At 34.6% G+C, this 576716-nt stretch overlaps 2 long non-coding RNA genes, 1 other non-coding gene and 1 pseudogene across 30 annotated transcripts; 2 read left to right on the top strand and 2 right to left on the bottom strand.

Moving 5' to 3' along the window:
- The first annotated feature begins 17535 nt into the window (after positions 1–17535).
- On the top strand, positions 17536–449619 carry LOC102144663 (uncharacterized). Of its 28 annotated transcripts, none has more exons than XR_010579964.2 (12): positions 17536–17707; positions 21098–21184; positions 67401–67493; positions 246307–246395; positions 250176–250243; positions 279979–280059; positions 307980–308077; positions 308207–308297; positions 311276–311313; positions 332842–333371; positions 342619–342719; positions 349411–350786. It is a non-coding gene; the product is annotated as an uncharacterized lncRNA (long non-coding RNA). The 28 variants fall into 28 exon arrangements; XR_010579968.2 differs by lacking the exon at positions 21098–21184 and adding an exon at positions 63910–64047; XR_010579981.2 differs by lacking the exon at positions 17536–17707 and adding an exon at positions 317460–317532 and having other exon boundaries at positions 18271–21184.
- LOC102143398 (large ribosomal subunit protein eL18 pseudogene) lies at positions 128176–128858 on the top strand (annotated as a pseudogene).
- Positions 339266–343452, bottom strand: LOC135966569 (uncharacterized). Its single transcript, XR_010579982.1, has 3 exons — positions 343364–343452; positions 341701–341793; positions 339266–340878 (listed from the first exon to the last, which is right to left on the bottom strand). It is a non-coding gene; the product is annotated as an uncharacterized lncRNA (long non-coding RNA).
- Positions 449620–518358: 68739 nt separating the features above from the next.
- On the bottom strand, positions 518359–518465 carry LOC123568223 (U6 spliceosomal RNA). Its single transcript, XR_006691426.2, has one exon. It is a non-coding gene; the product is annotated as a U6 spliceosomal RNA (small nuclear RNA).
- Positions 518466–576716: the final 58251 nt, after the last annotated feature.

The raw sequence follows: 576716 nt of genomic DNA on the forward strand, positions 1-576716 counted from the left end.
TCAACCATATTCCCTTGCACAGGGAATTACATTTGAAAGAGGTAAAGAATAATGGTGAATGCTAGAGAAAGCTATGAAAAATTGGTATATGTTTTCAGTTTCATCGCATTCTTCACCCTTGAACTTAAAAGTGATTTATCCATGTGTGAAAACAATATCTCGGATTTACATTTACTGATGTCAAGTTGAATTTTATGGGCTGAATTTTTACATTCCCAAAACCAAAATCAGGTGAGAATATCAGACTTTATAAAAGCCAAATAAATACTCAAGAAGAAAAGTGATTTTATATATGAAAATACATTCTCTTGTTAATCTTAGTATCTGTAGATTATAAAAAATTTAATATTTCATTTTGAAATCAAGGATTCATACTATTTTCACCTGGGACACTTTACAAATGATGTACTGTGTTCCTTGTAGTTGTGGTAGGGACCCATGATTTGTATGCTCATGATATGTTCCTCTCAGTTTACTTCTGCTGTACTTATGCAACAAGTAGTCAGAGGGGAGGGTTCACTTTACCTCACAATTTGCATTAACAAGACAGATGTGTTGAGTGACATTGCTTGACATTGGTGTTTAAGTTGTTGTTTATCAGTGGAAGACACAAGATGTAGCCAGGTATGGTAAACATTGATGGCTCCCAGGAGAGAAAATAACTGTCAGTGAAGTTGAAAGCAGCAGTGGGAACTCAGAAAGGACAAAGATTCTATAGTGATAATGCAGAATAAAATAGATACTAATAAAAGCAAACCAAAGTGAGCAGCTGTTACATATATATGTATACATACACATTTATCATTATAATACCCCATTAGAAGGGTTTCATTTGCATCTATGAAATCCAGCTACACAATGACTCTCTGATTAGAAAGCCCTTTCATAAGAGAATGCAAAAGTCTAAAAATGATTCTTATCAGTTGCATTCTTTTTGAACAACATTCCAAATATCAAATACTACTGTAATGCGTCAATGATGGCATACAATTATATTTAAGCCTCAAGGCACAATGAAAGTGCTAAAAGGTTTAATCAAGTAGACAGTATTAGAGCATGTTTCTCAACAATGTCTCCCTTTACAATCTTTTATGCTTGTGCAGATCCCTATAGTAGTGTTTATCTGACTCTTCTCCATCTCTGAAACGCCCAGTGATTTTCCCAGAATGATCTTATTTAGGTTGACACTCTTCAGGGGCCGATTCTGCTCTCAGTCGGATCCTGTTAGGAGTGTTTACACAAGAGAGCCTTTTGTGATCTTCTCTGGGACATTTATTTTTCATTAACTTTACTTGCTTGATTAAAATAAAAATTGATTTACGTTTTTGATTTCTCAGGCTATATTAATTAGCAGACCTAGTTCTAGAAGATGGTAGCTATACAGTTTTATCTTGAAGTCTCTTGGATGCTTAGGGACTTGGAAACAAAGGAAGTTATGGCTATTATATAAGTGACATATTTGCAATATTGTTCTTATTAATAGAGAATTATTTTTGAAGTTTTGAACACTTTTAGAATCACCAGCAATTCGGGATATTTGGGGGATGTTTCTAATATATTTAACAATTTAGCAAAAACATACATTAGAACCCAAATAGTTGGATAGTCATATATTTGCTGAATGATCATTCTAATTTGAGTGTTTTTAAGCATTTGAGTGAAATTGCCAATGGATATAATAAAATTAGAATACAGTACTTTCTGTGAACTGAACATTCTAAGGTGTTTACAAGTTTTTACAATGTATACATCATCATAGTAAAATTAATAAAAAGCACAAAATCAAAAGGAATTTTTAAGGAAGAAAAACATTTAGACATTGTATGGTTGTTCTGACATTGTACCCCATGTGATTGTATGGAAGTCAGCATGCAGTCTGTAATTACATACCCTTCAAATCAAGTATAATAAGAAACAATTGCCATGCAAGGTCATTTCTTGTCATGAAGGTTGAGCAAGAAATAAGAACATATTACTGCTGATGTTCACAGGGGGTAACCAAAATCCCATATCCAAATATCTATAGAGAGAACAATAAATTCATTAGCAGTTGTCAAAAAGCAGTCTGAGTCTTACATTCATTTTTTTTCTTTGTTTCATAATGAAGTATTATCAAGTAACTAATCAGGAATCAAACTGCTTTTAGTAATTGCCACCTTGATAATTTCTGTGTCATGCTGGTGGGTCAGCTAATTTCAGGTCATAGTAATCTTAGAGGTGGATAATTGGGTACTATTATTATTGCATTTACTCAAGACTACAAATGGTTGATTTAGTGTAATAAAAAGACTATATGCACTGAGAAAGAATCAGGTATTTGGTCATACTGTTGTTATTTGGAAGATTTCCTGGTAACCAGCATACTAAAGCTATTTCCTTCCTGATCTTCAAAAAATCTTACTTTTGCAGAAGTGACATTAGCAGACTAAAACAACCTATAGAACTCAATCTCAGACTCTGCTTGGTCAGAATTGCACTTTATTTTATAAACAGAGAAAAGATGTATTTCAGGAAGGTTTGAAAATATAAATCAGGCCTGGTGCGGTGGCTCACACCTGTAATCCCAGCACTTTGGGAGCCCGAAGTGGGTGGATCACCTGAGGTCGGGAGTTGGAGACCAGCCTGACCAACATGGAGAAACCCCGTCTCTACTAAAAATACAAAAAAATTAGCTGGGCATGGTGGTGCACGTCTGTAAGCCCACCTGCTCAGGAGGCTGAGATAGGAGAATCACTTAAACCCAGGAGGTGGAGGTTGCGGTGAGCCAAGATCGCACCATTGCACTCCAGCCTGGGCAACAAGAGCAAAACTCCAAGAAAAAGAAAAAGAAAAAGAAAATACAAATGAACTAATAGAATAGTGATTCAAATGTCTGCCTCACTTTGGCTAGGGAGATAAATGCTGTGCTTGCTTAGTTACAGTTTCCAAGCTTCCCTCCTAACTTGTATCTGTTGCTTAAATATTATAAAAATAAAGAATATTTTACGAGTTGAATTAATTATCAAAGCTTTCACTCCCCTAACATGCTAACTCTGTACTAATTCCTCTGTGAGCCTTAACATTTTCAAATGCTCTATTATGGCATCATTCTATTGATTTTCAGTTCCATTTTCAGACCTCACAATCTGAAAAAATAGGATTTTCTGACTTTTATAAATAACTAAATTGAGGTAGCTATTGCCTTCCCTATATCACCTCTATCTAGCCATTTCCTTCTGTCTCAGCAGCCACAAGTTTTATCCTAACCCTTGCTATCTGTTACCACAAATATACCAGTGACCTTGCAGATCTTTGCTGTTGGTCATCCTATTATCTCTATTATATATCGTTGACCAGGATTTCTGTAACAACTTTCTCTGGAACTTTATTTCCTCTCTTCAGAACAATAAACTGATTCCCGAAATGGTTCTACCTAATAAAAACTCTGATTCCTTTCAGGTTTGCCTTTAACCTTGGAGTTTGTACATGTACTTTCTTACCCATTAAACAATTAATTTTGTTAGGATTAGATTGTGTATGATACCTGGCTAGACCTAAGTGACCTTTCAAGTTATTAGGAATAAAGCTATTTGAAAAATAGACCTCTTTCCTGATGGAGAATATTATTTATCAACTTGACCCATTCTACCATCTGTAGCTCATTGTTCATTACTTTCCTAAATACAAATCAATTTCAGGTTTCCTATCTTTAGTCTACAACCCCATCTTTTCTCTCTTCTTGACCTTTACTGATAGTCCTTCATTCTTTAGATGGTTTCTAAACCCTTGCTCTCTTTGAAGACAATGGAACAGAGCCATTCTTTCTAAATGATAATAAGTTATTTTCCAACTCTAATTACTTTAACACTACTTAAGTTATATTTTCTAGTATTCACTCACATGTCTACAAATTCATGTCCCTAGAATTCAAAAGAGAGAAGTGAGCCAGTGCAAAGGAACTGAAATATTTATGTTTATGTCATAACTCTCCAGGTCTTGCAGGTAATTATCTATTGTTACTCTTATTGCGTAACAGTAAGCCAGTAGTTTTTAAACTGTTATTATACATAAAAATTTACTCCTCTAAATAAGGAAGCATTATGTAAAATGCAGAATTTCTGACCCACCTCTTGAGATTGCTGTCTGAGAATCTGTATATTAAATGGCACAGCCAATACTACTCTTAGAAAGCCACACCTAAAAACACTTGGTATCTGTTGGAGGAAGATGAGACACAAAGGAACAACTTCACATTTAATGTATATAGAGTGCTTGAATGAGTATAGCATACATCTTGGTATACACACATTTTACTTGCTTGTTCTGGTACATGCTGAGTCAGTTTACTGCCTCATTTTCCATTATAAATTTTATTTTCCATACAAAGAGGGGATAGTACTTAATCTCAGAAAAAAAAAAAAAAACCTGATGTCACTGGGTACTACATACACAGTGGGATTTTAATACCTTGATTTTACTACTTTTGTGTTTTGTTGAACAACTTCTTTGTACCAAACCTATTTAATGTAGTTTACAAATATTTTCTCGAATTGACATAAGAACCTTGTAAGGTAAGTCTAAGTGCATTCCATATTACAGACAAAGAAACTGAAACCCATAGAGGCTCATGAAAATATCTGTGAACAAACATCTAATAAGTGGCTGAGCTAAAATCCAAATTTGACTCCTGATTCCACGCTTTTCTCCATAATGTCAGATAGCTGATTTTGTTTGATTGATTGCTTTGTTTGATGAATTATAAATTTGCATTAGGGCCTTTTTGGATAAAGTATTTTAAGTCACCATATCAATTTATCTTTGGTTTTAGAAAAAATATAGATAAAAATATTTAGCATGGCAAATCATAGCCAAGAGAATTTCAAATTCTGTCGTATGATTTTGTCTTTTTTTTGCGGTTATCACACTTGAAAGTGACCCCATGAACTCTCTCTCCTAGAATTCATGCCTTTGTGTATCATCTCCCCTGTGATTCTAATCAATGGTATGTATTGATCATGTTTAGGTGATTACATAAGATTGTATTTCCTATATTGCTGGAGTTTCTTTCTGTTGCTTGCTTTGAAGAAGCAAGTTTTTTTTTTTTAATGAATCCTACAGTTTCAAGGAAAGGAATTCTGTCAATAATCTTAGGAGGTTTTGAAACAGATTCTTCCTCAGTCAAGCTCTGATGAGATCTCAGCCCTGGTGAGCACTGTAATTGCAGCCTGTGACCCTTTAGCAGGTGACCCAGTTAAGCCACGCCTGGTCTCCTGACTCACAGAAACTGAGATAATAAATGTATATTGTTTTCAGCCATTAAGTCCGTAGTAATTTGTTATGCAACAATAGAAGACTAATATGGTTTTATTTTTATCCTTGGAGTCTAATTATTGATTACCTAACCAGATACTGAGTTTTTCTCTTTTAAGCATATGTAAATTGAGATATCATTTTTCCCATGTCTTAAAACCATTATATGAATGAAAATGCCTATGTTTTATTGGATATGGGAAATTTTTCTCTTTTTTAATCCTTTTAACCCCTATAAAACCATCATTAATTGAATAGACTTAGAAGTGAGAACATGTGGTACTTGTTTTTTTGTTTCAAATTTAGTTAGCTTAGAATAAATGCCTCCAGGCACATCCCTATTGCTGCAACGGTCATTATTTTATTCTTTTTTATGGCTGTGTGGTATTCCACAGTGTATGTTTATTACATTTTCTTTGTCCAAACGTTTGTTGATAAGTACCTGAGTTGATTCCATGTTTTTGCTACTGTGAAGAGTGCTGTAATAAATATAGGTGCATGCACCTTTTTGGTAGAATGATTTTATATTCCTTTGGGTGTATACCCAGTAGTGAGATTGCTGGGTCAAATGGTGGTTCTAAATTATTTGAGAAATTGCAAAATTGTTTTCTACAGTGGCTGAACAAATTTATATTTCTACCAAAAGTGGATAAATGTTTCCTTTTTTCCACAGCCTTGCCAACATCTATTTTTTTTTTTTTTTTTTTTTTTGAGGCGGAGTCTTGCTCTGTCGCCCAGGCTGGAGTGCAGTGGCCGGATCTCAGCTCACTGCAAGCTCCGCCTCCCAGGTTTATGCCATTCTCCTGCCTCAGCCTCCTGAGTAGGTGGGACTACAGGCGCCCGCCACCTCGCCCGGCTAGATTTTTGTATTTTTTAGTAGAGACGGGGTTTCACCGTGTTAGCCAGGATGGTCTTGATCTCCTGACCTCGTGATCTGCCCGTCTTGGCCTCCCAAAGTGCTGGGATTACAGGCTTGAGCCACCGCGCCCGGCCACATCTATTGTTTTTTGACATTTTAGTAATAGCCATTCTGACTGGCATGACATGGTATCTCATTGTGGTTTTGATTTGAATTTCTCTGATGATTAGTGATGTTGAGCATGTTTTTCAAGTTTGTTGGCCATTTGTATATCTTCTTTTGAGCAGTGTCTTTTCATGTCTTTTGCTCACTTTTTAATGATGTATTTTTTTTTTTTTTTTTGATTATCGATTTGTTTAAGCTCCTTACAGGTTCTAGGCAATAGACCTTTGTCAGATACTGTTTGCAAATATTTTCTCCCGTTATGTAGGTTGTTTGCTTATTCGTTTTTTTTTTTTTTTTTCCTTTTTGCCGTGCTCTTTAGTTTAATCAGGTCCCATCCAACAATTCTTATTTTTGCTCAATTGCTCTGAGGACTTAGCCATAGATTCTTTGCCAATGCTGACATTGAGAAGGATATTTCTTGGTTTTCTTATATAAGTTTTATAGTTTGAGGCATTACATTTATGTCTTTAATCCATCTTGAGTTAATTTTGGTACATAGTGATGGGTAGAGGTCTAGTTTCATTCTTCTGTATCTGCATAGCCCATTACCCAGAACCATTTATTTAATAGGGAGTCTTCTCCCCATTGCTTATTTTTATCAACTTTGCTGAAGATCAGATGGTTGCAGGTATGCTGCTTTATTTCTGGGTTCTCTATACTATTTCATTGTTCTCTGTGTCTGCTTTTGAACTAGTCCATGACATTTTAGTTACTGTAGCCTGGTAGTATAGTTTGAAGATGAGTACTGTGATGCCTCCAGCTTTTTTTTCTTCTTCTTCTCAAAGACTTTTTTATTTTTTTTAATTCTTTTTTCTTTATTTTTCTCTGAGTGTGTTAGTTCAAAAGACCAATCTTCAAGCTCTGAGTGTCTTTCTTCTGCTTCGTCCATTCTATTGATAAAGCTTTTAATTTTTTGTTTGTTTGTTTGTTTTTGAGATGGCATTTTACTCTGTTGCCCAGGATGAAGTACAGGGACAGGATCTTGGCTCCCTGCAACCTCCGCCTCCCAGGTTCAAGAGATTCCTGTCCCTGTTTAAGAAACTACCATTTGTTGAGTTTGGGTATATTATCAGAAAATAATGATAATAAATTATTATCAGTAAAATAATCTGAAATCTACTTTCTTTTCTAACTATATAACTGCATGAGGAGAGATTCTTATTATATGCTTCAACCAAAATGATATATTGCAACTTACTGGATGCAGAAGAAGATATGAGACTCCATTTGTCCTCCTTTAAGCCAGAAATTAAAGAAATTTGAAAAAAATATAAAACATTATCACTTCTTCTTAGTTTCTTTCTGTTTTAGGAGATATCTTTTTTAAATAAAAATAATGTGACTATTTAACGGTGCTATTATTGATATTTTAAAAGCATTTATAAGCATTTTTAAATTTGTCAGTTTTAATTTCTAAGGCAGTAAATATTAACAGATATAACCCACATAAAGAAAAGCTCATTGGAATACCCACTGACTTTCAAAATTATAAAAGAATGTGGAGACCAAAAGTTTTAAAAACCATCATTGTTGAATTGTGAAATGAAGAGAGAGAATCTGAGAGGTGTGCCATGTGGCCTGAGACTGTAGAAGTCAATAGAGAAAACTCACAGTTCTGAGATTGGCAGAGTACCAGAGTGCTGATGGGCCTTTAGATCTGGTTTGTTATTTGAATGACATTACAGATTTCAATGACTCCTTACTGTTCACTGCTGAGATGCTTTTCTATGTTTCACCAGTGGTAATACATGAAAAAGTAATGATTATTTACTTAAAGCAACCAACAGCTACCAGAGACACTGAATCATGTTACTTTTCTGCCTGAATACCTTCAGTGGCTCCCTGGTTACTGTTTTATGTTGGAACTCATTGGCATGACACAAGGAGTCCATGATCTGGTCTCTTATTATCTGCTCAGTTTTATCTTCTTCCAGTGCCTCTTCACATATTACTTCCCATTCATCTATTTCTGTTACTAAAATATTTTTTCACTTTATCACATGCCTTTTCATAGGAAGAAAACTTTGTTTCTGCTTGGAATTTTTTCACTGTTGTCAGGCCTCTGAGCCCAAGCCAAGCCATCACATCCCCTGTGACTTGCACGTATACACCCAGATGGCCTGAAGTAACTGAAGAATCACAAAAGTAGTGAAAATGCCCTGCCCCGCCTTAACTGATGACATTCCACCACAAAAGAAGTGAAAATGGCCGGACCTTGCCTTAACTGATGACATTACCTTGTGAAATTCCTTTTCCTGGCTCAGCCTGGCTAAAAAGCTCCCGCACTGAGTACCTTGTGGCCCCCCCACCCTGCCCTCCAGAGAATAACCCCCTTTGACTGTAATTTTCCTTTGCCTACCCAAATCCTATAAAACACCCCCCCCCCCCATCTCCCTTCGCTGACTCTCTTTTTGGACTCAGCCCGCCTGTACCCAGGTGATTAAAAAGCTTTATTGCTCACATAAAGTCTGTTTGGTGGTCTCTTCACACAGACGCGCATGACATTTTGGTGCTGTGACTCAGATCAGGGGACCTCCCTTGGGAGGTCAATCCCCTGTCCTCCTGCTCTTTGCTCCATGAGAAAGATCCAACTACAATCTCGGGTCCTCAGACCCACCAGCCCAAAGAACATGTCACCAATTTTAAATCGGGTAAGCGACCTCTTTTTATTCTCTTCTCCAACCTCTCTCACTATCCCTCAACCTCTTTCTCCTTCCATCTTGACACCACACTTCAATCCTTCCCTTCTCTTAATTTCAGTTCCTTTCCTTTTCTGGTAGAGACAAAGGAGACGCGTTTTATCTGTGGACCCAAACGCCGGCGCCGGTCAAGGAGTCGGGAAAACAGTCTTCCTTTGGTGTTTAATCACGTGGAGACACCTGCCTGATTATTCACCCACATTTCAGAGATGTCTGACCATGCAGGGACGCCTGCCTTGGTCCTTCACCCTTAGCAGCAAGTACTGCTTTTCTGGAGGAGGTGGGGGTGGGGGGGGAGAACCCCTTCTCCGCTTTTCTGGGGGGCAAGAACCCCCCAACTTCTTCTCTCTGTGTCTCTACTCTCTCTTTTCTCTGGGCTTGCCTCCTTCACTGTGGGCAATCTTCCACCCTCCATTCATCCTTCTTCTCCCTTAGACTGTGTTCTCAAGAACTTAAAACCTCTTCAACTCACATCTGACCTAAAACCTAAATGCTTATTTTCTTCTACAATGCCGCCTGACCCCAATACAAAGTCGACAATGGTTCCAAATAGCCAGAAAATGGCACTTTTGATTTTTCCATCCTACAAGATCTAAATAATTCTTGTCGTAAAATGGGCAAATGGTCTGAGATGCCTGATGTCCAGGCATTCTTTTACACATCGGTCCCTCCCTAGTCTCTGTTCCCAATGCAACTTGTCCCAAATCTTCCTTCTTTCCCTCCCACCTGTCCCCTCAGTCCCAACCCCAAGTGTCCCTACGTCTTTCTAATCTGACCTCTCCCCTCCTCTCCAGGCTGAGCTAAGTCCCAATTTTCCTCAGCCTCTGCTTCCCCACCCTATAATCCTTTTATCACCTCCCCTCCTCACACCCAGTCTGGCTTACAGTTTCGTTCCGTGTTGTGGCAAGTCTGGGACCCCGAACAGAGACACCGGCTAAAGCCATGGCAGAACATAAATTGTGAAGATTTCATGGACATTTATTAGTTCCCCAAATTAATACTTTTGTAATTTCTTATGCCTGTATTTACTGCAATCTCTGAACATAAATTGTGAAGATTTCATGGACATTTATCACTTCCCCAATCAATACCCTTGTGATTTCCTATGCCTCTCTTTATTTTAATCTCTTAATCCCATCATCTTCTTTGTAAATTGAGGAAGATGAATATTGCCTCAGGACCCTGTGATGATTGTGCCAACTGCACAAATTGTTTGTAGAGCATGTGTGTTTGAACAATATGAAATCTGGGCATCCTGAAAAAAGAACAGGATAACAGTGATGTTCAGGGAAGAAGGGAGGTAACTTTGAACTGGCCTCTGGTGAGCCAGATGGAACAGAGCCATATTTCTCCTCTTTCAAAAGCAAATAGGAGAAATATTGCTGAATTCTTTTTCTCAGCAAGGAACATCCCTGAGAAACAGAATGGGCCCTGAAGGTAGGCTTATAGACGGCCCCTTTAAGGCATGCTGCCTTTTACAGTCAAAGCCAAAGGGAAGAAATAAGCCCCGGGCTCCTGTAGCGCTCCCAGGCCTATTAGGTGGAGGAAAATTCCCGCCTAATAAATTTTGGTCAGACAGGTAGTCTGCTCTCAAACCCTGTTTCCTGATAAGATGTTATCAATGACAATGAGTGCCCGAAACTTCGTTAGCAATTTTAATTTCACCCCATCTGGTGGTCCTGTGATCTCAGTCCTGTGATCTCGCCCTGCCTCCATTTGCTTTGTGATATTTTATTACCTTGTGAAGTATGTGATCTCTGTGACCCACACCTTATTTGTGCACTCCCTCCCCTTTTGAAAATCGCTAATAAAAACTTGCTGGTTTTTCGGCTTAGGGAACATCACAGACCCTGCCAACATGTGATGTCTGCCCTGGACACCCAGCTTTAAATTTCTCTCTCTTGTGCTGTTTCCATTTATTTCTCAAACCAGTCAAGACACTTAGGAAATAGAAAAGAACCCACGTTAAACATGGGGAGCAGGTTCTCCCGGCAGTTCCGTGACTAGCCCTCCCCCACCTGCCCAGCAATTTCCTCTTACAAAGGTGGCTAGAGCTAAAGGCATAGTCAAGGTTAATGCTCCTTTTTCTTTATCCGACCTCTCCCAAATTGGTTAGTGTTTAGGCTCTTTTTCATCAAATATGAAAAATCCAGCCCAGTTCATGGCTCCTTTGGAAGCAACCCTGAGATGCTTTACAACCCTAGACCCTAAAAGGTCAAAAGGCCATCTTTTTCTCAATATACATTTTATTATCCAAACCATACCTGACATTAAATAAAACCCCAAAAATTAAATTCCGGCCCTCAAACCCCACAACAGGACTTAATTAACCCTGCCTTCAAGGTGTATAGTAATAAAGTAGAGGCAGCCAAGTAGCAATGTATTTCTGAGTTACAATTCCTTGCCTCCACTGTGAGAGAAACCCCAGTCACATCTCCAGCGCACAAGAACTTCCAAATGCCTAAACCGCAGCAGCCAGGGATTTCTCCAGGACTGCCTCCCCCAGGAGCTTGCTACAAGTGCCAGAAATCTGGCCACTAGGCCAAGCAATATCCATAGCCCAGGATTCCTCCTAAGCCGTGTCCCATCTGTGCGGGACCCTACTGAAAATCAGACTGTTAACTCACCTGGCAGCCACTTCCAGAGCCCCTGGAACTCTGGCCCAAGGTTCTCTGACTGACTCCTTCCCAGATCGTCTCGGCTTAGCAGCTGAAGACTGACACTGCCCGATCGCCTAGGAAGCCTACAGGACCATCACAGAGGCTCTAGGTAACTCTTACAGTGGAGGGTATGTCTGTCCCCTTCTTAATCAATATGGAGGCTGCCCCACTCCACATTACCTTCTTTTCAAGGGCCTGTTTCCCTTGCCTCCATAACTGTTGTAGGTATTGACGGCTAGGCTTCTAAACCTCTTAAAACTCCCCAACTGTGCTGCCAACTTAAGACAAACTCTTTTAAGCACTCCTTTTTAGTTATCCCTACCTGCCCAGTTCCCTTATTAAGCCGAGACATTTTAACTAAATTAACTGCTTCCCTGACTATTCCTAGGTTACAGCCACACCTCATTGCTGCCCCCAGTTCAAAGCCTCCTTCGCATCCTCCCCTTGTATCTCCCCACCTTAACCCACAAGTATAGGATACCTCTGCTCCCTCCTTGGAGACCTGTCATGCACCCCTTACCATCTCATTAAAACTCAATCACCCTTACCCCACTCAGTGCCAATATCCCATCCCACAGCATGCTTTAAAAGGATTAAAGCCTGTTATCACTCACCTGTTAGAGCATGGCCTTGTAAAGCCTATATACTCTCCTTACAATTCCCCCATTTTACCTGTCCTAGACCCAGACAGGCCTTACAGGTTAGTTCAGGATCTGTGCCTTATCAACCAAATTGTTTTGCCTAGCCACCCCATGGTGCCAAACCCATATCCTCAATACCTCCCTCCACAACCCATTATTCTGTTCTGGATCTTAAACATGCTTTCTTTACTATTCCTTTGCACCCTTCATCCCAGTCTCTTTTTGCTTTCACTTGGACTGACCCTGACACCCATCAGGCTCAGCAAATTACCTGGGCTGTACTGCCGAAGCCTTCACAGATGGCCCCCATTACTTCGGTCAAGCCCAAATTTCTTCCTCATCTGTTACCTATCTCGGCATATTCTCATAAAAACACAGGTGCTCTCCCTGCTGATCATGTCCGGCTAATCTCCCAAACCCCAATCCCTTCTACAAAACAACAACTCCTTTCCTTCCTAGGCATGGTTAGTGCGGTCAGAATTCTTACACGAGAGCTGGGACCATGTCCTGTAGCCTTTCTTCTGTCCAAACAACTTGACCTTACTGTTTCAGCCTAGCCCTCATGTCTGCATGCAGTGGCTGCCACTGCTTTAATACTGTTAGAGGCCCTAAAAATCACAAACTATGCTCAACTCACTCTCTACAGTTCTCATAACTTCCAAAATCTATTTTCTTCCCCTCACCATCTCTCAAGACAACGCTTATGCTGATAAGGTAGCTAAAAAAGCAGCTAGCATTCCAACTTCTATCCCTCAAGGTAGTTTTCCTTCTTCACATTGTTCACTCCCACCTGCTCCCCCACTGAAACTTCCACCTATCAATCTCTTCCCACACAAGGCAAATGGTTCTTAGTCAAAGGAAAATACCTCCTTCCAGCCTCACAGGCCCATTCTATTCTGTTGTCATTTCATAACCTCTTCCATCTAGGTTACAAGCCGCTAGCCTGTCTCTTAGAACCTCTCATTTCCTTTCCATCTAGAAATCTACCCTCAAAGAAATCACTTCTCAAGTGTTCCATCTGCTATTCTACTACTCCTCAGGAATTTCTCAGGTCCCCTCCCTTCCATACACATCAAGCTTGGGGATTTGCCCCCGCCCAGGACTAGCAAATTGACTTTACTCACGTGCCCCGAGTCAGAAAACTAAAATACTTCTTGGTCTGGGTAGATACTTTCACTGGATAGGTAGAGGCCTTTCCTCAGGGTCTGAGAAGTCCACCGCGGTCATTTCTTCCCTTCTATCAGACATAATTCCTTGGTTTGGCCTTCGCACCTCTATACAGTCCAATAGCAGATCAGCCTTTCTTAGTCAAATCACCCAAGCAATGATTTTTCAGGCTCTTGGTATTCAGTGAAACCTTTATATCCTTTACTGTCCTCAATCTTCAGGAAAAGTAGAAGGACTAATGATCTTTTAAAAACACACCTCACCAAGCTCAGTCACCAACTTGAAAAGGACAAAACAACACTTTTACCACTTTCCCTTCTCAGAATTCAGGCCTGTCCTTGGAATGCTACAGGTTCCAGCCCATTTGAGCTCCTGTGTGGACACTCCTTTTTATTAGGTCCCAGTCTCATTCCAGACACCAGACCAACTTGGACTGCACCCCAAAAACTTGTCATCCCCACTATCTTCTGTCTAGTCATACTCCTATTCTCCGTTCTCAACTACTTATAAATGCCCTACTCTTGTTTACACTGCCAGTTTATACTGTTTCTTCAAGCCATCACAGCTGATATCTCTTGGTGCTCTCCCCAAACCGCCACTCTTAACTTCCTCTTAGAGTGGATAGATGATCTTTGCTGGTAGGGCACCCTCCAATACTTCCGCCCTGATGAAGTTCTATTCTTTACTTTTATACTCACTCTTATTCTCATTCCCATCCTTATGCCACCCTTTACCTCTCCCCAGCTATCTCCACCACACTATCAACCTTACCCATTCTCTCCTAGCTGTTTCTAATCCTTCCTTAGTGAACAACTGCTGGCTTTGCATTTCCCTTTCTTCAAGCACCTACACAGCTGTGCCCACCTTACATGCAGATGAGGCAACATCTCCTTTCTCCTTACACCTATGAACTTCCTTAACAGTCCTCACCTTTACCCTCCTGAAGAACTCATTTACTTTCTAGACAGGTCCAGCAGGACCTCCCCAGACATTTCACATCAGCAAGTTGCCGCCCTCCTCCGCACTTACTTAAAAAACCTTTCTCCTTATACCAACTCTACTCCCCCCATATTTAGACCTCTCACAACACAAACTACTATTCCTATGGCCACTCCTTTATGTATCTCTTGGCAAAGACCCACTGGAATTCCCCTAGGTAATCTTTCACCTTCTCAATGTTCTTTTACTCTTCATCTCCAAAGCTCAACTACACACATCACTGAAACAATTGGAGCTTTCCAGTTCCATATAACAGACAAACCCTCTATCAATACAGGCAAACTTAAAAACGTTAGCAGTAATTATTGCTTAAGAAGACACTTACCCTGTATTTCACTCCATCCTTGGCTACCTTCCCCTTGCTCGTCAGACTCTCCTCCCAGGCCCTCTTCTTGTTTACTTATACCCAGCCCCGAAAATAACAGTGAAAGGTTGCTCGTAGATACTCAACATTTTCTCATACACCATGAAAATCGAACCTCCCCCTCTATGCAGTTACCGCATCAGTCCCCATTACAACCTCTGACGGCTGCTGCCCTAGCTGGATCCCTAGGAGTCGGGGTACAAGACACGCCTTTCAGCACTCCCTCTCACCTTTTTACTTTGCATCTCCAGTTTTGCCTTGTGCAAGGTCTTCCTCTGTAGATCCTCTACCTACATGTGTCTACCTGCTAATTGGACAGGCACATGCACACTAGTTTTCCTTACTCCCAAAATTCAATGTGCAAATGGGACTGAAGAGCTCCCTGTTCCCCTCATGACACTGACATGACAAAAAAAGAGTTATTACACTAATTCCCTTGCTGGTTGGTTTAGGACTTTCTGCCTCCACTATTGCTCTCGGTACTGGAATAGCAGGCATTTCAACCTCTGTCACGACCTTCCGACCTTCTATAGCCTCTCTAATGACTTATATGCTAGCATCACAGACATATCACAAACTTTATCAGTCCTCCTGGCCCAAGTTGACTCTTTAGCTGCAGTTGTCTTCCAAAACCAAGGCCTTGACTTACTCACTGCTAAAAAAGGAGGCCTCTGTATATTCTTAAATGAAGAGTGTTGTTTTTACCTAAATCAATCTGGCCTGGTGTATGACAACATAACAAAACTTAGAGCCTAAAAATTCACCAACCAAGCAAGTAATTACGCTGAACCCCTTAGGCTCTCTCTAATTAGGTGTCCTAGATCCTCCCAATTCTTAATCCTTTAATACCTGTTTTTTCTCCTTCTTTTATTCAGACCTTGTGTCTTCCGTTTAGTTTTTCAATTCATACAAAACCGCATCCAGGCCATCACCAATCATTCTATAGACAAATGCTCCTTCTAACGACCCCACAATATCGCCTCTCACCACAAAATCTTCCTTCAGCTTAATCTCTCCTACTCTAGGTTCCCACACTGCCCCTAATCCTGCTTGAAGCAGCCCTGAGAAACATCGCCCATTATCTCTCCATACCACCCCCCAAAAATTTCTGCCACCCCAACACTTCAACACTATTTTGTTTTATTTTTCTTATTAATATAAGGCAGGAATGTCAGGCCTCTGAGCCCAAGCCAAGCCATCGCACCCCCTGTGACTTTCATGGATAGGTCCGGATGGCCTGAAGTAACTGAAGAATCACAAAAGAAGTGAAAATGCCCTGCCCCTGCCTTAACTGATGACATTCCACCACAAAATAAATGAAAATGGTCGGTCCTTGCCTTAACTGATGACATTACTTTGTGAAATTCCTTTTCCTGGCTCAAAAGCTCCCCCACTGAGCACCTTGTGACCCCCCCCCCCGCCCCGCCCGCCAGAGAACAACCCCCTTTGACTGTAATTTTCCTTTACCTACCCAAATCCTATAAAACGGCTCCACCTCTATCTCCCTTCGCTGACTCTCTTTTCAGACTCAGCCCGCCTGCACCCAGGTGATTAAAAAGCTTCATTGCTCACACAAAGTCTGTTTGGTGGTCTCTTCACATGGACGCGCATGACAACTGTCACCCCCCCTTTTTAAAAATAAATAAATAAATTTCCTGTTCTTTATCCAGATTCATCTAAAGCATCTCTTCTTTATGAAGCTTGGCATTTGACTATTCTTTCTGTGTTATCTTTGCACATACTTTCCTCCAAAATAGCGTTTACCTCAATAAATCCATTCATCTTTATCCCTGGACTATAAAATCTTGCGCACACACAAGTAGTAATTTTTATGCTGGTATCCCTAGCATCTAGTATCTTTCCTGGCACACATAAGGAATAAACATACATGAATGAACCAATTGTGGTAGATAAAAGAAGGAACCTAGTAAGATTAGGCTTTGGGATTCATTACTGCCCAGAAGAGTCTACAAAGGAAAGCATTAGGAGGAATTGCAATAGGAATTATAAATTGAATTTAATCACTTTTCCACACTTACTCAACAACATCTAGTAGAATCAAGAACAATTAAAAAATTAATAGAGAGTTCCTGCTGTCAAATTAACATTACAGCGCAAATGAAAGAGGCAAAATTGGCATGCTTTGAACAAAACTGTTTCTTCTAAATTACACAGTCAGACAAATCTATAAAAAGCAATAAATAGGTTATCAAAGTCTTCTCTTTAGAATGTAAGTTTATTTGGAATCCTTTTTTCTTTTCTGGAGAATTTCGGCTGTAAGTATTCATATCCCTTTCTTTAATCTTTTTTCCTATTTTTGGCCTTTTTAAAGCCTCTTTTCTTTTATTCTTGTTTGAGCCTCTATTCTTCTTTGCCACCTCCTCTGCTCTTTTCTGTTTAACACCCTTGGAAATCTCAAGACCCTACTGTTTGAGATGTGATTGATGTGGAATGAGTCATTACCGTCTCTCACCCAGACCATTACAATAACCTCCTAAATAATCTCCGCTCCTTTCTCTCCCTTTGGAGAGGAAAGATTATTATTATTTTGTATTATTATTCAAAATGTTTGTATGTCTTTGTTAGGATTTCCCTCCTCCCTGTGGGAGAATTGTGCTCTTGTCTTTTGATGTCGCACTTGACCCCATGATTTCCTCTGGTCAATGAAATGTGATTAGAAGTAACTCAGGGCACTTTTGAGCAGAAGGTTTAAGAGCCAGCACCTGGTTCACTCTGTCTTTTTTCCCTTTGCTATGAGACTGGCAAGGTTCCAGATAGCAACTGTTCCAGCAGCCAGGGTCCTGGAGGGAAGTCAACAAGAAGCAGAGCCACAGATAAGCCACAGATAAGCTTATGTAATGGAGGTAAGGAAACAATTTTTTATACTTTGCTTTTTAAATCTCTGAAATGTGTGTTGTGTGCTATCACAGTATAATTTAGTCTACACTGATACGTTATCCCTCCCCACCCCCCACTATTTTCTCAACACCGTAGCCAGAGTAAGCCTTTTAACATTGTAAACTAGATTATGCAATTTATCTTATTTGGACTTTGAATGCTCCCCTATTCCGCAAGAGTTAAACAGTCTTTCAATGGCTGAGGAAACCCTGCCTATGTGCCATCTCACTCCCTCCTTAGCCCTCTCAACTCAATTACTGAGTATCAAGCACTTAGGCCTTCTTGTTCTTTCTTAAATTAACTCCTCTCCTAGGTTTCACCTGAGTGCTTGTGAAGAGACCACCAAACAGGCTTTATGTAAGCAACAAGGCTGTTTATTTCACCTGGGTGCAGGCGGGCTGAGTCCGAAAAGAGAGTCAGTGAAGGGAGATAGGGGTGGGGCCGTTTTATAAGATTTGGGTAGTGGAAAATGACAGTCAAAGGGAGTTGTTCTCTGGCTGGCAGGGGTGGGGGTCACAAGGTGCTCTGTGGGGGAGCTTTTGAGCCAGGATGAGCCAGGAGAAGGAATTTCACAAGGTAATGTCATCAGTTAAGGCAGGGACCGGCCATTTTCACTTGTTTTGTGGTGGAATGTCCTCAGTTAAGGCAGAAACCCGCCATTTTCACTTCTTTTGTGATTCTTCACTTGCTTCGGGCCATCTGGACATCTGGATGTATACGTGCAGGTAACAGGGGATATGATGGCTTACCTTGGGTTCAGAGGCCTCACATTAGGAACTTCACATTTACTGTTTCCTCTTCCCTCTGGCTAACACCCTCACTTGCTTCAAGTCTTCACCCAGGTGTTACTTTCTCAGTGACTCCTACCTTGACCACCCTATTTAAAATTGCAACCTATTAACCAACTGCTCCCCCACTGCCTGCATATTTCATATCTCCTTTGGCCTAATTCACACTTTTCTTCGTTCCTTCTCTCAACTTTGAACATACTATGCAATCTATGTAACTATTTACATTTAGTTTTTATTGTCTGTGAACACTCAACAGACAGCTTTGTGAAGTCAAGGATCTTTCTGTTCACACAATAGTGAACTAGTGTAGTGGCTGATATATAGTAAGCATTATTTGGTGATAAGCATTGGACCAAAAAAAATTTCTATCCGGTTCCTATCCAAGAGACTACCAGTATAGATAGAGAGTAGAAAAGAGAGTTTTACTGGAAATATCAGCTTACAAACTGGGGAGATAGTCTCTGGCTTTAACTGAAACTGTTCTCTCTGAAGAAGATAGAGAAGGTTACAGGTTTTATGAAAAGGAGAAATGTTATATATTGCTCTTTGAGAAATTTCATTGGCACTAGTAAGGTTTTGAGAAGTTGGCAAGCTTTGATTGGTAAATGACAGCCACAACCCTGGGCAAAACTAGTCTGAGAGTTGCAGCAGATTGTTTCAGTGGTCATTAGATAAAACCGGTCTTAGGCAGTTTCAGCTTCCAAGCTTGCAGAAAATTATATTTGTGGAGGAATGTTAAGTGCCCTGAGTGCTCCTCCACCCGCCCCCTGCTGGCTTCTTGACTGTTGGTTGCATGTGACAAGAATGACCCAATTCATATGATCAACTTTCAAATATTAATTACTTTTTTCCTAATTACCTCAGCTTACCTGTGAAGTCCTAGTCTATAAATCTTCATGAAAATAAATGTGCTACACTAGAGACTGGACCTAAAGCCAGAAAACATGGTGCATATTTGGTATTCAGTGGTCTGAGGGCCACTGACTCCACAAGAGCCCTAAAACAATAGGTAGAAGTAAAGTTTGCATTTGGTTTTTCAGCTCCTTTTCTGGGTGTTTTGTTTGTTTGTTTGAATAAAAGAGGGTAGAATTATAATTACTCAGGTGAACAAACATAGAGATCATATTTGATTTCTCTTATTCTACACAAGACAAAATAAAGGAAATAAAAACATTAAGTAACTTTCCTGTTGTCCTTCTTCCCTTCACTCTAACCCAAGTGTAAACAAAATGAGTCAAGGAGAAGGGATAGAAGACCCACGTGGGGAAACTGACAAACCCAATCATGGCCTCTCTTGTACTAAAGATTATGGATCTTAAGGCATAGAGTGCAAGAAAGCTTAGAAGTAGATGAAAAACTAAAGCCTTGGTATTCGGTTGTATTGGACTTCTTACTACAAGAAAAAAATAGTTTGATGGAGCTAGTTTAAAGGATGGTGATAAAAAAGAATTAAGCTGTGCTTAAATCCTATTTAATCCAACTCAATCTTAATATGGTTATGCTATTATTGTTTAAAAGTATTTTTATATGTGCCTAATTCTGTTTAATGATGACTTCCTAACTGGTCTTTGGAAGTTCAAAGATCAATGCACCTTGATTTTATAGATGTTATTTTAATATTAAATACATCGCTCTTTAATGAATATCTTGTGTAGTTATAGGGCTATATTTTTCTTAATTTTGTCTGGTATTTAATAATCTTATGTGAGACATTAGAAAGTATCTTTTAAATTATTTGATCATAAATTTTGTTTTATTTATTACCTTTGTAGAGTTAACTCCAAATCAGGTTATTTAAAATCCTAGGGCAGGTCGAATGTTAGACTTTCCCCCTATTAAAAGAAAAACTTTAGATAAATTAAATTTAACAGTGTTTAAATAAGCAAAGAATGATTAGCAAGTTAGGCAGTCCCTAGAACCGGAATAGATAGGGTCAGAGCAATTCTGAGGCAGCCATATGACTGGATAACATTTGTGCAGAGAAAAAGGAATGTGACATACAAAAAAAAAACAAAAAAAGGAAATGAAGTACAGAAACAGTTGGATTGGCTTACAGTTTGGTGTTTGCCTTATTTGAATATGGTTTGAACAGTTGTATGCTTGTGATTGTTCCAAACTTGGCCACTGTAATTACACATCCAGTTAGGTTATAGTTCACTATGTATGGAGAAACCTTTAGACTCAAATTAAAGTATGTAAGGAGGCAACTGTAGGCTAAACTTAACACTTTAAGCAGATTAATTTTACAGTGTCAATTGCCACAACAGTGCCTTGGGCTTTAAAGGGACTATTTTTGAAAATTAAGAAAATGTCTCTGAAAAAACAAACTTACTTTTAGAGATACAAGTGTTCAATTATAAAAGCTTCTGGTTGAATGTATGATATGGTTTGGCTGTGTCCCCACCTACAATCTCATCTCGAATTGTAATATTACCCATGTATCAGGGACTGGACCAGGTGGAGATAATTGAATCCGGGGGCGGTTTCCTTCATACTGTTCTCATGATAGTGAGTGAGCTCTCACAAGATCTGATGGATTTACAAAGGGCTTTCCCTTCCACCCAGCTCTCATTTTCTCTCCTGCCACCCTGTGAAGAGGTGCCTTCTGTCATGATTGTAAGTTTCTTGAGGCCTCCCCAGACATGCTGAACTGTGAGTCAATTAAACCTTTTTCCTTTATAAATTACCCAGTCTCTAGTATATCTTTATTAGCAATGTGAGAACAGACAAATACCATATGGATGAAATATGTTATCCAGTCAGTTCCACCCCGGTATTTCTGCAATGGCACTTCTAGGCCCCAGGGAAACCAGTCATAGATGATATAAAAATTCAGAAAATTAATATTTTTGTTCAAGAGAAACTCATAACTTAGCTTTGCAAGCCATTCTTTAACATAGAATCAGGGACACTTCATATTTAAACTGTTTTTGTTTGTTAAGAAAACTGGAAATGTTCTTACTATGGTTAATGATAACCTCTTATATTTGTCAAGTATTTGGTAAAGCAAAGAACAATTTTACATCCATTACTGGGATTTGTTTCATAACAACCAGATAGAGAATGGTTGTTTTGTAATTTACCTGAGGACTAACAGGAACACAGGGCTTCTGCTTTTTGGTACACTTTACTATTTTGATGGAAAGTTAAGTGGTTATCCCAAGTCCTGCATTTGGGAAAACACCACAAAATTCTATTCTCTCAACCGTGAAATGTGAGTACATCTAAAAATATTAAAGTATACTTTATTTTGCTTTAGAAATTCTGCCATCTAATATCAGGCTGAAGGATAAAACTCAATTCGAATATTTCAATTACCTCAGGCCTTTGGCTGACATAAGAGTTGAACTGTATTTGCTTTCCAAAATACCTTCAATACAAAGTCATCTGTTTGGATCTTTCCTTCCATAAAGTTATAATTTAGATGAAGTTTTCTTTGATTTACTTAATCTTGCTCTATGTAATTTTTACTCTAGTTAGTTAATGCTTTTTGAATATCATTATTTAATTCATTGGCTATTTCTACATAAAACTTACTCTCAAGCAAAATTTTACAAAAGTATTAAAAAATATGTAAAATATAATGAGACTTAGTATGTTAGCTCTCTCAGTGATATTTGCAATTACTCTTAAGATAAATAAATTTCAGATATCCACTAAAAGCCTTACCTCTAAGACCTGGAACAAGACAAAGATGTCTCCTTTTGCCAGTTTTATTCAACATAACACCAGAAGTCCTGGCCAGAGCAATTAGGCAAGAGAAAGAAAGGGCATCCAAATTGGAAAGGAAGAAGTCCAATTAACCTTGTTCACAGACAACATGATCCTATATTTAGAAAAACCTAAAGACTCCACCAAAAAACTGTTAGAAATAGTAAACTAATTCAGTAAAGTTTCAGGATACAAAATCAACATATAAAAATTAGTAGCATTTCTATATTCTAACACTGAACCATTTGAAAAAGAAATTGAGAAACTAATCCTATTTACAATAACTATTAAAAACTATTAATAACTGTTAAAAACATCTAGGAATAAATTTAATCAAAGAAGTGAAAGATCTCTATAATAAAAACTATAAAACCCTGATTAAAAAAATTGAAGAGGACACACACACACACACAAAATGAAAATATATGCCATGCTCATGGACTGAAAAAAATAAGATGGTTAAAATGTCCATACTATTCAAAGTTATCTGCAGATTCAATGCAATTCATTTCAAAATACTAATGACATTATTCACACAAATAGAAAAGCAATTCTAAAGTGTGTATGGAACAGCAAAAAACCTAAGTAGCCAAAGCAATCCTGAGCCAAAAGAAAACTGGTGACATCACACTATCAGACTTCAAACTATACTACAAGGCTATACTAACCAAAGAAGCGTGGTACTGACATAAAAATAGACACGTAACCAAGGAAACAGAATAGATAACCCAGATAAATATATACAGAAGAATGAAACATATATAGAAAAATGAAACTAGACCTTTATTTTTCACCATATACAGACATCAAATTAAAATGGACTAAAGACTTATGTAGCTATTTTTGATTAAAAATGAGTTAGATTTCAACATGTATTTACTTGAAGAGATGTCCGTCATATGTTAACATATATATATAGAAAAAAAAAACACATCTTAGATAAAAAAAGATCATTTTATAGAAAAAAGTAGAAAATCATGATATGTTAGTATAAACATAAATATTTCAAAAATTGTACAATTAACATTTGACACTGATTACTTCAGAGATGTTGGAGAAAAGGAATTATTAGTTGATTAACTTTTTGAAATAACTGCATTAATTTTTTACAATAAAACAGCATTTCTTTTTACAATTAAAAATTCAATAAAATACAGGCACACACAAAAGAGAATGACTTGTAATTTTTTTTATTAAGATGACGTTTGTTGACTGACATGAACGGTATGAGGGGAGTGTAAATGCCCCCATTCTGGCCATGACTAATTACTTCTCCCCATGCAGTTTGTAGGGAAAGCCTGTGGACAAGTGTGGCTGTTTTCTCTGCCTACCAGGGAAAGAGAATTCTGGTTTGCCCTAATCTCTCCTTTCAAGTCTTTCAGGGAAATCCTTGTTTGCCAGAAATGTTCTTTGCTGCTTTGTCAATTGAATTAGAAAGGAAACAGAGTGTAGCACAAGGATTGAAAGATTTAGATTAGGGTGAGGTGTGTGGGTTTGAAGGAAAGAACATTTGGTATGAGAAGTCTGAGGCCAGCTGTATAATATGAGAAAAGAAGACAGAAGAGAGGGCATGTTAAAAATAACTCAATGACTAATATATCAACTTCAAACTGTTGGAGAGAAGCAAGTAATGACATTGAGGTAATTTGATTCTACTTTGGTTATTAGTCTTAAAACAAATGCAATACCCCAAGAGTGCTCTGAAAAGAGAGCATGTGAGTTATGTCTCTAATATCTTAAGATAATGTTTTTCTTAGTTTTGTCTTTGGCCCAAATTGGCCAAGTTGTTGCATTGCAGACAACTTATATAAGATGTAGTTTTAGTCAGTTTTGCATGGTAAGTCTGCTTAACAAACAACCCAACAATGCCAGTGATTTAAAACAAGAGCCATTGTCTCACTCACAGGTCTGGCAGTTGGCTTGGGTGGCTTTCTTTAGTCTGCAACTCAGATTCATATCTGCTCCACATGTCTCTCATTCTAGGACCCAGGCAAAATCTTCTGATGATAGATGGCAGAAGCCCAAAAGCACAAGGCAAACCCTTTGAGCTAATTTAAAGCCTCTGATTTGATGCACCACAGATTATATTCACTCACATATGTTTGGCCAAAACAAATCATATAGCTAAACCCATATTTGGAGAGACACAGGAGTTCACTTCAACAGAAAAGCATTACAAAGCCACTTGGAAAAGGGCATGAATGAATAATTCTATTATAAGGAGAGCGTGAACAGCTGATAATAGTGATCCATGTTGGGGCTGGATCACAGGGAGCACTTTCTTAAACTAGGTAGGCCTAAAAAGTTCCAGTCCTAACTCTAAATAAAGACTGCTCTCTATCTTGTTTTCAAATTCCCCTTCTATAACATCAAATCTTTACTTGGGTTTTACCACAATGATGGTAACAGAGAAATGGAATAGAAAGAAATGGAGCGAAAACATGATAAGCCAAGTATTCTACTTTGAAAACAGATCTACTACTTAGCATTTCTGTCCCACGGACAGAGGGAGTTAGGCTGATGACTGTGTCCATGTGAAATCTGGTGCCGCACTGTGACTCTACCTATTATTTGTGTGTGCTCCAGTCAGTGTAGTAGAAAATAATCCGTAGCAACTTCTTATGGGGGCAAAACAGGGAGATAAGGAAGGGAAAGAAGCTCCAAACTTTCTTCCCTGCCTAACAAATACACTGCAGAAGACATCTATCATTTTTGGCCTGCTCAACTTTCATGTTTACTTCTGGCAAAAGCATTCTTGCTTTTTCCATTTACATGATATGTGTTTTGAATGAGATGGAGTTGAACCCTGCTCTGTGAGTGGCCTTTTGACCAGGCTTAAGCAAACAAATTCCAAGGATTAATTTAGGGGGTGAGTAGATGATCCAATCAGAGTTTTGAGGGTTAGATTCTAGGATTTTTCTTGGAACTGCTGAAGACAATATCCTTCTACCTGACCCACTGGAATTGCTCTTAGGATGATTTATAAGCTGTATGGTGTAGGCAGCTATCTTTCTACCTTGTAGAGGGAGCTAAGAATTTAACCAAGCCATAGCAATGTAGAAAACGTAATGGCACAAACAAGAAAGTTTTTTTGACATTGTTTTATTTTCTGTAGCTGGCCAGTCCTAAAATTACTCCTCAACTTTCAAGTTATATGAGTCAAAAAATGTACAGTTTAAATCAATTAATTTTGCTTGTTTTTTTTCTGTCATTTGCTACCAAATTACTTCCTGAATAGTTAATGTTAATATCTACATTTTATCTAGTTGATGTTGGTATCTAGACAAGTTTTGTATAGAAGATGATTAAAATAAATATGAAGGTAAGCACAACTGAGAATAAAATTTCCTACAAATTCATGATGTTATTTTTAGTGTTTTTTTTCTACAATTCATTCCTACCCTTCTCTGTGCCCTGTGAAATTTGTTTGTTGAATGTTCTTATGTGAATAGAAAGTTCATTATTGCCACTAATTAGACATGGCAAAATGATTCAAATACAAACCACTGTCCCAAAAAGTTGTATTTAGAATAATTTTTTAAAAGAACATAAGAGGTCCATACAAAAGTAATTGCTGTTTTGGCATTTTAATTGCAAAAGACACAATTATTTTTGAACCAACCTAATATAGAGGTAATTATATAACAAATATTCCCTGTGATCAAAAGATATTATGGAAGGTGACAAAAGCATTTTTTCTCAAAGAGGTATTGATACTTATGTGCAGATTTGGGCCATCAGAGGGCCTGAGTTTTAACCTGCTTCATAACGTTGGGGAAAATCACTCAGCTTTCTGGCCAACAGTATCATCTAAAAATCAGGGGCCTGAATTAAACCACTTCTAAAACTGCCTGTCTCTTTAAAATGCTATATGCTCTGCCATATTGCTCACATTAGTTTCGCTTTATTATTTTTTATTGTTTTTAGAGACAGGAACTCACTCTGTTGCCCAGGCTGGAGTGCAGTGTCATGATCATAGCTCACTGTAACCTTGAACTTCTGGGCTCAAGCGATCCACCTGTGTCAACATCCCGAGTAGCTAGGATTACAGGCATATGTCACCATGCCTGGCTAATTTTTATGTTTTTTATTTTGGTAGATATAGGGTCTTGCTCTATTGCCCAGGCTGGCCTCAAACTCCCGACCTCAAGCGATTTTCCTGCCTCTGTCCCCCAGCTCACTGGGATTCTAGGCATGAGCCACTGTACCCACCCTAGTTTCACTTTAAATGGCATCTTTTCCTAAATAAATGGAATATTACCTTTATATATTTATGTATGTCTATAGCGTCTATAGAGTAAAATGTGTCCTTGATTTTACTTTTGCAGAAATAATTCCATTCTTAAGCATACGGAACCAAGTAAGGAAATCAAAGAATGACACAGTGGCTTAATTTGTGTAATCTCAATTTTGTCTCCTAAGTAGAAGAGAGTGGAGATAATACTGACCAATTCACTATGCATAATGCATCTTGTAAATCGGTGGCTCATGCTGACACACTTATAGTATTTATCTGAGGGAAGAAGAAAAACATTATTATGCAATGGGTTGATGCCCCGATAATCATATTCTCAAGTATTTCAAGTGCTTAATTATAAGCTAAACACTGAAACCATACTACCTACATAGAGGTGACTTCCTCTGGGACCAATACAAATTTATATTGTTATTGAACAAACTGGAGAACTTTGAAAAGTGGATTACCAAGAGATTTCTTAAGAACTAATTTTCTATACTGGATTAGTGAAGTTTCTTGTGGTTTATTAATTTGTATCCCCTTTAGAAATCTTTTTATTTATCTTATTACTTACCTTTGCTTGAAAAATCCTCACGAATCTTTGAGCTAAAAGAAAAATAAGAGGATTTTCAAGGTTTTTTTGTTGCCTAATTCAATAAAAATTGAAGATAAGAAAATGCTATTAACATAGTTTCAAGGGTGATTTTATTCTTGTACAAACTCAATGAGTATTAAAATATACACAAATTGTTAAAATATTTAGATAAATATAGGAGCAAATTATCCTTCATAAACAGGAAGCCTGATGAAATAAACATTACTAATTTATATTTATTTGTTTCAAAAAGGACTTGAAGCAGCTTACAATATGTGTAAGGAAAATGGCTAAAGCAAATAGCTGAGAAATTAAGTAAAGAAAAAATAAGAATAGGAAGATAACAAAAGCAGGGATTCATAGAACACAGGCAGAAATGCACATCAGAGGCCCTACTGGTTACTAGAAATATGCCACTTTCAGCTCTAATTCACTTAAGTCAGATAAAAGTGAGGATCATGATCCAGTAGAAGATTCATCATGTTAGTAAGATAAATATAAACCTACTGTTACTCAGAAGATAGGAGTTTCTGGAACTGAGACTTGAATAAGAGTTCTCCTATGAAATCTTATGGGCAATACATGATATTAAAGGACACTTTGATATTAGAGACAACATCCTTCATTTGAAGCATCATAATTAAGCAATAATACATTTGATAAAACTTCTAAAAATATTATTTCTTTGAGTTGATTAATGGTATGAACTGGAGTGCAGTAAAAATAATCCTGCGAAGCCAATATAGTGTAGCTCATTTGTATTGATATATCATCAAGCTATTAAACACCATACATTAACTATTATTATGGTGATATTTTTGGAGAATGATATATATTTCATGTTATAGACAATAAGCTAAATGACTGTCTATTTTCTTAGTTATAGTGTATAAACTTCCATTTGTACCAGAGTGAGCTGGCTGCTATCTGGTATACAGTTAATTTCATAAAACACAAAGCATGCCAATTATCTGTTAGGCGATTGTAACAATGAAAACTCCTGGATGCTTGTCTCATGAGGTCAAGTTCTATTATTGTGCAGAAAGCACTCACGGGCAGAAGGACTTGATTACTGATATAGGCTAATGGGCCATTTTGTGTCCCCTACCCATCAGTAGCCCTCTTTAGAAGTAGATAAACAGATAGTCCATAAAACAATCTAGAAGATACTTTACTCCATAGGGCTCTGCTCATAAGAGCTGCATTAGCTTTATTAACTGTGACTTAAATCATACACACACACACACACACACACACACACATACACATGCAGTCTAATTACCATCAATCTCTTTGAAAGATTTAAATAAAAATGGAGACATGAAATTTTTTCTAAAAATGTAAATTAATCCAAGTATACAGTGAGGGTATATACATACAGTATATGTATGTATACAGTACAATACAGTATTGCTTATAAGCTTCACATAGGTAAAAAGCAGAAAATACCAGAAGTGATGAAATATGATGGCTAGTCTATGAGTTCATCTCAATGGAATTGAAAGCTTAGAAGGGGTTTAAAAAATGAGCTGACAATATTTGCAGTGACAATCTTGATTTGAGTCTGGGAATTTAGAATATTTTTGGGTGATTGTTTGTCTATAGTTGTATTTCTTTCTATATGATCTCTATTTTTAAAAGTTTTTTTTTGCCAGGCGTGGTGCCTCACGTTTGCAATCCCAGCACTTTGGGAGGCTGAGGCGGACGGATCATGAGGTCAGGAGATCAAGACCATCCTGGCTAACACGGTGAAACCCCGTCTCTACTAAAAATATAACATATTAGACAGATGTTGGGGTGGGCACCTGTAGTCCCAGCTACTGGGGAGGCTGAGGCAGGAGAATGGCGTGAACCCCAGAGGCGAAAGTTGCAGTGAGCCGAGATGGTGCCACTGCACTCCAACCTGGGCGACACAGTGAGACTCCGTCTCAAAAAAAAAAAAGTTTTTGTTATAATTAACATATATTAATTTCACAATTAGGAACACTAATAATGACTGTGACTTCAAATTGCCCAACCTGAAAAATTTTAATAACATGATCAGATTTAGTGATGTCATTAATAAACTTATGGTTGTTTCTAGAAATTTTAGCCAAAATGATATAGAATTAGAGTATCTTTACCTCAGGGAAAGTCTGTGATTTTTATAGTAAAGAAGTAAAATATAGCATTTCCATTTCTCATATGAGATAAATGCAGTACACGTCTTAATACTGTTCATTAATCTCTTTTTGAATCTTTTATACTATGTCAGAGCAGAAGGAATTCATGATTGGTTGGTGAGCAGTGCTAAACTTATGAGAAGTAGAACTATTATTAGGCCCTGGAAAATGGGTAGAATTGAAAATGTTTCTTTCCCATGACCCCCTTCACCTTTGGAAACCCCATCTTTCAAACTCTATTTCCATTTTGGCACATTCTAGCTTCCTTGTGGTGGTTCGTTTGGGGATGTCAACTTGACTGGATAAAGGGATAGCTGGTAAAGCACTATTCATGCTCAATGCTTCAGTAGGCACTGAGCTTGCCCCTCTGCTGAAAGGGAAACCCAGGTGGCTTTGATTTTGATTGAAGATTGGGCTGCCCTAGATGTCTGTGAGAATACTTCCAGAGACTGGCATGTGAGTGGGTGGATTAAGGGAGAAGATATGCCCTCAAGTCGGGGGACAACAGCCCAGACAAAACAAAAAGGCAGAGGAGGGAGAATTTTTTTTTTTTCCTCTCCCAGAGATGAGAAGTCCTTCCTCTGCCCTTGGACATCAGAACTCCAGACATTCTGGCCTTTGGACTTGGAACTTACCATCAGCAATCCCTGGGGGTCTTGGGACTTTGGCTTCAGACTGAGAATTATACCATCAGCTTCCTTGGTTCTGAGGATTTGGGACTTGGCCTGAGCCAACTACCAGCTTTCCTCATTCTCCAGCTTGCAAGCAGCCTGTCATGGGACTTCTCAGCCTCCATGATCACATTAGCCCATTCCCCTACTAAACTTCTTTTTATCTGTATATCCTGTAGATTCTGTTTCTCTGGAGAACTCTTGCTAAAACCTTGAAATAACCTAAGTAGAGATAATAATTTTACTCCATTAGTCTGAGGATGGTGTTGCAAGATGGTGCCCACCCCAACTATCTGTTTCTATTTTGACATCACAAGGGGGATGAAACATGATGAATCAACAAATATTCTTAACCAAGTCATGGCAGTTCTATAAAAGAATTTAACACAATTATACTGACCAATAAATATGAAGTTTGCATTTTTATTTTGTGTGATTAAAATCTAGCTAAGTTGTTAAAACAGTTTATGTGAGGTGAAAGGTTTTTTTGTGTTTATTTTTCTTAGTTTGCCTAATCACAATCTTTGAAATTTGTTTCTTTTTCTTTTTTTTTTTTGTTGTTTTTTAAGCATGAAATGAAGCAGCAGGTGTATTTTTCTCAGAAAGCTCATCATTTATTGGTCAATCTGTCTGTTTATAATCGGTACTTACTATTTTTGAGGGAGAGGTAGATGTAACAAAAATGTAACATAAAATCCTTCAGTGATTTTAGTTACACATTTGGATTGTCTGCAAGTCTTTAGGAGGAAATCTTTGGATACTTGAATGTGGGATGGGAATTGAGAGGCTTCTTACCATACTGGATTCCTCTTGGCCCAAGGCTGTTTACTCACTTAACAAAATTTGTTAGACATCCTAGGCTTCTAACTTACAAGGAATATGAGAATGCTTTAGGTAAAAGAAAATGAATTTTAAAAAATTAAGAAACTCTTCATGTTTTTATTTAAAATTTCCATTCTATAAATAAGCAATATTCTATAATTACATAGCCATAGTTTACAACTTATTGTTGACCAAGTTGGATATAATCTATTAATTCATAGCTCTCAGATTTGATGCTGGAGACAGAAAAAAAATGTTTTGGCAAATATTTATTCTATGTAGTATCATATAGCTAAAGGGAATATCTTGACACTATTAGAAGTATTTTTCAAAGGCTCACATCAATTTACATTACCAATGGCTTTTATTTCTGGCTGTGTTTAATTCATTGGTAATATAAGCTTGGGGAATTTACCTATACTTTGGGCAGGACATTGAACAGCCACAGGTATGAGGTGGGGATTCAAAGGAATCTCATCTAGATCTTATAGAGCAAACTAACCTCATCAGAAATCTGGGTTACATAAAAACAGTTGATTTGGGAAACAGCAAATCTCTAATGCCCACCAGAGTTCACATCAAGACCATTTTTGACTTGTATTAAATCATTCTGTCTTTTCTTATCCCCATGCTTAGTGGTTTATGAAATGGCTTTACTTTTAAGTAATTGCCTTTAATACCTAAGAATTATTTCTGTGAAATTGTCTTATACTGAATTCCTTGTAGTTAATTCTGAACCACCCTACTATCACCTCTCTTGTATTTACATTTTTACCTCTTTTGAAAGCATTTTATTTTCTGCAGGATCACAGATATTCAATAAGTTGACATGCATTGAATTCTTAGTGTTCAAGCTACTGCTGTATAGGGAATTGTAATAAAACTAGGATACTCGGTTCTTTAAAAATCTCATTATATGGTAGGGATGATGGGACCAAAACAACTGGGAAACATAAACCATAGGTAAGGATAATAGACAGAAACATATGACACTCAGGATGTTGCATTCTCAGCCATCCTATTAACTAGAGATGTAACATGAAACAAGTCAATACACTTTTTTTCTGAGTTTCCTCATCTGAAAGGATAAAAAATATTACTTCCATGATTCCTTTTGTCTCTGCAAATTGTACACTTTTGTTGTAATTATTATTTCTTCATATTTTCTGATATGAACAATAAATGTAAATACCTGTGATTTCAGAATAACATTCTTAAAAGTATAGAAAGAGACACTTCAGCTTTAAATGTTCTAATTTATTTTTCTAAATCATATTAACCTCAAAATATAAATAATACATGTTCATGTAGAAAACTTTGATAATATATTAACATATAAAGACAAAATTCAGATTCTCCCATAAGGCATCCACACCTACAGAAGCACTGAAAAACTATTGTATACCTATGTAATAAATATTATTTTTAGACCTTGGTATGCTGTATTTTATGACTTTAGTTTGTATTTCAGATATTTTAGCCAAAATATTGTCGTTATATTTGAATCAAGGCCTTGAGAAAGTTCCATGAATTTAATATTTCAGTGACTACAACCTAGAAAGTAATACAAATGATGTTAGGTGTTGTAAAAAATAAACCAGAGTAAGCAGATACGTCAAACAGGCCCAATAATTACATCAGGGGAGAACAATATAGAATGTTATTAGCCATTACATTCATTTATAAACAAAACAGAATGAAAGTGATGGAGAGGAGAGGTAAGGTAGTGTCCTGAAACAATAGTGTTCTTGGAATTAAGTGGACTTCTTGATGCCCTGGGATCCTGGACCTATTTTCCTGCATACTGTTAAAGAAGGTGTGCGTTTATAACCTAGATTATGTTACATACTCAACAAAATAAGTTCTTGAAAAAAACTCAGACTGAAAGAATAATAGGCTCCAGGATAATTTTAAGGTTGCTAATAGCAAAGTTAGCAGAATTTCTTGATCAGTTTTCAGATGTATTAGTTTTAGACCACATGTACGAAAAATATTCATCTTGCTTAGACCAAAGAATACTTTTAAGTAGCTATTATTATTAATCATGAGCAAACAGTGTGGAAATAAGAAAATCCAAGTGACAACGCAACTTTTGCTTGTATGTTAGGCATCTAAGTTCCTTGCCATCAGTTTCAGACTCTGTTGCATGGGAAGTATGCTGAAAGTGTAGTGTTGGTTTTATTGCAGTTTGAAGAAAAATTTTAAAGGAGACCCTTGCTATGTCGGTCAAGGACAAGGTTCCACGGAGATAATTATCAGTAAATCTGGATGCTCTCAGAATTGCACATCAGTCCCTGGATGTGGGAAGGGAATGGAAGAGCAATCGTTTTTCTCTCTTTTACCCAGTAGTCTTTACTACTTGAAAGAGGAGCCCACATGTAGGAAGTAACTAAATGCCTCTTGTCTCAAGTGAGTAAAGGCACCTATAGGAAAGAAGAAGGAGGTTGAGAGAGTCCTGAATAGAAATTATTTAAAAGATTTCTAAAATTAGAAGTAATACACTCTGAATCTTCCCAGATATTATTTTTGACCACACCTAATTTACATATCTTTAACAATATTTGTAATTGTATTTTCTCTCATTTTTCCTCTCTGATAGTACCTATCAAAGATTTAGCTCTTATATAGGTATGCTGCACCCTCTCCAAAAAAGGGTAGCATATGGTTTTATTAATTTATATTTTCTTGTATTTTATTTATTTATGTTTATTACTATTTTTTCTTTCACTTTGAGGCAGTTTTTCATTTTTTTAAATTTTTATTTAACAGCATAATTTTATAAAAATTTCTCTAATAAGTATATTGAAGACTATAAAATGTATTCTGAATGCTTTAGATAGATTTTCATACATAGTTAATTCAGTACTAAATTAATTGCCGTTATATTTCTATTTCTTCATTATCATCAAATTTATTTGAATAGCTGATTTCTAACTACAAAATTCTAGAGTCAAGGGGGCTTCCTTTTGTTTTTCTATTCTAATTTTACTGCATTGCATTCAGGTAATGTGGCTAATATGATAGGACCTACTTAGAATTTGTTGAGATTTATTCTGTTTTGTAATGCTTGATCAATATTGTTATGCTATATATAAGAGAAAATGTTAGAAAGAAAACAAAGGACATCATTTCATATGTTAAAGATCAAGCTTATTAATTATGATAATCGAGACCTATCACATTTTTGTACTACTATTTTGGGTTTTAATTTATGCATTTCATCAATTTGCCACCAAATATTTATCAAGCATCTACTGTGTTCTGGGTACTGTTCTGTCTTGCTTTCCTCCTTCCTTATTTGCTTATTTACTTTCCTGTCTTTCTGTTTCCTTTTTTCACAGTGGGTTTGGTAGTCTCACATAGTAAATCCATTTTAACATGCCCACCTTCCTGGGTCTTCTGATGCCTTTGTCATTGCTCTGCCAAAACAGACGGTGGCATTGCCACCTAATTTGATGAGGGACGTATTTGTGTCTGAGTTTGAAACAGCCATCCTGAAAGTATACTAGGACTGAGTGCATATAACTTCATCAAGCTAATGTTTCCTGAGTTACAGGGATAAGCCCCCATATCAACAAACTGGTTCCTATTGAGTATTTAATCTGTGCCTCTGTTCTAACCCTGAAGACCTACACGTATGTGTGTTACTCTAGGCCCCATTGAAATACATTGGTAAGATACTGTAGATCTTTGTTTTGGTAAATAATCTATTTTTTTTTCTTCATATCAGGGCTTTGCTATGCCGAGCTATGTTAACTGAGTGAGCTATGCTGAAATGTCTCTGATTATGGATCTAGACCATAAGAGAAGGAAGGGGAGTATATTAAGGAGGATAAGCATCATTTTATGTTGCATTTGCCTGAAATGTGGCATTTTGTGACATCTTTGCAACAGTAGATACAGTACTATAGAAAGGTGGCTGCTTCTGCTGGCCTGGGGTTTTCAAAGGAATCTGAAGATTTAAGCTTCTCAGGCATGCACACCCAAATATCATCATTTTAGATTTTGGATTACAACTCTTTCCCAAGGAGGGCCCCTGATTTTAGCATAGGAGAGTTCCTGGGGTATGTACTCAATCTCTTTTGTAGCTTTACCACTCTAGGAATCAAATCCTATACCTGCTTAGTAAAACTGCCTTATTATTACAGGAGATAAGGGTTCTTTAAATATTGGCATTGAGTTTTTCTGGTTTTCAGCAATAAGCTCTAGGTTTGTAGTTGGCTAACTTGAGCCTGTTATTCTCTTATTCAGGGATTCTAAGGTAGCTACCTAAAACAGGTAACTCCACAATCCCTTTAACGACTTTTGCTTCCATGTTTTTAAGCCACCTGTACTTCACTCCAATCCACAACCACTGAAAGTCTTAGTAATTATGATGTCACAGCACACCAGGGGTTATTAGTATACCAATTCTTACAACTGTCTTGGTTTTGGTTCCCCTAAAAGCAGACCCTAAGAAAAGGACTTAGGTGCTGGTACTTTATCTGGGGTGCCATCCCAGGAACCACACAGCATGTGCGGAAAGTCAACAGGGCAAGAGAAGAAACCAGTTAAAGGATGTGTTAACAAGCAGGTTACCACTGTGTGCAACTGGGGCTCAATCTTACCAGGAACCCTGTGAGGTACCTCACAAGCATCCCACCAAAGAAATGGGAAGTGGGGGATATTTATCCATCAAATTCAGTTCCTCATTGTTTAAGGGTTGCACCTGGGAACATGGAATTCTCAGATCTTTGGGGCTTTCCTGGATACAAACTGAGCACACTCCAGTGGTGCTGGAGAAAACCTTTAGGAACAGAAGGGCTCAGGCACTTGATATGGTAAGAAATCGTGTTGGGATCTGTCCACTTCAGCTTCAGGCAAACTTAAACATGGATTAAAATGGCAGGAAATGGGAGCATCGAGTGTCTGCTCCAGTATATCACTGAGTTTTTAATATACTTCTAGTATATAGCAAATAGATGATTTTTTTATTTTTTGCTTTTTAAGTATACCCATATGTATTCTGATTGCTTCAGATTGATTTTTGTACTCATTTCTTCCCAGAGTTGAAAGTTATGCAATTTCTCTTTTTCTCTAGATGTTTTCAAGTTATATTTCGCATCTAGTTTTTTAGTGCTTGAACTTAAATGGTTAACTTAATTAGCCTTCATTCCTCAACAATATTTTGAATAATCTAGTATTTATATTCACTCTCTTCTGCAAATATGTATTCTGTGTTCATGTGAAATTTTATTTACAAATTGATGTTAAGAATTAGCAATCAAAATATGTGACAATATTTTACTAATTTATTTGGTCACCTGTGCATTTGACACTTTCTCTTGCGTTCATTTTTTTCACTTGATGGGCTATGTACGAATTGTAAATGTTTACATACCTAAAATATCTTAATTCGCTATATCCCTTGAATGTCTTTTGGCTAAGTATTATGTACTATTCATAATTGTATATGCTATACTTTTATAAAATGGGCAGTGCAGTAAGTTTGTTTATACCAGCATCACCACAAACATGTGAGTAATGTATTATGTTATGAGGTTGCAATGGCTGTGACTTCACTAGGTGACAGGAATTTTTCAGCTCCATTATAATCTTATGGAACCACCATGTATAAGCTGTCTGTCATGGATGGAACCATCCTCATGTGATGCATGACTACATAACTATCAATTTTTTTGTTCCGTCTCTATATTAATTTTTTTTTCCTCCACAGGTACTAGTTCTGCTTGTTGAATCTGCTTGTTTCTCCTTAGTGGCCCTAAATTTCTGCATATACTTGCTGATTTTTTATTTAGAGCACATACTTTGATATGGTTTGGTACTATGTCCCCACCCGAATTACATCTCAAATTGTAATCCCCATGTGTCAAGGAAGGGATCTGGTGGGTGATTGGATCATGGGGGCAGTTTTCCTCACACTGTTTTCATGATAGTGAGGGACTTCCCATAAGAACTGACGGTTTTCAAAGGGGCAGTTTTCCCTGTACGCCATGTCTCTGTCTCCTGCTGCCATGTAAGACATGCTTTGCTTCACCTTCACCTTCACCTTCTGGCATAATTATAAGTTTCCTGAGGCCTCCCAGCCTTGCAGAACTGTAAGGCAATTAAATCTCTTTGGTTTGTGAATTACCAGTCTCAGGTATAATCTCTATAGGAATGTGAGAATGAATTAATACAGAGAATTGGTACTGATAGAGTGGGGCACTGCTATAAAGATAACCTGAAAATGTAGAAGTGACTTTAGAACTGGGTTAACAGGCAGAGTTTGGAACAGTTTGGAGGGCTCAGAAGAAGAAAGGAAGATGAGGGAAAGTTTGGAACTTCCTAGAGACTGTTGAATGGTTTTGACCAAAATGCTGATTGTAATATGGACAATGAAGTCCAGACTGAGGTGGTCTCAAATGGAGATGAAGAACTTATTGAGAGCTGGAACAAAGGCCACTCTTGCTATGCTTTAGCAGAAAGATTGGCAGCATTGTGGCCCTGCCTGAGAGATCTTTGGAACTTTAAACTTGAGATGATTTAGAGTGTCTAAAAGAAATTCCTAAGCGGCAAAGCACTCAAGATGTGACCTGGCTTTTCCTGAAAGAATACACTTACATGTGTTCACAGAAAGATGATTTGAAATTGGAACTTACATTTAAAAGAGAAGCAGATCATAAAAGTTTAAAAAATTTGCAGCCTGACCATTTGGTAGAAAAGAAAACTTCATTTTCTCAGGAAAAATTCAAGCCCGCTGCAGGAATTTTCATAAGTAATGCGGAGCTGAATGTTAATAGCCAAGACAATGGGGAAAATGTATCCATCGCCATGTCAGAGATCTTCGAGGTAGCCCCTTCCATCACAGACCCGGAAGCCTAGAAGGGAAAAATGGTTTTGTGTGCTGAGACAAGGGGCCCACTCTTCTGTGCAGCCTCAGAACTTGATGCCCTGCATCCCAGCCACTCCAGCTCCAGCCATGGCTAAAAGGTGCCAAGGTGCAGCTCAGGCTGTGACTTCAAATAGTGCAAGTCTCAAGTCTTGGCAGCTTCCACATACTGTTGTGCCCACAGGTGTGGATGTTGAGCTTTGGGAACCTCTGACTAGATTTCAGAGGATGTATGGAAATGCCTGGATGTTCAGGCAGAGTGTGCTACAGAGTCAGAGCCCTCACGGAGAATCTCTGCTAGGTCAGTGTGGAAGGGAAATGTGGAGTTGGAGTTGGGAGTCCCCACACAGAACCCCCACTGGGGCACACTGCCTAGTGGAGCTGTGAGAAGAGGGCCACTGTCCTCCAGATCCCAGAATGGTAGATCCACCGACAGCTTGCACCACGTGCCTGGAAAAGTGACAGGCACTCAAAGACAGCCCATGAAAGCAGGCAAAGGGGCTGTACCCTGCAGAGCCACAGTGGTGAAGCTGCCCAAGGTCTTGAGAGCCAACCCCTTGCATCAACATGCCCTGGATGTGAGACGTGGAGTTGAAGGAGATTTTGGAGCTTTAAGATATAATGACTGCCTGACTGGGTTTTGGACTTGAATAGGGCCTGTGGCTCCTTTGTTTTAGCCAATTTATCCCATTTGGAATAGGAACATTTGCCCAATGCCTGTAACTCCATTGTATCTTGGAAGTAACTAACTTGTTTGTGATTTTACAGGCTTATAGATGGAAGGGACTTGCCTTGTCTCAGATAGGACTTTGGACTTGGACTTTTGGGTTAATGCTGGAATGAGTTAAGACTTTAGGGGACTGTTTGGGAAGGCATGCTTGGTTTTGAAATTTGAAAAGGACATGATATTTGGGAAGGGCCAGGGAAGAATGATATGATTTGGCTCTTTGTCACCACCCAATTCTCATCTTAAATTGTAATCCCCATGTGTTGAGGGAGGGATCTAGTGGGAAATGATTGGATAATGGGGGATCATGACAGTGAGGGAGTTCTCACACGATCTGATGGTTTTCAAACTGGCAGTTTTCCCTGTGCTTGTTCTGTCTCCTGCTGCCATGTAAGACATGCCTTGCTTCCCCTTCACCTTCTGCCATGATTGTAAGTTTCCTGAGGCCTCCCCAGCCATGCAGAACTGTAAGTTAAACCTCTTTTGTTTGTGTATTATCCAGTCTCAGGTAGTATAGCAGTGTGAGAATGGACCAATACACACTTATATTTAAGATCTCTTGTTTGAGTTTACCTTGTATCTTTGCCACTGTTGTTTGAGAGTTTAAATGCAGTAGACTTCAGTGGCTTTTAATGCTCCATTTCTTAAATGAGAGTGAAAGGTCCATAGACAATTTGTGTAGCTTTGCTTCTGTTACCCAAGCTCCTGTCTCCACTGCTGTTGCTTTAAGGCAGACAATCAATTACTTGGCAAATTGGCCCAAAGAAAGAGGGGATATGATGAAATACAACCACCTGTTTATTCATCTCTTTACCTCAATAGTCACGTCGGGGATACTCCTGGACTACATTCCTGTGCTTGGTATATGCCATCTCTAGGGTAAAACATTTTAGTTGAATACCACCTTTAGTATTAGTCCTTTCTCCCTGCCCTCTAGGAATTTTTGTAAATAGTTCCTTTCGTAATTTTTCCAATCTTACTTTCTCTTTTCTTTGAAGAATAACTGATTTTTATTGCCAGATTTAGTAAATAAAATAGTCTAAACATTAAGAACTTACTAAATATGCTAAATACACTAAATATTAAATGCCAAAAATAATGTTTTGGTTATAAGTATATCCTAAATATTGCATAGAGCCTACTTATACCAAAAAGACATTTGTTTTTTATCTGAAATTCAAATTTAACTGGGCATGCTGTACTTTATCTGGCAACCCTACTCATATTTTTTTGTTTAGCTGTGCAGCTGTCTTCTTATTCCTGGCATATTCATGCATCTATTTAGCTTTACTTTTTTTCTGTCATTGCTAGGCATCTGGAGTGTGTGGCAAAAAGGGTGTGTGTGTTTCATGTGATTAAAGTTTTTAATTACATATTGATTTGAAGTATTCAGTTATATACTCTGTATAGAATTCATTTTCTATATGTGATATGAGATATGAATCTCATTTTAGTATTTTTTCAAAATGGATAGTCTATCATCTTCATACAATTAATTGAATAAGCTGTCATGTCCTCTTTGATTTGCAACCATTAAGGAAAAATATTGACATTATCCTTAAGATACCTCTTTTCTTCACCCCTTCATCCAGTAGATCACAGAGTCTTGTAGAATTTAACTACTAATTTGGAAAGGTAAAGAAGGCCTCTTCCTCTTATCCTTCTCATGCCACCTCCCCCACCCCACACAGAGCTTTCTTACAGCTCCCTGTATGAGTTATGGCCAAGGGTAGCTAACGACAGATTGAGCTTGATTATTTCAGATATAGAACTTTCCAAGGGATAAACTTCAATGTGCTTTGGGCCTGGACTCATTTCTGTTGTCCATTTAAGTTGACTCTGTGTCTTCTTTTCTGGGCCAAGCTGCACTTTACTTTCTCACATGTCATGGAATAGGCATTAGGGTGAATGCTCGCGCGCGCTCTCTCTCTCTCTCTCTCTTCCTCATCATTCTGTCCTTTGTCACTCTTCATATGGCCCTCAAGTTGAACAGTCATATAGTTTCATGTTCAGGGTTGAAATTAGATGAAAGAAGCCACTTAAAGGTAGTGTTTTGTGTATACTCTTGTTGTAGGCACTGTAATACTGCCCATATCCTTCCCTAGGAATCAAGAATTTATTACTTCATCTCTGAGGAGTGTTGCTGGCCTTCAGCTATTGGTTCCCTTGGATAACTGCCTCAGCTCAAGATATTCAGTATCATGCCTACTTCTTGGGATGGCCCATAGCCAGTGAATAATCAGTGGGAGGTTATAATGACCTGATTCTCGTCTAAACTCAGGGCATCCCTGAGAGGTCACTAAATTTTAAAATTCTCCATATAGTTGGATGTCTTACCCTGAGAATACATCACAGCGTGACTTCTTTTTCTGCTCATTCCTACTTGCTTCCTACCCCTTTCCTTTCATTTTCCTAACTTTCCTTTCCTTCCCCTGGTTTTAATTCTCAGAGCACTCTTGAATAAATCTCTGAAATGTGATCTCTGTGTCTTGTTACTAGAAATTCAAGCCTGCAACTCTGTACTAGAGTTCTGCTTCAGAGCCATTAAGGCAGAGCCACTAGTCAATATAAAGTGACATAGTGCTGGCCGGGCACGGTGGCTCATGCCTGTAATCTCAACACTTTGGGAGGCTGAGGTGGGCGGATCACGAGGTCAGGAGATCGAGACCATCCTGGCTAACACGGTGAAACCCCATCTCTACTAAAAATAAAAAATAAATTAGCCAGGTGTGGTAGCGGGTGCCTGTAGTCCCAGCTACGCCAGAGGCTGAGGCAGGAGAATGGCATGAATCTGGGAGGTGGAGCTTGCAGTGAGCCGAGATCACGCCACTGCACTCCAGCCTGGGTGAAAAAGCGAGACTCTGATTCAAAAAAAAAAAAAAAAAAAAAAGTAAGTGACATAGTGCTATACTGATTATTTACCTGGGCACATCTCTCTCTTTGGTACTCTGTGGAACAACTGATATAAAGTTGAATTAACATAATAATTGGCTTTGATCTCACATGTTGTCTTTTGAAATTATAATTTTGCCTTTGATTATGTTTATTTTTAATTTTGAAGGTTACAAAGCAATTTAGATATGCTCTGGACAGTTAGAAAATAAAAAAAAGTACTAAAGTAAAATAAAAATACCAGATTTCCACAATCTATAGATTACTATTGTTAACACCAAAAATTATATTCTTCCAGATAGTTATCTATGTATCTACATAAATGTATATGTATTTTTGTAACAAAGATCATAATGTATCTACTCTTTTGTAATCTATCCTCTTTTAGATAATGATTCTATTATATTTCAATACATTTTCTTAGAATACCAAGTCTATATTCACATTTCCCCAGTTATCAAAATGTCCTGTATTGTTGATTTCATTATATCAGGGACAGAACTTGTATCTGACTGTTTTTTCTCCAAGTATTTTTAAATTAAATTTGATAAAACTCCTTACACCCCACCGTGCAATTATAGTACTATTTTAGCCATCTTAGTAGTGTGGTTAAAACCCTGGATTTAGACCACGTAATGTCTAATTCTAGTCCATTTACTTGTTAGTTATGCTCCTTCTGTAATGTTTCTATAATCTTTCTATGAATCAGTTTCCCTATATGTAAAATAGAAAAAATATTACCTATCCCATTCAGCTATATTAAACATTAAATAAAATAATACAGGTAAAAGGCATAGAACAGTGTGTGACACATTATCATTGTTCTACTCTTATTAACTATTAGTACTTTTATTGCGATTTTTTTGCTAACTCAATCAACCCTCAGTAAAACCTCCTAAATAGCTCCATAATCCATTCATTGTTCTCATTGTCAATGTTTGCCTCTAATCAAGTATCACCATAGCTTCAAAAGCAGATTACCTATATCCATTATTTTTCCTTTCCAAATAATTCATCACGTTGCAACCAGGATAATTTTCTTAGCACAATTCTGATAATGACAATTAGCCTGGTTTAAATATCTTCACGAATTATATTGTGATTCTTATTATAAAATCTAAATTCATTGCCATATTTTGTAAAACAATTTCTGATCTAATCCTGCCATGTTCCTTTACTCTCTTCTCTCCCCTCTCAAAACTTTCCTTTTCAAGTTCCTCAGGTATTCTATGCTGTCTTACACCTTTGGAACCTGAAAGATGGTATCACCATTGCCTGAAATGGTTCCTCTTTTTTCTTGCTGGATCTTGTCTGGTTTACTTCCCTAGTCTCAGCTAGGATGTTTGTTCTGCTGTTTAACCTTCTCTGATGCCCTAGACTCAATTGGATGACCTTATTATGCTCTGCATTGAGTCTTCTTCTTCATCGTTAAGTCTCAATTGATTATAATTGCATGTTTAAACTCTTGTCTTTAACCACTTTTGTAGAAATAGAGGAAATATATCTGTTTTACAAATTAGTGTTTCCCCAATACCAAGAACACGGTATAGACTCGCTAAATACCTGTTACATGAGTCGTTGAATAAATGAACAAAAAAGGAGGCTCAGGAGATAATGATTGTTTGTCTTTAATAATTCAAATTTGTGACTAAAAGAGTACTTTTAAAATAAATATTTGTAATGGATGTTACAGATTGATTAATGTGAAGCTTAAAAAGTTTAGTAAGCAAGTTTCTGGCATGATGTAAGGAACTAGAAATGTAGAGGACAAATGGCTGAACATGTGAAAACGGTTCCCTCTAAGGCTGAAAGGGGAAATGAAAATAAATGGTTTTTCACCTAATTAACAACAACAACAAAATTGTGGCTCTATTGAGGTCATTCATTTTCAAGAGGAATGGGATAATTAGATATGATAAAAATAAGAGACTTGGAACAAAATCAGTCTTTTTGTTTATCTTAGAACAATGTTAAATGGCAGTTTCAGGCATCTACTGGTTCTGAACAAGTATATAATTTCAGAGCTTAAACAAGTAATTGGGCTGGTGGGGAGAAGAGAAAGTTGAGTCTACAGGTTTACCCTACATTTTGGGTTAAGTGGCAAGAATTGAGTAGGCTTTTTCAATTTCTTATTTTATAGTAGTAACATATATCTCCTCTCCTTGAAGCTGGGCAGGCTTTTGAGTACTTTAGCCAGTAGAATAAGTAAGCATGGTTACATACAGTTTCTGGCCTCAAACCTTGAGAGATTGGTACTTAATGCTTTTAATGTTTGTGATACCATGAAAGAAGTCTGACTACTCTCAGACTATAGCACTAGAAAGGTCACATGTAGCCACTCTGGTTGACTGGAGGAGTGAGCTCAGTCATTCAACCGTTCTTGAAAAAATGCCAGATATGTAAGGGATACCTTCTTGGATTCCCCAAATTTGCCTATCTACAGTTGAACTCTAATGAGAGACCAATTCAATACCACAAAGAATAAATTAATTTCTCTGTCTAAATTTCTGAACCATAAAATCATGGGATGAACCATAAAAATCATGAGATGATAAGATACTTGGTTTAAAACATTAATGTTAAGGAACTGTGTATGTAGCAATAAAAGGCCAAAATAAAATTTAGCATCTAGAAGTAGGGTGCTGCCTAAAACTTCTGGCTTTATTTTTGTGATGGAGTGGCAGATAGGAGCTGGAAGGGCATCATAGAAATGGTTAGTAAGGACATTAAAAAGAGGGAGGAAATGCTGCTGGAGGCTAGAGAAAGGGTGCCAGATGTCTCCAGCAGTAAAATGGGAAATAAAAAGGTCACTTAATGATCTGGCCAAGGCAGGGATTTGACTTCCGGTTGCCTATGATAAAAGAGAAGAATGCAATAAATGGAAGGAGGAGCTGTTTGATTTTTAAGTAGAATTTAGAGAAAATATATGGGTGCCAGTTTTGAAAATAAAACTGTTCTTCATCCTCGATCTCTCCCACCAAGGGAATCTCAAGTTTGAATGCTGTCAGGGCGAAAATGAAATGTAGAACAGCTACCAATAAGCATGGCCTACAGTTAAAAATCACATGTTGTACTGTGGGAACTTTTGTTGATATATCAGAAAAATTTAAGGGCCAGCACAGTAGGACTTCTAAAATTCTTAGTACCTCCTCTTAGACATCATCTCTGATAGGATGAGAAAGGGTCTACAAATCTTAGACAAGGCTACTAGAATGTCTCGATATGCCAATGACTTAGAAGAATCTTTAGAACATTTTCCTGTAGGATTCTGACTCTTAGCTGAAGGTAGAGAAGGGCCTGTCTCAGAATTTGTTTAGTAGAGTGAATTGTAATTTGATACACAAGGAACCCTCACGGTTCTAAAAGAATTAAATCAGCTTAGATTGAATGTGACAGAGACAGTGCAAAATGAAAAGGGGTCTTGGGACCTCCAAATTTCTGTAAAGACAAGGCAGACTGAGCAGCTACACAGTTATGAATATAGCATTTCAAATGCATGTGATAAATAAAGCAGAGGGCAGAAACAAGAGCTCAGAGGGTACTGTCAATAATCATCCTAGAGATTAGTACTGGGCCTTAATCAAAGAGTAGGAGTCATGTGCCTGATTAGATTTCAGAAATGTCATGGACTTGTTACTGCTGTGTACCTTCCATTTCCAAATTTCTTTTATTGGTTTTTTTAATATTGGTTTTTCTGTCTGAGTCGCACCATTGAATATTATGTGTGTGGGGGACAAATTATTTGCTTCACATAAATTCAGAATGAGAGATGCTTTACCTGAGGAAGCAAACCTGAGACGGCTCATCTCCTTCTGGAAGTGATTTAGGTGACAAGATCAAGAAATTTGAAAAAATACTATAATGGGAGGAGGCATTGGGGGTCACAGGAGGAGATGATTGTATTTGACATGGAGGAAAAAAGGTCAATAATTTGCAGTAAGAGAGAAGTCTATGGCTAATTAAAGATAGTCACAATATTTTACAACATTCCTTCCACAGAGGTGTATTTACATGTGTACAGGGCAAGGGGTGTCTACAATTCCTCTCCTTCAACCTGGGCAGGTTTGGTGGCTGCATTGACCCAGAACTGTTGGGACAGATGTTAATACTGTGTCTTATGAGAGTGGCAGCTTCCACATTCTGTGTCTTACTTAGAACACCTTTTCTGGAAACTAAGCAGCTTTATGACAAGTCAAACTACTTTCGAGACTTCCAGGCTAGAAAGGATTTGTCTAGTTGCCCAGTTCAGCAGTCACAGGTGAAACTAGCTTTCCTGGTTATCCCTACCAAGGTGCCAGTATTTGAGTTGAACCCCTCTAAATACTTCAGACCAGCCTGTCTTCCAACTAAATACCACCAAGTGACCTAAGTTAACACTACGTGGAGCAAAAGAGTTGCCCAGTTTAGGACTGCCCTATTTCTTGACCCACAACATTATTAAATATAATAAAATGGAGATTTTTTAGAGTTGCCATTTTGGGATTATTTTTTATTCAACAGTAGATAATTAAAAGAATTAAAATATTTTTCAAACATGATATTATAATATACATATGACTTATAACTTCTTTTTAGATCCATGATATATTATAAATATCTTTCCATGTCAATAGATAGTCATCTAAAATATACCTTATAATAGCTGAATATTTTCCCAACCTACTTATTGGAAGTTTGGGTGTTTTAATTTATTTCACTGCCACTTTTTTGGGGTCAGGAAACCATCATCTCTCAGATGTGTTAAAAAAAATTTTGGGGAGGCCAAGGCGGGCGGATCACCTGAGGTCAAGAGTTCAAGACCAGCCTGGCCAAGATGGCGAAACCCCATTTCTACCAAAAATACAAAAATTAACTGGGCATAGTGGTAGGTGCCTGTAATCCCAGCTATTCAGGAACCTGAGGCTGGAGAACTGAGAGCATGCCACTGCAGTCCAGCCTGGGTGACACAGTGAGACTCTGTCTCATAAAAAAAAAAAATTGTTGAGGAGGCTATTAAGCTGAGATGGCTCCAGTGCGTTATATAAGCAAATCAAAACTCAATTCAATGTAAACAATAAACAAAAGTTAAACTCTCTACTAATAAGCAACAGCCAACAAATCTCTAACTCGGGACTTTTTACCAGATCATATTCATATGCAAATAAGGTTAATGCCTAGATGTAGCCAATTAAATAATTTCTTACTTTGATTCCTTGGTTAGCCTATAAAAGCCCACTGTTCATGCTGCTAAGGTGAAGCTCTTTGCACCTCTTCTAGCTTTGAGTGCCGCCTGATTCATGAATCATTCTTTGCTCAAATAAACTCTGTTAAGTTTAATTTCTCTAAAGTTTTTCTTTTAACAGTTGGGATATTATAAAGGTGTTTAAAATTTCTCTTTACATTAATTCTCACTTTTATTCAGTCTGCTCTCTATCCTGAAACTAGAATGATTTTTGAAAACAATCATCTGACCATTGCACTATAAATTTCCTAAAAGTGGAGACCATGAATCTTTAGTTTACAGGGCCCTACATACAGTAGATGCTGAATAAAACATTGTTGCACGAACAAATTAGTTTGCCATGCTTCTACTCAAAGGATTTCTGTTACTCTCCATTGTATTTAAATATGAACAATTCAACTTGGTTTACCCAATCTTTATATGATCTTATCTTAGCTTAAAATCACATCATACTTTTTTCAATGTATTATGCTTTTTGCCTGCTGCAATTCCCTTGCAAATGCAATTTTTATTGACTGGCTTATTCTTTTTCCTTGCTAACCTTTCTTCATTTACCAGTTTACCATTCATCATCCAGAATTCAGCTTCTATGCCACCTTCTCAAGAAATTCTTCTCTTGTTCACTTTGTCTAGGTCAGAAATTTAGGTCTTAAGATCTCATTGCACCTGTGTGATCTCTGTAATTATGAATTTACTCCCAGCTAAGCTAAGCTATAAGATCCATAATTGTGATAGTCTCAGAATAATAACATTTATGCTTAGTGATTGGAATATATTACTTTTTTAAAAAATAAATGTTAATTTGTATTTTGATGGACACCTTTATACATTCTCATTGCCCAATTATTTACACAATATTTTCCTAGTAAAGCAATTACAGAATAAAAGAATAAACATGATTGTTATTATTTGAATTATATTAACAAAGTTTCTTCCAGTTCACTGAATAAATATTTTGGTATTTTCTGTGACTTTTTCTAAATATCTTTAGTAATTTCATTAAAAACAATTGCTATATTGTAGATATTTTAATTTTATTTCTTTGATTATTAGTAATGGTGAACATTTATTTGTTGGCTATTTGTTTATATATGTTTATTTCTTTTGCCATTTTGTCTTTGTCTTATTGACTTATCAGATTCTTTATATATTAACATTGTCATGTTTATTTAACATTTTGCTCTTTATCTCCACATTTTATATCATTTTGATGTGTAAACATTTTAATTTTAAAATAGATTTTCCTTTTAAAATTGGTTGTAAAAATTTGTATCGTAAAGATTTCTGGCACATCTTTTGGTGTGTTATAAGAACATTGATGTAATATTTCTCTCAACTCTATCCATGTTGACCCAGTATCACTTGTTTGTTCATTCTTTCCTTTTTCAGTATTTATGAAACAAAAACAGTTTCAAAAAATTTGTAAGACTTTAGATTTTTATCAATCTTAGCACTGTGGAGAGGTACTAATCAAGCTATAACATGAGCTTGAATACTCATGGTAATCAATTAAACCTATATCCAAATGACAAAAAATATGAGATATTTTAACTCTCTTAAGATCATTTAATGTAAAATATTATAAAAATTATTTGTCAAAATCATGGAGTAGAATTTTCAGCTTTCTATGTGATTTTCTTTATAGTTTATTGAGAAAAATCAGAAAACTATCTTGCCAGAGAGATAAAAAGTGGGGAAATAAAGCAGGAAGAATATGCAATTGTAAATTCAAATATGAGTCCTAAAGAAATGGGCTACATTGCCTTATTAACATTGAGTCAGATACCTGGTGAGATTCTAAGTCATCAACAATATAAAACAATAATTTTACTTAGTACGTTTTTAAAGAGATGGCAATATACTTGGTGTTCTGGAGGTATATCAGTATCTCCTGTATCTTCATCTTTCTGTAGGAAAGTGTACCGGTTTCTCCATCTTTCTGTAAGATAACTACCACTGTCAGATGAACCGATCAGCTTTGTTCCAGTTAGTTACTTCCAGGAAGAAAGAAACCTGAAGATATGTGCATTTGTGCCTTTACTGTGGAATGTATGTGTTAATAAGGAAAAAACTCTGAACCATTGAAAAAAATACATTTGGCCGATTATTTTGAGTACTGCTCAAAGATGTCTTGTTATTTTGAGGTCTACTTTTCATATTTTTTTCCTGAAAAATCATAATGCAATTAGTTTAATCACTGTCATCACCAGCTTTCTTAAGGAAATTCATTTCAAATTTGTGCATTTTATTGGCTGGTATTTGATTTTTACATTATGTGCTGTTTTATTAATAAGAATGTCTATATTTTTTCTGAAATATTAGTTTTGAATGACTAATTTAAAGAGATGAAGGAGTTAAGATAGACATTAGTCTAGAAAGAGAAAAAAGTGATTATTTAAAAACTATAATCTTAAGATTATATTGTTGGAAGGAAGCTTAAAAACTAGCCACCCATCTGGCAGCTGATTTCTAAAAATCTCATTTTTATCAATTAGTGGATATTCCGTTCTCTTCCATGACAGGAGACTCTCCACTTGTTGTGTAATCAGCCATCTAATTTATGGATACTTCTGAGTCTAGTAAGCTTTTCCATCTTTAGTTGAAACCCTTCTGTATATGGCTTTTTTTTTTTGGGGGGGAGGGGGGCCAAAACTGACCCAAGAACTATGCTTATACTCTGCCCTGATCCTCTAAGTAATTATGACATAATGGAAGAGGCTGATGAATATATAGCAATAATTTCTATCTTATGAGAAAAATGGGGAGACCTCTTCCTCACTTATTTCACACACTGATGGATGCCATCGTACATCTCCCTACATGTAGGACAAATGTTTTTCAGTAGGACAACAGCTGTAAATAGCATCCATCTTCTCTGTTGAATTCAGAATCATATGAGAGTCAGTCAGATGGCCATCAACATGTCAGCTTCATTGCTAGTAAAGCTGACTTCCAGGGTTGGGGGAATATATGGTTTTATGTACATAACAAACATACTCTTCTTGCCAGTTTAAATCTTGTGACTGGCCATCTAAAATGAAAGTTTTGGCCTAGGATTACATTAATGCAGCAGATGGAAAAGTAAGCAAAGACAAAAATAATCTATAAATACGTAAAGACTGAAAACAAATACAGTTAGTACACCATTGAGAAATATGGACAAATCAGTCTGTTAGAACAAGCAAGAAAGGGTTCGGACAAAACAACAGACTTACTGCTCTGTGGAAATACAAATAGTGGGATTTCTATTTATCACCTAGTGTCCAGGTGGTACTGTATTGGACATCTTATTTTAAGAATAATAACAAATGTTGTTATTCTTGTGGATTTGTGCCAAAAGTTATTTCATTTAAAATTTGGAAAATTAGTTCAAGACTAGTCTGCCCAACATGGTGAAGCCCCGTCTCTATTAAAAATACAAAAAATTAGCTGGACTTGGTGGTGGGTGCCTGTAATCCCAGCTACTTGGGAAGCTGAGCAGGAGAATCGCTTGAACCCGGGAGGCAGAGGTTTCAGTGAGCCGAGATTGAGCCACGGCACTCCATCCTGGGCGACAAGAGCGAAACCCCATCTCAAAAAATCAAAACAAAAAAAACTTGGAAAATTAGTTTTGATTCCTTAAAAAAAAAAAAAGGGGAACTTATTCTACACTCATTCTGTAGAAAGGGTGTATGGTAAATACAAGATAAATGTGTCAAGTTTCAAGATTCAGCCACTGTCTGTTGATTGTCATCTGAGTGCCAGACGCCATGTATATTGCTTACACATTTAATTTAGCTAGCATATCTTGGATATGTAGAGATGGTTTAAAAAATATTTCAGATAAGAGCTAAATATTTTTGTGAAAGTCACTTAAATATTAAAATCAAGATTTGAACAGATTATATTGGGCATGTTTTCTCATATTCACTCCTCTCTTTTCCCTTCCTGTTTATAAAAGGTCTAACAGCTAATATCCTGTTCTCTCTAAGGACTGAAGTGATTGTTCTGCTTGGTGTTTTTATGCACATTGTAACTACTGGTGACCATAAAGGCATAGTTTAACTCTTAAAATTATAAAATGCTGCAAAGACATTTTTTTTTGCACTTTCAATGTCTGTCATTTAATGCTTGAAACTTTATGAAATAAAGTCACCTATTTATTGATTTAGAGAACACTTTCAAGGTAAATGACAATTCTGTATTTTTAAATAGTGGGTATAGATCCATAGGCTTCCAAAAATTCCTTGCAACAGTGCTTTAGAATGCATTCTAAAGTGTTTTATACCTATATATCGGGTCCTCTTCTTGAATGTATTCAAAATAAAGTTCTCAAGTAAAGATTCTTAACTCAAATGAAAAGATGCTGTAGATATTTTACAAATTCAATATGATTTCCTAAAACATTCAGCTGCCTTTAAAGAAAATCAGTCTTTCTGTCAGGCCTTGGCAGTGAAGCTATAGTCTGCTGAGACGGCAGTATTCAACACCCTGCATCCTGCTCTGCAGCAGACATTAAGCTTTGGCTGTGACCATGCAATCCCATTTTAAACTCTTGTCTCTATATGTGTCAGTTATAACTTGGCAGCTGGCTGCAACAATCATTCAAATCTTTAGATCTGAGGATTTAATTAAAATACTCCATAATAAAATGAAACCATGAATTCCATGGTTTGTAAATACATAGTTAAATAATTCCAAACATCTAAAATGTACGTTGGTATGTTTCCTTTGCTGTTCTAAATTTAAAATTCGAGTGTACTTTAATATTGTAAAAACCCAACAGAAGTTACATGGGATATAATATTCCAAGCCTGAGCTCTTAAGTGGCCTACGTCTTTCTTCAGTAAGGTCATTTGGCAGAGAACAAAAATGCAGAGCTCAGGAGAATGAATTCGCAGCTTTTTCTCCCATCTGGACAGAGTTACAGCTCAGTCCTTTGCCGATGGCTGGCTCAGCTTTGACCTTTTACGCTGTTCTAATCTCTTAGAAATAATTCCAGTGAGAATTGAGTAAAAATTCACTCTTTAGCAGTTTAAGGAACCAGGTAGTTCCTGACCGCATGCCTTTTATACTTGATTTCCTAAAGGTGCTACAGACTTGGTAGGCCCTTTTGGGGATATTCTAGAAAAATTCATTGGAAAAGTTTCTGTGGTGTCAGATTTTGGGCATAGTGGCTGCTTTATAGAACTTGGAACTGTAGCATGTCAGGTAGTGACAGACAAAAGAGATTGTTTCCATTTGAGGAAGCAGGAACAAAGAAAAGAACCAACCTGCCACATAGTGACAAAATTGCTTTAGCAACCCAGGCCCTTTAATCCTAGTCCAGTTCCTCACCAACTCGTAGCACACTGCATTCAAAAAGAATCACTGTGAATTTTAAGAGAATTTTTTCCCCCTCTGGTTGAGAACAACTTACTATTTCTGTGTCCATGTGGCTCTTCATGATTTGTTTATTAAAAAATTGTATATTAATGATGGTCATTTTTCCATGTTCACATTTCGACACATAAATAAAACATGCTACAAAGGAAAATAGTGGGATTTACTGGTAGAATTACCGAGATAATAGCAAAGTGGGTAAGAATATGGACTGTAGAGAGCTAGACTCCTAACGCTTGAACACTTAATTTGCCATTCTTTTCAGTGTGGGATCTGAGACACATGACTTACCCTTATATGTATGTTTGTTTCCTTTGTGTGAAATGGGGGTAAATATTAGTAGCTATCCCATTGAATTGTTTAAGGATTTAATTAATCTATATTAAGTGCTTTTAGCAGTACCTGGCATGTGGTTAAGTTTATATAAGGGTTAGCTATTACCATTATTATTTGGGCAAACCTAGATATCTTAATCTCTCTGAGACTCAATTATTTGATCTGTAAACCATGGGTGTTACTTATCTTGTAAAGTTTTTATTAACATTTAAATAACACAAAACATAAATGAAATATGTATAATTATATAACACATGCACACAGCCTAGTAAAATAATTGACAAAAAACAGGTAATCATTACCTGTTGGTTCACTTTCACTAAAGAGGATACATTGATATTTCCTTTAAAAATATGTATTAATTTGTTTATATTTTTGAATGGACAACACATTTTTACATGGGTTAGAAATTAAAACTTTTCAAATCTCTGCAGTAGGAAGTTCAGCATCCAACTTTTTCCCATTTATTCAGTTTCCATTACCCACTATCATGGCTAATAATTTTTACTACTTGTATATATGTCCTTTTAGAGTTGTTTCATGCAAATATAAATGCGTAGTTTTATTTTTCCTCTTTCTTTCACATGTGAAGCACATTACACAAACTGTTAGGCATCTTTCTTTTTTCACTTAATATATTTTGGAGAGTTTGGCATAGTGGTAGTATAGACAGCCATTTCCTTTTATAAATTTACAGCTGTGTAATAGCCCATTGCAGGGATGTACTATGATTTTATTAATCAGTACCCCGATGATAGTCTTTTGGGTTGGTTCCAACCTTTTGCAATTAGAAGCACTGCTGCAGTGAGTAACTTTGTACATAGATTACTTTGCACTTATGGAAGGCCATCTGTGAGAAAAATTCCCAGAAGTGCAATTGCTGGGTGAAACTTATATACATTTAATTGTCAAATTGTCCTCTAGGAGAATTGTACAGATTTATCTAAACATTAAGTATTGTATAACTTTTGAATTTTGCCTGTCTGAATACATGAAAAATACACCTTGGTTAATTTTTTATTCATATTTTTCCTGTTACCATAGTGAATAAGCATTTTCCCATTGTTTAAGGTAATTTGTATTTATTTTCTGTGAACCTTCTTTACAGGTTTGTCTTGATTTCTTAGGAATTATGAACATTTAGGGATATGAACTCTTCATCTGTAATAAGATTAGCAATTGCTTTTCCTAACTCAACAATTATTTTTATACTAATTTTTCCCCACACAGGCATCATAAAACATCTTTATATATTTGAATTTATTTTCTCTTATGTGAATTTTGGATCTGTGTTAGAAAGGCTTTTCCTGTTCTGAGGAGATGTAATAATTCTCTTATTTTTCCTTTAAATACCTTAATGATTTCCTTTTTTTCACTTAATTTTTTGATCAAAAGTAATCTTTATCTGTACTCTGTATTCTGTCTATTGGCATTTGTATTATCTCACTATTATTCAAATGGTAATTCTAGCACCTACTGGCATGTAGAAGATACTAAATGTATGTTTATTGAATTGAATTGCATACATTATTCGACTTTACAAGGTATTCTTCATTCTTTAACACTAAGGTCAAATAAGAGCCCCACATTAAATGCCATGCTTGGGTCCTGGGTGCTGCACTCTACATCATTCCAGGGACACCATTGCCATTGTGATGGGGTAGAACTTAATACTCACGGCCATGAGTGGCAACCTGCCTTGATTAGTCCTACCTCCATCAGAGAGGCATCAGTCATCACTTCAAATTGTTGATAGGTTCTTGGAATCTGTGACTTTAAATGAAATGACATACAGTAGGCCCTCAAATAATGTGGTTTAATTGTAATGATGAGAAAAAAATCTGTTTCATTATAGTCAATTTGCTTATGGTAGCAGTTTTCAAGAACTTATTAATGATGTGAAGTAAGGATGTATTGTACATCTTACAACCTACTTGCCTTCCCGTGATGTCATGATCTGCTTGAAGGCAGATACTTTGAAAATTCAACCTTTGATATCTAGAACATAACAGTATGCTTGCATACCTTATATATGTTATGAATCACTGTGAAATGAATGATCACATACCTAATACATTTTTGAAAGTGGAGACAGGTTGTATTTGGTTCATCTACAGTGTCATTTTTTATTTAAGTAACCTATTAAATACAGCTCATCATTTAAGCTAAATGTTCATTCAATATTTCTTTGCAAGAATAAAAAATAGGTTTTACTTATACATTATTCCTAGAGGCAAGGGTTTCTCATGGAATTGCATAATTTTTAGTATTTTTAAAATGACTGCCATATTCAGAAAGATACTGTATGGTTTCTAGAGGAAAACTTTTATTTATGCTTGTTTTAAAAATATAACTACACACAGATATCATTATTGAGCACATCCTACAGTTATAGGCACTATGCTAAAATTTTGGCACACATGCTCTCTCATTTAATTCCTTACAACAATATGATCATTATCTCTATTTCATATATAGGAGAATTACAATGTTTAATGTCTTAAATTGAAGATATTAAGACTCTTGCCCAAAGCCACAGACATGGTATTAATAGAGCCAGACTCTAAACCCAGGTAATTTGAATCTAGGGCCTAAGGGTAACAGCTATGATATTCTGCCTTTCTCCTGACCTTGTTGAGGCTCATTATCCTAAGATTACTGATATGGATGTGTAAAATTAGGGGCAAAAAAGAGAGTGAGGTCACTAGCTAATATGGTTTGGCTGTGTTCCCACCCAATTCTCACCTTGAATTACAACTCCCACAATTCCACGAGGAACCTGGTGGGAAGTAATTGAATCATGGGGGTGAGTCTTTTCCCTGCTTTTCTCATGATAGTGAATAAGACTCATGAGATCTGATGGATTTGAAAGTGGGAGTTTCCCTGCACAAACTCTCTTTGCCTGCTGCCATCCATGTAAGATGTGCCTTTCACCTTCTGCCATGATTGTGAGGCTTCCCCAGCCACATGGAACTGTAAGTCTATTAAACCCTTTTTTCTGTATAATACCCAGTCTCAGATATGTCTTTATCAGCAACGTGAAAATGGACTAATATACTAGCATTGCTTGATTCCTTAAACATTACATTTAAGGTGAAGCTCCTGATTTTCATTTCTTTCATGCCAAAATCCCTCAGAAGACAGTGGATCTCTGAATACCTATCATCACCTGGAAACCACTGAAGAATGTCCTGGTGGTATCATAATAGCCAAACAATACACAGCCAATGCATTTCTAGATTTTAGGCCTCTCTCTAGTGGTCAGGAATATATGCTTCCTTTATTACAGAGTTACAGGGACCCAAGGTTATATGTTCTCGTGCTCAGATTGTCTGTGAGGAATAAATATTTTAATTACATTCTCTCCAACCACTAAAGTTAGATTTGCCACTGCCCTTCTGCCTATACCACAACTTAAATACCCCAGCCCCGACCTAACAGGTAATTGTATTTGTGCACATGTATAATTTTGCTGAAGTTCCTCTAGTAATTGCAGAAAAAATACATTTTTAAAAATAGTTTATCTCTCAATATTCTTAAAAATTCTTTCTGGTCTACATATTATTATTAACTGCATGATGAATAAACATTCGACTGAGGTACTTCATTATTTTGGGCTTTCAGGATTAGCCTAACTCCAATGAACTGTTAGTCATTTTCCTCACACATAAAAATGAATGCCACAAATGGGTAAACCCTCCACATTCTATCATATTAGATCAATGATACATGATATAGTACAAGGAGGAGAGAGACCAAAAACAGTGACATTATTAAGTATGGGTTAATTGAAAAATTGTTGGATAAATAATCACTAATTTAAAAAAAAATGCCTGTGGTAAAATCAGAATTCTGTTCTGAAATATTAACTTCTTTAGCTTTGTATTTTGACTTCTCGTGAAATTCAGTATCCTGTTAATTGATTATTCTTAATTTATACATTGCTACATTTAAACATGTGAGAAAGTAAAAATTAACTTGGACTAAGAAAGTAAAGGTCTACCCAGCCATCCATCAGGCTGAAATAACAGACATAGATGAAGTTAACAGTCAATTTATCAGGAAAAAATAATTTTCCCAAGGACACACAGCAGGTGGAAAGTGTCATAATGACCTCCTTCACTCAATTGAAGACTGCGTTTTTACACACTGAGAAACTGCATTCTCTCAAATCATAGGCTATCTGAAAATTTGCTCTTTGAAATTACATCAGTAAGAATTAAACATTGCATTTTTGACTGGAGTACCAAAGTCACTTTGACACAGAGAGGCAACTCGGTTTCCAGCCTAGTCCTAGAGCTTCAAATATGGGGTTTCTAAACACAACCTTCTACCTTTATCTTGACTTTTTGGTTTCTAAGAAAACAGGATCCAGAATCCACTTTGCAGGCCAGATTCTTTTTTACCCAGTTCTGCTTTGCACCTATTGAAACCCTGCTTCATTTAAATTTCTCTTACGCTCTGCCCTCCTCAATCTTATAAAACTCTATTTTTCTTTTGTTTAATGAGATGCCCCAGATTTCTGCTAGAATGTAGTTTCCTTCATTGCAATTGGTCAGTAAACTAGGTTTGTCCCTGGTATTAATAGTCTGATTGGGCTGAGACATATGGTTAAATATGCATGAAAAAAGATACATCTGATACATCAGGGAGAAATAGTAATACAATTTATAGGGATAAAGGGTTCAAGTTGAGTAAAAAATGTGACAGATTAACTCATAAAATATGTGGCATGCTATCCTTTGCTTTTCTAGGGATAGACAGCAAATTTACCTCTAGGCATGCAAGTAGCAACGAGAAAGATATAATCAGTTTCAAAGCTTGCAGTATTTAAGAAAAATCAAATCAATTGCCTAGAAAAAGTTAAACTCTTTATGCCACTGGGATTTGTGAGGTATGTGTCCTCAGAAACACTGTGATGAAGTGAACTGTAGTCTCAACTCTCTCTAAATTGAATAGAGAATAGTAACATGTTCCACAAAGCAATTAATGTTATTGAAATTCCTCAGGACTAGAGAGCTGCTCTTGTCTGTGTCTACATTGATCACATCACCTCTCATGACCTATCTGAACTGCGAGTCTCTCTTGCCATTATCTCATCCTCTGGAAGTGATGGAGAGCCTTGGTCGAAGGGCATGTCCTCTTACATGTACCTGCCAAGCTACTAGAAACATGGAAATTACGAGAAAGTGCACAGGCAGCTGCAGTCAGCCCACGCATTCCATTTCCCATGATTCCTTCCACAGTTTTGGCAATGTAAAAATTAGAGAAATAAAAATATAACCCTAACTGGTCTGCTCAAAAATCCCCTATTATATGCATAAAATCATCCATATAATCATAAAGTACTTACTTATTTTCTATCAAGGCTGTAGAGAAATAAAAAGAAGCAAGCTATATGCTGAGGATATTTTGGCTCTCCAACACCTTTAAGAAGATATACAAGGACAAATAAACTCTCGAAAAGGAATGTGCTTATAGTTAATTTGGGTCCATGCTTGAGATTTCTAAAAGACAGTTTTAAATTTAAGTCCTAGTTGTTATGAAAGAGAAAAACAAAATTATATAATTTAAGAGATAAAATGCAAAATACGTACAAACTGTAACTTCAGAATATTGTAGGGAACAATATTTAGTCTTTAAAAATATTCTAATGATTAAAATAAGATAAATATAATTTATTTAAATATTTACAATTAAAATTTATTATAATTTATCTAAAGCCAAAAAGGAAAATACTGTCACATCCTTAAAAATACTTTCTGTTTCTTTATCTCAATCTTGACAATTGTTCAAAATAAAAAAAAATTCTGTTGTATATTAGTGAAGTTATCTTGCATCAATATTTTAAAGCATTTGAAAGTTGTGAAAATTTTTTCATACATACTTATTTTCATTCTGGTAGTGTTATTTTTTGTGTGAAACTTTTTGAAAACATTATCCATCAATCAAACCAGTATGTTTCAATGTTAGGTATTGTAAAAGTTAAGAAAATAAAAAAAAAGACATATAAATTGCAAGGTTTGAGTCCTTGTCACAAAGGGATTTGTGACTCAGTTCGAGAGACATTTCTTTATTACTTATTATTGTTAAATGTAAGCAAATGTGGATCTAATGAATGCCAAGTAGAGGCAGGCAATGTCTTAGGTGCTTAGTGACCCAATGGTGAGTGTGTCAGTTAGGGTCTTGGCAAGGATCAGATGGAACACTCAAACTGGGTAATTTAAGAAGCTGTTTACCAAACGAGGGGTAGATTTTAGGGAGGTCATCAAGGTATTGTGCTGCAAAGGCTGCCATTAGAGGGGAGTTGTTTCTACCTCCACTCTGCTGGTGGAAGTAACTCAGTGGATGTGAGACTAACATCTGACTGAAAAGAAAAAGTGAGAGACAGCATGATGTGTCAGGAGAAGTAAATGCAATTCTAATATTTGTATTGTAGTTTTTAGGTGTATGTATGCATTGATATGTTCATATTTGTGGGGTTTTTCTTATAGAGATGAATAAACGTGGGAAATTTGTAGAGATGAATAAACATGGGAAATTGATAGGACTAGAATAGTTCAAACTTCTGATGCTATGTAAGTGGTGTAGAAGGAGAAAATGGATTATCCAGAAGGTATATAAGAACATTAAGCAGGAATCACAGATGGAACATAATAGGAGCTGCATAAGAAGGAGTTAGAGATGAATCTTACTTAGTTTTTTGTTCTGTAGAATTTGAGATTTGTAATTTTATTTACTGGAAAAATTAATAGGGAAATGTGCTTGGTTTTGTAATATAGATTATTTTCCTGATTTCTAGTCCCAAATTATTTCATTGAATCCTCTCATCCAAAATCATTGATCTTTTCAACATTGGAACTTGAAATTTTGTATTTCTTGCTCTGATAAATAACTAGGCTCAATCCCTAATATTTGGGGAGCTTACAACTTAATACAAATGAAGATGATGAAAATAAGTTATTGCTTGGGCCACATAATTTTAACTTTAAAGAATAGCAAATAATAAAACCAAATGTCCATGATTGTGGTCCTACAGTCAAAACCATAAAGCCAAATGAAAACTCAGTGTTATAAATTATTTCAAATACATAGATTCAGTATAACGTTCCATATTTCATATTTAGTTTGATCTGTTTTTAAAAGCCAGACATTATCTTTTAGAACTCATGAAGAACAGAGATCCTTTGTTTCTGTTTTAGGGGCTTAAATCAATAATTTAATTATTTTAGTTGCTATTGTTCTTTTATCCTTACTAGGCCCTAGATTTTATATTGCTTTAATACAATTAGTTTATCTGTGTGTCACATTTATATATTTATGGTTTGAGTAATACTAATTTTAAAAATAGTTAATTGTGATTGTAGAGTATATCTAAGTTAATTTAGGATTATAATGTGCAGTGTTCCCATACCATTAACTTATTTGGGAGCAAGGGATATTTAGGGGCCGTGATATTTTCCTAATATAAATAAGTGTTATTCCCAGATACTAGAAGTACCCAACTTCTCCTGATTTGTATCTGGACTGTAGAGTTTATAATTTGGAGGGAAACAGTATGGTGGCCTCTCAAAAAAGTAAAAATAGGACTACCATATGATCCATCAATCTCACTTTTGCGTATAGACAAACGAAATAAAATCACTATTTTGAAGAAATATCTGCACTCTGATGTTCCTTGCAGCATGATTCACAATGGTCAAGGATAGAAACAACCTAAGTGTTAATCAACAGATGTACTGATAAAGAAAATGTAAAAAAAAAAAAAAAAAATGCATTGTATATAACAGAATATTATTTAATCTTAAAGAGAAGGAAATCCTGCTATTTGTGACAGCATGGATGAATTGGAGGCCATTATATTACATGAAATAAGCCAGGCACAGACAGACAAATACCACGTAACCTCACTTATATGTGAAATTTAAAATAGACAAACTTACAGAAAGAGAAAATAGGATGGTGGTTAACAGGGGTTACAAAGGGCGGTAATGCAGAGATGTGGGTTAAAGGGTACAAACTGTCCTAAACTGAACAAGTTCTGGCGATCTGATGTATAGCATGGTGACTGTAGTTAATCATAATTAGCTATGTACTGTATACATGAAATTTTCTAAGACATTAGATCTGACGTATTCTCACCACATTAAAAAAGAGTAACTATGTGAGGTGATAGATATGTTAATGAGCTTGATTGTGGCAATCATTTCACAATGTATATGTATACAAGTCATCACATTGTGCATCTTAAATATGTACAATTTTATTTGTCAATCATATCTCAAAAAAGTTGAAGAAAGCTGCTGGAAAAAGCAGAAAGTGTTACTACTAAAGCTGTTAAATTTTAAATACTGTATACTCAACTTCAACTGCTGAAGATCTTCTGCCTGAGTTTCAGAGGGAAGAGTTTATTGGGCTATAATTTTCACACAGATTAAAAATGGTTAGGAGCTTCAGGAAAATGTCCTTTCTGAATTGTCTTTTCCTTACATTGTGATAAGTGCTTATATTACTTGGTATTGATTAAATGTTTGTTTAAATAGCTGAGGAAAAAAGGGAGAGAGATTGATTTTGTGTGGGGCGTTAAATCCTCCAAATTATTTACCATGAGAAAAAACACAGTAATTTTTAGGTAAACAGTCACTAGAGTTTATCTCTGAAACACACACACACACACACACACACACAGACACACAGATGCACACACATACTTGCACACACACTGAGGATGTTTATTTACCTCTTATTTATATTAGCTTTGAGGAATCTATGGAGACTCATTATATTTATAATGATATAAAAATGCTTTTTCCTAATGTACTTGCACTGTTAAAGCAATACTGATAGTAAAACAGTGTGAGAACATTCCAGGGATATTTTAAAGAGATTAAACCTTGACATGAAGCTATTTATTATAATAAAATACATTTTTAGGCTGGGCGCGGTGACTCATGCCTGTAATCTCATCACTTTGGGAGGCTGAGGTGGGCGGATCATCTGAGGTCAGGAGTTCAAGACTAGCCTGTCCAATATGGTGAAATCCCATCTCTACTAAAAACACAAAAATTAGCTAGGCATGGTGGCATTTGCCTGTAATCCCAGCAACTCAGGAGGCTAAGGCAGGAGAATTGCTTGAACCTGGGAGGTGTAGGTTGCATGAGCCAAGATCACGTCACTGAACTACAGCCTGGGCGACAGAGTGAGACTCTGTTTCAAAAAAATAATAAAATAAAATACATTTTTACAACTCTTTTCTATTTTTTCATAGTATCTTTAAAAATTTATTGTAATAAAGTTTTCAAGAAAACGTCTACAGCATCTTGTACATTGATACTCATAACATATACAGTCATGTGCCACATCATGACATTTTGGTCAATGAGAGACTGCTTATACTATGGTGAACATATAGGATTATAATAGAAATATAGCATTTTTAGTCTTTTATGCCCTATTTTTACTATACCTTTTCTATATTTAGGCATACAAATACTTACCATTGTGTTACAATTGCCTACAGTACTCTGTACAGTAGCATGCTGTGTAGTTTGCAGCCCAGGAGCAATAGGCTACATCATATGTATGTAGTAGGCTATAACATCTAGGTTATTGTAAGCACACCCTATGATGTTCAGATAATGATGAAATCGCCTAACAATGCATTCTTCAGAGCATGTCCCTGTCGTTAAGTCACACATGACTGTATTTACATAATTACACCATTTTAACATTTTAGCTCAAGTTTTACATTCATAATAATTAAAAAATCTGTTTTAAACTGGAGTTTTTGATTAATATATGCATGCCTCTACACTCAATATGCTATCTTAAGATTTAATGAAGTAGTGCTTTGATCTCAGCCCATGAAAAAGAAACGAAGAGCAAATTTAAAAATTGGGTTATATTTAAGTGACAAAACTCTGCCACAGTGAAATAGGGTTCTCTGAAAAAAATCAATAGACGTTTGCAGCTTAGAAAAGCAAATCTTATTGTAAATAGTTATGTCTTGTAAATGGCTCTTTCAATTCATTTTAAGTGTCAAAATACACTATGGTTGGACTTATATTTAACTATTACTTTTTACTACAATCACAGTAAAGTGTCTCCTAACCAATTCTACCTAATGGTTTTCCTGGATAATGTGAATAGTTCTTTATTTTCTTTATGGGGAAAATTAACCATGGATTTAGTTAAAGATTAACTATTGATGATTCCTACTGTAGTGAATACTGTGATATTCTACTCAGATCCCCTTCCCAGAAATGAATGACTGTCTCCTAACTGCTCTGTGTGCTGCCAGTACATACCCACTTCAGGAAGTCTGGTATAGTTTGGCTCTGTGTCCCCACCCAAATCTCACCTTGAATTGTAATAATTCCTGTGTCAAGAGGAGGACAAGGGAGAGATAATTAATTCATGGGGGAAGTTTCCCCCTTACTGTTCTCCTGATAGTGAGTGTGTTCTCATGAGATCTCATTATTTTATAGGAGGCTTCCCCCTTTGCTCAGCTCTCACTCTCGCTCCTGCAGCCCTGTGAAGAGGTGTCTTCTGCCATGATTGTAAGGTTTCTGAGGCCTTCCCAGCCATGTTGAACTCTGAGTCAATTAAACCTTCTTTCTTTGTAAATTACCCAGTCTTGGGTATTCCCTCATAGCAGCATGCGAACAGACTAATACAAAGTCCTTTAACTGAAGAACGCCATGTTCCTGGCTCAGATTGCATCCAATGATGGGTTAATATAGATGATAAAGGTTAAATCTCTTCTCTCCCAACTCAGTGCAATTCTGAAGGGTTATTCCAGCTCCAGAGTTCCCTGAGGGGTTGGCTGAGGCTTTTCTTGAGAATGAATCACACTGCAGACTCTCCACCTGCCCAATCCCATTTTCTTCCTTACCTTTTCTTTTCACAGTTACTGATCTCAAGAACAGTCCCTAATAATCCATCTTTATGCTAACCTCCATTTCAGAGTTTGCATTTAAGAATGCAACCTGCAAAACACACCGAAATCCCATGGCTTTCAGGCTACTCTCAACAGTATGCCCATTCTATTGATTACTGCAAGTTTACCTTGTGTTATTACAAAGAGTTAGGTGTATTTTCCCTAATTTATCTATTGTAGTTATTTTTATAATTTCATGATTTAACTGAAGACTACATAAACAAGGTAAAACTGTGAATTTTTTCCTTCTGATTATTGTTTTTCATTAAAAAAGATTTGCAATGGAATCAGGTGTGGGCAAAACAACTGCAATTTAAGGATTTTTTTTTTTTGAGATAGAGTCTCACCCTGTCACCCCGGCTGGAGTGCAGTGGCGCAATCTTGGCTCCCTGCCACCTCCACCTCCCAAGTTCAAGAGATTCTTCTGCCTCAGCCTCCCAAGTAGCTGGGATTACAGGCATCCGCCACCACACCTGGCTAATTTGTGTATTTTTAGTAGAGACAGGGTTTCACCATGTTGGTTAGGCTGGTCTCAAAATCCTGACCTCAGGTGATCTGCAATTTAAGGTATTTTAAATTGCAAAAATCTATAAAATTTTACAAACAGATTGACTAAGTAGAATAAACTTTTTCTCTTTTTACTTATAAGAAATAAGAGCAAAAGTTATAGAAGATGCATAACGGATGTGTTTTAAATGAGAAAAACAGTGAAAAACTCTTCTCAACAGACCTATATTCAAAGAAACGATCTTTAATTAAAATATTCTTTAAAAACATGTGTGTATATAATTTTATTTATTTTTATTTTATTTTATATTATAATTTGAGACAGAGTCTCACTCTATTACCGAGGCTGGAATGTAGTGGCATCATCTTGGTTCACTACCACCACCATCTCCTGGGCACTAGCGAGATCTTCCCACCTCAGCCTCCTATAGCTGGGACTACAGGCGTGCACCACCATTCCCAGGTAATTTTTGTAGAGATGGAGTTTTGCCATGTTTCCCAGGCTTGTCTCCAACTCTTGAGCTCAAGCATATCACCTAACGTGGTCGCCCGAAGAGCTGGAATTATAGGCATAAGCCACCATGCCCAACCTAGTTTTATATTATAATAAAATATTTCAGCTGTAAATACAGATTAAACATTTTTCACTTAGCTAATAAACTTACTGCCAAACGCATCAGATAACAAAACACACTATACTGCATAATAAAAACAAGTAAAAGATTATGACACCTTTAGTTTTCATCTGTATTTTAAAACAAAGTTGAATATATGGGTAGAGATTATCTGAAGGGGTTTTAAAACTCTTCAAAGCCAGATGACCCAAGAAAGGAAGAACAGACAGAAATTTCTAGTCTGCTTTGTGCCTCCCATCCTGCACTATGGCAACAAAGAGCCTGATGAATTTGTTAAGATGCAGATTTGGATTCAGTATGCCTGTGGAGGGGCTGGAAGTTCTGCATCTCTAACAAGCTCCCAGTCCAGGTAGATTCTATTGCTATGAGAACCAGCAAGATCTAGAAAACTAGCTCAGCCATTTCAGTATAATTCATTTTTCCTTTGTTCCACTCTTAATTTGTACTTTACTTCTAACAAGAGGTTACCTGTTAGTGAATTGCTTGTTATTCACCATTGTATTAGTTCATCTTCATGCTCCTGATAAAGACTGGACAATATACAAAAGAAAGAGGTTTAACTGGATTTACAGTTCCACATGGCTGAGGAGGCCTCAAGATCGTGGTGGAAGGCAAGGAGGAGCAAGTCACATCTTATGTGGATGGCGGCAGGCCAAAACATGATAAAGCTTGTGCAGGGGAATTCCTCTTTATAAAAACATCAGATTTTGTGAAACTTGTCTACTATAATGAGAACAGCACAAGAAAGATATCCCCCATGATTCAGTTATCTCCCACTGGGTCCCTCCCATGACATGTGGGAATTCAGGATGAGATTTGGGTGGGGACACAGCCAAACCATATCAACCATTTTTAAACTTTAATTCTATTCTAGTTTTCCTGCTTTTTTCTCCACGTCAAACTCTATTAATTAATGTATGGTAGTCCCATTAGGTTAACTATTAAGTCAACACCTAGTATGGTTAGAGCACAATTATGAGGTGATTTTTTATAATATCTGATGGAATAATTCTTCTTCCTTTCCTACAGTTTCTGAGTCACTGGCTATAAGGTCCTATTGCAGAAATGAGTAGCTAATCATGCTGAGAAGTAGAATAGAGATATCTGATGGAACTGAATGAGTAGAAGTGTTGAACAGCAAGACCTGGCTGTGGTAGTAAAATACATATTTTTGCCTAGTGCTGATAATCACAGATAAAGTGCTCTTTTTCTGAGAAGATGAGATTGGGTGTATGTGTCTAACAGAAAAGGATTATAGAGCTAATACTGCATCTTGGTAAAAAATGAGGCTAGTCTTCTTTGTAACTTTTTCACATTATGAAACTCGTCATAACAGTCATATAGAAAAAAAGCTGTCCTATTTTTGAGACATTCAGTGTTTTTCTGTTTGTGGACATATATATTGTTTCATAGCATATTGCATTATAAAAAGTTTGCATGTACTCATTCAACAAATTTTTCCTTGCATCCAAAAGAATGGTTTTGGAATCTTGTTTCAAAAATTAGTTTTTGAAGTTGGCTGAAACAGTTATTAAAAAGCATTTCCTCTATTAATAATATTTGATAACAATAGGGTTATTTTTGCTTGTAAAGAACAAATTCCAGCTGCTTTTGTATCTTTCTCAACCTTGTTCCACATATTTAACTTTTTCATAAGCTCAGGAAAAAAGTACACCTCTAATTATACAGCATTAAAATAATTGGGGAAAATACTGTATTTATAAATATATTTTAAAATAAAAGATAAGCATAAAAATACGTCAAATCCATTAGTGGTTTTTCCACACAAAGAATTACTCTTTGGTTGTCTGTTTGCCATACATTACTAATATTTCCTAGAAGGAACTCAGCAAATTCTTGTTGATTATATGACAGCTTTCCAAATATTACAGGAACATCTTGTCTTCATTGAAGATTTAATATTAGGGATGATTTTGACTTAATATATCTAACTTGATAGTATCAGACAGTAATTTCTCAGACCAACAAATAATCTATAACAAAAAGAAAACAGCCTTCACCATGTCTGAATCTACATGACTTAATTATAATGTTGATTCAGAAGATAGTTCAGAGAATTTAGCGTTGCAGAAAAGACAAAAAGCCAAATTCTGTTAAGATTAACTGCATCTACTTTAAAGATATCTTCATGGCAAAAAATTCTAAAGTAAAAACAGAAAACAAAAAATACAGGTATTATTTGATCTGGTAATTCCTACTCTGACTCTGTAAGATTTATCTGGTTTACAAACCCAAGTCCTTAATTGTCCTTTATTGTAAGCTTTAGTAGTGTTATTGTTTTTTCAGGAAATGAAGTATGACTGTCATACCACAGTGTACCATAACATTTGTGGCCAGTACTGTCTATAAACCTCTACCCTGATTATTAGCTTTGGTGGGAAAATCAGGAGAGGTAGCCTGCATGAGTAAGTTGTACCTCTCTCTTATAAATCCAAGATCCTGTGGTTGGGTCAAAATAGACAGATTTAAATATTCTAATCTCAGAAGTGACATCCTATCATTCCCAAACAGACTCCTGAGATTTGTTACTATCCTGTAACACTTCCTTCTCAGGTAACCACTATGGCTTATTACTAAATGTATGCATTTGATTTAAGACAGTAAAGCTGAATCTTGTCTTGACACCATTACAACTAAGCACATGAGGTTCCATCATAGGGAACAACAACAACAAAGAATTTCACATCCTGAGATAAACTAAACACACATGTAACATCTTGCCTAGTGCTATCCTCCAAATATATAGCAGACTTGAGCCCTTTCTTGTAAGTTGCTAACTTTCTAACCTAAACAATTTTATCTCTGACTTTTGCAATACTGGCATCTACAGATATGTGGATATTCTTAGAGATATGATAATACTGTGAAAAAAATTGTTGCATCCTCTCATTGTGAAGTGAATGGCATTGTGAGTCTTGGGAGTGTATGATTTTGTGAGGTCTTTAACTATATAAAACTTTAACTAAAACAGAATTATAAAATTCATGGGCTCATGAATTTTATAATCATAATATACTGTATGTATATTAGACATACATTATGTCTGATATTTAAAATATAAAACTTCTTATGAAGTCTGTACTCTCTTTCAAACCATTTGCAGGTAAAAATATACTTTTTATTTTCTTAATGCTTTTACCTGTGGCTTTTCTTTCCAAAGATGGAGGTCCCATCGAATTGCTCAGATTTAACTACGGGGGCCGAGTAGATGGATTTGTCCAAGAGATGTAACTCATGAGTTCCTCATACTCAGGTCAGTCTTTTCCAGCTCCAAGGATAAATCTCATAATTCCCAGATAAAAGTTTTTCTCTTGCTGACTCTTGTTACTGTCACAGATTCTAGTTCTTGGTGAAGTCTAGTTCTCTTTTGTACAAGTTTGCCAATACATGGCTTCTATTAGTGGTAGAATATTAGGAGCCTAGCTTTGATTATAATATCTGATTAACTGGTCTTTGGCAGGTAACAGATAACAGAAAGTGTGAGCTTTTCTTTATACCTGACCTCTTTGTCTTGATGATTCTATCATCTCTTTCTTGGGTCACCCATGTCCTTGCCACCAGGTTATAAGATACCATAGTTTTAGTAGGACCATGAGCCAATATCCGTCATCAGGTTGAAAAGTTGCTTGTGTCCCTTTTTGTCTTCAATACAGAAAGCTATTTTGTCTCTGACTTTCAGTAGCATATTTTGTTGTTGTTGTTGTTGGACTTGTTTGTGTACCATTAAGACCTCAAATCATTAAAACAAAAACCACAAAACAAAAACAAAACTGTGTGCCCCATGGAGTAGAGAGCAGCCTCTGGGTCAAAAAACCATAACAAGTTTGTCTCAGATATCTTTAGCACTTCCTTGACTTTTTGATTCCAGAGCTAAAGCAATCAACAGGTGAGTTTTTGTTGAAAATAAATTGTGTGCTTGTCTTTTATCCTACGGCTAAATTTGTAAAACTGAGTGTGACAGTTTTCTGTGTATTTGTGTAAAAGCAAAAAACAAAACAAAAAAACCAAAAAAACAATATTTTAATATCTTTTTATAATTGGAGGGTTTTTTTTTTTTTTTTTTTTTTTGGTCTGTGGTTGGCATATATTCAGTTGTTTTTGGACTCTGTATAGGTCATTGTTGTGTTTTAAAACACATGTCCACACATGCTGTGATGTTTTTTCCCCTTCAAGAAGTGGAGATTTGTGTTCCCTTGAGTATAAAGTAGAATTAATGACTGACTTCTAAAGAACAGACTATGACAAAAATGATGGGATGTCATTTCTGAGATTAGAATATTCAAAAATTGTGGCTTTGTCTTGAGTCTGCGCTTTTCTAGGGGGCAGCCAGATGACATATTACGTGAGCAACCCTATGTAGGGTACCATATGGCAACAACTTGACTGTTTTATTCCTGAGATAACCTGACCCAGACCATTCAGCTACACCACTCCTATATTTCTGACCCTCAGAAATCATAAGAAATAATATTTTTTTTGTTTTAAGCTGTTATGTTTGGAGTAATTTTGCTATATAGCAATAGGTAACAGTCATGTTATAGACAAACTTTTTTTTTTTTACTTTAAGAAATATAAAAATGATGTGTGAAGTTTACTCATGTAGCAGAATCCTCTCTAGAGATTGTGAGTCTTGGGAGTGTATGATTTTGTGGGGTCTTTAACTATATAAAACTTTAACTAAAATGGAATTATAAAATTCATGGGCTCGTGTGTGGTATAGTATATTGCAGTTTATCAACAAAACTTAGAGTAATAGTTAGAAAAAATGCTCTTAAATGTTGCTAGATTATTTGATCAGTGAACGAGAAGATTCTTCATATTGTTCAGGCAACATGTCTTTCTCTTCAGGTCCAGGAACCATCTTTTCATGTTCATTATCGTTAATTGTACATGCATAGCTAACTTCCTGTCTCTTACTACATGGAAAATGTAGCAGTATTGATGCAATGCAATGGCTTTTGGGAAAGTATTTGTATTAAAATAATATAGATCTTCCCTCTGCAGTTCTCCAATATCATGTATTTAAACCTGGTTACATCATTACTTAAGAGGCTGCATCATCTATCATCTGTCCCTCCCATGAATACTGGCTTCCAACAACTCCTTTGACAGTTGTTATTGTGCTTCAGTGATAATGACCACAGTTGCAACACTTGCCCAGAGCATGCAGCAAAATGTGAATAATATTGTGTTTTCTGGTCATGTTCAATTTGGCTTTGGGAATGTGTGAGTGTGGAATAGCACATCTTCCAATTGCAACTTCTCTGGAACTGTAAGATTACAATCATTTCATTACCAGAAAGTGGTCTCTTTCAGTGATGAATGCAACTACTTCCTTCTGCATATTACCATTCAAGGAGCCATGGGTGGAACAAGAAGAGTAGTACCATCCGTGCAAGGAATGATCATCACTCCTGAAGTCTGGCTTAAGAGCAACCTGGAAAAGCACAGTATCACTCTTTCAATAAAAGGCAAGAACAGACACCAATGGGAAGAGCCCATGGCCTTGAAGAACAATAATCTGAGAAATCATTGAGTCATTTCAGGAAATGGTTGCAGCCACTACTGGGGGACTACCTGATATGTAGTGAGGCTCCTGTGAAAGAGAATGACCGATTTCAGTGTCAGTGAAATGGGTAGGTGCACAGTTAAATGTGGTGGGTACACAGGATAAAAGATGTCCACTGTCATTCACCTCTGCTGCCCTCAGGAACTATAGACCAGAGATGGCAACATAGTGGGAACACTGACAAGTAAGTCCATACATGTGGCTTGAACACAAGGCTTGACGATGTCTGCAAGAGCTCTGAAATTATATCATGTCCCATGTAAGTGAGAATTATCCTAAACATTGTTGTCACCAAGGTCGGCACCATCCTGGTGGTCTAATCTAGCTTATTCCTGTGAAAGAAATATTGCATTTGCCTGAAGAGGAGAACTCTTGCCAGGGCCAAGCCATAGGGCTATAGAAACCTATAGCCTATAGAATCATATTCAAGGGATCTGGAACCTATGTATGGTGTAGAGACTAGGAGAGCATACTGAAGTGTTTTGAAAAACTGATATGGGTTCCCATGTTGGATCTGGAGCTAATATAGGAGCAGTTATGACCTTGGATTTCTTTGCCTGAACAGCACTGTTAATCTCTGCTGATCCCAGGCAGAGGAAGGGAAGCACTTCTAAATCAGGGGACACTATGAGTGTACTGAGGCCTCGAGCCCAGGGCAGAGGTCTAAGGGTGATAGCATAACTAGGGCTGAGCATATGCTAGGTTCAGTAGTAGCAAAATAATGAACATGGTTTTGTCTGCATATTAAGGAAAACATTAGAAATTTATTAATGTGATAAATTCTCTATTGTCTTGTAAAGGTGAATATATTTTAAACACTTGAAGTTGTTTAGTTATATGTATGCATCTAGGTATACATATATATATAGAATATTAAAATTATAAAGAAAACATAAATAGTGAAGAGAAAAATAAGAAAAAATGGTATTTAAGTATACAATCTGTTCTTAATAAAACTATAGCATTATTGTACAAAGCATGCAAGTCTATGTGTCAGACTCTACTTTTTAGGGAGAAGCTAGGCTAAGGCAAATATACAAAATGCCTCTGCTGAGTCACTTTACTTTTCATGGAAATGTAGTGATTTAAGTATATTTCATAAGAATTTGTCTTCTTTCCCAAAAATATATAACTGGACAAATCGAATTAGTAATCATGGCTGTGATACAAATGTCACATTTACATATATGTATCATTCCACAGACATAATAAGCCTGCTACAGAGAAACAAGGATTTCCACAAGCACTCCCAGGAAAACAGCCTCACACCTGATCTGTGGCTTATGCCATCCACACCTCGTAGGCTTCATGTGGGAAAATTGCCCTCATAGAGTTTGGCCTTGTGGAAGACAACATAAAATTCTAAAAAAATACATAAAACTGATATCATTTTAATATGTTTTGGATTGTATCCTTTCACAACTTTCTAGTGTGGTATCTTTCAGATACTTTTATAAGTACCTAACAATTGATATACACAGGAGAGTACACACACACTAATCTGTGTACGCCTAAATACACACATACACACACACACATACACACACACACACACACACACCCCCAAACAGGGCTTTAGGTGTCTTAAAAGTGATATAAACAAAGATTTGCAGCACAGAAGAATCATGGTTTTACCTTTCAAAGGATTTGTTTTTATTTTCTCTAGAAATTATACATGATAATTTATATTCTTGTTCCTACATGTATAGTATTGGGTACATGCTTGCCTATGTGAATCTTTTGAATTGTTTTAAACTACAAAAGTCCACTCTATTTCTAGGCATGTTTTGCTCAGTTACTTAAAGTGGTCGAGGTGGTAGAATTAAGACCATAAGGTTAATTAGGACACATTTTGTTGCATAGCCACTAAGCATATTCCTAACAGCAGTCAGTGAAATCACACTGAATATGTAGTATATGCACTCAAATTGAACTTCAAAGGCAAATGGTTCTAATACGGTAATGGTCACATTTGTTCTATTTTTGAGTGGAATGCTACAAATTGACCCAATATTTATGAAGGAACCTAAATTTGTGCTTTAGATATTAATCACAAATATGGCTCTTCATTTGTCTGATATCACAAAAGGTGATAAGTTTTAAGTGTTCTGGGCCTCTTTTAAGGCCTGGGAAGACTCTTCTTTTACCATTTTTTCCTGCTTGTATAAGCAATCAAAATATAATATAAACCAAAGTAGAATTCGCTGATCTTAGTAACTTAAAATCTAAAAGAGTCATAAAAATTGGTCACATTAAATAAATTTTTACTAAATAAATATAAGGTAATACTATAACATTGCTTAAAAATATGAATATAGCCATGTTGAGGAAAACCAATATTTTCAGTATGAATGAGAAATTAGCAGTAAGAATGACTATCTGTAGGTAGAAAACATTTATTATAATTTTTGTTCTTTTCTCCATTTTTCTCCTCTGAAAAATGCATTTATTTTCTTTATAAAACAAGTACAAGATAGGCTGGGCACAGTGGCTCATGCCTGTAATCCCAGCAGTTTGGGAGGCCTAGGTGGATGAATCAGTTAAGGTCAGGAGTTCGAGACCAGCCTGGCCAACATGCTAAAACCGTGTCTCTACTAAAATACAAATATTAGCTGGGCGTGGTGGCATACATCTATAATCCCAGCTACTCGGGAGGCTGAGGCAGGAGAATTACTTGAACCCGGGAGGCAGAGGTTGCAGTGAGCCAAGATCCCACCACTGCACTCCAGCCTGGGCAACGGAGTTAAACTCCATCTTAAAAAAAAAAAAGAAAAAAAGAAAAAAAAGTACAAGATATTAATATTTTAAAATTGCAAACAAACCAAAACCAGGTACTTCTCATTTTAACAATTAAATGTGCTGAAATATTACAGTTAAATACAAATTGTTTTAAAATTGCAATTAAGACCAGCTATATGCAGTTGTAAAACTTTCTACAAAGCAAATGATGTTGCTATAAAATAGTCATTTCCTAATTAATGTACAGATTTTTATACATTAGAGATAAAGGAGAATACTATATGTAGTGGTCTATAAGAAACCTTGGTTCTGACAAAATATAAATGATATATTTTGTCAATATACTGTGTTACAAAATACATATATTTCTAGATTAATATCAAAGATGTAAACAAAAGTTCTCTGAAAAGGAATTTGGAGAAAAGAGACTTTATTCTAGTGAACAGTTTGCAAACTGGTGAGAGACAGCCTCTGGTGTAAAATGAAGGTGCACTATAGAGAACAAAGAAAAGGTTTTGATTTTATAGTAAAAGTGTCTGTCCAGATTCCTAATCAAGTCTATTTATGAAAGTAAAGGATTGAAATCCACACAGTTCTAATTGGTCTGTATAGCTGAATTCTGATTCGTTGGTTTTAGAGCCCCAAACCAGAAGTCTCTGTCAGATGTTTATTTCAAACAGTCAATGGGAGTAGTAGTTTCTGGCCAAAGTTTATCTTGGCACTGATGGCAGGAAATGGTTTGGCTTGACTATAGAAAGAGGTCCTGTGACATCTTTACAATGTCTTTCTGAGAACACAGACATCCTTCACCCAGCTATAACTTCCTGGCTCAGTTGTAACTTTGAATACCTCAATTAACCGTGTGGAGTCTATTTTGGTTGTTGGCCAGGGCTTACTTTAACAAAGCTGTAAGCAAGGTGAATTAAGTGGGTCCATAAAGGTTTTGAATATATAAAGACTATTTTATGTTTATAAATAGAAAGCAAAATAAAACCCCTTATCAAAATTTAAATTTGTGTTTTTATTTGAAGCAGCCTCTGGATCCTTAAGCGTAATCTGTGGCTACATCATGAATGTTTCAGAGGGAAAACTGCTGGGCATGGAAGTATGACTCAGGACAGCTAAACAAATTAAAAGCAAACAAGTAATCAAAATAAAAAATCAAATTGAAACTGGTCATTGACCATTCAGATCTAGATTTTGCAAATGTACGTATGTCTGAAAGTTTAAATATTATAACAGTCGAAAAGTGCAAATAGAAAAGTAGGTTTCTATTTTTATTGCACCACCTACTGGAATTGTTATATAATTGTAATACCAAAAATACAGTAAAATAAACTAAATCAAGTGCCTTTTTTTATTTCTCTTTCTGGGCTCTGTCCTGTCTATAACATTTATTTTTCTGCATAGTTAAACCTCTCACATAAAAAATGATGTATTATTGTTTAGCTACTGGCATTTTTGTACAAGATGAATGCTTTATTATTATTATGTTTTACTAGTCCCCACTCTTTTTTTTTTTTTTTTTTTTTTAATACTTTAAATTCTGGGATACATGTGCAGAACGTGCAGGTTTGTTACATAGGTACACACGTGCCATGCTGGTTTGCTGCACCCATCAACCCGTCATCTATATTAGGTATTTCTCCTAATGTTATCCCTCCCCTAGCCCGCCACCCCCTGGCAGACTCCACTGTGTGATGTTCCCTTCGCTGTGTCCGTGTGTTCTCATTGTTTGACTCCCACTTATGAGTGAGAACATGTAGTGTTTGGTTTTCTGTTCTTGTGTTAGTTTGTTGAGAATGATGGTTTCCAGCTTCATCCATGTCGCTGCAAAGGACATGAACTCATCCTTTTTTTATGGCTGCATAGTATTCCATGGTGTATATGTGCCACATTTTTTTGTCCAGTCTGTCATTAATGGGCATTTGGGTTGGTTCTAAGTCTTTGCTATTGTGAACAGTGCTGCTCTGTTCTAAAATCAATGAGAATAAACACCAGCCTTCTAGGATCAATCTCTAGTGTGTCTAAGAAGCAGAGATAAAGCATTAGTATTAATTTCTGTTATTAAACCAAAGCTGATATTTTCTTTTCTTTTCTTTTCTTTTTTTTTTTTTTTTTTGAGACGGAGCCTCACTCTGTCACCTAGGCTGCAGTGCAGTGGCACAATCTTGGCTTACTGCAAGCTCCGCCTCCCGAGTTCACGCCATTCTCCTGCCTCAGCCTCCCCAGTAGCTGGGACTATAGGCACCCGCCACCATACCCAGCTAATTTTTTTGTATTTTTAGTAGAGATGGGGTTTCACCATGTTAGCCAGGATGGTCTTGATCTTCTGACCTCGTGATCTGCCTGCCTCAGCCTCCCAAAGTGCTAGGATTATAAACATGAGCCACCGCGCCCAGCCCAAAGCTGATATTTTCATTCAGAAATTCAAAATTTGCAGTAAAAATGCTGGTTTGCTATACATTGGCATTTGTATGTGATTTGTTCCCTCTTTACTATTTATAAATATATGAATATGCTTATTATATTGTGTTTTCTCCATGCAATCACTTATTTTCTTTTCGTTTCCTTTTTTTGTTTGTTTGTTTTTTTTTTTTTGAGACAGAGTCTTACTCTGTCCCCCAGGCTGGAGTGCAGTGGTGCGATCTTGGCTCACTGCAACCCCTGTTTCCTGGGTTCAGGCGATTCTCCTGCCTCAGCCTCCGGAGTAGCTGGGACTACAGGCATGCACCACTATGCCAGGCTAATTTTTGAATTTTTACAAAAATTAGAGACGGGGTTTTAACATGTTGGCCAGGCTGGTCTCGAACTCCTGACCTCAGATGTTTTGCACTCCTCGGTCTCCCAAAGTTCGGGGATTACAGGCATGAGCCACCACACCAGGCCAGTTCTTCTTTTCCAAATGTAAAATGTTAGATATCTCAGTAAAATAAAAATATGCCCATGATTATTACAGTATGCTGTAATTTCAATGGCTATTAAAATACTTTCAGGCCAGGTGTGGTGACTCACGCTTGTTATCCCAGAACTTTGGGAGGCTGGGCAGGCAGATCACTTGAGGTCAGGAGTTTGAGACCAGCTCAGCCAAAGTGGTGAAACCCTGCCTCTACTAAAAATACAAAAATTAGCTGGGCGTGGTGGCTCGTGACTGTGGTCCCAGCTATGTGAGAGGCTGAGGCAGGAGAACTGTTTGAACCTGGGAGGTGGAGGTTGCAGTGAGCCAAATCGCACCACTGCACTCCACCCTGGGTGATAGAGTGAGACTCCGTTTCACCAAAAGAAAAAAAAGAAAGAAAAATTACTTTCTATTTTGTACGTAGTAAAAGGAAGAATTGGAGAACATTTAAGAAGGTAAAAATATATCCTTACGAAGTGTAGCCTAAAGTTTTATTTTATATCTAGATCAGATAGTTCATTTAATCAATATTACATAGTGGTTAAAAATCATAGCTCCTGAAAGCAACATGTCTGATTCCAACTCTGGCTCTGCCACTTACTGTTTGGCCTTAAGTTTCTTAACCTGTTTGTGCCTTATTTTTCTCATCTGCAATTTGTGTATTATAATGGCACCTGTTTCATAGAATTAATATAAAAATTATGTGAGTTATTATATTTGAACACTTAGAAAATATTTATAACTGGCAGTTATTACACACTATAAAACTGTCAGCTTTATAATAATTATCATAACTTAATACTATTTTTTCTAACTCACTATTTTTTCCTATACATTTTATTTTATTTAGTTATCTATTACTAATATTAATATTACTACTACTATTATTATTTCCTTGTTTAATCCATTTATTTTACAAATGGAGCCAAGAATATGACTTGCTAATGGTCAACCATCTAGATTAGGGAACTAGATTTCAGTTAAGAAAAAGAGGAGGAGGAGAAACTAGCCTCCTGAAGGACAATATTCAAGCGTATTATTATTATTTGATGCTACAGAACAAAACATTCTTCAGTTTCTCTATTGGTCCTTGTCCCATTTTTTTGCTTTTAAAAGGAAAAACAAATATACAGATTCTTGCGTAGAGTTCTGAACAAAGCTTGTTCTTTAGGTTTTCCAAGAAATCTAAATCCCTGGAAGAAGTAATATATTGTATTACAATCTGAAAATAAAAGTCAGAAAATAGTTTCTACCAAGAAAGAATGATGACTCCAAGCATGAGGTCTGTGGGCACCCTGAGATCCAAGCTAAATTGGTGATGTCTGTTTCATTAGATTGTAGTTAATCCTTTTGCTTAAATGGCATCAAATGTAGTAAAACACAGTAGTTAAAAACATAAAGTTTTGTGGATTCATATCTTAACCTTATCATTTATTATCTGAGGGATATCAGGCAAGTTACTTGACCTTTCTGAGCTTCTGTTTCCTCATTTATAATGACAGAGTACCATTCTCATAGATGTGTTGTGAGAATTGAGTAAAGGATGTAGTACAATTGCTAGCATAGGATAATTTCTCAGTATTTAACATTATCATAAACAGGTATAAAATGATTAGTATTTTAGATGTTATTACTTATAGGAAAACATTTTTTTAAAAAAGGTAATCTGGGCTGGGCATGGTGGCTCACGTCTGTAATCCCAGGACTTTGGGAGGCCTAGGTGGGCAGATCACAAGGTCAAGAGATCAAGACCACCTAGCCAACATGATGAAACCCCTTCTCTACTAAGAATACAAAAATTAGCTAGGCATGGTGGCAGGCACCTGTAGTCCCAGCTACTCAGGAGGCTGAGGCAGGAGAATTGCTTGAACCCAGGAGGTGGAGGCTGTAGCAAGCAGAGATCACCCCACTGCGTTCCAGCCTGGCAAGAGAGCGAGACTCCATCTAAAAAAAAAAAAAAATAGATAATCTGCCATTAATTTGAATACTTCTGTTACAAAAATTTAAAGGCAATTTTGGCACATGCAACTATATAGTATCTGTTACTATAGTCTCACAAAAATTTCCCTGGGTAATTAGTTTCAAGGAATATTGCTGAGTTTGCAGATCATCGTCCTTTACAGCACTTTTGAGAATAATTAAGTACAGCTCAGAGACAGTTTCTCTTATCACAGATTTCTATTAACACATTAATTAACACAAAATATTTAGTGCTCGCCAAATAACACTGAGAACCCTCAGTTTTACTTGCTATCAAGTTTCTCATCTCCTGGGGTCTCTCTATTTCTTATCAATGATTAAATATAGAGCAAGTCTTTCCTACACTCCTGGAATCAATCTTTGACTTCAAAGTAGCCTTAGCTTGCTCTTCTGAAGTCCAAGATTCAGGTGAATAAAATTTTTTCGTTTTCTCTGGAAAAGGAACTTTTTTTTCCAAAGATTGGCCACGTTTTCCTGTTTATTCCTGGGCTCTATCCCTTTACTGTCATCATCTCACCTGAAGAGCTTAGCTCTATCCACGTGTTAGGATCCTTTTCCTGTGGCACCTCTGACAGAACTTGCTTGTGAGTTTTCAGTTTTCTCTAGTGTGTATAATTTTCTTGGTACTAACGTGTTAACTAGAGTTGTTTGAGATTTAATGATTGAAATTGTACTTTCCTGGCCAATGGATACTCCATCACAACTAGAGATGAAAGTTGTGGTTAAAAGTATCAGGAGGCTGTGTGTGGTAACTGGGATTAACTGTGAGCCTGGAATCAAGAGATTGGGGTTTAATTCTGTATCTGTCCCTTAATTCCCTCTGTCTGTCTCCTTCAGTAAATCATTTAATCTCACTGAGGTTCAGGTTCCTCACAGATTAAATATAATAATAACATCTACTCAAAAGGTTATTCTAGGGCAAAGATCCTTAGAGCATAGTCTGGGAATCTCTTGCAGATCTCAGAGATGCTTTGACAGGGTCTATGAGGTCAAAACTCTTTTCATATTAATATTAAGACATTATTTGCCCCTTTCACTCCTATTATTTCACAAATGTGCTGTAAATTTTTCCAGTGGCTATCTGACACATAATATCACAACAGATTGAATATAGAAGCAGCTCTCAGAGCCCATCTGTATTCTATTTAGCCAGAAATTAAAGATATTTGAAAAAAGGTAAAGCAATGTCATTGTTCTACTTCTAAAAAATATAGTTATTTTTATTAAACTGTATGATGTTAAACTGCAATAAAATTGGTATTGTTATTTTGAATGAATTAATAGATACTTTAGACATTTCTCTATTTTAATTTCTAATATGGCAAATACTGATGGATATAATTGTCATAAACAAAAGTTCTTTATGGTTCCCAATAATTATTAAGAGTGCAAAGATCCTGAGACGCTGTTTGAGGGGTTTTGAGAACTGCTGTTTGTTCTAAGGATTAAATGAGATATCTCCTACAATAGTGCCACACAAAATAAGTATTCAGTAGACATGTTAAGAATTACATTGGCTCTGGTAAGATGAGATGCAACTGTATTTTTAGCTTCTTTTCTTTTTATTATCTATTTATTTTATAATTTTATCTTTTAATTTAGAATCAGTGGGTACAAGTCCAGGTTTGTTGCCTGAGTATATTGAGTGATACTGAGATTTGGGATAAGAAGAATCCCATCACCCAGGTAGTAAGCATAGTGCTGAGTATAGACACTGGGGACTATCGTTGCCATGTTTATGTCCATTACTACCCAATGTTTAGCTCCTACTTATAAGTGAGAACATGTGGTATTTGGTTTTCTTTTCCTGCTTGTTTGCTTAGGATAATGGCCTCCAGTTGCATCCATGTTACTGCAAAGGACATTATTTCATTCTTTTTTATGGATGCATAATATGCCGTGATATGTATATTTTCTTTTTGCAGTCCACCATTGATGGGCACCTGGATTAATTCCATGCCTTTGCTATTGTGAATAGTGCTATGATGAACATACACGTGCATGTATCTTTTTGGTAGAATGATTTATTTTCTCTAGAATATATGTCCATAAGGGGATTGCTGGATTGAACAAAATAATGTTATTATTGCTATATTTCCTGTCCTTATAGTTTTTTAATTTTACTTTTAAGTTCTGAGATACATGTGCTGAATGTGCAGGTCTGTTACACAGGTATGCATGTGCCATAGTGGTTTGCTGCATCTATCAACCATTCATCTAGGTTTTAAACCCTGCATAAATTAGGTATTTGTCCTAATGCTGTCCCTCCCCTTGCCTCCCATCCCCTGACAGGCCCCAGTGTGTGATGTTCCCCTCCCTGTGTCCATGTGTTCTCATTGTTCAGCTCCCACTTACTAGTGTGAACATGCAGTGCTTGGTTTTCTGTTCCTGTGTGTGTTTGCTGAGAATGATGGTTTCCAGCTTCATCTATATCCCTGCGCAGGACATGAACTCATCCTTTTTGATGGCAGCATAGTATTCCATGCTGTATATATGGCACATTTTCTTTATCCAGTCTGTCATTGATGAGCATTTGGGTTGGTTCCAAGTCTTTGCTATTGTAAACAGTGCTGCAATAAACATACCTGTGCATGTGTCTTTATAGCAGAATGATTTATAATCCTTTGGGTATATACCCAGTAATGGGATTGCTTGGTCAAGTGGCATTTCTGGTTCTAGATCCTTGAGGAATCACCACATTGTCTTCCACAATGCTTGAACTAATTTACAACCCCACCAACAGTGTAAAAGCAATCATATTCCTCCACATTCTCATCAGCATCTGTTGTTTCCTGACTTTTTAATGATCGCCATTCTAACCGGCACGAGATGGTATCTCATTGTGGTTTTGATTTTCATTTCTCTAATGACCAGTGATGATGAGCTTTTTTCACATGTTTCTTGGCTGCATAAATGTCTTATTTTGAGAAGTGTCTGTTCATATCTTTCGCCCACTTTTTGATCGGATTGTTTCTTTCTTGTAAATTTAAGTTCCTTGTAGATTCTGGATATTAGATGTTTGTCAGATGGATCAATTGCAAAAATTTTCTTCCATTCTGTAGTTTGCCTTTTCTCTCTGATGATAGTTTATTTTGTTCTGCAGAAACCCGTTAGTTTAATTAGATCCCATTTGTCAATTTTGGCTTTTGTTGCCATTGCTTTGTGTGTTTTAGTCATGAAGTCTTTGCCCATGCCTATGTCCTGAATGGTATTGCCTAGGGTTTCTTCTAGGGTTTTAATCGTTTTTGGTTTTACATTTCAGTCTTTACTCCATCTTGAGTTCATTTTTGTATAAGGTGTCAGGAAGGGGCCCAGCTTCTGTTTTCTGCATATGGCTAGCCAGTTTTCCCAGCAGCATTAATTAAATAGAGAATCCTTCCTCCATTGCTTGTTTTTTATCAGCTTTGCTGATCAGATTGTTGTAGATGTGTGGTGTTATTTGTGAGGCCTCTGTTCTGTTCTATTGGCTTATATATCTGTTTGGGTACCAGTACTATGCTGTTTAGGTTACTGTAGTCTTGTAGTATAGTTTGAAGTCAGGTAGCGTGATACCTCCAGCTTTGTTCTTTTTGGTTAGGACTGTCTTGGCTATATGGGCTTTTGTTTGGTTACAAATGAAATTTAAAGTAGTTTTTTTCTAATTCTGTGAAGAAAGTCAGTGGTACCTTGATAGGAATAGCATTGAATTTATAAATTTCTTTGGGCAGTATGGTCATTTTTATGATATTGATTCTTCCTACCCATGAGCATGAATTTTTTTTTTTCATTTGTTTGTGTCCTCTCTTCTTTCCTTGAGCAGTGGTTTGTAGTTCTCCTTGAAGAGGTCCTTCACATCCTTTGTAAGTTGTATTCCTAGGTATTTTATTCTCTTTGTAACAATTGTGAATGGGAGTTCACTCATGATTTGGCTCTCTGCTTGTCTATTATTGGTGTATAGAAATGTTTGTGATTTTTGCACATCGATTTTGTATACTGAGACTTTGCTGAAGTTGCTTATCAGCTTAAGAAGGTTTTGGGCTGAGGCAAGGGGGTTTTCTAAATATACAATCATGTCACCTGCAAACTGGGACAATTTGACTGTGTTTCTTCCTGTCTGAATACTCTTTATTTCTCTCTTGCCTGATTTCCCTGGCCAGAATTTACAATACTATGTTGAATAGGAGTGGTGAGAGAGCATCCTTGTCTTGTGCCAGTTTTCAAAGGGAATGCTTCCAATTTTTGCCCATTCAGTATGATATTGGCTGTGGGTTTTTCATAGATAGCTCTTACTATTTTGAGGTATGTTCCATCAGCACCTAGTTTATTGAGAGTTTTTAGCATGAAAGGCTGTTGAATTTTCTCAAAGGCCTTTTTGGCGTCTATTGAGACAATCACGTGTTTTTGGTCATTGGTTCCATTTATTTGATGGATTACATTTATTGGTTTGCATATGTTGAACCAGCCTTGCATCCCAGGGATAAAGCCAACTTGTCCGTGGTGGATAAGCTTTTTGATGTGCTGCTGGACTCAGTTTGTCAGTATTTTATTGAGGATTTTTACAACAATGTTCACCAGGGATATTGGCCTGAAATTTTCTTTTTTTGTTGTGTCTCTGCCAGGTTTTGGAATCAGGATGATGCTGGCCTCATGAAATGAGTTAGGAAGGAGTTCCTCTTTTTCTATTGTGTGTAATAGTTTCAGAAGGAATGGTACCAGCTCCTCTTTGTACCTCTAGTAGAATTCGGCTGTGAATCCTTCTTGTCCTGGACTGTTTTTGTTTGACAGGCTATTAATAACTGCCTCAATCTTAGAACTTGTTATTGGTCTATTCAGGGATTTGACTCCTTCGTGGTTTAGTCTTGGGATGGTATATGTGTTTAGGAATTTATCAATTTCTTCTAGATTATTTTATTTGCATAGAGTTGTTTATAGTATTCTCTGATGGTAGCTTGTATTTCTGTGGGATCAGTGGTGATATCCCCTTTATCATTTTTTATTGTGTCTATTTGATAATTCTTTCTTTTCTTATTTATTAGTCTGGCTAGATGTCTAATTATTTTGTTAATCTTTTCAAAATACCCATTCCTGCATTCATTGATTGTTTGAAGCGTTTTTTTGTGTGTCTCTATCTCCTTTGGTTCTGCTCTAATATTAGTTATTTGTTGTCTTCTGCTAGCTTTTGGATTTGTTTGCTCTTGCTTCTGTAGTTTAATTGTGATGTTAGGGTGTTAATTTTAGATCTTTCCCACTTGCTGCTGTGGGCATTTAGTGCCATAAAATTTCCTCTAAACACTGCTTTAGCTGTGTGCCAGAAATTCTGGTACGTTGTATCTTTGTTCTCATTGGTTTCAAAGTACTTCTTTATTTCGCCTAATTTTGTTATTTACCCAGTAGTCATTCAGGAGCAGGTTGTTCAGTTTCCATGTAGTTGTGCAGTTTTGAGTGAGTTTCTTAATCCTGTGTTCTAATTTGATCACACTGTGGTCTGACACGGTGTTTGTAATGATTTTCATTGTTTTGCATTTGCTGAGGAGTGTTTTACTTCCAATTATGAGATCGATTTTAGAATAAGTACTATGTGGCACTGAGAAGAATGTATATTCTGTTGTTTTGGGGTAGAGAGTTATATAGATGTCTACTAGGTCCACTTGGTCCAGAGCTAGGTTCAAGTCTGGGGTATCCTTGTTAAATTTCTCTCTCCTTGATCTGTCTAATATTGACAGTGGGGTGTTAAAGTCTCCCACTATTATTGTGTGAGAGTGTAAGTCTCTATGTTGGTCTCTAAGAACTTGTTTTATGAATCTGTGTGCTCCTGTATTGGGTGCATATATATGTAGGATAGTTAGCTCTTCTTGTTGCATTGATTCCTTTACCTTTATGCAATGCCCTTCTTTGTCTTTTTTGATCTTTGTTGGTTTAAAGTCTGTTTTATCAGAGGCTAGAATTGAAACCCCTGCTTTTTTCTTTGCTTTCCATTTGCTTGGTAAATTTTCCTCCATCCCTTTATTTTGAACCTATTTGTGTCTTTGCCCATGAGATGAGTCTCCTGAATACAGCACACTGATGGGTCTTGACTCTGTATCCAGTTTGTCACTCTTTGTCTTTTAATTGGGGCATTTGGCCCATTTAAATTTAAGGTTAATATTGTTATGTGTGAATCTGATCCTATCATCATGATGCTAGCTGGTTATTTTGCAAATTAGTTGATGCAGTTTATTCATAGTGTCGTTGGTCTTTATATTTTGGTGTGTTTTTGCAGTGACTGCTACTGCTTTTTCCTTTCCATATTTAGTGCTTCCTTCAGGAGCTCTTGTAAGGCAGCCCTGGTGGTGACAAATCCCTTAGTATTTGCTTGTCTGGAAAGGATTTTATTTCTCCTTTGCTTATGAAGCTTAGTTTGGCTGGATATGAAATTCTCGGTTGAAAATTCTTTTTTTTAAGAATGTTGAATATTAACCCCCACTCTCTTCTGGCTTGTAGCGTTTCTTCAGAGAGATTCACTATAGTCTGATGGGTTTCCCTTTGTAGGTAACCTGGCCTTTCTCTCTGAGTGCTCTTAACATTTTTTCCTTCATTTCAACCTTAGAGAATCTGATGATTGTGTCTTGGGGTTGCTTTCCTTGGGAAGTATATTAGTGGTGTTCTCTGTATTTCCTGAATTTGAATGTTGGCCTTCTCATTAGGTTGGGTAAGTTCTGCTGGATAATATCCTGATGTGTGTTTACCAACTTGATTCCATTCTCCCTGTCACATTCAGGGTCCCCAATCCATTTTAGGTTTGATCTTTTTACATAGTCCCATATTTCTTGGAGGCTTTTTTCATACTTTTTCATTTATTTTTTCTCTATCTTATCTTCATGCCTTATTTCAGTAAGTTGATCTTCAGTCTCTGGTTTCCTTTCTTCCACTTGATCGATTCAGCTATCGATATTTGTGTATACTTCACAAAGTTCTCATGCTGTGTTTTTCAGCTCCATCAAGTCATTTATGTTCTTCTGTAAGCTGATTATTCTAGTTAGCAGTTCCTGTAACCTTTTGTCAAAGTTCTTAGGTTCCTTGTATTGCATTAGAACATGCCCCTTTAGCTCAGAGGAGTTTGTTAGTACCCACCTTTTGAAACCTACTTCTGTCAATTCATCAAACTCATTCTCCGTCCAGTTTTGTGCCCTTGCGGGGGAGGAGTTATAATCATTCAGAGGAGGGGAGGTATTCTGGTTTTTTGAATTTTCAGCATTTTTGCATTGTTTTTTTCTCATCCTCATGGATTTGTCTACCTTTGATCTTTGAGACTGGTGACCTTTGGATGGGGATTTTGTGTGGGTGTTGTTGATGTTGATGTTATTACTTTTTGTTTGTTAGTGTTTCTTCCAACAGCCAGGCCCCTTTTCTGCAGGTCTGCTGTGGTTTGCTGGAAGTTCACTTTGGACTCTGTTTGCCTGGGTAATACCAGCCGAGGCTGCAGGACATCAAAGATTGCTGCCTGCTTCTTCCTCTGGAAGCTTCGTCCCAGAGGGGCACCCATCTGAATGTCAGTTGGAGCTCTCCTGTATGAGGTGTCTGTTGACCCTTGCTGGGAGGTGTCTCCCAGGCAGGAGGCACAGGAGTCAGGGACCCATTTGAGGAGGCAGTCTGTCCTGTACCAGAGCTCGAGCACTCTGCTGGGAGAATCTTCCTTGTCAGGATTCACTGCCCTCTTCAGAGTCAGCAGGCAGGAACGTTTAAGTCTGCTGAAGCTACACCCACACCCGCCCTTACCCCCAGGGGCTCTGTCCCAGGAAGATGGGAGTTTTATCTATAAGTCCCTGACTAGAGACGCTGCCTTTCTTTAAGAGGTGCCCTGCCCAGTGAAGACGAATCTAGAGAGGCACTCTGGCCACAGCCACTTTGCCACACTGTGATGAGTTCCGCCCAGTCCAAACTTTGGTCTCCTTAGCACTGTCAGGGGAAAACCACCTACTCAAGCCTTAGTAATAGTGGACACCCCTCCTTGCACCAAGCTTGATCATCCCAGGTTGACTTCAGATTGCTGTGCAGGCAGCAAGAATTTCAAGCCAGTGGTTTTTGGGTTGCTGAGCTCCGTGGAAGTGGGACCCGCTGAGTGACACCACTTGGCTCCCTTCCTTCATCCCCCTTTCCAGGGGAGCAAACAATTCTGTCTTGCTGGGGTTCTAGGCACCACTGGGGTATGAAAAAAATACTCTTGCAGCTACCTTGATGTTTGCTCAAGCAGCCACCCAATCTGTGCTTGAAACCCAGGGGCCCTGGTGGTGTAGGCACACGAGGGAATCTCCTTGTTTTTGCAGATTGCAAAAACCATGGGAAAAACATAGTATCTGGGCCAGATAGCACAGTTCCTCACGACTTCCCTTGGCTTCCCATACTTCTGGAGGTCCGCTCCTTGCATTTCCTAAGTGAGGCGATGCCCTACCCTGCTTCTGCTTGCCCTCTGTAGTCTGCACCCACTGGCTAACCAGTCCCAATGAGATGAACTGGGTGCCTCAGTTGGAAATGCAGAAATCACCTGCCTTCTGCATTGGTCTGGCTGGGAGCTGCAGAACAGAGCTGTTCCTATTCGGCTATCTCCTGTTCTTTTAATTTTTAAGTGATACAGTGTAAACATAAAAAGGAGAAAACTGTGTTGAGTATAGATTGTTCTGTATAAATGTTTTGATAACATTTTATTTTTTTTTAAAGAAAGAAAAAGTTTAGACATTGTAGGTTTGTTATTTCTTGAGAATACTGGGATATACATATATATATACACACACATACACACTGGGCATTATATATATATTTCTTGTTGTATATATATGTGTATATACACAATTTTTTATGATGTAGTCAGTTTTATACAGTATTATTTAACTCACATCATTTAACAAATGAGAAACTTTAAAAAGTATTATAGGTATTCACTTCCATTATTTTCAATTTGTACATGAGCTAGTATTTCATTAATTCATGTGGTCATCCATATATTTTTCCTTCAATCAGCATATATGTATTGATGATCCACTATTCTAGCTACTGTGAGTGTTTCTGGGATGCAATGATATTCAAAACTTAATTCTTGCTCTCATCAACATTATAGTTAAGCTGAAAACAACCACAAACAAAGCAAATGAGTATGACCAAGTGCAAGCTGTAGATTCTCTAACTTGCTATCAAACTTGAAAATAGGAAACAGATTTTTTTTTTTCAATTACACTGCTGGAAACCATGAATATCCTGAAGAAACTATTATAGAGTATGGAGAATGATATTAGATGAGGAAGAGCAGATGATGGCCGGCCAGAAAATGATGCGCTTCTGAAAAGCATGAACATGTGAAATAAAATTATGACTGCAAAGATGCTGTGTGTTTGCAATAATTAGCCAGGTGTGGCCCTGCTGATAGTGCTTGGCAGAATTATCTATAGAACAGAAATGGAAAGTTTGCAGAGGATTCTAATTTAAATAGAACAGCTACTCTGTGTAGGGAAAAGTGTAAATGGAGAAAAGTGTAAATAACAGCTGGCAGTAGTTATGTGTCTCAAAAATCCAATAGTGTTCTGTTTTTGAATATAGGTTAAAGTAGATCTGATATGCCAGTGCTTTTTTTAGGATCTGGAGTCCTAGAAGTCTGTAGAAACAGAGACTGGTGTGATTTTGTCCTCTGCAGGATGTAGGCGCTCTTGGTTTACTTATTTGATAAACCTGCTGTGAACTACTGGGAAAACTTTATTATTTCAGAAACACTTTATCCATCCAGTGTACACTTATTCCTACATCAATTTTTAAGTCTATCTGTTTTTAAAAGCCTATCCATACACCTGGTGATAAGAAAAGAATGTCTAACAACCATGTCTATACCACTGTTAGTGATATTATCACACTACTCTTTCAATAGAGACTGATGGTTTACGTGACAAGCACTTGAAAATTTCATGAATATTCTTCTACTTACAGTGAACAGCATTCCTGGATTAACATGCTTTAGGCTATAAAACAATATGAATTAGTGTGTTCCCAATTTTTCAGAAGGAATATGCAACTTTAGATTCTCTATCTTGCATTTTCAGGGATATTTTTGTTTTATAGTATCTGTTATTCCTATAAAATGTGATTCTTAGTGATAGGTATATATCTGGCTATTGTTTAGTAAGCAAGTTTTAAAAAACCTCAAATTATGTAGGAAACATCTTTAATTTTGGTAGTTCTATAATTTAAGAGAACACAATTGGCATCATGAAACTGGAAACAACAAAAAATAAAATGAGTATAACCAAGTGTAATCTGCAGATACTCTAGCTGCTGAACTTAAAAATAGTAGACTTTTTTTTTTTCAATTATGCATGTTTACTTGTGAAGTTTGTAAAACGTGCTTTTTTTTTTTTTTTTTTTTCAGATTACAGCATTCCTATTAATTCAGAAAACCAAATCAACAATCATGCTAGAGTAATAGATTCTCACCATCAGAAGAACAAACACAAGAAATTCAAGTAGCTTAAAAATCCTTATTTTGCTTGATACTATCTATTATTGAGTACTTTTGTTGACAGCAAACTCATTAATCTTTAAGACCTCCAATTCCGTTTTTACATGTCTCTACTTGTTGGACTTTTACACTCTCAGCTATTGGCATTTTCTCTCTAACTACAGTGAAGAGTTTTGCCTTTTCTTTCCCTTTTAGTGGTGTGATTTCATCATCTCCCAAAAGGTAGCCCTAAGATCCTTGCTCTTTTGATAATCACATAATAAAAATCAATTTTTCTTTCTGGTATTTTTGTTGTTTTGTTGACAAAGTTTTAATGCTTAGATTTCTTAATACTTACAATTATTGTAAATCTATGCTACTCTTTTTTTAGTGGTCGCTGTTTACATGCATGTATTTTTAAAATTTGTCTTTTTTTTTTTTTTAATCAGTGTCTCCTAGAAATCTCTGGGCAGTGCTATCTACTATATATATTTCTACAGTTTCCACTTCTTTTTATTTCTTCTTAGTGTAAATGGTCATTTTGTATTTAGAATTAGTTATTTTTGTTTTTCTTTTAGTCTCTTACAATGGAAGCAAACTTAGGAACTTTTTAAAGGAAGGTGTCTTCTAACAGTTGAAGTGTGTAACATTTATCTGCTTACATGGCTGCTCCTGTTGCCCTCTCATATAAAGGGATTTGCTTCTGTATTCCTATAGAATTTACTAGCCTAAACAACAATTTCCTATGAAAACGTTGTGTCTACTTGTAGGAAAATAAAAATATTGTAACATGTATTTTATAATTATGACCCAATTTAGCTTTGATTCTCCAACACACTGTACTTAATTTATTTTCCTGCCTTTAAAAGAGCCACCAAATTGTATCTCATGACTGGTTACTCAGGAATGCTACATTGCAAGATGCCAAATAACTTTTGCTAATAAGCTTTGAATACAATTATTTTCTACCCAAAAATCATAGTAAAAATACCAAGTAAAGGCCGGGTGTGGTGGCTCATGCGTGTAATCCCAGCACTTTGGGAGGCTGAACTGGGCAGATCATGAGGTCAGGAGATCGAGACCATCCTGGCTAACATGGTGAAACTCCATCTCTACTAAAAAAATACAAAACAAAACAAAACAAAACAAAAAACAAAAAAACAAATATAGCCGGGCCTGGTGACGGGCACCTGTAGTCCCAGCTACTTGGGGGAGGCTGAGGTAGAAGAATGGCGTGAACCCAGGAGGCAGAGCTTGCATTGAGCCTAGATCGAGCCGCCACTGCACTCCAGCCTGGGCAACAGAGCGAGACTCTGTCTTAAAAAATAAAATAAAATAAAAATTTTAAAAAATAAATAAATAAGCCGAGCGCGGTGGCTCAAGCCTGTAATCCCAGCACTTTGGGAGGCCGAGACGGGCGGATCATGAGGTCAGGAGATCGAGACCATCCTGGCTAATACAGTGAAACCCCGTCTCTACTAAAAAATACAAAAAAAAAAAAAAACAAAAACTAGCCGGGCGAGGTGGCGGGCGCCTGTAGTCCCAGCTACTCGGGAGGCTGAGGCAGGAGAATGGCATAAACCCGGGAGGCGGAGCTTGCAGTGAGCTGAGATCCAGCCACTGCACTCCAGCCTGGGTGACAGAGCAAGACTCCATCTCAAAAAAAAAAAAAATAAAATAAAATAAAAAATAAATAAATAAAGAGTTTTTAAAGTTATATATGCAGTATGTTATTTCCATGGTGGAGCAGAGTTTTCTAAGTTTTGTTTCTTTTTTTTTTTTTTAATCAAATACATTGTTTCTGGGGTCTAATAATATGTAGGAGACATCTTATTAGAATGATAACTGACTTTTTATTTTCATAACCTAATTCTTGTTGTTTTCCTCATCACTTTTTCTTGACATGTAATATAACCAATGAAAAGCCCAGAGATATCATTTTAGAATGTGGTTACTTCTAAGATAATATTTAACATATCACTTATTTATGTATTAGCTTCTCATCTATAGATATGATCTTTAAATGCTTTAATATTTAAAGTACTTGATTTGCCTTGCCTCAAACTAAGAAAATTAATGCAAAATTATTGTTTCTTTGCATAATGCACAATGGATATAAACTAAGATTTTAGTAAGTTCATGAGTCTTTCAGTGAGTTTTGTTTTGTTTGTTACTTTATGATTTAGTGAGTTCTAATCATCCACTTTAAAAACTATGTTGACAAGTTCACAGCAATATGTTAACCTCTATCTGTTTTTTCTTTTATATGACAGGTTGATAGTTTACTTTTTCTTGTAACTCCAATTTTGTTGAATTGTTAGAAGAGTAGCAGTTGAAAATCACTTTGCCCTCCATTTTCTGAGAGCCAGATGAAATAGTTGCTTTTGTTACATTTACCAGAGAGAATGTAAAATGTACTTAAATCAGCCTTTATTCCTCTCAAGTTCCAAGAAAGGAACACTCTTAGTTTTCTATTGCTAACCATTGTTCACTCTTGTGCCTCCTCATCTCAACATTTTTCGACCAACTGTGGGATAGTGGTAGGGAGTTCATTCATTTCTTTTCATTCTTTTTTACAAGGGGTTGGGCAGAAGCATATAAGAGTCTACTGAAGAATTGCCATGGGTGAAAGGGAAGGGAGAGAGAAAAATGGTTTAATGGTTTTACTTTTGTCCACAGGACATGATCATTTCTGTAGGTAATGCTCTGGGCTGCAATAGCCATTTTCCAATTCTGAGATAAACTAAGCCAAAATGTTGAGGTAACAGAGAGAAATAACTAGCATCCTTGATGATGCAATTACACATCCCTTGAACTGTTCTACCTTAGTGCTTAATGTTTTATTAAATAATAATCACATTATTGCTTTAAATGTTTTGATTCGGGTCTTCTTATACTTGTAGTGAAACATACAACCCTTTTTATCTTATGATTAAAGCCCTTTAGTTTCTCTAACCTCTTTTATTCACTTGTGATTGGAGCTTCCATTTTATTTAAATTTATCTCCTTTACACCATTTTTATTTCCTTTTCTTCGTACTACAGGTAGAGAAGATGAGAGACATTAAAAATAACAGGATGATAAATTAAAAGAAAGGAGTTGGGTTGACTGTAATATTCTACTCCAATTATATTTAATAGTATTGACTCTGTGAATAACGTTATAGAAATCAAGAACTAGAAAACAACAAATGTTGGTTATTTTTCATATCACTGATCAATATGCTAAATGTGTATCACACTAAATACATATTTTTAATGGTTATATAACTTCCCAGAACTTTGTTAAATAAAAATATAACATTTAAAATATTTTAATAATTTTATATCTCAAAAACTTAGTAATGCAAAAAAATATTTCTCTTTTAAGTTTTTCTGAAAGCCAAGCTTAATGTTTATATTGAGCTCCCATTTTGCTTGACAGAAGGGAACTTTTAAATTCCCAGAAATTTTATTTCCAAAGTCATTCACTGAGAATATAGCATATTTTAAAGTTAAGTTTTGTCGAATTCAGATTTTTCCTTCTCATCTTTTTTATTTCTGTTGTAGGACCTGTATTCCTGTGGCTTTTATGGCATTGTGATATTTCATGAAAAAATATGTCCACACTCATTTTGTGGTGGCATCCCTGAGAAATAGTCAGCCCACATAGACTTTAATTATTGGCACCAACCTACAGTGGCTCTTGTCAATATCTCCATTGTCCTCTTGCACTTTTAGTGATGCTCAACTGCTTTTCCCTAACCTGGTTTTCAGATCCATTTAAGCCACTGGCTTGCCATCAATACTGCCTATACCCTTTTAGTAGTCCCAGGGACAGTTTACTGTATTTCCTTCATGTGGGGTATTTGAGGATATCAACAAAACCTCTCGGTTCCTAACATTTCATACAGTGGTCTTATTTCAGGATATAACTTAAAACTGACAGGTGAGGCTGCACCAGTCCTTTTTGTGATATTTAATATGCTACCAAATATTTATAAAATTTGAAAGCAGAGTAAGTATGGCATAAGAAGTAACTTGAATATCCTTATTGATCATTGACATATTAGAATACAACCAAGTGGAAACTTTCAGAATATTAGCTTTGCCACTACTAGAAGCATTCTTTGAAATGGAATTCTGTTTCCTAAGAATTAGAACTGCCAACAATAGTTTAGGTGGGGAATTGTCCTCCCTCTCTCCCTACCACCAAATCCCAGTCTTAATCAACTCCTTCCTCAATCGCCCATGTAAATAAATACCTCTTTATGATACCTTTTATTACAACTAGATCTCCATGACTAAGGCCTGCTTATATAGAAAGCAGAATACGACTCTATCATAAGTACTCTCACTTTGTTATGTAGGATATATTCAAATTTGCAGTTTTTTATAGTAAAGAGATCAAATAAGTACACACTTTTTTATTTAGTATTCCTTAGTAAGTAAAGCATGATGCTTATGAACTTGATTTAAGCTATTTTTATGTTTATTTTAAACTTTATTTCATTTAAAATTGACATAATAATTGTACATATTGTGCAATGTGATGGTTCAATTCATGGATACATTGTATAATGATTAATCAAGGTAATTGGCATATCTATCACCTTAAAAGTTTCATTTCTTTGTGGAGATAATATTCAAAATTCTCTCGCTATCTTAAAATATCCTATACATAATTAATAGCTGTGGTCACCTACTGTGTAATGGAACATTGGAACTTATTCTTCCTGACTAACTGTAAATTTTAGAACCTTGATATAAGTCTCATCTCTTACTTGAATGAGAATTTATTTTTCCAATATTTCTAAGAAGATTAGTCATAGTTCTAGGAACTCTCTGATCAAATTATCTTTTGTAGTCCTGTGGTCTCTTAGAAATTATAATTTTTAAAATCTTAGTGAAAACTAAAAAAAAAAAGTATGACTGTTAATTCCTTTTATCCAGTAAATAACATCATCTGTGTGTACTTTTCTCAAAAATACGTATTTCCTATTATTGCAGCAAATAGAACTTTGCAAGAGTTGCACATTACTGGAAAATATATTTATTCAAAAATTGTACTAGGTAGATCTTTATTGTTACTCTTAATTAGCTTTGGACCCATCTTAAATAATGGAGCTGGAATCGGACATCATCACCGCCAATCATTTTTTGCTGCAGGGAGAAAAGTTTGAAGAACAAAACAGCTCTCCTCTCTTTGAAGCAGATATCTGATTTGAGGCAAAACCTTCTGATCTCCTTCTGAATTTATAGCTGATACTGTTGTGGCAATATTTGAGCATTGCATAATAGCATGTGGAGCATAGCTGATGACTTTCCTTTAGCCTCTTTGTACTCTGAAATTTCTACCCCATTGCTTATCTTAAAAGAAACAAAATCAAGCCTAGCTTACTGAATCTACTCCTGACTTTCAGCCAGAACCTAGTATACTGAATTTCTGACTATATTTTATTGTTAGAGTTCTCAAAATACTGAGTACTTTTTTTTTTTCGTTACTTAACTTCTATCTCTTTATGATACACACCTTCACATATTTGCTCCTACTCTTCTCTCTGGAGCAACAGAAGAAATGAATACAATCTTTTCACATAAGTCTGTCTGGGGGAAACTATGTATGTCCTGACTATCTCCAAGTCCTTTCCTTTGCTATATTTCTATTCTCTGGTTCTTTAACCAGTCCTTACCATTTTTTTTTTTTTTTCAGTACTATGTTGTTGAAACACCAGGAAATACCCTAAATGTAAATTAATATAGAGACATCAAGTTAAATCTATCCTTTAAATGCAAACAAAACATTCAAAACGTGGGAGGGTTTTTATCTTTTTTATTAGAAAAGCTTTCACTTTTTTTTATCTATATCAAAGGGAAAAATTCAGCTGAATGTCTCTGCACCTGTATGAGTGATCGATTGCCACAGTAATGCTGAGTGACAAGCCGCTACAAAACCTTATCATAATAGAACAATAAGCATTGATTGCTTACACATCTGGACTCATCTGGGGACTGGTAAGGTGCTTCAGTTGATGAAGCTTACATTTAATCAAAATTTTAGAGGTTGGCTGGCTATTGGCTAATCTAAGTTGCCTTTGGCTAGAGTGACTGGATGGTGAGCTTTATTCCCTAATTTAGTTTTCTTTGAAATAAGCCAGGACTTGCTTTGGCTATTTATGCATGTGCACAAAAGAGTGGCAAACACCCAAGAGCATAAAAGGTAGAGTGCAAATGTGTAAGCATTTGCAAGCCTCTGCTTGTATATTTAGCATCCCTTTGCCTAAAGAAGTTCATATAGATAAGCCCAGAATCAATATGGCAGAGTACTACAAAGTTACCTAGCAAAATGAGAGGATGAAAGGAGGGATGAAAATTTGGGGCCAGTTTTGCAGTCTATCTAGAAATGCTTAATTCAGCAAGCATTTAAAAAGAGTCTGTGAATTCAACTCTGTGCCAGGAGGTCTGAAGATTTTAAAAGAATAAACATGGTTTCTAATTCTACGACAAATGAACGTACATTTATTGTTTATAGTGATGATAAAATTTTAAAAATGATTATCGACTTTGCATAAGCTGACATACTACATACCTGTTAATTGTTGAGTTAAATCACAGTTTGTTAAAATTGTGCAATAAATCATTATGAGGAAAAAAGGAGAATCCAAAACTCCCAGTTGATCAGTTATTTAGAAATAAAAAACTGAACTTATACCTGAAAAGATTTACCCCAGATTTAATGAACCTGAAATTATCTTCCATATCTTTAGAGTGGTTCTGAATCTGTTCCTGGTTTTTTAGGTTAAATGTGTAAGGATCTTCCTGAGATTTGAATAAATGTAGAATCATGATAAACTGTCCTCCTTTCTTCCCTCTTCCACTCCACCGTTCCCCTCCCTCCTTCTCTTCTCTTCCTTTCTCTCTTTCTCTCTCTCTCTTTTTCCTCCCTCTTACTTTCTTTTTTTTTTTTTTTACCAAATAAAGTCTGATTTTAAAAGTTATTAAGTGATGCAAATGTCTGAGTATGGTTTATCCCAAGCAATAAATAATCTAAAGCTCTTTAAAACAAGTACATATAAGTATTTTCTTTAGGTGATAAAAGTGACATTTGATTGTCATGATCCATTTCACTTCATTTCCAACATGCAACAGAATCATCATAATGCTTCAGGTGACAATTGAACCGTTTAACATTTATGTGACAGACATGAAAATACTAGAAAATATAAAGTATATTAATCCTTTTGCCATATAGTTTGTATAATAACATATTTCTACCTGATTAGATTTCGTTATGAGATTATACAATTCCAGTCTCACTTTTGACTACCCTTTTTTTAAAAAAATATATTTTACTTCAACTCTGGTATATTTCTTTCCATTCCTCAAATACACTTTCTCTGAATACAGATTGTCTTTTTCTTATAAACTTGTTTTTTTTGAACTCTTAAATCAAGAAAGACCTTAACCTCCATGAGATCATGGTTAATGTCTGAGTCACTCATTATTGTGTCTCTGGGTGTCTAGTGGAAGATTCAATGTAGAATAGGCTGTAATAAATATTAAGAGAATAAATGATGTTTATTTTATATATGAATAAATTCTGTTTCTCTTCCTCATTGTTTCCATTTGCTGCCTTGAATGCACTCCTTTTTTATTCTCATTTTGTCCCTAGGTGATCATTCTAAACAGAATTAGCTCTGCTGATTAAAACCCATAAAACCCGTAGGAATTCCTGCCCCACCCCCATGCTCAGTTCAGACGCTCTAGGATTCTTCAGCACTTAGAGTTCCTGCTTGTCTAGAGTACGCCTTACTGCTAAGAATGTAGATGAGCATATGAGTTCTACAATATTTAAGTAAGGATAATGTTTGTTATTAATCAAGAAATTTTTATTTTTAAATCAAAAAGTTTGACAAATTATGAATTATATGAGTATATTATTTATTGAAAAATTTCTTACATATTTTAGTATGTTATTATTTGTGAACCTTTAAGAAAGATTTACTGTTTGATCATCTCAAACTTACTTTGCTATTGAACCTTGTGTGTTTATGAATCATCCACAGTATTATCTGTGCTATACTTTGAAAGCACTACAGGCAGATTAAGAATATATATAATCATAAGATTAATTCAAATTTTTGCAATGTGACATTTGAGACCATTATATTAATTGAAATAAGCCAGGCACAGAAAGATAAACATCACATGTTCTTACTTATTTGTGTAATCTAAAAATCAAAACAATTGCGCTCATGAACATAGAGAGTAAAAGAATACTTATCAGAGGCTGGAAAGGGTAGTGAGGACCTGGGGGAGAGGTGGGGATGGTTAATTGGTAAAAAAAAAAAAAAAAAAAAAAAAAAAAAAGAAAGAATGAGTAAGACCGATTATTTGATAGCACAACAGGGTAACTATAGTCAATAATAATTGTACATTTTAAAATGTACAATTGGATTATTTGTAACTCAAAGAATAAATGCTTGAAGGGATGGATAACCCATTCTCCATGATGTGCTTATTTCACATGCCATGCTGGTATCAAAATACCTCATGTACCCCAGAAATATGTATACCTACTGTGTACTCACAAAATTAAAACAGTAATTTTAATGAAAAAAAGCTAAAATTGAAACAAAATAGCTAGGTGTCACTAAATGCAAATGGAAGACATTATTGGTATTTTCATCAGATGCCAAGGAGTGTAACTTTTATATAGAAATAAACACTGTCGCATTAGAATATTGCATCTCTGAAATCTATAAATTCTTTATCATGACTTATATGACCTTTATTAATTAATATCAGGGGATACCTTAGTCAAATGATCTGACAGCATTTGGATAACTCACACTCTAAGAACAATGTTCTCATTCATTAACTCATTTTTTAATTAAAAATCGATTAAATGGTAGATACTGAGTTGGGCACTAGCGCAACAAGGATGAGGAAAATATATGCAGACATTTTAAACTCCATAAGAGCAGAATCACTCCTGTAACTTAAATGTAGTCACCCTTAGAAAGCAGAATTTTAGTTTTGCCGGTAAGTACATCAGTAGATTTAAATTCTTGATTACAAGCATGAGAACCTCAGAGTACAAAAAGTTAAAGGGTAGGAAGTTGGGACACAACAGAGCAGAAAAAAACAGTGGGTGAAAAATGAAGAAAATGAATATTAATTTACTCCCTTCTATATGTGTTAAGTTCTCTACTAAAAGGAATGTAACACAAACTTTCTACCTATTTTCAGACATAAATGTTATGTCCTAAAATTTGCAATGATTTTGATGAGTACACTTAATTAGTACAAAATAATTTTGAATAAGTAAAGAATGGGTATTATTCTGTAAGCAACCATATGACTAGTTCACAGATCGTGGTAGGTAATAAATTAATACTTGTTGCACTGAGTTGAATTAAAGCTTTTGGTTTCAATAAATAGCAGTGTTTTATATATTGAAAACTTTTAAAATTATAGCCTTTTTTAAAAGCAGAGGAAATAGAAGAGTTTCTTTGTTCGCTATATTAAAAATCTTGTATTTACTACAGAGGCAGATTTTAACTCCCCAAAAACGTAATATAATTACCCATTCTATTTCGACAGCAGTACCATCTGATGATTTATGGCATCAGAGTTATAGGCACATTGAACTTGTAGAATAAACATGACTGAGTTTTCTTTGTGGACCAGGGAGGAAGAATCAGTAACCATTCAGCAAAGGCAATGGAAAAATTGGTCTGTAAGTCAAAATACACATTGTACTCCAGGGTTCTAAGAACTTTGGTGATAACTGTTTTCAGTGGAGAATCCAAAGGCTGAGGTACTCATATAATGTTCATTATTAGTCTCAAATTAAAAGTAAACTGTATTTCATTTTTGTTTTCACATTAGTGCCAACCAATACATAATGCTTCAATGTTTAATTTGAAAGGGAATTATATCTATGTAAAGCTAGAACCAATTGTAGTTGTCTCCCCAGAGGACTATATTTTCCTAAAGAATGTGAGAGACATACACATTCTTAAACTCATTTGACCATAACCTCAAAATATGGAAAATATAAAAATGTGCTTTGAAAACAGTAGTTTAAAGAAGGTAGATCTACGAAAAATGTCAATAGTTGTCAAATAGTCAAATTTAGTTGTAAATTAAAGTCCTTTGAAATAATGTCTTTGGATGATTTTTAAAAATATACCATTTTTTTTTTTGGTTTGAACTTTAATCTTGTCTTATCTCTTATAGTTGACTTGAAAATGCCCTGCTCTTGATATATTATGTATATATATAATATATGTAATATATAGATATATAATGTATGTAATGTATGATGGATAAGAGTTCAAAAAAAACTATTTCCAGTTTTTAAAAATGCTATATTTGTTGATTAATATGCTGACCACTTCAGCCCAATTTGCCTTAACTTTTATGTAACAAAGTTGTGGGCTGGTTTTCCTTGGCATGGATCCTAAGGTAATACCTGGATGAATTAAGTGTGCAACTACATGGGCAACCTAAGGGCTTGGACTGAATTAAGAAGTAGATATCGCATGGCAGGATCCAGGACCGTGGCATAGCCCCATGAAAGGATCCAGTCAGATCATGCCTCCTGGCATCACCTTATTGTAAGATACAATCACATCACACTTCATTACCCTATGCTTACAAAACCCAATTCAAATGCCAGCTCAAGGAGACAGATTTGAGTGTTTCCTCCTGTCTCCCTGTCAATAAACTCACCATAAAGCCTTTCTTTTCTCAAAAGATCATGCCATGGCATTGGCCTCCATGCATACTGGACAGCCAGCTCACTGATTACTTGGTAACAATTTGTTTTAAATAATAAAATTAATTAAAAACCAAATAATTAATAAATATTATCAACAATAGTGGTCACTAGAGCAGATCCAAATTTATAGTCAAAACTTTTTACCTAAATACTTTTATATTTATATATAATTTGGATATAAGAATGTGCTCAAAGTTTAAGTGTATAGATTGAGAAACTTTGACAAATATAGGCATTCGTAAAACTATCACCCAAATCAGGCTATGAGATATTGACATCACCCCAGAAAGTTTATTCATGCCCACTTACTATTCCCTACCCTAAGAAACAACTGATTTCTATTACAAAAGCTTAGAAATTTGATATATGTATGTATTCTTTTGTGTTTTGCTTCTTTCAATCAATATAATGTTTTTGAGATTTAGTTTTTTTCTTATATCAATAGTTATTTGTATTATGGATTAATATTCCAATGTGTAAATATATCAGAATTTGTTAACATTCATATTATAACACGGGTTTTTCCAGTTATAGATAAAACTGCTATTAACATTCTTGTAGTAGTCTTAGTGTACATAGGTTTTCACTTCTCTTGGCTAAATAAAAAGGAGAGAAAGGAAATTGAATGTCTGAATTATAAGAAATTGTCAAATAATTTTCTAATTTGATTATATACTTTCACACCTCTAACAGGAAAATGTGTGTGTTCTAATGTTTTAGTCAATTTGGACTGCTATAAAAAAAATACCATTGACTGCACGGCTTATAAACAACAAATTTATTTATCCTCATTCTGGAGGCTGGAAGGTTTAAAGTAAGGTGCCAGTGTGCTCCAGTTCAGGGGAGAGCCCTCTTCTAGCTTGCAGACTTCTGACTTCTCATTGGAACCCCTCACATGGAGAAAAGAAGATGAGCTAGCTGTCTGGCTTTTTGTAATAAGGACACTAATTCCATACATGAGGGCTCTACCATCATGATCTAATACCTCCAAAAGGCCCCGTCTCCAAATATCTTCACACTGAGGATTAGATATCAACAAATGAATTTCGGGAAAAAAATACATTCAGTTCACAATATCCAATTATTATACATCTTCTCCAAACCTTGGCATGGTCAATTAAAAAAAAAAACAAACTAGTGGATATAAAGTGGCATATCATTATGATTTTAATTTGAATTTTTGTGATAATTAATTAAAGAGACATTTGTATATTTTTGGTGCAGCTACTTTTCCAGATATAGGCATTGTGAATTTTTTTTTTTTTTTTTTTTTTTTTTTTTTTTTTTTTTTGAGAAGGAGTCTCGCTCTGTCGCCCAGGCTGGAGTGTAGAGGCCGGATCTCAGCTCACTGCAAGCTCCGCCTCCCGGGTTCACGCCATTTTCCTGCCTCAGTCTCCCGAGTAGCTGGGACTACAGTCGCCCGCCACCTCGCCCGGCTAGTTTTTTGTATTTTTTTAGTGGAGACGGAGTTTCACCGTGTTAGCCAGTGTGGTCTCGATCGCCCGACCTCGTGATCCGCCCGTCTCAGCCTCCCAAAGTGCTGGGATTACAAGCTTGAGCCACCGCGCCCAGCCATGAATATTTTACCCTAAACTATTTTGCCTTTTTATTTTCTTAACAATGGCTTTTGAAAAGTAGACATTTTTCATTTTGAAGAAGATAAATATGTCAATATTTTTTATTTAATGGTTAATTCTTTTTGAGTCTTAAAGACTCAAAGAGTCTTTTTACTTACCATTACTTTTCAAATATTACTTTTCTGGGTTTTTTTGCCTAGAAATTTTATTATTTTTATCTTCTATGTTTTGGTCTATCTCTTTGAGATAGTTTTTGCTTTTTTATGTTTGGTGAGAAGTAAATGTTAAAGTTCAATTTTTTAACATTTTTTACATGGATATCTAGTAGTTCTAGCACTTTTATTGAAAACACATTTTTTTTTTTCCTGGTTAACTTACCTTGGTTCTTTGTCAAAAATTAATTGGCCATATACTTGTGAGTCTATATTTGGATAATCTATTGTGTTCTACTATTTATTTGTCTTTATGGAAATAATAGTCTTGACTCATGTAGTTTTAAAGTAAATCTTTAAAAAATGCAATATAAACCTTTCAAATGTGTTCTTTACTGAAAGTTTTGCCTATTTTAGTTCCTTTGCATTTTTATATAAATTTAAAAATCAGTTTATCAACATTTCCATAATAAATGATTAGAACTTACACTTCCAGAGTACAGGGAATAGGCGGCCACAGTTTCATTCTCCTAAATGAGATGACCAAAGAATGAACAAAGGGTATGAAATGATAATTAGGCAAACTCTGGCTATAAGAGAATGAATAATATTGATCCTGAAGAGATGAGAAACAGATAAGGATGCACCAGGTTGTGGCCTTGAAAAATTTTCTAGGCCATGATACAGGGAGGTGAACACGGGTAGAAACTAGCGAGGTCCCTGAATTGAGGATATAGAGCTAAGATTTTGTGAAGAATACAATGACTAGAGTTCACAGGACAGAATGTCAGAGAAGAGAGATCTATGTTGAGAGAAAATTCTGGAAATCTGCAGATAGCTAGTCCTCCTTGAGTACTAAGCTTAGTACTGATTAGGGAGTGCATTTGTATGAGAAAACTACCTGCCCCTGGGGAAAGTACTATTCAAAAGGATTAGTGATTACAGTACTCAGCATTCACTCAGGACAGAGAATGGTGCTTCTTCCCACCAGCCAGACTGGAAAACAAGTCTCATGAGGATTTGGGGAGAGTATACAAAAGTCTAACCTCAATAGTGGAGAATAATTAGCTCTACACTGAGTGCTATTTCACTACCACCTACAAAAGGTAAAGGAAATATATACAATAAACTAACAGTTTCTAACTAAATTAATTCTATGTGAGAACAACACTCAAGAATATATATATATATATATATATATATATATATATATTTTGAAACCAAAATTTCCAGTACTCTGTATGGTAAAATTGATGATGTCTGACATCTGATCAAAATTGACTAAGCACATAAATGGAAAAATGTGCTCCATATTGGGAGCATATGTAGAACTGATACCTGTTTTAGAGTAATAAATCATTTTTTATGAATAGATTCCATTAAAAAATGATGCTATAAATAAGATATAAAGAAGGACCAAATCAAACTTCCAGAAATAAAATCTTCAAGTGTGTGATGAAAACTACACTGGATGATATTAAGACAGATTAGACATTAAGGAAAAATATTACTGAATTTGAAGTCATAGAAACAAATTATCTACAATGATAAAGTTTAAAAAATATTTTTAAAAGGTAACACACAGTGAATGACATATCAGTGAACAAGGGGAGAACTTCAGGCAGCCTAATATATGTGCAAATGAAGTATCTTAAAGAAAAAAAAGAGAGGAAGAAACAGAAAGAAACATATATAAAAATATGGCAAAAATTTGCCAAATTTGATGAAGCATGAAAAAATTACACCCAGGCATATCCTAATTAAAATGCTTAATACCAGTGATAAAAAGGGAGTTATAAAATTAGCCAGAAGAAAAGACAAGTATAACAGTTGATAAAAAACAAACAAATAAACAAACTGCAAATGGGAAGTCGATGGGATTTAACATATTTAAAGTACTAAAACATGGTGTCAACCTAGAATTTTATACAAAGCACAGATGTCCTTTCAAGAAGACAGCAAAATACTCATGTGGACAAACAGAAGTTAAAAATATCACAACATATCCACATTTTAAGAATATTTTTAAAAATATCTTTAAAGCATAATTGGCAATTTCAACAAAAATAATAATAAATTTGGGATTTATAATGTGCAAAAATACAATGAATGAAAATAAGACACAAATTAGGAATGGAAAATATGAACTATACTGTTTTAATGTTCTTGTACATGAAGTTGCATAATATCACTTGAAGGTAGACTTTGATACATTAGAGATATAAAATATTGGCTCTAAAGCAATGAATAAAATAACATACACAGAAACACCTCATAAACCTAAGTTAATTATGGAACTAAATAAAAACAAAAACATCAAAATTAATGTAAAAGAAACCAGGAAGAAAAAGAAAAATGGGACAAAAACAGGTGAGACAAATAAATATATAGCAAATTGTTAGATATAGACCTAGCCATATCAATAATTAAATTAAATGGAAATGGTCTAAATATAAAAAAGCAGAGATTGGCAGATTGAATATACAATATAGGCTGCCTAATAGAATTTCAAATTAAAATATACAAATGAGTTAATAGTAAAAGGATAGAAAATAACTATCCTTTTAATAAGCATATTAAAACATTTGAAAATATATTTATATTAGTATCAGAGAAGGTAGATTACAGAGAAAAGTGTATTAACAGGAATAATTTCATTTCATAAGGATGTAGGAGTCAAGTCATCAAGTGGACATAAGAATCCTAAACATTTACTCACCTAATAAGAGAGATTCAAAATACATGACACACAAATGGATAGAATTGAAGGAAACTATAGAAAAATCCGTGAATATGTGTTCAAATTTCAGTACTACTCTTTCAATGGTTGACGGAACAGGTAAGTAGAAAATTAGTTAAATATAAAAATAATTGGAACGTTAGCAGCCAAATTAACACAATTGGCAAATTAACCAAATAGCCAAGTTAACTTAATAGTACTTGCCACCGAATAATAGCAAAATATACATTTAAAAATGTAACTATGAAACACTTATCAATGAGACAATGCTTGAGTCCATAAAACAAATGTTAACTTATAAAGATACAAGTCATGCAAAGTATTTTTCTGATCACACTAGATTAAAATAGAAATCAATAACAGTAAGTAAATCTCTGGAAAACCTTCAAATATTAGGAAATTAAACAACACTCTTCTATGTAAGCAAGAAGTCAAAGGTAAAATGAAAAAAAAATCATTATTTTGAAATGAAAGAAAATAAAACCACAATATATCAATATTTGTTTGATAGCATTAAAACAGTATTTAGGGATAGATTTATACCAATGAATATTTATATTGGGAAATACGAAAGGGTTAAAATCAATTACCTCAGTTTCTACCTTAAGAAATTAAAAAGAACACAAAGTAAATCCAACATAATCAGAAAAAATAAATAATAAATGAACATGTAAATAAATTTCTGAGCAGAGGTCAATTTAAAAAAAGAGAAAAATAATTGAGAAAGTTAATTAAATCTAAAGCTTTACAAAACAATACCATGTTGGCCAGGCTGGGCTTCTTTGCCCATTTTTTAATGGGGTTTTTTTTGATTTTTATTTAATTGAGCTCCTTATAGATGCTGGATATAAGACCTTTGTCAGAATCATAGTTTGCAAATAAGCCAGAAGTTGTGACACACGCCTGTAATCCCAGTCCTTTGGGAGGCCAAGACATTTGGATCACTTGAGGTCAGGAGTTCGAGACCAGCCTGGCCAACATGGTGAAACTGTGTCTCTACTAAATATACAAAAATTAACCAGGCATGGTGATGTACGTGTGTAATCCCAGCTCCTCAGGAGGCTGAGGCAAGAGAATCGCTTGAACTCGGGAGGCGGCGGTTATAGTAAGTTGAAATCGTGCCACTGCTCTCTAGCCTGAGTGGCAGAGTAAGTGAGACTCCGTTTTTTTTTTTTTTTTTAAAAAGGCAAAAGACGAACAGGCACTTCTCAAAAGAAGCCATACATGCATACACGCAGCTATGCAGCTAAACAAATAAGCATATAAAAAATGCTCAATATATATTTTCCTAATAAATAGGGAAATGCAAATCAAAACTGCAATGAGATACCTTCCCACAGCAGTCAGAATGGCTATTACTAAAAAGCCAAACAATCAAACAAACAAACAAAAACAACAAAAAAAAGCAGATCCTGGTGGGGTTGTGGAAAGAAAAGGGAACGCTTATAAACTGCTGGGAGGAATTTAAATTAGTTCAGCAACTGTGGAAGGTAATCTGGAGATTTCTCAAAGAACTTAAAATACAACTACCATTCCACCCAGCAATTCCATTACTGAGTGTCTACTCAAAGGAATATAAGTTATTTTACTATAAAGACATGTGTATTCATATATTCATTGCAGTACTATTCACAGTAGCAAAGACATGGAATCATCCTAAAGGCCCCTCATTGAATTAAAAAAATGTGGTACATACATGCCATGGAACATTATGCAGCCATGAAAAAAGAATAACATCTTGTCCTTTGCCACAAGGTAGGTGGAGCTGGAGGCCATCAAACTAAGTGTACTAAAACAGAAACAGAAAACTAAATACCACATATTCTTGCTTAGAAGTGGGAGCTAAACACTGAGTACATGTGGAGACAAAGAAGAAAACAAGAGATACTGGGGCCTACTTGAAGGTGGACGATGGGAGGAGGGTGAGGATGGAAAAACTACCACTAGGCCCGATGCTGATTACCCGGATGATGAAATAATCCACACACCAAATCCTCATGACATAAAATCTATCTACAAAACAAACCTGCACATGTACCCCTCAACCTAAAACAAATTTTAAAAAAATAATTGAAATTGATGGGCATCTAAAAATGCTGATTAGAGAAAAATATAATGAAATTATAAATTACCAATATTGATCCTGAGCAAAATGACAGCAGTAAAAATTCTACAGATATTCAAAGGTTAATAAATAAATATTAGACATTGTGTGGCAATAAATTCAACAACTAAGATAAAATGGACAAATTCCTTGAAGTAAATAAACTGTTAAAGCTGGCTAAAGAACAAATAGATTACTTGACTAACACTATATGTATTGATATAAACACATATCCACAAAGTAAGAGTAGAAGAGAATTTCCTCAAACCGATTGATAAAGGGCATCTATGTAAAACCTAGTATAAATCAAATACACAGGAGAAAATATTTGTGACCTTGGGTTAGGCAAAGATTTCTTAGACACAATACCAAAAATAAAATGGATAAATCGGACACTATCCAAATTTAACATTTCTATTTTGCAAAAAGTATTATAAGGAGAATGAAAAGACAAATCAAAGGCTGGGAGAAAATATTTGCAAATCCTGTATCTTGTAAAGCACTGTTATTTCTAGTTTTCTGAGGTTTTTTTTTTTTGCTTTTAATTATGAATGTACATTAAATTTTTTAAAAAATATTTTTTCTGCATCTATTGAGATGAATACTTTGTTCTGTTAATATCATGAATTAATTAGATTCATTCTTGAGTGTTGAACTAACCTTGCATTATTTTTATTACTGTCACCTCATCATTACATAATATCCTTTTGTTACTGGCTGGATTCAATTTGCTAACATTTTCTTAAGAAATTTTGGATCTTAGTTCATGAGGGACTTTGGTCTTTTCTGGTAATTTCTATGTCAGGTTTTGCTCTTTCTTCTTTGACCCATGAGTTACTTGGAAATTTTTTTTTCTAGATAATTGGGATTTTTCTATGTATTTTAATGTTATTGATTTCTACCCTGTTGTAAAGACAAGGGACTTTGTATGACTTTTTTCCTTTGGAATTTGTCAAAAACTTGTTTTATGATCCCAGTGTAAAGTCTATCTTAGGGTTGGCAAAGTATGCTCTGTAGACTGGCAATTTGGTGTGTGTGTGTGTGTGTGTGTGTGTGTGTGTGTGGTGTGTTACTGAATGTACTATGCATACTTCAAGAGATGTATACAGTTAGCCTTCCATATCTTCAGGTTATACATTCATGATTTCAACCACTGTGGATTGAAAAAATGTATTAAATACAAGAGTGAAAGTAAGCAAATAAAAATACAGTATAACAACTATTTATATAACATTTACACTGTATTTGGTATTATATGTAATCTAGAGATGATTTAACATAAATGGTAGGATGTACATAGGTTATACGGAAATACCACACCATTTTATATACAGGACTAGAACATCCATAGATTTGGTATTTGCAGGGGTTCCTGGAAACAATCTCCTGAAGATACGTAATTTTCTTTCATTGGTGTTTTATTTATAGCTATCAATTACCATGAATTGGTTTAAAGTGTTGTTTAATCTTCTATATCTTTATTGACATGGCCTTTTTAAAAATTAATTATTGAAAGAGGAGTGTTGAAATATACAACTAGGATTGTGGGTTTTCTGTTTTTCCTTCAATTCTGCGAATTTTAGAATATTTTAAAAGAGTTAATTCACTTACGATTTTGAAATAATGTTTTTGTATTTTTGTATCACTCTTAAAATATAGCATATCAACATCTTTGTAATTTGTTTTTCATGATATATCTTTTCCTATGTCTTACTTTTAATTTGTGTATCTTTAATATGTTAAATATATCTCTTGAAACTAGACAGCATGTCGTTGGTGATTTCTGCTTCACTCAGTCGGACAATCTTTGACTTTTAATTGGAGTTTATTAACAACAAATATATTAATAATTATAATCTACTTATTAAAATGGCAGACTCTATCTGCACTAACATACTATTAGTTTTTTCTTTGTTTCCTCTGTTCTTTGTTCCTTATGTCTATCCTTTTGTGACTTCCATGGGGAAAATTGTGTAATTTTGACATTTTTTCAGCTATAATTATTTGCCTTTAATTAGCAGTACCTATTTGATTTGTAGTTGTTTTACATATGACATATACAGTTTATTCACATTATACCTTGGTTTTATATTATACTATTTCCCATATAAAGTAACACCTTAAAACAATATAATTTCACTTATATTTCTTCTGCCCCTTGTGTCATCACTCTCATGCATTTTACTATGACGTCTGTTACAAACATTGCAATCCCTTGTTATATTTTGCTTTAAATAGCTAATAGACATATACTTTTAAAGAAAAGAAGGAAAGTTTTATATGTACTCCATATTTTCCATTTGTAATGTTCATTTTCCCCTGTGGACCCAAATTTCCATCTTATACTGTTTCTTGTTGGACATAAAGAAGTTTTCCTTGCAGTTTTTGTAGAGCATGTTAGTTTTTGTTTGCCAGTAAATATCATTTCTCTAATTTTAAAGGATATTTTCACTTTGCATAGAATTCTAGGTTGACAGTTTTCTTATTTTAGCATTATAAAAATGTTTTATTGTCTTCTGGCCTCTATTGTTTCTGAGAAGTCAGCTTTCATTCTTATTCCTTGTATGTAGTATCTCCCTTTCCCGCACACCCCCATAAACTCCCATTTTCTACTTTCAAATTCCAAGCAAAAGCTATCTTTCTTTGGCAGGCTTGCTCCTTGGACATTTTGTCCCCTAATCGCAGCAACTGGCACAGATATGAGAGTATCTTCTGTTTCTTGCTCACTTAAGGAATACTTGTCTTATAGGAGTTTGTTAGATTATTTTATGCTCACAGTTCTTTGATGGATTTAAGGCAAAGAATAATATTTTTGTGTATCATTAACTTCTTGTTTCAGTGGTTGTGACTGAATTGTATGTTTTTCTACATGCTAACTAAAAGTAGATCATTATACATATAAATGTTAAAGGCAATAAAATGATAGAGATTGATGTTTTTGTCCTTTAAAAAATTACGCATATTTACTTATTTAATACATGGGTGGGTGTATATATGTGTGCTCTCTCTATATATACATTTATTTGTAAATAAATAAATGTGCAATGTGCATTTTATATATATATATATAATATACATTTATTTATTTACCTTTTCCAAGGAATAAACAACTTTGAGAGAGATTTGATGACAAGATTTGGTCATAATTTAGAGTTTTGTATTGACATGCATAAACTATTTATTAATTTGATATGTACTTACTAAATGTCTACTAGGTCTTAAAATTATACTAAGTGTTGTGGAGACATTGTATTTGGAGATATAGTTATGTTAGCTCAGAATAAACCACGTCTTAATACATATCATTTGATTGTTAAAGAACAAAATGATTACCAAAGCCATTTTTATTTAGAAATTTACAGAAAGAATACCAATTAATCTTGGCTGGAATGAACAGAGAAGAATTTCTATTCAAACTAATGGGACTGATAGGAGAAAATGTGGAGAGTATCAGATAAACAGCCATTTTGAAGAGAGCATAAGCAAATACTGGTGAATATGTGACTTATTTAAAGGAAAGAACAAGAATCATAACAACCTATTAAAAATGAGAGCAGTTTTAATCACTTGTTCATATTTATTTGAATATTAATAAAATGAAGGGCATATAATTTTACATGTGAGGGTCAATTAGCTTATACAAACACACTCATCCATGCCACCACCACACAAATTAAGATATAAAAGACTAGTAGAATCCTAGAAGCCTTCCTCATGTCCCCTCCCAGCTATTCTCTCTCCTGAGGGTAACAATTATTGTGACTTTCAATTTCAAAGAATAAAGCTTCCTGTTTTTGAATTTTTCACAAATAGAGTCATATCATATATGACATTCTGCTGTGACTGGCTCCTTTCAGTCAATGGCAAAATAACTGTTCTCTATTACAAGGAATTCCTGAGAAGAATAGAAATAAAAGAAGGAAAAAAATATAATAATTATAGCCAGTAAGCTGAGCCTGATACAAAGGTCAGTATGACATGGACAATATTCCTCAAATCTGAGATGTAAGGTGCATTTTGAGTTCTTTGTATGAAGTCAGGTAATTTAATAATGTTCAATAAATTACTTGATTATTGATCTCAATGGTTTTTGATGTAAGAGATACAAATTCATAAGACAGAAGTAACGTAATTATTTCATGTGCTTCTAATGATACAAAGTCTTTGAGGGGTGACAAGTTTGCAGAAGCTGATAGGGCAAAGTGTGCATTAAATGAGAAAAAGTAGTAAATAAAGGGTTAGAGGGAACTGAAATAATATTACAGAAAAGCTATTTTTTACTTTTAAGGACATTGTTACATTACTATATAATACTTAATTTTATATAAAATTTAGCAATGAAAAATAGTCAATTTGAAATTTAAACAAGTATCTTTGAAGAAAACAGAGTTTCATATCTGTCTTCTTTAGATCTTTCAAAGAAAAAAGAAAAGTTGAAAGTGTACATGTTTTATTCTCTTTGCTCATTAATTTTTAAAGTCCCATCTTTGAAATGTCTGCTGTACAATGATGTTTCACCTGATTGGTTATGGCATACACATTATGGCATACACATGTGTGACATGTCATGTCACACAACATGCTGCTTCAGAGAGTTGATTAATTTTGAATACTTGGTTAGAGTTGAGAAAACATTGGTAGGTTGATTTTGGAATAAAGAATCTATATGGAATTAATAATGCAATCTACAAGTTCAAGCAAAAATTGCCTATGTGCAGCATTTATGTTAATCATAGAATCACTGAGGTGATTTGCCCAAAAGGCATATTGATAAGGTAGCTAAATTTTTTCAGACATCAGGGACATAATAATTAATGTTTCATTTATTTTCATCACGCTGAAAAATGCACTTGTAATCCAATATTTGGACAATATAGAAAACTTATTACTTTAGATATAGGCATTTCATAATTTTAGTTTAAACAATCTCTTTTTCAACAAGGATGATAAAAAAATGTAATAATGATTTATAACTTTCAGTATCTTTACAAGTACACAGGTTACCTGCATAATAATGGTATCACCTCATGACCTTTACTCCATTTGTGTCTTAAAATAGGGCTTTCTTTTGGATGCCTGTTAAATATATGTTACGATAGACCACCAAATTAATTAGCAGAAACTAGAAAGTTGCTTTAGATCACAATATTAAAACACCATATTGTTTGAAAAAGAAAAGTGAGAGAGGAAAAGGGAATGGAGGTAAGAGTAAACAGAAGCATTAAATTTAAAGTGAACAGGAGATGAAGGGGAAAAAAGTATGGTTTGTTGTGTTAGTCTTTTCTACTCCAAAGGTTTCTTTCCTTTCTTTCTTTTTCCTCCATTTATGACTACTTTTTTTATTACTTTTCATTTTACAGACTTCAGAGGCTAAGATTCTGAGGGGCATCTCTCCAGTCAGTGTACTAGATGTAGAAATCCTTTAACTCCAGCTTAAAAGTTTAAACATACTTCTATTGGGTCAAATTCCCCTAAACTTCCGACAGAAAAGATGAGCTCTCTGGGACATTTGGGACATTTGCCTTTATTGACAATGTACAAATAGAAAATTCATTTTTTTTTTCAATTTTGCAATTTAACAAAAGTTAATAGGTCTTTACTGAGAATAAGATAATAAGTTCACCTATGAAGTCTTAACCCAATAAGGGCTATTACCAAACATCAGTGAGATAGGCTTCATGAAATAGTGCAAATATATGCCAAAACCTGTGTTACATGTTCTTAAAAACAACGATTTGATAGAAGATAGCTAGCTTGGACAGTATGTCCAATCCAAAAGCTCTACCAAGCTGAAACATGGTTTCCATATGCCCACAATGTCATCTTCTATTTGTTGTCAATGCTTTCCAGCCAAAGACTATAAGAAATACACCTGTAGGTGAGCAAGTTGGGTTTATTAATCATTGCAGTGAGAAAAAATGCACATGGGGGGCACCCATGAGGCGTGTCAGTAAGAGGGTGTTAGAAAGGACTTAGAGAACTTAGACTTTGGTTGGGTGATTTGGGGCACAGTCCAATGAAACAGGGGTTCACTTTAAATTGAAAGCTTTCAGAGAGCAGAAACAATTTTATGGTGGTACATCTCACTAAATCTTATCCATAGACTGGGGACACTATAACAAAACTAAAATTGTAATTGATAAGTGGTCAGCAGTCACTCAATTTGCCTGAGATGAGGATGTTAGACATTTTTTGAGATTTGGACGTGTTGTTTGTGTTCAGACATGGTTATGGAGTTGTTTTGTTTTTGTCTTGATACACCGTGGTCACAGAATGGCCTTGTCTGTGGATAATCTTTGAAACTGTTCATCTTCAGCAGAACACCAATACCTTATGGTAATGCTGTTAGAGCCTGGATACCAGCTCTGGTTTTTGTTACACAGTGGTCCAGGACATAAGGTACAATTACTTCTCCCTAACGATGACAAAGACATGTTTTATTTCTTATCTCTTCTTTATCATAACATAAAATTCAGCTGCATGATAGCCACTAAATGACTAATAGGTGAATGAGACTGAATAAATGAATAAGTATTGAAATAGACACATAAACCAGAGGTTAGGCTAAAAAATGAGCTGAACAGGCAAAATGATCAGTCACTCAACCAAATATCCATTGGCACTGACTTGAACAAATTTTATTGAAACCAGGATGATTACAACAATAATAATAATTAATATTTGTTAATAATCTATGATAGTCTAGTCTGCTGCATAATCTATTCAATTCTCAAATGAGTTTTTAAAGTAAGATTCATTTTAACTTTAAAACTAGTCTGGAGAGGATCAGTTATTATCTCAAGGTCATTCAAATGATAAGGGTGAAGTTGGTACTCAAACCTCAAATCTCAGGTGTCCCACTCTCAAACTTCCATTCCTCTTTATCCTTGAACCTATTCTATTTTTATCCTGTTCCCTGTCATCAAAGCTGAATATACTGCAAATAGCCACCCAATTGCCGTATTCAATAGCCTCTTTTCAAAGATAGTATTACTTAGTTCTTCTATAGGTTTCAAACAGTACTGGATTCTTTTTTATATATTAATATATGGTTTATTGATCGTTATTTTTGAGGCAATATTTTGTTTGGCAAAAATTATTGTCATTTCCCACGTTGTGTTATTTATAGTTCCAAAGATTGAATTTTTAGATCAGATTTTAAAAGATCAGTTTCAAGAAGCTTGAGGTAGTTTGGGGCATTTTACATTTTTAAAAATCTCTAAAGGTTTAAAGGAAGTACAGTTTTGTACCACATAACGACATTTTAGCCAATGACAGACCACATACACAACGATGGTCCCATAAGATTATAATGGAGCTGAAAAATTGCTATTGCCTAGTGATGTTGCGGTTGTCCTAATGTCATAGAGCAACACAATCTTCACATGTTTGTTGTGATGCTGGCTTGAACAAACCTACTGTGCTGTCTGTCATATAAAGGTACAGCACATACAATTATGTACATAAAACTTGATAATGGTAATAAATGGCTGTTACTGGTTTATGTATTTTCTATACTATATTTTAATAGTTATTTTATTTTTTTAAATTTCAATAGGTTTTGGGGGAACAGATGGTATTTGTTTACATGAATAGCTATTTTAGGGGTGATTTCAGAGTTTTGGTGCACCCATCACCCAACTAGTGTACACCAGTGTACACTATAACCTGTGTGTAGTCTTATTTTTATTTTTATTTTTTTTTAGATGGGATCTTGCTCTGTCACCCAGGCTGGAGTGCAGTGGCACGATCTTGGCTCACTACAACCTCTGCCTCCCGGGTTCAAGTGATTCTCCGTCCTTAGCATCCTGAGGAGCTGGGATTACAGGCACATGCCACTATGCCTGGCTAATTTTTGTATTTTTAGTAGAGATGGGCTTTCACCATGTTGATCAGGCTGGTCTCAAACTCCTGAATTCAAGTGATCCGCCCACCTCGGCGTCCCAAAGTGCTGGGGTTACAGAAATTAGCCACTGTGCCTGGCCCACTGTGTGTAGTCTTTTATCCCTCAATCCTCTACACCCTTTCCCCAGAGTTCCTGAAGTCCATTGTATAATTCTTATGCCTTTGCAGCCTCATAACTTGGCTCCCATTTACGAGTGAGAAAATATGATGTTTGGTTTTCATTCCTGAGCTACTTCACTTAGAATAATGGTCTCTAATTCTATCTAGGTTGCTCAAAATGCAATTATTTTGTTACTTTTTATTACTGAGTAGTATGCCATAGTACACATACATATATATATACACTCATATATATATATAGTGATATATATATATATACATAATATATATATATCACATTTCTTTATCCACTCATTAACTGATGGCCATTGGGCTGGTTCCATATTTTTGCAATGGCAAACTGTCCTGCTAGAAACATGCGTGTGCAAGTATCTTTTTGTTATAGTGACTTCTTTTCCTCTGGAAACTTGGATTGCTGGATCAAATAGTAGATCTACTTTTAGTTCTTTAAGGAATCTCCACACTGTTTTCCATAGTGTTTGTACTAATTTACATTCCCACCTACAGTGTAAAAGTATTCCCTTTTTGCCACATCCATGCCAACATCCATTATTTTTTGATTTTTTGATTATGGCCATTCTTGCAGGAGTAGAGGTGGTATCACATTAAGATTTTCCTTTGCATTTCCTGATTATTAATGATATTGAGCATCTTTTCATATGTTTGTTGGCCATTTGTATATCTTCTTTACAAAATAGTCTATTCATGTCTTTAGCCCACTTTTTGATGAGATCGTTTGTTTTTTTCTTGCTGATGGTTTGATTTCCTTATACATTCCAGATATTAGCCCTTTATCAATTGTATGGATTGTGAAGATTTTCTCCTGCTCTGTGGGTTGTCTGTTTGCTCTGCTTATTATTTCTTTTGCTGTGCATATGCATTTTAGCTTAATTAAGTCCCATCTATTAAATTTTGTTTTTGTTGCATTTGCTTTTGGATTCTTGGTCATGAAGTCTTTGCTTAACCCATTGTCTACAGAGGTTTTTCCAATGTTGTGTTCTAGAATGTTTATTGTTTTAGGTCTGAGATTTAAGTCTTTGATCCATCTTGAGTTGATTTTTGTATCAGGTGAGAGGTGAGGATCCAGTTTCTTTCTTCTATATGTGGCTTGCCAATTATCCCAGCACCCTTTGTTGAATAGGGTGTTCCTTTCCCCACTTTATGATTTTGTTTGCTTTGTCAAAGATCAGTTGACTGTGAGGATTTGACTTTATTTCTGGGTTCTCTATTCTGTCCATTGGTCTATATGCCTATTTTTATACCAATACCGTGCTGTTTTGATGACTATGGCCTTATAGCATATTTAATAGTTTGTAGCAGGTAATGTAATGCCAGATCTGTCCTTTTTTCTTAGTCTTGCTTTGATTATGCGGGCTTATTTTTGGTTCCATATGAATTTTAGGATTTTTTTTTTCTAGTTTTGTGAAGAATGATGGTGGTATTTTGAATGAAATTGCATTTAATTTGTAGATTTCTTTTGGCAGTATAGTCATTTTCACAATATTGATTTTACCCATCCATAAGCATGGGATGTGTTTCCATTTGTTTATATCCTCTATGATTTCTTTCAGCAGTGTTTTGTAGTTTTCCTTGTAGAGGTCTTTCATCTCCTTGGTTAAGTATATTCCTAAGTATTTTATTTAATTTTTGCAGCTATTGTAAAAAGGATTGAGTTCTTGATTTGATTCTCAGCTTGGTCACTGCTGATGTATAGCAGAACTACTAGTTTGTGTATGTTAATTTTTTATACTGATATTTTGCTGAATTTATTTACCAAGTCTAAGAGCTTTTTGGATGAGTCCTTAGGGTTTTCTAGGTATAAGATCATGTCATGAATAAACAGCAACAGTTTGACTTCCTCTTTACTGATTTGGATACCCTTTATTTCTTTCTCTTGTGTGATTGCTGTGGCTAGGAATTCTAGTACAATGTTGAATAGAAGTGGTGAGAGTGGGCATCCTTTCTTGTTTCAGTTATCAGGCAGAATGCTTTCATCTTTCTCCCGTTCAGTCTAAAGTTGGCTGTGGATTTGCCATAGATGGCTTTTATTGCCTTAAACTATGTCCCTTCTATGCAAATTTTACTGAGAGTTTTAATCACAAAGGGATGCTAGATTTTGTCAAATGCTTTCTTTGCTTCTATTGATATGATCATGTGATTTTTGTTTTTAATTCTGTTTATGTGGTGCATCATATGTACTGACATGTGGATGTTAAACCATCCCTGCACCTCAGGTATGAAACCCACTTGAACATGGCGGATTATCTTTTTGATATGCTTTCGGTTTGCTAGTATTTTGTTGAGAATTTTTGCATCTGTGTTCATCAGGGATATTGGCCTGTAGTTTTTTATTTTTTTGTTATGTCATTTCTTGGTTCTGGTATTATTGATACTGGCTTCATAGAATGACTTAGGGAGGATTCTCTCTTTCTCTATCTTTTGGTATAGTGTCTATAGGATTGTTATCAATTCATCTTTGAATGTCTGATAGAATTCAGCTGTGAATCCATCCAGTCCTGGACTTTTTTTTTTGTTGGTAACTTTTTAATTACCATTTCAATCTTGCTGCTTGGTATTGGTCAGTTCAGAGTTTCTATTTCTTCCTGGTTTAATCTAGGAGGGTTGTATATTTCCAGGAATTTATCCATCTCCTCTAGGTTTTCTAGTTTATGCACATGAAGCTGTGCATAGTAGCCCTGAATGATCTTTTGTATTCCTGTGGTATTGGTTGTAATATCTCCTGTTTTATTTCTAATTGAGCTCATTTGTATCTTCTCTCTTTTTTTCTTGGTTAATCTTGCTAATGCGCTATCAATTTTATTTATCTTTTCAAAGAGCCAGCTTTTTGTTTTATCTTTTGCGTTTTTTGTTTCAATTTTATTTAGTCGTGCTCTGATCTTGCTTATTTCTTTTTTTCTGCTGGGTTGGGGTTTGGTTTGTTCTTTTTTCTCTAGCTCCTTGAGGTATGACCTTAGATTGTTTGTCTGTGCTCTTTCAGACTTTTTGATGTAGTCATTTAATGCTATGAACTTTCATCTTAGCAGTGTCTTTGCTCTATCCCAGAGGTTTGGATAGGTTGTGTGACTATTATCATTCAGTTCAAATAATTTTGTAATTTGCATCTTGAATTCATTGTTGGCCCAGTGATCATTCAGGGACAAGTTACTTAATTTCCATGTAATTGCATCATTTTATGGGTTCCTTTTTAAGTTGATCTCCAATTTTATTCCACTGTGGCCTGAGAGAGGACTTGCTATAATTTGGTTTTCTTAAATTTATTGAGACTTATTTTGTGGCCTATGATATCGTTTGTCTTGGAGAATATTCCATGGCTGATGAATACAATGTATATTCTGCAATTGTTGGGTAGAATGTTCTGTAAATATCTGTTAAGTCCATTTATTCTAGGTTATGGTTTAAGCCCATTATTTCTTTGTTGATTTTCTTTCTTGATGACCTGTCTAGTGCTGTCAGTGGAATATCAAAGTCCTTGCTATTATTGTGTTGCTATCTATCTCATGTCTCAGGTCTAGTAGTAACTGTTTTATAAATATGGGAGCTCCACTCTTAGATGCATATATATTTAGAATTGTGATATTTTCCTATTTGACTAGTCCTTTTATCATTATATAATGTCCTTCTGTCTGTTTTAACACTGCTGTTGCTTTAAAGTTTGTTTTTTCTTATATAAGAAGGGCTAATCCTGCTCATGTTTGGTGTCCATTTGCAATGAATATCTTTTTCCACCCCTTTACCTTAAGTTTATGTGAGTCCTTAGGTATCAGGTGAGTCTCTTGAAGATGGTAGATAATTTGTTGGTGAATTCTTATCCAGTCTGCCATTCCATATCTTTTAAGTGGAGTATTTGGGCCATTTACATTCACTGTTAGTACTGAGATATGAGGTACTATTCTATTCGTCTTGCTATTTGTTGTCTGAATTCCTTTTTTTTTCATTATTTTGTTGTTTAATAGGTCCTGTGAGACTTACGCTTTAAGGAGATTCTATTTTTGTATATTTTTGATAGAGACAGGAGACAGCCAAATGCCACCCAGGCCATTGTGAAAAGGGAGTTTGCCTAAACATGGCCACAGTGAAAAATTCCATCCTTTAACACACGCACAGTAAGGAAAATAAATTAATGTGGAGTGACTCAGACTAAGGGCCTGCCTGGGCATGGGGAGAATGGGGTGGAGCCACCGGGAATTTGTGTTTTATGCACGGAGGGGATCCTGGCCTCTTCAGCTCCTGTGTGGTGGCCTGGTATTCAATATGTGAGGTAGGAGCCTGTTGGCAGGAGCCCCTCCACCACCCCCCCTTTTTTTTTCTCTGAGAGCTTTCTTTTAATTAATTCCACTCTCCTCACCTTTCAATGTGTCAATATATCTAATTTTTCCTGGTCTTGAGACTAGAACATGGATTTTAACTGAACTAAGGAGCAAAATATCCTTCAATATTTTGAGGATTTGTTTCAAGATTTAGAGCTACTTTTCGCAGCTCTTGTAGTACTGGCTTGATAATGGGAAATTTTCTCAGCATTTGTTTGTCTGAAAAAGACGATCTTTCCTTCATTTATGAAGCTTAATTTCACTGGATACAAAATTTTTGGCTGATAATTTTTTTGTTTAAGGAGGCTAAAGATAGGATGCCAATCCCTTCTAGCTTGAAAGGCTTCTTCTGACAAATCTGCGTTAATCTGATAGGCTTTCCTTTATAGGTTACCTGGTACTTCTATCTCATAGCTCTTAAGATTCTTTCCTTCATCTTGACTTTACTTAACCTGATGACTATGTGCCTAGGTGATTATCTTATCTTTTTGCAATGAATTTCCAAGGTGTTCTTGGAGCTTCTTGTATTTGGATGTCTAGATCTCTAGCAAGGCTGGGGAAATTTTCCTTGATTATTCCCTCAAATATGCTCTCCAGACTTTTAGATTTCTCTTCTTCCTTGGGAACACCAATTATTCTTAGGTTTGGTCATTTAATGTAATTCCAAACTTTTTGGAGGCTTTGTTTATTTTTTTAAATTATTTTTTCTGTGTCTTTGTTGGATTTGGTTAATTGAAAAGGCTTGTCTTTGAGCTCTGAAGTTCTTTCTTCTACTTGTTTGGTTCTATCACTGAGACTTTTCAGCGAATTTTGCAATTCTCTATTCATTTCCAGAAGCTGTGATTATTTTTTATTTATGCTATTTATTTCACTGGAGGTTTTTCCATTTGTATCCTGTATGTTTTTTGTTAATTTCTTTAAGTGGGACTTTACCTTTCTCTGATGTCACCTTGAACTACTTAATAGTCAATTTTCAGAATTCTTTTTCTGGAAATTAAGAGATTTCTTCTTGGTTTGGATCCATTGCTGGTGAACTAGTGTGATCTTTTGGGGGTGTTAAAGAAACCTGTTTTGTCGTATTACCAAAATTGCTTTTCCGGTTCCTTCTCATTTGGGTAGACTATGTCAGAGGGAAGCTCTGGGACTCAAGGGCTGCTGATCAGATTCTTTTGACCCACAGGGTGCTCCCTTGTTGTGGTTCTCACTTCTATCCCCAGGAGTGGGGCTTCCAGAGAGACAAACTGCAGTGGTTATTATTTCTCTTCTGGATCTAGGCACCCAGTGGAGATGCCAGGCTCTGGGTTGGCACTGGAGAGTGTCTGCAAGGAGTCCTGTTTAAAGCTGATTGCTTTAAGTGTGGCATGCCCCTCCTTGTCACATGACACACTGACTCCCCTTGCCTTCTGCCATTAAGTTGAGCAGATACCAGTGCAGTAGTATACTTCTTGTTTTTTGTTTGTTTGTTTGTTTGTTTGTTTTGGAGACGGAATCAGGATCTGTCATCCAGGCTGGAGTGCAGTGTCCTGATCTTGGCTCACTGCAACCTCTGCCTCCCGGGTTCAAGCAATTCTCCTGCCTCAGCCTCCCGAGTAGGTTGGACTACAGGTGCACACCACCACCCCCAGCTAATTTTTCCATTTTTAGTAGAGACAGGGTTTCACCATGTTGGCCAGGCTGGTCTTGAACTCCTGGCCTCAGGTGATGCACCCACCTCGGTCTCCCAAAATGCTGGGATTACAGGCATGAGCCACCGCACCCAGCCACATGCTTCTTGTAAGGCCTGCAGAACTATGAGCCAAATAAATTTCTTTTCTTTATAAGTTATCTAGTCTCAATTATTCCTTTATAGCAACACAAAATGGACTAACACAGATAGATAGATAAGATAGATAGATGATAGATAGATAGATACAAAGCTCTCTCTCTGTGTATATATATGTGTGTATATATATATATAAATATGCAGTTATATATACATATGTTAGATACATTTGTGTGTCTATATTTATAAATAACACCTTTCACTAAATGTTTTTGTTTTATCTTTCTCCAGCTCACTTAAATGAGTTCACAGAGTTGCCTGAACACAAACTTTAGAGGCGAGAGCAATACTGATTCTTATTTCTCATACTCAGTTGGTGATAAAAACCTATCATTTCAACCTCTCACATACCTGCCATCATTCAGGGTACTTACAAGTGCCTCCATACAGATATTCATCTCTTCAGTAAAATTTAACTCTTCTTACTGTATTTAAAGCACAGATCTGATTCAGGTTTTTTCCCCACTAAATTCTTACCCTTTTCTAGGCTTATAAGATAGTTAACCATTTAATCCTAACCTGACATCGCAAATTTATTGTCATTGCTTTTCCTCCAATTGTGATCTCTACCAAAGTATATGCTTAACCTAACTAAGCCCTATCATTTTCTCTTTACCATTTCTTCCATGTGGATTCCCCTGTCTTTACTTGGCCTCTTGGAAAATTCCTACTCATGTTAAAACACAAGATTTATGAAATGCTCCTAATTTCCTAACATTCTATTAAGCCCTTTATATAAAATTTCTTATTTAATCTTCAAAGCTACTTTATGGCAAAAACACTTTTGCATTTCCATTATACAGAGGAGGGAACTACAGACTAATGTGGATAAAAACCTTGCTCATGGGCATACCATTATCATGTAGTAAAGTTTGTATTTGAACTCATACTTTTTACTATAAGCTATATTAGTCACTTCCAGTGCCAACTCATACAGTTTTTCCTCTGTAAATTCATTTGTATTTGCCCTCTTCGCTTGCCATAATAATTATTATATCCCCTTGACCACAGAACATACTTCTAAGCTTCTACTGTAGAATTTGTATATTTACATGTAATTGCTGTGTCTAGTAATTAAAATTGAGTATCTTGATAGCAGCCATTGTATCTTATTTGTATTTAAATCCAACAATAGTGCATGGTAGATAGTAAGTTTTGTTGAATGAAAACTAAAGAGATGACCCAAAATAAAAGAAAGTATAATATTTTGGTGACTAACATAAAACAGTTATCAAGTGTTTATTTTCTAGTTTGAAAACAATGGTAAAACACAAAAGAAAAATATTATTTATTTTCATTTAAAAGATTTTATATGAACTGTATGAATCCTTTATCCCTTTTTTCTAACATTCTAAACCCCATCTCTGAAACCTACCTAAAAATAAAATTCATGTAAAATGAAGAATAGGAAATAGTGCCTTAAAAATTTCTAGCATTGATTTATATTAGTCTTTTGAATTACTTTTAAAGTGTTCAGTTAAACCACTGTTTTGGAATTTTTTTAGCATATGAATTTTCTTGACAAACCATGTTGTGACATTTATAAAAAATATTATACCAGAAATTCAGAGTTGCAATGTCAAAAGTTGTTTTAAAACATCCATGAGTAGATAGACAACCAATTACATTCTTGTAGTTTTCATCTACTGACCATTGTACATTATTATTTGGGGAAAGGATTATCCATGACATAGAAATATCACTCTTTTCAGTAACTCTTCTCAAAGCCTGAGACATTTTCAGACTCTAATCACCTGGAAAGTGAAACACCAATTTTTCTCTAAGTTGACAGGAAAATAACTTCTGTAACAGGTGCAAGGATCAATACAGAAGTTATATAGTACACAAAGTTTACCTCTTTTTACCTCAAAAACTTCACTGTGGCCTCTGTGCTACTGGATAGTAAAAACTAAACTAAATAAACTAAAAAGCAAAGAAACCAGTGTTGTAGGTGGGCTGGTTCAGGTTCTTGACTTTGCCACTCAACGTTATGCACATGTACCCTAGAACTTAAAGTATAATTATAATAATAAAAAAAGAATTTGTGAGTCCAAAGTAAAAGTAAGCAAAGAATTTTATTGCAAAGTAAAAGTAACACTCTGAGAGGCAGAGCATCTTATATGTCTGTAAAGATTCTAAAACACAACTTCTAATATCTGGCTTCCATCAAATTATCGAAAAATACATATTCTGTGTCTTCTTCCTGAACCTAATGGTTCAGAATTATTAAAAAAGGTACCCAGATATTGTATGTAGTTTTATTCCAACTCAGTATTTCAAACACTTATGCATGAATGCTCTTATGCTTTACTGTAACCTATTTAGGATGGAAAACAAATGAGAAATCAAAAGAACTGTTACACTACCAGCCAAGTACATTGTACTTCCTACTATGAAGATTACCTTGATATATTGAAAGAAATAAGAATTAAGCCTATTTAATGATTTTAAATTATCAGTCACAAAAATGACGTTTATCCTTTTCTCCATCTATGACTGGGACTGTCACTATTTGTGCTAAACCTGTTTCATTAACTCCTATCTGAACTAATTAAAGGGACGGGCTAAGTGGACATTTGTCTGGAGTAGTCAAACATCACTCAATTGTAAAGAAATGGAGAAAATTGATGAGACCTCCTCTCAGAAGAGTTCTGGGTATGTTTGGTAGTAATCATTTGATAAACTGCTTGCTGGTTATATGGGGCAGCAGTGAAGTGGACTGATGACACAGAACACCTAAGGGTAAAGGACAGATTTTTGTATGCTTACTTGATAACCATCCCTCTGACACATCTCAAACAGGCATAGTCTATTATTGATCTGGAATAATAGTTTGATATGCAATTTTTAATTAATCATAGCTCTTCCTATATTGGAATTTAGAATAATTAAGAAAAAGTCTATGGAATACTACTTTATACTATTGAGAGGGTAAATATTTCAAATAGCTAAAGTTTTTTTAAATGGTAATCATTCATGAATCGTGTATGCTTATTTTCTTTAACCAAATTTATATTGTATATATAAAATAATTTGTGTCATTTTGTTGGGGGTATTAAAATTGTTCGAGAAGACAACTTTTCCAAAAATCTGTAAGCATAATGAACCCTTAAAATTAACAGTACAAGCTACTTACAAATAATTTCTATCCATTCATTAGGGTAAGCTATTTCAAACTTATGTTGGGAAGCATTTCTACAGCCCATATTTGAGCTAATCTTCATATCTGAAGGTTAAAAAGCTTGAGATGTAAAGAATCTTGCAAATATGTGCTGAATACCTTGCTATTTTTAATGTCTGAATATCAATTTTTTATCTTAATATTTTCCAAAATTTTTAAATTTTTAATGTAAGTACTAATTTGATATGTTTAGGTTGTATTTTGTGATTTATTTTACATATGTATATTTTAAATTTCACTATTTTGCTGAAGTTAAGAAAACTCATGGTACCAAGATGAATAATATACCCAGCCTCATCTTGGTATTGTTTCAGAAAGAAATCAGATGGTTTGTGATTATTTCTTGCTATGATGTTTGCTTGCAATATTTCATTACTCACTACTATGATATTGGAGGATACCATCTTGATGTCAATAAACTTGTCTATGTTTCTGCAAATCAGACTAGCTCTCTCTTACCCTAGGACCCCAAGGATCCTATAACTAGTAAGCAGATATTTTTAAATATATATTAATGTTGAATTGTTCAAAATGTTATTGATTATTCTACTTCTTTGTGGTTGCTGCTTGGGTAAAATTATAGCCAAATTAACTGAAATAAATATTGAACATTCTCCCTAAATATTTTTAAACATTGTTTTATTAATATACAAATTTATTAGATCAGTAAAAGATACTTACTACTCTTTGTCCTTAAATATCCCTTTTTTATATAATATGTGAATTACTGCCTCAGGAATATAATATTCTAGCCTGCACTATTCTGTACCTTTCAGGATATTGAACACAATGACACTTTGACTTTTATGCTCATTTAAAGTATTGACTATTTTATTAAAGAAAATGACACAGCATTTCTTTACAGACACTTAGTTTTTGTTTGCTGATTTCACTCTTATCCTATTTGATCAGAGAATCATGATCTTTCCTGACATCACATTTTATATTCATAGAGAATTATTATTATTATTATTATTATTATTATTATTATTATTATTTTTGAGACGGAGTCTTGCTCTGTTGCCCAGGCTGGACTGCAGTGGCCGGATCTCAGCTCACTGCAAGCTCCGCCTCCCGGGTTTACGCCATTCTCCTGCCTCAGCCTCCCGAGCAGCTGGGACTACAGGCGCCCGCCACCTCGCCCGGCTAGATTTTTGTAGTTTTTAGTAGAGACGGGGTTTCACCGTGTTAGCCAGGATGGTCTCGATCTCCTGACCTCGTGATCCGCCCGTCTCGGCCTCCCAAAGTGCTGGGATTACAGGCTTGAGCCACCGCGCCCGGCCGAGAATTATTTTTTACAGTGTCATCAGTGAAATTTTTAAAATGGACTTTACAGTTAGGTGTAAACACAATCTAGTTCCCCATAGTCACTGTGAAGTTTTTATTTAACCATTTAACTGAATACACTTTTTGTAAAATTTTATTCACCTTCTCTTGAATTTGGATTGTGTAAGTTTTATGTTTCAGATATCTTCTATGAAAATAAAAGTAATTTTACATAATATGACAACAAATGACTTCAACAAAGGGCTGTGGTTCATAATATATTTTTACTAAAGGTTAGAAAACAGCAGAGGGTAGTTGGGAAAATGAAAAAGGAGCAGCTTTCTACTGAATACCAGATAACTTTCAAAAAATTTATTGGTCTTTATTCTTTATAGAGAAACTTGTACAAACTATGAAGCCCCAAGTTCCATAACTGTGATTATCTTCCTTAGCCTTGCTTTGTCCTTCAAGGCCTTTCTTTTATATTTCCCCTTATTTAAGTTCTTCTCTTGGCTCTACAGTTAATAGGATAAAAATGGAAACCTCTCTCCTCTTATTATCGATCCCAATACTAACCTCCTTCTTCTACACTATGCAAATGGGACCATTTGTTTCATCACCCCAAATACATGTTTTTATGACTTGCAAACTAAGAAGACATCTACCATGAATAGCAATACATTTACAACTACAAAGACTTGATAATTGATTGGATATAGAATTAGAGGAAGCATTAAGAATAATTTTTAGATTTCTGGAACTGAGCACTTTGGAGTTCTTTATTGAAATAGGCAGTATAACCAAAAGCAATTTTGGGGAGATGATGAAATCAGTTTGAATGCATCAATTTTTGAAGTATTGAATGGATTACTGTAGGGCTGGAATTTTACCTGGCTGGGGCTGCAGATGATAATGGGGCAAATAATTTGAGAGTATTGGCAAAAGAATAGTTGGTTAGAGCAAAGGATTTGAGAGTATCGGCAAAAGGATAGTTGGTTGAAGCAATGTGACACAAGGTCTGAGCTATTTAGGGAAGCAGGTGAAAACTAAATGGAATTAATAGGAAAATGTAAATAGGTAAAGGAACTAAAGATTTCAGTATGCTTAAAGAACAAATAGATAATGTGAGAGTTGGAAGAATGAATGCTAGTTTCAGGATTTCATAAATACTTCTGGGAGATGACTAAATACTTTCAGTCATGGAGATGACTGAAAATATAACCGACGTTGTTAGTGTTACAAAAGTAAGCAGAGTAAATAGCTGAAAATCTGGAAATGTTATTTTGCATTATCAAAGGACACCAGAATGATGACAAGATTTAAGTTAGAAAAGAAGTATTTGAATAATGAGAAGCCATGCAATTGACTGATGAAAATGATAATAAGAGAAATATCTCATTTATTAGATTGAGCTTAATTTCAAAGTAGGTTTTATCTAGTGTTGTTGGAGCATCAGTGATCTGGAAGTTGCACTGAGTATTCACGGGCATGCTAAGACCACTTCAAGCCCCAAATTAATGGAGTATAGAAGAATGAGTGGAGTCCAATTTAGAGAGTGGATAGGAAAGCAATCCCTCAGGAAAAAAGCTAGAATTCTTTTTTGAGAAGAAGGAACAGTATATGCATAAACTAGTGGTCTACACAATGTATTTTTGAAGATAGTAGTATCAGAGGACAAAGAAGAAAAGTGGGGAAGGAGGCAGACAGTGGAAATCTGGCTTAGATACAAGAAATCACAGGCCATATATAGATGAATGCATGGGGAGATGGACATATCAGCAGGCGGGGGAATTACTTTAGGAAAATGGCCAAAGATGGTGTTGACATGTTGTTTGCTGTAGTGATCTGGCTTTACAAGTAAGTACTTCATCATTCTCTAAAGAGATGGGATAAATTTTACCTTTGTTGAGAAAATGTCCCTCACCCTGGTAGCAGCAATAATGGGGCTAATTATTTTACAGGATCCTCACCATAATTAGCATATAGCACATACCTAGGAAATTTTGATTATATTCATTAAATCATTATGAATATTTATTAAATACTTCTATTACAGACACCATTGTAGAGATTACAGTTACAACAATTAGCAAGGCAAACAAGGTCCTGGCTCCCAAGGAGCTAAGCCTATGGAGCACATACTGATGTGAAAGTGCCCCTCTCTCTGGCAGGAAGTTGGAAATGAACTGTTGGCCAAAGTCCTTGAGTAACAAGAGACTTGAGTTTCTTGAGAAAAACTCCCTAGGCCCACTGAGGAGGAGGGATTAGCTAAACATTTTCTCATATGTTAAAAAGAAACTGGGCCAGGCGCGGTGGCTCACACCTGTAATCCCAGCACTTTGGGAGGCCAAGATGGGCAGATCACGAGGTCAAGGGATCGAGACCATCCTGGCCAACGTGGTGAAACCCCGTCTCTACTAAAAATACAAAAATTAGCGTGGTGTGGTGGCACACGCCTATAGTCCCAGCTACTTGGGAGGCTGAGGCAGGAGAATCACTTGAGCTGGGGACATGGAGGTTGCAATGAGCTGAGATCATGCCATTGCACTCCAGCCTAGGTGACAGGGCAAAATTCCATCTCAAAAAAAAAAAAAAAAGAAATTGACTACTTTCAGAGAATGATAATTCTGCTTCTTAATTTTTAAAAAAGTGTATACAATGCATTCATGCCATGGATATAAGGCTAATTGTTTATGGTTCCTATAGTGTTATGCCCAGACCGTTTATTCCCCGAAGAAGACCACCAGAGTCCAGAGTCAAAGCTAAGCAGCAAGGATCTTTATTACAGGTTCGAACCTGGAACTCTCCCTCGCTCGTGAAACGAGACGGGCAGGAGAGCTCCCCCACTCAGCTCCGAACAATGTTATATAGTCTAAGAAAAGTGGGCATAGAGTTATTATACAAATCAGATATATGATTGGCTAGTGTTTGAACAAGGCGATTTGGCTAACTATGATTGGTTCCCGCCATTTCTGATATTTTGGTTCAAACTTTGAGGCGGGAGAGCAGGTTTATGGCAGCAAGAGTTTATCTTACTTAAACACGTCTTGTGACCTTGCCTCAGAACTTACAAAATCTCTGGTATGTGCAAAACAAAATCTCTGGTACGTGCAGAAAACCAGGTACTCACAGAACTTACGAAATCTCTGGTATGTGCAAAGATTAGAGAGCAGAACAAGGGTGTAGCGGGTGGGGGGCGGGTACACATCTATCTTTGTGTCCTTTCAATAGCAGTCTGAATTTTAATAAGGGGCGGGAACAGAATTCTGTTTTCTTTGTTTTGGAAGCTGCAAGAAGTTGATTCTATAATGTAGAGACATTGTTAATAGTAGGTGGTGGAAAAGTTAAAGGTCTACATCTCTTTACACTGTTACTTGGGCAAGCATACTGAGTCTTGTGCGAGATATTCCAGTGAATCTTAAATACGAGATAGAACATATGCTAATGTTTTCATTTGTAGGTATTTAGACACTTGTATGGCTTAATTAATATTTTTCTTCCATATTTGTTTTCTTACATTGATGCTCATAAAATTTTTGAATAGAATGATAAGTAACATTTTTTTCCATGTCATTTTCATGCCATTCATTTAATATTTTTTTCATAACTGATTGGAAGTTTTCTGGGTAAAAATTACTTATTTATTTAATAGGTAACAAAATATTTTATTAAAGAAAGTACTGGTTGGTTATTTTAATACTTTGTTTTGAAGATAATCAAGTCAGCTTTATCTTTCCATTCTACCGCCACTTTTTCTTATACTCTTTTCTCTCTTTTTCTTAATCTATACCTGTGTATATGAGGAGTGAGCAGAGAAGGGATGGAAAATATATTGCCACCCTCCCATCTTATGGCATATTGTCAGACTTTTTTGTGAAATTTCTCCTGCATTGGGAAGTATTCGATCTCTACTTGAAAATCAAGGTGCAATTTGAAATAGTCATAATGTGAATAATGACTTATATTACTACACAGAGTTTTTATTCTTTCTAAAGTGGTGAATCTCATATTCCTGTTGTCTTCTGCTATAGATGATACATTAGAGGGATATGAAAAATTTCCAAGGGAAAAAGTATTTTTTTCTAAGAAACCCAGAATACATTCAATTTCACTTTCATTATATTACATTGTTGCATATTTTATTAATTGAATAATAAAATTATTAAATATCTGTATGCATGGATATCTATATACAAGAAGATGGAGAGATTATGTGAACATTCCTAAATTATCTGATACACCTGTGTTCCTGATTTCTTATTAAAACGCAGTTTCATAAAATGGTCATTTATTTTCACCTAAGTACTCACATTAAAGAAATAGCTCCATGCTCTTTAAAAGACTACGTGCTGCTTTCCGGACCTGGCAGAGCAGGAGGCGCCATCATGGGAGTTGACATCTGCCACAACAAGGACCGAAAGGTTCGCGGCAAGGAGCCCAAGAGCCAGGATATCTACCTGAAGCTGTTGGTCAAGTTGTACAGGTTTCTGGCCAGAAGAAGCAATTCCACATTCAACCAGGTTGTGCTGAAGAGGTTGTTTGTGAGTCGCACCAACCGGCCGCCTCTGTCCCTTTCTGGGATGATCCGGAAGATGAAGCTTCCTGGCTGGGAAAACAAAACGGCCGTGGTTGTGGGGACCATAACGGATGACGTGCGGGTTCAGGAGGTGCCCAAACTTAAAGTATGTGCACTGCACGTGACCAGCCGGGCCCGCAGCAGCATCCTCAGGGCAGGGGGCAAGATCTTCACTTTCGACCAGCTGGCCCTGGACTCCCCCAAGGGCTGTGGCACTGTCCTGCTCTCTGGTCCTCGCAAGGGCCTAGAGGTGTACCGGCGTTTCGGCAAGGCCTCAGGAACCCCGCACAGCCACACCAAACCCTACGTCCGCTCCAAGGGCCGGAAGTTCGAGCGTGCCAGAGGCCGACGGGCCAGCCGAGGCTACAAAAACTAACCCTGGATCCTACACTCTTATTAAAAAGATTTTGAATGCCGACAAAAAAAAAAAAAAAAAAAAAAAAAAAAGAAAAAGAAAAGAAGGCCGGGCGCGGTGGCTCAAGCCTGTAATCCCAGCACTTTGGGAGGCCGAGATGGGCGGATCACGAGGTCAGGAGATCGAGACCATCCTGGCTAACACGGTGAAACCCCATCTCTACTAAAAAATACAAAAAACTAGACGGGCGAGGCGGCGGGCGCCTGTAGTCCCAGCTACTCGGGAGGCTGAGGCAGGAGAATGGCGTGAACCCGGGAGGCAGAGCTTGCAGTGAGCTGAGATCTGGCCACTGCACTCCAGCCTGGATGACAGAGCCAGACTCCGTCTCAAAAAAAAAGAAAAAGAAAAGAAAAGACTATGTGCTTATCATCAGTATAGTGGCACTGGCTTTATTATTTTCTAATATTTTTTAGAAATTAATAAAGCTAAATTAATTTCAAAAATTTTAAATTTTAATCCTGACAAAACAAAAATTCAAAAACTTTAGCAACCACTTAGAAAAGCCAGGATAATAGACTTAAATATTATATTTTTAAGTGTTATTACTTAGGGTATTTGGGTGGAAATACTTCTTCTAACCTTAAAAATGCTAAATTCCCTTTGTTTCCAAACTGAACAAATGTTATTAATGTGAAATGCCACTTTAATAAACAGGTCTATGTTTATTATCTCCGTTACTGAGACTCTGTAGACTAAAGATTTTTTTTTTTTTTTTTGAGACGGAATCTCGCTCTGTCTCCCAGGCTGGAGTGCAGTGGCGTGATCTCCGCTCACTGCAAGCTCCGTCGCCTCCCGGGTTCACGCCATTCTCCTGCCTCAGCCTCCAGAGTATCTGGGACTACAGGCGCCTGCCAGCTCTCCCGGCTAATTTTTTTTTGTATTTTTAGTAGAGATGGGGTTTCACCATGTTCGCCAGGATGGTCTCGATCTCCTGACCTCGTGATCCGCCCGCCTCGGCCTCCCAAAGTGCTGGGATTATAGGCGTGAGCCACCGCGCCCGGCCAGACTAAAGATTTTTTGAAAAAATAAATCTGTTCTTGAATTTAACTCTTAAGGACAGGGTTCATGGTATTGAAATGGCATAACTATCATATGATAAGTATAATGATACATATTGATAATATGTTAAAATTTTCAAATAATTATATAAAATTATTCCCAGGTTCACACAATCCTTTGTGGGCAATAAATATGTCACAAATATGAACGAGATGGCCAGGTAAAAATGATGTGCACCAGGGCAGGTGCTGTGGCTCCTGCCTGTAATTCCAGCACTTTTGGAGGCAGAGGCAGGTAGATCACCTGAGGTTAGAAGTTTGAGAGCAGCCTGACCAACATGCTGAAACTCCGTCTCTACTAAAAGTACAAAAATTAGCCGAGCATGGTGGTGGGCGCCTGTTATCCCAGCTAGTCGGGAGGCTGAGCAGGAGAATCATTTCAATCCGGGAGGCAGAGGTTGCATTGAGCCGAGATTGTGCCACTGCACTCCAGCCTGGGTGACAGAGCAAGACTCTGTTAAAAAAAAAAAAAAAAAAAAAAAAGATGTGCAGCTGTAGTCCCAGCTGCTCGGGAGGCTGAGATGGAAGAATAATTTGAGCCCAGGAGTTCCAAGCCCTCCTGGGCAACATACTGAGACTGTCTAAAAAAAATTATTTTTAATGATAGTGATAGTACTTATGCCCAAGTGAAGGACACGTGTCTCCTCCTAAGTGCATTGGAATTAGAATTTTAAAAGATAAATATTCTGCTAGTCATTTACACACTGTTCCCATCACTTTGCTAATTCTACATCATTCTTTACTACCATTTTAAAAGTTTCTCTGTGAAGTGGCAAATTTTGGGACTAAACACATGTTTCTATTTGAAAAAAAATTATTTTTTCACTCAAAATACAAAGGCATACACTTGTATGTGATTCTTGTGAATATACAATCTTCTCTCTCTACTTGATGTGACTTTTCTAGAAGGACTTTGAGGCATGAATATGAATCAGGCCATTTTTGCTTCCCAGTATTCTTCCTTACATCTGGGTCAGAATACATCATCATCACGATGTTTGAGCCGACTCTTCAAATAGAACATATTGTTATAATAATTACCAAGCCCTAGCCTCTTATATTTGAGCTGCTCTCCTAAGTAAGAATTTGATTCATAACATATTGTAGGAATCTATGCATTTTAATTGTCCTTCTCTATAACCTGACTATGAAGCACTCCAATGTCAAGGATGTTGAATAATTCATCTCTGTCTTCTAGCACTTACTGCAGTTCCTTGCATATGATAATTCTACTTACAATTTATTGAAAATCTTCTCTATGCTAGGCACTTTGGTAATTACTCAATGTAACCTTAGCTAATTAATAAATTAATGAATGAAAGTTGAGTTAGTACTTCATGTTTGATGGCTAGAAGAAAAAGAAAAAGATTCATTTGTTCCATTCTGAGGGTGAAAGGACTGGTGTAATTGGAAATGGGTGCAGATAGTAGCAGACTCACAGTGTCGGGCCGGACTTAGTATCTGCTAGTCTGATGCCCATAAAGGAGAAAACCACTGCAAGAGAAGAAACCATTGGAAAAATACCACTTGTGGAAAATGCATTACTGCAGTTTTAAATAAGTTTATGGAATTTAACAGATAAATATTACTATAGAACAACATATTTCAAAATCGAAATAAAATATAATAGCATTAGACTGTTGGGCAATAATTATTCATAGATATCTATTATTTCTATGCATCTTAAGAATGAGGCACTTTTGAAAAGGCAGTCTCATGCATACAATCTTTGACCAGCATGAGGCCACAAACATTTGCTTTATATAAAACATTTATTTTATATAAAACTCCCATTATAAAACTTTTGTGTTCTCTAAGTTCAAGGTCCCTAGGAACTTCTGCAAAGCAACTCACTATTTATATAATTTAATCCTCTTCATGGTACCCTTTACAAATTGCGGAAAGGTGACTAGTACAAAAGAATAATGATATACTAGCTACTGATATTGATCTGTGTAATAAAGTATTTTCTGCCTCTGACTGAGGAGTCTTGTGTCTCTACCATAATCTGTGAAACTGTGGCCATCTCACATGACAACCTGCGAGTAGAGTAAAATCTCAGTCCCTTCAGAGCTCTTGACATAGACCTGCCTGGAATTAGGTGTTCATTAACATTAGCCATGTTTGACAATACCCTACCATCTTTTCTTAGTATCTTTTTCCAGCTCTGAGAATTTTAAAATAAATGGGTAAATGTAACAAATACTAATTAATACTTCTCAATGATGGCATAATTGCCAGAAAAATCATCCACTTTGGTATCACTGTATAACTCTTAGAGAGGAAAATATGACATGAAAGTAGGCTGGAGTAGAAAATTCACCATGGATTTAGATATTGATCTACATTCATATTTTAAGGACATAAGTAAGGCAAGTAATAACTGTAGTAATCTACATAAGTAATGGAAAGACTGTTTTGATACTTGCATAAAGGTATTTGAAATATAATTATTAAAATATACAGAAGTTTTAAAATCAATACATATATGTGATACACTTTAAAAATCTGTGGGTTGTGGGCTCAGGATAATTTTATTTAATTTTCCTTACTGAAATAAAAAAGATCTACTAAGAATGAGTATTCCTGTGTAATGAGAAAAAAAGTTTTTAAAGAGTTTCTATGCTGAATATTTTAAATATCCACACATTACTGAAATCTGTAGACCACAGAGCATGGCAGATTCTCATGTTGGAATTGTGAAGTTAAATATTGTTGAGTTACTGCAACGGAGCATATGTTTGTGACTTAGTCTCTCACCTCTAATAATAGTCTTGTTATAATTGCACTGCAAAAAGTGTTGGTTTTAAAACATCAGATTATTAGGGAAAAATGCAATAAAATATTCTAAAATATTTTAATACTTACAAACACTTAAAAACCATAAAGAAGGCTTTAAAGCAACTGTCTTTTAATTCCTTTTTAAATGTTCTATTTAAAAATTTTTCTCTGCCTTTTCAATGCAATACTTAATATATTTAAGCAGCAATTTCAAAGAAATACTTTTCTGGTTATTCTATTTGAAGGGTCTTTAACAATATAATATAGTGTATACACTACAATTCTTTAAAGGAGCTTGGAAGATATAGTGTATGTATAGAGCCAGTCCAAGTCCCAAAACTGAAGAACTTGGAGTAGTCTGGTGTTCGAGGGCAGGAAGCATCCAGCACAGAGGAAAGATATAGGCTGGGAGGCTATCCCAGTCTGGTCTTTTCACATTTTTCTGCCTGTTTTATATTCCAGCTGCACTGGCAGCTGATTAGATGGTGCCCACCCAGATTAAGGGTAGGTCCCCTTTCCCAACCCACTGACTCAATCTCCTTTGGCAACACTCTCACAGACACACCCAAGATCAATACTTTGTATCTTTCAGTCCAATCAAGTTGACCCTCAGTATTAACCATCACACTATGTGATCAATCATATCATGGTAAATAAGATCTCTGTTGGGGCTCCCTTACTTGCATTCAGGTATCATTTTTTATTAGAATATAATTGCACGTGGGCGGGGTCTAATGTTTATGGAATGCAGTGTTCCAAACAATGTCTATTCATTTTCATACATAACTTTACCTTGTAGCATGTTGTGTGAGGGATCCCCAAAGCCACCCTCAGGCTTGATCATTTACTAGGACATTTAGGACTCATAAGCTGCTGTATTCATGTTTATGATTATCACCATGAAATAATACAGATCAAAATCAGCAAAAAGAAAAAGTGCATGGGGTGAAGTCCAGGAGAAACCAAGAGTAAGCTTCCAGGTGTTTCCTCCCAGTGAAGTCAAACATGGATGTACTTACTCTCCCAGAAATAAAAGGTGACAACATGTGTAAGGTGTTGCCAACCTGGGAAGCTCACATGAGCCTTTCTTCAGGGTTACTACTGGAAGTTAGTCACCTAAGCATGACTGACCTCAGCTATCAGATTCCAGCACCATGACCTCCTTCTCTCCCACTATGTCCTCAGCAAAATCAGGCATTCACCTTAAATTATAGTGTAAAAACACTGACGCTGCCCGTAGATCTAGATATATTGCCAGAGGAACTCAGTGAAGATAAACTTATTGAAATAAATGAGGAAAATAGTTGTGATGAAAAGGATCAAGAAGTCCCAGAAGGAATGATGCTGGCAAAAAAAAAAAAAAAAAAAAAAAATTACACTAAACAAACTCTAGGAGATATTTCCCAATATTGAAAGTGAAAAGGATAACATATTGTTAGATGATTCAAACCTAAAGAGCTGTATGACAAATTGTCATGGCATAGAAAAGATTATTGTTCCATACTGCAAGTTATGGTGAGCAGGAATTAAGTACTGTTTAAACTACTCTTGTTCATTTTTAATTTTTTTTTTTACAAAAATACAACTTTAATGTTTAATGGTTTAAGTTGGTGCACTAAGTAAATATTAGTTTTATTAGTTTTTCATTTCCTGATACATTTATAACTGAAAGAGAGTTTTTAATGTTTTGACAAAAAAATTTTTAAAGGTCATGGGACAATTGTACTTTTTCCTATTAGTTGTTTTTAAAGTGTTTTTTGTTTCTAATTGTGGTAAGAAATGTATAACATAAATTGTACCACGTTAATTATTTTTAAGTGCATAGTTCAACAGTGTTAATTATATTTACATTGTTGAGCAACAGATTTTCAGAACATTTCCATCTTGCAAAACTAAAACTGAGTACCCATTAATCAACAACTCCACATTTTCTCTTTCCCCTGGCCCCTGTTAACCACCATTCTACTTCCTGTTTTTATGAATTTGACTACTTTAAATATCTCATATAAGTGAAATCAATACTATTTGTCTTTTTGTGATTGACTTATTTGACTTAGCATGATGTTCTTAGGATTTGTCCATGCTGTAAAATGTGACAGAATTTCCTCTTTTTTAAGGCTAAATAATGCATCATACACATATGCCGTCTTTGTTTATACATTCATCTGTAGATGGACAGTTAGTCCCTGTGTCCAGAGAAATATACTTGGAAAATAAATTGTATTAAGTGTTCATATAGCCTTAAAGAAAAATGTTCACATTCAGACACATTCATACTTATGCTCAGATGATAATACACTAATGTATATCTATAGATGTTCCTTTCACTGATTTATTAATACTTTAATTTCAAAGACTCTTACAATCATTATCAGCATGTAGATTTATTTATAGTCCTTCATGTTTCTAGGATTAATATTTTCATCTGCTATTTTGAACATGCATTCATCCAACAGGTGTTTATTTGACTTCTGCTACATTCCAGAAGCTGTGCTGGGTGCTTGGAATACATAAATTTATAAGCTCTTTGTCATATTAGAAAGTATATTTTCACATAGGGAGAAAGTAAACAAGTATGTATCATAAACAAGAAAATTGAGTAGTATGTTAGTAGGTATTCTGGAAAAAAAAATATAGAGAGCAAGATGAAGCAGGTTGGATGTAAAGAGGAGATAGTAGGTAAGTTGCAGTGCTTAATAAGATGGTCAGGGAAATCTTTAGTGAACAAACTTATATGTGGTGAAGGCTTTGTCCTTGTGGATATAGGGTGAAGAAGATAATCTAAGTGGCACAAACAGCCAGTGAAAAGCTCCTCAGGCAGGAGCAAACCTCATATGTTCAAAGAAAGGAGAATCCAGTGTAGCTTGAGCAGAGGCAACAAGGGTAAGAAAGGTAGTGGATGAGATCAGACAGGGGGCTCTGACCATTGAGAGGACTCTGGCTTTCACTGTGGGGAAATGGGAACAAAGCCATAGCAGGGTTTTGAGTAGAGTACTAAGTGAATGGACTCTCTTTGTTAAATGGCTCACTCCAGCTACAGTGTTCAGAAAAGTCCATGGGGCTAGGGGACAAAAATGGAAATGAAGAGATCACAGCAGAGATACTGTAGTTATCCAGACAAAACATTATGTTGGTGTCTGTGAAAATAGTGAGGACTCACTGGGTTTTAGATATATTTGAAAAGTAGAGAATTGGGTTTCCTAAAGTGATGGATTTGGAGTGTAAATGATGACAAGCTTTGGCCTGATTATTTGAATGTATAGAACTATTAATCATCTGAGATGAGGAAAGTTATTGGAGAAGCAAATCTCTGGGAAAAAAATCAATTAAGTTTGACAACTTGATTTTGAGAATTTGATATTATTAAAAGGGGAATGCTATAAAGTCAGTATGTTAAAGAAGTTTTGAGTTATGGAGATAGATATGAGCGGTAGATTTGTATTTGGAAGTTGAGAAATCAACAGTTTTGAAATCAGGGTCAACTACATAATAGGTGTGATCCAGGGCAATAAAATGTGAAATACCCTGTTCAAAAGACAGAACAGCCATTTTTTTTTTAATTCAGCACTCTCTCTTTCAACGAGTGAGTTCACATCCTCTTAAACACTCAGGTCCCCACCTGTGCAAAGGGCACAGGCCCCCAATTTTAGCCCCCCTTACACCTGCATCCAGGCCCCTTGCAGGCTCAGAAGGTGGCAGTGATTGCTGTGTGTGGGCAATAAAGCAGGAGGCAGAGAACCTATCTTGGAGACGTGGAGGGGTGGTGGAAGGAGAGAACATATGCACCTACTGTGAAATATAAGCCCTATAGCTTTAAATGACTTGGAATTTCTCTGTGGAATTTTGTAAGACAGATTATATTACTCAATGATTTAAGCACAGGGGTGTATTTTCTTTTTGTTTCTTGTTTTTGTTTTTTCTGTTGTTGTTGTTGTTGCTGTTTGTTTTGAGACGGAATCTTGCTCTGTCGCCCAGGCTGGAATACAATGGCATGATCTCAGCTCACTGCGACCTCCGCCACCCGGGTTCATGCGATTCTCCTGCCTCAGCGCCCCCCGAGTAGCTGGGATTACAGGCGCCACCACCACACCCGGCTACTTTTTGTATTTTTAGCAGAGACGGGGTTTCACCATGTTGACCAGGCTGGTCTCAGACTCCTGACCTCAGGTGATCCGCCTGCCTCAGCCCCCCAAAGTGCTGGGATTACAGACGTGAGCCACCGCGCCCCGCCGCACATGGGTGTATTTGCTTAACATCTGGGCAGCCTGTGATTTTAAAGAAATCCTTTGGACAAAACCAAGATGGTCAAATCATTAATCTACTAATTTTTTTCCACAAACACTTTCTTGATCATTTAATATAATCTTTAAATCCCTAGGATAAATTTTTCAAAAGATTAAGTAAAATTATATTATTAACATTTATTTTAAAATTGTGTCTCTTATTTGAATACTCTTAAGACATTTATGTAAATAGCAATCCTTTTTATAGATAAATACACGTTACAAAATATCAGTTGACTATTTTAAATAACATAATTTTTGATGTTTATTTTAAAAGCATCTTATTACAATATTAGCATTTCTAATTTTGTTTTACCACCCACATAACAGTTTTTTAATGTGTAAAACCTGAGATAGAATAAACTTAGCACATAGCACATTTATGCAATGATAATTATAACAAGATTGTACTAAAAGCTTTCATTTCTAATCTTGATTCATCACTATTGACTTTAAAATGGAAGATGTACCTTTCTTTAAAAATTACAGAGATGCAAGATTAAAAACACAAAATAGCAAAAATGCATGTTAGAATAAATATAAAATAAAAATAAATAGTGGAGTTTTGGAAAGAATAGTTATAAGGATAAAAGCTTTTTCAGGAAGTAGACTATATACCAAAGCAATTCCAAAATTAAGTGTAATTATTTTTAACAGTGGTGGTTAATTCTTCTGAGACATACACATAGTTCTGTATTTTAAATATTTTCCATGCTGTTTTATGTTGGAAGTGACTTGTCATGGACATTAAATTTATGCAAAGTAAATTGTAGTATACATTTATTATATTTAATGTAAATAATGATTCATATTTTAAAGATGATTGTTTATATGCAGAATAATGCTTTGATAGAAATAGTGATATTATAGTCATAGTGAAAATATATCAGCAATATTCCTACAAATTAGTGTATGATAAAATCTAGTTCTGGTTTTTACAGAAGCTAACTTATTAAACTTATTTAACCCATTTTAAAACCCATTTAAAACGTCCTTCACTTTTGCCTATTTTATTCCTTGTCCTGACAGAAAAATATAAGAGTTTCTTGGCTGCTCTGTGATGCAGCCAGCTACATGTTTTCCTGTGCAGGTTGAACCTAATAACGATGTTCAGGTTCTTGCCCAAAATACGACAGAAACTTGCCCTGGCCCTGAGCCAAGTTCCTTAAAGTTTCCTATAAACTCCATGCACCTTAGCCCCTCTTTGTGAATATATTGAGATAGAACATCCCTTGTATCACTTTCCTTTGGAGGACACACTGCAGCCCCACCGCTCCCAGTACAAGTAAGTTCCTCTGATAAATGCTTTCAATTGATCACCCTGACATTTAGTGCTTCTTTCTTTGGAACCAGAACCGACCTCTCTTAAGATGGTTTGGGACACTTCCTCTTGGGAATACCTCTGCCATCACTTTGGGGGAACTACAGGCTCAGGTTCCGCAGGACAGAATCTGTGCTTAATTAAAAACAGCCATTTTAATTAAAAATGAGAAAATAACCAGGCTGGTTGCCATTTTGTTCACCTTCTTTCATTGTTTCCTTTTTCCCTTTTCTCCGTTATTATTTTGGAATATCGAATTCGTCTGTGAGATTTACTTGCAGATTGATCTTTTTAGGCGCTTGCACTTCTTTTGGTGGCATATAAAATGTAGCATTAAATGTTCAATTTTGTATTCTTTCCAATTTTTGAGGTTTTTACTTTTCTTCAATTGTAATTTGAGATCGTCTATAAGAGGCAAAATTTCTCATTTTAATTTTGTCTTAACCTCCAAAAATTATTGCCTACAGTGTCAGAATGGTTATCAAGGATTGTTTTTGTGTAATGGAGGGAAGATAACTATCAGAACATCGATCATTTGACATTCTTACTCCTCACATTAAATAAATGATAAATATTCTGTATTTATGTAATTAATAATGTAATCAAATCATTCATTTTGAAAAATTTAGGTGAAATTTATAAGATAATTTATATAATGGCAAGTTGCTTAGTGTCTCTAGGTAAGCCTATAATTGCATTATGAATGCCCCTGTAATCAGCACTGATAGCAGTCTCAGATGTGTTCTACTTGTTCCCATGAAGAAAGGTGCTCAAGCATTCTGTTTTGAATGAAAACTCATTTTAACATGCGTGGATCTATTATGTTATATATCCTCATATAAATTTCCCATCTTTTAAACTTTAGGAAATATGTATATGAATATGAATAATCAATCAATGAATAGGTTTTAATTATCTTTAACTTCTCCATGTTGTTGGAATTTAGAATTTCTCTAACAGAGCAAGCTTGACACTTCTATATGTAACTAAATATTCAAGATTCATGAGACTTATAATTTAGGCTCATTTTCTTCATTTTTTAATTGAAAGCATTCAACTCTGTATATAAAATTCCTTTCCTTCCTAAGAAATAAAACCAAAATCATGCCTGTCTAAAAGCAGAAAATTAAGTTAGATTGTGAGTGTGGCCCATTTAAAGCAGCTCTATTTTATGCCTTACAGTTTTAAGTGGACCAACTTATTTAAGTAACTGAACATAGGCTTAGAAGGGAAAATCTAACAACTGGAACAGTGTGATGATGATATCTTGTAAATTTCTCTCCTCTGTGATCCATTGGCTTGTTTAAGCTTTATTTTTATGTTTCCTTTTTTCTCTTCTGTAGGTTATTTCCTGTAGAGACAGTAGAAAAAAGTGAGGGTTATTTTTCTGTTCTTGCTATTGAAAAAAAAAATCTCTGTTTCACATTCAGTGTTTTGTTCTGCTCTAAATATCTTAGGTAATATGCATATCTACTTTATAGGTATTGCCTAAGGCATAAAATAATGTAACACAAAATTAATGAAATGGGTTCTCTTATTTCTTTTTTGAAGAGTGTGTCAATGTTTATGAAAATAATAAGTTGACTTCAGTAGCTAGGTAAGTTCAAGTTGTTCTTTTTATTAATAGAATTGTTGCTGGATAAACATTTTGATCAGAGACATGCTCACTGGAGGTCTTTCTAAGGACAGTTTGCTAGTGATGTCAAATTAAGAAGTGCAGGCTAATGTTCTGGGACCTCCTGTATACTAAAGCCAACATAACAGGCTTAGATAAAGTGCCCTGTTCCTGTCAATGTTAGATGGGTTGTATAAGCTTTGTCTGGCCAGCTTGTGAAATTATCTTTCCAAGAGAGACAAGAAGGGTGGAGATGTTATTTAAATAAGTATCAAAAGTACCCTCTGCTTAGTTATTCAGGGCCAAAAAATTAGCATAAAAATCCTAGTTCTGTGAAAATGTACATTTTCTCAAACAACATTAGGCAACCTATAAGCTTTAGACAAACAACTGGCACATTGCTTCTGACATGAAAAATGAACCCAACCACATGGAAAGCACATTCCAGCTATAATACTTGGCTTCTCATCATGGATCATAGCTTTGGCCTGGAGTCTTCCATTCCTCTTTGCTGAAGTAACAGCACTGAGAGAAGCCAGTATCTTGAGGCTTTCCGTTGTGTTCAGGTCTGAATCATGGCCCTACACAGGCAAAATGTGTTAAAGTGGTTGGCAATATAATGATCGAGAAGTGTTAGCCCTTTTGGCAAAATGCAGGCTAGCATAAGGTTGCTCCATATGTGCTTCCAATGAAGTGCTGATTTGCCAGATCTCTCAAACAGCCTAGCCATGAGCACTGTGAGTATTGGAAATTTACAATAATGGTAAATGAAACAGCAAAATAGCCTTTCATTAACTTCACATCTGACGTAAGGACAGAATTCTAGGTCATGAGAATGTCTTATTTTTGAAATGCACTCAAAATCATTTATGATGTACAATGATTGAGTTTTGGGACAAGAGGAAGCAATGACATAAATTTATTTCAAGTTTCTCATATTTGGATGAGAAAACAGAAATCTAGAGAAATTAAATATAATGTCCATAAAATAAAAAAATTGAAAATGTAATCTAGGTTTTCAAACCCTGGGTTATGAACTCTTGTAACTGTACAAAAGTGACTTTATCCTGCGGAGAGTTAAACTAGTAATTTGTTCATTTATTTGGCAAATATGTTTTGAGACTAGTGGTACGTCAAGTACTGACCCTAGGAACTGAAGATAAAGAGGTAAGTCAGACAAGGGGGTGTTGCGGGAAGTCAGGGACCCCGAACGGAGGGACCGGCTGAAGCTGTGGCAGAAGAACATAAATTGTGAAGATTCATGGACATTTATTAGTTCCCCAAATTAATACTTTTATAATTTCTTATGTCTGTATTTACTGCAATCTCTGAACATAAATTGTGAAGATTTCCTGGACACTTATCACTTCCTCAGTCAATAATTTCCTATGCCTGTCTTTACTTTAATCTCTTAATCCCATCATCTTCTTTGTAAACTGAGGAGGATGAATGTTGCCTCAGGACCCTGTGATTGTGTCAACTGCACAAATTGTTTGTAGAGCATGTGTGTTTGAACAATATGAAATCTGGGCATCTTAAAAAAGAACAGGATAACAGTGATGTTCAGGGAACAAGAGAGGTGACTTTGAACTGGCCACCGGTGAGCCGGACGGAACAGAGCTATATTTCTCCTCTTTCATACGCAAATAGGAGAAATATCACTGAATTCTTTTTCTCAGCAAGGAACATCCCTGAGAAAGAGAATGCGCCCTGAAGGTAGGCCTATAAACAGCCCCTTTAGAAGTGTGTGCCGTCTTTTATGGTCGAAACCGAAGGGATGAAATAAGCCCGAAGGGATGAAATAAGCCCCGGTTTCCTGTAGCGCTCCCAGGCTTATTAGGAGGAGGAAAATTCCCACCTAATAAATTTTGGTCAGACAGGTTGTCTGCTCTCAAACCCTGTTTCCTGATAAGATGTTATCAACAACAATGCGTGCTGGAAACCTCACTAGCAATTTTAATTTTGCCTCATCCAGTGGTCCTGTGATCTCGCCCTGCCTCCATTTGCTTTGTGATATTTTATTACCTTGTGAAGTATGTGATCTCTGACCCACACCCCATTCGTGCACTCCCTCACCTTTTGAAAATCGCTAATAAACCTTGCTGGTTTTACAACTTGGGGAACATCACGGATCCTGCCGACATGTGATGTCTGCCCCGGACACCCAGCTTTAAATTTCTCTCTCTTGTGCTCTTTCCCTTTATTTTTCAACCCAGCCCAGACACTTAGGAAATAGAAAAGAACCCACGTTAAACATCAGGAGCGGGTTCTCCCGATAAGGGGATTTACAGAGCTTAAATTCTAGGGTGGGAAGACAAAGAATAATTAAGTAAAAAAAAAATTTAAAAAAATTTCAGATGAAGAAAAATATTGCTAAATTATTCAGTCAATCAAATAGCCAATCAATCAAATAGCCAGTATGAAGAGAGAATGGGGAAGGTTACTTTAGATTTAATGGTGAAAGGAGGCATTCCTGAGAAAATGATATTTGAGCTGATATGTTAATAGTAAAAATAAATCATCCTATTACATGGTCTTGGGGAGAACATTTCAGGCAGAAGGAACACAAAGTGTTAAGGCCTTAAAACGAAAATGATCCTCATGTGTAAAGGAATAAAAGGAAAGCCATGGTGGCAATGGTAGATTTGACAAGGAGGAGAGTCTTGTAGAATGAGGTAGAAGAGGCAGCCACTCTCCAGATTATGAAAAGTTTAGTAAACCAGAGTAATAATTGCTGTTTTGTTCTGTATGTAATGGAATAGTTTTCTAGGGTATTAAAGAGGGTAGTGACATCATCCTATTTGTATTTTGGAAAGATAACCCTGGCAGGAAAGGTAAGGAGGAGTAAGAATGCATTTATGGAGACTGCTTTGGAGTCCAGGCAAGATAAATGGTGGCTTGGACAAGAATTTTAATATTGGAAATAGAACATAATATGGAGGACGTATTTTGGAGACAAAAGTTGAAGAATTTGTTTATGGATAAATTTTAGGGATGAGGGAAAAGGGAGTGTCAAAAATAACTTCTGAGATTTGGCTTGAGTAATTTGTTAAATAGAAATGGACTTTATCTAGATAGAGAAGGAACCAAAAAGCAGTAGGAATTTTTGTTGGGTGGGGGAAGATAATCCAGAGTTCCATTTTGGCCATAGAAGAAGTTTGAGACAGTCATCTAAAATTCCTGGGAAAGTATCAGGACATAGTAGTGTATAAAACAATGCAAGTTAGAGGAACAATCAGAGCTATACAGGTATCTTTCTCAGTTGGCGTTGGGTCAGCATGTCTTGAAGTGTACCTCTAGGTATATGGAACATCTAGGGGGAGAGTTGTTTTGCTGCTTTCAGAGTCCTCTTTCTCCATCATTCTCAAACATCTCCAAGTTAGAGAACATATTATTAGACTATACTACTGCTCCTCAATGTACCCCTCTACAGGTTCTCAGGTTGTTCTTATTCCCCGAAAATTTTAGGATATAATCTTCATGCTTTCTCTCCAATACTACTCTTTTCATAGCCTTAATTCTGAATATCCATATGGGCAATCATTCCCCTATCCTAGCTTCAGAGTTTAATGATCTGTAATAATCTTCTACCCCAACATACCTACTTACTCAGCCACTTAACATCTAGATCTTGCCTCTGCCTCCACAGACTTAAATTTGAGCATCCTATTTCCTAACTGCCATCTTCTGCCTTTCTTGTGGTCCCTCTTGAACTTAGATTCCAGCTATTCTCCCACCGATATTTGACTGATTTTTCTCCTCTTTTTTCCTCCAAGATTCTCATGATCCATCATTGTAATCACTTCCTTCCATCTGTTCTTTACACGTTTGCCCTCTTAACCCTCTATTTTTCCTGCCAGTCAAACTCTAAACACAAGTTAAATCCAAACTTTTTCCCATTCTATGCCTAACTCTGGGCAGTTAAATGTGGCTAGGAATAAGCAATCATGCCTATATATTTCCACTTAAATTTGATAGTCACTAAGTTCAGATGGCCCTTAAGTAACTTGTTGAATTTCCATTGCCAGTTCACTTTTTCACAGTTCCTGACAATTCTTTAACACTGTCTATGTCTTCCAACTTTTAACACCTTTGTTTTTCCTTCAGTCTTGGGCTGATAACTTTGTTTCATATTTCATTGGAGGGCAAATATATAAAGTTAGAAGAAAATAATCTGGAAATCTCCACTCTCAAATCTACCAACCTCTATCCATATACCCTACCATCTCTCCTATTATTATGGAATATTCTCCGTGCTCACGACAAAGCCATCTCATCCATTTGTGCAATGAATCCCGTCCCCCAGCAATTCAATGACATTGCCCCAGGATTTGTCCCCTCTGTCTTCCCCATCAATATTTTCCCCCCATCCTAAATAATCCTCATTAGCCTGTTGACCTGTGGTTACACCTGATATTAACCAAATTCTTCCTCTTTGAGCCTACATTCTCCTTCAGGTATCACCTCATATTTCTGGCAATGTATTCAGCAAAATAATTTACAACAACTCTCTGGAGCCTACTAGCCATTCCTGCCTCCTCCATCTATTTATTTTACACTCTTGTAGCACTTTATTGCTTCTACCTTCAGAATATATATCAAGTTCATTGACTACTCTTCATCTCTACTAACAGCACCTTGGATCAAGCCATTATTTTCTTTTGCTCAGCCTGTAATTGACACTATTTGGTTTCCCTGTATGAATGTCCTGCTTTCCTAGAGGAGTTACTGATACTCTTAAAATATAAGTCTGATTATGTTACTTTTCTTGCTAAACCCCCTTCACAATAGCTTCCCATTGCATTGTAAAAAGTAAATGTAATCGTTTTACATTTCTCATCTTTCCATCTTCACCGTAAGGCTTTCTCTCTGTTGCTGCAGTCCCACTACTCTCTTTCCTCTCATACCCAGCCTTTTTCCACTATAGGGCGTTTGCACGCACTATTCCTCTTGGCATCACTGGTTCCTTTCATTTCTCAAGGCTTAGAAAGGACTTTCCTAACTCCTCCTAAATACAACTTGTTATTATAACATCATACTTACTTCCTTCATAGCATTTTTCAATTTATAAATACATATTTACTTTTTATCTGTTTTATCTTTTTTTTAGACTATCAATTTCATGAAAGTAGAAACTACGTTTCGTTGCTTACTGTCCCAATACTTGGTAGTATGCTGCTTGCCACATAGTAAATGTTCAACAAATAGTTGTTAAAAAGAAAAACAGCAACAACAAACACAGTTCTCTGTACTCCCTGGCTTCACTTATACTCTTCCATTTCTCTCTTGAATCAACTCCAATCAGATTTCTTTTTCCATCTAGCTAGAGAAACAATTCTTATTAGAGTCACCTGAGACCTCAATGTGATCAAACTCAGCCAATGATTTATTATTTTCTTTCTTAGCTTCTGGGATTATCACCTTATTGATAATTTCCTAAATCACTGGTGCTTCTTTTCTGTTTCCTCTGCTAGTTCTACTTAATTTACACTTCCAAATTTGGAGTATATTGGGACTCAGTCTTTATCTTAGACAGCTTCTCTTATTTATCCACACTAATTTCTCATACCCTCAGTACACTGTAAACCATAAATTTCTACTTCAAGTCTCGGCATCTTTCTAGAGCTCTAAATATATGAACACATAACTACATACTCAACATCTTTATTTTGATAACTAATAAAAATCCTAATATGTTAAAAATCAAATCTCTGATTTGATTGTAAATTACACCAACTGTATTCTGCACTTCAGAAAATATCAACATTATTCCTTTAATGCTTTTGGTTAAGGACTTTAGAGTTACTTTAATTGTTCTCTCTCTCTTTTTTTTTTTTCATATCCCAAATCCAAATTATCTGCAAATCTCTCTTCCATTTATGCTGAGAATATTACCAATTCTCACTCTACTACCACTTTTGTCCAAGCTATTATGTCTTTTGTCTGTGGTATCTTTTCAGAAGTCTTTTCTGGTGGTTAATTTCACGTGTCAACTTGATTTGATTAAGGAATATCTAGAGAACCGGGAAAACATTATTTTGGGGTGTATCTGTGAGGGTATTTCCAAGGGAGATTTCATGTGAGCCTGTGTGGACTAAGTGGGGAAGGTCTTCCTTCAATGTGGGTGAGCACAATCTAATTGGCTGGGGTCCCATATAGAACCAAAACTGAAGAAAAGTGAATTAGTCTAGCTGTCTTGCGAAGCTCGGATATACTCTGCTTCTCCTGCCCTTGGACCTCAGAATTTCAGGAATTCTGGCGTTTGGACTCCAAGACATACAGCATTGGCCACTCAGGTTCTCAGGTTTTTTGACTCGAAATGAGTCTTGCTACTGGCATCCCAGGGTCTTTGGTTTGCAGACCACCTGTTGTGGAACTTGGCCTCCATAATCATGTGGGCCAATTCCCTTAATAAGTCTCCTCTCATCTATTTATCTATCATCTATCTATCATCTATCTATCTATCTATCTATCTATCTATCTATCTATCTATCTATCTATCTATCTATCTATCTATCTATCTCCTATTGGTTTTATCGGTCTGGAGAACTCTAACACCTCTTCTAAATGTTCTCTCTTATTTCTACTCTTGCCCTTCTATTGTTCATTCTTCTTCTTCTTCTTTTTTTCAGTTAATAAAATTCTGTTAGAGAATTCTGTTCAGTAGATTTTTTTTTTCCTTTTTAAAATTATACTTTAAGTTCTGGGGTACATGTGCAGAATGTGTAGGTACACATGTGCCATGGTGGTTTGCTGCACCCATCAACTCATCATCTACATTAGGTATTTCTCCTAATGCTATCCCTCCCCTATACCCCCACTGCCAACAGGCCCCTGTGTGTGATATTCTCCTCCCTGTGTCCATGTGTTCTCATTGTTCAACTCTCACTTATGAGTGAGAACATGCGGTGTTTGATTTTCTCTTCTTTTGTTAGTTTGCTGAGAATCATGGTTTCCAACTTCATCCATGTCCCTGCAAAGGACATGAGCTCATCCCTTTTTATGGCTGCATAGTGTTTATTCCATGGTGTATATGTGCCACATTTTCTTTATCCAGTCTATCATTGAGGGACATTTAGGTTGGTTCCAAGTCTTTGCTATTGTGAATAGTGCTGCAAGTAGTAGACAGGCTATCTGTCTTTTAAAAGTTAACTCAGATAATATCGCTTTTCTTTACATAATCCTATGGTAAAACAGAAACCCTTAGAATGACGCAGCAATGTCTCTGTGATCTCTTTGCTCCCTCTTCAGGGTCACTGTTGTATCATCGTGCCTCTTGCTCACTTTGTTCCAATCATCTGGTTCTCCTTGATGTTCCTTGGACATGCAAAGCATACTCCCACCCCACAGCATTTGCACACTCTCTGGTTCCTATTCTTCAAATTTCTGTGTGGTTCAGTTTTTCACTTCCATATTGTCTTCTCTTTTAGTCTGTTTATGTTGCTATGCAAGAATACCTGAGGCTGGGCAATTTAAAAAGAAAAGAGGTTTATTTGGCTCATGGTTCTGCAGGCTATACAAGAAGCACGGTGCCAGCATTTGCCTCCGGTGAGGGCTTCAGGCTGCTTCCACTCATGGTGGAAGGCAAAGCAGAGCCAACATGTACAGAAATCACATGAAAAGAGAAGGAAGCAAGAAAGAGAAAGGGAAGGCGCCAAGCTCTTTTTAAAACTAGCTCTTGGAGGTATCTTTCAAAAGACCTAATAGAGTCAAAATTCACTCATTCCTGCAAGAATGGCACCAAGCTTTTCTTTCCTGAAAGATCTGCCACCATGACCCAAACACCTCCCATTAGGCCTAACCTACAACATTGGGGAATCACATTTCAACATGAAGTTTGGAATGTCAAATATCCAAATTGTAGCATCTTGTTACCAGGAAATTCTTCCTTAGGCACCTTAAGCACCTTTTCTACAATGACTAACTTCATTCAACCCCATCCCACATTATTCTATTCTCCTTATAATACTTACTGGTACTTACAGCTTTTGTTTTATCTGAAATATTATATTTTTATTTTTTTTTACCATTTCATCTATAAATTATATTATTAATTGCATGAAGGAAGTTTTGTGTGTTTTATTCACTGCCATATTCTAGTGCCTAGAAGGCTGGATGGAACTTACTGAGCATTTCATAAATCTTTGTTGAAACAATGAATATAGGTGCATTTTAAATCCAGGAAATTGTTAAGGTGGTGTTTCTCAACCTTGATATATCTTAAATATTATGTGATGCTACTTATTAGAAATTCTAATTAAGTAATTTTTAAATGCAGCTAGAATTCTGTATTTATAATGAAATAATTAGAAGTTCTCATACATGAATAATTGAACAGAGAAAAAGAATTTAACTAGGGAAATTGCAATTGTTCTATTTTGTGACATTATCAAATAGTGAATAGTATTTGTTATATTCTCTGTTACTTTTAAAATTTACACAACTTGGATTTGTAAAAAATTTTTAACAAGCTGGATTCTCCAACATGAGATTTAGTTTCTAATATAATGACCATAGTGTTTTTTCATATTTAATATAATTGTAATTTTGTTTTTGTTACTGCATTAAGGAATTAAGACAAGTGAATAATACCTACAAATGTATACAAATTAATATTTTAGTAATATACTCAATACATTGCAGTTTTAACTAATAACCTCATTCAAATGAAACATTAAAATGTTTATCTAAATTCGAATAGCACAGAGCTATTTACCTTTCACATATTTTAAAATACCTTTATTGTTATATGTAGAGGACTACGAGCTTGCAAACGAAGCAGGGCGTTCCCAATAAGTCCTGCTCTTGCAAACGAAGCAGGCGTTGGGGGCTTGTTTATGTGTAAACATCTTGAAAATCCAGAAAGTCAGGGAAAGGTCAGAAAAACAACAATGTGTCTTGTGACTTGGCAACATTCCACAAACGACTGTATAAAATAAAGCAGAGTGTGCCATTCGAGGTGGCCGCCATGTTTGTCTTGTCTTGTGTTGTCTTGTGTGTTCATTCCTTTGTTTAGGAAACACCTGGACCCCAACAGTTATATGTTGTTAGTTGGTTTTCTTTAGAAAGTATTGTCTCGACACAAAAAAATATGCAGCACTCCAAATGTCTATGCAGTTTAATGCACCATTTACCTTACTAGAAAGTAGGACATCATACCTAAAGAAAGGAAGAGTAACTTACCCAGTGTCACAAAATGGCCTTTTATGAATTACTCCTCCATTGTCCACCCATCTGATACTCACTGTCTGGATTTCTTGGTTATTGTAAATCTAGATCGATCTCTCTCTCTCTCTCTCTCTCTCTCTCTCTCTCTATCAACTTTTTTTACTTATTCCTAATTGTTCAATTTATATATTACAAGAAAATGGTTATTATTTCCTGAGAGCTGAATTACTATAGTACTATGCTAGGGCAAAAGGATTGCAGCAGCAAGGACAACATTGCACTTCTAGATATTCCACAATGTTTCCCCTTACCCATAAATTACAATTTAAGTAGTTCTCTCTTTGTTACCACAGCCCAACTGCTGATTACATGTCAACTCAGAAAATATATTTTAGGCAGTTCGAAAGTAGTTCACTCACAGCTGCTAATCTTTTGTGATACGCAGGTGATTCAAAAATCTTGATTTTGCAGAGGACTTTAAAGTATCTTCCAGAGGAATGATGATGGCTTTCTTGTTTTTATTACTTCTAAAATCTTACTATCAGTATTTTTATTTACATTTGTTTTTCTTTAAATTTCTTTTAAAATACTAAGCTCACATACCTGCATGCACCAAGAATAATTTGTGGCAGCTCAATTTGGTTAAATGTTTCTTGTACAGAATGTGATTACATTATTAATTTGGACCAATTTATATATTAAGCTAGGGGGCCTACAAATTATTTCCTAGCCAGATAGATATCACTAATGATCATTGATTTGGCAAGATCTTTATGTATTAAATTCAACTTTAAAAGCATAGCTGAATTTTTATTTCAATTTACTATTTATGGGTTATATGCTTCATATGACTTTATATAATGCATTAATATTGATTTAATTGTAGAATGGCATTTGTAAAATGAACTTTCATTTCCTCATATTCATTATGTAATATTTTTTCCATTTATGTCACATGTTGCTATGTAGTACTCCAAGGTATTCCTAAGTGCACTTTTAGTCACTTACTTATATTAAGTAAATTAATTTATATTAATGCAATCATTTTTATTATTCTTTTCAATTTTATTCATTACAAGATACATCTCTTTTGTAAGCTCATACTTACAGATATCCACACACAAAAGCTTTGGGTTCCCCCTTCTAGATATGAACTTACATAAAAAAAGTTGAATTTATTGAAAATGACAGTATTGCAATATAACCAATTCATTTAAATGAACAAAACAATTTTGAAACTTTTTGTAAGAAAAATATGGTATATACACAAGGGTATATATTTATTAAAAAGACAACTATACATATGTGTGTGTAAGTGTGTGTGTGTGTGTGTATGTGTGTGTATATATATATATATATATATATATACACAGAGAGACATAGAGTATAGCAGGCACTATTGCAACCACTCATGTACTCTCAGATCCATTTCCCATTTTCATGTACTTGCCATGATGCATTAGCTCTCTCAGAAGCAACAACTGCTTCTCTTTGTCAGAGGGCTGTCCCCTGGCTGCCACAGTCTGTTTTGCCTACATGCACAAAGAGTTGCCCACAGATAAATGGAAGCATCCTGATATTTACAGGTTCATGTTGGCTGCTAACCAATGACTGGTGCAGAACTGAATGGCACTCAGAGTTGCCATGCAAGTATGAGGCAAAGTTATCTACCCTTCAAAAGATTTAGCTTTAAATTGCACCTAGTCATAATATTCTGCTAGGGTAGCTTTGAAAATCCTGAAATAAAAAGAAGTCGTTTTTAATGGGCCATGATTGACATAAGCCCAGTTTTTAATGATGCACGTTGTTGCAAGAATTTTATTGTAAGAATGTTGAGGAAGCATATCAAAAGGCTGAGAGAAGTATACATGTGAGAAGAGACCTATTATATACAAACTGTGAAGCTCTTGTTGGCCAACCAGTGAAAGTGTGAGTGGTATGCTGTTGGCTCTGTTCTGCCATGAGTCCTGTTGCCCCCTGAATCTACTGGCCATCAACTCCACCCTCCCCTGAAGTAGCCCAAAGTCACCCTGGACTAAGCACTGTTCCATGTCCACCTTCAGGGGAAGTTGCTGCTTTGTAGGACTCTCCACCCAGGAGTTTGCCCAGTCCATCGAGGACGTGTTCAATTGATTGAAATGAGGACAAGGCAGACATGCAGTTCATTATCAGCTTGCAGTGCTTCTTCAAAACACACATGAATGAGGCCTATGGCTATACCAAATTCTTAGTGGCGGTGCTGATGAAAACTCCACTACTGATTCCTGTTCAGTACTTTCAAGGATGCACTACGGTTGCTCTGGTGACATTCTCTAAGGCTAGGGCCCCCACGGCCAAACTGTCCGGGTTCTGTTCTCTGTTCTGTCCATATCCCTCTGTCCCTAACAGCACTATCCCCCAACCCCTAACGATATAATTTTTATATCTGTGGATTTAATAAAACTTTAACCAGTTAAACAAACAAACAAACAAAGATCGCCCCTGAGGAGATTTCCTTCACCAAGATGAGTAATGTATCTGTACAGTTTGCACCATCATACTAAGGAGCTCATTACTTGCTGTCCTGTTGGGTCATGATTAACAGTCCAGAGATTTTTGTGGAATTTGCTTTCTTAGTCTCAATAAAGATGATCGAATCCAGAATGCCCAGGGCCAGGAGCACAGTACTTAATACAGTAAAGTGGAGAGAATTATGATAATGAACAGCAAAGATGGAACAATGAAAAGGGGGCTCTGATCTGCAGGGGATTATAATAGATCATGGTTTTCTAAGGATGGCCAACAAGGATGTTGCCTCATATATAATAATGTAACTGTAGATACATAGTGTGTATTATATGTTACACACACATACATAAAGACTAATAGTGCATGAGCAGAAGACTTACGTCAACCACCCAAAGGCTATTTCCTTATTAATTTCCAGATGGAGGCCTATTCTCTGACTCAGAACCACTTACTAGCAGGAGTGGAGGCTGGGTCACTTGAGAGAGGTCCCTGCAATGCCACAGAAAGTATATACAGTAGTGATTCCTCCAATCATTTCCCAAAGGGAATCGATGGTCATTCATATGAATAACTTTACACTGGGGCAAAGGGGATTACTCAGATATCCAAAGAGATTAGGTACAATATATGAGAAGATTTTATCTGAATCTGAAATGCTGTCATGACATCCCTGTTCAGGTGGGAGTGCAAATAAAGTACAAAGGGTACACAGTTCCATCTGCAGTTCATTTCTCACTCTCTCTGAGTATACGATTGAGATGGATACACTTAGCAGTTGGAGGACTTTTAGGTTGACTACTTGCCCTGTATGAACCATCATAAAAGCCATGATAATTGTGAAGACCACAGAGAAGACCCTGAAACTACATGCAGATAAATTCAAAAACTATCCTCAAAACTGTTATCAGAGAATTAAAGCATATATTCATATTTTTCAGAATAAACCCATTAATTTACTTGTCCGGCCCCTGAACAAGGCAGATGTACTGTTCAACTGACAGTGGCAGTAAGATGCAGTGGTGATGGAGTGTCACAGTCCTTTGCCAGGTGTCTGTACTTGAGCAAGTTTCCGAACTGAACTTTGTGGCCTGAGGAAGAGACTTCTTCATTGCAAACTAAAGAGCAATATCAAGTTCTTATCTGGAAAAGCCCATAGTATTTAGTCAAGTAATTTGCCTACAGCAGATGCTCAATTCTGATACATAAATAAATGAATGTTTTATGCTAAAATAACTTGGCCTTTGTTTATTATAAGTCTTTCATAATATGTGGAGTTTGCTAAATAATACTTATTATAACATTTTATATGTAATATATGTGTTATAATACAAATTTTCTATTAAAAATTTAAGTATTAAATAATTTTTTGAATTATGTAAGAGTATACACATCTTTATATTTTCATATAATGTATCTAATATTTTTATTTATTTATTTTTAACTTTTATTTTAGGTTCAGAGGTATTTGTGTAGGTTTCTTAGATAGGTAAACTCATGTCACTGGGGTTTGATGTACAGATTATTTCATCATCCAGGTATTAAGCCTAGTACTCATTAGTTATTTTTCCTGATCCTCTTCTATCTGCCAACCTCCATCTTCTGGTAGACTATGGTGTCTGTTGCTCCAATTTATGTGCCCATGTGTTCTCACCATTTAGCTCCCACTTATAAGTGAGAACATGTAGTATTTGTTTTCCTGCTCCTGCGTTAATTTTCTGAGGATAATGACCTCCATGCTCCTACAAAGGACATGATCTCATTCTTTTTTTATGGCAGCCTAGTATTCCACAGTGTATATGTACCACATTTTTTAAATCATGTCTACCATTGATGAGTATTTAGGTTGATTCCATGTATTTGCTATTGTGAATAGTGCTGCAGTGAACATACGTGTGCACGTGTCTTTATGATAGAACGATTATATTCATTTGGGTATGTACTCATTACTGGGATTGCTGGGAATTTAGTTCTTTGAGGAATCACTACTTTCCACAGTGGTTGAACTAATTTACACTCCCAATAGTGTATAATTGTTTCTTTTTCTCGAGAATCTCTCCCACATCTGTTTATTTTTTTCTTTTTGACTTTTTAATAATAACCATTATAACTGGTGTGAGACGGTATCTCACTGTGGTCTTGATTTGCATTTCTCCAATAATCGGTGATGTTGAGTTTTTCTTCATATGCTTCTTGGCGGCATGTACGTCATCTTTTGAACAGTGTCTATTTATGTCCTTGGGTGAATTTTGTGTGTAAATTTAAGTTCTTTATAGATACTAGATGTTAGACCTTTGTCAGATGAATAGTTTGCAAAATTATCCCATTCTGTACATTGTCTGTTAACACTGTCATTGATAGTTTCTTTTGTTTTGCAGAAGCTCTTTAGTTTAATTAGATCCTATTTGTCAACTTTTGCTTTCATTGCAATTGCTTTTGGTGTTTTTGTCGTGAAATCTTTGCCAGTTTCTATGTCTAGAATGGTATTGCTTAGATGTCTTCCAGGGTTTTTATAGTTTTGGGGTTTACATTTAAGTCTTTAATCCATCTTGAGTTGATTTTTGTATATGGTATAAGGAAGGGGTCCAGTATCAAACTTTTGCATATTTCTAGCCAGTTATTCCAGCATTATTTATTGAATAGGGAGTTTAGATGGTTTGGGTCTGTGTCCCCACCCAAATCTCATCTTGAATTGTAATCCCCATAATCCCCATGTGTGGAAGGAGGGAACTGGTGAAAGGTGATTGGATCCTGGGGGCAGTTTCCCCCATGCTGTTCCTGTGATAGTGAGAGTTCTCACAAGATCTGATGGTTTTATAAGAGGCTTTTCCTGCCAGGTGTGGTGGTTTATGCCTGTAATCCCAGAACTTTGGGAGGCAGAGGCTGGCAGATCACCTGAGGTCAGGAGTTTGAGACCAGCCTGTCCAACACGGGGAAACCCTGTCTTTACTAAAAATACACACAAAAAAGTGAGCTGGGCATGGTGGAGTGCATCTGTAATCCCAGCTACATGGGAGACTGAGTCAGGGGAATTGCTTGAACCTCGGAGGCGGAGGTTGCAGTGAGCCAGGATCATGCCACTGCACTCCAGCCTGGGTGACAGAGCAAGACTCTGTCTCAAAAAATAAAAATAAAAAAAAAGTTTAAAAAAGTATTAGGGGCTTTCCCTCCTTGGCTCTCTCTCTTTCCTGCTACCTTGTGAAGAAGGTACTTGCTTCTCCTTTGCCTTCCACCATGATTATAAGTTTCAGGAGGCCTCCCCAGCCATGTGGAACTGTGAGTCAATTAAAACTCTTTACTTTATAAATTACCCAGTCTCAGGCAGTTCTTTATAGCAGTGTGAAAACGAACTAATACAGGAGTGCTTTCCCCATTGCTTGTTTTTGTCAGCTTTGTCAAACATCAGATGGTCAGAAGTGTGTGGCCTTATTTCTAGACTCTCTATTCTGTTCCTTTGGTCTATATGACTATTTTTGTACTAGTACCATGCTGTTTTTGTTACTGTAGCCCTATAGTATAGTTTGAAGACTGGTAATGTGATGCCTCCAGGTTTGTTTTTTCTGCTTAGCATTGCCGTGGCTATTTGGGCTTCTTAAAAATTTTTTATATGAATTTTAAAATAGGTTTTTTTTTTTTTTTTTTTTTTTTTTTTTTTTTTTTAGTTATGTGAAGAATGTCATCAGTAGTTTGACAAGAACAGCATTGAATCTATAAATTGCTTTGGGCAGTATAGCCATTTTTACCATATTGGTGCTTCCTATCTATGGGTATGGAATGTTTTTCCATTTTTTTGTGTCATTTATGGTTTCTTTGAGTATTGTTTTGTAGTTTTTATTGTACAGCTCTTTCATCTCCCTGGTTTGTTGTATTCCTAGGCATTTTATTATTTTTGTTGCAACTGTGGATAGAATTGTGTTTCTAATTTGGTTCTTGGCATGACTTTTGTTGGTATATAGGAATGCTCATAATTTTTGTTCATCGATTTTGTAACCTGGGACTTTGGTGAAGTTATTTATCGGCTTCAGGAGCTTTTGGGGCAAGACTATATGTTCTGTTAGCTGTAGAGTCATGTCATCTGCAAACAGGGATATTTTGACTTTCTCTCTTCCTATTTAGATTCCCTTTATTTCTTTCTCTTTGATTTCTTCAGCCAGGACTTCCAATACTATGTTGAATTGGAGTGGTGAGAGAGAGAATCTTTGTCTTGTTCCAGTTTTCAAGCAGAATGCTTCCAGCTTTTTCCCATTGTGTATGATGTTGGCTGTGGGATTTTTATAGATGGGTCTTATTATTTTGAGTTATGTTCCTTCAATACCTAGTTTGTTGAGGTTTTTTAACAGAAAGTGGTGATGAGTTTTATCAAAAGACTTTTTCTGCATCTACTGAGATACTAATGTGTTTTTTGTCTTTAGTTCTGTTTACATGATGAATCCTATTTATTGATTTGCATATCTTTAACCCACCTCGCATCCCACGGATAAAGCCTACTTGATTGTGGTGGATAAACTTTTTGATATGCTGTTGGATTCAGTTTGCGAGTATTTTCTTGTGGATTTTTGCATCAATGTTCATCAAGGCTACTGGCCTGAAGTTTTCTTTCTTTGTTGTATCTCTGACAGATTTTGGTATCAGGATGATGCTGGCCTCATAGAATACTCATAGAATAATTCATAGAATACTCATAGAATAACTCATTCTGAGTTAGGGAGGAGGCCTTCTCCTCAATTTTTTGTAATAGTTTTGGTAGGAATGGTACCAATTATTCTTTGTACATATAGTAGAATTCAGCTGTGAATCTGTCTGGTCCTGGGATTTTTCTTTTATTGTTAGACTATTACTGTTTTAATTTCAGAGTTCATTATTGGTATGTTCAGCAATTCAATTGCCTCCTGGTTCATTCTAGGGAGTGTGTATGTTCAGGAATTCATCCATTTTCCAGTTTGTGTGAATAGAGGTATTTACAATATTCTGTGATCATTATTTGTATTTCTGAGGACTCAATGGTAATATCCCTTTGTTATTTCTAATTGTGTTAATTTGTATCTTCTCTCCTTTCTTTTATATCAGTCTAGCTAGTTTATTAAATTTTCCAAACAAAAAACAACTTCTGGGTTTGTTGATCTTTCAAATGGCTTTGTGTCTCAATCTCTTTCAGTTCAGTCCTTATTTTGCTTATTTCTTGTCTTCTGCTAGCATTCAGGATGATTTACTCTTGGTTCTCTTGTTCTTTTAGTTTGAGATGTTAGGTTGTTACGTTGAGATCTTTCTAAATTTTTGATGTGGGCATTTAGTGCTGTAAATTTCTGTGCTAACACTGCTTTAGCTGTGTCTCAGAGATTCTGGTATGTTGTGTATTTTTTTCCCATTAGTTTCAAAGGGCTTCTTGGTTTCTGCCTTAATTTCATTATTTTCCCAACAGTCATTAAGGAGCAGGTTGTTTAATTTTCATGTAATTGTATGGTTTTCAGTGATTTTCTTAGCCTTGATTTGTAATTTTATTTTGCTGTGGTTCAATATCACTTTTTTGTGCATTTTCTGAGGATTGTTTTCTGTACGATTGTGTTATGGATTTTAGAGCATATGTCATGTGGCAATGAGAAAAACATATATTCGTTGTTTTTGGGTGGAGATTTCTGTAGATATGTATTATGTTTATTTGATCCAGCACTGAGTTCAGGTTCTGAATGTCTTTGTTAATTTTCTGCCTTGATGATCTGTCTAATACTGAGAGTGGGATGTTGAAGTCTCCCATTACCATTGTGTGGGAGTCTAAGTCTCAATGAACTTGCTTTATTAATCTGAGTGCTCTTGTATTGCATGTGTATATATTTAGGAAAGTTAGGATTTTGTTGAATTTACCATTACGTAGATTATGTACCATTATGTAAATTTTATTGAATTTACCATTATGTAATGTCCTTCTTTGTCTTTTTTCATCCTTGTTGGTTTAAAGTCTGTTTTGTCTGAAATTAGGATTGCAACCCCTGCTTTCTTCTGTTTCCCATTTTATTGGTAGATTTTGTGTTATTATGCCGACTTGTTTGTGTTGTTGCTTTATAGTGTCTCCAGTATATGTGTTTAAGTGTGTTTTTGTAGTGGCTGGTAACAGTCTTTCCTTTCCAGATTTAGTGCTTCCTTTAGGAGCTCTTGTAAGGCACATTTGGTCATAACAAATTCTCTCAGTATTTGCTTATCTGAAAGGATTTTATTTCTCCTTTGCTTATGAATCTTAGTTTGGCTGGATATAAAATTTTAATTTGGATTTTCTTTTCTTTAAGGATGTTGAATATTTTCTCTCAATCTCTTCTGGCTTGCAGGGCTTCAGGTCCACTGTTAGTCTGATGGGCTTCCCTTTGTTGGTGACCTGACCTTTCTGTCTGGCTGCCTGTAACATTTTTTCTTTCATTTCCACCTTGGAGAATCTGATGATTATACATATTGGGGATAATCTTCTTGTGAAGTATCTTATGAAGGTTATCTGCATTTCCTTAATTTGAATGTTGGCCTCTCTAACTAGGTTGAGGAAGTTCTCATGAGTGATATCCTGAAATATATTTTCCAAGTTGCTTTCATTCTTCTCATCTCTTTTAGGAACATCAATGAGTTGTAGATTTGGCCTCTTTACATAATCCAATATTTCTCAGTATTTTTTTTTTCGTTCTTTTTCATTCTTTTTTCTCTATTCTTCTCTGTCTTATTTCAGGAAGCTAGTTATCAGTGCTGAGATTCTTTCTCTAGCTTGGTCTATTCAGCTGTTAATGCTTGTGATTGCATTATGAAATTCTTGTAGTTTGTGTTTTAGCTCTATCAGGTCAGTTTTATTCTTTTCTATACTGGCTATTTTGCCTGTCAGCTCCTGTATCATTTTATTGTGATTCTTAGCTTTCTTGGATTGGATTTCACCGTTCTTCGGCATCTCGATGATCTTCATTGCTATCCATATCCTGAATTCTGTTTCTGTAATTTCAGCCATTTCAGCCTGGTTTAGAACCCTAGATGGAGAGCTAGTGTACTCATTTAGAGGAAAGAAGGTGTTCTGACTTTTTGAGTTGTCAGAGTTCTTGTACTGGTTTCTTTCTCATCTTTGTGTGCTGATGTTCCTTCAATCTTTGAAGTAGCTGTCCTTTAGATGGATTTTTTTTTTAAATCCTGTTTGATAGGATAAATCAAACCCTTGAGGGTTTGAATGTGGTATATAAGGTTGGTTCAGTCAACTGGTGTTATTTCTGGAAGATTTTAGGGGGCCAAGACTAAGCTCACAACTTATAGACTGCATATTCTAACTCTGGGGGACTGGTATCAGGCCCTGACTTTGTTCTCTGGCTTCTCAAAGTTAGAAAGTCCCTAACCTGGGGGGGGGGGGTGGCCCTGAGATATTTTCTAACCACTGGTCCCAGCACTCTGAAGGGTGGCGGGATCCATCATCATTTGCATGTGTCAGCAGCAACTGCAGTGCAGCAGGGTCTGCTATTGTCTGTACCTAGTTTCACTCTGGCAGCTGTGTTGGTACAGGGGTGGGGCACTGGTGGAAGTGGGGCTTGTGGGCTCTGTATCCACCAAGGCTCTGACTACAGTGGCAGTATGTTGGGGGTGCTGGGGGTCAGAGAGCTTGGAGTGCCCTCCTGCCAGCAGTGGCAAGGCAGGGTGCACGCATGCATGTGCACTGGTGAGGCAGGGAAACTAAGATCTGCCTGCCCACATACACACTGTCAAAGTGATGTGGGGAGTGGCCATGAGCCCCAGGGAAGTTGAAGGTGGGGGAGGGAGCTGGTGGGCTGGCACATGGCCGTGGAGCCTGCCTCACTGAAACTCTTTGTCAGTGAGGTGTTGTCCACCAGTGTAGTAGCTATGATACCGGTCCACATGTCACCTGAGGCTGTATTGCAAGCAGGTGTGGCCAGGCTAGGGTCCCTGGAGAGGTCAAGTTGAACCAGCTCCATCTAAAGGGCAAGATCACCCTGCAGAGTTCAGGTCCAACAGTTCCCCTAGAGCTAAAGTTTCCTACGGGAGCAAGTCGAGACTAGAGGGTTGGGTGTCCCTGGCCGTGCTCCACAACAGATGCTACTGCATCAAGTCCTCTGGGCTCCACACCAGCTGGTGTGCAGCCCCTACCACTTCTCTAAGCAGCTCTCCCTGCCAACTCCAGTCTCTATGGTGGTCAAGGGGTCTTCTCCTGTCAGGATTCCAGAGGCCCATGGCGAGAGCAGGTTGTTCCTTGCCAGTTCAACTCATCTATTCCCCTGGAGTCACTGGGGGCCAGGAAGGAGTACCACTGTGCTGTAGCCCATGCAAGGTTCCGATCTTCCTCCTCCTTCAGCCCAGCTTCTGTGTCTTCCCTCTGGGTACTCTCAGTGCTTTCCCTCTGAAGATCTTTTAGGAGTGCACTAGTTGTCTTGGTCCCTTGGTGGCAGCTGTTCCACCTTGCTGCATCTAGTTGGCCTTCTTGCCGAGCTCCATTCTAATATATTTAATTTGCCATTTTTATAGGTAAACACGACCTCTCCCAAACCCCATTTCTCTTTACAAGTTTTACTTTTTCTCCCAAAATAGAATGAGTTTTTTAAGAGACTGTCTAAATTTGTACACTCCTATTTTGAGGTTGTGATTTTGAGAATGGCCTTTCAGGTGAGCTCCTTTAGATAGTAACACTACTTTTTAATCAATAAAAGGTGGATAATCACAGGGATTTTAGGGTTGCACTTTTCTCTCAGCCAGATGTTCATTGTAAAATCATCCACTAACACTGAATCAACTTACTGCTTTTTTTTTTGTTTTTTTTGTTTTTCCACTTCTGTGTTTATACGTATCTATGAGATAGAGATTTTTGATTTGGCTATCCGAACCATTGAACAAAAAATATATTCATGGAACTGAAGACATGAGGTTTTTAAATTCAATTATCTGGTTTATTATAAAGACTTTAATCTGTTTTCATGTGAAAAAAAAAAGAAAAGAATCTCATGAGTATCTCAAAGTATCTCATGAGTATCTCAAAGTATGAAAGTTGATATCATGTAAATGAACAGGCATTATTTCTCCTAATCTATAGTTCATCTGTAAATTTTTCCTGTGTATCTTTGAATTACTTTTCTCCTATTACATTTCTTACTATTATTATTAAGAGAGAGTAACACCTTCTGCATTGACAGAAAATTTGTTATTTATACTTTCCACTTATATTTGATGCTTTTTATCATTGAAAAATTTTAGGTTGCCTAAAAATATGACCCATATGCTGTTTCATCTTAGTGGCATTATAAAACTATGCATTTGAAGTGGCTGAAAGTATGTGCCTAAAATTAGGTTCAGATATTTATTGTATCTTTTGTAAGACATTTACAAATAAAGTAATCCTTTATAATTCCAGGTAAAATTTCCATTTTTTTTTTTTTTATGATCATGGCTTTATGTTGATGAAATCCTCCTTTGGAAACTGAAGTCTGTAGTGGAGATTAATAAAGTTCTCTGTGCTTTTAGTGTCAAAATTGCAGATCTGAAATGTTGAACCAAAATGGAACATCTTTCAAAAGCCGAGAAATGAAATCCTTTAAAATTATATGCGCGTCTTTAAAGCTCCATAAATCATTCTTTTAAAATAAATAATTCAGTCCTAATTTTATTCACTTACAAAAGAGAATAAACCCAAAGCATTATTAGAGTAATTACTTTTTTTAACGAACTGAGTTCAGAATATCTTTAAAGAATTTCTTTTCTTTCTAGTGAAATTTAAAGGTATGTATAATTAATATTAACTGAATAGATACTTTAGATATTAGTAGTTGAACTGTACTCTTGAAAAAGGAAATTTATGCAACCAGCATAGCAGGTAGTGGAAATGGTTATTGTCAAACTTTAAATTAGCAATTTATTGATAAAAAAGCAAATAAAAGACATTAAATATTCAAGTCTAAAATAGGAAAATTGAGAAAAACTTATAATTGTAACAAAGGTGCTTTTCCCCAGTTCAATATTGGCACCCCAATACTCTTTTTCTCCTATTAAAAGTAACCAATTCATTCATCAAAACTCTGTAGTACTTAATAGTTTACCTTATTCTTTGTTCTCTCTGATTTCACATCTATCAATCAAAACTACTGCAGTAAATGCTAGCCTAGTGCCCAGTTTCATTAATCAAGAGGAAGTCACAGTGAATCATGATGAAATTTGAGTTTAACAGGAGTAACTGGAATGAGAAAAAATATTAGGATTCCGTAGGAATAGTAAGTGGTCGATTACAAGAACAAATTATAACCCATATTCTCTATCTAAAAAGGTGTCTGAAACCAATCAATATATAAAGAATTTCTATAGGGGACTGGAGTTTAGAACAGGTTAAATGTAATACCATGGTCCTAGGCTAGGAAGTGGATTCACAGTAACACTTTGGGAAGAGGATGAGAATCTATATATAAATAGATTGGAAACACACTCCCAGTGAAATGGTCTAAAAGGAACAAATGCGAGTGGAATTGTTCCAGGTCACTGAATTGGTGTTCAATGTAGTATGCAAGCTCTGGAGAAATTAAAATGCTAGAAATGGGAAAATTAGGCCAATTGACAGTTAAAATGAACAAACTCGACATATGAAATATGGGAAAGCTTGGTTAGAACACAGGTGGCAAGTAATTGCCTCTGGCAAACAATGTAATAGATTTACAAATCAATACAAATACAAATCTTAATATACTTTCTAGGGAGGTCTAAGTATTAGATCTGTTCTGTCCAATAAGATAGCTACTAGTCACATATAGTTATTTGCATTAAATTTAAATTAATTAAAATTAAAATGTAATTCTGAATCTGCAGTAGACATTCTGAAGTTCTCAGTGGTCTCTTGTGGCTTTTGGCTACCATATTGTTCATCATGAATATAAACATTTCCATTACTGAAGGAAGTTTAATTGCTACTGTTTTAGGTGGACACAGTGACTCACTTTTGGTTGGTCTAGGGCTATGAGGTGCAATTTTTATGATTAAAAAAACTCACGCCAATAGAGAATATAACCTATTTAGGGCCTTAAAATAAATATAGATGAGGTAATGAACGTTATGAATAACTACAAACAGAGTTGTTCACATTTCCAGGAAAAGCTATAAAATATAAGCAATTGTTCTCTCAAAATCCAGTAAACAGAACAAAATAAAATAACAAGACACTTTCATCTATGCTGGAACCATACATTTAAAAAAAATATTAAAATTAAAACAAAACAAGAAAGAATGCTGAGAGTCAAGATATCCAAACCAGAAATTAAATAATCTACAGTGCTGTTTAGAATGTCATAACTGAAAGTTTCACTTTGTTTAGGATGTAGAAATTTACAACACACAGCTGTTCCTTTGCTAATAACTGGAGAATAGCCAAGAAACTTAAAAAAAGCAGCAACAACCAAAACAACAACAAACTACATATGTATTTCACAAGCACAAAGTCAATCTATAAAAAGATATGTGAAGCAAATAAATTCAAGTTAAGAATGAGCCCTTCCTTTCAAAAAAAAAAAAAAAAAAAGAATGAGCCCTTCCTAAATAAGTACTGATTAAATCACCAGAAACATCTGTTGGATCATGGAACTGAAGGATTAGATCTGCCATAGAAAAGTAGACTGCGGTGAGTGAGCAGAATCAGTAGAGGTTTTAAAGCTATGTGGGCTGGCCAGGTGAATTGGTTTCTTATGTTCAAAGAAGGCTATTTTACCTACTTGCCAAGACTTCTCATGGGACTTTTGCTGAATACAGTGATGGTAGTAATGTGAGAGGCTGGGATCTGTTCTACAAATGGGAGGGAAGGAGGGACGGGGGGAAGAGCGGGAGAGAGAGAAAGAGAGAGAGAGAGAGAGAGAAACTCCATGTTATTACAATTCTTATATACAAGAATTACGCTAGAGGAAGAGTTCTATAATATACGTAGTGCATAACTTGACCCCAATAATTTTAAAGCAGAGTTAAACTTAATTTAATTGCAACATAGTTCAATCTAGAAGAGTTCCCAATTAAATTAAAATGATTAGCATCTTTTACTGTCTGATGAACAAAGAAAGAGATTTTTTCCCTCTGAAGAAAATACTATTTATCTGAATCTCTTTGATTCTTTTAATCAAAAATAGTCACCATGAAATATAAACCAGATATATGAAGAATAGTTAAAATTAGGCCATAATCAAGAGAAAAATAGTCATAAGAAGTAGATACAGATGTTGGAAATCACATCTGGCCTTTAAAATAACAGTTATAAATATATTAAAGAAACTAGAAGAAAAAAACGGACAAAATAAATGAAAAGTACAAAGATTTTAACAAATAAATAGAATTTCTAATAAAGACACAAAATAGCATTCTAGAACTGAAAAATATAGTATCAGAAACTGATTTAATACAGGACAGAGCAAAAAAAGAAACAGTGAACATAAGACAGGTAATATAAATTACCAAAGTGAAAAATAGGGGAAACATCCAATAACAGAAGACTGGTGAAGAAACTACGGACCATATCAAAATCCTAACAAAAATATAAACTGGAGTTATAAAAGTTGAGAAAGATTTAATGAGGTAAAATAATGAGTTGATAAAGAGAAGAGGGAGAATTTCCTGTAATTTAAGAAATTAAGAAAACTTAAAATAAAAAATATAAAGACAATCAAATACCAATATATTGTGACATAATGCTAAACACTAGAGAGAAAAGAAAAAAATAGAAAAACAAAGACACATTACATTCAGAAGAAAAATAACAATGATTTATGCCAGACATCATAAATTTGGAAAAATATAAAATAATGCCTTAAAAAACGGAAACAATATAAAGCAGTTTACCTAGAATTTTATGCACAACAAAACTCTTTTAAAAATAAAGAAATCTGTTTTTAATTTCTAAAAATGAAAGGCTGAAAATTCTTCACTAGTGGGAGCACTTTGCAAAACATAGTAAGAAATTTCAAAGAAATATTTCAAAATAAATTAAAAGGATTCCAGATCAAAATATGGATCTGCAGGATAGAATGAAAGAGAAAAGAAATGATGAATATATAAGCATCTGCAAAAAGCTGTATTTTTACATTTAAGAAACCATTTGAAAAGACTGTTAATATACCAGAAGTCCACAAAAGCAGTTGCAAGAAAAACAAGAATTGACCTAATTTGGCTAAAGAGCTTCTACAGAGCAAACATAGCTATCAACAGAGTAAAGAGACAGCCTACAGAATGGGAAAAAATATTTGCAATCTATGCATTCAACAAACGTCTAATATCCAGAATCTGTAAGCCTCTTAAATAATTCAACAAGTGAAAAATAACCCTATTATAAAGTAGACAGAGGACATGAACAGATACTTCTCAAAAGAAAATATACAAGCAATCAACAAACAGGAAAAAAAAAAAAAAAAAGTTCAGTGTTCCTAATCACCAGAGAAATGCAAATCAAGACAACAATAAGAAACCATACCACATAAGTTAGAGTAGCTATTAATAAAAAGTCAAAAATTAACAGATGCTGGCTAGGTTGTGGAGAAAAGGAAGCCCTTATACACTCTTGTTGTGAATGAAAATTATTTCAGCCAATGTGAAAAACAGTTTGGAGATTGCTCTAAGAATTTAAAACGGAACTACCATTTGATCCAGCAATCCAATTACTGGGTAAATACCCAAAGGAAAATAAATTGTTCTATCAAAAGGACATACACACTTGTATGTTCATCGCAGCACTATACACCATAGCAAAGACACAGGCTCAACCTAGGCTTCCATCAACAGTGGATTGCATAAAGAAAATGTGGTACACATACACCATGGAATATTTTACAACCATAAAAAAGAATGAAATTTCATCCTTTACAGAACGTGGATGCAACAGAAGGCCATTATCTAAAGCAAATTAGTGCAGGAATAGAAAACCAAATACTACATTTTCTCACTTATAAGTGGGAGCTAAACGTTGGGTACACATGAACAGAAAGATGTAACAACAGACACTGCGGACTACTGTTGGTGAGAGAGAGAAGTGGGCAAGGGCTGAAAAACTACCTATTGGGTACTATGGAATTATCTGTACCGCAAACCTCAGTATCACGCAGTATATCCATGTAGCAAACCTGCATATGCCTCCTAAACCTAACTAAAAGTTAAAATTTAAGAAAACATAGTAACATTACTGTATCATGGGGTATATTATATATATAAAATGTACATGAAGACTCTGCCTCCAAGCCAAAACTTCTATGTGTGATTTGTTTTTAGGTCAACCCTGGGCAATTACAATGCTTTGCTCAGCAAGCCTCATGTGGGAAGCTGCCTCCCTGTATAAGATACGGCACATAGTCAGTGCACTGTAACTTTCTGAGGGACATACAGTCAAGGACTTATCCCCCAGCTCACTCCCAAAACCATGTACATATGCGTGTCTGCATTCCTAGCCCTTGTACCTCTATTTGTAGGTCTCCTGATTAGGAGCCTCAGCTAAGGCAATTTCCAGGCACCTCCTTTGAGATCTCTTTACCAGTCAGGCGCTAACTGATAGAGTTTTCCCCACTTTGACTCTGTATTTTTCCACTCCAGGCCCTTCTCCACCTCTTTCCTTGTGGGGGCTTAGGTCCACAAAATGGCAGCAGGTTTTTTTTTTCTGGGAGCTCCTCCACTTTGGCATGATTCCCCCAATCTGTGCTCCTTGTCATCTGACCTTCACCTAGTGCTGTTCCATGGGGAAATATGGAATGCCGAAGTGTGGTACTTTCCCCTCTGCTTCTTGCCTGCCCTGTTGTCATAAGAAAATAACAGCTTTTTCAGTTTGGCTTGTCTTAATTGATTACTTCAACACCTTCCAGCTTAACTATGTGTGTGTGTGTTTGTGCGTGTGTGTGTATGTGTGCTATGTGTCTATGCATGTGTATATGCATGGTTGTAAGGATTTATTTTCAATAAAGTAGTAAAACTATATCAAAATAAATTACACATGAATAGGAAGAAAATCAACAGTAAATGACAGAATTAATACCAAACAATTCAGCAACTACATTAAATGTAAATAGACGATTCAGTCTAAGCAATACCAGAGATTGTTATTTGGAGCGAAACAAAACAAAAAAGATCCAACTCTAAGATGTCCAGGAGAGTGGCACTTCAAATAAACACACATGGATTAAAAGTAAAGGCATTGAAATAGAAAGCACAACCACCAAATACTAACCACAGTTTTATGGTGTGAACATATCTATATCAAACAAATTGTTCTAAATATTGTTATGAGAGATACCAAGCAATATTACATAAAGGTAAATCTTGTTCTCTAGAGGGACCTGAATTCTAAAGTTCGTGCCCCTAATGATGTACCTTCAAAATGGATGAAGCTAAATAGACATGACCAAGGAGACAGAGATAAATGTACAGTTATTATTGAAGATTTTAACTCCCCTACATTGAAGCAATTTTACTGGGTTTTGTGATACAGAAAAAAGTAAAAATAATAAGTGCATTGCCCAAATAATTTTCACACTCTAAGTACATCTGTACCCAACTCAAGAATGTCACCTAAACTTTAGAAAGTATCTTTATACGCTTCTCAGTCATCTCAGCAAAAGGCAAACAATATTTTGACTTCTATTAACATATATTTGTTTACTTTACTTATTTTTCCTGTATTTTAACTTTACTTAAATGGCTTCTTTAGCTCACAACTAGGTCAGATTCATTTATATTGGTTCATGGAGCAGAAAATTCTTCATTGTTTAGCATTCAACTGTATGACTATACCATAATTTACTTATTCATTCTACTCTTGATGGATATTTTTGATATTTATGATTCAGGATTTTTTTTCTCTTGGAGATGGGGTCTCATTCTGTCACCCACGCTGGACCGCAGTGGCACGATCTCAGTTCACTGCAACCTTTGCCTTCCAGGTTCAAGCAAACCTCCCACCTCATCCTCCCAATTAGCTGGGACCACAGGCGCCTGCCACCACATCTGGCTAATTTTTTGTATTTTTGATAAAGATGGGGTTTCACCACATTTCCCAGGCTGGTCTTGAACTCCTGGGCTCAAGTGATCTGCCTGCCTTCGCTTCCCAAATGCTGAGATTACAGGCATGAGCCACCAGACCCAGCCTGGAGTTCTAATAAATAAAGTTACTATGAACATGCATGTATCTTATAAATACAAGTACATATATCGGTTGAATGTATACATAGGAACCAAATTGCTGGACAAAATGGTATGTGTATTTTAAATGTTGGTATTATAAAACAAGTTTCCAAAGAGGTTATATAAATTCTTATTTCCACCAGTAGAGAATGGGGTTCTGGCCAGGCACAGTGGCTCATGCCTGTAATTCCAGAACCTTGGGAGGCCAAGGTGGGCAGATCACCTGAGGTTGGGGGTTTGAAACCAGCCTGACCAATATGGAGAAACCCCATCTCTACTAAAAATACAAAAAATTAGTTGGGCATGATGGTGCATGCCTGTAATCCCAGCTACTCAGGAGGCTGAGGCAGGAGAATCACTGGAACCCGGGAGGCAGAGGTTGTCATGAGCCAAGATTGCACCATTGCACTCCAGCCTCAGCAACAAGAGCAAAGCTCTGTCTCAAAAAAAATAAAATATAAAGAGAATGAGTTTCTATTTTGTTAATATCTGTTTCATTTTTCTTATTGATGTTGTAATTCTTATTTTTATTATGTATTTTAATTCTCTCTAAAGGTATATTTTTACATATCATTGTAGCTTACATTTGCATTTATTTGATGAGTAGTGCCAATGAGAAGCATTGTAAATATAAGCTACTATGTGCACACTTTACATGTACAATATGCACAGTTTACATGGGTACACAATTTACAAGTGCATACAATATGTGCACTTTACATGTGTTTATAGGCATTTCTGTGTCTCCCTATAAGATTCCCTTTAAAATTATTTCCATATTTTCTTTTACTGAATTGTATGTATTCCAGACACACAAACCCATATTCAATATTTGTATTAAAAGTAACTTCATCTATTATGCAGATTACATTTAAAATTTTAGTAGTGTTTTGATGAATAGTAATTCTTAATTTTAAGTCAGTTCACTTCATTAATAGTGTCCTTCATTGTGAGCATTTATGAGTTATATTAAAATAATACATAGATTTTTTTAATGTAATGCTTTTATTATTAAAAAAAATTAGTAGTGCTTCTGGGTGATAAGATTCCAGATTTTAAAAACTTATTTCCTTTTTTGTATTTTAAAATTTTGTTATAATGTTTATATTCTTACCTGTTGATGATAGAATTAATCATACTGCTTAGTTCATTTTACTTTATGAGGACTGGTCTGAAAAGGACTGTATTCTCTTAAGTTAATTAAATAATTCATTCTCTTTTTCCTCCTATCCTACTGTCATCCTTCTCCCCGTGGACCACCATGGCCCATCCTTCTATTTTATGTGTTTTTATGAATAGGATATTATATCAAATATATCTATTTAATTGCTTAAGATATTACTTAGCTTTCACAATTTTTTATTAAGCACTATGTTTTTAAGAACATTTTATGTTGATATGTGTACATCAAACCTGTTGGCTCTAGTTGATATATAATATCCCATAGCTTGCATTTACCACATTTTACCTACCTAAGTGACAGATACACATTGCCTCTGTTGTACCAGATTGCTCGTCAGAAGTGTCTGTACCTATATTAATCCATTCTCTCACTGCTACAAAGAACTATGTGACACTGGGTAATTAATGAAGAAAAGAGATTTAATTGACTCAAGTTGACTCACACTTCCTCAGCCTCTACACGAAGTATGGCTGGAAGACCTCAGGAAACTTCCAATCATGGGAGAAGGCAAAGGGGAAGCAAGCATTTCCTACCAAGGTGGAACAGAATAGACAGCCAAAGGGGAAGGGTGACACACTTTTAAACAACCAGAAATCATGAGAAATCACTCACTCTCTGGAGAACAGCAAGGGGGAAATCAACCCCCATAATCTAATCACCACCCATCAGGTCCCTCCCAACAGTGGGGATTAAAATTCAACATTAGATTTGAGCAGGGATGTAGAGCCAAACCATATCATTTTGCCCCTGACAGCTCCCAAATCTCATGTTCTTCTCATATTTCAAAACCAATCATGTCTTGCCAGCATTCCACCAAAGACTTAACTCTTCCAGCATTAACTCAAAAAGTCCAACTCCAAAGCCTCATCTAAAACAAGGCAAGTTCCTTCTACCAATGAGCCTGTAAAATCATAAACAATTAGTCACTTCCAAGATACAGTGGGAGTACAAGCATTGGGTAAATATTCCTATTTTAAAAGGAGAAATTGGTCAAAAACCAAGGGGCTTCAGGCCCCATGAAAGTCCAAAACACAGCAAAGCAAACGTTATTCCTAAAGCTCCAATATAATCTTTGACTCCATATCTCACATTCAGACCACACTGAAGAGGTGGGTTCCCAAGGCCTTGTGCAGACCTGCCCCTGTGGCTTGGCAGATTTTAGCCCCATGGCTGCCTTCACAGGTTGACATTGAGTTCCTGTGGCTTTTCAATGCGCAGGGTGCAAGCCATCAGTGGATCTAGCACTCTGGGGTCTGGGGATGGTGGCCCTCTTCTCACAGGTCCACTAGGCAGTGCCCCAATGGGGACTCTGTGTCAGGCCTCCAACCCCACATTTCCCTTCTGTACTGCTCTAGCAGAGGTTCCCCATCAGGGTTCCACTCCTGCAGCAGACTTCTCCCTGGATATCCATGCATTTCCATACATCCTGTGAAATCTAATTGGAGGCTCCCAAACCTCAACTCTTGTCTTCCGTACATCTGCAGCCCCAACACCACATGGAAGCCACCAAGCCTTGGGGCTTGCACCCTCTGCAGCAATGCCAGAGCTATACCTTGACCCTTTTCACCACTGCTAGAGATAGAGCGGCTAGGATTCAGGGCACCTTGTTTTGAGGCTGCACAGAGCAGTGGGGTCCTGGGCCTGGCCCATGAAATCATTTTTTTTTTCCTCCTAGGTTTTGAGGCCTGTAATAGGAGGGCTGTCATGAAGGTCTCTGAAATGCCCTGGAGGTATTTTCCCCATTGTCTTTGTTATTCACAGCAGCTCTTCTACTGCATGGTCAGGCTGCAAATTTTCCAAACTTTAATACTCTGCTTAGAAACATAAGTTCTAGATTCAGGTCATTTCTTTGTTTATGCAAATGAATTAGGCTTTTAGAAGCAGCCAGGCCACATCTTGAACATTTTGCTGCTTGGAAATGTATTCCACATTTCCAAGATACCCTAAATCGTCTCAAGTTCAAAGTTTCACAGATATCTGGAGCAGGGGCACATCGCTGCCAATCTCTTTGCTAAAGCATAGCAAGTGTACCCTTTACTCCAGTTCCCAATAAGTTCCTTATCTCCATCTGGCATCACCACAGCCAGGACTTCATTGTTCATGTCACTATCAGAATTTTTTGGTGGTATCCATTCAACAAGCATCTAGAAAGTTCCAAACTTTCCCTTATCTTCATGTTTTCTTCTGATCCCTCAAAACTGTCCCAACCTCTGCTCAGTACCGAGTTCCAAAGTTGCTTCCACATTTTCAGATATCTTTATAGCAATGCCCCACCCCTGGTAACAATTCTCTGTATTAGTTCATTCTCACACTACTATAAAGAACTACCTGAGGCTGGGCGCCGTGGCTCAAGCCTGTAATCCCAGCACTTTGGGAGGCCAAGACGGGTGAATCACGAGGTCAGGAGATCGAGACCATCCTGGCTAACATGGTGAAACCCCGTCTCTACTAAAAAAAAATACAAAAAACTAGCCGGGTAAGTTGGTGGGCACCTGTAGTCCCAGCTACTCGGGAGGCTAAGGCAGGAGAATGGCGTAAACCTGGGAGGCACAGCTTGCAGTGAGCTGAGATCTGGCCACTGTGCACTCCAGCCCGGGCGACAGAGCAGGACTCCGTCTCAAAAAAAAAAAAAAAAAAAAAAAAGAACTACCTGAGACTGGGTGATTTATATAAAAAAAAAAAAAAAAAAGAGCTTTACTTGACTCACAGTTCCACAGGCTATACAGGAAGCATGGCTCAGAGGCCTCGGGAAACTTCCCATCATGGTGGAAGGTGAAGAGGGAGTAAGTGTGTCTTACCATGGCAGAGCAAGTGAGAGAGTAAAGGGGGAAGTTTTAAACACTTTCAAGCAACCAGATCTTGTGAGGACTCACTCAGTATTATGAGAACAGCAAGTTGGAAATCTGCCCCCATGATCCAATCACCTCCTACCAGGTCCCTCCCCACACTGGGGATTACAATTCAACATGAGATTTGGATAGGGACACAGAGCCAAACCATATAGTGCCCACCTATATTATATCAGAGCATGAGGCTCTATTAAGGTAATATCATTCAATAAATTGTTTTTAGCATTTTAAAATAGGTGTATTTATGTTTCATGCTCATTTTTTGTATCACTCCTAATGATTGTATGAGTGTTTTCCTTTAAGCCTACAATATGATGTATATTACCTGATTTCCCGAAACATATTAGCTTATTCATGGAAATATTTTACTCATGGTTGTTTTATATTGTACTATATATATTAAGATAAATTTCATTTAGTATTTGTATTACTATTCTATTGCTGCCATAACAAATTGCCACAAAAACAGTAGTTGAAACAACACAAATTTATCAGCTTATTGTTCTGAGGTTTAGAATTCTGGCATAGGTTTCAATGGGCTAAAATTAAGTTTTTGGCAGGACTGAGTTTATTTCTGAAGCTTCTAGGGAAGAATCTGTTTCATTCTCTTTTCCATCCTCTAGATATCTTTGCCTTTCTTGTCTTGTGGCCCCCTTCCTCTATTGTCAAAGCTATAGCCACATAGCATATTTTGGACTCTTCTTCTGCTATCATGTCTCATTCTCTGAGCACAGCTAGGAAAGATTTACTTTTAAGGATTAATGCAGATTAATTGGCCTCACTGGGATAGGATAATTCAAGAATACCACCATTTTCAAGGTCTGTATCCTTAATCACAACTGCAAGTCTCTTTGCCATTGTAAGGTAACACAATCTCAGGTTCTAGATTAGGGTGAGGAAATCTTTGAGGATCTATTATTTTGCCTTCCATAGTATTATTCATTTAATAACATGGAAGTAAGACTCATTTGAGGTAAGTTGTTCACCTGTGTTGTTAGACCTGAGTATTAGCATGACAGTGCTTTATAATATGATTTGCAGATCACCTTTTCCTTTTACTTGAGAAGTAAAAGATTTGAGTTTTAATATTGAAATAGCTTATGGTATATCACTTCTTTGAATTTGAGAAATATATTTCTTATGAAACCATATGTGTTCATCTCTTTAATAGGGTCTGGTTCCTAAAATCTATATTCAACTTTTTTTCTAAGTATTAGATGATGTATGCTTTTGTCTTATCACAAACAGTAATTATTTCTTACTTTCAATTCCTCTTGTTGTGATTATACTCCCGTCCACTGTTCTAAAATTATTTTTGTATTTTTTATATTATTGCATTCCTTGATGTTAGCTATGAGTTCTAAATTTATTTTCAAAGAATCAATATGTCAGTATGTTCAATTTTTTACCTCCTACTTTTAAACTTAATTTCTTCATAAAGCAACTTTTTTTGATTACCTGCTCCCACCCTGACTCATTCTGATTACCTGCTCTGTCATAACCATTCTTCCCGCCAAACCACTCACTCTGTCACTCTCTTTAAATTAACCAATCAAAATTAGTTTAGCCTGTGTGGTCTAATTCTAGCCAATTGGAGAATGACACACCAGCAGGGGCCACATGTGTCAGGGATAAGAACCCCTTCCCCTCCCTTGTCCAAGTGTGTGCTCCCATTGCTCCATCTGTAAGGACGCACCCTTCTATAGAAGTACCTTGCCTTGCTGAGAATTAAAAAGAAAATTTTATATTTGAGTGTTATTTCTTTTGCGGCACTGCTGAAACTTTATTTATAACAATTGATCTTATTATCATGTCATAATTTCTGATTTTGTTCTGTTTTAGAAAACATCATTTTATCATTTTAATTCTTTTGTTCCTGAGTTTGTTTTGATATTCTTTCTACTTTTTTAAACCACTTTACTGAGGTATAATTGACATGAAAAAAAACCTAGTTAATGTATAAAATTTAATGGATTTGAATATATGCATATATCTGCGAAGTCATCACCATCCTTCTTGAATTGCATGGCATGTTTCTCTCTTTGTCTTAATTCCTTTTTGTTGTTGTTGTTGTTGAGATGGAGTTTCACTTTCGTTGCCCAGCCTGGAGTGCAATGGCATGATCTCAGCTCATTGCAACCTCCACCTCCCAGGTTCAAGTAATTCACCTGCCTCAGCCTCCTAAGCAGCTGGGATTACAGGTATGTGCCACCAGGCCCAGCTAATTATTTTTTGCATTTTTGGTAGAGGCAGGGTTTTGTCCCGTTGGCTAGGCTGGTTTCAAATTCCTGACCTCAGGTGATCTACCTGCCTTGGCCTCCTAAAGTGCTTGGATTACAGGCATGAGCCACTGGACCTGGCCAATTCCTTATTTTGTTTTAATGAAAGTTTAATATTTATACATACTTCACTATATACTGTTTTAGCTACCCAAAGTATTTTTCCTCTTAGTGATATCATAATTATTAGTTGTTTCTTTTTTTTGATGCCATAGCTACTTAGAAAAGTATTTTTTTAATGGTGTTTGGATAGCTTTTGTTTGTTTGCACATTTCCGCATTTCCCATCTAGGCCCATATATCCAACTGCTTGCTTATTTATGTTCCAATTTTACCATGTCTAAAATTGAACTCTTGATGTTTAGACTTCCAAATCAGGGTGTGGAAATTATACACTATCTTTATCCAGAATGATGTGCTTATAATAACTTTATCCATCTGAAACTGAGTTTGAAATTAACATTTTCAAAAACTCACCCAAAACTTGGAGTTCTCCTGTCATGAAATAAAATGGGAATCATGGTATAACTATATTAAACTAGACATTTAAGTATAAGGTAAATAATCTACTCGTTAATTCCACAAATCAATATTGCCTCCCTATTCTGTATCCGGCATGAGGCTTTTTTTTTTTTTTTTTTAAATGACAAGATTTGATTTCAGTCTCCAGCCATTAAAAGAATCACTGTTTAGTGAGACACACACCAACACTGATGGTAGAAAATCCAGTATGGCAAAATCAATGAGAGAGACTGTAAAGAACGCTATCAAAGCAAAAAAAGGGGAATCTAACTAGGGTCAGAGATGGCAAAATCCGGGAACACAAGTCTTGTTTTAACTCAATAAATTCATATTGTGCTGTCCTTTAGTCATAAAATTTACTTAACATGCATTCTGTGTTTTAACAATGAACTGCAGCACAGTGGTGAAAAACACAGTATAGAGGCCAACTGCTTTGATTTAAACATAAACTTCACTGGTTAACTGGTTTTGTGAGCATGGACAAGTTAATTAACTTTTTATTGCTTCAACTCCTTTATCAGTAACATGGCAATAATAGAATCTCATGGGGTTGTTAGGGACATGTAATAAGTTATGATAGTGCCTGGAAAATAATTTCAATGTAAGTGATCACTATTATTCTCAAATAAGTAACTCAAATATTTGGATCAAGGAAAGGTATAAAAAATGGAAAGAGCAAAGCTTGAATTTAAAATTATGTTAATAAATTTTGAATTCCTCTAACATTCTTCTCTTAGTATACTTCCAGTCTTCCCATAGCTAGTCTTTTTTGCTTAGAACAGTCTCTATAGAGATGTATATGAGTATATTTACACAAAAAGAATTAAGGAGGGACATGCATTGTTACACCACTTTTTCAAAATTGTAGAGGAATTTAGTAGAAGTATATACTATATTATACATTGTATACCTGTATACATTATACAATCATACATTGTTTTCTCTTAGTTAACTGCTGGTATTTTAGGAGTTCTCTTTATTTTCCTACTAGTTAATAACATAAATGGATTTTAATCACATAGAGTGATTTATAATATACTTTTGTTCACGTGGCTCACTTCAAATTGCTATAGTGTGGTTTAGATGATTTCATTTTAAGTTTTATTTTTTCCAAAAGTTTAAGCAGCAGATTAACACTTCTCTGACATAATTGTTTTAAGCTGACATGTTCCCTTTTGTCCAGTTGCCTCATTAGACAGCATATGAGTCTGTAGCTGGTAAGCTCTGTTAATTAGTGCATTGTATTGAGTCAAGGCTGACTTCCCACTTCAGGGCTCATGGCTGTGCTCTGATTCACATCCACAGGGTACAGTCTGCACTACTAGAAGTCTGACAAATAGTATCCTACTGGTCACAAGAAGGGCCAGGCAAGGTAGTATGAGTACATTGGTATAAAACTGTCACTATTGCTGAAGGGGAAAAAATTACAATATCTGTCTTGTTGCCAGTATATTAATAGTATCATCTTTATTTATGAAAGACAGCACATTGTGGCCCACATCCAACAATTAAGGTTCTTTGTGACCTCTAGTTCTTGCTCTGAAATCAGAAATGGTTGGCTTCATTTGAAATAGCTGGCTCAAGAGCATAATAAACTTTATGTCTTCACTATTATAAAAAAGAGTGAGAAAATGTTACTCCAAACAGTTTTCCATTCAATACTCCACATAGAAGAAGTGGGCAAGTTTTAGACCTACGATGGAGAAAGGCATTTCTCTTAGTACTTTGATCTTTTAGTGACTGCCAGATCATGTGAAGTGTATTAAACCAACTATATACAGACTTCTAACTGCTCTTGGCCTCTGAAATACTCCTCCTGAGGAAGAAATGTGTAGCTATTTCATGTTGGGATATTTGCAAATCTCCCACACATTCTTCCCAGATTTTTAAAATGTACACACACATGACATAGAATAAATGTAATTGCTATGGGAAATAGATATGGTAGAAATTGCTTTCAGTTAGCTGTAGGGGGACTATGGAGATTAGGAAAAACTCTGTATTTGTAAAACTTTTTTTTTTTTTTTTTTTTGAGACAATCTCGCTCTGTTGCCCAGGCTGGAGTACAGTGGCCGGATCTCAGCTCACTGCAAGCTCCACCTCCCAGGTTTATGCCATTCTCCTGCCTCAGCCTCCCAAGTAGCTGGGACTACAGACGCCTGCCACCACGCCCAGCTAGTTTTTTGTATTTTTTAGTAGAGATGAGGTTTCACCGTGTTAGCCAGGATGGTCTCGATCTCCTGACCTCGTGATCCGCCCGTCTCAGCCTCCCAAAGTGCTGGGATTACAGGCTTGATCTACTGCGCCCAGCCCAAAACTTTTTAGTTAAATCTGAAAATCAGAGTCATATTAAGCAAAGGATTCACAGAAATAATCTAGAGTAACTTAAACTTTCCTAATACACAATTTAAAAAAGACAAGTTACATTATAAAAATGTATTGAAATTGCATTATTATTTTTTTTCACACACAGTTAGTGATGGTGTGTTTTAATATAATGATTTTTAGTATTAGTGTCCCATCTGAAGAACAGCAACTTCATTAAACATTTATTGTGTAGCAGACATGGGCTTGGGAATGTATCTCTAACATAAATTATTTGAAAGTAGTAATTACATCATTATTTAGAACTATCATTTTATTTTAGCATTCTATTAAAAATGGTAACATTTAGAAACACTTACTTGAAGGTAAATTCTTCCAGGGACTTATTACAAACATCTTCAGCACACACATAAAATAAGACCCTTCACGTATGGTGTATTCATGTTGATTGTTTTCTTGATCCTTGATGCCCCTAGATTAAATATGATGCTAAAACAAATCTCTGCTTTACATTGTGGTCAGGGCTATGAACCAAATGATCAGTTAAGTAAGATCATCACCAAAAACACAATGGATCTTGTATTGAATAATTTTTAACAACCATAATCAGTGAGTGCTGCAATGTTGCATTTAAATCCGCTGCTCAACTCTTTAACTAGCTTGGTTGTGGTTGGGAATTCATTCAATCTAAGAGTTAGTTTCTAAGTGTATGTGTGTGTTCTCTTTTCACAACGCACTGAATAAAATGATTTTCAGTGTGAACTTTGGAGACAGATATCTGAGGTCAAAATCCAGATTTTCTGTAATTTATCTGTTGTAGATCTTAGGTAATTGATGATAATCTTTCTGTGCCTCAGTTTGTTCGTCAGCAAAGTGGAGGTAATAGAAGCAATCACAGTACATGTTATTATGTAAGATTGTTATCAGTATATACACATTCATATATCCACACACTCACAGACACACAGTACTTAGATCTGTATCTGGCATACATTAAAGTCTCTTACAATATTAATTATTATTCTGTAATAATATTTAATAGTAATTAACTATAATAATTTGGAGACTTCTGAATTAGAAATTAATATGCTTCAAAATAAAGATCAAACCCTTGAGAACTAAACTCCTGTATTGCTAACTTTTCTTTTCACCAAATGTGACACAATGCCTGCACGTAGTCATTACATAATAATATTTGAGAATCAATTAAATATTATACTCTTACTTTTGCTGTGGCTATGAATAATGTAACTGGAATTCACTCATTCATTATGGCTTATGCTAATATTAATAATGATAAATAATAGTCAACATTAATTGACAGCCAGCTCTGAGCCAGGTACTGATTTATATTCACAATCTTTCTGCTTTATAGCCATCATTTCCGACACACCCTATCATTCTACAAGATAGGAGAAATTAACTTTATTTTTCAGATTAAGAAACTAAGATTTAAATGTAAATTAGTTACCAGGTTTATTTGTGGGTATATATATGTTTATATAACATATTATACATACATAATTATTCTTTATCTGTCCTTGAATAGAGACTTGAAAGAAAATGGTACATTTTATGTATGAATAAGTATGTTTTAGACATAAATCTATATTGAGAAATAGCTTCAATCACAGATTAACAAACAATCAAATACTCTCTTAGTTGATTAGATAAATAATTGATTCACAGTGATCTGAGTGTTTTCACATTAACCCTCTCCAGAGCAAAACAGGAGGCCTGCTGAGGCCTTTTTACAACCGATAACCCATGAGAAATTGAGTTCTCTTCTCTGGTTCACTTTGTTTCCTCATAACTAGTGTTGGAAATCCAAATGTAAGAACCAGAAGAGCTCTGCAAATATCTATAGAAACTCAGAGAAAGTTGTCATTGACCTTACATGTCTGATCTTTCTGGCCTCTCCGTGACCAGAAGAAGCTAAGGAAGCTAGAAACGAAATGAGTGAGTGGGGTGATCCACCTCTCCCTTGAATTTGAGATAGAACCAGGACTCTAACAGTAGAGCCTGCTTTATCACCAGTTCTCAGTAGGACTCTCAGGTAATATAGAGACCAACTAAGAAAACAAATATTCGTGAATCTAAGAAAGCCCAACAACTGGAAACAGGAAAATTTGTCAGAGCAACGATAACATATATACAACAAAACAGAAATAGTGAAAAAAATAGAAGACACATTAATTTTTTAATTTTTTAAAAAAATTTATAGGCTATATTTGTAGGGTACAGGAGATATTTTGATACAGGCATGCAATGTGATATAATCACATAATGGAGAATGAGATATCCATCCCCTGAAGCATTTATCCTTTGTGTTACGAACAATCCAATTACACTCTTAGTTATTTTGAAATGTACAATTAAACTATTATCAACTGTAGTCACCCTGTTGTGCAATCAAATAATATGTCTTATTCGTTCTTTCTTTTTCTTGTACCCATTAACAATCCCTACCTCCCCTCCAGCCCCCCACTATAGTTTGCAGCCTCTGGTAACTATCCTACTTTCTATGTCCATGAGTTAAATGATTTTGATTTTCAGATCCCAAAAATAAGTGAGAATATTCAGTGTTTGTCTTTCTGTGCCTGGCTTTTTTCACCTAACACAATGACCTTCTGTTCCATCCATGTTGTTGCAAATGACAGAATCTCATGCTTTTTTATAGCTAAACAGTAATCCATTATGTATATGTACCACATTTGCTTTATTTGTTCATTCATTATAGAGATATTTTTCACTTCTTTGGTTGATTCCTAGGTATTTAATTTTATGTGTGGCTATTACAAATGGGAGTGCATTTTGTATTTCTTTTTCTGATTGCTCACTTTTGGGAAACAAAAATGCTTCTGATTTTTGTAAGTTGATTTTGTGTCCTGCAACTTTTGATAGACCCTGAGGTTGCTTCCAAATATTAGCTATTGTGAAGAGTACCACAACAAACATGGCAGTGCAGATACCTCTTTGATTTGCTCATTTTTTTTCTTTGGGGTATATATACAGCAGTGGGATTGCTGGATCCTATAGTAGTTCAATTTTTAGTTTTTTGAGGAAGTTTCAAACTGTTCTGCATAGTGGTTGTACTAACTAACATTCCCACCAACAGTGTATGAGGGTTCCCATTTGTCAACATCCTCACTAGCATTTATAATTGTCTGTCTTTTAAATGTAAGCCATTTTAACTGAGGTGAGATGATATCTCATTGTAATTTTTATTTGTATGTTTCTGATAATGATGTTGAGCGCCTTTTCATCAGTCTGTTGGCCAGCTGTATATCTTCTTTTGATAAATGTCTATCCAAATCTTTTGTTATTTTTAATCAGATTATTAGATTTTTTTTTTCTATAGGGTTGTTTGAGCTCCTTATATATTCTGTTTGTTTTGTTTTGTTTTGTTTTGTTGTTGTTTTTTTTTAAGCCCCTGATCAATGGGTAGATTGCAAATATTTTATCCCAGTCTGTGGCCTGACTCCTCATTTAGTTGATTGTTTCCTTTCATGTGCAGAGGCTTTTTAACTTGATGTGATCCCATTTGTCTATTTTTGCTTTGGTTTCCTGTGTTTGTAGAGTATTGCTCAAGCAATTTCTGCCCAGATCAATGTCTTGGAGATTTTCTGTAATGTATTCTTGGAGGAGTTTCATAGTTTGAGGTCTTAGATTTAAGTCTTTAATCCATTTTGATTTGATTTTTTAATATGGTGAGAGACAGGTGTCTAATTTCATTATTTTGCATATGGATATCCAGTTTTCCCATCACCATTTATTGAAGAGACTAGCTTTTCCCCAGTGTATGTCCTTGGCATATTTGTCAAAAATAAGTTCAATGTTAAGTGTGTGGATTTATAGGTCGTCTTTTCTGTCCCATTGGTCTGTGTGTGTGTGTGTGTGTGTGTGTGTGTGTGTGTGTGTGTGTGTGTGTTATGCCAATAGAGTGCTATTTTGATTACTATAGTCCTATAGTATAATTTAAAGTTATTATACTATATTATATAATATAATATATTATATTATTATAATATATATTATAAAATAAATGTGATTCTTTCAGTTTTATTATTTTTGCTTAGGATGGTTTTGGCCATTCTGGATCTTTTGTGGTTCCATATAACTTTCAGGATTGTTTCGTCTATTTCTGTGCAGGATGTCATTGGTATTTTGATAGGGATTGCTTTAAATCTGTAGATTGATTTGGGTGTTATGGGCATTTTAACAATATTGTGTCCTCTGATGTATGAACACAAAATATTTTTCAATTTTTTGGTGTTCTCTTCAATTTCTTTTCTCAGTGTTTTATAGTTTTCATTATAGAGGTCTTTCATATCTTTGGTTAATTTCTAAGTATTTAATTTTATGTTTGGCTACTGTAAATGGGATTACATTTTTAATTTCTTTTTCAGATTTCTCACTTTTGGGATATAGAAATGCTACTGATTTTTGTATGTTGATTTTGTATCCTGCAACTTTACTGAATTTGTTTAACAGTTATAATTGTTTTTTCATGGAGTCTTTATGTTTTCCCAAATATAAGATTATCTAATCTGCAAACAAGGATAATTTGACTTCTTCCATTTCAATTTGGATGACATTTATTTCTTTCTCTTGTTTGATTGCTCTAGCAAGGACTTCCAGTACTATGTGGAATAACAGTGGTAAAAGTGGGTGTCCTGTCATGTTCTAAATCTTACGGGGAAGGCTTTCAGTTTTTCCCCATTCAGTATGATACTAGCTGCGAATTTGTCTGTCACATATGGCTTTTATTATGTTGACGTATGTTACTTCTATACCCAGTTTTTTGATGGTTTTTATCTTAGAGGGATATTAAATTTTATCAAATGCTTTTTCAGCATCAATTGAAATTATCATATGGTTTTTAGTCTTCAATCTGTTGATATAATATACCACATTGTTTGACTTGCCTATGTTGAACCATTCTTGCCTCCCAGGGATAGACCCCATTTGGTCATGATGAATGATCTTTCTAATGTCTTGCTGAATTTGATTTGCTAGTATTTTGTTGAGGATTTTTGCATAATATTCGTCAGAGATATTGCCCTGTAGTTTAATTTTATTATGTGTCTTTGTCTGGTTTTGGTATTAGGGTAATACTGGCCTCATAGAATGAGTTTGGAAGTACTCTCTTCTTCTCTATTTTTCAAAATAGTGTGAACAGGATTGGTATTAGGTCTTCTTTAAATATTTAGTGAATATTTTCTCAGTAATGATGCATTCTCCCAGCAAAAAATTATCCCAGTAAAGATAACTTCACTGGTGAATTAGATTCTGTTCAGGTTTTAGATTTCTTCCTGGTTCAATGTTTGTAGATTTTATGTGTTCTAGGAATTTGTCCATTTCGTCTAGATTTTCCAATTTATTGGCATATAATTGCTTGTAGTAGTCAGTAATGATCCCTTGAATTTCTGCAGTATCAGTTGCAATGTCTCCTTTTACATTTCTGATGTTATTTATTTGGATCTTCTCTCCTTATTTGTTAGTCTGGCTAAAGGTTGGCTAAAGGTTTGTTGATTTTGTTCAACTTTTCAAAAAACCTATTTATTTATTTATTTTTTTTTGAGACCGAGTCTTGCTCTGTGCCCCAGGCTGGAGTGCAGTGGCATGATCTCAGCTCACTGCAAGCTCCGCCCTCCAGTTCACGCCATTCTCCTGCCTCAGCCTCCCGAGTAGCTGGGACTACAGGCGCCCGCCACCACGCCCAGCTAATTTTCTTGTATTTTTAGTAAAGACGTGGTTTCATCGTGTTAGCCAGGATGGTCTCGATCTCCTGACCTTGTGATCCGCCTGCCTTGGCCTCCCAAAGTGCTGGGATTACAGGCTTGAGCTACCGCACCCGGCCCAAAAAACCTACTTTTTGTTTCATTGATCTTTTGTATTATTTTCTTCATTTCAATCATTTATCTCTGCTCTGATCTTTGTAATTTCTTTTCTTCCACTATTTTGGGTTTGGTATGCTCTTGCTATTTTAGTTCTTTAAGATGCATTGTTAGATATTTTGTTTGAAGTTTTTTGTCTTTTTTGATGCGGGCACTTAGAGCTATAAACTTCCCACTTAGTATAGATAGCTTTTGCTATATCCCATAGGTTTTGGCGTTGTTGTGTTTCCACTGGAGGCAAGTCGAGATTGAAGACTTTTTCTATCTGTTCAGTGTCTTTTTCAGTAATACATAGTTAAAACCAGGTAGGTACTATGAGGGATCACCTGGTTTTTGGCTCTTAGGAAGGTGGGTTTTTTTTTTTTGTTGTTGTTTGTTTGTTTCTTTCTTTTTTCTGTGCTAATAGTTGTTAAATTGATGTTTCTTGTCAGGGAGATGATTGGTGGAGCCTTCTAGTCCATCATTCTCCATTTGTTTTTTCTTAAAGGACGTAGTTTAAAAAATTCTACATTCTGAATAAAAAAAAACATTTTAATAACTTTAGGTTTTAAATAAAAAATTACAGAAAAGGAATAAAATTCAGGCATTCCATGTATAATTTTGTATGCTTTAAGTCAGTGGAATAGCATCTGCTGATTATGGGGAGAAGGGGACTAACCCAACAATATTATATTCAAGATAAATGTGATTTATCATCTGTCAAGATGGAATTAAAACACTGAAAGAAATGTAATTATTTATGACATCTTAGAAAAACAACACAAAGAAGGATTCTAAATAATAAATATAATAGTTTAGAACTTAGTATAGAAGACGAAGAAGAAAAAGAAACAATGCTGACTGATGTTCTTTGGTTTCTCTAACAAAACATATATCTCTCATTTTCTCTCTGTCTCTTTCTCTGCTTCTTTATACACACATGCATGCACACACACATACATACATACACACATTTAAAACCCAACAGATAAAAATAATTGTCTTAAAATTCATAAATAATGCAAACTAAACAGAGGAAAATAAAGAGAAGTAAGTGAAATCATTCAAAAAGTTTCATTCAGGGCAAGTAACAAGGGTAGAGAGTTGCAGGGAGGAAGGAATGTCAGAATATTCTAAACTTATCTTGAAGTAGAAGTTGGGGAAATACAGCATCTTGGCAAGACAGTGCATTTAGATAGAGAAAGGGTTGGTATGTTGTTTTCTAATAAAAATAGAGAAATTTAGTTATCTAAATAGAAAGCACATATGGGAAGATGGCCATTAATAGCATGAGAAGGTATAATAAAACATTCAAATTAAAACAAAAAGGAAATGAAAGAAATCACACCTTGCTGTAACTAGAAAAAGTAATCAAAAGACCAGAGGAAAACACAGGATACAGTATGAAATACTGAACTTAGTTTATATGGAAGAAACAAAACTTTTGTTTTAAAGTATTTAAGCTATACAGGTATATAAAATTGTTAATCATCTTAATAAGACAGACATAGCCCTATCATAAAAAATATAACATCTGGGCAAACAATAAGACCTAAATGAGTAATATAATGGTTTGAAATGAAAAACTTACTGTGATAAAACTAAAATTGTCCCAAACGTATGTTTATATTTCAAAATAATGTTTGTTGTACATTTACATTCTCCATTAATGGTGTAATTCCAATTAGAGACAGTAGGGATTGTTGGGATATTGGACAAAATAGTAAAAAATATTTGTTAAGAATATGTATTTAAGAAAAATCAAGAAAATTATACATGCACACATATACAGACATTCACACATGCAAAAGGTCTTTTTGGATTTGTGTTTGTATATATGTAGTTGTGGAGGGGTATGTATCCTATCCAATATCAGTTACTACTCTACAGTTAAATCAATCAAAACAGAGGAAAGCATTTATAAAATATGTTCCAGCATATGTAAGAATTTAACGTAAGAAGAGACTGATAGTCAATTCAGTGTGAAATGACATTATTAAACCAATGATACTCAATGTCTGGCTAACCAATGGGAAAAGATAAAAATTGACTCCATTCTTCTGTTTTATACAAAATAATTTTACATAGATTTAAGGCTTGTGTATAAAGATAAATCTAGAATCACAGGATACTTTAATTTTATAAAAATAATATATGCATATTTGATTAAGTGTATTTGTGTAGAAAATATATTACAATTATTTAATAAGCAAATGACTGATTTGAGAGAGAATCATAATGTAGATTGCATAAGAAGTTGTTAATGTCTAGAGTCTATTGCTGGGAGGGGTTAACGTAAAAACGTGTTCGTATATTGAAAGTGAATGTGAATTGTTAACAGCTTTTTGGAAACCAATCTGGAGATATCTATTAAAATTAAAAATACCAATATATTTTAATGCAGTAATACCACTTCTGGAAAACTTTCTCTTAGAATTCAAAGCAATTGTAGTAAATCTACATGTGTAAGTATGTTTGTAGTAGCATTGCTTATAATGGCAAAAACAAATATTCTTGACATTAACAGGGAAATTTTGTTTAGATTATGTCATGTTCTTTTAAAAGCTTTCCTTAAAAAAGAAAATTTTTTTCTGCACTTTTTAAAAAAATTTGTACAGCAGCCGGGTGTGGTGGCTCAAGCCTGTAATCCCAGCACTTTGGGAGGCCAACGCAGGTAGATCACGAGGTCAGGAGATTGAGACCATCCTGGCTAACACAGTGTAAACCCACCTCTACTTAATAAATACAAAAAATTAGCTGGGTGTGGTGGTGGGGGCCTGTAGTCCCAGCTACTCGGGAGGCTGAGGCAGGAGAATGCATGAATCCAGGAGGCGGAGCTTTCAGTGAGCCGAGATCATGCCACTGCACTCCAGCCTGGGGGACAGAGTGAAGACTGTTTCCAAAAAAAAATATTGTACAGCAAAGGAAACAATAGGTGACAGAGAACCTACTGAATGAGAGAAAATATGTGCAAGTCATATATCAGATAAGGGGACAATTTCCAAAATATATAATATATAAGAAACTCATATAACTCCATTGCAAAACATTCATAACCCAACTTTTAAAATGGGCTAAGACTTGAACAGACACTTTTCTAAAGGAGATATACAAATAGTCATTGGGTATATAAAGAGATGTTCGATGTCATTAATCATAAGGGAAATGCCAATTAAAACCAAAATGAGATATTACCTCATACAAATTTAGATGGCCACAATCAAAAGAACAGGAAATAATAAGTATTGGCCAGGGTATAGATAAACTGGAACACTTGAACACTGTTGGTAGGAATGCAAAATTGTGCAGCTGCTACAGAAAAGAGTATAGAAAGTCATCAAAAAAATAAAAATATCACTCCCATAAGAATCAGAAATTCTACTTCTGGGTGTAGAGTCAAAAGAATTAAAATTAGTATTATGAAAAAGTATTAGCACTCCAATGTTTACTGTGCCATTATTCACAATAGTCAAGATATGGAAAAAGTCTAAATGTCTGTCAATGGATAAATGAATAAATAAAATGGGATATATATGTGCAATGAAATATTATTCAACCTTTAAAAATGGAGTATTTTGATAAAATACTCTTATTTGAGGAAAAAGATATAAAAAGTATGTATAATATAATCATACATTTTAAAATGACATTTTAAATATATATTCACATATAATTACATAAGCATGGAGAAATTACTGGAAGGTAGTAGTGATGGTGGGCAGACAGAATAGAAAAGGAGATGAACTAAGTAAAAAAATTAGAATAAAGATTGTACAAGACACAAAATATATATAACCTGATTTATGTATTAATAACGTGTACATGTGTGTATGTCTCTGTGTGTGTGTGTTTGTGTGTGTGTGTGTCTGTGTCTATATAGCTAGTAAGAATTTATTCCTTTAAAGTAAAATGAAGTTATTGGTACACAAAAGGCCTCTTCAAATTTTAACAGTGACTGCATTCCACTATCCCTCCTCTCAACTTCTCTACCTTACTGGAATGAAGGGGATGACTTACTGGAAGAATAGCAGCTAAACAGACAAACATAGGAACAAAGAAAGAAAGAAACAGCTTGGCAATATTGTGAAGACAAGAGAAAACAAGCAATATCCCCTATTTCATTCCAAAAAGAAAAAAAGTACAGTACCATCAGCTTGCTTCTTGCCTTTTCTGATAACATTAGTATTATATTTATTTTCCTTTCAGTCTACTCCTTCTAAAATGGTCAATAGCAGTGTGGTGGGATTCCACCACTACTGATTTTTCTCTTTTGTTTCTTATCCACTTGAAGATTTCTTTTGATTCACTCAGCTATTTTGCTATTTCTATTCATGACACAAGTTTCATGTATTCCACAACTCTTAAGCCACCAAGTACCATGAGGCATGTCTGGCCTTCCCTGAAATAAGAATTTTATCCATGCTCTTTTCATTAACCAGACAATCGTTAGTTGCAAAGTCATTTAAGCTTTCCCAGCTCAGTGCCACAATCATGGGAACCCATGACACCATTTGTGAGTGGGTCAGTAGAAATAAGACGCAGATACATACTCACCATATAAATGGCACTTACCTTTCTTGGGTAAAAACAACACAAAAAACCTCACCTGGTAATTTTAGAAGAGTTAAAGTGGTGGAAGGACTCTCCTTCTTCTTTTTACTTTGTGAATACTGTCTCTGGGTATGGGGTCTTATGTGTCCACTGTGGAATGGAAGTCCCACAGACTAAGGTGAATACTCAGTCTCCTGGTTCGCAGACTTTACTCTTTACCATACTGGTAATTTTCTCATTTGGTCTCAGCCTCCACTACTAGCCTCCTGTATGTTATCCTTTTATATGTGTTAGGGGTCACAGACATTGAGCTATACTTTCTAGACTTCTTTCCTGTTGACTTCTAGTTAGATTGTGCCACTGAAGCATGAGTATTAGACTAAAAGTCAGAATAAAGGGAGAAGATATAATCTGCCTTATGTTTATGGCTTCTGTGTCCATCCCAGATGGGTCATTGTCTTTTATTTGGGTATCTTCCAGTGATGGGCAGCAGCTGATTTCAACATTTTTCAGCAGTTCTAGCAAATGCAAGGTCAAGAGTCTTCCTCAGTCTCAATCCTAGTATTAGTTCTGAGCATTCCTTCAGAAGGCTCAGCACCCTACCCCCACCCCCAAGGCAGTCCTCAGATCAACCAGGTGGCAATTTCAGTGGTCCAGCATCCACTATGTGACACTTGCATGTGATGTCCAAGCTTCATCCCAATGCTCCTTTGGTGGTTTATGGTCCTGCCACTATTGCCAGCTCCGAATCGAAGATTTCTGAACTGTGATCACAACTTCAAACTTAGTTCACCTAGCCTGAGAGATATTAACTGTTTGTTATGGATAATATTCTCTGAGTTACTTCACTGTTCCCGTTTTGCTCTCTGAACCCTTCTCAGTTTTCTAATGAGCATTCTACGTTAAACTAATTTTTGAAAGCTCTACAGCACTGTTTTCCCGACTCCAGGGAGAAAGAGGAGTGATGCATCATCATAACTTGTAAATCTTTAAATATCTACTTTAACTACTGTAGCATCTGGACCCAGTGCCTGAATTCCTAATGTAGAATTTCCCACTATGCTTCAGGCTTAGGAACTTTACAACTTCACAACTAGGGCTTTCAAAAATCATAGAGATTTTCCACCACTATTGCCTTTTCTCTTTTATTTCTTATCCACTTGAGGATTCCCTTTGGTTCACTCAGTGATTTTACCATTTTCATTCATGAAACAAGTTTCATGTATTCCACAATATTTAGCCCACTAAATACCATGAGGCACGTCTGGACTCCCCTGAAATAGGAATTATATCTTCACTGTTTTCATTAACCAGACAATCGTTAGTCACAAAGTCATTTAAGGTATCCCAGCTCAGTGCCACAATCATGAAAACCCATGACACCATTTGTGGTTGGGTCAGTAGATATAAACTCACTATATAAATAGATATTTACCTTTCTTGAGGGTGGATCAGGCCACAGCTTATTACAAGGCATGAAAGGCACTTTAAAAAATGATTGTTCCTGTCTCCCATTCTGACCTCCCTTACTGCAACACAGCAAGCCCCTTTATTCCAGCCATTCTAAATTTCTTGTATTTCCCAAAATGCCATATGCTGGCATACATCTATAATCTTGAACAACATATCTGTCTACATGGTATACCTTTCCCACTTCACTCCTCGTTCCTTATCCTCTTCTAATTTTAAGATCAAAACTCAACTTCTTTCAGAAACTTTCTCAGTCCCAAAGATGTCCCTGTATCTTCTGTTTACCTGCAGGATGAACTATCTGATTGTTGGTTTGTTTAGTTCTTAGCCTAGAATATTTTAAGCCCCCAAGTTTTCTCTTTTATATCCTTCTTCAATGCTTAGTTCATTATAGGGCACAAAAATTGTTTCCAATAATGAAAAGCCAAGAGCCAGATTGTCTGGTATAAAATCCTAGCTCTGACAGTTACTAGCTGTGTGACTTCAGCAACACAACTAAACACCCTTAGGCTTAGTTTCCATTTATGTAAAGTTACTGTGCAGAAAAACTTTAGTTAAATTAGGTTCCACTTGTCAATTTTTGTTTTTGTTGCAATTGCTTTTGAGGATTTAGCCACAAATTATTAGTCATGGCCAACGTCAATAATGGTATTTCCTAGGTTTTCTTCTAGGATTTTTAGAGTTTGAGGTCTTACATTTAAATCTTTAATTCATCTGATGTTAATTTTTGTATATGGTGAAAGGTAAGGGTTCAATTTCATTCTTCTTCATATGGCTAGCCAGTTAGGCCAACATCATTTATTGAATAGGGATTGATTTCCCCATTGTTTATTTTTGCTGACACTATAAAAGGTCCTATGGTTGTAGGTGTGCAACTTTATTTCTGGATCATCTATTCTGTTCCATTTTCTATGTACTTGTTTCTGTACCAGTACCATGATCTTTGGTTACTGTAGCCTTATAGTATAGTTCTAAGTCGTGATATGAGGGATCCAGCTTTGTTCTTTTTGTTTAGAATTGCTTTGTCTATTTGGGCTCTTTCTTGGTTCCATATAAATTTTAGAATAAGGTTTTCTAATTCTGTGAAAAAATGATGTTGGTAGTTTGATAGAAATAGTGTTGAATCTTTAAATTGATTTGGGCAGTATGGCCATTTTAACCATATTGATTCTTCCAATCCATAAGCATGAGGTACTTTTCCATTTATTTGTCTTGTCTCTGATTTCTTTCAGCAGTGTTTTGTAGTTCTCCTTGTAGAAATAGTTCACCTCCTTGGCTAGCTGTATTTCTAGATATTGTGTGTGTCTGTGTGTATGTGTGTGTCTATGGTAAATGGAATTGTGTTCTTGATTTGGTTTTCAACTATAATGTTATTGGTGTATAGAAATGCTACCGATTTTTGTACATCGATTTTGTATCCTAAAATTTACTGAAGTTGTTTATCATTTCTAGAAGAAGACTCTTTAGGGTTTTATAGGTATAGAACCATATTATCAGCAAAGAGAGATAATTGAAAAATTATGCATTTTTCAATTATGAAAGGTCTAATATGCAGAATCTATAAGAAGCTTAAATACATTAACAAGCAAAAAAATAACCCCAATAAAGAACAGGTAAAGGACATGAACAGATACTTCTCAAAATAAAACATTCAAGCAGTGTGATGGTTAATATTAGGTGTTAATTTGATTGTATTGAAGGATGCCTAGATGGCTAATAAAGTATTGTTTCTGGCTGTGTCTGTGTGTGTGTTGTCAGAGGAGATTGGCATTTGAGTCAGTGGACTGGCAGAGGAAAACCTACCCTCAGTGCGTGGGGGCACCATCCAATCAGCTCCAACCCAGCAAAAACAAAGCAGCCATAGAAGATGGGATAACTTTGCTTGATGGGTCTTTGGGTGTCTTCTCTTTCTTATGTTGAATGCTTCCTTCCATTACCCCAGCCCTTGGACATCAGACTCCAGGTTCTCTGGCCTTTGGACTCTTGGACTTACACCAAGTGGTTTGCAGGAGACTCTTGGGCCTTTGGCCATAGACTAAGGCTACACTGTCAGCTTCCCTAGTTTTGAGACTTTCGGATTTGGACTGAGCCACTACTGGCTTCTTTCTCTTCCCCAGCTTGCAGAAAGCTTGTCACAGGACTTTACCTTGTGATTGTGTGAGCCAATTCTCTCTAATAAACTCCCTTTCACATATATACATATCCTATTAGCTCTGTCCCTATGGAGAAACGACGAATACAAATGGCCAGCAAACGTCTGAAAAAAATCTCATCACTAATCATCAGAGAAATGCAAACTGAGCCACAATGAGATACTGAGTCAAAATGGCTGTTATTAAAGAGTCAAAATATAACAGATGCTGATGAGGTTGTGGAGAAACAGAAATGCTTATACATTGTTGCCAGGAAAGTATGTTAGTTCAGCCACTGTGAAAAACAGTTTGGAGAGGTCTCAAACTTAAAACAGAATTACATTTAACCCAGCAATGCCATGACTATGTATATACCCAAAGGAAAATAAATCATTGTACAAAAAGATACATGCGCTCATATGTTCAACATAGCACTATTCATGATAGTGAAGACATTGAATCAACCTCGATGCCCACCAATGGTGCATTGGATTAACAAAATAAAGTTGATAAAGAAATACAACATGGAATACTATGCAGCCATAAACAAGAATGGAATAATGCCCTGTGCAGCAACATGGATATAGCTAGAGGTCATTATCCTAAGCTAATTCATTTGGCAACAGAAAACCAAATACCACATGTGGGAGATAAATATTGTATATGCATGGACATAATGATGGGAATAATAGACATCAGGGACTACTACAGGGGCGAGGGAGGGAGGAGAAAAGGCCTGAACAAGTACCTACCCAGTACTATGTGCTCTTCCTGAGTGCCAGAATCATTTGTATGGCAAATCTCAGCATCACACAATATACTCATGTAACACATTGTCACATATATCCTCTGAGTCTAAAATAAAAACTGAAGTTATTTAACAATAAATAAATAAATTTGGGATAGTAATAGTATGAAGTCAATTATGTAAAAAATTTAGAATAATGTCTGGCACATTGGAAACATTGCATAAAAGCTTACTATTATTATTACTATTACTAAACAGCTATTCATATTAGGATGAAGACCAAGTATTACGCTGAAAGGTAGAACAGTTGTAGTTTGAAGAAAGACCTTGGAACTTGACAAAATGTCGTATTTTCTTATAAAAAGCATAATCAGTAGACAAGGCTTTAGGGCCATAAACGGGACTTATAAATGAAATCAAAATTCTTAGGTTAATTTAAAACAACCAGATAGATATGGGCTATTACATGTAATTTTGAATTTTCAAAAAATTACACTCATCTTTAGCACCACTGATGCAAAAAAATACATAGTATATTAGGCTGAATTCTCCACTCATATAACTTGGCATAACATTTCTTTTGTTTTATTGTGTCATGGCTTTGGTGTAGCTTCTATGACACTTTGGATTTAGATTATTTCATGAACATCCAGAGGTTAGAATGTCACCTAATGAATCATTAATACTGCTGTAGCAGCATGATTTTCCATTATACTTTCTTCCTGAATGGTAACCTGACTTGACCCTAATGATTCTGGGAACTAATAGAATCATAGCTCATCTGGCTGTATATATAATAATAGGGATAGATGCACAAAGAACATTCTTTCCATTTTATCAGCAATGGAATGGATCCATTTGGTGATAATGATTATGATGAACAGATGATGGATTTATTCACTCATTCATGAGGTTCCATACAGCTTCTTTTCTCACTTGTCTATGTAATATAGATGGTTCCTTCACTACAGGAAACTTGAGGTATTTTTTCCACTACAGAATACATGTTACCCTGTAAAAAAAGAGTTTTTAAAAGATGCTATAGAAGACAAACTCTAAGTACTCTTTAAAAAGTATGTTTTAAAAATCACAGACTATTCAACAGGAGTTTTCCAGGAAACAGACCCTGAGTCTATGATGTACTTACAGGAAGTTTATCGAGGTGTGATATCTGCAGCAATACCTGTAAGGGAGCAGCAGCAGAATGCACAACAAGAGGAGCTAAGTATAATGCAGTTGTACAAAGGGATCAGCTGATTCAAAGGTACTACAATCCTATTGGGCCTTCTTAAGCTGAAATGGCCTTCCAGAGATGTCCCAGATTGAGGAATGAGAATCAGGCTTGTATTTTTGCATCAACTAATCATTGATATCAAGGTGCTCAAGAGAGGAACATAAACTTGAATGAGGTAATGGAAAGTCAAGAGTTGAACCATCAGCAGTCAACGCTTCTGGCAGCTGAGGAAATAGGCAAAGTGAGTGGCACACTACAAATATCTCTATACACAGAAATCTCCAAAGATCAGCCATGATACACTAAATCTTCTACATTCAATCATGATGTCTTCCATAATGTTCCAAATCACACCAATTGTGTGTATGCGTGTGTGTGTGTGTGTGTGTGAGTATGAGAGACAGAGAGAGAGCTGGTGAGGTGGAGAGAGGGCAAGAGAGAAAGGAGAATCAATCTAAGCATGGACATTTAGAGTGCAAAGTTCATATTTAATTACAGAAAGAATGTGAGAAAATAGAAATTCCTGAGATTTATTTAAATAGTATATTGAATATTTGCTTTAGCTTTGGAGATTGTCTACCAAGACTCTGTAAAACAATATTGTATCCTCAAAAGCAATAAAAATTGTAAGGGGTTGCGAGTTATTTATAGCCTGGTGAAGGTTAAAATACTCTTAAAAAAAATCTTTCATATACAGAAAATATTCTAGTGATTCATTCAGCTAAAAGTTAATTATAAAAGTGAGTGTCATAATTTGCAAATTCAGTTTTTTATAAAATGTCAATATTATCATACATTAATTTTTAAATTTGATTAAAAACACTTTTTATTTGTTTTATGGTATTAGAATGTATTAGCGAAGCTAAAAGTAGTTTTGTCAATTATGTTTTTTCAATTAATAAGAAATCTGGCCCCTTCAATGCAAAGTTAATATGGATCATTACAAAAAAGCAGGCTAATTGAATAAATCAAATGAAGTATACCAAATAACAAAATAATAAAATAAAATGTGTCTGTTAATTATATCACCTGTTTGCCAAATCTCAGTTTTATGTCATACTGCCCAAATTATATCTGACTGTTAAATTGTGCTGAAAAATGTGACAAAAAAGAAAGGAAAAACTAGTAGCTTTATTATAATTCAGAGTCACTGACCTATTTTTAGGGCTGGTTGTGAGGGGTCAGACAGAGACACTTTTACCTGACAGAATCAAACTAAAAACAGGAACACTTTTAATAAGAATAAAAGATGATGAAAATATGTCTACTTCACCCCAAAACAGAAAAATAGCTCTTAATGTCAGGTTCTTCATGTATATTCTTATTTCTCTAAGGGAAGTAATTTTCTACATAATTGAAATGACTTCCTACTTACCATGTTTCAAAATACGACATTATTCCACTTGTAAAATTTGAAAATTAACATTTAAGTATAGGAAAGTGATCTGAAGGTAAAGTGAAATACAAAAACAATATAATATAATCTGGTTCCAAGAGGTAACCATTATTGATATTTTGATTTACAAACTTCCACATAATTTTCTATGTATGTATACACACATACATCTTATGTCACTTATGTCACATAAGTATATCCAAATAAATAATGAATGTGTATATGATTTCTATATTAACATGATCTTAGTAGTAGTTCTGCAACTTTTCAACTTAACGTATCAGACAATTTTCTCAGTCAATAAATGGACATAGAGCTTTTGCTCTTGTGAAACTTATGTCCCTTGATGTATGCATCCATTCTCAATATTTTATAATATTTTTAATAAATTTCTAATCATCTTCTATAGTTACTATAGAAAATTAAGATAATGGGGAGAGATGCCCATTATCTTAATTTGCATTGCTTTGATTACTACTTACGCTGAACGTCTTTCATTTGTTGAGGGCCATTACATTTCATCATTTATAATATATTTTGTCTGTCTTTCAATTGTGGTTTTGTCTTCTTATAATCGTTTTAAAATTTTATTTACATATTAAAGATATTAAATCATTAATCTATTGCTTCCCTATAATTTTTATTTACTAGTCATTTGTCTTTTAATTTTGTTAAGGCCTTCATATTGCATTTATCATTTAATTTTGTTATGAAGAAATGTTTAAGTATGTGGTCAAATATCAGTGTTTTAAAAATAATTTCTGGTTTTCCTCTATATGTGATAAGGTCTCTTTTTCAAAATTTCTTTGCATTGCTTGAAGAATATAAAAATATAAACAAACATTACAACACTCCAAAGTCAAGAAAATCAGCTGCCTACTAGAATACTGAAGAATGTCTTGAAATATCAAACTAATCATACAGTATAGATATAGAGATGAGAAACTCCCAAGAAAATGGAAGCCAAAGAAAGATCCCACACTCCTATGAAAGAGTCTTCCCATGAAATTCTTGGGATTATATTTAGATTAGAGTAGAGAATGGAAACAAATGTGGGTTTGGGAAGTCACTGGAAGAATTCGTCAAATGTTTGTGAAACTGCTACTCTGGTATTGAAGAGTAGATTTTTATATCTGAAACACAATACTCTCAAAAATTTGAGGACCTGCAGAGAGGATTAGAGGGAGGCAGGCTAGAGAGACAAAAGGTTAATCTCTGTATAACTCCAATCTCTAAAATAGTTCAGGTGGCCTTGAATCCAAAATGCAAATCCCTTTCCATAGGAAAAACTTGACAAGGAAATCCAGTTGGGATTTACCACAAGCAAGAAAGATCCTTATAATCAGCATAATAAGTTTCATTTACATGGAGAAAGTTTGTCCAAGTCACCAATACTGCCGCATTTATGCCCTCACATGAATCAGCAAGAATCACTAGCTTTCAAAGAAATATAACACTATGAAATAGCAAAATCAGGCTGCAGAAACAGTGGAATTAAAGTACAAAATGTAAGAGATCTTTGATATGTTTATTATTTGACTGCTCAGAGAAACATTAGAGAATACCAAATCCCAAAATAGGCAATATGAAAGGGATCGAGGTATCAGGAATTACAAAGACATCTCCACTTTAAGATTACTGTCTTTTTTAAGAACTGTTTTCATTTTTTATTTCAACCTTTATAATACTGAAATTTAAGTTTAAGATATGACACAGGAATTTAATAGAATTTTAGTTTAACTTATTAGCTAGTTTATATAGTATCTACATTTGCTCTATGTGTTGTTCATCTATGCTTACGTTAGTATCACAATGTTTTAATTATTGTAATTTAATATATTTTGCTATCTGCTGGGAGAAATCCTTTTGCCATTGTTCTTTCTAAACACATCTTATCCTAATTGCATTTTATATAAAAGTGTTACATCATATGTTGAATTTCCAACAAAAAAACTTCACTCTTTAGATACTTTAGATGACTGCTAAATTTTTAGATGATTATCAGTTGAACAGACATATTTTAATATCTGATATTCTAAATCAATAATATGGCTTCTACTTATTTACATGTTCATATATGCCCCTTAATAAAATGTTTTCTGTTCTTTATGTATGTAATGTGTAGTCATATTTTTAAGATTATGTATGTAATCTTAACATAATGTAATCATATTTTTAAGATTGTTGCTATTAATTGAATATTTTTGCTCTTTTGAAATGCCTGTTTTTGTAATATCTTCCAGTGCTGGTATATGAAGACAGGTACACTGTAGAAACAATTATAGAATGTAAGGAAAACAACACTTAAGCAGATTTTTTTATCTTCTTCAGGAGGGGAGTCTCTAGATTTAATCACATTGTCTACTAATGTTTATAATTACTTTTCCTCTTTTCCGATAGGTATATTTCTTTCTCTTTCTTTTTTTCTCTTTTCAAAATTTGTAGTTGGTGTTTTTGCCCAGTGTCATGCCTATAGGTCAGTGGTTCTCAGATTTTCTTTGGTTCAATAAACTGAATCTGATAATAACTACGGACTTTCTCCCCCAAAAATGTACATAAATGTTGAAGTTGATAGGCTCCATTAAATCAATATTAAGAAGCCTTCCTAATGTTTCCTTGTTAAAAATAATATTTTCTGTTAATTTCATATAAGCACTTATTGTTACATTAAATAAATATCTTTGTAATCCTTGCTTACTAAATAAACGAACTTTAGAGCAAAAATAAATGTTTGTAAAATGGCTTCTTTTTTGGTAAATGCTGAGATTATTTTTTTTCTTGAACCCATAATTGAATTAATATGATAAATTACATTAATGCACACCCAGGATTGATCTATCTATACATTCCCCAAATAAAGTATACATAATCATGTCACATTAACTTTGACCATATTGATGGATCTAACATGCTACTGTAATTTGTAGGATTTTTGGATTTGTCAGGTTTATCTAACAGATTTACTATAGACCATGAAAAGATTTTGTGTTTCTTTCCCCCTTTCTTATGTAGTGGATGTAACACGGACCACTTTTTCCTTTTTTTTTAATTTGATAGAACTTTTGCATAAAACCATCTGTGTCCACCCCATCTCAATGGGAAAGACCAGATAGCTCTTAGAGATTTTTACAATTGCAATCAAGGAGATGTTAGTGACAAAGGAAAGAAACTCTTTATTTACCATTAGCTTAATTTCCTTTTATTTATCATATCATCTTGATTTGTAGCAATTACTCCAGAAAAGTTTCAGCAAGGATGTGACCCTTCTTTAGTGTTCATTGGCATAGAGAAGTTTGACTTTTGTAATGGTTGGTTTGTTTCAGGGTTGTACTGAGAGAGGGCTGCTGCAAATCAAATTCTGAGAACTACCTTTATTCTTGAGTAGCTTTTAAATAGGTTGTTTTTAAGTAATCAACAATCAGATTCCAGCCTTATATAATTCTTCCTAATTGTAGCATGGCATATCTCATATTTCTTGGAGGAAAAATAATGTATTGATTAACTATTGAAAAATAAATGAATACATTCTTACATACATTTGAGCCAGCTTATAAGTTAGCAAAATATTGTAAGAAATAAAATTATGCTAAGGATATTTGAAAGAAGGCTGAAACTGACTATAAGCCAGCAGATAGCTCTGGTTTATCTAAGGAGTTGATTCTTCTGATGGTGTAGACTATATGATGATGATTTATTCCAGCCCTGACACTGTATGCTTTTAGAAATTCTCTCTATTCTCAGAAACTACTTCCAAAGCTTTCATCTACTTGATATTAACCCCTAAATTTGACGATAAAATAAACTGTATCTTTATGGTCAGATTTGTTGTTGTTGTTGTTGTTGAGAAGAACTCTCACTCTGTCATCCAGTCTGGAGTGCAGTGGCATGAACTCAGCTCACTGCAATCTCTGCCTCCCAGGTTCAAGTGATTCTCCTGCTTCAGCCTCCTCAGTAGCTAAGACTACAGGTGCCTGCCACCATGCCCAGCTAATTTTTATTATTATTTTTTTTTATTTTTAGTAGAGTCAGGGTTTCATCATGTTGGCCAGGCTGGTCTACAACTCCTGACCTTAGGTGATCCACCCCCACTCAGCCTCCCAAAGTGCTAGGATTACAGGCATGAGCCACTGTGCCTGGAAGATATTCTAATATTTTAGGTGCTTTGTTTTAGATGGTAGAATACACAATTTCATCTTGCAGCTTCTGAAATGATTAAATTAGCATTAGCTATGAAAATTACTTTTGAAAAATAACCAAATTCATTTAATATCACCTATTTTCCTCCAGATATATATTTTTCTTGAATAAAAAGAGAGTTCTCCACTATTTTTCAAATTGCTTCTGTGTTCACATGACGTCCTTTTTATTTCTTACTCATTTTTTATTATTGACTGGTATGACCTTGCTATATTCATGATGAGCTTTTACACTAATTATTTTTGTTTTTATTGTGTATGTGTACGTGCTTGTGTGTGTGTGTGTGTGTGCGCACATGCAAGAGGAAACAAATGTGGAGACTTTTCCTTTCTTTTAATTTTCTAAGAAATATGAACATCAATGGGGATGGTAGTTTATACTCTACCCCTTTAACTTGTCAGCAGTATATTACATGCATCCCTTTAGCAGAAATTTAATGTTTAAGTGGGTTTTTATTAGAATGAGGTCTCAGAGTTTCTAATTCAGATGTCAGAGGTTGGCGGCAATATCAATAAGAAGCCATCGGTAGGGACGTTATTCCTAATTCTTATCCTGACATGTTACAAAAATAAGCATGATAATTTTATGGCTTCTTTTTCTGCCTAAAATGTAACTACATTAATCTGAAAGACAGCTGATTTTTCAAGGTCAAAAGTGCTTAGTTACAAATTGATGAGCTATTATGCGTGTCTGTGGTTTTCTTGATGGCACTGTATTAATAATATGCGTGCAGAACAGGCCATAAAAATTCCATTTAAAGGTATTAAGGCATACTGGGACATTTAATCAGGTTAAAATTCCTGTCAGTTGGCTCCAGGCACGATGTTGTTCAGTCAATGATTAACAAAGTGTGTGGAATATAAAGATGCATGTCTATTACATGAGTTCAGATTTCACTGAAATGACCTTTTTTTTTTTGGTTTTGTTTTCTGCATCTAGCAAATGATCCAACTAAAAATGCATTACAGTGATATTCATTGTTTTAAACAGCTCCTACTGTCTCCCAGTCTGGGTTGTTTTGATTAGAAAATCAGGAGATAATATACTTGTAAAGATGCTGACATTCTTTCTGGATAGGGAAAAAAGCACTTGGTGATGAAATGTTTTAAAAATATAAATCACACTTTAAATTTTCTGTTTTGATTGATACAAGCTATCTTACCAGGTTTGCACTATGCTTTTTTAAAACCTAGAAAAATTAAATGGCAGAAAGCTATGGAAAGGATTATTCTGATAGTCTCTTCCAGTATACCTTACAAATTCAAGGGGAATGCTATTTAAGAGACAGAATATAATGCAAGAGAAATGAGAATTAGTCTGCAATAGTATACGTATATTATAAAAACAAAGTCACATTTTTCACATAAATAAAAGAATGAACATTCCTAGTTTATGAAAATCTTTCACTATTTTCCCATTAGTAGATAAGAGGTAATTATAGAACAGTTTATAAGAACACCTTTACATACCAAGGAAATGGCCGACTATTCAAGTAGCAATTATAGAGCTATATAAAAACCACTGTTCTATTTTTTAGTTGTGTAAAATTAGCTAAAATTTATACGTGTCTTTCACACACATTTCATTTTCATCTCTGTAAGAATATAAAATATTTTGGTAAGTAAAAAATTATTCAATATTTAAAAATAAACTCAAAACCTGAATTACTTTGTTCTTTCACTTGGGATGAATAACAGTCTTTCCCATCTCTTAAAAACCCAACTTCTCTTTAGCACAACCTTACGTATTGATATTTTTTAAAAATTAATAGATTTTTAATGTAGTTTTAGATTTACAAAAAAAAAAAAAAAATGTACAGAAAATGCCGTATCCTCCCCCACCCACAGTTTCACCTATTAACATACTGCATTAGCTTGGCATATTTGTTACAATTTATGGACCTATACAGTATTTATTTATTTATTTAATTATTATTATTTTTTTTTTGAGACGGAGTCTCGCTCTGTCGCCCAGGCCGGAGTGCAGTGGCCGGATCTCAGCTCACTGCAAGCTCTGCCTCCCGGGTTCCCGCCATTCTCCTGCCTCAGCCTCCCAAGTAGCTGGGACGACAGGTGCCGCCACCTCGCCCGGCTAGTTTTTTGTATTTTTTAGTAGAGATGGGGTTTCACCGTGTTAGCCAGGATGGTCTCGATCTCCTGACCTCGTGATCCGCCCGTCTCGGCCTCCCAAAGTGCTGGGATTACAGGCTTGAGCCACCGCGCCCGGCCTCCTATACAGTATTTATTAACTAAAGTTTATCTTTTATATTGTTTCACTCTTTGTGTTATACAATTCTAAGGGTTTTACCAAATGCATAATATCATGTATCCACAATGGCATTATGATACAAAATTGTTTTGTTTCCTTGTCCTAAAAACCCCATGTGTTCCTCTTATTCATCCATTCCCACCTCTACTCCCCAACCCCTGGCAACCACTTATTTTTTTACTGTTTCGATAGGTTTCCCTTTTCCAGAATGTCATATAATTGGAATCAAATACTATGAAGCTTTTACAGACCGACTTTTTTTTTTTAACTTAGCAATACATTTTTAAGTTTCCTCCATGTCTTTTGTCTACCGAATAGCTCATTTCTTTCACGGCTAAATATTTTCTTGTATGAATGTGTACCATTGTATGTTTATCCATTGACCTATTGAAGGAAATCTTGGTTGTCTCCAGGTTTTGGCGACTATGAATAAAGCGTCTATAAACATTCATGTGCAGGTTTTAGTGTGGGCATAAATTTTCAACTCATTTGAGTAAATACCAAGCACCACAATTGTTGGATCATTACTGAATGTTTTAGCTCTTTGAGTATGACACATTTTTGTTTGAGAAATTCCATTACTAACTAGACACAGATGTTAAATGCAATTTAATTTTAACATTATGTGTTTTGTTTAATTAGATAATTTTCTAATATCAAAAGCAATTTTGCTTTTCAAATTAATTTCTGTAAAATGTCTATTTTCAGTCATAACTAAAAGATATGATCTAACCTGAGATTCTTCCAGTAAAAATACATGCTTTGTTTATTATGTTGTTTATAACAACGAGAAATATTCAGATTCCAAATTCCAATAAAAATTTATGACTTTATCGATATTTCATCACCTTTGATTAATAAAGTATATTTCAATGTATTTTCTTATATTCCACAATATTTTATAAGGTTGAAAGCTTTTATTAATAAATGTTAAGAAATATATTACAACCTCAGGTGCTGCTTTTACACTTGTATTCTGATATATTAAGCTATCTAAAGTGAAAGACAACTTATATCCAGCTATCATAAAATTTCAGTAGCACATTTATGCTGAGCTCATTGTTTACTACAACGTGGGAAAAATTTCATGCTTCAGTGAATTAAGGAGTTTTATGAGAGTATAGAAATTTTACAAACTTAGCTGTAACGGATTATTATCAGATACTTTAAATATATAACTCAAATTAGTTATACAAATTGTACACACACGTATAGTGCCATAAGAACTGTTTAAGCCATTTTGTTTACCTCATTGGCCTAAGAGCACTTTATGGATTAAACATTATATAAACTCAAAGAGGAAAAAGCACTTTTAGGCAACTAAGTAAGTTAAATTAGGAAATAATATAATAAGAGAAGACATATTTTTAAAAATATTAAATTCAGATTGTTGGAGTAAACAAATAAAACTAATAATTATATATTTAGAGGATCTTTATGTTTCTCTATTCTAAACACCCATGTTGAATTTTTCCCTCAATAGCTTTGCCAATTGATAGGAGCATATAAGTATACATTCGTATCTGCCTATATCTGTTTGTTCATTGTCTGAATTATAATAGCTACATAACGTTATCACTTAACTTTGTCCAATTTAGCTGAGCTAGTATCTATAACATACTAAAACATTTGACAATAAGTGAAAACATTTATTAATCATACGGGTGCTAGATTATATTGTGTTTTATATCTGCTATTCAAAGTTGGCTCTAAAAATCTAATTACAAAGATAAGTTGGATCATTTAATGGAAAATATTATCTAACAAATTGAAAAGTACAACATTAGAATATATAGCAAGAGTACCTAAATCAAGATTAAGATATCCTCTGAACAATGAAAGTAGGACCTAATATTTGGTGAAAACTTACTATGTGAAAGACATCATTCTAAGTGTTTCACGTGTTTAATTTTTTGTAATCACAGAAATTTCATCTGGTAGTTAATACCATTTCCATCATTTGTAGAAGAAATGGAGGCTGAAGATCAGGTAACTTGCCAAAGATTACTAAGCTAGTCAGGGATGCAGCCGTAAGGTAGCCCAAGAAGGACAATCCTAAGGGCTTCTAACAACTCTCCAATACCGATACTCTGTACTCTATATATACTGAAAGTTCTAGCCAGAGCAATTAGGCAAGAGAAAGAAATAAAATGCATACAAATTGGAAATTAAGAAGTTAAATTATCCCTATTTGAAGAATGCATGGTCTTTTAAATAGAAAACTCTAAAGACTCCACCAATAAATAGTTAGAAGTAATAAGAAAATTCAGTAAATTTGAAGGATACAAAAATCAACATGCAAAAATCAATAGCATTTCTATATACTAACAGCAGACTATCTGAAAAAGAAATCAAGAGAACAATCCCATTTACAATAGCTAAAGAAAAATAAAATACTTAGAAATAAATTTAACCAAAGTGGTGGAAGATCTCTACAATGAAAACTATAAAACATAGATGAAAAAAATTAAGGGCATAATGAAATGAAAAGATATTCTGTGTTCATAAATTGGAAAAATTAATATTTTTTAAATGCCCATACTAAAGTGATCTAGGGATTTAGTATAATCTTTTCAAAATATTGATGACATTCCTCAAAGAAATATAAAAAAAAATCCTAAAATTCATCACATTATCTGACTTCAAAATATACTGCAAAGCTATAGTAATCAAAACAGCATGGAACTGACATAAAAACAGACAGTAGACCAATGAAACAGAAGAGAGAGCCCAGAAATAAACCCACACACTTTCAGGCAACTGAACTCTGAAAAAAGTGCTAAGAACACACAATGGGGAAAGACAGTCTCGTCAACAAATGGTGTTGGGAAAACTAGTCACATGCAGAAGAATGACATTAGATACTTTAATCTCACTATATATAAAAATCAACTAAAATGGATTAAAAACTTAAATGTAAGAGCGAAAAGTATGAGATTGCTAGAATAATATGTAGGGGAAATACTTTATCATATTGGTCTTCAGAAGTATTTTTTGGATATCACCTCAAAAGCATAAGTAGATAAGTGGGTTGATTTAAAATTTAAAAATTTCACACAGCAAAGGAAACAACTAACAGTGAAGAGGCAACCTAAGGAATGGGAGAAAATATTTGCAAACTACATAGCCAATAAAGGGATAATATTCAAATTATATGAGGAATTCACGACACTCAAGAAACAAGTAAACAAATAAAACTCATTTAAAAGTGGGCAAAGGATCTGAACATTTCTTAAAAAAAAAAAAAAAAAAAGACACCAAAGGCCAACCAGTATATTTTTTAAATGCTCAATGTCATTAATCATCAGAGAAATACAAATTAAAAGCCCAATGACTTTCTTCCCGTGCCGGTATCGCTCTCGCAAGCATGGTTAACGTCCCTAAAACCTGCCGGACTTTCTGTAAGAAGTGTGGCAAGCACCAACCTCACAGAGTGACACAGTACAAGAAGGGCAAGGATTCTCTGTATGCCCAGGGAAAGCGGCGTTATGACAGGAAGCAGAGTGGCTATGGTGGGCAAACTAAGCCGATTTTCCAGAAAAAGGGCCAAGTGATCCAGTTCTAAGTGTTATCTTTTATTATGAAGACAATAAAATCTTGAGTTTATGTTCAAAAAAAAAAAAAAAAAAAGCCCAATGAGATATCACCTCACACCTCACTCACTTGGAATGGCTATGATCAAAAAGACAAAAGATGAAGATATGAGAAAAGGGAACCCTTACACAATTGGTGGAAATGTAAATTATTATAGCCATTATGGAAAACAGAATGAAGATTCCTCAAAAAATTAAAAATAAAACTACCATATGATCCAGCATTCCCAATGCTTGGTATATATCAAAAGGAAATAAAATCAGTATATCAATGATATATCAACACTTCCATGTTTACTGCAGCATTATTCACAATAGTCAAAATATAGAATAAACCTAAGAATTCATCAAAAGATGAGTGGATTAAAAAAATGTGGCATACACAATGGAATACTATTTAGCTATAAAAAAAGAAGGAATTTTTATCATTTGTGAAAACATAAATGAACCTGGAAGGCATTATTTTAAGTGAAATAAGCCAGACACAGAAAAACAAATACTATGTGATCTCACACCTATGTGGAATCTAAAAAAAATTGATCTCATAGGAGTAGAAAATAGAATGGTGGTTACAGGGGACTAGAGAAATTGGGGAGGTGGGGGATAGGGAGTAATGAGAAGTGATGGTTAATATGGAACGTCAACTTGATTAGATTGAAAGATGCAAAGTATTGTTCCTGAGTGTGTCTGTGAGGGAGTTGCCAAAGGAGATTAACATTTGAGTCAGTGGACTGGGAGGGGCAGACCCACTCTCTATCTGAGTAGGCACCATCCAATCAACTGTCAGCACGGCTAGGATAAAAGCAGGCAGAGGAACATGGAAGGATTAGACTGGCTGAGTCTTCCAGCCTTAATCTTTCTTTCATGCCATGTGCTTTCTGCCCTTGAACATCAGACTCCAAGTTCTTCAGCTTTTGGACTCTGGGACTTACACCAATGATTTGCCAGGGCCTCTCAGGGCTTCAGCCAGTCTGAAGGCTGCACTCTTAGCTTCCCTACTTGTGAGGTTTTGGGACTTGGACTGGCTTCCTTGCTCCTCAGCTTCAGCTGGCCAATTGTGCAACTTCACCTTGTCATTGTGTGAGTCAATACTCCTTAATACACTCCCTTTCATGTGTACATCTATCCTATTAGTTGTGTCCCTCAGAGAACTCTAATACAGGAGACTTTGGTCAAGAAATAAGTAATTACAGTTAGGAAGAATAAATTCAAACGATTTGTTGTACAGCATGGTGACTATAGTTAATGACAATATATTATGTTCTTGAAAAATTCGAAGAGCGAATGTGAAGTGTTCTCACCACAAAAATAACTAAATGAGGTAATGCATTTGTTCACTGGCTAAATTAAACCATTTCACAATGTTTATATACTTCAAAAGTTGTTGTATACAATAAATCCATATAATTTTATCTATCAATTAGAAATAATTTTAAAAAAGCAAAGCTCAGGAGTTACGTACATTTATTAAGGTGACATTGTGAGTTATCTGAAGGAGCAGAGCTTCAGATGCAGGTCTCTGCTTAAAAACTTAGGTTCTTTAAAGGTAGGTGATATAGTTTCCCTTGAATATTCTTATGGATTAAAAATTGCTTTTCATAATAAAATTTCTTTTTACAATACAAATTTCTTTTATAATAAAAATTTCTTTTATAATAAAAAGCAATTGTTAATCCATAGGATCATTCTGTTTTTAAATGTAGTTTTATGTATTTAATTGATTCTATATTTTTGTTAGCCAGCCATGCCTTGTCTTCATGAACCTAAAAGTTGGTCTCTTCAGAAAGATATTTACTATCTCACTAGTAAAGACTGAAATGTCTTTGTTGCATAAACACTGGAATTCATTGTCCTTAATACAGAAGTGTAATTCATCTTTTCCCACACCTCACATGTACCTATTAAACAGGAAAACTCACTTCTAAAAGGTGTCTCTAGAGTTGTCTAGTTTGGTGGATTTCAGAAAATGTTACTCTTATAAATAATTTTACCTAGGTATGAGAGAAAATGGCATAGTAGAGTATTCCAATTGCATAATATTAATGTTAGATTTTCTAAAATAAAAATGATCTCTATTATATATTATTTTCAACAACTTTTGAATACTCAATAAAATGACTTTGTTCTTTCATTTGGTGATGTGAGTTCACCTAAAGCCTTTTCTTTCCCAAATTATTACATACTCTTGTTCCATTGACAAATATTATATGTGTTGTCAAAGTTCAACCACTTACTTAGTGACATTTTTCACTTTAAGCTATCTCTATTTTCAGTATCTAAGAGAGAATTTTAAGAAATATTTTTGAGTCTAATAGGTCAACAGTTTGTGAAAAGAACAAAAAAAGTACTTTGTGTAATTTATTTGAAAGCTTTGCATGAAATGTCATGGTAAAGTTTAGACCATTGTTTGTTGACAAAATGTGATTTTTGACTTAGAGGATAAGGCTACTTCACTAACTGTACATTCATAGTAAATGTCATTAATTCATCTTAAATAATTTAAGGATGGCTTGGAGTCATATTGATAAGGACAGTAGGGATAAATAATTCAATATTTATTTATAATAAGTGCATTAATCAGAAAGGGGCAGTGTAGTGATAGGAAGCAGTGTAATTTATTTCATAGACAGAATTTTATATTAATATATATTTCAAGCAGTTTTAGTAAGAAACTACAGACATCTGATTGTATTCCTCTTTTACTTTTCTTCCCACGTGAATATTAACACTTTTCTCACTGCAGCATCCTTTAGATTAACATTTCTAAAACTGAGTGTCTATTATGTATCTAAAGGGTAATGGAAATTGAGGTCATATCATTTCAAACAGATATTTGCTGAAAGCATTAGCTAAATGCAGGAAAAATAGATTCACTGACCTCATGGAATATCCTTCTTTCTTCCTTCTTAACCAACATGTAACAGTGTATAAAAAAGAGCATGTGTATATGTGTAGAAGATAGCGGAAAGGAAATACTCAATTTCAATTGTCTCTCTCATAGGCTGAAGTGATTTTTATCTTACAAATTACCCAATAATATATTAAACATTTATTACAGGCAGACCTAATTATGTAATTAAAATACATAATTATAAATAAAGTAACATGAATATAATTAATACTTTTAATAAAATTAATTTTTGTCACTCAACAAATTATTCCTAGTAAACTGAAGAAGTTTCTTAAATTACAGAGACCTTTCTAAAAATTTATTATCATTCCTCCTGTGACACATGGTTATCTAAGTTTCGTTTAAAATAAGGTTTACTTTTAGTACCATTTAAATAATGCAAGTACTATTGAATGGGAGCACCTGGTGAGAATTGATCACATGTCAGGGTCAAGAGGTGATGTAGTAATAAAGTATCAATGACACAGCAAAACTGAAGACCAAAGACTGAGACTTGTTTTCAAAAGGCTGGCAATCTAATGAGCCACAGGGCAGGCTCCAAAGTTGGGTAAGTAGGTAGTATTAGACTACGCTGTTGAACTCATCCTCTTGAACGGAGTATCCATAAATTGATTTAGCAGAGATCTTAATTATAAGGCAGTCTCCTGATAAGGTTATTTCATAACTTCATCCTCCAAAACAGTACTACTTTACAACAATATTAAAGATCAAAATACATTTTTTTTTAATCACATTAGGCTATTTGATAACTTTTTGTCTTTGAGTGGTCAGATTTTAATGGTAATTTCCATGTTATGGTTTGGAAATTCTCTTTATGTTTTCAGTTCCCTGAAAATTCCACGTTTTTTAAAGACGTTAAAAAACTAAAAAAAAAAAAAAAAAAAAAAAATTACCAATAACTTTTTGCATTGTGCTTGAAGTATTTTAGAAACACACAAAATATTTTCCAGGGCAGGCTTAGGTGAAGGTAAATGTAAGTTGGTAATATAAATTCTAACTAATAGATGCCCAAGAACTGAATAAATACTTTCAACAAATTTGCCAGCACCTAAGAACATAAACTTTATAGGACAAACCTTGAAGAATGTAATTGCAGGTCTGCAGACACTTGTTAGGTTCCGGGTCCTGGCCTTTCATTTGATTTGGGCTCTTACATGACTTGGCAGTGAAAACTCAGGAAACTAGAGGTTGACATACCAATGAGAGTAGAGCTGTAAAGAGTAAAGAGGGATTTTACTATAAGTCTTGAAACCCATTAGACTTTTCTATGGTCAAAAAGGTTGGGGACCCTTACGGCAGTGGTCGCCAACCTTTTTGGCATCAGGGATCAGTTTCGTGGAAGACAATTTTTCCACAGATGGGAGTCGGGGTGGGATGAAACTGTCCCAACTCAGATCATCAGGCGTTAGATTCTTATAAGGAGCACACAACTTAGATCTGTCGCATGTGCAGTTCACAACAGGGTTCCAGCTCCTATGGGAATCTGCTGCTGCTCAATCTGCTGCCTCCTGCTCACCTGACAGGAAGCAGAGCTCAGCCAATAATGCCCACTCTGCACTCACCTCCTGCTGTGTGGTAGTTGCTAACAGGCCATGGACCCGTACTGGTCCATTGCCCAGGGTTTGGAGACCACTGGGCTAGAGGATAGGTTTGGAGAGAGGTGAAACAACATGCCAGCACAGCTAAATCCTTCTTACTAATCTGAAGCAGAACGTAGAAATTTACGCTCACTAGGAAAATATCATCTTTGTAAAATGTATGTTCACCAAGTGTAGGGGATTCCTGAATTGTTATTAACAGTGATAATATATTCGCTGAAGTTCAGGTACAACATGTTTTACTATCAAAGCTTTATCTTTCTTCATTTATTGAGTTTCTTTGATTCTCCCACCATAGTTTACATTTCATGGATTAAGATACATCACATTTTCTTGCCCACATCAGGATATTATCCTACTCCAAATTTATGCATGGTATCAAGGGGATGTTCCCCTTAGTATTATATAAACCAGAAATCTTTAAACGTATTAGTACATCTTGCATCTTGCATGTCTTTCTCTATATAACATACATATTTCTTCATTGTACTTTTTTGCATGTAGGAAGAGTCTCAAGATCTGCAATAGCATATGGATTTGAATCAACGTGGATCTCCTGGAATATCAGTTTTTTTCTGTTTTACACATGGGAATATAGAAAGTAATTATTAATAATTGTATATTAATGTATTAGTCTGTTTTCACGCTGCTGATAAAGACATACCCAAGACTGGGTAATTTTTAAAGAAAAAGAGGTTTAATGGACTTACAGTTCCACATGGCTGGGGAGGCCTCACAATCATGGTAGAAGGCGAAAGGGATGTCTTACATGGCAGCAGACAAGAGAGAATGAGAACCAAGTGATAGGGGAAACCTCTGATAAAACCATCATCTCCGTGAGATTTATTCGCTACCATGAGATGAGTAAGGGGAAATTGCCCCTATGATTCAGTTATCTCCTACCAGGTCCCTCCCACAACACATGGGAATGATAGGAGCTACAGTTCAAGATGAGTTTGGGTGGGGACACACCAAACCGTAACAAGCACTTATAAAGTATGTAAGTAAGTAGGCATACAGAAAATAATGTAAACAAAACAAAACAAAAAAGAGCCCTTATTATGTTACCCATGGTGGTAATGGCTCTTATAGTTGTATTAGTAAACAAAACATATGTATACACATGACAGTTATTACATACATGTATAGATATGTGTACACATATATATACTGAATATTCTATCATTCAGAATAATTGATGGTTAGAGTACAAAAAGAGGTTATATAAAATGACATACATTGTTTTGAGGCAGGAGCATAAACGTGAAAAAATCAAAATTTTGGAAATATTAAGAAATTTCTGAGTTTCTAATTTATACTACTAAGTTTTAACCTTAAGTTTGTCTCATTAATTTTTCAGTTTTGCAATTAATATTGTACTTGTACTATTGTAGAGTGGTATTATTATTGTCTATTATGATTTTCAGAAAATGCTTTTCAAACCTTATAATGCCCCTTACACTACAAATTACAATTTCAGGAACATCTTTTCATTGAAGTACAAATTAATTAAAAGTACCTAACGGGTTTTTATTAATACACTCACATGTACACTAAAAAGTGTAATAAAAGGTATTTTAATTAAAGCAATACAGTTGAAAAAAGTCAATCACTTTATAACAGTAATAAAAAGCCATGATCAAAATGACAGAAAATTCAAGACAACTGTATAATATAAATGTCAACGTTAATGGACTAAAGAAATTTAATAAAGAGAGAATTTTCTGTTTTTCAATTAACATTTTAATATAGGCTACTTAAAACTTTTTTCCTGAGTGTATTATTTTTCAAAATGAAAAGTCAAATTTGTGTTAATATATCAGTTTTCCAAGACACATCAGCACATAATCCAATTCACATAATCCAAGGCATATGTTGCATGATTTTAAATATCACATTAGCAAAGCTGACAAAATATAGACAAATAAAAGTGGGTGTCTCTCACAGAGGGATGATAATTTAAAACCATGTTCCTCTATTGATTGATCTTCTCAAATACACATGTGATTCTAATTTTTCTTGTTCTATCTTGATAGTCTAAGAACTCGTTTTGGGTGAAAAATATTCTAAGGATGTCATAGTCTTCATTGATTGGTAAAACTGCAGTGATTAGACAAAGATAGAATGTTGGACTTGATATTACAAACATGATTAAGCTTCCATGACTTTATAATGAATTTCTGTGTATTAACCTTGAACATTATTTTCTTGAAAATATTGCATAATTTTAGGACTATTGCTCAGAAATTCACACTGAATTCTCTCTCTCTCTCTCTTTTTTTTTTTTTTTTGGTCAGAGCTTTTCTGTTGTTGCCCAGGCTGGAGTGCAATGGTGCAATCTCAGCTTACTGCAACCTCCGCCTGCCAGGTTCAAGCAATTCTCCTGCGTCAGCCTCCCAAGTAGCTGGGATTACAGGTGCCCACCACCATGCCCAGCTAATTTGTGTGTGTGTGTGTGTGTGTGTGTTTAGTTGAGATGGGTTTTCACCATGTTGGCCAGCCCAGTCTTGAACTCTGTCAGCCTCCCAAAGTGTTGGGATTACAGGCGTGAGCCGGTATGCCCGGCCTCCCCACTGAATCCTTTCTTCATTTTATCATAATCCTTCTAAATATAAGTAAAAGTTTTTTATTTATATAATAAAATATTTATGAAAACTCATCCTGAAATTATCAAAATGTGTCTCATGCTTCTGATAATGCAGAGAAATACTGGCAAATACATTTTGTAATCAAAATTAAATATTAAAATACTAAATATGACATTTCTTGAAAACAAGAGATGTTATATTGTAACAGAATTCTCTGACCTTGAAGAATATATAAATTATTACTTTTGGAATTATTTTCATTTGTAACTCATTTTTTTTGAGTTTTACAATCTCCTTTTCTGCTATGAAAAATGAGGACATTAACATGTTTTGCTTTACTTTCATCTCCCTATTGTTCTGCCAAATTTTGTTATTTATATTTTTAATTTTACATTTTAAATTTTCACAAATATGGTACACATTAGTAACATTGATAAGTATTTCTAGTCCTCTTTTCCAAACATATGGTACAATTGTAATTTCTATTCTGGCCTCGGTCAACTCGGGCTTCCGTAACATAATACCACAAACTGGGTCCTTAAACAGCAGAAACTTATTTTCTCACAGTTCTGGAGGCAGATAGTTCAAGATCACAATGCCAACTTTCCAGGCTCTCTTCCTAGCTTGCAGACAGCTGCCTTCTTACTGTGACTTCACATGGTCTTTCTTCCCTACTCTCAGTGCCCGTGGGGGAGGGAGTGGAGTGTGGAGTGGGGAGATAGAGAGAGATTTTCCTCTTTTCATAAGGCCAACCATCTTTTCAGATTAGGTCACCACCCTTATGATCATGTTTAATCTTAATTACCTTATAAATTATACCTTATAAACTATCTCCAAATACGGTTACATTCAGGATCAAGGATTCAACATCTAAATTGAATGGAGTGGGGCTGGAGGGGGGAAATCCCTGTTCAAATTTAATGGAGCTTTGTGACTTTTCTTGCCAAAAATATATAAGTATAAATTTTAAAATATTCCATATGACTTGCCAAGTTCCATTTCCACTGCTGCAGAGAGAGTGGAAGCTCCCCTGAAAGACTTTCCTCAGGCTGGTGGTCTGAGGAACTTCCACAGGCACTGTCCCCTGACGACCCATATCTATGTATTAATGTGGTAGAAATGAATACTGTTTGTTGTGCTAAGTCATTGAGATATTTCAGCAAGTATTACCGTGGTATAAGTTAGCTCATCTGGATGTATGTACAAAACTGTACAATTTGATCTGTATCTGTAGCTTCCACGTTTTAGTTCTACAATTGCATCTTCATCACCAATCTATCTCAATCACTTATCTTGTATTATTTAACTTATTATCAAATAACATTCTTTTTAAAACGTAATATGCAACGTTGAGCATTTTTAGGCATCTATATTCTTTATAAATGAAAGAAATGCAGTGATTAGGTTTGTTTTATTTTTCTGAACTCTGAAATTTTTTTCACTCTTTTCACATTGAGCTCTGATTTAGAGAAGTCTGAGAATAGTGTGATATTTTTCTTCTTATATTTGATGTTCTTTTCCACTGGAAAGAACATAAATGTTTAAATTCTTTATATTGAGACATATTATACACATATAGAAAAGTACACAATACATAAAGCATGATGTAATGAATAATTACAAAGCAAACTTCCAGCCTGAAAAATACAACATTGCCAGGTTTATAGCCTGCCCTTCAAGAGGCCTTATGAGATCATTTCTCTCTTCTCCTCCTGGAATGACAACAAATACTTTAACTTTTCTATTACTTCGTGCTTTCTTTATATTTTGCCACCTCTGTATATACTCAAAAATATAAATTTTTTTTTTATAATTTTCCACAACTGGCAACTAGAAGAAATGACATAAAGTAGTGAGTTTATCAACTATCTGTCAGTGAAAACATCGAAAAATATACAAAAACAACTAATGTTAGAAACTTTATGTTGGAAGAATCAGTTACTTGAGGAAAATCTCCATAGATGGTAAAATTTAGAGGGAACAATTAAAAATCACTTCATGATTTTGTGTTAATAATACTGTGAGAATAATGGTATCACTCAAACCTGCAATTTTTTAAAAAGAATTTTATTTCTACATTTATTGTAATTTACATTTGCCTATGCATTTAGAAACCAGAGCATAGACAGAAAGAGAGAGATTGGTGTATATAATAAAATATGGCAGCTACTTCCTTTGATGGGCAAATATGGAATCTTCCAATGTGTATATATTTCTTCTGGAAAAAAATTCTTTTGTGATACTTTAAATTGTTCATGCAAACACCACTGCTAAACATAAAAAGTTATATATTTTTTCTTATTAGAAATGAAATATGAAACACTACCTTATTTTAAGCTTAAGGAATATTTTGACATATAGTTGACCTAACAGTATGCTTAAACAAAAGAGCAACTATTTAATAGAGTTATTCCCTGAAAGGCAACACCATGTGTTCATAAACAATCTGAAAATGTTTTTATTTTTTTTCTTGATGGCTTATTTGTTGTTGGCAGGGTTTTTTGGTTTTGTTTTGTTTCTGAAAGCCTAAAATTACTAAGAAAAATGGATTTGGAATATAGTAGCTGAGATTTTCTGGCGTATTGGCTTGTATTATCATTGTGACCAAGCTCTTGATTAATAGTGTAGAATATATTAAATTCTTTGGGTATGTTTGGGAATTGAAATTGTAATCCCAGAAATGGTGGTACAGACTTTTGAGAGATGCCTAATAGTTTCTCTGTAATTAAAATTTTGATTCTAAATTTACATGTCACATAGATTCCTTATGGATCAACTCTTCCGAAAGACATTTTTATTGTGATGTTAACAAATTACATACATTCTTATTGGCTTAATGCTCAGAAAATATTAAATTTCTTTTAAAAGAATCATTCAACAAATTGCAAAGATTTTCCCCCACTTACTAAGTGCCTTGAAAATGTTCTTTGCTCTCTGACCTTTACAAGAGCACAAATTTGAAGCCTTAAATAGTGAATGTCAGAGTACTTTCTTGGAGTCATAAGGAGCTCACTTATAGTTATTACACAACTCACATACCTTTATATAGTTTCTGCTCTAGGAAATAAAAGGTTAAACACATCTTTCACAATGCAAAAGCCAAACAGTGACAAATGGAAGGTCATATTTTTTAACCTCTTTTTCTTATCTATAATGTTCAAAAAATACTACTGTGAATAAAACATTTTAAATATAAAATTATATTCCAAGGATTGTAACTTTTATGATATCTTATATCCCAGTAGCATACAAATTTGGCAGTCATTCTAACAGTTAAGGCTAGCACAATGAAATTGTAATTATAGGACAATATTTTGAGGTAAAGAATAAATGGGAAATTTCAACCATTCATAATCAAAATAGACAAATAGAATCTCCATTTTTGGGAATATATGACATATAACTATTCCATATGTTAAATGTATTTTAGTATTCAGATTTATCATCTATTTTGAATCCATGGTAATTGAATTATGTTTTAACACTGATAATTTTTAATTCTAAACAATTATCTTCAGAAAAAACTTCTCGGAATATTAATATTGAAATATTATAGGCTGGTTTTTTTTTTGTTTTTGTTTTTGTTTTTTGCTTTCGTCTCTATGAAAGAAACTGTCTTTGAAACTGGCATCTTCCATAATCAGAAAAGTTTTGACATTGTGACTCAATTTTTGATGTTTGGAGATTTTAGAAATGGCCCTTAGGCTTTAGGAAACTAGATTGAAAATCCAGTGTCTAGGCTGCTTGTGAAGATATGCAGAATCAAATGTGGATAAATAAGGAAATTAAAGTAGATCTGAATTATTGAAGGATACTCTAATCTATCAAAGGCTGCAAACGACAAAACTTCACTGGTTTAATGAAATAACATCCAAACAGAGAGCATAATCCAAACATGTTTAACAAAAGAAAAGTAATGGAACAGTCAAAGTGAGAGTGAGCTTTATTCTCTCAGATCAGAGAATTTCAGATGCATATGATATGTAACTTTCTGACACTGAAGTTGCATTCATACATCATAGTGATACATTTGTCCAATACAAATTCAGATATGTGTAAGTGTAAAATGCACACTAGATTTCAAAACTTAGTACAATTTAAAAAGTGTGTCATATAGCTTCAATAATTTTTATGCCAATTGTATGGTAACATGATATTTTGAATACCAAAATTAATTTCACCCATTTCCTTTCACCTTTATAAATATGCCACTCAACAATTTTAAATTATATATGTGGTTAACATCATTATCACAGTTAACTGAGACCCTGTGGTCTTGAAGAATTATCTTTATTTTCTACGAAAGCTGTGATCTCCAAGTTAATAAGAAGCTTTACCATGACTCTCTAGCAATGACTACAACTTAAGAGGGTTCAAAGTTTGATTTACTAAGAAAATCACATTCTTCTCTAAATATTTCACACCTCCCTTTCTTTTGCAAGAGTCTGGGTAAGTCCTTTTGAGGATCATCATTTCAACATTTTAATATTTGGATAAACTCATTTGATATGTTTGAGGTTATTTGGATTATTACTTGTTTTAGGCACTAAGTTAATTTATAAATAGTCTTGAGAGTTTTCTAGACCTTAAATATTTAAAACTTCAGTATAATGTGGACCTCTCTTTAAATAAATAATTAGTTTCATGAAAAATAAGAAAATACATTAAAACTCGCAAGCCTCACCTTGAAACGTTTGCACATTAGATTTTATAAACCAAATCATTTGATTACTGTTCTAGTTTTTCAGAAAATGCTCTAAAATCTCTATCTGTATTTTACTCAAGCATTCTATATGTACTACTGCACTATACTGAATACATTTCATGTGTTATGTATTTAAAATGTATGACACATGTTTTAAATGGTTTAAAAGTTTATTTGTGTAAGTGATGTGTATTATCAATTGGACTAGGAAGTCAGAAGAAAATGTAAAAAAAAAATTGCATGCAACTTTGGTAAAACAATCCTCTTCAGCACTACAAGTCTTTGGTTTTGAATCAGATTTATAAAAATTAAATATAACTTTATAAATATACTAACATGTTTTCATATTTTTTTGTGTGTGTGTCTGCAAACCATTTTGAAATACAAGAAATATTAAGGCATTAAAATATTTTCTTGATTTGACATTCTTTTCCAAAGGGTCATTTATACATTTATATATTTTTTTCTTATGATTTAGTGACTATTAAAGTATACTTCTTGAATGTGCGATGTTATTCAAAAGTTAATTTCACTAACTTTAGTGAACTACACATAAATATGTAATACATAAATTACAAATAAAATTGTTCTAAATCTCTCACCTATCACTTAAAATTGCCACATAATTTGAGAATTATATAACACAATTTCCAGATTATTGTAGAAGATCAAAGCCAGGAAAGTATTATTTACATGTATTTTAAGTCAATTGACAAAAGACTTCTTTGTTTTCCAATACAATGCCCATGTGGTTGGTATGTATAACTATAGACTATTCATTATTCTGTGTAAAATATAACTATAACATTCTTTACAAGGTACCTATACAAGGAAGAACACTAAAATAAAAATAAAAAACAAAATCATTTCCCTTTTATGATCAACATAGAATTTATCTCATCATATTTATTTCAGATAGACATCAAAAGAGTCTGTAGGGAAGGGCCTGATGCAAATACCTTTCTCTCATTTTTCTGACATGTATAATGAATCATTTATTATCTAATCTTCACTGTTTAATTGATACAATATGTTAATAGGGGCTTAGGTTTACAGATTTTGCATGTACTTTATGATATCATAAAGAAAAGAAATACTGTGCAATTTTCTCAGTTGAAAGTATTGCACTTGATCGTATGAACTTGTATTTCTTGAGACATGTACAAATACAATATGAATGACCAAACCTCACAGATTAAGCACGTGTTCTCTGACATAAAATGAAGCACTTGCATTGAAAACTATTGGATGATTTTGACATTAAAATATGTTTTGAACACATATTTTCATCGTAGTAAAGGGTATGTAATGTAGGCATTAAGGGTATACCATAATGCCTTTGCAATTCAAAACATCATTAAATTCTCCTTTGAATGACTCCTATTATTCTTCCTATTGAAGGACATTTTCTTCCCTCAAAAAATAAAATGACAACATGAGAAGTAGATTAATTTCCCCTCAGGAACAAGCAATCTTAGATTGATCTTATATATTTTATTTGTGTATACTTTGCTGTATATGTTTGCAGGATAATAATAATGGGCAAAGCTAGAAAGGTACATTGTTATCTTCATTTTAATTTTTAAATATAAAATTTAATCCATATGCAACTGAAATTGACAATGACAATCCATGGTTGTGAAAGAAAGCCAAGTAAAACTTTGTTATTGTTTTTTAATTACTGAGGGAATATTTGAAATCTAATCTGTATTTTTCAGTTAAATACAAATGGTCTTTCAAGGTTTATATCACAAGACATAGCTTCAAGTTTTCTTCTGCATTTAGAAGGCAGAAGAAAGGGATAATTAAGCTTCAGCTAGCTCCACATTTAAATATACCTTCTCCCTTCTAGTGGTCTTTTATTTCTTATTCTCAATTGTGTATGTTTTTTGTTTATTTTTTCTACCAAGATCAGAATTGTAATTGTATCCTTCTATTTTCTTTTCACTTATTTTATTATTTTTTTCCAAGTTAGGTCTCATACTTAGTTCATTTTCATGATTTCTGTTGTAGATAATCAAAGACACTCTGTAAAATAGTATGCAGATACAATTATACTGTTTCAGCATTTACTTTCTGACATTGAATAGTCTCCTTTTTGTATTAATACCTTTATGCTTTGGTATTTTTGAGTTCTTTTTCTGCTTTACATAGAGATCATTTAAAATATTCTCTGAGTTTCCAGGTTTTGTTTTTATTATATTTCTTTTGCTTATTTTTTAGTTTTATTGAAAAACTATGGCTTAGTTATAAAGTAATTATTGTAAAATATATCAGTCAAACAATAACTGATATGTATGTGTCTATATATATATAAATATATATATATATAGAGAGAGAGAGAGAGAGGGCAAGCACTATATATAGTTATAATTATTTAATCCTCACTTTAGGTGAAACCTGCAAGGGAAACTCTTAAAGTTACTATATTTTTATTGGAAATAAAGCAAAGGTTATTGGCAATAATATCTTACAGCTCAACCAGAAAACTATATGTTTTAAGACTATTAAAGAGAGCAGCTATTTTGGGTATTGCCTTATGCTATTAAAAAAAATCATAACCTTTCCTTTTTTAGTAACCACAAAAAACCTTGCTTACTGCCTATGTTCCATTGTAGAAACTAGTTTCTTTTCAGGAATGGTAGAATAAGAAGTGAAAGGGACAAAATGGAAAGATAGAGACCTGAATAGTACTTGTTCCTGAAAACAGCCAAATAGAAAAAAAACAAAAAAAAACAAAACGACAAATCTGAGGCAGTGACAAGGGAGAAACAAGAAGATTGAAGTACTGCACTGTGGGACATTTACCACAATGGATTTAGTACCTCTAGTGCCCAGGCTGCGTGTAATTTGAGCCTCTCCCTTAGCCCTCTCCCTCCTCTCCCTTCTATTCTTTTCCAGGTCATTTATTTGCAAAGCCATGTGCTGTGACCATTACCTTCTACATTTTCATTACAATCAGTTAAAGTATCTGTAACTCTTTACCAGGATTGTAAACATTCTGACCTCTCATAACTGGGCTATTCTTGCCATTAGTTTAAATAAAGGCAGTGCTGCCAAGTATTGTGCATTGATTTTTTTTAAATGTCATATATACATATGTATATATACGTATATATGATAATTTGTCATGTAAACTCTTATAAATGGATATTTTATGATTTCCATGAAAGTTAGAAAGGCTATAGTCTTAGAATGTGGTTAAGAAAAAGGAGAAAATCTAGATAGAAAAATAATTTGCTTATAGTAGAACTTGCTTGAACTCTAAGGAAGATAGTTAATTGCTTTCCCTGAAGGTTTTCCTTTTCTTTTTTTTTTTTTTTAAATAATACATCTTTATTTTTCTGGAAGCTTTTATGTAGAGCCAAGACTTGAAGCAGAGAAATAGATTAAGATATTCTTGATCAATAATTTTAAGAGATTTAATTTTTTTTTTTGCTCAAAGTGTCAGTTTTTCAGAGTTAAGTCTGTTTTCAGGCTCATATATAACCAAATTTGTACTGTTACTCTGAGAATTAAATATGATTGACCCGGCTACATACCTAGCATAGTACCTATCACATGGTATACACTCAGTAAATGTTATCTATCATTACCATTGCTTTAAAAATTAGATTTAAATACAACTCAGAACATAATTTTAATTTGCAATTAAACAATGACAGGCACTGGAATTTTTTGTTCCCAACCGCCAACATAATTATGGTATCATAAAATGTAAAATGTTCAGCAAAATTTTTGGTCAAATAAGGAGATGATAAAGCTAATAACTAAACTCTTGTTTCTTTGGTGATCTATCCTTCTCTATGTTCCCTCATGGGGATTTTTAATTTTAGTTTTTATGCTAATGAATACAGAGGACCAATTTCTAATCTAGCCCTGTAAGAAACTCAGTTACAGTAGAAAAGGTTAAAAAAAAAAAAAAAGCACAGAGAATGTTTTGCTGTAAAAAGTCATAAAAATTCAAATCTTGGAAAAATCATCTTTCTATATGTATACTATATACTTATATTACAGATAAGTAAGGCACAGAGTAGTTAAGTATCTCATCAAAGGTCACAGAATTCAAATCTCTCCTTCCTGATCTGAAATTATAGCCACTATAATTCACTTACATAAAATATTATTTAGTAGATAATGATTATTATTATTTTGAGACAGGATCTCACTCTCTTGCCCAGGCCGAAGTGCAGTGCTGTCATCTTGGCTCACTGAAACCTCAAACACTTGGGGTCAAGCAATGTTCCTACTGCGACCTCTCACATAGCTGGTACTACAGACGTAAGACATCATGCCTTGCTAGTTTTTTTTTTTTTTTTTTTTTTTTTTTTTTTTAGAGAAAGGGTCTCGCTATGTTGCCCTGGCTGGTCTTGAACTACTGGGCTCAAGCGATCCTCTTGTGCTGGGATTAGAGGAGTGAGCCACTGTGCCTAGCCAGAGCAGATTATTAACAAGCTCAAAGATAGTGTTCTATTTCATAGTTGCTCTGTATCAGGGTGATAAAATACAACTTTAGCCAATTCATGCATACTCATACTCGCAGATTATATATGTATATACACACACACACACACGCACGCATATATACATATATATACACGTATATGGTTTCTAAGTTATAGTAACATTAAACTTGCACAAACACACTCTTGAACTAAGTGTTTGGAACTCGACAACATGCAACAATCTATGATATTATTCAATGGCATATGTTTTAGAATACAGTGTCCCAAAATATAGTTTTACTAAAAGGCTGGTTTGCTCTTGATGGTATAAAATGTTGTTTCCCTTCAATTTAAAACATGCAAAATATCCAATTTCCTTTAATACTAGTAATTTTATTATAAGTCACATCCAGGAATAACACAGCATTATCTCAATTCTATTCCCGTAATTCACCACTTCATGTTGGTTCATTAGTCATATCATAAATCAATAGCAGGTTGTCCAACTGCAATATAAGAATATTTCACTTAACTTTTATTTTTGCTACAATCCACTAGAAATAGCAATTCAGGGCTTCAGAGAAGAAACACAAAAATACTAAAGCTTTACTGGCATAACATAAGCTCTATTTAATTAGATCAGATGCAAATATATATGCATGCATTTTAAATTAAATTATATTTTAATACAGTAGGATTTTTCCATATATATAAATTTATCACTGGACACTTTTCCTCTTAGCACATCATCTTGAAAGATTTCTATGTGGTAAATGGACTGTCCGCTTGTTACTGGCAGATCTTGTCTACCTAATGAGTTGCCTCCAACAACATGATTTTATGTATTTTTCTGATTGAATACTTCAAACGATGTAAATAATCATTTTAATACACATATTCTTTTCTATGCAATGAAAGTTGTATAAAGGAAAGTGCTTTTAAGTAACTCTTTAGTAAAATCACATGGCTATCAATTCTAATAACTCATCAAAATTGTGAAGGAAGAAAATGATACAAGGTAATGTTTCTCAATTACAATAAAATGTTTGAGTTGCGTAGGACAGCACACATTTGATAGGCTGCAATTTTAAAAGGTACAGAAGTTTGAAAGAATATATAGAATTACTAAATAAAATAAGAGAAGACACACCCAATAAGATAGAAAAATTGAGCCCAATAAAAGAGTGATAATGAAGGATGCTGGTTCACTTCAAAGAAAAGCATCTCAAATAAACTCCATCACATTGTATTGAAATTCTTCTATTTTTGAAAAAAAAATCTGTATTTTTACTAAAAGGAAAAATACTTTGATAGATAATGACTGTCATGAAATGGCACTGGCAATTGGCATTTGGCTTATCAGTAAATACCACTTTCTAAAGTATTATACACCAGTTGTAAATATGTAATATATATACCCCCCTTAAGATGGGCATTGAAAAATGTGCTCTGCTCTGTACTTTATAAATACTACCTTATACATTGAATGCTAAATTGTATAATGCTATATTTCTTTGAAAATAACCTGTCTTTTGGCCTGGGCCTGTAATCTCAGCACTTTGAGAGGCCTAGGTAGGAGAGCTGCTTGAGGCCAGGAGTTCGAGACCAGCCTAGGCAACATATTGAGACATCCATCTCTACAAAAAAATTTTAAAACATAGCCGCACATGGTGGTATGTGCCTGCAGTCCTACTTGCTCAAAAGGCTGAAGAAAGAGGATCACTCAAACCCAGGAGTTTGAGGTTACAGTGAGCTGTGATCATACTACCGTACTCCAGCCGGGGCAACTGAGCAAGACCCTGTCTCTAAAATAACAACAACAGTAAAAATAATATGTTCTTTTTTTTCATCTGGACATCACCTCAGCGTAGTTATAAATACCCTCAGAAATGTTTAGATCAATAAAATAATATTGTTTCTTTGTCTATATTTTCCTAAGTGCTGTAATTATGTTATAATATAGTCCAACTAGTGAAAAGTATTTGTCTCAATTCTCCACTCTTTTTTTATTTAAAGACTTAAGTGTTTTCTCTTTCACAAAACATTAGACTCAAAATTATTTACTTCTTTGACTTTAATTTTAAAATTCATTGCCCTGAAATAGTGCAGGTGTTGCCACACCAGTAGGAATCATTTCTAAATGCTTATCAGGCATTTAGAATGGCTCTCAAAGAGATTGTCTATTCAGGCAATCAATTCCATTTTGGTTTGTTTTCAGTTTGATTATATTTCACTTAAAACTTAGAAATCCTAAATCCCATGATACTCATAAAATAAATAAGGATTTTTCATTGATGACACTTCCTTAGAAATATAAGCATGTTTGATCTTTAATATAAAATTATAAATATTTGCTTGGAAAGAAAAACTTATCTTTCTCCAATGCATTGATAATCTTCTTATTGAAGCATAGCATGTATAGGGATTTATCTACTGTTTCCTCAAGACTTCCAGAGGTGAGAACATAAGTGATAGAATTTTGAACATGACTGAGGGCTTGTAGAAGAGTCTAAATCAGAGGAGAATATTTGACCTATTTAAGGAAGGGAAATTGACTTAAAGTTCTCATTATACAGAACAGAAAAGTAGTAGATAAATGATAATTTGAGAAACATTATAATCATTTCTCTGAGGGGTACATACAGTTACTGGCGGATTATTTGATTTGTCTCTCAGTCAAGTGAGAAGTACTGGGATTCAGTTGGCATCACTCTGTGTGGAACTGAAGAACGGCTATGATGTGATTACAGCCTGAATTGGCTATGCATCCAAGTGTTTTCCAGGACAGTCTTGATAATTTATACTATTTTTTTTTCACTTTAGTAAATATTTAGTGCTCCATTTCACTCATTAAAATGTCTTTGAATAATAGATTATTTGGGCACTCTGTTAAACTAAATGAAAGAGTCAAACTGAGCCATTGGACAAGTGGCTTAGGTAAGGAATAAAATACAAGTTAGGTAGTCCAAGCGTGCGAGAAATCAAAGAATTTCATACAGAAGCAAAAGTTAACAGGATATGATTCAGAATCTTTCTACTACTAGAGTACAGATATTTCCAACATGCCTTGTGCAGTGGCATCTTAGGTTATTTGGGTTTTTATTAAAATATCTGCATGAATGAGTAGGAAAATTGAAGGGAGAAGTTTTAGATAATATGATTATACCTAGGCTTGTCAAAGACAAAGAAAGGAATGTAGTCACTGCAAAAGAAAATAAATCTTTTTTGAGAGACAAGAATAAATATAACTTGCCATCCAGGAGAATACTAAGTATAAACCAGAAAGTATGGTCCTTTTCTTATACTGAGTGATGTTATGTCTCAAAATGAAATGCTTCAAATAATAGTTGTGATCTCAGTAGTTCAATAAATGCTATCGTCACTGATAAAATGATGATAAACAGATGAAAAACCTGTGATGAATTAAGTGTAAATTTGTCTCCTGATAATGGAATAATTAGATGTCTGCAAGAAATAATATATGAATACATTTGAATATATAAATGTAGACATATACAGCAAATCTGAGTATTAATTGTAAAATGCTTTTAACAAAATGTTTATTATTTAATTCTATCAAAGTTATTTTTAAAACAATAATTCTTTACGTTTATTATTAGACTTGTTTACTCGGCAAAACCCAACAATAACATTTATGGCATAGAAAATTTTAGGAAACTGTTTTGATGCACAGAGGGTATGAAAACTGTAAGAATACAATGAATGAAGTAATAGGATTTACTTAGCCACAAAATATAATGATTCATAAACTAAGATATATATAATCAAATTGATAAAATATTCAATAAGTATACGCTCGATGTAAAAATATATGGGTATAAACTTACTTTAAAATGTGTTATGTTATTTAAGCACTTGGAAGAAATGACCAACATTTTAAGGTATACATTTTTAAGTATTTTCTATTTCTTGGACCTAAAACAGACAATAGATAATTGGCTTTAATGTATATACAGTTTATCTTAACAAATACACAAATGTATTACACTCCAGGAAATCATACATGAATTGTTCCCTTTTAAAAGCAGCTTGCTTTTACTGTTGGAGATATAGAAATAACCATATTTTTATTTGTGTTTCATTAAGTTATGTGGTACCCAATATGCAGGTACTAATGCAGTGCAGTCTGAAAGGTGAACAGATGGGGTTTATTTTTAGCTTGCATTAGTACACCCCCATCAAATACTCGTTTGCCTGATACACCAGCATAAAATAGCTTACAAGTTTAAAGTATAGCTTTGTCAGTGATATTCAAATAATAAAAGACAAATGTGGAATAAATAATTATAACATTGATGGCCAATGAACAGCTAAAGCTATTTATTGTAAACAAATAGTTAAAACAGTTATTCATATGGGGAGAACATATCCAGCTCTCAGTAATATAAAAGTTGCAAAAGTCTTTTCATTTAGCAGTTTTTTCCAGGAAAAATTTGCAATGAAGATGGGGGAAATAATTAAGGATACATAAATACCTGATGAAGTAAATTAAAGAAACAATATATTTTAAGATTATAAAATTCTGTTGCACCTTTTTTGAGGTATAGTTTCTGTTACAGCATAAACTCCCAGTTTAAATATATTCAGAATGTGTAATACAAATGACCATTATGGAATAAAATTTATATTTTATCTGTAAAAATTTATGCATCATTGTTTATATTTAATATTTGTCCTAAAAGCTTAAATTATACTTTTTAAAATATACTGTTTCTTTATTTAAATTTTTCAAAGAAATTAATTGTATTTCTAACTAATTTAATTATTGGTTCACCTTCTTATTTGTGTATCGGAGTAGGGGGGTTACAATTAATTTGTAAGTATCATTTTGATGGTTCTGACAACCTGCTGTTTAACCCACTTACTCTAGTCTGTGTGTTCTCAATCGGGTTAATATCACCTCCAACTGAGTGAAAATGGGTTCTTCAGTGGAGGAGGGGGGTAAAAATGTTTTATATTTTTACTATGTATAAAATACAGATATATGGAGAATATAAAAATGGGGCTAATATCACCTCCAACTGAGTGAAAATGAGTTCTTCAGTGGGGAAGGGGGTAAAAATGTTTTTTACTATTACTATGTATAAAATACTGATATATGGAGAATATAAAAACAGATGTTTGTGGTACTGAAATTTCACATGGGGGGGTAATGAAAACAATGTCTAAAAAACTCTTTATGGAGGCAGTAATTTAAAAATGTTGAGACATGCAATGCTGATTCTTATTTCTTTCATTTTCCTCTCCTCACTGCCTGAAGTGAAGGTATATTTTACATGGAGTTCAATGTATTGATCTTAAGTACAGTACTTAAACAAGTTTCACAAATACGCACACTACAATCATGAAAAAAATTCCATCATGAGTAACAATTCCTGTCAGCATCTTTTCAACCAATGCCACACAGACACAAATATTATTTGTAATTTTGTATTTATTTTCTCCATTTCTATCACAGTAAATTAATTTTGCCTGTTTTGAACTTTATATGAATGGAATAACACGATATCTACTGGTTGGTGACTTTGTTTTTTTCTTAACATAGGCTCTGTGAAGATTATGCATTAGTTATTCATTCTTCTGTGGATGGACATTCAAGTTGTTTCCAGTTTTGGAATTATTAATAAAACCAAGATGACACTATAGTATAAGAGAAAAGTAAAGAAATGAGAGGACAAAAAGTCTAATTTCAGAGGAAAAGAAAAACAATACTATCTAAAAATAAGAAATCTCATAAGCCTTATCCAAGTTACCCAAATGTTCATATTTATATAAAAAACAAATTAAATTCATCATGAATCAGGAGAATCTTAAATAGAAAACATATTAAACTTACCAGAATATGTTTTTAAAAGTAATTTCATAGATAAAAACTCATCAAAAGAATCTAACTTAGCATATTATATTGTTTATCTTCCCCCCCTTTAGGCATATGCTTCCAATATTAAAAAAAAGTCTAAGCTTATAACAGTCAAGCAAATGATACACAATCTTTTTTTTTTCCATGTTGATCTTGGTTGATTAGGAAATAAATGTTACAACTTACCAAGAATCAAACGTTTTCATTCATGTCTCATCTCTGTCTTAAACTTGTAGATCTCACAGATGAAGCATCAATTTAAATGTTATTTTCCTGACTCGTTTTCAGTTATTGCACAATTAAGTGTTGATACAAATGCAATAATTAGGGATATTCTGTAGCAATACAAAGATGTTGATTGCATTTGTAATTTAAGTCAATTTAGCAAAGTTAAATAAAGATTTGTTCATTGTACAAAACAATAAATTAATCCAATTGACAAAACAAATTGTAGAGATGGTAGTATTGTTTCCTAAAGATTATCTCTACATTTATCAGTTAATTATCTTTCAATTACTACTATTAAATCTATTTTGGAATATTTCATAGTTAGGGAGAATGAAAAAAATCTGTAAATGCCAGAGTTATTGCTATGGTACTATATTTACTTCTTATGGTTATCAATTTTAATCTTTTCTAATTCATAACTCTCAGTTTTAGAGTCAATATTTCTTATGTCTTTTGTTTTGTTTTGTTTCGTTTTATGAGATGGAGTCTTGTTCTGTCGCCCAGGCTGGGTGCAGTGGCGTGATCTCGGCTCACTGCAAGCTCCACCTTCCGGGTTCACGCCATTCTCCTGCCTCAGCCTCCCGATTAGCTGGGATTACAGGCGCCCGCCACCATGCCTGGCTTTGTGTGTGTGTGTGTGTGTGTGTGTGTTTAGTAGAGACGGGGTTTCACCATATTAGCCAGGATGGTCTCGATCTCCTGACCTCGTGATCCACCCGCCTCGGCCTCCCAGAGTGCTGGGATTACAGGCGTGAGCCACCGCGCCCGGCCAATTTCTTATGTTTTCACACACACACACACACACACACACACACACACACACACACACACACACACATTATCACAGTGGTAGACAACTCTTTAAAATAAAAATAAGAAAGTAGTCTTAGTTATTGACCACTAGTCTCTCTCTAAAGAGAACTTTGCTATACAGAAGTGTAATCTGTGTGGTGTAGCTATACCCAATGCTCTGTATAAACACTAATAACTTGATAGTCTCTGACAAGTGACTATCACTGTCAGCTAAAATTCTATGATAGTGTATGTGCTATGATCTGAATGTTTATATTCCCCTGAAATTCATATGTTTAAACCCAAACTCTCAAACTGATCATACTAAGAGCTGGGGCCTTTTGAAGGTGATTAGGTTATGAGGATGGTCCTCAAAATTGGGATTAGTGCCTTTATAAAAGAGAAGAGTTAAGGATACAGCAAAAAGACATTGTCTATGAGGAACTGGCCCTCAACAGACACTAAATATGCCTGTTGCCTTTATCTTGGATTTCCCAGCCTCCAGAACTGTAAGAAATAAATATTTGTTGTTCATAAGACACCCAGTTTATGGTAGTTTGTACTAGCAGCCAAAATGGACTAAGATAATATGGAATACTGTTCTTTATTGAGAAAAGGTTAAATTTTTGTCAAAATAATGTTTTACATTGCATCATATGCAATCTTTAAAAAGTGAAGTGCAAAAGAAAGTATAATATCTAAAGCTATAACACTTCTGGCAGAAAACAGGAGAAAAACTTTTGTGATCTTGGTTAGCAAAGATTTCTTAGATACAACACTAAAGGCATAATCTGTTAAGTAAGTATAAATTGTACTTTCTCAAAATTGAGAACTTCTGCTCTTTAAAAGATATAATGCTACAGGTTGGAATGAATGTTTAAAAACATATATCTGATATGTAATTTATAGAATAAATAAGAAACTCTCAAAACTCAAATGACAAACAAATTAAAAATGGGCAAATATTTTACATGAGCATTGATCAAATAATATATATGTATAGCATATGTAACCACATGCATGAAAAGATGCCCAACATCATTAGTCATTTAGAAAATTCAAATTTAACTCCCAATAAGATATGACTACAAACCTACCAAGATGCTAAAATTTCTAAGTGAAACAAATGGTTAAAAACTCACAATACAAAGTATTGACAAGGATGTGAAGTTGAACCCTCATACATTTTGGTGAGAATGAAAAATGGCAGCCATTATAACTAGAAAATAAAAGCAGTAATGTTTCAACAACCTTGTATATAGGTTATATAATTCATAGAACTATAAAAATTTTATAGTTCATAGAACTTCAGATGGCAAATGCATGACCAATTCTCATTATTTTGAGCATAAAAATAACATTCCTTTATTTTTTTTCCTCAGTTGCTATCAATGGACATTGAACCAATTTACAAGCACCTAATTATTAGCTAGCCTAGGTTAGCTACCAACTTTGACAATTATTCAGGCGTAGATATCCTGATGTTTCAAGCTTTTGAACACTCATGACACCTGCTGAATAAAGATGTGGAAACAACTCTTCAGGAAGAAGAAAATAAAAGTTCTCCATTTGGGCACTGAAAACCTCAGCCACAGACCAGGAAAAGTTCGTTTACAGAATTCTGTTGGTTCAAGCCTGTAATCCCAGCACTTTGGGAAGCCGAGGCGCGCGGATCACGAGGTCAGGAGATCGAGACCATCCTGGCTAACATGGTGAACCGCTGTCTCTACTAAAAATACAAAAATTAGCTGGGCATGGTGCCACGTGCCTGTAATCCCAGCTACTTGGGAGGCTTAGGCAGGAGAATCACTTGAACCTGGTAGGCGGGGGTTGCGGTGAGTTGAGATCACACCACTGCACTCCAGCCTGGCGATAGAGCAAGGCTCCCTCTCAAAAAAAAAAAATAATAATTATATTAAATATTAAATAACACATGGAAGTGTGTGTGTGTGTGTGTGTGTGTGTGTGTGTGTGTGTGTGAGTAGCTGGGAATACAGGTATCCACCACCACGCCCAGCTAATATTTTGTATTTTTAGTAGAGACAAGGTTTCACGATGTTGGCCAGGCTAGTCTCCTCAGGTGATCCATCCCCCTCGGCCTCCCAAAGTGCTGGGATTACAAGCATAGGCCATCGCTCCGGGCCTAGCTGACTTTAGAATTTTTTTGTGGCTCAGATACTTACCACTTTCAAACTTGGACTTTTTTAGATTTGGGGAAATTTTCATTTATTTCTTATTTTACAATGTGGTCTTCCTCCTTCCCTCTATTCTCACTCTATAATTGCTGCCAGACTGTGGAACTCATTCATCTAGCCTTCAAATTTCTAAATAGTTTTAAAATACTCCCCATGTTTTTACATGCACTTATTTCTGGGATCCTCTGCTAAATCTCTGTGTTCACTAATTTAATTTTATATGTGTCTTTTCTAGTACATTTAGCCATATCTTGTTTATTTTTTGTACATTTTTGCAATTATATTTTTAATTTTCAATACTTCTTGTTTTTTTTTTCATAGCAGCATTTTTAGGGAAATGTAACCTCTGTAGATATGATATCTTTATTGTTTTAAGTGTTTTTTGATGTCTTTTAATCAGCATTTAACTGTCTTCAGGGGAATTTGCCAATCTTAGCAATTGAATTTTCTTAAATACTGCTGGTCTTTGATTTTTCTGTTAGCATTTCTTTTTGAAGAACTAAAATAAAAATTTTCTGTAATTATAGAGTATTTCCTTCGGCAAAGAAATAAAGTTTTGTCTCTTGCAGTGAATGTCAGATTCTGTTTAGAAGAGCTCTGCCTCTAAAAACTGCATGAGGGTGGGGATGTGGGGGTGTGGGGAATGGCAGTGATGGTTGTTGGCAGGAATGAGTATTGGGTGACCTACATGCTGTCTGGATGTGTTATTATGCCTCAACCAGCCAGTTTGTTTTCTGGATATGGTGACAGGCCCCACATTCTTCGGGTGAGCTGAGTTGACAGAGACTGCCCTTTAGTTTGACCCACTGCACATTTTTAGTTTTTTCTTATATTTATGTGATATACCTACAATATTTACTTCTGAATTTCAGGAGGTCCAAATATCAGAGTCATTTGCTGTAAGTGTGGAAAAATTCCCAGCTGATTTTTCTTTTATTAATTACTTTTCCAAAGAAAATAATCTTCCTTTATCTTCCACTGACTTTGATTTTGAAATTATTCCTTGACTCCACTAAGAAAACTGACTGTGAGGTTCTTGTCACCTACCTCAAAAAGTTGGTGTAAGAATTAAATGTAATAATGCATATAGAGAACTTAGCCCATAAATCTTATTAAATATTTTTGTTACTGTAGATTTGGTTGTTTATGGCTATTATATCATTTACTAAATATAGGTACCAAAAATATAGTAATTTCAGATATTAAAGTGAATCATTCTTCCTTTAAGTAAACTGCTGAATAAGCACTTAGAACATCCCTGTGTATGCCACAATTGTTTCCTGTTGCTGAAAACATAAATGATCTAATGACAAACAAGATTATGTTAAGCTGGGTTTAAACATGTTCACATTTTGTAGAGAAAATTGACCACGAAGTTATATGGTCATATTACATGGGCATAAACACCTTAAATTGGTTTTTTGAACAGAAGTATAAAAAAGCAATCTTTGATATTCAGAGCTTTATTTATGCGTCATTCTTTTTCATATTAAAAATAACCTCCATTTTGAAAGTTTCAGCTTTTGATTTAATTCTAAACACAGGCAATGTTCTAAGTCTTTATTTTAACAAAAGATACAGATTCTAGGAAAATGTCTTTATTTCAGGCACTCTAAAATGTTTGTTCTTGGTATATGATTCATATTAATTTCTACTGGAGGCAGAAGCAATAACCAGAGAAGGCGTTAGAGAAAATAATTCAGTTCAATCTCTATTTTTAGTTTGAACTGCAGCTATAATGGAAAAAACAAGAGATATAGAAGGAAATGTAATTCAGAAACATTAATGACTAAGATTCTGAATTTATTTTACATACTAAGTGCTTTTAGTTAGGTGAGCTGATCTTTCCTGTCAATATAAATGTGCACATGAGGTAAGGGAGAATACAAATTGATTTATCCAAATAGCACCACTTTTACTAGTTGTATCTCTACTTACGTAATATCAAATGATTATTACAAAAAGTATATGTAAAAAGCTTAACCACAACTATCTACATATTACTTAATATTCCCTTAATATTTTTCCATTGTAATTGAAGTATAATTTACATTCAACTACAAAACAATATATTTTGAGTTTACACATCAATGAGTTTCAGTAAATTTGTAAAATTCTGCAACTATAATCACAACCACCTTTCAGAATAATTAAATCACCTCCAAAGTGCCTTCCAATCCTTTTATGTTTAATCTCCATTCCCACCACCATGTCTAGATAAATATTGATCTACTGTTGCTGTAGTAGTTTTGTTTTTACTAGAAATTTCATATACATGGAATTATTCAGTAAGTGATTGTCTCTAACTTCTTTAAATTAACACAATATTTTTTAAAGTTATTCATATTGCTGCATTTATGAATAGTTTGCTATTTCATTACTCTAAGTAGCATTTTATTGCATGAACATACCATATTTTACCTATTTGACTTTGGATGAATAGTTGCATTATTCCAGTTTTGGCCTACTGGATACTGCAGGAGTATGGTGATTTTTCATTGTGGTTTTAATTTGCATTTCACTGATGATTAGTGATGTTGAGCATTTCTTCAGAACAGATGTGTTTATCACACATCTGTATATCTTCTTTTGAGAAACAGCTATTTATATGGTTTGACTGTGTCCCCACCCAAATCTCATCTTTAATTGTAGCTCCCGTAATTCCCATGTGTCATGGGAGGGACCTGGTGGGAGGTAATTGAATCGTGGGGGTGGATCTTTTCTCTACTGTTCTGGCAGTGAACAAGTCTCATGAGATATCATGGTTTTATAAATAGGAGTTTCCCTGCATAAGCTTTCTCCTCTCTTCTGCCTGCTTCCCCCTTGCTTTCCACCATGATTGTGAGGCCTCCCCAGCCACGTGGAACTGTGAGTCAGTTAAACCTCTTTTCTTTAAAAATTACCCAGTCCCGAGTATGTCTTTATTAGCAATGTGAGAACAGACTAATACATCTATTTATGTATTTTGCCTACTTTTGGATGGGGTTATTTGTTGTTGTTGTTTTTCCTGGTAATTTGTTTGAATTCCTTATAGATTCTGGATACTAGTCCTTTGTTGGATACATAGCTTGCAAATATTTTCCTTCATTCTGTAGGGTGTACTTTTATTTGGTTGATTATTTTTATCATTGTACAGAAGCTTTTTAGTTTAATTAGGCCCAATTTACTTATTTTTGTTTTTGTTGCATTTACTTTGGGGTCTTAGTCATGAATTCTTTGCCCTGGCACTTGTTTAGAAGACATTTCCAATGTTGTCTTCTAGAATTTTTTTGGTATCAGACCTTATACTTCAGTCTTTGATCCATCTTGAATTAATTTTTGTATATGGTGAGAGAGAGTGATCTAGTTTTTTTTTTTCTTCTACATGTGGCATACCAGTTTTCCCAGCACTATTTATTAAGTAGGGTGTCCATTCTCCAATTTGTGTTTTTGTATGCTTTGTTGAAGGTCAGTTGGCTAGGTGTATTTGGCTTTATTTCTGGGTTTTCTATTCTGTTCCATTGGTCTATGTGCCTACTTTTCCATTGGTCTATGTGCCTAATTTCATACCAGTACCATGCTGTTCTGGTAACTATTGCCTCATAGTATAGTTTGAAATTTGGTAATATGATGCCTCCAGATTTGTTCTTTTTCCTTAGGATTGCTTTGTCTATTGTTTTTTCCAATTCTCTGAGAAATGATATTGGTCTTTTGATGGGAATTGCATTGATCTGTAGATTGCTTTTGGCAATATGGTCATTTTTATAATATTGATCAATGCTACTGATTTGTGTACAGTGATATTGTAACCTGGGGCTTTACTGAATTTATTTGTCAAACGTTAAGAGTCTTTTGGATAAGTCTTTGGGAATTTCTAAATATACAATCATATCATCTGCAAACAGTGATAGTTTGACTTCTTCTTTTCAAATTTGGATGCCCTTTATTTCTTTCCCTTGCCTAGTTGCTCTGGTTAGTACTACCAGAACTATGTAAAGTAGGAGTGGTGAAAGTGGGCATCCTTGTCTTGTTACTGTTCTCAAGGGGAATGCTTTCAACTTTTCCCCATTCAGTATGACATTGGCTGTATATTTGTTACATATGGCTTTTATTATTTTGAGGTCGGTCCCTTCTATGCCTAGTTGGTTAAGAATTTTTATCACAAAGGGTGCTGGATTTTGTCAAATGCTTTTTCTGCATCTATGGAGATGATCATTTGGTTTTGTTTTAATTCTGTCTATGTCATATATTACATTTATTGACTGGCATATATTAAATAATTCCTGCATCCTTGGGATGAAAACCACTTGATCAAGATGAATTTTGAGAGAGAGAGAGAGAGAGAGAGAGAGAGAGAGAGAGAGAGAGACCTGCTCTGTTTCCCAGGATAGAATGCAGTGGTGTGATCTTGGCTCACTGCAACCTCCACCTCCCCAGTTCAAGCTATTCTCTTGCCTCAGGATCCTGATAGATATGAGGTTTCATCATTTTGGCTAGGCTGGCCTCAAACTCTTGACCTCAGGTGATCCACCTGCCTTGGCCTCCCAAAGTGCTGAGATTATAGGCGTGAGCCACTGCACCTGGCCAGAATTATATTTTTAATGTGCTGTTGGATTCAGTTACCATTTTTTTGAGGATTTTTGAATCTGTGTTCATCAGGGAGATTGGTCTGTAGTTTTCATTTTGTTTTGTTTTGTTTCTCTGGTTTTGGTATCAAGGTGATATGAGCTTCATAACTGATTTAGGGAGGAGTCCTTCTTTCTCCATCTTTTGGAATAGTTTCAATAGGATTGGTATCAATTCTGCTTTGAATGCCTGGTGGAATTCAGCTGTGAATTAATCTAGTTCTGGGCTTTTATTTGTTGGCAATGTTAAATTATTGAGTCTATCTCACTGCTTGTTATTGGTCTGTTCAAGGATTCTATTTCTTCCTGATTTAATCTAGGAAGGTTGTATGTTTCCAGCAATTTTTGCATTTCTTCTAGGTTTTCTAGTTTGTGCACATAAAGGTGTTCATAGTGGTCTCAAATGATCTTTCATTTTTTACTTTTTTTTTTTTTTGAGATGGAGTCTCGTTCTGTCACCCAGGCCAGAGTACAGTGGCACTATCTCGGCTCATTGCAACCTCCACCTCCTGGGTTCAAGCAATTTCCTTGCCTCAGCATCCTGAGTAGCTAGGAGTATAGGCGCCTGCCACCACGCCCAGCTAATTTTTGTATTTTTAGTAGGGATGGGATTTCACCATGTTGGCCAAACTGGTCTCGAATTCCTGACCTAGGTGATCTGCCTGCCTAGGCCTCCCAAAGTGCTAGGACTATAGGCGTGAGCTGCCACACCCAGTCCCCAGTTTCATTTCTTCTTGAGCTTATTGGATCTTCTCTTCTATTCTTGGTTAATCTAGCTAATGATCTATTGATTTTTTTTCGGAAAAAATATTTGTGTTTCATTGATCTTTTGTAATTTTTTGTTTGAATTTCATTTAGTTCTACTCTGATCTTTTTTTTTTTTTCTAACTTTAGTTTAAGTTTGTTCTTATTCCTCCAGTTCCTTGAGGTGTAATATTAGCTTGTAAATTTGTGCTATTTCATACTTTTGATGAAGGCATTTAGTGCTACAAACTTTCCTCTGAGCACCATTTTTGCTGTATCCCAGATATTTTGATTGCTTGTCACATTATTATTATTCAATTAAAATATTTGTTAAATTTCCATCCTGATTTTTTCCTTCAACTTTTATTTTAAGATCCAGAATACATGTGCAGGATGTGCAGGTTTGTTACATAGGTAAATGTGTGCCACGATAAATGTTTGCTGCATAGATCAACCCATCACCTAGATATGAAGCCTAGCACCCATTATCTGTTCCTCCTGAAGCTCTCCCTCTCCCACTTCCCACCAACAGGCCCCAGTGTATGTTGTTCCCCATCATGTTTCCTCACCATTCAGCTCCCACTTATAAGTGAGAACATGTGGTGTTTGGTTTTCTGTTCCTGTGTTAGTTTGGTGAGGATAATGGCTTGAGCTCCATCCATGTTGCTGCAAAGAATATAATTTCATTGCTTTTTATGGCTGAATGGTATTCCATGGTATATATGTACCATATTTTCTTTATCCAGTCTATTGTTGATGGGCATTTGGGCTGATTCCATGTCTTTGCTATTGTGACTAGTGCTGCAATGAACATACACATGCATGTATCTTTATAATAGAATGATTTACATTACTTTGGGTATATACCCAGTAAAGGCGTTGCTGGGTCAAATGGTATTTCTGCCTCTAGATCTTTGATAAATCCCCACACTGTCTTCCACAATGGTTGAACTAATTTACATTACCACTAACAATCTAAAAGCATTCCTTTTTCTCTGAAACCTTGCCAGCATCTGTTGTTTCTTGACTTACTAATAGTTGCCATTCTGTCTGGTGTGAGATGGTGTCTCATTGTGGTTTTGATTTGCATTTCTCTAATGACGAGTGATGTTAACCTTTCTTCATATGTTTATTGGCTGCATGACTGTCTTCTTTTGAGGAATGTCTGTTCATGGCCTTTGCCCATACTTTAATGGAGTTGGGTGTTTTTTTTTGTAAATTTAGTTAAGTTCCTTATAGACTCTGGATGTTAGACTGTTGTCAGATAGACAGGTTGCAAATATTTTCTCCCATTCTGTGGTTGTCTGTTCACACTGATTATAGTTTATTATGCTGTGCAGAAGCTCTTTAGTTTAATTAGATCCCATTTGTCAAATTTTGCTTTTCTTGCAATTGCTTTTGGTGTTTTCCTCATGAAATCTTTGCCCATGCTTATGTCCTGAATGGTATTGCTTAGATTTTGTTCTAGGGTTTTTATAGTTTTGGTTTTATATTTAAGTCTTTAATTCACATTGAGTTAATTTTTGTATAAGGTGTAAGAAAGAGGTTTTGTTTAAATTTTCTGCATATGGCTAGCCAGTTCTCCCAGCAACACTTATTAAATAGGGAATCATTTCCTCATTGCTTTTGTTAGATTTGTCAAAGATAAGATGGTTATAGATATGCAGTCTTATTTCTGTGTTCTCTATTGCATTTCATCGGTTTATGTTTGTGTTTTTGTACCAGTATCTGCTGTTTTGCTTTCTTTCTTTTCTTTTTTTTAGAGATGAAATCTCGCTCTGTTGCCTAGGCTGGAGTGCAGTGACATGATCTTGGCTCACTGCAAGCTCGGCCTTCTGGTTCACGCCATTCTCCTGCCTTAGCCTCCCGAGTAGCTGGAACTACAGGTGCCTGCCACCACACCTGGCTAATTTTTTTTGTATTTTTAGTAGAGACGGGGTTTCATCATGTTAGCCAGGATGGTCTTGATCTCCTGACCTCGAGATCTGCCCACCTCGGCCTCCCAAAGTGCTGGGATTACAGGCATGAGTCATAGCGCCTGGCCTGTTTTGCTTTCTGTAGCCTTGTAGTATAGTTGGAAGTCAGGTAGTATGATGCCTCCAGCTTTGTTCTTTTTGCTTTGGATTGCCTTGACTATATGGGCTCTTTTTTTGGTTTCATATGAATTTTAAAGTAGTTTTCTCTAGTTCTATGAAGAATCTCAATGGTAGTTTAATGGGAATAGCATTGAATTTATGAATTAATTTGGGCTGTATGGCCATTTTCACGATATTGAGTCTTCCTATTGATGAGCATGGAATGTTTTTCCATTTGTTTTTGTCTTCTCTGACTTCCTTGAACAGTGCTTTGTAATTCTCCATGGCAAGGTCCTTCCCCTCACGTGTTAGCTCTATTCCTAGGCATTTCATTCTCTTTGAATTACAGCAATTATGAATGGAAGTTCATTCATTATTTGGGTCTCTGTTTGCCTTTTGTTGGTATATAAGAATGCTAGCAATTTTTGCACATTGATTTTATATCCTAAGACTTTCCTGAAGTTGCTTATGAGCTTAAGAAGCGTTTGGGCTGAGTCAATGGGGTTTTCTAGATATAGGATCATATCATCTGCAAACATAGATAATTTGACTTCTTCTTTTCCTATTTGAATATACTTTGTTTCATTCTCTTTCCTGATTGCCCTGGCCAGAACTTCCAATACTATGTAGAACAGTAGTGGTGAGATAGGGCATCCTTGTCTTGTGCTGGTTTTCAAGGGAAACATGTCCAGCTTTTGCCCATTCAGTATGATATTGTCTATGGGTTTGTCACAGATAGCTCTTATTATTTTGAGGTATGTTCCTTCAATATCTAGTTTATTGAGATTTTTTAACATGAAGGCACGTTGACTTTTATCAAAGGCCTTTTCTGCATCTATTGAAATAATCATGTGGTTATTGTCTTTATTTTTGTTTATGTGATGAATTACATTTATTGATTTGTGTATGTTGAACCAACCATGCATCCCAGGGATAAAGCCAAGTTGATCATGGTAGATAAGTTTTTTGATGTGGTGCTGGATTCAGTTTACCAGTATTTTGTTGAGGATTTTTGCATTGATGTTCATCAGGGATATTGGCCTGAAACTTTTTGTTGTTGTTGTATCTCTATCAGGTTTTGATATCAGGATGATGCTGGCCTCATAAAATGAGTTAGGGATGAGTCCCTCCTTTTCAATTGTTTGGAATAGCTTCAGAAGAAATGGTACCAGTTCCTCTTTGTACCTCTGGTAGAATTCAGCTGTGAATTCATCTGGTCCTGGCCTTTCTTTTGTTTGTGAGCTATTTATTATTGCCTCACTTTCAGAATTCATTATTTGTCTATTCAGAGATTCAGTTTCTTCCTGGCTCAGTCTTGGAAGGGTGTGTGCATCCAAGAGTTCATCCATTTCTTCTAGATTTTTTAAGTTTATGTGCACAGAGGTGTTTTTTATAGTATTCTCTGATGGTTGTTCATATTTTTGTGTGGTCAGTGATTAATATCCTCTTTTTAATTTTTGATTGTGTCTATTTTATTCTTCTCTCCTTACTTCTTTATTATTCTAGCTAGCAGTCTATTTTATTAATTAATAAAAACAGCTCCTGGATTCATTGATTTTTTTGAAGGGTTTTTGGTGTATCTATCGCCTTCAGTTCCACTTTGTTCTTGGTTATTTCTTTTCTTCTGCTAGCCTTGGGGTTTCCTTGCTCTTGGTTTTCAAGTTCTTTTATTTGTGATGTTAAGTTGTCTATTTGAGACATTTCTAGCTTTTTGATGTGGGCATTTAGTGCTGTAAATTTCCCTCTTAACACTGCTTTAGCTGCATCTCAGAGATTCTGATATGTTGTCTGTTTTCATTAGTTTCAAATAACATCTTGATTTCTACCTTAATTTCCTTATTTACCCAGGAGTCATTCAGAAGCAGGTTGTTCAATTTTCATGTGGTTGTGTGGCTTTGAGTTTCTTAGTCTTGATTTCTAATTTGATTGCACTGTGGTCTGAGAGACTGTTTGTTATGATTTCCTTTTTTTTTTTTTTTTTTCATTTGCTGAGCAGTGTTTCACTTCCAATTATGTGACTAATTTTAGAGTAAGTGCCACGTGGCAATGAGAATAGTTTATATTTTGTTGTTTTGGGGTGCAGGGTTCTGTAGATATCTGTCATGTCCACTTGAGTCAGAGCCAAGTTCAGGTCCTGAGTATCTTTGTTAATGTTCTGTCTTGATAATCTAATATTGTCAGTATGGTGGTAAAGTCTCCCAGTATTATTGTATGGGAATCTAAGTCTCTCTGTAGGTCTCTAAATACTTTCTATATGAATCTGGGTGCTCCTATATTGGGTATGTGTATATATGTATATGTATATATATGGCATAGTTAGCTCTTCTTGTTGAATTGAACCCTCTACCATTATGTAATGCCCTTCTTTGTCTTGTTTGACCTTTACTGGTTTAAAGTCTGTTTTGTCAGAAACTAGAATTTCTACTCCTGCATGTTTTTGTTTTCCATTTGCTGGGTAAATTTTCCTCCATCTCTTTATTTTGAGCCTATGTGTGTCTTTGCATAGGTCTCTTTGGGTCTCTTGAAGACAGCATACCAATGGGTCTTGACTCTATCCAGCTTGCCATCCTGTGTCTTTTAATTAGGACATTTAACCCATTTTCATTTAAGGTTAATATTGTTATGTATAAATTTGATTCTGTCATCACTTGCTTCTAATCAGTCATCTTGGCCTGCCTCCTCCCTCCATCTTGATTTCATTGCTAACCCAGAATCTTTTGGGAGCAGATTGTTTAATTTCCATATATTAGTATGATTTTGAGGGTTCTTTTTGGGGTTGATTTCTATTTGTATTCTGTTGTGGTCTGAGATGATACTTAATATAATTTCAATATTTGAAAATTTATTGAGACTTGTTTTGTTGTCTATCATATGGTCTATCTTGGAAAATGTTCCACATGCTGATGAGAAGAATGTATATTCTGCAATTTTGAGTAGAATATTCTGTAAATATCCAATAAGTTCATCTGTTCTAGCATGTCATTTAAGTCTATTGTTTCTCTGTTGACTTTCTGTCTTGAAGATTTGTCTAGTGCTGTCAGCAGGGTACTGAAGTCTCACACCATTATTGTTTGTCTATCTATCTCATTTCTTAGGCCTAGTAGTAATTGTTTTATGAATCCAGGATCTCCAGTGTTTGGTGCATATAAATTTAGGATTATAATATCATCTTTTTGCATTTATCCTTTTGTCATTATACAGTGAATTTGTCTTTTTTTTTTTTTTTTTTCTGTTGTTGCTTTGAAGTCTAAATTTGTCTGATATAAAAATAGCTTACTCGTCTGGGTGTGGTGGCTCACACCTGTAATCCCAGCACTTTGGGAGGCCAAGGTGGGTGGATCACCTGAGTTCAGGAGTTCAAGACCAGCCTGACCAACATGGTGAAACCCCACCTCTACTAAAAAATACAAAAATTAGCCAGGTGCAGTGGCATGCACCTGTAATCCAAACCAGTTAGAAGGCTGAAGCAAGAGACTCACTTGAACCCAGGAGGCAGAGGTTGTGGTGAGCCAAGCGCTCCACTGCACTCCAGCCTGGATGATAGAGCAAGACTCCATCTCAAAAAAAAAAAAGCTTACTCTTGCTCACTTTTGACTTCCATTTGCATGTAATACCTTTTTCCACCCTTTTACCTTGAGTTTATATGAATTCTTCTGTGTTAGGTGGGTCTCTTAAAGACAGTAACTATTTGGATTCTGATTTTTTTTTTTTAAATCAGTTCTGCCCTTCTGTATCTTTCAACTGGAGTATTTAGGCCATTTACATTCAACATTAATATTGAGACGTGAGGTACTATTCTCTTCATTAAATTGATTTTTTACCTAGCTTTTTATTCTTTTGTGTTATTGTTTTATAGATCCTGAGAATTTCAACCTTTCAAGACATTCTATTTTGTGCATATTAGGCATTTGTTTAAAGGTTTTGTATTCCTTTTAGGATTTTTGTAGTGCTGGCTTAATAGTGATAAATCCCCTCAAGTTTTGTTTGTCTGAAAATGAATTTATTTCTCCTTCATTTATTAAACTTAGTTTTGTGGGATTCAAAATTCTTGGCTGACAGTCGCTCTGTTTAAGGAGGTTAAAGATAGAAACCTAATCCCTTCTGGCTTGTAAGGTTTCTGCTGAGAAATCTGCAGATAGGTTTTCCTTGTAGTTTACCTGATGCTTTTGTCTACTGCTTTTCGAATAGAATTGCATTTTAATATTTCCCAAGCTTGTTTTAAAATTCTCTTTATGATTTCCTCTTTGACATCTAGGGTATTTAAGTATATAGTTTTTTAAAAAAATCTGGAATTTCCCATTTTTTTGTTATTGATGTCTAACCTAATTTCAGTGTGCTCACAGAATGTATTTTATTTCTTTTAAGATAGTGAAAAATCTTAAATGCCTTTTATATGGTCCATACTAAAGAATGTTCTAGATAAAATTGAAAAGACTGTGGGTTATATTTTTGCTATGTGGACTTTATTATATAAATCAATTCAATCAACTTTAATAATAATGTTAAAGTTTCCCATGTTCTTACTGGTTTTCTATCTTTTTAGTCTGTCAGATTTACTGCATTATTTTGGAACTATTGTCATTATATTGTCATTATGAAATATCTCTCTATGCATGTAAAAATATTCCTTGTCTTAAAGTCTACATTGTCTGACATTAATATATCTATGCCAGTTCATATTGTTTTGACTGAATGATGTCTTTTTTATTCCTCTATTTTATATTTTTGTGACTCTGAAATTAAAATCCTTCTTTTTTGGATTACCTATAGTTGTATCTTGACTCTTTTATTCAGTTTGACAATCTCTGACTTAGCATTTTAAGCATTTAATTTATTTACATTCAAGATAATTAATATAAGTTTTGCAATAAGGTTTTTGCCATTTTTTAATTTGGTTTCTAGATGCCTTGCTGTGATTTATATAATTATAGTTTCTATTTTGGTTTTGATGCCTCTACCTTGAGAGTGGCCATATGCTTTATCCCTGTCCTAACGAGAAATTCCAGGAACTTTGTTGTGGGCATTTATAATGTGTCTTTCATGAGATTTTTTTTTTTTTTTTTTTTTTTTACCCTGGCAGATGGCCTAATGCTTAAGTGTCTCACCCATAACCAGGTGTCTTTCTCACAGGAAAATTGTTTATACTGTCAGACACCTTTGTAGCTTTTGTCTGACCTGTGTTCAATTTCTTCTTTCCAAGAATAAAACTACTCTCTCTCTAAGAGATAACACTGACCAGAAAGGTTAGGTTTAGATATAGGTGGGTTAGTTAAATGAGACACAATGAGGAGGTAAAAACAAAATGCATGAAACTGAAGAAAGATATTACTTACAGACCCCAGAAAGATTAGAGGTGCTAATATGGGGGCAATGGGAAGTCCAGATGTGGCAGGGAACTCAAGCAATGAATAGGAAGCAGGAGAGGACCTGTGGAACCACACTTTCATTAAGGTCTGTGATCTTTATCCCTTAGACATTCACACAGGAGTTATGATTAGCCAGTTTAAAGATGGAGTGTGAAGGGATAAGTCATTTACAGAATTCTGGCATTAAACATTAGGTTTTATCATATTCAGTAGCTGTGGGTGGTTTGGTTGTTGAGTCAGTGGGATGAGGAACAAGTTGACTCTATTGCAAACAGTCACATGGGGAAGGGAAGTTTTAAGCCAAAGGTGACAGGTACAACTGAGTTTTAAGCAACCTCTGTCAAACTAAAAAATGGATGTCAAAGAAGTAACTTCATTAAAGAAATTTAGGACGTGTCTCATATCTTTGTTATTTGTAATATTTTTACTCCTGTTTCTGCTTTATTTTGTGTTAAACAAATACTTTTAGTGTATCACTTTATTTTCTAAATTTTTAGCTATATATATATATATGTCATTGAATTTTTTTTTTTTTTTTGTGGTTGATCCAGGGACTGCAATATGCTTCTTTGATTTAATCATAGTTTATTTTAGGCTAGCAGTCTCTTAATTCTGGTAAATTATAGGAATTATGTCTAGCATAGCTGTATTTTGTCATTTTTGTGCTATTATTGTCAACTATATTTCATCTAGATTTGTTAAAAATTCAAAAATACTGTGTAATATTATCCATCAATTATGTGTTGCTTACGCAAATTTAATAAACAAATTTAATAATGTTTAATGGTAATGACTTTGAATTGTTTTATTTTTGTGAGGGTAATTGTTTCTTTTTTTAAACTTAAATGAAAAATCTCTCTCTTTCAAAATATGCTGTCACTGATATGTCTGCTCAGTTTTTTTTTAACATTTTTATTTTTATTTTTAATTATAGTTCTCAAAAGGTCACACATGTGACTATGTTTAGTTTTTAGCCAATAATGTGCGCAAATTTGGATAACACATTCATGCCTCAAGGCTTTCCTTCTCTGTGAACTCAATTATATAATTATATGTACCTGGAGAAATTTATTCAAAGTTGCAGCCAATTCTCAAGTCTTCATTGGCTTTTTCTTTTTCTTTTTTTTCTTTTTTTCCAGAATCTCTCAGATCTCTCTCAAGCATTTATAATTTAAAGTTAGCTCAGGATATACAGAGAACTTATTTAAGAACTTCTATGCTACTCTCACTTCCACAATTTCTAAATTAATTTGTACTTGTTCTGCTGCATGTCCTGCCCTAAAAAACAGAGCTGTGGCTTCTGAGCTAGTTCTTCCTCACTGAGCCATGAAATCCATGGGTCACCCTACTTCTTCTCAGATTAAACCCTCCACCTCTGGTGACAAAGCTGCTGGTTTTGTGACTAGCCATAAAGGAGTAAATACATAGTGTTCACCTGAAGGGCTGGGAGTAGGGAAAATGGGAGCCATTGTAAGCAAGAAGTACATTAACTTCATTCTTGCCCAATGACGTAGCAGTTTATCAAGGAGGAATCCTCTTCAGTTGTTGCCAGGCTATACTTAACTTTGCTGTTTAAGTTTCATTGAATTCGTTGTTTTTGGAAATAGGTAAAGTTCATGTCTTCCTGAGCTGTTCAACAATGACCATCTAATGTTATCAAGTTAGCAACAAATCAATAGGTAGATATAAGGAAAGTGACACTCGGAGATACTAAAGGCATCTTGAATGTATTTTAGCCTTTGGGTTCTATAGGAATTTTCTGAAAGCTGTTGACCTTTTGAGCAAACATTGCAAAATAATAATTCTGTGCATAGGTTCTAAGAGTTAGTTATCTGAAGTGACACCAAAAATTACCAATGGATTTAAACAATAAGAATTGCAGAAAGTATGTGGTCAACAAAAAGAACTGTAATTTGAATAGCAATAATGACTAGACTTGGAAGACTTTAGGATTCAAAAGTGCTGGCCTATTTATCATCCCATCTTTGAGAGACAATACTGGAAGTCTCCATTATCTAATTAATATAAAAATGAAGGCAAATTCTTGTCTTTAGGGTATCATTTATAAATGTAGGGAAATATTTTTAATATATAGTTTGAGAGTCTTTTGTAGTCTCAAGTAAAAATACAAAAAGACAAAAGATCATGATATTTTAGAGTAGGTGTGACCTGAGGAGATGAATTTTAAAATAATTTTGAAACAAACAAAAGAAAATTTAAAAAAATTTAGTATCGATCACAGCTTTGCTTTGAACTACTACATCACTGGCGAAAGGCAAAATCAACGGGTGTGTGTCCAGCAACTGAAGGGAAAGTGGAAGTAAATCACAGGAATGTCAGTTCTTAGATTATGTAAAACTGAGTAACTAAAAATACTCAATTTGTCCAATGATCAAACCCTTTCTAGAATGAGCAGGCTAAGTCAATTTTTTTGAATTCTGTGAAGTCTGGACTTCCTGGAGTGGTTTGCCTGATTCTTTAAACTGCCTTATCACACTTTGTCAAACTGCAAGACAATTAGGTTGTCTTTTATGTTTTAAAAAGTTAAGATTGATAAAAATTAACTTGTTTGTAATTAAAATATTAAGTTAAATTAGACTAATCCAATTTTCATAACATCATACAAACATAAGCTTCTCAAAGTGGAAAGTCATGTTTCCATTAGATGTTGGTTTCAGCTAAGCATGAACAACTAAAATGAATTTAAAAAGCTTGCTGTCATTTGTTCAGTTCGCTGGGATTCATTTTTATCCAGTGCAAATAAAGTTGAAATTCATACAATTACCCAAAATATTTTCAAATGATCTGGTATGGTCTAGATTGGCGCAAGACAGTCCTGGAAATAAGCCACAGCTATGACCCTTGGAAGTTTTATTTTTTGACAATTTTTAAACCTCATTATAACTTAGTTCCCTAATATAAATGTGAATGATAGTACTTACCTTCTAGAGTTATTTTACAAATTCCTAAGATAATTTATTTGATTCATGAACTACATATTGGACATTTAACAAGCATTGGGTTTATTTCTCCTTCCCCTTTGCCACTAAGAACCCAGAACTATGAGAAAAGCTGATGAAATGCTTAACGAGATGCCATGTTTCAAAAATTAGAAATGGACAAATAAGACAAAACTAAAGTTACTTGCAGAGTCTGCAAAAGGTGACTGGAACTACATATGCAGTCTCTTTAGACTTGGACTAGAATTGAGTGATTGAAACTATACACCAGTAGCTATGTGATCTTTATGCAAGTGGGGACGTATCAATCATAGTGCCTGCTATTTCAGCAGGAGCTAATATATAAAATTTTTAATTTAAGATTTATTTTGGCCGGGCGCGGTGGCTTTACGCCTGTAATCCCAGCACTTTCGGAGGCTGAGGCGGGCGGATCACGAGGTCAGGAGATCGAGACCATCCTGGCTAACACCGTGAAACCCCGTTCTCTACTAAAAATACAAAAAATTAGCTGTGCATGGTGGTGGGCGCCTATAATCCCAGGTACTCAGGAAGCTGAGGCAGGAGAATGGCGTGAACCCAGGAGGTGGAGCTTGCAGTGAGCCGAGATCTTGCCAGTGCACTCCAGCCTGGGAGACAAAACGAGACTGTATCTCAAAAGAAAAAAAAAAAAGATTTATTTTATTTGTTGATGGAATAATATTGTTCTTTCTTTTCTCCTGATTATGGTACATCTAAAACATGTTAGAGATCTTTACTGTTAGGTTGTGTGAAGAAATAAAAATATGTGGCAAATGATTGTAAACGTGCTGGTATTTATAGCTAAGGCTTCTTATAAAGGGATCTATTTCTAGCAGATGAGGAAGGTACAGTTCACAAAATAAATTCAAACTCAATGCATTTTTGTTCTTTCAGACACTTTCGGGAACTTTAAAAGATACCTACCACCATTTGTCTCTCATGAAGATGTGAACTGTGACTGGAACCAGCTCAGTCTCTCACAGGTGACACAGAAAATTCCAATCACCAATTTGCTGTAACATTGTGACATACTCTCTTGTCTTCTATAGTCTGTTTAAAAATTAACACCCTACAGTAAGCTTCAAAAATCACACACACACACACACACACACACACACACAACACACACACTGATATGGTTTGGCTACATCCCTACCCAAAATCTCATCTTGAATTATAATCCCCATAGGCCCCACATGCCAAGGGTGGGATCAGGTGGAGGTAATTGGATTGTGAGGGCAGTTTGCTGCATGATATTCTTGTGATAGTGAGTGAGTCTCATGAGATCCGATGATTTTACAAGCATCTGGCATTTCCCCTGCTTGCACTCACTCCATCCTGGCACCCTGTGAAGAAGGTGCCTGCTTCTCCTTCTTCTTTAGACTTGGAATAGAATTACCATGTTCATAAGTTTCCAAAGGCCTCTCAAGCAATGTGGAACTGTGAATCAATTAAACCTCTTTCCTTTATAAATTACCTAGTATTGGGTATTTCTTCAAGGCAACATGAGAATGGACTAATACACACACACACACACACACACCTCGATGTAGGAAATTATATTTTTGATCTAATTTTTTGGTGTAAAATGTTTGGACATATGCAGACAACATTAAATTTATCTATAAAATGAAGTGGAAAGTTGTTAATTATATTATTAATCTGATAAATACAGAAAACCAAACCTAATAACTCAATGATTTAGGAAAATAAATTGTCAGAGACAGCTGTAGTTGAAATATCTATTTTTCCATATGGCAGTATGAAACAGTGCCACACATTTTTGTCTAACCAGAATGAGAAATAGTCATTGAATGTAATTTTCTCCTAACAGTGTTTGATTATTCATCAATAAAGATGAGTATGCAAAGGTGTTTGTAATAAGCTTCAAAATGTAATTTTCAAACTTGAACAATTTTATACAAACATAAATTTTTTGGCCTTAAGGATTTTTAAATATAATGCCAAATAAGTAGACACCCTTATGGTTTAGAAGTGATAGATAAAACCTATTACTCTGCAGCCACTTCAAGCACAATCAGTCAAACTGGCAAAATGTGTTTGATAACAGAAGAGTAGGCAAAACCATCATTTAAAATATGAAAACTATGAATGGCCATATATTATTTGAAACAAAATTATCACTTTACTTTTTATTCTTCCATATAACTTAGCTATTGAACTACAAATAACACCTATCAAAACTGTAAACTGTTTTAATTAATACGGGATCATGACTCTTTGTAAAGAAAATTATTCTTAATAAAGATGAAGGGGAAACATCAATATTTTATTAAACAACATGGTTTAATAGGGTTCAGTTTTCATTAATTGCTATTCATTTGGCCTTTAGGTAATTTTTCTTTATTAAAGTTTATCTCCCATTAATTTTTTAAAATTCTCAACCAATTATATTACCTGCATAAGACCCATTCCATGAAAAAAGTCTCGTAAGCACTTCAGTCAGCTGGAGAAACACTATAATCCAGCAGTGCTCTGATGTTGGAATAGAAGAGATAAGGTTTTGATTTCTGCTTTAATCAATTATGAGGTATATGCTGATAAAATTACTAAGCTTTCTAAGCCACAATCTCCTCATCTTGACAATGGGCATAATACTAATTTCCTATCTCATAGGGTTACTGTAAACATTACAAAATATAATGTGCAGGAATAAACTATTACATAATACTTTGTAAGTATTAATGATTAAATAAATAGTTGCTGTTGCTATTTAATATAATATTGGTCTAATTATCATATTTGATACATTCTGTTTCACACATCATTTCTTAATTATAGCTCCAAGATAAGACAATGTTGCATTTATTCCTGGTGCTGATTTACAATCGTGACACATTGTTTTCTTTTACAACACATAAACAGTTAACTATACTATACCTGGAAATAAGATTTGAGATATTAATAAAAGATCACTATGCCACATATAAAATATAATTTATAGACATATCTGTTCAAATTTTTCTATTATTTATTTCTGATTATGACCCAAAACATACTGTCCAAAAATATTTTGTACATATACCTACATTTTATAATATTAAACCTCTCTTAAATTAAATCATAATAATTATATGAGAATGAGGGATAAGCATAAAAACTGAGTTCTCTTGTGAAATGAATGGGCCTACATTATTAGAAAAGTTGTGTGGTAATTTTTTAAAAAAGCTTGAAAAGTAGTTTGTGACATTTTGTCACATTTAAACTGTAGCTTTCTCCATTCCTGTGAAGAACTGCCATTAAGAACGTAGTTTTCTCCATTATTAATGGAAGGTTGATTGGCTATGCATGGCAGAAATGAATTGTTCATAGTTATTTATTTGCATAAATAGAAATGCATTTAAAAATATATTAAAAAGTATATAAATATACATATATATGAGTGTGGTCGGTATTTAGAATAGCTTAAACCATGTAAGTCCAGCGAAAACTCACTACAATATAGTTTATTTCTAGAACAACTATTGAATTGCAAGTGTTCATTTACCCATAATTTATGCTATGCAGGAAAAAAAGGAACCAAGAACACATATCTATTGTATTTGTAAACTGCTCAGGATCTGAGAATTTTAGAGAGGTAGAGATTTTTAAATTCTGCTTTTCTCCTGTGAAACTTATTAATCAGAGTCATGGAATTTTCAATTAAAGATAAAATAATGTAGCGGCCCTCTGGTACATTTACCAAAAAAGGGTATGCACTTTATTTCCTTTTTTGACTATTTAAATTCCACTTATAAGCAAACTCTATATTTACTCTAATCCTAATCTAAACTATTTGAATAATATTAAATTAATCTTTCAAATTTGGCTTTATCAATTGAACAATTTACAGATTGGCACGTTTTTCATGGTAAATATATTTTAATGTATTATGTATTATATGACATTCATGTGTTCTGCCTAAAGTACAGACTGTCACATGGAGTTTCATTTATTCCTTAAATAAATAATTTTAAAAATCTATCTGATATGAATAACATGATTTTTTTTTCTAAAATTAGAAAAAAATTTTAGAAATTTTAGAATTGAAGTTGTCTAAATTCCTAAGTTTTGCTATTTTAAAGTTGCCTTGACCAATAATTTGCAACTTGCATGAAAAAGTTAATCAGCACCAAACATGCTACCATTGAGGAGTCTGAGGTAACATTCATGATCATTAGGAAGAAAGGATTGGTTTTATTAGTTATGTCGATTTTGAGCTCAGAACAGATAGTGGTAGCACATGTTCTGTGTATTCAACTCTCCTATTTTATGGCTTCAGATATTTTTATTTATGGTAGCTCACAAAATTCTCAGAATGTTATATCTCCCAAACGCTATATAAATGTAATGCTGCTAGAAGATAATTTCCATAACAGTAGGCCTCTTTGTCTATTTTTTTAACTGATGTATCCCAGAACCTAGAACTTTTAAGCACTCAATATTTTAAGCACTCAAGAACCATTTATGGAATAAATGCTCAAATAGATGCTACCTATTGAAGCTGGAAATCAAATCACATGTTCTGATTTAGGATGGTTTTAAAGAAAATATTTATGACTGTGACAGGCTATCTTTTTTTCCAAAGCAAATTACAATAATAACTTCTGTCCTACAAGCTCTTCTTAAATGTGATTTTGACACTCCTCCCATCAACAAGAAGAGTCTAGATTCCCTCTGATTGAGTCTAGATAGGCTTGTGGCTTTTGAGATAAGGTTATAATAAGCCTACACAGTTTTCACCTGGCTCTGTTGTTATGCAGCTATGGAATCCCTGAGGCACCATGTACGAATTCCAAGGCTATTATGCATTGAGGAAACCCAGTTCACGGTAAGTTCATATGTAGAAATATTTCAGCCCAGAACCCCAGCTGAATTCCTCATCAACCCCCAGATAGACCAGTGACAGTCCTTGAGACAGACTGCAGATACACATCACCAATATCAAGCATGGACGAGTAGACTGCTATGGATAATAGTTAGATGAAAAGGACAAATGTCTTGGATGACATAACCTACCAAATGTGACTCAGGAAGAAATAGCTGTAACTCAATTACAATAAATCAGGTCCAGATAGTTTCACTGGGCTGTTTTTATGGCTTAATACTCATTGACTATTTCCTGTAGGCCAGAAGTTAAGTGAGTTTGGCTAGTTACTTTGCTTAAAATCTCAATAGGCTGAAATCAAAGTATTGGTCAGCCTGGGCTTTTATCTGGAGACTCAAGGGTGAAGGATACTCTACTTCTAGTCTTAATCAGGTTGTTGATAGAATTAAATTCTGTTAAGTTGTAGAGCTGAAGTCTCTATTTCTTTGCTCACTGTCAGACAGAGGTCATTCTTAACTATAGGAGGCTGTCCCATCCATCTTAAAAGTCCGCAACAGATCACTGATACACTCAACAACTTGGATAGATCTCAAGTTAATTATTGTTAGCAAAAAGCCAGTCTCAAAAGATCACATAACGTCTGATTCTATGTATATAATATTCAGAAAATGACAAAATTATAGAGAAAATGAAAACTGATTAGTGGTTGCAAGGTTTAGGGATAGGAGTTGACTATAAAGAGATATTAAGATGGAGATGTTTGTGGTGATGGAATCTGTCTTGAATGCAGTGTTTGCAATGGTAGTAGATTTACACATGTGACAAAATAGCATAGCACTATATAGGCAAATAGTACCAATGCTAATATCCTGGTTTTGATACGCTTCTCAAAAATGTATACATGATCTCAGAAGTGTATAAGCCTTGTGCCTATTTTGTTTGATTCATCTGTACTTGATGTAGCTTGATGTTTATTTTAAATGATACTGTTTTTCTAATTTTGTTTTTATTGTTTTGTCACAACATATAGAAATACAATTGATTGTTGTATATTGACCTTTAATTGATCTGCTAAACTCACTTATGACTCTTAGCTGTCTTTTTATAGTTCTTAACTTTTATAGTGAACAATTATATTTGCATTCATTTCCTTTTGCTGCTGTAACAAGTTGCTACAAATTTAGGAGCTTAAATCAACACAAACATATATGACAGTTCTGAAGGTCAGAAGTTGAAAATCAAGTTGTCATCAGACCTGATTTTTCATTTCAAAATATGAACAATTTTTTGGCTTGTGTTTTACATTTTCCAGCATTTAGAGACTGTGCACATTCTATGGCTCATGGCTTTCTGTGTCTTCAGAGTCAATAATGGCAGTTGAGTCTTTCCACCTGCAGGGTCACTTTTTCACCCCTTCCGCTGTCTTAATAACATTCTAAAACTGACACTTCTGCCTCCCTCTTAATCTTTTAAAGACCCTTGAAATTATATTAGGCTCACTCAGATAATCTGAGAAAATCATGCAGTTCAAGATTCTTAACTTAATCACATTTGCAAACTCCCTTTTGCCAAGTAACATATTCTGGGAATTAGAATGTGACTCTCTTTGGAGGTTCATTATTCTACCTATAGTAATATTGCATATCAATAAACACAGTTTTCTCCTTCTTTCACAAATTATATATTTTTCTTTTCCTCAGCTTTATTGAAGAATAATTGATGTGCAAAAAATATACCTATCTAGAATATGTAATTTGAAGAACTTTGACATATTTGCTTTCCTGCTTGAATAATATGCATATTGTGAGCATATTTTTATATGTTAACTTGTCATTCATTTGTCTTTTATGGAGAAGTGGCCATTCAAATATTTTCCCTTTTATAAATTTAACAATTTATCATTTATATTACAAAGTTTTTAATTTTAATAACAGTTTTAGCAAAATATTATTCACATACTATAAAATCCACTATTTAAAATGTAGAAAAGATGTCCATTTTCCTCAAGTTGATCTATAGAGTTAATGAATTCCAATCAAACCCAAGCAGATATTTTTAAACATTAATAAGCTGAATCAAAATTTATATAGAAATGCAAACTACCTAAAAAATATTGAAAAGGGAGAACAGAGTTATGTAACTCTCAATACATAATTTTCAAAGTTAAGATGAAGCTTCTTCTTCAATAACAGTAATGAAGTATTATTGGCTTTGGTTATTTATATATATCAGTGAAACCATCATATCAATGACTGATTAATTTTTGACAAAGACACCAAAGTAATTAAGTTGGAGACATATATTAAAAAAAATTATGCTACAAAACATACTTATCTTTGTTAATAAAAATAAACTCTATTTTATATTGTATCACATGAAAATAACTGAAGATGAATTCTAGATCTAAATATATGAGTGAAATCTATAATACTTATTTGAAAAACACTGGAGAAATATTTGATTCCTCAAGTTGGTCATAGATGTATTAGATAGTACAGAAAAGAAAACACTATAGAAAAAAAGAATGATTAATTTAACTTAAATATTTTAAGCATATTAACTTCAGCTAAGTAAACAAACAAAAAAACTCTCAAGCTACAGTTTGTGAGAAAATATTTACAAATAATATGTCTGAAAAAAGGTGCTGTTAACTTTTACAATGCAACAATATGAAAACAAGCATTCAATTAAAATGCACAACAGATTGGAAAAAACTCACCAAAGAAAATATACAAATGGCAAGTAAGAATGTAAAAAAAGTTGAACTCCATTAGTTTGTAGATAATTCAAATGTAAAAAATAATGAGATACCAGTATATACCCAACAGTATAAATAAAATGAAAAAGATTAACAATACCAAATGTTAGCAAGCAATAGAGCAACTGGAACTCATACATTGCTATTGGGGATCGAAAATAGTATAGAACTGCTTTGGTAAATAATTTCTCAATTTATTACACAATTAAATATACACATACCCTAGAACTCAGTATTCTACATGCTACAAGTTATTTATCTAAAATAAACAAACTTATATCTATATCTATTTATAGATATATTGTGACAAAAGGTAAGACAGTGGTTGCCCCTGGTTATTTTGGAGGAAATTAGTTGACTTAAAAGGGGTATTAGGAAACAGTTCAAATCGATGCAAATATTGTTGGTTTCAGGGGTTATCTAACTATTGTGTGTGTATTCTGGGGGCATTTAAAACTCAAACTCTATACTTAAAATTAATTGTCTTTATTTTATGCAACTTATACCCCAACAAAGCTAAGTAGAAAAGTAAAGCCTGTTTGAAACTATTTTTGAAGCATAAAAGCCATAAAACCGTCTATCTATGGTAGTTCAATTTCTTTATAAATTTTTACAAGGTACTGTAATTTCTAATCTAACAAAAATAATACCTGAATAAGTTATAGTTCATAGTTATTTTAAATTCATTAGTGAGTTGAAGATTTTCTAGAAACTGAAATGAATTAATTCCATAAAGTGACTAGCATTTCTTAGGAAATAAAAGACACATATCTACGTTCATCCCTGGCAGAATTATGGGAGAAGAAAATCCTTCCAGTGTAGAGGTATGGCAAAACCAGCCATTTATACAGTTCCTTAGGGGTTCAAAGCTTTTTATCAAATTAATTGTATCTGATAATCTGACACAGAGCTTTCATTCTTCAATGTGTGGATTAATAAGAACCTCATCAATCTCACCAGGCCTACCTTTCATCTTTATCTTTACCATTAAATGACTTTGCCATCTTAGGTCATGGATCTGAAATACCACTTGGCAATATACATTATTCTCAACCTGAAGCAGTGATTTTGGGTTCAGATTGAAACTCATTCTCTCCTGACAAATTAAGGTTCACCAGCAACAAATGTACTTGGTTTTAAGAAAGGAACAGGACAGGTAATAACACAGATTACATGTCTAGGCATAGCAGTGTTCTCATAATTCCCCGGTGTAACCACTGATGATTTACACTCAGAATGTACATAACCATATGTAAAGAATGTGGATGAGAAGAGGTCATCTGCTGAAGATTAATCCATTATCACAGCAGTCCTATATCTTTTATACATTTCTAGTAGTCCTCTCTTGGGCAGTTCTCATTCTCTAGTGTAGTTGCATCTCAACAATGATAGTTGCTTGTTACTCAACAAATAATGCTGATAACGAAATATGGATGTTTGGTCTAGTTCACAGTAATTTAGGCAGAATTCTCATTTATCTTGGAACCAACCTAGGGATAATCCTATAAATTCTATTAATTGATATTATAAAAACACTGCTAAGTAGCAAATTTTTAGAAATTCCTGGAGTTACGGAAAAGACATTCTAAACATTTGTTAACCCTTTCTTTTCACATAGTAAATTCCCAAGTAATATATAATTATCTATTTGTCAAATAGTGAAAAACCCTTTTGGTACCTTTTGAAATTCAGTAATTATGGTTTAGTCTCTATCACTTTTTCAATCCACATCACAGTAAAAATAATATTAAAACAAATTTTCAGCAAGTTCAATTTATTGCATAATTCAAGAAACACTCACTGTTTCAACTATTTAGGTGTACTCGTTAAAAGAATGAAACTTTCATATTTCTAATACAAATATTCTCTCTACTTGCATAGGCTTTATAATTTTAAATATAATTGACATCTACTTCCATAACAACCTTAAGATAAAGACAATTTACATCACAACTAATGAGATTCTGATTGTGATATTTATTCCTATTAGAAAACTAACTTTTTTTTCAGAATGTGGTTGGTGCAGCTACATTTTTATCAGAATCTGGTAGAGTCTGCCTTATATTATTCATTGGTAATATATGTCTCAACAATTATAAATATATATGTTTCCACATCTCACACTTATACAAAGTATAGCAATATAAACTGGAATACATTTGAAAAAAGTTTAACATTTAAATGTAATATTCTAATGTTTCAGTGCCAACTGTGTGGTTTCCCTCTACTTAAAATTTAAAATAAAAATGATATGGAGTATATTAAATGTGATCATTTACTATTCCACGAATGAACTGTGTATTGTCTTTATACAGTGAATTGATTAATCTGATGTTATCCTTAGCATATCTAAGGAAGATGAAATATAGACTTCAGATACCATTAATGGTAATTGGAATAAGAGAAACAGAAACCAATGTTCTAAGTAGTTCAAAAGGTAATATTTGTTTTTCCACCAAAATAGCTATAAACTAGTAATATACATATAAACATATCTTGATAAGCAAATACAACAGGTATCATTAAAACATCATTTGCCTATTAATATTGACACTTTAGGTATATGTGTTTGTGTTTGAGTGTATATACCTCTGTGTGTGATGTTTAAATAAGCTATACTGCAATGAGTTGGCATTAACAGAATCAAATTTCAATTCATATCAATCAAAATTGAATGTGATGTGGCAGCTAAAATGTGAATATAAATAAACTAGGAGAAGCTGTGTCGTTCCCCAGATGTTGAGTCTGATCCAAGTGCTAAATGACCGTGTGATTTTTACCAGATTATCAAGCCTCTTTGAATTTCCAGATCTGTCTCTTCAACTAGGAGCAAAGGTTTTTGAATTTAATTTTCGTTGAGTTCTTGTTTAAATCTAAATATTTAAAATTTGTGTGGTTCCTTTTGTACTGCCCAAATTGAAATCTTATGAATCTCAACATTCAGCATTAGATTGTTTTATTTAAATGCAGGTTTTAACCAGGCACATTGACTTAGAGTTATTTCAAAATTTTAGAATACACTTGTTTAACAACCCTAGGTGGTTGTTTATTCATTATTTCTCCATCATACTTAACTCCATTACAAGTGATATAATGATGTTACTAAATATTTGCTTATCTTTACAGAAAATCTAATGATTTACACAAATAACAAAGAAGTTTCCAGATGGTATTATACATGGATGTTCAAATGAAGAGACTAAAATTTTTATACTTTATGAATATTAGTGAGATAAATAAATAAAGATTAGGGCTTTTTTACATCAATACTTGGGTCAATTTGTAGGGAACAGATTTTCGCTTTTTTTTTTTTTGTACTAATCAAAACATTATACCTGTGTTACTTCATATTTAAGTATCTACCAAGATCTACTTTTGTAGGACTCAGTGGTCTTGAATAAGGATGATAAATACTATTGTATTCTGCTTTGTATTTTGCATTATACAAATCCACACACTTTGTTAGGCAAAACAGTATAACACCTGTAAAGCCCACATAGTTCTAAAGCATTTGGGAAAACCACAAAACAATCTTTCTTAAGTTTTTGTAGTATTGGAAATAACTGTCAATTAAATACATATACTAATAAGGATTTGAGCAAAATATTGAGGAAAGCCATAATTGTCTTGTATAGAATTCAACAGGAAAAAACTTACTGAGAAACAAAAGATTTATAAATTTGACCTGGGCATATATATGTATTTAAAAATAAATTGAAAATTAATCTTTCTAAGGCCCCAAGAACTCCAGAGATATGATAGGAAATTTGTACCTTTAAGTGGCCAAACTTCATCGTACTATGATATCTAGTTCTCAGTCCTTCAGATACTTTCCATGATTAAGCCACCACTTGCAGACTTAGATCCATTCCAGCCTATGATTTTTTTTTTTTTGTCAGAGTAAATTTCTTTCAATAGTTCTATAGCTTCCTATTAAATTCACAAAACTAATGGACATTTTTCATTATTAAATGATATGGTGATCCTATGGCCACCTGTCTGCATTTTGTCAAGTTTTAGTAACCAAACCACCTTCTTATTTTCTATTATCTTACCCTAATTGACAAATTGTTGCTCTCTTCATGCAATCTTCTTTTTAAAAATGAGTCATCACCTGATGTCCAATCAGGCTGCTTTCTACCCTCGCCAGACATGTATCACTACAATTCTCTCATGCTGAGAACCTACTGCTTTAGATATGTGACTATACCTGGCTTAAGGGTTCCAAAATCATCTGTTTGCCATAATTCCCTACTCTTCCCTAATAAGGAACGTTTTACTATTGGCTTTATCTGCATTGTGATCATTTAATCTCCAGCTCTTCTTTAATTTTCCTATTCTCTACCCAACAAACTCTTTGTTCTAAATCTACTTAGATGGGAAGAAGAAAGGAGGAGACGTTTCTACTTTCCCTATGTTTAGGGTTGGTTTTTCCCACTTAAATCAGAAGAAACCATTTTTCCACTTATTGGTGAGTAAACACAAAGAGACAAAGCAAGAATAGCTCTGACTCTTTGATTTCTACTCTTCCAGATGTAATGTGACCGTATTATAGATTTGAGACAGATCTAATTAATTCCTGCTATCCTCTTTTCACTCACAAAAACGTCCCTATTTGAGAAATAAAATATATGGTAACCTTAGCTAGAGGTGTGGAAGTCAGTTAATTCAAATGAAAAATAATTTCCGAGGCTATGACTAGAAAGGAACCAGATTAAAATGAAGGTAAACATCATAAAATAAGAAGTGTGATTGAAAATGGCTAACCATAGAGAGAAAATTCCTAGGATCCACGTAATTTCATTGAAATGAAATGAAACAGGTAAAGTTAAAAAAAACTCACATTATGGTAATAAAATGAAATAATATAGCTATTAAAGGAAATAAAGACTAGGAGGAGGAGGATAAAAGAGGAATATGATCCAGGATATTAGGAGAATAGAGATTCAACTAATGAGGAAAAGAAGATAAAAATAAAGAGATTGTTTGCAGAAAAGGATGGATTGTCTTTTAGAAATTGTAGAAATTATTCAAAATGCAACTAAAAGGGCAGAAAAGTGAAAACCAGAAAAGACATTGAAAAACTTGAAGGGATTTTATTAGCAAAGGAAATTTTAGTGGGAAGAAGAATATATTTAAGATAACTCTACAAAAATAAGACGACAGTCAATCTGAGCTTTCAATTTTTATATTGTTATTCTGCTTCATTTCAATTTAAATATACTTAATATTTATACTCAATAAAATGTACTTAAATTTTATTTTTAATAGTAATTTTCATGTATAAAGATGATTTTTAAATGTTTATAAGAAATATGACCAAAGGCAAGAAATCTTTAAAAAAATATGCAGTATCACCCTAAAGAGTTACATTCAATTGTCAGTGTTTCAGAAGACAAGAAACAACCTCTGCAACAAAACAAACCAAAAGAAAACAACATTTAATAATTAGGTCAGTGACTTCCAGGAAAATCCACATGTTATTTGGGACAAAAATATATATTAATAGAGTACTATTAAGTATTACTAAAAAGGGAAGATGAAAAAGATTAAGATTATTGAAAAATATTTTCATAGAGGTAAAAGCATGGGTGGGGGGAACTTCTGACAATTAAAATTTTTACTTTGATAGACTTAATGAAAAATGTAATTAGAAGGGAATAAAGTAATTATGGGAAAAATAATAAAGAAGAATAATGTAACATGACTTTTATATAGCTTCATAAGAAATTTGTTTTTAAACTTTTAGAATAAAAATATACTTCTCCTATATTTTTATACATACAAAAAAAGATGAAACAATTTATTCTGTGAAAACTCACTAAAAATTATCTGATGTCATGTCTGATCATATCAAATTTATCACATCATCATCTGAAAATATCTTATAAGAAATAAACTGTAAATCATGGTTTTACTGAACTTGAGCTCAGAGGTATCTCTCATGGTGTCTTATGGTAATTACTGAATTTATAAAGATACTAAAAAAGATTGTGTCATTTATTTTCTGATGAAATTTATAGAAAATCAATCCAATTGATAGTTTATAATTATGCAGAATGCTAAGGCTAAATGGCTATCTAGAGAAACAGCTGTTTCTTCATAAGATATCCAAGTATTATTTTTTTTTCCCCTAGACTGTCAGGCCTAGGAGTAAATACTAAATCTATTAGCTGTCTCCACTCATAAACCAAACCAAACCAATACAAACATATTAGATGAGGAAAAGAAATGTAGCAAAAATACTGGCTGGGTCTTATGGTTGGGATAAGTGATTTTATAAGATAATATAGGGATAATTTTATTCTAGGATTTTATTTTTGGCCTAATATATGAATGCTTAAAAAAGACTTTTCTATGCAAATTAGAAATTTATACTTGAGATTAAAAGTCTAGAAGGGGGAGGACCTTAAAGCTAAGTTAGCAGTAAGACAATGAATAATTCAGAAGAGAACACTACTCTTATACTGAGTGCCCAAGATGCCATTTTCCATGAAGTCTTATATATATGTACACATGTTATGCACATAAATGTGTGTGTTTTCTAACAGTTATTTTAAGCTTTTGAGATAATTTTAGACTTACAGAAGAGTTGTAAAAATAGTAGAGTTCTTGTATATTCTGCACCCACCTTGCCCTTATGTTAACATCTTACATAACAATAGAACATTTGTCAAAATTAAGAAATTAACCTTGATATAATACTAAGTAAAGTAGGAAGTTTAAAAAGTAGAGATTTTAGTCTTTTCACTAACGTCCTTTTACTGTTCCAAGACCCAGCCTTGCATTTAGCTGTCATGTCTATGTTGTGTCTTCCAGTCTGTGACAGTGAATCATAACAGGGGGCACCTGATATTGTAATGTATTTCCGGTGTTGTTAACCTTGGTCACTGTGCTAAGGTGGTGTCTGCTAGGATTCGCTACTGTAAACTTACTGTGTTTTCCTTGTAATTATTGAATATTTGCTGGAGATACCCTGAGACTACGCAAATGTCCCATTTCTGCTTGAACTTTTGCTTATTTTACTATCCATTGGCAGATCTTGCTTGTGACAGTTTACTCCTATGGTGTTTCTAATGGTAATTTTGTATTTCTCTCAATCCTTCTATATTTATTATTGGAATTCTTCTGTAAAGAAGAGTTGTCACTTCTGGATTTATGTTTTTAACTATAATAAAATATTCAGGATAAGTATAGATTTAGAACTTAAAGATGTTAAATCATGTTAAAATTATTCCAAATACCAATATCAAAGAAAACTAAGTTGGCAATCTATCTCAGAAAATATATGAACTTAAGAAGGAAAAATAATATTTATGACTTGCAAAATTGTTTCAGCTTTTGACTTAACATTGACTTTGGACTGAATTCAAAGTTTTCTTGAAATTTCACATCTGGACATTTTAAAGTGTCTACATTTATATTTCTTTGGGGATCATTTTGTCAAAGTCTTGAATAAAGTTACCCAGTCCTGGCATGATAAATAAAAAATATATAAACATAATTTAATAAAAAAGAATGAGACATGACTATGTGTAATTATAGTGGCCCGTTGAACATTTAAAGTTTAAAATGATTATCAAGAGAGGGCTAATTCAGGAGTCAACAAGGATTGGTCTGATATAGAAGTGCAAAAAGGAATAAGCTTCATAAAGACAATGTTCTATAAATGGATGTGCTGTAATGGATGCTATTTACCTAGTATACTAGCATACCTTTGTACTACCTGGCCGTCTCTATTATTGATTCTGAAGCATCATTATTGTTACTAGAATATGAATCCCTCCAGGAAAATGTATACAAGTGGCCATAGGATTAGAAATGAAATCTTATCCAAAATAACTAAAATTCAGTGCAGAAAAATAGATATTTGTTAGCATGTAACTTCTGTTTTCTCATGGATTTATCAGTCATCAGCTTGATGCTTTATACTTAGAAACAATTACTTAATAAAAAGCCTGTCAAAAAGGGAGTCACTCCTGCTTTTTGTTTGGTATGAATGTTCCATGTGGCTACTTCTGTATGTTCACTTCACATCTTTATTCTGTATTTAAAAATATTCTGTTTGAGGATTTAGAAGCAGATTTTAGAAGTAATGAGAAATGAGAAAACCAAGCGAAGCCTCCTCTTATCTCTGTCCCCTTCCACTCTGTCCAGTCCCACCCATGGCACGCATCCTAATTTATGCCAACGAAAAAGTGTTAGTTTTAAGTACAAGCTTCTGAAACAACTGAGGTCCTCAGTTTACCTTGGTGAAAATAATTCTACATGCTCAGGAGATAAAGAGATGTTATATGCTCTCTAAAACATTTTTAGTAGTAAGATGTAGAATGAGAGAAGTAAAATAATTCCATTAGAAAATCATCTTTTTAAGTTATAATCTTTAAGACAGTGTCTGCATTAATAGTATCCTGGCATTTTCTGTTGCCTATTTCCTCAGCCAAAAAATAAAGGTTGAGAGGTTAAAAAAAGACATGGTTAAAAGTATAAACATACACACAACAAATTTATGTATCTATAGGTTATCACGAATTTTATAAAGAAAAATAAGGTAAAGCTGAAAAATATGCTTACCATTTGAGGAGAAGATATTGCTGCACCATGTAGGTACTGTGTGGCCACTGAAGAAACATTTTCTGATGTATCTTATACATCCCAAGAAAGTTTATTTTTCCTATAGTAAACAAAATATCTGCATTTATAAGCAGAAGGACATATTTATACCTTGCACATAATAATAGAGAAGTTTCCACAAAAAATAGGATAAATGTTTGTTTGGCTTTTTATGTTTACTACGTAAACTTTCTTTTAACAAATCTTTGTCCTTTATCTCATCAAGATCAGAAATCTCTCTAAATGTGATCTGTAGATTTTACATATGTATATAAATTGTCCTTTACACTTTGAACTAATGTGATCAATAAAAAACATAAAAAATTAGAAGTTTGAAATAACCATAAACATATTAAAGATACTGAAAAATTGATTCACTGTTAAGAGTTAAGAGCATAAAGTTTAAAATTTAATTGTTGAATGAATTTACAGAATTGGTTTTTCAAATTGCAGGCTTTCTTAAGACAGGATCATTATCAAAATACTAGAAATTATCAAAAACCAACAGCAAGAGTAAATTAAATAGTAAGTCCTTCTCGCTTAGACTTAATCATCTTACAGGTGTCTTTCATATGATCTACATGTCTGACTTTGCCTTATTTACTTGTAAGCTCTTTATATACTGATAGGCCTCTCTGTCTTAGAAAGCTCGATAAACGCAGAGACTTTATCTATTCTATAACTTACTTTACTTCCAACATCCAGAAAAGCATCAGTGTTATTTCCTCCACAGTCTATGGTCTGAACAACTACACAAAAGTATACAAACCCTTAAATGGCTTGTTATCTCATTTAGGATATAAACTCTAACCCTCAGCACCACCTCCATGGCCTCAACTGTTTTGGCTTCTGCCTTTCTTTTAATCTTACACTTTCCAGTTCCCCACAGGCACACTGAGCCATGACACACCAGCAATGTACTCAAAGCACAAACACACTGAGTGTAACATTCTTAAGTTCTTGCTGTTTGCACTCTTCCTGGAGTGCTGTACTGCCAGACATCCCCATGATTAGAACTTCTCTTTGACTCAGGCCTCCACACCAACACCATCTTATCAGAGAGGCATTACCTACCACCTCATGTAAAAGCACAATTCCCCCTGTTCACTGTGCAAGGTTTCCACACCTTGTCTTACTGTACTTCTTGATGGTTATGTCCAACAGACATTTACATATTTAGTTAATTGTCCTTTAATTTTTGGACCCTATCTTCTGTTTGAGATTTTATTCATTTCAAACTCTGTAGGTCATGAAAGAGCATATCATAGGCATTCAAATAAATGTTTGTTAAAAGAAGAAATAAATGACTGGATAATTATCAGAAGAGTTCCTTAAAGAAACACACTGGTAGTCCCGAGAATTCTCCAGGTGTCTTCTCAAGAGAATATTCTGTATCTTTTGCTTGGCTAACTACTGCTTCAGACTACAAGACTGGTATTCTACTGGACAGAACCTACTCTATGGACAGAATTTATTCTGCTTCTCAGTACAGTTGGCTACTACTAATGCATTAATATCAGAAAGCGGACTCCCATCCAAAAGTAAGGCAATAACAAATGCTGGCAAGGATATGCGGGAAGGGAACCCTCATATGCTGCCGGTAGGAATGTAAATTAGTGCAATCACTATGGTGAACAGTTTGGAGGTTCCTAAAAAAACTTTAAAAAAAGACCTATAATATGATGCAGCAATCGCATTGCTGGGTATATATCCCCCAAAGAAAGGAAATCAGTAGATTGAAGAGGTACCTGCACTCTTATGTTTGTTGCAGCACTGTTCACAATAACTAAGATTTGAAAGCAACCTCAGTGTCCATTAACAGGTGAATGGATAAAGAAAATGTGGCATTTATACACAATGGATTACTATTCAGCCAAAAGGAAAAAAAAAAAAAGAATGAGATTCTGTCATTTGCAAAAATATGGATGGAACTGAAGGTCATTATTTAAGTGGAATAAGCCAGGCATGAAATGACAACCATTGAATGTTCTTAATTATTTGTGGGATCTAAAAATCAAAATAATTGAACTAATGGAGACAGAGAATAGAAGGATGGTTACCAGAGGCTGGGAAGGGTAGTGGGGTGTGGGAGAGGGAGGTGGGATGATTAATTAGTACAAAAAATAGTTACAAAGAATGAATAAGACCTAGTATTTGATAGCATAACAGGGGGATTATAGTCAATACTAATTTAATTGTACATTTAAAACTAAGATAGTATAACTGGATTGTTTCTAACAAAAATAATAAATGCTTGAGGGGATGGATACCTGATTGTCAATAATGTGATTATGCATTGTGGGTACATACCTGTACCAAAATATCTCATGTACCTCATAAATATATATGCCTATTATGTACCCACTAAAATTTTTAAAAAATGAAAAAAAAAAAGAAAGAAAGAGGACTTCCATTGCTACTTCAATCACTCCTACCTCTTTTTTTAAGCTTGACAATAGAACAGAGATTAGATTTTGGCATTTGATATTAGTTTACTGATGGTTGAATAATAATCAACAGGACATAAAATATGCAGAAAACTACTGAATTTGACTATAGTTAGAATATGAATTAGTTGAATATGGTTGTCTGTTTGTTTGTTTTGAGATGGAGTCTCGCTCTGTCACCCATGCTGCAGTGCAGTGGTGCAATCTAGTCTCAGTGCAACCCTCTGCCTCCTGGGTTCAAGGGATACTGGCATTTGATACTCCCAAGTAGCTGGGATAATATTGTTTTTATTATTATACATTCTTTTACTATTATCCTTGAGGCTATCTGTTATATTTACTGTTTACTAGCATCTGTACATTAATAATTGTACCACTTCATGAACAATGCTAGAATCTTACAATATTTTGGCTCACTTACCACCCTATTGACTTTTGTACTATTTTTGTCAAGTATTTAAATGTTACATATATTTTCTACCCCACAAACACTTATGATTTGCACTTTAAACAGGAATTTATTTACATTTACATTAATTTCTTGCAACTGGGATTATTTTCCTTTAGCCAGATAAAGTTCATTTAATATTGTTATTATTACTGATTTATTGGCAATTTTATATCTCTCTTTCTGAAAACCACTGTATATTGCTTCTTTCAGTTAATAATTTTTTAGTGGGATAAGATTATAGGTAGGTCATTAGTTTTCTTTGAGCAGTTTAAAAGTTATCTTTTGATTTCCCCAATTTCTATTAAAAAGTCAGCTTTTGCTCTTATTTTTTCTCTTCTAGAAAAAATTTCCTTGCCACTCGAGCTATTTTTAATATTTTTGTCATTGGATTTTAGCAGTTTTACCATGTGATGTTTTAAATGCTTATTTCTCTGAATTTGCACTGCTTGACATACATAATGTTTCACAATTATTTTGCTTGAAGTCTGTTTCCAAGTCCCTTTGGAATATGCAGGCCAATATTTCTACAAAATTACTGCATTCTCCTTTCATTTTTATTCTGAAACTCGAATTTGCATGTATATTAGATCATTTCACCTTATTTAACGTGTGCTCTTTCTATGTTGTTCATCTTTTTATAATTTCTTTCTGTACTTTAATCTGTATATTTTTTCTGACCTCTTCCAGTTCACTAATTTTCTCTTTTTCTGTGTTTAATCTATCGTCAAACCTATTTCTCCAATTCTAAGTTTATGTATGGTGTATTTCAGTTTAAGAATACCCACTGGATTCATTTTTACCAGTTCTAGTTTCTTGGTTAACATTCTTTCTTGAATACATCAAACTTGGTTATTATAGACCATTGGAGTCTAATAACTTCAGTATCTGAGTCTCCTATGGTTTTACTTTTTTTAACCTATTCCTTGTATTTTAATCATTCATCCCTGTTTTCTATGTGTGGTAGTGCACATATTTTATTTGAATTTCAAATATTCTGTATGAGAAAATGTTAAGATGCTAAATGACAGTATATTCCTCCAGAAAGAATTTACCTTTCTGATGAAGCTGTGCTACTGGCAGGTCATCTTAATCTAATGAAGACTTAGTTTAAGATTTTGTGAGGAATGCTCTTTCTCTGGTTTGCTCTTTCTCTTCTTTTATCAACTTTTATTTTAGAATTAGAGTGTACATGTGCAGGTTTACTACAAAGGTATATTTGGTAATGCTGAGATTTGGAGTACAGGTGAGTTCATCATTCAGATAGTGAGTATAGTACCCATAGGTAGTTTTTCAGCTCTTGCATCTCCTCTATCTCTCTCCCCTCTACTGATCATTAATGTCTATTGTTCCTATCTTTATGTCCACGTGTGTGCAATGTTTAGTTCCCAATTATAAATGAGAACATGTGGTATTTGGTTAGTTTACTTAGAGTCATGGCTACCGGATGCATCCATGTTGCTTGCTGCATGGATATGATTTTGGTCTCTTTCGTGGCTGCATAGTATTTCATGGTGTATATGTACCACATTTTCTTTATCAAATCCATCACAGATGGGCACCTGGATTGATTCCATGTGTTTGCTATTTTGAGCAGTGCTGTGATGAAAATATTGGTGCATGTATCTTTTTGGTAGAACAGTTTATTTTCCTTTAGGCATATACTCAGTAATGGGATTGCTGGGTCAAATGGTAGTTCAACTCTTAGTTCTTTGACAAATATCCTAACTTTTCCATAGGGACTCGACTAATTTATGTTACCGCCAACAATGTATAAGCTAAGTCCTCAAAAGAAATTGCAACAAAAACAAAAACTGACAAGTGGGGCCTAATTAAGCTAACACATTTCTGTACAGCAAGAAACTATCAACAGAGTAAACAGACAACCTCCAGAATGGGAGAAAACATTTGCAAACTATGAATTGGACAAAGGTCTAATATCCAGAATCTATAAGGAATTTAAACAAATCAACATGCAAAAATCAAATAACTCCATCAAAAAGTGGGCAAAGGATATGCTTTTACTCTCAACTTAAAGATTGGAATGCTTCCCAAGACTTTTTACTTCTTCAGGCTCTGAACTTTCATCACTAGCTCTTTAGCATTAGTAGATACAGGAATTTCTGTTCAGACCCTTAGCACGTTGCCAGCTCCTTTCTTATTTTTGTCTCAGGTCACAAAAACTGCGAGTTGGCAATCACATTGAGAAAATGTTTCATGCAAAATATTGGGTTAAGACTCTATCTTAAGTTGTATGTTGGCCACTTGAGTCCCAGCTGCTTTGGTACACAAAACTAAACCCTATCTCTCCAACCCAGCAAACCCTAAGCCACCTCTTTTTAATTGACCTCTATTTCCAGCACAGTGAATTGGAAATTGTCAGAAAAAAACATGAGTTCACTTTAATGTTTATTTTCACTTTTGGAATTTAATCTCCCTTATTTCATCTTCTTCTATGTTTAGTCTATTATTAAACCTATCTCTAAAATTCTAAATGTACATATTATATATTTCTGTTTGAGATTATCCGTGTGATTCACTTTCACGAGTTCCAGTTTGCTAGCTGTCTTGGTCTTCTCTGACATGTTTAAATAGTTTTTTGTTGTTGTTGTTTGGGTAGTTGGTTTTGTATTTTATTGAGATTGTATTGTTTTTCTCTCCATGAGAGTTTGTCAGATACAAGACATTGTTATTTCCAGAGGTAACTTGGCTTTAAATAGCATTTTATATCAGTCATTAAGTCTCCAGTCCACATTTTACTAGAGAAATAACAAACTGTGGTGTAATACAGTTTTACTAAAACAGACCTCTTGAACATTTAGTCTAAACATTTCCATTCCTTTAAACTTTGACTTGTATTTTTCCAAAAAACACATATTGATATAAATTTTTATATTTGTGTTGTTAAAGAATATAATATAGTGTTTTCTGCAGATATATAAAGTAAATAAATGTTACAGAAAGATAATGGTACATATGATTTTAGGCTACTAGTTTTTTTAACTTATGTCTATTAAGGTCTTAAATATTCTGGGGTTCTACTCTTATCCAAAGTACACAGGTACATATGTCTTTATCTGTACCTATAATCTATATTTTTTCTTCTCCTTTTATTAATGCACTTCTTTATAGAATTTAGTCGAGGAGCTCTGAAATGTATAGACTCACTTCCACTCTATTTTTTCCTTACTTAAGAATGCCATCTCTTATTTTGGAACTAAGGTCAAGCTTGGGAATGTAATGCTAATCTTTCGCATGACTTTCTCTGCATGAGTACCAAGTTGCTAGGGAGGAAAAATATCAAAGCAACAAAGCAGATCAATGGTATTAGATATGAAAGGAAAATCCTCTTTCCAGACTCCCTAGAAAATCAGACACCATGTCAGGATTAACTTGATACCTGATAAAGGAGAAAGTTATTGAAGTGAATTTCTCACATAATAAGTTTTTATCATCTTCTGATTTCATTTTTTCTCCTAGCATAAAAGAACTGAATTTCAGCTAAATAATACTTCTTGACCTTCAGAGAAAATATGAATCAAAGCATATAAATATTAGTTAAAATGGTGGAAGAAATACTGATAATGATTAATATCTAGCTTTATAATCATGTTGCCTAAATTATAATCCTAAGTTTGCAACCTCTATCTTTAGTATTTTTTCAACCTTTCCTTCTAAGCCTAATATATTTCTCTGTAAAGTAGGCATAAAATAGCATCCACATACAAGGCTTTATATTATTATAGTAATATATACAAAGTCCTGAACAAAATATCTACCATGTAAGAAGCCCTCAATAATGTTCAATACCATTTTCATTACCTATCCCGTGCCTAGTATAATAAAAATAACCTAGTCTCAAAAAATTAAAGATGACTCTTGAGGATGCAGACTCTTCATTCTGTTTCCCAATTACAAATGTTTCATTAAATTTAATTTACATTTCCCCTCAATCTCTTTAAAAAAAAAAAAAAGCCAATAGAAGTAACATTTGATTTTGATTAAGGACGCAGTCTATTAAAACTCTGTTTGCTCCTTTCAGATGCATTGATCATAATTATCTTGTCATATGTCACTAAAGGCAGTGACAAGGTGGTAATGAAGCTTTACAAGTTTAAAATAAAATCTTTCTTATTATTAAGCCTGTGAATTCTGGAGCTTTTAGTCAAGTATGAAAAATACTCTTAACAATAATTGAAACAGATAAAATCTAATGTTAAAAACTTGAAAATCACAGCACTTTGCTTTGGAAGACACGGTGCTATTCATATAGGTATTAATAATGCTTTCTCATACCCAGTACAAGGCACAGCGTATGGTACTCACTAAATGCTTAATTGTAGAATTTAAATTAAAGCAGGTTTCAGGCAGGTGAAGCTGAGACATGGGTGACAATACAAGAGATGCAAATCAGAGGTTCCAGATTTTGTGTCCATTTACACAAGCTGACATAGTTCTAAGCAGGTTTCAATTGCAGGAGGTCAGTTAGAGTAAACAGCTATGCTGGTAAGAAAGTTCAGTAGGTAGCAAGAGTGGCAGTCATTTTTAAAAAATCAGATTATTTTCTCTCTGCCCTTATTTTCTATTTATTGATGGATATAGGAAATTCTAGATCCACAGTTATTGAATTTATATGAAAAAATACATGTCTGAAGATTAATGCCCATTTGAATTGAATTATAAACAAGAGGCCACTATTTTATTACCTCACATATTGAGGTTTGCCTACTAAGGGTTTTCAATTAATTTTCAAGTAGAACTGGATATCAATTATTACTTGTATATGTATATATTTAATTCTGAGGTTTCTAATAATGATTTGTTCAATATTTCATATGGAACAGAGAGAGTGGTAAATGAGATCATATATTAAAATTCAATTCAGAATACAGAGAAAAGTGATACATTTGAGGAAAATACATATCTGTGTCTAAGTTATGGTGGAACAATAATGCAAGTTGGTTAATTAACAGCATTGACTAAAAACTAGGCTTCTCATGGAAAATAACTATTATATAGACTTTACATATTTATCTTACTCAGCTAAACTTTCCTATAATTCTTTCCAAAACTTTTATTTGGTGCCTAAGCTATGGTTACCACAGTGATTTAATTATAAATTCATCAGATAACTCTATGTATAATTATTATATTATGGTATGAAAAATAATATGGCATAATGAATTAATGTAGTTGATAACATGGACACTTCTAAATCCTTATGTGATTATTAGAATCACTAAAGGAAATTTTATGAGATGCAGATACCAGAGCCACACTCAAAATATGCAGAATTTATTATAATTTGTCTTGGGACAAGCATTAATATTTTATTTTAAAGCTCCCCAATATGTCCCCTGGTAGAGACCTACTGATTTGATTGATAGAGCTCAGTAAATGCAACAAGAGTATAGAAAGCAAATTTAACATTTGTTAAGTCAGGAAAGAAAAAAAAATAAATTATTATAATAAACTCATGGATTTGTAGAGTTAAAAACTCCTTAACTGGAAGGAAAAAGTCTATTCTATCCAGCAGGGACAGACAATTATTCCTCGTTAAATCTCTCAAAAACTCTCTATTGTTTATATTTTGTTTTCTTTTGATATGTGGCTTAATAATGCATTTGGACATATGAAGAATTAGTTTTCTGCTGACAAGAGTAGGAATTACAGATTTAGGTTAGAAGAAAGAGTTCGGTCAACTGTGAGAAACAATATACAATATGTATATTTGAGAACTTTAAAATTATAATTGAGTGTATGTATAGGAGATTAAATAATATTTATATAATGATATATAATGATTTAATCATTTATATAATCATTAAATGATATCTTTTCTGGTTCTTTGTAACTATATTAGTTAATAAAAATAGAACATAATAAAATGTCAACAAATATAATTTTTTCCAAGATTTTAAAAACAGATTGATACTAAATAAGCAGAATTCATTAAACTTTAAAATAGATTCATCATATTAGACATCCCTTTTACTCTTGCATTCTTGCACCCTTTCGCTGTTTTCTTAAACATAATTTTTAAAATAGCAGTATTTTAATTAATCAAAAAGAATAGAAAAGCAGCTATACAACGTAAGAGAAAGGCTATTTTCCTTAAACTGACACAAATATAAAATATTTTAGTATAAGGCATGCTACTTGCTGCCTGATTTTTTCAAATGTTTCAAGTCCTTTGAGAGAAATAAAATTATTTAAGTGAATGAAATAAATGATATAACAAATTCCCTCCTTCCTTCCTTCCTTCCTTCCTTCCTTCCTTCCTTCCTTCCTTCCTTCCTTCCTTCCTTCCTTCCTTCCTTTTCTCTCTCTCTTTCTTTCTTTTCTTTTCTTTTCTTTTTTTTTCTTTTTTTTTTCCCCCTGAAATGGAGTCTCACTCTGTCACCAGGCTGGAGTGCAGTGGTGATCTCAGCTCACTACAACCTCCGCCTCCTGGGTTCAAGTGATTCTCCTGCCTCAGCCTCCCGAGTAGCTGGGATTACAGGCGCGTGTCACGATGCCCTGCTAATTTTTTGTATTTTTTTTCTTTTTTTTTTTTTTAGTAGAGACGGGGTTTCACCATGTTGGACAGGATGATCTCAATCTCTTGACCTCATGATCTGTCCACCTCGGCCTCCCAAAGTGTTGGGATTACAGGCATGAGCCACCGATATAACAAATTTCAAATTCAAACTAAAATTTTAGAAAATGCCTTCTTACATTTGTGTTTTACCTTCATTTGAGTGAATTAAATAATTTTGAAATGTCAAAATATTTTTAAAATATTTATCTTTAAAACATTGTTCTCAGTTTTCAGACAGTGTTGGGAAAAAGAAAGACTTTCAACAAATTTGAGACTTAAAAGAAGGCAGTGTTTTAAAGTCCACCGGTTGTGTCATTCAATTATTCTATAAAATTGAGATGAGAATCAAGGCAACAATTTGAGATTAATGACTTCAAGTATCAGGTGTGTTTTAGAACTAGGAAGCATTTTAAACATTATTAAAAGTGAGAAAGACACACAGGCATATGCCACATGTAATGTGCAAACTAAATATGTTGATCAAGAAGAATATAATGCATGTATTGTTCACCTATTAAGGATACAAAACTTTCAAAAATGTCATCTCTGAAATTTGTATAATTCTCATTTCAAATACAAGACAGCCTGAGTTTACATAGCTGATAATTAGTGAAGCTGATGAAGCTAAGACTGATACCTAAAAGCAACTAAAGAATCTGTTTATCTCACAGGTTCTGGATATTAGGATGTGTTCATCTTTAGGAGGCTATTTTATAACCTAACATAGCTTCGTTTGGGTAACAGAGACTTACTCAGGTTACCTCCCCTTGAAAATTGGGGAAAAACTTAAAGGGAGGTGTCAATTGATAAGATAAAAGGTCTAAGAAAAACAAGAATCTCAGTCACACAAGAATACAGAATTAGACTGATGAAAAAACAAGAATCATAGCACAGCTTCACTTCAAGATACTGGAACTGGACATTCTTTCCAAACCCAAGGCAGCTCTGAAGACCTCAGCATATGAAGTTGGTGAAACTCTACTTTAGACTCTGCAATAATGTCTCTTCCAAATTGCCTTTGTGTTTTTATGAATACTCCCTATTCACATACCAACTTATTTTTTACGCTAATCCTGCATCCATTTCATGGTTCATGATTATCCAAAACTTTGAATTCTTATTATTTTAACGGATGTGCCAATAATTATTATTTTTTTGCCAGTGACTCTCACCATTAACCCTAAGCTTTTGCTCATGTTATGACCTACCCAATTCATTCCAGCTTTCTTGGAACATTTTTTCTTAGTGTCATTCATGAGAACTCTTTGTTAGAATTGCCGAGAATGACTATTAAAAATACAGCGTTCTGAATCTAGCCACCAGAATCAGAGGACAGCGGTGGGCCCGGGATCTGACTTTTAAATAAGCTTCCCAAATAATTCCTATACCCAGCAAAAATTGAGAAAACATATGCCTGAGATTCACCTGGCTATTCCTATTATACTTGTTTAAGCAAAATTTGTTTTTCACAAATTGGCCAAAAATTGAGAGTCTGCCAAGCTTCTTTATTTACTGTTCTTAAATCAGCAAGGGACCAAATCAATATGCTTTTCTAGCAAATATTTTAAAAGGAAATTTATTGGAAATTTTATTCAATCAGTTATTGTCTATTAATCTATCCATCTATATTTCTATATCCCACTATGTGTCACTCTGTGTTCCCAATTTTGGGAAACCTTCAAGGAAAAACATAACGTTGGGAAATGGTAAATAAAGTCTAATTGTAGGTAAGAGCTATGATATCACTAAGGATAAATGATCATGGCAGTAGAAATACCCTATACCAACCTCCTTTAATCGAGTGGTAAAGTTAATGAAAAATAGCACTTTTGAGTCCAGGTCATGGATTCCTAATTCTATCCAGCCAACCTTCTCAGATTTAGTCCGAAAGAACACTAGTGTATGAGTAAATTCAGGGAGCTGTAATATTGAGGGACTTGGCCAATTTGGGCCTGGGACATGCCTTTCTGCATGTTATATTAAGGAAGAGGTCATTGGCCTCAGCCAAGAGGCAATGACCATGCCCGGAGCAGGAGCCAAAGTCCTAGCCAAGTAGTGTACGAACTATCAGAAATAGAGTTGTGCCATGGCAACGGTGGGGAAAGTAACAGTGACCAACTTTGGGATGTATGGGTTTCAACTGTGACACAAGACTGTGGCTATGTTAGCATATCTGATTTATGATAACATATAATATATATTATATCCATATATAAACATGTACATTTGTGTATAGATACATATTTTTCCAAATGAATATGAAACACACAATAAATAGTCACAGAGTAAATGAAGTAAAAGGTATTCACTCAACCTCATTTTACTGATTTTCTCCTGAAGTTTAAAAAAATTTCCAGAAAACTTTTTGTTCTTAATTTTGTACATGACACCTGATGACATGTGTCCATCAAATCAGAGTGTACTTGATATATAAGCATTAATTTGATTTCCATGTTAAAGCTAAATTATACACTTAAAAAGAACAAAATAACTTTGAAAACCAACCCCATAACACAAACTTCACTAATTCAGATAATCCTCTTCATTACTAAAAGAATATATGTAGTAAGTCCAAAGCTTGTTTTACTTTCTACATTTCTAATATTCTGAGTGGGCACATGTGAGATATGGAATGTAGTTTTTACTATTCATTACCTAGTCATTAATATTCATGAGTGAATTAGTAAAGAATTCAGATATAACAATAATACAAATTATTTTTTCTTAAAAATTGTCTTTTGCAGAAAAGAGTCCCATTAGTTTTGTTCCTCTAGTCAACAAATTAAATTATTTCACTTTAGTAGTAATGAATATGCTCTTAATATTTGATGTTTGTTGGAAACTTGTAACTCAGTTTCATCTAAGGTATTATCATTTCAGAGAACTGAAAAAAACAGATGTCTTAGTCTGGTTTTTTGTTGCTATAACAGACTACCACAGTCTGGGTAATTTTTAAAGAAAAGAAATGTATTTCTCAGAGTTCTGGAGGCTGGAAATCCAATATCCACTTGCTGGCATCTGGTGAGGCCTTCTTGCTGCATTGTCACATGGCAGAAGGTATAACATGAGGAGAGAATACCCAAGAGAGGGAAGAAGTGGCAAAACTCATCCTTTTATAAATGACCCAGTCTGGAGGTAACTAACCCACTACTAAAATTAAGGCATTAATTTATTTATTAGGCCAAGCCTTATGGCCTGCTTACATCTTAACAGTCCTCTCTCTCAACACTGTTGCATTAGGGATTAAGTTTCCATCAAATAAATGTTGGGGAACACATTCAAACCATAGCAATAATCTATATAGATTCTGGGGTTCAGGATTGTGATTATAATTTCTATCATGGCACTATGTCCAATAAATCCTTAAAAAACTTCATAATTTTGAAAAGTAGTTTGAATCTTAAACTAAAATTGTTATATTTAAATTTGCATGTTTATTATATTAAAAATATTTTATGACTCCTCATTAACAACAAACCATAAATGATTATTTTCTTAATGACAGATGTTTTAGCTCTTCATGAGATTTTATGTCCAATTAAATATTACAGATCCATACAAAATATAAAATGACAAAGTATTATAAAAAGTTTATGAGAAAAAAGCCTAATTATTAATACACATTCATGAACTACTCATCAAGAACAGCAAAGGAAAACAAAAACAATACTCTAGTGCTTACATGCCTATAAATGGGAAACATTAATCTATAAGTATTAAATGTCTTCCATGAAACATTTAAAATCACATAGCTATCTGAAATTCTAAAACACAAAAGTTCTGAAAACTGAGTTTTTAAATATGCAGCACTCACTTGGCATGCTTACTACACTGAGGTGAGATATTTATATTGATATTTTAAATATTGATAAAAACTCAATATCAATACATTTTAGAGTAACTTTTCATGTTTTGCTACAGGAATAGTAATGTGTTGATTATAGACTGATACTTCAGACTCTACAGGGTGTTTATGCAATATTTGGCATACACATACTTAAATATTTTTAAAAGCTGAGCAATTCTGAATTATGAATCAAAACTGGCTGCAATAGTTTGTGGATTTGTAGTAGGAATTTTACAATTAAATAATCTGTAAAACATAACCACAATGTAATAAACAATACATTTGTAATTGTTATTACAGTATTTTTTAATTCCATTAAAATAGTGAAAAAATACTCCTCAAACAAGTACTATTAAGTCCCAATAACAAGAGCACGACCCAGATAATTCAATAAACTCCTGGTTTGTTTGCCAAAGATTTCCAATTCCAGCAGAAAATTCAATGTGTGTGGGTTTGTGTGTTTCTTCACCTGGATTCTTAAAATGGTGAGGCAGATGAAAATATACAAAGTATTGTGGATAAAACACAATTTGGAGGAAGTAGATAAAGACAAACACAAAGTAAAATAACTTGCTTAACTATTCACATTATATTGGATAGAAAATTTGAGACAGAAAATGAATAATACAAAATGAAAGTGGCTTTGCATATGAACAGGAGAAAAAGAATGAAGAGCTTTGTATTCACAAAACCAACTTAATTATATAAGGAAAACTCAAAATAGGAAGAAAACTGTAACTGTGGTAATCACTTCTATTTAATATATCAGAAGTAACTTAATATTAGGGAGAGTGGGCTTACAAGATGGAAAAGAGCATGCTTAAGAGTCTTATTGAGGGAAAGAACGGTGGCCATTTTAAAAAATCTTATAATATTCTATTTTAACATTTTGTTTTATTAGAATTTAATGTGTTGTTACAGGTAGAGTATCAATAACATTTTATTTTTATTCTTTTTTTTTTTAATTATTATTTTAAGTTCTGGGATACGTGTGCTGAACCTGCAGGTTTGTTCCATAGGTATATATGTGCCGTGATGGTTTGCTTCACCAATTAACCCATAATCTAGGTTTTAAGCCCCTCATCCATTAGGTATTTGTCTAATGCTCTCCCACCCCTTGCCCCACAACACCCGACAAGCCCCAGTGTGTGATGTTCCCCTCCCTGTGTCCGTGTGTTCTCATTGTTCAACTCCCACTTATTATTTTTTTTAATTTTTTTTTTTTTTTTTTTTTTTTTTTTTTGAGACAGAGTCTTGCTCTGTCGCCCAGGCTGGAGTACAGTGGCCGGATCTCAGCTCACTGCAAGCTCCGTCTCCTGGGTTTATGCCATTCTCCTGCCTCAGCCTCCCAAGTAGCTGGGACTACAGGCGCCCGCCACAGCGCCCAGCTAGTTTTTTGTATTTTTTACTAGAGACGGGGTTTCACCGTGTTAGCCAGGATGGTCTCGATCTCCTGACCTTGTGATCCGCCCATCTCGGCCTCCCAAAGTGCTGGGATTACAGGCTTGAGCCACCGCGCCCAGCCCAACTCCCACTTATAAGTGAGAACATGTGGTGTGTGGTTTTCTGTTTCAGTGTTAGTTTTCTAGAATGATGCTTCCATCTTCATCCACGTCCCTGCAAAGGACATGAACCCATTCTTCTTATGACTGCATAGTACTCCATGGTGTATATGTGCCACATTTTCTTTATCCAGTCTATCACTTATGGGCATTAGGATTGGTTCCAAGTCTTTGCTATTGTAAAAAGTGCTGCAATAAAGGTATGTGTGCCTGTGTCTTTATAATAGAGTGATTTATAATCCTTTGGGTATATACCCAGTAATGGGATTGCTAGGTCAAACAATATTTCTGGTTCTAGATCCTTGAGGAATCACCACACTGTCTTCCACAATGGTTGAACTAATTTACACTTTCCCCAATAGTTTAAAAGCGTTCTTATTTCTCTGCATCGTCACCATCATCTGTTGTTTCCAGACTTTTTAATGATTGCCATTCTAACTGACATGAGATAGTATCTCACTGTGGTTTTGATTTGCATTTCTCTAATAAGCAGTGATGATGGTTTTTTTCATGTTTGCTGACCTCATGAATGTCTTCTTTTAAGAAATGTCTGTTGATATCCTTCACCCACTTTTTGATGGTGGTGTTTTCTTGCACATTTGTTTAAGTTCCTTGTAGATTCTGGATATTAGACCTTTGTCAAACTGGTAGATTGCAAAAATTTTCTCCTATTCTTTAGGTTGCCTGTTCACTCTGATGATAGTTTCTTTTGCTGAATAGAAGCTCTTTAATTTAATTAGATCCCATTTGTCAATACAGTAATACAAACTACCATCAGAGGATACTATAAACACCTCTGTGCAGTTAAACTAGAAAATCCAGAAGAAATGGATAAATTCCTGGACAAGTATACCCTTCCAAGAGTAACAGGAAGAAGTTGAATCCCTGAATAGACCAATAACAAGTTCTAAAATTGAGGCAGTAAATAATAGCCTACCAACTAAAAAAAGACCAGAACCAGATGGATTCACAGCCGAATTCTGCTGTAGGTACAAAGAGGAGCTGGTACCATTACTTCTGAAACTATTCCAAACAATAGAAAAGAAGAACTCCTCCCTAATTCATTTTATGAGGCCAGCATCATCCTGTTACCAAAACCTCACAGAGACACAACAAAAAAAGAAAATTTCAGGCCAATAGCCTTGATGAACATCGATGTGAAAATCCTCAATAAAATACTGGCAAACCAAATCCAGCAGCACATCAAAAAGCTTATCCACCACAATCAAGTTGGCTTCATCCCTGGGATGCAAGGCTGGTTCAACATATGCACATCAATAAATGTAATGCATCACATAAACAGAACCAATGATAAAAACACATGATTATCTCAATAGATGCAGAAAAGACCTTCGATATAATTCAACACGCCATCATGCTAAAGACTCTCAATAAACTAGGTACCGATAGGACGTATTTTTATTCTGTAAATGTTTCACTACCATTTAATTACAGGAGAATTAAGTATTTTGAAGAAATAGTCAATAAGTCATAATTTTATTTAGTTGTCAAATAGATTAGTTCTTTTCTCAGAAATTATTAATTACACAAATGGGACCATATGAACACATTTTGCTAGGTGAATATAGGCCAATTTTATTATAGCAGAAATCATTTACAGTTGTCATAATATCCTAATTACTCAAAACTTTGATATTCTTTATTAAAAATGAATTCTCTTTGTCCATTCTGCTATTGGTTTTTGAATAAACACATTACTCAAAAGATATACAGGAGTTCATCAGATGATCACTTTTCTAGTAACATTAATGTAAATCCTAATACATTTTTAATACTCCAGCAAATTTTTAACTCTTACCTAAAACTGAATAAGGTATAAAAACACCTTTACTTTACTCAGTCTTTTACGTAGCCAACTGTTACTGATCAATAAGCCAGTCAGTAACCTTGGTTTTATCTTATCATTAAATAGATTTATCACATATATTTTTATTCATGTTGATAAGAATATGTCCCAGGTAGGTAAGTAAAATAAAAGGAACATTTTATACTTGGGATATGATAGGAAAATTCACATTTAAAATACATAGCTTTAGTGTCTTGGAAATAGCCAATGAGGTACATGCTAGCTCCATTTTCTGACAGTGTCCCTGGATATTAGTCAGGGTCAAATCTTCTTTCAGATTAGAGCAAGTTCCCTATAATTTGACTTTCTATTTTTATATTAAAGGGAAATTTACCTTTTATGGTATCTGAAAAAAAAAATCCTTTAAACAGCTACACTTCTGACAAGTTGACTAAAGCAACAAGCAACACAAACTTGAAAAAAAAATCTTGGGTAAATTGCTACTTTAGGGTATTCTGATTACTCCAGTGAACTCTTTGGATAAGGATGCTACAAGACCCTCTAAACTAGATCTATTCCTCTCCAACTTTCATATGCAGGCAAATCATCTGGGGATCTTGCCAAAGAGAAGGTGCTAATTTAGGTCTGGAGTGGGACCCAAGGGTCTGTAGTTCCAATAAATTCACAGGTGATCCCAATGCCAGCCACTGGTCTGGGGGCCATGTTGGCTCCCAAGGTTCTACAGCATTGCATCTCACACTTTGGTGTTGGCTTGTGGATGCTGATATTATTCCTCTGAAAATTCTGAGGAATAATTAGTTTGTGGCAAGATCTTGGCATTGAGATTTTTAAAGTTTCTTCAGGTAATCTAATGGACAACAAGAGGTTGAGAACCAGTACTCAAGAGTGAAGCAATAATTTAGAACATTTCACAACTTCTGAGAAGTTCTGGTTACCAAAATTGTAAAAGTTCTACTTCAGGGCTCTGGAGGTCTGGAACTTGTATACCTTTAATGGTTGCCTTGCAAACAAGAATACTTCTAAAGCCTGAGCACAGTCTTGAAATAAAAGCATGCTTTGGGCAAATAATACTTTTAATTGAGACAAATTGACCCTTAGGATCAAGCTATTAATGCCCATTGTTCCTTCTCTATCATTAGCAGACATCAGTAGGTGGATCAGCATAAAAGTAGCAAATGAATACTTTGTGTGGTAATAACTGTACTAAATCTGAATATTTCTTGAAACCATTTGCACAACTAAAATACCTGTGATTTAGACATCTCCTTGGAGTGCAATTTTAAACTGTTGCTCCCTGGGCTTAGGAACCTGTATGTGGTTTATGACCCAGTTAGTTTAAATTGATTCTTTCCCTATTGTACCCAATTAGCAATTATGGTTTTCAGAGCCCAAAGAGGGGAGGTGTGTGTTGATGGTAGAGAATCAAAGTCATTAAATACAAAAACACAAACAAAAACAAAATGAAAACAAAACCAACTTAGCCACCTCAGGAAAATATACTGTAAAGGTTGTTGGTTAAATTATTTGAACCACTATTTTGTTTTATATAGCAAGTTTATCTATTTTTAAACCTTCTATACATGACAGTGTCAATCGACAGTGGAATGCTTAAGTTTGTCTATAATACAACTTCCTTTCTCTTTCCCTTCACTTAGCCAAGTGTTGATTCTGACATTCCCTTTCTTCAGAAGACTGGGACTTTCTCATGCTTCTCATGCTCTAAGCCCTATTTTCAGGTAAAGTATAAAATTACTATTAATACATGTAGAGTATGCAACCTGGGGACTGTTACAACTTCTTGTATTACTTGAATCCAATAATTTAAAAATTTGAGCCAACAAATTAATTTCAATGAGTATAAAATGAGGCATCATTAATAGCCACGGAAACCATCTGGCATAAAGTGAACTTTCAACATTATTATCTCGGACTTAATCCATGCACTTAGCAGAAGCTTGTCTGTGGTCCATAACATACGGTGTTATTTGGAGGGAAACCCTGCATATTACAATTCAGACTGAACTCTCCATTTTTCAGTCCTAGCATTGCTCCCCTACTCCCAATATAAAAACATAACTGGGCTGTCTCAAGGTAGCTGGGGCAGATTCAAAACAAACAAACAAACTGAACACTAAGGGAGATGAGGCAATGGGATGTATTGGTTTGCTAGGGCTGCCGTAACAAAATACCACAAATTGGTGGCTTTAGCAACAGAAATGTTTTGTCTCACGGTTCTGAAAGCTAGAAATCTGAGAAAAAACTTCTATCTGAAGTTGACAGGGTGTTGACAGGGTTGGCTTCTTCTGAGGAAGGAACCTGTTGGCCTCTCTCCTGGCTTTTGGTGGCTTGCTGATAACTCTGATGTTCCCTGGCTTGTAGTTGCATCACCCTGGTCTCTGCTTGATGTTCACATGCAGCTCTCCCTGTATTTGTGTCTGTCTCCAAATTTCTTTTTTGTAACACCAGTCATTTGGGATTAAGACCTGCCCTAATGACCTCATTTTAACTTGAAGACATTTGTAAAGACTTTGTTTCCAAATAAGGTCACAACCTGAAGTACAATTTGTAAAGATTAGGGCTTCAACATATATATTTTGGAGGGGCACAATTCAACCTGTAACATAGGCAAACTTTTTGGGGTCAGGTGATGGGGGAACATTCAATTATGAGAGCAAAAGAAGACTAAGAATCCAGTTTTTATGATGATAACTATATATACCTGAACTTCCACTGGCATCTTGATCAAAAAGAGGTTTACTACTAACTAGCATTCATAAACCACTTTGTGCATGGAATGCCTTCTTCTAAGTGTTCTACTTCAGCAGCCCCCAAACATTTTGGCACCAGGGACTGGTTTTGTGGAAGATAATTTTTCCACAGATGGGGTGGGGGCAGGAATGGAAACCCAAAACCATTAGTTATATCCTCATAAGGAGCACACAACCTAGATTCCTCACATGCACAGTTCAAAGTAGGGTTTGTGCCCTCATAAGAATATATTGGTGCCACTGATCTGACAGGAGATGGAATTCAGGCAGTAATGATCCTGGCCCACTGCTCACCTCCTGCTGTGTGGCCTGGTTCCTCACAGACCAGGGAACACTGCAGGTCCGTGGCCCAGGAGTGGTTGGGGATCCCTGCTCTACTTCCTCTGCTTAACACAGTCATAATAGGAGCTCATTGTAAAGAGGGGGAAACTGAGACACAGAGAAATTAAGTAATTTTCTCAGGGTCACAGAGTGGAGGAAGAGTCAAACCCAGAGTCTGATTCTAGAGGTTTCATTTTTAGCCACAGTAGGAGACTAGGTGAACTGTTTGCCTCCACAGAAAGGAGATGGATCTTGATTGAGCGGTGAGTGGTTTCAAAGGTTTCCTGCTAGACATCACTGCCTGTTACCTTGTTTATTTTCTACCGTTTAACAGAGACTAAATATTGAATACTAATGAAATCTTCTTTTCAGCCAAATGTATATGGTATAGATTTTGTCTGACTTATTTAGGACCCATTTAATAAAAGTGAAACTAAAGTGTGAATAACCTAAAGACCTCTGCAGAAACCACAAAGTAGAATGATGCTTAAAAAAGGTCGTGTTGCATTGAATTTTTAAAAATGCATGAAACTGAGAAAAGAGAAAACAAAGATATTTAACCTCTTTAGAGAGAATACAGGTAATTGTGAAATCAGTTAACAGGGAATTTAAACCACTTCCTTTGTAGTGAGAAAGGCAGATTCAAGGCAAGAACATAATACCCAGATGGGTCTTTGTTGTTTATGGGAAGAATTATTCTCCTTGATACGCTGGCAGTATTTTCTTCCTTAATGTCTATCATTCAGTTAGAATCACTCATGCAGAGATCAGTTAAAGGGGCCACTGAACACATGGTAAGGAGAGATTTGAAGGCACTTCTTCAGAGGCAGGAAAGCTCATGACAGAATAACAGGAGAGTTTCTAATGAAAGGGAGATGGGAATTGTCTAATAATTGCATTTCCGCAGAGTTGGCAAATGTTCCACTAGATCCCTTTGGGAATCCAGGCCTGCAAAGAAGGGAGAACATGCATCTTAGCAGGTCACAAGCCTAGGAAGAGACATGAAAAGACAAAATAGCAAAACATAGCAAAATAATGCAAGTAAATCCACAGGGCAATAATAGCATTACTATTTGCCGTTCTTATCCCAAGTGGTTTGTCCTTCTCTTAAACAATATTCATGATAAACATTTACGTTAGCTCCTATATGTTGTTGTTCTGTTTTTCACTTAATCAAGTCAAAGAATCTATAATAGAAGCTGGCTTTGTAACATTCACGGGCATGGGTGGGAAGAGGACAGAAGCATGGTTTAGAAGAGAAAAACATATTTTAATGGATGAAGTATGGGAGTCAGGGTAGGAAACAGTTTGCTCTTAAGTAAAGAAGCAGCTAACAAAATACATACAGGAAGGTAAAGGTGAGGCAGAGTTCAGGCAAATACATAAGAACCATGTGTTTGAAAATCCTGCAAGTACAGAAAACTGCCCTGCCAAGTATCCAGGCAAACAGAAACCTGAGAATCTGCTAGAAATAAAGGAGCGAGGCATAGCAGCAGGAGAAAACGAGAAGTTACCATTAACAGAGAAAGACCTTAATAAGTGAGCAGAGGCCTGCTTTAGCCCAGAACTTACATTTGTTTCCTGTGGATCAGGAAGTAATCTACAAGAATAGCTGGCCTGAGGCTCGTAGGTGGAGAGAATTAAGAGCATTACATTAGTAAAACAATTTAGAGAAACAAAAACTACCTGTTTGCAGAACTTTTTTTCTTTGAAATAAATAGAACACATTTACTCTCATATATTAGGCTCTCTTAACCTTTATCCACAAGTATGATTTGAAAAGGGGAGAAGACTATATATTTTCAAAAGGCAATTTTAATGAAGAAGCCATGTGTAAATTAAACATCAGTTTCATGGCAAACATTCTCAACAAACAGACTGAAATATAAGTGAGATCTCGTCATTCCATTTTGTCTGTTTTCCCTGGTGGACTCCAGAAGGAGTTTATTACTTTGGGTTGTTCTTAACCTGAAATCATCCTGTGAGGCAGAGTTCAGGGTTCCACTATAGTCACACTCATTTTCATATATGTTATCTTCAGGTCCCAATATGTTGTTTCACAAAACTAGAAACTAATTCATTATAATCTGCTAACATAAGAGGGAGGGGGCAGAAACCTGATGGTAGCATAAAGGTAAATTGAGTGAAAGATGATGAACTATTTAGAATATTACTGTATTTTAAAAGTTGGTACTTTACAGGTTAAGCAAAGGCACAATTGATATATTTAGTATTCTTTATAATTGCATATTTTACTTTAGTAAAATTAATGTTATCAATATACTCTCCTAGATCCAGACTATTATATATTATAGTAGTGATGATTATAAAATATATACAAAATAGCTAGAATAATAAAACATCAACTAATGAAGGAAATAAAATAAACCATGTCACAATTCTCATCATCTATCTCGAAAGCTATGAGGTAGTGGAATATGTATAGAATGCAAAAGGCAAAATAATTATGGATGAAAAATATTACATTCAGCAAAGATAGCATTCTTCTGTCACAGCAAAAGAAAGATGGTTTTAAGATATTAAAGGATTTTGGATATCAATCACTAACACATGCCATCTGAGTAATTTAGAAACTACCTGTCCCAGAATGGGATCCTTGCGAAGCAGACTTTGAGATGTAGATTCACCTGTGAGAAAAGTATTGGTGAATATTTTCAGAACCTGTGGGTTGTGAAGGAAGCAGGATTGGGCAAAGGATGAGGCTGAATTGTAATGCTTTTGTAATATAGGCTTCCACTATTTGATTCATGTTTTTTACATATTGGGGAATAGCACCATATAAAGTTATTTAAAATGTGTACTATTATGTCCTAGAGAATGATGTTTTATTTAATTGACTCCCTTCAAAATTAGGTTACATCACTTTATCCGACCACTTATGAGTGGATTCTGTGATCCTGGGGCCTCAGCTGCACCTCCTTTGTGGTAAAGTAGGTTCCATATCTTATTCAATTATATCTACATTCCTACATTAAACATTCTTAAGCCCTCCAAGGTGCTGGTGAAAGTTAATAAATTATTTAAAGATTTTTCACATTTTGTATCAATTCTCCTGCATCCAGTCACATATCATTAGCCCAAGTTTGCTTAACCTTAATCTTCCAATCTTTCTCCTTTCAGGTCCCTAACCAAGCCTTTGGCCAAGAGTGTGTATATATTCTAACCACTTCTAGTTTCATACAAGATTGATCCCCAGGTAAAATGTCCAAATTCTATCCATTAGGAGAATTTTCCCTTACCATTTTCTTTCAAGCCCACCCTTCAGTGGGAATATTTGGCAGCTATATTCCTGTATAGCTAGCATATATTTTTGGCTTGCACCACTTACAGAGTCAAGTTATCCATGAACTAAGCTTTCAGTGTTCCTCTTCCATCATCTGGTCATACATGATCTCATGTATGGTCATAGCTATTACATGAGAGAGAGAGATTTTGGTGCAAGCTTGGTGGAGGACATGAAGTTCTGGGCTGAGAGTTTTTGGAACTCGCTTGCTCTCTCCAATCCTGCTTGTGTGAAATTAAAGATGTACCATCTATACCTGACAATGGATTATTACTATACTCCTTATATCATGGGTTTGACAGAAGCTGGCTAATGAGGGGAAGCTCTGTCCAACTCTACAAGTCTTTATTGTGATTCTACATATGACGTCTTTTCCCATAACTTATATTCCAATTTCGTAGGTTCCTTTATGTATACCACTGATGTCAGTATGGGCCAATTAGCAAAGCCACTTGCTCAGCAGTTTGGATTTGCAGCAGAGCCCTTTTCTATTCTGAGTCTTACTCCTGTATTATTCAGCTCAGGCTTCCCTAACAAAATATTATAGACTGCGTGACTTAAACAGCCTCAGTTCTGGAGGGCGGGACATCCAGGATCAGAGTTCTAGCAAAGTATGTTTCCTTCTGAGAACTATTTTCTTGGCTTGTGCGTGACTGCTATCTCTTTGTATGCTCATAGGACCTCTTCTTTGTGCACCTGCAGATAGAAAGACAGAGAGAGAGAGAGAGAGAGGGAGAGAACAAGCTGTCTGGTATGTCTTCTTATAAGGACAATTCTGCTGAATCAAATTCTTACCCTTATTACTTCATTTAACCTAGATTGTTTCCTTAGAGGTCCCATCTTCATACACATACACAGTAAGGGTTAGGGCTTCAACATATACATTTTGGGAAGATATGATTTTCAGTAACAACTCATTTTCTGTCTTCTGATATAAGGCCCAGAGAAGTACTCACAATTAGAGAATATTCTGTCTCTAGAACCTGAAGAGGCCAACTTAGGTACTATTACTCCTTATTAGTAGTGGAAGGTTCAAAATACACCAGATGGTTCTTTACTTTGAAGGGTGTGCCCAAGTGTGTCCCAAACTACTAACTCCCTAAAATCTTTACTTATGTGGTAGAGGTTCCTAAATCATCGTAGGACTTAGCTCGAACTCTAGGTAGCACTTGTGTCTTCCTAAGACCTCAACGTCTGGCTCATCCAATCTGGTTAACACAATTTCAATGATACAGCATGCTAACATATTGAGAGATATCAAATAATCCAAAATTGTTTGAGCTATATTATGATAGAGGAAAAAAAGAATTAACATAAGAATGTGATGAAACCTAAAACTCTAAATATATGTGATTGTCCTTTTCATGTGAATGTTTACTGTTTCTTATCTTGTTTAAATGGAGACAGGATGAACGCCATCACCCATGTATCCTGTAGGTCATCAAGATTAGTCATTTTTATCTGAATCTAATGTTTTTATTAATTGTATATATTTGCTGGAGTTGGGACTCCACTTTGCTTTTTCCACTAGTCTTACAAGAACTCTTACTCTACATTCAAGGGTCCACAGAAATGCTTAAGTCAACTTTCAGGTATGTCATATTTCACTGATTTATTCAGAGAATGGCTAAGTGGTCACTGGGTGGAAGTGAAGAGGTGGTGGGATTGCTGTAAGCTGGACCCAGATCAGTATTGCATTTATTGTCAGGTTCTCATATACTTTAATCCTAATGTGCAGGAGGATAGGGGGATGAGGGTGACAGTAAGTATAAGAAGACCTCAGTTCTCTGAATATCAATTTAAATTCAGACTGTGAGTCAAAAAGCCTTTGGAATGCTCAAGTTTTTGCTTTTCCCAGTGTACACTTACACTCTCTGTACCACAGAGATTAATAAGAATACTGATAGAATACAATGGTTCTAGTGGCAAAAGAGAGATGCAGCCAAGAAGGATCACTCTCAATGTATAAAGAGATGAGAGATCTCATAAACAAGTGGTATATTCTTTCTTTCAAAGATGGAACTAATTGACAGAAAAAGAGCTCTGGTGTCCAGGAGGAAGTACTTTGCAGATTCTCCCTAAGCTGGCAGGTATCTTAGTTAGCTTGGTTTGCTATAATAAAGTATCAGAGACTTGGGTGACTTAGAAACCACAGAAACTTATATTTAATGGTCTGAAGTCTGATATCAGTGTGCCACATGGTTGGGTTCTTGTGAAGCCCTCTTCCAGGTTTCACACTATTGACTTCTTATATACTCACATGGCAGAAGGGGAGCTAGCTGGACTTTTCTTATAAGAACACTGATTCCAACCATGAAGGCTCTATTCTCATGACATAATAATCTTCCTAGGGCTTACTCCTAAAGACCATTGCACAGGGATTAGGGCTTCAATGTATGAATTTAGGGCAGGGGGTACACAGACATTCAGTTAATTGCAGCCCAATGATTGGGTTATATTAAACGCATATAAAAAATAAAACAAGTACTATGCTGTTTTGGTTACCATAGCCTTGTAGTATAGTTTGAAGTCAGGTAGCGAGATGCCTCCAGTTTTGTTCTTTTTGCTTAGGATTGTCTTGGCTATGTGGGCTCTTTTTTGGTTCCAACTGAACTTTAAAGTAGTTGTTGTTGTTGTTGTTGTTTTTCTAATTCTGTGAAGAAAGTCAATGGTAGCTTGATGGGGATATCACTGAATGTATAAATTACTTTGAGCAGTATGGCCATTTTCAGGATATTGATTCTTCCTATCCATGAGCATGGAATGTTTTTCCATTTCTTTGTGTCCTCTCTTACTTCCTTGAGCAATGGTTTGTAGTTCCCTTTGAAGAGGTCCTTCACGTCCCTTGTAAGTTGTATTCCTAGGTATTTTATTCTCTTTGTAGCAACAGTGAATGGGAGTTCACTCATGATTTGGCTCTCTGTTTGTCTGTTATTGGTGTATAGGAATGCTTGTGATTTTTGCACAATGATTTTGTATTCTGAGACTTTGCTGAAGTTGCTTATCAGGTTAAGATTTTGGGCTAGGACAATGGGGTTTTCTAAATATACAATCATATCATCTACAAACAGGGACAATTGGACTTCCTCTCTTCTTATTTGAATACGCTTTATTTCTTTCTCGTGCCAGATTGTCCTGGCCAGAACTTCCAATACTATGTTGAGAAGGAGTGGTGAGAGAGGGCGTCCTTGTCTTGTGCTGGTTTTCAAAAGGAATGCTTCCAGTTTTTGCCCACTCAGTATGATATTGGCTGTGGGTTTGTCATAAATAGCTCTTACTATTTTGAGATATGTTCCATCAATACCTAGTTTATAGAGAGTTTTTAGCATGAAGGGATGTTGAATTTTATCAAAGGCCTTTTCTGCATCTATTGAGATAGTCATGTGGTTTTTGTCATTGGTTCTGTTTAAGTGACGAATTGCATTTATTCATTTCCATGTGTTGAACCAGCCTTGCATCCCAGGGATGAAGCCAACTTGATCGTGGTGGATAAGCTTTTTGATATGTTGCTGGATTCTGTTTGCCAGTTTTTTGTTGAGGATTTTAGCACAGATGTTCCTCAGGGATGTTGGCCTGAAATTTTCTTTTTGTTGGGTCTCTGCGAGGTTTTGGTAACAGGATGATGCTGACCTCATAAAATGAGTTAAGAAGGAGTCCCTCTTTTTCTGTTGGTTGGAATAGTTTCAGAAAGAATGGTACCAGCTACTCTTTGTACCTCTGGTAGAATTTGTCTCTGAATCCTCTGGTCCTGATACCAAAAGATTTGATATATAGACAAATGAAACAGAACAGAGGTCTCAGAAATAATGCCACACATCTATAACCATCTGTCCTTTGACAGACCTGACAAAAACAAGCAATGGGGAAAGGATTCACTATTTAACAAATGGTGTTGGAAAAACTGGCTAGCCATATGCAGAAAAATGAAACTGGACCCCTTCTTTATACCTTATACATAATTAACTCAAGATGGATTAAAGACTTAAACGTAAGACTTAAAACCATTAAGAGCCTAGAAGAAAACCTAGGCAATACCATTCAGGACATAGGCATGGACAAATACTTTATAACTGAAACACCAAAAGCAATGGCAACAAGACAAAATTGGCAAGTAGGATCTAATTAACTAAAGAGCTGCACAGCAAAAGAAACAGTCATCAGAGTGAACAGGCAACTTACAGAATGGGAGAAAATTTTTGCAATCTATCCATCTGAGAAAGGGCTAATATTCAGAATCTGCAAATAAATTGAATAAATTTACAAGAAAAAAAATGCTATCAAAAAGTGGGCAAGGGATATCAACAGACACTTCTCAAAAGAAGACATTTATGTGGTCAACAAACGTATGAAAAAAAGCTCATCATCGCTCGTCATTAGAGAAATGCAAATCAAAACCACAATGAGACACCATCTCATGCCAGTTAGAATGGTGAATGTTAAAAAGTCAGGAAACAACAGATGCTGGAGAGGATGTGAAGAAATAGGAACACTTTTACACTATTGGTGAAAGTCTAAATTAGTTCAACTATCGTGCGAGACAGTGCGGCAATTCCTCATGGATCTAGAACCAGAAATATCATTTGACTCAGCAATTCCATTACTGGGTTTATACCCAAAAGATTATAAATCATTCTACTAAAAAGACACATGCACATGTATTCTTCTTGCAGCACTATTCACAATAGGAAAGACTTGGAACTAAAGCAAATGTCCATCAATGACAGACTGAATAAAGAAAATGTGACACATATACACCATGGAATACTATGTAGCCATAAAAAATAGGTTCAAGTCCTTTGCAGGAACATGGATGAAGCTGGAAACCATCATTCTCAGCAAACTAACACAGAAGCAGAAAACCAAACACCACATGTTCTCATTCATAAGTGAGAGTTGAACAATGAGAACACATGGGCACAGGGAAGGGAACATCAACACCAAGGCCTGTCGGGGGTTGGAGGGCTCTTGGGAGGGATAGCATTAGGAGAAATACCTAATGTAGATGACAGGTTGATGGGTTCAGTAAACCACCACGGCACGTGTATACCTATGTAACAAACCTGCATGTTCTGCACATGTATCCCAGAACTTAAAGCATAATGAAAAAAAAATCCAAACCACAAAAGAAAAAAAAAATTGAAACGAAACATGTATAGCTAGCATGGAATGAAAAAATGAAGAACAGCTGAGTTTCAAAACTGGAACTGGCACTGAGACTTGTTCAGGAAGGGAGCAAGTACTCAAGGTGTATCTCTCAGGGGCCATCTCATCATATGTATATCTCACTAGGAATCTTGTCTCCTCTCATTCCTTTTCTACTCACTTAAATAAAAATATCTTGTAGAGAAGATCTGGTTTTTTTGTTTTTGTTTTTTTTTTTTTACAATTTTATTTTATTTTATTCGATTTATTTTTTAAATTATACTTTAAGTTCTGGGATACATGTGCAGAATGTGCAGGTTTATTACATAGGTATGCATATGCCATGGTGGTTTGCTGCACCCCTCAACCCGTCACCTACACTGGATATTTCTCCTAATGCTATCCCTCCCCTTGCCCCTCACACCCTGAAATGCCCCAGTGTGTCATGTTTGCCTCCCTGTGTCCATGCGTTCTCATTGTTCAGCTCCCACATATGAATGAGAACATGTGGTGTTTGGTTTTCTGTTCCAGTGTTAGTTTTCAAGAATGATGGTTCCATCTTCATCCATGTCCTTGAAAAGGACATGAACTCATTCTTTTTTATGGCTGCATAGTATTCCCTGGTATATATGTGCCACATTTTCTTTATCCAGTCTATCATTAATGGGCATGAGGGCTGGTTCCAAGTCTTTGCTATTGTAAATAGTGCTGCAATAAAGATATGTGTGCATGTGTCTTCATAGTAGAATGATTTATAATCCTTTGTGTATATACCCAATCATTGGATTGCTGGGTCAAATGGTATGTCTGGTTCTAGATCCTTAAGGAATTGCCACAATGTCTTCCACAATGGTTGAACTAATTTACACTCCCACCAACAGTGTAAGTGTTCCTATTTCTCCACATCCTCTCCAGCATCTGTTGCTTCCTGATATTTTAATGATCGCCATTCTAACTGGCATGAGATGGTATCTCATTGTGGTTTTGATTTGCATTTCTCTAATATCTGTGATGATGAGCTTTTTTTTCATGTTTGTTGACCACATAAATGTCTTCTTTTGAGAAGTGTCTGTTGATATCCTTTGCCCACTTTTCAATGGTGTTGTTTGTTTTTTCTTGTAAATTTGTTTAAGTTCTTTGCAGACTATGGATATTTGTCAGATGGATAGATGGCAAAATTTTTATCCCATTCTGTATGTTGCCTGTTCACTCAGAATATAGTTTGTTTTGCTGTGCAGAAGCTCTTTAGTTTAATTAGATCCCATTTGTCAATTTTGTCTTCTGTTGCCATTGCTTTTGGTGTTTCAGTTATGAAGTCTTTGCCCATGCCTACGTCCTGAATGGTATTGCCTAGGTTTTCTTCTAGGGTTTTTATGGTTTTAGGTCTTACATTTAAGTCTTTCAAAAGATGCAGAAGAGGCCTTCGATAAAACTCAACACTGCTTCATGCCAAAAACTCTCAATAAAATAGGTATTGATGGAACGTATCTCAAAATAATAAGAACTATTTATGACAAGTCCACAGCCAATATCATACTGAATGGGCAAAATCTGGAAGCATTCCCTTTGAAAGCTGGCACAGGATAAGGATGCCCTCTCTCACCACTCCTATTTAGCATAGTATTGGAAAATATGGCCAGGGTGATCAAGCAAGAGAAAGAAAGGGTATTCAAATAGGAAAAGAGAAAGTTAAATTGTCTCTGTTTGTAGATGATATGATTGTATATTTAGAAAACTCCATTGTCTCAGTCCAAAATCTCCTTAAGCTGTTAAGCAACTTCAGCAAAATCTCAGGATACAAAATCAATGTTCAAAAATCACAAGCATTCCTATGTACCAATAATAGACAAGCAGAGAGCCAAATCATGAGTGAACTCTTATTCACAATTGCTACAAAGAGAATAAAACACCTAGGAATACAACTTACAAGGGATGTGAAGGACCTCTTCAAGGAGAACAACAAACCACTGCTCAAGGAAATAAGAAAGGACACAAAGAAATGGAAAAACATTCCATGCTCATGGATAAGAAGAATCAATATCCTGAAAATGGCCATAGTGCGCAAAGTAATTTATAGATTCAGTGCTATTCCTATCAAGCTACCATTTTTTACTTTCTTCACAGAGTTAGAAAAAACTACTTTAAGTTTCATGTGGAATCAAAAAAGAGCCCATATAGCCAAGACAATCCTAGTGAAAAAGAACAAAGCTGGAGGCATCACGCTACCTGACTTCAAACTATACTGCAAGGCTACAGTAACCAAAGTATCACGGCACTGGTACCAAAACCGATATATAAACCAATGGAACAGATCAGAGGCCTCATAAATAATGCCACATATCTACATCCAACTGATCTTTGACAAATCTGACAAAAACAAGCAATGGGGAAAGGCTTCCCTATTTAATAAATGGTGTTGGGAAAACTGGCTAGCCATATGCAAAAAAAAAAAAAAAAAAAAAAAAAAAATTGAAACTGAAACCGGGCCCCTTCCTTACACCTTATACAAAGATCTTTATTTCTTTTAAGCTTCCTGCTAAATAATGCTAGGATGGTATCTCAGATCAGTAGACATTTATTTATATTTTCAAAGAAAACCTAGGCCCTTTCAAGGAGTAGAAAGGGCATGAATAAACTCATTGCATGATACTTGCCTCTTACAAGGCCACTAAAGATAGATAAACAGAAAAGCAAACATAAATTGTATTATTGTTCTAACCTGAAAGAGAAATCCAAAAAGGCAAAGAGTATTGTTATGAAATATTCATCTCCATTCTTGTTAACATTCTTCAGACACAAAATGCTACTTTCTCTCCTTATCACAAAAAAGCAGTGGTATAATATAAAATCAATTTATCTGTTACTGAAATTAGTAAATTCTCCAAGGTTTTCTTTTTTATCAGAAATTATATAAATAGTGCTTTTGAATGATAACTACCACTCTTCTATCGTTTTAGAGGTTCACAACTAGGTGGGATGTTAGGTTTGAGTGGAGAAGTGTCACAACTGGGTAAGGAAAAATGTATACAAATAATTACTGCACTTTTAAGTCAGGATGGAGCATGTCATAAATGTGAAAAGCAAAGAAATGAAATTGCATTAAGAGGCTCTTCTTGTATTGAAAAGAAACACTTAGAAAATGCTTAAAATTCATGTAAGACGAGCTGCGTGCCATTATTTGATAAATTAAAGCAGTTATTTCTGATATTAACATTTTTTATAGCTATAAATAGTTTTCTTTTTTTTTTTTTTTTGCTAACTCCAAGGACAGCAGGGTATTTTGTAAAACGCGTGTCCCACAGTGTATCTCAAAAGTGCTTACTAGTTAGACAAAAATCACAATAATCCTTAGATCCTAAGCTATCAGAAAGCTTTGTAGTCACCAAGAGACTTGCAAAATATTTTTGGAATTATCTGTGTCTTGCAGATGCTCTTAAGCCACAGAGAAAATTATATATTGGGGAATTTATATCCCATAAAGGATTGTGTAGCTGAGAAACTGGATTGCATGACTGACCATGATTTAGGTAAAATCCAAGTACACCACATCTTTGTGAGATCATCTGCCAGTCTCTGCATAGCAAGTGCATTTTCACTCAACTTCCTATCCATGTTGGCTGAGGTGTTTCACCTGAGAGACGCATGTGGGTCCCGGGGGCCTGATCCTAGGGGTCCAGCTACAGGGAAATAAAGACAAAATGAATATTTAAGTTTTGGGGGCATTCTTAATTTGGGTCTCAGGAAGTTTGTATTAAACTGCTTAGCTATTGTGGTAGAATAAAGTATTTCTAAGAAAACTAATATGCTTTTTTTTCAGAGGTTTCTGAAGTTATAGATAACAATGTAGTAACTACCTCTATCAGGGTATACAAAAAGGAAGAGAACAACAAATATTTTCCAAAACTCTAATAGATCAATATTTTCATACCTCTGGTATTTAGTTAAAATTAAAAGGTATAGAGTTTTCCACATAATTATGAAAATGTCTTTTCATTAAAATAGGTATATATGTGTACTAGAAGAATTAAAAACATAAAATAAACAACTAAACAAATCTTTGGTGTATTTAGGTTAAGATAAATCTTGAGAACACTTTACTTTAAATACATGAAATTCAAATACTAAGAATTACATTGATTTACTTGTTTGGTAAAAAAAATCCACATTGTTGGGGGAGGGGAATCAAAATAAAACAACACTAAGTGTGCTGACTGTAAAATGATGTTTAAGTACTTGACAGGTTAATATGTATAAATCATCACTTACTCTTTAATTTTCAGTATAGTCATTGTTTTATGACTTTACATAAATATATAAGATAATGTTTTATAAACCCTGAAACTCAAGCATGGATAAAAATAAGCTACATAGCATATTCAAGGTCCCTTATCTTCAGATATCAAGCTGGTGGGAGGACACAACAGTGGGAAAGGTAAGAGATAAAACATATAGAAAATATGCAATGCCAATTTGGCCTGTAATCTTTGCCTAAAAACTCAAATCAGCAAGATAATTTACTAAAGAGAAAAACTGATTTTCTTTATTAAGTGAGAACAGGTGATTTTGATTTTGTACATTTCTTCTTAAACAGTTTCCTTGCCCCACCCTCCTAACTTCTTGGTTTCTTTGTCAGCACTATCTTATATCAAACATAATTATTTTTTAATTTCAACTTATTTTTCCATTCTATTTTCAATTACATATCAAGTATAATTTATCCAACACTTTAACATGATTAGTTTATTTCCACTTTATTAGCAATACAAATTAAGCAGCATTTTGTTCAATATTTCTGCTACTACTAAGTATAACATTATGCAATATTTCTAGTCATTTGAGGAAGTGTGGTTCTGTATTATTTAAGGTCCCAGTAGGAAACAGCACACTCGAAATTGAATGATTAGATGAGAGTTTATTAACAAAGAATCATTTCTAATGATGTAATCTCAGGAGAAACTGAAGAAAAAAATAATTCTTTTCTGTTACCCCCAATCCCTGCCTGATAAGACAGGGAAGGAAAAATTGCCAGAAATTGGAAACAAAAGGACTTGTGTAGAGAAGGTCACCTTTGAGAGACCAAATCATTCTGCAGTGCACAAGGTCAACCAAGGTGACACCACAGAGAAGAAACAAGGGGGTTAAATACCCTGACTTCACTCTTCATCTTCTCCAGGCTGAGCCTCTCTTAACTTTTTGGTAAGAATTATCCAAAACTTGGAAATTAAGCAAGAGACGGAATGAGAATCTCTTCAATATCACATTGGGGTATTATTTAACAAGTCCTTGTAAGAATTATTTATTTCTTTAGGAGCATTGAGCAGTAATTGATCTTGCTATTTGCTGCTAATTATAGGCCCAGACTGTGAATGGATGTTCAGTTGCAGATTTTTGTCTGGTGGAGATCAAGTTATTTTTATCTGATAGCAAAGATAACCTGTAGTTGTATTTCCTTGTATGATGTTCTTACTGGTTTTCATTTTAATTAATGAGTTGACAAATATCATTGATACTTTTCTGCTCTATTTTCCATTTTTAACTGAACCTGATCAGAAATGAGGGGGCACAGCAGCCCTGTTAATGATCAAGTCAGTCTCACAGCACAAAGTAGGGTGGAGAAGGATGGATCATACATCTGAAAGAGCAAATGGAAGATATTCTACCAAGTTACAATTTTTGATCTGATGTTATTTTTTCCTGAATATGACTAATAGAGTCATGAATACATTTTAAAATTATTGTGAGTAGACATTTTTGTGCAAAGAGATCATAGACACCACTAAAGCCCATGGGAAGAAGATAAAAATTATGACTTATTAGGAGAAAATCTTACAAATAGATAGTAAAATCTCTATTAAATATAATATACATTATAATATAATATAGTTATATATTATATATAATAAATATTATGATACAAAATATATACCCTGCCTTCTGATTTGCCTCTCTGTTTCAGAGCAGAAACAGTAAATCCTAGGAAATAGGCCCCCTTCTATATCATTTTTCCTCAATTCATGATCCCTATTTTGTTAATGGGGAATAAGTTATATTACAACTTCTTTCTCTAAGATCCAAGTGAACCATAGTTTTTATTCTGATGCATCACTTATGTGGATTAAAGCTTTAAGTTTGTTCATTTCGAATGGTTTATTCAAGTCATTTGTAGGGTGTTTGATATATATGAATGCAATTCCTTTTTATAGGCCATTTATTATTTATAACATTTGCAACATATTATGTAGCGCACTTGTAGTGTGGAAGTAGTTGGTCTCTGAATTGTTCAGAGAGACTTAGAAAAATACACAGTAATGTAACTAAAGGAAGATCTCCATTTTTCTAGATAGTGTAAATTCCTTCCTCATAAGAAATATGTAAAAGAAGTCCACTTGGGTTTATATTTCACACAATTGCTTTATTTTAAAAAAGTTTCTTTTAAATACTATTTTGATAATTTAGACTACTTACTAATGTGGGTAACTTGTTGAATCTGTTATGCTTTTTATACCCATGGCACAATTTAGCTAGTAAAATAAGCCTACTTTTTGCTTTTGATGGATACAAGTGTCTTGAACCTCAGAATAGCATTCACCATAAAATGCTGTTATAACCTTTGTGCATTGAGAGACATTTACTCATTCTGAATAAATGATTAAATATAATAATATGCATAGTGTATTTGAATAAGATAAACCTGATAAATAGTACTAGATATTTCTAAATTGTTTTGAGACATAGGTTTTATTTTTGTACTTTTTTCCAGACAAAACTAATTTATTCAAAATTACTTCAAAAATGTTTAGGAATATTTATTTTGTACAATATAACTGCACATGTGAATATAATATACATGTACACATATATTGTATACTATACATATACAATATAAATGTAAATGTGAATGTTGACTTAGATATGAAATCAACCATTGTCTGTGGTGCTCTAGTATCTCTTTTAGTCAAGGAGAGTTAAAAATCAATATGTGGTACTTAGGCTTACATAGCAGAATAGACTATTCATCTTTTCCAGTGCACATACTCTATAATCCAGTATATTTTTAATGCAATTTACTTTTAATTTACTTTATGCATTTGTCTGAAGTGCTTTGCATAAATTATGTACGATAATCAATACCTTGGGAAAAGTACTGAAAAAATAAAGAAGCAGAAACTCTCATACCATATTTCACATGCAAGCACTTTATTTCTAATATCCTTCTGTAATGTCATGTGGACTATTCAATAATGGAGTCGAGGTATATGCTCATCTACATTTTGCATAGTAAGATTTATCTTCACTGCAAAGTTTTTATAAAATTCTAAAAGTAGTTACATTTTACAAGGTGACTTAGGTCAAAATCTGTCCCTTGTGTATATTTAAGTTTACAAAATCTACCTGTTATCATATTCTCAATCCCCTTCACCAAGATTCCATGACAGAAATTGTAGGTATCAAAGTGACTGTCTCAATATATTAGAAAACAGTTGGAAATATGGGCTCATAAATATGGGACTATAAATATTTGGAAAGTTAGAATGAGGGAAAAACCAATGAGTGGTCAGTAGAGTTGAGTAGTTAAGAGTTTTAAGTGGTTGATAATAGCACACATTAATTATTGAAGGACACTGTAGATCAGTTTCACAGGTGACACATACTTAGAAGAATATTTCCAACAGGTAATAGTGACATAGGAATAATAGATAGCCTATACAAGAAACTCTTACAAAAATGCAAAAAAGAGAATAAGTATTAGGCAAAAGATATAAACATGTAGTTTATAGAAAAAGGGATACAGAACACTAACAAGAAAATAAATGGATATTTATAGTGATACTACATTTTCCAAAAGTGCTAAATAAAACATTTATATTACTTTACTCATTTTAAATTTAAAAACCAGATTATGACAAATTTAAAGTTCTGGAATAAAAGAGGAAAGACTTTTAAACTTCATATTTCCTTGTGCCTTTGAATTGGGTGCAATCATCTCTACGTCAATTGGGAACATCTTAGGAAAATAAAGATAGGCATACCCTGGGTTACAGTAATTTTATACCCACGTAGAATGAAATATTAAGAAAATCTTATTTGGATTCTGAAAAGTATATATACATCAATATTAATTGGAGTGCTATTAAAGGCGGCTCAGCTTTGAAGAAGATCTTGCTAAACTGGGACAGTTAATAGGAAAACACAGTGAATATAAACATGAAATATTTTGCTGTGTTTAGAAGTAACAAGTTGGAGATACATGTAGCAATATGAATGGATATTTAAATATCATATTTATGACAGCATTAAATGCTTCAAAACATAGGAATCTAACAAAATATGTACAGGATCACCATATAGGAAACAAATAAGCAGAAATCATTGAGAGGAATTAAATATTGAGATGACTTAGACTGACTCAGGTATGTACCATAACTGTGGGTTGGAAACTCAATAGTAGAAATATTAAATTGACCTATATACTACTACAATCTCATACAAAGTCCATACATTTTAATTTATTGTTCTTTTTTGTGAAAATATATAAGCTGATTCTAAAAATTATATGTAAATGAATAGGGCCAAGACTAAGTAAAATAATGTGAATTTAGAATAATTTTGAATACATACTCTATTAGATGTTAAGACAATAAAACGTTATAATAATTAAAACAGTGTGGTATTATTGAAAGCCTTAACATACAGACTAACAGAAGAAAATAGAGTCCAGAAATCAACTTACACGTATGTTTTCCTCACTACAACAATTTAGCACTACAGTGCTGTGGAGTCAAAAAAAGTCTTTTCAACACACTTTGCTAGATCAGTTGAATCCATACGTCAGAGTAACGAATTTAACCCTCTGCCTCATAGCCTTATACTATATGCAAACAGTAAATCCTAAATGTAAAGAGAATAATAATACATGCAGACACATGCACATAAACATGAACACACATTTTTTTCCCAGAAGAATATGTAAAAATCTGTCTTCTGAACTTCTGTAAGACTTCTTAAATAGGACAGAAAATTCACTAACCATAAAAAAACAAACTCATATATTATACGGTACTAAAATTAGGAACATCTGTTACTTAAAAGATGCAGTTAAACGTGGGAAAATTCAAATCATAAAAGTAGGAGAAAACATTTGACATACACATATTTAACAAAATATTCATATCCAGAAAAAAATTAAAAGGCAATACTTATTAATGAGCCAGAGACTTGGACATGCACTTAAATGTACATGTAGATATCCAATAGTTACATTAAAGGATTCTAGACTTCATTGATCATTTGGGAAATACATATTCTAAACAAAAAATTATAAAACAATACCAAATGTTGTCAAAAATCTAGAACAAATGGAACACTTACATATCTTCTATTAAGAACAAAAAAGTAGCACAATTTTGGAATATTCTTTTAAAGTACCTATAAAGCTTAATATTTGCCTATCCTATTAACGAGCAATTCAACTCTTATATATAACAGAAATTCATTTATATGTTCACCAGAGGAGGAATGTTCATGCTGCCACATAACAGAAATAACCCAAAGGTCTATAAACATTAGAATGGGTAAACATATTTTGAAGTAGTCACAAAATTATCTATGTAATTTTATATGTTGATGTATGTATATGTATAATATTATACATGCAAATATGCATAACAATGAAAACGAACAAGCAATTACTGCATTCAACAAAATAGATGACTACCACAAACATAACTTTTAGCAAAGGAAATCTGACACAAATGAGTCTAAACTGCAAAAATCTCAAAAATAAAAATAAATTGTATGTGCAATTTTGTATAAGCAATTAGTTGTTACGATAATGGTTACCTTTCAGAGGGTCAAATAACTGGGAAGCTATATGAGGCTGGCTTCTAGAGTGTTGAAATATCCTCTTTCTTCATCTTCATGCTGTTTACAGCATTATGTTTATTTTGAGAAAATTCATTAAGTTGTCCATTTATGTTACATATACTTCTCTAAAAGTATACTGCACTTTAATTTAAAAAGAAATGTTTATTTAAAGGCAGTGCTTTAGAAAATTGGAACACATGCATTTCTAGGGTAATGTAAAATGATGCAGCTACTGTGGAAAACAGTACAGCAATTCCTCAAAAAATTAAGCATAGAGTTACCATGTGACCCAGAAATTCCGCTACTGGGTGTATACCTAAAAAAACTGAAGACAGGGATTTGAACAGATATTTGTACTCCCATGTTCATAGCAGTGTTATTCACAGCAGGCAAAAGCTGGAAGCAGTTAATGAATAAACAAAATGTGGCATATACGACACACAGTGAAATATTATTCACCCCTGTTGGAGAGCTTTTAAATTTCCCTTGCCTTAGAGGACCCCAGAAACACTTAACACCAAAGTAAAATGACCAGGGGAATGTTGTTTAAAGAGCTGATTTGAAATAGTTAAGTAATTTGGTGATTTATTATTAAAGACGTAAGAGTGTATTTTCGTGCTGATGACTTTAGTTTGGATATTTTCTAAGCAATATGTATAGAATAGCCTACTTTGGTTAAAAAAATAGTGAATAGCAAAATTCTTGAAGCTTTATTTACTTATTCAGTTCGTTAGTTTTTCAGCTAGTATTTATTGAACTTTGACTATAAAAACTATGTTAACTATCTCTTAAATAGCACTGTTTATTTTAAAATTTAAATCATATTAAATCTGAAAATATATGCTCAGCATCTACTATATAATGAGTAGCTTGTTGTACTTGCTGATTTATAAAAACCATTGGAAGACAACTTTTATAGCAAAGAGGTTTATTACATTTTGAGGTTATAGATAAGTGGGAAAATGAGAGAGATCACCTATATGGGAAAGATTTGACAAATATAAATTTCCTCTATCAGTTTGTAGAGTTTTTTTCCTTTTTTATTTGTTTTGGGTTGGAAGAGAGGTAAAGACATAAAAATCAGTTTGGTGGCATCACTGATGTGCCACGTGGTGTGACACTTCTTTCTTTCATGATTCTTTTATAAACAATCAGAATTTTACCTTTAATAAACAGCAACAAAGCTGACATTGAAAAGTGCATTTCTTAGATATAAAACACACTGTGAAGTTAACATTTGACAAATAACTGATACGTGTTGGATAAGTATTTATCAGTTACAGCAATTTAGGTTAGAAAAAGAAAAAGCAAAAGAAAGAGAAGAGAAGTGAAAAATCTGCTTATGTGGGAAGAGTTATGTGCGATAACTATCTATGGAAATGTAATAACTATGTAAAAAGGAGTCAGGTTGAACTTCAATGCTGTGTCATTTCAAAAATAAAATTTCAGGAATCTTGTTATTCCTTTCTTTTATTCCATTGAAGTAAATAGATTTTCATGTAAAGTTATAACTGCATTTTATTTGGAAATGTTATCATTCTATATGAAATATATATGAAATAATGATATAGCTTATATATATATAGCTTTTTATATATTTGTCCAAGTTATTTTATATACGTATATATATAGCTTTTTATATATTTGTCCAAGTTATTTTATATACATATACATATATATATATATATATATATATATATATATATATATATGCGCCTGGGTATTAAACGATTGGTAAAGCTTAAAAAAAAGTGATAGTTTGATTCTTTCCCTTTAAGTAGTGGTAGAAGCCCAAATATGTTTCTAACTAATCAACAGTAAAATTAGTTTCCACCCAGAAGGTATTAAGCAAAGATGCAGCAAGCTGTTTGCCTGAGATTAAAACTTTGGTGAGCCAAATCCAGTAAACGTGAATGTAAGAACACAGTTTTCCTTGCCTGCCTTTAAAACTGTCATCTGGTTTTTTGCCATGGCTTTAAAGAGACTTGCTCAGTTGCTTATAGTCCAGATGTTCCCACTAATGGCAATTCCACATTGTGTTCTTTCTTCGATTCTCTCCTTAATTACTCGTGAGGATGGGATTTATAAAGTACATACAGTACACTGTAGCTCAGAATTAGACTTAATCATCATTACTATTTTATGCACTTTAAGGACCAGTTTCAAACTGTACCAAATCCTCACTCACTGGCTGATGTAGTAAATGGGTCTCTAATATAAGGTGGGAACTTGGAAGTAGAAGTGGGCGTTACTTGGTTTAAGATTTTTTTTTTTTTCTTCATTTTCTCTGAGTGCATATGTCAGGGGGGTTGCCTGTGTCTTCTGATTTGAGGTTTGCCAATTGTTTGAAAATCATCCTTTAGTTCTCTTTCTCCTCTCCTTAAGTGCTCCTGTGATAAAAGATCACATGGCAAATAGCAGTTACTTTAAAAATAACTTTAAGCATGATATAAAAGGAAGTATATTAAATTAGAGCTGAAGGCCATACTTTTATTTTTTTATTATTTTTTATTTTTTACATTTTAAAATCTAATTTTACATGTTTTTCTACTTTTCCTGTATGGTTTCTGACCATTCTTTCTACTCTACTTCTTTCTGTGTTTCTCAAGATTTTCCTCCTAGCAAATTTTTGCATTAAAATAAATCCTAGAAAACATTCAATTACTCTCCTAATGTTGCTGATGCATTCCAAACTTAACATCTTCTGTTCTCATGCGGTACTTATTTTTGATTCAGTTACATGTTTTCTCCTCAGCCTAAGATGACCATGTCCAAAAGTGAAATTAATGTATTTCCTGCCCATATTGGTTTTATTCTAAACTTATCCCTGCTTAAGTCATTGGTGCATACTTTATTATTCAGTTAGAGATCCTCACATCTTTTCTGCCGTTCCTTGCTTTCACTCTTTTCCCCTAAATATTTCTGGAGGAAAGTAAAATGTTTTTTCTTTCAGTACCTTTTGGGGCTGTGCCCCTGTCTTTCCTCTCTCTTCACCATCCTGATTCTCATTTTCATAACCCCATCCTATGATTCTTCTTCAAGCCCCCTAGTAAAAATTTCCTAGGCCAACTTATTTGAAAGCACTAGTGAATTTTTTTTTTCTAAATATGCCTCTACCCTATCACTTCCCTTCTGAAGATATAAAAACTCTGTTGTCTGGCATTTAAGACTCTCTATAAATGTATTCCTTGGTATTTATTCACCTTTATCCTATACTATATTGGAGCTGCCTTATTTGGAGAGATTACTCAGCAACTCATCTCTTTTGCTCAGTATATATATTATCATCTCTTACAAGATATTTGCATTTTTTACTTTTAAGCCTTTAGATGTTTTCTTTCCCTGATTGAAACATTATTCATTCTCTAAATCCCAGATTAATTTCTACCTTCTTCATGTAATTCTCTTTTTGAGCTCACTGTTCTTTACTTTTTGCAACCTGCATTGCAGTTACGATCAGTATCAATTTGTGTTACTTCCTTATTCCCTTCCTCATTTCACAGTATTTTATCAGATTGATGGCTACATCAAAATAGCACACAATTTCTTCTTTTGTTCCCCTACAGCGTATATCATGTGCTATGTATAGGGACTCTTAAAGTAGTCTTTATCAAATTAACAATTTGATTATTTTTGTTTAGACTCTCGTTTATATACACCAGCAATCCACCACCTATAATGGAATTTTGTAAATTTTAGTCTAGAAGGCAGTCAGTGTACATATCAGAGAGAAAATATATCTTTGGCAGTTTACAACTGACGTTCTTGTTTGTATAGCACATTCTGAGATGAGATATGTCCTTAGAAGAGAAAAAATTATGTTGACTATGAGAGATCAAAATGAAGATCGATGCTCATATTTATCTCCTCCGCCTTTCTACATAAGACATCTTTAAATTATTATAGCATTTTTGTTAATGTAAGAGTCGCTAGCTAGCAACTGGTATGCCTAACAGTAGCCCTCTAGTGAACTTTGGATTCCAGAAGGTCAAGAATGATGTATTCACCAGTAGTTTTCAGAGGGTATAAAAAATAAAAATTAATTATCGCTGCACAAGTGATAAATTTAATGTAAAAATGTCTCCAAATCTCCAGTTGTGTTATTGAAAATGAAAGGCAACTAGGTGATGGGACACATAAGAGAAGGGAAATGTTTATCTTAACTTTCCAAGCATGCACATAGTTTTGGACTTCAAAACAATTATGCTTCTCAGTATTACTCATTCCTCAGATAACTTTCATAAATCAGTGCATGGATACAAACAAGGCTCAGGGCAGTGTGGTGAATATTCCAGGTTAATAAATATATTGGACAAAGCTGGATATGAATAAAATTTGACTTAATGATGTATTCCAGAAATGACATAACTTTTACAACACTATTTGCATTTATGACAAATTGTGATGAATTATTTTCAAAGTCTACCAAGGATTTATTCATAAGTCTGTCATTTCATCGACAATGCTAAGAAGGAATTTTGAGATGGCAGTTGTTGTGTATCGCACCTTATATCATTATGGACTGGAAATACAGAATGTTTTTATATAAATTCTAAGAATCCTTCTTATTGTGAAGGTAAAACAGAAATTCTAACAATTCAAGCAAAACAGTGCAAGATGTCTTCCTAGCAAGTGATCCCAAAATATCACTGTCACCCTCACTGGATACGCCAGACCCCTTGAACCTGAATATTGCTAGGTCAACATGAGTAGTAGCTCTGACTGTGATGGGGGCAGAGACAACAAAAGAGCTAAGATGAAACACATGGCTTTCGTAACCAACATTACATCAGTGTTAAGTTATTGGTATAAGAGTGTGTATAAATAGAGTTAAAGAATAACAAAAAACTCAGATTTTTTTCTGCCTTTTTATTTGCAAAATAATTCGGGAAAAGACATGTGCACATCTGGAAAAATGATTAAAGATACTATTTATGACCCTGTCACTAGAAAGATAGTCAGTCTCATTATATTTATTAGACATAAATCTTTCCATCACAAGAAATCAGCATTGTGCTTATGCAGGAACATATACAAAGAGGATCTCCTATGATTGTATTCTCAAATGTAAAGTAAAACCATTAGTGACCATATCAGATACCACTTACACCCCAGTGCATATCCTCTCAGCTCACCTTTTTATTCTAGCAATGGTAATGGAAACCAGCTGTATGCAAATATAATCCAGCTTCAACTTGCTTAGCTGAATCATGTATCTCTAGCTTTCTGCTCTGGGATTCTTGTCCAGTACTGTATGAGATTCCGGCATGTATGCAAATCTACAATAGTGAATGTGCTAATCCCTCACCGTGCAACCCTAGACTCCGAGGTGATGGGATCTGAGAGACATTTATTTCTTTGGTCCTTTGGACAGACAATTGCATTATTTGTATAAATATCCTCAGAGTCTCCCTAATGAGAATGAACCCAGTTTTCCCGCAATGTTAGTCAACTTGAAAACCTACCGTTTGATAACTTTTTCTTCTTTCTCCTTTCAGTCTTTCCAGTCATCCACTACTCTTTCTCAAGATCACTTCCCCAAATAGCATTGCTGTAGCTAGTCCTGAACTCAGTCTCAGTTTTTAGATGGAAGCAAGGATATACGTTTCCGATAAAATGGCTTCATTAAGAAGCTACAAATTAATTAAATATTTTATTTTAGAGAAGTAAGAAAAATCATATGACTCCTCTTCTGGATAACATTTTATGCTTGATTATAGGAAACACTTTTAAAAAATGATCAAAACTAACCAAAGTAGATATTGTTAAAGAAAGAATAAATGTATCAAATAAATTATTTGATTCTCAAAAGTATTTTGATCATTTCAAAATAATAATACTCGAATGGCATGTTTACTATGCTCTAATGATGTATTTTAATGATGTAAATAATGACTCTGCTATAATTATTTGTTCCAAGGTTGATAGCTCACTCAGTGCATAAAATGCATATTACTAAATGTAGCAAACACTTGTTGAATCAGTTATTATAAATAACCTACAGTTTATAAGTGAATCTAGTTAGGTTAGACATAACAACAACACTAGTGCCAACTCTTTTGGTCATCCATTTGTTAAACCTGATAATAGGTTATTCACAAGCAAATCACTAGTACTGCCATTCTTCAGTGAAGGAAATTTGCTACTTAACAAGAGTTCTCAAGGATCTTGGTGAAAATATTACAGGAAGTCATTTACCTGTCCAAGAAATATAATTGGTATTTGAGTGTTGAGCTACCAAGTTTAAAAGATTCAAGCCTAAACTCAGGGGAGCACAATTTATTATTTTCAGGATGCAAGAAACCTTGAAAGAATGCCCTTTGACTCATTTAAGTGGCATAAACATAGTTAGAAAAGTTATTCTTGAAATTAACTTTTCCATACTTCTTTAAGAACTTAAGTTGCAAATCACACATATCTCTGTGAAAGAGATGCACTTACATCTCCTTGACACTGATGCACTCCTGAATTTATTCAAAAGTTTCTCTTTAGTGCCTAATCATATACTGTCACTATACCAGAAACTTGTGACACAGAAATGAGGAAAATAGAGTACTTGCCCTTTAGAGGCTTGTTATCCAAAGAAGGATACTGTAAGCATAATTACAATAAAAGTAATGAGTACTTTAATAGTTGTATGAAGTGTACTGTGGAAGCACAGGAGAGGAAATGACATTTTGCAAATACTTTTTCTTATTTAGTATCTTCATTAGCTTTTATTTTATGTTTAATTAAAATTTATTTTGCTGCTACAGTTTATAACAGACCTAGAGCATATCCTGTGAAACATGAAATACCAAAGCAAAATCTAAATGCACTATTAGTTTATTTCTTAATTCTTTTACTCTGTTCTTTATGTTAATAGTTATTGTAGTTTGCTTTTAGTTTAGTGAGTTTTTTGAACTATTTTTGCTACATATGATAAATATACTGGATTTTGTAAATCCCCAAATATCAGTTATAGTGCAAAGGGCATGAATTGAAACACAGGAAGCTCTAATTCTTATAATAATACTGCAGCAAATCCTCAAGTCACAGTGTCTCTGAATCTAAATTTTCTCATTCTTAAATTTTTTTTTAATGGTTAAATTTCAATGAGTTTGTCAAGATTAAAGTTCAATGGCTATAGGCTTGTGATGGAACTCAGCAAGCAGAATCTCAGCCAGTTTTATTGCAATGTTGATAACATTATAAAGGCTTTTTTGTACTTTGTAAAAGCGTTCAGCCTGGGTATAAAAATAGCTTATGTTATATGTTTTTGATCTATAGTGTGACATAGGCTTTGAACACTCATAGGTTCAATTGGAACTCTAATCCAAGCTTCGAATAGTTTCTACTTTCACCTTTAATATTCTTTCTTATTCTACCATTCATTTTATTTTCTTCTTGCTCTTTTCACCATATCTAAATATCTAAATAAAATATGTACATAATAAACCAGCTACAATATTCTTTTAAGCTAAATTATTTAATTGTTTACTTAAAATTATACAATATCCTTGAAATAAAAATAAGAGCAAGAAAGGTGTTTATTGTTTATATTTTGGTTCTGTTCAGTTATACCTAGAATAATAACCATATGATTTCTCTTTCTCTTTTCTACATTATATAAATAGCATAAAATAAAAATTATGTGCTAAGAATTTAAGGGACCACTTGCAAGCTTAATAAAAAATGTGTACCTATTTTCTAAAACAATTACTTTAATAAGTGTTATGAAATATCATATACATTTAAATACGTAGTTGAAGAAAACTAAAAATTTGAACTTTTGTATTCAAACATCTGGAGAAATACGTCAAAGTTATGTTTTAAAACAAGTATATACACACATAGCTACATATACTTATTTAGCACACAAAAGGCCATTTTGATGAAAATGTACTCTAGGAATTTGTAATTATTTGTAATGGTACTCATATATTTAGAATCAGTTCTCATTATATTTCCATGGGAAAACATAGTTTATAGCCTGTTAGCATCATTTAAACACTTTGAGTATCTGAATATGTTTAATCAAATACAAAATTTAGATAAAATGCTAAGTTTAGAGAACAGAGGCAGTGGAACTTGTGTATCATATATTTATCTATGAAACATATATATATATATATATAGGAAGAGAAAATGATGTTTATATTTAGGAAGCAAGATAATACCATATCCTGAAACTTAGGGTAAGCAGTAAAAACTGTAAAGAGGAGCACAGGTATGTGTACCTGTATGTCTGCCAAAGCATTGCTTATTTCATTCACAGATAAATCCGAAGTACCTGGAAAAAACAGTGTATGGCATGCAGAAGATGAATAAATATTTGTTGAAGAAATGAATGAATGAAGGCAGATCACTGAAAGGGTAGATTCAAGATGATTTCACATAACACTTTACCAGTTGACTTGTGTTGATATGGAAGAGAAGTGCATAGCTCAGTTCTTTAGCTGAATTATGATAGAACTGACAACGTGTTTTTGTCGTCTTTTTCAGATGAGCTTACATAATGGCTTAGCATGTTATGTTTTGATAATGAATCCTAAAATAAGTTCATGAGAAAGAGTCAGTTCTCATCTTGCCTGAGGTAAGTCTGGGGCTCAACTATTCTCTAATCACATTATTGAGATTTAATATGTGTGACGTAGTGGTTCTGAGCAAAGGTGTCACCTTATACCATCACTGTCTTCCAATGCCTAGACTTGGAAAGAAGAATTAGAAATCTTGATTGTGCCTCATTATCTTGTCCAGTCAGTTCTGAAGCTGCTGTTTCTTTTTTCTGAATATAATATCTGCTTTTTGACTGGTTCCAAACTCAAAAGTTTGGATAATCATTACTGTCTTAATCTGAGCAGAAAATAAATTAATAGAGCAAAGTGAAAATAAATAAAAAGTTTTCAATTTTCACCATCTGTACTAACTACATAATCTACTAGTTATATTTTATATGTTACATCAACTTAAAAAGTATGTTGACCTAATACATCTTATTTGAATCAGAGAAAACAAATCCTACAATGTAGATGTGAACACATTGTTTATTTTATAATTACATGGACAGGAATCCCTGTGGAATAAGGAAACTAATTCATGAATAAATATTTACTAGAGGAGAGAGTTACATGCTTTTAGCAGGCAATACATAAAGACAGGAAAAGCTGCAAAATGAAGTAAAAAGATTTGTTTTTACTACCATCAGAGTAAACAGGCAACCTACAGAATGGGAGAAAATTTTTGCAATCTACTCATCTGACAAAGGGCTAATATCCAGAACCTACAAAGAACTCAAACAAATTTACAAGAAAAAAACAAACAACCCCATCAAAAAGTGGGCAAAGGATATGAACAGACATTTCTCAAAAGAAGACATTCATACAGCCAACAGACACATGAAAAAATGCTCATCATCACTGGCCATCAGAGAAATGCAAATCAAAACCACAATGAGATACCATCTCACACCAGTTAGAATGGCGATCATTCAAAAGTCAGGAAACAACAGGTGCTGGAGAGGATGTGGAGAAATAGGAACACTTTTACACTGTTGGTGGGATTGTAAACTAGTTCAACCATTATGGAAAACAGTATGGCGATTCCTCAAGGATCTAGAACTAGATGTACCATATGACCCAGCCATCCCATTACTGGGTATATACCCAAAGGATTATAAATCATGCTGCTATAAAGACACATGCACACGTATGTTTATTGCGGCACTATTCACAATAGCAAAGACTTGGAATCAACTCAAATGTCCATCAGTGACTGACTGGATTAAGAAAATGTGGCACATATACACCATGGAATACTATGCAGCCATAAAAAAAGGATGAGTTTGTGTCCTTTGTAGGGACATGGATGCAGCTGGAAACCATCATTCTTAGCAAACTATCACAAGAACACAAAACCAAACACCGCATGTTCTCACTCATAGGTGGGAACTGAACAATGAGATCACTTGGACTCGGGAAGGGGAACATCACACACCGGGGCCTATCATGGGGAGGGGGAAGGGGAGAGGGATTGCATTGGGAGTTATACCTGATGTAAATGACGAGTTGATGGGTGCTGACGAGTTGATGGGCGAAGCACACCAACATGGCACAAGTATACATATGTAACAAACCTGCACGTTCTGCGCATGTACCCTAGAACTCAAAGTATAAAAAAAAAAAAAAAAAAAAAAAAAGAGAGATAACATCTACCGAAGCAGAACAAAAAAAAAAAATGAATATTTTCAGCATAAACTATGGAACCAGCTACTACTGGCTTCCAGCTACTACTGGAGTCAGAGCCAGTTAATCTGGAAGTCATTGCTTTAAATTCTAGAAAATCCGTTGGATGAAAGCCTGTATGCATGTTTGGAAATAAAATATTTCTTTTCTCTTTTAAAAAAAAAAAAAGATTTGTTTTTAATTCTGGATTTACATTTTATACTTGTGGGGCATGACTAACCTGTTCATAAGCTTCATATATAAGATAGGAATAAATAATACCTATCTCACAGGATTTTGATTAGTACTAAATTATATAAGATATAAAAAGTGCATAGCATATAGTAAGCATTCCAAAAATAATAAAGCAAAACCAGAATAGTCCAAATTACAGGAGTACCCCCTTACCCTGTGGGGATACCTCCCAAGACCCTCAGTGGATGCCAGAAATCTCTGGTAGTATGCAATCCTGTATATACTATTTTTTTTTTTTCCCTATACATGTATATCTACAGAATTTTTACTTTATAAATTAAATATACCATTCTTGCAGTTTGGGGCCATTATGAAGTAAAATAAGGGTTACTTGAACCCAAGCACTAAGATACTGCAACAGTCCTAAATTACTAAAGGAAAAGGGATGTTGACGGCATAGATACATACACTGGACAAATAGATGATTCATATTCTGGGCAGGATGGAGCAAGACTGTGGGAGATTTCATCGTGCTACGTAGAATGGCTGCAATTTAAAACTTATAAATTGTTTATTTCTGGAGTTTTCCATTTAATACTTTCAAACTGAGGTTTACTGCAAGAAACAGAAACTGCAGAAAGCAAAACCACAGATAAGTGGGGGACAGTGTTCTACAGATCTTGGGAAAAAAATAGAAAAGAACTCCTCTAGGACACCACAGAATTCATTGGTGAAATATGTTTATTGCATTTATGGAAATATTTTTCTTTTTCATCAAAATGCTGATTACACTGTGAAGAATGCAAAAAAAAAATGCGGTAAAATGTAAAATAAAATCTAATTTACTGTCTTCTACACCTTAATTACTCAAATATTTTCTCTATCATAGCACGAAAAATGATGTTTAAAGCAGATTCTTTGTGATCCCTTTTTGTGCATAAACTTGTTCCTTACTGATCCTTGGATATACATCACTGCATTCTATGGTCCCTTTGTACATCTTAAAACAAGAATTTATCAAAGGAGTTAGAGGCTTCATCTATTTGCGTATTTTCTCATTTTCAAGTCTTTGTATATTTTAAGAGAGAGAATAAAATTTTGAAGAAAAATGTAACTTCCATAATTGTAATTATTCAAAATGTGTTTAATTTTTCAGATTGTAAAACTCAGAAGTATAATATCCTTGGCACTAAGGTAATGAATTTGAGCATTTCTTGGAACCCAAAAATGTATGCTTGTTGTTTTCTTAGTATGATTTCATATTTACTGAATAGAACTTTTGTTTCCATTTTATAGCAGTAATATGAACTTGGCTCAGTCTTTCAGAAAAATAAGTATAGATAATACATGAAATTACTTCAAATTATAATTTTATGTTTATGCCAGTGTACAAGTAATTTAATGTGACCTCAACTCTTTTGACATTTTTTATGAGAACAAATATTTCATTGGCTGAACAAAAAGTTACTTCTTACTATGATTATTAATTCTCTAGGTTTATCTTTCTCAGACCAAAGAAATACAGATAAAAATACAATAGAATTTTATCATAAAATTATGGTACAATATGAAAATTAAAGCTCAATTTGATAGTTCTGGAAGAGAATACTCTATATGCCATTTATTAGCACTGTGAAATAGCAAGATGTTTTAAATCTTTCTAATGATCAGTATCTTCCTCTTTAAAATGGGAGTTATAATGATATTCACTCCAAAATTTGTATGTTTTAAAAGAGAAAGCTCACATAATATTCCGTACATAGCTATTGACTTAAAATAAGTACACATTCATTATATTCCTATATAATATATATGACATTTTTGAAGTTCAAAACTAAAGTTATATTTGGAATACTATAATTACCAGAAATGTCAAATCTAAGACATCTTGTAACCTGACCTCCAGGGATGGTCTAAACTTAAGTGCTCGAACATATTACATTTTTGTGTGAATAAAGTTTGACATCCTGCCATACATTCTGACCAGTTCTGCATGATTCTTTTGATCTAACCAGCACACTCCTACACCATGTAGCTAGCAAATCTAAAAATGGACCTCTAACATTTTCCTTGTGCTTACTCATAAAACCATTTGCTTGAACCTCTTTTATACAGTTCATCCTGAATGGTTCCCCACATTCTGAGCGTCTGTCTTCTTGATTTATTTTTTAGTGTCAGTTTTGCCACCCCCACAGTTCTGACATTTAGGTTCATTTTACCACCTATGACGTACTTTCCTCGTGGTCTACAATTTAGAATTCAGTTCCTCTGACTTCAACTATCCTGAGAAAAATCTTCCTAGTCATTGGGATGATATACTATGATTTATCCCACCAAGAGACATTTCTGCTGAACTCACCTTAGAATTAAGTACTGACATTAGATATGTCCCAATTACTTGTATTTTATCAAAATGGCATTAAAAAGCTTAAAAAACTATAGTGTGGCTTCTGGGCAGAAATCAGTAAATTATTCTGAACAGCCAATACATTAACAAATACCCAATTTCACTCTGCATTACTCTACCCGGCAGGCACACCCTCTTGCCCACAATTATTGTCCCACCTGTACTCTAACCTCGGTTTTGGGATTCTTGAAGAGATTACATAATAATTTTTTGCTTGAAGAGACGCTGGCCCAGTTTCAAAAATCATTCTTGTTATGGCTTCCTATAATTGACATCTAGATCATTAGAAAGAGTTTATCTTTACACAGCCTTTCTTTTCTTTGTATCCTGATGTTTATTGCTCATTCTGTATATTTAAATCTCCTTTGAAGAGGATATATATACACACATACATGTTATATATAATATGCATACATACATTATATATATATAATTAATGTGCACTTACTATATTTTAGTCTAATTAGTATAATTCTGGAGTAAAAGAAGGAATATTGAACTTCCAAATCTTGTAAGCAAATCTCGTACCTCTTTCCAGCTACAAACTATAGGTCATAAGTTTTACAGTAATCTATTCACCCCTGACCCTCTGTACATCCATCTAGCATGCTTACTTGGAAAGCCACTATCCTATCAGTCTGACCTTTCAAATTTATACTACCGACGTAGATACAGTCATGCATCACTTAACAAGAATACATTCTGAGAAATGTGATATCATCATTATATGAACATCACAGCGTGTACTACACAAACCTAGCGGTACAGCCTACTAAACATGGAGTTTATGTAGTTAGGAACCTGTTGTTCCTATGCTACAACCCTGTACAGCATGTTACTGTACCAAACACTGTAGGCAATTGTAACATAATAATAAGCATTTGTTTATATAAATATATCTAATCATAGAAAAGGTACAGTAAACATATGGTATAAAACATAAAAAAACGGTACACCATTGTAGAGCACTTATTGTAAATGGAGCTTGCATGACAGAAAGTTGCTTTGAGTAAAACAGTGAGTGAGTGGTGAACGAATGTGAAGGTCTACAACATTACTGTACATTACTGTAGACCATAAACACTGTGCACTTAGGCTGCACTAAATTTATTTATTTATTTATTTATTTTTTTGAGACGGAGTCTCGCTCTGCCACCCAGGCTGGAGTGCAGTGGCCGGATCTCAGCTCACTGCAAGCTCCGCCTCCCGGGTTCACGCCATTCTCCTGCCTCAGCCTCCCGAGTAGCTGGGACTACAGGCGCCCGCCACCTCGCCCGGCTAGTTTTTTTTTTTTGTAGTTTTTAGTAGAGACGGGGTTTCACAGTGTCAGCCAGGATGGTCTCGATCTCCTGACCTCGTGATCCGCCCGTCTCGGCCTCCCAAAGTGCTGGGATTACAGGCTTGAGCCACCGCGCCCGGCCTAAATTTATTTTTAAAAATTTCTTCAATCACAAACTAACATTAGCCTACTATAATATTTTTATTTTATAATGTTTTTAATTTTTTAACTTTTTGACTCTTTTGTAAAAAGATGTAGCTTAAAACACAGACACATGACCCGGCTATACACAAATATCCTCTTTATATTTTTATTCTATAACAATTGTTTCATTTTTAAAATTTGTTATTATTATTTTAAGCTTCTTTGTTAATTCCTTTGTTTTTGCATGAACACATACATTAGGCTAGACCTAATGGGTCAGGATCATCAATATCACTGTCTTTCACGTCCACATCTTGTCCCACTGGAACATGTTCAGAGCAAATAACAGACTTGGAGCTGTCATCTCCAACAATAACAATGCCTTCTTCCAGAATACCTCTTGAGTGACTTGTCTGAGGCTGTTGTACAGTTAACATGTTTTATGTATATGTAGAAGAAATACACTGTAAAATAACAATGAAATGTGTACTGTAGTAAATAAACCAGTAAATAGACACTTCTTTTATGTTTTTCTTTCCAACTTTTATTTTAGGTTCAAGGGCTATATGTGCAGGTTTGTTACATGAGTAGATTGCATGTCATGGGGGTTTGGTGTACAAATTATTTCATCACTCAGGTAATGAGCATAGTACCCGATAGATAGCTTCTCCATCCTCATCCTCCTCCTACCCTCCACCCTCAAATAGGCCATAGTATCTATTGTTCCCTTCTTTGTTTCCACTTGTACTCAGTGTTTAGCTCCCACTTGTAAGAGAATATGAGTTATCTGCTTATCTGATTTTGCACTAATTTGCTTAAGATTATGGCCTCCAGCTTCATCCATTTTGCTGCAAGGGCCATGATCTCATCTTTTAATAGTTGCATAACATGTCATGGTGTTTAAATACCACATTTTCTTTAGCCAGTCTACCATTGATGAGCATTTAGGTTGTTTCCATGTCTTTGCTACTGTGAACAGTGCTGCAATGAACATACACATGCATGTGTCTTTACGATAAAATGATTTATATTCCTTTGGGTATATACCCAATAATGGGGTTTTGGGATCAAATGGTAATTCTGCTTTGAGTTCTTTAAGAAATCACAAAACTGCTTTCCGCAATGGCTGAACTATTTTACATTCCCACCAGCAGTGTATAAGCATTTCCTTTTCAAACCTTGCCAGCATCAGTTATTTTTTGACTGTTTAATAATAGCCATTCTGACTAGTATCTCATTGTGTTTAAATTTGCATTTCTGTAATGATTAGTAATATTGAGCATATATGCTCATTGACTGCATAAATGTCTTCTTTTGAGAAACGTCTGTGTGTGTCCTTTGCCCATTTTGTAATAGGGTCATTTGTTTTTTCCTTGTTGATTTATTTCAGTTCCTTATAAATTCTGGATATTAGACTTTTGTCAGATGCATAGTTTGCAAATACTTTATCCCATTCCATAATTTGTCTGTTTACTCTGTTGATAGTTTCTTTTGCTGTGCAGAAGCTCTTTAGGTCCCACTTGTCATCTGTTGTTTTTGTAGCAATTGCTTTTGGAGACTTTGTTACAAAGACTTTGCCTGAGGTAACGTCCAGAATGGTATTTCCCAGACTTTCTTCTAAGGTCTTTATAGTTTTAGGTTTTATGTTTAAGTCTTTAATCCATCTTAAGTTGATTTTTGTATACAGTGAGATGTAAAGGTCCGGTTTCAATCTTCTGCATATGGCTTGATAGTTATCCCAGCAGATTTATTCAATACAGTCCTTTCCCCATTGCTTATTTTTGTTGGCTTTGTCAAATATCAGACAGTTGTAGGTGTGCAGCTTTATTTCTGCGTTCTCTAACTTGTACCATTGGCGTGTGTGTGTGTGTGTGTGTGTGTGTATACATATTTATACCAGTACCATGCTGTTTTAGTTAACCGTAGCCTTATAGTACAGTTTGAAGTCAAATAATGTGATGCCTCCAGCTTTGTTCATTTTGCTTAGAGTTACTTTGGCTATTCAGGCTATTTTTTGGTTCTAAATGAATTTTGGAATTTTTTTTGAATTCTGTGGAAAACGTTGTTGGTAGTTTGCTAGGAATAGCATTGAATCTATAAATACATTTGGACAGTATGGTCATATTAACAATATTGTCTCTTCCTATCCATAATCATGGAATGTTATTTCCATTTGTTGTGCCATTTCTGATTTCTTTCATCGGTGTTTTATAATTCTTGCTATGGGGATCTTTCACGTCCCTGTTAACTGGACTTCTAAAAATATTATTTTTGTGGCCATTGTGAATAGGATTGCATCCTTGATTTGGCTCTCAGGTTGGATATTACTGGTGTACAGAAATGCTGCTGATTTTGTATATTGATTTTGTAACCTGAAACTTTGCTGAAGTTGTTTATCAGAAGAATTTGGGTGGAAGCTATGAGGGTTTTTTTTTTTTTTAGGTATAGTATCATATCACCTATGAAGAGAGAGAGTTTGACTTCCTGCCTTCCTATTTGGATGCCTTTTATTTTCTGTCTCTTGCCTGATTGCTCTGGCTGGGACTTCCAATACTATTTTGAATAGGAGTGGTGACAGTGGGTATCCTCACCTTGTTCCTGTTCTCAAGGGGAATGTTTCCAGCTTTTGCCTGTTCAGTATAATGTTGGCTATGGTTTGTAATAGATGGATTTTATTATTTTGAGGTATGTACCTTTGAAGCTTAATTTGTTGAGAGTTTCTAACATGAAGGGATGTTGAATTTCATCAAAAGCCTTTTCTGTGTCTATTGAGATGATTATGTGTTGAGACGATTATGTGGATTTTGCTTTTAGTACTGTTTATGTGATGAATCACATTTATTGATTTGCATATGTTGAACCAACCCAGGAGTAAATCTATAGTCATTCATTATCATATACCACACATAAGTGTATGTGCTACACTTTTATACGACTGGCAGTACAGTAGGTTTCTTTATACCAGCATCACCACAAACACATGAGTAATGCATTGTGCTATAAGGTTATGATGGTGACAATGTCACTAGGGGATGGAATTTTTTAGTCTCTTATGGGACCACTGTTACATATGCTGCCTGTCCTTCATAGAAACATTGTTATCCAGCACACAATTGTACTTTCTTAATCTGAATACTGAGAATGGATCTGTTTGTGTTATTCTGTCTAACTCTACTAACTCCTTGACTTTGTAGGCTTTCCATTTAGATTTTTGTCATGTCAGCATATTTCTTACCTAATCAGGGGTTTTAATCTGTTTCTATTACCAACAATCTATAGATATACTTGCTTTAACAGATTACTGGGCTTGCTTTGTCAACCTAAATAACAAACAGAGAGAGGCTCTCTAAAAGAAAATATGTTTATTTGTAAGTAAAGCATTACAATGGGAATATGCATGCCATGGTAAACGATGTGCACATTCAGGGAGGTAAAGGAAGATAAATGTTTTTAAAGAAAAAAATAAGAAAGGTTACATAATTATTTTGGAATAATTATCTTTGGTTACAGAGATTAATACCAGTCTGAAGTGATGCCAGTCTGAAGTTGGACAGGCAGGTGCTGGGCAGATGTCCTTGCGGAGGTATTCTTTTGTGTAAGGCTTCAATGGCCTTTGTACAAGCTTGTGTTTTTTGTAGTGTTTTGTGACTGTTTTTGTTATCAGGCACGCAAGCATGAGAACTCTCTCTTCATGGCTTTTCTTGGCTCTGTCAGGGTTTTCTTAACATTAGTGACACAATTTTGATTTTGATAACCTATACATTTCTTCGCGAATTACCTGATCCTAACATTCGTTATCTATAGTACATGATTCACAGCTTGAAATTGTTATTTCCATATATAAAACTGGTTAGAAATATTTAACATTAGAACATACCATTTTTTCTTCTTTTGACTAAAAATAATACATTTGTGCATATATACATTATACAACGTATTATATACTGTATATTACACACGTATGTATTATACACACATATATGTATATGTTGTGGTATGTGTCTGCATATATATATATATATAAAAACTGGATCTATATATATATACACACACACATATGATCCAGTGTAAAATCTAATTATTCAATTAGCAATATCGGGAGATAATTTTGTATCTCATGATTAATTTGGTTTCCTTTCTTTGGCACTGAGTCTAAGTGAAATTTTATTTCTTGCTACATATTCATTATTAAATAAGCTTTATACCTAGAGTGATAAAATTGGTATTGTTTTACAAACAGAAATAAAATTTTTGATGGCCTTTTTACAGTCTTTTTTCCCTCCTTTAAAAAAATATTATCATTGTATTTAATTATTAAGTCTACACTAAAATTAACTACCAACAAATTGTAATTTTATCTAAATTATTTGAATGTTTCTTTAAAATTTTCTAGGCAGAAAGGTAACAGATATATTCCCTACTTGAAGTTATTGGATAACTTTCAAACTGTATTTGTACATTTTTTTCTGTATTAGTCAAAGCCATTTACTGCTGCAGCCTGTAATCAAATCTCAATGCACTTAGAAAGACAGCTATAACTACATTATTTCTCTTAAAGCAGGGATGGCTATTGTAAAGAAAAATCTGGCCTGCAGAATTCATGTAGAGAGCCTTTGCATTTGATTGCACATTGGTAAAATAATGAAATCATCTTTCTGCCACCAGTCACTTCAAGGAAAAGATAAATTGGTGGGTATATTTTATGCAATATGACAACTTTGAAATAAATGAAGACTTCGTAATTCAAAAAATAAAGAGATAATATTAAATTATATAGTTCTTCAGTGATGGCTCTTACAGTTACAGATTTTTCTTACTGCTAAAGATGAAATGAAAGAAAGCCCAAATCCTGCAAATGCATTTTTCTTGACTTTTGGGGATGATTATATTAAATTTGAAACACATGAAGCAAAGTGAACTTTATGCAATAGACAGGGTATTTTTATCCAGAAGTAGTTTGTTTAATCCTTTTTTAAAGTTCATAATTGTGTAACAGCTTAATGGAGAGAAAAGAAAATCTCCCAGTGTACTTACTACTTATTTCACACAAAACAACAAATGACCATTTCACACAATTGATTCATTGACACTATCTCAATAATGCATCAGCTCTGTTACATTATTTACGTTGCAGTTAATAACTACAACAATGTAGATTTGCATATTGCACGTTGGCAATACAGATAAATTCAATTTTGCAATATTTCAAGCAGTTTTAAACTATAAACACTAAACATTTTAATCAAATACATACAGAAATTCTGAAAGATTAGGGAAAAATACAGAATAGAGTAGTTATTAAGTCTAGTAAAATTGTAGCTCTCTGAAAGTCACCATTATATACTGTTAATCCCCAAACTCCTAAACACATATACACCCATGCACACACAGTATGCATGACCTAATAAATCAGAGTCATATTTATTACTTCCTACATGAAGAAAGAGCACTCACTTCACAGGATCTTAGTAGTGTTCCAACAGAGAGAGGTGAGGTGAAAATTTTATGAGGTGTTTGGTTGTAGGATTGAGAGGCTTAAGGTAGGTGTTTCCATATAGGAAATCTGAACATGATTGGGCAAATTTTATAGTATTTTTCAGATTGGTAGGCACCAGAAGTTTAAGGTCTTGGAGGAAATCTGGATAAGTAAAGAAGTGTTTAATAAGCAAATACTTCACTCAGTTTAGTAAATCAGAGCCCAGATAAAAAGGCTAAGTGATCGATCTATTTTTAAAAAATCAATTTTGGAAAACTGCTGTCACATACAATGAAGTTATTGATAGGTTTAGAGTGGTATCTTCCTCAGTAAAAAAATTTTCTGGAGAAAATAATAAAGTAATGAAGATATAGGTAATCTCAGTTCTTAGTCCTGTTAAGGTATGTGGATGCAGGAGTGTCTCTTTCACAGTCACCCCTTTTGGGCATTATTTTGGGGGAACTGGAAAATAAACCATTATGAGACTGTCAAGAACTATAAAAGGTCTGGGATTTTGACATACTTACAGTCTACCAAGTTAGCCTATTACAGTTTCATAGCTAGGGGCAGAAGAAGTAAGATTCCTGGGTCAGAGGCAAAGGACTTCACTACTTACGCAAAATGCAGCAACTAGAGCAGTTCCATATGCTTTCCAGGGCCTATGGAGAGGTGGCAGGTAGGAGGTCAACAGAGGATGGACAATGGACAGATGGAAGCTTGTCCATTTGGTAACTGCATTGCCTGGGAAGAACTGAATTTGGTAGGTTTTACTACTTTTGTGGCAAGGGAAAGAAAGCTTGTTCCTTTAAAAAAACATCCTTCAGCCTGATATGTTTTCGACCAAACTCAAATTTTCATTTGAGTATGCAACTTTGTTGATCACTTCGAGTATTATAACCAAAAGAGGACTGGACCAAATCCATTTAATTTATCTCACACAGTATTTAATTAAAGACAATATTAATATAAGTAGCACCATGAGACCAACCTGCAGCACTGACCTCCAGCACTCCCCAGTGTCCCAGATTCAGCCAACTGTGAATAAGTTCCAGGGGGAAACAGTAGGTCACTTTTCAGAAAGGAAAAAAGTCTAAGGCATGGCTATAATTCATTACAACTTTGTTTAATCTTCTTTAATTCAAGGGCTAAGAAAAGATCATTCAGACTTTTCTGTCAAGTACAACTTCATTTTTCAATTCAATTGAATGTATAAGTGTTTTTAGATTATTTAAAAATCGCTGAGATAAAATGTAGAATATATTTTCTAAGATGTATTACTAACATAAGTCAAATTTAGACATCTGTATGTCTGATGTAATTTATTACTTTATAGGGCACAAAACAAAATAATGCTGCCTCTGATAATGTGTGACTATATAAAAAGAGTAACTAAAACTATAATTTTAAAATTTAGGAGTATGATCGAAGACAGTATTCTTTGGTAAACCTGTGTGTGTGTTTCTGACTCTGGTGTTTGTTCTTGGCTGATAATTCAATACAAAAAAAATACGTAGAGAGCATAATCACTTTAATTTTATTAAACAACACAACTAAAATGTCTTTATCACTCTAATAACAAAAGATATATAATGATACCAATTAATTTATATAGAACCTAATATATATTTAAACCTTATAAAAGATGAACTAATATGATAACTGGAATTTCTTTCTGGTTAAGATCAATTGCTGGAATATTACTGTGTCCCTTTGGAGGTGTCGTATTTCCTTGCTTTTTCATGTTTTCTGTGTCTTTATGTTGATCTCTGCACAACTGGTGTAACAGTTGTTTCTTCCTGTTTTTGAATTTACTTTTGTTGGGGGTGGGGGTCCTTTTTACTGTAGATGCATCTGTGGTGTTGGTTGGGTAAAACCCTTTGGCTTTGCTTCTGGATACACGGAACAGTGAAGCCTCCAGTGATTTCTCCGGCCATAAACAACGTCAGTGGTATCTGTGGTTTCCTCATGGTGTTAGGGTATGGTTATTAGTGGAGACTGTGGTGATGTGTACTGGGGACTGGAATGCCAGATGGGCCCATCTTCGGGCTTCAGTGTTAGTGATGGTGGGTTAAATGTATCTATCCTTGTGTCCCGGGGAGGCATACACTGGCACCTGTGTTGGTGGTTTGTTGGAATTAATATTTTTTCACTAGATTTATCTACATTTAAAAATTATGCACATATAATCTGAAAGAGAACAAGTATATTTTTATCTGCAGGTTTTTTTTCAGTATGTCATGAAAAATACAATAGTCTCCCCCAAATTTCAGTTACATTATACAATAATCTGTTAACGAATACTGTCTTAGGAAGTTTTAAAAGCCAATTTCAGGATTTATTCTTTCTGCCTTTTTCTAAAATAACTGTCATTCATGAACAATGCATTATCTGAATGGGAGTATGAAAGGGCAAAGAGACTAATATCCCATTTCTCCACCATACAATCTGAAATCAGAACATTCCAACAAGGCCATACTATGTTGTGGCAAGGCTCATACTTCCTCCTTAACTGAAATTTTGTAAGACAGAGCAATATAAGTTGCATCCCATTTTACGGGATGTTGAATATTCTTATTAACAATCTGACACAGCTATTGTATAGTTTTATCGACAATATGCATAATGTTAATAATATTGATTTTTTTCACTGAACTTTTTTATCTGATAATTTGAAATACTTGAGAAACTTATATACAATAAGATGATTAAATACCATTATGCTAAATGTGGTGGGTAGGGAAATCAAGTAGAAACTTGATCCTTGCTATAAAGATTTATCAAAAGAATTTTTATGTGTTGAGTTGCAACAAATCATAGAATAAAGAAATAATCAGCTCTAATAGTTGCAGATCCTCCAGCATATTTGTCAAATGGTTAGTCCTTAATTACATCACATTATATTATTTTTTTCCTTGGTTTCAGCTCATATACTAGTAAGATTGATAAAATTTTTGCCACATATACATTTCAATAATGTTTTAAATTAAATATAGTATTAATAGTAAGTGCATCCTCAGATCATAAACGACATAAAGAGGTTAATTTCATACCCTTATATTTGCATTTAGTTTTAAATTACAGATTAGACATTCTGAATTTTTCTTAAGTTCAAAATGATAACCCACATAAGATAGGATTGATACCATTTTTGCATACCCTCCAGCATTTCTTTATTACAATGTCTGTAATACAAAATGTGTGTCTGTGTGTCTTTCTCTTCACTAGCTTAACTTTCTTTTAAATATTTTCTCTGAAATTGCTGCTACTTTGAGTTTAACATTCCACTGACAAATGATCAAAATATAAAAATGCATATACTCACCTACATGAGGAAGAAATTTTCTTCTATAGACTCTCATCATAGGAATCCAAATGAAAATACAACAAAAGTTAGTTTGCTAAAAATTCTAGTAACCTAAGAGATAAATTTATAACTTGGCAGGGAGCTCAAAATGGGCAATATACCTTTTGTTCCGAAATGAGATCTCTAACTGCATTGCCAAGTTTTGAGTCAGATAGCTATATTTCTACGCTTTTCACAGTACTATATGCATTTTCTATAGATCTTTCTTTTTGCTTCATGTACCGTAAGAATTGATAGTGCTTCTGGCTCTGATTACTTATCTTCTTTTTCACACTGAAGCTATAAAATGTTTAAGAGTAGTAGGAAATATTTTATCTCTCACATAATAGGGAGAACAATGTTGTAACCTTCATTTGTTCCCTGCAAAACTGTTCCTTCACTCAGCCACAGATCAGCACCACTAGTGCAGGAATCTCTCATCCAACTGCACTCACTTAAATTTTCCTAGTAGACATCATTGCCTCCTGTTTTTACACCTACATCACTGGTTATTTCCTCTCAGTATCCTTTTCCAATCACTTTTATGAAGCACTGTTTCAGGTCATTACTTTAATTGGTTTGGTTTGGTTACTATTTTTATGCATTCTTTTATTTTCTTTCTTCTTCTTCTTCTTTTTTTTTTTTTTTTTTTTTTGGAAACATAGTCTCACTCTGTCACCCAGGCTGGAGTGCGATAGTGTGATCTCGGCTAACTGCAACCTCCACCTCCCAGGTTCAAGCGATTCTCCTTCCTCAGCCTCCCGAGTAACTGGGACTACAGGCGTGTGCCACCACACCCTGCTAATTTTTTGTATTTTTTTTTTTTTTTTAACTAAAGACAGCATTTCACCATGTTGGCCAGGCTGGTCTCAAACTCCTGACCTCAGGTGATCCACCCACAATGGCCTCCCAAATTGCTCGGATTGCAGGTGTAAGCTACCGTGCCCAGTCAATAATTAATTTTTCTATGTATCCTTTGGTCCCTAAGTAAATCTTATTCATTTATTTTTTATATCCATCCAGCAATAATTCATTCATTATTATTTTATTTATTCACACTTTTTGTTACTCAGTGGTAATAGAAATTAGTGTATAAAAAAATCTAAGAGTATATCAAACATACTAAGAGTGAAAAAAAAAACAGTGATTTTATGACATTTGTAGTTTCTATTAGTTTAGTATCATGTTTATGGTGAAAATCAGAAGTGAAAACAAGAACATTGTAGGAGTTTGTATAAATTTCAGAGAGGCGAGAAAATGAATTAGTCTGATTTTAGAAAACATAAACAAATGCATAATTATTTGATTTAATCAAAAACATAATGAAGAATATTTCCTAAAGTAAATTTATCATTTAAAAAAGTGACCAAGTGATATCATGGAAGATGGTGGAGTAGGAGGATCAGGAATGAGTTTCTTCACTGAAATAACTGAAGAGCTGACAAGAAATGTCAGATTTGACTATTTCAGAACTCTGCAATCTAGGCCAACACTTTCAGCATCCAGAGAAGCGCTTGATTTTTTTAAAACAAGAGGCAGATAAATTTCACCAAATATTGACAGTTCACATAACATAGAAAGTGCCCTTCTTTGGCCCCATAGAGTAGAGGCTGGCTATTGTTTCAACCTCAACATTATGAAGGAGCTTCTTGGGCAGCATTCATTGAAATAATTTAAAGAGACAGAGTACTTTTTATTTCTTCTACATTCAAGCACTTAAGGACATTCCAGTCAGGTTACAGGCTGACTGTAGAGAAAATGGAACATATGACAAGGAATGTAATCCTTGGAAAAGAAGTTTGGAAAAAATCGCTAAACAAATGGATGACTGTGTCCCTCAAAAAGCAACAACAATACCTGGGGAGAAGAGAGAATTTTATATACAGAGTTATCACATTACAACATTACAAATGTATAGCTCTCAACAAATATTATAAAGAATATAGAGAAATACAAAAGTATGTATCATTCACATTTCAAAATTTCAACTCAAACTATCTCTGATGAAGTACAGAAACTGGACTTCCTAGAAAAGACTAACTAGTTTCAGTATGTTGAAAACACTAAAGAATAAAAAAGACAATCAAGAGAATGATGTCTAGGAACACATAAAGATTACTAATCAGATTAAAAGTTATATGAAGAACCAAACAGAATTCTGATGCTGAAAATTCAAATATTAAAATAAAAATTCACTGAAGAGATGCAACAGTAGATTTGTGCAGCCAGAATAAATAATTAGGGTACTTTCTGAAGAGAGAGCTATTGAAATTAACCAGTTTGAAAAATAGAAGAAAAAAAATGGACAAAAATGAACAGAGGCTAAGGGAATTATGGGATATCATATAGCATACCAACATACTCCTTATGGTAGTTCCCAAAGGAAGGAAGAAAAATAGTCAAAAAATACTTTTAAAATGGCTGAAATGTCCTAAATTTAATAAAACATATGCAACTACACATCCAAGAATTTCTACAAATTCTAAGCAGATAAAGTCAGAGATCCACACCAAAAATAATCAGAAACAATCTGTTGAAAGCTAGACAAAATAATCTTGAAAGTAGTAAAAAAGACTCATAGGGTACAAAGAATCCTCAGAAAGATTAGTAGACAATTTCTCATCAAACAAACAAATGTATTGTCATTCAATAACTAAATATCCAGCAAAACTATTCTTCAAAGATAAAAGAGAAATTAAAACATCCAAGGTCAATAAAAGCTAAAGGAGCAAGTTCCTAATACATCTGACCTATAATAAATGTTACAAAGAGTCCTTCAGGTGGAAAATTAATGAACAATAGTAGATAATTCAAATCCATAACAAAAAAAATCTGATAAATCTATAAAAACTAGTATGATTATTTTTTTTGGTATCTCCTGCTTTTGTTTTAATTATTACCAATAATATTATACAAAATATTTTAAACAAATGTAATATTAAATAAAACAATAGTAACTCCTGTTTGAGTATTAATTATCACAAATATTATATAAAATATATTAAACAAATATAAAAATATTAAACAAAACAACAATATTAAATAGTTGATTAATCAGGTAAATATGTGGGTGTAGAACATGACTGTCCATACTCTCTGGGTTTGTATCTTTCTCCTTTGATTTATATGTCTATCATTGATCTAATGCCACACATTCTTCATTTCAGAAAGTAAATGTTGAACTTGGATAATGCCAAATCTCTCAAATCTATTTTTCAAAATTGTTTCTAGATATTCTAACTCCTTTATATTTATATGTAAATTTTAGGTTCAGCCTGTCAATTTTGACAAAAATTGCTTACTGGAATTTTGATTGTAAGTACGCTAAATAAGTTAATTTTTGGAGAATGTACACATTATATCACTTATATTTAGGTCTGTTTTTATCTCTGTGACACTTTTTTTGAGATAGCATCTTGTTAAGTTGTACAGAATGCTGAACTCAAACTCCTGAGCTCAAGGCATCCTCTCCCCTAAGCTTCCCAAGCAGCTGGGACTACAGGAATGCCCCATTGCAGCCAGCTCTATTTTGCGGTTGAAATTTAAATATGTAGCACATATTCCTTTAAATTTATGTTAAGTAATTATATATTTTTATGTGATTTTAAAGGTAAAAATTGTAAACTTTAAGTTACAGTTGTTCATTTCCAGAAAACAGAAGTACAATTTATTTTTGTATGTTGACCTATATTCTATGATCTTTTCAAATTCACTTACTTTTGAAAATTTCATTATATTACCTGCAAAACTGATCACATTGTCTTTGAGTGAAGTCAGTTTTATTTCTTTCTTTCCAATCCATTTCTTTGATATATTTTCTGGCCCTATTGCACTGAATAATACCACTGTAAAGCACTGAATAGAAGTAGTGAGAGTGAACATTCTTGATTTTTCATAATTTTCATGGAAATCATTCTTTCACTATACAAATATAATTTAACTCTAGACTTTTTTTATAAATGCTTCTCATCAAAATGAAGTTCTCTACCATTCTTAGGTTGCAACAATTTCTAACACAGGTGTTGTTGCAATTTCCAAAATACTGTATCTACATCTACTGAAATGATTTCATATTATTCTTCAAAATATAAATATGGTCCTTTATAATGATTAATCTTCAAATATTCACCAATGTTACATACAGTAGGATAGAGCCATTTGGTCATGATATATCAGCTACTATATCTACTACTAGAATTTTTTGATATTGGGCTAGAAAATTTTGAGTTTATGTAATGAATGTGATACTTTTTTTACTTTTATAATGTATCACTGGTGTTATAAAATTAGTTGTGTGACACCTCATCTTCATTTTTAGAAGAGTATTGTGTAATTTCTATTATTTCTTCACTAAATATTTGGTAGAATTCATTAGGAAAGGCATCTTTGTCTTGATTGTTCTTTGTGAGAATGTGATAAAAACTCATTTTCTGTAATAGATTTAGAGCTAACTAGGCGATTATTTTTGTAAGTGAGATTTGGTAGTTCGTGTCTCACAAGAATTATGTCCATTTCAACTCAGCTGTTTAATGGGTTGACATTCCAATGTCAGTAATATATGTAATGTGTGCCTTCTTATGTTTTTTTGAAAAATCAGCCCAAAGGTTTACAATTTTATTAATCTTAAAAAAACTCTACTGTTGTTATATTTTCTCTATCTTTTCTTCATTTTCTATTTCATTAATTTCTGATTTTATATTTATTTTCTTTCTCTTTCTTACATCAATTTATTATTTTTACTGTGGAACCTTACATCATTAATTGAAGACTTTTCTCCCCTTATAACATTATAAACATATAATGATACACAAATTTTTGGCATTGTTTTAGTGATACCACACAAATTTTCACTAGGATGTTTCCATTTCTCCATTAAAATAGTTTATAAATTTCTTTATAACTTTCTATTTAACCTATCAGTTATTTGAAAGTATGGCCGGGTGCGGTGGCTCAAGCCTGTAATCCCAGCACTTTGGGAGGCCGAGACGGGCGGATCACGAGGTCAGGAGCTCGAGACCATCCTGGCTAACACGGTGAAACCCCGTCTCTACTAAAAAAAAAAAAAAATACAAAAAACCTAGCCAGGCGAGGTGGTGGGCGCCTGTAGTCCCAGCTACTCGGGAGGCTGAGGCCGGAGAATGGCGTGAACCCGGCGGGTGGAGCTTGCAGTGAGCCGAGATCGCACCACTCCAGCCTGGGCGACAGAGCGAGACTCCGTCTCAAAAAAAAAAAAAAAAAAAGTATGCTGTTATATCTCCAAATATTTGGCAATTTTTCTGTATCTTTCTGTTATTAACTTCTACTTTAATTTTGCCATGGTCCAAGAATATATTTTGTATGTTTTTATTTGTTGAAATAATATATCATTGACTGATTTCAATTATTTAAGTTTGCTTTATTTTGTTTTGTCTTAGGTTTATCAGCTCTTCTCATATAAGCCTAAACATATGAACATAAATGATACAATTTAAAAGATTAAAAATATCCTATAGATCTAAATATGGTGATTTTGCCTTCTGCTTACATATTTTAAGTTTTGAAAACTCATACAAATAATAGCTCCCTGATATACACTTAGATTCCTTGTCACTCACTGCTGTGTTTGTATAAATCTTCTTTCAGCTTAGAGATGTTCTGTAGCAATATATAATATGCTCCATGAGAGGCAACCTGGTGATGTATGATATGCATGGGTGACTCTCCTAAGAAGTATAATAGGCCTGTTGAAGCTAAATTCCTCTTTGAGGGAAGACTATATGATTAACTGGTGTATACAGTGGTGGAATAGTTGTTATCGAGTTATCTCTTTCCAGAACATTGTATGTGTAGTTATCATAGAAAATGACCTAAGAGGCTCATGGTTACCCAATTGTCCTTTTATTCACACATCTTGAAAAACTAAGTCCCAAACATAATAAACATAACATAATCAATATTCTCTTCCTTTTATTTGCTCTCTTTTTTCTCTTCTTCTCTCTGTTCTATGTTCTCCTCTCTTATTTTAGGCAAGACTCACAAAATTAATGATCTTTACATGAAAATAATAAAAGGTTTGAGTAAATTCTTTATAATGAGATATAGAGTTGGAAGCATAGTAATTTAATTAAGATTTCTAGTATAAAATTAATGCAAATTTAATATAAAGATTACATTTAGGAAACATAACATGTACCCAGAACATTGTACTTAGTATATAGCACTTAATGTGTCACTCTTGGTTTTCTTCTACAATTGACAAAAAGAACGTTTTCTTATTTATGTGTTGGCATACTCTGGAATCATTACACTTCTTAGAAATGGTCGACAAAAGTAATACCATGATGACATCTGGATGTAAATCAAGATCTGTTTTTAAGACTCACAAAATTAATAAACTTTTTAGAAAAGGAGTAAAAAGTTCGAGTTACTTGTTTATAATGAGATATACATTTGGAAGCATAGTAGTTGAATTAAAATTTCTAATATAAAAAAGAATGTAATGAAGCATAGGGTCCATGATAAAAAATAAGACATCTTATACATAATAAATGGAACTCAGAAGAATGTATATACACTCATTTTTAAATTTATCTAGTCTAAAAAAATAGATAATCAGAAGACAGTAAAATATTTTAAGCAAAGAGTAATTTGGTTAGGTTTATAATCTGAAATACAGTAACAAAAATAATGTAGTAACCACAATAACTACTTAATTCTGACAATGGTGGGTGATGATTAGGAATGAACAGAATATTATGAAGGAACTGTCACTAGGCCGTTTCACTGAGTCAATATAAAATATACAGAGAAATTTAGCCAAAACAGTTGAGAGAATGAATAAGAGGAAACAAATTTATGAAATATGTAGGCGATACAATAGAGACAAGTTTGCCAAATAGATGAATAGATGGAATCTTGAAGACATTACACTAAGTGAAATAAGCCAATCACAAAAAGACAAATATCTATGATTTCACTTATGTGTGTCTCCTAGCGTAGTCAGATTCATAGACACAGAAAAGTAGAATGGTGGTTGCCAGAGATGAAGGGACAGTGGAATATGGAGTTAGTGTTCAATGGGTATAGTTTCAGTTTTGCAAGGTGAAAAGAGTTCTAGAAATGAATGGTGGGGATGGTTACACAACTATATGAATGCACTTAATACTACTGAACTATAAATTTAAAAGTAGTTATGTGTATTTTACCACAATAAAAATTTTTTATTAAAAAAGAAAGCATTGCCGGGCGCGGTGGCTCAAGCCTGTAATCCCAGCACTTTGGGAGGCCGAGGCGGGTGGATCACGAGGTCAGGAGATCGAGACTATCCTGGCTAACATGGTGAAACCCCGTCTCTACTAAAAATACAAAAAACAGCCGGGCGTGGTGGCGGGCGCCTGTAGTCTCAGCTACTTGGGAGGCTGAGGTGGGAGAATGGCGTGAACCCGGGAGGCGGAGCTTGCAGTGAGCCGAGATCACGCCACTGCACTCCAGCCTGGGAGACACAGCGAGACTCTGTCTCAAAAAAAAAAAAAAAAAAAAAAAGAAAGCATTAGAATATATTAGAAATACTTTATATAAAACAGTGCGTCTAAAAATTTAAAAAAAAACTGTTAAATCAATCAACAAATATTTATTGAATGCCAAGTGGTATAGTTTCAAAGAACAGAAGTACATTTTTTCCCCAAGACAATGCATAAGAATGTTATGACAAAAGAAAGAGAAAAAGAGGAAGATAGAAAAGGTATTTCTTCATAGATGATTTGATCTCCTTAAAATACAACATGAAATTATTTCTTAGGCTTAGGACAGGAGAGATGTAGTTTTCAGAATAGTTGATAATTATGCACAACAATGAGAAAGGAACTTAAGCATAGAAAAGTTTATAAATCAAATGTGACTACTTATATAATTTAATACATTTTATAAATATAATTATGGAGTGAACAGACCATAATGTTAAAGCCATCAGTGAGCAAACTGCATTATATCTCTTTTAGGGGACTGAAAAAAAAGATTTAAAATGACCGATTCTTGGGCTCTGCCTGGAAAAGACTTATTAGAAGATATAAATTTAAAAGGTTTCATGATATTTTCCATTTGTGAAAAGCAGAAAGCAAAGAACAATTGTTACAGAACAATATGTGAGAGGTAAATGGAGGCCTAAAATGTTATTGGAACACAGAATGAGTTATGTGACCCTAATATTTCAGAGTCAGAAACTGCAGAAAACTATAAACAGGGAAAGAAGCAGACTTTTCCAGTGTCACTTGCTGATAGCAGCAGAGTAAGTAAACTCGTATCAGCTGGACAGAGCTTTTTAACATGGAATTTAACAAGTTCTGCCAATATATTTGTCTCATCTGTCACTCAGGTATCAGGAAAGAAAAGGAAGATTGGGCGTGAGGACTTTGGTTTTTAAATGGGTAAAATGTGGTAAAAGCAAATCAGGGATGAATGTTATGGGGACTCTGATGGTTAATTTAACGTGTCAACTTGTTTCGGCCATAATACACAGTAGTAGTCAAACACCAGTCTAGATATTGCTATGAAGGTAATTTTTATGATGTAATTAACATTTAAATCAGTAGACTTTGAGTACAGCCTAGCTGATTACTCACCACAATGTGGATGGACCCCATTCAATCAATTGAAAGGCTAAGAGAGAGGACTGAAGTCCCTTGAAGAAGAAGGAATATGCTTCCAAACAGCCTTCAAACTAGAGAATGTAACAATAACTTTTCCCTGGGTCTCTAGCTTGCCAGCATCCAAATTCTTTAAAATAAATCTCTGTCTCTGTCTCTCTCTGTCTCTCTGTCTGTCTGTCTCTCTCTCTCTGTCTCTGTGTGTGTGTGTGTGTCAATATAAATACGTCAATATGTATGTGTGTGTATATATAGGCATAAATGTATATATACAAACACATCCTATTGGCTATTTCTTTAATGCAGAAACCCAGAGTAATAACCCAAATGATGATGTAAAATTCTAATATAAAACAAAGAGATTAAATTTTGAGTCAATGAGAAAGATAAACGTTAGTCCTAATAATGAAATGTCATTAACTTACGTAAAACAATATTTGCCAATGCTACTCCCATGAGATATTGTTTAAACAAATAAAAGACAGTAAAAAAGAAAAAAGAGCAATAGTATCAACAATATTTAGTAAATTGAAAAATGTTGCATTGAATACCCTTCACATCAGATTTATAATATTTATATTATTTGATTCGCATCAAATAATGTGTCAGAAATCTTTCAGTAATCTTTATTTAACCCTTTCAGTAAACACTATTGTTTGGACGTTATTTATCCTAGAGTTTCACAAGTTCATTTGACTATCAAATTCTGAATGGAGTGTGTTTAGCAAATGCTTATATGAAGCTTTGAATAGGACTAAGAGGAAAAGAAGAGCGTATTAGCCTGTGCTAACAAAATTCCATAAACAGGTGGCTTAAAAATCAAAGTACTGACAGAGTTATTTTCTTCAAAATCCTCTCTCTCTGGCTTGCAGACCATACTGCTTTTTCTTTGTGCACATGCATTGCTGGTGTCTCTTCCTATTCTTAAGGACACTTGTTCTATTGAATTGGAACCTTGCCCTTACGACCACATTTAACCTTAATTACCTACTGAAAAGCCCTATCTCCAAATATAGTCATCTTATGGGTAAAGAGTTAAACCTATAAATTTGAAGGGACAAAATTCAGTCCATAACAGTGATCTCTTTTCCCTCTAATGTGGTTGCCTATATTGGTAAGACTGATGGATTTTATCTGGCCAGCTTGTAAGCATGTACCTTTTTTTCATCTAATTAAACTGACATGCTGAAACATCATACCAATCCTTGAGAAATATGAAATGCCAATTTAACCATCAATAAATACAATATGTTTCAAGAAAGTTAAATGATTGCTTACACATCACAGTGCAATCTCTTAATCTATCACTTTTCTGAGTGTTATTTTTTTACTTTCTGTACTTATAATGGACGAGTTAAAATATGTTTTGCACTGCATAAAGTAATATGACAGTTCGATTGTGTTTTTTTCCTTTATGGTTTGTTTGTTCATTTGGTTTTGTTTTTGTTTTAGAAAACTTACACCAGAGGCTGGCATTCCCAGGGATACCAGGATGGCATGGATTCTTGAAGGACACAAGAGTCTCTCCTCTACTGGAGAACATGTCCAAATTGTAGCCCATTCCAGAAACTGAATACATTTTTATGAGACGTTTCTGTGAGGTTACATCTAACGTCAGCAGAGCATGCTGAGGGCCCAGGAGTTCATATCATCTTCAATATGTTTAGCATGGCCAGGTGAATACAGTTTTTCAGAAACAGAATTTAGAGGATTATGCAAATGAGTCAATTCCATTGCATCATAAGCCTCAGAGGCTTATCTGTGTTATACAAAAGATTTAAAGATTTAAACAATTATGTTCATTTACTGATTCCAGCAATTATTAAAACAGAACTTTTTCCAAAGTGGTTCCAGGATGAGCATTATCAGCATCACCTGGGAACTTGTTAGGGATGCAAATTCTTGGAACTCACCACCAGTCCTCCTGAATCAGACACTCTGGGAGCAGGGTTCAGCAATCTGTGTCTTACCAATCTGTCCAGGTAATTCTAATAAATAAAGTGTTTCCTAAATGATTCTCCCTTTTATCTGAGTTTCAGTTGGAGTTGTATTTTATAGTGAAAGTAGAAGTGCTCTATGAAAGGAACCCTTTAATTTCTTTGTTTGTTTGCTTTTTCTAATGGAGCATTTCTCAAAATATACTCCAAAGGAAAACCAAAGCAACCAATGTTGTGAAGGCATGTTAATAAACATGCACGAAGTTCTAAAATGCTGCTAAAACAAACAAAACAAAACAAAACATGCTTCTCCAGTCCAGTATGTCTTAAACATGTTTGACCTAAGAGCATTTTTCCCCCCAATAAGTTACATCTACTAACTTTTTAAAGGTCAAGTGTTTCCTTTGGGGTATAATCTCTACTTCTTCCTTTGTGTGCCATCCACCTGAGCTAGTCACTCAAGAGTGGACAAAGAAGTTCACTTGACAACCTAAACCTATCAAACTGCTATCTTGGTAATTTGCCTCTTTAGCTAAGTAAGACAAGAATATAAATTAGTTATAGCTGATTCACTCCTTTACTCATGTTGTGTCACAAAATAATCAAAATTATTATAAAATAAAATACTGTATCACTTTTAAATTATCAAATAGTTAAGACTTTCTATTGAGCAGACTGAATTATAGATTATAAGAGCATTTCCTGAGATATCATAGATATCCAGAAACCATCTCCTGCTCTTCCTGGGGTCTGACTGTTAAGCTTCTCTTCTGATTTATAAACACACAATATTATCTCAAGTCATTTCTTTAAAATGCTCTAGTTACCTAGAATTTAGTTTGATTGTTTGTATTTAAAATATTAATTGATACAAGAGTACAGATAATGGATTTATGTCACAGGCCATCAAAAAATTATACAACCCTCATTGGGTTATATCGAATTGTTTATTTTCCTAAGATGAAGCCAAAATTAAGGAACTCTCTTTTTCTTCTTCTTTTGTGATGAGACATTATCAGCACATCATGATGGGAGCTTAGCTTGATTCCATGTCTTTACTATTGTGAATAGTGCTGCAATGAACATATAAGTGTGTATGTCTTTTTGGTAGAATGATTTATTTTCCTAAGGGTATACACTCAATAAAGGGATTGAGAAGCCAGAAATAAAGCTGCACACACAGAATACCATCTGATCTTCAACAAAATCAACAAAACAGGCAATGGAGAAAAGACTCCCTATTTACTAAATGATGCTGGGATAACTGGTTAGCCTCATGTCGAAGAATGAAACCGGACCCCTACCATTCACAATATATAAAAAATAACTCAGGATGGATTAAAGATTTAAATGTAAGACCTAAAACTATAAAAATCCTAGAAGAAAACTTGGGAAATAGTATTCTGGACATTGGCTTTGGCAAATAATTTATGACTGACTCTCCCAAAACAATTGTAATGAAAACAAAAATTGACAATATGGGACCTAATTAAACTAAAGAGTTTCTGCACAGCAAAAGAAACTATCAACAGAGTAAGCAGACAACCTACAAAGTGGGAGAAAATATTCACAAACTACACATCAAAGGTCTAATATCTAGAATCTATAAGGAAATTAAATAGTTCATTAAGAAAAAAAAAAATTAGATAGTGTCCAAAGGACTTGAAAAGACACTTCTCAAAAGGAGACATACAGATGGCCAAAAAACATGAAAAAATGCTCAACATCACTAATCATTAGAGAAATACAAATCAAAACCACAGTGAGATACCATCTCACATCAGTCAGAATGGCGATTATTAAAATGTCAAAAAACAACAGATGCTGATGAGGCTGCAGAATAAAGGGAATGCTTATACACTGCTGGTGAGAATGTAAATTAGTTCAGCCACTGTGGAAATCAGTTAGGAGATTTTTCAAAGAACTTAGAACTACCATTTGATACGGGTTTGATACCCCAAACATATAAGGAATTTCTACAACTTAATAGGAAAAAAAGGCCAAAAAACAAATTGCCTGATTTAAATATGGACAAAATATTTAAACAGACATTTCTGCAAAAAAGACATATGAATGGCCAGTAGGTATATGAAAAATATGCCCAACATAACTCATCGGGAGAATGCAAATCAAAACCACGATGAGGTATCATCTCACATCTATTAGCATGGCCAGATGGCCAGATGGCTGTTATTTAAAAAATGAAGTAAGTGTTGGCGAGGATATAGAGAAATAAAAACCCTTATGTGCTATTGGGGATAATGTAAAATGGTGCAGCTTTTGTGGAAAACAGTACAAAGGTTCCTCAAAAAGTTAAAAATAAACTACCATATGATCCAGCAATCCCACTTCTGAATATTTATCCAAAAGAATTGAAGCCAGTGTCATTAAGAAGTATTTGCTCTCCCACATTCATTGCAGCATTATTCACAATATCCAAAAGGTTAAAACAACACAAATATTCATCAATGGCTGAATGGTTTTGGAAAGTGTGGCATCTACATACAATAGAATATTATTTGACTTAAAAAACAAGGAATCCTGTTATATGCTGTATCATTGAAGACCCTTAAGGACATTATGTTAAATGAAATAAGCTACGTGTGGAAGAACAAATTCTGCAGGATTCTACTTATTGAGGTATCTAAAATCATTCAGCTACATAGACACACAGAAAGTCGAATATTAGTTGCCACTGGCTGGGAGATGGAGGAGGAAATGTGTAGCTGCTGTTCAATGGATAGAGAGTTTTAGTCACGAAAGATGAAAAAGTTCTACAGATCTACTGTACCACATTATTATAAAATTGCTTATAATTAACAATATGTTACTGTACACTTAAAAATATTTGTTAAAAGGGCAGATCTCAAATGTGCTTTTTATCACCATGACAAAAAGTCTTACTATGAGTAGTTAAAATGGTAAGATTGATTATACATTCATTATTATTTTGTTCCTTTTGTTATTTTTATTTTTTGTGCTGAAAGAATTTGTCATGAGTAGACTTGCAATACAGAAAAATAAAATTGTTAAAGGATGTTCTTTAGAGAAGGAAAATAACATAAGGAAAATTAGACCAACCCAAAAAAGACACCAGAACTAGTAAATATGTGAATAAGTATAAAAATAATTTTTCTCATTATTTTCTTAAAGACAATAAACAACTTTTAGAAAATGATACAAATATATTGGAATTTTTATAACATTTGTGGAAGTAAAATTTCTTACAACATTGCACATTGTACAAGTACACAAATTAGCATTGCACACATGCCTTGTAATTGTTTCTGCAAAGATCTCTGGTAGTTCATTCTAATTAGAGAGTGAAACACTTGGGAGAAATGACTATGCTTTTCATCACATAATTTCAACATTTAATATATATTATTGTCTTAATGTTTGCATTTATTTACTTATAAATTGTCATAAAATTGTGTATATAGTATACAACATGATGTTTTAAGTATATTTATATAGTAGAATGGCTAAATCTAGCTAATTAATGTACATACTATCTCACACAGTTACCATTTTTGTGCTGAGAACATTTAACAGGCACTGCTTTTCAAGAATACAATATATTGTTAATAACTATATTACCACATTGTGCAATGGATCTCTTGAACTTATTCTTCCTAACTAACTGAAATTTTGTAGCCTTTGACCAACATCTCTTCAGATCCCCCTACCACCATCATTCCATGCCTGGCAACTACCATTCTGCTCTTCTGTGAGATCAATTATCTTGGATTCCATCTATGCATGATATCAATCATCTCTTCTTAAATATTTGTAGAGTGAAAGATTAAAATTATAGAGCTCAGTGAAATACAATTTTAAAAAAATTATTCCCTCTTCAAAACATTTTTATTTTCACATTATCAAAATGTGGCTTCTCTACTTTCACCGTTCAACAAGCAGGTGAGAGTGGTGCCCAGCAGCTTCTTCACTCCCATTGTTTGGTAAGCTGGAGGAAGTGTTATAACTGTTGTATTCCCACTGCCCACAGCTCAGTGAGCTGGAGGGTTTCAGTTCCTGTACTCTTGCAGTTTAGCAAGTTCCAAGTTCTTGTCCCAGGACCAGGAAGAATAAGACACATGGATACTGGAGAGTGAGTAAGGCAGAGCAGGATATGTTAAGTGACAGAAAAGCTCTCAACAGAAACTGGGTACCCAAAGGACGGTTGCTGTCTGGAGGACTAATTTCAGGGCTTTTATGGACTGAGAATGAGGAGGAGTGCCCTGAGTGGCCTGTGGGCCATTTTGGGAAAAGCACCATTCAGAAAGAGTCACAATAATGGAAAGAACCAATTAGAGGCCAAAACAAAGGCTTGACCCACAATCAATCAGGTACAGGAGTGACGTTTCACTCTATGCAAATGAAGATTCAACTGGTAGCCAATCACAGAAAGATCAGTATATGTAAAATAGGTGAAAGGTAAGGACCAGTTGAGAGGACGCACTTCAAACAGGAGTGGGAGTCCTTACTCTGGTCCATGGATTTTATCCAGAACTGGCAGCTCAGTTTTCAGGCCTTACACTGTTCTTTGATTGAAAGTCGAGTTTCACTGAGGACCAGTCCCTGCCTGCCTAGGAATTTGACTGCCTTCTACTACTGCCAAAAGCCTGTTCTAAAGTTGGAAAGCTGGAACTCAAATTGGTTAAAGGTCATAAAGTGGGCAACAAAAAAGTGTTATTAGATTTAAAAAATACTGCTTTTTCATTTAATGGATACAGACTCTAAATATTCAACTAATGTATTTTTACATTTATATACACAAATTTTATAATATGTAGCATTTTTTTCTATATTTGTATATTGTCTTTCAGGTTTATCTTTCTCTAATTCTTGCAAAAAACAATGTTTAATATGGCAAAATTATTTTTGATCTCTAAAATGCAAGTCTGAGAAAAAAAATAGATTATGTACTAAGTCTACTTTTTCCAGAAGTGTAAGACTTTAAGAAGTAGTGGAAACTTGAAAGTAAGAAACTAATTCCATTTTAAACCATTATTTCAAAAACTACATTTTTTTTTTTTTTTCCATTTCTGGTAGGGTCTTTCCTTTATAACTAGTGTTTTGTAATATTACTTGTAAAATACTGAGAAAAGTTAAAAATGTAAAGTATAAAAACCTATCCTTTTAGTATGAGCAAGAATTTGGGGAGTGTTTCAATATACTGAAATCAGGTGATAAAGTATCTATATTCACATATAAATTAAAATAATGATGACAGGATTTAATTTCCTTTTGTGCATCTTCTTTAAAACTCTAATAACATACATCTGTAGTCTGTATATTGGCGATATATCCTGGGGCAGTGGTGCTGCAGTTAAATTTATGTTGGATTGCTGTGCAAACACCTCTAGGAATTTGAAATTTCTAATTAGAGATTTGCTTAACTACTAGGAATTTTGGAATAGCCACCCACCTGCCAGGTTTACTAGCTGATGAACACCATGGACACTTGAAGTGTTTATAGTTCTCTTTACTAAAAAATGACTCTCTATGTAGTAATTAAGATGCTTATGGCATCTTCAGCAGCAAAACTAGACCATGCATCAGCAGTTATATTTTAATCATTTGTTTTTGTTCTTATTTGTGCTAACTCTTATAATAATTTTTTGTAAAAATTGGGCCCAAAGCATGTGTACATTAAAAGTCAATTAGCTCATTTATAGCACAGAGTAGTATTTTAAAATTGTAGGTTCAGAAAATTGTTATTTGAACAAGATATGATTATTGGAGGCATCTTTGGCAAATTTTATTATCCCAGTAGGTACCCATTCAACACACATTACTCTTCCAACTTCAAAGAGTCTGCAGTCAGTTTAGTTAGTCAGATGTACATTTTAGGAGTAACTAAAATGTAATGTAGTAAGAGTTTTTGAAAGAGCCCATACAGGGAGCTCTGAGAGCACAAGGACACACAGTACCCGCAGTCTCAGGAAAGGTTTAGAAAACAATAGTAATTAAGCTGCCTATTTACTAAGCAAATAATCGGAGAAGAGTAGCAAGAGGGATATTGTGGTGATAGAATAGTTCTGTATTTTGATTATGGTAGCGATTATATACATATATAGGAGATAACACTGTATAGAATACAATCAAAACACACACATTTGAGAACATATACATGTGGTGGAAGCTGAATAAATTATGGGATTATACTTATTTTAATGTCTTTGTTTTGATATCAGACTAGAGTCATGTAAGATATTATTATTGAGGGAAACTGAGTGACAGGTAGCTGGGACTTTTCTGTATTATTTTTATAATTTTCTGTGAGTCTATAATTATTGCAAAATTATTTTTTAATGAAAAAGTAGAATTTGAGAAATAAAATTATACACTAAGACTAACATTCGGAATGATACAGGTATTTTAAATAGATTTGTAATTTTTAAATAGACGGGAATAGAAAGAGAAGAGATGTGACTTAAAACTGTGGTTTGTGGCCATGTTCCATGAGGCATTCTATGCAATGCTAACAAATTTGGATTTTCGGCTGAAAGCATAAGATTAATTTAGTCTGTTTTAGAAATAGAAGCAAATAATCAGGTATAACCCCCTCCAAAATATATTCAATTAGTGATATCAGAATCTCTGCCGTCTTTTTGCAGTGAAGGAGCTCTCAGGAGATTTGAGGTGTCTTTTACAGAATTAGTTTTTATAAATGAATCAACATAATGCACTTAATTCAATGCTAACAAATAAGAAAGCTTTTCTAGGCTTTTCTTAAACATCAATTTTGTCTTTGGTAAATGGCATTTACATGGGAATTCTATTGTACTGTATTGCATTTTACTGTATTTTTTAGAGACAGGGTCTCACTCTTATCACCCATGCTGGAGTGCAGTAGCATGATCATACCTCACTGCAGCCTGAAATTCTTGGGCTTAAGCGATCCTCCTGCCACATCCTCCAGAGTAGCTGGGATTACAGACATAGGCCACCCCAGTGGCTGTATAATCATTTTTAATGTTTTGAATTAAACATTGGAAGTGTAATACAGTAATTTCCAAATTACTTGTAAGAAAATGTATTATAATTGTTCGTAAAATATTTTGAAAAAATACAATACAATGGAATTCTATCATTTACATATTTATGAGCTGTATTCATCCATTTTCAAACTGCTTATAACGACATACCCCAGATTGGGCAATTTACAAAAGAAAGAGTTTTACTGGACTTACAGTTCCACACGGCTGGGGAGGCCTCACAATCATGGTGGAAAGCAAGAAGGAGCACGTCGCATCTTACATGCATGGCAGGAGGCAAAGACAGAGCTTGTGCAGAATAACTCCCATTTTAAAAACGATAGACCGGTGTGGTCTGGGAGGCTGAGGTGAGCGGATCACCTGAGGTCAGAGTTCGAGATCTGTCTGACCAACATGGAGAAACCACGTCTCTACTAAAAATACAAAATTAGCCAGGCGTGGTGGTGCATGCTGTAATCTCCGCTACTCAGGAGACTGAAGCAGGAGAATCGCTTGAACCCGGGACGTGGGGGTTACACTGAGCCATGATGGCGCCATTGCACTCCAGCCTGGGCAACCAGAGTGAAACTCCGTCAATAAATAAATAAATAAATAAGATCTCGTGAGACCCATTCACTATCACGAGAGCAGCGCAGGAAAGACCCACCCCCATCGTTCGATCATCTCCCACAACACGTGGGAATTATGGGAGCTGCAGTGTGAGATTCGGGTGGGAACACAGAGCCAAACCATATCGTGAGCTGATTTTAAAACCTGATGCTTGAGTAAGTGTCATTTAAAATCTCTATTATTCATTGGATGATTTGGCAGCAGAGAACAGGCAGGTAATAGTTTTTTTAGAGTTATCAAAGACGTACTGTGTGAGAGTCAGATCAAACAAGGCTTAGACCAGTTCAAATCCAATAAACACTAATTCAGTCCCCCATAGTCCGCAATGTGTTTCACATGTATTATTTATCTTAACTCCGATAACAAACATATCATTTAAATGTGTTAAAGTTATAATAGATATACTTTTGAAATCGAGTAGATTAAATCCTAAAGGCAAGCAGGAGGACATCAGAATTATCTACTTCCCAGTCACTTTATGCTCGCTCCCCACCAACACTCACACACACACACACACATTTGCCACTAGAATTTCGACCGTTGTCTTAAAAGCAGAATGTCTGGTCCCTTGTATACTGCCTTTTCTTTTGTTCTTTGTAACTTTCCTTATTGACCCTGAAATCTTACTATGCACAAGTTTTACTAAATAAGGTGTCATATAGAAAATTATAAACATTTTACTTCATGGGTATTTAGGAGATTTTGAATATCAATTTTTGATGTTCTAAATTCAATATTAATTTTCAGTGTAAAATGCTTACCTCACAGATTGACTTTATCCACTAGCTTAGCATTAAATGCATGTCACTTCCATTGACCCTTAAGGTATGTAATTGACTTCCGGGGTAATACAGCTGATGAAATAAAATATTATATTTTTAAAATTTTTATTTATTTTTACAATGTTCGTAGGCATGGAAAACATATGTTTAAGACTCACTTAAAATACAACAATTAGCCTTGTCTAGAATTTTGCTACGCATTTCCTTAATATAATGAAAGAATTGATTCATTTTGAGTTTAAAGATACTTTTTATGGACAGACAAAAAGGCTACTTTTTGTCAGTTAGGACCTATCTAAGCGTGCCACTGTCATATATGAACAAAAGGAGAATTTACACATTATAAAAATCTGGCTGACCTCCATTAAAAAACAAAGATTGTGTTTCACTTAGGGTCTAATTGTGCTGTCACTTGTTGTCCTCCATGTCCTCTAAAGCAGCCATCTAAACTTCTAAGAGTATGGTAATAAAAGATTCCTTGAAGATGAGACTAGAAATAAAAATTTGGCTTTCCATTACAACAAAAATCAAAATAATAATTTATTACTACTATTTCACATTTCTGTCTTACATGTGTGCAATTTAATTATGTATTAACATACTTGTTACCTTGAAAAACATTATTGTAACCTTTAGCTTAAATTTATTGATATAAAGTGAAGTTCTTCACATATAAAAAGATTTCAGTCATTTAATTAACAATTATATAAACCTAAATACATTTATGTTTTATCATGTTCTTATAAATTGAGATACAATACATAATTGAATGATAGAATGTTCTAGTTTTTTTTTTTTTTAAATGGCTTTCAAAATATTTTCACACCTTTTTAAAATTTTGTTTTAGTTTCCTACTCTCACAATGCATTCTACTGTTTTATTTCTTTTCCACTTTAGGGAAAGCACAGTGACACAGAAGGAAATATAGAAGGCCCCAAAGTAGAAATCTTGGATTTTTAGACCCAGTGTTCCCCTAACTGCTTAAAGTGTGACCTCAGGTAAGTTTCTCATCCTCTCTGAGCCTCAGTTTTTTGTCCACCTAATCACTCAGTCTAGATAATCTTTGTGGTGTCCCTACTGATGCAAATGTTTCTCTGCTATGAATCTCCTAAATCTGAGATCATCCAGAAACAGGGATTAACATGAATAATTTAATGCAGGCAATAAGAGAAAGAAATATTTAAGAAAAAACAAAATTATTGAACAACTATTATTCACTTCAAAAATATTTTCATCAGAAGGTTAATATGTAATGTCATTGTACCCATGACTTTTAAAATATATTTCAAATTTAATCATACTTTTAATCAAAAGTTTTCTTCCCAGACAATTGGAAATTTCTCATTGCATTTAGATAATTCATTATATGGCAATTCAATTATAAACTGGTTTAGAAAAAATTTTCCCTTGGAACAAAATGTTTTCAAATTAATACAAGAGCAAGATAATTATTGATGCTGTCGAAGAGCAGATACAGCACATTAAATGCAGACAAAGAAGCAAGAATCAATAGTGTTGACTCCACATGAAGCAAAATAATTAGAGATATATACTTACAAAAGGAATAAACAATAGAGACATGATTATTTATCTTTGATTGATGAGTAAAGTCCTACAAGAACTTTATCCGCAGTATAATTACCTTCTTTTCCTAAAACTTTCATTTTGTATAAAGAAAACATGCAGGGAATGAAATCTGAAGAAAGCTGGTCTTTCTGCTTCTCTACGCTTAAGTAACGATGACCTAAGTAGAAAAATTAGAATGATTCAGGCCAGTAGCCAGTAGCATATTCAGACTTTCCTTTAGCCTTGACACCTCTTGACTCCAAAGGGAAGTCACAAGTTCAGGCAAGTAGTGGATTTTAAATGGTCTCATGTGTCAAAGAGGTTGAATGAGCAGACTTAAAGTTGAAGGTAGCATAAAAAGATAAGGAGAACCATATGATAAGAATTTTAACAAAACTGAATTTTTGATCATATTAAATAAATCAAAAACCCAAGGTATTTTATATCATCCAGAAAGTAGAAGGCATATGTTAACTAATTGCCAGGAGTATATGTTAATGAATGTATGCATACAATTATAAAAGTAAAGTTATTCTAAACTCTTTAACTCATGTAAGGGAAAATGTCTTTTTTATTCTGTCAAATAAAATTATTTGCAGACTAGAGTTAGGAGATAATTATTAAAACAACTAGGAGGCTTGCCTCTAAACCCCATCTCATAAAAAGGTGCAGCGACTTCATATGTAAAATAACAGAAGGTAAAATTTTTGGAGGATCTTAACTTCTTATTTTACTTAAAATTAAATGTCCAAAAATACATATATTAAATTTAGAGAATCAGCATCTCTGCACTAGTCATGATTAAGGACAAATCCACCCACTTGATAGTGTTCCCACTGAGTTAGTGAAACATGCAAGCAAAATGTTGATTATACACCTGCAAGGGCGTTCCAGCCTATGCAGTCCTGCTAGACTGCTTTGTGGTCATGGTTACTACAATCAAAAACACCTATAAGAGGACAGGTAGAAAAGTTAATGCTTAGTAAAACACTAGTTACTTCATCCCCATCACGAAAAATATTCTGTTTATACAATTCTCGTTAATTTAGTGTAGCACAATTGCCATTTGTATTAACAGAAGAAAGATTTAAATGAATAAAGTTTTTTTCAGTGTGACAAATGAATAAAAGCCAAGGGAGAACATCATTATTGTTTCACATTTCCATTAACCTTAAAAAGTCTCAAGAAACCAACTGTGTGTTTGAGCACCAGAATATGTAGGTTTTAATTACAAGATGACTCTATTTGGTATTTTAAACTTGTTACATGCTTTTACTTAGGCCGTATACTGACATCAACACTTAGGAAGAAATAAGAGTGCAATGAGGACAAAACCTGTTACAGGAAAAGGAATTGATATGAGGCCTGGAAAACAAAGCAAATAGCAATGGTCAGATGTTGAAGGAATAGAAGGAGATATACTAAGAGGAAAAAAAGTATTTATTATATCAAAATGATATATATTTTATATATATATCAAAATGATATATATTTTATGTAATTTATATGTCTATAAATATATTATATCTTTTGAATATATAATTCATAATATAATACTATTAATTTATATAATTTATATATATAAATATGTTAGATATACATTTACAGTACTTCTCATTTTTAAATTTTTTAATCATGGTTTTCAAGAATAATTTGAAAGATTGGTCTCTTTCAAAAGAGTTTGGTGAAATTAACAGCAGACATATTTATAGGAAGAAATTAATGTCTATGACAGCAACTAACACATTAGATGATATCAAGATGCCATGTAGCATTCTAAGTTTCTTACATGTACAAACTCATTTAATCATCTCAACAACCCTAGAAAATAGGTGGAATTATTATTTTTGCTCTGAGATCAAAATATTGCTTACAACTGCACTGAAGTAATCAGAATAGGGGAACAGGCGTAACCCACATACCAGCTTTCATATCTATATACTAACTTTTCCTATTTGTTTCCATAAATGACTCTCTGTGCTCCTATAAAAATTAAATCCTCCTTCCACTTGTGACTAGAACTGGGCAATAATAGTCCTATCCCATCTCTTCCATAGCCTCCACCTCTCCTGCTCTACTGAATCATTTTCATCTGCATGCAGCCATGCTATTACTTTTTTGTCTCATCTTTATTCTAATTATTTCAACAAGCTAGTTCTATTTATTTTCTCCCCTTTGAAGTAAAACTCAATCGAATTCACAATGTTTAGTCCTTTTATCCATTCTTTCTTAAACCCATACTATCCACATCTAACCCCTACTCCATTAAAATATTCTTATTAATTGCCAGCAATAGCCTCTATAATGCTAAATTTAATGATCATTTTATTTGGCCCTTGGGTATCATTTGTCATGGTTGATCACTCTCTCTTCGTTGATAGACTCACTTGACTTGATCATACTCATAAAAGCAGCATTTAAAAAGACGAAGGAAGGAAAGTCCAGTACAGAACATATAGTTTTCAGATAAAGCAATTTGACTTATGTAAATACAAAGGTATTCGGTGTCATCATTAAAATTTGTAGTGTCTAGGACAAGAATATCACCAGGGCCCGCTTTACCGTATGTCTCAATATTTAGAAGTTATAAATTGAGTTTAAAAAAACTGTGAAATAAACAAAATATATTATGTCTTTATCCTGGCTTAAATGCTTTTTTTTTTTAATTTTTTTTTTAAATTATACTTTAAGTTCTAGGGTACATGTACATATGCACAACGTGCAGATTTGTTACATATGTATATATGTGCCATGTTGGTGTGCTGCACCCATTAACTCATCATTTCCATTAAGTGTATCTCCTAATGCTATCCCTCCTCCCTCCCTGCTCCCCACAATAGGACCCGGTGTGTGATGTTCCCCTTCCTGTGTCCAAGTGACCTCATTGTTCAATTCCCACCTATGAGTGAGAGCATGAGGTATTTGGTTTTTTGTTCTTGCGGTAGTTTGCTGAGAATGATGGTTTCCAGCTGCATCCACGTCCCTACAAAGGACACGAACTCATCCTTTTTTATGGCTGCATAGTATTCCATGATGTATATGTGCCACATTTTCTTAATCCAGTCTGTCACTGATGGACATTTGGGTTGATTCCAAGTCTTTGCTATTGTGAATAGTGCTGCAATAAACATATGTGTACATGTGTCTTTATAGCAGCATGACTTATAATCTGGCTATATCCCCAGTAATGGGATGGCTGGGTTGAATGGTATTTCTAGTTCTAGATCCTTGAGGAATCACTACACTGTTTTCCACAGTGGTTGAACTAGTTTGCAGTCTCACCAACAGTGTAAAAGTGTTCCTGTTTCTCCGCATCCTCTCCAGCACCTGTTGTTTCCTGACTTTTTAATGATTGCTGTTCTAACTGGTGTGAGATGGTATCTCATTGTGGTTTTGATTTGCATTTCTCTGATGGCGATTGATGATGAGCATTTTTTCATGTGTCTGTTGGCTATATGAATGTCTTCTTTTGAGAAGTATCTGTTCATATCCTTTGCCCACTTTTTGATGGGGTTGTTTGTTTTTTTCTTGTAAATTTGATTGAGTTCTTTATAGGTTCTGGATATTAGCCCTTTGTCAGATGAGTAGATTGCAAAAATTTTCTCCCATTTTGTAGGTTACCTGTTCACTCTGATGGTAGTTTATTTTGCTGTACAGAAGCTCTTTAGTTTAATTAGATCCCATTTGTCAATTTTGGCTTTTGTTTAAATAGTTTTATAATAACAACATTTCTTTCGTTGCTTTATTTTTCTGTCCTTAACTGTGTTTTTTTGTTTCTTTTTCTTTCTACAATGACCTTGATTTTTATTTATTCTCAATTATCAAAATGATTGTTGCAACAAAAAATTTTAATTGTATTTAAAATGTGAGTATATGTTTCTTGAAAAACAAATTGAATGCAATAGGACACATTGGAAAAATAAAATTATTTACATATTTCAAAAACTATTTTATTGTAATCTAAAACACTCATAGCTTACTGAAATTTATATTAATATTAAAAATAAAAAATAAAAATTTTTAAAGTTAATATTTAGATCGAATTTATTTAAATAAATCTGGATATTTAAATTCATTTGGGAGAATTAAATACATGTTAGTAAACTATATAAAAATATTATTCAGTATACAGTTACTTGTCAATGTAGAAAATTATTACTACTCTTCACACACCTTCTATCTAGGCCCCTCAGATACACAAACATAAGGGTAATTCAAGTTAATTGATACGGCCGGGCGCGGTGGCTCAAGCCTGTAATCCCAGCACTTTGGGAGGCCGAGACGGGCGGATCACGAGGTCAGGAGATCGAGACCATCCTGGCTAACACGGTGAAACCCCGTCTCTACTAAAAAATACAAAAAACTAGCCGGGTGAGGTGGCGGGCGTCTGTAGTCCCAACTACTTGGGAGGCTGAGGCAGGAGAATGGTGTGAACCCGGGAGGCGGAGCTTGCAGTGAGCTGAGATCTGGCCACTGCACTCCAGCCTGGGTGACAGAGCGAGACTCCGTCTCCAAAAAAAAAAAAAAAAAAAGTTAATTGATACAAAATATTTCTCAGTCACCATGTGCAAATCCTACAAGTGCAATGCAAATTCTTGATTACATTCAGAACTACTTACTGGTCCATGAACAGAAACAAACAAGAAGATTGTATCTACTCTTGAGAAAACACATTTTGTTTTGCACAAATCTATTGCATTCATGTTGAAAAGTATTTGACAAGTTAATTTGTCTCCTCAGTTCCACTAATTCAACTATCTTTCCCTACACTCCTACCAATTGTCTGTTTCAATGTCAGCACAGGTTAAATCCACAAACTATTCCAGCAATGAAATCTAGTCATCCTGTTTTCCAAGGATATGAAGTAAGAAGTATAGAGAGAAGTACTCTGGAAATAAGAGAGTATTAGTCACCAAAGAACATCGATGTTTTAGGATTCTGAGTAGTGTTGTTCTAGTTCTGGGTACCTGATCTGAAGAAACCAATGTTTCTGTACATTCTTTACTTAATTTCTTTTAGATGTTTGCAAATATGCAAGGCCCTCTATGGAGGCCAGGACAAAGGCCTTTAATGCCTGGATTCATACCACAATTCTATGAATTATTATCAGTTATTATTGTATTAAAGTTATTAAATGTGTCATTAATGTATGAAGCATTACTATAATAGGCACCACTGATTTATAAACTATAAGTTTTTAAAATTTTCATAAATGAGACTGAGAAGTTACACAGGAAAACAACAAATTGGGATGTGGACATCCATTCTTAATTAATACCACAACTCTGGTTTTATTAAATTTAGAGAAGGAACTTTTTACTCATACTTTTTGTTTGCTTTTTAAAATATTGCTGGTGAAAAATTATTTAAAAAGTATTGTAATACACAGTAGAGTATAACTTGGAATAAACTACTTGAGATTTATAGACTAAAATGCACTGCAAAAATTGTAAACTTTATATTCATATTGTTCACATTATGAGTTTTTAAAATACTGCATTTACTACCTTACGTTTTTTCATAATAGAGAGTTTTTGATGTTGCAGGATTTGTACTTATATATTTTAAATTATAGTTTTAGTAGATACCATAAGGTATTCTTTAATTCCTTATCTCTCAAAGCAGCTGCATCTTTCTGAGTTCTTAGAATTGAATTGGCATTTGAATCAGAATATAGACCTTTAATTTCTTAGCTATTTCCATTATTCTTTGCCCTGCTAGAAACCAAAGTTTAAAATGTTAAGACAAGAAACAAGATATGAGTCTAATGAAATTTGTTTAAAGCAAGAATAAAACCCTGAAAAGAATGCATTGTCTATTCATATTGTTATCTGTCAGAAACCAAAGGAAATGCTTAGCTTGTATTGCTTAATTTTAAACTATACATCTTCAAAAGACTGATTCAAATTTGCAATAAACTTGGCGTACCTAAATGAAATACCTATAAAAATTGCGGGAAAATTGTGGATGACGTACCTGGGTACTATAGCAGCAGGATGCGAATAGAAAGAGCGCAAACCCTTAGAGGGACATTTGGCTAATAATAGTCTTGTTAATTTGGAAACATGTAAGTCTAATGATTAATCAAAAAATATTTAGCATAAATTTTTACATTTATCCTAGGTGAGACTTGAGAATCTGGTGGAAAGGGTGAAAAGGCCATAAGATCAGCAATCACCACTTCTCATGAAAAAAGATCATCATTAACAATACAAGCAAGTTATGTCAACATAATTGACATGAACTTTACATGAAAACAAAGTTGTTTTGGGATCTAGCATTATAGACACCTAGCTTCTCTTCTTGTTAAAGATTTGAATGCTTGATCATTTGCTGTTACTAATTTTTTAATATATTTTTATTTTCAGTTTTGCTTTTATGAAACAAGGCAATCAATGATATTCATTCCTTCTCCACCTTTCTCTTTCTTTTTTATATAAAAGAATTTAAACAAACAAGAATATTAGAAAAATAGAACTGTAGAAGTTAAATTGGAATTAACTTGAGAGATAATTTTGTCCAACATCCTCATTTTGTGTAAGAGAAAAAAAAAACAGGAGTAGTGATTTGAACATACTGCAGCTATTTCCCCAGAATCATATCTGCAGCTCTAATTACTATCACTGGAGACTGAGTTTTAATTATAAGCCAAATGACAGTGATCAAGAAGGCCTTAGTGTTTCTCAGTTGGATCGAACTTTAAACAGGCTTCTTTCTGCCTCTAAGCCCCTGACCCTTGTGTTTTGTTTTGTTTTTTTTTTCTTTTTTAAAGAGCATTTACTTTAGAAATCTTGTCATTGTAAATTCGTTCCTCTATTCCTTTGAGGTGTAAATCATTTTAAAAGCTTCTTGCTAGTTTTACAACCCAAGAAAGTCTTTCTCAAAGACCTGGGAGGCATTCCTTTGACATGTAATGTTAAGGAAGACAGTGCCCCTATCTTCCAGTTTCTGTGGGAAAATCGGGGCCTAACTTCTGCAGGGAACTGCCTCCAAAACTACCTCTGCCAAAAAGGGAAAGTTTACTCTTCTTTTGGGTAAAGGCAGTAAGCAAACACCACAAATGGTCTATAACTCACCCTCCAACCTCAGCTTTTCAAAACTCCTAGCCCTTTGTTTTTGTTTCTTTGGTTACTGATACATAATAATTGTATGTATTTATGGAGTTCATGTGATATTTTGATACCTGCATATAAAGTGTGATAAATCAGAATTTTTAGGATATCTATCACCTCAAATATGTATCTTTCTGTGTGTTGGGAACATTTCAAATATTTTCTTCTAGTTCGAAATACAGAATAAATTACTGTTAACTACAGTAACACTGCTGTGCTATTCAACACTAGAACTTATTTCTTCCATGGGAAGGGAGGGGTTAAGAGAGGTTGGTTAATGGTCTCAGCCCTTTGTTAAGCAGAGTTTAATTCAGACTGAGTTCTGCCTCTATCCACTGTTTCAATAATAATTCAATGACCTTGAATAAGGTCATTTTGCCTAATTAACTTTGTCTGGTGTAATTTATTCTTCAATAGCAGCTACATGCATTTGGCCAAATAACATCAGAGCATAGCATGCCTAGAAAGGTAATATAACTGATGAAATATTAATGTAAATGGGTAGGTTTGGGGGGGATAATGTGAAAGACACTGATAAATTTGGGATTTTTTTAAATACAAGAGAAGGTGAACAGATATTAAGAATGTCTCAGGGAAATGGAGTATCATTAAGAATACATTTAAAATCTCTCAATATGTTTGCCAACTTAGCTTTAGACTCTAGCATTATGGATGTTTAAATTTTCCTCTTTTGAAATACTTATAAATAACTATTTTGAAGTGTTCACATTTATGATATAATTCACATATTTTAACTAAGAAGGTCAGATTATTACATTTACCATAATATTTGCCTTTTCCTGTTGAAAAGATTTCACGTTGGGGAAATCCATAGTTAATCAGTTGTAGCAAAAGGTATATAGTTGTAATACAGTCATATCTAATCACAAGGAATTTCCTGAACCAGGCACCATCCTTAGTTGACACAAGTATAAATTTTAGTTAGACACTTAGATTTCTGAAAAATGAGTAATATGATTGAAATAGTTATATTACACACACACACACACTTAGCCTTCATGACTCATCTAGAAAAAGAATCAATATGTAAGGATAATAAAGATAAAAGATGTCATAAGTTAAGCCAGGATTCTGCCATTTTGTGTAATGATGAGGAGAAAACATCAATAATAGAACAAGAGTTAATGACTAACTCGTGTCGATACCATATTTCACTGTAGTTTGTTTGCAATTTACAATTATTCTAATTACAAGTCATTCACTGGTCCCTCCTCCCTGATACCAAGAAGCATGGCTAAATCTCAGATAAATTATAGCAAACAATGTACTTGCCTTTCATTGTATTTACCCTTCTCCCAACCTGTTCCCAAACCTCTCCTTAACTCTGGGGAAGATACAAAAAAGAACACAGTAGTTGCATATTTCAAAAATTTCTCATTTTTATTCATTACTTACTTGGGGAAATTTGCCTCATGAGATATTTGTTTACCAGATTCAGATAGAGCTTTTTTAAATTGAAGATGTCAGTCTTTACTAATGTAGTGGCCATATTCTATGTTTTGACAGCCTAACTTTTAACAAGTACTAGTATAGTAGTGAATTGTGTCACCAAATTAATTATACTTCAGTATGATTAACATGGAAATACAGAAAATCTAGGTATCTTTAAACAAAGAGATATTCAGGTTTCTACTGCCTACATATCCTGCATTTCTTTCTGCTTTATTTTAATTCCCTTGCATCCAAAATTTGGCTGGGTGCATAAGGGCTTGGTAATAGCCATGAAAATATTTGGTTTCTTATAGACGTAACATCATTACCAGAGATAATAATGTTTACTTGAAAATTATGAATATGTGTTTATTTCTGTTATATATCAACTAATAACGTTCAATTCTTTTCTAGCAAAACCACATACAAATAATCATAAAGTGATCATACTTTTTTTTTGAGACAAATAATAGATACTGTCAGGTGTATCCATGGAAGGCATTCTATGGATGTTTAGAGATTCTTCTGCTTTTTAGCTCATACGGGAATAAAAACTAACAGGAAACAAGTTTATTCATGAAAAGCTGGAGGTACATGGATAGGTAGTAAAATATGGAAGAATGCTACATTTTATTCACATGCTTTTCTGATATTTTAATACATGTAAGTAATCAAAACTAAATGAGTATTAACTGAGCACCTTCATGCCCAATCAATGCATTTCTGGGAAGAACTCAATTAGTTTATAAAAGGTTAAAATAGCATAAAGAGAATAGTTTTGTGGTGTTTCAAGTAAGGCTGTGATACCAACATTTTTATATTCATAGTTACAACATTATCTTGGTGGCTGTTTATTCAGTTGTGTTAAAATTTTCAAAGAAGCTTTTATTGTAGTTGTAAAACTTTTCATTATAATATTACTTTTAAAAACTATTTTAAACAAGAAAGATGAAATTTTAAAGTAAAATAATTTTTACCAAATACTTTGTTTTGTAAAATGTTTATATTTAAGCCCACTTTTATTGTATATATTTAAGATGTACAACGTGGTGTTTTGATACACATACACATAGTGTAATCAAATTAACATTTCAGTCACCTTCAACAGTTACTTTTCTGGAATAAGATCCCCTGAAGTCTACTCTCTTAGCAAGTTTTCAGTATACAATACAACATTAGTACCTATATTCCTCATGCTGTACATTAGAGCTCCAGATTTATTCATCCTACATAAAAGCAAGTTTGTCTCCTTTTCTACTTTTTATCTATTTCCTCCCAGTCTCCACTCCTGGTAAGACACTGATAATTTCAAATAAACAATCTCATAAGAAAATGATGAACTTTTGTTCTCTGATTAATTGAAATTTTCTTTTGAAATCTAGCATTAGTTTTAAGCCCAAAATAGGGCAAAGTAAGTTTTTATACTATATTGCTGAAAACATAGCAGGCTAGCCAATGTTATTATCTCATTTTAGATATGCATATATTTTTGAAAATCCACCTGAAATAGCCATGAATTTTGTGTTTTACCTATTCATATGTTAGTGGGAGATACATAAAATGTAATCTTACATTATGTCTGTCTTTCCCTGCATTATAAACTGTTTCAAATTGAGGTAGATATCATACAAATGAAGTCCTTTGGTGATAAATAGGGAAAAGTTTTGGCAAAACTGTGCCCAAATCATGTTGTGTAGGCTGTGCACTGATTGCCTCAGACTAATCTTCACTCTATTGGTGTGAAGAAATTAACTGGGACTTAAATCTTCTTAAGAAACACTGGCTTTTGGGATTACATAATTCATTAGGATTCTGTGTTTGTCCTTTGTTTTGTAATCATAAGGTGGTTGCTGCATTGCTCTCCCTGTCACATGTAAATGATATGGAGGGCAGACTGGGGTGCCAAGACATTACCCAACTTATGCACTCACTTTGTTAACAAACGGAGCTCTCTAAGATGCTGTAGCCACTGATTCCAGCGTTCTACACAGGATAGTAGGATGGTACCTAAATGTGCTATTAAAGCATGATATGTGAGCATTGTTAGCTGCTTGTAATGTCAAAAGTCTGAGCTGGAGAATCTATAGGCAGAGCTGTGACCCCCACAAACAGTAAATAATGTGGTGACCTAAGTACTTCATATTCTCTGAGACCAGATACTAGAGCCCAGGCCAGCAGGCCAGGCTGGAGATCTAAGAGTCTAGATACACAGAGCCTGACAGATGCTCTATCTCCATCACACTTCCCTTCCAAACTCTGGCAAGTGAACTTTCCTATTATTCTTTCCAGTGTGTTTGGTTCTCTCCTACAGGAAACACTTTGGATGAGAAATCCTAGAGAGGTAATGTGAGAGTATAATACATTCGAATATGTTGAAATATATGTTTCTACATTTATATCAAGATTGATGAAAGGTGGTAATTCTGACCTGTGGCACTCTCTGCGTTTGCCTAAGGAGCCCCTTTAACGTGCACTAGTCTCCAATTACAATCCTCCTCAAAGAAGTTAATGGGAAGAATACTAAATTTACCAATGAGGAATGACACAATTTGTTTTCTGTGAATTATGTGTAGATTCCTGGACATCAGCTTTAATCCAGCACTAAGATACTTTGAGATCCCAAGAGAATGGTTTCATTTAGATGCTCAGTGGGGCCGTCTTTAGGCCTTCTTGTGACATAATACTTACACTCCAGCAGGACTTTGATTATCTGAGTCAGCTGTATATATTATAAAAGCAAAAGCTACTTATATAAAAGTAATAAAGTAATTTTATTTAATCAGTTAATGAAAATATTTTTAAGTAACTGTGCCAGGTGGTAGCTTAACATTTTAACTTTCTAATTTAATTTACATAATTTAAAAAGAATGTGAAAAATTCCACATGACTCGACTTTCATGCCTATAAATTAGGCCCAGGCAATATATTCAGTGTTTAATGCCATTTAAAAACCATGTAGCTTTACTTTCATTAATTTACCATGTATATGTAAAACAATTCCTAAATTGCTTTTATTTGAAAGCTTGCCATTTTTCAAAAAGCCTTCAGAATTATATAAAGGTTGCAAGAATCGTTCATCGAAGTTCTGTATGCCTTTACGTATATTTGCCAATTTTCATCATTGTGCTACCTTTACCATATCTTCTCTTTTTCTCTTTATCTCTCCCTTCCTCCTCTCTCCTTCTCTGTATCTCTCTGACATTTCTGTCCTTTGGCTGAGCCATTTGAGAGCAAGTTACAGACATGATCAATTATCCCTTAATAATTCCACCTGTAAGAACAAGGACATTCAATCACATGTTTACAGTACAATTAACATGTTCAGGAAATTTAACATTGATATAATAATTATATCTAGTACACTATACTTCAACTTTTTTCAATTGTCCCAGTGATCTCCATATATATATGTGTGTGTGTGTATATATATATATGTGTGTGTGTGTATATATACGTGTGTATATATATAGATGGAGATCTATATATAGAGATATATATAGATAATATTTTTAGTTGATCCAGGATAATGCTTCTATTTATTTGTGGGTCTCTTTAGCCACCTTTAGCCATAAACAATTCCTCACCTTTTCTTCGTATCTCATAAAACAGGCACTTTAAGGAGAACATATGGATTTCTCTTTGTTTTCATATGATTAGATTCAGATTATGCATTTTTGGCAAAAATTTAACATATATAATATCGCATTTTTTTTAGTACAACACTTCGTGGGGGGGGAGGGGGCGGAATAATGTCCCTGAGTCCTAGTTGTTGTGTCTTAATTTGATGTATTTAATTTAGGTGGCATCTTTTATATCAATACATTAAAAAAGCAGCCCGTATTCCATTCTCCATCACATTTTAACTGATGGTTTTGGCATTGATGGACTATTCTTGCCTGAAACATAAATAAAAATTTGGTACCGGGAGTTTTTTTTTTAATCTATTATTTTTACACCTACATTATTTATTTATTAATATACTTATAATCTCTATGGGTTCATAGTCATTGGATTATAATCCATTCTTTTTACAATACATTTCATGCTGAAATTGTCCCATAATTGTCTAGTGCAAACATTTTCACATTGACTTGAGTCCCTCCCCCTTTAATAGTATTTTCTTACTTTGTGGCATAATGAAGTGTTACGAGTTTACTTTGTACTTTCTCTGCCCCATCCTTTAAATCAACTATTTTTCAAAAATTACTTGTTCGCTTAAGTGAATAATAGTTTTGAGAAGCAAGATATAATTGCTTGATGCCTTACTGCCTATTGGGTTGGTATTGTACTTGGATCCTTTTAATAAAGAGAACTGTAGTTTAGTAGGTTGGTAGGAGGGTGGGTAGATAGATATATTGACAGATAGATTTTTAAAAATCATGTTTATAATGTTATCTTCAATTCTAAACTAACAGCACCAATTTCATCCTTGCCTTACTAGACCCCCCACTCCATATTTGTTTTTTCAGAACATGAATACTTGCTTCTCATAATGTCATACATTTATATTTGACATATATTTATGTATTTGCTTAATTTTACAACATGTATGGCCTTACTATACAGAAAAGTGTTAACATAGTGGGTTTAAATTGCTGCCCTTGAAAAGTTCTGCTTGTAAGATGAGCCCTTGGCTGGCATCTGGGAACCTGGATTTCAGGAATGCTCCTACACTCCTCATGGTAAGAATTGCTCACTGTGTTTAAACTGTTTGAGTAAGCAATATGGTATATCCTGAATACCTACTTTCCTTCTAAGAGTCTGGAATTTTTGTACATACCAGGTAGAGGCCCCCTGTTTGACTTGGCCCAATAAAAACTGTGGGTGATAATTCTGTAACCAACTTCCCTGTTGAAAACATTTCACATGTTCTTGCTGGGGAAATTAAACACATTCTGTGTGATTCCACTGGGAAAGGACCCTTGGGAAACTGTCTGGTTTCCCCAGATTTGCTCCATGCAACTTCCCTGTTAGTTAATTTTGTTCTGTATCCTTTTGCTGTGAGTAAAACTTGTGCTAAATTCTGTGAATCCCCCTAGGGAATCATCAGACCAATAGTCTTGGGTACCTCTGATATGCCTGCAAACAGAACACCTCTAAGGAGAGTTTTTAAAATTATGTCTTTTTTTCCTTTCATTAGACTGAAAGTAGTCAGAAATAGATAGTCAGAAACTACCTTTTTTCTTTCTGTTTTGAAATAATTGGAAATTTACAAGAATGACAAAAAAAGAAAAAAAAAAAAGGACAGAGAGCTCTATGTACCTTGCACCAAGTTCCCTACAGTGATTGTATTTCACATAACTATAACAAAATATCAAAGAAGGGAATTGGCATTGGTATAGGGTGTGTGTGTGGTTCTGTGTGAGTGTAAATTCAGGTAACCACCATGACAATCAACCTATAGAACTATTTCTTCGACACAAAGTTCCCCTTCAGTAACTCCCTTCTTACCACCACCCCCATCATCACTAGAAGCACTGATCTGTTTCCCTATTTATTATTTTGTCCTTACGAGAATGCTATATAAATGGCGTCATATAGAGTGTGACATTTTGGGGATTGGTTTTTATTATACAGTAATTCAGGTGAGATTAAACATGATACTGCCTGTATCGGTAACCCATTCCTTTTTACAAAATAATTGCCTTGGGCAGTATGGCCATTTTAATAATACTGATTTTTCCCATCCATGAGCATGGAATGTTTTTCCATTTGCTTGTGTCGTCTCTGATTCCTTTGAGTAGTGGTTTGTGGTTCTCATTATAGAGATCTTTCACCTCCCTGGTTAGCCCTATAGCTAGGTATTTTATGCTTTGTGTGGCAGTTGTGAATGTGATTGCATTCCTGATTTGGCTCTCGGCTTGGCTGTTTTTGGTGTACAGAAATGCTGGTAATTTTTTTACATTGATTTCGTATCCTGAGACTTCACTGAAGTTGTTTATCAGATTAAGGAGATGTTTGAGCTGTGACTATAATGTTTTCTAGATATAAAATTATGTCATATGCAAACAGGGATAGTTTGACTTACTCACTTCCTATTTGAATACCTTTATTTCTTTCTCTTGCCTAATTGCCCTGGCTAGGACTTCCATACTACCTTGAATGGGAATGGTAAGAAGGGCACCCTTGTCTTGTGCTGGTTTCCAAGGGGAATACGTCCAGCTTCTGCCAATTCAGTATGGTATTATCTATGGGTCTGTCAAAGATAGCTCTTATTATTTTGCGGATTATTACTTCAATACCTTGTTTATTGAGAGTTTCTAACATGAAAAGAAGTTGAATTTTATCAAAAACCTTTTCTGCATCTATTGACATAATCATGTGGTTGTTGTCTTTAGTTTTGTGTATGTGATGAATCACAATAATTGATTTATGTAGGTTGAATCGAACTTGCATCCCAGGGATAAAGCCTACTTGATTATGATGCATATAAGCTTTTTGATGTGCTGCTGGATTTGGTTTACCAGTATTTTGTTGAGAATTTTTGCATTGAGTTTCATCAAAGGTATTGACTTGAAGTTTTCTAATTTTTGTCATGTCTCTGCCAGGTTTTGGTATCAGGATGATACTGGTCTTATAGAATGAGTTAGGGAGGAGTCCCTCCTCCTAGATTTTAAAAAATAGCTTCAGTGAGAAGGTACCAGATCTTCCTTGTACATCTGATACCATTTGCCTGTGAATCTATCTGGTCCAGAGCTCTTTTTGGTTGGTAGGCTATTTATTACTAATTCCATTTTAGAGCTTATTATCGGTCTGTTCCAGGATTCAGTTTCTTCTTGATTCAGTCTTGGGAGGATGTATGTCCCCAGGAATTTACCCATTAATTCGAGATTTTCTAGTTTGTTTGCATAGAGTTGTTCATAATATTCTCTGATGGTTATTTGTATTTCTGTGGGGTCAGTGGTAATGTCCCCTTTCATGTTTCTAATTGTGTTTATTTGGATCTTCTCTCTTTTCTTCTTTATTCGTCTAGCTAGCAGTCTATTTTATTATTTTTTTTTTCTTTTTCAAAAACAACTCCTGAATTCATTGATCTTGAATGGTTTCTTGTGTCTCTATCTTCTTTAGTTCAGCTCTGATATTGGTTATTTCTTGTCTTCTGCCAGCTGTGGGGTTGGTTTGCTCTTGGTTCTCCAGTTCTTTTAGTTGTAATGTTAGGTTGTTAAATTGAGCTATTTCTAAATTTTTGACCCAGCAATCCCTTTATCTAAATTATCAAATTTGTCCATAATCCCTGATGGCATTCTTAGTTCTTAAGTCTGCTCTGTCTGCAACTGATAGAGCTACTCCCTCTTTTTTTTGACTAGAGATAGTATGGTATACCTTTCTCCATCCTTTACTTTTCCTCTATAAGGTTCCTTAGATTTAAAGTGAGTTTCTTGTAGAAAGTATATAATTGGGTCTTATTTTTTGATGCACTCTAAAAATCTCTGTCTTTTAATTCTCATCTATTGATTATTGACGCAGTTAGATTAATATCTACTATATTTGTTACTGGTTTCTATTTGTTGCCTTTATTCTTTGTTTCTATTTTGTTTTTCACATTTTTTCTTTTTTTGTGTGGTTTTAATTGAGCACTTTATATAATTACTTTTTTTCTTCTTTCTTATCATCTTTTCACATCAATCATACTTCTAAAGTCCACTTTAGAAATAACACTGTACTGCTTCACAAATAGCATAAGTATCTTATATTCACAAAATATTTCTAATTCTTCTCATTTCTTATATCATTGCTGTCTTTCATTTTACTTGCACAAAAGCATACATCAGGTGTCAACACTTTAAATATTTTACTACATTCATTGCTTGCATGGTTTCTGAGAAGTCCAATGTAGTTCTTGTCTTTACTCCTCTATGCATATTTTTTCCCCCTGGCTTTTTTCAAATTGTTTTAATCTTTGATTTTCTGAAGCTTGAATATGTTGTACCCAGGTGTAGGTTTTTTGGTATTTATGCTGCTTGGTGTTATCTGAGCTTTCTGGATCTGTGATTTGGTGTCTGACATTATTTTGGGAAAACTTTTAGTCATTATGGCTTTAAATATTTCTTCTGTTCTTTTCTTTCTTCTACATCTGGTATTCTCAATATATATATGTTACACTGTTTGTGTAACTAGTTGTTCCAGAGTTCTTGGGTATTCTGTTCTCAGAGGGGTTTTGTTTTTTTGTTTGTTTGTAGTTTATTTTTTTTCTTTATTTTTCAATTTTGGAGGTTTTTATTATTATATTCTCAAAGTCAGAGACTTTTTGCTCATTTCCTCCAATCTCCTAATGAGCCCACTGAAGGTATTCTTCATTTCTTTTATAGTGTTTCTATCTCCAGCATTTCTATTTGATGCTTTCTTAGAATTTCCCCATCTACTTACATTATCTACCAGTTCTTACATGTTGTCTACTCTTTTGTCAAAAACCTCAGCATATTAACTGTAAGGTTTATTTAAATTAAATTAAATTAGATTTATTTTAAGTTTATGCTGTGATAGTTCTAACATTCCTGCCAAATCTGACACCGTTCTAATGCTTATTTAGCTTTCTCACACTGTGTGGGTCTTGTTTTTGTTTTGTTTTGCCTTTCAGTATGCCTTCTAGTTTTTGTTGGAAGGTAAATATGATGTACTTGGCAATTTTTTTTTAAAGGCAGTAAATTGGTGTTTAGTAATGCAGTTGTAATGTGGGGACAGGAGGAGGAAAGCAATCTGTAGTCTTATTATTAGTCTTAGTCTTTTAGTGAGTTTGTGCTTCTGCACTATGGACTTCACCAGTGCTTCTTTATTCCCTCCCATTTAGGTGGGACAGGGTAAGTAAAAGGGCTGGATTTTTAGTATTTCTCTTCCTCCACTTAGTAGGCTAGAGGTAACTAAAGTAGGGTGTTTTACTTGCCCTGGGTGAGTTAGACTCTGGTAAAGCTCTATCAGGTTAAGGCTCTGATAAAAATAGTTTCTCCTGAGGGAAGGCTTTCTTAAGAGGAACAGAGTACTCTAGTATATTTCAAATGGGTTATTTCTCCCCTCTTCTGCTCAAAGCAGGAGAGGATTTTTCTCTGATATTCACTGTGATGACCTGGTATAACTCCTAGAAATAAACACACAAAAGCATTAGAGTTCCCTATAACTGAGTCCCCCTGGAGATTTTAACTCTCAGACTTGTCCATTCTGAGCCTCCAGCAGTTGCTCAATTACCATTTAGGTTTCCTTACTATGATAACTGGTTCCTGTGGAGACACCTGCTCTGATAAGTGGTGTTGTTTTGTGTGTGTCTGTCTATCTACCTGTTCCTCCAATTTTGGACACAGTGGTTTGCCCCGTGATCTCACTTCCCTGAAATACCTAAAAACCTTTATTGACTTAAAAAATATTTAGCTTTTTATTTGTTGTTAGGATCATGTGGTGACTTCTAAGCTCCTTGAAGGACAGACCAAAATTCAAAGAATTTGCCAATTCTTTTTAAGTTGCTGAGTCAGTTTTTATGGCAGGATGTACCACAGTTGCCTTAGCCATTTGCCTTTTAAAGGAGTTTTGGTTGTTTTCAGTTTGGGGTTTTTAAAAATAAAGCTGCTATGAACATTCTTGTACAGGTTTTGTTTAGGTGTTTGTTTTGAATAAAAGTCATGTGATGGCTAAGTATATGGCATGTACATATTTTTCTTTTATTAAATTTTAAAGAAAATGTCAAACTATTTTGAGAATGGGTATATCATTTTACACTCCCACCGGCAATGTATGCAAGATCTAGGGTGTCATCTTCATCAGAATTTCATGTTGTCACATTTTTAAAAATATGTTTTATCTGCTCTAGTAGGTATGTAGTAGTATGTCATTGTAGTCTTAATTTCCATTTGCCTACTGGCTACTGGTGTTGAACATCTTTTCATGTGGCCATTTACCATTCACATATCCTTTTTGTGAAATACCTGTTTGTATCTTTTGGCCATTTTGTATTTGGATCTCTTTAAAGCAACGGCAGTTAAAAAAGACAAAAAGGATCATTATATAATGATAAAAGGCCTTTTCCACTAGAAAAATATCATAATCCTAAGTATATATATATATACACACACCTCACACTGGACCTCCCAAATTTATATTACAATTACTAATGGACCTAAGAAATGAGACAGACAGCAACACAATAATAGTGGGGGACTTCACTACTCCACTGACAGCACTAGACAGGTCATCAAGACAGAAAGTCAACAAATAAACTATGTATTTAAACTATATCCTGAAACAAATATACTTAACAGATACTTATAGAACATTCTACGCAACGACCACAGAATATACATTCTATTCAACAGCGCATGGAGCTTTCTCTAACATAGGCCACAAAATGAGCCTCAATAAATTCAAGAAAATTGAAATTACATCAAGCACTCTCTCAGACTACAGTGGAATGACATTGGATGTCAACTCCAAAAGGAACCTTCAAAGCCATGCAAATACGTGGAAATTAAATAAATGAAATCAAGATGGAAATTTAAAAATTATTCAGACTGAATGACTACAGCGACACAACGTATCAAAACCTCTGGGATACAGCAAAGGCAGTGCTAAGAGGAAAGTTCATAGCCATAAACACCTACATTGAAAAGTCTGAAGGAGAACAAACAGATAATCTAAGGTGACACCTAAAGGAACTAGAGAAACAAGTACCAACCAAACCCAAACCCAGCAGAAGACAGAAAATAACCAAGATCAGAGTAGAACTAAATGAAATTGAAACAACAACAACAAAAATACGAAAGATAAATGGAACAAAAGGCTGCTTCTTTGAAAGGATAAATAAAATTGATAGACTACTAGCAAGATTAACCAAGAAAAGAAGAGAGAAAATCCAAATAAGCTCAATTAGAAACGAGACGGAATATATTACAACTGACACCACAGAAATACAAAAGAAACAAGGCTACTATGAACACCTTTATGCACATAAACTAGAAAACCTCGAGGAGATGGATAAATTCCTGGAAAGATACATTTTTCCTAGCTTAAATCAGGAAGAACTAGATACTCTGAGCAGAACATTAACAAGCAGCTAGTTTGAAATGGAAATTAAAAAATTACCAACCACAACAACAACAAAAAAGTCCAGGACCAGACAGATTTACAACAGAATTCTACCAGACATTCAAATAATTTGTACCAATCCTACTGACACTATTACACAAGATACAAAAAGAGGGAACCCTCCCCAAATCATTATATGAAGCCAGTATCACCGTAATATCAAAACCAAGAAAGGAAATAACCAAAAAGAAAACTACAGACCAATATCCCTGATGAACATAGATGGTAAAATTCTTAACAAAATACTAGCTAATGAAATCCAACAACATATCAAAAAGATAATCTACCAGGATCAAGTGGATTTCATACCAAGGATGCAGGAATGATTTAACATACACAAATCAATAATTGTGACACACCACATGAAAATTACATGATCATCTCAATAGATGCCGAAAAAGCATTCGACAAAATCCGGCATCCCTTTGTGATTAAAACCCTCTGCAAAATCAGCATACTGTTCAGTTTTGAGAGTATTTTATAATGTCTACATATAAGTCTTTTGTCAGATGTGGCTTGAAAATATATCTTCTAGGTCTGTAACTCATCTTTGTATCATCTTAACAAAGTTTTACGCAGAGTTAAATTTTTGGTTTTTATGAAGTCCCATTTATCAATTTTTTTCAAGGATTAAGCTTTTGGTTTAATGTCTAAAAACTCTTTACCAAACCCTATATCCTGAGGATTTTTCTATTTTTTTCTAAAATATTTACAGTAGTTTTACATTTAAATCTATTATTAATCTGGTATTAATTTTTGTATAAAGTATTGGGTTTATGTTGATGCATTTTCTTGCCTATGTGTATCCAATTGCTTCAGGACTACCTGTTGAAAAGACTGCCTTTCTTCGTTGAATTACACAGGTACCCTTGTTAAAAATCAGTTGGCTGAAGGTGTAGTTGTGTTTTTTACTAGGCTATTCATTCTGTTTCATCAATCAATATGTCAATTCCTTTGCCATTAATCCTTAGTCTTGAATACAATAGCTATATAATTAAATAAAATTGGGGAGTGTAATTCCTCCCATTGTGTTCTTTTCCATACTGTTTTAGCTATTCTAGTTCCTTTCCTTTTTCATGTAAGTTTAGGGTAAGATTGTCTGTATTTAAAATAAAATGCTGGGATTTTTATAGGAATTGCTGTGAAACATTAGACCAATTCTTTAAGAATGTTTATAATCTTATTCTCAAAAAAGTATTAATTTATTCATTTAAAATATTTAATAAATGACTGTATTCTTCAAATAAAGTTCTAAGCCCAGGGAATGCAGAAAAAGAGATAATCACAAGACATGCTGTTTGTTATTAATTTTATATTTATTAAGCTTCTAAAATAATTATTCTACCTGGGACCTCAATGCACACATGTAAGCAGTTTTTTAATGATGAATGATTGAGATAAAGAATGTGACACCTTACATACAAAACTGGAAGAGAATCATGCTAGCATCCTTCTAATTTGCACATCCCAGATGCACCTGACCCTTACAGAAGCAAAGGTAAAATAAAAATGGAAGAATATTTGATAGAGGGAGAAAATATGTAGGAAAGAAATAGAAATAATTGCTTCAAAATGCATATGTTTTAATCTGGGAATGATTAAAATGCACAAAATAAATTTGAGTATTAATAAATAATAAAATGTAAGTAATGCTTGTGTTATGGGAGAAATTAAAAGAGAGATGTGATAGTTAATAACAAGCAGACAGGAATACTTTAGGTAGACTGTCAGAAACCTGAAAATTGAAAAGGAAGAAGAATGTGATGCAGAACAGACCATGCTATCTGAGCATTTAAAAATCCAGTGTTCCAGGAACATAATTTGAAAAGAAAAGAGGTATATTGGGTGAAATATGGGAGGTAAGAAAGAGCCAGATGAAATCGTCAGATTAATGGTATATATTAGTAGTGATAATGAACATTATTTCAAATCATTGAATGTAGTAGATATTATCCTACTGCATCTTTAAATACGTTGATTGCTTTGGGGATGAGTTGTGTATTTCTTATAAATGTTAATATTAAAAGAAACTACCTTTTCTTATTTTATAGAGACATAATAATTCATTCTAAAAAATGGATCTTAAGTTTTTTTCTCACCTAATTCGAATCTATATTGGAAATTTATATTTATTTCTCTTTTTAATCTACTAATACATAAACTTTTATGTAGTTGCAAATACACACATTTATACATGGGTCCCTCTCTCCATATATTGACAGGGAGACATATTCCTAGACTTACCTTAAATGTAATACTCTTTACTGGGATATATTTTTCTAAATTCACATTCCTAGATAGCTCTGTTTTGACCTTTCTACAGAGTAATGCCTTTATATTCTTCCTCTGCTACCTTTATGTTTCTTAAATGTCACAATATCAATTGTTTTTAAGATCTTATTATCTCTTATATTAATATTTCTTGATATTTCAAAGGCTTTCATTGGTATAAAATCTTCCTGTATTACAAAACTATCAATGTTGGAGTTTTATTTTTCCTTACTGGGTTATGTTGGAAACAAATCACTTAGTTTAAGGCATTTCTTTATTCTCCTTGGTGCTATACATATCTATGGTTCTGTGTAAATGATAAATAATAACTCTAAAGCCAAGCTGCTCAGCTTCCTTAATGACTATTTGGACCTCCCTCAAGAGGATACATAATATCTTTCCTTGATAGCGGTGGGAATAAAAAGTAAAAGAAAATTATCGTTAATACTATTTTAAGATTGTATTGATGAGTATCTAGAGATAATAGTTTTACTAAAAAAGAATTTCTAGAAAAACCTGACTAACACTTTAAAAGCAAATATTTCACAAACATATTTTAATTATTGTACTGTGTAATACATGTATATTGTACTTTTTTAAAAAATCAGGTTGAGTATGTCATTTACAACTTTCTTTTAACGGGGAAAGACTAAGTTTAACAACATAGGTGATATCATCTTGTCTTTTGCTGTCTTTTGAGTAATTTGAACCTTAATAGACCTCTGACACACCACTGTAGCCGAATAAACAGTGTAAGATGTAAAGCCTAAGAGAGTAGAAGATGTCACATGAAACTTGGATTAGAATCCTTTAGCATTCTGGAAAGAAAAGTTTTACAGAAGATAACACAGGCTCATGCTCAAAGTAATTCGTAACAATTAACAGAAATCTCTGTGTGTGTGTGTGTGTGTGTGTGTGTGTGTGTGTGTGTGTGTGTGTGTGTTTTAATATTATGAGAACCTCACCTAATCTCCCATTTGTTCTATGAAAAGTCCAACATTCAGCAATAATATTAATATCTAGAAAGACAACTAAATACACACACATTATACCAATGGAAAATTTCTAGTTTAATATTGTACTATATTTAAGATGCAATCAGTGACGAAAAGTTGAATGACGGGTACATCTCTGTACTATTTTTGAAATTCTCTGTGTTTTATAATTACTTCAAAATCAAAGTCAGAAGCAAACAATACATTCTACTTTTCATTAAGTATATTGAGATTATTATTCAAGCTTGTGTATCATTTTTTATGACATTTGTTATCTAACTTGTCTATAAAACTATCACAATTTCTATTTTATTTAAGTTTTTTTTTTTAAACTAAATCTTGGGGAACTTTAAAGTATATTACTTACTCATATATAACAAAGATATAGGTAATTATCTTTCTTACAGGAAAAAAACTAAAACCTTAATTGTCTTAAAAGCATTTAACTGTCTCTCTCATAATAATCTTATTAATGGACTATTCAAGTTAGTATGGATCCCATAAACTACAAAATTCATAAGGCTCCACTATCAGTCTTCTCTGTCTTTGCTCATTACGGTTCTAAAAGAAAGATACTATTGAACAGATTTATTAAGTGCTAACATATTGTATCTTTATATTTTGCCATTATTAATACTTTATTTTAGAATCTTTCCAAAAACTTACATTTTGTGTAAACTTCAGATAACCTCCAATATATAACTATATAACACACATGCATATACATGCACACACACACATATTCAATTTATTCCTCTAACAACTTTAGACCAATTCAGAATGCAAGAGATCTGTATATGTAACATTATATCCAAACAAACACATTCCTTCATTTAATTCCTAGTTTCCAAAATGTGATTAGTGATGACAATCAGTGATATCATATGAATCTCTTTAAAGAAAACATGGGACTTTGTAAATGCCAAACATGCTTTATTAGATAGTAATTTCAAGTGAAGCATGATAATTATAGTGTACATTCAATTACAAAAATGCATATTTTTAAATAAAATAATCAATTCATATCATTTAAACTTTACTATCTTCCTAGGTATAATAGTAGTCAAAAAGTTGTTATGTGATATTTATGGAAAATATTTTAAAGATACAGAATGAAGCATTTCTGTGAACTTTAATTCTTTTGGAACTGGATCGGTAATCATAATAAAAAATAATAGCCAACATTTTAAACATTTTTTAAATGTCAAGAACACTAGCAAATATGTAACTTGCATGAACTCATGTTGTTCTTACCTTATTCCCCTAAAGCAGGTATTATTGAAGTAATTTTTTACAAATGGAGATATTATTGACATGGGAGAGAAAGTATCCTATTTTTTGTTTATGTTTAGCTACAATAAATAATTGTTACCAAATATTGCATGTCAATATTTGTGATCAAATATTACATATCGATATACTGCTTTGTTCCAAATTAAAAATTTTTATTCATGTAAAAAATAGAAAATTGAACACTAAGTACAGAATTTCAAGAGCTTAGAAATGGCAAAATGGTGTCTATCAATCAGCTATATGTATATGTAGAGAGACCCAATCTTATATACTTTTCCTAAATATTATAGGTGAGTGATTTTAAGTAAATATGTCAATCCTGAATTATTATTTTTTACCTAATGATTATTCTACCTCTCTTCCATCCTTACAAAATTACTCTATAACCAGATTTTTTTTAAAACACCATGCAGTTTACCAAATAAGTAAGTTAATTAATTAAAACAAAACACCATATTCACCATCATGTTAAATGTATAAATTAGATCTGAGTTTCAATTTTACATGACAGAAAAAAGTCACCATTTTTATGCCCAAACAAGTCAAATGCATTAATTAAAATTGAAACATATATTTTATTCAATCAGTCAGACTCTCAAATTTTTAATTTCTCACTAGTGCCATTCACTTATCTAAGTGTTGGGGATATATCAACAAACAAGTAAGACCAAAGTTGTGTGCCCCCATGTAGCCTACATCCTTCTAGACCAAGGCAGACAGGACAAATAATAAAATTAAAAGTATATTAACAGGTGCTAACTTAGATGGAGAAAAGCCAAAGTACAGCAAGGTAAGAAGAACTATGAGTGCAGGGGAAATTCATTGAAATATTTAATGTGTCGTCAGAGTCACTCTCATCGAAAGGGTGCATTTGAGAAAATACAGAAGGATATGGACAAGTTAGCCAAACAAATACCTAAGAGAACAACACTGCTGGAAGAGAGAACAGATACGGCAAACATCTAAATGCGAAAGTGTGCTGGGTTTATGTGAGATAGAGCAAGGAGGCGGGTGTGCCAGAGCAGGGAGCACAAAACTTAATACAGATGTGATAGCAAATTAAAGGTAAACCAGATTATGGTAGGGTCTTACAAGGCATTTTAAGGACGTTTACATTTCAGTATAAAACAAATGGGGAATCACTTCAGGGTTGTGAATAGAAGGGTGGCAAGATTCATTTAGGTTTATCAGGATTAATCCAGCTGCTCTGTTGAGACTAGACTGGGTGTAGAGTGGGGTGCAGGGTTGGGGAAGAGTGGACAAGAGAGACTCATTTGAATATGGTTGCTTCAATCCAGGTGAGAGATGTTGGTGTCTAAGATCAATGGAGGGAATAAGATGTGGTCAGAAAGCTGATATATTTTGAAGGCAAGATAACAGATTGGAAGTGTGGGGTGACAGAATAGTCAGTATGATTATGTGGTTTGGGATAATACAAGTGGCAATAGTATGTGAAGGAGTAGCAAGTGAACTGTGTCATGCTGAAGGTTAAGATTAGAAAATAGCATGAGGGCCGGGCGGGGTGGCTGAAGCCTGTAATCCCAGCACTTTGGGAGGCCGAGACGGGCGGATCACGAGGTCAGGAGATCAAGACCATCCTGGCTAACATGGTGAAACCCCGTCTCTACTAAAAAATACAAAAAACTAGCTGGGCGAGGTGGCGGGCGCCTGTAGTCCCAGCTACTCGGGAATCTGAGGCAGGAGAATGGCGTGAACCCGGGAGGTGGAGCTTGCGGTGAGCTGAGATCCAGCCACTGCACTCCAGCCTGGGCGACAGAGCGAGACTCCGTCTCAAAAAAAAAAAAAAAGAAAGAAAATAGCATGAGAACAGCTAGTTGATAGTAGTCATATGTTGCTTAATCCTAACATTCATTCTTTTAAGTGTGTTTTTTTTTTTTTTTCCAGAGTCTCCATCTGTCGCCCAGGCTGGAGTGCAGTGGTGCAACCTCAGCTCACTGCATCCTTTGCCTCCTGGGTTCCATGCGCCCACCTCTTTTAAGCTTTTAAATTATTTCAATTAATTATTTTAAGTTTTCTATTTTGAAAAAAATCAAATTTCAAGCATCAGTACTGAGTTTAGAGACGATTTCATCCAACATTGTGGTATTTTTAGCACAATTTAAAAAATATTTTTAAAGGCATGATTATGCACAAATTTTTGTTTGGATTTTCCTTCAAAATCCAAATAAAGGCTATTTATTTTGGAACATAAATAATGGTATCTAGAATCAATTATTTTCATGAGATATAGAAGGTATAAATGATAATATTGCAGCAAGACACGTACTTGGAAGATAACAATTTACAATACTTGTTTTCATATAAAATAAAATAGATGGTATATTACATTTTACTTTTATCATATACAGAGCATTTTTATATTAAATATCATAGTTATAATACAATATATCTTTTCTCAGATTAATACAATAGGACATATCCCCACAAAAAATATACAAAATTGGAATCAAATTGGGTTGAAAATACCCCTCCTATTAAAATATCCTTTCTGTTAAACTTTTAATAAAGGTCAACTGGATAATGAGGCAAATGTAATTATAGTGGAGCCACTAAATTAATAATATTTCAATTCTAAAAATAATAATTAGAGGAAAATTTAATGTAAGGCTTGTTATTGGAAAGAATTCTTATTTGGGAACTGTAATACACACATTTAAAAAAAGATTTAAAAACATCAAATGACTGACAGAGTAATTATGAAAAATGTAGCTAGATTTGAATGCATACATTATACTGCAGGTGCAAATGTCAGAGAGCACTGGAATTATTAAAATGACATTCCTTTTTGAAGTTAGTAAAGAAAGGCTCTTGAACTTGACAAAAATGTTTGTCAACATACAAAAAGTACAGAACTGTAAAGTACAACTACATTCTTCTCTTTTCAAACAAGTATGGTTTCAATATGTTTGGCATATTCAACAATAGTACTATACTTTGCTCATCTCACCCACAGTATCAATCACTTCAAGGTTTACTTTGAAACTATACTCAGATGACAGCAGAGACTGGTTAATATCCATGCAACAATAGTAACCTCTTTCCCTTTAGCCATACAAAGCATGATGATTTTAGAGGAGAGAAAAATGGTAGAGTATTCTAACCAACCAATTTGCATATTCTCCTTGCAAAAGTAAAACATTTTCAATATACAATATTTTGTGCTTATTGTATTAATCTTGAATTTCAGGGGAAGAATTGTTTGTTTTAATGCTATACCTAAGAGAGCCTGTGCTCAGTTTTTTCCTGGTCAAAGCTTTTGCTGGTATTTGTTGGTGATGTTGCTGTTGTCCCTTTGTTCTGGGCCCTTTGTTAATTCTGAAGATTTTGCCCTCCACAGAATAACCTTTTAATTGATACCAGTATCTTAGATTAAGCTCATTTCATAGGTCCAAGTAACATTTGTAATCCATTCTTAGGCATTATATTTCATATGCATTTTTAAACACATAATTGGATTTTAAAATTGAGTTAAATTGAAGAGACAGGCACTAGGAAATTCTTATTCTATCTCTATATCTGCATGTCTCAATGACAAAAGTTACTAAACACTTTTTCTCTCTGTGAATTGCTTCTTAACTGCCTCTATAAAGTGATAGAGAAACAGAGACAGACATAATGGAAGCCACAGTCTCATGTCTCATCTGGGTCCTTGCAGTCACTCTCTTTCTCTTTCATCTTCAATCTCTCATTCTTTATCAGCCACTTTTGAAAATATGTAATATAAACTACTTCTAACCCTCATTTTTTCTTCAGAACATCACTTTCTTCCATTTCTTCACCAATAAAGCATATGACACGAGTGTATATTGTCTCATTTCTCATTACCTCCTTAAACCAACCTATTTATTTGACTCATCTGAAAATGTTTCTTAATAAATTACTAATAACTATTTGTTTGATATATGTAACATGCTTGATTTAAAATTAAATTTAATGTTATATAAATAGTGAAGTGAGAATGTGTTCTACACTTTGACCTGATAATGGCTGCTCTGTGGAAAATGATCTATTAGGGGAAAGGAGCAAGACTAGGAGCAAGGCAACTACTGAGGAGACTGTTGTAGTGTTACAGGAGTGAGTGATAGTATCTTTCACTTGGCTATTAGGATATTATTATTTTTAAAAAATTAGATTTATGTTGTATTTTGAAAAAAGTATAGACATGATTTACTAATAGACTGGATGAAGAGTGTGAGACAAAAGAGAAAATCAAGGTTTATATCTTTTTTTTCAGAAATGTATGTGTAAATGTTAAACTGATTAGATATAAGTGTGAAATGTAGGAGTAAGGCAGTAAAAATGTAGACACCGGGTCAATAAACAAAAATATATTAAGAAATGAGACAGACTGAACGTACCTAAGGGGAGATTGCAATAGGTTTGCCAAGATGGAGGTATCACTATTTTTGATAAGCCCTGTTTTAGGAGAGAAAATAGGATAAAGGTCAATTAGAGTTGATTAAGAAGATTATAAGAAGAGAGAAGTTGGTGACAGCAAGATATGTAGGTAGAAATAAGTGTATGATAGATAAGGTTTTTGTTCTACTGAAGAAAAGAAGGACATAAAAAGTGAATAAATACTTTTAAATTGTGGTAAATGCTATTAAGAAAAAAAAACATAGTGAAAAATAACTGAAGAAAATTAGCATTTTGTGATGGGAGCATTGATGAAGAAGTGACATTTCAGCTGGCAACGGATTGGGCAAGAAAGTGGAGACCTGGGCCATATGTTTCTCTGGTTACTCTCCCAGCCATTTTCTGTGTGTTCCTCGGAATAATTTTAAGCGTGTCCAAGATTCTGGGGATCAGCATTTTGATTGGGAAGGATCAATATACTTGCCTAAATCAACCTTGCTTAAATTTAAGAAGAAAATCTTTATTTTTTTCCTCACATCACTACTAGAATAATATTGATTTGGAAAATCATTATGGTAATTTATTTTCCTCTTAAATATTAAAGCATTTAAAAGAAAAATAGCATCACCGCTAAAGACAGAAATTATTTTAATTTTATAGGAAGAAACTTGAGGTTCAAAGATATCAAGGGGTATCTCCAGTTCAAATGATAAAAATAGGGTTTGCTATTTGGAAGGACTCAGCATATTATTAAATTAGGACAGTACTTGCTTTTACAAAGGTAAAAAAATACTTTATTTAAAAACACATACAATAAGTGGGAGCTAAAGAATGGCTATTCATGGACAGAGAGTTGGCAACAACAGACATTGGGGACTACTAAAGGAGGATGGAGGAGGCGAATAAGAATTGAAAAACTAAGTATTGGGTACTATACTCAGCATCTGGGTAATGGGATCACTCATACCTCAAGTCTTGGCGTTATGCAACATACCCAGGTGAAAAACATGGGCTTATACCCCCCGAATCTAAACTAAAATGCAAAATTATATATTTTTAAATAACATACGAAAACCTGATCATTTCAGTCAATTCCTATGGCAGCCTTAATCTGACTGTTTCTCAGGTATATGGTAACTGTTACAGGGTTGACAAATTTTAGGCTATTTTAACTGGAAAGGAAGAGCATAAGTACAATGATGCATCCGTAAACTTGAGATTTTAGCATATTCACTGGTCCTTGATTATAAAAATTCTGAAAATGAATTCCTTTGTAGTTAGTATGATTACCATAAATTTCAATTAACATATGCTTGCATGAATAAAACTATATGTCTAATTAAATGAATATCTCTTTATGACTATCATCTATCTATCATCTATTTATCTATCTGTCTGTCTGTCTATCTATCTATCTATCTATCTATCTACCTATCTATCTACCTATCTATCATCTACCAAGAAATAAGCTGAATGATGGATTCACTTTCAATGAGAAATAAAAGCTCAGGAGCATAAGCTGATTTGTGAACAGACTTTTGTAAAAGAGTGACATCTTGAGGGAGGTCCCATTGTTCTGGCACTTTGAAAAATGGAATTTACAATAATAGTAGACATTTAGCACAGCAATTAAGCCTGGAAATAACCAAATAAATTGTGCAATTAAAACCAAAAATTTCAAGCTAGAGGAGGGCAGCTTAGTGAGTTTCACCTAGACTATACTCAGTCGGGGAGAAATAGTACATCCTAAAAGGAAATTGCTGTTATTCAGAGTTGGAGACAGACATCGAGCAACCAAATGGAAAAAAAAAAAAAAAAAAAAAAAAGCACACATTTCATTTGAGAATTAAAATCATTCTACAGAGGAACAAATTCTTAAAAGATGACTTCCACAGCATTATTAATGTCTGTGATTAGTTTTAATACTCAGAAAAGACATATATATTTCTTCTCTTATGTTAAGGCCAAATTGGGTTCAATGAAACATATTTAGATTACACAGAAAGACACAGTTCTGGAGAATTAATAAATGCAATTGATTATGGTGTGGGAGGATTGTGAATTGATTTCTCTGGTGCTAAAGTAGACTAAATTGTCATCTGTCAGGAGTAGTTTGATGTAGCATAGGAATATAGAACAAAAAAACAATTAAAAATCTTAAAGTTCTATATTCAAAGATTCTCCCAAAATATATGTGATTATTTTTGTAGTGTGTGTTTTAAGAGAATCAATTCTGAAATAATTCATAACAAAAGAATTTAAGGCTTTATGTAAGCTCTTTGATATAAGTAAAGGTAAGAATCCTCCAGATTGTCATTTATAATCCATGTTATTAAAAATGTTACATTTTGTCAAATGTTTTCTTAATGGTCCATAAAATTAAGGTGTAAGTCATAACTGAAATGTCCATTAAAAAGCTTTGCTTTAGAGTAATATTATCACTTACTTGTCAGCATTAAGCAAAACAAAACAAAACACACTCACAAATATATTTACTACTTTATAAAGCATTGCTTGTCATTTGATCATTTTTTATTTTGTTTTGTGATTCTGAAAGATTTAGGAAACTATATGTCAATCCCAGGACAATTTAGTTTCAAAGAGATTTTGGCATCTACTAAGGCATTTTAAGTGTAAACCTTGATTATGGATATTTTATCAGCAAGTAAAATTAATAAGCATGTTATAAAAATAAAAATAGCAAATCAGATTCTTTCCTGTGTGTGTGTGTGTGTGTGTGTGTGTGTGTGTGTGTGTGTGTGTGTTTATCTTTATATAACAGAACTGGGTTTTCCGTTCACTACTTTTGAGTTGGTGGAAGAGTCTTATCTCCACTGGTTTCTTTCCAATCTCATCCAAAAGTAGGTGCTGGAGGATTTCACTTCTTAACTCCCTATTCCAGTGTTCTTTTTTTTTTTTTTTTTTTTTGAGACGGAGTCTCGCTCTGTCGCCCAGGCTGGAGTGCAGTGGCCAGATCTCAGCTCACTGCAAGCTCCGCCTCCTGGGTTCACGCCATTCTCCTGCCTCAGATTCCCGAGTAGCTGGGACTACAGGCGCCCGCCACCTCGCCCGGCTAGTTTTTTGTATTTTTAGTAGAGATGGGGTTTCACCGTATTAGCCAGGATAGTCTCGATCTCTTGACCTCGTGATCCGCCCTTCTCGGCCTCCCAAAGTGCTGGGATTACAGGCTTGAGCCACCGCGCCCGGCCCCTATTCCAGTGTTCTTACCCGATCTGCATATTAGAAATCATAAGGAGGCTTTTAAGATATACTGATGTCTTGTCCCTACTCCAGATACATTACAACAAAATCCTTCTAGCAAAGGGGTGTTGAGGTCTGAGTATTGGTATTTTTATCTTATTACCATGGATGTCTGATGTGCATCCGGGGTTGAGACATATGTGACTGTCCGGGGCAATTACGGTCTTTGGACGGATGCACTGCCATCACGTGGCAGCTTGTTAGAAAGACTGAATCTCAGACTGCACTCCAGGCCTATGAAACAAGAATTTGCATTTCTACAATATCTTCAGGTAATGCATGCACAATAAAGCTTGAGGAGCACTCAATGAGATATGAGCATCTGGGGCATTGCAAAGAAGGGTTTGTCAATTCAGTGTAATAAGGCAGAGCTCAACAAGTGTATCAATTCTATTAAATAAACATGGAGGCATGTAAGGTCCCAGGTAAGGTGAAGTCCTCCACATATGATAAGTAGAGGGAGTGCAGTTTTCTCTCCATTCTGTGAATTATGTGAACTGTGGACATGAGGGCCTCTCATAATATCAGTCTCATCAGGATATTAAAAATGGTTTTTGCTCTGACAGAGACTGACCAACTGCTGGAGGTCAACTTTGCACACCTTTATGTGCACATCCTGTGAGATAAGCACCACTCAACCCTCCTGAATTAAGCCCCTTTCTCACTGACAGCTCTAGAAACCCCAGTGGAGACTACCTGGTCTGGATTATCTGAATCTTCGCCCAATCTCTTACCCCTTTATTTTTGTCTAAATAAATTCTGTCTTCCTTCTCTCAATTTTAGCCCTTTTAATCTTAAAATCGTTTTTTCCCACAAAATGTGTGCCTGTTCTAAACAAAAGCTGTGTTTTTTCAAACCATTGTCTCTATTATGAATTTGAAATATTGCTTAGAATCTCAAAAGTAGAATATAGTTTTTTTCCTCTGTGTAATCTTTCAGTAAAGTTTTAAATTTTCTCTGATTAAATAGATGCCTTCAACTTAATAAAAGCAGGGAGGCACTGAAAATAACTTTGAGAGAAGTGGTAGAGCCACGTATTATAAATGAATGGATATCTCCAGGTAGTTTTAATTTGAATATTAGTTTTAGACCTTCTATTTCTTTTCAATTGATGCTATGATGTAAAGAATCTCTGTATTTCTTTTTAACTCTAAGAGACAACAAATTTATTGACATTATTGACTCAGTGCCTATTTTTCTTTCCCTATGAAGGAAAGTAAAAACAATATAATTTGGATCAAATTGTTAATAGTATACATGAATGTCACTTACAGGGCTTCATGCACTCACCACTAAAAATAATGTATTTTCCTAGCATGTTATCCATGATATCCAAGAGGTGCTTCCTGATAGGCTGATTTCATGATCAGAATTTATTACAGTACATTAGAATGATGTCTTTTTCCTCAGTAGGATGGCAGCTAGCTGGTATAGGCAAACCATAATACATAATATAGCATATAATTATCTAGTAGTATCTTCTCAAGGGACATATGGCTAAAATCAAATGAGATTTAATTTTACTCTAGTTCAGAGCACACAGATATTCAGGACCAGCATCATTTCATAATATTATTTGAAATGAAAATCAGTGTTAAGCTGTGTCTACATAAAGAACTATTATTAAAAATATGGTGTTTTCTGTCTAAACAAAGGCATATGTTTATATAAAATTTGATTTATAGTAACAAAGTAAACAGAGTAAGTCATGGATCATTTAAGGAACAATAACACTGAGTATATTAGTCAAGGACTATATGGTGTTAGCAAACACCTCCCAGCCTTCAAATCTGCTGATTTGGGTTGGTTAGAATTTTAATACATCCAGATACTTAGAGAACCAAGTTTCCTTGATCTTGAAATGCCACCACACCATCTCAATGCACGATGTTCAACTTTGCAAAGGTAGAGGAATCAGATTCATCATGCAAACTTATAGGATAGAGAGAAAAATAAATGCCTATTTTCTTATAGGAAGGCAGTAAGGAGAATTCAGTGCTTCTATAAAAAAATCAGAGTACAAATCACAAGTTTACATATATATGTGCTTGAGAGTATGTATGTAGGTATAGAGGTCATGTATGTGTATTTAGGTCATGCTTATATTCCATTATTTTATAACAACTAAGTACCTTCATTGCTTTAACTACTAATATATATTAGTACCCACTATGGGCCAGGACATAGTTGTTATATTACAGAAGTGATTTGATCATCGATACATTATTTAAGCATGCCTTATAAAAACAGATGCAGATCTATAATGCCTAGATATATTTCTACTTGTATTGGTGTTAGAATAATTTATCTGTTGGAACATGTTGTATGAGTGGACCATTACGTTGTTGCTTCTAACATCATATTTCTTTTTTTGTGTGAATATTTCTGAGGGAACTATTAGAAACATATATAAATAGATACTAAAGAATTACTAGAGTAATTCAACACACTCCTGCTTCAGCAACTCTATTTGAATCTTTTTATATTTGTTGTTTACAGCAACTCGGTAAAATGTAAATTTTCCCTCAGGTTCTTAAAATAGATGTGTTTTAAAAAATTCTCAGGAGGAACATATGAGTTGAATAACAAGAAGTTTTCCTTTTATAAAGCCTCTTAGAATATTTTTTCTTGGGGCAATTCAAACAGACTAAATAATTTTGACACAAATAAGAGCTGCTTAAATTGTAATTTTAAAAGAAGTCTTGAAATAGGTATGTCTCCTCTTGAGAAGAATTGATGTGCATGTAGTATGAAAACTCATTCCCAAAAGATAATTGGAGCATTTTTCTTTCATCTGTGAGGTGATTCTTAATAAGCAAAAAGTGTTCTAATTTTAAAAAGGAGGGAAATAAAAAGAAAAATAAAACCCAAGTTAACTCAAAAAGTTAATGGTGGAATGAAGTAACAGCAAATGGGGCACTTTAGGAATGTTTTCTTCTTTTAAAATATATCTTCTTATAGCTTCTGAAACTAATATTTATGTACTCTAAAAGCCATAACATAGCTTGTAAATGATATCAGCAAGTTCTTAAACACATTGCAAAACTTTAAATAATGCAACTTTCTTGGCTTAAGGAGAAAAAGAATAAAAACTGTATGTCTTAGTCCACCTGGGTTTCCATCAAAAATATCATACACTGAGTGGTTTAAACAACATAAATTTATTTCTTTACAATTCTGGAGGCTAGAAGTCCAAGAATAAGGTGCCAATATGGTCAGACTCTAGCTTATAAATGACTGCCTTTCTCACTGTATCCTTACACAGCAGTGAGAGAGAGACAGCAAGCTCTCGTGTCTTTTTTTTGCACAAGTGCACCAATCCCATCATGAGGACTCTGCTTTCATGAGCTCATCTAAACCTAATTATCTCTCAAGGCCCCATCTCCAAATAGCATCTCTTGGGTGGTTAAGATTACCTAACTGGAAATTTCCATAATTTTGTCATTTCAAGAATGTTAAATAGGCCAGGCATGGTGGCTCACACCTGTAATCCCAGCACTTTGAGAGGCCAAAGCAGGACGGTCGCCTGAGTCCAGAGTTCTAGACCAGCCTGGGTAACATAGCTAGAGCTCATCTCTCCTAAAAATACAAAAATTAGCCGGGCATGGTGGCACGAGCTGGTAGTCTGAGCTACTCGGGAGGCTGAAGTGGGACAATCACTTGAGCCGGAGAGGCAGAGGTTGCAGTGGGCCCTGAATGTGCCACTGCACTTTAGCCTGGGCAACAAAGCAATACTCTGCCCTCCCCCCTGCAAAAAAAACCCCAAAATTTAAAAAAGAATGTTAAATAAAATTATACAGTACATAAGATTTGGGCATTGTCTTTTTTCACTTGGAATAATTTTCTGACAGTTTGTGCAGGTTATCACACATCAATAATTCCATGTATTTACTACTAAGTATTATGTCATGGTGTGTATGCATGATAGTTTATATAACGAGTCATCCATGGAATGATATGGGTCATGTCCAACATTATTTGTTATAAATAAAGCTGCTGTAAACATTAGTGTACAAGTATTTGTGTAAATGTATGTGTTCATCTCTCTGGGATACTCAGGAATGCATTTATGGGTCATATGGTAGTGGCATGTTTAGTCATGTAAAAAACTACCATCCTGTTTTCCAGATTGGCTGTGCCATTTTATATTTCCATCAGCAATATAGGAGTAATCTGCTTTCTCTGCATCCTGATCATTATTTGCTGCTGTCAACATTTTTCAATTTAATTTTTATCACTCATATGTGTATTTAGTGATATCTCATAGTTGATTTAATTTGTGTTTCCCTAATGGCTTGCATTGTTGAATACCTTTTTATGTACTTATTTTCCATTGTTATGTCCTCTGCAGTAAAATTTCTGTTCATGTCTTCTGCCTATTTTCTAATTGGATTATTTATTTTTTTACTGTTGAGTTTCAGTCTGTTGTATAGTCTATATTTCAGTCCTTTATATGTGATTTGCAAATATTTTCTCCTGGTCCACAGCTTGTCTTTCCACCTTTTAAGGAAAGTCTTTTTTAGAGAAAATATTTTTAATTTTGATGTGTCCAATTTGTTAACTCTTTTTTTTAATGGGTCATGTTTATTGGCATCAAGTGTAAGAATTCCCTGCTCACCTAGAGATCCTGAAGATAATATCTCTTGTGGTCTCTAAAAGCTTTGTAGTTTTACATTGTTCATTTAAGTCTGTAATACATTTGAGTTAACTTTTGTATGAGGTGTAAGGTTTAGATGTTTAGACTGAGGTTCAGTTGTTGGTCTATGAATAACCAATTGCTCTAGCACCCTTTGTTGAAACGGTTATTCTTCCTTCATTTAATTACTTTCGATCTTTGTGAAAAAGCAGTAGAAGAAATACAATACTTCTACATGAATCTACCAAAATATGTATTGCATCTATATGTAGAAAACAGCCAAACACTGCTGAGAAATATCATAGAAGAATAAAATAAGTGGGGAAGATATTTGGTGTTTGTGAATTGAAAGAATCAATATTATTTAAATGTCAATTCTTCTCAATTTGCAGAATAGTTTCACCACAATCCCAATCCAGTTTCTAGCAAGCTACTCTGTAGATGTTGGCAATAATTCTAAAGTTTATATGAAAAAAAGAAAACAAATAAAATGTAGTGCATATACACAATGGAGTACTATTTAGCCATAAAAAGAGTGAGATGTCATTTTCAACAAAATGGATGGCACTAGAAGACATTATGTTAAGTGAAATAAGATAGGCACAGAAAGACAAACTGCACATTCTCAGTCACTAGTGGGAACTAAAAATTAAAACAATCGAACTGATTGAAATAAAGAGTAGAATAATGGTTACCAGAGGCTGGGAAGAGTAGTGAGCGATAGAGTAGAGATAGCTAATGTTTATAAAAACATAGTTAGATAGAATGAGTAAGATCCAGTATTTGATAGCACCATAAGGTGATTACAGTCAACAATAATTTACTATACATTTTAAAATAAGAAAAAGTATAATTAGAATGCTTATAATGTAAAGAAATGAAGAATTCTTGAGGGGATGAATACCTCATTTGCCCTGATGTGATTATTATACATTATATGCCTGTGTCAAAACGTCTCACATGCTTTCTCAAGGGTTTTTATAGCACAGGAAATGACAACAACTGGCCACTCATGTTAGATGCTTGAATCACATGATTTATTAATTACTATAACCAACTGTCATTTCTCAGCACACACACTCACAGGACACACTCAAAGGGGGTTATTAAGGGCCAGCCTCACCACAGCAGTTAAAATCATTCAATCTGAGTTCCATTCAACATTCAAGTGTACCCTTGGAGGATCAAACAACCTCCAGTCTGTCCATCCTTGTCTTGTCCAATGTCAGAGTGAATGGGCAGAGGGCCTCCATACAGCTAGCTCTTGCCGCTAAGCATGCAGCAAGGGGCTTAGAGATTAATTGGGGATTTGCCGCAGCCCGCTGGTTGTGAAGTCCTTCTTTTCTGTGCTTCATCCTTAGGTGTAGTCCTGAATCCTTTTTCCTGATTGTTTATGACCGTGGTAATCTTCATTGTTGTTTTGATCCTTTTGTTTGCCAAAAGTCCAAAATCAAAACATTTTGCAATGTCCAGGACTGCTTACCAAACTTGTTTATCAAAATCCAAAGTCCCAGATACATTTGGCAACATCTGTGTCAACATCTTTCCATTTTATCTTGCTTTACATGTTCTATTTGGTCAGCACATGTTTACACTTTTATCTTTTTTTACCATGTCTTAGCCTCTTGCCAAAACATGTTTACAACATTATTATACCTTATACTCCTAACACACCACAAATATATACACCTACTACATACCCATAAAAATTAAAATTTAAAAATACATTTAAAAAATTCTCCCCCAAGAACAAAAGAATTAGAATAGCCTTTAAAACAATGATTGAGAAGAACAAAATTTAAGGACTCATACTATCCAATTTCAAGACTTACTATAAAGCTATAGAATTAGAAACAGTAGAATATTAGTAGAAGAGTAGACACATAAATCAATGAACTAGAGATGTAATAGAGACCCCAGACATGAAGCCACACAAATATAGTCAAGTAATTTTTAACAAAGTCACAGAAGCAATTCAATGCAGGAAGGATAGTTTTGTTTTGTTTTGTTTTGTTTTTTCAGTAAATGATGCTAAAGCAATTAGACTTCTGTGTGGGAAAAAAAGAAAATCTAGCCTGATCTTATAAATTACACAAAAAATTAACTTGAAATGGATTATAGGCCTAAATTTAAAATCCAAAACTAGAAAACTTCTAAGAAAAAAATAAACATAAGTAAAAATTGGTGTGATGATGAGTTTAGCAATTAGTTGCTGGATTCAACATCAAAAACAAAATTCAGGAAAGAAAAAAATAACTCACAGTTTATCAGTTTTAAAACTTATCTGACAAAGACATTGCGAAGAGTATCAATAGACAAGGCCTAATATCAGAGAATATATTTAGGAAATTCATAAGGACGTGTATACAAAATAAAGAAGTCCTAAAACTTAACAATAACAAAACAAACCACCCAAGAAAAAACTGGGCAAAAGCTCTAAACAGACACATCACTAGAGAGGAAACACAGGTAGAAATAATCACCATCGTATATCATTAAGACAATGCAAATTTAAATAAAATTAGATTTTACTAGACACCTACTGTAATGGTTAACATCCAAAAAACTGACACCAAAAAAGCAGGTGAGGATGTAAAGCAATAGGAATACTGCTCATTTGTTGCCCTTGGGGTGCATAATTGTACAGCCACTTTGGAAGGCAGTTTGGCAGATTCTTACCAAGCTAAACATAGTCTCACTATAAAATGTAGCATTCATACTCCTAGGTAATTACTCAACTGATTTAAAAACTTATCTCCAAACAAAACTTTGCTTGCAAATGTTTATAACATGTAGTTTAGCCATAATTTCCACAAACTAGAAGTAACCTCGATGTTCTTTATAGGTGAATTCATAAACTATGGCATATCCATCCATGTAAGAGAGGAGGCAGTTAAAGGCCAGTTATGTAGATAGAGAGGGGAGGTCTTGGGAGTGGAAAAACACTTTGGGACCACACCTGCACTGCCCATGTAGATAATGGGAAGAAATTTGATTAAGAACTTCCTCTTATGCCAGGATGTTTGCTCAGTAGGGACTGTCCCAACTTAAGTGCAGGTGAAATAAATCAACCTAAATATCTTTAATTGGACCCAGCTCATTATAATATCATTAACATGACATCAGCATTGTGGTTTTAGCCCCCCTGTAGGTTTCGCTTATGCACTCATGGGTTATAAGCAAGATGTAGACACTATGGCCAACCCCAGGCATGCACAGATGCAACACCCTTAGGAGGGAGCTTTATCTTTCCCATTTGGGAAGAACCCACAGAAGACTCCCTTGTTCTTGCTACATAAAAAAAAAAAAAAACAGAACTCAGGCCCATTTCCAGTGACCCACTTCAGGTCCCTGTCTTTGCTGAGAGCTTTCCTTTCACTTAAACCTTACTCTGCCTTACTCACTCTCCAGTGTCCACATGCCTCTTCTCAGTAATGGGACAGGAACTCAGACCTAACTGAACTAAGGAGTAAGAAAACTGTAATGCATGGAATATTATTCAGTGCTTTAAAAATGAGTACTCAAGCCACCAAAAGATGTGGATGAATTTTAAATGCAAGATGCCTATCTAAACAGGCTAGATACTATATGATTTCAATTATATGACATTATGAAAAAGGCAAAACTATAGTTACTGTAAACATATTAGTGGCTGTCATGGGTTCAAGATGGGGAGGGGTTGGATGAGTGAAGCAGAGGGTATTACTAAGGGTAGTGAGCCTGGTGTTTGTGATACTGTAATGGTGGATATATATCACTGTGCATTAGTCCAAACTCATATAACTTTATAGGATAATGAGTGAACTTTAATGTACACGGATGAATGCCAGATTACTTAGGAGATCAGGGGATCATAGGATGGAATGTAGAAATATGATGAAAGACATTCATTGTACTATAAATGCTTGAAACAATCTCACTGAGAATTATGGGGAATAAGATATTGGCCTGCATAATTCTGGAAATGAATAGAGTCTATAAGACTAAAGGCAAATAAATGATCAATATAAATGAAACCAAACAGAGATCCAAAATGTTAAGTGTCTCAGGTCAGACACTTAAGAAACTTAGAAGTCATCAGTCTCATCTTCACAAGAAAAAAGAGCTAAAAACTTTAATGTCTTCAACTTTTCTTAAACCCAGCAAAGGCAAGCTGCTGTCCTTCAAATTAGAGACATAGGCAAATACAGAGCATCACAGCTTTTTAGAAAAGAAGCCCAGGAGCAGGACTATTGCCGCAGCTAGCTCTGGGATAGGGAAACCTAAACAGTAATCACTGAATTGCTGGCAGCTCAGGTGCACAACCTTGAAACTTAAGAACTAGATGGAGAGCAGCCTTGTTGGGGGACCCACATTTTCATAAGTTTTGACCCCCAGAAGTCCCAGCAAATTATCAAGGCAAAGATCTGAGAAAATCCCCTGGCAGGGGAAGAGGAAAAGTAACCATTTAAAAATATAACCAGAGGATTCTGTTCTCCTTAACAAAAGCCTTCCCTCAAGTCAAACTATTTTACCAGAACCTAACCACTGTAGGTTTTACAGGAGCCTGACACGGGGGGATGGGAATACCTAATTCCAGTTCCTTTCTGGGGGGAAAAGCACTAGCAAGAATTTGTAAAGATCACAGCCCTAAGTCACAGGCTCACTGAAATATTGCAATCTAATCACAGGACAATAGAAAACTTTATTTCCCCCCATACTTTACCACCACATCAATAGGATTCCTGCATAATAATAGGCAATTACAATGGAAAGAACTGAAAATTTAAAGCATTATTTAAGAAGGAGGATCTAAAGAAACACAAAGAAAAGAAACAAAAACAAAGACAACGGAATAAATTTTAGCCTCTGAAACTTACAGATATAGAAAACAGTAAACACGCCTAAATCCTAGCCAGCAAAACCATAAAACCTCACACTAAAGATCTGTTTTCCTCAGTGCCTTTTAACTGACCCAATATGTCTATCTTTCAACAAAAGAATTATAAATTATACTAAAAGTCAAAAAATATACAATTCGAAGAGACAGGGCAAAAACTAGAAACAGATTCAGTTATGCCAGAGGTTTTTTTAATATATCACACTATGAATTTAAAATAACTATGATGAGTATGCTATGTGTGATAATGGGAAAAAAAGATGAACAAATGAGTGATGTAAAGAGAGAGATAGAAACTCTAAGGAAGAAAAATAAAGGTAAGTGCTAAATTTTTAAAAGTACTATAAGAGATAACAATAATGGAGTTGATGGGCTTACCAGTAGACTGGGCATGGCCAAAGAAAGTATCAATGATGTTGAATAAATGCTAATGAAAACTTCCCAAACTAAAGAGCAAAGAGAAAATAAAAAGGCAGAAAGGAATATTTACAACATGTAGAACAATTATAAAATATTTAATATAGGTTTAATGGCAATATGGAAAAGACAGAAAGAAAGGAACAACAACAAAAAATTATTTAAAGTGACAATGACTAACAATTTTCCAAAATCGATGAGACACAAACCACAAATGCGAGAAGCTTAGAGAACATTAAGCAAAATAAGAATAAAAAATTCTATACCTAGGCACACCATATTCAAAACGTCAGAAGTCAAAGACAAATAAAAAATAATCAAAAGGGCCAGGAATGTCAGGAGAGACAACTTACTTATAGATGAGCAAGGATAAGAATTACATAGGAATTTTTTTTTTCCAAAAAATTCATGCAAGCAAGAAGAGAATGAAGTTAGTATTTAAAGTGCTGAAAGAAAAACCAAAGCAACAATAGCAAAAATCCCACCACACCGGAATTCTGTATCCAATGAAATAATCCTTCAAAAGTGAAGAACTAGACTTCTTTTGACAAACAAAAATTGAGAGAATCTGTTCCCAGTAGATCTGGCTTGCAAGAAATGTTAAAAGAAGTCTTCAGAGAAAATGAAAATAATATAGGTCAGAAAATTAGATCTACATAAAAAAAGGAAGGTTGTTAGAGAAAGAATGAAGATAGAATAAAGATTGTATGTTTTTTGTGTTTAATTTATCTAACTGAAAACAGCGTTCAAAATAAATAACTGGTACAATGTATTTGGTGATCATAGCTTATGGATAAGTAAAATGAATGACAGCAATGTTATAAGGGATGGGAGGGAGGAATTGGGAGTGTTCTCTTTAAGGTATGCACTATCTATGAGGCAGTGCAGCGTTAACTAAGTAGACACAGATTAGTTGTAAATGGATGTTGTAAGTGCAATGGCAGCCACTAAAAAAAGTTTTGAAAGGTATAATTGATATGCTAACAGAAAAAAGACAATGGATTCATGAAAATTCTCCGTTAAAACTGGGGAAGACAGAAAACAAGTGGAAGACAAAATAGTAAACATATAACAAGTCCAGTGGATAGAAAATAGTTGCAAGTATAATAGATATTTATCCACCCACATCAATGACTACTTCAAACATCAATGGTTTAAATGCATGAATAAAAGAGAGAGAATGACAGAGTGAATACAAAGATAACAACAACAACTATACTGTCTAGATGAAACCCACTTTAAATATAGAAACACAGACAGATTTAAAGTAAAATGATGAAGAAAGATATTAATGTTAACACTAATAAAAATCTATTGTGGTTGGGACATTTAATGTATAAATTTTGGGAAGACTACATTCAATTCATAATGATAGCATGGACCATGGACCATATTTTGCACAATAAAATACACATTAACATAAATAACAGAATATAAATTATACAAAATATACTCCCAGACTACAAATCAAAAGTAAACTAAAAACCAAATAGCTGGGAAATCCCCAGATATTTTGAAATTAAACAACATATCTCTAAGTAACACACAGGTCAAAGAATGAATCCCAAGAAATGTTTTTATTTTTTATTTTTTATTTTTTTTAAGATTTAAACAAAGTTAAAAGAGAAATACACTTATCAAAATTTGTGAAATGCAGCTATAGTAACTGCTTAAAGGAAAATTTTTAGCATTTGATATATGTGTTAGGAAAGAATATCTAAAATAAAAATAAATCTAAGTTTCCTTCCTAGACAACTAGAAATAGGAGTGTGAATTTAATCTAATGTAGACAGAAGAAAACATATACATTAGGGCAGACGTCAATAAAATTTACACAAGAAATCCCCAGAGTAAATCAATAAAAGCAAAATCTGATTCTTTTACATAAACTTCAAGCCAAGCTATATAAGAAAAAAAAAAAAAAAAAAAAGAAAGAGGTCAAATAATAATCACATCAGAAATGAAAGAGGAACTATCACTACTGAGTCTGTGGATATTGAAAGGGATATTATGGGCAACTTTATGCCTATAAATTTGATAACTTAGATGAAATGGACCAATTTTTTAAAAGAAACATCTCACAATTTTCAGATTTCACAAAAGAAGAAATATATAAAATGAATATATCTATACTTCTTAAATAAATTGAGTCAATAATTAATAACTTTTCAAATCAGAAAGTACTAGGCCCAGATGGACTCACTGGTATATTCCACAAAACATTTAAGGAGGAAATTATGGCATTGCTTTACAATGTCTTCCCGATAACAGAAGCAGAAGGAATACTTCCTGACTTATTGTATTGGGTTAGCATAAACCCCAAATCATTTAGTATTTAAATGAGAGAAATATTACAATAAAGAAAACCATAGACCAATATCCATCATGAACCTAAATGTGAAAAACTTCAGCAAAATATTACCAAATAAAATCTAACAATATATAAAAATAATTATATACCGTTACTTAGTATGATTCATTCCAGGTAGGGAAAACTGGATCAACATTCAAAAATAAGTCAGCGTAATCCATTACATCAACAAGCTAAAAAAAGAAAAAAAAAGTTTTATCATATCAATAAGTACAGAAAACATGTTCGATACAACAACATTCATTCATTATAAAAAAAAAAATCTCAGCAAACTAGGAATAGGGGGAACTTTATTAATGTAATACAGAGTGTCTCAAAAAGATAACTACAGCTAACATTGTACTTAATGCTGAGAGGTTAGATGCTTTCCCAAGATCAGGAACAAAACAAAGATGTTGCCTCTTACCATTTCTATCAACATCTTGCCGGAAGTCTTGCAATAAGCCAACAAAAGTAATTAAAATTGCATACAAATGGGAAAAAGAAATGAAAATATTTGTTTGCAGATTACATAATTGTCTTTGTGGAAAATCACAAAGATTCAACTACAATGACAAACTCCTAGAACTAACAGGCAATTATAGTACGCTTGTGGGATATAAGGCTAATACAGGTATACCTTGTTTTATTTCACTTTGCTTTATTATGATTCATGGATATTGTATTTATTACAAATTAAAGATTAGTAGCAACCCTGCATTGAGCAAGTCTATAATTGTCATTTTTCCAACAGCATGTGCTCACTTCATGTCTCTGTGTCACATTTTAGAAATCCTCACAATATTTCAAACTTTTTCATTATTATTATATCTTCTATGGTTATCTGCCATTAGTGACTTTTGATGCTACTATTGTAATTGTTTTGGGTCACCATGAATCATCCTCATATAAGATGGGGAACTTAATAAAAAATGCTGTGTGTGTTCCAACTGATTCACCAATGACTGGTCCCCCATCTCTGTCCCTCTCCTTGGGCTTCCCTGTTCCCTAAGTTACAGCAATATCAAAATTAGGTAAATTAACACTACAATGACCTCTACACATTCAAGTGACAGGAAGAGTCACACATCTCTCACTTTATACTAAAAGCTAGAAAGTATTAATCTTAGTGAGAAAGGCATGTCAAAAGCTGAAATAAGCCTAAAACTAGACCTCTTACATCAGTTAGCCAAGCTGTAAATGCAAAAGAAATGATCTTCAATAAAATTAAAAACACTGCTCCAGTGAGCACATGAATGATAAGAAAGCCAAATAGCCTTATTGCTGATATGGAGCAAGTTGTAGTGGCCTGGATAAAAGATCAAACCAAGCACAACTTTTTTATAGGCCAAAGACTAATCTAGAATAAGGCCCCTTCAGTTCCATGAAGGCTGAAAGGGGTAATAGAGGAGCAAAAGTTTGAAACTAGTAGAGGTTATTTCATGAAGTTTAAGAAAGGAAACCATCACCATAAAATAAAAGTGCAATGTGAAGCAGCATGTGTTGATGTAGAAGCTTCAGCAAGTTAGCCAGAAGATTGAGCTAAGATAATTGATGAAGAGCACTACATTAAACAATAGATTTTCAGTGTAGATGAAACAGTCTTATACTGAAAGAAGATTCCATCTAAGACTTTCATAGCTAGAGAGGAGCAGTCAATGACTGGCTTCAAAACTTCAAAGGACAGGCTGACTCAATTGTTAGGGGCTAATGCACCTGGCGACATTAAGTTGAAGGCAGTACACATTTATCCTTTAAAAAATCCTAAAGTCCTTATCAGTGATGTTGAATCTACTCTGCCTGTGCTCTATAAATTAAATAAGAAAGCCTGAATATTTCTAGCCCAGTGTTGAGACCTACTATTCAGAGAAAAAGATTGCTTTTAAAATATTACTACTAATTGACAATAAACCTAGTCAGTGAAGGGGTCTGATGGAGACATACAAGGCTCGTAGTGTTTTCATGCCTGCCAACACAAAATCCATTGTGCAGTCCATGGATCAAGGAGTAATTTTGACTTTCAAGCCTTATTATTTAAGAATATTTTATAAAGCTATAGTTTCCATAAATAGTAATTTCTCTGTTGCATCTTGGCAAAGTAAATTGAAAACTTTCTAGAAATAATTTGCCATTCCAGATGCCGTTAAGAACATCCAGGAATCATTAGAAGATGTCAAAATATCAGCATTAACATTAACAGTTGTTTGAAATGAGTTGGTTTCAAGCCTAATGGATGAGTTTGAGGTGTTCATGACTTTGGTAGAAGAAATAACTGTAGATATAGTAGAAATAGCAAGAGAACTAGAAGTAGAAGTGGCAATTAGAAGATTAAATTGCTGAAATCTTAAGAGAAAATTTGAATCAATTAGGAGTTGTTACTTATAGATGACAATAAAGGTGGTTTTTTGCAGTGGAATATATTTCTGGTGAAAAAGCTGTGTGAATATGAAATCTCAACAAGGGGTTTAGAAAAATATATCAATTGATAAAGTAGCAGCAAGGTTTTGGAGTATTGACTTAAATTATCAAAGAAGTTCTACTGTTAATTAAATGCTATCAAACAGTATCACATGTTACAGAGGAGCCTTTCATGAAAGGAAGAGTCAATTGATATGGGAAACTTCAATGTTGTCTTACTTTAAGAAATTGGCACAGCCAATGCAAACTTCAGCAGGCACAACACTAATTAGTCAGCAGCCATCAACTTTGAGTCAAGACCCTCCACTAAAAAAAGAATACAATGCACTGAAGGCTCAAATGATTGTTACTCATTTTTAGCAATAAAGTATATTTTAAATAAGGCCTGCACATTATTTTGAGATATAACACTATCACAGTATAGTATAAATATAATTTTTATACACACTGAGAAACAAACAATTTGTGTGACTTTCTTTATTGCATTTCTCTTTATTGCCTTAGTGAAGAACCAGACCTGCAATATCTCTGAGGTATGGGTACATACACAAGTCAATTGCTTTCCTATACACCAGCAGTGAACAATTAGAATTTGAAATTAAATACACAAGAATTACTATAACACCCTAAATTAAAATACTTAGTTTGGCATAGAAAAACAAAATATGAAGAATATATATATGTGAAATAAACAACAAAACTCTGATGAAAGAAATCTAAGATCTAAACAATTGGAGTTAAATTCCATATTCATGACTAGAAAGAGTCAATATGGTTAAGATGTTCATACTTCTCAATTAGATGCACTGATTCAATGAAAATCCAATGAAAATTTTAGCCTGTTATTTAGTGGATGCCTAAAATGTATTACAAAATAAATATGGAAAGGAAGAAAAACAAAGATGGAAGACTTACAATACAAGAATTTGAAAATTACTATTAAACTATGTTGATCAAGACAATGTTGTTGTTAAAAAAAGAGATATATGGAACAATAAAGGGCCCACACAATATACCTGTCACCTTTCACAAAATTAACTTGATATGCAACACAGACCTACATGTACAATTCAAAACAGTAAAACTCCTGGAAGACAACATAAGAGAAAGTCTAAGTGATGTTGTGCTTCACGATGGGTTTTTAAATACAGTACCAAAAGTAAGATCTATCCAAAGAAAAAGGAATTGGTAGGTTTTACTTAATTAATATTAAAAGCTTGTGTTGTGCAAAAGACACTGTAAAGAGAATTTTTTAAAAGCTGCAGACTGGGATAAAATATTTGCAAAACACCTATCCAAAAAATGCTTCACATTCAAAATACAGGAAGAAATCTTAAAACAAGAATTCTGATGAAAAAAATGAGTACAAGATCTAGACAGATAGCTCACAAAAGAAGATATACAGATGATGTCCTAGTTTGTTTAGTCTTTCTGTAAAGAAATACTTGAATCTGGGTGATTCATTTTTTTCAAAAAAAGATTTATCCAGAATCTATCTGGATCTATCAAGCAATCAAGACATGGAGGAACTTGAAATGCATATTGTTAATTGGAAGATGCCAGTCTAAAAAGGTCTAAAATCGTGATTCTGATTTTAGATTGAACAACTGCATCTAGTGAAGGCCTTAGGCTGCTTCCAATTATGGTTGAAGATGAAGGGAAGCCACTGTGTGCAGGGATCACATGTCAAGAAAGAAACCAAGAGTGAAAGGGGAGAAGTGCTAGCCTCTTTAGAGCAAACTCTGTTGGGAATTATTAAAGTGAGAACTCACTCACCTCTGAGGGAGGGAATTAATCTATTCATAAGAGATCTATCCCCAAGAACCAAACACCTACAGTTACACCCTACCTCCCAACACCTCCACATTGGAGATTAAATTTCAACATGAGATTCATGAGGGATAAACAAACAATAGCAGACAGCAAATAAGCATATAAAAAGATGCTCAACATCATATGTTATTAGGCGACTGAGAATTCAAACAACTGTGAGATACCACTGTACACCTGTTAGAATAGATAAAATTTGATACAGTGATGATGACAAATGCTGGTAGGAATATGGAGCAACAAGAACTCTCATTCATATCTGCTGGAACTGCAAAATGGTACAGCTACTTTGGAGGAGAGTTTTGCCAGTTTTATAACACTAAACATAGTTTTGTCATACAAATCCAGCAATCACACTCCTTGGTATTTATCAAAATGAGTTTAAAGCTCATACCCACACAAAAACCCGCACACATATGTTTATAGCAGCTTTATTCATAATTTCCAAAACTTGGAAACAGCCAGATGTCCTTCAGTGGATAAGTGGATGAACAAACCATGGCACATTCATACAGTGGAATATTATTCAGCCATGAAAATAAAAGATCTATCAAGCAATGAAGACATGGAGGAACTTGAAATGCATATTGTTAATTGGAAGATGCCAGTCTAAAAAGGGTACATGTTGTATTATTCAACTATTTGATAATCTGTAAAAAGGAAACTGTGGAGACAGAAAAAACTCTGTGGTTGTGGATTCAAGATGTTTAAAGGACAGAAGAAAGAAATAATAGGAGCACAAGGGATTTTTAGACAGTGAATTTTTCCGTATAATATTGTCATGGTAGATTGATGTCATCAATTTGTCAAAACTCATAGAATGTTCAGCATCAAGAGTAAATGATAATGTAAACTATGGATTTTAGTTAATAATAATGTATTCAATACTGGTTCATCAAGTGTAACAACTGTATCATATTAACACAAAGCATTAACAATGGGAGAAACTAAGTGTGGAGGGAGAGAGGGTATATGTAAACTCTGTTCTTTTAGCTTTCTGTAAACATAAAACTGCTCTAAAAGTCTGTTAATTTAAAACATTTTAAAAAGCATGCAACTGAACACAAGTCCCATAATCTAGTTGATAAAGTTGCTTTCACAAGCATATGAAATAACAATTCTGGAATTATACATGTACACTGAAAATAAACAAGTATGTTGATGGTAGGTAGTAAAACACAAGTTTCTTATTCTTGGAATAGGAGGTTACAGAGACTCAAGGGGAAGATGCTAGAATAATTTATGTGGTAGCGTATTGGAGCTGGCAACATCCGTATGAACTCAAGTTTACCGTAATATAGATAGATGTTAAGTTGGTGCAAAAGTAACTGCAGTTTTTGCCATTAAATTGTGGTTTTTGCCATTAAAAATAATAGCACCAATTACTTTCACGCCAGCTTATTAGAATGAGAGCAAGTGCGAGAATTACATATAGAAATATTTATAGGTGCATGCCTGTAAATCAATTATCACATAAACCTGTATTTTTTTTTGCTCTAAACTAAGAGGGTCAAGAATCAAGGACACTCCAATAACAGTGTCCCTAGCAGTCAGAATTGGGTTCCATTCTTCAAGAAAAGGAGCCAGAGATCCTTGGAGAAATGACTAATTCTAGGACTAGGGCCTAGAACACCTTTCGTTTTCAAAAAGTAAGGAAGAGTTCAATACCCACGCACTGCATTTCAGAGAAAAATTAGAAAACCTGTTTATGGCCACACTGCTCTAGAGAATCTCAAATACAATTTTTCCTAAATCCTTGTAGTGCCATAAACCTAACTTGAATTAATTTTTTACAAGCATATAATTTAGACTCTGGTTTTATTCCAATCACTGTTTCCCCCTCTTCTCAGAAAAAATAGTCCCCCTCCTCAGAAGAATATTACAAAGCATTTTATATTTATAATGAGTTCCCATGATCAACCCACCTGTCAGAGAGGAAGATGGTGTCAATGATGGGGTGATAGCATGGGACAGATGATGTAGAGAAATAAAGCTCAGTTTATCCTGCCAAAACTCACTGTTTTGTATATGTAGTATTTATAATGTTGGGGTCATGGATAATCTAGTTTTAAATTACATCTTTCTGATATAAAATCTGCTGAGGTAAAAAGAAGAGGGTGTACGCATGGCCAGGAGTATTTGAGTTACCAGAGAAGGCATGGGCCTGTAAAGAGAGGATTGTGCTCCAGAAGTAAAACAGTTTCAAAGCAACAGACAGGGATCGATAAGGTGTAAGTATAAGAATTAACTCAAGACAGCAGCAGAATCGATCTGTAACTTATTTGAATGGTTCAGAATATTATTCCAGGCTATTTTATTGTGGGTTCAATGACTTTGCTTCTTAAGTAGGTATAAAGGGTGGTAAGGCCATAGTAGTATGAAGAGTTAGCAGCAGGAAAAGAGTGACTTCATGTATCAACAAGGCAAGAGCTTTGAGGTAAGGAGGCTTTGCATGGCCTCAGAGAAGTTGAGGTGCCTTTAGAGTTTACACAATCTACTTCTTTGGGTAAGCAGAACTAAGAAAAAATGAGATCAGCTGTAGCTGTATTTCGTTATCTATATAATTAGAGAAAACTCATTGATGTCATAACTAATTATAAAAGGACTCAGGCTTAATGTTGAAAATTATCTTTTAAACATTTTTTCAGATGACATAAAATATTTTCCAAAACATGATTTATGTTACCTAATTGATATTTTGTATTTAGGTATCATTTATTTAACTGTTTCTTTTATTTGGGTTGCACATAGGGGTTATTTCCAAATTTTGAATATTATAAATAATGCTATGAAGAAATCATTCATTCATTTTTCTCTTTAATAAATATTTAAGTGTCTTCCTATGTACCAGGCATTATTATAGTTTCATGGGATAAAATGATAGGTTTACAAAAGAGCTTTTTTAACTTGATTAGAATGTTTAATTTAAATACATTATTTTCTAGAGTCTTTATTTTATTTGTATAGCATTTACACTTCTGAGAATTAAATGTGTTTCATGAATGTAGTCCATGAATTAAATAATCTCAGTCATTTATTAATAGCCTTATTTAATTTTAATACTTATTGAAAGTATTACAGTTTTGTTTGACAAGTATTTTCCAAACGAATTTTTTGGTTTATTGTTGTCTTTTACTTTTTTGTTTTTAGATTTTCAAAAGCATTTTAAATATTTACATGGTGAAATACACTGACCATTTTACTTTGTGATTTGTCACATTTCTATTACTTTAAAAATTTTTTTAAATCTAAGACCCATTAATCAGTGTATATATCTTCTGTTTTATAAGTTATTGGTTAATTGATTTTTTTCAGACTGACATTTATCTGATATTAAAATTTGAAGTAATGTATAAAATAAGGCTTGACTTAATTTTGTATTTGTTTCAGCCAGTTTCCCTGACATTTTTTGCTAAATAATGTAGTGTTAATATTCTTATTTTCTTCCTTGACTGTCATCTATTTCATGAATTTATCTATTGATTTTCCCAACATCGCTGTACTGCAAAGCATTTTTGTTGTTTTTAAAAGATTTTAATTTCTGGCAATTCTTTTTAACACATAGCAATTGTCACATTTTCTTTTTAGATTTTTTTATCACAATATTTACAAAGAGATTATTATTGCATTCAGTAGCATTCATGGAAATACATTAGCAGATATTTTTCCAATTTTACAAATATTATAATGAATAATAATGTCCAACCTTTACAAAAATTGTGAAGAAAAAACTACCCGCAGACACAGGAGGTGGGTTTCTAATTTTACAACATTTTTGTGAGCAATTTGGCAGCAATTGTCAAATTAAAACTGTGTTCATAAACCTACAAGAGGACTATACAAAAATTCTGTAAAATATTCAGAGTATATATTTCAAGGAAAATTTAAGGATAATAACAGAATGTATGATTCCATGATGTAATAAGTATCTACCTATCTGTGTAAACATATATGTACAAATAATCTGGGAGGATATACACTATTTGGCTAATAATGATTACTTGCTAGTGGATCAGAGTGGGGAAGGAAGGGTCAGAAATTATCTGAAATAAAAAAGAAATAAAAATAAATACCTTTTTGTGGTAGGCAGAAAAACAGATCTCCAAAAATGTCTACATGAAAAATCCTGACTCTGCGAATATATTACTTTACACAGCAAAAGGAATTTGGCAGCTGTGATTTAACTGAAGATCATGAGATGGAAAGATTATTATCTGTGTGCATCTAATATAATCACAAAGGTCCTTATAATGTGAAAGAGGAAGACAAGAGAGTCAGGGTCAGCGAAGATGTGAATACAGAAGCAGAGGTCATAATGATGTGAGAAAGGCGTATCTGGCTTTGCAGATAGAGGGGTGATGTGCCAAGGAATGCAGGAAGCCTATAAAAGCTGAAATAAGCAAGAAGTGGATTCTTTCCTACTGCTGCCAGAAGGAACACAGCCCTGCAGACACCTTGATTTTTGCCCCATAATGCTCTTTTTAAACTTTTGACTCATAGAAATATAAGATAATAAATTTGCTTTGTTGTAAGCCACTAAGTTAGTGGTAAACAGTAAGTTTGTAAAGCAATAAGAAATGAACAGACATTTAAGAATATTATTTTAAGTCTATGCTTAGACTTTTCCTAAGAATATTTATGTGATGGGATTATATTCTAGTTTTATAACTGAGTTAATTTATATAGCAATATAGCATAAATGTCTCTTCAAATTAATACATGCACATCTATGTAATAACCATGAATTACTATGTAGTTTTTTTTTATGTGTATATTATAGTTATTAATCAATCTGAAATTGTGAGGCCTTTAGTTTTCTTCTTATTTTTTTGCCACCATATAGTGTTTGGGAAAATATTTTTATATATGAAACTATATGTCAATCTATGGTTTTTTAACTTGTATTTTCAAATATAATATTATTATTTAGTATAACAAATTATTTTGATGGGGAACTCCTATTTTTAATGTTTTAGGTATATAACTAGTTTGCCTTCCAAAAAAGGCAAATTAATTGCACCAATTATTAATTAGTCCCATCAGTTTATAAGATAGGTGGGAGAAGGGTCTGCTGTTTTTAAAGTTATAATCTAAAATCTCCCAGAAATGGAAGAGTAGTTTTTTTCTAAAAGTCAGATTTCTCACAGAATAAAATAAATTAAAAACTCATACTTGTTGTATTCCCTTAAAACAATGCAAGAATGATGTAGATGGAGTATATGTCCTTATCACGCAACTCAGGTTATATACCTAAAAATATGCAACTGATATAGTTATTTGAAAAATTAATATAGAAACCTAGATTGAAAGCTTTAAAAAGTTGCCAAAAATCACCATTTAAAATTAGTCGATTTATTAAAATTTCCAACAGGAAGTTTATTCAATATATTTAGGACAAAAACTAAGGTTGTTAGATATTACATAAAACCTAGAAATGTATTTCCCCAGATTAAAAATGAATAATGAAGTAAGTAAAGAGAGAGAGAAGTGACAGAAACAAATGAATACACAATAGATAGTTCAAATGATTAAATGGTAAGTGAAAAGGATTTAGAAAATCAAAAACAATGAGGAAAAGTATTATCTCCAATGGCTATGTCTCATAGCTTATTAGTCTCTTATCAAATGCACTGTTTTAAAGAAAATTATTGCAGTAATGCTAATTTCTTTATATATTTTGGACATGCAAACCTGTATTAGGAGGCAACAAAATAATTTACATAGTAGTATGAATACTATATTTGGTAAATAAGAATTTTTTAAGATGGGTTTGTAGAGTACCACTGACTATATTTGAAATTTCAAAAGTAGAGGATATGAGCAATTTCTTCTAATAAATGTTTACAAAATGATCAGATAAATAAATCACCTTTTACAAATGTATCATTGTCAAATTAAAAAATTGAAATTTAGAGAACTTAGGAGGCTTGCCAAATAGTTCAAAGGAAGTATTTTTATGAGACACCAACACTATTGACTTTCAGCTTAACACTTGTTTATATAATGCACAATATCAAATATAGAGTATAAGAAGGGAATATAATACAGAAAGTAATATAATCATTTCAAAAAAAGTGAAGCTGAATTTTAAAAAAATATTCTATAATTTTTTAGGTACTTGAAAATTATGTTGTCCTATTTTATTTATTTTGTTAGATTGTGATGGTGCAAATACTGGGCTCTAGAAACAGAACAATGCTCCAAAATTACTCTATGCTGCATATTGCCAATAATATAATTGTAAGATATGTATTTAGTCTTAAACTATCTTATTTATCACTAGATGCCTATAGCTAACAGCTGAAGGGAACCATACAATTCTGAATAAGCATATATAAAGAATGCCTAGGGCTTAAGCACAAACCAAATACTTAAAGTTTATCACTTTTGTTTTCTTTCCTTATCGCTTTAAAGGATGCTTCTTGCAATTCTAAAACAGAATAATGGTGGAACCAAGGTCCCCATTTTCTTTCTGGCTGTCAGGTGAGGGCCACTCACAGCTTCTTGAGGCTGCCACATTCCTTGTTTCATGATCTCCCTCCTTCCTCCGCTTTAAAAGTGAAAGACGTGAGACTGGTCATATTGAAGGTCTTTGGCCCTTCGTTCTCCGTCTGTTTTCACATCTCTGACCACAATCAGTAATAATTATCCACTTTAGGGCCTCATGTGATTAGGGTTGGTCCACTTGGATAATCCAGGAAAATCTCCTCATCCTAACATTCTTAGCTTTATCACATCTGCAAAGTCCTTTTTGCCCTGAATTACAACACATTCACAAATTCCAGAGATAGGGTTGTGGGCATCTTTGGTAGGTGCAATTATTCTGCCCACCATACTATAAGATTGTTTAAGGTAGTAGAAATAAATCTTTCTTAAAAGTCCAGAAAGCACATCAAATGGCTTACTGGTAATTAAGCAGAGTGAAATATTTTACATATGTGTTAAAATGATAAAAGTTAGGACTTAGAATAAAAACATACTCCCATTATAACCTTTGTTATCAAAATACCTGCAATAATAAGACTCAGTCGGATCTTCCAGTTTAAAAAATAATAGTCATTTTTGATAAATGGGTATGACTGATGTGCAGAATTTTCTTTTTAAGTAAAGCTTTTACAGTTAACATATAATATAAGCTGCAAGATGAGGAGATGGGGCAAGTTGGCAGAATAGAAGGCTCTATAGATTGTCCACTCTACAAGGACACCAATTTAACAACTATTTACACCACAAAAGCACCTTCATAAGAACCAGAATTCAGGTGAGCACTCACAGTACCTGGTTTTCAATTCACATAGCTGAAAGAGGCACTGAAGAGATACTAAAAACTGTCTTGAATCACAGACGCCACCCCACTCCCATTTTCCAGCAATGAAGGCATGGTGCTGAGAGCATTTCCATAACTTAGGGAGAGGAAGAACTCAGCAGTTGTGAGGCATTGAACTCAGTGCTGCCATATTAAAGCAGAAAGAAAATGCTGACCAAACACTGCTGATGCTTGACTACAGAGGGAGCATTTAAATCAGCCCTAGCCAGAGGGGAATTGTCAATCCCAGCAGTCAGAACTTAATTTCCTGCAACCATCACCACCACAGGATAAAGGCTCCGGGGTCTTAAATAAACTTGAAAGGCAGTTTAGGCCACAAGGACTGAAACTCCTAGGTGAATCCTAGTGCGGAAAGGGGCCTAGAGCCAGAGGGCTAGGAGTGCACAAGACTGACTTGAGACATCAGCCCGGGTGGCTAAGGGAGTACTGGCCTCACCTCTAACCGAAACCCAGGCTTCACAACTTGTGGCTCCAAAAGAAACCCCTTTCTTCTGCTTGAGGAAAGGAGGGAGCAAGGAGGACTTTGTTTTGCATCTTGGATACCAGCTAAGCCACAGCAGGATAGGGTACTGGTCAGAGTCATGAGGCCCACTTTTCAGGGCCTAGCCCCTCAATGACATTTCTAGACAAACTCTTGTACAGAAGGGCACCTGATATCTTCAAGGGAAGGAATCAGTTCTAGCAGGCTTTATCACCTGATAACTGAAGAGACCTTGGGTCCTGAAAAAACAGCAGCAATACCTAGGTACTACATCAAGGGCCTTGGGTGAGACACTGAGACTTGCTGGCTTCAGGTAAGACCAGGTCCATCCCCAGCTATGTTGGCTACAGGGAGAGATTTCTCCTTGAGTAAGGCAAAGGGAAAAGTAAAGGAGAATTTGTCTTGCACCTTAGGTAACAATTCAGCCACACGATCATAGAGCACCAGCTGGGTTCTTGGGGTCTTTGATTCCAGGCCTTGGATCTTAGACAGTATTTTTGGACCTGCCCTGGGCCAGAGAGGAGCACACTGTGATGGTTAATACTGTCAACTTGATTGGATTGAAGGATGCAAAGTATTGATCCTGGGTGTGTCAAAGGAGATTAACATTTGAGTCAGTGGGCTGTAAAAGGCAGACCCACTCTCAATCTGGGTGGGCACAATCTAATTAGCTGCCAATGTGTTCAGTATATGAAGCAGGCAGAAAACATGAAAAGGCTACACTGGCTTAGCCTCCTAGCCTACATCTTTCTTCCGTGCTGGATGCTTCCTGCCCTCAAACATCAGACTCCAAGTTCTTCAGCTTTGGGATTTTGCCTGGCTTCCTTGCTTCTCAGCTTGCAGATGGCCTGTAGTGGGACCCTGTGATCTTGTGAGTTAATATTCCCTAAAAAACTCCCCTTATAAATATATTATTGGTTCTTCCCTCTAGACAACCCTGACTAATACACACTCTGTCCTCAAGGGTGAGTCCAAGGCCAGGCAGCATTCACTGGCCAGGGAGTGGTTACAACAGGCCATAAGTGAGAGCTAGTGCTGTGATGGCTTCAGATATGACACAGCACAGTCATAGTGATGATGGCCACAGGGAAGCTTGTGTCACTCCACTCCCAACTCCACATGGCTCAGAACAGAGCGACTTCAGTTGTTTGGGAGAAAGTAAAAGAAGAGAATAAGAGTCTCCGCCTGGTGATCCAGAGAATTCTTCTGAATATTGTCCAAGACCATCAAGGTGGTACCTCAATGAGTCTGTAAGAACCACAGTGTTACTAGGCTTCAGGTGTCCCATACAGCAGATACAGCTTAGAACACAACACCCAAGTCCCTTTGAATATCTGATAAACCTTCCCAAGAAGGACGGGTATAAACAAGCCCAGACTGCAAAGACTGAAATAAATATCTAACTCTTCAATGCCCAGACACAGATGAACACTGAAAAGTACCAAGACAATCCAACAAAACATGACCTCACCAAATGAACTAAATAAAACACTGAGGACCAATCCTAGAGAGGCAAATATATGTGACCTTTCAGACAGAAAATTAAAATAGCTCTGTTGAGGAAACTCAATGAAATTCGAGATAACACAGAAAAGGAATGTATAATTCTATCAGATAAATTTAGCAGAGATTGAAATAATAAAAGAGAATGAAGCAAAAATTCCAGAGCTGAAAAATGCAATTGGCTCATGAAAGAAAGCATCAGAGTCTTAATAGCAGAGTTGATGAAGCAGAAGAAAGATTAATGAGTTTGAAGACAGGCTATTTGAAAATACAGAGGAGACCAAAAAAAAAAAAAAAGAAAGAAAGAAGAATAAAAACCAATAAGCCACACCTAAAAGATCCAGAAAACAGCCTCAAAAGGGCAAATCTAAGAGTGATTTGCCTTGAAAAGGATATAGAGAAAGAGATAAGGAAGAAAGTTTATTCAAAGGGATAATAATGAAGAACTTCCCAAACTAGATAAACATATCCAAGTAAGGGAAGATTATAGAACATGAAGTAAATCTAATCTAAAGAAGACTGCTTTGAGGCCTTTAATGATCAGACTCCCAAAGGTCAAGGATAAAAAAAGAATCCTAAAAGCAACAAGAGAAAATAAGCAAGTAGCATACAATGTAGCTCCAATATGTCTGGCAGCAGACTTTTCAGTGGAAATCTCACAGACCAGGAGAAAGTGGCATGACATATGAAGATGCTGTTGAAAAAAAGAAAATAAGCAAACAAATAAAAAAAGCCTTTTTACTCTACATTATTATATCTGGTGAAAATATTCTTCAAACATGAAGGAGAAATAAGCACTTTTCCAGACAAAGAAAAGCAAAGTGATTTTATCACCACCAGACCTGCCCTACACAATATACTAAAGGAACTATTGCAACCAGAGAGAAAAGGATGTTAATGAGTGATAAGAAACCTTCTGAAGGACAAAACTCACTGAAATAAGTATATAGAAAAACACGGAATAGTATAACACAGTAACTGTAATATTATAACACTGTGATGTGCAAACTAATCTTAAGAAGAAGTACTAAACGATTAACCAATTAAAATAATTACAACAGCTTTTCAAAACATAGTACAACAAGACATAAATAGAGACAACAAAAAGTTAAAAAGTAGGGAGATGAAGTTAAGTCATAGAATCTTTATTAGTTTTCTTTTTGCTTATTTGTTTATTTAGACAAACATTTTTAAGTTGTTATCAACTTAAAATAATGTATTATAAAATAGTGTTTACAACCACAATGGTAACCTAAAACCAAGAATTATACAATGGATACACACACACAAAAAGCAAGAAACAAAATCACATCACCAGAGAAAATTACCTTCACTAAAAGGAAATACAGGAAGGAAAGAAAAAAGAAAGATAATACTGGCTGGGTGTGGTGGCTCACATCTGTAATCCCAGTACTTTGGCAGGCCAAGATGGGCACATCACCTGAGGTTGGGAGTTTGAGACCAGCCTGATCAACATGGAGAAACCTTGTCTCTACTAAAAAATACAAAAATTAGCTGGGCATGGTGACACATGCTTATAATCCTAGCTACTCAGCAGGCTGAGGCAGGAGAATCACTTGAACCTGGGATAGGATGTGGAGGGTGTGGTGAACCGAGATCACGCCGTTGCACTCCAGCCTGGGCAACAAGAGTGAAACTCTGTCTCAAAATAAATAAATAAATAAAATAATAATAATAATAATACCAATTAAAAGAAAGATAGGACCACAAAACAGCCAGAAAACAAATAACACAATGGCAAGAGTAAGTCCTTACTTATCAATAATTACTCTGAATCATTGAATGTAAATGGATTAAACTCTCCACTCAAAAGACACAGAGTGGCTGAATGGATAAAGAAACACGATCCATTGATCTGTTGCCTACAAGAAACACATTTAACCTGTAAAGGCACACATAGACTGAAAATAGAGGGAGGACAAAAGATATTTCATGCCAAAGGAAACTAAGAAAGAGCAGGAGTAGCTATACTTATATAAGACAAAATGGATTTCAAGACAAAAACTATAAGAAGGGACAAAGAAGGTCACTATATAAATGGGTCAATTCAGGAAAGGAATATAACAATTTTAAATATATATGCACATAACACCAGAGTACCCATATATATAAAGCAAATATTAGTAGAGCTAATGAGAGATATAGACCCCAAAACAATAATAGCTGGAGAATTCAACATTCCATTTTCAGCATTGGAAAGATCTTCCATAAAGAATATCAACAAAAAATAATTGGACTTAATCTGCACTATAGACCAACTACATGCCAGTAAATTGAAAAATCTAGAAGACATAGACAAATTTCTGGAGATGTCCAACCTACCACCTTTGAACCCATGAAGAAATGCAAAACCTGAACAAACTAATAACAAGTAGTAAAACTGAAGCTAGAATGAAAACTCTTCAAGGAAAGAAAAACTCAGGACTTGATAGCTTCGCTGCTGAATTCTACCAAATATGTAAAGAACAAATACCAATCCTACTCAAACTATTCTGAAAAATAGAGAAGATAATACTTCAAAACTCAAATCTATGAGACCGGTATTACCCTGATACCAAAACCAGACAAAGACATATCAAAAAACAAAACAAACCAAACAAAAAACTAAAGGCCAATATCTATGATGCATATCGATGCAAAAATCTTCAAGAAAATACTAGCCAACCAAATTCAACAATAAATTTAAAAGGTTATTTATTATGACCATTATTATCCCTGGGATGCAAGCATCATTCAAACATGGACACATAGGATCACATCAAGTTAAAAAGCTTCTGCACAGCAAAAGAAGCAATCAACAAAGTGAGGAGACCACACACAGAATGAGAGAAAATATTTGCAAACTATCCATCTGAAAAGAGATTAATAACCAGAATACATAAGGAGCTTAAACAATTCTATATGAAAAAAGATCTAATAATCTGACTTAAAAATTGGCAAAATATTTGACTATACATTACTCAAAAAAGATATACAAATGGCAAATAGGCATATGAAAAGATGCTGAACATCACTGATCATTAGAGAAATGCAAATCAAAACTACAATGAGATATCATCTCATCCAAGTTAAAAAGACTTTTATCCCAAAATTAGTCAATAACAAATGCTGGTGAGGATGTAGAGAAAAAGAAACCCTCATACACTGTTGGTGGGAATGTAACTAGTACAACTAGTATGTAGAACAGTTTGGAGGTTCTGCAAAAACTAAACATTGAGCCAGCAATCCCACTACTGGGTATATGCCCAGAAGAAAGAAAATCAGTATATTGAAGAGATATCTGCATTCCCATGTTTGCTGCTGTGGCATTATTCACAAGATCCAAGATTTGGAAGCAACCTGTGTCCATCAACAGATGAATGGATAAAAAAATGTGGTACATGTACACAATGGAATATTATTCAACCATAAAAAGAATGAGATCCTGTCATTTGCAACAACACAAATGGGACTGGAGTTCACTATGTTAAGTGAGGTAAGTCAGGCACAGGAAGACAAAAATCATATGTTGTTACTTATTTGTGGGATCTAAAAATCAAAACGATGGAGCTCATGAACATAGAGAGTAGAAGGAAGGTTGACAGAGGCTGGGAAGGATAGTGTGGGGCAGGGGAGGGTTGAGGATGGTTAATAGGTTCAATAAAATCATAGTTATAAAGAGTGAATAAGACTTACTATTTGATAGCACAAAAGGGTGACTATAGTTAACAATTTAATTGTATATTTTAAAATAACTAAAACAGTATAACTTAATTGTTTATAACACAAAGGATAAATGAGAGAATGGATAACCCATTTATTATGATGTAATTATTATGTATTGCATGCCTGTGTAAAAACATCTCATGTATCCTATAAATATATACACCTAGTAAGCACCCACGAAAATTAAAAATTAAAAAGTAAAAATTGAAATAAAAATTATAATAATATAACATGCATGAAGGGCAATGACTTTCATTTTCTTTTTTATTGAACTAGCTCCAGAACTTAGAACAGTGACCAAAACACGGTACATGTGAAAACTATGTGTGCAAGAAATGAGGGAATTGATTAATAAGTGCAGTGTAACTAACAGCAATTTAATAAGGATTATTCAAATTTGATATTAAAAATAAAGTTAAAGTTAGTAATATAACTATAAATCTACTAGCAAAATGGGTTGGTACACAATTGTAAAGTTTGTACTACACATGTTCACACAGATGGGCCTTTATTTAAGCTTTGCTATCATTCATTGTTGCCTCAATATTGTTTTTGTTAGTCCCCCAAAAGTAATGTATTTTGAAGTGCTGTTACCTTTGCTATTTAATTATAAATCAGAGTAAGTACAGTGTAACTCTTATCTGTTTACTTTAATGCAGCCTTTTAATTTGTTTGTTCTTGTTTGTTTACAGTACATAGTAACAAATACATCTATAATCTTTAGCTAGTGGTTTTCCACATCCTAGTCTTTAAGATAAACATGCATTGTAACTCAGTATGAATCATTAATATCCTTATTTGTAAAGCTATTTTAGTCATAATTTTTCAAAATTTGTTGGTACAATGTTTTAACTTTCATGTTGAATCTCATTTCCTAATGGAAAAATAGAACACATAGGGAAAATAATTATTTAGTCCTTCTTAAGTGGCTTCTGGTAAATAAAATTGAGTTCTAGTTCTACATCTAGTATTAAATTTTACATTTTAAGAACAATACTAAAACAAATAAGGCCTTGGTTTAATTTTGCAGAGGACAGAGAATATGGAGAAAATATCTCATGAAGATATTCCACGAAAAAACAAATAACTGATGGAGTTCAATTTAGAGAAGGGATGCCTTTGAGAGGCTATGAAACCTTTATTCAAATAGTCTTGGAGCTTTGTGTGTTGAGCCTGATACTATTAGCTCCACAAGTAGATCTGTGTTAAAATAAATGTGTAGACATTACCCAATGACATATTGTGGTTCAAGGAAAGCAGAACTTTCTTACAACTCATTAAATTCATAAATAAAATGTAATATTATATGTAATGTGGTGGGTGCACTATTATCAGAGGAATTCAAACAGAGCTACCGAGTAAGGCATGGTTAAAGAGAAGAAACAGTGATACCTCCTAAAGGTAGCATACTCTGCTACCTCCCACATTAAATTTATGTCTCCCACCCCAACACAAATTTGAATTTCTAACCCCTTAAAGTTGAAAAAGGAAGAGGGAAATGACAAAAGCAGAGGGAGAGAGTGAGCACTCGAACAAGCACCTGAGCCTCAGATGGTGATGCTACTCTGCAGATTACATGAGGAGTTGCTATCTGTGGTCTGTGCTAGCTTGAAACACTCCAGGGAAGTGATAGTAATTTTAGTGTGGAATGGATGAGATGCAAAGTGAGAGGCAGCCTTGAGGGGAGGAGGAAGAATGATGCCTAGAAGACTAAACCTTACAGCCGAGAATTCTCAGCCTAGAAAAAGGCTAATATGGATTATTTAACATTGAAACCTGAATACCTTGTATCTCAAAGGATCATGCTGACATGGATAATGATAAGTATGCTATGCACTGACCATATAGAACTGAAGATTACAGGGTCTATTTTCTATATATTCAATATGTCTCCTGGAGTCATGGAAACACAAGAATAAGAAGAATTATTACAATGAAAGATTGAAGTGATTTGTCTATCAACTCTTGGAATCAGAAATATTTAGATTTAGAGAGCTAAAATAAATAATTTGTTCATCTCTAGCATATCCAACTTTCAGCAGTAAGACCATGTATATAAATTACACACATAGAAAAAGATCCATATGTGTATATATATATAGCGAGAAAAGGGCTATAAATATGTAGATCAATTATTCATAAGTGTGTATGTCTAAATATAAATAGTTTTTCTCTCATCGTGGAGACAATATGATTCATATATAATATACATATACATATAAGAACTCAGCAATAGTCCTCCTCGTAAGTGGGATTTTGTGGAGAAGTAGAAAGGGAGGACTTTTAATATTTACTATATTCTCCTGTATTGCTTCTAATTTTGCAATAAGCATATATTATATTTTTATTAATATTAAATGATATTTTCAAGACTTCAATAAATAAAATAATTACTTTTTCTGTTGTTCTCCTCAACCTCTGCCTTGACTGCTACATTAAGAATAGGGTTCGTGTGTGTGTGTGTGTGTGTGTGTGTGTGTTCTTTCTTGATATATCTTCAGAACCTATAATAGTGCTTTGCATATGACAGGCACTGAATAAATATTGCATATCTGAATTACCTCTAGATAGATAGTATAATGTTCTAAAGGGAAAGAAGTATGTCATTTCCATTTAATGAACATATGGTAATATAATATCATTAAAATGGTGAATAGTAATATTTGATGTTTTTATTTTTGATGCTTTATGATATTAAGTTAAATAGTCTCTTAAAAGGAAAAGAAAGATATTTTAAACATTTCTATCACAATCAATAATAATTAAGGGAAAAATAGTTCTAACGTTTACAGGGTAATCTTCATCATGTGGGAATTGTGCAAAACAGGACTACGTGCCACATAGAGGGCGCTGGGTCTCATTTTCATGAAGGACATAGCAATGACACTTTTGATATTAATCTCCAACTGAGGTTATTCATAAGTCAGGGTATTTTCAATGTGTTAACATGATCAACTCACTATCTGTAATTCTTTAAAGCCTAACCTCATTTTGATAAACTTGCTTTGATATTTCATCATTTATAATATACTGGGACTCTCAAAAGTCAAAATATGCTAGGCCATTTTTAACCTCTGGGATATGTTGATGAAAACATCTGAAAATGCCAGATACCCTGATAATTTTTCTTTTTTTAAACTCTTGTTCTAATAAGTTATTTATAATAAATTGTGACAAAAATGGGACACAGGCTTTAAGTGTTTATTCCTAATGTGTATTAGCATTTTCTCTATCATATTTTATGTAGGGAGCATTAAATTTAGCTTTTTAACTCTAAATTTAATTCTCTCTCTCTCTCTCTCTCTCTCTCTCTCTCTCTCTCTCTCCTTCTCTCTCTCTCTCTACCCCTCTCTCCTCGGGGGTGTGTGTGTGTGTGTGTGTGTGTATGTCTTGTTTTAGATTTACTAATGATACTGACTGGGGGGAACATATATGAAAAAAATCCAATTTAACTTATTAGTTCACTGAATGAGCCAGGCACTTTTCTAGGTGCTTTCATGTTTGTGATTCCATCAATGTTTCACTAAATATTCTATTACACATGGACTTGAAAATCGTTGGTTTAGAAAAATGTTAGCTATTTTGCTGATTTCCATATTTGGGTTTATGTTATGTCCATCAAAAATAGGAGTAGATTACACTCTGATATTGTTTTTCAACCATAGGAGACAGAAGCTTTAGCAAACAAAGAGATAGAACAAATCGGGTTTAGTTTATTTCCTTATTCAGGCAAGTTGGTAATCTTAACCCATATGAACATTTCTGAACCAAACCACCTCTTGCTGAAATTTATTTGTTACTTATTTTTGCCTTATTAGGAACACAGAGGGGCACGTGCTTCCTTAGCCTATCTGCTGATACAGAAATGTTATGAAGTAGGTAGAATTTTTAACTAAGGCAGTTTTAGGCTTAGATTTGCAGAGGTAAATTATACTATTTCAGACAGATACTGTATAGCTTACCTTTACACGTTGGTGTTTCTTCCTTAAACATATTTTCTTATTTGGTATAGCAATATTATTCTTTGAAAAAGGAAAATTCATTATTTGTACTACATGACTTGGGCACATTTGGGATATTCCCAAAGATATCTAATAATAATATGAGTGCATAACTTTATTTAATTAAGCAAGAGTAAAATCAAATAGCAATCAACTTGTTCAATATAACTGTGACAGACTATGATCTTCCAGGAAAATAATTAAACTATATCAGATTTTTTAATTAATAGACCATGTTTGCTTAATCCATAGATTTTATTTTAAAGTTCTCTAAAATATTAAAATAAATCATTCTCACAGATTCTGTGATTCAAAAGTCAATCTAATGAAGAATGTAGTATAAAATGGTTGAATTTCTCTGATGATCAGTGATGTTGAGCTTCTTTTCATGTTTGTTGGCCGCATAAATGTCTTCTTTTGAGAAGTGTCTGTGAATATCCTTTGCCCACTTTTTGATGTTTTTTCTTTTCTTGTAAATTTGTTTAAGTTCCTTGTAAATTCTGGATATTAGACCTTTGTCAGATGGGTAGATTGCAAAAATTTTCTTCCATTCTATAGGTTTCCTGTTCACTCTGATGATAGTTTCTTTTGCTGTGCTCTTTAGTTTAATGAGATCCCATTTGTCCATTGTGGCTTTTGTTGCAATTGCTTTTGGCATTTTTGTCATGAAGTCTTTGCCCATGCCTATGTCTTCAATGGTATTGCCTAGATTTTCTTCTAGGATTTTTATAGTTTTGGATTTTATATTTAAGTATTTAATCCATCTTGAGCTAATTTTTGCAAAAGGTGTAAGTAAGGGATTCAGTTTCAGTTTTCTGCATATGGCTAGCCAGTTTGCCCAGCACCATTTACTGAATAGGAGATCCTTTCCCCGTTGTTTGTTTTTGTCAGGTTTGTCGAAGATCAACTGGTTGTAGGTACGTGGTGTTATTACTGAGGGCTCTGTTCAGAGAAATGCAATTCAAAACCACAATGAGATACCGTCTCACGCCAGTCAGAATGGCAATTATTAAAAAGTCAGGAAACAATAGATGCTGGCGAGGCTGTGGAGAAATAGGAACACTTTTACACTATTGGTGTGAATGTAAATTAGTTCAACCATTGCGGAAGACAACGTGGTAATTCCTCAAAGATCTAGAACCAGGAATACCATTTGATCTAGCAATCCCATTACTGGGTATGTACCCAAAGGAATATAAATCATTCTGCTATAAAGACATGCACATGTATGTTTATTGCAGAAATATTTACAATAGCAAAGGTGGAACCAACCCAAATGCCCATCAATGATAGACTGGATAAAGATGATGTGGTACATATATACCACAGAATACTATGCAGCCATAAAAAGAAATGAGATCATGTCGTTTGCAGCTGGAAGCCATTATCCTCAGCAAACTTAACACAGAAATAGAAACCAAGCACCACATGTTCTCACTCAGAAGTGGGAGTTGAACAATGGGAACACATGAACACAGAGGGGAACAACACACACCAGGGACTGCTGGGGGTAGGATGAAAGGGGAGGGAACTTAGAGGATGGTTCAATAGGTGTAGCAAACCACCATGACACATGTAGACCTATGTAGCTAATCTGCACATTCGGCATATGTATCTCTTTTTATAGAATAAAGAAAAACAAAAAAATTAAAACATATGTATATATAATAAAATAAAATGGTTGAATTATTAGTCTTATGTAGACATCATTTGGAAGTGCAATCACAGGCTGTGGGACACAAACAGAAATTAACAAGGGAAAGTACTTTCACCTCTGTTACCTCCTTAAGTAGAGATTATTTATTCAGCCAAACACTGGTGCTAGATGCACAAAAACTGTTTATTATGTGTGAGCATAATAAGCTTTTATCTTTTAGAGTAGAACTATATGGGTATGCTGCTTTCAAAACAATTTAATTTTTTATATTTTGATTTTTTAAATTGAGATAAAATACATCTAACATAAAATTTGAAAATTTAATGATTTCAGCAGTACCATTCAGTGACATTAATGACAATCACAATGTTGTACAGCCATGACCAGTATCTACTTCCAAAACTTTTCTGTTATCCCAAACAGTTATGCTATACTCATTAAGCAACAACTTTCCATTTCCGTCTCCCTTCAGTACCTGGCAACCTCTAATCTAGTTTCTGTCTCTATGAATTTATGGATATTTTATATAAGTAGAATAATAAATTATTCGACCTTTGTATCTGACTTATAGAGCCCATCACAATGTTTTCAAGTTTCATTCATGTTGTAGCATATATTAAAACTTTGTTCCTTCTTGGCTAAATAATATTCCATTATATGTATAGATGACATTCTGTTTATTCATTCATGTGTTGATCAACACTTGAATTCTTTCCACCTTTCCACCATTCTGGTCATTGTGAATGATGCTGCAATAAGTATTGGTGTAAATGTTTGAGTCCTTGTTTCGATTCTTCTGAGTATAAGCCTGGAAATGTAGTTGCTGGGTCATAGGATAATTTTGTTTAACTTCTTGAGTAACTGCCAAACTGTTTTCCACAGCAGCTGCACCATTTTACATTTCCTCCAGCAATGTATGAGGGTTTCAATTTCTCCACACTCACAAAAAATTATTTTCCCTTTTTGTTTTTTAATAAAACGTGCCTACGATGTACAAATTGGTATCTAGTCATACTTTATATTTGCATTTCACTAATAACTAATAATAATGAACTTTTTATGTTCTTTTGGCCATTTGTATATCTTATTTGGAGAAATGTTTACTTAATTTCTTTGCTCATTTTAAAATAAGGTAGTTTGTGTGTTGTTGAGTTCAAGAGTTTTTTAATATAATGTGGATATTAAATTCTTATTTTAGTATGTAATTTGCAAATGTTTTCTCTCATTCCGCCAGTTTTCACTTTCTTGTTAGTATCGTTTGATCCACAAACATTTTAAAATTTTTGATGAAGTTTAATATACATTTTTTCTTTGTATTTTGTGCTTTTGGTGTCATTTGATAATTCCCTTGCCATATCCAAGATTAAGAAGATTAACCCCTACGTTTTCTTCTGAGAGTTTTATGGTTTCAGCTTTTGTCCTTAGATTGTTGTTCCATTTCAATTAATTTTTACATAACGTGAGTTAGGGGTCTAATTTTATTATTTTGCATATGTAAAGCCAGTTTCTTACCACCATTTATCAAAGATGCTATTCTCTTTCAACTAAGTAGACTTGGCACCTTGCCACAAATCAACTGCTCGTTCATGTATGGAATTATATCTGGACTCTCAATTCTGTTCCACTGGTCTATAGGTCTATCCTTATGCCAATACAACACTGTTTTGATTATTGTAGCTTTGTAGTAGGCATCAAACCTGAGAAGTATGAGGCTTCCAACATTGTTCTTCTTTTCCAAAATTGTTTTGGTTATTGGGGGCCAATTTAAGTTTCATATGAATTTAAAGATTGACTTTTCAATGTCTTCCAATGTTTTACAATTTTCAAGGTACAAGTCTTTCATCTCCTTCATTACATTCATTATTTGGTATTTCATTCTTCTAGATGTTATTGCAAATGGACTTGCTTTCATAATTTCATTTGGCAGATTGTTGCATATTGATGTATCCTACACCTTTCCTGAATTTATTACTAGCTCTGGAAGATTTCTTGTAGATTATTTGATGCTTTCTATGTAGAATGATGTCATTTATAAACAGAAGTAACTTCCGTGATAATTTTGATTTTTTAAAATTTCTTTTAATTGTCTTATTGTTCCATTTAGCACGTCCAGTACAAAGTTGAATAAGAGAGGTCGAAAGCAGGCACCCTTGTGTTCCTATTCATAAGGAGAAACATTTTGGTCTTTCACCATCAAGTATGATGTTAGCTGTGAGTTTTACATAAATAACCTTTAATATGTTAAGAAAATTCCCTTCTTTTCTTTGATTTTTGAATATTTTAGCATGAAAGGATGTTGAATTTTTGTCCAATGTCTTTTCTACATCAAGTGAGTTGATTACCTGTTGTTTTTCTTCAGTCTATTAAATAGTGCATTATATTTATTTATTTTCTTATGTCTAACCACCCTTGAATTCCTAGGATAAATCTCATTTGGTCATGTTAAATCATCCTTTTAATATGCTGTTTGATTGGTGAGTATTTCTTTGTAGAATTTTTTTTTTTTTTTTTTTTTTTTTTTTTTTTTACCAATTCAATCTCTAAAACAGCTTTATTTGCTTAGAATTAGATATTTATTAAAAATACTAAGGGAATAGTTAGTGCCACCTACTGTTGCCAGACACTATGATGAATACAGTGTGTAAAATTGTGAAGGAAGACATGATTCTTATAATTTGTAGCTTATAGTATAGAAATTTGAGACTCTACATGTTTTTCGTTTTTGTTCTTTCTTTCTTTCTCTTTTTGAGGGACCAGGGTATCATAAAGTGAGGCAAAGCATCAATGAAAATGATTACAAAAAGATGCATGACTCTGTTTTTCACTATGAATAATTTGTATGTTTTGAGTATGTTTTCTAAGTTACACACATTGAAAAGTGACATTTATTTAAATTGAAACTTGGTTCAATTTAAATGAAATTAATGTTTCAATTTAAATGAACTTAAAAGTAGTATAAACTCACAAATGATAGTTTTAGTGTCTTCCCGGGTTAGCCAGGGACTATCAAGAGTTAAATAAAAATAAAATAGAATTCCCACCAATTTATCCAAGACATTTATATGAAGGTAGACATCATCCTTGTAACTTGTTTGATCTTTTGAATAGCACCTTATATTATTTTATAATATTTATTTGTAATTTTTGTGCATATTATTAGTAATTATTAAATGAATTAGACTTTTAAAGACAATGAATTATACAAGTTAAGCTATAATAAGTTTGCATGTTTTATAAATATGGAAAATTCAAGTTTATGAAATGGATACTTTTTTTCTGTAATATTAGCTTATTTACCACTGCTGTATCTTTGCTGGTACACACACATACACAAACACACACACATATATTCAAATCCATACATATACTTTATATAATTGGAAATTATATAATACATGTATCAATAACTTTCTATGTATGTCTACAAACATATTTGCACGTGTGTGTACAAATGTACACATTCATTTTCCAGAATTATATTTAGAGATTTTTTTTTCCACATTTAATGTTTGGTGGAAATAATGTTAACACTGATTTGACAGAGTTGACTGGGGGTTAAATTGCAGAAACTTACTGATGAATTCTTCGATAGCACTGTGGTCTTCATTTAAAAGTAATAAACATTAATTGTTTTAATACTTTTACTTCCAGTAAATGAACTAAACAAATAAATTACTTGGTTGGTGATTTTTTAAAAGTCTTAGAAAGTTTTTGTGGGTACATAGTAGGTGTGTATATTTATAGGGTACATAAGATGTTTTGATACAAGCAGGCAATGTGAACTAAGCACATTGCAGAGGGTAGGGTTTCTATCCTGTCAAGCATTTATCCTTTGAGTTACAAACAATTGAATTATATTCTTTAAGTTATGTTAAAATATACAATTAAGTTATTTCTGACTATTGTCACCCTATTGTGCTGTCAAATAGTAAGTCTTACTCATTTTTTCTACTTTTTAGTGCTCTAGATTGGTAAAATTTAAAATTACTACTTGGAACAAGAGAGATTGTGGTACACTCAGTATATATTTAGTTCATACCTTTTGGATATGCTAGGAAAAGAAGAAAAAAGGCAAAATATTAGTGTAAACCCACTGAAAATAAAAGAATAACAGTTCAATCACTTTTAAGAGAGAGTATAAGAATTTTTCAAATTTCTGAATGAAGGAGATAAAATTTGCTAGAGTGCTACAAGCATGGAGGTTTCACTTGGATACTCTTATTCCCCAGTAAAATATAATATTAATAAAATGCATGAGTAAGCTTAAGAGAATTAAATTAAATCATCATGCAAAAAGCAAAATATTTAAAGACAAACTATGTAAAACTAAAACAGGTTAAACCCAGCAAAGTGCAATAGGTAGAGTGATGGGAGAATCAGACATATTGCCTATGTGGATTGAGATATGTAATTTTAATCCTTCTATGCACATGTCAGATATTGTCTTTGGCCTGCATGAAATATATAGCTTAACCAGGCCACTGCATAGAACCAATGATATACTTTGAATGTGTGTCCCCTTCAAATCTGATTTTGAAATATGATCTCCAATGTTGGGTGTGGCCAAGTGGGAGGGGTTTGGGTCATGAGGGTGGATCCTCTTTGAATGGCTTGGTGCCATCCCTTTGGTAATGAGTGAGTTCTTGCTTTAGTAGTTCTTATGAGAGCAAGTTGTTTAAAAAGTCATGGCATCTCCTCCTCTCTCTCTTGTTCCCACTCTTGCCATGTGACACCTACTCTCCCTTTCCCCTCCACCATGATTGGATGCTTTCTGGGACTTCACCAGAAGCAGATGCTGTTGTCATGTTTCCTGTATAGTCTGCAGAACCATGAGCCAATAAATACTTTTTAAAAAATAAATTGCAGAGTCTCAGGTATTTCTTCATAACAGTGCAAAACAAACTAACACAATAAATTCTTTGAGATGTTTGGGTCCTCTAATAAACAAACCAACCAACAAATAATCAAAAAATCGAACTCATTTACTGGCCCAAGAGAACACGATGTTTTGATAATTTAAAATAGAGTAAAATATGTTGAATCTTTAAAATATCATAACTAATTGGGAAAAAAAGAATAAATTAAAATGAAAATGTTATAAATTATTTAATACATACGTATAACTGTCTACTTGTATACAAATATACTTACATGTATTCTTGATGAAATCTAATTATTGTAAAGGGTGACATCACCAAGATGGTAGGGTAGGAGACACAAACCTTGATGGCAAAATAAAAGTGAAAACAATTTGTATATAAATATATATATTGCTTACTAGTATTTAATGGGGCATGAATCATGAAACACTGTCACTCAGATTACTGGTTCATGTGATATCAGCCTCAAATTATAGATTGGAATGACAATTTATAACATTGAAATGTGTCAAAGTGACCATAAAATGAGAATATGGAAGGTAGAAACAAGCTTAAAGGTCGCTAATTATATCTTCCTTCTAAAATGGAAAAACGTTCCATGGTATCCATGACCAGTGTTCATCTAGGTTCAGATGAACACTTCCTGTGACAGGAATGCACCACTCTGAGAGACAGCCCATTCCCTTGGAGCTGTCCAACAGGAGCTCTAATTGTTATAGAGGCACACCACTTTGTACTGAACTGAAATCTGTCTCTGAATAATTGTCATACATAAAAATTGTTTTTGTCATCTCCAGCAACATAATTTAATCTAGCCACTATTTTCCATGACAGTACATCAACTATCTGAAGGTATTTCTTTTGTATTTCATAAGTCTTGCCTTATGTAATTGTAACATCTTATCTTTTCCTGTTTTCTCATGTCATAGAGCTTCAAGACCTTTCAAACACAAGGTCAATCTTGTGTTTTATAGACTACAGCCTGTAAATATCATTCCTTAAAATGAGACAAATAAGTCTAATAAGACATTTCCATTTAATTGGGCCAGGATAGAGTATTGTGGAGATAATAGCTATTAGGAACTGAACGTTATTTTTCTTCTAATCCTGTTTTTTATTAAATTTGATTTATTTTTCTACAAGCATACTGCATTTTCAAAATCACAACAAATTTAGTCATTTGAGTTTTTTACTGCTGTTTTCTATTAACGGTCTTTAAGCATTCCATAACTTTTATCTTTGCAGTTGTGTCTTTGAGTACAGTTAAAGAAACTTAAGTAGCAGATATGGTAAATGGATCTAGCTTATAAGCACAAAGGAAGATTCATTATTTAGAATCCCAATTTTGCTAATTTGTGCAATAGCTTTCTAGTTCTCTTATAATTATATATGATTCATTATTTAAGTAAAAGTTATTTCTAAAATACATATTCCTGAGCTCATATTTAGTTTGTGTTTTAAATCTTGTGTCTGCACTGATTAATTGGTGTTTGTATCGTGCTTATAAAAATTTTTAAATTTCAATTCTGTTACATCTAAGCAATCGATTCAAAATTTTAATGGTTTTCTGGATGAGACCAAGAAAGTTTTCAGTAATTCGTTTCTAATGTGATTGTATAGAATCAACATTTTTGATAGTCATTTGAATATTTTTCTAGTTGTATCAGCATCTATATAAAGTTTCTCATGCATACTTTTAAATAATTAAATTTTCTTAACGGTTTTAGTGAAGAAAGAACATTTTTTAACCCATTCTGCATACCTTTTTCTTCTAAAATTGATATTTATAATACATTTTTAAAAAGCAGAAATTCTTGGTATAAAATTTTTGTATAATTGTCTCATTCTTAAGTTTTTTGAAACCTCCTGTTTAATACAGTTTTTTTTGTGTGTGTTTTTTGTTTGTTTGTTTGTTTTTTGAGACAGAGTCTCACTCTGTCACACAGGCTGGAGTGCAGTGGCACCATCTTGGCTCACTGCAAGCGCCGCCGCCCAGGTTCACGCCATTCTCCTGCCTCAGCCTCCCCAGTAGCTGGGACTACAGGCGCCCGCCACCATGCCCGGCTAGTTTTTTGTTTTTTTTTTTTGTTTTTAGTAGAGATGGGGTTTCACCGTGTTAGCCAGGATGCTCTCGATCTCCTGACCTCGTGATCCACCCGCCTCGGCCTCCCAAAGTGCTGGGATTACAGGCGTGAGCCACTGCGCCCGGCCTGTTTAATATAATCTTGAATCTTGCTAAACTGCTACTTTTATATCTAAACACTTATATGTACAGATAAAAAAATTATAAAGAATAGATAGAAATTACTCTAGTGTGGGATTGTTTTTAACTGCTGATATTTATTTTCAAAGCTGTTGGTGAATTCAGTCAGAAGTGGCTATGTTAGGGTATTTCTATCCACCACTGTTTTCTTTTTAATAGCTTGGTCGTAGGTCCCTAAACTACAAACGATATTTCTACCCCTGTTTTCCTGATGTGGATAAACAAGTGTCATGGTCATGTCACATATTTCAAAGAAGTCCTTCATGGATCATTTTATGACAATTTAGGGGCCCTGAGGTTTACCTGCAGAACCGTCAAACACAGCAAACACTTTCTGTTAGATACAATGCCTTACTAAACAGAAACAAACAAAAGAAGCAAATTCTCTCCAGAATACAGTCTTATAGAAATTCTGTCATCATTAAATAATGCAGATATTTATCTGGACTCCATAGGGTTTATGGGATGTGCTAAAACTAGGTTAATACTATAGTTTTATCTATGGGTGTTATATTTGTAATTCAGTTCCTGGCCTATGTAATCTATCAAACACTGGGTGAATTTTATGTCTTCCAGAGATTCCAAATTGCCTACAAAAATAATCTAGCTGTTTTGGGTTATGATAGAGACAGAGTGCCCTCTCTTCCATGCTAAAGTGTGAAATGACCCTCTCATTTTTATCATATACATATGGTATTATGGTATTTTCACATTCACGTATGCACATCTTTCATATAGAAAATGTTTCCTCTTTGAAATAGTCATTAAACTCTGATTAGTGAAATTCATGATGCAGAGGCAGACTATATTCAGTGGAGTTCAATTGTTTTCTCTTTAGACCTCAGATTTTCTTTGCTATGTTTGATTATACATCACATTATATGTAAAAATTGACTCTAAATGGATTAAAGCTCTAATTACAAATTTTTTATAAAAACACCTGTTTTCTGAGAATTACGAAATTCTTAGAAAAACATGTGTGTGGTCGGGCACAGTGGCTCCCGCCTGAAATCCCAGCACTTTGGGAGGCCGAGGCGGGCGGATCACGAGTTCAGGACATTGAGACCTTCCTGGCTAACACGGTGAAACCCCGTCTCTACCAAAAATGCAAAAAATTATTTGGACGTGGGGGCGGGCGCCTGTAGTGCCAACTACTCAGGAGGCTGAGGCAGGAGAATGGCGTGAACCCGGAGGAGGAGCTTGCAGTGAGCCGAAATGGTGCCACTGCACTCCACTGGGCAACAGAGTGAGACTCTGTCTCAAAAAAGAAATAAAAAAGAAAGAAGGAAAGAAAATGCATGTATCTTTTATTGTCATGTGTTGTTTGGCAATGGATTCTTACGTTATACACCAAAATTATAAGCAATAAGAAAAAAATTGAGAACTTTTGTGTTTCAAAAATTAACTATCAAGAAATGTGAAGATAACCCACAAAAGAGGAAAAATACATACATACATATATATATATATATATATATATATAAACGTGTTTATTACACACACACACACACACACATATGTGTATGTCTGTATATATATGATCAGGGCTTGTATCCAAAATATGTAGATAACAATTAAAAGACAAACCAATTGAAAATCAGCAAACCTTAAATAGACATTTTCCAAAGAAGATATAGAAATGTCTAGTACGCACACAGAAATAAGTTATTAGTTATTAGAGAAGTTCAAATTAAAATCACAATGAGGGCTGGGCGCGGTGGCTCACGCTTGTAATCCTAGCACTTTGGGAGGCTGAGGCAGGTGGGTCACCTGAGGCCAGGAGTTTGAGACCAACTTGGCCAACATGGCGAAACCCTGTCTCTACTAAAAATACAAAAATTAGTCGGGAGTGGTGGCAGGTGCCTATAATTGCAGCTACTTGGGAGGCTGAGGCAGGAGAATCACTTGAACCTGGGGGGCGGAGGTTGCGGTGAGCAGAGATTGCACCACTTCACTCCAGCCTGGGCTAAAGAACAAAACTCTATCTCAAAAAAATAAATAAATAAATAAAAATCACTATGAGATATTCAGGCCTACTAGAATGTCTGTAATAAAAAAGATACACAATAATGGACTCTGCTGAGAAGCTGCAAACTTCATATATATCTAATGGAAATGTGAAATAATGCCACTACTTTACATACAATTTGGCAACTTTTTAATGAGTTACACAAAATGTACTATATGCTCCAACAATTCTAACTCTAGGTATGTACAACAATAACTTTAAACATATCTTGCATGACGATTTTTACATAAATGTCTATAGGAGCATTTCTTCAAAACAGCCAAAAAGTGGAAACAATTCGAAGGTGCATTCCCTAGTACCTGGACAAACACAATCACACATCGTTTCATTTACAGCAACTCTCATCAAAAAGTTAATATTTAATCACAGAAATTAGATTGAAAGTAGTGGTTATGAAGAACTGGGGTTATAATAGGGGAATTGCTGCAAATGTGCATTAGGAATCTTTTTGAAACTCTACAACAGGATTTTGGCGATGATTACATAACTCTATAAATCTACTAAAGGTTTTTACCTTTGACAAAGCCAACAAGAACATATATTGGGGAAAGCATAGCCTTTTCAATAAACATTGCTGGGAAAATTGGATTGCCATATGCAGAAGAATGAAACTTGACCCGTATCTCCTACCATATACAAAAATCAACTCAAGAGGGATTCAGTACTCAAATAAAAGAATGAAACTATAATAAAACCAGAGGAAAACCTAGGGGGGAATCTTCTGGACATTGTTCTAGGCAAAGGATTTATGACTAAAACCTCAAATGCACAGGCAACAAAAACAAACAGACAAATGGAGCTTGATTAAACTAAAATTCTTCGCAGCCAAAGAAATAATCAACAGAGTGAACGATCTGGAGAATGGGAGTAATATTTGGAAATTATTCATCCAACAGGGGACTAATATATAGAACATTCAAGGAATTTAAACAATTCAACAATAACAAGAAATAATCCCATTTAAAAGTGAGCAAAGGACATGAACAATTTCAAAATATGGCATACAAATGGCCAACAGGCATATGAAAAAATGTTCAACATCACTAATAATCAGAGAAATGCAAATTAAAACCAAAATGAGATACCATCTTACACCAGTCAGAATGGCCATTATTAAAAAGACAGAAAATAATTAATGTAGGGGAAGATGCGGGAGAACTCTATAAACTGCTGGTGGAAATGTAAATTAGCACAACCTCTATGGAAAACACTATGGAGAGTTCTCAGAGAACTAGCAGTAGAACCACCATTTGATCCAGCATTGCCACTATTGGATATCTACCCAAAACAAAAGAAAGAAATAATAATAATAAAAAAACAACCCTACACTTATACATTTATTACAGCACTAGTCCCAATAACAAATATACGGAATCAATCAACCTAAGTGTCCATCAATGGATGAATAGATTAAGGAAATATGCTGTATAAGTATATATGTATGTATACATATATATGTCCACACACATTTAAAGAAATACTATTCAGCTACTAAAAAAAGAGTCAAATCATATTTTTGGCAGCAACATCAGTGGAACTGGAAGTCATTATCTTAAGTGAAAGAAGACAGGCACAGAAAGTCAAATATAACATATTCTCATTCATAAATGGGTGCTAAAAATGTATACATGTGGATAGAGAGAGCGGAATGATGAACAATGGAGACTGAAAGGTGAGGTGGTGGGAGGGGGTGGATGAAATTAGTTAATGGATACAATGTATGTTATTTGGGTGATGGATACTCTAAAGGCTCTCAGTTGTTAATCAAATTAAAATGGATATAATTTATTCTATTTTACTTTATATTTGTTATTGCATCAATAAATATAAAACCAGATATTTAGGGAAACACTATAACACAGACGTTGGCAAACTTATTCTATAAAGGAAGATAGTTAATAATTTATGCTATTTTAAACATAATACACATAATACATGGTCTCTGTCACAACTACTGTGAAAGTGGTTAGAGACAGTATGTAAACAAATAGGTGTTTGTATTTACAAAACTTGTATTTACAAAAATAATGGTAGGCCAGATATGGCCCATAGGCTGTAAATTTCCTACTGCTACTGTTAAAGAAGTAACTGATGGAGTTTAAATTGGTATGTCTTTTCTTTCTGGAGACAAATTAGTCAAATATCAAAAGTTTTACTTGATGCTTTTTCATACTTAAATTCTATTTTTAGTTTTTTGTCTCAAGGCAAAAATAAGATCAGTCATACATGTAATACATATGTGTATAAATATATATCCCATACATGATATACATATATACATAATCAAATGTCATTTCTAATATGTAAAATTTAGAAATGATAGCATAAATGTCGGTATCATTGTGCAATGAGACTCCGTATGGCCAAATTTACATTTATAAAAATAGAGTTTTATTGGCATGGAAACATATTCAACATGTATCAAAAGAAATATACTTATATGATTGTAAGGATTCCATTTTGTGAAATAACATATGTACATATTTGTGTATAATTTATAGATCTGTAGCTTTATGGGGGCAAGTCTAAAATATATGCTTCTAATTTTTAGCAATATTATCTGGAGCTATAATTTCTGATAATTAAATATTTTAAAATATGTATTTCCCATTTTGCTTATTTTTCTATAGTGAGTATATAGAGCAACACTTAAAATGAAGCAGGAAAATAAAAATCAGTATTGGCACATTTTCTTTAATAATTAAAAACATAAAAATCTGTTCTTAATATACTGATTTGAAGTTTGTAGTTAAACTTTTATGAATACTCACTATATCAGTACAACAAAGTACTTATTAACCATATAAAAATGAAGTGCATAACATATTACTTCAAAAATCAGTTAATTAAATATTCAAATCCATGCCTGAACTTGAAATACGACTGATTAAAAGCAATCAATTTTTAAAGCCATTTGAAAAGCACTACTCGTTGATTCTTTGTAAAAATTGACCTGGATTACTAAGTTATACACTTTTAATTATAGCAACAAACATATTTCTGCTACATATTATTTTGTTCAATCATTTATTAATTTCCTCCACTATCTTTCAAATGTCATTTAAACTGCTATATAAACAGCAAAGTCTAAATCATTTTAATTGCTAAATTTCCTTCTCAGGAATACTTAAAAATAAAAAGGCAATTCAGGCAATTAATCTGTCAGTAAGAAGACAACATAGATAAAAGCCTGATTAGCAAGACGCCACCTTATCAGATACTTCAGTTAACTGTAATTTTGGGAGCACGGTAACTTTAGGAAGAAAAAAATGGGCAAAATTTAGATTTAGAAGCAAAGGAAACACACAAAATCCCCACCAAAGAACTTTGGCAACAATCTGCTCCTTTTCCCTTAAAAACAAAGGTTATCATTTAAATCCTGTCTTACTTCTTTTTCCCAAGACTCAGAAAAAGACTTAACCTTAAACTCTTTTTTTTCACTACTACTAGTCAAGGTTAATGCCTTCACTTCTTGGCTTTCATCCTTTGTCATCCCATGACTGAGCTGCTGAACTCTACTGGGTGTAGTACAGCATCATTTATTTTATTCTTTCTCCTTCACCATTTAAGTGATTTAATCATAAAACTATATCCTTACTTCCTTCATTTAAAAAAAAATTCACTTTGCAACTAAACTTCTCAAAGCATTCAACTGTGTCTTCCCCACTTTATTACCTTGTATTATTACTATGCTTCTCCCTGAATTTGTCTTTTCTCAACTATTCTAAAATCTTTCTCAAGTGTTAACTGACTTCTCAACAACCACATTCAATGTAAAAAGCATAGATTTAAGAAAAACCTGGCTGCTCCATTGATATTTGTACAAGCTCGGGCAAGCCGTTCAGCTTCCCTCAGTTTTAGTTTTATCATTTTTAAGGATTATTGTAGCTCGTATAGCTATTTTGTAAACAAGTTTTGAAAAGTTAAGGAAAGCTAATGTGAACTACCTACTCAACAATTTAACATTTTTAGAGCATGTATGAAAAAATAGTAAATATTATTTTAAATGTACTAAATTTATTTACATCATTAGATGACTTTATGACCTACCAAATACCTCATTTAACTTTTCAAAACTTATCTACAAAGAGATATAGATGGCTAATAAGGACACGAAAATATACTCAACAGCATTAGCCATCAGGGAAATGAAAATCAAAACTATAATGAGATATCCTTTCACACCCATTAGGATGGCTATAATAAAACCATGACAAATGTTAGTGAGGATGCAGAGAAGTTAGAATTCTTATATATTATTGACGAGAATATAAAATGTTGCATCCACCTTGGAAAACAGTCTAGTGGTTCCACAAAAAGTTAAAAATGGAATTACTACATGATATAATTATTAAGTTACCTCAATACTAGTTAAGGAAGAAATTTTCTGATCTTAATCTATAATCATTCAACTCTCTTTTCTTCCTAGTCTCCTAAACCTTGAAGTGTCCATAAACAATAAGGTATTAAATGGATGAAATTCTCATTTTCTTCCCCTCCTTTTACCTATAGAAAGCCCCAGCTGGGGGGCACAAAGAGTCATGTAAAAATTTATGTCCAATTCATAGTTGGATTATAACATAGAACTGAGTATTTTAATTTCTAAATTGATACTGTTTTAGTAAAATTAAATGACCATGAAAATTTTATTACTTGAAAAATCATCAAAAATATCTTTCAGGAGTAAGGGAAGAATTTTTTCCAATGGGTATATTTTAAAGTCACAGTGGGACACAAAAATAAAATTTTCTTTAAATTATAAAAACACAAAAACATTGTGCATGAAGGATGTTTGCAGAAAAATCATAGCTCATTAAAAATTATAAAAGAACAGTAAGGTGGCTCATGCTTGTAATCTCAGCACTTTGGGAGGCCAAGGTGGGCAGATCACCTGAGGTCAGGAGCTGGAGACCACTCTGGCCAACTTGGTGAAACTCCATCTTTACAAAAAATACAAAAATTAGCTGGGCGTGGGGGCACATGCCTGTAATCCCATCTACTCTGGAGGCTAGGCAGGAGAATCACTTGAAACCAGGAGGTGGAGGTTGCATGAGCCCACATCACGCCACCACACTCCAGCCTGGGCGACAGAGTGAGACTTGGTCTCAAAAAAAAAAAAAAAAAATATATGTATATATATATATATATATATATATATATATATATATACACACACACACACACACACACATATATATATATCACAAAATTAAAAGATAATTTCTTTTTTTAAATAAAATTTAATATGGGCTATGCTTGTATTTAATTTGTTTATGCTATTGATTGCTGTCTTCAAATGCCTGTGTCTTTGGAGATCTTAAAGAAACCTTGTGACTATAAGCCTAAGCTTGCCTGAGAACATTCAGAAGACTTTTGGAAAACAAAGTTCAAAGAAAATATTTAGGAAGTACAAGTTATGAGCTCTGGCAACTAATAGTCTTTAGTTGGTGACATAATGAAGACTAGACTTTTACATTGTTCCTTATATAAAATCCTGCATTGAATTATAGTTTATCTAACTGCATCTTTATTGTTTCTAACTTGAGTCCACTTAATGGTCTGGGTAATATTCCAATTTCATGAAGATGGCCCTCCTTCTTTTCTTTTTGTTTTTGCTTACTGTTCCCTACTTAGGTCTGAGTGTTGTTTAAAACTCTCTCCTACACTGAATGATTTACGTAATGTTGAATATCAATATACAAACTCTTTTTTATTCAGAGACACATGGCAGGCATTCAATCGGTAGTCAATGAATAAAGAATATATGTTGATATTAAATTCAGTCAACATTGATTTATGTGATCTATTATTTTATACTGTTCTTGGAAACCAATGACATGTCTGCAATTATTACCTATCATGTGTTGTACATTTGAGTTATTAAGTTATGTCTGCCAGTGTAGATTTCCCGCAAGAAAACAACTGGAGATCGGTCAGCCACCTTGGTGTTTGCCCCTACTACTAAGTAGATTAGGTTCCAGTTCCCCTCCACCTATGCTGAAATGGGTCATGCCTTGTTGTGTCTCGAGATACGTCATATTCCATGGAACTACTCTCCTGAAGACATTTTAAAATTATATTTTCAGAGTCAACGTAAGATAGCAGATGGATAATCTGCTTGGAGGCAATTGAGGTCATAGATCATTAGGCATCAGGGAAATTCTATATGTAACCAAACATCTGCATTTGAAAAATATAGTCAAAAGCTTTCCAAAAAAAATCTCAAATCATAATTTCTTGCCAATTTAACATCTGAAAAATATAGAAAAGTTAATCATGAAAACAGAGTCAGTGGATTTTTGTACTGAAAGAGCCACTAGAGATCATATTTTCCAACTCAATAATTTCACAGATGGAAAATGGAGCCAAAGGAAGTTAAATGCTTTATCTAGGTTCACATAACTAGTTACTGACAAAAGTGGGACTGAAATGCGAGTTTTTGATGGTGTTTTATTACCATGCTGCTACCCTCAGCCTACTGAATCTATTAAATCCTGTGTATATATTGTAGACATTAAGCTTGTTCTCTAAACATAATACCAAAGTCCCCAATCATTTTTAATGAAGTTTCTGTAATCATATTGGAAAAATGACAGTCAAAATTATCTTTCATATATTCTCAGAGAATGCTTTCTCCTGGAGGAAATACTCAATATAAGATTAGGATAACAAGATCTCTGTAAAATGAATGTTTCCATTTGCAGAATTAAATATTTAGAGCTTCCCAGAAATGTGTTGGCATGAGTTCACATTTGAATATCTCCTTTCCAGTTTATAAGAAATAGCCTAAGAAATGAAGAAATATGGAAGACGTATCATCTGGAAGCTAGGGTAAATCATTTTCTAAATGCCAGAAACTATAAAGAATGTTTGATATATACAGGGTAGATGAGGCTCTAGACAGACTGACAAATTGTCTTCCTGTAACAGTATGGCTTAATGGAAAAGCAATGGAGATGGTGAACCACTGGGGATTAGGTAAAATGGGGCAAGGACTGTCAAGTGGATTGGTAAATTTGATTAAAGTTCTTTTGGTCCAGTGGTTTTTAACATGGTGTTCCAGTGTGAAGGCATTATTGATTGAAAGGTGCTATTGACAATTACTGGATTAGTGCCAGAAATGCTTGAAATCTGGCAATGCTCTCAACAGTTCTACATAACAACGATCTGCTCCGTATCTTGCATCTCTCAAAATTTGAACGATGTATTGATTACTCATGTAGGTAAAAACAAGTTTATTAATAACTGTGTCGAGAATCTTTATGTTTCACATAAATACAAAATATTTCTGTACATATTTAATACTCAATGAATTTTACAGTAAGGTAATTACTATGTACGTAGAATTTTAAAAAGACTTTTTTTTTTTTTTTTTTTAACAAGGCATAGAATGAGTCATTCCTCATTTTGGGACATTGTTTTCTTGTATTTTTTTAATAGGTTATCACACAAAATTGTTTCTGTCTACAGTTGTGCTCATGACATTTACTATGATTTTCTACGTTCAGGCACAAGCATTTTGCTCTTTCAGTATTTCCACTTGTATAGTCATCTCCAAGTTTTTATGTATAAAAATATTTTTATTATAAACTCTTCTACATTTTATTATGCCTTCATATTATACTTAGGGCATTATATTTTTTTAAATGTATGTAGCCATAATTCTGAATTTCATTTCAGGTTAGTTAAGGGAATGAATAAAATATTTGATTAAATAGGGATCAATGGGTCTGACTGGGTTATAAGCCACTGTGGTCTCCTCACTATTCTGAGGAATTTAGTCATCAATGTTGGCAAAACTCCTAGGAGCCCACAGGAGGCTAAGAACAGAATGATTACTTGGTAGTTCCAACAACATATAAAGCTGTAGATCAAAGGTCACTGGCTCAAATCAATATAGAGGCCAAGAACAACAGCAAGGTGTGACTTGGGCAAGTAGAAAACATTGGAAATGCTGCCTTATAACATGAGGAAGTTCCTCATCTCTAGTTGATTGCTGATCTGAAGTGTAATAATTTATTTTAGTGAGCACATACCACCAAGATACCATTTCAAGGAAGTAGTGCCTATCTCTGTAGATGTACTTCAGCAATTAGCTTCTTCAATAATTGCATCCACTTAAAAAATATATTCATTTTTCATTGTTTTGAGATGGGGTCTCACTCTGTCACCCAGGCTGGAGTGCAGTGGCACAATTTTAGCTCACTGCAGCCTCCGCCTCCCGAGTTCAAGAAATTCTCCCACCTCAACCTCCATCACGCTGGGCTAATTTTTTACATTTTTAATAGAAATGGGAGGGATTTCACCATGTTGGCCAGGTTGATCTGGAACTCCTGACCTCAGGCGATCCGCCCTCCTAGGCCTCCCAAAGTGCTAGGATTACAGGTGTGAGCCACCGTGCCTGGCCAGGATTGCTTCCATTGTAAACAACAGCCTCCTCCAGTGTAGTCTGATCCAGCCACCACAGAACCAATGCTAGTTTGAGGCAGAATATAAATATGGACACTGTGTTGGACTATTTTAACTCTAGAGTGTCTCCTGGGGTCAGCTCCAACTGTCATTGGGGTTGCCTCCCTCTGACCAACTTGTCTAGACCCCGCCCTTCCACAGGTATTGATCCTAAGGACACTCCCTAATTAACCTTCTGCCCATTTAGCTCAATCTCAGAGTCAGCTTCCCAGAGTTCCCTGAGAACCAAGTACAGAACATTCATTGTTAAAATCTCATAATGATTTTCAAGATAAAATGGCAATGTGAATTCTTATGCAAACTCTTCTGACCTTTTAACTATTGCCAGCTAATTTAAATCCTTTCCCCATCAACACATTGTAAGCTCATTTAGCTCACAGTTAGGGAGATTATAATTCAGGATTTTCTCAAGACAATTTTCTCAGAATAAGCACTAATAGAACCCCTTTCATTGTTGAATATGTCCAGTTTAGACAATTAATGAATTTTATGATTACCCATCTCTTAGACCATCAGTTTGCTCCTTCTGCTTGAGAAAAAAAGATTCCTGAGGCAGCACATTTCTGCCAGGCTCAATTAGGCCAAATTTGTTCAATCAAGAATGGGCCACTGATTGTCACAAGGCATCTAGAGTATATTTGTTCTTACACTGTGGTTGGCAGTCTGGTGACATTGGATGAAAAGTAAAAGCCATTTCGGTGTCAGAAATGGCAGTCCACCAAACAAAGTCTGGCACGATGTTTTGACAAAAACCATTTTCTCAGAAAGAGAAAAATTCATATTTCCCTGCTGGGTTTATTTATGTTCTTGGCCTCTTCACCAGTCTACTTAGACAACTATAAATCCTTTAACTAAGCTGGTAAAAAATCTTCCACTTTGATATGGTAGATAAAGTGTCTAATTTTCTTTAAGTGTCTAGGAAACAGAAAAATGACCATATAGTAAATCTCAAAAAATATAAATAAATGCAAACAGCAAAAATCAAGGAAAAAATATCACTGACAGTATAAATGTCAATATTACAGACATTTTAATAAAACTATAAACAAATACAAACACGTTACTTGGTTATTAGCTAATTAATTAGTTGATTAATATAATCTGAAAAAATTAATAATTAATTCTGGTATCAGAGAACAAGTAAAACCGCACTGACTTAGTGCCTGGAAAATAAGAGTGTTGAGAATATTCCCTATCAAAAGGTGTAGAATGCAGCCATAGTAGAAATCAAAACCAAATCCATAACATTGGGAGCATTTATTTAATTTTTTAAGAAATAAAAATAAATGAAAGAGTTTAGAAAAAAAGAAAAAAAACAAAGAAAATAATAAGGCATTTATTTTAAAGTATAAAATTTATTTGTAAGGCAAAGGGTTGCTTTTTTGAATAAATAAAAATGAAAATGATTAGTTAATACCCTGAATGGGAGCAGTACGTATGTATGTGCATGTATTTGTGTGTGTGTGTGTGTGTGTGTGTGTGTAAATATATATATGTAGACATATATACAATGGGAAAATGAAGTTAATCTAACTTTACTGAAGCAGGTTGAAGGACGTGACTCATCAGATGTGCTAATTACACTGTGGGAGCTACTGAGGTGCTTATAAAGATTTATGATGAACAGAACATGAGAGTAAACTTGATGTAAAATTATGAAACACAGGATATCAGAGTAAGCTTAATGTAACGACTTGACACAAATTTAATATCTGCTTTCTATTTACTAAAATTAGGATGATGTATGAGAACTTGTATAGCTTTTTTTAATGTATAGCTTTCCTATATACTAGAAATTCCCTATACTTTTTAAGCTGCTTGCTGCCTGCCTGCTTGCATTCAGCATATTTTTTGTGCAAATTAACTAAATTCTATGAAATACTATACTATATATAATATATACTATACTATATATAAAATACTATAGTATATATATTTAGGACAAATTTGGCTTTGTAAGTAATTTGACTCAATATATTTCTTAGAGTTACCCTTTAAAAATTTTTTATCAGTTAAGTAAATTTTAGTAGTTTGTTCTAAATAAAAGTATCTATTTGAAAACCCTTTTATTAGAAAATTATATGTATCTGCCTCGATATTCAGTAATAACACTATCAAGGATAGTCTCCCTCTCTCTCTCATGGGGAGAATTAAACCAAGACAAAAAGAAACATGTCAATTCATGAATATGGAATTACCTAATTTGGAAATCACTATTAGCTAACTAAGTTAGTAAGTATCTAATAAATGTTTGCATTACTAGGAAAAAAATAATATGATTCATATCTGTGAGTAAGAGCTAACACAGACTGAGTAACAAATGTGTGCCAGACACCAGGAAGACCATTAAATATATTTTCTCTCTTAATTCTCAAAACAAACAACTGTATTTCACTGGGACTTTTTACAGACAAGGAGACTAAGATTTAGAGAGGTAAATCCATTTGTCCACAGTCACATGGAAAGTAATTTATTTGACAAAGTAATAATGGGGTAAGTTTGAATGGAGTAGGAGGCAGAAATTACATTTTTTAATTATACAAATTTTTTAGCATCTTAAGTATAGCATTTTTAGTATATTTTAAATCAAGTTTATAAATTGCATGTGTGTGTGTGTGTGTGGGTGTGCATCTGGATTTTGGAATGTTTACATACACATTATGACATATCTTGGGGAAGGGACCCAACCAAGTCTAAAAATAAAATTCATTTATTGCTCGTATACAACTTAAACATACAGTCTGAAGGTAATTTTATATATACCTTAAATAATTTTTTGAATGAAACAAACTTCATGTACATTGAACTATCATAAAATAAAGGTGTCATGGGATACTACTCAGCCATATAAAAGAACAAAGTAGAGTCTTGCAGCAAGTTGGATGGAGCTGGAGGGCATTATCCTAAGTGAAGTAACTCAGGAAGAGAAAACCAAATACCATATGTTCTCACTTTTAAGTGGGAGCTAAGCTATGTGTATGCAAAGACATTCAGAGCGATATTAATGATATAATGAAATGGAGACTAAGAAGGAGGCCAATGAATAAAAAAAAAAAAAAACAACTCTACATATTGAGTACAATGTACACTACTCAGGTGGCAAGTGCACTAAATATCAGACTTCTCCACTATATAACTCATCCATGTAGCCAAAACCACTTGTACCCCAAAAACTATTGGAATTAAGCAAAAATTCTTTTAAAAGAAAGTTTGTCACTGTTTCAGCCACCCATGGGGACAATCTGGTTGTTTGGCATCACCATCATTCTTGGCTCTTAATTTATATGCCACCAACAGGCAATCTTTTTTTTTACATTTATTCATACATAAGTACGTAACAGTAAAAAAGAAATATAGTTAATACAGTGAAAACGTGTTCAGGGTAACTAAAGTAGTAGCATCACCAGAATACTTGTGTCTGTTGTTAAAACAACTGCAAGAACAAACAACAGCAGGCTTTCATTCACCACCTACAACGTTGTGTATTGATTTAAAAGTTGCTGTATGCTGTATTTTTCTTTTAGGTGAGAAGAAACATCAGAAGCAGTGGGGAGACCAGGAAGTTGGTCCTCTGGGGATAAGGAGGAATTCTACTAGACATCTTTTAAAGATGTTTCCTCTGGTCTTCTGCCTCATTAAACATATGTTTTGTCTTAGAAGCCTCTCTTTGATTTTATATACTGACATAATATCTTTTTCTGTTATGAATGCACACTGCTCTAGTTTTTAAATAAGCCCATCACACTTTTTGACCATGTCATATATAGGCACTTTTTCTTCAGTGTTAACAACATGATCTCTATTCTTAATATTATCAAGATTGCCTTAATTTACAACCCTTTTGGCTATTTCACCATCGGTCAATGAATGAACAACTGTAGCCTCAATATAAATGTATAAAACTTCTTTGATATCTACTTCCTCAAGCTTACTGATGAATTCTGAAGGTATATTTTTTGCATATGTAAGAAAGTCAGTCATTTTTTTCTCACTTGAGGTCTGTTGTCACCCAGTCCAGCTTTCCTGAAGTGAGCATGAACCACTAGTAGAAGATGTTTGTGAAATCAATCAGAAAGCTGTTTCTGGTGATCCATGACTTTTGTATCATAATAATGGGCCTTGATAAGAAATTATCTCATTTAAAGCAGCAAAAATGCCAAATTTTGCCTATTTCAGCAACTTTACACTTAAGCTTGCCTGCTGCATTAGCACATCCCAGCATAGTTACTCTATCCTTAGCATCCTTAATTCCTGTAGGAGCTGCCTTATCAGCTGTGGTCAGTGTCTTTATGGAGCAGTAACATCAGAACAATGTTTTATGAGCATTAAAGACTCGTTCTGGTGTCAAATTTTCATCTGCAATGATCTGTGTAAACTCCTCAATGAATTTATCTGCTGCTTTGTGATCAGCAGATGCTTTATCAGTAGAAATCATTAAAAATTTAATGCCATGTCTTTTCTTAAATTTTTGCAACTAGTGTGTTGAATATTCATAGTTCCCTCAATTTACAGTTCATCGTGATGGATCTTGGCTTATTTTATGATTACTATTACTGACATGTGTTCACTGCAACACTTAAAGATTCGCTCTTCCAAAATATAATCAACATCTTTATTTTTAGCTTTATGCAATGTTTTCTTATTTTTCATTAACATTCGTTTATCACTTTCAGCATATAACTCAACAGTTTATCCTGTTTCTTTAGGTATATAGCGGTAATTCCAACACCATACTCTTCTGTAAGACATTTCACACTTACACTGCTGTCTTTCTCCAACAGGTTGATTTTCTATGCCATAGATAAACATAAATGCTTATTATTTTTGGTATCACTGTTACTGATAGGGGATATCTGCAGACTTTTTTGACATTTTCAACAATATCTTTATACCATACAGCAGAGACTACGCAAACAATCACAATGAGTAATTCACATAGGTTTTGGTTCCATGTAGGGTACTGTGGGGATCCTGCCACTGGTGCATTTGGCCCTGACCACATGCTTTTCTTCTTCTTTTCTTTCTTTTTTTTAAAACAAAACAAAACAAAACAAAAACCGTTAGTGTGTGTGCTTCTCTGGGGGAATCCGGGCATGCAATGGAAAAAGATATCACAGCTTATGTGGGCTGGGAGGGTCTTTTTCTCTTGGGGACTCTAAAAAACTGAGTTGTATTGCTACATTTTGACTGTACCTGTCACACAAGGTCAGGTGTGGAATTTTCCACTTGTGCATCATTTTAGAACTCAAAAAGTTTTGGAATTTAGAGCATTTCATGCTTTAGATTTTTGGATTATAGATGCTCATCTGTATATAAAATAAGTAGGAGCTACATGTACTGATATGAAAACCTTTTTATGATCTGCCATTAAATGAAAGAGTAAGCATATGTAAATTGTGATACACCTTATGTAAAGAAAGTATTTTTTGAAAAAAGATTATTTACTAAAATGTAAAAACATTTATAAAATATTAAAATGCTTATATATCTCATTTAATAATTTCATAAAACTGTATAATTAGATTATTTAGTAATAATCATTCTTATTAAGTGGTAAAATTTTATGTAGTTGATTTTATTTTCTGCTATTTTTAATTGTATTTTATAATTTTCTTTCACAAGTATTAACACTGTTAATGCAATAGAAGTCTTTAATAGGCCGGGTGTAATGGCTCACACCTGTAATCCCAGCACTTTGGGAGGCTGAGGTGGGCAGATCACGAGGTCAGGAGATCCAGATAATCCTGGCTAACCCGGTGAAACCCCGTCTCTACTAAAAATACAAAAAATTAGCCGGGTGTGGTGGCATGCACCTGTAGTCCCAGCTACTCAGGAGACTGAGGCTGGAGGATCCCTTAAACCCAGAAGGCAGAGGTTGCAGTGAGCCAAGATCCTGCCACTGCACTCCAGCCTGGGTGGTAGAGCAAGACTCTGTCTCAAAAAAAAAAAAAAAATTTTGATAAGACGTTTGAAATTTACTCTCTCAGTTATTTTGAAATATCAAAACATCACATTGTACTTCATAAATGATCAATTATGATTTGTCAATCAAAAACAATCTTAATAAAATTTAAAATCTCTATTTGCTAAAAACTAATTGTTTTATGTAAAGCATAAAATTTATCAATATTTCTTCCAAATGTTCTTTTTGAAACTATGTATACTGTTTGGGAAACTGCATTTATTGTACAGAGTTCATTGGAATTATAACTAGGTGCCAGCTCTGGATAATTTTTATTTTGGCATTGAAAGAAAATTGGCTCAAATCCTATTCCATATATGGTTGGGAACCCTGCACCCTTTAAAATGCCTGCTAGAGATTTTAGGGGACTTTTGTTACACCTAGTCACTTCTGAGCTACATTTGCAGCTTATTCTACCTTTAAGAATGTTCAAATTTCTTGCTTCCTATAATAATTTCCTTATTTGCAACACAAATGTGAGAGAAATATAGCCCCATTTTACTTAGTTACCCTAGGCATCAAGATAACAACAACTGTAATTCATCCAATCCTAGCATAGAATGCAAAATTAAATTTAGACATGTTTGTATCTTGTTTCTATTATTTCACCCGTCTTTGATTCCTTGTCAGAGAACTTTCATTTGTCACATCTTCTACCCTGATTCAAGCATCTTGTTATATTATTGAGTACCTTCAACTTCCTTTAATCTCCTCTCTTCCTGTTTGTACATACCCAACCTTTAAATTTTTATTTTTTTTCAGAGAAAGTTATTCTTTGATTTGTTTGAACTCTAACCTAAGAAAAATCTTTCCACAGTTAAAACGATCCATAAAAACATTTTGTCGGTTGGTTTGCTTCCTTTCCATGGGGAATTATGAGGTCAACTTTACATTTTTCTTCTCACAGTGTATGTATTATAACAGCCTAATAAATAAATAGCTATATCTAAAAAATTGATCACATTTCTGTCCCATGACATTGATATTACATGGTCATTCTATATCCTCAGTGCTACAGTTTTAAAGTTCTCTATTTATCTTTTTAGTTAATCACACTTCGCCTCAGGAAGGCTGTTCCTATCAGGCTTGTTACCACTGGCAAGCCAGGGTCTCTAAAAGCATTTTAGTTTACAGATGTGCTAAGTGAGTTGGACTATAGGCTTTCTACGAATATTTTCAATTTATGTAACATAGGTATGTCTTTAGATGCATCCATTAAAGAAGATAAAAAGGAAAACAATGTACCTAACTAGTACATTTACTTTATTTCCTAATACAAATTCATGATTTGAAATATGAATCCCCAAGTCCATAAAAAAGCTGTGCTAATTATATTTTAAGAAGTATTCATTATCTTATTTCCTCTTTGGATTTTAATAAAAACAAGCTTTTAATTTTCAGTAACATCATTATAAGACATTTTTATTTGTAGAAGTAACAATATTTCAAAAATAATTATTTTCTTGCACCAAATCTTGTGAATATAAATCCAATCTACAGCTCTAAATTGGGATCTCTCCAGGGATGTTTTGAATGGTGGTGTCATTTTGCTAAGCTCTATGTCTCAGAGAAATTTTAGAGAAAAGCTACAGCTTTTTCCTAACAAAAGTAAGGTAGAAGAATAAACAAAAACTAAAGATAATCATTTAGTATGGTTAAGAAAAAGACTATGGAATTTTTATGAAATTAAATTAAGACTTTAAAAACCAGACAGGAAACTATATGCTTCCAGTATTTGCTTTTGTTCACATATCAACATTTGTCTAAAAGGAAATGAAAAAAGAAAATAAATCGAGAGGAGAATGAAAACAAACAAGTCAATGTATTGAGAAAATTGCATTAAAATGGTAAAAGATGGAAGGAGAGAAAAGGAAAAATAAAGGAAAAACAAAAAATATATTTTATCATATTTTTTCCTACTTAATCTTTTTATATACCTATCTAATTTCAAGAGTTTAAATTCCTCTTCTCTCCAATATCATGTTTTAGGTACTCAAATTTGAATTCACTCTACCTTTTTGAAAGAGAATTTCCGTTGTATCTCTCTAAACTGTATTGCTTAAATAGGCTATAAATTTCACTTCCAATCTCTTACACACATAGTTTTCTTGCCATGACATAGTCTCATCCTTTGTCTCTTTTGAAGGAAATTTTTCTCCAATAGAATTTACTTCTAATTTATAATAAAGATGCTGACTTCATTGTTTGTGTTTTACTGACGTCAGCTTTCAATTCCCACCACTCCCTCTTCCTCTTCTGCCCCATATTTGAGCAAGCTGAAAAGAAAGCACAGGTACTCCCTCTGTGGAAGCCAGAAGTTCAAAGCAATTAAGCCCTAGCCCATGTGTGGGAGCCTTCGCCCCAACCTTTCCCTAATCACAAAAAATCCAAGCCAGGCAACTTTCCATACTCTCTCAAGCCATTTTTGGACCTGCTTGCTGCTTGCCCTGCTCTCCTGAGAAAGTCTCATTATGAGAGTAATAAACTGTTTCCTTAACCTCTTGGTGTGTATGTGGCATCATCAGTCTTGACATCCAAGCAAAACTTTGGGGGATGGGTCTACCCTATTTCTTCGTGGAGATCACAAAATGTCTACATTATTTGGATAAATCTGTCTACATTATTTGGATAAGTCTGTCCTCACTCCTCCTTTAGGGTGAAACAAGTAAAGAGACATCTTATTTGGTAATTTTTCCAGGTGCATAGCCATAGAAGAGGATCTTGTTCTATATTCAGGAACACAGGAAACAAGATGAAATTGTTCACTCCATGCAATCCCCTCCATTTTGTTTTCTTAACCACTGGGCATAACCGTAAGTGAATGGCTCCCCAGCATGGTAGCTATTCTTTAAGCCATTCCCATATTCTTTAGGGAAGTGGAGTATCTGTTTAGCATAGTTATTTTACTCTCATTTTCTAATGCAACATGTATCCTTCTCATAGCAATGTTTAGTTGCTTATTTTTTGACTCCAGAAAGACCTGAAATGGTTTAGACAGATACACTAGTTACAGAAACCCAAGGCCATACTGTTCCCTAGCTCCAAATTACACATTTTTATGTTTTCATCTTAATTATTTTTCCCAGGAACAGGGTTAATTATAACTCACTGAAGATTATATAATGATTCAAATGACCTTATAAAATCAATCTTAATAATGCAATGTCAAAACTATTATGCCACTTATTTGATCATTATAAAAATTTTCCTGTTATCGAAACCCTAATAAGAATTTAAAGTAAAATAAGCAAAGTTCTTTAAAAAATTAAAAATCAATGAAGTTGTCCCAGTTTTATATTGGAGACAGCATCTCAGCAATATCGCACCAAAACCAAAAGTGAAGTTCTCTTTTCTTCTTATGTTAATTTCAGGCCCCAAAACACAAATGCAAGAACAACAACAAAAATATTTAAGAGAAAACTGGAGGTTAGAATTATGACAAGCCAACATGTCATGTGGATAAAGCAGTTCTACAAGACTAAGAGCCCAGTACTCATCCCCCAGGGTAACATTATGTCAGTGTGTCATGCCATTGCTTTGACAGGGTAACCCAAGGGAAGTTGAGCAATGTCTGTGTCTTAGGTAATGTCTTGGTTCAGTGAGCTCAGAGGACCTATGCCCTACATGCTCATCTGAACACTAAATCTTTAGAATAAACGAATTTGTTTTTATTATAAACCTAATTATTGATAAAACATTAGATTAAAATAAGCCCCTTACCAAGGTGCTTCCATTTTCCCTAGAGTCATACTGATGCAGCTTTATAGATACTAGTACCATCTTAACCCTGCTCAGGCGATGAGTTTAAGACATTAAAGCCTTGAAAATATTTAGCAAGCACCAGTCTGTTTAATTGATTGTTATGTTATTAAGAAATTCTTCATGCAACTTTGTGCTTTCTCCAAAAGAAAATTCTACCTTTTCACGGTGTAAGAAAATGAACAGTTTGACCAATTTGAATTTCTTTTCAGGGTCCTTTCATAGCCTTACTCATAAACTTTGTTCTTCCTGTAATTTCCAGAAGTCAGCAAACTACATAGAGTTAAGATAATTAATTTGGCTATTTCAGTCATTCTTACTGCTTAGGTCATCAACACTACTAGTTTTAAGAGTCAGTGTCTTTTTCTAATCTTTCTTCTCTGAAGTGGAATATGATTCCAGTGTTTTTCTAAACCTTTTGGGTTGGTACATGACCCATAGTTAGCTTGGGTTATACAAATACCAATTTAACTATGGCAGTCTTTCTTGTAACATCCTTATTTTATTTCTGGTCAGGAAGTACATAATATATTAATAGTTCTTTTCCTTGTCTTATTTTCTTAGCATTTAGTGAGTCAGTGCCTAGACACTAGTATTTCAAGTGTTTCCAATTTTAACAGAGACCCTTTTCCCCCACTATTACATGACAACCATGGCCATGAATAGATACTAACTGTATCTATGAGAACAGAATGTGATGTTGCAAGTCAACATGTATTTTATTGTGCAATTATAACAGTAGTTAACTTACATTTTACTAAGAAAAAGCAGTTTACTACTATCCTCTCAAAACAAAATTAGACTTCTTATTTTAAAATGCCAGTGATGAAGAGTATCAGTTTTTGAATTGAATTCTTCCTTCTATTTTGATATTATAATTGATTTGATTTCGCTAACTTAGCCAGTAAAGTTTATATCTTGCAATAAATCTTTCAAAGTTCTACTAGAGCTAAATTGGTTAAGAAAAAATAAAAAAATTCTGCCTCTAACACAGGCTAATTTGACTTGCTGGATGTTTGTGACAGCAAAGTTCAAAATCTTGCCAAGATTAAGACCTTGGAAAAAACCAAAGAGTTCCAAAGATATACTGATCTCCCCAGGCCTTTGGAATAGCTTACTGTTACTTATACTTCATTCAAAGAATGACCATGAAAAATGGCCTCTTTACTAATTTTACTTCTAAGTAATTTTATCATAGTTTCTCAGGCTCCCAGACTTTAGTCACTTGCTCAATATTTTCAGATAATTCAAATATTCTACTTCTAAAGTCTAGAACATACCATGTTTAAAAGCTAAATATTACATACCTGTAGTTTCAGCTACTAGAGAGGCTGATGTAGGAGGATCCCTTGAGCTCAGGAGTTTGAATCTAGCCTGAGAAACATAGCAAGTTTCCATCTTTTAATAATAATAATAACAGAAACAAATATTAAAGTGATCCTGTCCACTTAAAAATCAGTGTTAATTTTAATAATTTATTTTAAGTGATACTCAAGTTATTTGACAGTAAAATAAGGTAGAATTATTCTACCAGTAGGCTTAATGTTTTAGATAGAAGATTTTAAGAAGCATATGTCAAGAATTTTAATTTTTGTATTACATAGTTTGATTTGCATAGGGAAGTTTGACCTCAGTCAATCAATGAATCTATCAGTTCCCACTGATTCGAAATTTACCAAGTTAAGCCTACTATCATTGTTATGAAATCATGCCAGTGTGGTCACAAGCAATTAATTAGCTACAGTTATGAGCACTCTTAGTAACGTTAATAAACTTACTTCTACATGTATAGGTCTAATGCATTTATAGATGACATCATATAGTGGTTTTCTGGAGCAATGTATGTCTTTAAATTAGCATTATCTATAACAAATAATAATTTTAAGAAATATTTTTGGAAGGGCTATTATAGACTTTAGTAAGTAATGTATATTCTTTATTTCTTTATGTGTATGAGTTTTATATAAGTTTACAATTTCCCAGACTCAGATTTATGATATACTATCAAAATATTTCCAGGGATATAGAAAATTTATACTTTAGAAAGAAATAAAAAGATGTCATTTTGCAAGTTCGGCATGTGATCCAGTAGCTAAGAGACTCAAGGCTTCAAGAGGAATTAGTTAAAATTAAATTAATTGAAGGTTTTATTTTAATGAGTACTCTGAGAAGACTGTTGTAGTTGTAAAATTCAGTGCTTTTCAAACTGAGAAATGTCTTCAGGCAAAGGGTTTTCATGTTTACTGGTTAAACTATAAGCAAATCATAGGAAATGAAATACCTTTTTTTCTATTACCTGCCACCAAATAAAAAACTTTCTTCAATATGCTTTCAAAATTAATGTCTTTTTTTAACTTGTGCATTTACAGTTGTACTAATGGTATTGAAAATGTATAGTTTTTGTAAGCCTAATTTAATTTAAAATTCAGAATCGTTTCTTTGAAAAGCTAATAACGTATACAGATATTGATGTGCCATTGCAATTCTACGAGAATACTAAGGACCAGATGCAAGTCTCTAACAAAAACTTAGAAAAGCATAGACACACAATAGTTAATGAAACAACAATTATGAATTGTAATCTTAAACAAAAATAAAAACATAATCATTATATGTAAACCCTGGAATATCTTTAATAAATTTAATATTTAAATATTTTTTGAAATTAAAAAAAACTTTCAGATATATTGATTATATTTTACACACACACACACACAAACATATAAAATTTCACTCAGAAAGTTATGAGGGAATTTGTTATCAATAATCTAGGAAGTCCTTCAGTACTACAGAGAACATTTACTATTAGACAACTAAATATCATCATTTCCATTTGGTATTTTAGTGTATACAAAAATGAAGACATTTAATTTGTCACAGCGTTAATTTGAACAGAATTTCTTAAGGATAAGACCAGACTCACCTTTTCTAAAAAGACTAGGCAAACAGTTTTACCCGTGAAAAGTTAATATACTAAGTTAGCAAACGTTTTTGATTCTAGCTCAGCATGCTACTTTACATTATCCTGGATGAAAAGCATAATCCTCCCTTTATGGTAATGTGTTAGGATTTGAAGATGATGGAGCATAAAGGAGGAAGATGCAAAGTCTAGGTAACTACCAAAGTTTGAGCACTGAATATTTGCATACAAACATATACCCGTGTATGTATACATATGTGCATATGGAAATGCATATGTTTATTATGTATGTGTATATAGTTATTAATTTTGGTGTTTTTTGCCTTTTATAGTCTTTTGTTTGATACCAAGAATGCATATTTTTAATCACAAGGGGTGTCACACACTGTATTTCTCAATATTATCTTTAGCACTTACTTTGTCTTTTTGCACATAGTAATTGTTTGACCAAACTTTGCTGAAAAAGTGACATTAACCTGTGAGAAAACTTATTATATGAGGGCTGAGGCAGTGCGTGATATTTATCAGCACGCTGTCTTATCCCAGACTAGATTTGGTAGATTTTTAAAGAAATTGCATTTTGTACTTCCAAGTTGCAGATACGTCCTTTTTTCATTAAAGATTATTTTTAATTTTGAATATTTTATAAAAGGGTTAATATTTTGTGAGTTTGAAAGAGAGAGATGTGAAATAAAAAGCCATTGAGCTGGGTGCAGTGGCTCAAGCCTGTAATCTCAGCACTTTGGAAGGCTGAGGCAGGTGGATCATTTGAGTTCAGGAGTTCGAGAGCAGCCTGACCAACATGATGAAACTCCATCTCTACTAAATACTAAATACAAAAAAAAAAAAAAAAAATTAGCCAGACGTGGTGGCATATGCCTGTAATCCTAGCTACTCAGGAGGCTGAAGCAGGAAAACCACTTGAAGCCAGGAGGCGGAGGTTTCAATGAGCCTAGATTGCACCATTGCATTCCAGTCTGGGCAACAGAATGAAACTCCATCTCAAAAAAAAAAAGAAAGAAAAGAAAAGAAAAAGCCATTTATTGTGACACATTTTACTTACCTGTTATAATCATTTTGTAATTGAGCAATTTTATCAAAATTAAATATCAAATTTTTATGTATGACAAATGATATCATAAACTAAAAAGACAAATGATAAACCAGGACACAATATTTGGCAAGTAAAGGGCAAAAGGTTAAAATTTCTTATATATGAAGAAAACATAACATATAACTTTAAGAAACACACAGGTAATTCACAGAAAATGAAAAGGAGTACTCATTCATTCATCCAATTAACCAGAAATTCTCAAATACTTTCTCTGTAATGGATAGTATTCTAGATGCTGTGAGATCAGTGACTTGAATTAAAAAAAAAAAAAAGGAAGCTTTTAGATTTATAGAATACTTATAGTCTAGCGGGGAAAGGTTGGAAAGCAGACAGTAAATAAACAAACAATTGAATGTATTGTGATTTCGATGTTAAGTGTCTTGAAATAAAATTAAGTAGGCTGATAGGGATACAGAAGGTAAAGTTGGAGAATGTTGTTATTTTATAGAGAGGGATCATATAAAGCCCAATTTATAATAAGGTGATATTAATCCAAGAACTGAAACAGGAAGGGAATGAAACATATGGGTGTTCTTCAGAAAGCCTAAGGGATAATATGTGGAAAGGTCCCAAGGTATGATCATGATTGTCCAATGTGAGGAGGAGCCTGATCATGGGGAGTGAAATTGTGGGTGATGTCACAGAGCTATCTGGGCTCAGATCTTGTAGTCTTTTTTACACCACTGAAAGGCTTTGGTGTTGACCTTAAGGAGGTGAAAAGCCATTGGAGGGTTTTGAACAGTTGGCATCCAGTTGGCATTAAAGACATAAAGTTACTTGAATAACCCGAAAATGAGGGTATAGCAAAGAGGTCTGAGGTCTGGGGCACTCCAACTTTTAGAAGTCAGAGAGTGAAGTTCCTACCAAGGGAGACTAAGAAAGAGAAGGAATGATGTGAGAGAAACAGCAAAAGACACAAATATGCCAAAATACAACCAAGAAAAGTGCTTCAGAGAGGAAATAGTTGAAATGTTCCCAAATATTTTGATGGTTCAACTAAGAAGTCTGCAAACAGAGAATGTAATGTGGCAAGGTAGAAGTGGGTGACTTTCCCAAGAACCGTCTGAATGGAGTGTGAAAATAAGACCCTTAAAAGGAGGTGGTACATGTGTAGAGGTTGAAGATGATGTACAAGAGGAATCAGAATGGCTGAATAGTGGTTTGGGGGCAGTGTGGTTTGTTCTAAAGGGAAGCAGAGGAATGAGGAGATAGTGAAGGGAAATGTGGCTTCAAAGGAAGGATCTTCTTAAGAAAGAAACAATCACTGCTGTTTGTATGTAAATGTTTCCATAGCTCCAATAATTATCAAAGAGAAAGAGAAAAAAATGTTGATACAAGAGATAGAGGAGACAATTGTTGGATCAATATTCTTAAGAGGGCATTAAGGGATGGGAGCCAATGTACAAGTAGAAGTTGGCTTTATGTAATAACAAAGGCAGTTCATCCACAGTGTATGCTTAGGGGTCTTTACAGAGAAAAAAAAAAAATTGGCTCATTCAAAATACAACCAGTTAAGGAGGGTTTCTTTATATGGGTGAGAATATAGGAAAATGATTTTTTTTTTAATACCTAAGCTGTTACCAATCCTGAAGCCAAAGTGACAAAAAGAAGGGGAAGACAGGGAATGCTGTCAAGACAGCTGCCTAACGGAGAGGTGATCTATCCATCAATAGATAGATCATAGTGAAGACACAAGTGGCTTATATTGCTGCTTTATAAGCTAATGCCTTTGCTCTATATAGTTTTCTCAACCTTGTCTATGCATTAGAATCACCAGGTATGGGGGGGTGGAAACCCTAAAATCATTGACTCCTTAGATACTGCAATAAGAGATTCTGATTTAAGTTATCTGGGTCTGGCCTGGACATAGAATATGTATTTCCAAACGTTCACAATGTTTAGTTTGTAAACATTTAAAAATGTTTTGACCTGGAATTATCTGTAGTATTTAATTCAAAATGCAAATCCTATATTAACTAATTGGTATGGTTTGATTTAATGTTTGTAAACTATGGGAAAATATGTGTGATATATATGTATATCTGTATCACATTTATATGTGATATATAGGTTTATATGGATGGAATGGTGAGAAATAGTAAAAGCAAAGAGTCTTGGATTTCATCCTATTTTTTAGTCACTAAAATTAATGTAATATTTTGTAGGCTGAAGGAAAATCTTTAATAGTGTATAAATTAGGTATATCAGATTAATTTAGAAAGGAAATGAAATGATTGACCTATAAAACCATTATTGTTTGCTGTCTTTTTTTGACTTTTTTTTTGGAAAATATGAAATAGCTCATTCAATAGCTATCAGTCTGTTCAGTAGTGTAACAAATCATTTCATAATCTCTGACCTTTCTTACTTTACCTTAAGGGCAATTATTTATTTATTTATTTTATTATACTTTAAGTTCTAGGATACGTGTGCAGAATGTGCAGGTTTGTTATATAGGTATACATGTGCCATGGTGGTTTGCTGCACCCATCAACCCATCATCTACATTAGGTATTTCTCCTAATGCTATCCGTCCCGTATCTCCTCCCCACCTTCCCCGCGCCATCCCCACCGACAGGCCCCACTGTGTGATGTTCCCCTCCCTGTGTCTGTGTCTTCTCATTGTTCAACTCCCACTTATGAGTGAGAACACGCAGTGTTTGTTTTCCTGTTCCTGTGTTATTTTGTTTTTTCTTCGCATTACTATTTATACTTTTAGCAGTATTCATTGTGCTTTTTGATTGTTTAAAATTGAGATAGGATCTCGCTGATGCCCTGGATACTGCCACAAGGGATTCACGCAGGCTGGAGTGCAGTACCACCATCACAGCTCACTGCAGCTGCAGGATCACAGTTCACTGCCCCTTCAACTTCCTGGCCTTAAGCCTTCCTTTCTGCCTCGGACTCCTGAGTAGCTTGGATTACTGGTGCTAGCCACCATGCCCAGGTAATCTTCAAAAAAAAAAAAAAATTGTAGTAGAGATGAGGTGTCACTATGTTGTCCAGGTTGGTCTAGGACTCTTGGGCTCAAGAACTCCCCTGGCTTCGGCCTCCCAAAGTGCTGGAATTATAGGCCTGAACCACTGTACCCTGCTCCTTTTGCTTGTTTTAAATAAAAATTACTTTAGCCTTGCAGCCTACATTTGATTCAGCTTCCCATTTTATTTCTACTTGGTATTTGAATCTCATTTTAAATATTGTTTTTCAAAGTACATTTCTTCAAGTTTTATTGAATTTTAATAAAATAGAAAATAGATTAATTGTATAATCTTATTCTAGTTTTAGTTATTACATATTTTTCTCTCCAATGAGTATTACTTCCCTTATTTTGTATATTGCAATTTTGTACAGCTACATTTTGTGAATGTGGATGTGTGTGCTTATATTTGTGAATGTGTTTGGTTACTCATATTTGAGTCCTATCTAATAGCTTCCTCAAAATTGTGTGAATTCACCTTGTTTCTGCTCACTATCCAACTTCTTGTTTTTATGTGTCTCTTCTGAGAACCTAACCAAAGTTCAGCTTGTGAAACATTTCTACCTCTAACTCAGCAATTACTAACCTATGAAGAATTCTACAACTATGCCGATCCCAGCATACAAAGTCCCTTTATGCCATTTCTTACTGATGACTGGTGTAGATGGCCTGTGAAGGGCCATCTTTCTGAGATGATTTTGTTTGGTCCAGTTTCCATGTCAATGTCATAGTACGTACTGATCTCCTTTTTTGCTACAGCTGATCTCTTTGATTTTTTTTTTTTTCTTATTTTAGCCATTGCCTTTGTACTAGCATTTATAAATTTAAATTTATACTTCACAAATTTAACACGTGCAAGTGCTACTAATCACCTATGGTAAAATTAAGTGGAAGTCCTGAAGGTACAGGGTGTCAGGGCTTTTTGACTGTGTTTTCTATCATTTTTAATGCTTTTCGCTATTTTGTTGCTGTATCCTTAATTTGTCTCCTTGAGTCTTCTACTGACAATGGTAATTGTAAGAATCCCACACTCATTGCTTCAAACTGAATTCAGGTCAAGATCTGCAAGATCTTTTACACTTAATTCCTATCAAGGACAAGCTCTTATCACCGAACAACTACCTACTTATTTAGCTGTTGTAAAACACCTCTTATACACAGGTGCCATTGTTTTAAACTTCTACTCATTAGTGGTATAAAACAAAATCAATGTGGTGTCTTTAATCCTTACTTCCACTCCAATCTTCACTCCTGAAAAAAATCTGGGATTCCCCAAAGGTCCTTATTGGTCCCATGTTTCAGAAATGAATAGAGGTGAATAAATTAGACCCCATTAACTTCTTCATTCTGGTTCAATGTCAATATATTTTCCATTATTTCCTTGAGGATTATTTATAATACAATTCCCTATGTTCTGAGAATTCCAAATTTGTTCAGAATTTTCTTTTGGTGGCTATTTTAATAAAACTCTGAATGTAAAAACTGACACTGTGCTTATTTTATCATATAACTTGGAAATCTGGAGTTATTGTTACAAAATTAGGTTGTTATTTTAAAATTCAAAATATGCGTTATATTTTGAGACACTATTGAGGCTTAAATCTGGGCTGTATTCTTTGTTGAACATCTGCATTAGGTTGTTTATAACTGCTTGCTCTTTTCATAATTTGATTGCATATGAATTAACAACTCTATTCAGGTCACAACCAGATGTAAATAGTTTTATTTTGATTTAATCACACATCCTAAAATTGTGAAAGTGATTTGGACTTCCTTTTCATAATAAATACAAGTTCCTCCTAATGCTGATATCAGCCAAGAAATCTTGTCTATTTTAATACAATCATGTGAGATTGACTAATGGTAGGTTAATCCTGCCACCACAATTTGAGTCACTATGCATAAGAAGCATTTTCTCATTCAGTCAATGGACCAGTACAGTTTTTATGGTTGGCAGGTGACATTCAAAGTAATGTATTTAAGGACAAGGGCCACTTCCAGCTTGCAGTTTTACCATTCCTTGTGTCCACTTTTCCATTAGTTTCCAACAGCAGGAAGAGTAAAGAGAATGTGGAATGGGCACATTTACTTCTTAAAAGGCTAGGCCCAAAAATTGAATATTGCAACAGCTCTGCTCAGATTCTACTGGTGAGAACAGCTTTCTGGAATATGAATGGTCTTCCCTGGCTACAAAGCAAAGTGAAAACCAAAGCAAAATAATAATACCTCTGTATATAAGTTATTAGATAATGGATGACAATAATAGCCTGAATTGTTTCCTTTTAGGAGGATGAAATTTAACCACATCAAAGAAACCTACAGCTCTGATACTCTCAGAAAAAATAAGACACAACACAAAGAGAGTAAAAAGAGTTATTCTGTCAATGAAGGGTCTTGACAGGATAATGTATACCTCATCAGATCTTTTCATCTTGCACTTCTTGGACACTATGATTCAAAAGGGAGATTATTCATGTCAGTAAAGAGGTATCCATAATGATAAAACACAAGTACTTCAAAGAGGAACCTGTGCTTCTCAAAAGGAAAATAGTTTGGATCCATTTACTTTTCTCCTCTACTTCACATTCTAAATGACTGAGAAAATGTCTTCTTGTTTTCCATACAGCCTGTGGGAAATCAAACTCAAATAAGTAGTAATTGAATGAACTAATCTGGAAAAGTGGTCTTCAATTTGTTTCTGTAACATCAGCTATCACAATACTGCCTTGATATTTCATACAATTCTGCAGAGTATAAAAAGCAAAAGCCTCTAAAAGTTGGTACTAGAATGTACTACACTCTCAATATAGACCACAAAATGGATCAGACATGAAGCTTAGTATTGTCTGTGTGCAGTGTGTAAATATTCCCTTGTTTTGAAAGTGCCAGTGTTGGTTAAGTAACTTCAAATATTTGCCACATGTAACTTATTTTTTTTACTTATTATTATATTTTTGTCACAGAAGAGTGAAAGGATTTATGACAGTCATTTTTTAAACTAAGTTAAGCTATAGAAATTGTTGTGAAATAAAATACATTTTAATTATATACAGTAAAGATCCTAATTTTCATTTGCAAGTATTTTCAAGATTAGAAGTAACGTTATCAATTGTTTCACTTATAGCAATATTCCTGGGGTGTCTACATTTAAGAATTCTAAGTTTTTAAAACGATTTTAAACTATTTCATTTATCTGACAATACAAACTAACTAAAGATAAATTGAGAAATTAAAATATCCCTCACCTGTGTTTTTAAAATTAGTGACAACTTTTGTATTATTCCAGATATAATTTATACCTATATAAATGTGTTTATTTTAAATGTGCTGTTTAAAAGAACTGGTTTATGCTTTCAAATGGCTGCATAATATTCTACTTTACCTAGATACCGTTTAATATTGAATCAGTTCTCTGTTGTGTGTTTTTTGCTGTTGTTATTGACAGATTTTGTAATTACAATGCAGATTGAAAACTTCTTTTAAAAAAATGTGATTTTGCTCATAGGCATACATGTCTTTAGAATAAATTCGTCATAGTACAATTGCTGAGCCAAGGGGTTATGCATTTGGAAATTTTATAAATATTAGCACATTGCTTTCTATCAACATCATCTCATAAGTATAATGATAAGTGAAAGGAACTAGAGATGAACATTTATGTAGTATTCAAAAGCAGATTAATTTATTACCCTGTCAGAAGATGGCAAGATGATGAACTTTATGAAGGTTTGAAGCGCTTAGTTTGGGGGAAGGCAGGATAGGCAGTTTCATGAGAAAGGTATGTTCCATCTCTTGATTAGGGTGAAGTTAAATGAGTTGTTTCCTCAATGATGCATCAAAGTCACCACTTGAAATTTGATTACTTTTTAATACATGCTATACTTCAAAATGTTTATTAACAGGCAAATCAAATTGTGAATTCCATTAATTTAATGGAGAATTTTTTTTTTTGGTATGCTTTGAAGCCATTTGTTTCATTGTTTGCATTTACTCAGAACAGTATGTCAACCTCTTTGACTGATATTTCTGTTGTTTCTAGCTGGTCATTTAATAGTTTATAATGTTTATATTTTCAAAGTGCATTGGGTGTAATTTATTTATAATACTGAACATATTTAAAGTTCAAAATAAGTTAAGCCTTAACATGTGTATACAGCCATGAACACATAACCATAAAGTATGTCCTAAATATATTCACCACTCACAAATGTCTCCTTGTTAACCTTTGTCATTCCACCCTGCCTTACTTCTTCCTCACAATCTCCATCTATGGCAACTACCAATCTACTTTCTGTTATCACAAATTAATGTGCATTTTCTGGAATTTTATATAAATGGAATCATATCATATGTACTTTGTTTTGTCTTGCTTTTTCAGTAAAATTATTTTGAGATTCATACATGTTGTTACATGTATCAATAGTTCATTACTTTTTATTGCTGAGGAGTATTTCATCATATGGATATGCCACAATGTGCTCACACCTTAACATAAATTTGTCAATGTAGTTTCCAGTTATGGGTTATTAAACATAACGTTTCTTGAAAACTGATCTATAAGTATTGATATGGAATGTGATTTCTTTTCTCTTGGGTAAATTCCTGGAAGAAAATTGGTTCTATCAAATGGTGTATGCATGTTTAACAGTTATAGCAAAACCATTTTCCAAAGTGGTTGTAATACTTCACATTCCTCACAGCAGCGTATGACAAATCAAATTGTTCCAAAAGTTTGCCAAGACTTGTACATTTAGATGTATCACCAATTTTGGGTTAATTTTTGTACTAATTGTGAGTCATGATTGAGGTTCACTTTTTTATATGAATACTCCTTTTTTTGCACAATACATGTTGAAAGCATCACCTTGTATTAATTGAACTGTCTTTGCATCTTATTAAAATCAGTTTCAATAAATGTGAAGTTCTATTTCTGAACTCTGTTCTCTGTTACATTAATTTATGTGAACACTTTTTCATGGAAATCACACTATTGGGGAGTGTGAGCAAGATGGCCAAACAGGAAGAGCTCCAGCCTCCAGCTCCCAACACGAGCGACACAGAAGACGGGTGATTTCTGCGTTTTCAACTGAGGTACCGGGTTCATCTCACTGGGGCGTGCCAGACAATGGGTGCTGGTCAGCTGGGGCAGCCCGACCAGCCAGAGGTGAAGCAGGGTGAGGCATCACCTCACCTGGGAAGCGCAAGGGGGAAGGGAATCCCTTTAGAAACTGAGACACACAACACCTGGAAAATCGGGTTACTCCCACCCTAATACTGCGCTTTACCAAGGGTCTTAGCAAACCGCACACCAGGAGATTTTTATCCCACACCTGATCAGGAGGATCCCACACCCATGGAGCCTCCCTCATTGCTAGCACAGCAGTCTGAGATCTAACTGCAAGGCAGCAGGGAGGCTAGGGGAGGGGCGCCCGCCATTGCTGAAACTTAAGTAGATTACAAAGCCTTTGGGAAGCTCCAACTGGGTGGAGCCCACCGCAGCTCAAGGAGGCCTACCTGTCTCTGTAGACTCCACCTCTGAGGACAGGGCATAGCAAAAAAAAAAAAAAAGCAGCAGAAACTCTGCAGATGTTAATGACCCTGTCTGACAGCTTTGAAGAGAGCAGTGGATCTTCCAGCATGGAGGTGGAGATCTGAGAACGGACAGTCTGCCTGCTCAAGTGGGTCCCTGACCCCTGGGGGACATCCCCCACTAGGTGCAGACCAACACCTCACACCTCACACGGTGGGGTACACCCCTGAGACGAAGCTTCCAGAGCAAGAATCAGACAGCAGCACTCGCTGTACAGCAATATTCTATCTTCTGCAGCCTCCGCTGCTGATACCCCGGCAAACAGGGTCTGGAGTGGACCTCAAGCAAACTCCAACAGACCTACAGCTGAGAGTCCTGACTGTTAGAAGGAAAACTAACAAACAGAAAGGACACCCACAACAAAACCCCATCAGTACATCACCATCATCAAAGACCAGAGGCAGATAAAACCACAAAGATGGGGAAAAAGCAGGGCAGAAAAGCTGAAAATTCAAAAAATCAGAGTGCATCTCCCCCTCCAAAGGAATGCAGCTCATTGCCAGCAACGGATCAAAGCTGGACAGAGAATGACTTTGACAAGTTGAGAGAAGAAGGCTTCAGTCGTTCAAACTTCTCAGAGCTAAAGGAGGAACTATGTACCCAGTGCAAAGAAACTAAAAATCTTGAAAAAAGAATGGAAGAATGGATAACTAGAATAATCAATGCAGAGAGGGCCATAAACGAACTGACAGAGATAAAAACCATGACATGAGAAATACGTGACAAATGCACAAGCTTCAGTAACCGACTCAATCAACTGGAAGAAAGAATATCAATGATTGAAGGTCAAATGAATGAAATGAACTGAGAAGAGAAGTCTAGAGAAAAAAAAAAGGAAAAAGAAATGAACAAAGCCTCCAAGAAATATGGGATTATGTGAAAAGACCAAATCTACGTCTGATTGGTGTGCCTGAAAATGAGGGGGAAAATGGAACCAAGTTGGAAAACACTCTTTAGGATATCATCCAGGAGAACTTCCCCAACCTAGTAAGGCAGGCCAACATTCAAATTCAGGAAATACAGAGAACGCCACAAAGATACTCCTCGAGAAGAGCAACTCCAAGACACATAATTGTCAGATTCACCAAACTTGAAATGAAGGAAAAAGTGTTAAGGGCAGCCAGAGAGAAAGGTCGGGTTACCCACAAAGGGAAGCCCATCAGATTAACAGCAGATCTCTCAGCAGCAACTCTACAAGCCAGAAGAGAGTGGGGGCCAACATTCAACATTCTTAAAGAAAATAATTTTAAACCCAGAATTTCATATCCAGCCAAACTAAGTTTCATAAGTGAAGGAGAAATAAAATTCTTTACAAACAGGCAAATGCTTAGAGATTTTGTCACCACCAGGCCTGCCTTATAAGAGACCCTGAAGGAAGCACTAAACATGGAAAGGAACAACTAGTACCAGCCATTGCAAAAACATGCCAAAATGTAAAGAAAATTGATGCTAGGAAGAAACTGCATCAACTAACAAGCAAAATAACCAGCTAATATCACAATGACAGGATCAAGTTCACACATAACAATATTAACCTTAAATGTAAATGGACTAAATGGTCCAGTTAAAAGACACAGACTGGCAAATTGGATAAAGAGTCAAGACCCATCAGTTTGCTGTATTCAGGAGATCCATCTCACATGCAGAGATACACATAGGCTCAAAATAAAGGGATGGAGGAAGATCTACCAAGCAAATAGAGAACAAAAAAAAGCAGGGGTTGCAATCCTACTCTCTGATAAGACAGACTTTAAACCATCAAAGATCAAAAGAGACAAAGAAGGCCATTACATAATGGTAAAGGGATCAATTCAACAGGAAGAGCTAACTATCCTAAATATATATGCACCCAATACAGGAGCACCCAGATTCATAAAGCAAGTCCTTAGAGACTTACAAAGAGACTTAGACTCCCATACAATAATAGTGGGAGACTTCAACACCCCACTGTCAACATTAGACAGATCAACGAGACAGAAAGTTAACAAGGATATCCAAGAATTGAACTCATCTCTGCACCAAGCGGACCTAATAGACATCTACAGAACTCTCCACCCCAAATCAACAGAATATACATTCTTCTCAACACCACATCGCACTTATTCCAAAATTGACCACATAGTTGGAAGTAAAGCACTCCTCAGCAAATGTAAAAGAACAGAAATTATAACAAACTGTCTCTCAGACCACAGTGCCATCAAACTAGAACTCAGGACTAAGAAACTCAATCAAAACCGCTCAACTACATGGAAACTGAACAACCTGCTCCTGAATGACTACTGGGTACATAACGAAATGAAGGCAGAAATAAAGATGTTCTTTGAAACCAATGAGAACAAAGATACAACATACCAGAATCTCTGGGACACATTTAAAGCAGTGTGTAGAGGGAAATTTATAGCACTAAATGCCCACAAGAGAAAGCAGGAAAGATCTAAAATTGACACCCCAACATCACAATTAAAAGAACTAGAGAAGCAAGAGCAAACACATTCAAAAGCGAGCAGAAGGCAAGAAATAACTAAGATCAGAGCAGAACTGAAGGAGATAGAGACACAAAAAACCCTCCAAAAAATCAATGAATCCAGGAGTTGGTTTTTTGAAAAGATCAACAAAGTTGATAGACTGCTAGCAAAACTAATAAAGAAGAAAAGAGAGAAGAATCAAATAGATGCAACAAAAAATGATAAAGGGGATATCACCACAACCCCACAGAATACAAACTACCATCAGAGAATACTATAAACACCTCTACACAAATAAACTAGAAAATCTAGAAGAAATGGATAATTTCCTGGACACTTACACTCTCCCAAGACTAAACCAGGAAGAAGTTGAATCCCTGAATAGACCAATAGCAGGCTCTGAAATTGAGGCAATAATTAATAGCCTACCAACCAAAAAAAGTCCAGGACCAGACGGATTCACAGCCGAATTCTACCGGAGGTACAAGGAGGAGCTGGTACCATTCCTTCTGGAACTATTCCAATCAATAGGAAAAGAGGGAATCCTCCCTAACTCATTTTATGAAGCCAACATTATCCTGATACCAAAGCCTGGCAGAGACACAACAAAAAAAGAATTTTAGACCAATATCCCTGATGAACATCAGTGTAAAAATCCTCAACAAAATACTGTCAAACCCAATCCAGAAGCACATCAACAAGCTTATCCACCATGATCAAGTGAGCTTCATCCCTGGGATGCAAGGCTGGTTCAACATACGCAAATCAATAAATGTAATCCAGCATATAAACAGAACCAAAGACAAAAACCACATGATTATGTCAATAGATGCAGAAAAGGCCTTTGACAAAATTCAACAGCCCTTCATGCTAAAAACTCTCATTAAATTCGGTATTGATGGAACGTATCTCAAAATAATAAGAGCTATTTATGACAAACCCACAGCCAATATCATACTGAATGGGCAAAAACTGGAAGCATTCCCTTTGAAAACTGGCACAAGACAGAGATGCCCTCTCTCACCACTCCTATTCAACATAGTGTTGGAAGTTCTGGCTAGGGCAATCAAGAGAAAGAAAGAAAGGGTATTCAAACATAGTGTTGGAAGTTCTGGCTAGGGCAATCAAGCAAGAGAAAGAAAGAAAGGGTATTCAGTTAGGAAAAGAAGAAGTCAAATTGTCCCTGTTTGCAGATGACATGATTGTATATTTAGAAAACCCCATTGTCTCAGCCCAAAATCTCCGTAAGCTGATAAGCAACTTCAGCAAAGTCTCAGGATACAAAATCAATGTGCAAAAATCACAAGCATTCTTATACACCAGTAACAGACAAACAGAGAGCCAAATCATGAATGAACTTCCATTCACAATTGCTTCAAAGAGAATAAAATACCTAGGAACCCAACTTACAAGGGATGTAAAGACCTCTTCAAGGAGAACTACAAACCACTGCTCAGTGAAATAAAAGAGGACACAAACAAATGGAAGAACATTCCATGGTCATGGATAGGAAGAATCAATATCGTGAAAATGGCCATACTGCCCAAGGTAATCTATAGATTCAATGCCATCCCCATTAAGCTACCAATGACTTTCTTCACAGAACTGGAAAAAACTGCTTTAAAGTTCATACGGAACCAAAAAAGACCTCGCATTGCCAAGACAATCCTAAGTCAAAAGAACAAAGCTGGAGGCATCATGCTACCTGACTTCAAACTGTACTACAAGGCTACAGTAACCAAAACGGCATGATACTGGTACCAAAACAGAGATATAGACCAATGGAATAGAACAGAGCTCTTGGAAATAATACCACACATCTACAGCCATCTGATCTTTGACAAACCTGAGAAAAACAAGAAATGGAGAAAGGATTCCCTATTTAATAAATGGTGCTGGGAAAATTGGCTAGCCATAAGTAGAAAGCTGAAACTGGATCCTTTCCTTACTCCTTATACGAAAATTAATTCAAGATGGATTAGAGACTTAAATATTAGACCTAAAACCATAAAAACCCTAGAAGAAAACCTAGGTAATACCATTCAGGACATAGGCATGGGCAAGGACTTCATGTGTAAAACACCAAAAGCAACGGCAACAAAAGCCATAATTGACAAATGGGATCTCATTAAACTAAAGAGCTTCTGCACAGCAAAAGAAACTACCATCAGAGTGAACAGGCAACCTACAGAATGGGAGAAAATTTTTGCAATCTACTCATCTGACAAAGGGCTAATATCCAGAACCTACAAATAACTCAAACAATTTTACAAGAAAAAAACAACCCCATCAAAAAGTGGGCAAAGGATATGAATAGACATTTCTCAAAAGAAGACATGCATACAGCCAACAGGCACATGAAAAAATGCTTGTCATCACTGGCCATCAGAGAAATTCAAATCAAAACCACAATGAGATGCCATCTCACACCAGTTAGAATGGCAATCATCAAAAAGTTAGGAAACAACAGGTGCTGGAGAGGATGTGGAGAAATAGGAACACTTTTACACTGTTGGTGGGATTGTAAACTGGTTCAACCATTGTGGAAAACAGTATGGTGATTCCTCAAGGATCTAGAACTAGAAATACCATATGACCCAGCCATCTCATTACTGGGTATATACCCAAAGGATTGTAAATCATGCTGCTATAAAGACACATGCACACGTATGTTTATTGTGGCACTATTCACAATAGCAAAGACTTGGAATCAACCCAAATGTCCATCAGTAACAGACTGGATTAAGAAAATGTGGCACATATACACCATGGAATACTATGCAGCCATCAAAAAGGATGAGTTTGTGTCCTTTGTAGGGACATGGATGCAGCTGGAAACCATCATTCTCAGCAAACTATCGCAAGAACAGAAAACCAAACACCGCATGTTCTCACTCATCACTCATAGGTGGGAATTGAACAAGGAGATCACTTGGACTCTGGAAGGGGAACATCACGCACCAGGGCCTATTATGGGGAGGGGGAAGCGGGAGGGACGGCATTGAGAGTTATACCTGATGTAAATGACAAGTTGATGGGTGCTGACGAGTTGATGGGTGCAGCACAGCAACATGGCACAAGTATACATATGTAACAAACCTGCACGTTGTGCACATGTACCCCAGAACTTAAAGTATAATTTAAAAAAAAAAAAGAAAAAAAAAAAAAGAATTGCACTGTGGTGCTATTCTACACATTTTCAAAATCACATTTACAGAAAAGTGGAGGAAGAGACTGATAATAATAATACAATAAACAAGCCTAAACTGGGTAATCAACATTTTAAAAAAATCAGACAGTTGAAATCAAATAGCTTAGAATTAGTAAATGTCAATGTTTTTCCTTTCCAGAGTGATAAAGAAAGAGAAATTTCTAGCTTCAAAAATGCATAAATCATTTTGTTGATAGATATATCATGATGATGATGGAGGATTTACAGAGCCTACTCAATTAAACCATATTTATTGTTTCAATAATGTTGCTCATAAAATAACCTAAGCTTCAGTTACCTGTCTATAAAGGTGATGGAGGATAAGAGGAGGTTGGCTCTCCAGTTCTAAAAGTCCATCATTCAATCTCAACTGACAGACAAAAAGGAACTCTATAAAATTAATTGGCATCTGGAGGAACACCCAAAATAACACTGGATAACAATATTATAAAGAAACAGTTGTACTTTTTCTTTAGCCAAATCTAATCACTCTTATTTTTCTTTAAGAAAACTTCATTTCCACTGTAAAAGTATTTGTAGGCCAGGCACGCTGGCTCACGCCTGTAATCCCAGCACTTTGGGTGGCCGAGGTGGGTGGATCACAAGGTCAGGAGATCGAGACCATCCTGTCTAACATGGTGAAACCCCGTCTCTACTAAAAATACAAAAGAATTAGCCGGGCATGGTGGCAGGGGCATGGTGGCAGGTGCCTGTAGTCCAAGGTACTTGAGGCTGAGGCAGGAGAATGATGTGAACCCAGGAGGTGGAGCTTGCTGCGAGCCAATATCACACCACTGCACTCCAGCCTGGCTAACAGAGCAAGACTCCATCGCAGACAAAAAAAGAAAAAGAAGTATTTGTAAATATTTAGCTCATTAAAAAATAAACATGTCAATGAAAATTAAATTCATTGAGTTTTGCTAAACATATTAATATTTTTATTTTGTTTTTTAATTTTCAAAAATAAATTTAACAGTTGGGTTAAAAAAAAAAATGAAACCACGCTATTTTGAGAACTGTAGTCTTGAAATTGAGTATTGGGAGTCCTCTAAATGTGTTTGTTTTGATAAAAATTGTTTTGGCTATTTAGATCACTTTGCCATTCCAATAAAATGTGAAATCTGCTTGTTGATAGCTACAGAAAAGTTACTGGCATTTTAACTAGGAATAAATTAAATTTATAGATAAGATTGAGGAGAATTGATATTTTATTCTTTCGATTAATGACTATGTTATGGGATTCCATTTATTTAGAACTTTTGAATTTATTTTATCATTGTTTTATATTTTTCCATGTATATTGAGTTAGAATTATACCTAAGAATCTCAGTTTCGGTGCCATTATGAATAATATTTTTCTAATTTCATATCTCAATTGTTTATTGTTGGTATATAGGCATATGATTGACTTACATATTAATGTTATCTAATAAAAAAGTTAAAAGTTGTAGATTTTATATAGATTATTAGTTTTCTAAGTAGGATATCATGTCATCTAGAGAGACAATGAGTTGCATAACTTCTACTCCAATCTGTATGTCTTTTAATCCTTTTTCTTATATTATTGCACTGGTTAGCTTTCCAGTAAAATGTAGAATAACCGTGGTAAGAGTGGACATCATTTCATTGTATCATTCTCAACCTTAAGGAAAAGATCAGTCAGTAAACATTAAACACGACGTTAGCTATAGATGTTGTTCATTTTGTTCTATTTAGACGTTCTTTGTCAAGTTAAGGCATTTACGTCTCTAGATTGCTGATGATTTTCTTTTCTCTTTTTCTAATTATCATAAATGGATGCTAAATTTTGTCAAAGTTTTTTTAAATCACCTATTGAGATGATCATAAAGCTTCTATTCTCTAGTCTGTTAATATGGTGAATTACATTGTTCAGTTTCTGAAGGTTGCAAAATTCTTCCATTCCTGAAATGAACTCCCCTTGGTTGCAATTGTCCTCATTTTTATGTGTATTGGATGTTCTTTAATAATACTTTCCTAAGAGCTTTTGCAGGATATTTGGTAGAATTTTCCAGTGAAAACATAAGGGTTTTCTTCTTTGGAATCTTTTGCATAAAACTCTAATTTATTAAATAGATATATGACTAGCCCTATTATCTATATCTTCTTCGATGCATTTTGATAGTATATTTCAAGGAATCATTTATTTATTTGTTGTAAGATGTAAACTGTATGGGCAAGAGTCCTGTGTCATAGCCTCTTATTACCTTTGAATGTTTCTCGGATCAGTAGTGATATTTCTTCTTTTGTTCCTGGTATCGATAATTTTTGAGTTAACTTAAAAATATTTTCTCAATGAATTAGCTTTTGATTTGATAAACTTTCTCTATTTTTTCAATATTATTGATTTCTTCTCTAATTATTATTTCTTTACTTCTACGTCCTTTGTTTGTTCCTTGCTACTTTTTCTTCTTTTTTCTTTCTGTTTCCCAGGCTGGAGTGCAGTGGTGTGATCACGGCTCACTGCAGCCTCAACATCTCAGGACTCAAGTGACACTCCGACCTCAGCCTCCTAAGTAGCTGGGACTATAGGCATTCACCACCAAGCTGGATTAATTTTTGTATTTTTTTTTTTTTTTTGTAGAGAGGTATTTCCCCATGTTGCCCAACTAGTCTATAACTCCTGGGTTCAAGTGATACACCCGTCTCATTCTCCCAAAGTGCTGGGACTACAAGTGTGAGTCACCGTGCCTGGCATTATTTTTTTCTTTATATAATAGAACTTTATGTTATGATTTTGAGACTTTTTAAAATAGAAATATTAAAGCCTGCAAATGCCCTTGTAAGCTGTGCTTTAGTTATAGCTTATAAATTTTAGTATATTTTAAATTTTATTAATTTTAAAATATGATTTTCAATTTTTCTTAAAACTTTACCATTGACCTGTGGGTTATTTAGATGTATATTGTATCACATCCAAATATATTTTGGAATTTTTCTTATGTCTCTAGTTATTAATTTCAAATTTAACTTTGCTATGGTCCAATAACATGCTCTGTATGGTTTCTATGCTTTTAAATTTCTTAAGGTTTCCTGTATGGGCTTGGTTAAGCTTTATCTTCATGTTTACTTGAAAGAAATGTACATTTTGCTGTTATTTTGTGGAGAGTACAATAAATGTCACTTAAGTCAATTAAGGGCATTATCTTTGATTCCATTTACATGCAGATCAAATGAGAGCAATTGAATATATTATGAAAAATGTGAGTTCAAGAATTATCTATAAGAGATGGGAATTTACTGGAAGGCACCATGAGGAAATTTTTGTGGGTGATGAAACGCTCTGTATTATAAATTGGATGTTTTTTATGTGGGTTTATACATTTTCTGAACTTATCAAATTTTACAGTTAAGATCTGTGCATTTTACTGTTTCACAAATTTTGGCATTTTTTTAAAATTAAAAGAGACAAGGGCAGGAATTTTCTCAGAACTCTTAAGGGGAATATATAGTCTGCATAATTTTGGAAAGAATAGTGATTATTTTTAACCTCTGTGTACTTATATATCTGTGGTAACATAAATCTAATGATTAATACATTTCAATATGACAATTTTCAGTTATGAAACCAAAAGTACAAATTTCTAATTTCAAGTTGACAATCCTCTTCTGTAAAAATTTGATTACCAGAAAAAATACTGCAGCATTGTCAAAACTCTATCATTTCAATAGAGTTTCAGTTGAATTATCAATATCCTCCTTGCCACCATTAGATTATCAGAACCCAATAACTTAACTGTACTAAATTAAAAGATTATTCTGATCATCATTTTACCCTCAGAGATTCATTGATTTGTTTTCTTTCTGATTTTACATTGTGTCTACATATGATGAAATAGCAAGACAAATAAATAGGAATTACATGGTACTATTTATCCATCTCTCTAGCTTTCACTCTATCATAAAAATTCATCTAGTTTACCCTTAATAACTTCCAACATTCAAAACTAAAATGTTATCTAATGTTACATTGTTTCGAGACTAATATTTATTAGGCATCTGCTATTTTGCTAACACTATGGTAAACACTTTTTAATTTCTCTAACTTTATCTTCACAACTTTATAAGAAGTTGCTATTATTCCATATTATAGATCATACAATTGTAACTCAGGCTTAACTCCTTTAGTCTTACGTATAAGGTAATTTGAGGAACTGCTGTTCAAAGCTAATTTGGGAAGACAACATTGTCCTTGTTTTTATTACACTGAAGTGCTATAAAATATTCCCCTTTTCATTTTTTTGCCAGTACATCTTAGTAGTATTTTTAATATCTACATCCATCTAATAAACAAAAATGATTTCTTAATAACCATGTCTCCTTTATCAGCAACCTTCTTTGCTCATATATATATATATCTAAATACACATTTACCTATATTATATTTTAAATAGTTCATTAGTATATAAAATAGTCTTATGATTACTTGACTAGATTTTATATTGCAGAAAGTCATGGTTTCATTGAGTGCATAATGACTTTCAAGTTATAATTTAAGAACTCTATAGATTCAGTGTTGCAGTTTAAAATTGCTTTCCTTCAAAGTAAATAGCCCCAGATCTTCAAATAATTATATTAAGACAATATCACAAGGCTACTTTTAAAAAGACCTCAAATGTTGTATTAATGTTTCAAACATAGTTAATGTGAATCCAAAAAAATATGTAATTATTCACATTTACCAAAATCCAAAAGCCATAAGTCCTGGGTAAATTTATCTGCTGCGTCGTCACTCTCATTATAAATTAAATTAATTTCTACTTGTTTTTCTGAGATGAGATTTTAATTTTTTAGGATATAGCCATTTAACACATATAAGGAAAGTCCTTATACCAACTAAATACCACAATCAATAAACTTTGGTTTTCATGTTTTTATTTGATTTTTTGAAACAGGTAAATAGGTTTAATCTATCAATATATGAAATTTGTTCAAAACTAAGCAAATTAATGATTTCAATGTCTGACATTAAGTTTGCTATGATATTAGAAAGTTGGTTTAACCACTATATTCCAAAGTAACCTTAAATCATATGCAACTGAAAATTTTAAGGACATGCCAGTTTTACTTTTTATTGTTTACTGAGCTGAGCACATGGTAAATACTTATCATTTGTTGAATTTATCACATTTCTTGTATTCAAAAACATCACTTTCAAAGGCCTAAGCCATGCTCATTTGTTTAGCAGAGTTAATTGTTTTTTTTGTTATTATTTATTTAAAAATTGTTTTTAAAGTATTTCACTCACCAAAATCACATTTTATTTCAAAAACATTTTGAAGTTCAAAATGTGGCTGGTAAAATATTTCTACAGCATGTTCAACAAGTTGTCTTTATTTCCAGGCATGATTTTTGATAGCAAGGATCTCATATATTTGATAGAATTATGACATTTAATGACTTCTGAAGACTTTGCATCTAAGAATTGAAAGCACTCAATACCTAGAAAAGACAACTGACAAAAAGATGGGTTAAGTTGTCTGCTGCAAACAAAAAGAGTTTATAGTTCTCCACACAAACAATATATGCCTTGATAATCCACCAATATGTGATGGCTCAAGACTAAATTTCATAAGATCCACTTTATTGTAAAGTACTTAAAATGTTAGGCAAAGACCATTACATGTTAGGAACAAATTACGTAAAGTACAGTAGGAAGAAATATAATATTCATGATGTCTTTGTCTACTTAGTTTCTGTAGTAAAATAGCCTCTAATGCATTTGTCAACTCTTCAGTTACTAAATTAAATATGCTCAGAGTAATAATTGTTTATATAATGATAACAAAACATTAAGTATAATATATGGTAGCTATATCCTTAAAAAGTGTACATAACCTCAACAAATTAAATATGAATCAATTTTGTAAAATATGACCCTAAGTCTGTAGTTTTGATGTTTAATATGGATATTTTTCACTCATTGCAGGAATCATTCTTCTTTAAAAATATTTTAAGCAGCAGTTTCAGTTTTGGGGTGTAAATTGTTCATTTTGATCTGATTTTAGTTTTTCAAACTGTACCTTAAAATTTAATTGATTTTCATATTTTATAGAATTTATGTGAATGAGATGTAATACTTACTTTTGTATAAGTTAAATGTATGTAAAATTGAAAAAATATTAATAAACTACATATGTCAGAAAATAGTAACAATATACAATAAGCAAATATGGTAAGAGCAGGTCAACCATACAAACAATAGCCTCAATAATATTTGCAGCATTGAGAAATCATACCCATTTCTCAGAATACATTAACATGGAATTGTGAAGTTAAATATGATCTGGCAGTAATAAGAGAGGGAGTAAGGTCTACAAGTGGTGATCATTGTGTGTGTGTGTGTGTGTGTGTGTGTGTGTGTGTGTGTGTGCTAGGAGCAAGGATAAATATGAAGGGAGTGGGCAATAGTTGCCTTTACTATACACAAAATATGGAAGATTAAGTAATGTTTTGTCTAATAGACTTGCAGAGCTAGTTTTTCTTGAATTCAATCTAATTTTTATTGTGAATTTATTTTTTATTTACTTGGAAAGTTTTCTTCCTTCCAACATAGGTATATAATTTCTTTCTTTACATTCTTTCTCCCTTCCCACATATCTTCAGGATATGGATTTTTCTTAGGCCCTTTATAAATAGTTAGATTTAATCAACAAGGTAAACATTCACACAGCAATTATTGCAAATTAACCACTTTGATGTTAATCGTTTCTATTTGTGTTTTTCAAACTTGATTTCTTATGTCTTTAAAAGAGGTAACTTCACTATCATAAGATGCCAACTTTTTGAGGCATCAACATCGTTAAAAATAAAGGGGATCACCTTGAGCTTCAAAAATGCAAATCAACTGGAAAAACACCAGCTGGCCTTAATCTTTCAATATTGCAGTTTAGTCTGCCTCATGTCAGCAGGCTAGCAGGTATTCTTTTTATAGAAACAGAAACTTAGCAGATGTAGCTGCTGTTTCTTTCTTGTCAAAAGTGTATTTCTCCCTTCCCCAGCTGTATCCACCCCCCACCCCCGCCACACACCTACTCTCTCTCTCTCTCTCTTTCCAATTGCACCTAAATAATACATTTGAAAAATAGTATCAGGGCATTAGATTGAAGGCCTTTTCATTAATTTGCTACTATAATAATGTAAAAAGCAAAATATTCTTTGCAGTTTTTTTCCAATAAATTATTAGTAGCAAAAAGTAAAATAAAATATAAATAAACATGCCGCAATCATTAGAGATACACTCTTTTTTTAAAGATGTGAATGCCAGAGATGGTCATGAAAGTTAACCTGAGGTTATGCTCCAGTTTAAAAATATTCAACTGCAGTTCACTCTCAGAATGTTCTGATTCAGTCTCCCTCTCCATTTTTTTGTGCCCTTATTTTTACAGCAGATAATAAGTCACTGTCTTCTTTTCTATGTTACTGTGTCCCAAAAAAGATGAAGAGGTAATATATGCAACCCGAAATAACCATTCCTTTTAATAAGTAAAGGTTAAAACTATTTATACGGTGACTCATATAGACATCAAGTGCTGCAAATGTATCAGGCATCTGATGGCATCCACATACAGTCAAGGTGGGTTACATGGAAGTTATGTATCTGCACCTAAATTCGGGAAATAAACCCAGTCTATTTTTTTCCCCATGAAATGAGACACCATATGAAACTAAACACTGAAGAAAAATGAAACATGAAACATAGCCTATTTCTATGAATTAGTTACAACTACTTCAGTTTTCTATTTATCCAGTTATTTTTCTTTCCTTGGTTTATATACTATTCTATATCATCAGAGGTTATGAACCAGATAATAGGTATCTGCACAGTTTCTTTCTCTCCACCGTTAATCTACAGTTGCCCCTTTATACAGTAATAAATTGCATGAACTATTTTTGAGTGTTAGTTCCCTAAATTTTTTGTGTAAAGAATAATGGTAGATGCTTTTTGGCAATGAAGATCTCTCACTATGATTTGTACCAGCTCTGGGATGATGTGAAAATATTAATTTACATAAATAAGCTGCTATTGTATGCCTAAGCACTGTTCTGAGTATAGCAAATACTACTAGGAGTGCAGGCCATCTGCCATGGGGTTTCTTAGTTTTGCCACATTCTATTCCTATTCATGTATCTACTCAACATAAAAGAATTAAATGTGTTCACAAGTCTTTAAATGCAAGGGAAAAAAAACTGTGAAATCTGAGTCATCGTCTGTTTGCATCCTACATTTGTGGAGATGTTGAGAGTAGTTTTATATCAAAGAGAGGAAAATAAGAAATAAAAAATACCCATAGTAAATATTATATAACATGCCACATAGAAATAGACCACAAAGAAACATGACATAGTTAAAATATTAGTTTTTCCTATATTTATTATATTTTTAAATGTACTGCAATGCTGTTATATTACTTATTTATAAAGTTTAGTTATAAAATATACCAAAAAGAAAAATTAATTCAAAACAAAAAAATTCATAATGTTTCTATGATTAATGTATATTAACATCTTACTATATATGTTTCAGATATATTTTTATGAGCTAAAACATACAGCTGTAACTATAATCCTTCAATTTTTTTCTCTAAAGTTTTATTTCCAGATTAAGTTTACACTTGAAGTAACTGTTAATTATTCTGTTAATTTTTGAAGCTTTCTAACATGCATATGTAGTCACAGGTATATATAAATATCATTGCATAATTCACTATTTCATAGATAACACAATGATAAACATGTCTTTTTTCAACTCAATTTTCACCTAAATATTTTGATATTAGGTGAAAATTGCTGTATTTACACGTAGCTTTATTTTGGTAATTCTAAGTGCTTTGTATTAGTATTCCAGTGTATAAATAAACCACAGTTTAGTTATTTCCTGCAAATTGATCATTAATTTGTTTATTGCCTTTTCAATTGCAAACAATACCACAGGAAATATTTTCTGTATGTTTTCTTGCCTACATGTACAAGAATTCTAGAAAATATGTATATTTGGTGAACTCTGTGTCACAGAGTATATACATTTTCAAATTAGTTACAACCAAATTTTCTCCAAATGTTTGTACCATGCTATATTCCCAAAAGAAATGTATGAATCAATTTTTCTTAAATCACCTACCCCTGGTGTTATGCAATTTTATAAACGTTATTTTTGCTAATCTGTTTTGGTGATCAGCCATGTCTCATTCTGTTTAAATTGTATTTATCTGATTGCTAGGGATTTTGAGTACATTTTCATGTTTACTAGCCTTCAAATATCTTTTCCCATATATTTTCTGTTCATATTATTTGCTTGGTCTTCTAACAAATGCTTATTTTTCATTTTTGCTTCATAGGAGTTATTTAATACTCAAAATACTTACATATCTTGTTAAAAGTTGCATATAACTTGTCTCCCAACTGTGGCTTTTCTTTTCACTCTGTATATATTTTTACATAAAGAAGGTTTTCATTAAGTTTTCATGTAATTGAGTGTATCAATCTAGTCCTTCATGGTATGACATTTTGAGACTTGAGTATGTAATCTTTCCTACCTTGTTATCATAGATAACTTGCTTATGAATCCTTCTCAAAGTTAGTTTTTTTAAATTTTAGATATTTAATTTATATCTATTATATTTATGTACATAACATTAAGTAAAGATCTAGAATTTATCTTTCAATAGCAATAGTAAATATCCCATCAGCACCTTTTGAATGGGTCACTTTCCCCTACTAACCCATAATGTCCCTGTATTAAATTTATGTATCTGTTCCTAACTTCATTTTGTTATATTGGTGTATGTATGTATATATGTATTAGTACCAACTGCTTAAATAATTAAGGTTATTGGATATTCTTGATTATACATTGGTCCTTGTACATTTCAGGCTTTGTTTGTCATTTCTATAGATCATTAATTTTAATAAAATAAAAAATTATATATAATTCTATAAATATGTACGTTAGTGTGTACATTTATCTAATATTTATTGTGATTACTTTCCAAATTGATTCATTTTTATAAAAACCATTTTAGTTATTTGTATACTGATCAATGGATATGCAAAAATTTATCTAGCTAAATTATTATTGGGAATTTATGGATTATTTCTGCTTTATATTATAATTAACTTTCTTGAATTTTTATGTATATATACATATATAATATATACATTATCTATAATTTTATATGTATATTATGCCAAAAATGAAGTAAATAATTGTATTTTTTTTTTTTTTTTGAGACAAGGTCTTGCTTCGTCACCCAGGCTGGAGGGCAGGTGCGTGGTCTCGGCTCACTACAACCTCCGCCTCCTGGGTTCAAGTGATCTGCCTTACCCCCCCAAGTAACTGGGATTACAGACGTGCCACCACACCCAGCTAATTTTTCTGTTTTTAGTAGAGATGGAGTTTCACCATGTTGGCCAGGCTGGTCTCGAACTCCTGACCTCACTCAAGTGATCCGCCTGCCTCGGCCTCCCAAAGTTCTAGGATTGCAGGCATGAGCCACCGCGCCTGGCATATATATATATATGTATGTATTTAGAGATGAGATTTCACCATGTTGCCCAACTGGTCTCGAACTCTTGGGCTCAAGCGATCTACTAGTCTTAGTCTCCCAAAATGCTGGGATTACAGGTGTACACCACCACACCTATATATCTTTATATGTAATTAGTTATCTAATGTAGAATCTCCAAGTGATAATATGAAGGCAAATGATACAGATAATTTTGATATATTATAAAACTGTTTTCTAAAGGCTCTTTTTATTTGTAATACTACCCACAAGGTATGGCAGTGCTAGATAAAATATGTCTGTTTTAACACTGAATGTTGGCACATAACAATGTTTCAAATTTGATACATAGTAGCTAAGACATTATGTGCCCACGCATCCATATAACCTACCTCAAGGGGGACAATTAAAAGTCTCATTAACTAACTGTATCCTGCTTATAGCCATTGATGCCTGTGAGGTTGCCTGGGTAAGGTTGGATGTGGCTTTTTAAGGTTGAGAAACCTACAAAGAAAAAGAGGTATTTTGCTTTCCTGCTGGCCCCTTCATCCCTAACTGACACTCCTACAAAACTAATAGAAATATGCAAACATAGAAAGCCCTTTCTATCCAGACATTTGATAAGCATTCACTCCGATTTTTCCCTTCTTTTTAAGTAGTTTAAAAATATTAAGGTTACTTACTATAAATTTTGATATGGGATATGAATATAGAGTATTTATTAATACAATATTTTTTCAAAGCTGACCAAGTTATGCCAATATAATTTAATAATTTATTTTCCTTTCTAGTTGTATTCTCCCTTTGTCCCCTTTTGGTCTTTCAGCTTCCTTCCCATTCCCAGGTACTCCTTAAAGTTCTGCAAATTATTCACAGTGATTTTCAAGTTTGATGAAAATTCACATTTTTACACATTGTGATATGGTTTTCCCTCTCTGTTGACAATAGTCTAATAGTTGTAGTAGTATCTTCTTTATTTGCAGTGTGTACACATGCACATTAGTATGTATGAATGCATCAGCACTGAAAAAGGCTGTGTCCATGTTAGAACAGTCCTATTGTCCTATAATATCATACAAATAACTCTCTTCATGGTGTTTCTGTTGAACTGAAAAAGAAAAAGTCTTTTTTATTTGCCAGATTTAATTTACAGTTTTTGTTTCAATAGACTGCTGGATACTGCTTGATGCTCTTGACTACTTTTTGAGGCTCTCTCATTTTCCAAAATTTGTAAAACCATTCCATCTTGACTCTTCCTACTTCTCTGAGAGACTAAAGATTACCATCATGGTACATTCTATGTTATATATCAAACAATAAGTTTTCCATAATTTTGCTCTCATTTATTTTTCCTTCACATTTAAAGATTTTCTGGCTTAACTTACAATCTATATGCTAATGATACTCAAATCTATAGCTTCAGGTCTCCTATATACAATGAAATATTGGACATGTTAGGTTGGTGCAAAAGTAATTGCAATATTTGCTGTTACTTTTAATGACAAAGATCACAATTACTTTTGCACCAACCTATAGCTATTTCAAAATAGCAGTAGTGGCTCAAAATTTAACAAGATTAAAATTTCAAAACTGCATCAGTGACTTTTATCCTGTTGCTTATCTTCTCATCCATTTGCTACCGTGAGGCTCAGCCCCAGTCACCATCTGTTCTACCTGTTTATTCTTCTACATCCTCTCTCTTGGTGAATGACTTAACAATTCACCTTGTCTCTCACGTTAAAAACTTGGAAGTCTATCTCAATAATCATTTTCCCTCTTCTAGCTATATCCAATGTGGCATATTTCTGTCATTTTTATATCTTAAATACCTCTTGTCCTCTAACCAGCACCAGTAGCTAAAATTTAGGCCTTAATTTCTCTCTTAGTTCCACAGAATCCTAAACTGCCCTTTGGTCTGCAATTTTATGCTCCTTCCTATCCATCGTAATTATACAAATGTAATTGTCAAACATTTTAATTTGATCATACTACTCTTTCTCTGCCTCGAGTCCTTGAATAAGTTCAAGCTTATTAGGTCTTTTCTTACCTGCTTCTGAGTCTTTTATCCCGTTCTCTAAACACATCTTTATTCCAGATACATCCTGTAAAAGGTTCAACTTGTTGAACATTCAGAATCTTTTTTTCTGGATGTTTGGACATAGTTTATACTCTGTTTAAAATGTTCAGTCTGGTCTCAACCATATCATTAATTCCTATTTTTCTAGACACAGCTATAGAGTCACTGTCTGATAAACATTACACTGAAGCCAGTACAAAATTTACTTTAGGTCTTGCATTAGTTGGGGCTCCTAGGAAAATGGAACCAACAGTTTGCTGATTCAAAATGTTAATCTCATTTAAAAAATCACAAATATATGGGCTCACTGGCCATTGACATGTAGAATTAACCATTGTCTGTGCTTCTATTCTGTATTTCTGCAGCACTCTGGCTACTTTTTAGGAGGTTTGTTTTTTTTTTTTTTTTTTTTTTTTACATTTTAATCAATGCATTCTTAAGCATAGTATAATGATAAAATTGTACAGAAAGGCTTATTACGTAAAGCAAGAGTCTTCTGTCCTTTCCCTTCCTTATTCTTTGTATTATACCCTAGAGAAACCACTTTTACTCTTTTTCTGCTTGTGTCTCTTGTAATTAATTGCATATTATAAACAATTTTTTATAGCTGTTTTTCAATTTATCAGCTTCAGATAAGACCTCTTTATTTTCTCCCTCCAAAAAATTTTAGGTCCTTTTTGTTTTTCTTGCAGTTAAAGCAATGTGCTTATACTTTTACATATTGATGGTTGTGATTGCCCATTTTACAAGATAAGGATATGTGTGCCTTTGTCCTTATCTGCATTTTTCTATTCTTTCAACCTCTCTATATCCATCATGTCATATTATTGTTGCATTATCAAATAGTGATGGTATTTAATTTTTTCTTAAACATTAAAAACTCTGTGTACTTTCTACATGAATATATCATATACTCATTTGGAAAGCCAGGCAGAAGTTATATTCTACTTGCAACTTAGCTTCAAAAGGAACATAGCATCACTTCCGCAATGTTCTATTCATAAATAGTGGGTCACTAAGCCTGACCCACATTCAAGGGAAGAGAAAGTATTTACACCTTTTGAAGAAGAGATATCAAAAAATTACAGAGCTATTTTCACTTCATTTTCTTTACCATGTTAATAAAGTTAACTTCTATTTTAATAGTTTAATTTATATCATAGAAATGAATATCAGTGTTTTCTAATTGCATTTCAGCGTTTTCTTTATTGTATGTTTAATATGTCAGGAAGAAATATCTATTGCTGCTGATTATCCACACGCTCCTCTCTGAGGTCTACTTTTCTGCACCTTCCAAGCTTGGTCCTTCCCATCTGCTGGCCAGCGAGCAGATCCTTTTGTTACTGCCTCTGAATGCATGTATAACCTTACTTCAAGTTATCTTCTATCCACAGAAAGTAGATAACTTAGTGCATTTCCTGCAGCTATAACCACTGGAGGAGTATTTCCTGCCCCCACTGTCTTTTAGGGTCACCACTGAGTGTGCCTCTAATTCAGTAATCATTCATTTTCAGCTCACATTTACATACAAGGCTGGCACATTCATGATGTGTTTCATTCCCCGTTAGCTAGTCATATAAAATCACCCATGACTTTTGTCTGACAATGTAAATACATCAATGTAACAATGATAGTGACATGTAGTTTGTGTCAACGTTTGGTACAGCTTCCTTGGACTTTCTAGTTATGCTTGAACCTAATGGTGAAAGTGACATATGCATTTTAGGATGGATTGCATTTAGACCCACTTTACCTTATGATTGGGTTGGTCCGGCAGTACCCAGGTGACGATGTTCCTTAATTAGAAACTCAGTATGTACTGAGATCATTTTTATGCTAAGAGCTGTCTTGCGAATGATGTAAACGTCTTTGTTGTGGGGATCATGACTTTGCTACCTAACTTCATGGGTCTGCACCGCGACTTTCCTATTGGCATTTGCCAAAAATTCCACAGAGCCTCTTTTTCTCCCCCAAACACATCTAGTAACTTAGAATCTGTTGACTCACATACAATAAACCTGAGAGTTTCTTGTGTCCCAACCTGTACCTACTCCAGTACTTGCCCTAGAAGCTACCTGTCTCCAAATAACTATGTCACAGCATTATTCCCAAGAGCAGAATATACAGCCATTAATACTTAGGCTCTCATGCTCCTTTTTTTTATTTCCTAGGATGCAAAAGGTGTAATTAGTTGCTGTCTACCTTGTGGGGCTTTTTCTAGCATGTCACAGACCACTGGAGCCTAAAATCTTCGCCAATGTGTCAGGTTGTTTCTTTTGGGTTATTCTCCCACAAGCTGGAGGACATTTGTCTATTTGTTTCTTTCCTTTGCTTCAAATGATTAGAGTTTGTTAAGCAGCCCAATTTGACACTTGCTCATTGAAACTTATTTCTGCCTCAGCCGCAGTTGTTTGAGAAATGCCAGAATTGTTTTCACCAAAAGATCACCTCACCCAAGAATGTTGAAAGGTTAGCTACCTTAGCATTATTGCTACCTCCAACCTCCAATGAAATCTAAAAACCCAGAAGATTAAATGTAGAAAAATGTGAACAGGAAATATAGTTTACATGTCACTTAATAACTATAAATACACAGAATTTACTCACTTTTCAACTTTTTCTGAATGAATACAAAATTTGTGAAACAAAATATACCGTGTTATACCACATGAGATACCAAGATGACTGTAATCAAAAAGAAAGAAAGTAACAAGAATCGGCAAGAATGTGGAAAGATTGAAACCCTCATACATTGTATGTAAATGAGAAATGAGAAGTCACTTTGGGAACAGTGTGGCGGTTCCTCAAAAATTTGGGTTGTTTCCTCTTTCTGTCTGTTGTAAATAATGATGCTATAATCACTTGTGCACAAATGCCTTAACAAGGCATCACAAGCCCTTGTTACGTGGCACTCTGTGCTGATCAGGTCTCAATATTAACAAATATTAATATAGTGGATGTGGTGTTCTGAAGGATTTATAGTTAAATACTTAATTATTTACCTCAGTCTCTTCCTACTAAACTAAATATTTTTCTGCATTTATTGGAAAGAGAAATTCTGCTATTCACTCAAAAAAGATAGGTCAATAACATCTACTTATAAATGTTATCTATAGTCGGGATGGTTAAGTTATGCAAATATGAGTAAACATATATATTTTCCAGATAATGTAATATAAATTATATATTTACAATGAAAGACTCTAAAGCATAGATTGTTTTTATTCAATTTGATAAGAGTCCTTAATGTTGAGTCTCTTGTTTAATTATCAAAGCTCTGTTAACTAATGCATGGATGGGTAAAAGCTCAGATAATAGAGTCTAGGATACACGTGTAACCATGAAGATTATCCTTGTCTTCCTGATGTGTAATTATGGCAGGATTCCAATTTCTTTAATTATATTATCATACTAGCAACCAGGCACTTAGGTAACCATCATTAGCTACTTAATAGTTTACTGCTATTCATGTAGAAACCTAGGAAATAAACAATGGATGGCAGGCAGCCAATTAAAAAAAAGGAAATAAATTAGAACATCAGTGAATTGCTAGAGTCTAGCATATGGATGTAAGTATGAGAGATTAATCACTCCAAATCTTAATATTCTTTTCTTTTTTTTTAACCTTCATACGATACCTAAAAGTGCCATGTAATCATATCATTAGATGTATCTCATGCAATATGTTTTCTTTTGTAATGAACTTATTAAATAAACTACGGAAGTAATATTTCAATCCTTATTAAAAACTTGTGATATGTATATTTGCAATTTTATTTTTTCAGATCAATATCCTTTATTTTGCAAACAGCTTTAGGTTTACAGAAACATTTAGCAGAAAGTACAGAGAATTCTCACAAAGGCAGAGAGCAGATTAGTGGTTTCAAGGCACACTGGGTGTGGAGAAGTGGGAAGTGACTGCTAATGTATATGAGGTTTCTTTTTGAGGTGATGAAAATATTGAAAAATTAGCTCCACAACTCTATGAATATACAAAAAACAGTGTATACTTTAAATGAGTGAATTTTATAGTATGTTAATTATATCCTAATAAAGCTGTAATTAAAGTACAAAGGATAGAATAAGAACAGCTTATAACTCATCAGCAATACATAAATATGATCAATATATGATGTATAGCAAACCAAGTATCTCCATGAGTATATGTGTTTTAATTTACTCAAATTTTCTGTATCTATAGTTTTCAGAAATTGTTTTCATGTTGCACAATAGTAGTAATAGACATATTTCCACAGCACAAATTTAATTCTAGATAATATTTTTCCATGACTAACAGTATTTTTGTGAAAACATACTAAAAGGTACTCTATGTTTAAATAAGTTGGTTTTAACTTTTAATTATTACAAATTTTTCTCCAGAGAATAATTTTAGCCCTTATTATTTTGGAACATAAGGGCTTACCTATGCAGGGTAAACTTAGGAAAATAAAATTACTAAAGTCAAAAGAAATAAATACTTAACATTTAATATGAAATTCATAATTGATAACCTGAAAGATTATATTTTTATGGAATTCAATAATAATATAATTAGGGTCAGGTATGGTGGCTCATGCCTGTAATCCTACCACTTTGGGAGGCCAAGGTGGGCAGATCACTTGAGACCAGGAGTTCAAGATCAGCCTGGCCACTGGCCATGATGGCAAAACCCCTTCTGTACCAAAGACACAAAAATTAGCTGGGCCTGGTGGTACACACCTGTAATCCCAGCTACTCGGGAGGCTGAGGCTGAAGAATGACTTGAACCCTGGAGGCGGAGGTTGCAGTGAGCCAACATCTGCACCACTGCACTCCAGCCTGGGCTACAGAGCAAGACTCTGTCTCAAAAATAAATAAATAAATAATGTCATTATTCCACACTCTATAAATATTATTATAAATATTGTTGGGCTTTATCAATCATTTTAATTTTGTCTGTCTCAATATGTTCCTATTATTATGCTTTTAATACTGAATATATCCTAACAGTGACACACATACATAAGAAAGATAACTTCTTTTATGAGCTTATATCTTGTATATATTTTATTTAGATATTCTAGCATTTGCCTTAAGGCAAAAGTGACACAGATGTCTTTGGTGTACACTCCTACTTTTTGGGCTTCTGTTTTAAATCATTAAAAGTACAAGAATATATCACTTTATAGTTTTTAAAATGTTGAGATGTATGTTGAGATCACATACAGACAATTAGATTTATAGTCATATGAAGTAGCTATATGCGACTTCAATAACAGACATTAGTCTTAAGCTTTAAACAAGTAAAATAGTTTGGTACAAATAGGTAACCCATGTAATCACTACATATATTTAAATATGTTTAATAAATCCCTTTCTATGGCTTTCTAATATATACTGTATACCATATGAAATAGTAATTTGTGAACAGTATAACTATGCTGACTCATCATTCAAACATTTATATGTGAATATTCAAAGTATGTTTCTACAGATTATATTAGAATTACGCATGTCTAACTCCGTAGCTCTACATCTGTATTCAAAATTTATGCTTCCAATGTTTTCATCTCAACTTCTGAGATAAGCTCTTTGGAATATAATTAAATGTGTGAGGACATACAATGCTTATCTTTCTGTGTCAAAGACAACATTTTTTACTAGAAAATTAAAACTTTCTACTGATAGAAATAAGTATGATCTAAATTTTCTAAAGTAACATAAAATGCTACAAAGTAATTAATAAACCCTGTCTTCTCTTTCAGCATCCTGATAGTTTTTAATTCTCTGATCAGTCTCTTACCTCTTATTCTTTTTCTTCCATTCTACTGTGGGTTTTCATACATTTTGTAGGAGAAATTACCTACAACCAAAAGTCGAGAAAGACAAGAAAATCCAGCTAAAGCTATGATCTGTGTACCTGGAGCAGAGGCTGCTGGGGTTACGAACTGGTGGGAACACTTACCTGTTAACTTTGATAAGTTGCTGGAGGTTGAATGTGGATTCCCTTGCTAGAGAAACCCCGGGGGCTAACTATGATCTTAGTGGGACCCTCAAACATTTTCATGGGCTTTCCTCTTATTAACCCCAGGTTCCTGTAGAGAGGAACTGGACAAAGTCCCTTGTGGTTTTGTCATGGGAAGGGGACGATAAATTATAATGACTGATGGCCAGAACAGCCTCATAACAAAGGCCTGCATTCAGGCCGGGCGTGGCGGCTCACACCTGTAATCCAGCACTTTGGGAGGCCAAGGTTTACGGATCACGAGGTCAGGAGATCAAGACCATCCTGGCCAACATAGTGAACCCCGTCTCTACTAAAAATAAAATTAGCCGGGCGTGGCAGCGCGTGCCTGTAATCCCAGCTACTCGGGAGGTTGAGGCAGAAGAATCGCTTGAACTCGGGAGGCAGAGGTTGCAGTGAGCCAAGATTGGGCTACTGCACTCCAGCCTGGAGACAGAGGTAGATTTTGTCTCAAAAAAAAAAAAAAAAAAAAAAAAAAGAGAGAAGAAAAGGCCTACATTCAGACAAAAGGACTGTACCAGAGCATTTTATCTTTATCCCAACTGAGGAAAGGGAATTCATCCCAGTCCAACTCCCTTATTTCTTTCCATCTTACATAAGGTGGGTGTGGCACAGTCAACAGAGGTCAGACATTAAAGGAAATAATCATAGTAGAAACTCTGTAATCAGGAAAAGGAGTAGGGATCAGGAGAAAAAAAACCATATAGCTAGAGAAATATTCGTGAAAGTCACAACCCTGAGGCACAGACTTATTAAAAGAAAGATTTAATTGGAAAATTATACAATGCTCTATCTCCCTACCCTGTCCACCATACATATAATAGCAACAAAATATAGATGACAGACTGTCAAGACACAGAATCTGTCTGAGGGGACCTCCACATATGAATCCAAAGTAAAGAAAGAAGAGAAAAATAAGGATTAGAAACCTCTGGAACCTATAGCTACAACAGACCTTAAACATAGCCTGATTCCCAGCCAGATTAACATCATTCTCCACACCAAAGTCCTGTTTAACTCAGTTTCTATTACCTAATACAGCATCCGGCTTTCAACAATAGCAATAACAACAAATACAAGACATTTCAAAAGGCAAGAAAAAACACATTCTGAAGAGGCAAAGCAATCACTGGAACCAAACTCAAATATCACACAAATGCTAGAATTATCCAACGCATAATTTAAAATAACTATGATTAGTGTGTTTAAGGGTGTAATGGAAAAAGCAGATAACAAATAAGAGCAGATGGGTAATGTAAACAGTGAGGTAAAAACTCTACGAAAAAATCAAAATGAAATGCCCGAAATGAAAAAAAAAAAAAAAAAACCAGTAACAGAAAGGAAGAACGTCTTTGATCCCCTCATCAGCGGATTCAACACAGATGAGAAATGAATAAGCAAACTTGAGGATATATCAATAACAGCTTCCTGAGCTGAAATGCAAAGACTAAAAAGAATGAAAAATAACAGAAGGCAATATTCAGTAAACGTGTAACAATATTCAAAGGGCTAACGTGTAATTGGAATACCAGCAGGAGAAGAAAGATTGAATGTGGCAGAATAAAAAATTGAAGTTATAATGACTGGAGACTTTTCACAATTAATGACGGACTAGCAAATCATAGATTTAGCAAGCTCAGAGAACACCAACCAGGAAAAATATTGAAACATGCGCGCACACACACACACACCCCCACCCAGGAATATAATACTTAAACTGCTGAAACCGAAGACAAAGAGAAAAATTATGAAAGTAAAAAGAGATCTACAGTCTTAAATTTAAAATTGAGGAACATTCTTCACTTTACAAAAATATATGTTTTTATAATCTGTATGAAAACTTCATAGTTACAGATACAGGTACATTTCTTTATTTCTGTGAATATAAGATGCAAAGTAATATAGTTGCCCAAAAGACGCATAAAGAGTCTTATGTAGAACAAGTAATTTTAAGATTATTGTTAATAGTTTATAGTGTCTATATTTTTCTGAAGAAGAAACACATTCTGCAAAATAAATATTTATGAGATCAGTGGGAATACTAAATTACACTCTACTCTTGTTAATCAAATAAAGTTTTTATTTATAAACAATACACCATATTTATTTTATGTGGTTTTCTACATATAAAATTATAAATAATTACCATAATTATTTTACATATTTTTATTAAATATGATATTATGTTTGTATATTTCAGGGCAATTAGAATGTGGAAGTGTATTTAGTTAAAAGTAATTATAAACATTACCTCATATAAATAGGGCATCTATTCTCACTAATTAAATCAGTGATGCTATACAATACATATATACAATTCCAAATCTAACAAAGGCCTGATGACAGGGTATTAGGCATTTCAAAATCTGAATTTATTGTTTTGCCTCCATATCATTGCCATTTCCCAAGTTCTTCATTTGTGATAATTAAATGTCCGTGCTTCTATCTTCCTCATTCATCAAGCTGTTCAATAATTGTATAAATCCTGAAACCCTGTCTACAAAATGGCATTTAAGCCAGGCTTCTTTTATTTTCTTCCTTTTATAGGCTATCCTGATCATTTTCTCATTGTCTAGAATATATTCTTTTTTCTGGTCTTTCACCAGGAATATTGTGCTTCTGTCTAATCTTACATCATTGATAAATGGTACTGGTAAAATTACCTAGATATTTGCTGTTGCTTTAAATATATCACAATCCTTATCTTGTCCTTACAAAATAAATCTAAATGTGCCAATGTTAAACAAATAAAAACATTAAATATACAATATATGCTATATTTCATAATTTTGAACTAATTATATCCATATTTATCATTATTACATTACATATATATGTCAGAAAAGAAAATGATAGAAAAAATATGATTAAAGTTACTACATACCAGATTGAAATATTTGTTTATTTTTTATCAAAATTATAACAGAGAATTATCTGGCCCAAAATGTCAATAGTGCCAAGATTGAGAAACTGATTTGAATAATTAACTATTAAGAATATCAATTAGGATGGAGTGAAATGGGCACTACAGGCATCCTTTCTGATTGTTAAAGTTGCAAATCTCTTCTGTAGAGAGAGTTTAGTGATAGAGTTTAATGGTACACTATCAATATTTATATACAACCATGTGAGGCATAATAATGTTTCTGTCAACACAGACTTCATATACAACAGTGATCTCATATTATTACAATGGATTTGAAAAATTCCTAATGCCTAGTGACATCATAGCCTTCCTTATAACACAGTGTAACACACTTCTCATGTGTTTGTTGTGATACTGGGTAAACAAATTTACTGTGCAGCCAGTTGTATAGAAGCATAGCACATTTAATTATGCACTGTACATAATACTTGATAATGATAATAAATGTATTACTGATTTATGTATTTACTATACTTTTTATCTACATATGAAAACAAAAGTTAACTGTAACATAGCCTCAGGCAAGTCGTTCATGAGGTATCCCAGAAGAAGACATTATTATCATCGGAAATGACAGTTATTGCCTCTGAAGACCTTCCAGTGGGACCAGATGTGAAGGTGGGACACAATGATATTGCTGATTCTGACCCTGTGTAGGCCCACGCTAATGTGCATGTTGTGTCTTAGTTCTCAACAAAAAAAGTTTTAAAAGTTTTGAAAAATTTAAAATTTTGAAAGTAGAAAAGAGCTCATAGAATAAGGACATAAAGAAAATATTTTAGTATGACTGTAAAAAGTGGTTATGTTTTAAGTGAAGTGTTACCACAAAAATTCAAAAGTTAAAAACAATTAAGTTTATACCGTTAAAACATTATAGTAAACTAAGATTAATTTGTTATTAAAGAAAAAATATTTTTATAAATTTAGTGTAGTCTAAACGTATATAAAAATAGTGTACAGGATTTATAAAGTCCACAGTAACGTACAATAATGTCCTAGGCCTTCGCATTCACTCACCACTCACTCACTGACTCACCAAGAGCAATTTCCAGTCTTCAAGCTTCAGTCATAGTAAGCGCCCTATACAAGTGGACCATTTTCTACCTTTTGTGTTGTATTTTTATTGTCCCTTCTCTATGTTTAGATACAAAACTACTTATCATAGTGTTATAGTTGCTGACAGTATTCAGAACAGTAACATGCTGTGCAGATTTGTAGCCTAGGAGCAATAGGCTATATTGTGTAGCCTACGTGTGGTAGGCTATACCATCTAGGTTTGTGTAAGTACACTCTATGATGTTTACATAAGGAAATAGCCCAAGGACGCCTTTCTCAGAACCTCTCTCTGCTCTTATGCATCACATGGCTGTATAGAGTACATCCCCCTTTCCCTTTTCCCCAGTTGCAGTCAACAGCAGTCAACAGCAGTCAGAAAATAGTCATACAGCAGAATGAAATATTTTCAGGTAGAGAAAGAGTAAGGCCACATTTGCATAACATTTATTAGGTATATTTTATAATTGTTTTATTATATTATTAACTATTGTCAATCTCTTACTGTGCCTAATTTATATATTATAATTTATCATAGGTACATCTGTATAGGGAAAAACAGAGCATATATAGGCTTTAGTACTGTTCATGCTTTCAGACATCCACTGGGGTATTGGAATGTATTCCCCACCAATAAACGGGACTACTGTACATGATTTGATTTGCTAATTCTAATTCTAGAAATTATTGTAAGAATATAATTGAAAAAGAGCTGAAAAAATGCATGTGTAGCTTTGTTCATCCCAACATTGAATGTTATACTGCTAAAAACTGAAAACTATTTGATATGGGAATGTGTATTTAAATGATGATATGTACATACAACAGAGTACTACATAAACATTAGAAAATAACATACACTCCCTATCAGGTATGGAAATTAAGTCATGACAATTTATTGAATTAAAAAAAGCTTTAAAATAACAGGTACATCATGAGTTAGCTTATTATAAATAGACCTATAGTATAAATATATGCCTTTTCCATACTACTTTTACATATAGATATATATACACATGTTTGCCAAATTGAGAGCAATATTTAACACGCGGTCATGAAGTAGAGCATTTTTTAAACTTTTGTGTTGGTGTACTAAAATTATTAATTTTATGTAAAAATAGGTGTTATCTTTATGTTCACAAAATAGAAACTACCAATAAATATATATTATTTGCATAATATAAATGATTAACGTAGTGTTTTTTTTTGTTTCTGTTTTTGTTTTTGTTTTGAGACGGAGTCTCACTCTGTCGCCCAGGCTGGAGTGTGGTGGTGCGATCTTGGTTCACTGCAAGCTCCACCTCCCGAGTTCACGCCATTCTCCTGCCTCAGCCTCTCGAGTAGCTGGGACAACAGGCACCCGCCACCACACCCGGCTAATTTTTTTGTATTTTTAGTAGAGACGGGGTTTCACCGTGTTAGCCAGGATGGTCTGGACCTCCTGACCTCGTGATCCGCCTGTCTTGGCCTCCCAAAGTGCTGGGATTACAGGCGTGAGCCACCGCGCCAGGCCAATGTAGTTCTTTTTAATCAACAGTTTCTGCTCAAGGTTAGACAAATATTTCAGGCACAATTATTCTAAAGTCAGTTTTAAAAGAAGTCAAAGGATTTCGAAACTCCTTTTAGGTTGGAACGCCCCTTTTCTCTTTAAATTTCCCAAGAATGGAATTTTAGCTACCTGTAAAATGCACTTATTTTATGTTTTTTATAATGTCCTCTTTATTTATTCACCCTGAGGAGCACTTGATATTGGTTTTCACTGACAATTCATGTATAAAACAATGAAAAAATACATTATTGGAACTATTGCTGTACTATACAGACAATAAAATGAAATGTGAGTGATCAGCAAACTAGCAAATGCAAATAGTAGTCATTGTTTATCTTTAAATTTTTCATAAACTCTAGGAGAGCCATTCTTTACAAATTAAAAAGAGGTTCCAGATAGGCATATTGCAAAATGACTTATCACCATTCTTTATCTTTTCCTAAGAAAAAAATCACGAAGAACCTATTTATTTTCTTGGTTATCTGAAAGGAAGAATGAAAAATATGAAAAGCACAGGAGGATAATGTCACTAAGTACACCAAGTAATCAAACACCTAATAAGCCATTGTGATTAAGAATCAAAAATGATTTCAAAACTATTTCTCTGAATATTTAGTTCAAAAATTATAAAAAATCATTTTAGTTTTAGTGTTTAGATATATACTTTAAAGAATTTTCTGTTCTTTTAAGAAATTAGCAGATTACCAACGTAGAAAAGATCACACAAGATAATTGTATTTGGCAAATTACATTTCAAATGAAGATGATTAATAAGACATTTTCCATCACAAGGACACAAAAATAGAAACAATTATTATGAATTTATTTCAGAACATTAATGTATTTCCATCTTTCTTTGCATTTACAAAATGTCAAATATTTTCAAATAGTTTGCCGACTATCAGGGATCTAATACATATTTGTCTTGGTATAGTGGATGAACGTCCATATTCTCTGTCTCTTCAATAGCGTAAAATGAGTGTGCATAGCTGGCAAGACTTTCTGTACTCTAGGAAGCTACAAGAGGCAAATATCTTTGTGATATTCACTTTGCCCCTGACAGTAGAAATATGCTTACTTTTCAACTTTTATAACCTTTGCAATCTTTGTAGCTTTTTCTTATTTTATTTCAATTTCTCAGCTCTTGGTCCCAGACCTACTCTTGTATTCCTATTTCAAATATTGAAGCTTAGAATGTTTAAACTGTAGACTTCCTTACAAGCTTGCTTTCAGTTGTGTTCAGCCAGTATCAGGCACTGATCAGAACTGAGAAGTTTGAAGAAGAGAGCAACACTGATACTATTTCAGATTCATTTCCATGTTAGCAACAAACACCAAAGGATTCAGTACTAACTAAAATCTCCCTATTCACCCATCCCAGCTGTGGCAGCTCCATGCATTTCCAAAGTCCCAACTCTGAACTATATCACTCTCTCTTGGGTCTTTCAGCCTTCTAAGAGCAGGGAATACATTCTGTGTTTTGCATCTCTTATTTTGAAATAGCTAGTATGATTTCTGTTTCTCTAGGTGGACTTTGATACATAGCCCATGAAGCATTTGCAGTGAAGAAGTTGGGGAAAGAGAGAGCCTTCCTCCAGGTGCATAAATGAGAGACACAGCTCACCACCTGGAGCACTGTTAACATATATGGGCAGAGACACTGTTTGCCAAGTGTCCCAGAAGTAAGGTACAATACCAGTGAAATCTGATTTCCAGTGAGCGAACATTTAGGAAAATAAAATTTATCTATGAGATTCAGCAACTACTGAGAGAAGGATGAAGTGGACCACGTGGGAGGGGTGGATAAGAAGAAATACACTATTAGAAAAGACAATGATACCTTTATCAGATATAACATGGGAATTTAGGATACTAAAGTAAAGCAATCGCAGACACACAAAGACTTTCTGTACCTTAAATTTATAATCTATAAAAGTTTAGTACTTAGCATTTTATATTACTCAGCATTTAGTACTTCATATTTCTTATACGAAAGAAGGTAATAATTCAAATTAGCCAACTAGCAGACAAAGTGAACTTTTACTCAAAATACAGTGTAAGAGAAAACATTCTTGTCTTTAAAACAGATTTAGAACAACTAATATTGAGATAATAGTAGTTTCAAAAAGATGAAATAAATTTATATAGGTAATACTAATTAAGTTTTTAATTAGAGAATAAAATATATTCCAAAGACATATTAGAAAAATTTTTCCTGTACTCAAAAAAAAAAAGATTTGAATTTATAGAGAGCACATTTTTTACAGGGAAAATATATGCTTATACCTGAACTTGAGCTATGCACGTAGTTGTATAATTCATAAATTCTAAGAGCAAAAAAAATGTTTTTTAAACAATCATTTAAGACGTCATACCAAGTTACTTAAAAATAATCAGACTGAGCCAGGCACAGTGGCTCGGCCTGTAATCCTGGCATTTTGGGAGGCTAAGGCAGACAGATCACTTGAGTTCTGGAGTTTGAGCCCAGTTCGGCCAACATAGTGAAAGCTGTCTCTATCAAAAAATATAATATTTAGGTGGACATGGTGGCATGTGCCTGTAGTCCCAGCTACTCGGGAGGTTGAGATGGGAGAATTACTTGAACCCAGGAGGCAGAGGTTGAAGTCACCAGAGATCGTACCACTGTATACTACACTCCAGCCTGGGCAACAGAGTGAGACCATGTCTCAAAAAAAAAAAAAAAAAAAAAAAAAGAATCAGAAAGAATCTCACACCCAGCTAAGTCATTATTCATCCATCTAGACAAAAGAAAGTTATTTAGGTAAATATGTGGATTCAAAGAATATATTTCTCTCGTATTCTGAGAAAGGGTCATAAGAAAGAAATCTGTCTAAACTGACAAAAACAGGAAGAAACAAAGTTTATAGCTAGTTTTAGTTAACTTTAAATAGATTACAATAGTATGAATGAGAAAGTGTAAGTGAAGAGATAAAAATGACATTTGAAAATAAGTTTCCTTTGGTATTGTAAATGTGGCTTAAGAATGAGGCAATAAAAATACTTAAAAGCTTTCATTATTTAAGATGTTAGCAGGATAGAAATGAAAAGGTACAGTGGAACACTCACCTTGAAAAATATTTTGAAAAGAAGGTGGAATGGGATAAATATAACATAGATCAAACAAGCTAGTAGGAGGAAAAGAAAAAAAAAATGTACAAAAAGTAAGCCATAACAGAGAGAAATAAAAATAAAATAAGTTTATTAGTTGTTGCATCAAATATGAATTCAGCTATTTAAAAAATTTAATAGAGATTATTGGAGAAGATGAACAAAAATAGCACCCAACACTAAGATATAATTTCAGAAGTTGCTGCTGCTTTTGGTGACTCTAGGGGATTGTTAAGAGAATGACTGTGACTGAGCATTGGTAAGTATTTTAAAACTACGGAGTAGATGAAGCAGAATTTAGCAGAATAAAAAGAAGAGGAAAACCAGACTTGTTAGAGTATGCTGAGATTTTTTTTTTCTTTTTCCTGGCAAAATAAATGGAAAGACATTGGTGTAGAAGGTGAATTTAAAAGTCTCTTCCTCTGACTATCATCTTCAAAAGAACTAAATTATTGTATGGAGTAGGAAGGATACTGGTCTAAGGAACTTCAGACTCGGGATGGTTGGATCTGAACTATTTGGAGCTGACTTGGGTGAGTTCTGCTTCAAGCTTAACCTAAATAAGCACAACATACACAGAATGTCCTAGTGACTAAATAAGGAAAAATATGGAGTTGGGCTGATTTCTCAGTCCTTTTAACAAGAGAAGCCAGGCATTAGATAGAGGTATTTAGCAGCACTGGCTAAGGCAGCAGAGCTTTGTTTCAGGACTTAAATGTCCTGATCAACACTTTGTAGACATTGGGGAAGCCAATGGCAACCCTTTGTTTGAGTATTTCAAGAAACAGCTGTTAAAATGAAGTAACCCTTAAAAAAAGATGAAGAAACTCCACCAATGTGCCAAACATGAGAACTTCTCCCAATATGTCTCCAATATGCCCTCCTTGGGCCATATATAGAAATTGGCTCTTGGAAAACTAACAAACTTTATAACAACACTGGAAAGTAAATTGTCCAGCATCAGAGTGAAATATTTCTTCCCCAGTAGAACTTTTGAAAATCACGTTTTTATGAAAAATGTACGTGTCATAATGAACTGCCTCCACTGTGAAATAATCTATGGTTTGTATTGCATAGGTTAGAGCAAGTTTCAAGAGTCTTGTAGAATTGGAGAGCAATGAAGAATGAAATTCTTCAGATAACAAAGCTCCATAGATATCCATTTCTTCTGATATGTCTGTTCCAATTACAGGGTCGAATATGAGGGCTGTCACTTATACAGTCTAGTGACCACTCTACCCATCAGTCATCTAAACTGGGCACATCACCTGAACTGTGAAGTCCAAAGTCTGGGCATATAGAGTCAGGGACAATGAGAAGATAATCTGACCATGTTTCCTACCAAATTGACTACATCTAGCCACTTTGAAATCAGACGTCAGTTCTTTCCTAGTTTAGGAACTAGTTATTTTCCGCTCAATCTGCCTCAGTGAAATTTCTATCATTCTATCATGGATAAAGTACTATTAGAGGGTCAATGCTACAAAAGGGAGTCTTGAGGGAGTAGAAATTAATCACCATCAAAGGCTAAGACACAAGGGTCACAAAATGATTGTAAATATCAGACCAATTTTATTTCTTACTCCTTGAGGGAAAGTACAAGAAAGCTGATAATACGAGTAAGATAATTTGAAGGTTAACGGCATCTGGAAAACATGTCAATATTATTTGCATGAATATGAAGACTTACTAAGGGTAATGTGGTATAATATTCTGAGATGTTACTCTACATATTTTATTTTGTATCTGTACCTACTTCCCTGCATCCCCTGCTTAGGCAGATACTCAACTTCTTCAAGCAAACAATCCAGAAAGTTACCTAGAAAAAGAAGGGAAGAGGGAAGGAGAGATGAGACACATCTCTAGGTTCTGAAGTAGAGGAGACCAAGCCAACAAATTTCCAGAGAAATGGCTACACTGGAGCATAGTCACCCTCACAATATCCTCCTTTTCTGTGAGTGACATGAAACAGGTAGGGAGCTCAGTCCTAAAATGCAATGATAGGTGTTTCCAGTATTTATGTGAACAACTGATGAACAGAGGACCCCTTGTTACCACTATAAACCACCAGTATTAAGGTCCCTAAGAACTAAAAGTGGAAAAATGAGAAGAAGTTTGTTGTTTCCTCTAGCCTAGCAGAACAGAGGTTTAAATTCACAGTCCAATTGGCACGGTTAACAAATAATGTGTCGTTTCTTGCACACTTAACTTTTGTAGCCTTGAGATTCGTATTCACTACATATTTTGAATTGTGTGCCCAGTGGGCAAAACCGGCGACAATACTGTCTCTAAAAATGTGGGGGATACATACATAAATTGCCGTATAATATGCCATAACCGTGTGTTACTTTTATTTATTTATTTATTTTGGAGACGGCGTTTTGCTCGTCTCACAGGCTGAAGTGCAGTGGAGCAATCTTGTCTCATGCATCCACCACCTCCCAGGTTCAAGTGATTCTCCTTCCTCAGCCTCCCAAGTACCAGGGATTATGGGCATGCACCATCATGCCCAGCTAATTTTGTATTTTTGGTAGGGACAGGGCTTCTCTATGTTGGTCAGTTTGGTCTCGAAGTCCCAACCTCAAGTGATCCGCCCACCTCGGCCTCTCAAAATGCTGGGATTACAGGGGTGAGCCACCGTGCCCGGCCGTGTTACTTTTTTAAAAAAGCAGAAATTACTGAAACTTGAGGGAGGACTCCAGTAGACAGCTTGCAAAAAGAGCCCTCAGTCATTGAGCTGGAAGGAAATGAATTCAGCCAACAGACTGAATGAGCTTGGAAGCAATTCTTCCCCAGTGAAGACTTCAGATGAGAATGCAGCCTGGCAGACACCTGCATTCTAGTCTTGTGAGACTCTGGAAACTCTGACCCATGGAAACTATGAAAATAATATATGTTGTTTTAAGATGCTAAATTTATGGCAAGTCACTAAACAACAATAGAAAACTAATGCAGTATTAATTGCAACTTTTAAGCAAAAATTATAATTTTGAAAGACTTACGCTCTTTCTATTGTTGATTTTATTATAAGCTTCACAGCTTCCCAATACTGAATTAATTTCCTCATGAGATTTGTGGTGTTGTTAATGAATGTGATATTTTTCTATTGTGTAAGGAAATGTGTCAGTTTGTAAGATCCATGTAACTCTATGAACCAGTATTTTCAAAATGACCAATTTGTGATACCACAAAATCATGGATAAATAAAAGTGCAAGATAGATCATTGAATTTAAAAAAAGTAAGGGTTTTATTTTGAAGTTTTGTATTTTTCCACATGTAATACCTACTCTAATACTTCGTAATTAATTTATTTTTTCAAGTTTCACAGATCACGTTAAAGTTCTGCTAGATTCTCACATCAGTTTCTGCATTCTATTTCAGTCTGTTGCTACATGTATTTTCTCTACTTCCAATTTCAAAGCAAATGTAGATTCACGATATACAAAGAAATGTATACTTTCACCCAGCCTACACCAATGTTAACATCTTGCATAACTGTAGAAGGATATTAAAACCAGTAATTCGACATTGGTACAATCCATTGAGCTTATTCAGATTTCACCAGTTATTTATTGTACTCATTTGTGTGTGTGTACATAGATCTGTGAAATTTTATTACACATGTATCTTTGTGTAATTACCACCACCATTAAGAGACTGACTTTATCATCACCTTGAACTCCCTCATTTGCCCTTTCATATACACACCCTCTCTTTCCTCTACATCTTTAACTACTGGCAACTGCTAACCTTTCTATATAACTAACATCTCTATAATTATGTCATTTCATGAATCTAATGTAAATGGAAGGTCGCAGGTTGTATCTTTTTGAAATTGGCTTTTTTCCTCCACTCAGCATAATTGCCTTAAAGTTTATTCAAGAAATCCTTTGCATGAATATCCTTTGTACTATAGTTCAAACTATAGTATTACATGGTAGGGATGTACCACAATTATTTAACCATTTAGCCTTTGAAGACCATTTGGCTTGGTTACAGTTTAGGCTATTTTTAATAAGGCTGATATGAACATTCATGGAAAAAGTATTTTAAAAATAAAAAGCATGAATAATAATGTTCATATTGTCTGACAATAGTATTATATAATAATCAAAATGACAAGTAAAAGCTTTTAAGCATTATTCCTCCATTAAAAGTTGTTAAAGTGTGTGGAAAAGGCAAAACTGAGAGTAGCAAATATTTAAATATTTGGGAAACAACCCAAAATAGTAAAAAAAGAAGAAAAATGCTGCCTTCAATGCATTTATTAGAAGATAGACATATAACATGGGAACCTGAATTACTAGCATCTTTGGATGCATATGATCACATCTCAGAAAAAAGGAGAGAATCATCAGTTTATATGTATATGAAGTCTGATGTACTTTTCACCCAAGGTTAATTTTATATTGCTAATGAATCTAGACAAATGCTTTCAACAAAGTGGAGTTATCAATTTATCTGCAATATCATAAATTTTCTTTAACATTTTTTTTTCATTTCTGAAACTTCAAAAGACCTTGACATATTATACAGTTAGAAACACAGCAACTGAAACTGGAGCCAGATTTGATTATTTTTAAAAAGTACAAAACTGAGACACATCCTCTGGTGTTAGCAATCTTTTCTGTTTGCAACACTTTAAAGAAACATCAATGGATAAGAGGATAAAGAAAATGTAGTCGGTATACATAATAAAATATTATTCAGCTATAAAAATAGTGAAATACTGTCATTTGCAACAACATGGATGGAACTGCAGGTCATTATGTTAAGTGAAATAATCCAGACACAGAAAGAAAAACATCACATGCTCTCCCTCATATGGGGAAGCTAAAAATATGGATCTCATGGAGGTAGAGTAGAGTGGTGGCTACCAGAAGCTGGGAAGGGTAATGGGGAGGCAGAGATGAAAAGAAGTTGGTTAATGGGTACAAAAATACACTTAGGTAGACAGAATAAGCTCTAGTATTCTATAGTACAGTAGGGAGACTATAGTTAACAGTCATTGATTGTATATTCCAAAATAGCCAAAAGAGAATAATTGGAATACCTCTTACACAAAGAAAAGACACATATGTGAGATGACAGCTACTCTTTTTGCCCTGATTTGATCATTGCACATTGTATGCATGTATTACAATTCACAGGTACTCTAGAAATTTGCACAACTATTATATATCAATTTACAAAAGTAAAATTGTAATAGTCAAGAAAAGAAGGATGTATATTTATCTTCTCATCTTTATTGCTGCTTATATCTTATGTACATATAGGCCTTCTTATAGAAAACCAAAATGTTTAAACTAGTGTTCTTAATGTTCGTATTTCTATTTTCTTAATGATTTTTCTGAAAGTGCTATTTAATATTGCATTCAAAGGCCAGATTCAATTTTGTAGTGTCAAAATTTAAACAGCTTTCCTATTCCTGCCATATCTTGTGGTTGGTATTGACAAAAATGTGAGAGCATATTGTCCTGAATTTGATTTATGAACATGCAATATTTACTCTAAACTAGCAAACATCCACATGCATTTCAACTATTTGTTTCTATAATCCATTTTACTTTTACATTTTTAGAATCCTTTTAATTTATACACTTTTTTTAGCCACTATACGTGAAAATTTTTTAATACTACTCATATATTGCTTTCACCCCATAATTTCATGAGGGTAAAAATTCAATGTCTAATTTCTTTTGTGGAGAATAATATCAGTGTTTGAGATATGACACTAGGTGTACACATTGAATTGTTTAGTTTGATGTTTAGCAGTTGCCCGAGTAATGGCAAAGAAATCTGGGTTCTGTTGTTTCTTTGTTTGTTTTTAGTTTTTTAAGTTGCATACAAATGTTCACAGTACTGTTACTATAGTAGCTCCAAACTGGAAACAACTAGATATCCATTAACTTGGGAATGAATAGAACAACATGGAATACGTTCTTAAATACATAAAACAACATGGACTACAGTGGACTCCTACTTGGCAATGAAAACAAACAGACAGTGCATCCTGGAGCATGAGGAATCTCAAAATAATGATGCTAATGAAAGAAGGCAGACACAAAATACTCTGGACGGTGTGATTCCCTCTGTACAACACTTTAGAGATTCCGTAATTAAAACACTCAATGGTTAATGTTTGCAAATGGGAACATAAGAAATTGAAGGGAAAAGTGACTTTTTCATCATGACATCTTCCCTGTGAAGGCTGGGCAAAGGGACAATACAGGAACTGAACCATCCAACTGGGCAGTAGGGTCTTGTGGTCAGAATGAATGTGGAGTTGCACTGCCAAGACTAGAAACCCAACCAGCACACAGCAGATGTGGGAAGTTATAATTGGTGACTTGACACTTGACAAAATACAGAGGAGAAGCCAAAGAGCAGGAAAGTAGTGGAGTGTGTTTGGTTGTTTGGTGTTGGGTGGCAGGGCGAATTGTCTTAGCTTATTTTTTTATTCAAAATAGGAGCATTTCAGGGACCTCAAATAATGTGATGTGGCAAGTTTTCATCTTCTATTGAAATTGTTAACTAAATTTGAAAAAAAAATAAAATTAAATTATGGGAATTTGAAGAAATTTATTGATTTTTAAAAAGCAAAATATCATATAATAGAAAACAAACATGATGTGGTCATAAAAATGTGTCTCAGTGATCTCTGACTGCCCTGCCGGGAGTGTAATTGCTGATGTCCCAATGACTGCTCTTCAAAGTCCGTAACTGCATTCCTGCTGAAGCCACACTTTGCAGGGCTTGCTCCTAACCAGTGGCTGAATGCAGCTGGGCTACTAAGACAGGTCTCTTTCTGTGAGAGGTGGCATTCCCCTGAGGGGTGCCATTAGTTCAAGAATTCTCTGATAGCCTTGCCAAACCTTCCTTAGAATTGCACTACAGTCGAATACACTTCCACCTAAGCTTCCTTTCTTTCAGTTGAAATTGAAACTCTTTCTGTTGAAATTAAAACTATGGGGTGGTCTGATAGCTACAGTTCTGACTGTACAGTCTGACTCTACACTTCCCCTCATTTCCCCTAACAGGCATTGCTCCTAATAAATCTCTCCCATTGCTAATCCTGTTTTGGAGTCAGCTTCTCAGAGAATTCCAACTAACACAAATGTCAACACTTTTCCAGTCATGTGAGGCAATGAACAAACAAACAAAATTTGAAAGGACCAATACAATAAATCCGTATTTGACAATTCTAGCTTAGGGTTAAAAAACAAATAGCATTGACAAGATTTGTAACACAGAAGACTAACTACAGGCACTAAGGGAATGAAATATAAGGATAGAAACAATTTTATAACAAATAATTTGAAAATTAATGTTCTCAAATATTGAGTTAATTATTAATTTTTAATATTAATATATTAATTGACATTAATTATTTAATATAATTTAATGATTTAATGGTGATAATCACTTAATATATTAATTAATATTAATCATTATTGATTGCTAGTATTTATTAATTATTATAATTCATATATTCATGTAATTGATAATTATTAACATATATTAAAGTACAATGTATAGTATATAATAATTGCATAGTTAATAAATGTGAATTATTAATGACTTTGTCAATATTCTTGGTATAGACTTAATTCATTTATATATGCATGCATTTAAGATATACATATGTGTATATATGTCTGTATATATGTACACACACACACATATATACACACATATGTGTATATATATGACCTATTATGTGCAAAAGTTGGCAGCAGTAAATAAAACAGACAAAACAAAATAGACCAAAAAATCCTGGTCTCCTGGATTTTATGTTGTAGTGAGGGAAATAGTCAATAAATACAAGGAATAAGTATATTATTCTGCATGATAGGTAGTGATAAGTTCAAGTAAGTAAAATAAAGCAGGGAAAAGAACAAATGTGTTAATGAGTTGGTAAGAGGCTATGAAAATTTCAGATAAAGTGGCCTGGAAGGAATTATTCAAAAGGTTACATTTAAGTAATGGCCTCAGGTAAAGAAGAAATGGGCCCTGCAATATATTAATTTATCAAGGAAATTGTATTTAAGGCAGAGAGAACTGTAAAATGCCAAAAGCCTTGAGCAGAAGTACGTCTAATATGTTTGAGTAAAATCAAAGAAGTCAGTGTCTTCACCAGAGAAAACTGGGGAGGAGTGAGTGCTATAGGAGCTTAGGCCAGAGAGTAAGGTCATTTGGGTCTTATAGGTCCTGGGATAATTTTGGAAAAATAAATAAGCAATATGCCATAATCTTTACTTAGCAGGATTGGTCTAGTTTCTGTGTTGAAACTAGACTGCATAAGACTAGAAACTAAAAAGCAGGGAAACCAGTTCAGAGGCTATTTCAATAATCAAGAAGAGGTTACGGTGGACTGTGGCGAATTGATGGCAGTGCATATTTTGATAAGTAGTGATATCTTAATATATGCTGAATTTAAATCTGACTCATTCTGCTAAAATCTCAGATGTGAGGGATGAAAAAGAAGAGAAGAATCAAATTTGGCTTTCTTTTTTCCTGAGCAAGTGGACACCTTGAGTTTTTATTTATTGATTTGAACAGTGACAGAAAAAGGAGGGTTGGGAAGTGGGAATTCTTCGGAAATTTAATTTTGGCTAGGTATAGTTTGTGATACTTTTAAGATATCCAGTTAAAGTTATCAAGTAAGCATTTAAAGAACTAAGTCTAGGGGTTAGAAGAGAGGCCAGGTTGAATATTTACGCTAGGGAGTCATTTTAATTTTGATACCATGCTAAAAAAAAGTTGAGCTAACTAAGCTAACTTGAGCTAACTAAGAAAAAAAAAGTTGAGCTAACTAAAAAAACTTGAGCTAACTAAGAAAACTGTGTAGTCAAATGAGGTGAGCACAGAGGACTGATATTGGTGGCGATTAATGACTGATTATTTACAACATTTTTAATGAAACAGTGGAAGCAGAATTCTGGTTAGAAAATTTGAGAATAAAAAAAAATTGGAGACAGCAAATGTGTAAACTGCTTCAGGGAATTTTTCTCAACAGGCTGGAAAGGAATAGGTCAGTAGCTAGAAAGACAAATGAGAACAAGAAAAAAAAAAATAAGGGAGATTTAATAGCTTACTTTAAATTGATTAAAAATGGATTCAGTGAAGAAGGAAAAATTGTTGGAAAAAGAGAGGAAGGGAGTTTGTGGAGCAGTGTTTTTGAGTAGACGAGCAGGAACAATTGAAGAGTGGATGCTGAAGCAGAGATACTGACTACCCACTATATATCCTTTCAACTGCTGGGTTCACCCACAGCTGCAGTAACCCCTGCATGTGATAGCTTCCTTCCTCAAACCATTTTCTGGCACTGCAGAAGATCCTCCGCTAAAAGTAGACACAACCTGGAGGTATGGGGGTAGTTGTGGTGAGAGGAGGGGAAAGTACAGGGATAACACTCCAGGCAACTTAGGAGAGTGGATCTCATGGTCAATGCTCCAGTTTTCCAATATTCTAGTGAGACAATTCCGAGGCATCTTTCAAAGGATCCCCAGCAGATTGATCCCACATACCCAATGTGGTAACCAGCTGCTTAAAATCATTTCATTGACTTTACTCCTTTTCTTCTCCCACTTTCCTCATTCCTTTACTTTCTTTCCTAAGATCACTTCTCAAATAGACTGCCAGAAAGTGAAGCATTGTTGCAGAATCTGGGTTTTATTGGAGGGAAAAAAACCTAACTAAGATAGCGGCTTTGACTGTAACTGAGAGTGTAGACAATTTGTCCATAAAACTGGAGACAACGCAGAAAGTGGAGACAGACACAAGTCGGAGGCGTGTGTGGAAGTGAAAGGTTGAGGAGTTCTCTTTAAATTGCTTCTATTTTCTCATTGAAATAGGAGGCAAGTGATAAGCTGAGTATGAAGCTATGTTGGAGTTTAAAGGAAAGAGGAGAATATATAAAATGGCCAACTAGAATAATGGTAGAAAAAAATTGATTAATAAAACATTGTATAATTTCTGGGCAGTAAGAAGGGCCATAAACATAATCTAAATTATATTTCCTTTAAACCTGAGTTTCTCACTCTGCCTAGACCACTATACCATTCAACCCCTTTCTGATATCTACTTTTACATATCTCTTTTAAAAATGTGTGTTGATTATAATATTTATAACTGATATGATGTGATCTATCACATCTGCAAATCCCTGATTGAAAGAAGAAACAGCATAACACTGCTTAAAGACTTGCTTTAACAAATCCTTTTACTCACTGTCATTGCATTAGAACTGGAACAGAAGAAATAATGATATGTAGAATTTTGAAAATAGTCAAATGGAAAAGCATAAACAATTACTATAGATATAATAAAAGAAATGTTTGTCATCTTTATATTAAGTTATATTAAAGTACATTTTCACGCAGCAACACTTGTATAATAATCTGATACATTTTCCCCGTTTTATCTAAAAAATTAAATTTATAATCCCTCTCCTTTTTTTTTTCCCCAAAAAATACATTACACAAATTCTTAGTAGCTTAAAACAATAAGCATTTGTTATCACACTTACAAGACTGGTTCTCTTCAGGTGATTCAATCTCAGGTTCTCACACTGGGGTCAGATAAGGTACCTCTGCCTATTAAATTTCTTATTACTCTTGACCAGGGGGCTATCTAGAACAAAGTACTTATTCTGCTAGAAGCTGGGGAAAGGAATGAGGAGAATCATACTTTGTGTTAACTTGGAACTGACACACTTTCATATTACTTTGGCCAAAACAACTCTCATGACAAAAGCTATGAGCATAGGAAAGGAGAAAAATTGGTAACAGTAGTTAATAGAATCTACTATACCTTACGTGACAGCTCCTTCTATTAAATAGTTTCATTCAATTCAATCACAGTGAATTGTGTATGCAATTATTTGGGTAATAATATTTCTCTTCTTAACAGGTAACCCATGAAGGCTGTCCAATTCCATCTAACTGAGAGTCTAACATAAAGTTCAAATGCAGTAAATATTTGTTGATTTATCACTAATAGGTAACAGAGTATAATACTGACTTAATCAAAACACAATACATTGAGAAAATCGAAATGGGATCTTGAAAGAGAAAAGAAGAATAAGGATTCTAATCATCAGGAGACATAAAATTATAGCTGAGTAGTAGTACTGATGCAGAAGATAGATGGAAAAAGTCATTAAGAACATACACAAGTTAAGGCAACTTGCAATAAAATTGAAGACTTACTTCAAAGTATAATTCTGAAAAAACATTTAGAAAGTAAGGGATAAGGGGAAAAGGAAGGAAGAGGAAAAAGGAAGGGAGAGAGGAAAGGGAAGATAATGTAGCAAATATGTATTAATTAAATTCTAAAGAATAGAGTTAATTTTATTAAATATTTCAAATTCTGTATATACATTCAGTCTAAGAAAATATTAAGTTCTACTTTAGTAGATTTAGGGAAATGTTAAATCTTCCCAGTTTTTCTACTCACATATTGCTGGCTTAATTTACAATAACTAAAGATCTTAAACATTTTGTTAAAAGAATTAGGCAAAAGAAAATAAACAACTCAAAAAAAGTCTGTAAAGAATAATAAGAAAAAAGAAAAAGTGACCCTGTTGTTTGTGGCTCAGCAACAGATCTTCATATATGACCCCCCCCTCCCCAGCACTCCGTCTTTACTTTGTAAGAGAAAGGGAGGACTTGTACAAACTTTTTATTACTACAACTGCCTGCCTCTATACATTTCCTTATCTCTCTTGCTACTGGGTTGTGAGAGCATATAACCCGAGTTGCTCTCTTGAAATTTCCATTTACACTCTGAAAAATTTCCTTCCAAATTGCCTATAGTGTTAACTGATATCTTTAATATTTTTTTCTTGCTAATTCCAAAAGAAAATGCAGCTTGTCCTTTATCTTTTTGGTATTCAACATGGAAATGGTTATTTTAAAGAAGACATCTTGGCCAATTAATTTTTTTTTTTTTTCTTTTTAAGAGACATGTTGCCTAGGCTGGTCTTGAACTCTCAAACTCCTTCTCGGGTCAAGCAGTTCTCCCATTGTGGCTTTCCATGAGCCAATGCTCCAGGCAAAAAAAAAAAAAAAAAAAATCTATCTTTTATAGAAGACCAAATTCAGTACTAAAAGCCACAAGGTTTAGAAAGGACCATTAGCCACCAGTCATGTTGGCTCATGTCTGCAATCCTAGCACTTTCGGAGGTGAGAGGCTGAGGCGGGTGTATCACTTGAGGTCAGGAGTTCGAGACCAGCCCTGCCAACATGGTCAAACCCCATCTCTACTAAAAATACAAACATTAGCAGAGTGAGGTGGTGTGCACCTGAAATTCCAATTACTCGGGATGCTGAGGCAGGAGAATGGCTTCAACTGGGGAGTTGGAAGTTGTAGTGAGCCAAGATCATGCCACTGCACTCCAGCCTGGGCAACAGACTCAAAAAAAAAAAAAAAAAAAAAAAAAAAAAAAAAGAAAAAGAAAAAAAGGCCATTAGCACATTAGGCCATGAGTATATGTCAACTACAGAATTATAAGAAGTCAAAAAAATGTATAGAAGTTTGGTGTCCTTTTGCTTTCTAATCTAAGAAGCAAATATATAACTCTTCAGACTAAATCAAGGTCCTCAATTAGGGATATATTTGCCACTCACCCCAGGCTGCATTTGGCAATGTCTGAAGACAGTTTTGGTTGTTAAAACTGAAGGGGTTAGGCAGTTGCTACTGCCATTTAGTAGAGGAGAGCCCAGGGAAGTGCTAGGCATCCTATATTACACAAAACAGGCACCCATAACAAAGAATTATCCAGCCTCAACTGTCAGTAGTGCCACGTTTGAAATACCTTGGCACTTAATATATGGAAATTCAATGTAAAGAGTTACAACGACATCAAAGTTTCTAAGATTAGACTTCAACCAGATTGAATGTCTATCAGAAAAGAAACTGTGTCCCTCAGAAAAAGGGGTGGTAACTCTCAGGCCCATGAAAACAATAATTCTTCAAAAACCAACATCAGCAATGACTACAAACAAGGTCCAGAAGGGAGCAGACATTTACCACAGACTTATCTGCTACTGGTAAGGTCACCCCTCTAGAAAGGAATCCAAAGACTCTGTTATTCTGGAAACATTCAGTTTATCTAACAGACTTCCACTGTTCCGATTTCCTTGCCCTCTCTTTACTTTCAGATTACCATTCCTATGGAATAGACCCCAGAGACCATAAAAAAACTTCCCATGGAGGATTGCTTGCCATAGAAAGAAAATATATTCATCATGCATGCACAGGTATCTGGGTTCTGTTAACAGTTACATTTATTATTCACACAAATTATTATTTGTATTATAATCTATTTTCCCACACAGGTTCCCTAAGCAGAAAATTTTTTGGCCATGTTGATACAAGTATTAGTGTCTGTATTTTGTGCTGTTTTAAAAATGTTATTCTAGTAATCCACACCACTATTTTGCATTGATTAAGTGCAATTCATTTTTGAAATCTGCATCAACTTCAAAAAAGCTGAAATTGTTATACTTCTGAGTCTTTAATGCTAGCATCCAAACTCCAGGCAACACAAAATTCACCCAGAAAATACATGTCAATATTTTGGAAGGTAGTCAATTGTTGTTTGATTTCACTGTGTCTTAACTGATTATTTCCCTTGAATTTTCACAACTAGTTCTTTAAAAATCTATGATTTATTCATATTCTGCCTATATATCTGTTCTCTCAGACAAAGAGCATGTATTTTATAATGGCTTCCAGAGAAAAATCAAGATGTTGGGAATTTTAAAATGTAAAAATATTAATGTGCACAGATACTCCCTTCTGGACTTTTTTTTTTCTCCTTATAAAGGCAAATAAGATTTCTTGACATTAATTAAGATGTTAAATTTCTCAGAGGCATTTCTGTCAAAGCTGGTAATAATTTCACAGGTACATAATTATATTAAGCTCTCTCTCAATCTAGTGTCTACCAAGGAGTTGTTTGGGGAAAATAAAAATAAAATGACTGTGGCTCAGGTAAGTTTTATTTTCTGTCATTGAACATTTGTGCTTTAAATTTATCCTTAGCTAGTAGAAAAATCTATCTACTTATTTTTTTTTTAGTAAATAATGTTGTAGTTTCTGACCACATCTGAAAGGTCTAATAATAAGAAGATGGTATATAAATTTCCAAGCTATTTTAAGTGTGGATATCAAGCATTAATTCAAGACACTGTGAAAAAGAATTACAATAATGATCCAGAAGTCCCTTAATCCACAAGCAATGTTTTACCTATTACATCAGCATGATGTAATATCTTTAAATATTCAGTAGCTAACGAATGTGATTTCCCTAGCATTCATTTTCCAAAGTTCCAAAACTGTAAAATTCTAAGCAAATCATAAAATAACAACAGTTTTCCTTATGACACGTAGATGAATTGTAGAAATGTACATGCAAAAGTCGCTTTAAGTGTGTGAAGGTCAAGACTTTCTCATTTTCTCATGCAAATTAAAATTGTTTGAGATCTTTACAATGTAAAATTGTTATTTTAAAGAGCGTGTCATAATATGGGTTGATTGTTTTTGTGTACAACATCAAACAGAAAGGTAAAGAAAAATAAAAATTATTTATAAACAGCAACTTCTTATGGAATAGACCCCAGAGACCATAAAACAAACAAACAAACAAACAAAGTAGAGTTTAGCACTGGGAATTTGCTATTAGTACACTGATGAACTCCAGGTAAGCTGTCTACCTTCTAATAGGTTAATAGGTAAACTTTAGCCCACATAATAGGCATAGGTCAGAGCAAAGGGGAACTCCTGCAGTAAAATCAAGGCAACAACACTTCTACCCTCCCTAGAGCCGCGGCCTCCGGAAGCAGCTCCTCTGATTCTGCTCACATCAACCTCAGGAAGTTGGAGGGAACTCTCTCAATATCACTGAAAAAAGACCTTATACAGACCAAGAAGTAGAGACTCAGAAGCCAACATACCATCAAATAAAAACATTCCAGACCATAGTTTTATGACTATTGTTATAAAGAGACTTAACAATTTATTCTAGTGCTTCTCCATGTTTACCTCAGTCACCATCAAAGTCAACATTTGTCATTTTGCTCCTTGTATGTCACCTGCACTTACACTCTATTACTTCTCATAAATTCATTGATTCTCTCTTCTATTCCTCCATCCTTTCTTCTCTCTCCAAAACCCTTGAACTATGCCCTCATTGACTTCTGTTTTTTTCTTCTTTTATCCTGAGCACATTTGCTTTTTCCTCCACACTGTCACAGCATTCCTATATATATATATGTTATATATATATTACTATATATATTCATATATATATTCCTATATATATTCCTCTCTCTATATATATGAAAATATATATATAGCCTTGACTTAATTAGCCCTCATTACACTCTGCAAAAACTGCTTCACTGGCCTTTTCAAGATAGGTTTGTTTTTTCTATCCCAAGTCAAACCTATAAGGAGAGTGAAGTTTTCCTTTTCACTTTCATTGCCATTTCCTGGCAATCACACCTTTTTTCCACAAAATATTTGCTCCCTATGAAGCTGCTAACTTCTTCACTGCTGGTCTCATACCTCACTTAAGGTGATACTTCACTTAAGGTGACGGATATGGTTTGGCTCTGTGTCCCCACCCAAATCTCATCTTGTAGTTCCCATAATTCCCATGTGTTATGGGAGGGACCCAGTGAGAGATGACCAAATCATGAGGGTGGGTCTTTCTCTTGCTGTTCTTGTGATACTGAATGGATCTCACAAGATCTGATGGTTTTAAAAACAGGAGCTTCTCTGCACAAGCCCTGTCTTTGCCCACTTCCATCTATGTAAGATGTGACTTGCTCCTCCTTGCCTTTCGCCATGATCATGAGGCCTCCCTAGTCATGTGGAATTGTAAGCCTAATAAACCTCTTTCTTTTCTAAATTGCTCAGTCTCGGGTATGTCTTTGTCAGCAGCATGAAAACGAACTAATATAGTGGCTAACTGTTCCAGTTTGCCCGAAACTGCAGGGGGTTTCAGGAAAAGGGACTTTCAGTTGTGAAAACATGAGTTGGTCATCCTATTCCTGACTCACAGTTATTGTTTCAGTGTCACTTTTCTCTTACTATACAAGGACATTGGATTTCTATTCCCTATATGACATCTTTAACCTGTTATCTATGACTACCTCATTCGTTTCCTTATAACTTGTCCACTACTCTCAGTTACCTCTCCCATTGCCACACCCAGAAATTTACTGCTACTAAAACTGATGCAACAATTCTGAAATTTCACTTTTCTGACCTTGTTCTCCAGCCTCTTTCCTTGTCAATCATGTTATTAATTATCTTAAACAATATACAGACCTTTTGGAAACAGCCAAGGCATTGATTCCACTGGTTTGTAATTTTATCTCTGCCCATTATACTTTATATTGTACCTTGTCCACCTTAAGCTTCATGGTCCATTGTTTGTTACTATTTCCAGAGCAGTACTATCAGAAGCACTAATTTATCCTGAGTAGGAGGTCAGTAGCCTCACCAGTGTATTTCTGAATTATAAGTCAACATTGGCCTGATTGACCTATGAAAACAGCTCCCAGATGACTGTGGAATTCTCCAGTAACTAAAGTCTAAACAAAGCATGATTGTGAAGATGAAGGGAGATGAAATTCTGTCAATATGGTGAAGACAAAGAACACTAGGAAAAAACAGGCTATTATACCCTCACTGGGTGTATTATGAAATGGTTTGAGCCAATGTATTTAAATTAGAAGGGAACTAACAAATGACTTAAGAAAAACACCTGAGAAAAAATTTTATTTACTTACTTTATAGAGTAGCATATAAAATGCATATAAATAAACATATTTGAATTTGAACACTAAATTCCATAAGGATGCAGTGTGTTTTTAATTATCTCGATAACTGACATATGTTTAAAGATTTAAACAAAACAAAATAATGTAAATTAAACAAATAGAGCCAAAGTTCTAGAAAGTGTTTTCAGTTTACATAAATCATTTTTTACATCGTAGAATGTGCAGTAATTCATAAATCTTTTAAAAAGTCATGTTAGTATAATTTTAGAGCAAAACATATTCATCACTTGTATTTTAAGGGAATAGTGATTAATTAATAGGTGTTTAGTTTGTACATGGGGAAAATAGGCAAGGACAACTTACCAGTTACAGTAAACACATAATATTTATTATACATATAGTAACCAAAGGAAAAATGCTTCAAAATATAATTTAAGCTATATAGATAATATATATACATAAAATTATATAAATTATACATATACATATAATTTACCTTTAGTAATATGTGTGCTATTATAATTAATTTTAGTATCATTTTGGCTGATTTTCTTTTTTCAAAAAAATGCTTAAGTTTCCTAAGCATTCCTTTGAAAATAAACCTTCTCTCATATATTCTGCTATACCAAATGGTAGCTACAAAATTCCTGCAATTATATACCAAGTTGCAAACTACCAGGGTATATGATTTGCCATCTTTATTTCATGTTTAGCAATGCTTAGAGAAAACATTCAAATCCGTAAAGGAAAAATTAATATCTTACTGCATGTATTTTTACAAACCCTGAATTATTTGTTAAAGTTTAGCAATAGTTTTTTTGAACAGATTGCTCTGGAGAGAAACATCAATGTCCATTAGGTTCCTACAAATGTAGATAGAAGATAAGTAGGAAGAAAAATATGTGCCATCATTTGTGGGGGAAGAAAGTCTAATGAGAAATATAACATGATTTAAGTTGGTTTTAAGCTCTTTCTTTTATTTTACTTTTGCCACCTTGGACTGTATGTAATTAATAGCAAAAGTTCCACTGAGTTCTCTTCTGCTAATGTCAGTAAGATGCTAAAACTTGTTAGTAGGCACTGATTTCTTCTCTGTTTCCTTCATATTTTAATTCATCACCTGATCCAATTATCTTATTTTCTGAGTTCCCAGAACTTTTTTTAATCCCTCAGAAATTCCAATATAGTTCCAATTAAAGCCAACCACATAAAATTGAAAAGAATTTCTTATGATCAATAGAATTATGAAAAATAAATAAATGAATTAATGATTAGCTGCCTGTGGGGATTGTTAATTATTTAAAATTAAAAAAAAAAACCACAGCATTTCTGTGATGTTCAGCTTCATTGCATATGTCATTCTGAGTAGCAATTACACTTTTTAATAAAAAAGTACTGACTTTAAATATTTTCCTTTATATTTTATCTTTAATTATAACTGTGTAATATTCAATATTAGACTGAAAAAGTTACAAGTAATACAAAGAATTCCCACTTGTTCTTTACCTAGATTTACCAAATTTTAATATTTTACCATACTCACAAGATAGATAATTTTTTTAATCATCAGAAAGAAAATTGTAGATATGGTACCTATTTACCTCTAAAATTTTATTGCCTACTTTTAGAAATCAAGATGCTTCTGAACAGAATTTTAGTCCATTTATCATAATCAGAAAAATAACAATGAGAAAATAATATATAATCATTAGCATTTAATCTGATTTAACAATTGTTCAAATAATGGTCTTGATAGCAAAAGAAATGTCCAGATTATGAATTATATTAAGTTGTGTCATTTTAGTCTCCTTGCTCTAAATCATCTTCTCTGTTTCTTTTGTGTACCAAGAGGTGGGCATTTTCAGAGTAAGCAGTTATCTTGTAGATTATTCTTTGGGCATGGTTTATGTGATGTTTCCTAATGATTAGATATGCTTCCATATGTTTTTGAAAAGCACCACTTTAATGATGCTTTATATCAGAAGGTACATGATTTTGATTTTTCCATTACTGGTGATGGACCAACTTTGATCACTTTATTAAGGTAGTGTAATAATTGCAACTTCATTTTAAAGTTTCGATTTTCCCATTGCAAATAATAAACATCTTGTGGGAAGATGCTTGAAGGAGTGCTTTGAGACTATGCCAATATCTCCTTACTTCTCAAACTTCTAACATTAGTTTCAATATGCATTTATGACTTTTTCCTAAGTCAATTATTATCACGAGAACCAGTTGTTTCCAGACCAGAGACTGGAAAAATAAAAGCTATGCCGGAAATATTATTTGTAGTGCCTGACAGTAAGGTAGGACTCAAAGATTAATGAGGCCGTGTTAAAGAACACAGAGTCCACTTCAAAGGGCTCTACTGGCCAGATCTAGAACAATATGACCATCCAAATAAGGAATACTAGTAAAAGTTATTATTCATTGAATAAAATTAGAATCAATGACCTATTCAGAAGGGAATTAAGAGAAGGTTTTTTGTTACAGAAAATGTTAAATCAAGAAATATACAAAGAATGATGAGATTCAAAAATTACTCTATGAAATTAATTTTATTAAGGAGCGGCATCAGCATTAGGGCTTTAAAGAAAAGAAGAGAGTACCGATCTAGAACTAGATGTACTGTATGACCCAGCCATCCCATTACTGGGGATATACCCAAAGGATTGTAAATCATGCTGCTATAAAGACACATGCACACGTATGTTTATTGCGGCACTATTCACAATAGCAAAGACTTGGAATCAACCCAAATGTCCATCAGTGACAGAATGGATTAGGAAAATGTGGCACATATACACCATGGAATACTATGCAGCCATCAAAAAGGATGAGTTTGTGTCCTTTGTAGGGACATGGATGCAGCTGGAAACTATCATTCTTAGCAAACTATCACAAGAACAGAAAACCAAACACCGCATGATCTCACTCATAGGTGGGAACTGAACAATGAGATCACTTGGACTCGGGAAGGGGAACATCACACACCGGGGCCTATCGTGGGGAGGGGGGAAGGGGGAGGGATTGCACTGGGAGTTATACCTGATGTAAATGATGAGTTGAGGGGTGCCGATGAGTTGATGGGTGCAGCACACCAACATGGCACAAGTATACATATGTAACAAACCTGCACGTTATGCACATGTACCCTAGAACTTAAAGTATAATAATAATAATAATAAATAAATAAATTTTTAAAAAAATAAAAAAATAAAAAAGAATGATAAAAATAAAATAAAATAAAATACATCCACGTCTTTGCAAAAAAAAAAAAAGAGAGAGTACCATTAAAAGTTCTGAATTTTGCAAATCTTGGTTTATACATTCACAAAGAATAATTTTGCATAGTTCACAATTTTGTCCAAAATTAATTTTGAATTGAGTACAGACCTAACTAGGAATGTTATTCCTGGTATGTTTTGAAACAAATAAGTTGTAAACTTAAAAGTATGCAGAGTCATAACCAACAAGGCAGAGAATGAACTTCAATGGGAAATCATCAAAGATGATGTATTTGGCTGTTTTCCAGTTAGCAAGATCTAAAAAACCTACTAGAACTTAGAAACATTGGCTTATTTCTACAGATGGTGAAGCTAGATATAGAAGTATAGAAGTGTAGGATTATCCATCTTTCACTTCATCCCTATAATAAGAAAGAGAAAACTGCCTCTGCGGATAACAGGACCTATAGGCCTTCACTCAGATTTCAGGATGTAATTAAATTTACTAAAAGTGGCAGTGCATACAACATAGGAGGATTTCTTGTAGTTGTGCAGATTGTCCTTACATGAAAGCAAAGCTTAGGCTGAACACCTGCGTCAAGTATAAGCAAAAGTTTGCATTATTTTCTTGGAGTGGAAAGTTTACCATCTTTGCCATTTACTTTTTGGAGACACCAGAAGAGAAATCTTTATTACATGTAAGAAAAATTTTGTCTGGCAAAATGGTCTTGACTAGCATAATGTAGGGCCAAAACATGCTAAATTGAGAAAGTGCATTAGCATTGGAGTGAAGAAGGGGAGAAGAAACTCTGGTTAGGTCTTTGTTTTCTTTCTTGACCCAAAAGTTGTGGAAGATACTGGGGACTAATATTGGGTCGTTACAGGAATACAACATGTGTAGAATATAATTTGACCATCATGTGCAAGAAATTAAGTCAAGCTACTGATGCAAAGTGAACAACTGGCAGAAATTGATGGTCTGGACTTAGAGGTACTGCTGAGTTGGAATAACATAAAAGACTTATAATAGATTAAAACATTCTCCTTTTGTGCTGTTCTGTCCTTTTTGTTTGCCATGCTCCAGTCAGAATGATCTTCAGTTTATCAAATGTAGTACAGCTTTCTCTGGCTCAGTAATCCTGCACATGCTGTTCTTTCTATTTAGAACACTTTTCTTCCCTTTACCACCCACTCCTTTTCACCTTTGTAATTGCTCTACATCCCTTAAATCTCTGCTCTAATATTCTAGCCTTAGGAATTCTTTCCTAATCTTCTTAACCAGGTAAGATTTTATTAGAAATAAGTTTTTACTTAATAATTATTTTCATATACTGATTATAGTTGCAATTTAACATTAATTTGCATAATTCTTAAATTAATGGTTACCTCCTCACTGCTTGATGCATTCCAGGAGGATGTTGGGCTTTATTCCTGTTTTTGTTTTCATGTCCACTTTCTTAAAGTCGCATTGGACCTACGACATTTCCTGACACACAGTACATTCTAATTAATGATTTATTGAACAAAAAATAGTGGGGGATGCTATATGTGGATATATAAATAAAAGTTGATGATGCATAAACAATTAAGAAAATGGCTGCTAAGGTAATTCTGTCTAGTTTTCCAAATGATTCCTATTGTGGCCAGGGTATTTTTTCAGGACACAACTGTTAAAAACATCACCCAGAAACAGACACAAAAGCCCTTAAAATTGATGAAAAGGAAACCATCTTTCATTATCAAAACACTTTCAAACTTCATTGTATGTGTGTGGATTACCTTTTTAGTGTAACCCTTCAAGGCATATATTTTACTTCTCTGTTAGATAAGAAATTTCTGATTAGAAATATCAAGACTTAGACAGCAAATCAAAATTAATATTGACTCAGCAGAAACTCAAGCCCACATCCTCTAAATATATGTAAAAATTGCTAGATATCAGAGTGGCAATGATCATTTAGCTCATATAATTTTTTAAGAGTATATTTTTATATGAAATTTTTAATGGAGATTTGTTTCTTAAATTGAACTTGATTTCATTCCCTTAACCCTACCAGAATTAAACATGATATTTTTACTTTGACTTAAAAATGGAAATGTAGAAATGCTGAAATGATTTTTAAATCTATTTATTACCATGGTTATACAGGCATGTTATACTTATGCCAGCTAGACTTCATGTTATTAAGGTGCTACTGCAATAAATATCACCAGTATTGATTCACATGTTATTATTAAAATCAGATTATATGCTTTAACAATGAATTTATATTCTCTGACTTAAAACAAAAATATTGTAACTATCAGATTCTAGAGACTAAATAATAAGTAAAAATAAAGTTTTGATGTCTGCTAGCTAAGGTTTAGTATCATGCTTGTTTACAATATGTGGATATCCTATTACATTGCCGATTCCTTTAGCTTTTCTGTAGTTACTATGTCATCCTAAATTATTTCAAATCCATTGCAGTGAAAGTACCTATTAAATGTTTATATAAAATATATAATGACTAAATCTTAAAAAATAAATATTTATGGAGGCTTCATGGTTCCTTGGCAATACTACTATGTATTGAAGACACATGACATTTCTAAGAATCCAAATGACTTTTAACCATTGAGTATTATTATTATATTAGAGATTTTTGTTTCCCACCAGATGATGAGTGCTGAACAGTGGACAAGATCTTTCTAGTATTTCAAATAGTTTATGTATGCAGAAATAATAAATGAAAAGTAAGAATTCCACAAAATGACTTATAAAACATTCATTGTATTTCCCAGTGTAATGCTGAGGAAAATCCACTTTATTACTATGGAGTTAAAATACATCTATTCTTTCCCGTCTTCCTGCATTTGATTTATATTTTTCACATTTTGTTCTTAAGGAATCCAAGTCATCAGGCTATTTCTTTGTATGATATATTCATGGTATATTAAATTTCCATCTTCATAATTGATCAGTATCTTATATTTGTATAATTCCCTTCAGAGTGCTCAGTGACTTCACCACATTTATCTCTTTTGATCACAATAATCCTATTGTAAGTAGGAAAAAATCTTTTCTTTTTGCCATTTAGAAATTAATACTCAGAGAGATTAAAAGATTGCCTAAGGTCAAGCAGGGAGTAATGTGGGAATCTCAACCTTGAATCCACTTTTTTTTTCTTTTGAATCCAGGGATTTCATCTGTTATCACAGGCTGTTTTTTATTAAATATTGTAAGGCCAAATCTGCCTCCTGTCCTAATCTTGCAGAAATCCCCTTTATCCGAATAAGCATTCAAATTTAATTTCATGATTCATTCAGAATCTAGTTATTTTATTAGACCTTTATACAGTTGATTAATTTATTCAGCTTATTTAAAAACAGGCATTAGATGCCAGAGGATACAAAGGCTAAACATACCCAATCCATGTTTGTAATCATCATACAGGCATAGAAACAATTACTATAAAGGAAAGATATGCAAAGTATGGTGGGAGCATGCAGAGCTGCACAGCATGTAAGACTGCCTGGGCATTAAGGAGAATCTTCTCCAGAGGACTTTTATATGAGAGGAAGCTGTTCACTAGGTGAATGTGCAGGAGAATAAGACATCACAAACAGAACATAAACACTTCTCCAAAAGCATGAATGAATGGAAGGCCAAGGAAAAGAGTTTAGTTTCACTATGATTTAAAATGAAGACTGAATAGAAAGGAAAAGTCTTGAGAAATGGGTAGGCAATATTATGAGAATAGTAAGTCTCATGCATCAATATTTACATTTTACACTACAGACAATAGAGGCATGTGCAATGTAGAGGATAGTGCACAGAGGTACCTGTGGAAGGACAGGATGGCACAGGAAAAAGCAGGTTAAGGAGGCTAAACTATCAGAGAAGAGAACCAGGATTTGAGAGCTATTTAAGATTTAGAATTCACAATTAATTGGACAAAGTCTATATTTAAATATTACTTAGTTGCAAGCTCCATTAAGCCAATTCCTACCAGCTTAATAAATAACATGTACTAACGGACTCTTCTAGCTGGGAATTCCAAAAGCTGGATTTGGCTCTACATCAGGGTGAAATTCATATCAGTATGACCCTCTTTCTAGATTCTTCAGCTCAATTTTTAAAATCTAGGTTTTATTATCAGGCATTTACGCCAACTTTACTGCTAGTGATTCTAGAGTAAAAGTTACGATTCTCTATCCTATGACATCTCTATTAAGTAGAGACATTTTCCCACTCCTGGTCTAACCACTGAGTCCATATTAGCCATATTAGTGACTCTGGAATCACAAACTCTACTCATGATGGCAAGACAGGGTCTGTTTATTCATAGCCCTTCCAGAGTCAAATTTAAGTGTGGGGATGTACATGACAGACAGAAAAATAAAAGATGTTTGAAGCAAACATCTAGGAAGAATTCTGAATTCCTGGATTAGACAACCAGACAGATGACAGAGCTTTTAATAAAGTTGGATGCAAGAGGGTGATGTTTGATGTGCCTGTGAAGCACCCAGATGAAATTGTCTATTAGAAAGCTTATTGCTGGATTTTGAATACAAAATAGAAATCTATGATCTTTGTATGTCTAAGGCCTATATGCTGTCGTTGAAGTCATGGATACAGATGAGACTGCTAGTGATTTTGTGTAGAGTAAAAAGACAGTATTATAAACAACATCAATATTGTAATACCTTTACTTTAATCAAATTTTCTCTTTTCTTTTTTCATTTTTTTTTTCTTTTTGAGACAGGGTTTTTCTGTCATCCAAGCTAGAGTACAGTGGCATAAGCGTGCCTCACTATAGCCTCGACCTCCTGGGCTCAAGAGATCCTCCCACCTCTGCCACCCAAGTAGCTGGGACTGCAGGTGTGTGCTACCACGGCAAGCTAATTTTTAACTTTTTTTGTAGAGACAAGGACTCCCTGTGTTGCCCAGGCTAGTCTTGAACTCTTGAGCTCAAGCGATCCTCGTGCCTCGGCCTTCCAAAGTGCTAGTATTACAGATGGGAGCCACTACAACAGGGAAATTTTCTATTTTCCAAAATCTCCACAACAAGCCAAGACAAAGCTTTTCTCCATACACATATTATTAAGTACCACCAACCTTCAAACCATATACTTGAAAATCAGTACATACTAGCAGACATTTGACAACAAAATCAAGATTTCATACATTTGAAAATTGAAACACAGTGCTTAAGAGCCTGGGCTCTTATTGATATTCTACTTGATTGACTTTAGTGTTACTTGGTTTAGGACAACAAAATGAAAGAAAAATTTAAAACCAAAATATTTGGTGGAATTAGATAATAAATTGCCATATACTTTGAGATAATTCTAACAAAAAAGAGAATAGTTGTAATAAAAATCTGCATTTCTCTCAAAATATCTTATCTAGACATTAAAATCAATGCCACAGTTGGAGAGATGCAGCAGAGGAGGAAAAGAGAGAAGAAATGGGGTAGAGAGGGAGAGCAGAGAGACTGGGGGGTATGAAAGAGATTCCAATCACCACTGCTGGTTTCAGATTTGGAGGAAGGGTACCATGGAGCAAGAAATGTGGGAGGCCTGTAGAAACTGAGGGCAATCTCCCATCAATGGGCATGGGAAACCGAGACCTCATTCTCACAACCCCATAGAAGTGAATCCTCTCAGCAACCTCAATGAGCCTGTAAGTGGGATATCTCCAGATTCCTCAGTGAGGAATACAGCCTTGCTGACTTCATGCTTTAAACTCACTGAGACCCATGTCAGAATTCCAACTTATAGAACTCCAAGATAATACATTTGTGTTGCTTAAGCCTCTAATGGTAACTTGTTATGAAAGTAGTGGAAATTTGTTTAAAATAGTAATACTTTCACATCTTTTATGTAAGGTGAATAAGACATCTTCCTTATTCTACATGGGCTATTAGGAAATGTGGCTTTACACCTACCTCTGTAAATTACTTAAACTCTCGGGATTTCATTTTATTCATCTTTAAGATGAATAATTTGGGGGATTATTAGGATAAAATGTTTGCAGACAGATGCATTTTATATCCATTTACAAATGTCTATTCATATAGTCTTGAAAATTTAAAAGAATGAAAAGATTTTTGGTTTTACATTTAAGTACTTAAACAATCTTGAACTAATTTGTATATATAGTATAAGGAAGGGACCCACCATCAATCTTCTGCATATGGCTACCCAGTTTCCTTACATCATTTATTGAATAAGAAATACCATTCTAGACATAGTACATGTCAAATATTTCATGATGAAAGCACCAAAAGCAATTGCAACAAAACCAAAACTTGACAAATGAAACATAATTAAACTAAAGAGCCTCTGCATAAAAAGAAACAATCAGCAGAGTAAACAGACAACATGCAGAATGGGAGAAAATATTTGTAAACTATGCATCTGACAAAAGTCTAATATCCAGAATCCATAAGGAATTTAAACAAATCGACAAGCACAATAAACAAACAAAACAAAACAAATATCCCCATTAAAAAGTAAGCAAAGGACATGAACATACAATTTTCAAAAGAAGACATACATGCAGCCAAAAATCATATGAAAAAAATGCTCAACGTCACTAATCATTAGAGAAATGCAAATCAAAACCACAGTGGGATACCATCTCACACCCGTCAGAATGGCTATCATTAAAAAGCCAAAATATAACAGATGTTGGTGAGGTTGTGGAGGAAAGAAACACTTATACACTGCTGGTGGGGATGTAATAAAATAGTTCAGCCATTGTGGAAACCAGTTCGGTGATTTCTCAGAGAAACCAAAGCAGAATTTCCCTTTGACCCAGCAATCCCATTATTGGGTATATACTCACAGGAATATAAATCATTCTACTATAAAGAGACATGCACATATATGTTAACTGCAGCACTATTCACAATAGCAGATACATGGAATCCAACTAAATGCCAATCAACATTAGACTGGATAAAGAAAATGTATACATACTCATCATGGAATACTACACAGACATAAAAGAACAAGATCATGTCCTTTGCAGTAACATAGATGGAGCTGGAGATCATTATTGCAAGTGAACTAACACATGGACAGAAAATCCAATACTACATGTTCTCACTTGTAAGTGGAAGCCAAACATTTAATACATATAGACACACAGAAGGGAACCACAGACACCAGGGCCTACTTAAGGGTGGAGGGAAGGAGGCTGGTGAGAAACAAAAAAACTGCTGGGTACTATGTTTATTACTTGAGTGGTGAAATAATCTGTACACCAAACTTCTGTGACACACTATTTATCTATATCACAAACCTGCAACTTTCATGTATCCCTTAACCTAAAATAAAAGTGAAAAAAATTACCTTCCTGAACACGTATACACTTTTGATAGGAATGTAAATTAGTTCAGCCTCTATGGAAAGCAGTTTGGAGATTTCTTAAAGAGCTGAAAATAGAACTACTGTTCGACCAAGCAATTCCATTACTGGGCATATATCCAAAGAAAAATAAATTGTTCTACCAAAAAAAAAAAAAAAAAAGAATAAAAAAATTGTCAATTTTGCTGAATTTTTCAATTTAATTAAACACTGGATCTTAAGGAAATTTCTCTTAAGTTATCAATTTAATATGTGCTACAAACTCCTTTATTAGATTCTCCAGTTCATTTCCTTCCCACTCAATTAGAATAAGATGATGATCCTAAAAAGATAGAGAAAGAGGCCAGGCATGATGACTCATGTCTATAATCCCAGCACTTTGGGAGGCCGAGGAAGGCTGATCACCTCAGGTCAGGAGTTTGAGGCCAGCCTTGTCAACATGGTGAAACCCTGTCTCTACTAAAAATACAAAAATTAGCTGTGCGTGGTGGCGGGAGTCTGTAATCCCAGCTATTCGGGAGGCCGAGGCAGGAGAAATGCTTGAACCCGGAAGGTGGGGATTGCGGTGAGCCGAGATTGCCCGCCATTGCACTCCAGGCTGGGTGACACAGCAAGACATCGTCTGAAAAACAAACAAAAGAAAAAACAAGATAGGGAAATACTTTGAACCCCTCAGTATTTCTTGCTTCTATTCCTCCCTTCCGCACCATATGCATGTATATTAAGAACTCTGATACTATTTTTTTCTTTCATTTGTTTAGTTTACATATAATAATTATATGTATTACAGAGTACACAGTAATACTCTGATACAATGATCAGGTCAGGGTAATTTGCATATTAATCATCTTAAACATTTATCATTTCTTTGCATTGGGTATATTCAGTATCCTCCCAGGTATTTGAAAGTATGCAATATGTTATTGTGAACTATAGTTATCCTACAATGCTATAGAACATTAAAAATTATTCCTCCTACTTAACTGTAATTTTGTATCCTTTAGCAAATCTCTCTTTTCTCCTTCTCCCTATCCTTCCCAGCCTCTAGTATCCTCTGTTCAAATTTTTACTTCTGTGAGATCAACTATTTTTACCTTCTGTATCTGAGTGAAAACCTGCAATATTTAACTCTCTACTCCTCGCTTATTTCATTTAACATGAGGACCTCTAGTTCTGCCTACTTGCCACAAATGACAAGATTTCATTATTTTCATTATTTTTTATGAATGAGTATAATGTACATACTCATAACAATATGAGTATAAAGAACATGTACATACCACATATACTTCATCCATTTATCTGTTGTTGGACATTTACGTTAATTTCATATCTGGGCTATAGTGAATAGTGATGCAATAAACATGGAGGTTAAGATGTCTTTCCAATACTCATTTCTTTTTCTCTGGATAAATGCCCAGGAGTGGGATTGCTGAATCATATGATAGCTGCATTTATAGTTTTATGAGGAACCCCCATACTGTTCTCCACAGCTGCTGTGCTGGTTTACGTTCACACCAACAATGTATAAGAGTTTCCTTTTCTCTGCATCCTTGCTAGCATTTATTATTTTTTTGTCTTTATTTGATAATAACTATCTTAATTGGGATGAAATGATACCTCATTGTGATTTTGATTTGCATTTTCCTGGTGATTAGTGATGTTGAGCATTTTAAAAATATATATTTTGGGGCATTTCTATGTCTTCTTCTGAGAACAGTGTGTTCAAATTATTTGTCCATTTTTTAATCAAATTGTTTGATTTTTGCTGTTGAGATGTTTGAATTTCTTGTGTAGTCTGGATATTAATCCCCTGTTGGATAAACAGTTTGCAAATCTTTTCTTCCATTTTGTAGGTTGCCTTTTCACTCTGTTGATTGTTCCCGTTGTTGTGCAGAAGCTTTTTAGTTTTATATAATCCTTTTTGGTTTTTTTTTTTTTGCTTTTGTTGACCATACTTTTGAGGCCTTTTTTATAAAACCTTTTACCTGAGCAATGCCCTAAAGCATTTCCTCATGTCAAAAAACTAGAAAAATTTCAAATAAACAGCATAACAATACACCTCAAAGAACCAGAACAACAAAAACAAACCAAACACAAAATTAGTAGGAGGAAAGAAATAAGATCAGAGCAGAAATAAATGAAATTGAGACTAGAAATGTGCAGACGATTAACAGAACAAAAATTTGATTTTTTAAAGATAATATTAACAAATAGTTTTTTAGACTACCTAAGAAAAAAAGAAAAACCCCAAATAATTAAAATCAGAAATGAAAAAACGGTGTCACAACAAAATTACAAATGTTAGAGACTACCATGAACAGCATACACAAATAAATGTGAAAACCTAGAGGAAACAAATTCCTGTACACATACAATCTACCTAGATTTAACCAAGAAGAAGTAGAAAACGTAAAGAGACCCATAAGAAGTAATGAGACTGAATTAGTAATACGAAGTCTCTCAACAAAGAAAATTGCAGGACTGTTCATCCTCATGGACAGGAAGAATCAATATCATGAAAATGGCCATACTGCTCAAAGTAATTTACAGAGTCAATGCTATTCCCATTAAACTACCATTGACATTCTTCACAGAATTAGAAAAATAAATAAATTCATATGAAACAAAAAAACAGCCCAAATAGCCAAGACAAACCTAAGTAAAAAGAACAAAGCTAGAGGCATTACACTACATGAGTTCAAACTATACCACAAAGCTACAGTAACCAAAACAGCATGGTACTAGTACAAAAACAGACACATAGACCAATGGAACATAATAGAGAACTCAGAAATAAGACTGCACATCTACAGCCATCTGATCTGCAACAAACCTGACAAAAACGAGCAATAGGGAAAGGATTTCCCATTTAATAAATGGTGCTGGGACAACTCACTAACCATATGCAGAAAATTTAAACTGGTTCTTATACCATATACAAAAACTAACTCAGGGTGGATTAAAGACTTAAATGTAAAACCCGAAACTATAAATACCCTAGAAAAAAAATCTAGGCAATACGTTTCAGGACATAGGCCTGGGCAAAGATTTCATGAGGAAAACATCAAAAGCAATTGCAACAAAAGAAAAATTTGAGAAATGGGATCTAATTAAACTAAAGAGCTTGTGCACAGCAAAATGAACTATCACCAGAGTGAAGAGTGAACAGACAACCTACCAAGTGGGAGAGAATTTTTGCAATCTATCCATCTGACAAAGGTCTAATATCCAGAGTCTACAAGGAAATTAAACAAATGCACAAGAAAAAAACAACCCAATGACAAAGGCCATAAACAGACACTTCTCAAAAAGAAAACATTCATGCAGCCAACAAACATATGAAAAAAAAAAGCTCAACATCACTGATCTTTAGAGAAATGCAAATCAAACCCACAATGAGATACCATCTCATGCCAGTCAGAATGACAGTTATTAAAACGTCCAGAAACAACACATGCTGGCAAGGTTATGAAGAAAAAGGAACACTTTTACACTGTTGGTGGGAGTGTAAATTAGTTCAACCATTGTGGAAGAGAGTGATGATTCCTAAAGATCTAAGACCAAAATTATTTGACCCAGCAACCCCATTACTGGGTATATACCCAAAGGTATAAAGATTATTCCATTATAAAGAAACAAGCACATGTATGTTCCCTGCAGCACTCTTCACAATAGCAAGACATGGAACCAACCCAAATGCTCATCAATGATAGACTAGATAAAGAAAATGTGGTACATAAACACTGTGAAACACTATGCAGCCATAAAAAGTAATGAGAACATGTCCTTTGCAGGAACATGGATGGAGTTGGATGCCATTATCCTCAGAAAACTAACACAGGAACAGAAACCCAAACACCTCATATTCTCACTTATAAGTGGGAGCTGAATAAAGAGAACATGTGGACACATGGGGGGAACAACACCCTCTGGGGTCTGTTGGGTGCTGGGGGAGTGAGAGCATAAGGAAGAATAGCTAATGGATGCTGGGCTTAATACATGGATAATGGGATGATCTGTGCAGCAAACCACCATGGCACACATTTGCCTATGTAGCAAACCTACACATTCTGTACAGTACCCCTGAACTTAAAGTAAAAGGTGAAGAATAAAAGAAAAGAAAGGAAAATTCCTGGACTGGATAGCTTTACCGCTGGATTCTAATGAATCGTTTAAAAGTTCTTAATACCAATTCTTCTCAAATTATTCAAAAAATTTGAAGCAGAGGGAGCTCTTCCTAACTTATCTACAAGGCTAGCCAGCCTTGATACCAAAACCAGAGAAGGAACTAACATAAAAATGAAACTACAGGCCAATATCCCGATGAACGTAGATGCAAATATCCTTAACAAAATACCAGTAAGCTGAATAAAACAATACATCAAAAATAACACATCATGATCAAGTGGGATTTAACTCAAGAATGCAAGAATGGTTCAACATGGACAAATTAATAAACGTGATACATCACTTCAAGAAAATTAAGGACAAAATGTAATATGATAATCTTAGTAGATGCAGAAAAAGCGTTTGATAAAATTCAACATCCCTTTATGATAAAAACTCTCAATAAATTAGGTATGAATGGAAAGTACTTCAACACAATAAAGGCCATATATGACAAACCCACAACTCGTATCATACTGAATGGGGAAAAACTGAAAGCTTTTCCTCTAAGAACTGAGGCAAGACAAGGGTGCCCACTCTCGCTACTCTTATTCAACACAGCAATGAAGTCCTAGCCAGAACAATTAGGCAAGAGAAAGAAATAAAGGACATCCAAATGGGAAGAGAGGAGGTCAAATGGTCTGTGTTTGAAGGTGACATGATGTTATGTATAGGAAAGCCTAGATTCTGGTAAAAGTTTTTTAAATATGTATTTATGGATATATAGAACACATATATAATGTCATGTATGTATGCATGTGCCCATGTATATATCCCCCCATATATAAACACATGCATGTGCATGTGAAGGAAGCTATGTACTTATACTTTACCAGATGCTTTCTTCACTCTAGCACATAAGGCATGTGTAAAAATACTACACTGCATGGGGAGATAAGAAATTTTCAAAATTTAATAACAAGAGAGAGTTTTAGACACAAAACTGTGTATAGTAATGGTAAAAAGGCCTATAGGCATCGGAGCAAGGCCTCTAAGAAAGACAGTGTACTGTTAAATACTTATGATGTTGCAATTAAAATTGTATGTATTTGTACACGTCATATTTTCCAAATCTGTTCAAATATATTCACCAAAATATAATCATAAATGCTTATTTTAAACAAACCAGTAGGAGTATTATAATGGTGCTTTAATGTACATGGATAATTGCGTAAGATGTTGTACTTGAATTTATAGTCTTCAACAGTTTTGTACAGCCCTGATTTTCACTCAGCTGAAATCAGATAACCACAGGTCTTACCACATTAGGTTTACTACTTCAAACAACGTTGATATAGTTCCTTGTGCTTATTTTATACATTTATTTATTTTCATTTTCTTCTCTGGCTCACATTAGAAAGTATATTAAGGCCAAGGGCTATGTATTATCAATTGCTGTAATTTTCATAGCAACTGATACATTAAATGCTTAATGAGTAAATGTCAAAGGAAAGAGGTATTTAGGTTCATATCAATACAATAATGGTTTCAATTTTTTTATCTTCTTTCCTCCAATTCTTCACATATTTGAATTAACAAGTAAATTATGACTTTTATTTTTGTATTAATATACTATTCAAACTAAAGCAAACTCCCACAAGATACCTGTACCATGGGTAAGTAAGTAGATATTACCGTGGGTAGTATGTAGATATGTAGTATATAATTTTATTTCTGTCATTTTAAGGTAATCTAATAAATCTTTGTTGAGTATGGAACAGAAGCAAAAGAATAAGGTTAGTTCCCAGTATTATTCACAGAAAAATAAACATATATAAGCATTTCTGATAAATTGTTTTATCTAAAAATCTTCAAAATTGTCAATTTTTTCAATGTAACCATGTTTTAAACACTCAATACAAAATTAAACACATAATATGTCAATTTAGTAGCTTATTTTCTGTCACGATAGTTAAGTTTGAAAATTGTGGTGCAAACAAAGGGTATTAGTACTGCATTATGTATATTTCCAGTGTGTGAAAGAGAAAACATCTCATTGAGTCCCTGCATTCTTAGCAGTAACTGTGTATAATAGACACGGAGGCCCACATGTTTTTGATAGCACACTTACCAGAGTAAAATTGTACATTAAAAACATGGCTGTGGATGTAATTGATTTCATGAGCTAACCTACCTTCAATTCTAAATGCCAAACTGTCCACCGAAGCTACAATTAACCAGCTATAAAACAGAAGCAAAGTTCTATCAGGAGAACTCCTTTAAAATGTCACTTTAAAATTTTATTTTGCAAGATAATTCCTCCCTTGAATTGTCAAAAGCAGTGTTTTCCAAGAAGGATTTATGTTTCTGTATATTCTTAACGTTTCCTTCTCTTATAGATATTCAAAGTTATAATTTCAGGTTTGCTTTGTTGCTGTTAATGTTGTTTTTCATGTATAAGATTTCAGCTTAACTTTTCAAGACAGGGAACATGATAGTCAATATGAAGAGAATAATCAGTTTCTAAGAAAGGTGGCATCCCCCAAAATTCCACAATTTTGGCATCCCCCAAAATTGACAGTGGGCTGCACCCACTGTCAAAACCAGTCCCAATGAGATGAACCAGGTACCTCAGTTGGAGATGAAGAAATCACCCCTCTTCTGTGTCAATCACGGTGGGACTGGAGCTTGTGTCTATCTCATGTAGACCGGAGCTGTTCATATTCGGCCATCTTGGAGCCTCGGGAGGGCATTTTTGATCATTTAGTTTTTTTTTTTTTTAATTTATTTATTTATTATTATTATTATACTTTAAGTTCTAGGGTACATGTGCATAATGTGCAGGTTTGTTACATATGTATACTTGTGCCATGTTGCTGTGCTGCACCCATCAACTCGTCAGCACCCATCAACTCGTCATTTACATCAGGTATAACTCCCAATGCAATCCCTCCCCCCTCCCCCCTCCCCATGATAGGCCCCAGTGTGTGATGTTCCCCTTCCCGAGTCCAAGTGATCTCATTGTTCAGTTCCCACCTATGAGTGAGAACATGCGGTGTTTGGTTTTCTGTTCTTGTGATAGTTTGCTAAGAATGATGGTTTCCAGCTGCATCCATGTTCCTACAAAGGACACAAACTCATCCTTTTTGATGGCTGCATAGTATTCCATGGTGTATATGTGCCACATTTTCTTAATCCATTCTGTCACTGATGGACATTTGGGTTGATTCCAAGTCTTTGCTATTGTGAATAGTGCCGCAATAAACATACGTGTGCATGTGTCTTTATAGCAGCATGATTTATAATCCTTTGGGTATATCCCCAGTTATGGGATGGCTGGGTCATATGGTACATCTAGTTCTAGATCCTTGAGGAATCGCCATACTGTTTTCCATAATGGTTGAACTAGTTTACAATCCCACCAACAGTGTAAAAGTGTTCCTATTTCTCCACATCCTCTCCAGCACCTGTTGTTTCCTGACTTTTGAATGATCGCCATTCTAACTGGTGTGAGATGGTATCTCATTGTGGTTTTGATTTGCATTTCTCTGATGGCCAGTGATGATGAGCATTTTTTCATGTGTCTGTTGGCTGTATGAATGTCTTCTTTTGAGAAATGTCTAAAAATATGGAACGCTTCACGAATTTGCGTGTCATCCTTGCACAGGGGCCATGCTAATCTTCTCTGTATCGTTCCAATTTTAGTATATGTGCTGCCGAAGCGAGCATGATCATTTAGTTTTTAAAATTGATTACATGTGTATAGCATTTTATTTTGTATCCTCATTGTCCCAGTGTTTACTGTTTTAAAATGTCTTGCTTTCTTTCGGATTGATTTTTCATCAATCCATTTTCCAAAACATTCTATGCAAGTTTTACACTGTTTCTATACTTTATAGCTACTCTGTGAATTTTAATGCACATATTTAACAAAACAATAACTAAACTTTTTCCATATTTTCATCTTTTGCTGTAGTCAAAAATTATCTTTGAAGGTTTAAATTCAGTTGCCCTCTCCTTATTATATTATTATTATTTGTGGAGTACATTAGAACCGTCTTTTTAAAAACACAAATTAGACAATATTATAATTACCTCATATAGTCATTATATCTATATATTGTTTCACATGGCCTACCATTCTTAGAGTTCACCATTTTTTCTTGTGTATGAAGCCTTCATTCTTCCCAAAGTTATTCTTTACATCTGTGGGTAAAAACCTACTCTTTATCTGAGTATATCTTTATTTCATACTTATTATTGAATGTTAATGCAGCAGACTAAAGAATTCTAAGTTGACAATCTTACTACTCTGAGGATATTTATCCTACTATCTTCTGGTTTACACTGGTGATATAAAGACATTAGCTATCATTTCTAAATAGATGAAATATACTTTTATTTTTTGTTTTACTTTGTGTTTGGAGCACTGCGGTTTCAGTTTGATCAACCTGGATGCAGCTTTATTTTTACTCATTATGTTTGATAGTTATTTTCAAATCTGAGGATTAATTTATTTCATCAATTCTGAAACATTTTTCTATTTTTTAAACATCACTCCTTCCCTGATGTCTCCACTTCCTCCTGAAATTCATTTAAATGTAATTTGCACATTTTCCACAGTCCTTTATGTGTCTTATTCTCTTTTTCACATATTCCATCTCTTCATTTATCTTGTCTGCATTCTGAATATTCTCATCAATTCTGTTTTAGTTTATTCTTCAGATGTCTCTAACTTGCTGTTTACCCAATGCACTCATTGTCTAATTTCAGTTGTTATTTTAAAATGTAATATGTATCAATATTTTATATTCTATAGCTGATATAATATATGTGATATGTGTTGCTCTGATTCTTCTCATATGTGTTCTGATTCTTTGAGCTCAGGGTCATTGACAGTTTATCTACAGGAATTTTTAGAAGCCTGCATTCAATGTGGATTCCATCAAACAAAATGTGTATTTCTTTTTCCAGGTACATGAGCATATATTATCAACCTGAGATTAATTGATTAAATTACCTTTCAGTTTGAGCTTTAACAGATCTTACCCATATGAGAATCTCAATGAAATGCAAATGTGTAGTTAAACATTTGGGAGGGGCATCTGGTTTTATTTCATAAATCTGGAATCTAGACTAGAAAAGACGGGAAAAATGTCTTTCTTTTTTGGAACCATTTTTATTTTTCTTTACTTCACTCTTCATAGGGTATTGGCTTTTTATAATCTAAATTGTTGCCTGGTGTGTCCTGTCTCCTATGTCATAAATGTGGTTCCTAAAAATCAAAGTGCTAGGCTGCTAGGGATTTACACATATCCCTAATGAAACTGCTGGCTTTAGTCTTCAATTTATTTATGTGTTCTCATAATTTGCCAGCTCAGGTATTAATTTAAAAATTTCTTGAAACATGTCTTAGAAATATATTTAGGTATTTTGTGCTTGGTGCTTTTACTCAGAATATGTATATTAGTAATTAGAATAAATATGAATATATTGTAACAAAGTGACACAAAACACCCTGGCTAAGAGAACAAGGATATTTATTCTCTCCTTCATTCCAAGAATGTGAATGAAGATTCCAGGTTGGGGTGGGGGAGTGTGCACATCTCTGTTCCAGTGATCGTCAGAGACTCAGTTTCCCGGCTTTTTGTTGCTCTGCCATTACCTAGGGTATCATTTACTTAGGTTGAGGATGAGTAATGGGCAGATCAGGTTTCCAGCTGGCATGATGAGGATGACAGAGAATGTCAAGTGTTGCAGCAGTTCCCTTGTAAGTGAAAGAGACAGAAATCATACTGAGCACTGCATGTGGCCAAATCCAGCCATCAGGAATGGTGGAAAATATATTCCTAGCAACAGCTCAGGGTTTCTCTTTCATGGCCTATTGCCATGAAAGAAAAGAAGAATGGATATTGATGAATAACCAGGAGGGGAGGCTCTGCTGCATCTCTTCTGCCATATCAAGAGCAATGTAACCCTATTAGTTTTCAATAAACATTCATTCGCAATGAGTATTATGTCCTAACTCCTGTGTTAGAATCTTAGGACACAAAAATGAATAATATATTTTTCTATCTCCAAATAGCGTGTAGACTGTTGATAGAGCCCATCATGTAATTAAATTTATCCAAGACATGCCATATAAATTGTGATTGAAGTAGGAATATGGGGACTCAAAGAAAAAAGGGTGGTCATTTCTAGTTGAAAGTTGGGAAAGATGGAAAGACGTTCACACAATGAGAAAAGAAGAAGCCAGTGAAAGTTAACAGTTGTAGTGCTTTTACTCAGCATATGTATATTGGTAATTAAACTCTTAGGCGTTTCAAAGCTGTGGACTGCCTAAACAATTTAAAATGTAAAGCCGATAAGAGGTGTATTGGCAGACCTACTTGACTGAGTGCTTTTAGAAGTTCATGTGCCATCTAGAGTTTGCTCTACTGTAGGTTATCTTGGCTGATACAACCAATACACAATGCACAAGTCTAAGATGACCTCTGAGAGTAAACACATTAAAAAATAATTGAATTTTTGAGAGTAAATACATTAAAAAGAGTAAATACGTTAAAAAGTTTTTCAGTTTTTAATTACCAAACATTACTGATGCCTTCCTAACAGAGCGTATGAATTATTTCCATTCTTTATTATCATTTGCTCTTTATCCAGTTTACCAATTTTCCTTGAAATTTTATTGACTTCTGCTACTTTATTTTGTTCTTATCAGTAACTGTCCATTTCTTCATATTTATTCCAGTCATTATTTTTAAAAGCCCTTGATCATCATTATTCATAACTTTATTATCTTTATAAAATTATACATATTCCATGTATTAGCTATATTTATATATGATACTCAAATTATGTAATTAGTGTGGCACAGACTCCTATCAATCAGTGACCCTGGAGTGCCAGTCTTGGCTATCCCAGACCAGTATATCCTTTAAAGTAAAATGCCATATGAGAAAAGAATTTTGTGTCCTTACCAAATGCTATCTCTCATATTTCACTTCACTCTTGTATTCCCTTCTCCATTAATGAGAAGGAGTCCTCCATTGCTTAGGAACTCATTGCCTTGCTCTGGGACAAACTAAATCCATATTTCTAACCTTGCCCTTTGTGTGTTCAGGGTAACAGATTTGTTGAAATGTTTGATGTGTAAAAGGGAAAAAAAACAGGGTAAAAGCTGTTTACTCATCATGCAATAATACAGATCCTAAACTGCTTATCTAAAATTATTCTTGTTTTTGAGATTAAATATTAAGTCACTGATTTTTGATGTACCGCTGAAGTAAATATGAAGTGTTATCCATACATTTCAGTCAAGACTATGTTGAGGAAAACTTTTTCAAAAAATTTTCAAAGCATTATTTTTCTGGCTCATCTTCTCATTTTACGGAAATGACTGCATTACTTCCTCTTCATATAATTTCTAAGAAATTTTTAGAGTACCCAGAACTGCTTCACATTCATTCCCTAGAGTAGACCTCTTCATAATTTTAGAACTCCTTCCATTTTCCTCCCCTTCTGGGGGGATGCGTTGTAGCTGCCATGACCAATGTGGCAGTTGTGTTGTCCATGCTCGTCAATGCATGTGTGGAGGGAGGGTCTGATGCCTGACACCCAGGGCTCCTATGTCCATGCCTAAGGCTCCACCTCCTGTCTCCATTTGTATTAGTCAGGGTTATCCAGAGGAAGAGAACCAATAGGACACACACACACACAGAGGCATGCTTCCTTTTATTGCACTTTGCTTTTTTGTGCTTCACAGACATTGCGCTTTTTACAAATTGAAGAATTGTGGCACCCCTGCATCAAAAGTCTATCAGTGCCATTCCTCCAACCCCATGTACTCACCTCATGTCTGTATAACATTTTGGTAATTATTTCAATATTTCAAGTTTTTCATTACTGTTATATATCTTATGGTGATCTGTGATTAGTGATCTTTGATGTTCCTATTGTAATTATATTGTGGTGCCATGAACTGCATCCATATATGAAGGTGAACTTAATTGATGAATGTGTGTGCTCTGATAGCTCCACCTAGCAGTGTTTCCTGTCTTTCTCGCTCTCCTCATGCAACCCTATTCACTGAAACTTAACAATATTGAAACTAGGCCAACTAATAACCCTACAATGGCTTCTACCTGTTCAAATGAAAGTAAGAGCTGCATGTCTCTCACTTTAATTCAACAGCTAGAAATGATTAAACTTAGTGAAGAAGGCACTATTCACAATAACCAAGATATAGAAGCAACCTGAGTATTCAACAACAGATAAACAGATAAAGAAAATACAGAATATATACATTCAGCCATAAAAAAGAAGGAAATCCTGTCATTCATAGCCACATCGATGGAACTGGGGGCAATAGGTGAAGTGAGATAAGCTAGGAACAGAAAGTTAAACACTGCGTGTTTTCATTTATATGCAGAAGCTAAAAACTTTCATCTCATGGAAGTAAGAAGTAAAACAGGAGATACTAGAGGTTGAGAAGGATGGGGACTGGGGGCATAGGGAGAGATTTGTTAAAGGATGCAAAATTACAGCTAGATAGGAAGAATAAGTTCTAGTGTTCTATAGCATTGTAGGATGACTATAGTTAATAATATATATGGTTTGAAACAGCTGGAAGGAGGATATTCAATGCTCCCAACATAAATCAATGATAAATATTCAAGATGATGTATGTTCTAATTATCCTGATATCACTATACACTACACATATCAAAATATCACTGTGTACCCCATAAATATGTACAATTATATGTTCATTAAAAATAAATATTAAATAATAAAGTGGATTCCTTGCTTTCTAAAAAGTATGTGTGTATGTACAGAGAAAAAGAGATTCATTCTAAGAATTCACTCATGTGATGATGGAAGCTAAGTTCCATGGTCTGCCCTCTGCAAGCTGGAGAACCAGGAAAGCTAGTAGTATAATTCAGTTCAAAGGCCTGAGAACCAAGATCACCTGTGTCAGGACAGATGAAGATGGATGTTCTAGCTCAAAAGAAGCAAATTTGACCTTTCTCTGTCTTTTCTTCTATCTGGGCTCTCAATAGATTGGATGATGCCCATTCATATTGGTGAGGGCAATCTTTACTTAATCTATCAATTCAAATGCTAATCTCTTCCAGAAATATCCTCACAAACATACTCCCAAATACCCATTATCTGGGCACATCCATGAGCTCAGATAAGCAGACACATGAAATAAAGCATAGCACCACTGAAGTTGCCAACACTAATGTGCTGATGACTTGTGCTTTCACTATTCTGTTTTGTTTTTTTTTTTTTTTAATTTTTTATTATTGTTTTTTCCTCCCCGCAGGACCCATGAAAGAATACACAAGGGCCAGACTGCAAGATGATTTGTGGCTGATCTCTAACTCATGAAACCCTACCTCCTCAGTTCCCAAGCAATGAGAACCAAAGGTCTCCCACAGCCTATCTCTCATACTTCCTGACAGGGGACAGATGGAGCAATGGTAGTGTTTCTGGAAACTAGGTGGTTAAAAACTCTAAGTGATAAAGACCTCCTTTCAGAGGGAATTATTCTTGTAATTTAAATATGGGTATATTTTTAATGGATTGATTCAGATTCAAGGACTGTTGTGACTATGTGCAATCCCATGCTTTCATATGCTATGACCAACCAGGTATCTTTTTACCTGGCCTCTTGTGGAACAGACCCTATCCCACAGCTTTCCCTACTTTTCACTAAAGGAAAGAATAAAGACATAGAAATGAAAATAGACAGAGATGAAGATATAGAGATAAGTATTATATAGTGTGGGCGGGAGAGAGAAAGGGAGGGTGAGATTTCTAAGAATACTAGGCATAAACTATATACTGCACTCTAATACAGATATCATCGGTATCAACACAGTTTCATAGCTTTTCTACTGTGCTGTGTATTGAAAATCCAAAGACCATATTGTTTTAATGTTTTAGTACATTACTTAATTGAAAGGGATTTCTTAAAAAAGGAGAATTGGATTTGAAACAAAGTAGCGTTGGTGACCATTATTTTCAGAGGAAAATAAATTCATGGTCTGTACAAACCCTATAGTTGTATGAGATTATAACCATTTTACTGTAATTCATATAATCATACTTTCACATGCCTTTAGGTCTTGCTCTTTCATCTCTGTATTATCAGCATCTGGACCTTGGTGAGCACCTGTCAATGCTTTCTAAATGAATGAGAAAAATTATATCAAGTGAGTCTTCTTTTTGTATAATATTTTGCAATATTATTTGACCTGAGTCACTGCCGTGAGAAAATGCACCTGTGTGAAGAGGGTAATAAAGAGTGCAAATCCCAACTGTCTGCATTTCCTTATTAGGTACGCCTTTCATGGAAATATTTGTAAAAACAGTTCTAAACCTTCAAAAAATAAATTTTGTCCTCACTTTTGTAAAATCACATTCAAATTGTGTCCAATGAGAGCAACTCAAGTTATGGGATTGGTATTATTTACATGGAACAGTATTTATTTTATAAACAGTAATCTCAGATGCGTACCTTTTTAAGTTAATAGGAATATGATTAGAATATTTCTGCAATTATGAATGCTTTCTTATTTTGGCTTTTTATCTCTCAACAACTGCATCCTCTTTTATTTTAAATAAAAGAACTCACATTATTTTATTTTCTTAGTTTTCTTGTTTTGACTCAGAAATTGTGTTAAGTTAGAGTCAAGCCTGGGAGTTCATATAACCTTTCTATTCATTAGCTTTAATATTCACCATAGATATCACTATGGATCAAATTTCTCTATCAAAAAATATGTGTATGTTTAAGGATTTTTGTCATCTGAAGAGGGAAAATGGGAAGTCAGTTATTTATCAAAATGCTACCAGTGTATTTAAGCCTGTTAGAATTTAATACATTTAGTCTAAGATTTACTTTAACAAATTTATTTTTAATTGATTTTCTTCAAGGAATCACTACTGTGTATCAGTTACTGATTTCCTTTTTACATTTTAAATGAAACTACGACATATCTAGAGAAAGCATACTTAGAATGGCAATATTTAGCTTCCTCAGATTCCCTAAGCCTTTGAACAATTAGCCATGAGCCTTTGATTTTTAACCACATATCAAATGCTTTTCTTATGACTTTTGTCTTACAAAACATTTAATTAGACTGAATTCATACACCATTCTGTTGCAACTGAGATTCTCTTGCAATTTAGGTGGATTCTCAAGCTGAAGATGGAATGATGGAAAATCAATTATCTCTATTCCTTCCTGGGTATCTGTTTCTCCACCTGCCTTGTAAATCTTGAGCCTTCAGTAAGTTACTGTAAAGCCCCAACCACTAGAGTGGTTTCATTTATCCTTTCAACAAATATTAACTAAATGTCTTACATGCTAGCAAACTTCTATATGTTATCCGTGAAGGATACAATTGAGAACAAAGCCAACATAGTACCTGGTCTCAAGGAGTTTACTTTTGAATTGGAAAAAAGCACTCTTCCAGCAAGTCATGCATGTAATAAAAATATATATATAACCTTAAAATCAATGGCATTATCTAGTTTGGAAGACAGACAAATATAAGGGATTAAATAGGAAGAGGATAGACAGTAGAAAGAGCAATTCAGAAAATGGGAACTATATCAAGAGGGAATGCATGTAGTCCAATTCATAGAACTCGGGGAGAGCTAGACAAACTGAAGAGAAAATCTTTGCACCTGAGACTAAGAATGCCTCTAGGCAAAGTCTAAGTATAGAACATACCCACCACTCCCTGTCCGCATGGCTCCTACTTCTGACCTCAGTACTAGAAGCTGTTGGTTCTACCCAGAGCCACATGCCAGAGATTAAATTTCCTTCTTGCTTTTGGAAAATGTCTGGCAAAGTTGTTTTTTAAATAAATAAATTATTTTCACAGGAAAATAAATTCATCGTCTGTACAAACCCTATAGTTTTATGAGATTATAACCATTTTACTGTAATTCATATAATCATACTTTCATATATGATTTCAATTCATATAATCAGATTGAATGATTTCATGTGAGATCGAAATTTTTAAAAAAATATCTTAACCTCATTATTACCCATTTTAACTAGACATAGGCACATAAACTTAGAACACGTAGTCTTTCCTAAAATGCAGTCTTTTTATTTCTTCAGTTTTAACTAATTTTATTCCTTTTCAGTTGCTTTCAGTGAATTTTAGCTGAGTCACCACAGATCATATTGATTTTTAAAATATGTTTTGTGACTGACTATAAAATAATATGCTCTTTTGAACCTATTGCCTTACAACTGTTTTTTATTTCATTTCTTTTTCTATTTAACTTGTTGACCACCTATTTGAAATGGTCTTCAAGATGATTTACCCTATTTATCAGGAATAGTGTTAAATATAATAATGTCTACGGAGATTGTATTTGTGTGTGTATGTGTATATATATGTGTATATATACCATATATAGTATAGCATTACATACAATATTATTATAGTGAAATATATATAGTATATTCTATAGTGGACACTTTAAATTTGTCCTGACAAGAGGAGCTGCACCTATATATCTGTGAACCATTTTAGCTTTATAAATATAAGCCTGGCTTCTACTCGTTAATATTTGGCAAGTCCTGAACCTGGAAAAGTAATCAATTAAACAACAATTATATGTACATAGATGCTTGCAGTCCTAGTTGTTAATGTATATGTTTAATAATGTAATATACTATCACTACTGAGGGTGACATGCAAACCTACGAGGATTATTATATTGTAAAAATACCTTTTTCCCACTAATAGTGGAAGAGAGACCAGGTTTTAAAACTCTGAACTTAAGTGAAGAAGGAGAAAACAAAATAGACTTGCAATTTATGGAGAAAATATATTCTCTCAGCCATGGTGGAAGACTGATTTCCAAGGAGAGAATCACAATTGGGAAATTCCTGTGAATGACACTAGTGATAGACTTTGAGAGCTATGAAATTTCGCATTTGTAAATTGTGTTAAACTTGAGAAGTGAGTTTTGGAGAATAAATATTGTGAGTGCTAGTGCTCTGTGAAGCAAAGCAGTCAACATAGAAAGATTCTGAGATAGTTTTTTGTTCGGACATTCTTTAAAAGGTGACCAAACAATTTGGAGGCACTTATTAAAAAATTGTACTATTTTATTATTTTGTGCTCATTTTCTCTCCTCTCCCTGTTCTCAACCTTATTTTCTAATACAGATTCACACTCTACTATCCCAACTTTTCCAGTCCACCCTGGGATCTATAAAACATTATAACTTTTGTGAAATTTCCCTGTTTTATGAAGATACAAATCAAGTTTCTTATTAAAATATGCAACCAACACCATAATTCTGAAAGTATTTTTCTCATAAAATCAGAGCTAAATTTCAATTATTTAATTATAAAAGTTCAACTATTTCCTAATGAGGCCACATCCTTTTAATAAGTACTAACCTGTTAAAGGCCACATTTAATTCCAGTAAAGGTCCTAGTCTCTTCAGGCTCTAGGAGTAGCCCAAATGCAACTTTACTGGCTCCGCCTGAGCCTGGCATTAATTCCATCTGCAGGGATCTCTTGTGATACATGTAAGTTTCTCAAAAGCAATAGCATCTTCCACTTAGCTTCTTATTTCTACACTGTCCTTTCTTCTCTTATTATGTAAATAAGAAAAAAAGAAAGGAGAACAAAAGGAAAGAAAAAGGAAGGAAGCAAAAGTTCCCACTGAGTGAAAATATCTTAATAGTATACATAATGTTCAATTGAGAAATAAAATTTTATTTATTTAATTCTTTTTTTTTTCTTTTTTTTTTTTTTTTTTTTTTTTTGAGACGGAGTCTCGCTCTGTCGCCCAGGCTGGAGTGCAGTGGCCGGATCTCAGCTCACTGCAAGCTCCGCCTCCCGGGTTCGGGCCATTCTCCTGTCTCAGCCTCCTGAGTAGCTGGGACTACAGGCGCCCGCCACCTCGCCCGGCTAGTTTTTTTTTGTATTTTTTAGTAGAGACGGGGTTTCACCGTGTTAGCCAGGATGGTCTCGATCTCCTGACCTCGTGATCCGCCCGTCTCGGCCTCCCAAAGTGCTGGGATTAATTCTTTTAAAATAAAGGGCTTTGAAATGTAAGGCAAGAAGAAATTTCTGTACTATTCTTTACACCTAACCTCCATTCAGTACATTTCCTACTTCCTAGCATCTAAGGTGCTGCCAGTTTATGACTGGATGAGCTAATTGAGTAGAAGATAACATTTAAGTAGTTAACAGGCAGGTGGCATAACATAAATATTATTATATAATTAAACTTATAATTATAAAAATATATAAATATACAATACCATGGAAATATAATTATATAATTATAGTTATATATTATAAATATAATTGCATATGATCCTGAAATTATACATGCATATGTAACATATAAGAAATATGTAATAAAATTTTAAGATTTATTTTATTTAATCTTTGATTAGCCTGGAGCTAAAGACTTGTTGTTAACAACAACAGATGTTGCAAACCCGAACCCAACTAACTCCTGTAGTTCTCAGCAATTTTATTTTGTGTGATTTATTGTGATTTTTTTTCATAAGGAGGAATTTTGCCCCTTTCCTTTTCCCTGCAGTATGAATTTTAAATTGCCAGTGTTGAATTATCTCTGTTGTAGTCAGAAGGGAGGGAAATGAGCTTCAGTAGGTAAATACCTGACATGATGAAGTTCGCTTTCTTATGAATTATGCCAAAGGAATAGAAATAATTAACTTAGAACAAACATGTCCAAGGAAGCAATGAGTTATTTTGCAAAATTACTACAGCAAAAATAACTGCTTTTCACGTTACACTGAAATGGTAGAAAAATGGGTAAAGATATTTTATAAAGATTTCTCAGATAAGAAACAAAAATATTACATAAAATAAATTGTATTTAATATGCCTAAAATCTATTTCAAGTGGAAAGTTACATATGGCTTGTTTGGTTTAAATATTAAAAAATACTGAAAATAAGGAAATGTCATCTTAATGAGGTATAGGGAGCTCTGCACCACATCAAGAGATCTGATTTTGGACCTAATTTATCCACTAAATAGCTATATGCTCTTCTGTAAAGCACATTTCATCCTCTGTGATAGTTTTACAATGAGTGAGAATAACAAATGTTGGATTAAATGCTACTTGAGTTCCTATTCAACTCTTACATTTTATAATTTGTGGATTCTTCTGTTTATACATTTCTATGTACATTATAAGTATTTTAAATTTTTAATTGTGGTAAAAACACATAATATAAAATTTACTATCTTAGCCATCTTTAAGTGTGCAATTCAATAGTGTTCAGTATATTCACAATGTTGTGTAGCAGATCCTCAGAACTTTTTATCTAGCAAAATTGAAACTCTATACCAACAAAGCAACAATTCCCCATTTCCCCATCCCTGCAGTCCCTGGTAAACACTATTCTACTTTCTGTTTCTATGAATTTCACTATTTAGATACCTCACATAAGTAGAATTATTCCATATTTGTCTTTTTGTGATTGTTTTTATTTAACTTAGCCTAGTATCCTCAAGTTTTATACATGTTAATTAGGTGACATGATTTATTTCCCTTTTAAGACTGAGTAATATTACATTGTGTATTTTGTGGATTCATTCATCTGATAATGGACATTTGGATTCATTCATCTGATGAATGCAAATTCATTTTGTGGATTCATTCAGCTGATGATGGACACTTGGCTTGTTTCCATCATATGGTTAATATGAGTACCGTTGCTGTGAAATAAATGGGTGTGGAAATATCTATTCAAGACCCTGCTTTTCATTATTTTGGAAATACAGTCAGAAGTGGAATTGCTGAATCACAATTTGATTTTTAATATTTTTAGAAACCACTATACTATTTTCCATAGAGATTGCACTACAATATATTTTAAGTTATATATTTTAAGTTGATATTTATTTCATTGCAATCATCTATATTGTCATTTTCTTCCTTAACACTTAAAAAATTAGAAGATATTCAATAAACATTCTGGAAGGTGGTCATACTTGAAAATCACCTGTTTCTGATAATATATCAAACCCTGTCATGAGACATCTATCTTAGACTATTAACCGGGAAAGTTGTAAGAACTAATAAAGTTGTTTATCTAAGATTTGCAGCCACTAACATAATCAGTGGGAATTGTTTATATTTCTTTTAAAAAATGTATTTATGTCAGGCTATAACTATGGATGTAAAAACTAAACAGCATTTAAGTATTCTTTATATGATGAGACGACATGAGGGGATGGGAGGAACATATGGGACTGAGTGTGACCTTTTGCCTTTCAAACTATCAGTTTAGAATACTGAAAAAAGATAGTGAGTTTAGAGGATGAAGACAGAATGCCTGTTACATTCTAGGCAAAGCAGTTCAGAGCTGCTCTATTCCTTAGTTATTTGGAAGTCATAGTAATGTGGATAGAAAAATCTTAGGAAGTACCTTTTTTTCTTATTTGGAGTTTCTATCGCAGTTCCAAAATTTTCTCCAGGGACAGACTTGTATGCCATAGTCTTTTGAGATATTTCAGCTAAATTAATCTGCTGACTGGACTCTGAATAAGAATCTTTTAAAAATTATTTTTAGTTTTTATTTTAGATTCACAAGGTACATGTGCTGGTTTGCCACGTGGGTATCTTGAGTGATGCTGAAATTTGAGCTTTTAATGATCTCATTACCCAAGTAGTAAAGATGGACCCTGATAGGTAGCTTTTCAACCTGAGCCCCCCTTCTTCTTTTCCCCCTTTTGGAGTCTTCAGTATCTATTGTTCCCATCTTTGTGTTCGTGTGTGCCCAGTGGTTAGCTTTCACTTATAAGTGAGAACACACAGTATTTGGTTTTCTGCCTCCAGGTTAATTCACTTAGGATGATTGCCTCCAGCTACATTCATGTTGTTGCAAACGGCAAGATTTCATTATTTTTTGTGGCTGCATAGTATTCCATGGTGTATATGTACCATATTTTCTTTATTCAATCCACCATTGACAGGCACCTGGATTGATTCCATGTCTTTGCTATTGTGAATAATACTATGATAAGCATATGAGTATAGGTGTATTTTTGGTAGAACAATTCATTTTTCTTGGATGTATATGCAATAATGAGATTGCTGGGTCAAATGGTAATTCTGCTTTGAGTTCTTTGAGAAATTTCCACACTGCTTTCCATAGAGGCTGAGTAAATTTGCATTCTTTTGCCACCAACAGTGTCTACGCATTCTCTACAGCCTTACCAATACCTGTTATTTTTTGACTTTTTAATAATAGCGTTTCTGACTCATGTGAGATGGTATCTCATTGTGGTTTTGATTTGTATCTCTAATGATTAGTGATGTTGATCAGTTTTTTATGTTTGTTAGCTGCTTATATGTCTTCTATTAAAAAGCGTCTATTCATGCCCTTTGCCCAGTTTTTAATGGAAAATTTTTCCTGTTGATTTGTTTAAGTTTCTTAAAGAATGTGGACATTAGTCCTTTGTTGGATCAATAGTTTAAAAACCGTGTCCAGGGGCAATATGGTTTCAAAAGGATATTGTCTCTCATTTTTTCCCACTTCAAAGATTCTGTAAAGAATTGATAAGGCATGTATTTAAAGTTAAAAATGATGTGGAGGAAAATAAACTATGAAAATTATTATGAAGCTATGCTTATAAAGTATTTTACTTTTTCAGTCTTTATTCAATGCATTTTATGTTTTCAGTAACATGATTTTAAATAACTTATTTACTATTTATGTTGCCACATAAACAAAAGTAAACATTTCTAGAGGTTTTTATGTACTCATATATTGAATTCATCAACAATCATGCACTGTTATATGTTCAGCATTATTTTAAAACATAAGCAAACAGAACTAAAAGGCAGCTAACTAAAGAAGATAGAGCAGGCAAAAATGTACAGAAATTAAAAGAATGTGTGTGTTAGTCTGTTCTCACACTGCTGTAAAGAACTACCTGAGATTGGTTAATTTAGGGGAAAAAAAGGTTTAATTGACTCACAGTTCTACCTGCTGTACAGGAAGCATGGCTGGAAGGCCTGAGGAAACTTCCAATCATGGTGGAAGGCGAAATGGAAGAAAACACATCTTACCATGGTGGAGCAGGAGAGAGAGAAAGTGAAGGGGAAAGTGCTACACACTTTCAAACAACCAGATTGCCTGAGAAATCTACCAAGAGATCAGCAAGGGGGACGTCCCACCATGATCCAATCAAGTCCTATGATTCAATCACTTCCCACCAGGCCCCTCCTTCAATACTTGGGATCACAATTCCACATGAGATTTGAGTGGGAACACAGAGCCCACTCAATCATACCAATATGCAACAGATGTTATAGTATAGAGCTGATCAGATTTCCATGATTGCATGAAGCCAGCAAGACAGGGTGATAAAAAGCTTTGTGTGTTTTGGTACTTAGTCTGACGCCTGTAAAGAACTACTGAATAATTTTAATTAAGTGTGTGATACAATTAGATTTGTTTTAGAAATATTATTTTGGCACCTCTCCGGAGATTTTATTATGTTGAGACAATTTGAATAAAAAGAGACTGGTTTAGAGGACACTGTAGTAGCACAGATAAGTAGTGAAAATAGACTGAGTGTGAAAACGAGTGGACAAATGACAAATATATTTAGATGACTAAAATGGGCATACATAATGATCATTATGGACGATGAGAATAATAGAAATAACAAATCAAGGATGCTTGCAAATATTCCTAATTATTGAAACATAGGTACCTGATATTTTATTTCCATAGTTTCAAAGTTACTTATTATTAAATTTACTTATTACAAAGGTATTTCTGCTTATTGATCCCATTTCCCAATAAAAGTGAGTCTCTCAAGGGCAGTATGGCAATATACAAAACAACACCTGGCAGAAATATTAGTTGATGATATAATATTGATCTCATTATGTATAAAAAACACCTCTTATTTACCAAAACAAACAGTCCCTTTCATTTCTACTTCTATTAAACTTCCCTGTGATATTTGATATCACAGTAATTAATCTATGAATTTTCTCTTCCTTATCATGATATCTGTCACATAATGGTTATTCAATTATATTCATCTCTCTACGTTCTTACTTCCTTTCCTTCAAAATACCAATCTTCCCTTTCTCTTTGATTGAAATCTCACGATGTTACTCAGTCTCTTTTAGCATATTATATTCCTTTTTTTGTTTAAAGTTGGTCGTTTGCAAATTTCTGATCTTGACCTTATTTTATTTTAGTCCACTGTTTTCTTCTGTGTGATTTCATATCTTCTCTTATCATTTCACTTCCTACCATTATCTGTAGACCAGTGGTTCTTCTGTCAGTAGTCTCATAACTTTGCAAATAAGCATACTTTTAGAAATGGTTCTTGAAAGTCAATATCCCAAACACTACTTATATTTATTACATATGACCATCAGCAAATGACTTTCTTGCCATTGGGCCATGTGGAATGTAGATCAGGAATAGATTTTATTATTTCCTCAGATGGAATGATCTCTATCACTCGCTTTCACTCTGTAGTGTACACACTGCAATCAACTCAGGTACCTATTAAAAATGATATCAGTCAAACCATGTTTTATGATATAGATAGAAACGATTTTGCATTTTGGTAGAGTTCCTAGTTTTCTTTCATGGGGTATTCAGGGCTCTTGTGTCAACAGTCTCATAACTTTGTAAATAAATTTGGTTAGGCCATAATTTTTGCAAAGAGAAACTTGCTACAGAACATATGGAACTAGGATCACAGTTATACAAAGTTGGGTATCTGGTATGGAAAAATCTCTAAGAATGTACAATCGGGTTCATACCTTAAGTTACAGGAAGTATTCAAATTCTGCCGATATGAGATTGGGGAGATACTATAAGGAAGATATTGTGCCTCTCTTAAAAATAATTTATCTTAGATTCCAAACACAAGAAAAAGCCTCCACTACAGATACTTTCAGGTTATACCAATGTATACTATACTTCAACCATAGAGAGTGCCCACAAACTATTTTCTTGACTCAAAAAGTCCCTTCTTTCACCGCCATTATAGTTGATTCTTATGTCGTTTAAGATTGTATTCACTCCTGAGAATTGTAACTGTCCCTATTTCCATATTGGATTTCCTTTCATATAAAAATGAAGAATGCACAGGTCTCCATATAATCTGGAGTCATACATGATAATATTTTATTTTATAGATTCCATATTTTCTTGTTAGCACTATGCAAATTTGGTGGATATTATAAATGCCCTATGTATTATTGTAAGGGAATCTCTAGTAGCTTAAAATAGTATAGCAAACAGAATGCTATTCAGAAAGAAGAATCCTAGAATAATAATCTCAGATCTTAAAGGTACTTTAAGAGTCATTTATCAAATTTCCTGTCTGTTCCCTAAACATGTCTATTAAATAGTTTAATGATAAGGAAATAAACACCTTAAAATTATATTAAATAGTCTTTTAAAAATGTATTTCCTCTTATATGGTCATTCTGGCTTTCCCTTTATTGAACACTTTCTCAGAATTTTTGCCCATATGTCATTGTTTCCTTCTTTCTTCCTCTTATTTTTCTTATGAATTCATTAGTTACTAAAATTTATGGGACAGGGTGCAGTGGCTCACGCCTATAATATTTCAGAAACTGTTGAAGTGTCTGGTCTGCTGATACCATCTCTTCTTCCTAATGCAGCATTAGATTTAATTTATAAGATGTGGATTTAACTTATTCTAAATATTTTATGTTACTTTTAGAAATTTTTAAAAAAGGAACTAAAGACACATATTTGTCTACAATTTTTTTTCATTGTGCACACATTTTAAAGACAGGTCTTGGCTGGGCGCGGTGGCTCCCAGCACTTTGGGAGGCCGAGACAGGTGGATTACGAGGTCAGGAGATCGAGACCATCCTGGCTAACACGGTGAAACCCCGTCTCTACTAAAAAAATACAAAAAACTAGCTGGGCGAGGTGGCGGGCGCCTGTAGTCCCAGCTACTCAGGGGGCTGAGGCAGGAGAATGGCATAAGCCCGGGAGGCAGAGCTTTCAGTGAGCTGAGATCGTGCCACTGCACTGCAGCCTGTGCGACAGAGTGAGACTCTGTCTCAAAAAAAAAAAAAAAAAAAGGTCTTAATCATATCAAGACATGTTTTACTTCTCAAATCCATCAATCTAACCTGTGATGTTTCAACAATTATGGAAAACTGGTTGCTCTTCATTATAATGTTTGTTTCCAATTTATCCTAAAAATTAAAACAGCAACAACAAAATAACACTAGATAACCTTTAGCATCAATTACTGGAAATATCATTAGAATGCTGATATTAAAATTGAAACTTAAGGGTTAGCTAGCAATCAGTGACACCACGTAGGACCTCAGATCAAGAGCCGTTAAACGGTGTGTGAAAGACTGTTTCATAACAAGATGATTTATGATTTTCAACGTATAATGCACTGAAATTGCATTATATGTGTAATGTTTAATGGAGGTTCTACAAAATAATGAGTAAGTTCTGGTTATATTAAATTGAATGTATGCATTTCTCCCCACTGCTTATAAAATCCTACATTAATAGTTGTAAAGGATCAAGAATGGCATCAATTCATCAGGCCAAAATGTTTTTAAAAATGAAAATACTGGAAACAAGTGGTTTACTGAATTTTTATAAGCTAGAAAGTACATGAACCAGTAGTAACTGACTTATATTATTAGAGCAAAAAAGAGATAAGCAGGTAGGGTTAAAAACTTTAAGCACCATAAACCCATAGGCAGGGATGGAGACTCAAGGATAGAGACTCAAGATTATGTAAAATTCTTTTAAGGAAGTTATTAGAAAACCAGAAATCCTTCTACAGTCCATGAAGTCCATCAAATACGCTTCTGCTCTTCTTTCAGAAGATGTTTACTCTCTGGAGAGGTTAAAAGACAGATTCCGGCTTAGGGAAAAAGAGGTCCTGCTGTGGGGAGAAGTGAGGCTGAAAACAGGATTCAGTGAAAATCTTCATACTGATGATGAGCTCCTCACACAAACACACTTTTCCTTCCCTGAACTCCTAGAACACTGGCTTATATGTACTAAACAGGAAACAGGAGGTTTTTGGAGAAACTAAGCAGCTCAAAAGAAAATACCTATAGGTATTCATATTTGGGAATTCCCCAATATAACAATCGAGTTTGGTCACATTAAGTGAGGCCTAGCTGTCAACAAGCCTCTACAACAAACAGAGCTTCTAATTAGTTCCTCAGGATCTTCATCCTTTTAGACAGCCACACTTCACTATATATTCATAAAAGGTCTTGTTCTGACAGAAAAACAAAAACAATTAATAGAGAACCAAATAAAAGCAATATTACCATATTTTATATTGCCAAGGATTAGAAAATTCTAAATGCTACCAGAAAAGGGGGTTGGGTGGAGGATACAGATAAAGAAGCAGAATTAGTAGAAAACAGTGGAGAATAATCTTCCAGTTTTGAGGGACTCAACTAATTCTCACTGAAATGTGAGACCATAATAGAAATATTTTTAGGTATAAAAATCCCCCCGGCCGGGTGTGGTGGCTCGCGCCTGTAATCCCAGCACTTTGGGAGGCCGAGGCAGGCGGATCACAAGGTCAGGAGATCGAGACCACGGTGAAACCCCGTCTCCACTAAAAATACAAAAAACTAGCCGGGCGAGGTGGCGGGCGCCTGTAGTCCCAGCTACTCGGGAGGCTGAGGCAGGAGAATGGCGTGAACCCAGGAGGCGGAGCTTGCAGTGAGCCGAGATCGCGCCATTGCACTCCAGCCTGGGCGACAGAGCGAGACTGTCTCAAAAAAAAAAAAAAAAAAAAAAAAAATTCCCCCCAAATTTACTTTCAAAATCACCTATCTCAGAAAATCCTAGGAAAGTATACTCAATCAAAACGAGAGAATAAAATGGGAAGAGAAAATATGGGCTCTTGAAAACTGGATCTCCAACCCAAAAGAGGTAAAGGAATTCCTAGGATGAAATCAAGAGAAGTACAGAATGTCAGCTATACACAGGACTAGAAAGCAAATAATCCACATGAGAGGAGAAAGATTATGGTTTCTATAGGTGATTTCTAAAAGAAGAAAAATATTAGTAAATCATCAGGTATGTGTGAAAGAAAAATTGTGGGTAAACAGGTGATTTAAAAGTTGGAAATTAAATGTATAAAAAATGAAACTAACATTGCTTTCAAAGAAAGTAAATATGTATTTTTATATATAAACATATTCGTATGTATATATATTTGTATGAATATATAAATATACACCTTTAGCATCAATTATAGTAAATATATTTATATATGAAGAAATGTCTCACTGCACACCTATCAAGGTAACTAAGATAAAAATAGTGATATGTCATAGTGATGGTGAGATACAAACTGTATTACTCCATATTGCTGATTGGAATGTAAAATGGCACAATCATTCTGGAAAACAATTTGGCAGTTTTTTAAAACACTTTGCATGCCATAATTCTGTGACTCTGCAATTACACCTCTGGCCATTTATCCCAAATGATTAAAAACTTACATTCACACAAAAACCTGCACATGAATGTTCAAAGCAGCTTTATTTGTAATAACCAAGAAGCAGAATTTTCCTGATGTCCTTCAGTGCAAGAATGGTTAAACAAACTGTGGTCCATACGTACTATAGAATACTACTCAATAATTTAAAAAATAAATTATTTATGTACACATCTGGGTGAATCTACAGGGAATTAAGCTGAGTGATTAAAATCAATAGAAAGGTAATACACTATGATTCAGTTTATATAACATTTTCGAAAATGAAGGAAATTTTGTGTAGAGGACAAATTAGTCATTGTCAGAAGTTAGAGCAGGGACCAGTCAGGGGGACTAGAGAGACTAGAGAGAAGCAGGCATGGTTACAAAACAGCAATGCAGGGATTATTTGATTTTAGAGTTGTTAAGGATCTTGACTGTGGTAATGTATTGGGAGTCTACATGTGATATAGAAAATTCTATAGAATGTAACACTCACACACACATATAAACAAATGAGTACAAGTGTAATTGGGGAAATCTGAATAAAATGGGTGGATCATTTTTAGGTGAATATACTTTTTATGATATCACACTATTGTTTTGCAAAATATTAGAATTGGGAAAAACTGGGCAAAGCATATAAGGAAACTCTCTATTTCTTCTTAGAACTGCATGTGATCTATAATTTTCTCAATAGAATTTTCCATTTAAAAATTTAAAAATAGAAATGCAGGCATAGTTTCCTGTTAAAGTCAGCTGTGTAAAATATATAATCATAATTTAGAAGAGAGTAAGAGAGTGCAAAGTCATGTGTGAGCACGTGTGTGTGCGTGCATGCATTCACGCAGAGGGAGGTGCAAGAGTTGCATAACTCTTCCTCTATGTAGAATATAGAATGTTAAACAATAATACATAAAACTAGAATATATTTAAGATACATGTAAACATGCTACATAAAAATATGAAAGTAAATACCACCAATGAGATTTAAAGGAGTTAAAAGTGCTTATCCCTAGAAAAGGGGAATCTGGGACAGAATATTGCTGTGTTGGTTTAAGCTCTATGTTATTTTAATTTTAAAATATGTACACAATTATTGCATTTTGTTAACATTAGAAGTTAATTAAGAAAATAAAGATTATGTAAATAGCATTGTGAAAAAGTAGAATAACAGTCTAATATTTTAAAATAAATACCTGATTAGTAAATAAATATGAATATGTGAAAATGGATTTATTACAAATATTAAGTATAATCTTTCAGCAAATGCTATCTAAGTGATCAGTAAGTAATCATTTAAAATCAATAGGCTAATATTGCTTAGAGTATTGCAAAATGTTTTTTATGTATACTTGCTGGTTTCTAGACACACAGCTTTTAAAAATTCATATATAATTTACAAAGACAGTTTTCTATTTTCAGAGACAATATGCTTATATTATAGATAAATGTAGACCTATATAATCTACATTTGTAAATACTGCATTCCTCGTGTGTTTTAAAATAAAATAACCTGTGCAAACAATAAACTTCAATATTATGAAGTTCAGCATGTTAGTCAGAGATATCGTTACATTACTAGATTTGATTTTTACAAGTCCCACGGTCCTCAACTCCAGGAAATCCATTATGGGAAATAAGTCAGGGACTATGTCTGTTTTGCTTATCATTACAGCTTCAGGAACTGTTATCTAAAACATTATTTCCATAACAAATATTATTGATTACTTGATTCATTTCTATACATAAAAATACTGCTTCCACTTTTGCTATAATTTTAGAAAAAACAATTTTACAAATTATTCACATGGTAATATTTTTAAATCTTTAATCTTTTGAGTTGATTTTGAGTATGGTGTAAGATAGGAGCCCAATATCATTCTTTAGCCTGTAGATATCCAGTTTTTCTATTATCAAGTGTTAAACACTATCCTTTCCCCATTGTGTATTCTTGACAACCTTGTCAAAAATTAGCTGACTATATGCATGGTTTCTTTTTAACTCTCTACGTTGTTGCATTGATTTATATGTCCGCCTTTATAACAGTTCCATAATTTTTAAATTTCTATAGCTTTGTTATATGTTTTGAAATCAGGAAGTATGATGCCTTCAGCTTTGTTCTTTCTCAAGATCATTTTGGCTATTTGGGATCTTTCGTGGTTCTTCATGAAATTTATATTTCTTTTTTCTATTTCTGTAAAAATGCCACGAGGATTTTGATAGAAATTGTATTGAATCTGTATAATGCTGTGGGTACTTATGGACATTTTAATAATATTAAGTCTTCTGATCCATGAACATGGGTGTCTTCCATTTATTTGTGTCTGTTTTAATTTGTTTCATCAACACTTTGTAGTTTTCATTTTACAAGTCTTTCACCTCCCCGAAATACTTAAGTATTTTATTCCTTTTGATGCTATTGTATATGAATTTTTAAAATTTCATTTTCATATCATTTATTGTATATGTATAGAAATACAGCTGAATTTTGTATGTTGGTTTTGTATCCTGCAACTTTACTGAATTTATTTGTTATAAAACTTTTCTTAATTGAATCTTTAGGGTTGTCTACATAAAAGATAATGTCATCTGCAGAGGTAATTTTACTTCTTTTCCAATTCAAATCGCTTTTATTTATTTTTCTTGCCTAATTGCTCTTTCCAGGACTTCAAGTACTGTATTGAATAGACGTTGTGAGTGTAAAATTCTTTGCTGTGTTACTGGTCTCTGAGAAAAACCTTTCCATTTTTCACAGTTGAGTATGTTAACTGTGGGCTTTTATATGTAACCTTTATTAAGTTGAGGAAATTTCCTTTTATACTAAGTTGTTGAGAATTTTTTAAGATCATGAAATGTCCTGAATTTTGTTAAATCCTATTTCTACATCTATTCAAATGATCATGTTATTTTTAGTCTTTGTTTTGTTAATGTGGTCCATCAAGTTATAAAACTCCTAGATAAAAATATAGGGAAAATGCTTCAGGTCATTGGGCTAAGCAGTAGTTTCTTGAATATGATAGTAAAGGCACAAGCAACAAGAGTAAAATTAGACAAGAAAGACAATATCAAACTAAAAACTTCTACACAGCAAATGAAACAATTAACAGAGTAAAATGGCAACCTATGGATTTAGGGGACATATTTGCAAACCATATGTTATAGGGGATTAGTATCCAAAATATGCAAGGAATTCCTAAAACTCAATCACAGAAAGCAAATCACTTGATTTAAAAGTGGACAGAGAGTTTAAATAGACATTTCTCCAAAGAAGACATAGAAATGGCTACCATTTCTATGAAAAGATGCTCACTTCTCACTTGTCAAGGTGGTTATTATATTTATTTATTTATCAATCAATCAATTAATCAATCTATCTATCTATAAAGGTAACAAGTAATAACAAGAATGTGGAGCCATCAGAACTGTTGTACACAATTGGTTAGAATGTAAACTAATGCAACTGCTATAGAAAACAATATGGAGTGTTTCATAGCAACTAGTATAACCAGTATTTCTAGCACTAGTGTTTGAATAACCACTATACCTCTACAGATTTCAAATGGAAGTCTTATAGAATACTAAAGTGGAAAGTTTAATTACTTTCAATAAGTGCATAGAGCACATAGAATAAAAACTAAAGACTGGTAAACTGAACTTGGCCTTTTATACCAGTTTCCCCCATGGACTGCTTTCTGCCTCATATTGTATTTTTTCTGATAATTATATTGGTATACCAGTGTGTACTGCTTATACTAGCTTTTCCATGGCATATTTTTACCACATCCTTTATCCACCCTTTTGCACTGTATTATTTTTGGTGTATCACTTAAAGGGCATACAGTTACATTTATTTTATTTTACTAATGAGAAGCTTTTTCTCTTAAAGAAATGACATTTTCTAAATAATAATAAATACCAAATTTTAATAATTATTGCTTTTGTACATTACCTTACTCTACATCACCTTTTATAATTTAAGAAAAGTTACATATTCCCTTTAGGAAAGTTGTGCCATCATTTTATCCTGTCTCCCAGGCCTTCTCCTTCTCTTCCTAATATTTCCAAGAAAATTGACAGCTATTCAGAGATTTCATCTTCAATTTCTTTCTCAGCATTCTTGAATGGATGTCATCCAGGCCAAGAGATTTACATTTTTATAGAGCAGCTAAGTGCTCTCTAAAAATATCCTTTCTAAAAATCTTCTCTCCTATCTTAGACTTAATATCACTTTTACCAATGTTGAGTCAAATTTTGTTGTTGGGGGTAGTCATTCACCTTGCCAGAAAAAGCTGAAAACTTGTATAATTTTTGTTGATGTGTTAGCAATGAAGCATTATCATAAAGTAAACTGAGCATTGATTTTAGCATTTCTTGTCTTATAATAAATATAATTTAAAAGACCATTATGTGGTCATTTAATACTTTTTCACAAGAATCATATCATGCTAGTTTTGCTTTACAAAAGTTTTCATAGCTTGCTTCCAATTTGTTATAATTACCTTTAATTAGCATACTTTCTATTTCATCTTTTATACATTTTATTACAATACCTTCAATGACCGGCTCTTTAAATACTATTACTATTTTCTTCTTTCTTAAGATTATTTGTGACCACCTCTTTCGAATTTTATTTCTCAAAGTAATCCATTGTTATCATTAATGTTTCCTATTAATTAATTCTATATTGTCCCATAAATGAATAAATTTCAGTAAGCATTTTGTTTTTATTTATCTCTATTAAGTTAAAGTTTTTAAAAATCTTTTCCTGTTGAAGGCTGTATGTTGGGAGTAGGCCCCACAAAATCTGGCCATAAACTGGCCCCAAAACTGGCCATAAACAAAATTCCTGCAGCACTGTCACATGTTCATAGTGGCCCTAATGACCGCACTGGAAGGTTGTGGTTTATGGGAATGAGGGCAAGGAACACCTGGTCTGCCCAGGGCAGAAAATGGCTTAAAGGCATTCTTAAGCCACAAACAATAGCATGAGCGGTCTGTGCCTTAAGGAAATGCTCCTGCTGCAGATAACTAGCCCAACCTATTTCTTTAATTTGGCTCATCCCTTCATTTCCCATAAGGGATATTTTTAATTAATTTAATATCTATAGAAACAATGTTAATGACTGGTTTGCTGTTAATAAATACATGGGTAAATCTCTGTTCGGGGCTCTCAGCTCTGAAGGTTGTGAGACCTCTGATTTCCCACTTCACACCTCCATATTTGTGTGTGTTTGTCTTTAATTCCTCTAGCTGTTGGGTTAGGGTCTCCCTTACCGAGCTGGTCTCGGCAGCTGTATATTCGACTAAACCAAAGTAAGCCACCTCAACAATAATAAATTTTAAGAGTTTAGATTGAATTTATTTTAGATTTTCTGTCATTTCAACTTCTCTGCCAGTTACTTTTCATTGGCTGGAATTAAGTATAGAATAATCCCTCTCATAATTCTCTCTAGCTTCTAAGAGATTAAACTGACTGTAAGGCAAGCCAAGCATTTGCCAGACTCAGCTTTTAATAGAATTAGTTCTGTGGAAACTCTGAAAAGATTAAATCATCCTTTTTTATTATATTGTCAGTTTCTTAAACTCTATGAGCTTCTGTTTCCTTATCTGTAATACAGAGGTAGTAATATTTTCTCTCGCTTGTATATTTTCCATTTATTTCAAAGAATAAATGAACCAAAAAATATTGAGATATTTTGAAAATCTTTAAAAATGCTTTCAACATGCAGTAAGAATTTTATTTTATGTAAGCATTTTGAAAAATAGTTTTGCTTCTTCTGGCCACAAATCACACAGGATTATGACTCCTTTTATTTATTTCATCATGTGGAATGCACTTAAATACATAGGTTATCAAACAGATAATTTGCTTTAATATCTATCATGTAACTATTCACATATAATTAGATTGATTCAATAGTTAACTAATGAATACAATGAGTCAATCTACGTAATTTATTCAGAATTTAATGCTTACTCTACATGGTAGAAACAATCAAGCTCCCCAAAATGTCCATTTTCTAATGGCCAGAAGATATGTTAGGTTACATGGCAAAGGGGAATAAAGTAGAACATGAAATTAAGGTTGATTAGGAACTGATATTAAAGTAGGGAGATTATCCTAAATTATACAGGTAGATCCAAAGTAATCACAAGAGACCGTAAACGTGGAAAAGGAAGGTGGATGGAGGAGTCGGAGTCAGAGATACAATGTGAAAACAACTTGGCCCACTATTGCTGGTTGGAGGAAGCTGGTTGGATGGAGTAAGAATGCCATGGGTGAGGGAATTTGGGCAGCCTCAAGAAGCTGAAAGAGCCATGAATTCAAGTCTCTGTTACAACCTCCAGAAAGCAGGAATGCAAGCATCACACCACTTGAGCCCAATGAGAACCATTAAGATTTCTGATGTCCCAAACTGTATAATAACAGCTTGTGTTGTTTTAAGCCACTACCTCTATGGTATTTTTCTTCAGCAGTCTTGGAAAACTAATACAACCAATATTAGTTCATATTCATGGCAACACTACAAAATATATTCTTTGAATAAAAGCACCGTGGACAACTACATAAACTGGACAAGCCTGATAGTGGGACTGTGGAAACATATTTCACTGTTGTATTATAAGTGCATTCACTTTGGTAAAATGAACAAATAGAAAAGAGGCAAAACAAGTGTCTTATGTCTTTTCCAAGATAATTATTTAAGATTATTTCCTCTTTGGCAAATCTGTTTCTAGTAGACATGAAGGACTTTATAGCTTATGGAAAATACCAAACATTTAAAATTTGAACATTGAAGATAAAAGAATTCAAGACTTGTCTTGGGTTTTCACTAAGTGGATCTCTAAGGTGTATTTCTCATGAATATCACTACGACCAAAATGGAAGTTATAGAGATATGTTAGATGAAATAATAAAATAAAAATAACATGAATATTGGCATAACAAATTACATGCACAAATACATCCACAGGCACATGAACACACACACACACACACACACACACACACACTCCAAAGATAAGCTGAAGTAGTTTCATAAAAGAATTTGGTTGTATAATAACTACTAAAGTATCTCTAGGAAGTATGAGCTGAGGAAAATTAGATAGACTTCCTTGGAAGACCAGAAAAAACTTATTTTTAGAAGAAATATTATCATCATCTAATCAATTTATAGTTTATTATTTCTGATATGACCTTAAGATAATGTCAGTTATAGTGATATTTTTGAAATAATTCAATGTTTTCAAATTATTTAATCTGTCAGATGCATTTTTAATTGATTAATATCCATATCATTTAGTAAACAATAAACTTAATAGCAGCAGGGTTCATTATTTTATATCCAGAGCTCAGGATTTGTGGCAGGGTAAACATCAATGAATATTTGTCTAATGGATGCTTTTAATTATAGAATAAGTTCTTAATTTTTTTAGATTGTTTTACATTCACTGAGTGTTCTGGATAGAAAAATTTCTACCTTTCAGAAAACACTAGACTAAGCTTGTTCTATAACAAATGACAAAGAATATGAAGACTAATAGTACATAGCTTCTCTGGATGATGTCCAGGAAATATGTCAATCATGAGAAGAAAAAGTACTTCTAGGTTATTCAAACTTGAAATTAGAGACTTCAAAATAAATTACTAGATGTCCCAAGTTGTCATCTGAGGTGCAGATATCTAAGACTCCTGAGACTTTTATGGCATTAGGAACCAGTTTTGTTTCCGATGTCTTCTGTTTTTAAAAAAAGTGCTATTTTAAGATTAGTACTAGAATTTGCAATGCTATACTGTATCTACAATAAAATAAGTATAATAATATAAATCAATATAAAAATTCAAACTGATTTTAAAATGTTGAGGACATTAGATTTTTATGGTATTTTCAAGGGTATCATAAATCAGTTAGAACTGGAAAATTATGAATCAATGCAGTCATATTTCAACTGGATTTTATATATGCTTCTTTTTTACTCTAGAGGTAGTGAATAAATGCTTCAAAATACATGTATTCAAATGTGATTAACCTATATACAGGAAATAAAAATAGTAAAAAAAGCATGTTCACATTTTGTGATTACACAGTTTCTAATAGATTTTTTCATTTTGTAGTAAGATTAACAAACTAAAGACTTTTCTAAATTCAAGGCAATCTACTGAGAAGCAGAATAAATCAGTAAAACAAAATAACCTAGATATTAAAAAATGAAAGAAATTATAAATAAGTTCCTAAAGTGCATTCTCATCTAACATGATATTTAAATATGTCACATATTTCCAGAACATAGGTTGTGTTTGATAGTGTCAAAGCAGTCAAGGGGAATAGTTCAAAGAAATAAAAATCAGAATTCTGCTTAGTAATACAATCAGTTGATTGCATTTTACACAACTCCTCTCTTTGCCTTATTTCTTGTAAGTAAATGTACGATGTCTTTTTATCAAATTTGTAACCAACTGTAATTGATAAATGCACATAAAATGTATGGATACGTCACAGGATACTTTAGGTGTCACTTCACTAGCCAAAAACCTCTGCGGCCAGCAGCACCTTCTAGCTGAGTATTTTTCACACCTGCTGGGTTCATTCCACCTACTTGTCCTGGCAGGCTGCTCTCAGCTCGTGCTACCGACCTAGATCCCACACTTACCAAGGGCAGGTCAGGCACGGAGTGGCAAGGAGTGTGTGGGTGAGCGAGTACAGGCTCTGGCCACTGCGCACAACCAGACCCATTGGCTGCTGCAGCAGAGTAGACAGCTCCAGACACTGGCACAGGTACCAGCTCCATGTAAGGCGGAGGTTGGACCAGACGTATTACATGAGGCTTCCACTGTGGGCACTTCCATCTGGACAAGGGGAACGTGTTGCCCCCCAACAAGCTTGGAGACACCAGGATCCACAGAACCCTAAAGAGGGTGTCAGAGCCCTGCCTCGGGGAGCCCCCAAGTCCGGGCTCCCCAGAGGGCTGCTCTTCTCTCCTTCTCGTCGCCTGTAATATGGTGAGTGGGGGAAGTGTGTTTCAGCTCTGTTTGTATTACAGATCTTTTAGTCCTACCATTCAATAGGTACTCAGTTCTTGTCCTGCATCCAGGAAGAATGAGGTATGTGGACAACTGGAGGGTGAGCAAGGCAGACAGGAGCTTCATTCAGTGGCAGGAGAGTTCTCTGGAGATCCCAGATGGGTAGCTCCTATGCACGGACAGGTTATCCTAATGTCTACAGCCCTCAGCAGAGAGGAGACCTGAAGTGGGTAGCTCCTATCCACAGGCAGGATGTCCCTATGAGTTTATTCAGCTCTCAGGTGATAGGAGACCAACAGTGGGTAGCTCCTCTCTGCAGGCAAGTCATACTGACATCTGCACAAGTCTGGCTGAGTCCATAGATTTTTATGGGCTTTAGAAGGGAGGAAATGTGTGCAGATTAGTCCCTGGGCAGCCATGGGTGGGCCCAGAAAAGGCACCGTAAGTTCTCATTTGGATTCACAAAACTGACAGCCTGGCCCCCAGGCCTCAGGCTCTCCCTGGCCTAGAGGTGGGGTTTCACCGGGGACCTACTCCTTTTTGCCTGCCTCCTGACACCATCCACAGCTCCCAGGCTGTTTGTGCCAAGGGGCACCTGCAGGCCCATGCTGAACCATTCTGAGTTCCCCGTAGGCCTCCCTTACATGCACATTGGTGCCCAAAGTCCAGAGGGGGTCAACGTGGCAGGGATCTGGCATGTCAACACTACCCAGAAAATGTACACACCCAGTTGGGTTGTGACAGCACCAGGCGTGGCCTCAAGTTTGCTCTGAAACCTGAGTAGGTGCCAGTGGGAGAGGCTAGTCAGTGGGAGCAAGCACTTTTGAGCCTGTGGGGAAAAGGGGACTTCCTGGACCCTTCTGAGTGCAGAGATGCCCAGGACCACAGGTACAGCTGGGTGGATGTAACTGTTCTTGGGAAGGTGAGGCTACCACCCCTCCAACTTAGGAGGCAGGGCTCCTAAGCATATGAAGTTAACCACACCCCTAATTATGCTGCAAAGAGTCAGACCTCATCTGCACGTTGGCATAATTAAAATAACTTTCCAGATTTTACACCAGAATTAAAAATTGGTAAGAGCTACCATTTTAACGTGTTGTCAAGACTACTAGAAATAGATTTACATGCAAGGTGTATGTAACTTAGGAGGTCCAACTTAGGAGGCAGGGCTCCCACCTGTTCCTAGCTCCAACCAGCTCTGTGGAGCACATAGCAGCAGCTTTACCTCCCCAAATGCAGTCAGCATCGTAGCAGCAGCAACTCCAGATGGGCTGCCACAGCATCAATTCACACTCTGAAGAGGTACATCTAACTGCTGTTAGGATAGGGAGGGTGACTGTTCTTTTTTTTTTTTTTTATATATATACTTTAAGTTCTAGGGTACATGTGGATAACGTGCAGGTTTGTTACGTATGTATACCTGTGCCATGTTGGCGTGCTGCACCCATCAACTCGTCAGCACCCATCAATTCGTCATTTACATCAGGTATAACTCCCAATGCAATCCCTCCCCCCTCCCCCATCCCCGTGATAGGCCCCGGTGTGTGATGTTCCCCTTCCCGAGTCCAAGTGATCTCATTGTTCAGTTCCCACCTATGAGTGAGAACATGCAGTGTTTGGTTTTCTGTTCTTGCGATAGTTTGCTGAGAATGATGGTTTCCAGCTGCATCCATGTCCCTACAAAGGACACAAATTCAGGGAGGATGACTGTTCTTAACTGCTTCATGCTGACAGGGGACATTGTTTTGGGGAAAATGGCAGTCAGATCTTCTGTGAAAGGCCCATCTAAGGGTCCCCAGTAAAAGGGAGCCATTGTCCAAGGTTCCATTTGCATGACCATTTGGAGTTTGGTGACCTGAAGATGAAAAGAGACAAACCGTGATATTAGAAGACAGGAATCAAATCAAAATAAGGGGTAAGGACAGCTCAAAAATCTTGAGGCTGCTGACACACACAGAATTAGAATATTGATTCAGATTTTTACATTACCTCTCCCTTTTGTCTCTTCTGAACTTCAGTCAGTGATCAGTGGTTAGTTCACAAGAATAAGCGAGGTTAGTCTAAAATGCAGACCAAATATTGACAAAAAAATTAGTTTTTTCTTTGCTTTATGGTAACTTAACATAGTAACCCTAATTATGATTGATAGCATGTACTCAGACATTTGACTTTAGAACTCCCACACAATTTTTGAACATATATTAATATTATTCACTAAAATATAACCTGAAGAACATTAAAACTCATTTTAATTTTGGCACTCTCATGTAACTAAACATGTGAAATATTCCTGTTTTTGGATGCTCCAGTGGCCCTCCATCACATCCTAAACTTAAGGGTTAGAGAAGCCAATTTCAAAGCTGAAATTTGATTTTGGGAAGCCTAGAAAATAAGTTAAAGCTTTAGAACACTTGATTTTAGGAAATAGAATTCCAGGTTCCCGTAAGACATTTATTTAGTTAAAATGATCACTTAAAAAACAAGGCAAAAATCCTTACTAATTGAGAGGAAAGACTTAGCTTTCTGAACAATCTTTCTCCAGTCTTTCTTTTCTTTGTTCAGTAGTTTATTCATGAGGCAAATAAAAATCTTTCATTATCCTTTAACATTACATGAAATTCTTGTTCAAGAGAAAGAAAGCCAAATTTCACCCTTGCATTGGTGTATTATTAATATTAACCCCCATTTTTCAATGAAATCCTATAGACAAATTTGTCAAATCTTAATCAGTTTGACCATGAGGTGATATTCTTAAAAGTCTTACACTTAACAGATTTTTGCTAAAGAGAATATTAGTGCCCTAAGAAACTTTTTGTGCTTTTATTCAAATGTTCAAATTACAGAAAAACCAAATAACACCCATTTAAATTTAGTCAATATGTTCACACACAGAATTGCTCTTATACAATTAATATTTGTGTACCTTCCGCAACTTGATTAAACCTTTTACTTTAGCTTACGTAATTTAAAACAATCCTTTAACCCTATACAATAGGAGAAAATTGACATTCCTATGCCTTCTTAAAATCTTTTACAAAAGACACATTTTATTTTCCTTACACACCTTGCATGTAAATCTATTTCTAGTAGTCTCAACAACACGTTAAAATGGTAGCTCTTACCAATTTTTAATTCTGGTGTAAAATCTGGAAAGTTATTTTAATTATGCCAACGTGCAGATGAGGTCTGACTCTTTCCAGCATAATTAGGGGTGTGGTTAACATCATATGCCCCCAGGTCTTACCAAACTGTAAAGCAGGCAACCCAAACAGTTTTCAAAAGCCAAAGAAGTAATTTATGACCTTAAAGCATTTAGCAAACCTAGTTTCTTACCTGCATCATTTAGACTACATGTCTATATTTCTAAGACATTTTTATTTTACCAATAATTTTTAAAGCTGTTTGAATTTTTCAAAAGTTAAACTCACATTAATTAAAAGGCATTGCAGCTTTATTTTCTTTAAACATATTTGATTTAAGCACGCATTTTTTCTTAAGCCAATTAATAAGAGGTCATTTTCATATAAACATCACACATATATAATTACGCAGAGAGACAGAAAAATATCCAGTAGTTGTAAGATTTTTCATTTGCCGAACTCTTAATTGTATTACTGGCCTCAAGTTGAAGCCCTTCAAGAAACAGGGCTAGGAAAACCTGCAGCTTACAGGTGCCCAATAAGCAGGCATGGTGGAAAGACTAAAACAGGGTTTGAGAGGGATCCATCCACCTCTAATTCCTGCGGTCCAATGAGGAAAACAGAGGATTTTTTTTCCCCAAAACGGGGTCAGTGGCACCTCCTCTGTTTGTCCCAAGGAGTCCCAGGCCATCAGAATGTATCTTAGGGCCTCTCATGTGTGCATTAAGAGTGGCAAGACAAAATGGAGAGAAATAATTCAGTCAACTGAGAAGAAACAAACCTTTTTTCAGAGAAACAAGGTCCATGAAGAGAAACGGTATAAAGTCCTTTTGAATAGACATATAACATTGATATCCACATTAAGTTAAGCTGACTTTTATCCATATCACTTCTTTTTTAAGAATTCCTTTTAACTCCCTTACTACCCGACCTTAGCCATGCCAAATGGCCAATACTTCTGGCTTTGAATTCATAGAGGAGCAGAGAATACAGTTATTTTTACCATTCCTACAACCAGTTTGCACAGAGAGAACACAGACTCTAACTGCTAAGAACTTTTACCCTTTTGCTGGCATGTTAGGCTTCTGGCTTCCCTTTTCCCTAGCAATGGATGGCCTCTTCAAGAGATTGCCAAGCAACTTAACGTTTGGGGAAATTAAATGTTTCCCAGTTTGGGAGATGCATCTGAGGAGTGTCCTGTGGTACAGATATGTGATCCCCTACAGAGAGGACAGAAGAGGATAACAGAAAAACGTTTCTTTTTTCTTTCTCCAGAGTCTGAGGGTCAAGAAAGTTCCAATGATTAAGGATGCACTCAAGAGGAGTGCATGTTGCAGATGAATGGTTACCCCTCTGGAAAGAGAGGAAAGAGGTGCCCCTTTGTTCCTTTCTGTTTCCAGCAAATACCAAAGATACCTGAGGGAAAAAAATAAATGTGTCCCCTTCTTTCTTATAACTTTATATTCCCAAATCCTGGTGACCTTTGCAAGTGTCAACCATGGGTGCAAGTGTGACTTTCACTCGTGAAGTGGGGAGGCCTAGTGGGCAGGAATATTCACACTTACTTATGTACTGCCCTATCCTCCCACTGTTGGGAACCTTTGGATTCCCTAGACCTTATGTATGCCGTGGAGTCTAGCATGACCTCAATCCACAAAGTGAGAGGGCTTAATTGGCAGGAATTAGTCATGTTCACCTGTACTGTGCCCCTTGACTTCTGCCGTCATCTCTCTCTGGGTCCCTCAGGTCTAGCTTTGCATTTCAGGGCTTCAGCATGAAGCTTGCATTGCCTCAGGAAAGTGGATGGACTCATTAAATTAAGTTTCAGGTGGCCCTTACCAAATTACTGTCAGCAACTGGTGAGGCAGAGCCTCCATTGCTTCCCTGTCATAAGCAGATGAAGTGATGGGACCAGGTCCTCCTCAAACAAGAGAATGAAAGGGAGTCCTTGGAACTGGTGACCTGACCTAATAAGGTACTTTCCAAAAGTAAACAAACAAACAAACAAAAACTGACCCCTCACATAGACAAATTCTCTGTATTTGCAGGACTATGCTGACTCCTAACATGGTGTAGGGAAACAAACAAACAAACAAACAAAACAAAACAAAACAAAATCTTAAGTTCAGGGGAGGGGCTTGCAGAGTGGCTTGCTTTTCAGCAGTAGTCAAGGTTTGGTTCAAATGTAATATGACATAATTCCAGGAGAATTCAAATACTTGGGTTAAGTCCTGGAAAGCCTTTACGTACCTGTGAAGTTCACCTGAAAACTTGCGAAGATTCCCCCTTACTTTGCCTTAAGTCCTGTTGAGAAAAAGGTACCTGGATCTTCACTGGGCTGTATTCAACAGGCATCTGTTTCAGGGGCAGGAGTGAGATTGACCTGACTAAAATGAGGATTTCTAGGTTGGGGCAAGCTTGAGAGACAACCTGGATAAGAAAGAGCAAAGGGAGTTGACTCCCCCGCTGGAGGTACTTCTTGGGTTTTCTTCCCTAGTGTCCTGGGATTGCCCCTTGCAGTATTTCCTATTATGGCCACTGGAAGGCTGAATCAATATTACAACATTGAAAAAGGTCCGTATTACACTGCAAGGCAAAGACGGTCTGCACACATGGGACCTTAGAACATTTGCCCTTGTGTTTATGGAAAAGTCCATTTGCAGGATGATATTGAAATTAATGCTTCCTTCCTGAGGCCATGCTTCTTTCCTGTGCCTCAAGGTGCTTGGCACTAAGTTGGCAACCAAGGAAATGACAATAACATTTTTGCTACAAATTTATGTAACGATACCAAGGCACATTTTGCTTTGTTTGTGCTACTCTTTTTTTTTTTTTTTTTTTTTTTTTGAGACGGAGTCTCGCTCTGTCACCCAGGCTGGAGTGCAGTGGCCGGATCTCAGCTCACTGCAAGCTCCGCCTCCCGGGTTTATGCCATTCTCCGGCCTCAGCCTCCCGAGTAGCTGGGACTACAGGCGCCTGCCACCTCGCCCGGCTAGTTTTTTGTATTTCTTAATAGAGACGGGGTTTCACCGTGTTAGCCAGGATGGTCTCGATCTCCTGACCTCGTGATCCGCCCGTCTCAGCCTCCCAAAGTGCTGGGATTACAGGCTTGAGCCACCGCGCCCGGCAGTGCTACTCTTAACGTCTGATTTTACACTCCTAATGACCAAGCCGACTGCCCATTCTACCCAGTAATATCTTCTCTGTGATTTGCAAGAACACCCTTAACATTGTATGCAAAGAAAAGGATAACAACCATGGAAGTCTTGAAAGAAAGATAAAAAGAAAGAAATTACAATAAGAAAGACTGAAGGTCCTAGTGCTGACACCCTAATGAGCCCCCTACCCTAATGAGCAGGTCTAGGGGCCTTCAGGCAACACTGAGGTGTGTTGCCTTTATTTGCCCCAGGAGCTTAGGCAGATGCCTTTATTTGCCCCAGGAGCTTATTCTGATCTCATATGATGGCTAGACCTCCATGAAAGGAAAGTGTATTGAAACAAAATCAACATGCCCAATCCCCGAGGGTAATGGGGAATTGACCACGCTCTCCTCCCCAGCAAGCCTGTCCTCTGTGTCTTAAGTCTGGAAGCTGTGCCAGTCACTTTTAACTGGCTGACAGAGGCCCAGTATTTTTCTTTCATTTTAGCTTTTGTGGAATTTAGGGACTTTGAAAAAAATAGGATAGAAAGCAGCAAGTTTGCTTTTATCCACACTTTTGCAGATCCCAGATGTGCTCACAGAAATGTCAAGGGATCCTTGGGGTGTATTTCTCTGGCCAGAAATCTTTGTGGCTGGCAGCACCTTCTGCCTGAGTATTGCTTTCCGTTGCTGGGTTCATTCTGCCCACTTGGCCCATCAGGCTGCGCTCAACTTGCGCTACCGACCTGGATCCCACACCTGCTAAAGGCAAGCCCCAGGTGTGGAATGATGAGGGGTGTGTGGTCATCAAGCACAGGGTCCGTCCTGTGCACAGACAAGCACTCTGGCTGCTGTGGTGGGGCCGGTAGCTCCAGGCGCTGGCTCTGTGTGAGACTGCTGCTGGACCACATATACTGCACATGGCTTCCACTGCAGGCACCTGCATCTGGACAAGGGGAACTTGGTGGTTCTGGAAGCTTGGAGATGCCAGGTACCACAGAACCCCAAAGAGGATGATGTCACAGCCTTGGCTCAGGGATCCCTGAGGTTTGGGCTCCCCAAAGGGCTGCAACTCTTCTCCTTCTTGTTGCCTGCAAGGTGCTGAGTGGAGGGGCTTGTTTCAGCCCTGCTTGTGTTACAGCTCTTTCAGTCCTGACATTTGGCAGGTCCAAATTCTTGTCTGGTGTCCAGGAAGAATGAGATACATGGACAACCGGAGGGTGAGCAAGGCAGAAAGGGACTTTATTGAGCAGCAGAACAGGTTTCAGGAGACCCAAAGTGAGTACCTCCTCTCCGCAGGCAGGTCATCCCAACATCTGCCCGTGTCTGGCTGAGTCCGGGATTTTTATTGGCTTCAGAAGGGAGGAAGTGGGTCCTGATTGGTCCATGGGCGGCCATGGGTGGGCCTGGAAAAAACACCATAAATTCTTATTTGGGACTGTGGAATTGGTAGCCCAGCTCCCAGACCTCACACTGTCCCTGACCTGAATGTATGGTTTCACTGGGGACTCACCCCATTTTGCCTGGGAGCCGGCATGCCTCCTGCTGCCATCCATGATACCCAGGCTATTCATGCCAAGGGTCACCTGCAGGCTCACACGGAGCCATCCTCAGTTTTCCCTCTGCCTCCCTCCCATGCTCACTGGTGCCCAAAGTCTGGAGGGAGCCAAGGCATCAGGGGTGTGGCATTTCCATGCTGCCCCAAGTGCGCACACATCCTGCTGAATTGTGACAGCGCCTGGATCTGGCCCCAACTATGCTCCAAAATCAAAGCGGTTGCTGAGAGCGAGAAAAGGCCAGGCAGCGGGAGCAGACAGTTCCAAGCCTGTTGGGAGCGGGCTTCCTGGACCCCCGAGAATGCAGAGATTCTCGAGTCCACGGCCACAGCTCTTTTAATTATTCAAACCGGCCACCACTGCCATCACCAATGCCATATACATATAAATTATTGGGTACTTACGAAAATCAAAGGAAGTACTGCACTTATGTGTGTCAAACCAGAATCGGAGAAACAAAATTCAAAATGAAAAAAAAAAATCAAAATGTGCATGTAGTTTATGAAATCATATGTCTTTATTTTTAAATGAAGTAAAAAGAGTTTTTAAACGTTTGAAGTCATGGTGTAAGGTCTTACTACACCATTCATGAAGGTAAATCTTCACTGAAGTGTGACCTAACATGATGTTAATGTTTACTATCTTTTGATAATTACTACTGATATTTTATAATGTATATTTAGGTCTAATCTTAGTTCTATTGTTAACTAGGTGTGTAACTTGAGTATATTACCTCATGGGACTTATGTGTGAAAGGAGGATAATTTTTACCCTATACTTTTTTGCTAAAGTTGTGAGATATTTGTAAACCACCTCAAACAGAATATGGTTTAATTACAATATATGTAATATAGAAAGACACTTTATTACTTGGATATGACTCACTCAAAATTGAATAAGATCAATTCCATAATTGACAAAGATTTTCTAGTTCAATAATGAAGATTGTTTTTATCTAGGTTAAGGATCTTAAAACAAAAACACTTCATATATGTTTTCATTTCAAGAAGAAGAAAGCTGAGTAGAACTGGAGTGAAATTTACCTATATGTATATATGAATATATATATATATAATATGTACACTAGCCATAAAAGTTTAAAGTTGATTTTTTGTATTCTTCTGGGTAAATACACAATGAACCACTGCTTTTGTTGATTTATAGATTTTTTTAGGGAAAAATAAAAATACTTAGATTTTCCAACTCTAACAGCCATAACAAATATTTCAATAGAAAAGTCTTCCTTTTAAAGTAAAATAAAATAATAATATGCTCTCTGTATTACTAGAGCAATAAACTTTACTCAGGTGCCCTTGGCCTAAACTCATTTTGAGAATTACTACGTTGTTCAACACTAACATTTTGCTTTTTAGCTGTCATGGTTACAAAGGTTTTTGTTATTCAGATATGAAATTCTTTTTTTAAAATATAAGAGCTTTGGCAGCTGATTCATAATTTCATATTGTTTCTTGCCAATTCATTTTATTATGTGAAAATTGTTACTGCTATCTGTAGTTCCCTTGGGATTTTAGAGTAAATTTGCTGTATCATATCATAGTCCATTTTTAGAATATATTACTCCTTTTCAGTTTATGGTTCATTTTAGTTCAGACAGAAATAAAATAATATTAGAGTTTCAGGCAACACAAAGTAAAAAGATTAGCTATAGTTTTTGTTTTCCTTATAGCCTACGTTATTCTGTCATGCATAAGTTTCAAATAACCAAGGTTTTATTAGATAGTAGTCCCTAGGAATAGTTTGAGAGCAGTTTAATGAGTATTTACAGTACTTTAGATGTGTTCTTTTTATTTGTATTAATTCCATATATGCAGGTTGTCTATACATCCCGGAAAGAGGTAAACGTACCTAATCATTACGTAGGGGTATATGTGCATATATATTTATGTTTTTATGGTGCCCTTAATTTCATACATGAAGAATGATATGATTTCTAAGAAGAAAAAAAATACATTTAAATCGTTGATGATGGCTGTATCAGTCTACTAGGGCTATCATAAAATACCACAGTCTCAGTGACTAAATAGTGAAAACGTATTTTCTCACAGTTCTGGAGGCTAGATGCTTAATATCAAGGTCAGTGTTGGTTTCTGGTGATGCTGCTCTTCCTGGCTACCTTCTCATTCTGTCCTCATGTGACCTCTTCTCTGTGTGCTCACTGATATAGTTAATATAAGCAATTGTTCAAAAGAAGTAGGTTCACTTGAATAAAATTTTGACTTAGCATAATTAAGTTACTTGCCAAAGATAAGTGATAGTGTAATGATTTAAATCTTGAATGATTAATTAAAATTTTAGTTGTATATTTGTTACATCATGCTGATTCTCTTAGTTTGATTTGTTTCAGGAAGCTGATGAAAAAATGTTAATTTTGATAATTTATAAGTATATTACTTGCATTTCTTCTGTAAAATTATTGCACAATTTATCATTTTGATTGAATTTCATAGGGTAAACAAATATGTAAATACATAAATGCATAAAGAAGTTAATATGAACTTAACACTAAAACTAATTTCTTAACAGGGAAGTAATTTCATTATAGCCTATTTGTTATTTCAAGGACAACTGATTATATAATTCCATTCTCATTATATAATAAGACACTCAAAATGACTTATAGGCACAAGTAATTACTGCTTTGTTACTAAGGGAAACTTACAACTAGTAGAAAATTCAGTTAAACTATTTGAAAAAGCTATGATAAATGAAGTGTATGAACCTAAATTGATACGTAACAGAATTACCTTCTATGTTCCTATCTTATATTTACACAATGTAATCCTATGCCAGCCATAAAAATAAACAAAAACATGTCCTTTGGAGCAACATGGATGCACCTGGAGGCCACAATTCTAAGGGAATTAACACAGGGACAGAAAGCCAAATACCACGTTTTCATAAGTAGGAGCTAAATATGGAGCATACATGGACATAAACATGGGAAAAGTAGATACTGCAGACTAGTGGGTGGGGGAGGGAGGAAAGGGGGCGTGGTCTAAAAAACTGCCTATTAGGTACTATGTTCACTATCTGGATGATAGGATACATTCTCAAAACCTCTGCATCACGCGATATAACCATGTAACAAACCTGTGCGTATACCTGCTGTATCTAAAATAAAATTTAAGGTTTAAAAAAGAAAGTAAAGAAAAATTAAAGTTTACCTCAGGAAATAGGAAGTTAAGAATACAATCCATTTGCAAAGACCCAGGGATATGAGAAAGCAAAACTACTAAGAGATTAAACCATAATAAGTGTTATATGACTTCACAATAAATGGTAAGGTAGGAATGGGCAGAGTTGGCACAAGGGAGATGACAGTCGCTAACATTTCTTGAGTACTAAGAAAGTACTAAGCCCCAGACCTTTCTTCTAAACCTTTTATATTAATTATATCAGTCATTTCTCAGAACAACCCTGGGAATTGTGTTGACATATTATAGTTAGGAAGATCACTGCATTGGGGCCAGATTGCCATACTTATTATCAAGGTAACCATGGTTACTCTCTGAATGCCTTCGTTTCCTTCTCTGTAAAATGGGAATAATGCTAGCACATCTCTTTACCATTTGATTGTGAGAATTACACGAATTAACAGATACGAAGCACTTAGAGTAGTGCCTGGAAAATAATATACATTTTTATGGTAATCACATGTTTTAGTTATTTATAATATTTTTTCTGCCCTTTATGTTTGCAGAAACAGCCAGTGGTATTTTAAAAAGACAAGTCAGAGCATGCCAATACTATACTCAAAAGCCCAGATGGCATTCTTAGCACATATAGAGGAAGAGTCAAATTCTGGGCCTTTAAAACATACCTCAGTGGTTACCTTCCTCCCCTTTCTCCATCCACAAGGGCCTCATTGGTCACCTAGCGGTTTGTTAAACGTTCCGCTTTACACACTTAACCCTCACTATTTCGTCTAACCAAAAACTTCCTACAAGTATAATCTCAACTTGCATCTTCATTACTTTCAGGTTTTTTATGAAAGAGTATTTTTCTGACCACTTTAAACAAAAAAACAAACCCTTTCCAGATGGGGGGTGGGGGTGGGGAATTTCAATTAGATATTAATACAACTTTATGATAGATCAGTGATTTTTTATTTAAAGCTTTAGATCTTCTTTCACCCTTAGGAACTGGAAAAGAGCACAACATACTTGAAATAACAGTTTTCGGACGTTGGAAAACAGGCAGCACATTATTGTGATTCCTAAAGAAGGAAACTAATTAAAATGAGAAGTAAGATTAACATTGGTGACTGCCCAGAGTTAATTTCCAAACTGAGGGCCAGGGAAGGAGAACTCAGTCAGAATTTAGCAGACTTTTTAAGTTGAGAAGACAGAGGCCAGAGTCTGGGAAGGCCAAAGTGGTTGGAAATTGAGAGGAAGAGTAACAAAGAGGAGGGAACCATGTGGAGAAAAAAAATCCAGAGATTTGCACAGGGTTATCCTTAAGTTGTTTCCAATAAATGACTAGCGGGTGAAACACTATTCATTTGTGTAAAAAAATCATTGAATTATAAGTTCAACAATTCCAGAAATTCATACAGGATAGGAGATGTTTGAGTCCCAACCAGCCAGTGATCTCAACCCTACAGACAGCCAATAGCATTACCAGTAAGGACATGCCTTATTAATAGGACGGAACTATTCACTAAATGTAGGATACTTTAAACCATCTTATCGCAGCTTTAGTAGGCCTATCAGACTAACCCACATGCAACTTAACTGCCTGCCATGAAAGAAAATATCACTAATTAAATGAAGACAAGATTCAAACCAAAAACAACATAATATAAAATCTGTACTTTTTATTGGACTGCCATAACAAAATGCCAAAGACTGGTTGGTTTAAACAACAATTATTTCCTCAAAAGTTGTTGAGGCTAGAAGTGAATGAGCAAGATAACAGCAAATTATGTTTCAGACAAGGGCTTTCTTCCTGGCTTGTAGTGTTGCCAGAAATTAAGGAACTGGCGAGATTGAACGGAGTGCAGGTAAGTGTTTTTTTAAAGGGTACATCGGCTTAGTGGACACATGTTTTTAAAGTTTGAGCTTAGAATAAAGAAAACGAGTGTTTTAAAAAGTATTTTGAGGCAGGCATTATGTGAAGTAGGAAGCAGGTTTGTAGAAGTGAGAGTAAAGGCTGCTGTGAAAATTTGGCAATATGTCTTATATTTCTGGGAAAATTTGGTTTGCTGCTTGTGCTTATTTGTTTTGTGACCTTGGAGCTGTGTAGGGAAGAAAGAAATAGGAGTGTACAGTATGTGTGGAGGGTAGATATGGTTAATGTTTTTTGGGAGAGACGGTTAATTTTTTTTAACTCTAATTTTAAGGGGGCTATTTAAATTTTTTTAGCCTTGGTTAATATAGCAATTTATTTTAGGAGCTATTGTTATTTCTTTTACTATAATTATAATTATTATTTATGCTATTACCGATTTTTTTAAATTTTTTACTTCAGTAGATAGCTGTCTTCTTGCTGTATCCTCACATGGACTTCCTTTGACGCATCATGCAAGGGGAGCAAGGGAACTCTCTGGTGTCTTTTTGTCTTCCTGTGATGATACCAATCCTGTCAGAGTAGGGACTCACCCTTATGGCTTCATTTAATCTTAATAATCTTCCAAAAGGCTTTATCTGAAAATCATATAGTATCAAGGGTTAGGTATTCAACATATGAATTCTGGGGAGATAAAATTTAGTCCAGTCCATAGCAATACCCAATATCCAATAAACTGTGTCAAGACATGCCAAGATGGAGGAATATGTGACTTACTAAGAGGCAAATATTGGTAAATAACACAGACTCCAAAATGTCAGACACAATGTGTCTTTGTCAGACACAAGACAAAAAATTTAAAGGGCTACTTACATGAATTTAAAGGAAAATATAAACAAAAATGAAGGATTAAAACTAAATGGAACTCCTAGAAATGAATAAAACATATTAAATACTGTCTGAAATAACAATTTTATTTAGTGAGAGTAACAGAAGATTATACACTTCTGATAAAACATTGAATATAGCAATATAAATCATCCAAAGGGGAAGTATAGAGGGAAGACAATTGTCACAGAGAGAGAAAGAGGGAGAAACGAAGGAAGGAAGGAAGGAAGGGAGGGAGGGAAGGAGGGAGGGAGTAGGGACAATAACATTTGCTCTAACGTACATGTATTAATAATTAGAGTCCTAATAAAAAACAAAAGGGAGCGCAGGCAGAAAAAAATATTTCAAGATAGAAATAACAATGTTTTCTAAAATGGATAAAAATTATGAATTAATACTTCCAAGAAGCTAAATCATCTCAAGGATGAAAAACAAAGAAATAAACTCCAAAAAAGCTAATGATTTTTAAATAGCTAAAAAATACTGCTAAAGAAACAATATTAAAAGCAGGAAAAACAAAAAGATAAATTATATACAATGGAATGAAGATAAGCATCACTGTATACATTTCTTCAGATCCTACACAAGCATGAAAAGAACAATATAAATAAAGTGCTCAAAAAAGGGGAAAAAAGTCAAGTAAGAATTTCAAATTCATTAAAACTCTTCAAAAATGAAGGCAAAATAAAAACTTATTTTTGGACAAATAAAAAGTATAGAATATGTTAATAGTAGGATTGTATTATAAATATTGCTAAAGAATATTTCTCAAGCATATAAGTAATAAGATAGATGGAAACATACACCTATGCAAGTAAAAATAATAACATAAAAGTGACAATAATGTTAAAATTATAAACTTTCTATTATACGTAAACTCCTTAAATTTAATGATATTCTTCCTTAAGAAGCTATACAAACAAGAGCAAATTAAACCCAGGATTAGTATAAGAAATAAAACATAAATAAAAAATAACTGTGAAAATCAATAAAAAAGAAAATGGACAAGCAATAGAGAAAAATTAATAAAAGCAAACACCCCTTTTCTGAAAAATCAATAAAACTGATAAATGTTAGCTGTGCCAATTAAAACAAAGTAAAAAGAATGAGGGAATTCACAAATATCAGAATTGGAACAGGAAGCATAACTACAAACTTCATAATGATAGTAAATGAATAATAAGTAACTGTCATGAAAAACTTTATGCCAACAAATTTGACAGCATAAATAAAGTAGAAACTAATCTTGAAAGACACATGTTACCATAATCAATTCTGGAAAACATAGAAAATCTTACTCACCTTCTATTTTAAGTGATTTTACTATGTAATTAAAAATCTTCTCACATAGAAAAGTCAGTTTAGTTCCATCAAAAAATTAAAGAGTAATTATAAAATAGTAAAATTTCACAAAATAAGAGGGAGATAACACATCTCAACATAATGTATGAGGCTATATTTACACTGATATTCAAATTAAACAGAAACATCATAGAAAAACTAGAATGTAGAAGCAGTATTCCTTAAAAAATATTAGTAAGTTATATCCAATAATGTTTAAAAGGGCTAATGTACCACATAGACGCTATCATAAGAAGGTAAAGTTGGTTTAACACTTTAACTTAATTGAAACATTTAAACAAAGTTTAAAGTTCAGTATTTATTAATTTAAAAACTTTTAGTAAATAAAACGGTATCAACCTCAGTCTGATAAAGGGCATTTCTAATCATATAACTTACATCATACTTTATGGTGAAGAACTGAATATTTTCTGTGATTGATTGGTAAAAAAGGCAACCATATCAGCTCTTACTACTTCTGTTCAACACTGTATTGGAGGTCCTAATCAGAAATAAAAGTCATATATTAATATTTCAGCATTAAAAATTAAAACTGTCTTTACTCTCAGATAACCTGATCACATACATAGGAAATCCTTAAAAAAAATGCAAGGATGACTCTAAAACTAATAAATGAATTAATTAAGGTCACAAAATATGGATCATTTAGTACATTTATATGTTAACAATTAAGAGTTTTATACTGAAATGTAAAAATTGCTATTTTCAATAGCATCTGATAACATGACATATTTGGAATAAACGTTTAAAATATTTATGTAAAACCTAGACACATAAAACTATATAGCATGGATGACTACAATTACATACCAAGTATAGAAATTGGAAAACAACAGTACTAAGATGTCAATTCTCCAAATATTGATTTATTTATTCAAATAGAAGTCTCAGCAGGTGTTTTTATAGAAACTGACAGGGAAACACTAAATGTATGGGGAAATGCCCAAGAGAGAGATCAGAATTGGGTAACTTCTATTACCCAATTGCAAAGCTTAATATAACACAGTAATCCAGACATCATAGTATTCACATAAGAGCAAATATACAGATTAATGAAACAGAATAAAGAATGAGTGAATAGATAGATATTTACATAGCAATATCTATAGGTATATAGTTTGTGTGTGTATTCAATTTGTTGTTGACAACGGTGCCGAGGCAGCCTCTAAAATGACTCACAATAATCCCTGACTCTTAGTATTCACAGCTTTATGTAATCTCTTGAGTTTGTGTAATTTCTTTCTAACCAACAGAAACTGGCAACATTAGCCAGCCATGGTGGCTCACACCTGTAATCTCAACAGTTTGGGATGCTGAGGTAGGAGGATTGATTGAGCCCAGGAGTTTAAGACCAGCCTGGGTAACAAGGGAGGCCCCAGTCTCTACAAAAATAAAGATAAAAATAAAAAAATAGCTGGGCATGGTAGTTCACACCTGTGGTCCCAGCCACTTGGAAGGTTGAAGTGGGAGGATTACTTGGGAAGTGGAGTTTGAGGCTACAGTGAGCTGTGATAGCATTACTGCACTCTGGCTGGAGTGACAGAGCAACACCTTGTCTCAGAAAGAAAGGGAAGGGAAGCAGAGGGTAGGGACGGGGAAGGAGAAGGAGAGAAGGGAAAGAAGAAGGGAGGCGGGAGGGAAGGAGGAAGAGAGAGAAGGAGGAAGGAAGGAAGGAAGGAAGGAAGGAAGGAAGGAAGGAAGGAAGGAAGGAAGGAAGGAAGGAAGGAAAGGAAGGCAAAAGGGAGCGAGGGATGGAAGGAGGGATAGTAAAAAAGAAAAAGAAAGAAAAGAAAGAGAGAGAGAAAAAAAGAAACAGAAAGAAAGAAAGAAAGAAAGAAAGAAAGAAAGAAAGAAAGAAAGAAAGAAAGAAAGAGAAATTGGCAATGTTGAGGGAACATCACTTTCATGTTTTTGTTAGATTATGACTCTCATCTTGCTAGCACTCTCTCTCTTGCTGATTTTGATTCAGCATGCTGTTGTGTAGGAGAGGCTCCCATTGTAAGAAACTCAGGTGAGCCTCTGATGAACAGCCAGCAAGGAATTTGAGTTCTCAGTTCAGTAGCATGCAAGGAACTGAATCCTGCCAGCAACCACATGTGTGAGCTTAAAATTGAATCTTTTCACAGTTGAGCATTGAGGTGACAACATCCCGAGAAAACCCCCTTATTTCAGTCTTGTGAGAAACACTGAATCAGCACACCCAGCTAAGTTATTCCCAGTTTCCGACCTACAGATAAATGTGTGCTGCCTTAAGGAATTGCATTTTGGAAAACTATGAGAAAGAATGACAAGAAATTACAAGTAAAGCCCTCTTCCCTTGTGCTCCCTTGTAGTCACTCCCATGAAAGAATAACCACTCTCACAATTTCTAATTTCATAAACAAATTTCACATTTTTTTACTACTGTATTTCATATTAACAGATTATACATTGTGTAAATTTATTTTTACCTGGCTTATTGCATTCAAAATTATGTCTAGGAAATATGCTGTTAATAGTTTATAATAAAAGTCATTCATTTTCATTGTGTATAATGATCTATTGTGTACACAGAACATACATTGTTGATGAATTTGAATCATAATGGGACTTTAAATAGCTTACAGTTTTTTTAAATTTTTAACTTTGAAAACAGTGATTCTATGAATATGGTTAGTCCATATCATTTGATGAACAAGTATACTCATTTCTTTTTAGGTGTATTCTTTGGATGGCAATTGCTGGGATACAGAATATGCATTTACATTTAGTAAATATGGCCACTTACAGTTCACTGATAGATATAGTAATTGTTTTGTACTTTAAGAAGATAATGTTATTGAAAAGAAAACATTTTTTGCCTGTAAATATTCAAATTTTATTTAGAAAATATTTCAACGAATAAGATGCCTAGGTTTTGTTTTGTTTAAATATACATGAGGTACCATGCTACTGAAAAGTTGTACTTTTGGGCTCTTATACAACAAAAATGACCACACATGTTCACATAAACATGACCAAATATTTAGTCATTAAATATGAAAATATGACTCATTTTAGTCAGAGTACTATAATTTAATCCATTGGAATATATATATTCCAATATATATAATCACAAGTACAGCTAACCATAGTGTATTTACTCCTTAGCCCATAGGCTATATATAAATGCAATATTTTACAAAAAAATAACAGGGAACTGTAATTAAACACATAAAAATGTGTTTAGTTGAACTTCATTTTTGTTGTTAAGCATAACTTCTAAGCTCCATTTGCTCTTTTTTTTCTTTTAACATGATAGTATTTCTGTGGAAAGCATTAGGAGCTTACTCATACTAAAAGATTCACTGCAGATAGCAGAGGATACCAGGAGTAAAAAAATTGAATTCAGAGATTATTCAGTAACATATTTTTAACCATTTGCAGGTTTCTAAGCATCAACTATATTTCTCCCGTTTATACTAATTTTGTCCCAGCCTTTCAAAGTACTAAAATAGGGATCCTAGATACATAGCAATGATAATTTTATAAGTATCATTATATTCTATCACCAATCCAGGTTTTCTCAAACTTGAAATGTGACAATAAATGGAATATAACATGGTTATTTTTAGCTTTAAATTCAACTCCACATTCTTAAAAAATAAAATTATTCAATTTATAAAGTTTAACTTAAAATAAAGTACAAAATTCACAGATAAAGAAAACAACTATTTGAAACTATAGTAGTCTTCACTTATCTGTAGTTCTGTGTCTGGAATTGGTGGGTTCTTGGTCTCACTGATTTCAAGAATGAAGCTGCAGACCCTCACCGTGAGTGTTACAGTTGTTAAAGATGGTGTGTCTGGAGTTTGTTCCTTCAGATGTTCAGATGTGTCCCGAGTTTCTTTCTTCCGGTGGGTTCGTGGCCTCGCTGGCTTCAGGAGTGAAGCTTCAGACCTTCATGGTGAGTGTTACAGCTCATAAAGGCAGCGTGCACCCAAAGTGTGAGCAGCAGCAAGATTTATTGTGAAGAGCCAAAGAACAAAGCTTCTACAGCGTAAAAGTGGACCTGAGCAGCTGGGTTGCCCCTGCTGACTGGGATGGCCTGCTTTTATTCCCTTATCAGCCCCACCCACATCCTGCTGATTGGTCCATTTTACAGACAGCTGATTGGTCCGTGCTGACAGAGTGCTGATTGGTGCGTTTACAACCCTTTAGCTAGACACAGAGAACTGATTGTTTCATTTACAATCCTTTAGCTAGACAGAAACGTTCTCTAAGTCCCCACCCAACCCAGAAGCCCAGCCGGCTTCACCTCTCACTAGCACTCACTGTGGGACTTTGCGGCACCTAGTCTGGGCACTCCAGCAGCCCAGAGTGAGCTTGTCCCCCCATTAAGCCCAGCAGGCGCCAGCCGGCCATGCTGAGTGCAGGGCCCACTGAGCCCACACCCACCCGGAACACCTGCCTGCCTGTGAGTGCCGCATGCAGCCCTGTCTCCCACCCACACCTCCCACTCCACACCTCCCTGTGAGCAGAGGGAGCCAGCTCTGGCCTCAGCCAGCCCCAGAAAGGGGCACCCACAGCATAGCAGCAGGCTGAAGGGCTCCTCGAGTGTGACCAGAGTGGACACCGAGGCCGAGGAGGCACCCAGAGCAAGCAAGGGCTACTAGCACATTGTCACCTGTCAATCCTCTCTCTTAACAGGACATCCCAAATGCTGTTGGGAATTTGGACAATGACCGCTCTAGCTACTTCCTGCTGGATCGGGGTGAAGAAGGGGCCCTACAGTTGTAGTGTCCTCCAGAGGGAAACTCTTTAGGCTAGTGGAAGGGTCAGCAGATTGGTCCAGGGGTTCTCAGTAGAAGTTGTTTGTTGAACTCATTTGGGATTCCATTTGTAAGACCATCTGTAGCTTGATGACCTTGATTCTAGAGGAAACAAATTTGAGAAGGAGGTTAAAAATACAGGGCCCAAAGACTAGTAATAGCAAGATGGCTGCCATGGGACCTAAAAAGGGGAGACGCCATGTTGCCCAACTCCAGAGGTTGGTATAAGACTTGTGAAAGGCATTGTCTGATTTCAGAAGCCTTTTCCTGTAAATGCTGGGCGGCATCTTGTACTATCCCTGATTGGTTAGTGTAAAAACAACACTCTTCTCCTAAGAAGGTGCAGAGTCCTCCTTTCTCAGCAGTAAGGAAGTCTAGGCCTCAGTGGTTTTGGAGAGTCATTGCTGCCAAAGAGTCTATTTCGGATTGTAGAATAAGATAGATTTCATTATTTCTTGCAAACTGTCTGAGAAAGAATTTGAGAGTGTGTGGTAATAGGATAATGCATGTTACACTGGTAACTTTAGCAAACTTTACTTTAGTAGAAAACCTAGTAAGTTTGGGATTTTAACTTTTCTTTGCTATTAATAAAACCTCGTTCAGTCCATGTCAACTTAGAATTGGTATAGATGTCTCCTTTCTGATTCTGTAAGTACTTTAAGATTTGGCTGAGTGCAAACAACTCGCACTTTTGAGCAGACCAATTATTAGGCAGTTTTCTTAACTCTGCTTCTGTAAGAGTTTCCTTATCACTTACTGAATACCCATTGTGTCTTTTCCCTTAATTGCCCAGGAGGAACCATCTATCTCGTCCTGTTCTGCAGGGAGTTCCTCCTTGGTCTGGTCGGACCTTTATATGATAATTAAGATTTAGATCCCCTGTTAGAAGACCTGCTGGGTTAAGATTTTTGATAGGAAGGCTACAGGTTGTCAGTGGCCTCAGTGCTTTCAGTCTACGCCCTTGTTTACCCTCATAACAAGGTGGTATTGGAGTGTTATAAGGTTACAGAGACCTTCAGTTATCAATTATAGGTACCACTTCTATCTCTCTTTCTCTTTGGCTGCTTCTTTGTCTGTCTCTTCCTCTCTCTGACTTTCTGTGTCTATCTCTCTTTCTCTCTGAATCCATGTTTGTCTCTTCCTTTCTTTCCTTCTTTGACTGTTTCTCTGTCTCTTCCTCTCTCTCTCTTTCTCTGACTTCCTGTCTCTTTCTCTCTTTCCTTCTTTGACTTTGTCTCTCTCTTTCTCTCTGCTGGTCTTTCCATGCCTCTGCCAGCCACTTATGCTGCTGTTCTCCCCTCTCCTTCCCTTTTTCGATGGCTTTGACAGTGCAAGACTGCCACCTCCTTGGCTTTTTGCACTACATGCAATAACTCCATGATTTCCTTGTGGTATTCAATGGGGGTTCCCCCAGAAGTTAGGAACTCCCTTTCTTTCCATATTGCAGCATGGGCATGTAGGATTAGATAAGCATAATTGCTGTCTGTATACACATTTATTCTTTTTCCATATCCCAGTTCTAAGGCTCGGGTAAGTGCCACTAGTTTTGCTAACTGGACACTGGTCCCTGGGGAAAGAGGTTTACTTTCAAGTACAGTTACATAACTAACTATGGCATAACCTGCCCTTTGTATGCTATTCTCCACAAGTGAACTTCCATCGGTATATAGGTTAAGGTCAGGATTAGCTAAGGGGACTTCTAAGATATCATCTCAGGTGGTATAAGTCTGGACTATAATTTGTTGGCAGTCATGCTCGATTGGTTCCCCATCCTCTGGGAGAAAAATGGTAGGGTTGAGGGCCGCACACGTGCGTATTTGAAGCACCGGTCCCTCAAGGAGTAGCGCCTGGTATCTAAGTAGGAAATTGTCTGACAGCCATAAACTTCCTTTGGCACCTAATCTGCAATTTACAGCATGAGTAGTTCAGACAGTGAGATCGTTTTCTTATATTATTTTGATAGCCTCTGACACTAAGACAGCCACAAATACCTGTAAACAGTGAGGCCAGCCATTTGCTACTACATCAATTTCCTTACTTAGGTATGCCATTGGTTGTGGGGTTGTCCCAGGAGTCTGAGTAAGGACTCCAAGAGCTATTCCTGCTCTCTCTGTTACATATAAAGAGAAGTTTTGTCCTGTGGGCAGGCTTAAAGCTGGAGCTTGTACTAGGGCCTGCTTTAAGGTTTTGAAGGCTGTTTCTGCCCCTGGTTCCCATTCTACTAGATGAGTATTTGCCCTCTAGGTCTTCTTGATTAGTGTATAGAGGGACCTGGCTATCTCACTGTATCCAGGCATCCATAGTCGGCAAAAGTCAGTGATTCCAAGGAACCCCTGGAACTGTTTTAATGTCTTAGGGGAAGGATAAGTCAGTATAGGCTGCATTCATTCCTTGCTAAGGGCCCTGGTCCTTCTTGCTAAGATTAGGCCTAGATATTTGGCCTGTTGTAGGCAAAGCTGGGCTTTCAACCTAGACACCTTGTACTCTTGATTAGCTAGAAAGTTCAAGAGATCTAGAGCAGCCTGCTGGCATGAGGCTTCCAAACTGGTAGCCAAAAGTAAATCGTCTGGATACTGAAGGACCAGAGTGCTGGACTTGAGAAGTGACCTAGATCTTGGGCCAGTGACTGACCAAACAGATGAGGGCTATCCCTAAACCCTTGGGGCAAGACCTTCCATGTAAATTGGGATGTGTGGTCTGTGGGATCCTCGAAGGCAAAGAGAAACTGGGAGTCATGGTGCAGGAGAATACAGAAGAAGGCATCCTTGAGATCCAGAACAGTGAGCCATTCCGCTTCCTCTGGTATTTGAGAGTAGGGTATAGGGGTTGGGTACAACTGGATATAGAGGAGTTACTGACTCATTGATGAGTCTAAGATCTTGCACTAGTCTCCACTGACCGTTCTGTTTTTGTACTCCTAGAATTAGGGTGTTGCAGGTACTGCTGCATTTCCTTACTAAGCCTTGAGCTTTTAAATGTTTAACAATATCCTGTAAACATTTATGAGCTTCAGGTCTTAAGGGATATTGCCTTTGATAAGGAAAAGTGGTGGGATCTTTTAGCCTGATCTGCACTGGGTGGGCATTTTTTGCCCTTTCAAATTGTCCTTCTAATGCCCAGACTTCCGGGTTGATTCCCTCCTCAAGTAGGGGACAACAAATGGGTAACTTGTTCCCCATATTCATGTAGATAATAGCTCCAGCCTTGGCTAATATATCCCTCCCTAATAAAGATGTGGGACTTTCAGGCATAACAAGAGAGGCATGTGAAAAGAGCAAAGTCTCCCAGTTACAACTGAGGAGATGGGAGAAATACCTGGTTACAGGATGTCCCAGGATTCCTCAGATGGTAACAGACCTTGAGGACAGTCATCCAGGAGATTAACACTGAGAAGGCCACGCCAGTGTCCAGGAGGAAGTCAATTTCCTGGCCATCAATGGTTAAATGTACCCGGGGCTCAGTGAGGGTGATGACATGAGCTGGCACTTGCCCTAGGCACCCTCAATCCTGTTGTTGGATCATCTGGTTAGGGGCTTCTGACCCAGAGAACCTTTATCCTCATTGGACAATCTTTTTTAAAGTGTCCTTATAAGCCACACTGATAACAAGCCCTCCTGGGTGATTGGCGTGCTCCATTTTCTGTCCTCTCTGAACCACCAAAGGGGTGATTGTCTGAGGGCCATGACTAAGGCTGCAGCCTTTATTTGATCTCGCTTTTCCTTTTGGGCCTGTTCCTCTTGGTCCCTATTATAGAACACTGAGGTTTCTAGGTTTAATAATGCCTCCAAATGTTATTCAGGGCCCAGGGCTTGTTTTTGGAGCTTTCTCCTGATATCTGCGGCTGATTGGGTAATAAACTTATCTTTTAGAATCAATTGACCCTCGAGTGTTTCAGGTAACGGAAGTATATTTTCTTAAGGCCTCCCATAGCTGCTCAAGGAAGGCAGAAGGATTTTCTTACTTTTTCTGAGTTATGGTGGACATCATTGAATAATTTATGGGCTTTTTCCTAATTCTTCTTAGTCCTTCTAGAACAAGGGTCAATAGATGTTTATGATTCCAGTACCCATGATCTGAGTCAAGGTCCCAGTAGGGATCCGTACTGGAGACGGCTTGCTGACTGGTGGTGAATTTGTCCCTTTCTTCAGCTGTCATTCTATCATTTACTTGACTAAGATACCAGGTATCTCCAAACTCTCTGACTGCAGCTAAAGCCGTATTCTTTTCATTAAATGCCAGGGTTTGATCTAACAATAGCATGACATCTCTCTAAGCGAGATCGAAGGTTTGCCCTAGACCCTGTAGGACATCTATGTACCTATCAGGATCATCTGAAAACTTCCCCAGGTCTGCCTTGATCTGCTTTAAATCAGAGAGGGAGAAGGGGACATGCACCCGAGTTGGGCCAAATTCCCCTCTGGCTACAGTTTGAAGGGGACATAACCAATAGCCTGGGGTTTTTTGTGGTCCTTTGGAGATTTCTTTGCTTATTTCCTTCTGGGTGGGGGAGATTAGAAGAGGCTTATCATTAATAGGAAGGGGAGCTATAGGGAGGCTAGGATATGGGGGTAAGCTGAGAGGTCCACCTGTGGGATGTAAATTGCAAGCTTTGCATAGTTGTGTATTCTCCTTCAATGAAAAGAAAGCTTGGACATAAGGTATTTCACTCCATTTGCCTTCCCTCTTATAGAAAAGGTCAAGCTGCAGAATAGTATTATGATTTGTACTTCCCTCCAGTGGCCATTTTTCCCCATCAGAAAGAGAATATTGGGGCCAGGCCATAGTGCAGAAAAAAATGAGCTGCCTCTTTTCCAGGGTTTGTGGGTAAAATTGGTCCTAATGGCTTAGGATGCATTTCAAGGGTAAGCTTGTTGATGCCTGAGTGTTTCCCATCTGAAAGACAAAACTGCCCATGGTTTTGGTTTGTTTTGATTCTCCCCCTGCCCAAGAACCCGCAACAGTTCCTGGACCCTGCTGATCAGCAGAGTTATGCTCACCAACACAGCAGCAGAAACACTAGTTTTCCTCCCAGACCACAAGAAGGACTGAGGAAGGTCATATTTAGTGGCCCTTACTGACACGTTCTTGAAAACCTGCACCCTTGCCTGTCCTCCTAGACCACAAAGAGTACCGAGAAAAATCAGGTTTATTGACCCTTACTGACACATTCTCGAAAACCTATTAGAGTCCGTAGCATTCTCCTGTTAGTATTGGGACTTTACCTTTCTCCTATAAAGATGTTATGCCCCCAAAATGAAGTGGAGGGCCATACCCTGAGGGAGGGAAGGGATCTCCAGAGTTGGAAGAGTGATACCTTATGTCCACATTTATATGAATAGTAAGAATACAATTCCTGAGACTCCCCATATCCTAGCTTCAGGAATAGTTTTTGTTAGGTCTGCTAGTCTGAGGAGGGATCCTAAAATTCCAGATAGTCCCCACTATGATGGGGCTTTGGGCAAAAATTATGTGTTTCAGATTGGTGAGTCCGGGTGCCTAAAGAAGGGAATAGAGTCCTGGAGTTTATACTAGAAATCATTCTTACAGGAGAAACTAGAAAAGCACCAGAGACAGGGAGTGGTTTTTAGAAGCGGGGCTAGCCTTGGAGAAGAGAGGCGAGATGAAGTTTGTCTGGCAGGCATTAGGACCCAGGAGGCAAGGGTGTGGGCGGGAGCCCCGGCTGCCCACTGTACTCCCGGGTCAGCACAGCTTCCAGGTGGGCGTGGGCTTGGCGGCCTGCACTTGGTGCCCACGGCCAGCACCTGCTGGGCTTGATCTGGGGACAAGCTCCCTCTGGGCTGCTCCAGTGCCTGGGCTAGGTGCCTCAAAGTCCTGTAGCAAGTGCTATCCAGAAGTGAAGCTGGCTGGGCTTCTGGGTCTGGTGGAGACTTGGAGAACTTTTCTGTCTAGCTAAAGGATTGTAAATGCACCAATCAGCACTCTGTGTATATCTAAAGGTTTGTAAATGCACCAATCAGCACTATGTCAAAACAGACCAATCAGCTCTCTGTAAAATAGAACAATAAGCTCTCTGTAAAATGGACCAATCAGCAGGATGTGGGTGGGGTCAGATAAGGGAATAAAAGCAGACCACACCAGCTAGCAGTGGCAACCAGGTCAGGTCCCCTTCCATGCTGTGGAAGCTTTGATCTTTGGCTCTTCACAATAAACCTTGCTGCTGCTCACTTTTTGTGTCCACACTGCCTTTATGAACTGTAATACTCACCACGAAGGTCTGCAGCCTCACTCCTGAAGCCAGGGAGACCACAAACCCATCAGAGGGAATGAACGACTCCAGATGTGCCACCTTTAAGAGCTGTAACACTCACTGCAAAGGTCTGCAGCTTCATTCCTGAAGTCAATGAGACCATGAACCCACCAGAAGGATGAAACTATGAACACATCTGAACATTTGAAGGAACAAACTCCAGAAACACCATCTTTAAGAACTATAACACTCACCACAAGGGTCCACAGCTTCATTCTTGAAATCAGCAAGACCAAGAACCCACCAATTCCAGACACATTTTGGTGATCCAGATGGGACTATCACCTATCGCTAAGCAGTGAGACCATCAGCTATCGCCAAGCGGTGAGACTATCACCTATTGTCAAGTGGTGAGACTATCACCAAGCAGTGAGTACCATCAGACCCCTTTCACTTGCTATCCTGTCCTATTTTTCCTTAGAATTATTGGGCTAAATACCGGGCACCTGTCGGCCAGTTAAAAGCGACTACCATGGCCTCCAGACTAAGGACACAGGTGTCAAACTTTCTGGGAAAGGGCTGTCTAACAATCCCCAAATTTCCTTCTGTTATTCATTTCAATTTCATTTCATTGAGATCCCAGAATATACTTTATATGACAAGAAACTTTTGAAATTTATTTTGGCTTGTTTTATGGTCTAGCATATGGACTATCCAGGAGAATGTTCCATGTGTACTTGTAAAGTGTATGTGTTTTGCCATTGTTAAATGGAGTGTTCAATAGATTTCTGTTAGGCCCTATATTACTTCCTGAGGGCTTCCATTAAAAACTACTACAAACTTGGTGGCATAAAGCAACAGAAATTTATTTTTCATAGTTACAGAGGCTACGAGTCTGAAATAAAGCTGTCAGCAGGGCCATGCTTTCTTGAAGTTTCTAGGAAGATTCTGTTTTATGTTCTTCTCAGCTTCTGGTGTTGCTGGCAATTCTTAGTGTTTCTTGGCTTGCAGCTGTGTAACTCCAACCTCCTTCTCCATTGTCACATGGCATTCTCAGTGTACATACCTGTGTGTGTACAAATTTCTCTCTTCCTATATGACCATACATCATATTGGATTCAGGCCCACCCTAATGACCTCATGTCTACTTAATTACCTCTGCAAAGACCTTATTTCCAAAAATTTTTATATTCATAATATTGGGAGTTAGGTCTTAAACATATATTTTGGGGATCCACCATTCAAGCAATAACACTTACTATTGTATGTTAATTATTTATTTTGCATATTTTCTTTTTCCTACTAGAAATAAGTGCTTTGAATGTAAGACATTGGTCTTGTTTCATTAATGACTTAAATCTCTGTTCTTAAATCAACAACTGGAAAAAATTGGTGTTCAGATAATATATTTAGTGGAAGAATGAATAAATGACTGCCTTCTCTTTTATGCCAACCTCCATCTCAACCTAAATATTTGTGCTCAAAAGCTTATACAATGATGCTTTGCCCAGACTACAGCTGTGCCTTAATTAGTGCTAGTTTCTTCATTGATATTAAAATTATCTCATCTTTTTTCTATGTAAATGTTGATTATTTAGTAATAATATGAGCTCTATCGTTTTTTAGGATATTTTTCAAACTCAAAACCTGACAGTTTAAAATAGAACAACCAAATTTACCTTCTATTTTTATTAATTATACTGTTAGCTAATTTTTAAAATTTTCTATGTTGACCAAAATTTAGTTTAGCCTAAGTTCTGCATATGCATAACTTTAATAACTGAGATTATTATAACAGTGGAATATATATCATATGGTGCCAAATGTATTGAAATAAATTTTGGCTGCATGCCTCACATTGTTATTTTCAAGCTAAAATTATAATTCTGGCAAATGTACCTAAGACTATATACAGTTTTGTACTTGAAACATGGATTTATATAAGCCAGAATTGTTACTACCTAATACAATTTTTGAAATTCAGTTGTCATAAACAACCAATCCTGGCTACTCTAATATCCTCTAAAATATTTTATTTGTTTAGGTGTTTTGTAAATTCTCATTCTGATAGGCCAGACAAGTTGAATTTGAAACAGGCTTAATTGCTGCATTGAACTGATATTTATGGTTTCTTTTGAATAAACAAAGAAATTGACCTTCCTGGTCTTTAAACTTAAGAAATAGCTACATTTGTCTTATCTGAGTTCCTTTCTCAGGAAACTAACCATCAGCCCTCCCAGATAATATCACGAGTTGAAATTTGCCAGATCACCACATCTGGACAATGAGACATCAGACCTGTCACCTGTCATTGTTGCCACACCAATCACCTGATTCCTGTTGTCCAACTCCTCTTCTTTATCCTCCCCTAATTCCTGTTTACTCATGTATAGTTACATTCCTTCCCGACTATATAAACCCTCAGTTTTAGTCAGTCAGGGAGATGGATTTGAGACTGATCTCCCATCTCCTTGGTTGCAGCACTTGATTAAATCATTCTTCCCTGACAGTATCCATTGTCTCAGTGATTGGCTTTTTGTGTGGTGAGCAGTAGAACCTAGACCAAACACCTGGTGTTATGGTTACAAAGTTACTAATAAATTATTATTATTAAATGAAAATATTATTAGACTCCCCAATGTTCAAAAATATGCAAAAACTGATTATTTTCGTTTTAAAACATAATATTAAATTATGTTATAATAGTAATGACACAAATTTCCTAAGGTAATAACTTTTTGGGGTGCAATGGTTCATGCATGTAATCCCATAAATTTGGGAGGCCAGGGTGGTTGGATCACTTGAGCCTAGGACTTCAAGATCAGCCTGGACAACATGGTGAAATGTCATCTCTATAAAAAAAAAATTCAAAAATTAGCCAGGTGTGGTGGCATGCACCAATAGTCCCAGCTTTTTGGGAGACTGAGGTTGGAGTATCCCTTGATCTCAGGAGGCCAAGCCTACAGTGAACCATGATCACACTGCTGTACTTCAGCCTGGGCGATAGAGCGAGATTCTGTTTTTTTTAAAAAAAAGAACAAATAGAGAGAGAGAGAAAGAATGAATTTTGGCTATGTGTTTTTATATTAAATAACTTAATACAGTGTCTTATATTTATAAATTATAGATATAAGTACGTATATGTGAGTTTAAATGTGGAGGAATGTAGTTTTGTAACATTTTGTATAATGTTTGGTGAATACTTAATGTAATTATTTTAGTAAATGATCAGGAGAAAATTAGCTGTAATGGCTTCAAAATGTTTAATATACTGCATTGCTGGCATACGTGTATTTGTTTTCTTATTT

This window comes from Macaca fascicularis, chromosome 12, assembly GCF_037993035.2.
Source record: "Macaca fascicularis isolate 582-1 chromosome 12, T2T-MFA8v1.1".
Lineage (NCBI taxonomy): Eukaryota > Metazoa > Chordata > Mammalia > Primates > Cercopithecidae > Macaca > Macaca fascicularis.